The 431,901-nt window shown below is 39.0% G+C and overlaps 10 protein-coding genes and 1 long non-coding RNA gene across 14 annotated transcripts; 6 read left to right on the forward strand and 5 right to left on the reverse strand.

The window, feature by feature from the left end:
* The first annotated feature begins 46,447 nt into the window (after positions 1 to 46,447).
* On the forward strand, positions 46,448 to 178,495 carry bahcc1b (BAH domain and coiled-coil containing 1b). The gene is made up of 28 exons (XM_057825424.1): positions 46,448 to 46,686; positions 49,138 to 49,469; positions 100,249 to 100,407; positions 116,387 to 116,497; positions 118,331 to 120,256; positions 120,849 to 120,960; positions 121,427 to 121,608; positions 123,298 to 123,426; positions 124,276 to 124,448; positions 128,096 to 128,465; positions 132,352 to 133,191; positions 141,968 to 142,134; positions 145,556 to 145,692; positions 145,900 to 146,004; positions 153,536 to 153,608; positions 156,384 to 156,570; positions 156,654 to 156,815; positions 161,276 to 161,431; positions 163,064 to 163,293; positions 170,312 to 170,477; positions 170,597 to 170,714; positions 170,814 to 170,889; positions 173,600 to 173,708; positions 173,809 to 173,922; positions 174,001 to 174,138; positions 174,581 to 175,971; positions 176,212 to 176,448; positions 176,542 to 178,495. Exons 2-28 carry the CDS (start codon positions 49,298 to 49,300, stop codon positions 176,749 to 176,751), a joined length of 7,950 nt encoding a protein of 2,649 aa, XP_057681407.1. The 5' UTR covers positions 46,448 to 46,686; positions 49,138 to 49,297; the 3' UTR covers positions 176,752 to 178,495.
* A 2,915-nt stretch (positions 178,496 to 181,410) lies between these two features.
* On the forward strand, positions 181,411 to 311,532 carry fscn2b (fascin actin-bundling protein 2b, retinal). Its single transcript, XM_057826009.1, has 7 exons — positions 181,411 to 181,751; positions 287,309 to 287,407; positions 287,970 to 288,696; positions 306,174 to 306,330; positions 306,503 to 306,624; positions 306,692 to 306,859; positions 310,369 to 311,532. The coding sequence occupies exons 1-7, from the start codon at positions 181,740 to 181,742 to the stop codon at positions 310,572 to 310,574; spliced, it is 1,491 nt and encodes a 496-aa protein (XP_057681992.1). The 5' UTR covers positions 181,411 to 181,739; the 3' UTR covers positions 310,575 to 311,532.
* Positions 298,012 to 323,820, reverse strand: faap100 (FA core complex associated protein 100). Of its 3 annotated transcripts, none has more exons than XR_009061757.1 (8): positions 323,383 to 323,820; positions 320,295 to 320,413; positions 319,312 to 320,156; positions 315,400 to 315,544; positions 313,605 to 314,589; positions 311,901 to 311,984; positions 310,339 to 311,833; positions 298,012 to 299,545 (listed from the first exon to the last, which is right to left on the reverse strand). XR_009061757.1 is itself a non-coding variant. In XM_057826008.1 (7 exons), exons 1-7 carry the CDS (start codon positions 323,536 to 323,538, stop codon positions 311,702 to 311,704), a joined length of 2,466 nt encoding a protein of 821 aa, XP_057681991.1. In that variant the 5' UTR covers positions 323,539 to 323,820; the 3' UTR covers positions 304,842 to 311,701. The 3 variants fall into 3 exon arrangements, 1 of the variants encoding a protein (XP_057681991.1); XR_009061756.1 differs by lacking the exon at positions 298,012 to 299,545 and adding an exon at positions 304,872 to 306,362; XM_057826008.1 differs by lacking the exon at positions 298,012 to 299,545 and having other exon boundaries at positions 304,842 to 311,833.
* On the forward strand, positions 323,805 to 327,300 carry birc5a (baculoviral IAP repeat containing 5a). The gene is made up of 4 exons (XM_057826010.1): positions 323,805 to 324,021; positions 324,235 to 324,344; positions 326,915 to 327,032; positions 327,141 to 327,300. The coding sequence occupies exons 1-4, from the start codon at positions 323,914 to 323,916 to the stop codon at positions 327,231 to 327,233; spliced, it is 429 nt and encodes a 142-aa protein (XP_057681993.1). The 5' UTR covers positions 323,805 to 323,913; the 3' UTR covers positions 327,234 to 327,300.
* Positions 327,301 to 329,003: 1,703 nt separating this feature from the next.
* Positions 329,004 to 343,405, reverse strand: LOC130910017 (uncharacterized protein C16orf52 homolog B-like). The gene is made up of 3 exons (XM_057827030.1): positions 342,804 to 343,405; positions 335,039 to 335,251; positions 329,004 to 334,928 (listed from the first exon to the last, which is right to left on the reverse strand). The coding sequence occupies exons 1-3, from the start codon at positions 342,907 to 342,909 to the stop codon at positions 334,744 to 334,746; spliced, it is 504 nt and encodes a 167-aa protein (XP_057683013.1). The 5' UTR covers positions 342,910 to 343,405; the 3' UTR covers positions 329,004 to 334,743.
* A 5,962-nt stretch (positions 343,406 to 349,367) lies between these two features.
* Positions 349,368 to 363,021, reverse strand: LOC130909994 (cytochrome b-c1 complex subunit 2, mitochondrial). Of its 2 annotated transcripts, none has more exons than XM_057826989.1 (14): positions 362,891 to 363,021; positions 362,074 to 362,175; positions 361,755 to 361,904; positions 361,556 to 361,620; positions 361,416 to 361,472; positions 361,215 to 361,339; positions 358,193 to 358,290; positions 356,421 to 356,478; positions 356,233 to 356,328; positions 350,367 to 350,566; positions 350,200 to 350,280; positions 350,050 to 350,126; positions 349,817 to 349,970; positions 349,368 to 349,665 (listed from the first exon to the last, which is right to left on the reverse strand). In XM_057826989.1, the coding sequence occupies exons 1-14, from the start codon at positions 362,921 to 362,923 to the stop codon at positions 349,582 to 349,584; spliced, it is 1,380 nt and encodes a 459-aa protein (XP_057682972.1). In that variant the 5' UTR covers positions 362,924 to 363,021; the 3' UTR covers positions 349,368 to 349,581. The 2 variants fall into 2 exon arrangements, with proteins under 2 accessions (XP_057682972.1, XP_057682973.1); XM_057826990.1 differs by lacking the exon at positions 362,074 to 362,175 and adding an exon at positions 362,212 to 362,295 and having other exon boundaries at positions 362,891 to 362,993.
* A 961-nt stretch (positions 363,022 to 363,982) lies between these two features.
* Positions 363,983 to 365,030, forward strand: LOC130909724 (NHP2-like protein 1). The gene is made up of 3 exons (XM_057826494.1): positions 363,983 to 364,194; positions 364,353 to 364,473; positions 364,630 to 365,030. The coding sequence occupies exons 1-3, from the start codon at positions 364,192 to 364,194 to the stop codon at positions 364,890 to 364,892; spliced, it is 387 nt and encodes a 128-aa protein (XP_057682477.1). The 5' UTR covers positions 363,983 to 364,191; the 3' UTR covers positions 364,893 to 365,030.
* A 3,810-nt stretch (positions 365,031 to 368,840) lies between these two features.
* Positions 368,841 to 385,562, forward strand: crym (crystallin, mu). The gene is made up of 8 exons (XM_057825928.1): positions 368,841 to 369,007; positions 373,329 to 373,479; positions 373,538 to 373,600; positions 373,667 to 373,768; positions 379,182 to 379,365; positions 379,436 to 379,557; positions 381,572 to 381,656; positions 384,829 to 385,562. Exons 1-8 carry the CDS (start codon positions 368,841 to 368,843, stop codon positions 384,897 to 384,899), a joined length of 945 nt encoding a protein of 314 aa, XP_057681911.1. The 3' UTR covers positions 384,900 to 385,562.
* LOC130909446 (uncharacterized) lies at positions 377,466 to 391,307 on the reverse strand. The gene is made up of 3 exons (XR_009061754.1): positions 390,678 to 391,307; positions 379,429 to 379,588; positions 377,466 to 379,362 (listed from the first exon to the last, which is right to left on the reverse strand). It is a non-coding gene; the product is annotated as an uncharacterized LOC130909446 (long non-coding RNA).
* A 3,473-nt stretch (positions 391,308 to 394,780) lies between these two features.
* On the forward strand, positions 394,781 to 409,896 carry LOC130909444 (ketimine reductase mu-crystallin-like). Its single transcript, XM_057825927.1, has 8 exons — positions 394,781 to 394,947; positions 398,539 to 398,689; positions 398,748 to 398,810; positions 399,121 to 399,222; positions 404,001 to 404,184; positions 404,257 to 404,378; positions 409,320 to 409,404; positions 409,476 to 409,896. The coding sequence occupies exons 1-8, from the start codon at positions 394,781 to 394,783 to the stop codon at positions 409,583 to 409,585; spliced, it is 984 nt and encodes a 327-aa protein (XP_057681910.1). The 3' UTR covers positions 409,586 to 409,896.
* A 1,462-nt stretch (positions 409,897 to 411,358) lies between these two features.
* Positions 411,359 to 422,226, reverse strand: LOC130909443 (ras-related C3 botulinum toxin substrate 1). The gene is made up of 6 exons (XM_057825925.1): positions 422,183 to 422,226; positions 421,016 to 421,087; positions 420,816 to 420,933; positions 416,084 to 416,146; positions 415,850 to 416,009; positions 411,359 to 412,826 (listed from the first exon to the last, which is right to left on the reverse strand). Exons 1-6 carry the CDS (start codon positions 422,215 to 422,217, stop codon positions 412,696 to 412,698), a joined length of 579 nt encoding a protein of 192 aa, XP_057681908.1. The 5' UTR covers positions 422,218 to 422,226; the 3' UTR covers positions 411,359 to 412,695.
* Between the last annotated feature and the right edge of the window lie 9,675 nt (positions 422,227 to 431,901).

The raw sequence follows: 431,901 nt of genomic DNA on the forward strand, positions 1-431,901 counted from the left end.
ATAAAATCCAGACACAGCGAAAGTGTTCATGCAGGTTATGCTGTTATATCGTCCCCATCAATATTGAGAACAAACCTACGCCCTTGTATTCATGTAACATAATAGTTCATTGATATGGTATTAATTTGCAGTATCGCCCTGTATTTTATGATTTTTACAAAGTCCGTGTTGTGGTTGTTAGCAAAACTTCTATTAAAAAAGCATTGAATCCTATCTCGGTCAATGGCAGCCATAGTTACGATGGAGCGTCTGTACCTAATATTGTGACCGACGAGGCCAGCTCCTCTCATTAAATCAAATTAATGTTGCACATAATAACAAATTTAATCCGTTATTTTCTTTTGCGTCGTTGACAGAGTCTGACATCAGCCAGGGGAGATGTTCAAACTCCAGGTGGTCCATAACTAATTAAATAAAGCACCACTGTGAGAGAAAATCCCTTTAGATGCATTGAGAAAGAAGCGGGGAGAGAAAAAAAAAATCCCCACAAACCTAAACTAGGGAGTGAAAAAAACAGAAAAAGAGTTTCATTTGCTGTCAAAACATTTGTAGTGGAATTAAACATATGGATGCCACAGGCAAAGTGAGGCCTGGAATACATTAGAGCTGCACAATGTTACACTAACCCTCCAGTATCTTACACAGCTCACAGAGATTAATGGAATAAAGGGGATGGAGGGAAATGTGTGTGAGAGAGTGCGTGTATGTGAGTGTCAGTCAATCCACTGCAAAAAAAAAAAAAAATCAATATTCCACTATGATAAACGTCTTTGCTATAAGACTTACCCGCTACATCCCCATCAGAACTTAAATTTGACACATTCGGAACTGCACTCAAACTTCCCAGTTAATTAGACAAATCCATTTTGAATTGTAGTATTTGACTTGTGTGCAACTTGGCTCCTTTTGATCATTTTTGCGTTTTTTTTTTTTTTTTTTTAAGCTTAAAAAGAGTCTACATTGCTTTTACATTGCCTTTGTGCTGGGGCAAAGTGTGAAATTGCTCATCTGCCACACATTTGATAATAGTGTGCTTCCGTCATAAACAAACTGGTACAATGTTTCATTGATTTCCGTCTATAGTATTGAGTAGATAAAAGCTTGCCGCAGATTATTTTGGTGTTCAGACTAAAAGGCTAAAATAAAAAGAAGAATGTGCTCTTACTTCCATAAATGAATAGCAGGCTTGTTGTTTTACGTCCATTGGTAAATGGAGAATGGAATTTATGATTTACCTGCTAGATTTCCTGAGTTTAAAATGTGTATTTGTGATTTTGGAGTCACAATAATGTGAAAAGTCGGCTTTGTTTTCTTTCCAAACTCTTGACTGACCCTCGATGTAATGACGCACTCAGCAGGTGGCTGGTTAAATATTGGTAATAGGAATTTGCTTTTTCAATTTAATTTTATAATCTGAACTATTACCTAGATTAGTCACATCTCCATTCATTTTGTAAGATTTTTTTTTTTTTTACATCATGCTTTCAAACAGGCTGACTCGTTTAAATTTTGTGGATTGCTCAATATTTAATAGCCCCAATCACATGGCATTTATTAAAACTAAATAGAGTAGAAAATAACATTTTTAAATTTTGTTTATAGTATAATTCTATCATTTTCAAGGGCTAAAGTCGTTTAAATTTCAGAAAAGTGCATTTTTTTAAATTACTTTTCACTCTAAGAATCATACTTGAAAGTCTTAAAAGTAAACTTAAAAGTTAGAAATCAATAACCTAATAGCATAATTGGCTGAGTCATTTATAACTTTGTCACAATTTCAATTTTAAAAAATTACAAGTATCCTTGCTAAATGTTGTCTTAATTTACTCACAATGGTAAAAATGTGCTCAAAATAAAGTATAACTGAAATATTTAAGAATGGAATCATTCAAACAGGTAGGACTTTTTAATAATAACTTCCCTTTGTTGATTTCTTATTATTATTTACATTTTTTATTGGCTAAAAAGCTTTTGCCTCATCCCGAGGGCTTTCTGGACATATTTCTACTCGCGGGCCGTCCTCTGCCGTGTCACAAAGGGGGCAATTTAACCCACTTTGACCTGAAATGCAACATGCAAGACCAACCTGGTTATTTGGGCAGGCATTTTCTAACAAAGGCGCACAGAGACAGTTGCCCCTCCTGTACTAAATTTGGTAAACCGTGCGAGCTCCTGCATATTTTACCCGACGTTTCTGCCTATTATTGCAAATTCGAAGATCCCACCGTGTGAGAGCGACGGCCAATTTATCATTCATTGCGGTAAATCGCAGTGGAGACTGCATTTAATTGAGTTTATATTGTATTTCTTAGCTGGGTGCCTTCTCGCTATAGGGTGGGGGTGTTCTCCCAGGCTCTCCCAGTAGCAGCAGCAGGGGCTGAGGGGAGGTGTTGGGGAAAGAGGAGGGGGGTGATGGGGACCCCACTACCACCTCTTGACAGCTCCGCCTCTGACTAACTACTAGTGAAAACCTCTCATGTATAATGTGTTTGCATATTCTCTGCAGCAACACTCACAGGCCACATGCACAAAGACAAAATTTTGTCTTAAATTTAGCTTATTTGGAAATATAATGTTCTCTCTTTTTGTTTTAACACTTGAGAGATATTTTAAAACTTTATCATATTTAGTCATTTGAATGCAGTGTAGTGCAACACCTACTCATCACATTAGATTGCGTATATATTTAAGCAACCAAATGCATATTCTCCTGCCTCCTCTCTCAAAAGTTAACTTTTTAGATAAAAGACCTCCTCTGAAGAAGATATTAAATGCTACTATGCCATTTTACCATGTTTTCATTTAATTAGCTTAATCTGACTCATGTGTTTAAATGGGCAAAACAGCATGAAGAAAACAGAGGATGTCTTATTCATCAAAAGCAAAGTGAGGGAACTGTTGTGTTGCTATTAGGAGCAAGTAATGAAAAAGGCAGACTCCCCAGACTTAATGATGGTCTCTTATATTCCACTTCAAAGCTTCATCATTTAGTTCATTTGCTAGTCTTAATGGGCTGTGATGTCATTATAGGACACTGGGTATGGACCACGTGATTGCTGTCTGGTCAGTCAGTTCCAAATGGGCCGACAGAACCTGCAAACTGGGTTCTGTGCTGCATATTGCTAACCCTGCTTGCCCTCCATAGTCCTCCTATTCTCTACATACGTGTAATCGGAGTGTGGACACATTCAGTAGAACACATACATTAACTACAAGTTTTTTGTTGAAAACATTTTATTATTGTATATCACATTTATTTAGGATTACAAAAAGTAAAAATATATCTATGATCACTTTATTGTATATTAAAACCATTAAATTTTCATATAGTACAGTAGATATATATAAAACACTGTGTGACATGACAAGTATGTGCTCAATATATTTTAAAATTATAATAATGTAACAATAAATATAGCAATAATGCATATATCTATACAATTTTTTCCCTATACACACAGTTGTGTTTATAAGCTTACAAGAACAAAAACACTAGCATGTCAAATGTGTGAGTGATCATATAAAACACATTCATTTTCAATAGGATTCATGTTGAACTCAAAAACGTTTAAAAATGTGATGTTATTTTTTTTTCTTTAATGAAAATATTTTACTTATTCAATCAGGATATGTTTACTTATGAGAATATAAGTATTTTGAATTAGGTAAAATTATGAAGTACTGTTTATCTTAAAATAGGTCAAGTATATTTATTAGTAGATTTTATTGTTTGTTTTTATAGCCAAAAAAAAAAAAAAAAAAAAAAAAAAAAAAAAATCCCCTTGAAGTTAATTAATGTCATCACCAATCAATTTAATATTTGATGCATCTTGCAAGTAAAAAAAATCCACTCTGGGATCTTAGCATATAAATCATCCACACCTACTTGTTGTTATTCAAAATTAAAAACTGCACGTTGTGCTTTCATATTTTTTCCCCTAATGGCGATTAACGTTTAACGTCTAGTCGCACACACGCACAAAAACATGCTTCAGGCTTGATAGGGATTTTCAAAATAAACCATCACGCAGAAACACGAGCACTCATGTCCTTGCTACACTATTCCACAAAGCTGCAAGAGATCACTTGAGAAGAGTGTGAAGTCAAACTCACACACGTAGAGAAAGAGAAAGTGTTTTTTTTTGTACAAAATCTTATTGTGAAAAGCAAAATTGCGAATAAAATAATAAGGATAATACATGTGCATTTTAATAAACCGGTCGTGCAGGTTGCGTGGAGATAAGTACAACTAAAAGCGTGTTCTTCAAAGTGAGTCCACTCTGTGTAATTATGTAAAGTGGTCCTATGTTCCTGCAGCCAGTCTATAATTTCACATTTGCGGAAGTCTGTCAAATTTAGGAGGGAGATATAACATCAAATCAGACGGAACAAGAGGAGGCTCCCTTTGTAAAATTAAAATGGTTTCCCTTAATTGGAAAGAGATCAAATTTTACGTTTTTTTTGTGGAGCTTCGAGGATTTTCCGTGAACATACACAACACACGTACACACAAAACGAGATTAACGTTTCGAGATTAAAATGGGATATTTCTTATTAATTTAAAAATCAGGCCAGAATTATAAATAATATTAACTCAATTGAAATGAGAAAAAAAAAAGAATGGTAATACAGTATTTTCAAGACTAATATCAACACACAAACATGCACACACACACATACGCCACACACACACGATTATATTGTCATTAAATTTATGTTCCAAATTTTAATTAAAATGTAGTTTTATTTTCCTCATTTAAAATCCAGTTACGTTTATTTAAAAAAAAAAAGTTAATTATAATTTAAATGGGGAAAAGTAATGTGTACAGACTGTGGACTATTATTAGAGTAAACACACACACACACAATAACGCACGCAGATTCATTCTTTTTTGTACGACTTTTGAATTTAGGCGTTAAACACACAACGGTAAATTTCGAAATATCCGATTGTTACGAATTATTATTAGATAATAGTACGAATATAGCTCAAATTTCTAATGACAATATAATATATTTAATGGCATTATTTTTAAATTACAGTGTATTATTAGTACCTTTTTATTTTTAATCATTAACTTTCATCTTTTTTAGTCATTTTACTGTGAAAGTACTATCGTAAAAAATGCAAATTTAATATTAACCACCTTAATGATGAGACTATTTTTAATTTACTTGTTAAAATCTCGTAAGCGAATTGAGGTGTTTGTAAAAATCGACAATTAAATGATTAGCTTCCTCACCTGTGCAAATACTACCCAACAAAAAAGTAAACGAAGATGATGGATTGATCAGTTAGCCTCCTGATGTCCTCCTCGTCCGTCCACATTCTCTTTCCCAAACGTGTAACATGAAACCGCAGCAAAACAAATCTCCTCATGCAGAAAACAGCGTTCGAAAATGGCGCCCTGCCGTAGAGGGGGCGTCTATGGGAGGAGAAGCGAGGGTGCTGGTGAGGGGGAGGGTTACGTCTCCACAATGGAGCTGCAGTCTCTTCTCCGTCACCCCAACCCCCACACACTCGCACAATTTTCAAAACCGTCCCCGGAATTCGTCACCCGAGCTCGGACACCCCCTGCTTGAATTGTCGCCCACGGAAGATAAGGGGACCGCCGCGTTGTAACGCCCCGGAGAAAGGCTCGCTTGTCGGCTTGGTCTCCCGGGCGTTCCCATCCCCCATTCCAGTTGTTTTTCTTCCACGACAACTCGCCAGACTTCTCGAAACGCTTCATTTCGTCGTCCGCCCTCCTCTTCTTTGTCAATTCGGTCCGCTTCGGAGCTATCTCTTCTCCCCACGTTGTTCTTTCCTTAAGCGGGGCACGGAGCCCCGGTGTGACCGCGTCGCGTGGTAGGCAGGCGGGCTGTAGTGCGGGGGGCTTCCGCGGGAGAGCTGTGAAGAGGGGATCGCTCTCTCTTTCTCTCCCGCTACCAAGGAGAGAAGAAGGGGAGGAGGAGGAGGAGGGAAAGGAGGGGGAAGCCCACACTGATAGCTTGGAGGGAGCCCCAGCATGTTGTGTGTGCGTGCGTGTGTGTGTGTGCATTATAATGGTTGCTAGGAAATCCTTTCTATGTGTGTAAAGGAGGGGAGGATCTACATGCAGGATGAGAAGAAGCCAGCTGCATTATAAAAAAATAAAAAGACAAAATCACCTCATTTCAAATATAGATTTTGGTTTCTTGGTTCTTTTTGAAGGTATAATGTAAGGATTTAGTGCAGGCTATATATAGGGTGTGTGGAGAGCTTTGTGTGTGCATGCATATGTGCACATGGGCTTTGACTAAGTCTACACCTACTTTAGGACATTGCATTTTCGAAGGGAGAGGGTGAACGCTATCTCATTCTGCAACCTTTATTCGGGGAAGGCACATGTTTGATATCAAAAGTCTACACGGGTGTCAAACTCATTTTAGTTCATGGGCCACATTCATTGCTATTAGATCTGGAGTGGATTGCTGTTCTGCCAAAATGTCCTACATTGGTGAAACGTCTACATATGGTGAATTTGATACCCACATTACTACCGTGCGCTCTCAACTTGCTTTGTTTAGATGCATACAGGCAGAACGCACTAAAAAATGCCTTAAGAAAATACTTAAATGTAGTTATATCAAATAAGAACAGTTTATATACGCTACGTGACAAAAAAAAAAAAGACAATGGTTCAAAGTATGAGAGGGAAATACATGCAAAAAGTATTCTTAAGACAATGAAAAGGTAATTAAAAACTAAAAAAAAAAAAAAAAATAGTGAGTACTCGCTGCTTTTAACCGACGTACGGATGCTTGCGCAAGCGCGCTGAGCATTGTGTAGCACGTTTTGCCGCATAGAAGGAATTGCTGAACACCGGACCAGTATAGTTTGGGCCAAATAACTTATAAATAACAACAATTAATTTCCCCCACATGTACAATATTTATGCAAATTGATATTCACATTGCAATTTTAACAATACTATGAATAAGTGTTTTTATTTACATTGCTAATACCGTATGTGCAACTTACAGATCTCAATAGACCACAGTTATAAAACAACTTCTATCTATTATCACTTCATTTTATACTCATAAAACAATGTATTTTGTAGAAACCTTTTTAACGTATATTGACATACATCCATATCCAGAGCCATCTTCCTTGTAATGAACTAAAAATAGTGCTGCAATGATTAATCAATTAGCTTGAGTAATTCGATTAGAAAAAAGATTCGAATTAAATTTTGCTGCTTCGAGTATTCGCTTAATTAAAGTGGCGTCATTGGTTTGTTTTGAAAGTGTTTGCATTTAATTTTATTGATTTGGGTGGATATACATCCCTCTAGTGGCAAAAGTGAATATGATATACCATATTAGCCCGAATATAAGACGGCCCTGATTATAAGACGACCCCTCTTTTTCAAGACTCAAGTTTGAAAAAAGACTTTGAACACCAAATTAATTTTTATACAGAAAATAATTACAGTACATCTGGAACAAATGATTATAACAATATATTTGAGAGAAAAAGCATGTTATTTTGCCTCATTCAAATCTTAATATCTGAAAATTTAAATATGTAAACTAAAGTACAATCACATTCGTAAATGAATGGCTTCTGGTTTTTGAAATGTAAATGAACCCAATCTATTGTAATAAAACAACAAAATTGCAATAAATGCATTAACCATCAAAGTGAAGTCTAACTGTAACTGTAGTCTTGAAACAAATCTGAATGAGGAAAAACATTGCAATAAAATAATGAAAACTGGTTAAACTTGAGAGTAGCTGAGATCTGTCATGACAGAACAATACTCCTCAAGTTCAGCATTCGCTTCAATGATATCGGGCGCCATCTAGCATCGTGAATGGGTATAATGTCTAGACCCCGAATAAAAGACGACTCCCACTTTTTCAGTCTCATTTCAATGCAAAAAAAACCCTGTCTTATATTCTGGCCAATACGGTAACTTATTTCACATGGCTGAATCCAGGTGCTCCCTGTTAAGACCAACGTAAGCTAAGTTTTTGTTTGAGCTAATGTTTTTCTTAATGCATTTGTATTTTAGTATAGGTATATTTAGCCGTTTTTTTGGTGGGAATATGTGTTTGAACCATTTGTTAAGAGCATTGTTTTAAAAAAAAAAAGTTAGCATTTTATAGCATTTAAGCTAACTGACTTTTGCTTAATAATTTAGCCAATTGTTCTTTTGTTGTACTTAGATCCTCGTTTATATATATTTTTTATACTATTTGATGCTCAACTCAGGTTTGTTTTTTGTTTTTTTAAAAATTGTTGTTCCTTATCCGATTACTCGATTAATTGAACTAACCAGTTCATCGATTAATCGGTTACTGTACTAAAATAATTGATAGCTGCAGCCCTGAAATTAAACAAGATTGTCAGGCCGAACATTCATCCAAACCGGACTGAACACCAAAGCGGGCCGCTATGAGCCCGCGGGCTGTACTTTTCACACAACTGGTCTACATAGTCCTGTTCAATTGCATGCTTTTTGTTGTATAAAAAGATCTCAAGATGATTAATCTCAAAACCTTTTCTACCACTAATGTAGAATGTGCAGATGGTCTTGTGGGCTTTTCTGACATTTCTTTTTCCCTTTTAACTATGTTTTAAACCCATGTTTTAATGAAATTTTCAAGTGTTGTTCATTCTTTCCACCTTCTTGGATACTGCCTCTATAATGCTTTACAGTTTTAGGTTATGAGCAGGATTGTTTTGCGCTTCTTGTATGTTTTGTAATTAAGTGCTAACAGGTCAACCTCAGTTATATTAGGCCATAATTTTTTTCCCCACATTTTGAGGGAATTAAATTGTTGTAATGCATCGTTTTGCAACCCTAATACGAGAATAAATGAGAGATAAGAAAACAGGAGAATATTTTTACATGTACTAAATAGCCACTATTTGCCAGAAATTCCTGCAGCTTCTTTAATGCATATTTTGGCCAGTTTTATTTTTGAAATCAATGTAGGATTTCGGTTATGTCACTGTTGTGCTCTGATTTTTTTTTCAGTCTGATGATGCCAGGTTTTTTTCAAGTTTTATTTACAGCCTTTAAAAAAAATGTTATGTACCCTTTTTCTGAGTGTTACAAATTGAACATTGACATCCCTCTGATGCTGTGGAAGCTCCCTACAGACTGTGGTTTAAGATGTGACTACAAAAGTGTGAGGGGAAAACATTTGAACTTTATTTAGGGTTAATTAGAGACCCTTTAATGATGGCATGTGCTGATTGCTATTTAACTTGAGTTTGAATATGACTTTTTAATTCCGAACACAGACAAATCCCCCGTTAAACAGGGCATGCTATCATAAATTGCTGATTTTACTTTACCAGATTAATAGTGGAAAATATTTTGAATTGATTTATCTTGGTGCATTTTTTTACATGCCACGTACACATGGCATTCAAGCCAGGGTGTGTAGACTTTTTACCTCCACTGTGTATAAACCTCCATTTCATTTCCGAACTGCTATGTAGATGGGGATTCATGTGTGTGTGTGAGTAGTGGTATTTTCAGATAAATCACTCTCTGCTTGCAGAACAGTCAGTCCTCCTCACCTATGTAAATGCACCCCTGAGGGCAACAGATTTATCTGCTTCACCCCCACACTCGGGTAAACACACACTTGCCCTGAAGCCCAACCCACCTCACCCTTTTCCCTTCTCTTTCTCTGTGCCCCACTGTAACCCCCTGCCCCTCAGCATGGAGATGGATGGCCCATATCCCTTTTGTTTGGATGCAAATGGACTTTAACCCCAAATTAATGGATAACTCCCCAGAATGGCCTTTGATAATACCCCACTCAAATGATGCGCACGCACTTTCACCTTCAGCCGTATTATAATATTAAATTATCAAGTCCTTAAAGGGAGAAAATGCATTTTTGTTAAAAAATTTGTGATTGAAAACAGGTCAAATGCAATTTGTTCTTGGCTGTTTTACACTTGTTTTGAAATGCCCATGAGAAATAAAATACATTTTCTATGCCTACTGTTACATGGTTCAAATTTAAGAATCTTTTATGCTTTATTTAGTAAAAACATTTAGAATCAAACTAAAACACCAAGGAATCACCAACTTCATGAAGGTACGATACCATATGGATTCTTTGGAGACTGATAAAATATTTGCTGGTATGACAATGTCTGCCACGATATTATTCAAACATTTAACACCAGTGTTGTTTTTGGCAGCCCCTTTAATTTTTGTCTTAGTCTTTTTGGAGGATAATACTTATATGTCATATTTTAGTCATCTCAAAATGAATTTGTCTTCGTCCAGCTTTTGTTGACGAAAACTCAAGACTAAGTCCGTCTAGTTTTAGTCGACGTTTACTAAAAATATTTTCGTCTGTAACATTTTTTAAAAATTACTCCAAAAATAAATACATAAATAAAGGTTTCCAACTATTTCGAATGAAAATTGACAGACGATCACATATTGTAGCATCTACAAGGACAACGAAACTTGGTGATAATACCCACTCAGCAGGAAAACAGAACATTATTATCAATTAATTATACCCACCTGTACACCATGAACTGTATGCAAAAAAAAAAAAAAAAAAAAAAAGCTGTCCGAGAGTTTATGAGGCTCCTCGACGATAGCATTTGCCTAATGCTAACACGAACGTGAATGCTAATCTAATGCTACGAGTTAAATTCAGTGTGTGATGATGACTCAGCACAGACCATTAAAGCCAAAAGCAACATTGCATATTCTCTGTTGAGGTAATTATCGAGGTTTGATTGATTAAATATTTGCTTAATTGATTGATTGAATATTTGCTTGTGCTCATATATACCATAAATAATACATATTGCCATATTTTTCTTACTAATATAACCAGTAAATGATGATTGCTTGCTATACCAGGTTGTAGTATAATGCTTAAGTGTTACAAAGAGTAAAAGAGGGTCGGGATGACAACTGCCTTGCTTCATGGCCGCATCATTGCGTAACTAGACCTTCCGAGGCATCTTCAGCACCTGGCGTCTGGGCTTTCGTCTAGACCTTCGAGGACAATTTTCCATCTGAGGACATCTTCCATGGCCGCAGCGTTGCATAACTGAAGTGTCTGGGTCATTTTGACTGTTTACATGACTGTTTACATGAGCCCTTGCTTACACACGTGTACTTACTTAGTTCCACCTACATGCACACACATATCCAAACGAAAATCACATGGGTGTCTCCAGCTTGCTCTCGCCCTCCCTCAGGGCGACACCCATTTTTTAGGACAAACCCCTAAATAAAATACCAAGGAGGATTTTTTTTCTTTAGATCAATTTTGGTGACTGTCACTAGTCACTCTTTTGCTCTCCTTGGCCAAGAAAACTGAGTGTCTTCTCTCCTTATTTCTGGGTAATTTTACAAATGTCTACCTAAGGATCTATTTTTGATATTTTTGAACTTGACATTCTCTCTTGCCAAGATAGAAAACAAATCTTACCGTGTGTTTCAAAACAAGCAAGCCTGGGGACTGGAGGGAACACTGGTGAGTTGGGGGTGTAGCACGAAGGGTTGCCAACTGTCACTTGTAAAACTGAATCATCACTGTAGTAGATGCTATTTTGCAACATTTTACATACTCTCTGGACATGATAAGAAAACAAATCATCCCATGTGTGCAAGCTGGAGTGACTGGAGACGACACTGGTGGGGGGTGGGGGGGGAGCCTCAATCCTTTCACGACTGACACAACAGACACTGCTACGATGCAAGCTAACTACACATACAGTGGGTCAAATAAGTATTTAGTCAACCACCAATTGTGCAAGTTTTCCTACTTAAAAAGATTAGAGATGCCTGTAATTGTCAACATGGGTAAACCTCAACCATGAGAGACAGAATGTGGAAAAAAACCCCAGAAAATCACATCGTTTGATTTTTAAAGAATTTATTTCCAAATTAGAGTGGAAAATAAGTATTTGGTCACCTACAAACAAACAAGATTTCTGGCTGTCAAAGAGGTCTAACTTCTTCTAACGAGGTCTAACGAGGCTCCACTCGTTACCTGTATTAACGGCAACTGTTTTAACTCATTATCGGTATAAAAGATACCTGTCCACAAATTCAGTCAGTCACACTCCAAACTCCACTATGGCCAAGACCAAAGAGCTGTCAAAGGACACCAGAGACAAAATTGTAGACCTGCACCAGGCTGGGAAGACTGAATCTGCAATAGGTAAAACGCTTAGTGTAAAGAAATCAACTGTGGGAGCAATTATTAGAAAATGAAAGACAAACAAGACCACTGAAAATCTCCCTCAATCTGGGGCTCCATGAAAGATCTCACCCCGTGGCGTCCAAATGATAACAAGAACGGTGAGCAAAAATCCCAGAACCACACGGGGGGACCTAGTGAATGGCCTACAGAGAGCTGGGACCACAATAACAAAGGCTACTATCAGTAACACAATGCGCCGCCAGGGACTCAAATCCTGCACTGCCAGACGTGTCCTCCTGCTGAAGAAAGTACACGTCCAGGCCAGAGGTTGCGCAAGACATTTTCGTTTTCTGTCATTTTGACTGACAGGGTCATAAAAATCCGGTCATAGTCTATTTTTACCCGTCACTTAAATTTTTAAAATGATAATGATGACATATTCAATAGTATTTAGTATTCATTCATTTTTAATTAATATTGTAACGCTTGCTTGGCGGCGAAAAATTAGACACGGAAGTCGTGGTATTTTTCTCCCTTTTTACTCTGCTTACCGCCAACAACTCCGCCCCCAAAGAAAAAGAGGCAACGATATAGACCCCAATCACCAACGTCACACAATGATATTAATTGTGGTTGTCAGCCCAAAATCTTCTAAATATATATTAAATGTATCTTACCAGATATAAAAAGACTACTACATAGTCTGTGGTGATCGTTTGGTGCCCAGATTTCTTGTCGAATTACAGCAGTCCATCTCGCTCTCATCTTCGGGTCTCTCAGAATACGGGAGAACTTCAAGTCTCTCCGTCTATCTTCTCTGTTACAGCAACCAACCGCCACACACGCCTTCACCATTTTGATTATTAATATTAACGAGCAGAAAAACACGCCGTAATAGGAAGCATGTACGTAGCGGTAATGTGTAAACATGACGAGCTGACACACAATATGGCGGCTCCGGTCAGGGGGGCGGAGTTGTGATGTCATGTGATTGGGGTCTATACACAGGCGGCAATCTTGTCCATCAATTGGATGACGCGCTGGCACACCGGGTGCACCAATAAGAACCTCGTTGATGTGTCAATCACGGTGCCGCCGCCAGACCCCGGTGACGCTACATTATTCTGACAGAAGAGCCAACGACGTCATGCATTAAGAGAGACAATAGCTAATTAATATGCTAACTCGCCACCCTGTGGTCTGGGGTGTGAATTGTAACCTGTCAAAATAACGGACGGACTTCAGTTTTTTCCGTCACCGTTTTAAAAAACCGGTCAACGACGGAAAATATCCGGTTAACGCGACCCTTGGTCCAGGCCCATCTACGGTTTGCTAGAGAACATTTGGATTATCCAGAAGAGGACTGGGAAAATGTGTTATGATCGGATGAAACCAAAATAGAACTTTTTGGTAGAAATACAGGTTCTCGTGTTTGGAGGAGAAAGAATGCCAAATTGCATCCGAAGAACTCCATACCCATTGTGAAGCATGGGGGTGGATACATCATGCTTTGGGACTATTTTTTCTGCAAAGGGACCAGGACGACTGATCTGTGTAAAAGAAAAAGAATTCATGGGGCCATGTATCGAGAGATTTCGAGTGAAAATCTCCTTCCGTCAGCAAGTGCATTGAAGTTAAGAGGTGGCTAGGTCTTTCAGCATGACAAAGATCCCAAACACACAGCCGGGGCAACAAAGGAGTGGCTTCGTAAGAAGCATTTCAAGGTCCTGGAGTGGCCTAGCCAGTCTCCAGATCGCAACCCCATTGGAAATCTGTGGAGGGAGTTGAAAGTCTGTGTTGTCCAACGACAGCCCCAAAACATCACTGCTCTAGAGGAGATCTGCATGGAGGAACGGGCCAAAATACCAGCAACAGTGTGTGAAAAGCTTGTGAAGAGTTACAGAAAACGTTTGGCCTCCGTTATTGCCAACAAAGGGTACATATAAAGTATTGAGATGAACTTTTGGAATTGACCAAATACTTATTTTCCAACATGATTTGCAAATAAATTCTTTAAAAATCAAACAACGTGATTTTCTGGTTTTTATTTTCCACATTCTGTCTCTCGTGGTTGAGGTTTATCCATATTGACAATTACAGGCCTCTCTAATATTTTCAAGTTGGAGAACTTGCACAATTAGTGGTTGACTAAATACTTATTTGCCCCAATGAAAATGTAACACATTCTGAACATGATGAAACTATTGCTCATTTCCATTTTATTCTCGTCCTGTCAGATGAAAACTGACCTCCGTTTCGTTAAGATTTAGTCTCCTAAAACACGTTTTTAGCTGGTTACCGTCTCGTCATTGTCATGAAAAAGGTTTTCGTTGACAAAATATTTTCGTTATCGTTTTCGTTGACAAAAACAAGTTTAACACAGTAAGGTGTATTTCACCTAGGACAATGAAAAATACAAAGCAATTTTGATGTTTTAAAAAAAATGTTGCTCCTGAAACATTTCAGACATTTGAATGAAAACCATTGTTTTTCAGAAACTGACATGTTTAGAATATGAATATATTGATCGATGTTTTACGTTTTGATCGATTTGATTGGATCATTGCCAGATCAATGTATTGTTACGTACCATGTCACTTTTAAATAGCCTTTTGCATTACAGTACTTCTGTAGCCTAGCGGATTGGCTCCGCCCTAAAATGCCGTGTCTCTGATGCGTTAGCCTCATTGCTTTTGCACAGCCTTTAGGACAGTAGTTCTTAACTGGGGTGAACCCCAGGTGTTCGGTGAAGGTTAAGAAGATCAGAGCCCTATTTTGTATGCTGACTAAATCCAGGCAAAGCAGTGTTTTAGACCAGGTTTTGGACTAGTTTGGCCTGATTTTACAGGCTTTATTCCATTTTTTTCTAATGCTAGCCCTTTATCACATGCAGTGTTGTTAATAACGGCGTTACAATATAACGGCGTTACTAACGGCGTTATTTTTTTCAGTAGTGGGTAATCTAATTAATTACTTTTCTCATCTTGGCAACGCCGTTACCGTTACTGAGGACGGACAGGCATGCGTTACTATGCGTTACTATATTGGTCGAAAAGTCTGAGGGAGACTGACTCACCGAGACGACAGAGCAGAGCAGGAGTGTGGAGGAGGCAAGAAAGTTGTGACGCCGAACAAACGCGATGCTAGGTAGCTCCAATAACACAATACATGTGGTTGCCGATAGCCTTCAAACTACGCCCGCATGTTATGGTAGATATGGTAGACATGGTAGATATCACATTTACTGTATATAGATATAACTAGATGCCAAATGACAGACACTAAATGCGTTAGTAGACAGCCGCCATCTTGAAGCAGTACACTTTTTAGGATGGCTCTGTTGTAGAGAACCTTCCTAGCAAACCTAAGTAACTTTTTATATAAAATACTTCTAAATCGGCAAAATCTTGACTTGAATCTGTCTTTAAATGATGAAACAGTTTTAAAACGTTCATATGTCGAAAGTAGAGAGAAGGGAACTAATGCAATAATGGGAGCAATTCTAACAACTTTTAACACTTGATTCAGGGTAAAGAGTAAATTAGGGTAAAGAATTGGGCTCGGGCCAATTGTACCAAAAACCTTCACAAAAAACTTCACATAGTGTGGCCAATGTTTTTTTTTTTTTTTTTAATTGAGGAAAAAAAAAAAAAGTAATTTTCACCAATTATTTTGCCAAGTAACTAATTACTCTTACATTCAGGTAACTGAGTTACTAACGCAATTACTTTTTGGGAGAAGTAATTTGTAACTATAATTAATTACTTTTTTTCAGTAAGATTAACAACACTGATCACATGAGAAGGGAAATCAGTTTGCTAGGTGGAAGTAACACGCATTCGGTATGAGGAAGTATAACAGACCTACAGGCAGCGTTAACTGCGTTAAGGTCATGAAAATAATATGTGATGCAAGGGTGCGACAATAAAATGAGAAGATAGACATAAAAACAGTGTGAAATGAAATGAGTTCCATTTGATTTAGCCACATGAAAATCAACAGGAAAAGGCTAAATTATTTGTAGAAAATTAGAATCTGGAAGAAATTTGAACAGGAATTCACTTTGATGTTAGCTTGTTAGGTTTTGAATTGACCAAAAAATGGCTTTATTATGAATTTCCGAAGGGTTCAGTGAATGCACCTGTGAAACTTGTGGGGTTCTTTACCTTCGGCGAGGTTAAGCGCACCACTGCTTTAGGACATCTTGCTGCAAATTGTTCTTGATTTCCTAATTTTACCTTCATTTTAATCTATGCCTTCACTTATTTTATTTCTCTCTGTCTGCTTTTTCTCATAAAACAAATTTAAAATCTTCACCGAGAAGAACCAAAAAGCCGAAAGAAAAACACTGACTTTCTTTGCCAGCATTTATAGTAGAGGACTATCACATTGTTGTAATTCTATTTTCATTTTATGTGCGCTTGTTTGAACCTTTGCTCCTTGTTGGATCCTGTGCCAAGTGCTGGGGGATGATGACAGGCGTTCAGGGTTGAACATGAAGCGGGGTGTAGGAACAGCGATATAGATATGATCCCCCCATTAGCCGCGACGCCATGCTGCTCCACAACATTACCGCAGCACTAAAATTTTATTTTAGTCGGCCCGCTCACTCAGGTTGATCAAGAGCAGAAAAAGAACGGTACGGGGGTGGTTTGGAGACGTGCATCTGTATTCATACACAATATTTTTCTGCCATGTATACCTGTCAGCTTCTGAGCGTAATCAATGAACCCCCCTGCTTTTTCTCAATCTGCCTCATGTCAGCAGCGTAGAAGCAGACGACATAATGTCAAAATTCATCTAGGGAAGAGGCCACTTGTTGCTGGAGATGACGAAAGCTGGTCGAGGGGAGCAGACGGAGTGAGGGGTGTGGGGATTATTTCATATAAATATGATACATCTGGCTCATGTAAAATTCCTCCTACAACATGTGCCATAAAGATTTGTTGTGAAAGAAGCTACTGTTTGGATGATAATTGAAAGGAAAGACTAGTTTTGCAGATTTTTTGTTTTTTGTTTTTTTTTGAGAATACAATCAATGGCCACAAAATGAGGTAGTCCTTACAAGAATTTTTTTCCAGAATAAAAATAAAGTTTAGATGTATGATTATACTGATTATATTACAACATGGACTAAAATACATTCCATTGTAAGTCAGATTTGTCTGGTCCACATGACTGGCAAAGAACTATTTGATTTCATTCTTCCTCCGCAGTGTGTTTTATGATTATCTCATGTAGGTCAATGGAAGACTCGTACATGAACATTTGATCCTCTGAACTCTTGCTCAACTCTCGGTCATTCGTCATTGTGTGTATCGTCACATTTATGGGATCCCATGATCAGCAGAAGTTGTGCGTCTTAGTGAGTTGTTGTTTTTTTTAAGTACCCAGCACAACAATTATCACATTTTAGCTGACTTTGATCCTTATTGTTTCCACTCACATGGTCAATGCTGCTTGAAGTAGCATATAACTGACCTTACGTTAACCTGGAGGTGGGCAAAGTATAGCCCGTGGGCTTTTGTTGAACTCGGACCACCTTATTTGTCGGTCCTAAAATTGGTCAATGCTCCTGGTATTTTTACTAAATTTTTATGACACATTTCCAAACAAAAAGGTCACAGAAAGTGAACTCACAGGTTAATTACAGCATGTACTTTCTGCCATTTAAGTATTCTGTCACCATGCGTAGCTGGCAAAGATAGAGGAACAAACGTACTTTATTTGTAGTACCGGTAAATCTTGTTTTTGGACCAATTAAGTGAAATTGGACAATTTTCACACGATAATCCCTCCTGACACACTAAGTGGTTGGAAATTACTGCTTTAATTGTGCTAGAAAATTGAAAGTTGTTGTTGTATAAGAACAAAGATTGCAGTTTAATTACTAGCTTTAAGTTGCGTTCCGTGACCAAACTGATAACTCAATTTGCTCGCATATTAGATGAATTTTCCCCTATGATATTTATTGAAATTTCCTGTGACTGTGTAGTTTCCCCTGAAATAATGCTAATAGTTGCTGATTTGCTTGCTTTTTGGGATTTTCATTATTAAAAAATTAACGTATGGATGTTTTACTACACCTTTCCAGTAGTGCACTAGACATCCAATTCATTTTGACTAGGAGCGGCGTCAGTGGCATGGAAAGAGGTGCATTCAAAGTCAGTCCTCCCAGTTTCAATGAATTGGACGTCATCAGGGGTTAATTTGTGCCGGATTCTGCCGGAACAAGATCCCGCACCTCTTGATTTTAGCCTCCCTGTGTTCCGGGACTTATTTGGGCAGATCCAGCACCTCTTGAGTCTAGAAAAACATAAAAATGTTTTTAAAAGATGTATTGTAATAGCCCCGGATGGGGGGGGAGAAAGAGAGGAGTCGTTGATGGCTTTCTCCACTTAAGTGTGGCAACAATAAGAAATTAATAAAGAAAATAACAGCCGACTGCCGCCACATTCTACCTCACTGCTCTCCTTACATTATAAAATAAGATATTAATATGCATCAATTCATTTACAGAACAAATGCCAAGAATTGCATGTTGTCTATAAAAATTTAACATCATTAGACATCAAAGAGTCGGAGATTTAATGATGTACTGAAAAGCTGGACCAACAAATCGTGCCCCTGACAAAACAAAAAACAAACAAAAAAACTGGAAATTTGCTGCATCTGGTGAGCAAGCAGCCAGGCTCAAACTGTATTTTCAAGAAGAATGAAGATGGTTCAAAACGAATCAGAAAAACAACAACCGGTGATGAGGGCAGGTGCAGCGATCATGATAACGGAGGAGGAATGCTAACAGCAGCTAGCCAGGTTCACGGACAGCCAGCCATGCCGGGGCAGGAGGCTGCTACCGTGGCAGCAGCTGGTCAGGTTCAGCGCCACCCGGATTGGGGGCCAGCTACAGCGCTAGCAGTCAGCCAGATGGACCACCAACAGCCGGAGCAACAGGCCAGTACCCTTATGGGAAATTTGGGTTTGGACTGCACAATTTGTAAGGCGGTGGGAACTTTGGGGCCAGAGAAGACTGAGGGATGAAACTCGCAAAAGAATGGGTTTTTGTTATTTATTGTAATCTGATTTTTTTCAAATGTATGTTTTACAAGTTAGACAGTACCTTACTGTAAGTCCCACCTGTGGTTACGAGGGCAATTGCCCGTGCTGTGCAGAGTATAGCCTAAATAATTGTAAATAGTTGTTATAACATTTATACTATGGATACTATCTGAAATTGAGGCTTGTAAGTCCCACAGCATGGCAAGTAGGCCTTTGCGTGTTGTTTTCAGCACCATTTTCTTCATATGTTCCGGGACCTGTGCCCGTCTAGTCATCCCTGCGCTGTCATATGTACTTTGCGTTCCAGCACCTTATGATTTACAAATTAAGCACTGGACGTCAGGCTACAAGTTAATGTAACATTAAATTTCTATATACTGTGTCTGTATATCATATGAGGGATGGGCGCTGACCATTACAGCACCCACATTTATGTGCATTTATGCAGTTTCAACATCATAACTGCCCTCCATGAGGTTTACCATAAATATGAAGTTGCCCACAAAGGACAAATGGTTGACCCCCTCTGCCTTTATGTTATGCTGTCGTGGAAAGATTGATAAGGTAAGTACAGTTAGTCTGCTTATATTTTTAGTTATCTAGGTCGTGGTTAGCCGCAAAAGTCCAATGGATGAAACCAAGGAGAATCCAGCTGCCTCAATTCAACGGTTATTCACAGTGAGCCAACATTGAACGCCGCGGTAAAGTAAAAGTGAGTTGACCCGCTTTTCGAGTCCAACTGATGCTATCAGTCTCGAGTTGACCGCTGACCTCCCACAAGGCCCCTGCAACACACACTTCCCTTTTTCCACTACGGGGCCATGACCGAGATCGCATGACCGGTTCGGCCTTCCACGCCGCTCCGCATGACGCTGCTGCAGATGTGGAGGGAGAAAAGACGTTTTTTTTTTTTTCAGTTGAAATCATTGGAGGCGAGGTGGGGGTTGACAAGGAGAACAAGTGGACTCGTCAGCAGACAGCGAGGAGGGGAGAGCGTTGACAAAGCTAGCTTTGTCTCTGTTCCGGCTGCTCCATTAGCAGCTGCAATGCTAAAAAAAAAAAAAAAAAATTGGAATGGATGGACGATGGAAGGGTCTTACTGCCCTGGCTTGACGTTTAAGTGATGTCTCTGTTTGTCTCTCGCACAATGCGTTTTGATGCTGCTGCGTCCAATATGCATATACATGCCACATAACTCACAGAGACGTACAGTGTGGTCAATCCGTTCTACAAGGAGCCACTGTGTTTCCAGTGATGTCATAGTCTTTTATGACGGTTTAGAAAATGTGTGGGAAGATGAACCGTTTTAGTACACTGGCAAAAAGTCACGTCCCAGGATGCTTTGCTGCCTTAGCTCACTCCCTTTTGTGACTCAACTCACCTATGGGAACCTCTATAAACCTTGTGTGTATGTGTACTTGCCTCTTCGGGAAACAACCGCCACACTCCAAAAATCACATGACCGTGTAAAAATTGTGGAAAGCGGTACCGTCTTCAAGTCCGGTGCCACCTTGAAGTGTTTTCCCTTTACCAAAAAGAAGCTGGAAGCTAAAATTGGAACCAGAGGCGAGTTTAATGTCTGATTCTTAACCTATCACAGCTGTGTTACACGCATATACCCACAGAAATATCACATGCACACACACGGACATTTTCCCAGCATTAGCAATGGTATTACAGTTTATAGTAAATGACAAGCATGGGATGTAAATCCCATTAAACTGAACTATGTTCATGTTTCGGTGCCATTGACGGCAATAGATGTCCAATCCGTATGTGAAATTATAACCGTTTGGTTGAAAATATGTTAGTTGAACATATGAACAGTGTATAATGTTGTAAAAATATGTTGAAAAATAATGACTTGCCTTGACTTGCAAGCACAAACTTGAAATACAAGTCATCATATATTCTTTATCTTATGTGAGGAGCTGAGACGTCTGCTGTACAGGCGTCTATATACAATATAATATAGTATATCAGTTTGTATTCCAACTAAACTGTAATAACATGGTTCATTGAATAATGGAAACAGAAATGTGTGAAGGTTTTTGGTTTGGGTGAAAATTCTCACAGCAGGGGGTGCTGAGGATCTTTTTTTTTAGTGCTTCCCCATCCAAAAACAGCCGTTTCGGTCCAAATTTTGTCATACTCGTGCGTTTTCTCCATACAAGGCGTGCACAATGGCAGTATACACGCACGCTAGATAGGTTACGTACTACTACTATGCTGCGACAAAGACAGCGTTCTAGTTTACCTACAGCAGTGGTCTCCAAACTATTCCACATAGAGGCCGTAGTGAGTGCAGGATTTCACTCCAACAAAACAAGACCACACCTTTTCACCAATCTGGTGTTTTATAAGTCTAATCAGTTGAGTGCAGGCAGGAGCTGCTTGTTTTAGTACAAACCACATTGGTTAAAAAGTCTGTGCTCGATCGGTATGAACAAAAACTAGGACCCACAGTGGCCCTCGAGGACAGGTTTGGAGACCCCTGACCTACAGTGTGTGTTGGAGTTTTTGTATTGGAAATAAAAGCGCCCGTGTATTGTAACGCAAATCCCCGCAGCTAGACGGCGCAATGAACCTAGACGTGCCGATTTCAAGGTATACCATGGTGTGAAAAGTCTAGGTAGGGTCCCTAAGATATTAGCTATTTTTTATGTCCCAAAAATGCATGGAGAAATCACTTGCTTGCAGCTGCAGGGCTCACCCCTTCTCCACTGGTTGTTGCTCAGTGTCAGTTAGTCAGCTGTGCTACTCGATGGCTGGAGGAGGTGAAACTTTTTTCCCCCATCGAAGAAAATGAAATCGCTGGTATGGGAATACTCCGGCTACAGAAAGGTTACAGACGGCCGCGGCTTAGAGGAGGAGGGTCAACCAATATGTAAAGCATATTTGCGGAGGGTAGCTGCCGAGGAGGCAATAGCTCCAATATGATTTCGCATTTATACATAATTAAAGGTTAGTAAACCCTGTCATGAAAGTTTCTCCAACAGCTACATGAGTTAACTCCAGCGTGTTTAGTGTAGTAGCGGTGGTAAAATGCGTTTTTTTTCACTGGCAACTGTCTGTTTTGAGAAAGACAGCGTGTGTGTAATGTGAACATGATACGAGTCATACACACGAGCTTTTTATGAAAAATGATTCAATTATTTTTGTTTTGATGGTAATAATGTTGAGCTGTGGCTTTGGGTTTAGGATCACTTAAAAAACTAATTTCATTTAGAATATTTCAGTTATTTTTATTTTTTTGTTTTTATTTAGCTCAATATAATACTTATGTTCCAATTTGCTAACATGTTTTGAAAATGGGAATCCTGTTCAATGGAAATAAGTTTTTATTTTTTATTCTTAATAAACCCAGATCTCAAAGTAACTCAAATCTCAAAGTAACACATTTTAGACCTGTAATTGCAATACCGTTAAACTGTGAAATCGTGATATTTTGGCTTAAGGTTATCATACCGTCAGAATCTCATACCGGCACATGCCTAAAATTACACACAAACACATTTGAAAACTTAAAGGTCCAATAAGCCTCAGTTTAACACCCCCTTTTCACAACACTAAAATAAATTGCACACAAATATCCAACAGCTCTCTGCATGGCGTCAGCAGCAACAACAACAATATGGCTACAATGCAAGTATGTCTCACCTATCTGAAGACACTAAAGGTAGATAGAACTCTCGTCATAATCATATTCATTTTTTACCTCGAATTGAATTTTAAACAATTTCGCTGTCTTTGTAAAGAAAAAATTTGCACCATGTTAACGCCTCCTCTGTCAGCAGTTTACTTTTCCGTTTGAATAGCGCCTTATTCAACGTGACCCGGAAGTAAGCAAGTTGTCAGGTGGTGACCATGTTATTGGCAAAAAAAAAAAAAAAAATTCATAAAATATTTTTAATCCTCAAAGTTATATGGCGGAAAAGTTCTGCTCTGAGACCCCCAAATTGGCCAAATTTCAAAATTGTCCTATATGCATGTGTGATACATCATTGGAAAGCTTAAAATCTTAATTTTCTGGGGGAAGAAAAATTTTGAACAGGAGGGCATTTAAAAGAGAAAAAAAAAAAACGCAAAACCCTAACTTGAGGTGAGAGCATGAGAGAGCATGATTAAAGACGCCATGATTTTGACGAGATATTATCGTGTATTTACCTCTTTTTGATCCAAAAACTCTGTGTAGCGTGTATCACCGAGTGTCAAGACACAGCCGGATTTTGGGGGGATTTTATGGGTGAAACATGTTAATATAACAAGTGTCACGATGCAGAAATCACAGACATCAAGGAGTGGTCGAGATTTTCTTTTTCATATACAAACCCTTTTTGTTTTCAATTTTTCAATGTATGGATCGATTATGTATCATCAAAAATATCGGGGAAAATGTGACAGTAACAACAACAACAAAAAAAAAAAAAAAAAAAAATACAATTAAGCGATAGTTATAAGGTAGATATCCGTGACTTATTTACAGACACTATTTTTTTCATTGTGACAGAATTTGTTTAAAAGTGTAAAATATGCGATTGAATAATATTTTAAAGTCTTTTTTTTTAAACTAAATATTAGACATAAATAAATGATTGTAAGCTAAAAATGACAGACATTTGGAATAATAAATATACAGTAATTACTTACCTTCTTTTTATGGCTGGGTTGAAACAAAAGTAGTTGCGCGGTGTCTGTAAACGTGAGTCTCCAGGGTAAAACGAACAAATCGAAACTAGTTCGGGGGCTTAATGCGCCATGAAGTTGCTATGGCAGCATATAGACATATTGTTCTATCAAACACAACAGTTCTTTTGGCTTAAGATACAGCAGTTTATTTTAAAGAGGGGTGCAAGAGCAGAACCTGCTTTTTCAGCCTTGTCTGTGTTTTTCACCATATACTTTATTGTTTCAAAGTTTTATTTATTTGATTATTTAAAAAAAAAAATCTACCAATTTCCCCCCCCCCCAACACCAGGGTGTGCTGCAGCACCCTCAGCACCCCATTTCCCGCGCCACTGATAAAAAGTGCCAATTTTTGTAAAAATATGTTGAAATATGAACATGCGGATAGCCTTAAATGTTAACCTTGTATTTCAATGTGTGAATGAGACCTAATGGAGAGTTTTGATATTAATATGATAATAACTATATGGTCAAAAAATACTGGTAAAAAATGTGAAAGTGTCAAACACGGCAATTTTCGTAGTGATATGTTGAAAATAATATTAAGCAGGAATGACGATTTGCATACGAATGACTGGGTTACAAGCGTGATCCCAGACTGACCCAGCCATTGTAATTTTCTTAGTTCGTCTCCAGTCTATGCGTGTTTTCTGCCATTATTTCGAAAATACATCCCTAAATTTACATTACAGTATCTTAAAAGCTTATCCCAGAATGTTTTCCCCCAAAGACAAACCAGTATTGTCTGGCTTGTCTAGTGATGAATATTACAGATGTTTCCTGTGTACATGTGGTTGCCGCATAATGATAAGGCCCTCTGCGAATATACTGGACATTTTACTATTTCAAGCCTCTCACAACATTCAAAGCAAAATCATTCCTACCCTGAGAAAAAAGAAGGGGATGCTACAAATATGTATTTATGTATGAGAACAACCTGACATGTGTAGGACTAAACCACTGAAGTATGTTTACCCAACACAGCGGGAGAAAAAGAGAGGACTTTCGCGGTAAACCGGCCTTGGTTCGGGATTGTTCTAATGAGGAGCGCAGGGTCGAGTTTCAGGGCTGCAGGCGTTCCGAGTTTGACTGAACGCACCACAATTGTTCCTCGTCAGAGTTGAAATAGATGGATGGGGTGAGTATGTGGATGGCATCTATTTAACCATTCAGTCAGGGGTCAGTTTGAGCGTGCTCTCCTGTTACAGCTTGGTTGAAAACAAGGATCGGGAGGTGGGGACGGGGGGCATTCAGATTATGACAGGAAGAAAACATGAGGAGCTTCCGTGAGCTCCGGCAAAGGAATTTTTAAATCAAACAGATGTCTTAAAGGGTCTGTCTGGAACGCTTGTCGAGATTTCTGTTCTTGTGCGTTGTTGATTTCTTGCCAAAAGGTTCAGCGGGATACCAAAGACGACGGGTGCATAGAGGTTTCTGTATTGATTTTTTTTTTTTTTGCTAAATTACAAAATGTTTCTGGGTTTGAAAGGTCATTGTTCAGACAATAGGTTTGTAATGAGTGTTTATGTTTGAAGTATTTACAAAGAAAAAAAAAAAAAAAAGCCAAACCGTAACAAAATGCAGAGGAACCTTTAGGTTGTAATACAATTGGTGGTTCTGGGAAGCTGATTGAACTCCATTTCATCTGTAGAAACTTTCTCCATATTTTTCCCTTGTTTAAAGTAACATTTTAACATTCCCAGCTGCCGCAGTAGTGTAAAGACAATTGAGTTATACGTACAGTATATTACAACTAGAACTCCAACCAGGGGCGTCACTAGGTTTTAAGAACAGGGGGGCTTAGCCACCAGGAGTTACACAGGATGTAACTGAACGTAGCGTTTAAGCAGAAAACTTCACAAACAGCTAACAAAGACTGATATACTGTATATATGGCGGAAAACACTCAGGTGACTTGATGTTCCACTTTGAGAACCCCCCAAAAAATGTTTCTAAACCCCTAAACCCTAACTCGAGCATGAGAGAGCATAATTAAAGACACCATGATTTTAACGAGATATTATCGCTTACTTACTTTATTTCGATCCAAAAACTCTGTGTAGCATGTCTCACAGAATGTCAACACAGGTGTGAATGACCACAGCTGTAGTTTTGGGGGATTTTATGGGTGAAACACGGTAATATAACAAGGTTTGCAATGCAGAAATCGCAGACATCAAGGAGTGGTCGAGATTTTCTTTTTCCAATATTTACCCTTTTATACGTTCCCCCCCCCCCCAATTTTTCTTCGATTATTTATCATCTAAAATATCGGGGGAAAAGCAAAAGTAACAAAAAAAAAATACAACTGAGCGATAGTTACAAGGTAGACATCTGTGACCTATTTACAGACACTATTTTTTTCACTGTGACATAATTTGTTTAAACGTTTAAAATATGCAAGTGAATAAAATATATACAGTATATATATATATATATATATATATATTTTAAAGACTAAATATCAGACATCAATTAATGATTCTAAGCTAAAAATGATATACATTTTGAATAATAAATATAATTACTTTGTTTTTATGGCTGGTTTGAAGCAAAAGCGGTTGCACGACGTCTGTAAGCGGGGGTTTCCAGGGTAAAACGGACAAATTAAAAATAGTTCGGGGGCTTAATGCACCATGAATCTGATATGGCAGCATATAGACATATTGTTCTATCAAACACAACAGTTCTTTTGGCTAAAAATACAGCAGTTTATTTTAAAGAGGGGTGCAAGAGCAGAAACTGCTTTTTCAGACCTGTCTGTGTTTTCTGCCATATATATTTATATATTTATATAGTGGGGAGAACAAGTATTTGATACACTGCCAAAGAGTTTTCCCATTGGCAGTGTATCAAGTACTTATATTTATATATATATATATTTATATATATTAGGGTTGTTCCGATCATGTTTTTTTGCTCCCGATCGTTTTAGTTTGAGTATCTGCCGATCCCGATATTTCCCGATCCGATTGCTTTTTTTTGCTCCCGATTCAATTCCAATAATTCCCAATAATTTTTCCCGATCATATACATTTTGGCAATGCATTAAGAAAAAAATGAATAAAACTCGGACGAATATATACATTCAACATACAGTACATAAGTACTGTATTTGTTTATTATGACAATAAATCAAGATGGCATTTACATTATTAACATTCTTTCTGTGAGAGGGATCCACGGATAGAAAGACTTATAATTCTTAGAGGATAAATGTGACTGTATATTGTGACTAAATATTGTCATCTAGTGTATTTGTTGAGCTTTCAGTAAATGATACGGTAGCTATCTGTTCTGCCCAAATGCATGATGGGAAGTGCACCCATGACTGTGCGTAGTGGTACCAATTTATATATCTTTTCTGCGTTGGGAAATAACATAGGGTGTTAAGAAAAAGATCAACTACTACCTATCTTCCCCACATTTCTTCCCAAAATGTTTCTAATCGTAGGGAGAGGGATTGTAAGGCTTTAGACAATTAAATTGAGGCTCCAAAGGCTGCCAAAATTCACTCTACTCATTTTATGCTGCCTTTTAGCTCTATATATAGGTAAAACGGCGCCATTATAGATTGAACGCGACAATGCGTGAGTAGGCTGTGCAGCGCATGCATTAATTGCGTTAAATATTTTAACGTGATAAATAAAAAATAAAAAAATTACCGCCGTTAACGGGATAAATTTGATAACCCTAGCTTAAGCCTAAATTAAAGACTCTGGATGAGTGTAACATATTATGTCTGTAACATTAAATACAATTAGAAAACGATTTATTTAAAAAATATATATAAATAAAAAAAAAAAGGCATGTTCGATATTTTTTTGCCGATTCCGATACTTTGAAAATTACGTGATCGGACCCGATCGATCGGGACATCTCTAATATATATAGTAATTGTTTGTTCCCATATATTTGTAAATCGCACAGATTACGTTTTGGTCACATATGTCACAAAAATGGCTGTAATTTCAAACCCTGAAAAATACTAATAATTACTTGAATTTAAGTAATATCTGGGTCATGCTAATTTGCCTAACACGCACACACACACACATGCATACAAACATACATACAAACATTATACAAACATACATACAGTACAGGCCAAAAGTTTCGAAATATCTCATTCAGTGCATTACAAATGAAGGTCTCAAACCCATTGATAAAGCAATAAATTCCACTCATTAACCCTGAAAAGGCATACCTGTGAAGGATTGTACCTTATTGAAGCTCATCAAGAGAATGACAAAAGTGTGCAAAAATGTAATCAGAGCAAAGGGTGGCCACTTTGAAGATTCAAGAATATGATAAGTTTTTAGTTATTTTACCGTTTTTTGCTAGGTACATAATTCCACACGTTCATTCATAGTTTTATTGCATTCAGTGAGAATTTACAATGTAAATAGTGATGAAAATAAAAAATGAGAAGGTGTGTCCAAACTTTCTGACAACTTCATAGTGAATATTTCAGCTTTTTTTTTTTTTTTGATAGACCTAACAACGCCACTGACTCCAACCTAAACAAAATGACAGTTGCGTATTTTATGGAAGACATACAGTACTGTATAGTACAGCACTACAACAAATGACTGCCATTTCATCATTTCAATTGGTAACATTGATATAAGACATTTTGTAAGTTATGACCAATTCAACTCCTCGTCAAGTTCCTACTGAATTCTTAATTGTCTCACGTGAGTAAAAGGAAGTGAACTGGTGTATATTTAAACAAATGTTAAATTGTGTACTCAGGTACCACGCTGACATTTGACAGACACGGAATCGGCGGCAAAAATGCGAGTGCAGCGGAAGGACCGTGGGCGGTCTAGAGTAGAGTTTGCTTTTTTTCTTATTGACTTATTGCTACTCCAAGCATATTGTACCGAACACCCAGAACAGGTGTCACGAGATGCTCTGACAAATAGCTGGACAGCAATTGGACTTCGCAAGTGTTGTGCAACTTTAATTCCAACTGAAACTGACATTGACTGTTCTGTCACGTAAACTCAATCAGAAGAGCTGAAAAACTTTCTGATCAATTTATTAGGGAGGAGTGATACTACATGTGTCCTTTTTTATGTCGTGGTAGGCTTTTGTATTGAAATATAAATGGGCTTCTGAGTGGGTGAGGTCGATCTGGACACTTTCCGCTCCTTCTCATCAATCATCACGACGCAAAACCATTCAGTATGTAGTGTGCGCAGAATAGTTGCATAGTTTCAATAGAGAGGAAGGGCTGCCTTGGAACAGAAGGACTTTGCTTGAGTTTGGCAAGTTTATTTAAACGGAGTGGCCTGTTGGGGCCTGTAAAGGACTGATCTTTTTGTTGGATGTTATGCGGTTGGATTTTTTTTCGAGGCGTTTTCCTTTTCACTTTGTTTTTTCGTATATTACGCTTGATGGACCTCGAAGCTGTCAATCGGGCAATACTTTGTTTGTATAGGACGGGAGTTCAGTTTTTTCCGTTTCCATGCTCGTAACGCAAAACACTTGTATATAGAATAGTTTTTCTCCAGTTGATAGGATAGAAAATACTTTAAGGCATTCTATCTTTCCTCAAAGCAATGTTTTTTAATATATTCTTTTAAGTTGGTGTGAGTATCACTGTGGGTGTGCGGGCTCCTTCTAGCTGCAGCACTAAATTAAACTAACGGGTTGTATTTATTTTAGGGCTGTCAATATTATCACATTAACAGGCAGTAATTAATTTTTTAACCTAATCACGTTAAAATATTTGACGCATTTAACGCACATGCCCCACTCAAACAGATTAAAATGACAGCAAAGTGTCATGTCCAATTGTTACTTGTGTTTTTTGGTGTTTTGTCGCCCTCTGCTGGCGCTTGGGTGCGACTGATTTTATGAGCACCATGAGCATTGTGTAATTATTGACATCAACAATGGCGAGCTACTAGTTTATTTTTTGATTGAAAATTTTACAAATTTTATTAAAACGAAAACATTGAGGGGTTTTGATATAAAAATTTCTATAACTTGTGCTAACATTTATCTTTTAAGAACTACAAGTCTTTCTATCCACGGATTGCTTTAACAGAATGTTAATAATGTTAATGCCATCTTGTTGATTTATTGTTATAATAAACAAATACAGTACTTATGTACAGTATGTTCAATGTATATATATCTGTCTTGTGTCTTATCTTTCCATTCCAACAATATTATACAGAAAAATATGGCATATTTTATAGATGGTTTGAATTGCAATTAATTACGATTAATTAATTTTTAAGCTGTGATTAACTCAATTAAAAATTTTAATCGTTTGACAGCCCTAATTTATTTAGATACATTTTGTTTTTATTTCTATTATTCCATGGGATTTATTTTGAATCATCAAGTACAGTTTTTATTTGATGATTTTAGGTAGGGATGTCCGGATCGCATATTTTCACCTCATTTTAAGAATCTGCCGATACCGAGTCCTGATCCGATACAGAAAAAAAAAGTTTTTGTGTTGTTTTTATTTGAACAAGAGTTCCAAACATGTTATAGTACTGTACTTTTTACCAAGTTTAAGTACCAAGTTTAATGATAATAACACATTTGTTCCCTTTATCGTAGAGCTACCGAGGATTCAATGGCCTGATCAAAGTTACAAACCTGTCAATCATTGTTAACCAAGAAAAACAGTTTGGTCGCACTGCTTAGCAGGAGGGAGAGTGAGAGGCTGTACATGCATGAAGCAGAAAAACAAATATAATTTAAATTAAAAATCTGATCTTTTTCACCTGATTCCGATCCTCTGAAAAATGGTGCGATCGGCCCAATTTCAGATAACGTGATTGTATCGGGACATCCCTATTTTTAAGAATATCCAGGTACCTTAGACGTATTTGAGTACATCTCTGAGTATTGAGATAACTTTTAGTCAGTATTTATAGTGGATTAAGGAGTATTTAGTGAATGGTGTGAGAGTTAAAAAAATTTACATGACTTTGAAAGAGCAAGTAGGTTTGATAGTATTTGGGTAACTTTTAGGGAATGCTTCATTAGTTGTAATGACGCATATGACTGAACTGTAGCAAAATATGTGGGGGTTGCAGACGTAATTTTTTGCGAGTCTCATCGAAATGCAGAGTATTTAGGACACGTAAACGAAGCATTTAAATCACATTGTACATGAACACTTGGTCAAACAGTAATGACGTCATTAAGTATTGTAGAATTTTAACCACTGATATGCTGTTTACTATTTTTTTTTTTAATTATTTATTGTGTTGCTCTGTCCAGCAGTAAAACACACAAAAACACTCACACACAAAAGGCTTTTGACTCAGCAAAATTCTGTAAATTTGCCGTTTTTCTCAAAATATAAAAATTGTGTGCCTGTGAATACTGTATTATTGTCCTTACAAAGTGTTTATCTTGAATTTTTGAGTACTAGTCAAAGCAAAAAATAACTTATTAAAAGGCCAAATCACAACTAATATCTCACAACTCGTTACTCCGACTACTTCACAATTCAAAAAATACCTTTTACAAATGCATGTTTTGACACTGATATATGAATATATTTAGTAACGTATTAATTCCTGTGGTTGTCAGTGGAGTAGAACTGCAGAGCACCTGTGTTTTATGATTTAACTATTTTATGCACCGGTACAAAAAAAAAAAAAATGAAGAGAACTGTTAGCGTGATGAAGTACAAACCAGTAGAACTAAAACCTACGATTACATCACCCTAATATGAATTTGCAGGGATGAATTCCAATCCATTTAAATTACACCGACAGAAACCTGTTTCTCTTTTTTTTTTTGCATGGGAACTGAAAACCCAATATTGAAATAACCTCCTGTGAATGATCAAGTTTTAGTGCCACTGATGTCTAATGTAGGGTGACCAAATGTCCTCTTTTGCCCGGACATGTCCACTATTCAAATCCTGTCCGGCGGGTTTTTATAAACTCATGAAAATGTCCGGTTTTCATTATTTTTCACGAGACTAATTAGCGTGTGTTGAAATTGACTGACGCTTTGCACAGAATACTACGGAAATGTGCTGCCTGTGACGTGTTCCCAGAGAGCCTGCCCAGTTGTTAAGACTTTTATTACGATCAATACCGATATAATCAAATGCTGATGCACCCAAAAGAGTAATTAAGTCGAAAATACCTTTATTCTACTTTGGATACAAATTTGCGCATGCGTGCGCAGTCACAGACTTGCTTTATCATGGCGTTAACTGTCAATTCTCATTCACAAACAAACCTTCGTCCCGACAGGAGCTCAAAGGCTATCGGGATGTACACTTGATAAACTTACTTTTTGGCAACTGTTGACTTCTTTCAGAGCTTTGTACTGGTGTGATCTGTGAAATCTCGTTCGGTGCCCAACCGTTGCACTGCTGATGATTGTAAACTTTTATAGCAATGTTTGATTTTGCCTCGGCTACCGATGCTCGCTAATAAGGTAGCTGTCAGTGAGCTAAGCCGCACTAGGCATTATGGGAAATATAGTTTTGAAATGCCGCATTTGGAAACATGCTGGTTGAAGTGTTGGTCAGTTTATTTCGGTTATTGTTTACGTGCAATCTATAATATTGAATGAGAATAACAATTGAGTGGGAATAACAATTTGTCAGCGGCAATTGTCGTGATAATAGTAATTTATAAAAATGTTTAGTTGGCACATAGCCTAGTGTGTGTGTTTATTGACTGGACTATAATTTCCATGGGTCTGCATTATATTATTAGCTTATTATTATTATTGATCATGATCTAATTCCAGTTTTGTTTTGTTTTTGAGAATTTGAATTTTGTCTTTGGTTATACACTATATGGCTATTTATTTATTTATTTTTAAATAAAACTGAATTTTTCTATCCAGATGGAGGATGCACACTTTAAATACAGTGATCTCTCGCTACTTCGCGCTTCAAACTTCGTGCCCTCAGTTCATCGTGGATTTTTTTTTTCAGTTAAAAAATAAATATATAGGGATGACTTTTCTTAGTCAGGCAGTGCACTGGAGTTGCTTTTTTAAGTTAACAATGATTAACAGATTTTAAGTGTTGATCTTGCCTGAGATGCTTTGAAGCCGAAACTTCAAAGCGCCGCATGCGTCAATCACCGTTTAACTTGTTAAACAGTTGCTGTGGTAACTCATTGTGTGTAAGCTAGCAACTTGAGCGATTTTGAATGGACTCACTCAATGAAGCATTTCATAAAGACAAGAATTTTTCTACTTTATTCTTGTTTAAAAATTACTCAGTGGGATAGTAACATGTTTAGACTGATCATAATTACTGATCATAATTATTACATTTGAAGTATTTGAAGTTCCGCTTTGAGACCTCCAATTTGGCCAAGTTTCAAAATTGTCTTTAATGCATGTGTGATACATCATTGGAAAGCTTAAAATGTCAATTTTCTAGGGGAAGAAAAATTTTGAACACGAGGGCATTTTAAAAAATACATATATTTTTTTTAAACAGCAAAAACAAACTAGAGGTGAGAGGATAAGAGAGCATAATTAAAGACACCATGATTTTAACCAGATATTTTCAAAAAACTCCATGTAGCATGTCACACCGAGTGTCAAGACACAGCTGTGAATGGCCACAGCCGGACTTTTGGGGGATTGTACGGGAGAAACACGGTAATATAACGAGGGTCGCAATGCAGAAATTGCAGACATCAAGGAATGGTAGAGATTTTCTCTTTCAAATATTTACCCTTTTTAACTTTTTTTTTTTCTTCAATTTTTCTTTGGTTGGATCAATTATTTATCATCTAAAATATTGGGAAAAAATGTGACAGTAACAATAAAAATACAATTAAGCAGTAGTTATGAGGTAGCTATCTGTGACCTTTTTACAGACACTATTTTTTTCATTGCATCGTAATTTGTTTAAAAGTTTAAAATATGCAAATGAATAATTTTTTTAAAGTCATTTTTAAAAAACTAAATATTAGACATCAATTAATGATTCTAAGCCAAAAATTATCAACGTTTCGAATAATAAATATAGTTACATACCTTCGTTTATTGGTTGGGTTGAAACAAAAGCGGTTGCGCGGTGTCTGTAAACGGGGGTTTCCAGGGTAAAACGGACAAATTAAAAATAGTTTGGGGGCTTAATGCGCCATGAAACTACTATGGCAGCATATAGACATATTGTTCTATCAAACACAACAGTTGTTTTGGCTTAAAATACAGCAGTTTATTTTTAAGAGTGGTGAAAGAGAAGAAACTGCTTTTTTTAGCCTTGCCTGTGTTTTCAGCCATATACATAAGTTCTTGTTTTTTTTTTTTAAATTATACTTTAGGGGACAAAATGGGGGACAAATGTGGGGGGAAAAAACATGTTATACATGTAATGTTTAAAAGTTTAAAATATGCGAGTGAATAATTTTTTAAAGTCGCTTTTTTAAACTAAATATTAGACATCAATTAATGATTCTAAGCTAAAAATGATCGACATTTTGAATAATAAATATAGTTATATACCTTCGTTTAATGGCTGGTTTGAAACAAAAACGGTTGCGCGGTGTCTGTAAATAGGGGGCCCCAGGGTAAAACGGACAAATTAAAAATAGTTTGGGGGCTTAATGCGCCATGAAACTACTATGGGAGCATATAGACATATTGTTCTATCAAACACAACAGTTCTTTTGGCTTAAAATACAGCAGTTTATTTTTAAGAGTGGTACAAGAGAAGAAACAGCTTTTTCAGCCTTGTCTGTGTTTTCCGCCATATACATAAGTTCTTGTTTTTAAAAAAAATTTTTTTTTTTTTTTTTTATTATACTTTGGGGGGGGGGGGTGGTGGAAAAAAACGTGTTATATATGTATCTCTTTCCAATGCTAAATCTGAATAAATACATCGAACACACAAAAATAAAAAATAAAAAAATGGAGGGGGGGTACTTCGCGGTTTTTCATTAATCGCGGCGGGATCTGGTCTCCATTAACCGCGAAAAACGAGGGATCACTGTATATTAAAGTGATAAAGGCATCTTTGAGTGAACTTCGAGAAAATTCAAGTATCTCGAGGCCGGGTGTCCTCTGTTTTTAAAATCTAAATATGGTCACCCTAGTCTAATGCATTTTGACTGGGATTCGCCCCCTCTCATTCAAAATGGATCGGACGCCTATCGCTGTCAAAGGCAGAAATGATGAAATCGTGCATAATCCTGTGTTCCGGACGTGGCCACGCAGGGGTTAACGCGACGATGACCCGCGGGGGCAGCCAGTGGGGGCTGCGGGGGAGAAAAAAGGGTGGGGGTGCGGGTCTAAAGGGGGGGGGGGGGGGGTGACTGTTTTGAAAATGGCAGGAGGAAGACTGCAACAACCGCCTCGTTTCTTGCAATTATTTCCTCACTCATCGTTCGTTTTACGCTTCCACTTATCCGGTGCATAAAACTGACCACGAGAGGAAATTGTTTGCGTGTTTTTATTTATTTATTTACTTATTTATTTTACTGGTGCGTCTGTTTGCAATCATTACGGCTCGCTTTCTCCCTCTCGAACCCGTGAGGTAAAGTCACATTGACGCACAAACTTGTCGGGACCGCTTGGAAGTGATCAAAGGCTGCAAGTGGGTTGAAAATGCCGTGGACTTTAACGCCCGTGCTAAATGTTTATAGTTCTCCTCCAATTGGACCAGCGTGTGCGTGTCTGTGTCCAAAATGCTTGTAAAAGCTCTGCGATGCATCTGTTTTATTCTGTTCAGCGGTGGTTGCACTATGACCTCCGAGGGGAAGTTAGATGTAATATTGGGTAAACTTATAATAAAAAATAGAAATGGCATATAAGGTGAATTTTGTGCGACGGAAATCCATCATTGTGCACGTTGTTTTTTTTTTTTTAATTGAAGAGTAGTTTTAGGCCACGTCCAGATCCGGAAAACTTTAATCACATTTGCAAACAAAACAATACTTGGATGAGGTGTGTGCGTAATTTTCGCAGGCAGGAGTGGAAGTGGGTGTAACTTGAACGATGGTTTTGCCCCCTCCCATGATTTAAAAAAAAAAAAATCAAGAAAGCTGTGAGAAAGAAGGTAGAGAAGCAGGATTCTGTCTTGCCATTGAGCTTCTTTGACATAAATTTGCGTCCACGAGATCCAGCGCTTGTCTTGAGGGAAAATCCCACTGCGTAAATTCAAATGGAACTATTCCAAGTTTGAGATATGACGCGCGTGGGGCAACTTTAAACTTCTGGAAATAGGTATGCTTTATTCATAAATATATTTTTTCCAAAATAATGACATTCAAGTCGATTTACTTTTACATTATATGCATTTTTAACCACTCGTATGCTTCCAATAACTAAACAGTTTGTGTGTGTGTGTGTGTGTGCATTTGAGCGTTTCTTTTCAATGGTTGCCAATTAAGTCAATGCAAATGGACGGATGGATGTTTTATGGCTCTTACGTGACAAATTTGTCTTGGAAATCGAGTAAATGTTGGAAGGTTTGTCAATTTGGGGCCTCTCGAGGGCAATGTGGTGTCACGGAGTAGTGCGTACACGCCGACTCAAGCATGTCAAATGTGCTCTCCCTTTTGAGTTTGCATCATATAGGCTCGGCTCAATATTGTGTTACATCAAGCTGTTTGTCTCACGTACACAAACACGCGCGCACACACACACGTTGTTATCGTATAACCATCAAGATGCATGCATGCATGCGTTGAACTCCTTCCCTCAGCCTAATTTTGACCTTTAAAACCAGCAAGTCAGCATCACTGCGTGTTTGTTTTTAAACTCGAATGATTGTTCCCTGCAAAAGTGCAAACGTACAAACATTTGGAGAGCTGCTTTAATTACTACCACACACATTTTTGTAGATTAATTTATTAAATTGAATAAAGAATTAGAAGAAAACATGATGGTGCAAATTCATCATTTTGAACTATTTTAAAGGGGTAAGATCAGTGTGTTTTTAGGTGTGTGTGTACTGTAATTATTATTATTATTATTTTTTTAAACTAAGGCAGTCTAACTGATGCCAAGTTATCAACATAATTGCAGTAATACTTGGAATAATCATGCATTATTCTGAGCTGAATTACTTAATATGGAGCAAAGTAAATTCCAAATCCTATACAAATTTTAATCCCACTTGTGCTCCATACTACATTCTTGAAGCTATATCAAAAGTTTCCAAAGTTCACCAAAAGCTTATTCAGGATTATTACGATTTTATGTACAGTCAACATAAGGATTGAGCAATTTCCTTTATAGCACTAATACTTTTGGTAAGTATAGTTGTATTTAAACTGTACAGTATGTAGATTACGTTCGCGTTTGAGCTTTCCGGTCATTTTGTTTTCAGATATATATATATATTTGAGTAAAATACAGTATTTATTGGAGTGTTGATATTCAAACTGTGCATAATGATAAAAGTAGCTTTAACTTGGTGCATTTGTCAAGTATGGTTCAGTTGTATTTAACTTTTAAATAATTGTTGCATGTAATAGTGTCAAACTGCTTTCAAACTTGTGTATACGTACAAAATTTACTTTGTATTTTTAAGTACTTTTTAAAAACTGCAGTGCAGTGTGAATGTTAAAATTGTAGTGTTAAAGTACAACACTTTTAATGCCAGCAATATGAAGCAATTATCAGAGAATCCCAAAATTGGAAAAGTATGGTCCTAATGAAACCTTTTTTTCAAATTTGTAAAAAGAAAGGTAGAAATGAATATGTGTAATAAATGCTCAGATATCTATAACCCTTGCTAAATCCTGTTTGTTTTTCTCATGGAACCTGCAGATGCATGTGTTGACTTGCATCCATCATTTTTTTTTCAAAAAGAAATGTCAAAATTCCGAATTAGTCTCAAAATCATGAAATTTTAGGTGTATCAAATGTGATACATTTGGCAATATAGGGTTAAGTATGCAGTTCAGTTGTGTTTAGCTTTTCTACTGAAAGTTATGTTTTAAATACTGCAATGCTTATTTAAGGGACTACATTTTGTATGTATTGTATACAAAGAACAGTGTCCTGCCTTACCTACATTAAGACAGTGTTAATATTTAAACTTTGCATTGTTATATTGGTTTACATACAATTATACTTTTTGGGAATAAAACATATGCCTTCTTCTTCATGATCATGTATCCCTAATACACTACAGTATTTTATGTTAGTCATGATGGTACTTGAAGAGTATTTTACTGTAGGAGGGGGTCTACTGGAACTAAAACATTTTGAGAACCACGTCTCTACAGCGAAAGTTTCCTCAAATGAATTTCTAATGTGCCCGCTAAAGCAGAGAGCTGGGCTTATGCAAAGAGCTTTTGTTGAAATAATTTAAAGAATCTTCCAACGATGAGTGCTGTGTTGCACAGGGTCATGTGACCTTCTGACCCATCACGGCCTATAGCGCCACTGTGCTAAATCCAACCTAAACATTCCTGGACATTTTAGAGTTTAGCAAAACATGTTTGTAATCTTCCGTTAAGACGCTTGAGTGATTTTTATTTTCCTTGCATTTCACCCGGTGAGAAAATATTAGTGAAATTTCAAGAGCAGTCCAAGTTAGTTTGTCACTTTATGCAAACTAGAAATACTCCTAGTTCCAAATGTAGTGAGAAACACTTTTTAGAGCGAATATTAAACATAAGTTTACCGTGTAAACACACGCATGACGACACGCTATGGTCATAAATCGTAACGATAATTACAGCCTCTACCTGCATGTTTTGATGGCCCATAAATAGATGCTGGTGTCGTCTCCTCGCAGGCCTGGAGCTGATTACAGTCGGATATATATCTGTGTGACAGGTACTAATTTGGCGCCCAGCTATTCCCCACGTTCTACCACCATCTATCTCTTCTTCGTCATCTGCACCCAAAAGACAGACGTATGCATTTAGTTGCTGTAAGATTCCTTCCATTTCATTTGTCTGTCATATATTCCAGGAAAGGTCATGTGTTTGGGTCTCATTTACAGATAGTACAAAAATGATGCCGTCCAGTTGTGTTTTTCCACATCATGTCTTTTGTCTCACGGGATGGTCGCCTTCAAGGGAGCCCACTCCCGAATGAATGTGTTTGGTAATTCTATCAGAAATAGAGGTCGGCTGTTTTTGCTTGAGTGGCACCCGTGGAGACCCCCTCCACCTCGTTTGGACCTCGGCGTGTTTCCCATTGGCTGTGAATTAGTACTTTTTAAAGGGGTCTTATTTAGACATTTCAAAAAGTTGGGTCATTTAGTATTAAGGTGGCTGGCCTCACACCTAATTTAAGTTAATTTAGCCATTTGCTGGTTATGTGCAGGAAATATTTTATTCGACTACTTCCAGGAACTCGGTATGAGTTGAATGGTTCAACAGAGCCTGTGTGTGCTTTAATGCATGAGTGCTGAATGCCATTTTGGAATTAAAGACATTCAATGCCATTGACGGTGATTGACGTCCAAGCCATTTGAATGATCGCTGCTAGTCCTCCCAGTTCAAAAGGATTGTACGTCTAACACAGTCAATGGGACAGAATGACTTTAAATTGCGGTAAGTTGCAGTTGGCTTTAGTCAATTTCATGATGATACGATTTCGATTCTTGAGACAACAATGCAGTATCCGCCACGATTTGATTAATTTCAAGCGCCTTCATTGGATTTAATACGATATGATGCACATATTTTCACAAATTTTGTTCCTAAACAGTTCAGACATTTGAATGAAATCAATTCTAATAAAACTGTTTAAAGGATGACGATATTATTGTTTTACATTTCATTCGAATTGATTGGATCGTTGCTTCACCAATTGATGTATCGTTACACTCCAACTTACTAGTAGTCCAAATCTACTTCGAATATTTTGGTTGCAGCTCTACGTAAGATGTGCTGTTTGAGTTCAAGTCATTTTGGGGAAGTGAGAGCGCACCATCTCCGAATTCAAATGTGCTTTATGGAGTAGCCGTTCTCGGCATGCTCGACTGAGCTGCAGCCCGGGACTTGCAGGGGAAGGAGCCTTGCAGCGGGCCAGTGCAAGGAGGAGAAGAGCAAGGCCCCTATAGAATAGAAAGCCGCGAGGGGAAGGTGGAAAGTGTCAGTCAGGGACGCTTCACTGCTTGAGGACAATCCTAGCGCAGGACCGCTCTGTTTCAAGAGCAATCAGTCAATCCGCATTAATTATCCCTGCGACCCCCCCACGATCTCCCACCCCCACCCTCGGCACGCGGGCTCAGAGAGGCACTGACACACACACACACACTTGCACAACCCCCATGTTTTAAGTGGAGAAAGAACCTACAATAGCAATATAAAAGACACGTTCACACCATAAATTGAAAGTGTATGCTTTTATTAAATGCTTGAAATGATGGTGAGGACGGATGAAAAAATACAAATTAGAATTTACAAATAAATTTGCTTTTTTTTCCCCCCTGCGACCTGTAAGTGCTGAGGTTAAGTGTTAACGTTGTGGATAACATTGTGACCAATTCTTCGGTTAAGTCATAAAATGTTGACATGTAAACTTTGTATGACTGCAACAATTTAAGCAAAATAATTTGCAATCAGTTTATCTTTTTCTTTGAATAAAGATTTTTTTAAGGGATGAAGTCAAATGTTTTGCATGTGATGTGTACTGTGTACTCTGCAGTACTCATTTGTACAGCTCATTTGTAAAACTTTTCGTAGATTATTTTTTGGTCAAATAGTCATTATACAAGTCATGACATGTTATGTGAACAAATATGTCAGAATATCACTATTCTTTCGATATCTGTATACAATATGCATTACACTAACTTTCAAACTACATTGTAATTCACCAGTATTTTAACCAGCATTATTGCAATTAACTTTTCTGTGACGTTAATGTCTGAAAAATATGTATAATACTGATTAAAATACGTTTAGGGAAAATTCAATTTACACTATGTTTATTTACTTTAAGTGTTGCACAGCACATGTAGGGCACTTTATTATTTGGCATGCAGTTAAATGCTGTATATAAACATTATGTTGGATGAAGTCAACTTTATCTTCATGTAGTGTTCTGCTCATTTCTTGATTGCACACATGAAAGTGTATAGCCATGGAGCTTGCAGTTTGGTGTGCACGTTATATTTAACATATGTCATATGGTTTTGAAATTCAGTGTTAATTTTTTTTAAACAAGTCATAAGTGTAAATAAATATGTAATATCATTATTGTTTAAAATACCCTGTTTATTTAGTAAGCAGTAATAATATATATACATTTTGTACACAAACAAAACTTTATTTTCTGTATGCTGCTGTAATCCTGGCAATTTTGACTCTTATACATATTATACATAAGAGGAATTTTTTTAACCTTCTGTAATATATCAAATTAGTTTAGAAAATCATGTTAAATACTCCTTTTGGGGGGAATTAAATTTTGACCAAACATGCTTTATACATTAAAATGTAAACAAATATGAACATTCTGATTATTTGTGTAGGAAAATATACAATTAATATTTTTGTTTAGCAATTTTTAGGCAGGCAGTTTATTATTTGTGCAATATATAAACAATTTGCGGGCTGACGTAAACTTTTCCATTTGTTGCTGGGATCAACTCGAGCTGCACAAAATAGTGGTTTAAATTGTATACATACACTGATTTATAAATATACAGTAAAAATGCAAACATGTCGAAGTGCAACGCTTTAGAATCCTCACTTAAATCGGCAAACAGGGCAACGATTATCTAAAAACAAACTTAATAAATCAACGTTTTCCCCCTCTATTTAGACTTTAAATAACTTACGCCTATATGTATTTAATTCTCTTATAAAGTCTCCTCCTCTACGAGTAAGGCGGTGCATATACTCACTCATCTTGCGGTTGTACGGACATGTCGTGTTTTGTTTGGGCCCGGACCAAAGCAAATGATACGTCTAACATGACTATTTCAGGCATTTGTATTTCCGTTTGTCAGGACATCGAATGATATAAAAATGAATCAAAATATCACCGTGGCTTAAATGCCGGCTTGAATTGTGCAGAATTATTTTGGTGATTAAAAAAAAAAGCGCGAAAATATGCATTTTCGTGATCGTAGCAAATGGAAAGTTTACAATGTACGATTAGGTTGAATAACTAAGATCTACTTCGTAAATTAGTGTTTGTAACAACAGGGCTACATGACTCACTTTTAAAACCGGCCGTCCTTCGTTCACTAGTACAAACTTTTGGTGGGACCCCCTCGCGCTAGTCGTCAGCAGCTGCTTCCCCGTCCTGCGTCGCCGTGCTCTCCTCCTTTCCTAAACACAAACTTGTTGTTGATCGTCGCTGCATTGAGCGTCTCTACATTTCATACGCTGTCTAATTTCCCCCCTTTTTTACCGTATTCCCTTTGATTTAGTCACTCTTGACTCTCCTTTTGCTCTGGGGGCCAACGGGGGTTTCGCGCAAAGGGTGAGGGGGCGCCTTGAAACCGCCACTCCTTATCTCCTTTCATCGTTCGGCGCGGGTCGCCTTGAAACCGCGGGGGCAGTAATTGCTTTTTTCAGGCAGCCCAGTGCGGACTGGCCAGCAGCCAATCAGAGCCTTGTTTACACTCGGTGATGGACAGCGCTGTGGCAGCGTGCCAGCCAATCAGAAAGCGCGTTAGGGGCCGGAGCCGCGTTAACCCTTCAAGTGCCAGTGTAAACAAAGCCGGACAGGAATATTGTATTAGCCTGTAGCAGCTCATATATTTTGACGTGGAAACATACAAGGCCGTATCCTTCCGCTTTTAATGGGCTAAATTACTCAAGCATAAGGAAAGCTAACCCCAAGGACAGTCATGTTATAGGCAGTTGGTGTGTATTGGTGTGTGTGTAAGACCAGACAAACTGCCAAAAACAAACAAACAGCTAAATTAAACTGCCTTTACGTCAAACTATGAATACTGGAAACCACCCATGTAGCTCAAATGATCAGAAAGAAGCTTGTACAGACACTTTGGGGGGCAAGTAGTATAAAAGTAGTACTGATTCTTAGTATAAGTGTCTCTCAGATTAGACAGAATTTTTCAACACCAGAAGCTGGTGGTTTTTAGGCTTCCCACAAGACACAACAAATCATTCATGGAGCCGAAAACCTCAGACAATTATCTTAAAGGGGAACCAAACGCTAGATGTCAACATTTTTTGTTATATTTTAGAATTTTCATACCATTTCGTCTGGTACTTAAATCTACAACGTATTCATTCTAAAAATATACTTTGAACATTGCATCGACTGGCTTACTGAGGCGGCCATGTTTACGCCTTTAGACACTCGCGATAGTGTGGAGTCGTGGGAATATGACGCACAGAAAACTATATTGTTAATTAAAATTCTGCAACAACATTCAACAGATAAACACATATTGGTTGACTATTCACTATGGCTCTCGCATCGTTCAAGTTTGTATTTTACCTTATATCTTACATACATGGCCTGCCAGCATGAGCATTGAATGCCCAGTGGCTTACAACAGCGGTCTACTTTAAAAAATTATTTTAAAAGTTTAATAGGCCTAAATAAATGCGCACAATTAACTTTGATGCCGACAGTTATAGTGTTTTATCGTCATTGCAGGTCAGCAATGACACCAAACATGGCGACCTCCTGATGTTTATGCAAGAACACAAGATTATTCAGAGTACCGTGTTTATAGTATTTCTGGCATGTACAACATATTCATACAAAAACAAAAAAAAAGAAGGTTGTTAAACAGGTGTCAAACATAAGGCCTGTGGATTATAACTGATCCTGATATCCTTTTAATTGCATCGTGAAAGTGATTCTGATTCTGTTTAAAACTTGTGGTATAATGATCATCAAATGCAGGCGGCAATTATGTAATTATATAACAGGGATGTTTCAGTATGAAACATTTGGTTTGGTACAGATGTGTACTAAGTTTCCATATGGAACATATACGAATGGGTAGGTTTTCTATACAAACTGATTTTTGACCTACAATTACTCCAAAAGTGATCATATATTTATAGTTTTTAAGTTGGAGGGGCCCTCTGGGGCATATGTGGCCTATGATGAAACAAGTTTGACAAACCTGCTTTAGTTGTTTTTGCGACTTTCCTCTTATCCCATAAGTACTTTTGCAAGAAAGACATAATAAAATATACATTTGCTGTTTTTGTGATAATATTTTAAAATTGCATGTGTTAACAATAATAGCTTAGATTTATATGGCGCCTACCGAACCTAAGGACGCTTAGCGTTAACTCATGGGGCTAATTAAAATGTTGAGCGTGTTAGTTCCATTTTAGCAGGGGAGTCGCCAGAGTTGGCCATCGACAGTCGCCCGGCTTAACAACAAACAAGGGCTTGATGGAAGATTCCAGTAGAGGTCTGGCAGGCAGGCTTGGCTCCTCGTGGTGCTGATGCCGAAAGAAAGCAGGGTGGTAAACTTCTCAAGACGATGCAGAAAAATGTCTGAGTGTCTACTGGTAGTGGTGGAAGTTAACAGCTGTGCACTACCACGCTGAGAGATATTTCTAATACACAAGATTAATTTTTTTGTCAGGTTAAAGGTATACCTCTGTTTACCTCTAATTGTGGTGCACTGTGGCTACTACTGGAAATAGGAACCTACAAGATGATGAACACACACTATTATTAAACTAATCAAAAACGAAATGAAATTACTTCGTAGTGGATCATTTCCTCGCAACTGAACCTTTGGTGGACGTTGTATTTATATTCACGGCATTTTGTGAATATTGCAGAATTTGGTGGTGACATATATAGTGGTTATCCACAACTGGACATTAATATATTTAAGAGTGCATTATACAGTGTTTTATTATGCGGATCTAATACATGTTTATCCTAGTATATCACATTTTAAAATAATATAATATAAAATAATATTATAATATCAAGGGACACCACCAAATGTTGCAAAAATTATTCACACTGAAATACTGTATTGATGTATGGTGGTATAGTTGAAGATCTTTTCGCTGTCATAGATCGATAGGAGCGATATTGTAAATAAATTGAAAATATACTGACGATAGCGATTTAATTTAGAGAACAATGAAAATCAGATCTCCTCACACTAAGCAGCAGTGTTCGTAAAAAATACAAGGCAAAAAACAATTATTTACAGGTTACATTTAAGAATTAAATATTGAATAACTGAAATATAGATAATTTTCCTTGACAGAGCTGATGGTGGGGAATCACCGCCATATATTATCTTACATAAGTGTGAAACAGATTTTTATTATAGGCCACATCGTAGTTCTTCATTTAAAATAATAATTTTTAAAAATGAAGTCAAATAATTTCATCAAATGGTTTAGATGGTGCAGTCATATTCCAATTTATCTATTTAAGATGATTTCATTTAAATAAATGCTTGTTAAACATGTTTAAAGTGAATGGGAGTTGTGGGGTTCTGTACAGAATGAGAGAAATATAATTTAGCAAGAAACATAAACCTTGCACAGTATTCGCATCAATGGGCCATATAATAGATGTGGTGGGCTGTATCCAGCCCTCGAACCTAGTGTTTATTACCCAATCCTCAAAATGGACAACCTTGTGTTTAACGCCCAATCCTCAAACTAGACAAAAAAAAAATCTCTGCTTATCAAGCATGCATGAAGTATGTTTTTTGTTTTTTTGTTTTTTTTAATTTTTTAAACCCTCGTTTAACTCATTGGCTGCCATTGACATTTGCACCATCAATGGCACTGAAACATGACCATACACAGCCATTCTTCCCAGTTTGAATTGGACGTCTATCAGCATCAATAGAATGCGGTGAATGAAATACTATGAAAAAATCGTGTGTTAATAGTGGCACCAGTGTGTGTGTCTCTGTTTTTATTCATTTTAATTCCATTCGTTTGGTTTTTATTAACAATCTAATAATTCATAATATTATAAATGATTAAAAAATATTGTAACAATTCAATATTTTAATTCAAATTAAAAAAAAAATATATAGAGAATATTAGTGGTTATTAATATATATATATATATATATATATATATTTTTTTTTTTTTTTAAAGCAAAAATAGTATTTTGTCTTCTAAAGGAAAAATAAGTGATAGATAAGTCCTTATAAGTGTCAAATAAAATAAATAAATTACCAAAAATAGTTAGTTGCTCCATGAAGGGTTAAAGGTCTTCAGCGCCAACTTTTTAATAGCGGTCCACTGTAGTGATCACTGTCCTAAATGTAGCAGTCTTCATAGTATTTTGAACCATGCATAGCGCTCACATGACTTCCAAATCAAACCCTGAGCCATTTCCCTCCTCGACTTCATCATCATCCCCATTGGCTCGGTTGGACAACCAATAGTGACGCGTGTGTACCGACGACTGGGAGGGGTGTGGGGGTGCTTGTATGTGTGTGCGGAGAGAAACCTAGGGTGGGGTACGGGCGGATGGAGGAGGAAGGGGAGCTTGCTGCGGAGGGGGGCGCCTCACGGGCACGCTTTCACATTGTCGTCCTCAAACCAGTAGGCGCGCGCGTTCACCCTCCCCGCACACAGCCCCCCCCCTCAACCCTCCCACCACCATCCACCCTCCTCCTCCTCCTCCTCCTCCCGGCTTGTCTGAGTCCCCGGCTGCATGAACGAGTCTCGATTCACTACAAGCCCGAACTTCTACGGCGCGTCTGTGCCATACCTCCAGTGAGTGCACAGCACAGTGTGCAACAGCAGCAGCATAGGATGTAATCAATCCCACATGTTTCATCTCTGCGACTCGGGGATTTTCACTTTGCTTGATTTTTTTGTGCTTCTTCTGTATTCTTCTTTTTCATACAACACCATTCGCCAAACAAGGGATATAACTTAACAGTAAGTAGAAAATATTATGTGTTTTCCGATTTTTTTTATCCCATTATGACGAGAATTTGAGGCTTTACAATGACTTGGATGAAAGGAGCATTTAAATGCTACGTTTTAATCAGCCCGGGCTGCTATATTGTGTTTATAAATTATTATTTTTAAAAGAACAAATCTAGAATAAAACCATGTTTTGTAGGAGCTAAAACTTAGTGACTTTTATCTTCATTAAATGTTGTTCAATGTGCTGAATAGAAAATCTATAGGTATTACAGAGGTAAATTTCTCCATGTATGCCACATATGGACTTTTCACATTTCCAGTTTTTTTTTTTTTTTTTTTTATAAATCTAATTGATTCATTTATTATTTATTATTATTATTTGTAATTGTTATAGTCTGCTCGTGTTATTTTGTTGTCAGTATCGTGAGGTGAAAAAAAAAATCACAAGTAAGATAAACGACGAGCAATCCAGATCTCCGTCCTCCCCCGGTGCTGTTACTGTGCTGACGCCGGGCTTCCTTCACCTTATTCGGGCTGTACTCTCCCGTTCAGCCGCCCCCTTGAACGGCTTGGATTTAGTGTCGCGCTTATGCGTTGTGACTTGACTTTATTGCTGAATTGTTGGAACTAATGAGTTTAAATTTTAACCACGACTACTTGGCAATTTAATGCTTTTTCTACCGTTTTGTCCAAAGGTTCACGAGATAGGTTTGATGCATTCGCTTTTCAAGCATGCGTTTGAATTTGTATGGTAACAGAAGCGATTTTTGGGTCACTTTTGCATGTTTTGTCGCATGTTAACTTTTTGTGTGTGTGTATTTTTCTTGAAATTACAGTTTAGAGACGAAGGTGAGTGTGTGAGTGTGTTTGGAGTCCGTGGCAGTCTTTCAGACACACATCCACCTACACTTACACACACACTCTCTACATTGCTTCCAAATGGTCATTTTCTTTAACTCTTATATACGAGATCCACTCGCTCCGTAGTGTTTGCGTGGCGTGCAATAACACGAGACATAGAATCAGCTTGTTAAAATCTAGCCCGAGTGGTTCTCTGTTTACGTGGAACGTAAACACGAAGACGTGTGTTTACGGCTCGAGAGGAAGAGAAAAGACTGCAAAAATGTATAGACTAGAGCGATGTCAGAGCAGAGTTGTTTATGATCACTGTCCCGTGGAGAAAGACCATTGTTTGTAACCCACGCAGGAGTCCATTTTGCTCTCCTGTTGTGTGCTTCACTGTCCTGCAATTCTCTTGATCGGCATTTTCAACATTGCAAAATCGGTAAACAAATATTCACAAATTGCCTTTAATTGAAGATTTCAAACGTGCACTCACTTTAGGAGGTTTGTGTATTTTCTACATGCATGCACTTAACAGATACTTAACTTTAAAAGTGCCTCCTCGAACTAAAAAGTTGTAACAAGAATGCATGTTTTATTTTTAAGCATAAAAATAAAAATCAGCGAACCAGGAAAGAAGCTTTTTTTGTTAGTGGCTTCTTATCTGCACCTTTAGATGGACACCGAAAGGCCCAATAGATGACTCCCCATCTGAGCGTCACAGGGAGCCCTATTTAAGTAAATGACCCGGGCTATAAGGCATACATATAAAGTCGATGATTTCCTACTATTTCACTGTTTATTGCCACGCTGCCCTCGCACCGAGGCATAAAGGTGATTTGATTTGTGATTACACTGCTTGCTGCGTGTGAGCTGCACACACACACACGCACCCATGACATTTGCCACCCTATAGACTTTGATGGAAATGTGTTTTCATTGATGTTACAATACAAAAAACACGCACAGTGGCATACTCGAAACACATTTTGAAAATATACGTCGTAAATGAATTAATAAATTAAAGTAATATAGAATGCACCAGTTGGCTCTTAGTTTTCTCGCCTGCATCTTCTATGCGTCCGCATATGAGGTTTTATGACAAGTGGGAGAACAAATGCAATTTCATCAGGGTAAACAAAGTGACGTCTGAGCACGGTGGGGGAGAGTGGGGACAGTTTGCAGAACAATGGTCGTAATTTTGGACGAAAACGGCTTCTGTATGGTTCTCGTCATATTTGCATGCTGGCTAAGATTGTTTTTCCATTTCTAAACAATCTGAGAGAACGGGAGGGAAAACATTATTTACATGATGGATGCGTGCATGCACATGCAGCTTATATGTGAATCGAGGACTAAAGTAGGGGGGGTGGACCATGCCCATGCATGCCGAGGCCAAATATTGTTCAGGACTTCAGATTCTGAAAACACAAAACGATAAATGCATAAAGGGTTTGCATACTTAAAAAACAAAAAAGGGCGATTTGAATTGTTTTTGTTTATCGTGCGAACATGAGCAGCGACTGTATGTCAGTTGAGTCTTTTCTGCATGGCTCCATCCCAGTTTGACTCATTATTGTCAGAGCTTTGACGTGTCTCCTGCCTTCTCCTTTGTAGGAGATGACGGGGACTCACTTTCCACCCTGCCAAGCCAAAACTCCGCTCAATTCGAGCGGATCCCGAAGTTCATAAAGGGGATTATTTGCATCTGGGCGCCTGAGACCTTCGGTGCCTTCGGATTTTACTTCGGATTTGGGATTTATCGCTTCTCGCCCGGATGGAAAGCCGTGATTTCGCTCCACCGCACCACCTCCTGACGGAGCGGAGCGCGCTGGTTCACAGCGCCGCGTCTCGGATGGCGACAGGCGGCCACGGCTCCGTGCAGCACCCGGCGCACTTCCAGCCGGGCAAGTATTACTCATCCCATCTCTCCATGGCTCCGCACTCAGGTCAGTTTTGCATGGAATTTAGTTTTTTTCCCCATAATTAAAAAAAAAAAAGTTTTGAAACGCTGGAGATTTTTGGTAGGAAAAAAAAACACGAATGTTTCTTTGGCATACGCAGTTGTCAGTCTGCTCGAAGCTTACTTCCTAATGCGCACATTCTAATGATTACCTCGCACATTTTTGTCCATTTTAGAAACATTCATTCATCACACGTGGATTAAAAATTTGGTTTCCACTGGCATAATCTTGTCACATTTATATGATTCATCAATTAGTAAAGTACTCATCATTGTCATTCGATGTAATTAATTAAGATTGGGTAATTCCACTGCTTGCAGCTCCCATTAAACAATAAATTAAGGCTATTAACCATGCCCGTCCCGGTGCACGAGAAACTCAGATGAGGCTTTTGGTTCGGTTCTGGTAGGAGGATGCTTGGTCTCGATGTGTTGGTTGTTGCGTTTGTGTTTGGGGTGATGCCGCTTCGAGGGGTGCGCTGGCTAATAGAGGTGCGGGTAATACCAGAAAATCCGGTTTCTATATTGAGCGGCGACGTGACGGGGTGCGAATGGGTTGACAGTGCATGCATTAGATTTAACAAGTAGCTTTGGTATCCTGTCTCAATGGGGGGTGGCTGAGAGGAAGGGGGATGGGAAGGTACCTCCTGTGTGTTCATATCCGCGTGTAGAGGTACAGGGGTGTGGGGGGAACTCGACTTAAAACCATATAAGCGTTTAAATACTGCGATTAACGGGATGCACGTGAACGTGTCCGATGAGAGAGCTCATTAATTAACGTTTGCAAATGCAGCGAATTCTTAAATGGACCAAGACACTCAGTCCTATAGATCTGCTGTATAGGACCCACTTATCGCATCTTATTTGCATATTCATTAGTTATAAAGACACTCAAAATCTCTCTTATTTTATCTATCTATCTATCTATCTATCTATCTATCTATCTATCTATCTATCTATCTATCTATCTATCTATCTATCTATCTATCTATCTATCTATCTATCTATCTATCTATCTATCTATCTATCTATCTATCTATCGTGAACATATGTATATGAACATGTATATGTGTAAAAATATATATGTGTGTATATATGTGTGTGTGTGTGTACAGTATATACGTATACTGTATGTCTCTGAAATACAAATTTATTATTTCAAATTTTCATATCTACTTCTTTTTTTATCACCCTGTACTTGTTTTATCCATTTAACATAAATATTGGCCAGGATTATGTCATTTTAAAACCAAACAAACATGCCATGTTTGACTTGGAAAAAGAATGTACCTCCATTTTGGTGTGTGTATATATATACTGTATGTCTCTGAAATACAAATTTATTATTTCAAATGTTCATTTCTACTTCCCTTTTTTATCACCCTGTACTTGTATTTATCAATTTAACATAAATATTGGCCACAATTTTTTCATTTTAAAACCAAACAAACATGCCATGTTTGACTTGAAAAAGAATGTACCTCCAGTTTATGAACAAGTCTATTTAATTTTAATGTACAATAAATTAAACATCCTTCCTAAATTATGTATTTATCTTCTGTAAGATGCATACATGCACTAAGTGGTGCTTAAAATACCAAATATCGATTTTGTATAGTAATCGTTATCCATTGTATTCTATATGTACTACAGTATATGGATTGATATGATAAGTTTATTTAAAAAAAAAAAAAATTAAAAAAAAGTATTTCTGCAACACTCTTCTTCTCCAGAACTGAAAAATCCCAGCAAAGAGTTTATATATGTAAAATGGGCTTGTTTAAAGTAACACACTTCTAACCTGGATAACGCCTTAACCAGATTATTCTGCACAAAGACTGATAGCGCCACTCGCTCACATGCATTATGGTCCAATTTAAACCTGATTCTGTAATGTCGGAGGGGGAGAAAGCATAGTAATGCGGGGTGATAATGCTATTGAAATATATTCAAGGGGGCCTCTCGCTGGGTCTCAAGGTGCATGACACTGTATTGAGCTCAGAGATATCCAGACTCTCCATGCATATCTCTGATGGGCTTTTGACTGACATGACGGGCATAGAGGATTGCTGTTTTGACAATGGGGGTTGCTATATGTGTGTATTTGCTTGGAGGTGAGTTTTGAGGGGTTGGAGGGGGGCGGTTATACCTTTTGTGCCTCCCCCTTGGAGATTTAGCAAGCTGTATGCCTCGCTCCAGGCCTCGGCTAAGGGGGTAGATATGATTTCGAGTTGGCCATACTGGGACAGAAGAATGAAGGGCTGTGTGTGTGCGTATGTGTGAGGGAGAAGGGGTCAGTTCCCTGAAAGCATACACACAATTCCTACCACCTTCTCCTTTTTCTAAAAACATCTAATTGAGTGTATCGAAAAAAATGGATCCCACCCCTGGAAAAGCTTGCAATCCATCAATTTGTCTGAAGCCTCTTATTTAGATCAGCGTGGTGTCTGCTTGAATATCGACACGCCTGACAAGGTGATGGAATGATGGTCGCATACCAACGACACAAGACCCCCACTCCCCATTTGATAAAACCCCGTAATGATATTACACAGGCATTCTGATTACTGATAGGAATGGTGGCAAGAAAGCCTTTGTTTCTGTCTGCCTTGCTGCCCCCTCATTTTTTCCCCCCTGTGCCATTCTTCCAGTTTCTTTCTTCCCTTTTCTGTGTGGTTAGCCCTGGGCAGTGGCTGTGTGTGCCAGTGAGAGAGTGCGTGCGTGCGTGTGTGTGTGTTTGTGAAGTTTTAGCCTGCAGTTGCACAGGTGTGCAGTATTATGGAGGGCGTGGCACAGCTTGTCAATGAACAGGTGTGTTACTTCCCAGACAGTCGTTTTGTTTACATGACCGTGTATGTGTGAGACTGTGCGTGTGTGACCTACTAAGACACACACATACAAAGAAAAGCTTTTTGTTGCGCGTCCCCGCGTACAGCTGCACACACAGACTCACATCCGAAGCCGCGTGTGTTCTTTGAAAAAGTAATAAACCATAATCGCAATGTTTCTGTAGGAGTAGATAACCTCTCCATCACCTCACTCGTTTTTTCCCTCTCTTATTCTTTCTTCTATGCCCTCCCCCCCTTCCCTTCAACGCACACCTCAGCCTGGCTCCCATCTCCTCTCGCTCGGTCATGTTTGCCATGCACTTTAATTCGCTGTTCCTCCACGGCGGATGGAAGTGTGTCTCCAATGGTCTTGACCCTAATGTCTCTTATCGCTAGAAGTTTTGAGGTGACGCACCCCTTTAAACTACAGGAGAAGACAATGCATGTGTTGGGTTGGTAACTATGAGTCAGCTAAAGTGCATAATTGTGTGTGCGATTGCATGATGTAGTTAAAATCTATTTGAACTGGGATGGGTAGCATTGATAATTTGTACAGGCCTGTAACAATGGACGGACGTCTGTCATCGTCACTGTCAGCCAATTAACATTAAAGCATTTATAACAGTAGAAAGGTTGCTGGTCTATTTGCTTTGTTTTAGTGTTGCTAATTTAAAATAACTGTATGGTCAATGTAAAAATAGTTCATCTTTAGAGCAGATCTACCGTAATTTCCCGAATATAACGCACACTTTTTTCCCACAAAATCAACTTGTAAAATCATGGTGCGCATTATACACGGGTACAGGGATGGAGACAGAAATATATATATATATATATTAGTGATGCACGATAATAAATTTTTCAACCGATATCGATAACCCATAATTTCCTGCCCCTTCCACCCGATAACCGATAATGTCACTCCGATAATTCTATTCAAATATGTGTGTAAAATTTTAAAGTATACAAAGATCAAATGTTACTGTGCAAAAATGTAATTTAGTCCTATTTTTTTCCACATCAAATGTGAACAAGTAGTAAATTCCAACAACTAAACAATGGCAATGACGTATAATGGTAAGCTTTTGGCAACAATGACTTAGAGAGTAAACACCCAAGTTGCACAAAAATGCCTTTAAAAGTAAGCCATTCCTCACATATATCATATTACTACACTGCAAGAACACCTCCTTAAAACTAGCAGAATTGGACAAAACTGTTGATTGCGCACATTTGGAGGCTAAATCAAGTATATAATTATCGGATTGCATTATCGGTTGAATTTCGTTTTATCTGGATTATCTGTGTGACGTCATAATTGCCATTATCGGCCGATAATTATCGGTGACCGATATTATTGTGCATCTCTAATATATATGTGTATGTATATAAAAGACCATTTTTTTTTTTTTTTTTATTGACACGGCCATGTTGTGTTGAAGAAAACGTATGCAGCGATCCGTTGCCGACCATTACGGTACATGACGTCACCATTTTTGTTTCGGTAATACTTCACTCTGATCGGTCGAATGATTTCGTCCGTGTTAAATTCTGCTTTTTTCACTCTTCATAAAGCACAAAATTTAGTTTCTTGAACTCATTTGAGTCAACGTTTATTGCAAATCGGCAACTCGGACCATAACAAACGTAACACAACACAGACTTCCTGTGTCCGCCAACTATATCTGTCCCTCGGGAAACTCAAACCCAAATAACAATAGTTCCTCTTGTTACAGTAGCGATGCGCTTGTTCCATTTTCCGACTTCGGTCCTCATTTTTATTTTACCGAATCAATCCATGGAAGAAATATTTATTCATCATGATGAAAAAGCGGCATGGAAAATGAATGAATGAATGAGGAAACGATCAAGTTATACAGCAGCCTTTAAAAGAAAAGTCACATCTGTTTTTTTTTTCTCCTGGATTTTGTTAAATTGGAGAAGTTGTCAGATTATGTTATTACCGTACATATTGTCAGTTTACGGTAATGTTATGAACTACCAATGTGCTATGCTTGTGCTGTGTTTCACCAGTCAGTAAAATGGCATTTCTGTATCTGTACACGAGCTCTGTTTTCTTGTATTCTTCTATTTATTGGTGCTAAGATTAGGGTGCGTGTTATACACGGGTACAATAATTTTCCCTAGATTTTACAAGTAAATTTGGGGTGCGCTTTATACACAGGTGCACCTTATATTCGGGAAATTACGGTATTTCATTTATCTTTGACAGTGGCAGTCATTGAGGTAAAAGACTGAAGGAGACAGAAAGCCTGGGAAAAAAATGAATGAGAATACTAATGAAGGAGGGATAACAGAGGGGAAAAAGGAGGGAGAGAAGAGTCTGAATGTTTCCACCTGGTTGGTAATCCAGTCGGATTACAATCGCCTGGCGGCAACCACTGGCCGCCGTCCCTGTCTACTAGTCTCCGCTGCCTCTCAAGAGGGTGACAGGAAGTGAAAGCGAGAGAGAAAGAGAGAGCAGGAGGTGTGTAGATGTGAGATGAGTCAGCAAGAGATGAGCGTCCCAGACAGACTGGGCTCGTCTCGACTGCGCCCAGGGCACGGGGGGCACTTCCCGGGCGCGGCGTGCAAGACGACCCCCCGTGGGGAGGAGACAGCTGGTGGAGGCTGCAGCCAGCTGAGCTGCCATTGGATGCGGCAAACTGTCAACTCACTTCTGTTCAAACATACTGTACATATTTGTTTGTTAGTTAGGGGGATTATGCGGGAAATGCTCAACCAATTTTCAACAAAACTTTGTGGAGTGGCACGGCGGGAACTGAGTATTGGGAAGCGTATGAGCTGGTGCTTATTTAAATTCGGATTGTTTGGCTTATCTACTGTGCAGTCCTTTTTGACATAGAATTTCGCCCTGCCCTATTGTGAATTTGTGAGCTACAGTATTTTGTATTTGTGTTACAATATACAGTACAAGCAAATTTTGTGTGAACCAATACGAGTGCCTTATGATTATGTACGTATGCAATAAATTGAATGATATCCTTTAAAAACAATTATTCATTATATTTTAAAAAGGGTCTGGTAACCAAAGATTCTTGCAATATATATATATATATATATATATATATATATATATGTATGGTGGAAAACACTCGGGTGACTTAAAGCTCTGGGCATTTTGGAAAAAAATAAAATAAAATAAACAGCAAAACCCTAACTGGACGTGAGAGGATGAGAGAGCATAATTAAAGACGCCATGATTTTCATGAGATATTACTGCGTACTTTCCTCTTTTCGATCCAAAAACTCCATGTAGCATGTATCACCAAGTGTCAAGACACAGCTGTGAATGACCACAGCCCAACTTTTGGGGGATTGTATGGGTGAAACACGGTAATATAACAAGGGTCGCAACAGAAATCGCAGACATCAAGGAGTGGTCAAGATTTTCTTTTTCAAATATTTACACTTAAAAAAAATTTTTTTTTCAATTTTTCGTTGTTTGGATCGATTATTTATCATCTAAAATATTGGGGACAATGCGACAGTAAGAAAAAAAATACAATTAAACGATAGTTATGAGGTAGATATCCCTCACCTGTTTACAGACACTATTTTTTTCATTGTGATGTAATATGTTTAAAAGTTTAAAATATGCAAGTGAATAGTTTTATAAAGGTTTTTTTTTAAACTAAATATTAAACATGAACGAATGTTCTAAGCTAAAAATGATAGAAATTTAAATAATAATAATTACCTTCTTTTTATGGCTTGGTTGAAACAAAAGCTGTTGCGCGGTATCTGTAAACGGGGGGCTCCAGGGTAAAACGGAAAAATTAAAAACAGTTTGTGGGCTTAATGCGCCATGAAACTGTTATGGCAGCATATAGACATATTTTTCTATCAAACTCAACAGTACTTTTGGCTTAAGATACAGCAGTTTATTTTAAAGAGGGGTGCAAGAGCAGAAATGGCTTTTTCAGCCTTGACTGTGTTTTCCGCCATCTACATATATACATATACATATATATTTAAAAAGACAATATTGAACAATTTGTTATAATAGTAACCAACATGAAATTGATTTGCTTTTGCGGGCCATATGAACAAATTAATCTGCCGGCCATAAAATGCCCCTCGGGCCTTAAGTTTGACACCTGTGAGCTATAACATGTTTAGGAAATTACATGATTAGCCGTCTATCATCGTCAATGGCTATGAAAGAGTTTTGGATGGATAAAACTGTATCTAACAAGTCCCCCCCCCCCCCCCCCCCCCCCCCGTTTGATGTCATGTTTTTTTTTTTTAGCAAAAGTGGCTACGTCTCATGTGATGAACAGGGGGATCACTCCAATTCAAAACTCATTTACACAAAGACAAAAATAATTATCTGTGAGTTAAACATAAATCACAGCACGTAATGTGCCCTTTATCCGCATCAAATCATAATCACCATGGTAATAACGCCACCAACAGAACTGTCAGCACGCAAAGAGTCACATGAATGTGAAATCTAATTCTATATTGAGCGAAACTCTTTTTGATGTTAAAGTCTTGAGTGAAGAGCATGTTTGTTCCCAGGCACGTTTGCTTGGAGGACAGAAAGACTTTTGTCTGGCCTCCAACTCTCATCCAACATGTGAACAGCTGCTTATTGTCTGTGGTGGTGATATGAAGGGAGTCGGTCGGGCCCGCTCGGTTTCAACATCTCGGGGCTGTGAACCACGTCGCCATCTGATGATTTGGCATGTGAACGGAAAGTGGCAGACTCTCTCTGTCCATGTGCTCCTTTTTCTCGATCCGCTTCCCCCCTCTTGTCTTGCTCCCTCGCAGGCCCCGTTCCTCTTCTACCACATGCTCTCCCTCCCTCCTTCCTTCTACTCTTCCTCTTCTTCTGCTTCCCTCTTTCACTTCCCCATCGCTCTGTTTACTCCTCTGTTTCAAGTGGTCCTCAGGCCTTCCTTCTCTTCCTCCTTCACCTCCTTCTCGCAGCCCGCGCCTCCCCACGCTGCACTCTCGTCACACTCTTTTCTTCTCAATTGATCCCCCCACCTCGCACATCTCGCTCATCTCCATCTAACTCTACAAACACACACGTCCGTCGTCTCCTTCAGTGTCTCTCAGCACTCCTCCCATTTCTGTCTCCATTTCAAATCAGTTCCTCTTTTTGTCCACATTGCCTCATTTTTTTCCTTCCATTTCTCGCTTCGGTAGACTTGCACTGCTGAACTGCACATGGACACTGGTGGAATGGGTGGAATGTAATGTAACACACAGCATTTAGCTAAATTTTCTGCTCAAATATCTATTTAAAATTGTTTATTTGACAATTATGCGGGGAGAGTCTGGGAAGAACATTTTTAGTTTAATCTATAGTACAGAAAGAAAAATCCATTAGGAACATTTTTTATATGAATTATGTGTACAGTAGAAGAGCTCCATTACAATTTATTAGGGTGTATTGGAACTGTATTTTTTTTTTTCACAAAAAAAATATTCTGAATGAATAGAAAATAAACTGTAATTTTAAATACTGTGAGCATGCACAGTTGTTGTATATAGAAAATAAAACATTATTTTCATGATTACAGAATAGTCATTTTTAGAGATCACATATCTTTGCATGTGAGTCGGAGTCACCTGATTTTGAGGATCTGCCAGTACAGGGTCCCGAGCCAGTACTTTGCACAAATGTATTAAGGAGGAAAAAATATTAAAAGGGTTTTTAACATGGTTTTAATATGGAAGCAATGATTTTTTTCGCAAATCACTTGTGCAGTACAAAATAATCTTGCAAAGAAATTACGTTTAAATATATTCTTTTATATTATACATATAAAAAAGTTGGTCATTCAAATTGATAATAGAGTTCATCTAATTCATTCAATGCCATTGACAGTTATAGACATCAAATCCATTTCAAATGGGGAGTCTGTCATTGAGTGATCATGTTTCACTGCCATTGACAGTGATAGAAGTCCTGTCCAATTTGACTGTGGGGCTGCCAGTGATTGAATTATAAAATAGAAATTTTAATATATGGCGGAAAACACTCAGGTGACTTGAAGTTCTGCTCTGAGACCCCCGATTTGGCCAAGTTTTAAAATTGTCCTGTTTGCATGTGTGACATATCATTGGAAAGCTTAAAATCTCAATTTTCTAGGGGGAAGGAAATTTTTGAACTAGAGGGCATTTAAAAAAAAACATTTTTTTTCAAACCCCTAAACTCTAACTCGAGGTGAGAGCCTGAGAGAACATAATTAAAGACACTATGATTTTAAGGAGATATTATCGCGTACTTACCTTGTTTCGATCCAAAAACTCCGTGTAGCATGTCACACCGAGTGTTAAGACACAGCTGTGAATGGCCACAGCATGACGTTTTGGGGATTTTATGGGTGAAACACGGTAATATAACAAGGGTCGCAATGCAGAAATCGCAGACATCAAGGAGTGGTCGAGATTTTCTTTTTCAAATATTTACGATTTTGAACGTTTTCTTTTCTTTTTTTTTTTTTTTTGTTTGGATCGATTATTTGTCATATAAAATATGAGAGAAAATGAGACAGTAACAAAAAAAAAAATACAAATAAGCGATAGTTGTGAGGTAGATATCCGTGACCTATTAAAAACACAATTTTTTTCATTGTGAAGTAATTTATTTAAAAGTTTAAAATATGCGAGTGAATAATTTTCTAAAGAGTTTTTTTTTAAGCTAAATATTAGACATCAATTAATTATTCTAAGCAAAAAATGATTGACATTTTGAATAATAAGTATAATTACTTACCTTCTTTTTATGGCTAGGGTTAAAACAAAAGCAGTTGCGCGGTGTCTGTAAATGGGGGTCTCCAGGGTAAAATGGACAAGTTAGAAATATTTCCGGTGCTTAATGCGCCATGAAACTGCTATGGCAGCATATAGACATATTGATCTACCAAGCACAACAGTTCTTTTGGCTTAAAATACAGCAGTTTATTTTAAAGAGGGATGCAAGACCAGAAAAGGCTTTTTCAACTTTGTCTGTGTTTTCCGCCCAATATGTTTTAAAAACACGATCGGAGGTCATTGTACATCTTACGGTGTAAAATAAAAATTTAGGACAAAACGCTTGGATAGGTTTCGGATTATACAATTTAACCTATATTTCTTTGCAAGCTAGTGAAAAGAAATTAAAGCCCAGAAAAAATGGTATGCTTTAAAAACCATAATAGTTGTCTATTTTAAAAAACGCAATACACCGTGTTTTATGTTACTTCACGAGGCTGCTCTTTCTGATATGAAAGTGTCACAATCAGTGAAAAGATTTGTGCTGGGGTGTGTGTACTTGCTGTGTATGCGTGTGTGTTTGCACACACTGCTATTTTATGGCCTCTTGTCTTTGTCACAGGGGTCAAGGCAATCCCCCTGCTTATTCTTTGTGACCGAGAGACGACATTACTTTGCGCGGGGGAGTGCGGAGTGCTATGATGTCACAGTCTCCATCTCCGTCTTTGAAAGCACACACACACGCCACAAAGCGATCACCTTATCTCGGTCCGACGACACCTGAGACGAGCCGGCTTTTTATCCGTCTCGGGGTCACATTTGGGGCCTGACTCACGGCCACTCGAGTGGACTTGTTTGATGCTTTTCTTGTGTTCCGCTGCTCTACTTCATTCATTTCAGCTGTTTGTCCCATTCATATTATAATGGATTCCATTCAGGCCGGTCTATGTCCAGTTTGTTTTGCTGTCAGGGACTCAGATGGATAGAGTGGGGGGGTTGGAGGTTCATCTGGAGGTGAGGATTAAAACGCTTCCCCCGTGCTGGACGTTTCTTCATACTTGTACTGTCATGCGGATGGAACAGATTGGTATGACAGACAGGTAGATATTAAAACGGTAATACGTAGAAGTGTGTAGGTGTGGATGTGCGTGTCTGTGTATGTGTGTACATCAGTGTTAGGGAGTTTGAAATAGAGAGAAGCAGCTGTGTGGAACAGCATGGATCGTTACACAGTGACACACATGAAAGCATTAAGTATATTCAGGAGCCTTTGTTGAATATACATGGAGCCGTGTGTGTGTGTGTGTATCTCCTCCCATGCTCTCACGCAGGCAATGACTAGTGAGGAAAAAAACAACTAGAGAGAGCTAGGGGAGAAAAAAAAAAGATCAACAACAACAAAGATCCGTCATCAGTCATTCATGGCTAATCAGTCTCGCGGGACACTCACACTCACAGCCGAGGTCCTAATCCCACCGGGGCTCCTTGTGCCTCTACGTGTGCCTGTCTAAATTTTGGATTCAGGCTGATTAAAACCCAAACTCTCCTTTTCTACATGCGTCTTGCTGCTTTTTCTCTCGGTTCAGTCTTTTCTTGTATGCGTCTTTGATTGCAGCTAAAATGTCTAGACTTTATCTTCTTGTCTTTTTAATAGCCGCCTACTGTCTTTCTCAGCTGTTTTGATCTGAGTTTTTGTAATGTTCGGAAGCATATGTGTGTGCTTGATATATGGAGTGATTTTGCATATATACAGTGGGGCAAATATGTATTTAGTCAACCAATAATTGTGCAATTTCTCCCACTTGAAAATATTAGAGAGGCCTGTAATTGTCAACATGGGTAAACCTCAACCATGAGAGACAGAAAATGTGGGGGGAAAAAACCAGAAAATCACATTGTTTGATTTTTAGAGAATTTATTTGCAAATCATGGTGGAAAATAAGTATTTGGTCAATACCAAAAGTTCATCTCAATACTTGTTATGTACCCTTTGCTGGCAATAACGAAGGCCAAACATTTTCTGAAACTCTTCACAAGCTTTTCACACTCTCTTGCTGGTATTTTGGCCCATTCCTCCATGCAGATCTCCTCGAGAGCAGTAATGTTTTGGGGCTGTCGTTGGGCAACACGGACTTTCAACTCCCTCCTCGCCCCGTGGCGTCAAAATGATAACAAGAACGGTGAGCAAAAATCCCAGAACCACACGGGGGGACCTAGTGAATAACCTACAGAGAGCTGGGACCACAGTAACAAAGGCTACTCTCAGTAACACAATGCACCGCCAGGGACTCAAATCCTGCACTGCCAGACATGTCTCCCTGCTGAAGAAAGTACACGTCCAGGCCCGTCTGCGGTTCGCTAGAGAGCATTTGGATGATCCAGAAGAGGACTGGGAGAATGTGTTATGGTCAGATGAAACCAAAATAGAACTTTTTGGTAGAAACGCATGTTCTTGTGTTTGGAGGAAAAAGAATACTGAATTGCACCATACCCACTGTGAAGCATGGGGGTGGAAACATCATGCTTTGGGGCTGTTTCTCTGCAAAGGGACCAGGACGACTGATCTGTGTAAAGCACTGTTGTCAAACTGACTACATGAAGGGCCAAGTGGGTGCAGGTTTTCTTTCCAACCAATGAAGAGGACACCTTTCGACCAATCTGATATCTTACATGGTAATCAGTTAAACTTTGTCAGGTGCTGCTTGCTTCAACAGAAAATTCATTGGTTAACTGTTTGCGCGGTATCGGTTGGAACAAAATCAAGCACCCACTTGGCCCTTTGTGGAATTGGTTTGACACCTATGGTGTAAAGGAAAGAATAAATGGGGCCATGTATCGAGAGATTCTGAGTGAAAATCTCCTTCCATCAGCAAGAGCATTGAAGATGAGACGTGGCTGGGTCTTTCAGCATGACAATGATCCCAAACACACAGTCAGGCCAATGAAGGAGTGGCTTCGTAAGAAGCATTTTAAGGTCCTGGAGTGGCCTAGCCAGTCTCCAGATCTCAACCCCATAGAAAATCTGTAGAGTGAGTTGAAAGTCTGTGTTGCCCAACGACAGCCCCAAAACATCACTGCTCTAGAGGAGATCTGCATGGAGGAATGGGCTAAAATACCAGCAACAGTGTGTGAAAAGCTTGTGAAGAGTTACAGAAAACGTTTGGCCTCCGTTATTGCCAACAAAGGGTACATAACAAAGTATTGAGATGAACTTTTGGTATTGACCAAATACTTATTTTCCACCATGATTTGCAAATAAATTCTTTAAAAATCAAACAATGTGATTTTTCTGTTTTTTTTTTCTTCACATTCTGTCTCTCGTGGTTGAGGTTTACCCATGTTGACAATTACAGGCCTCTCTAATATTTTCAAGTGGGAGAAATTGCACAATTAGTGGTTTACTAAATACTTATTTGGCCCACTGTACGTTTTGTGTGTGTGTGTGTGTGTGTGTTTATATTTTTTAAAATATGTTGCCAACATAAGTCCTACTTGATTAAACAACTATTAAAGTTTTGCCTTTGCATTCAAATAAGCTTGAAAGTTTTTTCGTTATTTGCTTGGCCAAATAAAAGATAAATATTATTAAAACATGAATTAAAAAAAAAAAAGAGGTCATACAAATAGATAAAATTGAAGAAGTGCGGCAAGCAGGAATGCATTTCACAAGCAAGATCTGTTTTGCTGATCTCTGCTAAAATGTAGGGAAGTGTAACTCTAGTCCTTCAACTGAGAAATTTTGCGATGCCAACATTGTGTATAAGAAATGTTGCCTTAAATCTGTTTAATAGGCACTCTTAGTGAGGAAATGACGCGCCCGCTTAATGGCTCACAGTGTATAGAAGAGCCCATTAACACAGTATGGGTAATGATAAATATATGAAGGACATTACTGAAAATTAGCATATATGACAAAAAGTGCATTTTGTACTGTTTTTCAAATAGTGCTACAAAAAAAGTACAAAAGTGCGTGTTTTCCCAAATCCTGTCTTGGTGTTTTCGGATTGCTTCCTTATCTGTGTGATAAACAACAACTTGATGAATCGGTTAACTGTTCAAGTAAGCATAAAGGAACTTGGAAGGAAGTTTGCTCCTTGGCTCCGTTGCATGTCTAAACAGCTTGTTGGAGTGTTACACTACGTTAAGCAAAAAAAAAAAAAAAAAAAAAAAAACAATATCGCATGCTTCAATTAATTGCCTCCTGTCAGCATAGAGCATTTTTTTCCACCTAAAGGCCGTGGTGTTGTTTGAGTTTTCAAGTGCGCCCAATTTTATGGCGAAGGTTGATTGCGTGAGGCTTTGATAGGGCGTTATTCTTTTTGTAAGCAAGGGCACCATTACAGTTAAATATGTGCATATTTTTGCTCTAAATCGCAATCACCAAAATCTTTGAATTTCATTTACTGCTGCAAAGATTTTAAATGTTCGTTAATGTGACTAAAAACATCAAGGTTTTCACTTTAAACCTTAATTAGTATTTTAGCACAATTCCAGATGGATGCATGAATATAATTTGTGCATTTGACTACAAATACTGAAAAAAATCTACCCATGATTTAAACTAGTGATGCTCTGTTAAATTGTTAATGTGTTATTTTTCCTCCATCATTCACATCTAGTTCCTCCTGATTTTCTTTCTCCTCGTCATAATTTTCATCTCGGTGACTCTCTCCAATAATCATTTTTTCTTCCTGTGTAAATATGAGTGAAATGAAGGAATATGAGGAGTTGAGGGAAAGCCGCGCAGAAATAAGGTCACACTAGGTTATTCTCATCTCTCTCTCTTCATCACAGCCTGCAATCCTCTCCCTCCGCTTGCTCCCTTGTTGCGCTCGCTGTCTGCCGATCCTCCGTCTTGTTTAGTCTCCTCGCGCACGCCGGCAACACACATCCACATTCAGTGCGCACACACACACACACGCTGAGGCTGACACCTGCACGTCGAGCCGTTGAGAGTCTAATTTAAGTAAAGTGCTTCTCTAGGAACCACAACCCCTCAACTCACGATGGTGGAGGTTGATACGGAGCGGCGTGGTTAAGCACACACAGTCATGTGTCGACACACGCATGCAAACACACACATCCTGATTCAGTGATACCGCGCGATGACTGTAGGATAGGTAGAAGTGCTGTGGATGGCTTCTGAGTAGCATTCTGTCGTAATCCTAATGCATATTTGATTCCGCCTCTGTGTAATTGACCTTTGCAGACATGGCAGGACGTCTTGCCCGAGGGCACTTAAGCAGAGTGGATTCTGCTTGGCATTGGTACACTTGTCCCCTGGTTGAAGGGGAGCTCCTTCCTCACTGTTCTGGTGCGTTGGTGTGTTTTGTTTCTAACGGATAAGCACAATTTGCTTACATAAACGACTGGGAAAGAAATTTTGAGACAGATCTCTCTATTAATCAGTCAGTAGGTAGGAGATTAGAGCTGTCCCGACTAGAGATGTCCCGATCCGATATTTGGATCGGATCGGACGCCGATATGGGCAAAAAAATGTGCATCGTTATCGGATCGGAAAACGGGAAAAAATCCGATCCAGACTTCCCATCCAGTTTTTTTTTTTTTTAAGCCTGGTCCGGGTTTTCCAGCACACCGATTTACATAATCCATTCCAGTTTTTGCTTCGTTTTCCGTAAAATCCGGTCGGCATTTTACAGCACACCTTCAACACACTATATTTACATTACCGTCTCCCAATTTACCGAGAGACTTAATCGGTAAAAATGTCAGCTGTGTGGAATCATTTCACCTTAAAGGACGACAAAGACGAAGAGGCAGAGTGCAACATATGCCACAATAAAGTCAAGCGTAGTGGTAAAGCTGTAAGAAGTTTTAATACAACCAACCTAATCAAGCATTTAGCGAAATACCACCACAAACAATATGAGGTGTATGTTAAGAAAACCGAAGACAAAAAGAAAGGTCCTACGCAACTAACACTGGCAGAAACTTTTGCTATGCGTGACAAACTGGCACTCGACAGTCCCAAAGCCCAGGGAATAACAAGAGTCATTGCCGAAGAATTCATTCTGGATGATGAGCCATTATCTCATGTGAATAAAGACGCACCATGCAACACTTAGAACCACGGTACAACATGCCCAGCCGTCATTACATCCTTGAGCGATTCGGCCGTGGAAGATTCAAGAACGATTCACAAACATCCAAATTCTGATTATGGAAATATGTCAAGTAAAGCGGAACTAATAAACAGCGCAGTCTTCGGGACGCAATGAGAAATTGACCGCATTGCGTCCCGAAAGTAAACATAATGCTTGTCATAGAGCCGGGTAATGCCAGTGCTCAACTCACGGCTTTAGCTCAAATCATGCCGCTGGATAAAAAACACAAGAATACCTGACTGTTGCTGACAGCCGCTACAAACTACGTCAACATCGTTTTACTGGAGATAATATCATATGTATATAGAACTAGATGCTACACGACAGACTCGACTGCGTTAGCAACATTGAAGTATTGAAAACCAGATGCGTTAGTAAACAGCCGCCATCTTAAAGCAGAAGTCTTCCCTAGTAGGCTGTTGTGAACCTTCAAAGCGAACCTAATTAACTTTTTATCTAAAATACTCCCAAATCGGCAAAATCTTGACTTGAATCTATCTTCAAAACAGTTTTAAAACTTTCACATGTCGAAAGTAGACAGAAGGGAAATTATGGAATAACGGGAGCAATTTTAACAACAGTTGATTCGCAAAATCAAATGAATTGAGTGTAGTTTAAAGCTGCTGATACAGAATGGGGACTTGAGTATCTTATTTACTGTTTTAAAATGTTAACTTGATACTGAAATAGTCGTTTATTTAAACCTGAGAGGCTTTTTATACAATTTTTGTAACTAATGCACGAAACATTAAAAGTATCTAATAGCTTGGGGGATTTGGGGGATTTTCCACTGAGGTTGTTGGTGTGTTTTGCTTTTTTAAAAGTTTACAATATTATTTGCACGTTTTACTGACTGACTATGCCATTTCTGTATGTTATTTATAATGTTTTGTGTTTGTCACTGAATAAACAGGTCAGTTTCTTGTTACCAACCGGTGTGTGTTATTCAAACTCACCTAATTCAGCTGGCTAGTTGTTATCAAGAGTACTAAAACCTTTTTCAACATGAGTCTGACAACTAAGTAAGGAGGCTAAATAACTTTAAACACATGCTCTGATAGGTCGGTATCGGTATCGGCCAGTATCGGTATAGAGCCTACCCACCAACGTCATAAAACCACGTGCTCGCTGTATGGTTCCGCCCACTTGTCCGTCATTTTGACTCTGTATTAGCATTGTTTTCAATTGATGGCGGAATTTAAAATGCATTTCATGGAAGACCCGGTGCTTTCTGATGCCGCAAACTCACTGGATCTGTTGCATAAAAGGCGTTATGAGGAAAAGCTTCGTTCTATACAGTCGCCAGATCCATAATTGATGCCCAAATCGATGTTTTTCGACCCACTGTCTTCGCCCTGTCTGCCTGACATCTGCTACGCTGATATTTACAATTATCTTGTCCACACAAAATCAGCCTATTCCCACGAAAATTTGAAAAACTTCAAGAGCTTGGAGGCTTATAAATACTTCGTTGCTGGTTGGGTGAAACAGGTCCTCGTTCGGCAGGAATCTATCTTGTGCTTGGAAAGGTGAGTTACGAAATTTTCAATTCAAAATCTTTTGTTATTGCTAACATCCACTGTCAAGTCTAATGTATTTCATGTCGTTTGTCAATGGAGTTAAGGCTTTTAATGTTTATATGGTTTAGCGATAGCACTCTCACGACATACATACGTGTATGTTGTCGGCGATTAGCCTAGCAATGATCTTAATTGTGGTTATTTGTCAGCCCCGTAGACGAGGCCAGTTTCTTTCACTTGGTACCAGCTAAATATTATTCAAAAAATAACGATGGTGGAAGAAAGGGAAGTCACAAACATCTTGAATTTGAAACTATGTCGTACTACGTCGTATGTTGTCGGCGATTAGCCTCGCAATGATCTTAATTGTGGTTATTTGTCAGCTCCGTAGACGAGGCCAGTTTCTTTCACTTGGTACCAGCTAAATATTATTCAAAAAATAACGATGGTGGAAGAAAGGGAAGTCACAAACATCTTGAATTTGAAACTATGTCGTACTACGTCGCATGTTGTCGGCGATTAGCCTCGCAATGATCTTAATTGTGGTTATTTGTCAGCCCCGTAGACGAGGCCAGTTTCTTTCACTTGGTACCAGCTAAATATTATTCAAAAAAATAACGATGGTGGAAGAAAGGGAAGTCACAAACATCTTGAATTTGAAACTATGTCGTACTACGTCGTATGTTGTCGGCGATTAGCCTCGCAATGATCTTAATTGTGGTTATTTGTCAGCTCCGTAGACGAGGCCAGTTTCTTTCACTTGGTACCAGCTAAATATTATTCAAAAAATAACGATGGTGGAAGAAAGGGAAGTCACAAACATCTTGAATTTGAAACTATGTCGTACTACGTCGTATGTTGTCGGCGATTAGCCTCGCAATGATCTTAATTGTGGTTATTTGTCAGCCCAAAACCCCCTAAGTATATCTTAAATGCATCTTACCGGATATAAAATGACTACTACATAGTCTGTGGTGATTTTTTGGTGCCCAGTTTTCACGTCGAATTGCAGCCGTCCATTTTGCTCTCTTCTTTGGATCCCTCGGAATACGGTAAAACTTCAAGTCTCTCCTTCCATCTTCTCTGTTAGTGCAACCAACAGCCACACACGCCTTCACCATTTTGATTATTAATGTTAAGGAGCAGAAAAACGCCGTAAATAGGAGAAATGTACGTAGCCGTAACAGGTTAACACTATGTTTTGACGGACAAGTGGGCGGTACCATTCAGGAGAGCGGAGCTGTGACGTCACGTGGGTAGGGTCTATAGAATCGGAAGTGCAAAACAATATCAGTATCGGATCGGAAGTGCAAAAACCTGGATCGGGACATCCCTAGTCCCGACCAGTGTTGTTAATAACGGCGTTAAAATATAACGGCGTTACTAACGGTTGTACTTACTATGTTGGTTGACTGATGCGAGAAAAGTCTGAGAAAGGCGGACTCATGGAGACAAGAGAGCAGAGCAGCAGTGGGGAGTAGGCAAGGGAGGGTGACGCCATTGCAAACGCGATGCTACTATGCTAGGTGGCTCAAATAATACCTGACTGTAGCCAATAGCCTACAAATTACGCCATCATGATGCTTCGGTAGATATCACATATATACAGAACTAGATGCAAATGACAGACACGGCTGCATTAGCAACATGTATAATAAAGAACTAGATGCATTAGTAAACAGCCGCCATCTTAAAGCAGTAGACCTCTCAGGAAGGCTATGTTGTAGAGAACCTTCCTAGCGAACCTAAGTAACTTTTTATCCAAAATGCTGAATCGGCAAAATCTTGAATCTATCTTTAAATGATCAAAAGTAGACAGAAGGGAACTAATGCAATAACGGGAGCAATTTTAACAACTTTAACGGTTGATTCACAACATTAAATGACTTCCACGCATAGCAAAGGTTACTATCTAGTAATCGCAATATCCGCAATACCCCTGTGTCTAGTTCAATTTAGGGTAAAGAATTGGGCTAGAGCCAATTGTCCCCAAAAAAACCCTTTCAACTTCACATTGTGTGACCTTTTTTTTTTTTTTTTTTTTTTTTTTTGAGGGAAAAAAAAAAAACATGAAAATTATCACCAGTTACTTTGCTAAGTAACTAATTACTCTTACATCCAGGTAACTCAGTTACTAACGCAATTACTTTTTGGGAGAAGTAATTTGTAACTGTAATTAATTACTTTTTTAAAGTAAGATTAACAACACTGGTCCCGACTAGTCGACGTCATCGATGACGTGAATACGTCGACGATCACAACTTCCGGTCGACAGTTAATGAAGGATTAAACAAATATATGCGTGGAAAGTGGAGAATGTCGGATGCTCGCTATACAAGCGGGGAGAGCGTCTCACAGCCAAAACAGTGCACCAGAATGGCCAAAACATTGACTTATTTCAACGAAACAAAGAAGGGTACACTGTTTTGTCCTGTCTCTTCAATGCCAAGCTTCCATACCAGCGTGGGCTGTGAATGAACACCTAAAGCGCCATCACCTAGTGGTAATTTTGGAAGACGACAGGAGACAACAAGCTGGCAGATCGTAAGTCCATCTAACTAACTAACGACATGCTTTATTGAAGTTGCTAAGCCTGTCGCGATATGCAATTTTGTCCATTTATCGCACGGTAAGTAAAAAGGAGGGCGGTAATTTTCACGGCTGCGTTTTATCGCCGCATGCGTGCATGCGTGTTGATGGCATATGAGACTCTTTCACAGATGTTTATTGGTCATCAACACACCATAGATTTAAAGTTCAGGGATCCAAAATAGGGACACACATCTATTTTAAACACTGTAAACTAGGGGTGTGACAAAACATCGAAATGGTGATATATCGTGATACTTTGTATCCCAAAAGGTTAGCGATATGCTCCTGCAAGAATTGAACTATCGTTTATAAGAGTTGTCAATGTCTTTAAAAAAAAGAGAGAAAAAAAAAAAAGGAACCAACAAGTTGCTACCAAAATATTCCACCATAATAGTGTCTCAGTTAACTCTAAGGCTGCATTGACTGTGCTCGACGCCCAATCCATTTGGACTGGGAACGTATGTTCATTCAAAACCAGAGCATTCACAGTCATTCTGTCCGATTTTCAGGGCATTTACAGGTAACTTGCTGTTCATTGTAGGGCATTTACAGGTCATTTCCTGTTGCGTTTAAGTCACTGCCTATTCATTTGGGTGATTCCCAGGTCACGTCCTGTTTTGTAACACAAAATAAACAGGAAGTGACCCATAAAATACCCCCAAATCAACATGAAGTAACTGTAAATCAACAGGTAAATGACCTTAAATGGCCCAAAATTGCCTCATTGTCTGGCATTGGCTGCCACTGACGGCCATAGACGTTCAATCCGTTTGAAGTGGGAGGGATGGCAGCGCTGCCACCCTCCCAGTTCAAACGGATTGGGCGTCTACTAGTGATTAACTCATTCCAATTCACAACAGAAGCTTGTTTTTCTGTTTATTAGTTTTTTGTAGAATATCCTAGAATGATTTCCTGACCAATGTATCGATAATCGTTGTATCGCCATATCGTCAGATCATCGTTATCGTGAGCTTTGTATCGCAAACCGTATCGTATCGTGAGGTACCAAGAGGTTCCCACTTCTACTGTAAACGTTGGCATTGCTACATTGAAGCTAATGGGGGTAAAAAGTAGGGCTGTCAAACGATTAAAAATTTTAATCGAGTTTATTACAGCTTAAAAATTAATTAATCGTAATTAATCGCAATTCAAACCATCTTTATAATATGCCATATTTTTCTGTAAATTATTGTTGGAATGGAAAGATAAGACACAAGATGGATATATACATTCAACACACGGTACATAAGGACTGTATTTGTTTATTATAACAATAAATCAACAAGATGGCATTAACATTATTAACATTCTGTTAAAGTGATCCATGGATAGAAAGACTTGTAGTTCTTAAAAGAAAAATGTTAGTACAAGTTATAGAAATTTTATATTAAAACCCCTCTTAATGTTTTCGTTTTAATAAAATTTGTAAAATTTTCAACCAAAAAATAAACTAGTAGCCCACCATTGTTGATGTCAATAATTAATTACACAATGCTCATGGGTGCTGAAGCCTTTAAAATCAGTCGCACCCAAGCACCAGCAGAGGGCGGCAAAACTCCATAAAACACAACAAGTGAGCGTTTCACTGTACTGTCATTTAAATCTGTCTGAGCGGGGCATCTGCTTTAATTGCGTCAAATATTTTAACGTGATTAATTTAAAACATTAATTAACGCCCATTAACGCGATAATTTTGACAGCCCTAGAAAAAAGACAACCTACTTTAGCCTGTTATAAAACATTGGCAGTCTTCTCCAAAACGCAAACTTGCAGTTAAAAGGTGATACTTCAAACATGAAAAATTGCTGGTTAACAGCATTTGCGAACGAAAAAATGAACAAAAAAAATCTATTACTGAAACCACATGCAATGACGAAAAGTATTTTTTTGCGGAGTGTAAAGCTTACGGTTAGCGGTTTAGCGAACGTTTCATTTCAAAATAAAAGCACGTCATGTTGGCCATATAAATAACGATTTCTGGAGTTAATCCCACATAATTCAGAATTCAGATTCTACACGAAGAATAGGTTTAAAATGACACCATTTAACCCTAACCCAAAATCTGATTGATAAAGAATAATTATTATGATACTATTATGTTTAGTTGTATACTATAATATTAATGTTAGATATTTTTTTAAGAATTTTTTTTAATCATGTTGGAAAGGCAAAGTCAGTGTTCTGAATCTGATTACATTTCATTCCTTTGCACGAGATAATGCTATCAGCATTTGACACCATTGTTTAAAGAATTTAAGTGTTCCAAAATGTTTTTGTGGATTAATAAGCGTAAAAGAAAACCAGTAGAGACAGTTTAAGCGTGAATGTTGATTCTTCAACCAACCAAGACAGTTTGAACCCATCTGAACCCATCTAGAGTATTTTTGGATGAACTAGTATCAGTAACAAGCATGGGAATTGATTAGTTTCTCTGAATTATGTTGTTTTTCTTGGAAACTTATCGATGTCTTCAAGCAATCGAGGCAAAATAGAGTGGAAAAACTTGTTGTCTTCAATTATATTTCATAAGTCCCCTTGCCTTTTCCCATTCAGTGTTCAGTGGGTATTGTTGTTGTATGAAAAAGATCCCAAAATTTAACATTTCTAAACTTTTTCCACAATTTGGACCTCAACAAATATCCCCAACACATGGTCCAATGAAACTAAGTTTGAACCTTTTGGCCCCAATTCTAAAAGGTACATTTGGCACAAACACAGAACTGTCCATACCTACAAAAAACGTGGTTGAGGCAGCATCAGTACTTTGTGGATGTTTTTCTTCTGATGGAACTGGAGCCTTAGACGAGGTCAGCAGAGAATATTTGTCCCACCTGCCGCTGCAATAGCTTGTTTTTCACTGTTTGCGTGTGTGTGAAAATGTCACAGAAAAATGTGAATCTGTTATTTAGCGAAAACATTCCTGGGTAATGTTTGTACAAAAAAGAGAAGAGCAATTAGAGCGATATTTTCACACCAACTTCCAAGGTTTCTCAAGCTGTAATTGTAATGAGGAACACATGTTAAGGAATAGGAGAGACGTAATCCAGCACCGGAGGACAAGGCTTTAAATAGGGGATTGGGCACTAATTAACTTGAAATGTGTCAACAAGTGCGGCGACCGGTGCTGATCGACTCCGTCTCTGGCTCCGCTCTCGGTGACTGCTTCGCTGCTGAATCTCCAGGTGTATCTCGTCCAACACTTCTGCCATCACCGTGTGCATGTGTGTGTGCGAGATTGGACGGCTCGGGTGTGGCACAGGCATGTTGACTGGAAAAGGACCAGAATTCCCAGAGCATGTTTACACACGTGCACGCACACTGGATTTAATTGCATTATTGACGATTGCCACCCACCTTCTTTTTAAGCAATAGTGAATAGGCATGTGTCGGTTACCGGTTTGAAAGTTTACCCTGGGTTTTAAAGGTCTCCGTCAGTAAAACCACAGAATCTGAAAAAATTTCGCCTTGCCCATTTTATACAGCTTTTCAAAATGTAACATTTTCTACCTAACAACACCCCAAAAACCTAAGCACAAGCTTTGTGTTAGTTGAATAACTACTGTACCAAACGTTTTATCAAAGAGAAAAAATAGCTTACAATTTACTTAGATATGGCGGAAAACACAGACAAGGCTGAAAAAGCAGTTTCTGCTCTTGCACCCCTCTTTAACTGCTGTATTTTCAGCCAAAGGAACTGTTGTGTTTGATTGGACAATATGTCAATATGCTGTCATAGCAGTTTCATAGCACATTAAGCCCCCAAACTATTTTTGATTTGTCTGTTTTACCCTGGAGACCCCCATTTACAGACACCACGCAACCACTGTCGTTTCAACCCAGCCATTAAAGAAGGTTCGTAATGATACTTATTATTCAAAATGTCTATCATTTTTAGCTTAGAATCATTAATTGAGGTCTAATATTTACCGTATTGGCCGAATATAAGACTGCCCTGATTATAAGACGACCACCTCTTTTTCAAGACTCAAGTTTGAAAAAAGACTTTTTGAACACCAAATTAATTTTTATACAGGAAATAATTACAGTACATCTGAAACAAATGATTATAACAATATATTTGATTTGAAAGCATGTTATTTTGCCTCATTCCAATCTTAATATCTGAACATTTAAATATGTAAACTAAAGTGCAATCACATTCGTAAATGAATGGCTTCTGGTTTTTCAAATGTAGATAAACCAATCTATTGTGATAAAACAACAAAATTGCAATACTGCATTAACCATCAAAGTGAAGTCTAACTGTAACTGTAGTCTTGAAACTGAATAAAGAAAAACATTGCAATAAAATAATGCAAACTGGTTAAACTTGAGAGTAGCTGAGATCTGTCATGACAGAACATCGCTTCAATGATATCTGCCGCCATCCAGCGTCGTGAATGGGTATAACGTCTGGACCGCTAATATAAGACGACCACCACTTTTTCAGTCTTATTTCAATGCAAAAAACACAGTCTGATATTCGGGCCAATACGGTAGTTAAAAAAACGACTTGATAAAATTATTCACTCATATATTTTAAACTTTTAAACAACTTACGTCACAATGAAAAAAAACTGTCTGTAAATAGGTCACGGATATCTACCTCATAACTATCGCTTAATTATATATTTTTTTGTTCCTATCGCATTTTCCCTAATATTTTAGATGATAAATAATTGATCCAAATAAAGAAAAATTGAAAAAAACATTAAAAAGGGTAAATATTTGAAAAAGAAAATCTCAACCGTTCCTTGATGTTTGTGATTTCTGCACTGTGACCCTGGTTATATTACCGTGTTTCACCCGTAAAATTCCCCAAAAGTCCGGCTGTGGTCATTCACAGCTGTGTCTTGACACTCGGCGAAGCATGCTACATGGAGTTTTTGGATCGAAACAAGTATGCGATAACATCTCGTTAAAATCATGGTGTCCTTAATTATGCTCTCTCATGCTCTCATCTTGAGTTTGGGTTTAGGGGTTTAAAAAACAGCAACATTTTTTAAATGCCCTCCTGTTCAAAATTTTTATTCCCCAAGAAAATAGAGATTTTAAGCTTTCCAATGATGTATCACACATGCATAGAGGACAATTTTGAAATTTGGCCAAATTGGGGGTCTCAGAGCAGAACTTCAAGTCACGTGTTTTCCGCCATATATAAAAAATGATACCTCTTAGAGCTGTAATTGCAATACCGAGATATTTATGCTCAAGCGTTTGTTTCTCCACTGTCAGATTTCTGCCACATTTTTTATTTAGAATTAAAGTTTTCAGTATCTACAAAATATTGGTATTAACTCATTAAATGTCAGCCCAATTATATATATAGTATTTACAGTGTATGTGTTGTCGTAGTAAGTAAAATGTATTTTACAACACCCGTTCAGGACGGTAGACATCTAATCCATTTTGACTGATTGCCACTAGCCCTCCCAGTCAAAATACTAGATTGGACTTCTGTTGCTGTCAATGGCAGCCAGAGAGTTGAAAAGGAGAATTACTCTACGTATTAAAAACGTCCTATCAAAATGTGCGAGAAAGAAAAATTGCTCACCAAAGACTTTAAATATCACAGAAGACCACCTTTTTTACCAGGAGCTATACAATATACAGTGATTAGGCAAGTGCCAATAACCGGTTTCAAGGTATACTGTGGTATGAAAATGGTCACGGTTTCAAAGATTTTCCGTCATACCGTCCCTAAGGTATTAGCTATTTTTTTATGTCCCAAAAATGTAGGGAAAGATCCCTCTCTTATAGCTGCCAGGCTCAACTCTCCCCCACTGGTTGTTGCTCAGTGTCAGTGAGTCAGCTGTGCTACACAATGGCTGGAGGAGGTAAAACTCCTGAATGTTTTCCCCCCATGGAAGAAAACTAAATCGCTTGAATGGGAATACTTCGGCTACAGAAAAGCATAGACTTCATTGACGGGAAGTGCGACCGATAAATAGGGTGCCTGCATTGTTGGCGAGGCTGTCAAAGCTGACCGAGTGGAATCACAGACAAAGAGCTTTTTTTTCCGTTGAAAAATCTTGTGAATAAATTCTTAAATCCTTGAATTTTTTATAGAAATGGACGTAAAACAGTCTCGATTCTTGGTTAAAGGATAAAAGCAAAAAAAAAAAAAAAAAAAAAAAAAAAAAAAAAAAACGTGCTGGTAGCATTTATTTTACGTAAATATCTTGAATGTGCGGCTCGTCCTTAAGTTCACTGTCGCACCGCCTTACCACAACAAAGAGCTGCTTACGTTGAAATTCTTGTGAATACTTACTGTATTTTTTGAACTATAAGTTGCAGTTTTTTTCATAGTTTGGCTGGGGGTGTGACTTATACTCTGGAGCGACTTATGTGTGCGTTAACATACCGGCTACATTCGCATTTCATTGTTCATGCATCATGTAACATTATCATACTGTACACTTATTCAGCATGCTGTTCTCTATTGTATTTTTATATTAAATTGCCTTTTAAGATGACATATCTGTTCGATGTTTGGATTTTATCAAGTAAATTTCCTCCAAAAATGCGACTTATACTCCGCTGCGACTTATATATGTTTTTTTCCTCTTCGTTGGGCATTTTATGGCTGGTGCGACTTATACTCAGGTGCGACTTATAGTCCGAAAAATACGGTAAATCCCTGAATTCTTTATAGATATTGATGTAAAACAGTCTCGATTCTTGGTTAAAAGCAAAAAAATGTGCAGGTAGCATTTTTTGTTTTTTTACGTAAATATTGCGAACAATGATGGCAATGCCTTAGTGGTTAATTTTTCAATTTTTATCACAACGTATCAAATTGCATGCATGGTACGAAAAATATAATAATTACCTCGAACAAATGACTCCTGAGACAATCCTTCCTTTTTGTATGTGATACGGCTTTCATACTTTTTGAACCGAAATCCACCGTTAGTTCGCTGCGTGTGTGTTTGTGAATAGCTCATCTTGATGTGGGTGGCCCCCTGCTTGAAGGAGTTGCGCAGTGCATGGTCGACCTGACCCGTCAATAATGATGATGTCTATGAGAAAAGTTACAAACGGCCGCGGCTTAGAGGAGGAGGGCCAACCGACATGGAAAACATGTTTGCGGAGAGTGGCTGTTGAGGAGGCAGTACCTTCAATATGATTTCGCATTAATACAAAATTAGTTAACTCCAGCGTGTTTAGTGTGTCTAGCGATGGTAAAACGTGTTTATTTCTCTCTGGCAACTGTCTGTGTTGAGAAAAAGAGTGTGTGTATCATGTAAATATGATACGGGTCATACACAAGTGCTTTTTATGGAAAATAATTGAATTATTTTTGTTCTGATGATAATGTTAAACTGTGGGTTTATGCTCACCCAAAGGACTGCATTTATTTTAATTTTATTTAGAATATGTCAGGTTTGTTTTTTTAAAAATTTATTTTAACTTAAAATTATACTTATGCTTTAATTTGCTAGTATGTTTTGAAAAAAAAAAAATCCTGTTCAATGGAAAAAAAGTTTAATTTTTTTATTTTTTTTTATTTTTAACCTAGACATCTCAAAGTAACACATTTTACAACTGATTTGTAATACCGTGAAACTGATATTTTTGGATAAAGTTATCATACCGCCAGAATCTCATACTGGCACATACCTACAGTGGATAAAGAAGGTTTACACACCCCTGTTCCAATTCTTGGATTCATAAAAAAGAGAGACTTATAGAAATAATTTCCAAACTCTTTTCCACATTTAATTTGACCAATAATAACCTTTGCCGATGTCAAATTTGAACAGTTGCAAATAGCAGTTATTTTTGGCACACAGAAGGCAAAACAGCAAATAAGTCCGGAAAAGACTACTCAAACAGTATATGTAGGAGAGTGTGTTGACATTAAATTAAAGTGAGTTTGAATTTGATTGATTGGTTAATTCTTAATAAAGCCACATCCCAATTATATATGAGACCTTGTGCAACGTCATTATTTCAGTCCTTTGGATTTACTTTCTCTCTTGAACATAAAAAAATGAATTGGATTTTGTAGGTTATAAATCACATTATTGATGGGAAATGTTATTAATTGAAAAACTTGGCATCTGAATTAGGGGTGTGTAAACTTTTTAAAATCGTCTTTGGTTTAGGTTGTTGAATGTGGCATCTAAAAAGTCTTTAGTAAAGAATGGGAACTTTTCCTTTCTTACTCATATTATGATGGAGCATTTTGTACGCCACCTTTGTCACGAGAGGACATTTTTTTAAAACCAGCCTTTCCTGTTCGTTTAATCCAGCCTGCGCGTCTGTTTTATGATGGATTCTTGGCTTTGTGTCCTGGCCAGGCGCTCCCAGCCAACCGGTGCTGTTTCTTGTAGGTGAGCTTGATGCCGATGCAGTGAGATCGGAGATCGTAGTTGGGCGTGTGCGCGAGGAGAGACATTACTTTGTGTGTGTGTGGTGAGACCGAGGTCCGCAATCTGGGAGTCGGGCTTTGAGCTGCTGTTCATAGTCTGCTGATTTATGCGCCTCGCAGGGAAATCTCTCATTTGTTGCTCTTTCATCTCATTTTTCCCCTCCGTGCTCTCTCCCTCGCTCCGGCATTCTCCATCCCCTCTCTCTCTCTTTTCCCCGTAATGTGATTCAGTGCAGTCGCTCGTCCCAGATGACACGCCATGCTTTGCCTGCGCGCCTCTCTCCCCGCTTTTCTCTCGCTTACTCCAACATGAATGAGTCAAGAGGAATAGTTGATGAATAATAAGATAGAGCAGAAGGGAAAATGCTATCTGGATGTCGTCGGGCAAAAGAACTCCTTTTGCTCCCCCGAACATATTCTTTGTAAGCACTGTTCAGTCCTTTATTGACACACTGAATGTGTTTGCATCCCCTACACGCACGCGTGCATGTGTGCGTGTCTTCGAGCCTTCCGCGACCGCCTTGTTTGAGTAGCCCTGTCACTTGTGCAATTCTGTGGTGTCAAAACAGATCAGAAAGGTCTGGCTTGACTCCTGCCACTAAATACACACACGCCCGTGCGCACACGCAGTCATACACACGCAGTCAGACGCGCACACACACGCTGGCTGAAGGCTCGATGCCAGGGCCCTTGGTGGTTGGAGGCTTATGAAAGGGTCGGACTGACGAGAGGTTGCCAAGTGTACGGCAACAGGCGTAGCAGCCAAACTAACGAGAGTCAGAACCTCTGACACGCACGAATATACACAGACACACGCAGTACGGGCTGACTAAGTCTTTCAGGAGTGTGTGTACGTATGAAAGAGAGCGCTACCTATATCAGCGTTTACTCTGAGAAGTTTGTAAATTTAGCAACACCAGACCATATTGATGTTCAATTGGAGGGAAATTGATTATTCAATAAGTCATAATCCTAAGTGTGTGTGCGCATGTGGACAATCAGACCGTAGTCATTTGTATAAGTGAGAATGTGTCTTAGAAAAGATTTGGTTTTTTTTCATTGTTGTTTTTTTTTTTTTTCACTTTTGTTTTTAAATTCAGTTATTTGTAATTCCCATATTGGCCCGAATATAAGACGGCCCTGATTATAAGACGACCCCTTCTTTTTCAAGACTCAAGTTTAAAAAAAGACTTTTTCAACACCAAGTTATTTTTTATACAGAAAATAATTACAGTCCATCTGAAACAAATGATTATACCAATAAATTTGAGAGAAAAAGCATGTTATTTTGCCTCATTCACATCTTAATATCTGAACATCTAAATATGTAAATTAAATTTATATTAGTAGATGAATGGCTTCTGGTTTTTGAAATATAAATAAACCAATCTATTGTGATAAAACAACAAAATTGCAATAACTGCATTAACCATCAAAGTGAAATCTAACTGTAACTAGTCTTCAAACAAATTTGAATCAGGAAAAACATTGCAATAAATAAAATTTACATTGCAATAAAATAATGCAAACTGGTTAAACTTGAGAGTAGCTGAAATCTGTCATGACAGAACATCGCTTCAGTGATATCTGGCGCCATCTAGCGTCGTGAATGGGTATAACGTCTAGACCGCAAATATAAGACGACCCCCTCTTTTTCAAGACTCGTTTAAAAAAAGACTTTTGAACACCACATTAAATTTTGTACAGAAAATAATTACAGTCTATCTGAAACAAATGATTATAGCAATAAATTTGAGAGAAAAAGCATGTTATTTTGCCCCATTCAAATCTTAATATCTGAACATCTAAATATGTAAACTAAAGTGCAATCTCATTCGTAAATGAATGGCTTCTGGTTTTTGAAATGTAAATAAACCAATCTATTGTGATAAAACAACAAAATTGCAATTACTGCATTAACCATCAAAGTGAAGTCTTACTGTAACTGTAGTCTTGAAACAAATCTGAATCAGGAAAAACATTGCAATAAAATAATGCAAACTGGTTAAACTTGAGAGTAGCTGAGATCTGTCATGATATCTGGCGCCATCTAGCGTCGTGAATGGATATAACGTCTAGACCGCAAATATAAGACGACCCCCACTTTTTCAGTCTTATTTCAATGCAAAAAACATTGTCTTATATTCAGGCCAATACGAGAGTCTGTAAAGCGTGTTTGATTTGTGTGTTTTTGTTTTGTATTAGTTTAGTTTTGATTAATTGTTCATTTATTTTTTATATTTTTTTAGGATTTAAAAAAAAAATTTTTTTAACCATTTTTCAGGGACATTGGTCGCTACAGTGGACAGCTATTTAAGTTGACACTTAAGACCTTCAAATATTTATAGTAGGGCTGCAGCTATCCATTATTTTAGTAGTTCAAATAATAGAGTAATCGAATTAGAAACATTTAATGCGTTGCAGAACCAATTTTAGGAGATGTAAAACAAAGGCTTGCTAAGATTGCATTTATAGAAGAGCATTAAATGCGAATACAGAAAAAAATTCCCGAGTGTTCTTTAAACTATATGCTGAATTGCACAATTGAACACTTTCATTTAAAAATGAAATATTTTTTGTACCGTTTAAAAAAAAAAAAAAAGGATCTAAGGACAACAAAAGAACAATTGGATTGGCAAATTTGCATCGCAAAAGTGCTAGCCTGAATGGTATGAAATGCTAAAGTTTTTTTTTTTTTTTTTTCAAACAATGCTTTTAACAAATCAGTCAAACACATATTCCCACAAAAAAACGGCTAAATATACCTATAAACTAAATTGTGAATGCATTACAAAACATATTAGCTCAAACAAAAAAACTTACCTTATGTTGGTCTTAACATATTCACTGTTGCCACTAGAGGGCAGTGTGTCCTCCCAAATTAATAAAACTAAATGCGAACACTTTCAAAACAAACCATTACAACACCAGTCTAATTAAACAATTACTCGAAGAAGCAATAACTGATTTGAAGCTTTTTTTTTTTTTTTTTTAAATCAAATTACATGAGTTAATCAATTGATTGTTTCAGCACTAATTTATAGAGCAAGTGACTGTTTGCCACTACTTTTTAAGAAATATTAAACATTTTTGCATTTTAAAAATATTTTTTTGTAATTATAAATAAATGAATTAATACAATTTTAATAAAAAAGTAAATTGAAATGGGTAAAAGCAGCAATACACACTTATTATGGCCCTAAGTAAGTCTTGAGTTTGTTTTTTTATAGTATTTAACTCATCGCATGCCATTGATGGCGGTAGACGTATAATTAATTTAAACTAGGAAGATTAGCTTTGAATGCTCATATTTCAGTGCCATTGACAACACTAGATGTCCAATTTTGACTGGGAGGGCACTTCCAATCAAAATAGATTGGATGTCCAGTGCAGTCTATGGCAGCAAGTTCTAGGAGAGTCCTGTGGGGGGTAGAATAATAAATAAATAAATAAATAATTTGTCCATGAGATGGTTAATTCCCAGCATTACTTACACACAGAAAGCTGTCCTGCCATCTGAATACATTTAAAATGAAGACTGTATGCTCATGAATTGACAAAAACAAAGGAAATTGTCACTTTTATTGTAGTTTTGTTTCATTTTTTAAATATAAACTATCGCTATAAGTGAAAAAGTGAGTCACCAACAATTTTGACTTCAGTTGTTAACAGAATTATTTTTATCTTTTAATTTTTTTTTTGGATAACTTTTATTACCTTGATTGTGTGCGTGCGTCTATTGGAGTTGCAGCAGTGCAATGCGAAAGCAACATTGCATATTCTCTCATACAAGATAAAAAAGTTAAATATTTACAAAACAGGCAAACCTGAAGCTTCCTGTAACAGCCTGCCCTCAAGCTGCTGCAAGGTCCTTCCGGGGTACTACCGTCAGTCAGCGGCGACCACAGTTGCCCACACAGATGCCTGATCAAAATCCTTTTTTTTATCAGCTTATTTTGTTAATCAGCAGATGGCTGCTGTTGGAAAAAAGTTCATATATCGGCCAGCCGATATATCGGTTGACCTCAAATTTGCACTATCTGCGGTAGATGCAACAAATTTGGACCAACACGCACTAATTCTTCTTGCTTTGCCTACGTGGGAACAAACAGTGAAACACTAAAGCCTGAGTTATACTCCCGCGTTGCGGTGACGGCGTAGCGACTACGGCGTCATTCGACATTCGATAGTTCTGCGGTGAGGGAACACGTTGCTCTGTAATTCACCGCCAAGCCACTAGAGGGATGTGGCGTTATGTTTGTACGGTTTTGGGGCATGATTGTTGACTACTTCCGCTAGTCGGAGAAAAAATAAACAATGCAAGATGGAACTCTTGAAAGTAAATATTCTGCTCATCAACACTGAATAAATATTGAACATACAAATGTTGACGGGCAGGCGACGCAGAAGACGGTTTCGAGACGGTCTGGCCGACTTTTGATGCCGCACAGAGAGTTTTAGACTCGGGTGGAGAGAGCTAGCTGTGGCGGCTAGCTTCAAACTGGCGTCGAGCACTGCGTTCAAGGTCTGCAAAGCCCTCCAGCCTGATTTGTTTGCCGTGTCCTACAACCAGCCAGTGGGAAGCCATAGCAGATTTCTGGCGTCTAGGGAACTTCCCAAACTGCGTTGGGAGGCTTGATTTTAAGGTTATCATAAAAAGCACCGAGGCACTCTCAATCAGTGATGATGTATTGTGTGTGTGAACTGTCTGTTATTGAAAATTAAAGATCAAAACAACTCTTTTGACACCAAATCTGTGCTTTATTCTTCATATACTTGAAACATATGTACACAGTAAATGATGAAGTGCACCAACCAAAAATACGACATAAAGTGATAAAAAGTTGGCAGTTTTTGGCCGACTGGGTCACCGCTTCGTGTGGCCACTCGATTCCGACGTCCCACGACCCACGTCTCGGTGGTTCTTCCATTTATTTATTTTTTCGATCGCCGACCTTGCCATTTGGCAGTCACAATAATAATTTCTTGATGAGACTTGCTCTTCGATGATACTCCCGTCAGCTTGGTGCATTTTTGCGTGTAGAAAATAATGTTTGATTCTATTCTACAATGGCGGTGTTTTCGCCCGGAAACAACAGTCTGAGCGGACCAATCACAGTCCGTTTTCGCTACGTCAACGCGTCTACGCGACGCGAAGGTTAGAAAAATCGAGAGGTGCGCGTCAGGCTACGGCGTAGGGTCGTAACTCGATTCTTCCTTGACGGCGTAGGTCTGCCGCGGAAGTATAACTCGGCCTTAAATGCTAAGCTAACTACAAGCTGCGGTCATCTCGCTATCGTCGCTACAAAATGCCTTATTTTTAAAATTAATATAAAATGAATATAAACCTTTAAACGCATGCCATACATGCCATTTATATATTCCGTTACTGTGAAGCAAGGGCGTAGGTTTGCATAGGGACAGTAGGGACATAACCCTACCAACTTTTTAGGGTGCTCAAATTATCCCCACCAACTTTTAAGCAACTTTATTTGCATTATATAAAGAGTTCAGTTATATTGGTAATTTAGATTGTCTACCCATATGCTGTAATGATAGAATAGACTCTACCATTATTAAGTCAATTATTTTTATGCTTAATGAGCCCCCCACCCCCCCACCCCCAAATGAATGTTTTGTTGGCTGATGACTTGAAGCCCTCTGTCCCACCACAAAGACACATACACATTCTCACACATCCCGACAAATTCATATCGACATCATGCCGCCTCCCTGCCCCCTTCGAGGAGAAGGGATATTAGAAGGTTTTGTTCGGCCAGCAGCAGCCACTGTAAGTCATGTAAAAAGACTTCAATGTTGTGGCAGTGGGAGAAACACCACTAATTTTTCTATTCAAAGTCTGACCTGTATCAGAGTTAACATAACATTAAACTTGCTAACCTGCAAAACTACTGTGGTCAGGCCAGCTTTCACAAGGAACAATGAAGTCAAGCTAGCTGTCCCCTATTTGGATCATTGTTTACATTATGTGCATTAAGGTAACCTACCAATGTGGAGACCAAACCTACGCCCTAGCTGTGAAGAAATTAATTTCCTGTTTCTAGTTTTCTTCACTATTACCTTGTCCAATTCAAACCTAATATATACTGTAGCTTAGTTATGTACATGTTTTAAAACAAATTCCCTTGCTGATATGCGATATCAGTCATTTACACATTCTGTCCTCCTTCTCGCCTCCTCTTCCGTTCCCTCCCCTACCATCGTTCTCCTCCCTTTCCCCTCCATAGAATAGTGAGAAACCTTGGGACGACTGGGCCTGCTATCTCTCATCTCGCTGTTAGGTTTCACCTTCGATCTTTGCTCAGACGCGCAACACGCGCACACAAACAGACTGAGGTTATTATTTTTTTCCTCACACAGCTCCATTTTTTTGTTTCATGATGCTGCAAGCAACATTCTGCACATATTTTATATGAGTAGTTTAAAATAAATGCGAGAAAGGAATTGTTATCATCCCAAAATAATACGCTAACCTTGGCTGCTTTTCATCATTTGACATCTTCCCTGGATTTTGCATTTAAAGCATTTATCCTTTTACTGTTAAAATGACAGCCTGCCCTCATTGAACCATGTTTAATTAAAATTGGCAGACATAAAAAAGACTGCCTTGTACCTGCGAAGCTGTGAGGGCACTTAAGTACAATGCTCCTGTTATTCCGAAAAGTTTCTGAGCAACCTTTTGGGCTACAGTCAAAAAAATCAAGTTTGGCATTGACATGTTCCTATAATGATGTGGTTTGGAATGTACTAGTAGAATTAATGGAAAATAATTAAAACTCAAACGGTGATCCTACTATTTTACAATGTGAACGCACTGTAAAAAGAAAAAAAAATCTATGTTGCAGTCCGTGTCAGATGCCTTGAATATTACACTTCACCAAATGTACGCATTTTTGTCACCAAAATTGAAAGTTATTTTGCAAACTTATTAAAGTGCTTTTGTCGGCGTATTATCTGTGACGGCGCTAAAAATATGCTAAGCAGTCAAACCTGCAGGTCCACAGGCTTCAGTCATTTACTGTCAAGCATAAATCAACAAATCAAACTGTCAGTGCAGCTGAAGGAATTAATGTGAGCTGAAAAGTCCTCATTTTTGTCTTGGATTGTCAGCATCTGATCGGAGGATTCTGTGTGACTACTGACACGCTTTTCCATCACATGATGCCATCTGGGAGAGTGGGCTGCATACAAGTGCTTTTTCTACTCTTTTACTGCCATTGACGATGATAGACTCCTACATGCTGCGGCTTCAGAGCTGCACGTGGCCGTTTTTTCAATCTTATTGCTGTGAATTTGAATTAGTTTGTCAATAGATAGCTGTTTAATCCATTTGAACTTGGACGTCTATTAAAGGGAAAAGAGGACTTGAAGGCTTGTAGGCCCTAATAAGCCACAATTGTTCTCTTTTACTAAAATATATTAGAACTAGGGCTGTCAAATTTATCGCATTAACGGGCGGGAATTAATTTTTTTAATCAATCATGTTAAAATATTTGAGGCAATTAACGCACGCGCAAAGTGACCCGTTCATGCGTTGCCTCAAACAGTTTACAATGACGCCGTTTTAGCACATTGAGAGCAAGTGGACACAGGCGTTTATTCGACCACGCCTTTTATTGCCTTAACCTTTGGCAGCCACTATTAACAGTCATGGTTGCGCAACTTCCCATCATGCATTTGTGCAGCGCAAGAGACAATCTTTTTCTTAACACGCATAATTGTACTAGAGTTGGGAATCTCTGGCATGAAGCCAATTCGATATGTATCTAGATACACAGGTTACGATTCGATTAAGAAACGATACATTTTTAAGGCCCAGCAATTCGATACGATTTGATACAGTTTAAGAACGATACTGTTCGATACAGAGTAAAAACGATACGATAGTAAACATTTGTTGTGTGTGTTCATACAATATTTTAAACATATAAAAACATCGCATTTCTAATAGCAAAATTAAACAACAAAATTTCATACCAATGTCATGTTTTATTTTTTTATGAAAAAAAAAAAAAAAGGCTTACTATATGACCGTCATTTTGTTGGATGGGATTGATAATAAAATAAAACTCCAGTGACAGACAACAACAAAGTGCAGTAATTCAGTTACTGTATTTCCTGGTGTTTTGAACACAAGAGGTAAGTACTATAAGTGCAAATATTCAACGTAAACATCTTACAAAAAATATTAATTATATGCAGCAGCTCTAGAAAAAAAAATTAAACCTGCTAGTGTTATCATAAAAAATAATAAATTATGCTTTACCACTGGTATAATAGGGGAATAAAAACATGGCATTTTAGATAGACAGGTCAATCATCATTAGTTTAACCTTATACACAGCAAAGTCATTCACTTATGCCTGTGCTTCCATATTTTTTATTCCTCCTCACTGTCCATATCTTTTTTAAAGGTCAGATTTTTCTTGAGGAACATCAACTAATCTACATGTTCATGTTTAAGTAGACTGCGTTTCGTGGAAACAATATGCCGCCCTTTCCACCATTGTAGTGGGTTATTTTTCAGGGTTAAAAACTCAGGATCTCAGTACCGCTCCACATATTTATTTATTTTATTTTTTATTTTAATATTTAAAATATTTCATGTTTTTAAAAGAATTTAGCCTTGATTAACTTTCATACTGTACCCCATGCAACTGTGTTATGCATGTTTAAAGAATAAAACAATTGCTTTTTAATTTTTTTTTGTCCTCTTGATTGAGTGTAACAGCTAGCTAAGCAGCTAACTTTTGCTCCTTCGAAAAAACTAACATTATCATGGATTTGCAACCCTGTAACCTGTAACCCTATCAAGTATTGTAAACACCAAATATATCCTTTAATAAAAAAAAAAAAAGAAGAAAAAAATCTAAGATAAGCTAAGTGAGCCTTTCATATTTTGTTAAATATTTTGTTAATTAAACTGTAAACTAGGGCTGAATGACATTGGGAAAAACTAATATTGCGACTTTCTGGGGGTTTGTGATATATGTTGCAATATTAAAACTAGAGGAATATTCACCAGATAGCTCTGTTTGGGAAGAATTTGGTGGATCATTATGACCTCATTGTATTCATTAGAAGTGTCCCGATCCGATCACATGATCAGAAATCAGGCCAATTGCGCCATTTTTCAGAGGATTAGAGTCAGTTGAAAAGGATCAGGTTTTTAATTTAAAAAATGTTTTTCAGCTTCATGCTCGTACAGCCTCTCACCCTCCGTCCTGCTAAGCTGTGCGACCAAACTGTTTTCTTGGTCACCAGTGCAGCTGGGTTTTGGTACTTAAAGCTAACAATGATTGATCAAAGGTACGATTTTGTTTATCATCATTAGGCTTGGTGCAGAGTCTGAAGAGTGCTGTAGGAACTCATTCATTGTGTAAGTGAGAGCTTTTTTTCCAGTAGCATGGCATCAAAGGGAAAAAAAAAGAAAACAACAACAACAACAAAAACTTCAGTATCAGATCAGGACTGTATCGACAGATTCTCAAAATCAGGATACTCGGACTCGGGTGCAAAAATATGCGATGAGGACGTCTCTCATATTCATATGATACTGTTTAATACAGGCTATGGTGGTTTATCTGTGTATGATGAAGATTGGTGTTTATAAAAGGTTTCAAGGAAGCCATGTCAGTACACGATTGCTACTTTTAAGAAGAAAAACTCAAGTTTACATTAAATAAAAAAAAAAACAAAAAAACAATTGCATGTCCCGCGAAAGGACTATTGTGCATTCGCACATTGCGATGGCGATGTTGAAACGATATATTGTGTAGGCCTACTGTAAACTGTTTATTTTTCAAGAATTTTGAAGTCCAAATATCCTCCAATTCTGAGATGACCCATTTAGGTTGACTAGGGTTAAAATGCCTGTGACACGAAAAGGCATGTTTATTTCATAATACACGCGGTATTTTATGCTCCTGAATGAAATGGACCACTTGGATGTGTGAAGAAGCGACCGATATATTTATTCCATTTTTTTAATCCCGCGCTACGAAAATGACAGACTTCCGGCTTCGGTCTTGTATTGAGGAAGAGGGCACTGTGACGTGTACGGGATAAGGAGTCCTCTTCACTATACAGCCGTACTGTTGTATGAGAAGGACTAAGGATTCAGCTGATTTTGTGGATTAATACATTTATTTTTTGCATCATGCCAGCCAAACGGCTGCAGAAAAATCTTGCTGTACGAGGGAGAGATGTTGTGATTAGGGTTGTTCCGATCATGTTTTTTTGCTCCCGATCCGATCCGATCGTTTTAGTTTGAGTATCTGCCGATCCCGATATTTCCCGATCCGATTGCTTATTTTGCTCCCGATTCAATTCCAATCATTCCCGATAATTTTTCCCGATCATATACATTTTGGCAATGCATTAAGAAAAAAATGAATAAAACTCGGACAAATATATACATTCAACATGCAGTACATACGTACTGTATTTGTTTATTATGAAAATAAATCCTCACGATGGCATTTACATGATTAACATTCTTTCTGTGAGAGGGATCCACTAATAAAAAGACTTGTAATTCTTAAAGGATAAATGTGACTTTGTATATTGTGACTAAATATTGCCATCTAATGTATTTGTTGAGCTTTCAGTAAATGATACTGTAGCCATGCCCAAATGCGTGATGGGAAGTGCAACCATGACTGTGCGTATTGGCACCAATTGATATATCTTCTCTGTGTTGGGAAATAACATAGGGTGTTAAGAAAAAGCTCAACTACTACCTTTCTTTCCCATCATTGCTTTCCCACGTATTTCTAAATGGTGAGAGAGGGATTTTAAGGCTTAAGCCAATTAATAAAAGGCTCCAAAGACTGTCAAAATTCACTCTACTCATTTTACGCTGCCTTCTAGCTCTATATATATATAGGTAAATCGGCGTTAATTGCGTTAAATATTTTAATGTGATTAATTACAAAAAAAAATTAATTACCGCCGTTAATGCGATAAATTTGATAGCCCTACTTTAAGCCAAAACTAAAGACTTTGGATGAGTGCAAGACATTTTGTCAGTAACGTTAAATACAATTAGAAAACGATTTAATTAAAAGAAATATATATATATTAAAAAAAGGCACGTCCGATATTTTTTTGCCGAATCCGATACTTTGAAAATGACGTGATCGGTTGTGAGCATTTTGGGGGTTTCAAAATGTTCCCATTCACCGGTGGATATTGGCCAAAACAAGCCCTACTACTGTGGGACCATGGGATTTACGAGGAAGTGAGTAGAGATTGTGTTTTGTATAATTTCATATACTGGGATCATTTTAATATGTAGGTGGCTTGCATTTTGTGGCTGACATGCTCCTTGTCCCCTAAGCCCACGACCGGCGGCTTGCCGCACATCCCCCGCCGGGAGAGCACTATACTCGGCTTATTGCCCTCTTCATGTGCCCGGTGTTCTGTCAAAATTTCCAATCAATCAGAAATAGCAACTTTGTGTTAAAAATAGCCGCAACTACAGTGATTACAAAGTTAACACTACAAACTTTGTCCAAATAAAGGACTACTTATGTTTGCTCATGGATAGGCATGTAAAAAGCTATCCTCATACACATATTGTCATGTTAGCTGCATACAACTGCAGCTGCCCTCCTCCACTGAGTCTCTCGCTGTTTACGACTTCGCCGTGTAGTAAAGCATTATTTTGCCATATTCATGTTAACCATTTGGCAGCTACACGCTCCTCTGACATCGTCCGGTTCGTCCGGCGGTCATTGTCCAGCTGCTTCCCCGCAAACGAGCCCTCTGCCCTCAGCAGGGGAACGACGAGCTCTAACTTGTTCGCCACCGGCCGGGTTGTCGATCGGCAAAGACAATCGACAACCCAGTCATCATGTAAAATGATCCGGGCTGGTTTTGTGTGATTTTCCGCTTCGAATACTTTGAAACATCATTCGGTTCGGGTTAGCATGTTGGCTAGCTGTCACGCCTCATGGGGGCAGTTTACATGGCGACTCTGCGACACAAAGACGCAATTACTGAGTAGCGGAGTCGCCTCGCGTGCATATGGTGTCGGCGAAGACGTAAGGCGAAGATGAACAACTCTGAATCCTGCCTCCAAAGTGGAAGAATCCGATTGCGGGGGGTTGACGGGGGTTTCCTCGGCATGCATATCAAAGGCATGCACTCATACACGTTACATTGGGCGTGCGCAGCGGTGCTACTAAACATTAAAAACAGCAGCAAATATGTCGGCTTTAATTTACTTTTTTAATCATATTTTTCAATTAAAAATGTTGAACGTTTCAATTTTTGTGCCTTTTTGAACAAAAGAAAAATGACATTGCTTCAAGTGGGCGTGCATATTTTTTTCCGGGCTGAGGGAGCTTGGTGGGGTCATCCTCGCATCATTCTCGGTCGCCCTATAAATCTGCGCTGCCCCCTAGGGCCTGTCATGAATACTACATCATTTTCATGCGAAATTGCGACATTGTTCAAATGGAGACGCAAATGCAAATACAAATTTGAAATTTTTCGTACTCTCGGAGAGTCACCATGTAAACGGCCCCTTGGTTTGTTTACATTCTCCGAAGCCGGCGAAGGGAAATGACATAAGCCTGATTTAGGTGCCATAAAATATCGTTCGGGAGTTCGGAAGTCGACAGTTTTGACCATTATGGATTAATTTTGCCATGTCGTCCTGAATAAATGTTTTTTTATTGTTTCATATTCCATTTAGCACAAGACTGTTATTTGTCATGACCATGACATTTATTTAGCTATTGGGGAAGAATACTTGGATAAAAAGGATATCCTGTAAAAATATTGGATTAGAGAAACTGAAACTAGGACATTTTGCGGCTCTCATCATGTTTTCCTCGTTCTGAATAGTTCCCCCTCAATGGGCTGAATAGTAAAACAGATGAGCCCATTCTCCCGCTGACGTCATCCACCTGTTGGGTACGCTAGAGCCCTATAATGGTAGGCATGGCTAACCGGCAGATTAAAATACTAATTTCTCGTCATTGGCGCTTTGCCAATTTGTTGTATGTACTCGAATCGAATTTACATAATCATGATATTTAAGACTTTTTTTCTCCTGTTCACTTAAATTTTTCTCTATTTTAAGGTACAACCATGTCTGAGCTTTGACATGAAGAACAAAGTTGGGATGAGTGGGGTTAGTGTGTGTTTGTTTAGCTCGTCTTTGTGTCTCACACAGCCCTCCACTGACTTATCCCGTCAGTTCTTGCACGGCGTTTTCGCATTCATCATTCGGCGTTTGGGCTCAGAGCTTTGGGGGGGGGACAACGGGAGGATGTAACGGTGACAGATGGAAAGGGAATGTTGGGATCGGGATAAAACAAAAGCGGAAACGGAGGGCAGGAAGAGAAGAAGGCGAGGAGGGGTGGGGGAAAAAAGAAAACGGACAGAAATAAGGTTTACGTTAGCGGCTGGCCTCCTCAGATGATTTTCCATATCAGTGGGCCAGAGGAAGCGGGCAAATATGATTTTCTCCCCAACTCGCCAACATAAAACAGACTGAGCGGGCAAGAAGGGAGGTGACAGGAAAAAGGGAATGGGGGCAAAACAGGGAAAATGGATGGCGATAAGTAAATGAGAAAAGATGGAGACATGGGGGAAGGGTGGAGCTCTGACTCCAGAACAGCTGTGGAATGCTAAACATTTCAACTCTAAAAGCATTGATCAATATTACTAAGTGTTTGAAATAAAGCATTTTATTGACTTATTTTATCAACATCAACGTTGACATGTTCAGGCATTTTAAAGATGGCCATAAAAAAACAGTTCGTAGCTTACAACAGACTTTTTCCCTCCCCTGGGTGTATGTCATACATGATGAGGTACAGACAGACCAGTGAGTCTATCATTTTCTCCTTGACATGCATGTGTGCGTGTGCCCGCAATGCCAGGGGGCCTTGTGAAAGCAGCCCGAGACGTTCTGTATATGAGCTGTGTTTTATTATGACTGGCTGAAAGGCCACTGATCTACTGTTGTACAAGTGCGGTTTGCTGCGTAAAGGGGAAAAAAAGCAACACAAACAGAAAAAGCTCCCAAAATATTCCAACATCGGCAGAAGAAATAGAACAGAAACCGGAGAAAAATAGATCAAGAGGGAAAAGTTGTGGCGAATTCCTCGTTGTTGTCTCCTTGCAAGAATTACGCTCTGTACAAAAGCCTTTTCGTCAATGAATAATTCATTTCATTAATTTTGTTCATTATCACCATCATGTCACCTCTTAAAACAGAAGAAGTGTAATGAAACAATGTAAGACTTGATAAAAGTGGCTTGAAATCAGGAGGGTTGATTTGGTTTAAAAAAAAAAATGGGAGGGGATGACATCACATTGAATTCAATGTGTATGAGAAACTATTATGACACTCAACATACAAGTATAATATATAGTAATAAATACCCAAATCGCAGGTGTCAAAGTGAAGGCTTTAAAAAAAAAAAAAAAATTTTTTTTTTTTTTTTTTTTTTAAAAAGGGCTCACAGCGGTCTCAGGACCAGGGCCTCCTCTAGAGGGGACTGTTAGGTCCCAATCAGAAAAACAGACTTCGGTCACAATTCTCTCTCTGTCAAGGGCAGTAAAATCTGCAACAGTTTACCACTCGCCATCAGGGAGTGTCCCACAATACGAACCTTCAAAACTCAGCTCAGGCAGTGGTTGAAAGTAAACCAGTCCTGCAATCACTGACTTAGTAACCTATTGTACTGTGCTGTTTATTGTAATCTTTTGTTCTTTTTTGTCTTTTCTGTCTTTGTGTTACATGCCTTGGGACTGCGGATGTAAATGAGCATTTTTGCTACAATCTGGCATATTTACATCTTTTGAATGTGTCTAATAGATGTTCATCAATGTGCACTATCCCTGTTAAATAAATAAATGTTCGGGGGCCAGATCTGGCTCTGCACATCATTTTGTTTCACGTTTCGTGCTAAAATAAGATTGTAATATCATATCTGTAGTCCTCAACGACTGATAGAAAACCACAGAAATCCGATATTGACTTTTTGAAAAAATTTTTTGTTTTAAATTAAGCAAGCCTTTTTTAATAAAAATTGTAATATATATATATATATATATATATACAGTATATACAGTGGGGCAAATAAGTATTTAGTCAACCACTAATTGTGCAAGTTCTCCCACTTGAAAATATTAGAGATGCCTGTAATTGTCAACATGGGTAAACCTCAACCATGAGAGACAGAATGTGTGTGTGTGTGTGTGGGGGGGGGGGGGGGGGCAGAAAATCCAATTGTTTGATTTTTAAAGAATTTATTTGCAAATCATGGTGGAAAATAAGTATTTGGTCAATACCAAAAGTTCATCTCAATACTTTGTTATGTACCCTTTGTTGGCAATAATGGAAGCCAAACTTTTTCTGTAACTGTTCACAAGCTTTTCTCACACTGTTACTGGTATTTTGGCCCATTCCTCCATGCAGATCTCCTCTAGAGCAGTGTTGTTCGGGTTTGTCGTTGGGCAACACGGACTCTCAACTCCCTCCATAGATGGGGTTGAGATCTGGAGACTGGCTAGGCCACTCCAGGACCTTGAAATGCTTCTTACGAAGCCACTCCTTTGTTGCCCTGGCTGTGTGTCTGGGATCATTGTCATGCTGAAAGACCCAGCCACGTCTCATCTTCAATGCCCTTGCTGAAGGAAGGAGATTTTCACTCAAAATCTCTCGACACATGGCCCCATTCATTCTTTCCTTTACACAGATCAATCGTCCTGGTCCCTTTGCAGAAAAACAGCCCCAAAGCATGATTTTCCCCACCCCCATGCTTCAAAGTGGGTATGGTGTTCTTCGGATGCAATTCAGTATTCTTTCTCCTCCAAACACGAGAACCTGTGTTTCTACCAAACGTTCTGTTTTGATTTCATCTGACCATAACACACTCTCCCAGTCCTCTTTTGGATCATCCAAATGCTCTCTAGCGAACCGCAGACAGGCCTGGACATGTACTTTCTTCAGCAGGGGGACACGTCTGGCAGTGCAGGATTTGAGTCCCTGGCGGCGCATTGTGTTACTGATGGTAGCCTTTGTTACTGTGGTCCCAGCTCTCTTTAGGTCATTCACTAGGTCCCCCCGTATGGTTCTGGGATTTTTTGCTCACCGTTCTTGTTATCATTTTTACGCCACGGGGTGAGATCTTGCATGGAGCCCCAGATCGAGGGAGATTATCAGTGATCTTGTATGTCTTCCATTTTCTAATAATTGCTCCCACAGTTGATTTCTTTACACAAGCGTTTAACCTATTGCAGATTCAGTCTTCCCAGCCTGGTGCAGGTCTACAATTTTGTCTCTAGTGTCCTTCGACAGCTCTTTGGTCTTGGCCATAGTGGAGTTTGGAGTGTGACTGACTGAGATTGTGGACAGGTGTCTTTTATACCGATAATGAGTTAAAACAGGTGCCATTAATACAGGTAACGAGTGGAGCCTCGTTAGAAGACGTTAGACCTCTTTAACAGCCAGAAATCTTGCTTGTTTGAAGGTGACCAAATACTTATTTTCCACTCTAATTTGGAAATAAATTCTTTAAAAATCAAGCAATGTGATTTTCTGTTTTTTTTTATCCCCACATTCTGTCTCTCATGGTTGAGGTTTACCCATGTTGACAATTACAGGCCTCTCTAATCTTTTCTAGTAGGAGAACTTGCACAATTGGTGGTTGACTAAATACCTATCTTCCCCACTGTATAACTAAGGCTCCACACTTACTTTTTGTATTGGTATAACTGGCTTTTTCCTTAAGGTGCATCAGCACAAGATATAGGCGCACACACATTTTTAATTGCATCACCTTTAACGCCATACTTTTAATCACTCCCCATATCATTCACCTAATTCATTCATTCATCTTCTGAACTGCTTATCCCGATTTCCAATCACGTGATCGGTTCGGGGACATCCCTAATTTATAAAATGCCGTTTAATCCAAGCTTGATGTATATACGGTAATAGGAATCCAGGATCTGTACACTTGCTGCTTTTATGAAATAAAGCAAAATTTAACATGTTAAAAAACATATAAAACCAATTGCACATCCGGCGATGTGACTATTGCGCATGCGCACATTATGATGGCGATGTTCAAACGACATAATGTGCAGCCTAGTCCAAGTCATTTTATCAGATTTTTCAGGAAACAAAAATCTGAACCATTTGTTGAATTCTTACTATTCACAAACAATTTTAATCATTTTCTTGATTCGATTTTTTTCCGAGTGTGATATAAATTAGGGCTGTCAAACGATTACAATTTTTAATCGAGTTAATTACAGCTTAAAAATTAATTAATCGTAATTAATTGCAATTAATCGCAATTCAAACCATCTATAAAATATGCCATATTTTTCTATAAATTATTGTTGGAATGGAAAGATAAGACACAAGATGGATATATACATTCAACATACGGTACATAGGGACTATTTGTTTATTATAAAAATAAATCAACAAGATGGGATTAACATTATTAACATTCTGTTAAAGTGATCCATGGATAGAAAGACTTGTAGTTCTTAACAGAAAAATGTTGTACAAGTTAGAGAGATTTTATATTAAAACCCCTCTTAATGTTTTCGTTTTAATAAAATTTGTAAAATTTTCAATCAAAAAATAAACTAGTAGCCCGCCATTGTTGATGTCAATAATTACTTACTCAATGTTCATGGATGCCTATAAAATCAGTCGCACCCAAGCGCCAGCAGAGGGCGGCAAAACTCCATAAAACACAACAAGTGAGCGTTTCAATGTGCACTGTCATTTCAAACTCTCTGAGCGGGGCATCTGCGTTAATTGCGTCAAATATTTTAACGTGATTAATTTAAAAAATTAATTAACGCCCGTTAACGCGATAATTTTGACAGCCCTAATATAAATATAATAAAATAAGAAAACATTTACTGTTAAGGGTCTCACAAAATGATTTAGGCAAATTTTAGCTCATCTTTTGTCTCCAAATGATGAATCGACAATTGAAATATTTGTTCATTAATCGTTTAGTTGTTGATTAATATTGGCACACAATGGCCCTCAAAAGGGGGTGACCCTTGCCTTAACTATTTTACGGTCATTGAGATAAATGTGCTATAAAGTAGACCTGCAAGGATTAATCGATTAACTCTAGTAATTCGATTACAAAAAGGCTAGAATTTTGCTGCTTCCAGCATTCATTTAGAGTGGCGTTGTAATGGTTTGTTTTGAAAGTGTTTGCATTTAGTTTATTGATTTGGGGGGGGATACACTGCCCTCCAGTGGCAACAGTTCATATGACATAACTAAATTAACATGGTTGAGTCCAGTTACTCACTGTTAAGACCAACATATGGCAGGTTTTTGTTTGAGCTAATACGTTTTTTATGCATTTGTAATTTAGTTTATAGGTGCATTGAGCAGTTTTTTTGTGGGAGTGTGTGTCTGAACGATTTGTTAAGAGCATTGTAAAAAAAAAAAAAAAAAAAAAAAGTTAGCATGTTATAGCATTTAAGCTAGCGGACTTTTGCCATGCAGGTTGCCCATTGTTCTTTTGTTGTACTTAAATCCTCATTTATTTATTTTTTTAATATCGTTTCTGGCTAAGATCAGGTATTTTAATTTATTTTCAAATGAAGGTGCAGTTTTGCATAGTTTGAAGAAACACTCAGGAATTTAATTTTGTTTTTGCATTTAATGCTCTTTTGAAAGTCTTAGCAAGCCTATGATTTACATCTCCTAAAATTTATTCAGCAACGCATTAAATGTTCCTAATCCGATTACTCGATTATTTTTGGACTAACTTGTTGATGGATTAATCGACTACTAAAATAATCGATAGATGTAGCCCTTGTCTGGCACGGCCAGACTGTAGGCCTACAGAAAATTATGTTCTATTGCTATATAAACATGGAACCCACCAAAAGAAAGATTAGTCCCTCTTCTTTCAGCAGGAAAAAAAGTAAGTTCATATCTTTTTCCATTCTTTAGAAATCAGCATGAGAAAATAGCTTAGTTTGAGCAATTTTCCAAATTCTGATGAAAAAACAGAAATTGGGGTTGTTGTGAAAGCATACATTTCAAACATAACTTTGACTTTAACACAGCTATTTTTGCTTTAGTTGAATCCCAAACATCTGAATAATGTTTGCCTTTTACAAAATAATATAAACAACAAGACAAATAGAGCTTTTGATAGCAAAGTAACAATTTATTTACACATAACTAACTGAGAGATGACGCTGTTGTGGCCGCGACAGCCGGGTAAACTTTTCCCTCATAGCCCCATGTCTCATAAAGATGGATTTTTTTTGAGTCTCTGCGGGCTCTGCTCGGCGAGCAGCACGGACTCAACGGCATCGTTTGCTGCACTGGTGGTCCCGGTCGTTCTGCTCGGCCATCCAGCGCCTGGCATCCCGGGCGTCCTCTAGGTTGTTCTCCATTCGGTCGTCTTCCGCCGGCGGCCCGGCCGTGCGGCTCGGCCGTTCGTTGCCGTTGAATCGGGTTGCGGCTCTTACCAAATGCACTACTGCCATACGAGCAACGTCACTCTTGCAAGTCGGAAGTCGTCTCCACAACACAGATGGCGAACGACAGAGCAGAAAATGTGTTCCAATCCGCGGTATATTCAGTTTGAAATGACCAAAAACACATCGAGTCGCTAAAACCAACAGTCTGTCTCGCGCTAGCCATGTTGAATAAACTTCTCCGCTCTCCTCGTATGTTTATTTCAGCGCGCTAGTGTTTCTTGTCGCTTCACCAACGTCACGTCTGCCCGTCACTGATTGGTCCACTCCGCTGTCTGTTTGCTGTTGCTTGCTCCGCCCTGGAAATTTGATCCACGGAACGGTCGCCAGACTCTATCGCTGCAACAGCGGTGAGTCTGGAGTTCCAGGCAACTGTAGCCCAACTATAAAGACCGTGAGTGTCCGGATGTGAGCTGTGGTCAACAACAGCTCATATCTGGGTGTCCTCATTGTGTTTTACTGCTCAATAAATGGCTGCCTAGACAAATGCTGCACAGGAAGTAGACAGCAAAATCCCATTAAAAATGTCACTTGAACTTTTTGGCTGCCATTGGTGGCGATAGACGTCCAATCCATCTGAACTGGGAGGGCTGCACGTTCATTCGCTGCCACCCCTTCCAGTTAAAAAATGAATTGGGATGTCTACAAGTGATACACTAGTGACAAACTCATTTCTATTGTCATTAGCAGTCAATGAGTAAAAAAAAACGACAGAGCTGTATTGGTGCAGTGTGTTGAAGGCGAAGCTATCGCGCATACTGGCACGCGTGCGTGTGTGTGCACCGCTCCGATGCAAACTGTTGTCGTAATTGTCTCGGCGAGGCGGTGTTTATGGGTAACGACCCAGCCCAGCGCACTTGCTCCGTCTCCCCATCCAGTGACTAATTACCTGACTCCCTGTGGATTTGTTTCTTCCTTCCCCCGACAACTGTTCAGGTTGTTCTACCAAATGAGAGCGGGCTGATAAGTGCGGATACATTCAAACGAGCCAAACTAAACAGAGCCTGTTCGCTCGGCTCTTAGCTGTAGCACTCACAGAGTGAATTCTGTTGAAGACACTCGGCAGAGAAAGTTGTTGAAAATATCATTACGTCGAGATTCAAATGATTCCGCTCCATCTGAATTGTCTGTACAGTATTGTGTGCATTGCGCTGTTTAATTGGGTTGGGAAGCAGTGGAAAGTCTTGTTGTAAATTTAGATGGGAAGTTTGGATGAGGATATATTCTCAAATTGGAAACGTTCCATGGGAAATAAGCAGTATGTGAACTAGATTTTAATGTAGTTTTTTGTCAGTGTTTTACTAATACATTAACTGTATTCAAGTTCTGTATTTGGAGCCAACCGTCAATTTAATGAATTACAGTTTGTTCCTGTTAATCCCATATTTTTTTTATTTGACATTTAGGTTTCCAGCACAAAGTCATGGAAATTCACAACTAACAACTTAACCCTTACATGTATGACTTATAATTTCCCCGCTCCTAACATTTACAAGGCGCTCATTTAACTAATTGCTTGCAATTGACGGAGCTAGACGTCCAATGAACGTTTTGTGTGTATTCCTTTTTCAATTCATTTTAATTTAATTAATTTTAGGGCTGCAGCTATCGATTATTTTAGTCGCCGATTAATCTATCAACTTTAATTCGAATAATCGAGTAATCGGATTAGGAACATTTGATGGGTTGCAGAATTAATTTTAGGAGATGTAAAAAAAATTTAGGAGGAGAGGCTTGCTAAGATTGCATTTTCAAAGGAGCATTAAATGCGAATCCAAAATAAAATTTCTGAGTGTTTCCTCAAACTATGCAGAAATGCGCTTTCCTTTAAAAATAAATTAAAATACCTGAGCTAAGCCTCAAACGGTACTTTAAAAAATGAATAAATGAGGATCTAAGTGCAACAAGTGAAATGCTAAATTAAATGCTATAAATTGCTAACTTTTTTTTACAATGCGCTCAAGCATATATTCCCACTAAAAACGGCTAAATATACCTATAAATTAATTTACAAATGCATAAAAAAACATTAGCTCAAATAGAAACTTACCTTATGTTTGTCTTAACAGGGAGCAGCTGGATTCACCCATGTTAAATGAGTTATGTCATACTTACGGTTGCTGCTAGAGGGCAATGCATCCACTCATATTTATAAAACTAAATGCAAACACTTAAACAAATACTCGAAGCAGCAAAATTTGATTCAAAGCTTTTTTTCTAATCGAATTACTCGAGTTAATCGATTCATCGTTGCAGCACTAATTTTGCTTTTGATAACATTGTATTATTTTTTTTAATTTGAATATAATCACACAAAAATATATAAATTATTGATTAATGAAAAAATAAATTTAAAAAATGTTGATATTGAAGCATTTTTAAATGGCCAAAAATAGGCACTTGCCTTATAAAGGGTTAAAGGTCGTAAGTGTTTTTATTATTTTTGAATAACTGTCCGCTGTACTGACCACCGTCCCTTATCTTTGCAAACCTACTTATTAAATAAACTAATAATAGAGTTTTCTTCACCCCAAAAAAATTTTCAGCAACCAATGTTGCTCCGAACTCAAAATGACTTGAGTGGTTTGTCCAACGACATTAAAATCCTAAAGATATTTTAATTTTAAACCTCTGTACTCTTAGAATAAAATTTTAAACGTTATTTAAATAATTACACATTGGCACTTTAATTATCACAATGATTAATAAGGGAGACATTTTTGTTTGAAGAAAAAAAAGGAACATAAACAGGTAGTTTTTCAAGATTAGGTCATCTAATTTTAACAATCTAATATTACTGCATTACATACTGCAGTTGCCCTATATGCTGCACTTCATTTTCATACATATAATCCACGACATTGTGTTTTACTGCTACCTTAGTTTCAGGCTGAACAATAAAGTTTACAATGAAGCAGTCTGTCATCTTCTTCTTGGCTTCAGAGGAAGTTTGTCCGCACATGTGTTCTCATAATTAAACACGCTTTCATTCTTCTCCAGAGCCAAATTTAATCAGCAGTGTTCAGAAATGTAACCTCTAACCTTTTTTTTCTCTGTCTCTCAGGTGCTTCCTTTATGGGTTCCTTCCTGTCCAGCAGTTTGGGGTCACCGGCCGCCCACCCGCCTCACCCCTCGGGACCCGTTTCCTCCCCATCCTCTCCATCGTACAGGAGCGGACCCCATTCCAACGCCTCCCCTATCTGGTTCCCTCATTCGCACGAAGGTAACACTTGCACGCGCGCAACCGCACGCTTTCGGTCGCTGGTTAATCCAAGGTTTTGGTTTTGGGATTAGATGGCGATGAAGCCATTAAGTGGTTTAACCAACAGTGAGGCCAAACACATGAAGCTGTGATGCCTCAGATGACGCTACTTATAAAACGCACACACACATGCGGAACTCATCTGGCACTAGAAGCATGTGGCTTGTGTTTCGCGCTGGTTTTGGCAGCGGCTCAGTACCCCGACCCCCAAAATGGCTTTTAATATCTCCTTGAACACGCAACATCATAAGTAATTGTCACTCTTTGCAGCGTGCTTTCTATTTTTTTTTTTTTTTTTTTTTTTTAACATAGACTTTCTTTCACTCATCATCCTTTGCCCCCTGACCCACTTTGAGGCTTTTATGAGGTCGTACCACCCTCGTTACGCACACACGTATACAATTTCCATCGCTACAGAGGAAATTACATTGACTTACATTCATTTCCTGAGGACGGCATTTAACCGCAAACCGAGACTTGACCCTAAAATATAATGATATACTTTATGGTAGGCCTAATTTTTATTCTCAAAGACAGGTGTGTCCCGGCCGGCTTGCAACACCTATACAAACTATCCCGTTGGAGATATCCATCGTGAAAGACAATTGTGCTGAATATTTATTAACATTTTCAGAGATGTATTGATTTAACAACGTCTTACATGTGGTTGTATCGTAGCAGTGGTAAATGGACTGGTATAGCGTAGGCATGCGCCGGTATGATATTCTGATGGTTTGATAACCTTAAGCCAAAATATCACAATTTCACCGTATTACGGTATTGCAATTACAGCTCTAAAATGTGTTACTTTGACATATCTGGGTTTAAAAAAACAAACTTTTTTCCCATTTAACATGATTTTTATTTTTCAAAATATATTAGCAAATTTGAAAATAAGTATAATGTTAATTTAAAATAAATAAAAAGTAGGGCTGTCAAACGATTGAAATTTTTAATCGAGTTAATTACAGTTTTAAAATTAATTAATCGTAATTAATCGCAATTAATCGCAATTCAAACCATCTATAAAATTTACAATATTTTTCTGTAAATTATTGTTAGAATGGAAAGATAAGACACAAGATGGATATATACATTCAACATACGGTACATAAGGACTATTTGTTTATTATAACAATAAATCAACAAGATGGCATTAACATTATTAACATTCTGTTAAAGCGATCCATGATCCATGGATAGAAAGACTTGTAGTTCTTAAAAGAAAAATGTTAGTACAAGTTAGAGAAATTTTATATTAAAACCCCTCTTAATGTTTTCGCTTTAATAAAATTTTACAAATTTTCAATCAAAAAATAAACTAGTAGCCCGCCATTGTTGATGTCAATAATTACTTACACCATGCTCATGGATGCTGAAGCCTATAAAATCAGTCGCACCAAAGCGCCAGCAGAGGGCGGCAAAACTCCATAAAACACAACAAGTGAGCGTTTCACTGTGTACTGTCATTTAAATCTCTCTGAGCGGGGCATCTGCATTAATTGCGTCAAATATTTTAACGTGATTAATTTTAAAAATTAACGCCCGTTAACGCGATAATTTTGACAGCCCTAATAAAAAGATAACAAAATATTCTAAATAAAACGATAATATATGCAGTCCTTCAGGTGAGCCTAAACACACACCCCAGCTCAACATTATTACCACCAGAACAAAAATAAATGAATTATTTTCCATAAAAAGCACATGTGTATGACTCGTATCATGTTTATATCATACACACACTCTCTTTCTCAATAGCGAGGAAAACAAAAAAACACTTTAAACCACCGCTAGACACACTAAACACGCTGGAGTTAACTCGTAGCTGTTGGGAAACGTTCATGACAGTGTTTACTAACCTTTAATTTTGTATAAATCCGAAATCGTATTGGAGGTAGGCATGTGCCGGTATGAGATTTTGAGGGTATGGTAACCTTAAGCAAAAATACCGAGGTTTCACGGTATCACGGTTTTGTAATTATAGCTCTAAATTGTGTTTATAGCTCTAAATTTTTTGATGCATGGGTTAAAAAAAAAACGTTTTTCCATTGAACAGGATGTTTTAATTTTTCACAACATATTTGCATATTTAAATAAAATTGACAGAGTGCGTGTATATGATTCATATCATTATTTACACATTATGCATACACACACCCTCTTTCAACACAGGAAGTCGCCAGAGAGAAAAAACAGCACAGGCTGTATTATGAAAATGTTATTTTGAACATGTTTACAATGGCGAATGACTTTACAAAAGTAGGTTTATAGTAGAGAGGAAACTAGTTAACCGTCTTGGCATGCTAACTAGCCACGTTATCTCCCTCCTTAACAAACTTACGTCATAGTATTTGTTTTACCATCACTAGACACACTAAACACGCTGAAGTGAACTCTCGTAGCTGGTGGGGAATGTTCATGACAGCGTTTACTGACCTTAAATTTTGTGTAACGTGACGGATGATGGTTACATTAATGTGTAATTGTGTTGGAAGTGTTGCTTCATGGCAACCACCCTCCGCAAGCGCATCGGCTGTCCTTCCTCCTCTAAGCTGCTGCCGTTTGTTTCTTTTCTGGAGGCGAAGTACTCCCATTCTAGCGATTTTGTCTTTTTTGAGGTGAGGAAAAGCTAGGGTGTAGTGTCACCGACAGACACAGGACAGAGCAACAATCGAAGGGGTGAGCGCTACGGCTCCAAGCGATGGATTTATCGCTGCATTTTTAGGACATAAAAAATAGCTAATACTCTACTACTGCATGACGGAAAATGTTAGTGGTTTTTAAACTTTGACGTTTTCATACCACGGTAAACCTTGAAACTGGCACATGCCTAATTGGAAGTATTGCCTCCTCGGCAGCCACCCTCCGCAAACGTGTGTTTCATGTAGGTTGGCCCTCCTCTTCTAATTTGTGGCCGTCTGTAACTTTTCTGTAGCCGAAGTATTCCCATACCAGCGATTTAGTTTTCTTCGATGGGGGAAAAAGTTCAGTTTCACCTCCTCCGGCCATCGTGTAGCACCGCTGACTCACTGACACTGAGCGAGAAATTTCTACATGCATTTTTGGCACATAAAAATTAGCTAATACCTTGGGGACGGTATGAGGGCAAATTTTTGCGGTTTTGAAACCTTCACGTTTTCATACCACGGAATACCCTGAAACCGGTAATCAGCACATGTCTAGTATAGTGTACCAAAATGTTAGCTAATTGGCTGCCATTGATGGCGCTAGACATCCAATTCATTTTGACTGGGAGAGGGCAGTGTCAGGGAAACGCGGGAAGGCAGGTGGTGTGGACCCAATTGCAGGGAAACAAAAAGCAGCAAGGCAGGTGGCGGTGAACTCAAAACACGTTTTAATAACAACTAACCAAAAGCACAAAGTACAACCAAAAGGACTGGGGATCAAAAAGGCAATGTTCAAACCAAAACTAACTTAAATGAAGGGACTGGTACACGAAGGCCTGGACAGATCTTGACTTTGACACAGACGTAGACAAGGGGTAACGACACAACGAGGAACAGGTGAGCACAAGAGGATGCATGTTGGAGGATACAATGGGAGGCACAACAGGTGAAATCAATAGGCAATCACAGGGACAAGTCACACTAGGAGAAAACCAACACAAAACCTAACAGGCAGTCAAAATGAATTGGACGTCCAGCGTTTTTCAATAGCTTTCAAACAATCAAGGCCAGCCCCTCCCAGTTTAAATGACTTGGATGTCTATTGTGGTCAATGGCAAGCAAAGAGTTAAGAAAGACACTCATTTCTTTACAAGAATGTTGCAATAATATAGTGTTGCTGGACTTATTAAAGGAAATGTTCCACTGAAATATTCTCATAGTGTGTGAGGAAGACATTTTTAGACTGATTATTTGTTACTGTTTTATTTTTTCCCTATTTAGAAATAGTTTGTTTTTCTCTTTAATAGTTTTATAATTGTTGTATCACTATTTTCTCAGATAATCATAATAGCTACCTAGAGGTTCCACCCCTACTAGTCAGACACTAGACATTAGAAATTGGATACATTCAGTGTCAGCTAATTGCTTAATTTATCAAGCAACGTTAAAGCAGTTACAACAGTAGGAAGGTTGTTGATATTTTTCCTTAGTTTCAATGTTAAAATTGGTAATATTTCAAAGTTACTGTGTGGATAATGTAAAAACAGTTCATTTTTTGAACTGTTAAAGCGGTAACAGTAATGTCTCTTGACCTGTTAGTAAGCAATTAGACGTGTCGACAACGGTGCAGCACAAGTAACACCATATAGCTCAAAGTAACATTTTTCAAAGACCTCATATTGAGGTAAAAATCCAACATTTTTCTATGCAATACATGGATGTGGATGACTTGTGTACTAGACGTCCTACTTGTACGCTGAATTATCTCAGTATTTTGGATTAAAAAACGTAATAACGGAGCTTAAGCTGTATATCAAGGAGATTGAATTAAGTTTTCTACAGTTGCGTACTGATTGATGTGTGATTTACTGCGTCATACTGGCGAGTGTCACATATTATGCTTCTCTCAGGCTAAATATATTTTTAGGTATAAAACATAACATAGTCATGCAAGTAATATGTGTGGTGTACCTAATGAAGAGTCAAGTGAGTCCACATCTAGAACCATAGCGCCACAACACAGTAAAACCTCACCCGGTGAAACCTTACCCCTATTTCCACCATCCTCTCCCCGCACACGGTCCACAGGCCCCACCTTCAGGGCCCCCCTGTGGGCTAACCGACCTCCAACGGCTCCCTTCCTGATCAGAAAGATCTACACACACAGTGTCCTCCTTTGACAGTTAACCGTTTACGGTCAAACAATGAGTTTGACGTAGTTATCTGTACTTTTCAGGGGTATCTCTGTACGTGTTTTAGGTTTGTGTGTTGAGCAGGAGACAGTGTAACGTCTCACAGAAATTTTCTGAATGACGAGTCAGTTTTGATTTTACGCTTCCTTCACAGAATGTCAGAGAATAACAGAATGGAATCAGAACTCTTGACATTTCTGCTCATTTGATTCAAACGGAAGACTTTCAGCAGTCTATCAAATTATGTTCTTAATAATCAATGTCGTATTGATGCATGCCATTATTTTGATGACTGATGGTAAGCTCAATGAGCTCCATGTCGATATTGACTTTCACTGCTCATTTAGTAATGTAAACAATGTTGCTGTTAACAATGTGCTGATTCTATGAGCTTCACACGTTGTTAATCTCAAATCTCAAATCAGATCCGATCACGTAATTTTCAAAGTATCGGAATCTGCAAAAAAATATCGGACATGCCTTTTTAAAATATATATTTGTTTTTTAATTAAATCGTTTTCTAATTGTATTTAACGTTACAGACAAAATGTCTTACACTCATCCAGAGTCTTTAGTTTTGGCTTAAAGTAGGGCTATCAAATTTATCGCGTTAACGGCAGTAATTAATTTTTTAAAAATTAATGACGTTAAAATATTTAACGCAATTAACGCATGCGCTGCACGACCTACTCACGCATTGTTGTGTTCAATCTGTAATGGCGCCGTTTTACCTATTTATAGAGCTTAAAGGCAGCGTAAAATAAGTAGAGTGAATTTTGGCAGTCTTTGGAGCCTGTTTTTAATTGGGTAAAGCCTAACAATCCCTCTCTCAACAATCAGAAATATCGTGGAAAGCAATGTGGGGTAGCAAGATAGTAGTTGATCTTTTTCTTAACACCCTATGTTATTTCCCAACGCACATCAATTGGAGCCACTACGCACAGTCATGGTTGCACTTCCCATCATGCATTTGGGCAGAACAGTTAAATGGCTACAGTATCATTTACTGAAAGCTCAACAAATACACTAGATGGCAATATTTAGTCACAAAATACAAAGTCACATTTATCCTTGAAGAATTACAAGTCTTTCTAGCCGTGGATCCCTCTCACAGAAAGAATGTTAATAATGTAAATGGCATTTTGAGGATTTATTGTCATAATAAACAAATACAGTACTTATGTACTGTATGTTGAATGTATATATTCGTCCGGGTTTTATTCATTTTTTTCTTAATGCATTCCCAAAATGTATATGCTCGGGAAAAATTATCGGGAATGATTGGAATTGAATCGGGAGCAAAAAAAAAGCAATTGGATCGGGAAATATCGGGATCGGCAGATACTCAAACTAAAACGATTGGGATCGGATCGGGAGCAAAAAACATGATCGGAACCCTAGTTCTAATATGCCACAATTGTTCTCTTTTACTAAAATGTTATTAGAAACACATAAAATATTGCCATTGATTAAAAAATCTATAATATTTACTACAAATTTTGACCTACGGAGGGCGCCATGTTTTATGCGCGCAATGGACGCTCGGGGTGATGACATAGTTTGTTACTGTCACTAGACGCACACTACCGGTGCAATTCCTTCCTACGTGGCGAGACGTCCAACACATACGCACACCGGTTAAAAGCGGCGAATACCGTATTGGCCCGAATATAAGACGGTGTTTTTTTGCATTGAAATAAGACTGAAAAAGTAGAGGTCGTCTTATATTTGCGGTCTCGACATTATACCCATTCACGACGCTAGATGGCGCCAGATATCATTGAAGCGATGTTCTGTCATGACAGATCTCAGCTACTCTCAAGTTTAACCAGTTTGCAATGTTTTTCCTTATTCAGATTTGTTTCAAGACTACAGTTACAGTTAGTCTTCACTTTGATGGTTAATGCAGTTATTGCAATTTTGTTGTTTTATCACAATAGTTTATTAAATTTTACATTTTTTATTTTACATTTCAAAAACCAGAAGCCATTCATTTACGAATGTGTTTGCACTTTACATATTTAAATGTTCATATATTTAGATCTGAATGAGGCTAAATAACATGCCTTTTCTCTCAAATATATTGTTATAATCATTTGTTTCAGATGTACTGTAATTATTTTCTATATAAAAATTAATTTGGTGTTCGAAAAGTCTTTTTTCAAACTTGAGTCTTGGAAAAGAGGGGGTCGTCTTATAATCAATGCCGTCTTATATTCGGGTCAATACGTTACTTACTGTTTGTGTTTTTTTTTAAGTCTTTTATTAGCTTTTCATTGCCTCAAAATACTTTTTGCATGTGTTTTCCCTCTCATTTCTTGTGGTAGCTTTAAAGCAGATTGTTGATCTGTTGACCACAGTATTCACGCAGCATATTTAAACCACCCTTATTTGATATTACTATGTGTAAGTATTTTTTTAAGGCATCTGTAGTTTGTTCTGTCTGTATGCATCTAAACAAAACAAGGTGAAAGCGCACGGTAGTACTTTGGGTGTCAAATTCGCCTCTTGTAGGACGTTTAGCCGATGTAGCACATTTTGGCAGATCACCGGTTTTGTCCTACTCTTGTCTCGTCTCATCTCGTCTTTCCTGTTCACAAAGCTTTTGCTGCTCGATTTGTGAAATCCCGACAGTGCTGTCATGCTCATTAATGTTCATCTCGGGTTCAAATTGAAAGGGCTGAACAGATGACGTTTATGTCGCAAGGGTCATACTCTGGAAGACCGGCAGCGTAACCCAGTGACGTCACAGCCCTGCGACGTCAACAACAATGGCGACCTACTAGTTAAACTAATTTTCCAAATGGTATAAAACCGAAAAGATCAAGAGCGGTTTTAATATCAAATCATTTTAACTCAAAATAATGTCTATCTTTTAAGAACTACAAATTTTTCTATCCATGGTTCCGTTTAAGCAGATTTTAACGGTTTGAGCTGTCAGTGCATCATGGTTGAATGTATCAATTCAGTTCGTAGTTCGTATTCCTACTGGTTTGCCGAACTTGGCCACTAGGGACCAGTATAAAGACAAATACACGAGTCACCACATCATTTAAGTATTCAGGATTCAGGAAGCCGAAATAATATTAGTTATGTTTTTTGGGAGAGGTTAAAACACATATGCCAGTGAATATTGTTATATTGTCTGTCTACATGTGTTGCGCCACCGTTTGGATTCAAATTTCATTTGCTTAAAAAGTTACCATTTATGTTTGCATTAAGCTTGATGGTGCATTCCTGAGGTTGTTTTAACTCATTGGCTGCTATTGGCAGCATAAGATGTCTACTCATGATAAACTAGTGACAAACTCATTTGAATTCACAGCACTGGCGCTGAATGAGTTAAAGACTGCATATATTTACATTATCTCTGTTTGACAGCAACGATCAATAGAAATTGGCGTTAAACAGCTTGAGGCGTCTTTGGAAAAAAAAAAAAGAAAAAAAAAAGTTAACTATCCGCCAATGTGCTGCTTATTTTTAAGTTTACTTTACTGGCATCAACCAGTGCTCATATTTCAAGTTTGCAATCGTAATTCAAAACAAAAAGTCAGGCTAATGACGGGTCGTATTTTAAAAGCTTAACTCAACACAGCTGTACTGCACCGCTGTACACAAACGTAAAATAATAATTACTCTGTCGTAAATAACTGTTCAAAAAATTGATTCTGCATGTTTGCCTCTGCATCCAGAAAACATATGTTGTGTGCTCCTACAGTATATCATTTTTAGTGTTGCACTGATACTAAAATCGGTATTGATACCAATACAGTACTAAAATGTCGTCATCTGTATCGGGAAGTACTCTGTACTCTTGGAGAATTAGTTTCTGATCACCGGTCGCCCATAGACTTCATAACTGTATTGACGGGTCAAATCCGCCTCCAAGTAGGGGGCTGTCCTGCAGTCTGCTTCAGTTATTCACAGTCGGTCGCAGTTATTCAACAGATGCAGGGATCCAACGTTGGATTTAGGTTGAAAAAGTACGAAAGCTGTACTGTATACAAACAAATGTAAATATTATAGTTCTTGTGCCATGCATGCATTTTGAAACGTTGTGAAAAAAATCAAAAGGAGGAATTAGCCGCTGCAGCATTATCATTATACTTCTTATACTAATATTTACGTAAAATAACTGCTAACTGCACGTTTTTTTTTGTTTTTTTGTTTTTTGTTTTTGCTTTTAACCAAGAATCGAGACTGTTTTACGTCCATATCTATAAAGAATTCAGGGATTTAAGCATTGATTCACAAGAATTTTCAACGGAAAAACGTCTTTAATTACATGTGGCGGCCACTAATTTCCTTACTAACTAGCCTCATAGTTTTCAATATTTACATAAAATAAATGCTACCTGCACTTTTTTTGCTTTTAACCAAGGATCGAGACTGTTTTACGTCCATATCTATAAAGAATTCAGGGATTTAAGTATTTATTCACAAGAATTTTCATCGGAAAAAGCACTTTATTTACATGTGGCGGCCACTAATTTCCTTACTGACTAGCCTCATAGTTCGCAATATTTACGTAAAATAAATGCTAACTGCACGTTTTTTGCTTTTAACCAGGCATCGATACTGTTTTACGTCCATATCTATAAAGAATTCAGGGATTTAAGTATTTATTCACAAGAATTTTCATCGGAAAAAGCACTTTATTTACATGTGGCGGCCACTAATTTCCTTACTGACTAGCCTCATAGGTTGCAATATTAACGTAAAATAAATGCTACCTGCACGTTTTTTTGCTTTTAACCAAGGATCGAGACTGCTTTACGTCCATATCTATAAATAATTCAGGGATTTAACCATTTATTCACATGAATTTTCAATGGAAAAGCTCTGTTTACATATGGCGGCCGCCACATTGACTGACAGACTAGCATTGTACTTTGACATATCTACGTAAAATAAATGCTAACTGCACGTTTTTTTTGCTTTTAACCAAGCATCAAGACTGTTTTACGTCCATATCTTTAAAGAATTCAGATATTTAAGCATTTATTCACAAGAGATCATGAGATCAATGCAGGCCATCTATTAATCAGCCCCGCGCCCCGTATCCCGTCAATATCATTATAAAGTGTATAGGTCGCCCTAACCAAAATGGCCGCCGGCTACCATCGTGTCGCATCCAATCATCTCTCTGCTTATCATTAGTGGACTTCAAATCCATTTGAACTGGGAGGGTGGCAGCCAATTAAGGTTCGTTCATTGGCTGCCAACCCTCCCATTCCAAAGGGATTGGATGTCTAATGCTGTCAATAAAAGCCACTGAGTTAAGTGTCTGACCAAGTCAAGATAGATTTTTTTTTTACATTCAAGTGAGTATGCAGAAATTTTGTATTAAAATGAAAATATGTATTAGGGCTGTCAAACGATAATTTTTTTTTTAATCGAGTTAATTACATCTTAAAAATTAATTAATCCTAATTAATCGCAATTCAAACCATCTATAAAATGTGCCATATTTTTCTGTAAATTATTGTTGGAATGGAAAGATAAGACACAAGATGGATATATACATTCAACATACGGTACATAAGTGCTATACAGTGATACCTCAGCTCACGAACGCTTAAGCTCACGAAATTTTTGCCTCAAGAACATTAAATTCGCGAGCATATAGTCTCTGCTGACGAACTGGTTTTCGGCGGACGAACCAAACCACGCGGTCGAACAGCGCCACGAGAAGCTGACGCACGCTCACGGCGTCCCAGTTCGTCCCCTCCCTTTCGTTGAGTGCGGACGTGGTTTGTGTTTGATAGACATTTTGGACCATATTGAGTGTACTTTTACTATTATGGGACCGAAAAAGACCCCACCACATTCTAGTGTTAAGCCTAAGAAGACATTAAAGAAGATAAGGTATATTTTTGTGTAGTTTTAAGGCTTATTTAGTAGAAAATTATGTTTTATGGGGACCTGGGAACGGAATATTCTCATTTTAATGGTTTCTTATGGGAAATAAATGTTCGGAAGACGAACTTTTCGCCTTACACACCCTTTCTGGGAACCAATTATGTTCGTGAGCTGAGGTATCACTGTATTTGTTTATTATAACAATAAATCAACAAGATGGCATTAACATTATTAACATTCTGTTAAAGTGATCCATGGATAGAAAGACTTGTAGTTCTTAAAAGATAAGTGTTAGTACAAGTTATAGAAATTTTGTATTAAAACCCCTCTTAATGTTTTCGTTTTAATAAAATTTGTAAGAATTTTCAATCAAAAAATAAACTAGTAGCCTGCCATTGTTGATGTCAATAATTACACAATGCTCATGAGTGCTGAAACCCATAAAATCAGTCGCACACAAGCGCCAGCAGAGGGCGACAAAAAACACAAGTAACAAGCGGACAATACACTGTACTGTCATTTTAATCTGTTTGAGCGGGGCATGTGCGTTAATAGCGTCAAATATTTTAACGTGATTATTAATTTAAAAAATTAATTACCGCCCGTTTACGCGATAATTTTGACAGCCCTAATATATATGCATATATTTTTTAAATTGTGTTATTGGTACAGTATTCATTGCGGGAGCCTAAATATGATATCGGTGGAACACTCATAATTTTTGTAACATTTGATATATTTCATCAAAACAACATGTTTTATCAGGTCTTTGTGTGTAACGAAATATACCAAATCATTTTTTGTCACCATGGAAATAAGATGTACTGTGAATATCTGGATATGAGGGTGAAGCCCATAAAAGTGAAGACATTATATAGTCCAGCAGTGACAAAGGCAATTTAATTCTGACAGTAAACCCTGACTAATTAATACATTTCCAACTGAATGGATAATGACAAGAAACAGCATGTCTGACTCTATGAGAGGGAGGAGAGAACGTCACATCTCAACACGCGCACGCTTATATTCCTTGGCACTTTTCGGAAGGTAGAGTTCGCATTTTTTGACAAATTTCTTTCATAATGTTGGACCACAGATTTGTGATTCAGCGTTCCAGTTTTGAAACGAGACAACCGGCTCATTTGTAGCTCATCTGGCAATAAATAGCAACATTTAAGCCCTGGAAATGAGCACTAATGTCTCCTGGAGTGGCTGTCTTATAAATCAGCTTCATAGAAAGAAGAGGCGGCGGGATGGCAACAGAGCAGAGAGCAGCAGCAGCAGTCAATGGAGAGCACGGATGTGTGTGTGTGTGTGTATATGTATGTGTGTTGCCTATCAGACAGATTTTGTGTCTGCAGTGGCTCAGCTTTTGATGTTCCGAACACGTGTGTGCACGCGCACGCTCGCATTCACGAGCACGCCGACACACTACAAATGATTGTTTTTAAGAATTCAAGCCAGGGAGCTCCGCCGGGCGCGCTGCCAGCTGGCCGCTGTCCAGAGAGTTGAGTGTGGAGCCAGCACAAAGAGGAGAGACCTGGCCGACACACACACAGTTGTATGACATATTTACACTCACACACACGCGCACACACACCTGTCCTTGTTTCATGCCTCCTCTTCTTACTTTCTTTACTGATGTCCTCTCATCTCTTCCATCTCAAAGCTCTCCACTTCCCTTTCACTCCTCCCTTCATCTTCCAAACAACGCACACATATTTGCCTCCCTGTTCGCCTCGTGGCAGCAACATCGCATTACGGGCTTTTCATATTGACAGGCCCTCTTCTTTTGGTGTCTCTTTTACTCGCGCTCCGGCTTTGTCATTTATTAAATCTCTAACCCGCAGGCATCAAACCCGAGGCCTGGGGGTCAGATCTGACCTGAAACATCCTTTTTGAGCGGCCAACGAAAGTAAATTATGTGCATCGTCTTCTTGCCTAATGCTGAAATAAAATTTAAATACATGTTTTTTTGGGGGGGATAATTTCAGAGAATATTAACGTAATCTTCGGACTATAGTCGTAAAGTCCAATGCGGCTTAGTTGTTGATTTATTTGGGTTAATAGGTCACACTTTATATAACAGCGCCATCATAAGACTGTCATAAGACCATCATAATTATGACATGACACAAACATGGGCATTAATCAATGCATATGACAGATGTCATTAAGTGTCATCCGGCAAATTATGTCACTAACTCCATTGTCAAGCTCGGGTCTTTTACATCCATTCAAAAGTGAGATAATTTGCCGGATAACACTGAATGACATGTGTTATAAGCAGTCATTAATGCTCATGACAGTGTCATGTCATAATTATGATTGCCTAACAACAGTCTTATGATGCCACTGTCAAAGTCTTACCAAATACCATAACTAGCAATTAATGAAACAACTGGAACACTAACTGAATGAATAATTAGTACAAAACATGAATTTTGATTGATATTTAGATCTGTAGCGCTGCAATGCATGCTGGGAGGCATGTTGGACAACAACAGTGTTGACAGCAGGTGGCAGCAGAGGTTGACTGCCTCCCCCAAGGGAGCAGTGATGGCCAAACGAAACTTGAAGCAATGAAGCTTTGCAGCCAAATGGTTCAAAGCTTCATGGTGGTTCATTTGATCTTAGAAGACAGTAGTCTGATGGAGCTGTCAAATAAAGTGCTACCAGTTAATATCTTTTGGTGTAAATATCAATAATACAGTCAGGACAGCTGTGGCTTATAGTCCAGTGCGGCTTATCTATGATCAAATGCCGTTTTCGTGTCTCATTTGGTGGGTAGCGGCTTATACTCAAGTGCGCCTTTCAGTGTGAAAATGATGATACTTCATACCGTATTGGCCCCAATATAAGACGACCCTGATTATAAAACGACCCCCTCTTTTTCAAGACTCAAGTTTGAAAAAAGACTTTTTGAACACCAAATTAATTTTTATACAGAAAATAATTATAGTACATCCGAAACAAATGATTATAACAATATATTTGAGAGAAAAAGCATGTTATTTTGCCTCATTCAAATCTTAATATCTGAACATTTAAATATGTAAACTAAAGTGCAACCACATTCGTAATGAATGGCTTCGGGTTTTTGAAATGCAAATAAACCAATCTATTGTGATAAAACAACAAAATTGCAATAACTGCATTAACCGTCAAAGTGAAGTCTAACTGTAACTGTAGTTTTGAAACAAATCTGAATAAAGAAAAACATTGCAATAAAATAATGCAAACTGGTTAAACTTGAGAGAAGCTGAGATCTGTCATGACAGATGATCGCTTTAATGATATCTGGCGCCATCTAGCGTGGTGAATGGGGAGAGTAGCTGAGATCTTTAATGATATCTGGCGCCATCTAACGTCGTGAATGGGTATAATGTCTAGACCGCGAATATAAGACGACCCCCTCTTTTTCAGTCTTATTTCAATGCAAAAAACACCGCCTTATATTCGGGCCAGTACGTTAATTTTTAATGTATTTTCTCTGTTTTTTTTTTATTTTATTTTTTAATTTACATAGTTTTCATTAAAAAAAAAAAAAACGAATACTGTTTTTCCTTTTTTGTTTTTTTAATGAATAGAGGATAGTTGCTGTTTCTTTTTCTTTCACTTTTCATTTATTAAAATTAAAAATAGAGTTGTTGATAAAAGCATTTTAAAATTGTATCGGATAATATCGACATTGGTTTTTCATTATTGGTTTTGGGCCAATATGCATGTTGCCTTCAAAGATTTAGTGGTGCAGAATATTGACTTTCTCCATAACTTCTATTGTCCTCTCATTTTTCACAGAATGTTTATTTTGAAAATCTTGAAGTTGTTACATTTATCATTATAATACAATTAGCCATAATATGTTAAGTCCATGACCGCATATATCGGTATTGGATTTTTGGAGTTGGACAATATCGCGATATCGGTTAAAAAGTCAAAAAGGCAACTATAATTAAAAATGTGCAAATAAAAAGAGAATATTTGCTATTAAGACACTTGAAAACAACAATTTTTAAGTCCGCAATATTGCTAAAGGATTAATCAAGTATCGAAATAGCTGCCAATTAATTTGATAATCAATTAATTGTCACTAAATTGATTAGTCGTGGCAGCATTAATTGGCAGCCGTAATGACCTTTCGAAGTAAACCATCACTAAGATGTGGCCTGCGGCAAAGATGAGTTTGACAACCCTGTCTAACCCTTCGTCCTTTTGGTCCTCCACCTCGCCTTTTCTTTTCCTTAGCAGTCTTTGTTCCTCCCTTCTTCCCACCCTCCTGAATTTTATCACTCATCATTACTCGGGGGATTGGCTTTAGATGGCTGATAGAGCCTTTTGGCTAATTGTCGCCATTTAGATTCACTGGTTGTTAACCATTCAGAGTAATCATGCACACATATACACACACACACACAAAGTGTAGCGTACACATTGCTGCATTTACATGGCCGCATGAACAAGCACAGAGTCCCCCGGCCCCCGCCAAACGCGGACACACATGCTGGAGCAGAAAAAGGGGGTGTTGGTGGTTTAGCAGTGCGACTGTGGAATGCGTAGGATGAGTTTTTATGGAGTGCTGTTTACTTTGGCCACCACCATTAAACTTTTAACGGCTGCCAATTAACGGGCCAGCAAGGACACTCTGTGGGGCATGAAACCAGCTGCTGAAGAACAGAGCACGCACACAAACACAATTCCGGCCTTTTGGTCCCCTCCTGAGTAGATGGGTGCCTCTTGTATGGTGTGTTGTGCTATGATTTGTGCAATTTTATCTTCACACGCACGTAGCCACAGTGATCAGAACCCAATTCTACGCACTTCCACCCCCCGTCAGCACCGCCAGTAAGACCTCCGCAATTTCACAATGCAGTTCAACGTCCTTGAAGACGGGGAACAGAGTGGAACGACCATTTACCTCCCAGCGACCTCCTTAGAGGCTTGTGTGTGTGCGTGCACTCTCTGTGATGGTTCATACTATTTGTCTTGGGTTTGGGGGAAGAAATGTGTTTTGGAGGAAAGCAAATTCCATCCGGTTAAATGCTACAAACATTTGGCAGTAGCTGTCTGCTGTGGTTTTTGTCACCACTTTGTCCACTGTAAATAACGCCAAGTTTCATGGCATGTTAGTGCAAAAGTGAATTTAGCCATGTATTTTTTCTGTTTTACAAAGTGGCAATTTAATGATAGATTGTAGAAATAAATTGTATGTTTAGAGAGCTGCTGAATGTCACTGCTCTCCTCTCCGTCTGACAGGGTACCCCAGCTATTCAGGAAGTCTTGCCTCCCCTTTTCTTCCCATGAGTCCCTTGGATCCCCATAACAACAGTCTTTATGGACAGCATCGCTTCTTTGAAACTCAAAAAGGTAAGTAACTATTCCTATAGTGAGTCCATGACCAGGCTCAAAATAAATGTAATTTCCCCTTTGAAATAACATTATTACTTTCCATTCTTCTAAAAATAAATGAATAAATAAATAAATATCAATATTTCATTTAATGTAGGAAAAAAAAAAATTATGGGCCTTTAAATGGACTGGTAACACAGAGTTTATATCTTTTCATTTGATAGACAGTTGCTAAAAGTGTTAAAGTATGCAAATTATATGGAGGTAGATATGTCTATTATTCAATCAAAAAAAAGTTGCTTCAATTGAAAAAAAAAAAAGTTGCTTCAATCAAAATATTTATCTTCAATCAAAGAAAAAGTCGCTTTAATCAAAAAATGTGTTTGAATGCAAAAATAAATTTGAAACTCAAAAAAATGAATTTGGAACCTATTTTTCTTTGATTGATTTTTTTTTTTTTTTTTTTTAATGAAACAACTTTTTTGATTGACGTAATGTAGTTTTGCGTTTGGACCACATTTTGGCTAGGACATTTGTGTCTTTATTATTCCATCAAAAAATAAGTTGCTTCAAACAAAAAAAAAATATTTTCAAAAGAAAAATCACTTCAATCATAAATTTAAGAGAAAAAAAAATCAATCGTAGAAAAAAGTTTTTGAATGTGAAAAATTATTTGAGACTCAGAAATTCGCATTTGAACACTTAATTTTTCATTGAAACTGTTTTCTTTGATTGAAGCGATCCTTTTTGTGTTTGAGCTATATTATGGGTAGGACATTAGCGTCTGAATCATATAATCCCAAATAAAAGTTGCTTCAATAAAAAAGACTATTTTTAATCAAAGAAAAAAAATCACTTGCAAAAAAAAATTTTTTTTTTGAAAACATTTTTTATTTCATATATATATATATATATTTTTTTTTATTATTGAAGTGTCACTTTTTTTGAAAAGCAAAAAGTTTTAAACTTTTTTTTTTTTAAAGTGGAAAAAGTTTTGAAGGCCCTTTTTTTCCGATTGAATCATTTTGACACAAAGATCCTACTTCCGACATGTTTGAGTGGCAGGTGACTACGCCAATGGCATAAAAGCATGAAGCAAGAATAATGGCCACCAGGGCTCCATCCAGCCACCGGACTCTGTTCGAGTCCAAGCAGAAAATAGGGCACAGGTACAGCGGTGTGACATCGGGTTCTCACTGGAGTCCCCACGACGGTACGGTGCCCTGTCACGGCACACGATATCAACCCGACATCAACCCCCAGGCGCGGAGGCCGGCTATCAAGTGGACGGCCCGCGAGTGACACGAAACTCATTCAAAGCTGAAGCGACGGGGCTTAAGTGTTCAAATGTGAATTTCTGAGTCTCAAATAAATTTTTACACTCAAAAACTTTTTTTCTACGATTGATTTTTTTCAAAATTTTTGATTGAAGTGATTTTTCTTTTGAAAATATATATTTTTTTGTTTGAAGTAACTTATATTTTGATTGAATAATAAAGACACAAATGTCCCAGCCAAAGCGTGGTCCAAACGCAAAACTACATTACGTCAATCAAAAAAGTTGTTTCAATAAAAAAAAAAAAAACGACTTAAATTAAAAAAAAAAAAAAAAATTCAATCAAAGAAAAAGAGGTTCCAAATACATTTTTTGTTGTTTGAATAATAAAGACACAAATCTACCTCCATAAAATTGTGGATTTCGAAGATGTCTGTTACAAAAAAAAAAAAATCATCTCTTACAACATCAGCCATTACATTATAATCAATTGGCACCTGAAAGTCAGTTTCCCACAGTTCTTAAATTTTAGCTCACTTTTATTCAGACTCAAGTTGAATCTTCTCTTCTCCTAGACCACTTCTACCTGAGAGGCCTTCCTACCCAGCCCCCTCTGCTGTCCACCAATCACAGCCTTCCCCCACTGACCAGAACCGGTTCCGGGCACTCGCTCAGCTCCTGCAGCCGAGAAACGACTAGTGCGGGAGGAAGTGGCAAGAGCACCAGGGACTCGGGCGAGAAAGTTGTTGCATCGTTGTCGAAAGAGAAAGAAAGGTCGAGCAGTAAGGAGCGCCACCAGGAACACAAAGACAAACACCAGCAGACAAGCCCTGCTGCCACTCCATCAAGCTTTCATCACAAAGCCTACCCGCATGCACCGCATGCTCCCCAGCTTCACCTTACGCCCCAAAGCAGGGAGGAGGATTCCAGACACCCTCTGGAGCGACACAAGGAGCACAGAGACAGTGACAGCCAGGGAGGAGGGAAACATTTGAGTGCCTGTAAACTTTCTAGTGTTTCCGGTGCAGAGACTGGCTCATCTGAGAAAGGGAGCACATTAAGCAGCTGTAGTGGGGGCGGAGCTGGTAGAACTCCTTCTGGAGGCAGTAGGCGTTGCCATAGAGAACCCATAAACGGGGATATGAGGATCAGTGACTCTTCAACTGCCTCCTCGGAATGTATAAGAAGAGGTGCGGCCGCAGCCACAGCTATCTTGGCACCCACTCATTCTGTGGCTTCCTACTCAATGCCTCCTCCACCTCCGCCACCCCCGCCTCATACCTTGCACATGGGCTCAGCAGTAGTAGGAAGCTGGCTTCACCCACATCACCATCCGCATCCTGAGTTTTACTGCCCTCCAGCACCTCTTACCATCGTACCTTCCAAAGATCCGCTTTCCGCCGGGTCTAGCAGGGAGGCAAAAATCATAGGCCCGACATTTGTCCCCTCTGCTGGTCCGCTGGGAGATCTGGCAACCCCCGAGTGTCGTGTCGCGGGATCTGGTAGTAAAAAAGGGGAGGACAGGAATGGAGATGGATCTTATGAAAGCCCCTCTCAGCACCTCAGTCGCCTTAGCAGTTGCCAGAAGAAAGACAAATCCCAAACACATATGCAGCAGCTGGGATATGGCAAGGCTGACAAACCTCCCGACTGGAGCCAACAAACACAGCACTTCCAAAAACACAATCCCAATGCGAGCTCTCAGCCGGAGCTGCGATCCTGCAGCCTGGAAACAACCTCATCTCTCAGAGATGTGGAGCTTGTGGAGGATGTTTACCGACCCTCACTTCCACCAGATACCCAGGGGACGTACCTTGGGGCCGGACGGTGGTCCACATCCAAGAATGGCTCTCCACCTTTTAAGGACTGTTCTCAATCCGGATCTGACGGAAGAGTAGGGGCTGCGGTTCAGAGGGAGGGACAGAAGGTGGCAAGGATACGACACCAGCAGCACAACAGCCACAGCACTGATGAAAAGGGCAGAGACAGTTGTCAAGGGACAACACCTTGTGGTGCTCGAAGAGGGCAACAGGAAGACCAGAGAAATGAGTCCCGTTATACATCTGCTAGCAATAGTGACGTAAGGGCCACCCCAGGCCCTAACAAAGACAACAACCAGTCAACTTCAGGAGAGGGCAATGCCATGAAGAACTTGATGAACTACAGCTCCCAGCAGCCTCTACTACTGCCCCAGCGGAGCCCCTTTGGAGGCTTGGGCTGCCTCAAGCAGGGCGGAGAGAGATCAGAGAAGGGGGAAAGAGGCGGAGGCAGAAACAGCTCCTTACAAGACCCACCCAAACAGTCGCTCCCTCCTCGCAGAGGCTCCTCTAACGAGGGAGAGAAGGGCGACAAAGGTGGGAGGGAGGCCGGGGAAGCGGGAGAAGGGGAGGTAAGGCAGCCTCCGGTGGGTATTGCAGTAGCCGTGGCCAGGCCCCCCCATCGTTCTCCAGACGACACCCCTGGACACAGCAGACAGAGTAGAGTGCTGCCCAGCATGAAAGGTCAGACATGGTCTATGTTCGTTCAATCCAAAGTCAATTAATGCTATTTTGTGGCTTTGGGCTATATCGAAGGAAATGTGAGCTGTTGGTGTATCCTCCATTTCTTGATCTGTTTGATGTTAATTGGGGACTCAACAGGCCAGCCAATTATAACATTGCAGACAAATTTTCAAGCACACCAGAATCTTACAATCAAAACTGAGAACGGCTTCTATCTCAACTTGTCATTTTGCACTATAGATAGATGAGATGAATGCCATATTTTATTGAATCTGCGGTCTTCTAAAAACTGACGTGTCTCTTAAGTCACACTTTCACAAAGCTTTGTCGTTCTGTTAAGTTCCCAAGGGTATGAAAGATGAGCTTTGTTTCAGAGAAAGCTCACTTCATGTACTTTCAATTCCCATTGGAGCAAGGAATCAATCCTACCAATCAAACAAATTCATACTACACAAACTCCTGGTAGGCTTTTAGCATCAAAATAGGACAAGTACTAAAATTTCCATTTAAATGAACAAAACAAACAACGAATGTGATCTTGTTTGTTTCTCTATGGGTTTGTTGTGAGCATTTAGCTTCATTTTTGTTCTAGGAGTGTCCCGACCCGTGTATCCACTTGGCCGTGAGGCAGAGGAAAGGAAGAGGATGACAGAGGATCAGATCAGTGTTCATCACCTGGACAGGGACAGAGAATTGATCATTAGGTACTTTGTAATTCACCAACTCATGAATGAATACTTCTAGACATATTCAGTCTTTTTGCAGTTCTTTTAGTCTCTGTCCATGTCTTTTGGTCTGAAGCTCTCTTCTTTTTACGCCCCCTCAGTCACTCCATTTACTCCACTCAGCCTTTGATGTAGTATTTCAGTACCACCCCAGCACACATGCAAACACTATCTCTTAGTCTCAGAGATGAGCAGCGGTGCCTTAATGTTATGGGGACTAATGCAAATTTCTCTGAAGTCTCCGCTCTTATTATGTAGCTCTATTATAATTTTAAAAAGAAAAAAAAAAGGATGACAACAGTCACTCACTCATACTTGATAAATATAATGGTTGTGGTGGTAATAAAGATCACAAGGATGATAATGATCATAATGGTGATTGTGACAACACCAAGAGTGGTAATGAGGATAATGACAAAAGTTGTGTCTGCCATTGTTTGAAAAGGGACAATAAGGATCGAATGGAGTTTGCTAGGATCCACCCATCAAGTAGTTGCCATGGTGACTTGACCTCTCACCTTTTGGTGCCTGGAGGCGCAAGCCAGTTGGGGACAGACGCTGCCACACACGCTCACCATTGGATGCAGAGAACAGGAAGTCCTTCCCTCTGGATGGGACATTCATATAGTGAGTGTGCCGTCTTTAACTTGTTCTGTTCTTGATCAACTCATCAGCTGCCATTGACGGTGATAGACGTCCAATCCATTTAGTAGTTAAGGGGCACTACATCATACATCATTTGCCCCTCCCAGTCAAAATGAAGTCGATTTCTATGAAGTGAAAAAAGAACATTTTAAAAGAAAATCCTTTTTTAGCGTAATACCACCTTAACTCATTTGCCGCCCTTTTCCGCATAAGACGTTTAGCGCAGTGATTCATAACCTGGGTTCGATCGAACCCCAGAGGTTCGGTCAGTGAGTTTAAGGGGTTTGGCGAAGGGCCCTATTTTCGTACACTGGCTAAATCCACTAATTTACAGGCTATATTGAATTTCTTTCAACTGCTAGCCCTCTATCTAATAAGATGAGAAACTGGTTTGCTCAGTGGAAGGTTGACTCGCACTAGGTATGAGGAAGTACAACAGCAGTCAGCCTGGAGTCAAATTTTGACCTATTTTGAAATATACAGTGGTACCTCGACATACGATTGCTTCGACACACGATCTTTTCGACATCCGACGTAAAATTTGACTTGCCATTTGTTTTTACATCCGACGACATGCTCGAAATACGCCGATTTACGACAGAGCCGCAGTTTCTTTGGTTTCCCGTAAGACGGACGCACCGGGAATTTCCTTAAACATGGGCTCCAAGAAGGTTAGTGCGATTGTGAAAAAAGGTGACCCTTACCATTGAAATGAAGATGGAAATATGCGCGTCCGTGAACTGGCTCGACAATACTGCCGTAAAATGTCCTCCTCCGACCTCCGTTCGCCAGTCTTTATAAGTTAAGGTGATAATTATTATTGAGGTAACATCAGCAAGGAAGTCGCTAGCTTCGTCGGGTTTTTAATCATTTATTTCCAAACTTGTGCAGCACAACACGCCTTCTGTCCCCCGCAGTATACGCTAAAAACAACAGGACATTAAAAGTGAAACTGAAATCTCTACTGCACGCAGCTATCTCACTATGACATCAGCCACGCGGTGCATTCAGGTACAGTACGCAAGACAAAAACCGCCACAAAACCGCCACATTGGAACCCGATTATTATCCCGATTTTTATTTATATTCTATTTGTTTTGCTGTGTGTAATTGCCATCTGTAATAGTACCGGCAGTATTTATTAAGGACTTAGTGTAGGTTTTCGGGCTATGGATCGAATTAATGGTATTCTATTGTATTTTTATGGGAAAATCCTGCTCGACATACGACCATTTCGACTTACGATCAAGGTCCTGGAACGAATTAACTTCGTATATAGAGGTACCACTGTACTTGAAATATGTGACAAAATCTGAAGAAGAATTTGCTCTGGTATTAGCTTTCTAGCTAAAGTTTAAGATAAGGTTTACAATTCTTTTTAAAATGTACTTTATATCCAATTCTGAAGTGTTCGGTGAATGCACATGTGACCCTCGTAGGGTTCGGTTCCTTTAGCAAGGTTAAGAACCAGTGGTCTAGCGCCACCAATGGAACTGAAAGATGAGCATTCCCATCCAGTCCTCACAGTTTAAAAATAATTGGACGCCTATTATTGTCAATGGCAGGCAATTAGCTAATATTTGCATTCTTGATAGCATCTGAAGACTATCTCACCCCTTATTTGATTTGGATGACTGCATGCTGAGTCCACTATTGCACCCTTTGTTCCAGTGGGAATGAGTGCCAGCTTCCCCCCAGGTTTACCCAGCCCTCTTCAGCCTGTGCTTGGCTCACTCACCCAAGACCCCAGCTCGCCGCTGATGGTTCTTCCCACAGAGCCTGGGCCTCATCATCACCTTGGTACATCCGCGCACAAATTCACACACAAGCGCTGACTGCCCTCCGACCAGCTCTCCCTCCTTTTCTCCATTTGCGCGAACGGAACCGCTGCCATTTCTCTCCCAGAGTTTTAGTATCATTGGCTAATCATAATATAATGCTCAACTAAGTCCCTCTGTCAGTGGGAGCGTGTTTTATAGCTTCGTTAATAGGAGCAGCTATTTCCATTGCCCTCAGCAGCATGGGCCCGGCATTATGCAAACCATTTTAACTGACGTTCAATCTCTCTCGTGACAGGATTTGGCTGGCATGCGTGTGTGTGCAAGCATCTAAACTTAGTTGTGTCGTCATGTCTGGACCGACATGAGACGTCGCTCAGCGTTAAGGTTCTGTTTTACATCTTAGCCATGCTAGAGAAAGAAGAACGTGTGTGTATGTGTGTGTGTCTGAATGCTTCTTTGCAAACAGGCTGTGAAATTTAATTATCTCCCGCCTCCCTTGCTCTGCTCCGTGGGAGTTCCTGCGGAGAAGGGAAGTGCATCCACTGAACCCTTCCCCTGGGAAACATTAGCCCACTCAGGCTAATCTCACAGAACAAAGGTTCCCAGTGACAAAGCAGCCAAGGAGGCATATGTGTGTGAGCGTGTGTGTGTTTCATATGAGTACAGGGTGGGGCTCTGTAGAAAAACAACTCATTTGAAAGACTGTTGAAAAATATGAATGAAGGTGTGAGGGAGGCTATTAACAAAACCCTTTGTGACACTTTTGTTTTTATTAAAGAGTTGATACTGCTCCCTCCATGTATGGCTCACTTCTTCATCAAGGAACAAAGCCCGGCTTTAAAGTCACTCATTTTTTTCTGTCCTCTAGACGTTTTAGAACAGTCAGGTCTGTGGCCTCCGGTCTACGGTGGTCGTGGCCCGCCCCCTCACCTACAGCACCACCCCGTCTACTCTCGATCCTCATTTCTACGGCAACAGGAGCTCTACGCGCTACAACAGCAAAGGGCATTGGAACATTTGCAACGTCATTCCTTAGGACAGGTACCAGAAAAACTGAAATAAAAAAAGGAGACGGGAATGTGAAACTTGCTGTTTAGAATAGGCATGTGCTGGTATGAGATTTTGACGGTATGATAACCTTTAACAAAAATACAGCGGTTTCACAGTATCACGGTATTGCAACTAGGGGTCTAAAATGTGTTACTAAGTTTGAGATGTATGGGTTTAAAAAAAATTGAACAGGATTTTTTGTTTAATTTTTCACAACATATTTGCAAATTAGAACATCAACATGAATATCATGTTAAAAATAAATAAATAAAATAATTAGGGATGTCAAACGAATACAATTTTTAATCGAGTTAATTACAGTTTAAAAATTAATTAATCGTAATTAATCACAATTCAAACCATCTATAAAATATGCCATATTTTTCTGTAAATTATTGTTGGAATGGAAAGATAAAACACAAGACGGATATATACATTCAACATATGGTACATAAGTACTGTATTTGTTTATTATAACAATAAATCAACAAGATGGCATTAACATTATTAACGTTCTCTTAAAGCGATCCATGGATGGAAAGACTTGTAGTTCTTAAAAGATAAATGTTAGTACAAGTTATAGAAACTTTATATCAAAACCCCTCTTCATGTTTTTGTTTTATTAAAATTTGTAAAAATTTTAATCAAAAAATTAACGAGTAGCTCACCATTGTTCATGTCAATAATTACACCATGCTCACTCATGGTACTAACCCATAAAATCAGTTGGACCCAAGCGCCAGCAGAGAGCGCCAAACACCAAAAAACAAGTAACAAGCGGACATTACACTGTACTGTTATTTTAATCTGTTTGAGCGGGACATGTGTGTTAATTGCGTCAAATATTTTAACGTGATTAATTCAAAAAATTAATTACCGCCCGTTAACGCGATAATTTTGACAGCCCTAAAAATAACAAAAAACAAATAGCTGACATATTTTTAATCAAATTAGAAAAAAAATAGAACTTATAGACACAGCCACAACCCAAGTTGCTCAACATTAGAACAAGAACCCTTGGTAATATAGAACTGGACTTAATATACAGTGGTACCTCGACATATGATCGCTTCGGCACACGATCTTTTCGACACGCGACGTAAAATTTAACTCGCCATTTGTTTTGACATCCGACGACATGCTCGAAATACGACGACATGACAGCACCGCGGACGTACGCACGGCAAATTTTCTTGTGAGAGACATCAACACAGGTTTCAAAAAGGTTTATACAGATGGTCAAGGTGACACTTACCATTGAATTGAAGATGCATATTATAGAAAAATATGAGTGTGGGGTGCGCATCCGTGAACTGGCTCAACAATACATCTCCATAGTCTTCCAAAGACCACCGTTCGCCAGTCTTTTTGAGTTAAGATGACAATTATTATTGTGGTATCATCGCCAAAGATATCGCCAGCTTTGTCAGGTTTTTATCATTTATTTCAGAACTTATCCAATATTAAGTTCCCAATATTATATTAGTTGAATAATAATTGAGAGTGACAGTAAGAGACGGAGCTCGTGTGTATGACTCCTATCATTATTTACACATTATACACACACGCACGCCCTCTCTCAACACAGAAAGTCGTCAGAGAGAAAAAACACCACAGGCTGTATTATGAAAATGTTATTTTGAACAGATGTTTACAATGGTGGAAGACTTTACAACAGTAGGGTAATGGTAGAGAGGAACCTGGGTAGCCTTCTTGGCATGCTAACTACCCATGTTATCTGCCTCGTTAACAAGCTTACGTGATAGTATTTGTTTTACCATCACTAGACACACTAAACATGCTAGAGTGAACTCTCGTAGCCGGTGGGAAACGTTCATGACAGCGTTTACTTACCTTATATTTTGTGTAAAGTGACTGATGATGGTTCATCATGATCATGTTGGAGGTCCTGCTGTCCTTCCTCCTCTAACCTGCGACCATCTGTTTCATTTCGGTAGCCGACGTACTCCCATACTAGCGACTTTTTTGAGGCGGGGTGGGGGGGCTCAGGTGTAGTTTCAACACCTTTAGCCATTGTGTCTATTCTACAGCACCGCAACAGACAAAGGACAGAGCAACAACCGGAGGGGGAGCGCTGTCGTTCCAAGCAACGGATTTCTCGCTGCATTTTTGGCACATAAAAATAGCGAATACCATACTAAAGTATGACGGAAATTTTTAGTGGTTTTAAAATCGTGACTTTTCAACCCCGGTAAACCTTGAAACCGGAAACCGGCACATACCTAGTTTAGAACACCAGTGATACTCACAAATCACATTCAACAGCCACTGCTTATGCCATTGGAATCATTGCATTTTTCTATTATCATAAGTATTTTTTGTAACTATAATGTACATATAAATAGAGTTCATACATGAATGCACTTATCAGATTATTAGAAAGCACTACCTGCCCTTTCTAATCCAAATTGGTTGGATGTGTATCTAGTGACAAATGAATTTAAATTCACATAAATAGGATGAAAAGAGGCTGATGCAGCTCTGAAGCCAAAGTTTGCACACCCCTGATTGGATACCTTATCAATGTCAGTGGGAAAAAAAGAGTTATTAATATATATATATAATATATAATACATACATATATATATATATATATACATATATATATATATATATATATATATATATATATATATATATATATATATATATATATATATATATATATATATATATATATATATATAAATATATTAGGGCTGTCTAAATTATCGCGTTAACGCGCGGTAATTAATTTTTTAAATTAATCACGTTAAAATATTTGACGCAATTAACGCACATGTCCTGCTCAGACAGTATTCTGCCTTTTGGTAAGTTTTACAGCAAGTCTTTTTATGCTGTCTAACAGCGAACTCTTGTGGTCGCTTTGCGACATGGTTTATTGCTTTCTTGCCAGTTCAATATGGCTGCACGACGTCTCGGGCTGACGCCTACGTTGTAATGTTGTGCTTATATGATCCTTGGACAAGATTTGTCCGTAAGTATGGTTGTTGTAAAGAATGTACATATTATGTTAGTAAGCGAAATGTTATATTTTTAGTGAACCTGTATAGCGTGCTAAGCTAACGTTGTTGCTAATGCAATGCTTGTGTACTTTTTTTTGTAGTTTCACTTCGGTCTAAAGTGGACAGTGATTTGAGGCCATTTTATTAATAAATCAGATGAAAAAGGAAGAAGTCTGATTATTAAGGCGTCGTTCACTAGCTGTCTAGCTTTGGAAATAGTAGACGCTTCGGAGTGAGGACAGCATAGAAAGATTTAAATGACAGTAGAGTGAAATGCCCACTACAGTCCTTATGTACCGTATGTTGAATGTATATATCCATCTTGTGTCTTATCTTTCCATTCCAACAAATTATTTTACAGAATATATTTATAATTTACAGAAAAATATGGCATATTTTATAGATGGTTTGAATTGCGATTAATTGCGATTAATTACAATTAATTAATATTTAAACTGTAATTAACTCGATTAAAAAGTTTAATCGTTTGACAGCCGTAATATACATATATATATATTACCAATATTTGTTAAAATGCGTTGTGTCCTGTTGGTGAATATTGGAAAGACTCGTATTCCCATTTTTTGAGTGTGTGTGCTTATGTGTTTGCAGCGAAAACATGACGAGCACGCCGCTCTAATCGAAGACTCTCCAACAGCGTCGAGAACGCCTTCATCATCCTCCTCTTCCACCTCGTCCTCTCATGTGACCAAGCCCTTCTCGCACACGCCTCCCCCACCAAAGACATCCACTGCGTCACCGGGGCTGTGTCCCACCAGTCGTCAGTCTCCCTGCTATCATTCCCCCTCCAGGCGAAACCACCCGCCCAATCCTTTGACCCCTGCCCCAAGCCCGGCTGCGGCTGCCCCTCGCTCTCCGGCACTCAGCCCTGCTCCGTCGCTTCTACCCAAAGGTCTGGAGAGGACCAGTGACCGGGGAGAGGGGCAGCCACCTCACGACTTCCCAGAATCCCTAGAGCCCGGTGAGTTGAAATAATAATAATTAATTAATGGTTAAATGCTACATCATGAGGGAAAGAATTAAATAAAACAAGTGGAAGGGTCCTGGGGTAGATTTAAGTGAAAATAAGCAGCCTTAGAGCAACTCTAACGGTGTTTAATGTAAGCCCTTTCTTGTGTTTATACAGTGAGGAAAATTTGTATTTGAACCCCCTGCGATTTTGCAAGTTCTCCCACTTAGAAATGATGGGCGGCATGGTAGGTGCTTGTCCACTATAACAGACCATCTAAAAAAAATCCAGAAATCACTGTGTATGATTTTTTTTTAACAATTTATTTGTATTATACTGCTGCAAATAAGTATTTTAACACCTGTCTAGTAGCTAGAATTGTGAGCCTTAATTTTTTAGTCACCTTTAAAATGTCCACCTCCGCTCCGCTTGTTCTCCTAAATAAGTGGAGTGGAGGTGGACCTTTTGAGTCTGATTTTTTGACCTGCTTGAGACGGTGAGCTGCATATAAACACCTGTCCACCCCATACACCCAAAGAGCTGTCCAAAGATCCCACAGACAGAATTGTAGACCTCTACAAGGCTGGAAAGAGTTACTGGGCAATTGCCAAGCAGCTTGGTGATATAAGATACCCCGTTGGAGCAGTTATTAGAAAATGGAAGAAGCTGTCAATCTGCTTCGGACTCGGGCTGCATGCAAGATCTACCTCGTAGGGTCTCATTGAGCCTAAGAATGGTGAGGAATCAGCCCAGAACTACACAGGAGGAGCTGGTCAATGACCTGAAAGTAGCTGGGACCACCATTTCCCAGGTTACTGTTGGTAATACACTAGGACGTCATGGTTTAAAATCATGCATGGCACAGAAGATTCCCCTGCTTAAACCAGCACATGTCCAGGCCTGTTTTAAGTTTGCTAATGATCATTTGGATGATTCAGAGGACGCATGGGAGAAAGTCATGTGGTCACATGAGATCAAAATGGAACTTTTTGGTCTTAATTCCACTCATAGTGTTTGGAGGAAGAAAAATGATGATTACCATCCCAAGAACACCATCCCTGCTGTGAAGCATGGGAGTGGTAGCATCTTGCTTTGAGGGTTTTTTTCTATACATGGGACTGGACGACTGCACTGTATTAAGGAGAGATGACCAGGGCCATTTATTGTGAGAAATGGGGAATAACCTCCTTCCCTCAATTCGAGCATTGAAAATGGGTCGTGACTGGGTCTTCCACCATGACAATGGCCCAAAGCAGACAGCCAAGGAGTGGTTTCGTAAAAAGCATATCAATGTTCTGGAAGGGCCAGGCCAGTCTCCAGACCTAAACCCAATAGAAAGTCTTTGGAGGAAGCTCACCATGACAGTCCAAAAATCTGATTGATCTAGAGAAGATCTGTGTGGAGCAGAGGTGCAAAATCCCTGCTGCAGTCTGTGCAAACCTGGTGAAAAGTTAGAAATGTTTGACGTTTATAATTGCAAACAAAGACGACTACCAAATATAGACATTGATTTTCTCAGGTGTTGAAATGCTAATTTGCAGCAGTATAATAAACAAATAAATTGTTAAAAAATCATACGCGATAATTTCTGGATTTTTAAAAAAAATTGTGTCTCACAGCAGACAACCACCTACCATGAAAAATTCGAACCCGCCCATCATTACTTATTAAGTGGGAGAACTTGCAAAACTGCTGGGTGTTCAAATTCTTATTTTCCTCACTGTATACGACGACACTTCAAGGTGTAAAAATATTTTTTTTGCCGAGTTAGTAACTCCCATTTTGGAGGTAATTTTAACACAAAATTTTGCAGGGTAAAATTTTACCCTTTCGGAATGTTAAATTTAACACTTTTGAAGCGATTTTATTATTATTATTATTTTAAACGTAATGAAGACAATTAGAGCTGAAACGAATACTCGAGCAACTCGAGTAACTCGAGTTTAAAAACTGATCCGAGTAATTTTATTCACCTCGAGTAATCGTTTATTTTGACAGCTCTAAGAATCACGTTTTGCTCGGACTACTTTTAATGCGGGACAACGCGCTGATGTCACGTGCGTGAGGAAGAAGCAAAAAAAAAAAACTTACTGCAACCGACAGCCGCTACAAACGACATCGACGTTGCTAAATACTAGCCCGCACGATGCTACGTTGGTAGCAGGTAGCGTCTGATGAGTCTCATAGAGATCACATGTATATTGAACTAAATGCGAAATGACAGACTCGGCCGCATCTGGGCAGCGTTAATAAACAGCCGCCATCTTAAAGCAGTAGAGCGCTAAGCGCTAATAAAGAGCGCTAAGCGCTAATAAATAAAGATTAACGTTACTGTCACTAGCTCACGTAACGTTAGCCCTGCGGAGGGCTAGGTTTCTATTAATTATGACCACTGTCGATGCGTGGCTAACGTGTCTTACATAAAGGCTTTAACATAACATAGCGTTGTGGAGTGATGAGGGTGTAAAATAAAAACTCAGTAACGCTAAATATCAATTTTAGCTCAGTAGTCATTGCTGGATAAAACACCAAGTAGCACTAGTCCCTAATGTGCTCCAATACAGCCTGTATCATACATTTATTTTGAACACTGCAAAAACTCAAAATCCTATCAGGACTTACAGTTTAGACTAACTTAAAACACTTGAACTTAAAAATGGCTTGACACAAATAGAAATTCAATTGAAACACGTGGAAAAAAATCCTAACTTTTAAGTGATGTGTGTTATCTAGCGTAACGGCATTTTTAGATATATATATATATATATATTTTTTTTTTTTTAAATAAGATCTAAAGGTTTTTTGGAGTGAAAGCAGTGAATGTCTTTTTTTTTCATTCTAGTTACATCTGATATGCAATTGTTGGCTGTTTTCAACAATATACATTGAAAATAAAGACATTGATTGACTGAAAATGGTTCAAGATTAGATGAAATGTCTTGTTTTCTCATGTCCATTTATAATTGCTCTTCACCTAAAAATATATTTGTTTTATCCGATTACTCGATTAATCGATAGAATTTTCAGTCGATTACTCGATTACTAACATATTCGATAGCTGCAGCCCTAAGGACAATACATCTACTGTTACTGTAGCATCCGAACTTGTGCTCAAACATTGTGTGAGTACTTTGCCACCCCTGCTGCAAAAACAGAAAAAAATATTGTTCAGTCTATCAATGAGATTTAGTATATATGCATTAATAACATCCATCCCCACTATTGGAAATGCACCTTCTCAAAATGGTGACCTCAAATTTTCTGAGTCCAACATGTGGGGGTATAGAAATAACAGTCATGGGTAACCACATTGTCTTGCCAAGCCCTGATGTGTGCGTGCATGTGGGCAATATTCTTCTCTGCAAGCTAAAGAAGGCCAGCGGTCAGGCCAGCTATTAAGGTCAAGCCTAGCATATGGGCCCTCAGTGTGTATGACAGAGAGAGAGACCTGCCCTCTTTACCCTTCAGGGGTCCTTGAGAAGTACAGGCGGAAGGATATGCATTCATCTGGCTGCATTGTCAAGGGGTGGAGGGATACCATCAATAATAGGAGTGCATGGGTGACAGGGCTGGTGCTGCAATCACAGGGAAATGGCAGAGTGTCATCAATATCCTGCTCACACTCCACTCACACATACACAGACTATAGAATACTGTAACATTCACACACTCTTCCATCTGCACCCTGCTGTCAGTGTATTATGCCAACTTTAATCACATTCGTCATCCTGTCTGCGAGAACTGAATGGCCATACATTAAAAACCAAAAATGAAAAATGAACAAACGATACAAATCCGCCTCCCTCCCTGAAGATTTTCAGATTCTTTGTACATATTCATTATGCTATTTTGTCCTTTTCTGTGAAGTTTTGAACTCACATTGTCTTCTTTCCACCAGACTTGCCACCTGTTTACGCCTTCCCACCACTCTCCATGGGATTCAAGGCTGGACCCTCGCCGCCAGAGGCCCGCTTGGCTGAGCAAGCCTCACAGGAAGCAGAGCCGGCGGAGCCTGACTCAAAGTCTCTCCAGCCTCTGCCCCACGTCCCTCCTCTCACTAAAGATGAGACCAGGAGGAAAGAAGAAGAAGAGGAGGAGGGAGACTGTGAAGTGGTGGAATCCCACAGTGGACCCCCAGAAGAAAAGAAGAGTCAAGAGGATGGATGCTCTGTTCCGGATCATGAAAAGACTACTTCTGGCCTGCTGCCTTGCCCTTCCCAATCTTCTGTCCCGGATCCAACCAGCCCTGCCGCGGCCGCGAGCAAAGCCCCAAAGCAAGCTGAGATATCCAAAGACGATGAGGTTGAGAAGGAATGCGGAAAAGAGGAGCTCCCAGGCAAAAAAATGGAGTGTGAACCATTCAACTCCACTGCACAAGAGAGAGAAGAGGAGGAAGAGGAAACAAATCAACATGAAGAATTGGTCGTCGACGGTGAAGAAGAAGCGATTGAAAGAACTGGAGATGACCAGGAAGGATCTCGAGCCAACTCGCCATGCTCAGATGGGCTTCCCTCTATTTCTGGAAGTATGGCAGCCCAGCAGGAAGGTGCCTATATGTGGAGTTTGGAACTTCTCATTGCCGCCGCCCTGTGCGCCACCCGAGATGCCTTGCAAGCATCGGTACCCGTGCCCCGGCCTCCTAGTCCCATGGTCCATCATGGTATGGAGATTCTTGGAGAACTGGCTGAGCTAGAGATACAGCAGAGGAGTCTGGAGGGCAAAGAGAACCAAGACGAAGGTGACAAGCCCATCCTAATTTATGATATCGTTTGTATGGCGATCGATGTCCAATCCATTTGAGCTTTACCCGTTCAAATGGATTGGATGCTTATGTGACGGTTGACCCGTCAACACATAAGCCAGTGGTGTCCAAACTATTCCACATAGGGCCGCAGTGGGTGCGGGTTTTTGTTCCAACCCATCATGAGGACAACCTTTCACCAATTTGGTGTCCCACAAGTGTAATCAGTTGATTGCAGTCAGGTGCTGCTGGTTTTAGCACAAACTTCATTGGTTAAACTGTCTGTGCTCGATTGGTAGGAACAAAAACCAGGACTCGCAGCGGCCCTTGAGGACAGGTTTGGACACCCATGACACAAGCCTATTTTTGCCGAATTTGCATGCCTTTGATGTTGCTTTTTTCAAAGAAAAAATTCATAATTGCCAGGTTGGGTCCCTTTTTTCAGGAAACCATAACCTTAATTCGCAAACTGCTGTTTTCTTCACTGACCAATCAACATTTTGGACCCAAAAAGGCAACAACAACAAAAATCCCAAAATCTCTTGTCAAAATATGTAATAATGATGTCCTTTTGACAACCAAACATGCTCGACCAACCTGTTAGGATAAACATTCAACAGAAAAAAATATGACTGAATAGTTTTGTATTGGACAATCCAACACAAACTGCAGGTATAGGCGTTTTTGGCTTTTACACATGGTCAAAACAGGTTATATTCAATAGACCAATAGTGCAAAATAGTGAATATATATGGCGGAAAAGACTCAGGTGACCTGAAGTTCCACTCTGAGACCCCTAATTTGGCCAAATTTCAAAATTGTCCTGTATGCATGTGTGATACATCATTGGAAAGCTTAATTTTCTGGGAGAAGAAAAATTTTGAACAAGAGGGCGTTTAAAAAAAAAAATTTTTTTTTTTAATTAAACCCCTAAACGCTAATTCGAGGTGAGAGCATGACAGAGCATAATTAAAGACACCATGATTTTAACGAGATATTACCGCGTACTTACCTTGTTTCGATCCAAAAACTCTGTGTAGCATGTCTCACCGAATGTCAAGACACAGCTGTGAATGGCCACAGCTGGACCTTTTGGGGATTTTATGGGTGAAACAGGGTAATATAACAAGGGTCGCAATGCAGAAATCGCAGACATCAAGTAGTGGTCGAGATTTTCTTTTTCAAATATTTACCCTTTTAAAAGGTTTTTGTTGTTGTTGTTTGGATCGATTATTTATCATCTAAAATATCGGGGAAAATGCGACAGCAACAAAATAATATAATTAAGCGATATTTATGAGATACATATCCGTGATCTATTTACAGACACTATTTTTGTCATTGTGAATAATTTTATATAGTCGTTTTTTTGTGATAGACATTTCGAATAATAAATATAATTACATAACGTCTATTTATGGCTGGGTTGAAACAAAAGCGGTTGCGCGTTGTCTGTAAACGGGGGTCTCTTGGGTAAAACGGACAAATTAAAAATAGTTCGGTCGCTTAATGCGCCATGAAACTGCTATGGCAGCATATTGGTCTATCAAACACAACAGTCCTTTTGGCTTAAATTACAGCAGTTAATTTTCAAGAGGGGTGCAGCAGCAGAAACTCCTTTTTCAGCTTTGTCTGATTTTTCCGCCATATATGTATATATTTTGATAAATGGTTTTTAACACGTTAAATGTAATAATTATGTTTTAAACATGTTACTGTCCCACAGAATTGTTTTTAAGCAAGAAAAAAAGTAGACGCCCAATCCATTTAAAAAAAAAGGTTTTTTTAAAAGAATGCTTGTCTTTATAAAATACTTCATTGAGTGTCTCAAATTTGCTCCAGCTGCTCACTTACACACAATGAGTTGCCACAGCAACGGTTTAACAAGTTCAATGATGACTGACACATGCGGCCCTTTGAAGGTCGAGTCTCTGGCAAGATCAAAGCTTAACCGTCTTTCAATCGTCATTTACTTTAATAAGCAACTCCAGTTCACTCTCACGAACAAAGCGCAGGTAGAGAGAGGGAGGGAGTGAGCGTGAGACTTAGTGATCGGCTCGGGACAGCTAATCTGTATTTATTTATCTGCTTTTTAATTGAAAAAAAAAAAAAATCCACGATGGACTGAGGGCACGAAGTTTGAAGCGCGAATTAGCGAGGGATCACAGTATTATTTTTATTTTACACCCTAATCGCTCTACAGCGCTGTTTTTACAGATTAAATAAAGCCTGTATGAAAGACACATTAGCCATGCATCGACAGTAGTCATAATTAATAGAAACCTAGCCCTACGCAGGGCTAACGTTACGTTAGCAAGGTACAGTAACGTTAATCTTATTTAATAGCACTATGTTATCTTAATTTGACCCCTTCCCGAGTATCGCTCCTCTGTGGTTCCTTCGGTAGAGCGGGGGCTAGGCGTGCAGTCGGCGGTGGCGCCTGGACCAGTTTTCAGGGGCGGTCATCGGTCGTGGGGTCCAGCCGGGGGTGCGGAAGCATTAGTGGGACCGCGGGTAGCCAGTGCTGGGCGGGGGTATTGTTATGCAAGCGCTGTCTTACAGTAATACATGAAACAGTGTTCGCCTTGGTCTCCAGCTTGAAATGCTCGCACCCTTTTGACATTTTCTGCCTTTTCTCGGTACATTTCTCCTGGCTTTCGTCGGCTTCTTTGTCGTTATCTTTAAATCCATGCATGGTCGAAATCAAATATATCCGCCGCCTCTGTTTTCTTTTAGTACGTAAGTACGTCAGCGTGTTGGACCGCATTAAAAGTAGTCTGGGCAAAGTAGTCGGTGATGCTTAAAGCTGGAAAAAATTAAACGATTCCTCGAGGCGAATGAAATTCCTCGATCAATTTTTAAACTTGAGTTACTCGAGTTATTCGAGTTTCAGCTCTAGATAGATGTCTAATACATTTGAGCTTAACCCATTCAAATGAATTGGGTGCTTATGTGATGGTTAGAAAAAATAAATTTAAAAAAAAGTCTTTTCCGGGAGGGGGATAATTTAATTTTGTTCGTGTCAAAAGGAAACACTATGTGATCAAAATATGATAAATCGTAAAATCTTTTCCAGGTGATTGTATGGAAGTAAATCTTGCTTGAATAAAGCCTGAATATGGATTTTTAACACTGAATTTTGTCAGCATTGAAATTCAGTAAGCCACAGTGTATTTAAAAATAAAAATAAAAATCTTGTGGCAGAACTTGCCTTGAGAGGATTTCTATTCTGGTTTACATCAAATTGATGGTCATGTTTATATTAAAAATGTCAATCAAAAGTTTATCAGCAGGTTTTTTTCAGTGAATACATACTAATATATTTTTTTTACTTTGACTTGAGTCAATTTATTCAAAATTTAAAGTACTTCTACTTGGTACAATTTGTGGCTACTCTACCCACCTCTGGAAATGAGCCACATCCACACACTAACACACATATGCACAGACGCACCAGCGTGTCCCCCAGGCTCTGGCGTCTTGCTTTGCTAATTAGACCCTTTTCCTTTTAAACACTTCTCCTGTAAGCGCTCCTATTTTCCTCTTGTCCCTCTGAGAGAAAGTGTTTTTATTTATGCCAGCGTGCGCGCGCGTGCGTCTGTGAATTTGCCCGCGCACGAGTGTGTGCGTCTGTATAAGCTGTTAAGTAATCCCGGATGAATCCCTGCTCTCTTCCATCAGACTCTGTGTCTCCCCACCAGGCTTCATTCTGCCTCTTCGTTTCATTCTCCTTTTTTTTTTTTTCTTCTTTTCCCCATTCTCGCCACCTCTTCTTTTATGATTAAACCATTGTAATCTTGTCCGTAAATCCCGTGTCTTGTTGACAGAATTAATACGTGTAAAAATCGTCTGCACGAGTGTGTGCGACAGATAGCGAGCGCATTGTTTTGCATGTCGGCGCAATGCACGTTTCACATGCATGTGTGATAATAGGTGTGAAATCAATAAGTCCTGTCACGGCTTGCAAAACGCTGGCCAAATCGCAACACATTTATTTAAAAAAAAAAAAAAAAAAAAATCTGCTTGGTTTCCCCGCGTGGAACGTTATTAATACTGCTGATGGCAATTTTTGTCATCGTGACTGTCCGGGAGATGAAAGCGATTCCGAGCAGATGCATTCACACTGCTCCTTGGTGCGGAAGAATATCTCAGGCATTCGCTGCAGATCGCAATTACAGATAGCAGCGGAATCAAGATACCTTCTTCTCTGTATAAATTAGCACCGTTTCTTATTTGGGCACAGGCAGGAGCTTTTGTGTCAAGGTTTTTATGTTTCTGTTCTGAATACCGTGGTACCTCTACATACGAAGTTAAGTCGTTCCAGGACCTTGTTTGTAAGTCGAAATGGTCCTAAATCGAGCAGGATTTTCCCATAAGTATGCATTATAATTCCATTAATTCGTTCCACAGCCCAAAAACCTACACTAAATCCTTAATAAATACTGCTGGTACTATTGCAAATACAGTGTATCACAAAAGTGAGTACACCCCTCGCATTTCTGCAGATATTTTAGTATATCTTTTCATGGGACAACACTGACAAAATGACACTTTGACACAATGAAAAGTAGTCTGTGTGCAGCTTATATAAGTTCATTTATTTTCCCCTCAAAATAACTCAAAATATATCCATTAATATCTAAATGAATACACCCCATAGAAACTACGTACATCCCTAAATGTCCAAATTGAGTACTGCTTGTTATTTTCACTCCAAAATGTCATGTGACTCATTACAGGAGTGCTGTCAGCATTGCTGCACAGATTGAAGAGGTGGGGGGTCAGCCTGTTAGTGCTCACACCATACGCCGCACTTTACATCAAATTGGTGTGCATGGCTGTCACCCCAGGAGGAATCCTCTTCTGAAGATGATACACAAGAAAGCCCGCCAACAGCGTACTGAAGACGAAGACATGCCAACAAAGTACATGGAACCATGTCCTATGGTCTGATGAGACGGGCGGGCTTTCTTGTGTACCGTCTTCAGAAGAGGCGTCCTCCTGAGGTGACAGCCATTCACACCAATTTGATGTAGAGTGCGGTCTATGGTCGGAGCACTAACAGGCTGACCCCCCCCCCCCCCCACACACACACACACACACTTCTTCAATCTCTGCAGCAATGCTGACAGTACTCCTGTAGCGAGTCACATGACATTTTGGAGGGAAATTGTCAAGCAGTACTCAATTTGGAGATTTAGGGATGTACGTTTTTTCAAAGGGGTGTACTCACTTTTGTTGCTAAAAGTTTAGATATTAATGGCTATATTGTGAGTTATTTTAAGGAGAAAATAAATGAACTCTATTATATATGCTGCACACAGACGACTTTTCATTGTGTCAAAGTGTCAGTATTGTCCCATGAAAAAATATACTTAAATATCTGCAGAAATGCGATGGGTGTACTCACTTTTGTGATATACTAGCAATTACTCAGAGCAAAAAAAATAAATTATGACTAAAAATCGGAATAATAACATAATACTGTAGAAATAATAATACCTGTAATAATGTAACGAATCAGATTTTAATGAAGCGGATGTGTTTTGCGTGGTTAACCTGAACGCACCGAGTGGTTGACGTGACAGAGTGAGAGGACTTTTTACTTTCACTTTTCATGTTCAGCTGCGGCGGACAGTAGGCATGTTGTGTTGCAGAAGTTCTGAAATAAATGATAGAAAACCTGATGAAGCTGGTGAATTTTTTTGGCGATGTTACAATCATAATAATTGTCACCATAACTTATAAAGTCTGGCGAACGGAGATCGGAGAAGGACCGTCAACATTGTAGACATTCTACAGCTGTATTGTCGAGCCAGTTCATTGATACGCACACACTACACTCATATTTTCTATCATTTCCATCTTTATTTCAATGGTAAGCCTCAGCTTTTTCCTTGTTTTTAACCACCTGCACCATTATTCTTGGAACCCATGTTGATTTCTCTCACAAGAAAAACCACCGTGCGTAAGTCTTGCAAGAAAACAAAAAAAACTGCGGCGCTGTCATGAATGGTCGTATTTCAAGCATGTCGTCGGATGTAGAAACAAATAGCGAGTCAAATTTTACGTCGGATGTCGAAAAGATCGTGTGTCGAAGTGATTGTATGTCGAGCTACCACTATATTTTCTTTCGGTTCAACTTGGGGAGTGTAGTTTTCATTGTTTTCCCAAGTTACAGAGTATGTCGTTAGTAAAAGAAGGAAATTGAGATTGAAAACACCCATTAACAGCAATAGACGTTCAATCCATTTCAACCGTGAAGGGCTGGAAGCCATCATTCGATCGCTTGATAATACAGTATCCAGTGGTACCTCGACATACGAACACCTCGACATCTGATCCTTTCGACATCCGATGTAAAATTTGACTCGTCATTTGTCTTGACATATGACGACATGCACCAAATACGATGATTGACAACAGCGTCACTATTTCATTGTTTTCCGCAAAGCAGCAGCACAGTTGATTTTCTTGTGAGAGAAATCAACATGGGTGACAAGAAAGTTAGTGCAGGCGGTGAAAAAAGGAAATAAGGATGCTTACCATTGAAATTAAGATTGAAATGATGGAATATGTCTACGATCTTGACAGTCCTCCTCCGACCTCCGTTCACCAATCTTTATAAGTTAAGGTGACAGTTATTATGATTGTAACATTGGCAAGGAAGTCACCAGCTTGGTCAGATTTTTAATCATTTCTTTTATAACTTGTGCAACACAACTCGGTTACTGTCCGCTGTAGCCGACGCCAACACTGGAAAAGAAAATTGAAAGTAAAAACTCTTCTGCAACTCTCTCACGTCCGTCACACGCTGCTTTCAGGAACAACATCCAAAACAGAACTGACACATTAGAATCAGATTCGTTAGATTATTATTAATACAGTATATTATTATTATTATTATTATTATTATTATTATAATCTGTATTTATTATGTATGCAGCTATCAGTTATTTTGGTAATCGATTAATATATCAACTAGTTAGTTCAAATAATCGAGTAATCTGATTAGGGACATTTAATGCGTTGCAGAATAATTTTTGGGAGATGCAAAACAAAGGCTTGGCAAGATGGCACTTCAAAAGAGCATTAAATATGAATACAAAATTCCGGAGTGTTTCTTCAAACTATGAAGGATTGCACTTTTAAAAACAAATTAAAATACCAAATGAACAATTGGCTAACTTGCATAGCAAAAGTCAGCTTTTTTTTTTTTTAACAATGCTTTTAACAAATTGTTCAAACACATTTTTTAACAATGCTTTTAACAAATCGTTCAAACACATATTTAAAAAAACAACAACAACTGCTAAACATACCTGTAAACTAAATTACAAATGCATAAAAAACATTAGTTCAAACAAAAACTTGCCTTATGTTGGTCTTAACAGGGAGCAGCTGGATTTTGCCTTGTTAAAATCAATAAAACTAAATGCAAACACTTTCAAAACAAACCATTACAAAGCCACTCTCAATTAACGAATCCTCGAAGCAGCAAAATTTGATTTTCCTAATCGAATTACTCAAGGTAATCGATTAATCGTTGCAGCACTAGTATTTATAGTTTATTTGTTTTGCTATGTGTAACTGCTATTTATAAATGTATCAGCAGTATTTGTTAAGTATTTAGTGTAGATTTTTGGGCTTTGTTAATCGATTTATAATGTATTCTTATGGGAAAATCCCGCTCGACATACGATGATTTGGACTTACAACCCAGGTCCTGGAACGGATTAAATTCGTATGTAGCGGTACCGCTGTGTTATGAAAATAAACTCAACTCTACAGCGCTGATATTTTTTCAATAAATTGTCCCTATACTAGTAAATGAGGAGTGTGATAAATAACAACACAAATATATGGTGCATAAGTAAAAAACAAAACAAAAAAAACAATTTATTGGCTGCCATTGACAGCGATAGACAACTTTTTAAATTTATTTTGACTAGGTAGGGGCAAATTCGCCTCCCCTAGTCAAAACAAACGACGTCTATCGCCGTCAACGCCAATGATTTTAAAACTTATAAACAGAATAAAATGTGGTAAATCTACAAGAAAAATGGACAAAAAAAGGACATTATAACAGATCCCGGCCAGATACGATGATGCTTATGCTTATTTGAAAGCAATTTTGAAAAAAATTTCACTAATAAATAAAAAGCATCGGCTCCTTTGTCCCTTTTTTCTCCATCTTGCAGGACGCCGTGATGCTCCACTCTCCTCTCCTCCAAAGTCTAAATTGGCTTCTGTCCATGTCCATAATGAGGAGATGTGGGAGAATAAATAGATAGCTCAATAAACACTTTACCTCTTATTGCTCCCCCTCCCTCCCGTCTGCCGCCCTCCTCTCCAGTCCTCTTGTGCAGTTTGCACGTCTGCGCAGCTCAGCAAAACGGCTGCACGTGCACATGTGCGTATTTCATTTATATAGGTGTGTGTGTGTTAGTGCGTGTGGACGGCTTCATGAATATTCTGTTTCATCTGCTGGCACTGTGACAATGACAAAGCTAATGACATTGACAGATGTAGTGATTGCTCTCTACATCTCCCCCCCAACGCGAGCGTGCGCGCACGTGTTGTTTGTGTGCGCCATTAGGCAGGAACAGCAGTATACATCAAATAAACTACACAGCTAATATCATAAACATCGCCACTCTTCAAGGCGCGGCTTTGTCGCTAGCAAAATAAATCAGCTCTCCGCGCACGACGCCGCATGTAACGTCGTCAATGCGAGCTAATCTGAGCCCCGTCGCCATCCGTTTTTCCGCAGGTGAGCGCATGCTGACCTTTGACCTGCACAGTCTGGCGACGCTGGCGGCCGCCCGGGCCTTGGAGATGAGGGGCGAGGTGCCTCGCGATGGCGCTGAGCAAGAGTGTCCAATTAGGAGAAGGCTGAATTTGCGCAGGAAGTGCAGCTGGACGCCTCGTCATGAGCCGGTGAGGTGTTAAGTGTGTCTGCATTACACTTTTGTGGTTTAGGGTTCAAAACTTCCTCCTCACTGTTACTAGTTCCTTGAGTTTAAATTCCTGTGGACCTCTGAGATACAAGTGATCTAAGTTGTAAGTGTTTTGAAGTATGAGGTTTCATTCAGCCAATTTTTTCTTTGATTTTACTTGAGATACGGACACTGGAACCTGGAGGTTAGGAAAATTTAACTCCACAAAAAGTCAATAATTCATGAGAAAAGACTTCAAACTTACACTCACAGTACTTTCAACATTTCCTTAAGAATGTCCTGCTAACCTAAAGCCTGATTTACCGTAATTTTTGGACTATAAGTTGCTACTTTTTTCCTTCATTTAGAATACTGCGGCCTATAGTCCAGTGCGACTTATTTGTTGATTTGGGTTAATATGTAACATTTTATTTGACAGAAGCATTGTAAGACTTTCACAATTATGACATGGCACTATCATGGGCATTACTGAAACAATATGATATCGATTCTTTGGGCGATGTGATATTTGCCGACATTTTAATGTCTGCCTCAGTTCTGATTCAATTCAATGGCAGTTGATCGATTTCATACAATTATTATGTACGTTTCAAAACAATCAGTTACATTTCAACTTAATCAATAAAAAAAAAAATCAATTTGTTGCTGAACCATTTGAGTAGTGCTGCAAGGATTAATCAATTAATTCGAGTAATTCGATAAGAAAACAGCTTCGAAGCAAATTGTGCTGCTTCGAGTATTCGTTTAATTAGAGTTGATTTATAATGGTTTGTTTTGAAAGTGTTTGCATTTAGTTCTATTGGTTTGGATGGATACACTGCCCTGTACTGGCAACAATGAATATGACATAACTCATTTAACATGGCTGAATCCAGCTGCTCCCTGTTAAGACCAACATAACGTTTTTGCTTGAGCTAATGTTTTTTTATGCATTCGTAATTACGTTTACAGTTAGCTTTAGCCGTTTTTTGGGGGGAATATGTGTTTGAACGATTTGTTAAGAGCATTGTAAAAAAAAACAAAAAAAAAAACATTAGCATTTTATAGCATTTAAGCTAGCGGACTTTTACTATGTAAGTTAGCCAATTGTTCTCTTGTTGTACTTAGAGCCTCATTTGAATAAACATTCTTAATGAATTTGCATTTTTAAAACATGACGATGTTGATCAATGCTTTGTGTTTCACTCGATTTGATTGGCTTGTTTCTTAACCAATCAACATATCGATCAAGCCTGATACATTGTTAAACCCCTAATAGATACCGTATTTTCCGCACTATAAGGCGCACCGGATTATAAGGCGCACCTTCAATGAATGACATATTTTAAAACTTTTTCCACATATAAGGCGGACCACATTATAAGGCGCACAGAATAAACGCTACAGTCGAGGCTGGGGTTATTTTATGCATGCATTAGACGGTGCTGCGCTAAAGGGAATGTCAACAGAACAGCAACACAACAGCAAGGTAAAACATGTAGTGCAACATTTATATCACATAGTGGATGGGAACGTTTTTGTTTTTCCACAGTAACCCTTTTTGTGTTAGGTGGCCAATAATTTTTCCACTGTTTTGCAATGTATGCACTGTATTTGACCAGAACATGTATAAAGGCCAAAAACGCCTATGACTATACCTGCTGCCTATGTTGAAAAATCAAATATAAAACTTTATTTTATTCATTCAAATTTTGGGGGGAATTTTTTGTCTTTTTGGTCCCAAAATGTTGATTTATAATTGGTCAGTGAAGAAAACAACAGTTTGGACATGAAGTTCAAAGTGTCCTGAAAAAAAGGAACTAAACCAGGCCATTGTGAACAATTCTTTCTTTGAAATATAAATGCAATATCAAAAAAATATATAAAAATAAATTTTAAAAAGCTGTTGCGGCTCAATATTGATTCATACTGTATATCAGGGGTCCCCGACCTTTTTGCACCACGGACCGGTGTGATTTGTGTCTTTTTTTCACGGACCGGTGTTTTGACAAATTTTGCAACCCATAAAAAACTGCAACTATGCGGTTGTCTGCGCATGCGCGTAACATTAAAAATGGCCACGAATGCAGCGATTCCAAAGTAAACACTACAAACTTTCTTTAAAGAAAGGAATATTAACTTACGTTTGATCGTGGTTGTACAAAAGTTCTCCTCAGACCCATCCTGCCATGTTAGGTGCACATGGCTATCTCAACGTTAACGTCTTCGCCGTGTCATTTAGCATTAATTAAGAAGCCCGCTTCACAAAGATGCGACGTTGGAAATTGTAGCAAGGTTTTCAGTGTCCCGTAGCGCTGTCAGGATATTCCGGAATGACTTTATTTGTCTCAAATGTACGTTTAAGGTCGCCGTCATTTGCGATCTCTACAAGCTCATCCTCCTGTTGCACAGACATGCTCGAATCACTCTGTTTATTCACAAACGGGTCACGAATCCACTCCTTCGCAGTTCGTGGGTCTTTGAGGTTATGGGCTCATCTTCTGGCTCGTCAGGTGCCCTTTTTCGCCATAAAAAATCTCTCCAAAGATGTCTGTTTTCCAGTCATTTTCGCTAGTGTGGGGGAACAAATGTGCTGCACCCGGGGCTTAGTCATACGCTATAATGGAGGACAAGCGCACATAGATATATTATATATATACAAAACAAGATGTACTGCTTGCAGTCTAATCAATGGATTTCTATGACGACGTTCTAATATATATTGTAGTATTATATCTAGAGCAGACAGTGATATTGATGTGTTAAGCAGAGGCACAGGCCAAAGTTAATTCGGCCAGAATGTGGTCGTTAATAAAATATTATTTCTGTGCGGCCCGGTAGCAAATGCGCCACGGAACGATACCGGTCTGCAGCCGGCAGATGGTTGACCCCTGCTGTAAATAAGGCGCACCGGGTTATGAGGGGCACTGTCGGCTTTTGAGAAAATGTAAGGCTTTTAGATGCGCCTTATAGTGTGGAAAATACGGTAGCTACTATGTTTTTTATCCTCTGCAAAATATGACAAATATTAAAGCATCTTACTTTGGGATACGACCTGAAATGTTCTTGGCTCTGGGTTCAAGTAAACTATAACCATGCTTACATTCATATATTCTGTATTTGTCTTTCTTCTATATTCCTAGAACATGCATGTTAGACTTTAAATGGTCCATAGATGTGATAACAAGGGTTGTTTGCCTTTATGCGCTGGGTGATTGAAGTAAATTATAGAGGTCGTGATGACAAGAATTGAACATGAGCTTTTGGATCCATGACAGTTCATCATCAACATCATCACTAGTGTGTGCCCAACAAAAGCTGGCTACTTGCCCTTCCTGTCCAACTTTTGAGCTCTTTTTGTGTTCGGCATCAAAATTCCCTCGCTTTGTGTCATTGTGTGTATATGCGTGTGTGTTTGTCAGGTGTGTCCAGTGAAGGGCTCCATGGAGACGATGGGAGGGGAGGAGCTGGCCATGCGTGTCCAGCTGGCTGAGCTACAGCGCCGCTACAAAGAGAAACAGAGAGAATTGGCCAAGCTTCAGAGGAAACACGACCACCAGTAAGCACACATTCACACACGCACCTTTTGCACCGCTGTGCATTTCAACATCCGCAATGCTGCCGTCAAACTCCTGATCCACGACGCCCTCTTTCTGCTCGCACCTGAGCACAGTTTGACCCGCAGCCAGTAAATGTTTCCTCTGTAGTTGCCCCGCACCCTGAGTTTAATCTCTCTCTTTTTCTTTTTTTATCTTCTTCTCCGCAGGAAGGAGGAAACGTCTCGTAGCCCTGCCCGCAGGGGGCCAGGACGGCCCCGCAAGCGCAAGTCCACCCCCGGCGCGCAAGCTCCAGACTCCGCCAAAAGACTCAGGTGAGGCTCTCGCACAATCAGCCTGATTGGCGAGCTCAGGCTCATTTGGCCTGATTTGTGTTTGTGTTTTTAGTGAAAGGCACGGTTGATTTTTCAACAAGTTCTACTTCTTCAAAGGAATTGCTTTAAACGCAACTGTAGAGGATGATTTGCTTGATTGGGCACTGGAAGAAGCGAGTTGTACACAACCAGACACAAACTGGGAGTGAATGATCATTTTTCAGTGCCGTTAACGGACATAGACGTCTAATGGCGTACCGCAAGCAACACGTCACTTTTGCTCATTAATATTCATGACGTTAGCAATTCTTGCAAGACGGGTCAACCTCCCGTTTGTCCCTAATAGTAAATGCATGAAAATAGTGTACGAACGTGATGTTTACAGAGCTAAACCTACCAATGGCGTACTGCAAGCAACACGTCACTTCCGTTTGTCCCCAACTGGAAATGAATGGAAATCGTGTACGAAGGAGATGTTTACAGAGCTAAACCTACCAATTCTCTCCGAAAATGATGTCCCTGGTGCCAAATTCACTTGCAAAGATAAGGAAGAACATAAAAATGTTCAGTTAAAGGGATGGCTTGAGTGTCGAGGGCTGAAAAAGATGAAAAAAAAACGAGCCGACCTTAGCATAGCCTTAGCTTTTTTTATCGACACCTTTTTCTTACGCGACTGACAATGACATTCTCCTGTTTCAACAAGTTATTCTTTACCACCAGCCCTGTCTTTCTCATATATAATATTCTCTGGTCGTCCTACGTCTCTGACCGTTCTTGTGGGTAATTTATATTGTTTTGTGTAGCGATCGCAAATGCTACTCAATGACAGCCAACGAACACTTTTAATTTTTTCATTGATAACAAATTTTAATTCTATCTTTTATTTACACTTCCCCCTTACTAATTTTTTTTTTTTTTTTTTTTTTTTTTTTTTTACATCAGAATAGGTAAGTGGCAGTCAGATACCATTTTAATTCTTTTCAGGTCATTCATTGTCAGATAGAAGCAGCACGGCACAACGTCACGCTAAAAAATAAGTTAAAAATATCAATATGGCTTACCTCTTTGTCCGAAAAGACCACGCCAACCCAACAAAATGTTTACTGAATACGAAATGTGAATGGATTCACCGAGCTGTCGTTAAAAGTCCGCGCAAGTAAATTCATTTTTTCCTTGGCGTTTTTGGTTTTGGGAAACTTATGAAGAAAACATCTTTCATATGTCGTAATCTAGAGTCGTTTCTACAAGTTCCAAAAAACCAATGTGTGATCGGTATGTTCGTTTTCGAAAGTTTACCGGAGAAAAGTAGCAGAATTAACATGGTTTCTATGCGAGGGCTGGTCTGTAATGTCCCACTTCTGCTTTACTTCCGCTTTACGATGCGACGTCACCGTCTAAAAATAGCATGCGTACGGTGCGCCATTCTGTCCGAAAATGATGTCCCTGGTGCCAAATTCACTGGTAAAGATGTAGAAGAACATACAAATGTTCAGTTAGAGATGGCTTGAGTGTCGAGGGCTGAAAAAGAGCTGACCTGATCCAGAGGTAGCTTTTTTATCTACACCTTTTTCTTGTGTGCATTGCCTTACACCACTGACAATGACATTCTCCTGTTTTAACAATCCATCCTTTACCACCATATGCCCTGTCTTTCTTATATATTATATCCTCTGGTTGTCTTACGTCTCTGACCGTTCTTAGGGGTAATTTACATTGCTATTTTTGTGTAGCGATCGCAAATGCTACTCAGTGACAGCCAACGAACACAAGTAAAAATATCAAAATGGTTTACCTCTTCATCCTCTGTTGGGCCATGGCACCCAAGAAAATGTTTACTGCATGTGAAGGTGAATGGCTTCACCCTGCTGGTGCTAAACTGGTCTTTTTGACGTCCGCACAAGTTGATTCATTCTTCAACTTTTGTCCTCATAGTTTTTGGCTTCGGGAAACGTATGAAGAAAACATCCTTCATATGTCGTAATGTCTAAAGTGGTTTCTACAAGTTCCATAGCAGTTTACTCGGCATGTTCATTTTTGAAAGATTACCGGCAGAAAACAAGCATTCATAACATTAATTATATGCAAGGGCGTGTCTATGTTGACCCACTTCCGGGTTAAGATGGTGATGTACTGTCTAAAAATAACATTTGTGCGGTATGCCATTCAATCCCATAAGAATCTATAAATTTACCACACTTTTTTCTGTTGATTGAATTGTTTTTTCAATCACTGCCATTGACGGCAATAGGCGTCCAATCCAGTTTGACTGGGAGAGACCCAGATGCAGTTCTAGGATTTTTCTAAATCAGGGGCCACGAAGGGGCTACATGTAATCCTCAGGGGCCAAGTGTCGCTGCCATCTTTGTTCAGTGTTTGCTTTAGTCAACAAGCCAGTACTCACATTATCCTGCATGAGGTGGTAAAAACATCTTGTAAGAACTACTACTTGTAAAAACCAGTAAAGTTTGAAATAATTCGTATTTAATCATACTGTGTGCAAGTAAGGATGCAATACGCGGAACAAAAAATGGTAATCATTTTTTTGAAAAGCTGTTTTAAACACAAAAAACAGCATTAATATAACGTAACGTACTCTAGAAACAACATTATCATATTCTCACTTCAGAAAAGAACGATTCGCCGATTGCCATGCTTTGTGATAAAATGGGGACCACTTCAGGAACCATTCAAATTAGAAAGGGGGCTAGTGCCAGTGTGGCTCCACCCCTAAAACTGCCACTGGCGAGGCGAATGAACGAATATTAAGCAGTGTCTGACCAAGCTATAATAGCAATTACGTTACAGTCAAGAGAGTTTGCAGTAAAGGTGTGTGAAATTTCCGATTCTTAGATTATTCCCGATTCGGCCACTGAAGGTTCGAGAACGATTCACAAACATCCATATATTTAAGTAGGCTAAGTAAAGCGGAAATAAAACACAGTCAGCACGGTCTTCCGGACGCAGTGATGAACGGACCGAGAGTAAACATACAACAACTCATACCGCTAGATTAAAAAAAAAATGCCGACAACTGCTACAAACAATGCACTGTTGCTACAAACTTCGCCCACTTTGCTACAAACTACGCCCACATAATGCTACGGTAGATATCACATGTATATAGAGCTAGATGAAATGACAGACTCGCCGGCATTAGTATACAGATATACACCATTTCAAAGCAGTAGACTTCTCAGGAAGGCTCTGTTGTAACCAACCTTCCGAGCAAACCTAATTAACTTTTTATCTAAAATACTCCTAAATCGGCAAAATCTTGACTTGAATCTATCTTTAAATGATGAAACAGTTCTAAAATGTTCACATGTCGAAAGTAGACAGAAGGGAAATTATGGAGTAACGGGAGCAATTTTGACAACTTTAACAATTGATTCACAACATTAAATTAATTGAATGTATTTTAAAGCTGTTGATAATGATTTGGGGAGTTGAGTATTTTATTTACTGGTTTTAACTGTTAACTTGATACTGAAATGGTAGTTTATTAAAGCCTGAGAGGATTTTTGTACTATTTCCGTAACTAACGTAGGAAACATTAAAAGCAGCTAATAGCTGGGGGGGGGGGGGGGGGGGGGGTTGTGCATCATTAACTGATTTATAATCGAATCGTAGCCTCTGAATCGCAATTGTAATCGAATCGTGAGGTGCCCCAAGATTCCCTCCTCTAGTATGCAATGTGACCCCGTGAGTAAAAATATTTTTTTCAAAAAATAGTTGTATCGGTACAGCATCAGCAGATACCGCACAGTCGGGTGTCGAAATTGGTATCAGGAGCCAAAATATTGTATCGGTGCACAACTATTCATGAGTAGCTATGTAAACGCATTGACAAAGTGAACAGAGATCTAAACGTCAAACTGAATCAAATGTGTTTTTCCTCACGTGCTTTAAATATCGCTACTTATTCCTTCTACAACATTCCTGCGCTTCCAACTCTCTCAACAAAGAGCAAAGCATAAACAATTTGCTTATTAATAACAAAAAAATGTTGTTCAGGCTTGTAGCAGCCAGCTTTAGTAATTAAACAAACTCTTCTTGTGTGCGTGTGTGTGTTGCATAGGCATATGCGGGTAAAGTCTTTCATTGGCATTCCCATTAGCGTTTCTAATAATGGTAACTGTGACAAATCTCGAGTTTCTCTAATCATTTTATCTAGGCGCTGCTGCACATGCCAACAGAGGTGGAGCGGCATGAGAAAACAGTCATCATTAAGCGTGGTGGAATAGTGAGGGTGTGTTTGGAGCGTGTGTGCGCATGACTGCGTGTCAATGTGAATACATGAGTGCCAAGTACAGTGTTGTGGTACGCTGCAGTGGGCGCGGCTGGTGGGGTCTTTTATCACTGTAATAACTGGACATCAGGACTGTGCTCGGCTATATTAATGCATGCTAATGGTTCTCAGGGAATAATCACAGGGACGTAATCGATGCGAGTGATAAATGTGATTAAAAGTGATTCATGATGAATAATGAGGGGTTTCGCCACCTTTATCAAATAGGTAAAGAGCTAGACTTTGTAGTTCCATTTATTAATTTTGAAGGAATCGTTCTAGTTGGTCCTGTTGTAGTTGTCCTGGCATCCTGTACAGCCTCAAGCAGGACGCTTCTTTGTCCTCCCTTTTGTAGTTACACCTGAACGCAGCATACTGCAGTGTGTTCCAGGTGCACGTTATATTGAAAGTAGCTTGAGTGAGCAGTGGTTCTTAACCTGAGTTCGATCGAACCCTAGGGGTTTGGTGAGTAAGTCTAAGGGCTCACACACAGAACTCAATTTTCATACACTGATCAAATTGTCATTTTAGACAAGGCTTTGGACTGGTTTTCCTCCAATTTACATGCAATTTCCATTTCTTTCAACTGCTAGTCCTGTAGTTAATGGGAGGTGAAAATGTTTTGCTCAGTGGAAGGTTGACTAGCACTTGGTATGTGGAAGTATAAGAGACCTGCAGGCAACATGGACTGCGTGGATAATGGGAAAAACACTTAATCTTCCATCCATCCATTCATTTTTTTCCCGATTATCCAAGATCGGGTCGCGGCGGAAGCAGCTTCAGCAGAGAAGCCCAGACTTCCCTCTTACCAGCCACTTCATCCACCTCTTCTTGGAGGATCCCAAGGTGTTACCAGGCTAGCCAGGGGACATCGTCTCTCCATCGTGTCGTGGGTCGGCCCCGCGACCTCAAGTGGGACATGCCTGGAACACCTCACCAGGGAGGCGACCAGGAGGCATCCTAATCAGATGCCCGAGCCACCTCATCTGGCACCTCTTAATGCTGAGGAAAAGCAGCTCTACTCAGAGGCCCTCTCGGATGACCGAGCTTCTCACTTTATCTCTAAGGGAGAGCCTGGACGCCATATGGAGGAAACTCAGTTCGGCTGCGTATATCCAGGATCTTGTTCTTTCAGTAAAGACCCTCAGCTCGTGACCATATGTGAGGGTAGGAATGTAAATTGACCGGTAAATTTTATGCCTTTAAAATAGTATGTGAGGTGAGGATGCAGTAATAATATGACACTATAGACATGAAAACGAAAAACAAGAACAGTTTAAATGAGTTTCGTTTCATTTTCCAACATGAAAGTTTGAAATTTGAAGGAATTTAAATGGGAATTCACTTACGTAAATATTAGCTTGCTTGCTTGCATAGTGTCGATATATCGCTTTTTAATTGAACTTTCGAATGGTTTGGTGAATGCACATGTGAAACTAGTGGGGTTTGATACCTTCAGCAAGGTTAGAAACTACTGAGCTGGAGGTAGGCGTTTTTTAAACACTTCCTCAACATCCGGTACGCTGTTAACTCAATTAACATATGTGTCGTTTTATGTTGCCAAAGAGTTGTTAAAAAGAGGGAATTGCTGAGTTTATTTCAATTGTTGTTGTGCAAGTTAGCATGCTAGCAGTTAGTCGCTTAGCAAGTTAAATTCAGCAGTCGCTGTTGGTGCCAAAGTCTTTTGTATTTTGTAAGAATAGAATAGAATAGAATAGAATAGAATAGAATAGAATAGAATAGAATAGAATAGAATAGAATAGCCCTTTATTGTTATTGTACAGTTGTACAATAAAATTGTGGAGCCTTTACAGTGGAGGATGAGATAAAGTTAAAAACTCAAAAGTGACTTGCAAGTATATTAAGTATAAAATCTAAATAAATATAAATATTAAATGTGCATGAGATAGTCCTATCTTTAGGCAGTGCAAATAATCGAAGTGAAGTAGCAGCAGTTTGACAGTGAAGGCGTTGAATATTGCATGTTAATATTGCACATAAGTAATGCACATCGAATATTGCATGTAAACGAATATTGGACATTGGGTGATGTGGTGTTACATAAAGCAGTTCAGAGTGGAGACGGCTTTAGCAAAGAAACGGTTCCTTTACCTTTTTTTTTTTTTTTTTTTTTTTTTTTTTTTAGATACACCTGTGTCAGTTTATGTAAACTTTCCAAGAATTGGGGTATTTGTGCTTTTGTTTATCCTCGTACATATTGCAAATTTGCATAAATGTTCTGCTTTGTTGCACTGCACTTTGCAAGAGGGAAGCAATGAAAAATAAAAAATATTGAGAATAAATATTGTCCACCTTCTGCAACATTTGTAGCTCTTTTTCTTTTACACATAGGCCTACATCAGGATACGGTAAATCATAGAAAAATGGGTTTTGTAATGAACAGTGTGTCTTAGAAACTTTGTACTGTATTATGATACCATTGTTGTCTAGTAGAAAATTGCATTGTTGTGGGGGGTACGCTTCAGTTGAATGTTGCATTTTTTCTTTCCACGCTAAATCTCCTTCTCATTTTTTGCTGTTGTGGAAATGGCCACTCTACTCTCTAGCCCTCCAAAAGTTCAACTTCTGCTCTAGACATCAGCAAGGCGTCAAGCTAACGCCGGCGTGTTAGTGTTGCGCTTCACGCCCAAAGTTGTTGCTTAGGGCCGAGGTCAAGCTTGACGCGCAAACTGCTTTCCGAACACTTGTGTGCCGCAGCATTAAAATTTCTCATAACCGGGCTCACTTGATGCTGAGGGCCAATGCTTCCCTCTGTGGGAATATAAGATTCCCATGCCTCAGACACCAGCTGCTGACACCGTGCGAGCGTTTGTGTGTGCGTACGGTGCAAGCGTACAATGAAGGAAGGACACAGTGCGAGGGGCGGGTGGGGGCGGAGGGACCGCGGTGTAGTGTTCAATAGATGTTAGTGTTTATTGATCGAGCCCCGAAGCTCCGGTCAACGGACAGACTCCCAGGAGACTGCTTCTTCTCGCCTGTTCCCTCCTCTACCAACCACGCTCCCCCCCACCTCCACATACACACATCATCACCTTTTTAATGCGGTGATTCAGTAGAAGATTTTGCCTCATCCAAGTTATGAGACAGGGTCGATTGAGGGGAAACGGAGAGTGGATAACGTAACAGTGACGGGAATGACGGGTATACGGAGATAACCGATTTTCTCTTTCTTTTCTGAAATGACACCTTTTCTCTATAACTTCTCTCTGATGTGTTTTGCAGGGCTGGTGTTAATTTACAGGATGAAGAAAGAGTCAGTAAGAAGCATGACTTCAGCAGACTCAGCGCCACACGGGTCAGTCCCGCAGTCACGGACGTCCATTTTCTGCTGCTAAATTTCGATTAGTGGAAAGATATTCGTCAACTAAACATGGCGATTACCTCACAAATGGTCAGCTAATGCAGCAAAAAATGACTCGTTGAGTCATATCGTTTTCTTAACCTTTATTGAGCCTCGATATAGGGGTCATTTCATAATTGGCAGACATTGGGAAGTTGAAAATTCCAGAAAAATTAACCTAGACTTTTCTGATTTTCTGCTACATATATAAAATAAAATAATTACAAGCTTGATTAGTTCATTAGATCAATAGTACATTTTTTATTACATGTTTTAATTGGTATTTACAATATTTGGTATGAGTTAGCTTTCTCTCAGGCGGTGTTGTTTTTGGCTGCCCTTTTAAATTTCGTCTTAGTCTTTTGGACAAGAATACTTACTAGTTTTAGTCATATTTTATTCATCACAAAATGTGTTTTTCATCATCTAGATTTTGTTGACGAAAACCCAAGACTAATTTTGTCTAGTTTTAGTCGACGTTTACTAAAAATGTTTTCGTCAGTAAATTTTTTTTTCCCTCCAAAAATAAATGAATAAAGAGCAAATATTGTAACATCTACAAAGACAACGCCAACTTGGTGATAATACAAACTCGGCAAGAAAACAATACATTATGTTCAATTAGTACTACCCACCTGGACGCTATGAACTGTATGTAAAAAAAGTTTTATGAGAATTTAAGAGGACGGTCGCTGTTAACATTAGGCTAGTGCGAACGCAAATGCTATGAGTTACATTTAGTGTGTGATGATCACTCAGCTAAGACCTTTAAAGGCTACAGCAGCATTGCATATTCTCTCTGGCTAGGATAAGAAAACAAATCTTACCGTGTGTGCAAGCTTGGAGACTGTAGACGACAGGTGGAGGTGGAGGCGGGGGCAGCACGTTATATAAGTGACACAACCAGATACTGCTACGATGCAGGCTAAATATCGTAATTTTCGGACTATAAGCCACCACCCACCAAATTTGACACAAAAACGGCATTTGTTCATAGATAAGCCGCACTAGACTATAAGCCGCAGCTGTTCTCATTGTATAATGGGATATTTACACCAAAAATTATGAACCGGTAACACTTTATCTGACAGCGGCATCATTAGACCAAATGAACCACCGTGATGCTTTGAACCAATTGGTGGCAAAGCTTCCGTAGGTTCCAAAACGTAAAAAGCCCCCAGACTCGATGCTATCTTCCTTGTTTTCCTCACGTACACTGGACAGTGGCCAAAAAGACTCTCACGCTACTCGTATTGAGTTCGTTCGTTTAATCCAACAAAACGTAATCCAAACGCAAACAAAAGTGCAAATGAGAGAATGTGGGTGGGGGGGGGGGGGGTCATCCACTTGAAATCCAAAAACATAAAGAGATCAATAGCGAGAGAGGTCTAAAAACTGTGTGTCTCTCTCTGGATTATGCCTAACGCAACTGCCCACTCACATAGCTCCTTCCGCATACATCGCCAAAACATGACATCACAAGCCTGAAATCAAATAAATAAATCACTATGAACATGAACAATTAACTAAACTATTATTTAGGCTCCTACAGCTTCATTGCTTCAAGAATCATCATTTGGCCATTACTGCTGCCTTTCAGGGTACAGTCAACCTATGCCGCCACCTGCTGCTAACACTGTTGTCGTCCAGCGTGCCTCCTAGCATGCATTGCAGCGCTACAGATGTAAATGACAATCAAAATTCATGTTCTGTGCTAATTATTTCTTCAGTTACTGTCCTAGTTGTTTCACTAATTGCTAATTAGGTTACTTGGAAACACTTTATTTGACAGTGGCGCCATAAGACTGTCATAAGACCATCATAATTATGACATGGCATTGCCATGAGCGTAAATCAATGCTTATGACAGATATGATTTTGTGTCACCGGGCAAATTATCTAAATTTTGGATGGATGTAAAAGATCCGAGCTGGACATGGAGTTAGAGACAATGGCTTCTGTCACATGCATTCACTTATGCCCATGATAGTGTCTTGTTATAATTATGATGGTCTTATGGCAGTCTTATGACGCCACTGTCAAATAAAGTGTTAATTATTAACCCAGTAAATCGACAAATAAGCCGCACTGGACTATAAACCGCAGGATTCAAAATTAGGGGGAAAAGTAGCGGTTTATAGTCCGAAAATTATGATACACATAAAATGTCACACATTGTGAAAATTTGACTGAAACTATTCTGGATTTCTCATTCTCCTCTCGTAGGACGAAAACTAGCACTCATTATGTTATGTATGTGGTTAAGCTAGCTGTTACCGCTGACCGAGAGCGCAAACATACTTGAGAATGTAAATAAGTCAAGGTTTTTTACATAACAAGGATACATGGGGTACAGCAATACATCTCATCAAGGTTAAATATGTCATAAAAGTATGAAAAATAGTAAAGAGGATATTTCTCTGCCCATTCTTTTGGAAAACTGTTTTAACTGTCAGGTCCAATATATCATTTGATTCACTGCTTTCTTCCTCTATCATGATAAAACATTATGGTTACAGGGTTGCACGAATTAAAAAAAAAACATATCTGAAAGATAATGTTTATTACAACAAACGTTCCCACAGATACTAGAGACAGGAATAAAATGGATCACAAAATGTCCCTGCGTTATGAAATGACCCATATAGTTAAAAAATATATTTTTGGATGAATACCGTTAGTTGTCTCTCAGTATTTACTCAAAAATAAGCTAATGTTTTGCATCCGCAGTTAAAAGCTGGCTGTAAGCACAGAGGTCGGCCCAGTGCTTTGAGTTCCAGGCTGGCCAAGCGGGTGAGCCAGCTGAAGGAGAAGGCCGCGGCCCAGCGTGCCGCGCCATCAGTGGGCATGCTGCGCTGCAGAGTAGCCACCGAAGCAGAAGAGGGGCCAAAGAGTCACTTTGGACACGCAGGAGCAGGTGAGGACTTGCCCTACACGCACCTAAATCATGTTTTTCAAACAGAGAACATATTAACTTTCTGATATTGATGTGTTATCAAGACTCACAACAGGAATGGGAGGCCAGTCAGACCGTTAAAAGAAAGAGGGGTCGCAAACCAAAGGCGTTGATCAGCTTCGACCCAAGCAGAGCTGCTAGCTCGAATCGTGCCACCGAGAAACAGGAAAGCAGGGAAGGGAGTGACAGCGAGAGTTCGGGACATGGTGAGTTTGCTGTCTTCTCGAGTTGTCTTGAACTGTTATACCTTAACTTTTTGAGTTTACAGTATTTCTTCCCAAGAGAGTGCTCATCACAAACAAATCACCTTCATTGCAATTTATAGGCATGTGCCGGGATGAGATTCTGACGGTATGATAACCTGAAGCCAAAATATCACGGTATTGCAATTGCCGTAAAGCACTTTTTTCCATTGAACAGGATTTTTATTTTTCAAAACATATTAGCAAATTGGAACATAAGTATAATGTTAGGTTAAAGTAAATTAAAAAATATATTCTAAATAAAATTAAAATAAATGCAGTCCTTTAAGTGAGCCTGAACCCACAGCCATAGCTAAACATTATTACCATCAGAACAAAAATAAGTGAATTATTTCCCATAAAAAGCACGTGTGTATGTCCCGTATCATGTTTATATTATACATGCACTCTCATTCTTAACATAGACAGTTGCCAGAGAGAATAAACAACCACGTTTTACCACTGCTAGACACACTAAACACGCTGGACTTAACTCTCGCAGCTGGTGGGAAACGTCCATGACAGTGTTTACTAACCTTTAATTATGTATAAATGCGAAATCATATAGGAAGTATTGCCTCCTCGGTGTCCACCCTCCGCAAACATGTTTTGCATGTCGGTTGGCCCTCCTCCTCTAAGCCACGGCCGTCTGTAACTTTTCTGTAGCCGAAATATTTTCATACTAATGATTTCGGAAAAAGTTCAGGAGTTTCACCTCCTCCAGCCATCGTGTAGCACAGCTGACACTGAGCAACAACCGGTGGTGGCTGGGTGAGCCTTACAGCTGCAAGCGAGGGATTTCTCCATGCATTTTTGGGACATAAAGAATAGCTAATACCTTAAGGACGGTATGACAGAAGATTTTTGCAGTTTTTAAACCTTGACATTTTTATTCCACGGTATACCTTGAAACCGGCAATTGGCACATGTCTAATTGCAAATCAACCTTTTCCAACAAAATTAAATGAACCTCTGTCTGGCTCCCTTTATAAATTTTAGACAAAGCTGGTTTTTAAAATATAAAATCAAAAGAGAATATACGTGATATGACAATATGTATCAGCAAAAAATTACTTTCATCACTATTGTCAATTTGAATACCATATTGTTAGAATACACAGTACTTAACTCTCAAGTGCTGATATTTCTTGAATAACTGATTCTAAACAGCTGCCAGATGTCCCTTTACATGGGTGTGATAAACCACCCCATGACGCAAACATATGGTGCATAAATAAAGGTATTAACTCTTTAGCTACCATTGATAGTGATAGACATCCAATCCATTTGAACTAGCAGGGCTGGCATTGAATGATTGTTTTACTGCCATTGACCGCAATCGATGTCCAATCTACTTTATTCGCCCCTCCCAGTCAAAAAGGATTGGACGTCTATAGCCGTCAACGGCAGCCAATCATTTAAGCTTGCTCTTAGTTTAACATTGTGGAATTTCAGTCCAAGCGCATGCACGTGTGCGAGTACGGCTATTCGTTCGCACATTCGTGAGTGAAACATCTCCCATCATTAGTGGCCTCTTCTCACTTCCCGGCTCTTCTGTCACAAAGTTAAAACCGTTAACGACTTGCCGCAGGCATGCGATGCCACTCCCTCTTGTAACCCCCCCGCCCGGTGTCCCCCACACCCGAACACTGTACAGTAACACAATCTCACTCCAGACTTGTTCAGAATGTCACACCCGTGTCCTCGTCGCTCTTCTTCACCTCCCCGGCTTAGAGCGGATTGCCTTCTCAGCGGCTGTGAGGAGACACGAGGAAGCCTCTTGTGCTTTTTTTTTTTTTTTTTTTTTTTTACTATGCGAGATACAAAACTTGAGGGAATAAAGTGGCTGACCTTCTGGCCTTTTAATGACATTGACATATAGAAGCTGAGCGAGTGTGTGTGTGGCAGAGTGTCGACGACGGCTGCGTAAGTGACAAGTGTGTCGGTGATGTGTCGACACTCGACGCGACCCTTGCAGTCGGTGACACGCAGCTGCCAATGACTATCAGATGTGCGCGTGTGTAAATCAAGGTCGGCGTATGTGAACGTGCGTGCGTGTCCAAATTGGCTTCCCATCGCTGCGCCGCAGTACATGAACACGACAACTATTACGGTTCCACCATTCCGAGAGCTGTTCCGCTCAATAGGACTGTGGATCACATTGGGCTTCCCAACTAGTACAGTGGAACATTTGGTACACCTACACAATGTAATGAGATCCAATATCCCAAATTCTGCATTTACAAAGAGAGAATAGCTGGTTTAGAAGGTAGAAGTTACTTATTCACTGTGTTCGGTTCCTTCAGACGTACAGGGTGACCCAAAAAAAACGAGGCCTTTTTAACAATCCAATAAAATCAAAAGTGACGATAGAAAAAATATTTTATTTATAGTAAATGAAACCTTAAAACATCATATTTAAGAAACAATGATGGATTTTTTATCATTTAAAAATGACATTCTCATACCTGTCAACCCGAGGCCGTTGGCAATCTTACAAATAGTGACGTATGCCCTTACGAAATGGTGACTAAATATAGGGTGCAATATGAAACAAAAATACTTTTTTTTTTAATAATATTAATTTATTGGTAATACTGTAACATATAACCTGGCGCAATCAAAGAACAATATCTTTAGCTCACATCATGATTACTAAAATTTAACAGTGACTTTTGTTATAATTGTATGTCACACTTTTGACAATTTCATCATGGCACTTCAGCTCGCAATTTAGTTTGACTTAAAGGTAGTTCGTTAGTGTGTCCCATTATAAATTAAAAAGGTCAATTGATAAAATTAACTTACCGATGCAATCTTTGAGTCAGGGAACATTTCTTTTGCTAATTCTGAGAAGTGATCAGCAATAGTTGCAGGCAAATTGTGTTTGGCAACAAATTGGCAGTATAAAATCTCCGCCTTCATCACTTTTCATTCTGCAGACTTCATCTTTATGACCTGTGTTGTTAATCTTACTTTTAAAAATGTAGTTAATTACAAATGACTTCTCCCAAAAAGTATTTGAGTTAGTAACTCAGTTACCGGAATGTAAGTGTAATTAGTTACTTGGCAAAGTAACTGGTGTTACCTTTCATGTTTTTTTTCCTTCATCCCCCCCCCCCCCCCCCCAAAAAAAACCTAAAAAACATTAACCTTGGCTATGTTTGGAAGTCATTTAATGCTGTGAATTAACTGTTAAAGTTGTTAAAATTGCTCCCGTTTTTGCATTTGTTCCCTTCTGTCGACTTTCGACATGTGAAAGTTTTTAAAATGTTTCATAATTTAAAGATAGATTCAAGACAAGATTTTGCGGATTTAGGAATATTGTAGATTAAAAAAAAAAAAAAAAGCTTCGCTAGGAAGGTTCACTACAACAGAGCCTTTCTGAGAAGTCTGCTGCTTTAAGATGATGGCTGTTTACTAACGCCGCCAGGTCTGTCATTTCGCATGTAGTTCTATATGCATGTGATATCTAGGCGTAGATTTTAGGCTGTCGGCTACAGTCAGGAAATATTGGAGCCATCTAGCCTAGCATCGCGTTTGCTACAGCGACACAACAAACACTCTTCTCTGTCCCTGTCTCTGGCTTTTCTCGCGTCAATCAACCAACGTAGTAACGCATTGTCTCGTTGCCAAAACGGTGACAAAATCGGAACGGAGAAACAAACGTAATGCACAAAAAACATACAGATTTTGAACGTACGGCGTACATATTTAAAAATCAGTGCTCACTTGTACAAATTACGCCGAAACCGTACAACTTGACAGGTATGCGTTCTCTAAATGGCGCCCTCCTGTTCGAACGCATTTTTGAAATCTGTTGTTGAGATTCCTCATTGATTCCTCATTTGAGCTGGGATACTGGGAATTTCATCCTGAATTCACCATGGTTACCAAAATGGCAGATTGTTTACCTGCTCAAGGTCACAGTCTCGCAGTGCTGCCAATACGCAAAAATTGCCGTTTTTTTTTTTTTTTATAACCCTGGTCAACAGCAGATTACCATGATTTGTGCGAAAATGGGAACAGGGGCACTTCAGGAGTCATTCAAATTAAAGGTAGGGCCATTGCCCCTGTGGCCCCACCCCTAAAACCGCCACTGCAGTGCCGTCCAACGCTTTACGACCATCTGAAAAACTGAACAATCTCGCATTGGCAGCACATCTATTTTGATCTAAATAAATGCTTTTCTACAGCTCTTCCCTCACCTCCCATAAGACGATCTGTCCTTAATGTTTTGTCCGCTGAGCACACTCACTAATGCGCAAGTTTGTCAACGCGCACGTCGTCGACGCCAAAGGAATATTGAAAGTCAGTTGTCGATACGTTCTGTCGAAGCAAGTCCCCTGACGTAGTTAACGGTGTTTGCATTCAGATCATTCAAACCTTATGTGACTGATCCTATTGATGTTGTGCCTCCGCAGAGGATGAGGAGGACTGTAGCTGCAACAGTGATGAGGGAGCCTGCGACATCAGAATTAGCTCATCCGGCAAAGAAGCTCCTTCAAACTCTTTTTCGGCCCAGTCGTCTAAACTGCACTCAGCCCAGAAAATCTCTAATAATAAACCAGGACTTCCAGGTGAGATCTTAACGCTTATTGAGTAATTTAACACTTTCAGGCACTCATTTAACTCACTGGCTGCCATTGACGGAGCTAGGCATCCAATCCCATACTGTCAATCCAAGGCCATTGGCAATCTTACAAATAGTGACGTATGCCCTTACAAATTGGTGACTAATCTTACAATGTTGTATATAGCGTGCAATATGAAACAAAAATAATACTCAATTTTTAAAATAATATGAATTTATTGGTAATATTGTAACATATAACCTGGAGCCATCAAAGAACAATATCTACAGCTACATGATGATTACTAAAATTAAAAGTGACTTTTGTTATAATTGTATGTAGCACTTTTGGTAATTTCTATCATGTCTTAATGGCTGCACTTCAGCTCGCAATTCAGTTTGACTTCAGTTTGAAGGTAGTTCATTAGTGTGTCCAATTATAAATTAAAAAGGTCAATTAATAAAATTAACTCACCGATGCAATCTTTGAGTCAGGGAACATTTCTTTTGCTAGTTCTGAGAAGTGATCAGCAATAGTTGCAGGCCAATTGTGTTCGGCAACAAATTGGCAGAATAAAATCTCCGCTTTCGTGACTTTTCATTCTGTAGACTTCATCTTTATGACCATTGTTGTTAATCTTACTTTTCAAAAGTAATTAGTTAATTAGTTACAAATTACTTCTCCCAAAAAGTAATTGAGTTAGTAACTCAGTTACCTGAATGTAAGAGTAATTAGTTACTTGGCAAAGTAACTGGTGTTACCTTTAATGTTTTTTTTTTCTCTTTTTTTTCATTTAAAAAAAAACAAAAACAAACATAGTATTTATTATTTCATTTCAGTGTGAAAGTTTTTAAACTGTTTCATCATTTGAAGATAGATTCAAGTCAAAATTTTGCTGATTAAGGAGTATTTTGGATAAAAAGTTACTTAGGTTCGCTAGGAAGGTTCACTACAACATAGCCTTTCTGAGAAGTGTACTGCTCTAAAATGGCAGCTGTTTACTAACGCCACCGAGTCTGTCATTTCGCATGTAGTTCTATATGCATGAGATATCTAGGTGTAGATTGTAGGCTGTCGGCGATAGTCAGGAAATATTGGAGCCACCTAGCCTAGCATCGCGTTTGCAACAGCGTCATGAAAAACACTTCGATCTGAATGTCTCTGACTTTTCTCGCGTCATTCAATGTAGTAACGCATAATAACGCACATTGTCTAGTTGCCGAAACGGTGACAAAATCCGAACGGAGAAAAAAAAACGTAATGCACGAAAAACGTACAGATTTTGAACGTACGGCGTACACATTTAAAAATCAGTGCTTACTTGTACAAATTACGTCGAAACAGTACAACTTGACAGGTATGCAATCCAAAAGTGGAGTGGACGTCCACTTCTCTCAATGGCAGCCAATGAGTTAAATGTAAATGCCCTGTAAGTATAAAAGTCAAAATTCATGCATGAAAGGGTTAAAAATAAAAATAATTGCTAATATTTCTTTTTTTTTTTTTTTAATGACAACAAAAATTTAGTTTTTCAGTGTCATTTTTTGGCTGCCTACTGTGCTGACCACTGTCCCCAGAAGAGTTAAGATTCTAGTTTATGAATCCAACTCTGCTAAAATGATCCCCTGTTACGTTCAGGAAGCATAGCCGTCGCGGACCAGAGAAAGGCCCACAGGAAGCAGTGCCTAGCCAAGTGCAAAAGTGAACATCGCGGATTGAGAAGAGCTTCTCTTCCCGGCTGGGTGGCCTCTGCAGCGGGCTGCGCTTTTGGGGACGGCCGGGGAAGCCACGCACCTCTGCTAGAAGATAACAGGAATTGCAAGGAAGCCATGAGGAGAGACTCAGCATTGCACAGTAATGCTGGAAAGGTGAGACTCACTACCTGCATATTATTAATATATGGCGGAAAATACTCAGGTGACTTGGAGTTCCTTTCTGAGATCCCCAATTTGGCCATATTTCAAAATTGTTCTATATGCATGTGTGATGCATTATTTTAAAGCTTAAAATCGCAATTTTCTGGGGGAAGAAAATTTTTGAACAGGAGGGCATTTAAAAATAAAAGTTTTTTTGTTTTTTTTCAAACAGCTAAACCCTAACTAAAGGTGAGAGCACGCGAGAGCATAATTAAAAACGCCATGATTTTAATGCAATATTATCACGTACTTACCTCTTACCTTGTACTTACCTACCAAAAACTCCATGTAGCATGTATCATCGAGTGTCAAGGCACAGCTGTGAATGGCCATAGCCGGATTTTGGGGGGGATTTTATGGGTAATATAGCAAGGGTTGCGCTGCAGAAATTGCAGACATCAAGGAGTGGTCGAGATTTTCATTTTCATATATTTACCCTTTTAAACGTTTTTTTTTCCATTTTTCTCTGTTTGGATCAATTATTTATCTAAAATATTGGGGAAAATGCGACAGTAACGGAAAAAAATACAATTAAACGATCATTATGAGGTAGATATCCTAGGCATTTGTTCAGACGCTAATTTTTTCATTGTGACATAATTTGTTTAAAAGTATAAAATATGCGAATGAATAATTTTTTTAAGTGTTTTTTTTTTTTTTTTTTTTTTAACTTCAGTGGGGAGAACAAGTATTTGATACAATGCCAATGGCCCCCCATTGGCAGTGTATCAAATACTTGTTCTCCCCACTGTAAATATTAGACATCAATTAATGATTCAAATCTAAAAATGACAGACATTTTGAATAATAAATACGATTACTTCTTTTTATGGCTAGGTTGAAACAAAGCTGTTGCGCGACGTCTGTAAATGTGAGTTTCCAGGGTAAAACGGACAAATTAAAAATAGTTCGGGGACTTAAAGCGCCATGAATCTGCTATGGCAGCATATAGACATATTGTTGTTTCAAACACAAAAGTTCCTTTGGCTTAAAGTACAGCAGTTTATTTTAAAGAGGGGTGCAAGAGCAGAAACTGCTTTTTCAGTCTTGTCTGAGTTTTCCGCCATATATAATTTGCTGAATTGATAAGCCGTTTTTTCTCAATGAAATGCTGAGTTAAATATTTCTGGAATGTGTATTTATCCAATTAAAAGTGATTGATTTATGGACGTGAGATTTTCCACTTACCGTAATTTTCGGAATGTAAGCCGTTACTTTTTTTCCGTCAATTTGAATCCTGCGGGTTGTAGTCCAGTGCAGCTTATCTTTTTATTTATTTGGGTATTTAGGTAACACTTTATTTGACAGCGGCATCGTAAGTACTATCATAAGACCGTCATAATTAAGATATGACACTATCATGGGCAGTGATGAATGCTTATTACAGATGTCATTAGGCATGTGCTGGAATGATATTTTGACGGTTTGATAACCTTAAGCAAAAATATCACAGTACCGCAATTACAGCTCTAAAATGTATTACTTTTTTATTAGGATTTTTATTTTTCAAAACATATTAGCAAATTGGAACATAAGTGTAATGTTAAGTTAAAATTAAAAAAAATATATATATATATTCTAAATAAAATAAATGCAGTCCATTATGTGAGCCTAAACCCACAGCCACAGCTCAACATTATTACCATCAGAACAAAAATAATTATATTTTCCATAAAAAGCACGTGTGTATGACTCGTATCATGTTTACATTAAACACACAATCGCTTTCTCAACACAGACAGTTGCCAGAGAGAAAAAAACACCACGTTTTACCACCGCTAGACGCACTAAACACGCTGGAGTTAACTCTCGTAGCTGGTGGGAAACGTTCATGACACTGTTTACTTACCTTTAATTTTGTATAAATGCGAAATCATATTGGAGGTATGGCCCCCTTGGCAGCCACCCTCCTCAAACATGTTTTACATGTAGGTTGGCCCTGCTCCTCCAACCCGTGGCCGTCTGTAACTTTTCTGTTGTCGAAGTATTCCCATTCCAGTGATTTCTTTGTCTTCGATGGTGGAAAAAGTTGAGAAAGTTTCACATCCTCCAGCCATCGTGTAGCACAGCTCAGACTCACTGACACTGGGCAACAACCGATGAGGCAGGGTTGGGCCTTACACCTGCAAGCAGGGGATTTCTCCATGCATTTTTGGGACATAAAAAATAGCTAATACCTTAGTGACGGTATGACCGAAAATTTCTGCGGTTTTGAAACTGACGTTTTCATACCACGGTATACCTTGAAACCGGTAATCGGCACATTTCAAGATGTCACTTAGTGTCATCCGGCAAATTTTGTCACTATTATGTCCAGCTTGGATCTTTTACATCCATTCATCCATCCATTGACACTAAATGATATCTGTGACCGTGTCATATCATAATTATGACGGTCTTATGACTGTCTTGTGACACAGCTGTCAAATAAAGTGTTACCGATTAATATTTTTGGGGGTAAATCTCCCATAATACAGTGAGGACAGCTGCGGCTTATAGTCTGGTGTGAGTTATCTATGAACAAATGCCGTTTTCAAATTTGGTGGGTGGCGCCTTATAGTGCGTAAATTACGGTAGTTAATGATTGGTTATTCATTGTAATTAAATTGTGAAAAATACAAAATATTTTATTACAAAATGTATTTGTAATTTTGTATCTATTTTGTATTCTTTAATCTCATTAGAAATTGGTTAAGTTTTTTTTGTAAATGATTAAAAAAACATAAAATATTACATATATATATTTTTAACATTGTTACATGGTAATGATGATAATAATTAAAATATATAAAAGTATTAACTGTGCCTTGGATCATACATTCAGTTATCTAAAAAAAAGTTTATAAAGTGTAGATTATTAAAAAAATAGTCATTTGAATTTACATTTTAACATTTTTAGATGATTTTAACTTCATTATTTATAATAAACTTATTAACATTTTTTTTATTGTTAAAACAAACCATTTCGTACACTTTTTCAAAAATGTACCCGTCAATCTGCTGATTTTTGTCATCAAATTATGAAAAGTCTAGCAAGGTTATCAGAAACCTTTGAGTATGATGCAATTCAGTTTTACAGCGCTGAATATTTTAACCACAGTAAAAATAACTGGTACTGTCTTTCAGCATCTGCATATGTACCATGACGTTCAGATTGTCTACTATTTCTCTAGTAAACGTGTCGTAATAATTTGATGTTCTTTCGCAATTGCGTACAAGGTGCCGTTTTAAACTGAATGCAAAAGCATCAATCTGAAACTTTCACCCCGTTTACAGTTTGTGACACAGCAACCGTTAAAAATCCAGTGAGTGGGAGAAAGAGTAGTTTCACTTTCTGAAAACAAAGACAGCAAAATAAATAAAGCTGGTGGAGGAAAAGACCAACTGATAGCTTGTGAGAAGCTCAACACCTAGACAGAAAATGCATCCAATTTACCGATACCTCTTCTTTCTTGAGTCATTGTCACAGCATGTGCAAAATGCATAATAAGGGAGTATAAAAGCATGACCTGAAACACACCCATGTAATACACACACACACTATCACCCATTGCCTCTGGTGACGAAACGTCTGTCAGCCGAGAAATTTACGATTCCAAGTAGAAAGTTCAACACAAACGCCCCACTCTTGTACATTTACCATCCCGTGGAAAGCATAAATGCAAGCAGAAACCTGTCGGACAAGCTGACTTTTCATCATCACTCATCAGTAGTCTTTGGACGGAGACTAGACTAAACCTGTCTGGGCATGGGTAGTCACTGAGGTGTGAGTTACTCAAGTTGAGAACAATAAATTACACTTCAGGTTTCTGTGTAAACAGGAGTTGTATGGTGCCAAACATTCTCTGTCATTGACGGCAATAGACGTCCAATCCATTTTAACTGGCAAGTTTTGAGCGATCCTAAGCCTAACACTATATGGCTGCCGCATATTTTGATTTGGTAAATTTTGACATCAAATTCATTTAAACTAAGATGGCTAGCACGGAGAGATCATGTTTCACTGCCATTGAGGGCGACAGACATTTTGACTGGGAGGGATCGCTGCCAGCCCCGCCGGTGAAATTGGATTGGACGTCTGTCACAATCAATGGCAGCCAATGAGTTAAGTCACTTTTTTTTAAAATGGAATTCTATCATTTTTTTAGGTGTGTTTTCAGAAGTTTTTTTTTTTTTTTTTTTTTTTTTTTTTTAACCCTTTGTGGCCTGCAACATGAAGCAATTGTCAGAGAATCCCAAAAATTTAAAAATAAGATCTTAATGGGACCTCTTTTCAAATTTGTAATAAAAAAAAAAAAAAAAAAGAATCAATAGGAATTTGTGTAAAGAGCACTCTTATAAATAAATAAATAAATATATCATTTGTAAATCATGATTTTTTTTTTCTCATGGAACCTTCAGACCACTTGCATCCATCACTTTTATGAGAAAGAAATTTCAAAATTCTGAATTACTCTCAAAATCACAAAATTTTAAGCGTAGCAAATGTGATGCACATGGTTATAAAGGGTTAAAAGATAAAAATTTAAAAAAATATATATTTTAATTGGAAAAAAAAAGGAAACGTAACATTTTAAAAGTATAAATAAGTGAAAATTGTACTATTAAAAGGCTAAAAAAAAAGTTGATCTAATACAAAAATAACCTGTTTTCATCAAAGACAACAGAAATGAGATAATAATTATTGTTTTTCCTTTGTTTTTTTTTAATCAAAAAATAAAATTAAAAAAATAATTTTTACTCTTTACCATATAAACCATACCCTTAGTTTATTTTTAGATAACACAAAAATGTTATTTCCTGTTTTGCAATCAAAAGAAGATGAAATAAAAACATAACTTTTTAAAAATACCGTAATTTTCGGACTATAACCTGCTACTTTTCCCCCCTCATTTTGAATCCTGTGGCTTATAGTCCAGTGTGGCTTATTTGTTGATTTATTTGGGTTAAGAGGTAGCACTTTATTTGACAGCTGCATCATAAGACTGCCACAAGACCGCCATAATTATGAAATGACATTATCATGGGCATTAACGAATGCTTATGATGGTTTTGATTTCGTGTCATTCGGCAAATTATGTTACAAACTCCAGTTTATGTCGAGCTCAGATCTTTTACATACATTCAATAGTGAGATATTTTGCCGGATGACACAAAAAATATTTGTCATAAGCATTTATCAATGCTCATGGCAGTGTCATGTCATAGTTATGATGTTCTTATGGCGCCACTGTCCAATAAAGTTACCAAATACCATAAGTAGCAATTGATGAAAGCACTAGATCAGTAACTTAAGAAATAATTGGCACAGAACATGAATTATGATTTTTGTTTACATCTGTAGCGCTGCAATGCATGCTAGGAGGCATGTTGGACGACAACAGTGTTGACAGCAGGAGGCAGCAAAGGTTGATTGTCTCCCCCAAGGGAGCAGTGATGGCCAAATGAGGATTCTTGAAGCAATTGAGTTAATTTGGCCTTATGACAGTCTTATGATGCCATTGTCAAATAAAGTGTTACCCTGTTAAAAATTTATGTCCCGTAATTTTCACACTATAAGGCGCACCTGCCTATAAGCCGCCACCCACCAAATGTGACATGGAAATGGCATGTGTTCATAGATAAGCCGCACTGGACTAAAAGCCGCTGCTGTCCTCACTGTATTATGGGATATTTCCACCAAAAGATGTCAACCGGTAATGCTTTTATTTGACAGCGGCATCATACGAATGTCATAAGACCAAATGAACCACCACGAAGCTTTGAACCAATTGGCTGCAAAGCTTCATGGCTTCAAGAAGCTTCATTTGGCCATCACTGCTCCCTCGGGGGAGACAGTCAACCTCTTCTGCCACTTGCTGTGAACATTGTTGATGTCCAACATGCCTCCTAGCATGCATTGCAGCACTACAAATGTAAACAACAATCAAAATGCATGATCTGTGCTAATTATTTCTTCAGCTACTGTTCCAGTTGTTTCATTAATTGTTAGTTATGGTATTTGGTAACACTTTATTTGACAATGGTGCCATAAGACTGTCATTAAACAATCATAACTATAACGTGACACTGTCATGAGCATTAATGAATGCTTATAACAGATGTCATTTAGTGTTATCGGGCAAATTATCTCACTTTTGAATGGATGCAAAAGGTCCAACCTGGACATAAATGGAGTTAGTAACATAATTTGCCGGATGACACTTAATGACATCTGTCCTAAGCCTTCAGTAATGCCCATGATAGTGTCATTCATAAATATGACTGTCTTATGACAGTCTTATGACGCCATTGTCAAATAAAGTGTTACCAAATACCATAACAAGCAATTAATGAAACAACTGGAACAGTAACTGAATAAATAATTAGCACAGAACATGAATTTTTATTGTTATATACATCTGTAGCACTGCAATGCATGTTAGGAGGCATGTGTTGCCTATTAACCCAAATAAATCAACAAATAAGCCGCACTGGACTATAAGCAGCAGGATTCAAAATGAAGGAAAAAAGTAGCGGTTTGTAGTCCAAACATCCATGATACAGTGAGGACAGCTGCGGCCTATATTCCAGTGTGGCTTATCTATGAATAAATGCCGTTTTCGTGTCTATGGTGAGGGGCGGCTTATAGTCAGGTGCGCGTTATAGTCTGAAAATTACAGTGTATATACATAGGTGAAAATTTACTATTAGAGGCTCGAAGGAGGACAAATTTTAGGTCAATTTTAATTGTGGCAGTCCTAGACGTCTGTCACCAGCAATAGCACCCAATGAGTTAAAAAAAAAAGGAATAAAACTGATATGAACATCATTCCCAGCATTCAGTCAAGCAAACCAAGCTTTATCCCAGCAAAGCAATTTTTGTACTATTGTATTCTTGTTCCCATTAAGTCCTTGTGTGTGATGAGTCATCACGCCAGCATACATGTACTTTCTACCTCTTAATGTCAACTCTCATTTCCAACTCCAGGCTCAGGGTCACGCAGTCAGCCGACTCCTGCAGAGCTTCACCGCAGACGACGGCTTTCGCTTGGATGAAGACAGCAGCTTCTCTGAGGGTGAGGAAGAGGATGAGGAAGAGGAAAGCAAACAGACCACAGTGCACCTTCCTCCCAAAATGCCTTGCAAAATACCCGGTAGGCATCACGCCGACATACAGATAATTACATTTTTTAAAGAGCATGCCGTAACAATGAGCTCATATTGTATTGATACGCCTTAGACACAAATATTTCCATTATTTTCGACTCATCAGCCTTGCCCAATTGCGTGCTGAGTAAAGAGATGCTAGTTGACGGATTGAAGATTTTGATATCTAAGGAAGACGAATTGCTCTACGCCGCCCTTGTCCAGACTCTGGATCTTCCTGATATGTAAGTTCCTGACACAAAGCACTCATTCAACTGTGTTATGATTTAAACATATATCGAAGGAGTTGGACCTTCACACTTCATTTTGTTTTTGTCCCCTAGATTTAGTGTCGTCATTGAAGGGGAGCGCGGGAATCGCCCCCGGATCTATTCACTGGAGCAAATCCTGCAGGAAGCTGTGAGTTTCAGTTGTGTGGTCCTGGTAAAAACATGTATTAAAACACAGACCTTTTTAGTATAAATGAACGTCATCAAACACAATTCAATTTGTTATATTCATATAAATATTTATGCAATGCCATGACACGGACTGCTCCCGCTAACAACATGCTGATGAACAGAGAGGAGTTAGTTTACAACAGAACAGTCGGTGAGCCGATTCAATCCAACTTTATTTATAGAGGACTTTAAAAACAACACATTTAGCTAAATTGCTTAATACAGTATAACATAAACAGCCAATGTGAAAATACAGCAAGGAACATTACATGTAAATAATGACATTTCCACTGGTACAGGAACAATTAACTCATTCACTCCCAGGCAAGGCCCACAGAAAATTCTGTTCTATTGCTTTATAAACATGGAACCCACCAAAAGAAAGATTAGACTCTCTTCTTTCAGCAGGAAAAAAAGTTAGTTCATGTCTTTTTCCATTCGTTAGAAATCAGCATTAGAAAATAGAAAAATTTTCCAATTTCTGATGAAAAAAACAGAGAAATTGAGCTTTTTGTAAAAGCATACATTTCAAACATAACGTTGACTTTAACACAGCTATTTTTTTGCTTTGTGACATCCCAAACATCTGAATGTTTTCCTTTTACAAAATAACCTAAACAACAAGACAAATAGGACTTTTGATAGGAAAGTAACAATTTATTTACACATAACTATACTATTGAACTGAGAAATTACGCTGTTGTGGACGCGACAGCCGGGGTAAACTTCTCCCTCATCGGCGCCTCTCATCAAGATGGATTTTTTTTTTGTCTTTCTTTTGTGGTGACCACTGCTTCGTGGCGGAGTTCACCTGGGGGAACTTTTAAAAAAGATATAGGATAATATCGACATCAGTATTTCATTATCAGTTGTGGGCCAATATGCATGTTGCCTTAAAAGTGAATGTAAAAGCCTTTTGCCTTTGTATAAGGGCTGGTCACAGCTTAGCACAGCAGTGATGCTTATTGACCATTAGATGTCTCCAAACTAAGATGCTCGGGGGTTTTTATGTGAGCAGACCATTTGCATTCGCGGAGCAAAAATCAAATGAACGATAAATGATGGAAAAATAATGAATTCTAAACTCATTACATTTATTATTCACTCTGCTGAAACTGTGTGCCTTTGTTGTTATTTTGAGCCAGAAGTGCTGTGTGAGCCATTTGTGATATGGCAGTGCCTTATTGGCACTTTGCTCTTGCACTTGATCCAAAAATTGATGTTTGCACTATTTTGATTTTAACAATAAATGTAGTGTTGCAATATAGGCACTTCTTCCTATAACTTCAATTGAAATGGTTCTTTTTTTTTCATAGAATGCTTATTGCAAAACTTTAAAGTTATTACAGATATCATTATTAGTGAATCACAGTAGAATTAGACATTATTAAGTCCACAACCGCATAAATCGGTATCGGTTTGATGCTGGTATGACACAAATCAGTCGTCCTGGTCCCTTTGCAGAAAAACTGCCCCAAAGCATGATGTTTCCACCCCCATGCTTCACAGTGGGTATGGTGTTCTTCGGATGCAATTCAGTATTCTTTCTCCTCCAAACACGAGAACCTGTGTTTCTACCAAAAAGTTCTATTTTGATTTCATCTGACCATAACACATTCTCCCAGTCCTCTTCTGCATCATCCAAATGCTCTCTAGCGAACCGCAGACGGGCCTGGACGTGTACTTTCTTCAGCAGGGGGACACGTCTGGCAGTGCAGGAATTGAGTCCCTGGCGGCGCATTGTGTTACTGATAGTAGCCTTTGTTACTGTGGTCCCAGCTCTCTGTAGGTCCTTCACTAGGTCCCCCCGTGTGGTTCTGGGAGTTTTTGCTCACCGTTCTTGTTATCATTTTGATGCCACGGGGTGAGATTTTGCATGGAGCCCCAGATCGAGGGAGATGATCAGTGGTCTTGTATGTCTTCCATTTTCTAATAATTGCTCCCACAGTTGATTTCTTTACACCAAGCGTTTTACCTATTGCAGATTCAGTCTTCCCAGCCTGGTGCAGGTCTAAAATTTTGTCTCTGGTGTCCTTCGACAGCTCTTTGGTGTTGGCTATAGTGGAGTTTGGAGTGTGACTGACTGAGATTGTGGACAGGTGTCTTTTATACCGATAATGAGTTGAAACAGGTGCCATTAATAACGATAACAAGTGGAGCCTCTTTAGACCTCGTTAGCAGAAGTTAGACCTCTTTGACAGCCAGAAATCTTGCTTGTTTGTAGGTGACCAAATACTTATTTTCCACTCTAATTTGGAAATAAATTATTTAAAAATCAAACAATGTGATTTTCTGTTTTTTTTCCACATTCTGTCTCACATGGTTGAGGTTTACCAATGTTGACAATTACAGGCCTCTCTAATCTTTTTAAGTAGGAGAACTTGCACAGTTGGTGGTTGACTAAATACTTATTTGCCCCACTGTATATCTAGTAATTTTCTGACCACTCTAACAGCAATTTTTGAAAAGTGTATTTAACTAAAAACAAAGAAAAAAAAAATCATTTTTATAACATGAAATTCAATTGAAAAGCTATTGCTGAAGAGGTGTCTTGCCTTCCTCAACCAAAATAAATAGATAACACAAGAGCAAGAAATGCTGATGCATGCAGGAAATACAGATTTATATGATATGGATGGGTTATTTAAAATGTTTGCATTTTGGTCAAGGTTCTGGACGTCCGGCCCCAGACTGAGTCCATCCTGATGGCAGGGACGCGAGTTTGTGCCTACTGGAGCGAGCGCTCACGGTGTCTTTACCCCGGTTATGTCCACCGAGGTGAGTGTGACAAATCCGCAAAAACAACCTCAGACAGTAAAAAAAAAAAGATATTCACACCAAACACTCATGTGCTCTTGCCCTCGGTATTCTGCTCCAGGGGGTGCAAGTGAAGAAAAGGAAGGAAGCGTAATGGTGGAGTTTGATGATGGGGATAGAGGACGGATCACACTCGCTAATATTAGACTTCTGCCACCTGGATACCAAATCTGCTGTGAGTAAAAATTTTTGAAAGGGAAAAAGTACAGGGAAAAAAAGTGAAATCCACCATTTAACAATCCATCATTGTCAGGTGCGGAACCGTCCCCTGCGCTTCTAATGACACCGGGCCGGCGATGTCGACGTAGCTCTACACAGGAGAAGAAAGACACGCCCTCAGAGAAATCAACAAATGAGGAACAAGCAGGGAAACCTCAGGAGAAGAGACCAGGTGTGAAAAAAGTCTTATTGTAAATAGTCAGGTTATATTTCCTAAAAAAGTAGCACATTATTTGGATATAATCTATGAATTACAAGTATATTCCGCAGAGACACAGATAGCCTTTCAGGTCTAACTGCAACAATTACGTGACACCTATGAGTCAGAGAAATAGGAACAAAATTCCTTTTATGCTCTGTAAAGCCACATTAATCATGATTTTTATCAATTGTCATCGGTGTTTTTGTTTCGGTAAGAAACATGCATGTCACTCATCGCAATAATGCTTCAGGTAGAGACAAGTATTGGATATGTCGAAACCTACCTGGCTGGGTAGAGATAATGGTATTAAATTTCTCCGGAGCTTTTACTTGCACTATTAATCTCGTCTGTTCCCAAGAACTGTCACGTCATATTGATTCCAACTCTTCTTTGCTGTCATCTCCTTGCTCAGTTGGCAGGCCCAAGAAAATCCACTCAGTGCCTACAACTGCCAGCACAGCAACATTAGAGTCAGATTCGCGAAGCAAAGGCAACACTTCCTTGGTGAGCTGGTCCGCACCCAGGAAGAGACCCCCGGTCGACTTCTTCCTCTTCAACGGGACTTCCCGTAAGACCCAGAAGAGATTTCGAGAGCGAGACATGGGGTTGTTTCATCGCCCTGCCTCCCACTTGCTAATGCCCACAACCCCCCTAAAGGGTATCTTTGGCTCCCCTTTTGCAGTTGACTCTTTTAGTAGCATTGCCAATGGCTACTCCGCCTTTGGAAGTTGCGGGAACACTGGATCGTCACGAAATGCGAGCGCAGGATCCTCAACCGGGACCCGAGACCCTTCTAATTCCTCCTCAGTTGTCAGTACGACAATGGCGGTAGGGAGCAAGAAGCCAGTTAGCGAACGGGACAGAAAACAGTTCCTGATCAAGCTTGATCACGAGGGGGTGACCTCACCTAAAACGAAGAACAGCAAGGCCCTACTCCGACTTGGAAATGGAAGCAAAGGAGGTAGAACCTTGTCCTCTACGGGTACGCCACACAGATACATACACCCTTCCGTACTCGCGAAGGATGGAAAGAAGACAGGAAGGGAAAACCCTGGAGCTAGACCGGATTCTCTTATAAAAGACAGCACCCCTTTGCAAAAAGATCTTGTGTCAGCCAGCCATGGTAGCCAAACAGGAGATTACAGTTTGGACTACCACAGCGACTGCCCGAGTTCCTACTCTGAATTGGATGAGGACGATGAAGATGGTGGTCACGAAGCTAGGGCGCGAAGAAGAGGCTCAGCATCTACGTCTCATCGTAGCGGCCGCTTTCTCTCCAGACTCTCAGTTTGTTTCTCCTCTTCCTCATCGTCATCGTCTTCCTCTGGCTCCATATCATCCTCATCCCTCTGTTCCTCGGACAACGATTCCTCCTACTCATCAGATGAAGAGTCCTCATCTGTTCTTTTGCGGCGTGCTCTGCTCCAGCAGGACAAACACAAGAACAGACAGAACCTGAGCTCAGATTCCACCAATCCCAACCCGTCTACCACAGTCCCAGTTAATCCTTATGTGGCCAAGGCAGGTATGGTCCACTCTGGATCAAAGGTGAGACCAGAAGACAGGACAGAATATATGACCAAAGGAAATATGTCAGCTAACAGTAGTTCAGCTAAAACCCAACTGAAGAGAAAGGAAGACGTTACGAATAGCCACCTACAAGGTCAGAGAGGCCCTAAACCGTCCACCAAGGACCCGACAACAACTAAGAGGCAAAGGATGTCCTCACCTGAGCCTCAAAGCAACATAACTCCACTACTGCCTGGACGCCAGCTATGGAAATGGTCAGGCAACCCAACACAGGTAAGGGAATATTACACTAAAACCCCTTTTCACAATAGCAGATTGTTAATATGAAAATACCTGACTCATATTCAATGTCAGATCTCTTCCACGATGTGAATTTACTGATCAGTGAATTACATATTGGACATTAAAAAAAGACTCCTTAATCTTAGCACACCTTAACATACCCTGAGATAGCAGATCAGCACTTTTAATATCCTGGCTGAGAGTCCTATTCTTAATTCTTTCCATCTCTAGAGAAGAGGTCTGAAGGGTAAAGCTCGCAAGCTATTCTACAAGGCCATCGTGCGCGGCAAGGAGACGGTGCGGGTCGGCGATTGCGCGGTTTTTCTGTCGCCCGGCCGTCCCCAGCTACCTTACGTCGGCAGAGTGGAAAGCCTGTGGGAGTCATGGAGCTCTAGCATGGTTGTCAGGGTCAAGTGGTTCTACCACCCCGAGGAGACTCGCTTGGGGAAGCGACACTGCGACGGCAAGGTACAATTTGCTTCATTTTGTTCTTTATTACTGTCGTGGCAATGACTTCAAAAAACTGGTTGTTAGACCTGACTTTATCTAACTCTTGACCAGAACGCCTTGTACCAGTCGAGCCACGAGGACGAAAACGACGTCCAGACCATCTCGCATCGTTGCCAGGTGGTCAGCCGAGCCGAGTACGATCACTTGATCCGCGAGCACAAGTCTGGCGCCACGGCCAATGATCTTTTCTACCTGGCCGGCACGTACGAGCCCACCACAGGCCAACTGATCGGCGCTGACGGCATGGCTATCGTTTCATAGCATCCGCAGCTAGACTGACCAAAGCTATCGAGCTGACTGCTTCCATGACGGACCGTCATGAGGCAACTGGATATATCCCAGTGGGATAATCCACTCCAGTACCGGGCACTTAAAGGAGTCTGGTTAGTTCTTGGGAATCCACGTCAGAGACTACTTCCTGTAAACTGGAGCATCAGGAGGCTTCAGTCACTGAATATCCTGCAACAAAAGAACAGGAACCAAGGACATGAGCACTTTGGAGTTCGGAAACTCAGCCGACTACTTTCTGAGACAAAGACAGAGTCGGAGAGCAAGAGAGGAAGGACTGACTGGTCTGAAAAGTCTGATTATGCTTTTCCGAGATCCCAAACGGGACCACAAAATGAAAATGTCATCATTTTGGGCTGGGCCAAATGATGCCATGTCTTGAACACATAAAAATGTTTCCCTCCTGTCAAGCCATACACATCAATACCTCTCTCGCATCCTTATATTCAGGTGCAAAGACACGTGTACAGGTAGTCGGATTGCTTTTTTGGAATGTGTGCGTGTTTGGTAGAGTGACTGGCTTCACATGTAAGTATGAAAATGTAAATACTACACATAGATATTTGTCCGTGTTTTTATATTTCTTTGCAGAAATTATTTTGATTTTGATTTTAAAGGCTGTATGCATGGGGGAGGAGGTTGAATTAAGTTTCTTTGAATGCACTGAACATGATCACAGATGAGGTCAAAATGCACGCCTGGTGTGGTTGTAAGCCCTGCTTCAGGGGTTAATATGTACAAATAACATGTCTGAATTGTCATTTTTGAATTTCCTGTTGGAAAAGTCCTGGAAAAGAAACCAAGTTTCGACTTTTCACCGATCCAGAAAAGAATCCAGTCGTTCAGTTATAACTTGTATTTCTAGCAAATGTAAATATATATCTGGCGTCTTAAAGAAATATACCAAAGCACCTGTGAGTTTACACTTCCATCACATTACAAGATAATTTTATGATTTGAAAAAAAAAAAAAGATGATCAATCAAATCTAAATCCGGGACCCCTGCAATTACAGAGGTATTTGAAGTAGAGTTCCCCTCGTCACGCGTCCTCTCATGTTCATCCAGCGTTGCTATGACAGCCTCGGAGAGATGTCGCAGCGACATTGTCTGCACACTGCCCAGCTGATGCACTTGAGGTCTCTATGACAACCAGAATGGCATCACGTGACTGTGAAGGACAATCAGCGCCAATCAATTGGACAATGTTGAGAGACATAAAAAAAAAAGGATCAAATCGCAAATGATGCTTCTTGTCACTTTTATTAATGCTTTGCCAAAAAAAAAAAAAAAAAATGTGTGCGTGCGCTTGTTTTTTTAGTTCACCATGGTCTTACTGTTTATGCAAGTCTGTGATGACTGTTGTATAGGATGTACAGGGGGAGAACACAAATGCCTTTTTCTTTGTAGGGCTTTGACTGACTTTTGACAACTATGTTGACAAACACTGTTTTCAGATGTGAAACTCTTTTGTAAAAAAATACAAAAAAAAAAGTTGATAAACACTGGATTCACTTCTGATCATCCCATTTCAACGGAAGCGACGTGTTTTTTTTTCTTCTTCTCCCACTGGAACCTGCTTTGTATGGTTGAGATGGAAAATGTATTATTTCACTCATTGTTATGGAGGTATTTCTTACATATTTCCATATGTACTAAAAGAAAGAATATTTATCTTAATTTTATTGCCTTTTTGTGTTTGATTAAAAAAATTCTTATGAAATGAAAACATCTGAAAGCTTTAATTTTGCCCCCCCCCCCCCCCCCCCCGCCTTTTTTTTCCTCTTCTGTGCACTGTGTGAATAGCGCCTTGTGTTCATCAATGGCGATCATTTGTCAGCTGAGAGAAAATGGACCATGGGATAAAAGCGTAGAAGAATGAGAAGGAAGAATGGAGGGGGGGTCGTTTAGGAACAAGCCATTTGAAACTGTAGCTGTAGTTGATAGATGTAAAGGTTGGTGTGTGAGTGTGTGTGTGTTTGGTAGGTGGATGGGTACGAAACTGTATCTAGTTGTGCCCCATGAGAGACGACCGGCAGGATGTACAGGTGGGTCCGGTCTTCACAAGAATCAAAACGGAACATGACTATTAAGTGAACAAAGCGAGGGTATCCATTTTCACTGCGTGGATTTCAAACTCACTTCAATCATGAGTAACATTTGAGGTCTTTGCTCTGATGCTCCACCAATAGTAGTGATGCTATGAGCATAGGCGTTGTGGGTGGGGGGCAAAATATTTTGATGACCCCGAAATGCAGTGTCAGCAATAAAAAATTAGGATATACAGGATATATATGTATATATATATATATATATATATATATATATATATATATATATACACACACACACACGCACACAGTGGGGCAAATAAGTATTTAGTCAACCACCAATAGTGCAAGTTCTCCTACTTGAAAACATTAGAGAGGCTTGTAATTGTCAACATGGGTAAACCTCAACCATGAGAGAGCTAACGAGGCTCCACTCATTACCTGTATTAATAGCACCTGTTTTAACTCATTATCGGTATAAAGGACACCTGTCCACAATCTTAGTCACACTCCGAACTCCACTATGGCCAAGACCAAAGAGCTGTCGAAGGACACCAGAGACAAAATTGTAGACCTGCACCAGGCTGGGAAGACTGAATCTGCAATAGGTAAAACGCTTGGTGTAAAGAAATGAACTGTGTGAGCAATTATTAGAAAATGGAAGACATACAAGACCACTGATAATCTCCCTCGATCTGGGGCTCCATGCAAGATCTCACCCTGTGGCGTCAAAATGATAACAAGAACGGTGAGCAAAAATCCCAGAACCACACGGGGGGACCAAGTGAATGACCTACAGAGAGCTGGGACCACAGTAACAAAGGCTACTATCAGTAACACAATGCGCCGCCAGGGACTCAAATCCTGCAATGCCAGACGTGTCCCCCTGTTAAAGCCAGTACACGTCCAGGCCCGTCTGCGTTTTGCTAGAGAGCATTTGGATGATTCAGACGAGGACTGGAAGAATGTGTTATGGTCAGATGAAACCAAAATAGAACATTTGGATAGAAACACAGGTTCTCGTGTTTGGAGGAGAAAGAATACTGAATTGCATCTGAAGAACACCATACCCACTGTGAAGCATGGAGGTGGGAACATCATGCTTTGGGGCTGTTTTTCTGCAAAGGGACCAGGACGACTAATTTGTGTAAAGGAAATAATGAATGGGGCCATGTATTGAGAGGTTTTGAGCGAAAATCTCCTTCCATCAGCAAGGGCATTGAAGATGAGACGTGGCTGGGTCTTTCAGCATGACAACGATCCCAAACACACAGCCAGGGCAACAAAGGAGTGGCTTCGTAAGAAGCATTTCAAGGTCCTGGAGTGGCCTAGCCAGTCTCCAGGTCTCAACCCCATAGAAAATCTGTGGAGGGAGTTGAAAGTCCGTGTTGCCCAACGACAGCCCCAAAACATCACTGCTCTAGAGGAGATCTGCATGGGGGAATGGGCCAAAATACTAGGAACAGTGTGTGAAAAGCTTGTGAAGAGTTACAGAAAACGTTTGGCCTCTGTTATCGCCAACAAAGGGTACATAACAAAGTACTGAGATAAACTTTTATACTAACTAAATACTTATTTTCCACCATGATTTGCAAATGAATTATTTAAAAATCAAACAATGTGATTTTCTGTTTTTTTTTTCTTCCACATTCTGTCTCTCGTGGTTGAGGTTTAACCATGTTGACAATTACAGGCCTCTCTAATATTTTCCAGTGGGAGAACTTTCACAATTAGTGGTTGACTAAATACTTATTTGCCCCACTGTATGTGTTTGAATGATTTCTTAAGGGCTTTGCAAAAAATCCTTAACATTTTATAGTATTTAAGTTGATTTAAGATCAGGTATTTCAATTCATTTTTAAATGAAAGTGCAACTTTGCATACTTTAAAGAAACTCTGGTATTTTATTTTGTATTCGCATTTAATGCTCTTTTGAAAGTTCAATCTTTGCAAGCCTTTGTTTTACATCTCTTAAAATATATTCTGCAACGCATTAAACGTTCCTAATCCAATCACTAGATTATTCCAACTAAGTAGTTGATAGATTAATCGACTACTAAAATAATCAATAGCTGCAGCCCTAATTATAAGTGCATCCTGTTCATGTGCTTTTGTTGTCGTAGCCAAAAACAAAAACATGGCAGTCACGGCCAACCAAGTGTTTACCTGTGTCTCTTTCACTATGTCAAACTAAAAATGATTGCAAAATCTTGGTTAAAAAATAAAAGTAAAAAGTTTTATAAATGTGTACACTTCGTTATTATGCTGGCGTCAATAAGACGTGCAAATTGATGATAATTTTTTTTTAAACGTAGTTTCTTGCCAACTTCTTGTTTGCACTCCGCCATTTTGAAAAGTGAAAGGTTGTCCCATCTCAGAAACACGGGAATTACGATAAAATACCAGTCCTCCAGTAGAAAATATGGCATTCACATGGAATTTTTGACTCGACAAGTGGTATTTACCATAATTATGACACCACGTGAAGGCAGTATTATATCCCTATACTGCTAGCAGGTGACGCCAATCACTCTTAATGGATTGCCACCCCCGCAGGCCAAGAAACTGAGGCCGTGTGGCCACCACAAACAGCAGGCAAACTAACAGGGAGCACGGGAGCACCAACTGTCGTGTAGCGTTTTTTTACCGTCAAGTTACATTTGAAGACCTTGTAAAGTGGAATTGAGATTTATTGCTACATATGTGATATTGTACAAGTTTGAAAATGTCTCCTCATGCTCGTCAGGAGGAGAAAAGCAAAAGAGCACTTGGCTGTCATGAACTTGCATGTCGCAATTAAAGAAGGGTGAAACACCAATGGGAAGCTACAGAAAAGAAGGAAGAAACCGAATTGATCGTGAGCGTGTAGACTTGAACTTGAGTGCTTTGTCAGCCGTGAGTGCACACATAAGATGGAGGAGGAGGTAGGTAAAAAAAATTTTTTTTTTTAAATGTCTGATTTAGCTGCCGGTATTCCAACACTTTAGAGTGCCTTATTGTGGTGTGAAATTCTAATTGACCGTATTTGGACATGAGGTTTTACATCAAAATGTTTTTTTGCATATTTTAATCTTTGTTCCAGCGGTGAATGCTCTAAGACTGCAAAAATGTCAAAAAATAAGTGATAAAATGTATACTGTTTTGTATACATGTCATTGGCTAAATATGCGCTCAGGTTTTGTTGAGAATTGGCTTTTTATCAATGGTTATGATGAGGCTTGCTTTTCATTCATTTGCGAAGCTACGCAGTCCTTTAAACGGTGTGGAGGCTGAGCGTCTCCAGAGTTCAGTTTGGGACAGCATTGTGCATTGTTCTACTACAGTAGGGGTCAGCAACCCGCAGCTCTAGAGCTGCATGCGGCTCTTTAGCGCTCCCCTAATGGATCCCTGGAACTTTTTGAAAAATGTTTGAAAATGGAAAAAGATGGAGGAGGGAAATGTATTTTTTGTTTTTGTATGGTTTTCTGTAGGAGGACAAACATGACACATTCTTCTAAATCATTAATATTGTAATGAAGTTAAACAGAGTAGTCATGTGGTGCGTCATTTTCTATAGCAGGGGTCAGGAATCTAAGGCTCACGAGCCAGATCTGGCTCTTTTGATGGCTGCATCTGGTTTTGTTATACTCGTTTGCGCACTGCGCGAAACGGCGACGGTCACCAGCGACTAGAAACCCAGTTTGCAGTAATTTTAGTGGGAAAGAGGCAAACATGCATGTTGTTGTGTTTATCTATTTTTGTATTAATCGAATTGACAACGCAGAATAGGCACAGACACTGTTCAAGTGGGGTCGCCGTATTTTGCTGTCGAAAATAGCCGCCGATGTGCGCATGTGCATGAACTAAACGTCCCTCGTTTTTAGGGGCCGTTTACATGGTGACTCTCTGAGAATACGAACAATTTCAAATTTGCATTTGCATTTGCGTCTCCATATGAACAATGTCGCAATTCCGCATGAAAACGATGTAGTATTCATGCCAAGTCCTTGGGGGCAGTGCAGATTTACCGGGCGACAGAGAATGATGCACTTTGACCCCACCAAGCTCCCTCAGCCCAGAAAAAAATATGCCCGCCCATTCGAAGCGATGTCATTTTTCTTTTGTTCAAAAAGGCACAAAAATTGAAACGTTCAACATATTTAATTTAAAAATATTATTAAAACAGTAAATTAAAGCTGACATTCCACCATTTTTGCTGTTTTTAATGTTTAGTAGCAGCGCTGCACACGCCCAATGTGACGTGTACGAGCGCTGACATTACGCCTTCCGTCTTCGCCGGCACCATATGCACGCGAGGCGAGTCCGCAACTCAGTCATTGCGTCTTTGTGTCGCAGAGTCGCCATGTAAACTGCCCCTTAGTTTCGTTTTCCGCGTTTGTCAGCTAATTTTAGAAACCCTTTTGAGAAGATGGCAAAAAGACGAGGAGTATCGTACTTTTCAGCAGGAATGGACAGAGGAATTTGCCTTTGTGGAGAGAGCAGGTTCTGCGGTGTGTCCAATAAGCAACGATAAAATTGCATCGATGAAAAGGTCAAATATAAAGCACCACTTCGACACCCGCCATACTACATATGCATCAAAATATCCTGCGGGGAACAACAAGAAGAAAGCATGTCTAGAGCTACTATCAAGAGTGCAAGCTAGTCAGCAGCAACTCCGTGTTTGGACCCAACAAGGTAACTGTAGCAATTGTGAGAAACAGAAAGCCATTCACAGATAGGGAGTATGCTAAAGCATTCATACTTCATGTTGCCAATAACCCTTTTTGATACCTTTTCGGATAAAGACAAGTTAATTAAACAGATTCAATGCATGCCTTTGTTGGCAAGAACTGTTCATGATCGTACCATCATTACGTCAGATCAAATTGAACCGACCCCAGGGAAAGACATAAATGCGGCTACGTTTTTTTTCTCTCGCTTTGGATGAGTTAACAGACGTAAGCAATTTATCTCAGTTCAGCGTGATTGCAAGGTATGTTGTTGGTGACAAACCAAGTCTTGCAGTTTTGACAATTCAAGGGGCAAAAAGAGGGGAGGATTTATTCAAGTCCTTCATTGACTGAATTCGCGCGAGAAAAAAATCTACCGATGGATAAACTTGTTTCCGTGCATTGTGGGGGAAAAACAGGATTCGTGGCGGTTCTTCGTGAACATGAAAAGAGACTCATCCTAAATTTCTCCACGCCTGCATGACTCTTAATCCCACCGTGTATCAACCAGACTACAAAACCATGCCGCACCAGAAGTTACATTAATGTTAAGAAATATTCATCATTGATTAGCAACAGCATAAAAATGTTATTAAAAAGAATTCAGAGACTTGTTGCACTTTAAAGTGTTGAAATTACATGAAATGCACACAATTCTTGTTAGATTTAAACATATTGTATGGCTCTCACAGAATTATATTTAAAAATATGTGCTGTTCTTGGCTCTCTCTCAGCCAAAAAAAGGTTCCCCACCACTGCAGGGAAAATAAACAATTATGAAGGCTCATATTATTATAAGGTTTTAAATTTTTTGCAGCTCCAAACATAGCTGTTTTTTTTTTTTTTTTTTTTTTTTTTTTTTGTTTTTTTTTTATCCAATATGGCTCTTTCAACATTTTTGGTTGCCGACCCCTGTACTACAGCGAAACAAGATGAGTCATTGGCTAAAGGCTGGGTTTATCCCGCCCATCGGACACTCGGCGTCTCTGGGTCGATGGGCAGTGGGATGGCGTCGGGTGGCCCGGATGCTCTGTTTTTTTATCTGCATGATGGTTGGATAATCTGTCTGATGCTGAAGCCCTTTTTGATTAACAGCGAAATACAGGAATCGGTGATCTTGTCGTATTTGATCAACGGAAGTTATTTTCATTCTATTTTAATTTAAACCGGAGACTTTCATAATCGTCCTAGCGACCCTTGTTTTGTTACAAATGAGTAATGAAAATTCGAGCTTCTGTTTTTAGCGTTTTTCTATTGTAGTTACCGTAATTTCCTGAAAATAAGGCGCACCCGTGTATAATGCGCACCCCAAATTTACTGGTAAAATCTAGGGGAAATTATTGTACCCGTTTATAACGCGCACCCTAATTTTAGCACCAATAAATAGAAGAATACAAGAAAACAGAGCTTGTGTACAGATACAGAAATGTCATTTCACTGACTGGTGAAACACAGCACAAGCATAGCACATTGGTAGTTCAAAACATTACCATAAACTGACAATATTTACGGTAATAATATGATTTGACAGCTTCTCCAACTTACCAGAATCTAGGAGAAAACAAAACAGATGTGACTTTTCTTTTAAAGGCTGCTGTATAACTTGCTCATTTCATCATGATGAATAAATGTTTCTTCCATGGATTTATTCTGTAAAATGAAAGTGAGAACGTTTAAGTCTGAAATCCGTGAGAGCTCATCGCTGTCAACACCACAGTGACAATAGGAACTAGAGATGTCCCGATGGGTCCGATCACATCATTTTCAAAGTATTGGAATCGGCAAAAAAATATCGGCCATGCCTTTTTTTAATATATATATATATTTTTTAATTAAATCGTTTTCTAATTGTATTTAACTTTACAAACATAATATGTTACACACATCAAGAGTCTTTAGTCTAGGCTTAAGGTAAGGTTATCAAATTTATCCCGATAATGGCGTTAATTAGTTATTTAAAAAATGTATCATGTTAAAATACTTAACGCAATTAATGCATGTGCTGCACGACCCACCCACATATTGTCGCGCTCTATCCGTAACGGCGCACTCTTACCTATATAGAGAGATAAAAGGCAGCGTAAAATGAGTAGAGTGAATTTTGGAAGCCTTTGGAGCCTTTTTTTAATTGGCTAAAGCCTTACAATCCCTCTCCCGGTGATTAGAAATATCATTGGAAGCAATGTGGGGAAGCAAGGTAGCAATTGATCTTTTTCTTAACACCTTATGTTATTTCCCAACGCATAGAAGATATATCAATTGGTAGCACTACGCACAGTCATGGTTCCACTTCCTATCATGCATTTGGGCATGGTTACAGTATCATTTACTGAAATCTCAACAAATACACTAGATGGCAATGTTTAGTCAAAATATACAAAGTCACAAGTCTTTCTATCCGTGGATCCCTCTCACAGAAAGAATGTTAATCATGTAAATGCCATCTTGAGGATTTATTGTCATAATAAACAAATACAGTACTTATGTACTGTATGTTGAATGTATATATTCGTCCGAGTTTCATTCATTTTTTTCTTAATGCATTGCCAAAATGTATATGATCGGGAAAAATTATCGGGAATGATTGGAATTGAATCGGGAGCAAAAAAAAAAAGCAATCGGATCAGGAAATATCGGGATTGGCAGATACTCAAACTAAAACAATCGGGATCGGATCGGGAGCAAAAAAACATGATTGGAACAACCCTAATAGGAACTATTGTTATTTGGGTTTGAGCTTCCCGACAGATATAGTTGAAGAGTGAAAAAAGCAGAATTTAACAGACGAAATCATTCGGCCGATTAGAGTGAAGTATTACCGAAACAAAATGGTGACGTCATGTACCGTAATGGTCGGCAACGGCTCACCGCATACGTTTCTTCAGCACAACGTGGCCGTGTCAATTTTTAAAAATTGGTTTATATATATATATATATATATATATATGTAAAATATATATATTTCTGTCTCCATGCATGTACCTGTTTATAATGCGCACCATGATTTTACAAGTTGATTTTGGGGGGAAAAAAGTGCGCGTTATATTCGGGGAAATTACAGTACTTGTGTTTGAAGACTTTACTTCTGGCACTCTAGTTTCTTTCCCTACCAAGCAGCGGATTCCACATAGACCTTCCATAGTCACAAAGCACTCGTAGATGCACCCACTCTGAGCTTCCCCACATTGAAAGACCAGCATCCACCACTGCTCTGTTCATACACAGCAGCAAAACCCTTGTTAAAGATATTTACAAATCCAGGAAGCATTCTTGTACTTCAGTATGTTTTATGTTCATCTTCGTGTGTATGTCTGCATGTGTGTGCTTTAGCGAGGAGCGGTGAGATTATCCCCAGCAGGGTGTTGCCTTCCTGGGACAAGGTGAGCCAATTTGCTCTCATTTTTGAGACTTCCTGTGACATATTCACACTTTTTTTTTTTTTTTATGGATTTGTAACCAAAGCCTTTGCGACACGTCTTATTGCGACATTAATGTCTGGATGGAAGATTTACCTTTGACCTCAAATTGCAGTCTACTTGCCGTGTGCCAGCCACATTAAGACAGCTGTACAGTGTTGTTTTAACACTGGCTGTAAACTTCCATTTGATGGCCTCTCATTCGGCAGGCGTATTTTTACTGCTTTTCGCTAAAGGAAATAACTAGTGACTCAATATTTTTTCTTCAGAAAAAAAAAAACATCGCTAATGAGCCTTAGCGACAGTTTAAAATCACACATATTCACACGCCTCTATGTTTACTTCCCTTTTGTCTAGTGTGTTTTAGCCGCTTAGCTTGTTATTACAGAGATATGGAACGCCAACGTGGCCACACACTCAGTGCAGGTCCTTCTCATTGGCTCCCAAATCAACCGACACCTTGAAAACACACAGACGTTAAGTGCAGTCTTTGACTTCTTATCAGCAGGTTTGCATTGAGCTTATCTCGCGTGACATTGTTAGACTACTTTACCCAGAATGCTGCGGGAGATAGGGGCACAATGGGAGGCTGGAAAAGGTAAAGGACAGGCGGGGGTATGAGGGTGCCCTCCGGGTTAATGAGAGAGGGTTTTTCATGCTGTAAGAGCAAACATGCCTCAGGCAGATTTGTGTGTGAGTCTTCAGGTATTCATATCTTTATGAGCGGGGGGTTTACACAGTTAAGCCACCTCTCACAGTGTGCCTCCAACTACAGGTTTTTCGAGTAAGCTGTCGCTTGGTTGATCTTTGTGTTGGGAGCCGGAATTTCATTTTCATGCACAAATTATGATTTATATTTACTCGGCTGCTGTTTACTGTGCTAGACATCCAAATGCGTGCTCAAATTGCAATGTGAAAAGGGACCGCATCATAAAAATCCGGACCAAATAAAACTAACTAGGGCTGCAGCTATCGAATATTTTGGTAATCGACTGAAAATTCTATCGATTAATTGAGTAATCGAATAAAACTTTTTTTTCCAGGTAAAGACCAATTATAAATATACATGAGAAAAAAAGACATTTAATCCAATATTGAACCATTTTCAGTCAATCAAGGTCTTTATTTTCAATGTACATTGTTGAAAACAGCCAACAATTGCATCTCAGTTGTGACTAGAAAAAAAAATTCACTGCTTTCACTCAAAAAACTTCTAGATCTTTAAAAAATATATATATTTCTTCCCTAAAAATGTAATTATGCTTGGTAACACACATCACTTGAAAGCTACGTGTTTTTCCCACGTGTTTCAATTGAATTTCCATTTGTGTCAAGCTATTTTTAAGTGCTAGTTAAGTTTTAAGTTAGTCTAAACCAGGGGTGGGCAAACTATTCCACAAAGGGCTGCAGTGGGTGCGGGTTTTTGTTGCAACCCATTAAGAGGACACCTTTTCACCAATCTGCTGTTTTACAAGTGCAATCAGTGGATTGCAGTCAGGTGCTTCTCATTTCTGCTGAAATCTCATTGGTTAAACTATCTGTGTTGGCTCAGTTGGAACAAAGACCAGGACCCACTGCGGCCCTCGAGGACTGGTTTGCCCACCCCTGGTCTAAACTGTAAGTACTGATAGGATTTTGAGTTTTTGCAGTGTTCAAAATAAATGTATGATACCTGCTGTATTGGAGCACATTAGGGACCAGTGCTACTTGGTGTTTTATTCAGCAATGACTACGGAGCTAAAACTGACAGTTACGGTAGCTTTATTATGTTTTAATTTTACACCCTCATCACTCTACAGCGGTGTGTTTTTACAGATTAAATAAAGCCTGTATGTTAGGGTGACCATATTTTGATTTCCAAAAAAGTGGACACTCGGCCCGGCCTCGAGATACTTGAATTTTACTTGAAGTTCACTCAAAGATGCCCATATCACTTTAATATTTTTAAAGTGTGCCTCCTCAGTCTGGACAGAAAAATTCAGTTGTATTAAAAAAAAAAAAAAAAAAAAAAAAGCCATATACTATCTATTATATACCATAAGGAAATAAGTTTTTTACTTAATAGGCTTTATTTTTACAAAAAAAAAAACAACAAAAAATGAAATAAAAATAATGACAAAAATACATATATATATATATATATATATATATATATATATATATATACAGCATATATCATGCAGACCCGTGGAAATATAGTACAGTCAATATAGACACACAGTAGGCTTGTGCCACATAAAAATTCTTTATAAATTATTATCACGACAATAGTGTTGAGAAATTGTTATTCCCACTCAATTTTTATTCTCATTCAATGTTCTAGATTACACGCAAACAATAACCAAAATAAACCGACAAACTTTTCAACCAACATGTTTCCAAATGCAGCAGTTCAAAACTATGTTTCCCATAATGCCTAGCACGGCTTAGCTCACTGTTAGCTACCCATTAGCGAGTACCGGGAGACGAGGCAAAATCAAACTTTGCTATCTAAGTTTACAATCATCGGTGGCGCAATGATTTGACATCAAACGGGATTTTACAGATCACGCCAGTACAAAGCTCCGACAGAAGTCAACAGTTGCCATTATATACGTATTTATCGTTAAAAAAAAAAAAAAACTCTTAACTGGGCATGCGCTCCTACTTAAAATACATTAAACCAAATACATGAACGCAGAACAATTATTACAAGACTAATACAACATACTGCATCTCTTTGTACCCATATATTGTATAATATATAACAGAAGACACATGAGCGACATTAACAGAATATAAACTTACAGAAAGGTGTTCGGAGCACTCTTAAAACTACTCCTTATTGTAGTCTGTAACTGCCTCTTGTCTTGCCAAACCGTCAACCCAGTAGATGGCGGTAATGCCCCATAATACAAGGGGTAAATTGTACTCCTTCTCCCGCCTCTACAAGTAGGAGCCACGAAAACGCAGGCGAGCACTGCCCCCTAGCGGTCGGAGATATTCTCTTCAAATTGGTCCCGTGAAAAATCATAAAAACAGGACATTTTCATGAATTTATAAAACCCGGCCGGATGACGAGGACAAGACGTGAAAGGTGGACATGTCCGGGCAAAAGAGGACGTTTGGTCACCCTACTGTATGTAAGACACGTTAGCCACGCATCAACAGTGGTCATACAAAAAATAGAAACCTAGCCCTCCGAAGGGCTAAGTTACGTGAGCGAGTGACCGTAACGTTGTATTTATTAGCACTGAGAAGTCTACTGCCCAGTGACGTGCGGTCAGGGGAGGCAGGTGAGGCAGAGCCTCACCTGTCATCATGACAAAAAAATAATTATAGCATCAAATTTATATTAATATTTGTCCATTGCTCTTAATGTATGACTCATTTCAAACATTTTTTATAGTCAAAATCGCTGAATTTGCCCATTTCCTGTTCAAATAACGAAATGAAACGAGAGGTGCGGCAGCAACGAGTAAAGCCTCACCTCTGATTGCGCAATCCATAACAAACTGGGTTGATACATGGAATTGGAGCGTGCTGGTTGCCATACATCTGCATGTCGCCATTATAATGTTTCCAGATACGTTTATTTGACCTGATTTTCCACAATCTGGCTAATGTCTTTAACCCTTAAAGTTTAATGTTTGTTAGCGACATATTTAGTTTTGCTGATGGGAAATAAAACCGCAGTGAAAAGGCACAGGTTGCGGCAGATAGTACGCTGCCGCACAGAAAGGGGGCGAACGTGAGCCAACAGGTAATGGCGCCAGGCGAATCAAGTGCACTGCGGCGAGCCGTTTTGTATTGTTTACTACGTCGACATCGGACTCCCAAAATGGAAGAGGATTATATATCCAAACTTAAAAAATTCTCAAAACTGGACTTTCAGTCAAAAGTGGACCTGATTAACAGAGGAAGACCAACGCCGGAGCTAAAAGGTTTGCTTCAAACTACGGGACAGTCTAAGATAACTCGCTCTTTTCAAACGGAGTGGTACACCCGAAGAAAAACTACTGGCTGTGTGGCTGTCCTTCGAAAAACTGCCTTTACTGCTTCCCATGCCTTTTGTTCTCAACTTGTGCCAATGTCTGGACTAACACGGGATATTGTGACACGAAAAATTTACCACGAAGTCTCAGCAAACATGAGAGATCGTACACTCACATTCAAAGCCAGACTGCTTTAAAATTTTTGGGAACTCAAGGATCGATTTGGCTTTGAACGAACAGCGGCGGCTCAACGTTAGCACCCACAATGCTAAGGTAAAGGAGAACCGCGAGATTTTGAAAGACCTCATTAATGCAACCTGCTTCTTAGCTAAGCAGGAGTTAGCATTTCGTGGTAACGATGAGAGGGCAAGCTCTACTAATCGTGGCAATTATGTCGAACTTTTATACGCTTTTGCTGAGAAAGATGAGAGGTTAGCTAGACATTTGGACACATCCACTGTGTTTTCTGGCTTGTCAAATAGAATACAGAACGATCTAATTGTAGCAATCGGTGATGTGATACAGTCAGAATAGGACCGATTCAGGACAACTTTCCTCCCTGGCGATCATCTCCATTGAGGCGGAGAGACTTTTAAAACTAAAGGAAAATAAGGAGGACTTTTACAACAAAGTAACTGAGGTTTTTGTGGCGAAGGGCAGGCGCATGGACTTCATCTACAAATAAAGGTAAGACCACAGTTTCCATTTTAATCTTAATATTTTAAAACTAAATTTTTGCCTTAAATAAAATATACTTTTTCTTTTCATGCTTTTTGTTGAGCAATCTGTATTAAATTGATTTAAGTATCAGATTCAAGTTTTAAAAACAACTGAATATTTCACAAAAGGTCAAAATTGAAATCTGTGGTTTTGTACACCACTCTGTACTCATTTATGTTGTATGAACTAAAGACTTGCGATGGAAATTCCAACACATGGAGAGTGTAGCGCAAATGCACGTTATTTTCTACCTTTACGTATCTGTAATATGTACCGTGTGTGTGTGTTTTGTGAAGAATGCTGATGAGATATGAAATAACCAGTAGTTAACTGAATAAGCTACCCTTTTTGGTTATATATTTGTAAATCTGACACTTAAGGAGTCAGTGCCTCACCAACCACGAACCTCACCGCACGTCACTGCTACTGCCTAAAGATGGCGGTTGTTTACTAACACTGCCCAGACGCGGCCGAGTCTGTTATTTCGCATCTAGTCCTTAATGTATGCGATATCTATGAGACACATCGGTCACTACCTGCTACCACACTAGCATCATGCGGGCGTAGTTTTTAGCAACGTCGGCGTAGTTTGTAGTGGCTGTCTGCTGCAGTAGTTTTTTTTTTTTTTAATTGCTTCTTCCTCTACGCACGTGACGTCAGCGCGTTGTCCCGCATTAAAAGTAGTCCAGGCAAAACGTGATGCTTAGAGCTGGCAAAATTAAACGATTCCTCGAGGTGAATAAAATTACTCGGATCAGTTTTTTTACTCGAGTGGCTCGAGTATTCGTTTCAGCTTTAAAACAAACTATGACCTTTCCTGGTGTGAATACACCCAAAGCCTGACTTGAGCCAAGTCATGTGCTATTCTGAAAAATGCTAGTGCATCCAGCTTGTTTGCAAAGCGCCAGCATGGCCACAAAGTCAGAGGAAGGTGCAGCCGTTTACTTTGTAGTGTTTTCTTTCAGGAGCCTTGCAGAACGATGTCCCTCGCCTGAATGAGTCCACAGGTTATCAATCACGTGCTGCTCGCTCTGTCATTTTTGTCTGTGTATAGTGTGATTATATGTGGAGGGGGAGGGGAGAGAACTGAGTGAGAGGTGTAATACTAACATGTGAGTGCGTGTCTTGGCCTGCATTTTATGAGTGTGTGTGTGTCGTGTCCGGAGAAAGCTCTCCATTTAGATGCGAGCTGAACCTGTCACAGAGGTAAATAAATGGTTGCCAGCTGCTCTGGGATGATGCACGTGTTTACAGATACTTTCAATGTGTGTGTTTTATTTGTGTGTGTCAGGGTACACTCAGGTCACCGAGAGAAGCTGTAAGAAGATCAGCTTTTTCCCCCGCGTCGAATCATCTATCGTTCATATGAGCCTGCGTGAGCTCGTCACTAGTATCCGTCTTATCTGTAGATGTGTGTGTTTGTGCGAGTGGGACAAAGTCGGTCTGACTCATTGGTAATTGTGCAACGTATTCTTTTCTAACAGATGGTACACGAATATAAATCATGACTTCTTGGCGGAGTGGAAGTCATGTCCATGTTCTTCTACAAGAAGAGAAGGCCAACATTTCCTTCTTTTTTGCCATGACATACTGTAAACAAGAGCAAGATGGGCTACACTTTATTTGACAGTACATACCTACAGTACAAGGGTGTAGGTTTGCGTATGGACAGTAGGGACATAAGTACCAACTTTTGAGGATGCTCAAATTGTCCCTGCCAACTTTTAAGCAACCTTATTCGCATTATGTATTACCGTATTGGCCCGAATATAAGACGGCCCTGATTATAAGACGAGCCCCTCTATTTCAAGACTCAAGTTTGAAGAAAAGACTTTTTGAACAAATTAATTTTTATCCAGAAAATAATTACAGTACACCTGAAACAAATGATTATAACAACAGAGAATAAGCATGTTATTTTGCCTCATTCAAATCTTAATATCTGAACATTTAAATATGTAAACTATAGTGCAATCACATTCGTAAATGAATGGTTTCTGGTTTTTGAAATGTAAATAAACCAATCTATTGTGATAAAACAACAAAATTGCAATAACTGCATTAACCATCGAAGTGAAGTCTAACTGTAACTGTAGTCTTGAAACCTGAATAAGGAAAAACATTGCAATAAAACAATGCAAACTGGTTAAACTTGAGAGTAGCTGAGATCTGTCATGACAGAACATAACTTCAATGATATCTGGCGCTATCTAGCGTCCTGAATGGGTATAATGTCTAGAACGTGAATATAAGACCACACCCGCTTTTTCAGTCTTATTTCAATGCAAAAAACATCGTCTAATATTCGGGCCAACACGGTAAGTTGTTATATAGACCCTACCCACGTGACGTCACAACTCCTTCCTCCTGACTGGTGCCGCCCAATTGTCCGTCAACACATCATGTTTCCCTGTTACGGCTACGTACATTCCTCCTATTTACGACGTGTTTTTCTGCTCGTTAACATTAATAATCAAAATGGTGAAGGCGTGTGTGGCGGTCGGTTGCAATAACAGAGAAGATAGACGGAGAAGACGGAGAGACTTGAAGTTCTACCGGATTCCGAGAGACCCGGAGAGAAGAGAGCGAGATGGGCTGCTGCAATTTGACGAGAAAACTGGGCTCCAAACGATTACCACAGATTATGTAGTAGTCATTTTATATCTGGTAAGATGCATTTAATATATATTTAGAGGGTTTTGGGCTGACAACCACAATTAAGATCATTGCTAGGCTAATCGCCGACAACATACACGTATGTATGTAGTGAGAGTGCTATCGCTAAACCATATAAACATTAAAAGCCCTAACTCCATTGACAAACGACATGAAATACATTAGACTTGACAGTGGATGTTAGCAATAACAAAAGATTTTGAAATGAAAATTTCGTAACTCACCTTTCCAAGCACAAGATAGATTCCTGCCGAATTTTCGTGGACGAGGACCTGTTTCACCCAACCAGCAACGAAGTATTTATAAGCCTCCAAGCTCTTAAAGTTTTTCAAACTTTCGTGAGAATAGGCTGATTTTGTGTGGACAAGATAGTTGTACAGTTCAGGGTAGCTAGCAGATGTCAGGCAAATACGGCGGAAACAGCGGGTCGAAAAACATCGATTTAGGCATCAAATATGGATCTGTTGAATGGATAAACTGAAGCTTTTCCACATAACGCCTTTTATGCAACTCATCAAGTGAGTTTACGGCATCCGAAAGCACCGGGTCTTCCATGAAATGCATTATAAATTGCTCGATCAATTGAGACCATTGATAATACAGACACAAAATGACGGACAAGTGGGCGGAACCATACAGCGAGCAAGTGATTTTGTGACGTCGGTGGGTAGGGTCTATAGGTAATTTAGATTGTCTTCTCGTATATCACTTTTCACTTGCTGAAAGTGCCGGTCCATTTTTTTCCCCTCAAATGCACATTTTATTGGTTGATGACTAGGCCCCCCCGTCCCCACGCACATGCACAATCACATGTCAACAACGTGCCGCCTCCTCCGCCCCCCTTCGAAGGAGGAGGGATATTAGTATATTTTCAGCCAGCAGCAGCCACTGCAAGTAGTGTAAAAAGACGTCAATATTGTGGAGGTGAGGGAAACGCCACTAATTTTGCTACTGAAAGTCTGCCTGCCTCAGAGTTAGCATAAAATTAAACCGTGTGAACTTGCTTACCTGCAAAACTACTGCGGTCGGACCAGCCTCCACAAGGAGCAATGAAGTCAAGCTAGCCGTCCCTCATTTGGATCATTGTTTGCATTACGTTCATTATGGTAATGCAAGTCCATTTATTTAAACAAAACAAACAAAAAACAACGGTGAGCTATCAAAGAAAGGTGCCACTTCAGGGGGACACTGACATGAATATGAACTGACATGAAAGAAAATCATCTGTGAAATGAAATCACACATCAGAATTTCATGAGAGTGCTTTGGTTAGAGTTTTGGGGTAGTCTACTATGCCATGGAGTTTTTGGATCGAAAAGAGGTAAGTACACGATATCGCGTTAAAATCATGGCGTCTTTAATTATGCTCTTGCGTGCTCTCACCTCCAGTTAGAGTTTTGCTGTTTAAATTTATTTATTTTTATTTTTTTTTAAATGCCCTCCTGTTCAAAATTTTTCTTCCGATATTGTCCGATATGCATGTGTGATACATCATTGGAAAGCTTAAAATCTCAATTTTCAGGGGAAAGAAAATTTTTGAACAGAAGTGTATGTAAAAAAAAAAAATTTAAACAGCAAAGGTAAGACCACGCGAAGGCAGAATTACAGACGCCATGACTATAACGACATATTATCGCATACTTACCTTGTTTCGATCCAAAAACTCCATGTAGCATGTATCACCGAGTGTCAAGACACAGCTGTGAATAGCCACAGCTGGATTTTTTCAGGGGATTTTATGGGTGAAACATGATCATATAACAAAGGTTGCGATGCAGAAATCGCAGACATCAAGGAGTGGTTAAGATTTTCTTTTTTATATATTTACCCTTTTAAACTTTTTTTTTTTTTTTTTCAATTTTTCTTTGTTTGGATCGAATTTTTTATCTAACATATCGGAGAAAATGTGACATTAACAACAACAACAACAAAATACAATTAAGCGATAGTTATGAGGTAGATATCCTTGACTTTTTCACAGACGCCATTTTTTTCATGGTGACATCATTTGTTTAAAAGTTTAAAATATGTGAGTGAATAATTTTTTAAAGTTTTTTTTTTTTTTAAACGAAATATGAAATCAATTAATGACTCTAAGCTAAAAAATAATATGATTAATTACCTTTGTTTTATGGCTGTGTTGAAACAAGCGGTTGCGTGACGTCTGTAAACGGGGGTTTTTAGGGTAAAACAGACAAAAATAGTTCAGGGGCTTCATGGGCCACAAATCTGCTATGGCAGCATATAGACATATTGTTCTATCAAACACAACAGTTGTTTCGGCTTAAAATACAGCAGTTTCTTTTAAAGAGGAGTGCATGAGCAGAAACTGCTTTTTCAGTTTTGTCTGTGTTTTCCGCCATATATATATACTTTATATATATATTTTACCCAGATATCTTAAAACAACACATTTTAGAGCTGTAATTGCAATACCGTGATACTGTGAAACTGATATTTTGGCTTAAAGTTATCATACTGTCAGAATCTCAAACTAGCACATGCCTAGTGTCATGTCAAAATTATGACTGTCTTATGACAGTTATGATGCCAGTGTCAAATAAAGTGTTACTGCAAAATGTGTACAATGTAAAATTGTTATTCAGTTTATCCAAATCCACAATATTAATCATTAAAAATAACCAACAAATGTAAATAAATGCTCATTCGCACTTCCCCGTATAAATATATTGAACGTCTAGTGCAATCAGTGGCAGCAAATACGTTAATAAGGAAGCAAAAACCTACAGGAAGTGACACATGGAAGAGAGAGAGCAAAACATCCCCATGCAGTTTCTCCAGAAATTGCTTCTTCTAATTTACATGAGGTTTTTTTTGTATCCATGACAATTATCATTTGATCTGCATGTGTACTTCCTACCTGGTCACATGCACCCTGGGCACTGTGTAGTGTTGTTATATAAACTAATGATACATATATATGAATGCAGCTTTCACTTCTCTACATGTTCCTTCCTTTCCTTATAGCGCTTCACAGCAGGGGTGATTTAAATGGCGACAAGCCTGTCGGTGCCACATACAGCAAATTAGCATTCAGCCTTCCATGTTTTGCAAATGCTTTTATCATCAACTTCCTGTGCATCGGTTGCCATGCGTCACCTTTTTGGTGCATTTTCTCAATCTTTTTAAAACATCTGTCATCAAAGACACACAGCAACAGCCACCAATATTGATCTACTGTAAGCAGAAGCAAACATGCTGGAAAGATTCCACATTTTGCCTAGTGAAATGTTGCTTTGTCACATACATTTCAGCTCCCGATCACAATGGACATCAGAGAAAAGCTCGGAGACCTTGTCTGATGAAAGGAACCATAATTAATGAGATTCTTCACAGTGCTCGTTGACCTCCGTGCTTTTCAAAATGAGAGTTTATTGTATGTTTAAGGCAATTAAAAACATATTGATTGTGTTAGCGGCTTTCAAACAAGGTTGATGTCAAGTTGCGTTACCTTGGTGATAAATTGCATTAATGCAATTAGGAATGTGTTGATGGAGGCGCTTCTGTCACTTTCTCGTCGTGCGAAGACGCAGGGTCTTATGGGTAAACGGCAACGTTTCCCGTCAAGGTCGTGGTTGTTGTGTCAAGACACCTGATGGTGGGGGGTCGTGACACTAAGATGAATGTGTACCAACAAATAGTCCTGTATAGGACTAGCTGTAGGCAAACTGAATGTGTTGCTGTATCAACCAGACGCAGAAACGTGCGCAGTACTAAAAGAGAAAATTATAAGGAAAAACGTTGTTACAGCAGGTGCATTTATGACGGTCCGGCTTCCTCTGTTCAGAACATTTGATCTCGAATGCCTTTAATGTTCAAGGGTGTGTGTGTTTATTATTTTATGATGTGCGTCTACGGTAACTGGCCACATCATTAGGCACACCCGTACAACATTTGTGGGGACAATAAATCAGCTTTGACAGTGGAACAATTTCATAATCGAGTTCCTGTTGTAAAGGGCTGATTGATTGGTTATCATAGCTAAGTCACGGCACTTTTTTTTTTTAGCCAACAATATATATTTAAATTTGAATCAAATTATTATTATTATGGATTCAATTCTATTTTTTACATGCTTCCCTTGTAAACAGCAATTTTATTTCATTGCCAATCATGTCAATATATAATCACTGACTGACAGTTTTTGTTAATGATTAATTACATTTTCATATAAATTTCCTATCTACATTGTAATTTAGAATGAATGATAACCAACCAACAACTTGGTCTAATATTTTGCTCAAAATTTTCAATGATTTTCAGTAATTTGATTCAAATTATTTTATTCTGGGGAAAAAAATCGGCTGTCTATACAATGATTTTGACTTAATGTGAAGATTTTTCTTGCTCACATTTTTAAATTCCTACATCAATTTAGAGTAAATCCGTTAACCGATTACCGATAAAACCAATAATTTACTCTTTATAAATATTTCAGAACATTTTTTTTTTTTTACATTTAATTTTTTGTGCTTTTTTCCATACATAGAATATCAAGATAAATTTAGATAATTCAACTAAATAGAATTACAAATTTTATTCTAATCCTTTTTTTTTTTATTTTTATATTATTACAGTTTATTACAATATATTAAATTGGTATATAGTTATATACTATGTATGTATATATAGTGTGTATGTATATATATTACAGTTAAAATATATTTTTCAATGTACAATAGTATAGTTATTTATGTATGTATGTGTATGTATATAATATGTGTGTGTGTATACCGTAATTTTCGCTACTTTTTCCCTTGATTTTGAATCCTACGGCTTATAGTCCAGCGCGGCTTATTTGTTGATTTATTTGGGTTAATAGGTAACACATGCCTCCTAGCATGCAATGCAGCACTACCGATGTTGGAATGGAATGGAATTTTATTGTCATCATCATCGGTATCATTGAAAATCATTGACAATTACAAAATGTGATATGATTTCACCGAAGGAACCGAAGAATGAGGACAAAGGCGGACGAGATGAAGCAAATGCTTATCAGTATCCCATCCCCCATACAACTAAAGGCGCACATTCAGACTTAGCGTCCAGTCAATTAGTTTCAGGGCGTACATCATGTCCTTGACATTTTTGCATCTGTTTGCTGTGGAACATTTTGTTGTGGCTATGTGTGTGGATTATGTGTTATCACAGCTGGTGTGAGTAGCAACAATTGGAAGATCAAACAACATGCTGTACATATTTTATCCCAAGATTAATGTCTCCACAACGAAAACATGCTTATTATTCGTTTTATACAGTATTCGGGTCATGTTATGTCCGTGCAAATTAAAGTCAGAGCATTTGTTATTTTTAGTAGATAATCCTTAGTGTGCGAGTTGTTATACTGGTCCGCTGTGTAGTATTTACACTTATCCAGCTATTATATTCAGTTGGTCAAGACTCGTGATAGCTCTTATCTTCATATCTTGCGTCTTGACAAGGATCCTGCAATCCAAGACTCAGGTGTTGGCTATTTTGCCAGCTTTCTTGAGTTGACGTACTTTTCTTGCAATTTCGGCATTTCGCCGAGTCAAGTTGTCATTCAAAAAAATCTTCGACCCTTTCAGGTGGCGGCGTTGGTTAAGCAGGGCAGTCTTGGTCTTGTGGTCTGCCAGCTTCATGGCACCGTCGCCTGTCCTCTCCTCCCAGATGGGAGCAGAAGGCAGCGACGGATGTCCAGCGGTTCCATGTTTATTCCATACTCTTTCAGCTTAGCAGTTGCCAGTTGCGCCACTGTGTCCCCTGGGCTAGGCGTAAATTGTAATCCAGAAAGGATGAGCTCATTTGCGCGTCGGCACTGGTTGAGATCGTCAGCCAAAATTTCCAGCCTCTTGATGCGAACATCTCTCTCCTCGACCGCCTGGCTTGAGTTTCTCATTTTCAGCGCGAAGTAAATGGAGCTCTCTGACGATTTCTTGATTCTGGTTTTGAATCAAGCCAGTCAAGGAGACCTCCAACTTCTGTATGGAGGATTTTATTTCATCATTTCTCCAGGTTTCAAATTCTTTGGAGCCATACTGGGAGTCGAGCTTGCTGGCCCTGAGCGCTTATCGGTTAAGATAAGAGAGTGCTTCAGGAGTGCGTCTGTACGCGTTAAAGGTTGAGCAGCGAATGTAAATAACAATCAAAATTCATGTTCTTTGCTAATTATTTCTTCAGTTACTGTTGTTTCATTAATTGCTAGTTATGGTATTTGGTACCACTTTATTTGACAGCAGCGTCATAAGACTGTCATAATTATGGCATGACACTACCATGGGCATTACTAAATGCTTATCACAGTTGTCATTATGTGTCATCTGGCAAATTATGTTACTAACTCCATTTATGTTCAGCTCAGATCTTTTACATCCATTCAAAATTGAGATCATTTACCGGATAACACTAAATGACTTCTGTTATAAGCATGCAGTAATGCTCGTGACAGTGTCATGTCATAATTATGATTGTCTAATGACAGTCTTATGGCGCCACTGTCAAATAGTGTCACCAAATACCATGACAGGCATTAAATGAAACTGGAACAGTAACTGAAGAAATAATTAGCACAGAACATGAATTTTGGTTGTCATTTACATCTGTAGCACTGCAATGCATGCTAGGAGGCATGTTGGACGACAACAGTGTTGACAGCAGGTGGCAGCAGAGGTTGACTGTACCCTGAAAGGGAGCAGTAATGGCCAAATGAGGCTTCTTGAAGCAATTAAGTCATCATTTGGTCTTATGATGCCGCTGTCAAATAAAGTGTTGCCGGTTAATATCTTTTGGTGTAAATATCCCATAATTCAGTGAGGATAGCTGCGGCTTACAGTCCAGTGCGGCATATCTATGAACAAATGCCATTTTCGTGTCACTTTTGGTGGGTGGTCAGGTGCACCTTATAGTGCAAAGATTACGGTATATATTAGTTATCGTACTTTTGCTAGTAGGTGAAACCGATGGAAGGTAGAGGTTATGCATTTGGTTCCGCATGTCTGTTTGCGTTCAAGATATGCCTTTTTTTTCGTTTTTGAGTTGTCGTATTTGCAGGATATGTTTACAATACAGAAGAGGTGATTACATTTGGGGGTAATGAGGTCAATGGTCACAGATATCAGAAAAGGAATTTCATGATTGTAGTGGTCCCTCGACATACGATAGCTTCGACACATGATCTTTTTGACATCCGACGTAAAATTTGACTCGCCATTTGTTTCTACATCGGACGACATGCTCAAAATATGACGATTTATGACAGTGCCGCAGTTTCTTTGTTTTCCCAAAGATGGACGCACGGTGGATTTAAAAAAAAAAAAAAAAAATTCTAACCTGTCCTGTTCAGCTGTTTGACACGGAGAATGGAAGTCTAAGTGCCCGGATAGTCTGAACAGTTTTAGTGTTTCACATTAAGAGCCTGACATACTCCCTTTGTGATCATTCAACATACCTCATTTATTATGACAAAACAGAGAACAGGAAGGGGTTATGGGGGAACAGAAGAAAAGAAACACAAGAGAAGAAAAAGAGGAAACACAAACAACAAAAAGAAATACATTGAACGCCTAACTACACTAACTACTAATATGTTGGTGCTATCGTCAGCTAAATGTATTTCCGGTTGACACCATGTGGGGGGGCCTGTTGACCATGGAAAGAGGGGGAAGAAGGTGGGGGAGTCTATAAGCTAAGTGATAGAAAGGGGTAGAGTGTACACAAATCATCTCTGTGATTTAGAACCCAGTAATCGTGTGAACCCCTTGTGAGTGTAAGCCCATTGGTGACCGACCCTACGCCGCCCCATCGCCAATCCCGGCACCGGGACCCCCCGCCTGAGCGCGCCCAATAACATCCAGCCGCACGCAAGCCCCGCCACGCAGCTACGCAGACGAGTGGAGACGCCACATGGGCGCCAACACAGGGCCACGGCCACCACCCAGCCAGCCCGGGGAGTGAGGGCGGGCCCGGGGGGGGAATAGCGCAGCCCATTCCTCCTCCCGCAGCCCAGCAAAGGAGCCCACGTCCCCTCCCCCAGAATCCAGGGTGGTCCCGTGCCCATCAACCGACCATCAGGGATGGACCCCACGCCCGTCCCCAATCCCGTCCGCCCACCCGGGCCACAAGCCGCTGCTGGCATGGCGGATTTTCTAGTGAGCGAAATCAACTCTGGTTCCAAGAAGGTTAGTGCAGGTGACGAAAAAAGGAAAAAGGTGACACTTACCATTGACATAAGGATGGAAATGATAGAAAATGTAGAGCATGGTGTGCTCGTCCGTAAACTGGCTCGACAATATGGCCGTAGCTTGTCTACGATCCCGACGGTCCTCATCCGACCTCCGTTCGCCATAAGTTACGGTGACAATCATTACTGTCTGCCGCAGTTGATGCCAACAACTACATTAAAAGAGGTGCTGTAGAGATTTTACTTTCTATCTCACTGTCACGTCAGCCACGCGGTGCGTTTAGGTACAGCACGCAAAACACACAGCACATTTGAACCCGATTCTTTACATTATTACAGGAAATATTGTTATTATACTATATTATTATTCCAATTTGTATTTATAATTTATTTGTTTGGCTATGTGTCATAGTACCAGCAGTATTTATTAGGGATTTAGTGAAAGTTTTTGGGATATGGAAAGAATTAATGGAATTATAATGTATTCTTGTGGGAAAGTCCTGCTTGACATATGACCATTTCGATTTACGAACAAGGTCCTGGAACGAATTACCTTTGTATGTAGAGGTATGACTGTACTTGATTAAACTAGATACTGTATTTAGCAAAAATTAGGTGATATGATGAAAAGAGAGGGTCAAAGGTCACAGAGGTCAGAAATACAGCGATTACTTTAAATTTGGCTGCTTAGGTAGAAGTCCTCTACCTCCAAGTGCTCCTCTAATTTACATCTACATTTTAATCAAACCCCACTCCACAAAAAGTAGGTAATATGATGAAAAGAGAAAGGGTCAAAGTTCACAGAGGTCAGAAATACGACGATTGCATTGAATTTGGCCGCTTAGGTGTAAGTCCGTTCACTCCAAGTGCTCCTCTAGTTTTCATCTACCTTTTAACTCCACCCACCTTTCTTGTGCCCTCTTCATGAACCGAATTAGCTTTCAGTCCGTTTTCATAGACAAAAGTATTCCCAGGCCTGTTCTCCTGCCCTCCAGGTGCGCTTCCTCCACATGAACATCCGAGGCCTTAATCACAGCTTTGTGCCCTGAGCGTGGACACAATGTGTGTGTGAATGTGTATGTGTTTGCTCCTCACTCTTTCATCTCATCAAGTGCTCATCAGACCATCCTTCATCAATCACACCACGCAGCAGATCACTCATCAACTGTGCGTCCTGCTTTCTCATGATAACATCTCTCCATCTACAGACATGTTCTGTCTCTAAAACACACACTCACACATGCACGATGACGTGGAATGCGATCATAGCCAGTTTCAAAGTATTCTTGCTATCACAGCAGGAGGCACCTACACATTTTATCCCACCCCCCATAACACCCTCACGCCGCTCACTGTTGGTCACCAGCTCGCGTAGAAATGTACACACACGTACAGTTGCCATGGTGACGGATCGGCAGCCATGCAGAATGAGCGCACCGTCCCTTGGGACGTCTCCTTTGTCCATCTTTCCATGGCCCTCCTTTAGTGATGACAAGACGTCTCCTCGCTGTCTGACCCCTCCTTCTTCCCCCTCTTCATTATGTATAATGCATGTGTTTCCCTTCTAATTTTCTTTTCAGGTCCGGTGTTTCAGTTTCAACATTTGTCCTGGTACACTTTCCCCCAATTTAGCAGACGGTGTCAAAATTGCACGCGGGACTCGAATCCCAGTCGAGCCGGCTCATCCAGCGGAATGGAGCGTGTTGCAATAAGCCGCAGGTTGGAGCCCTTTTTGAGTGGCGGCTCCTTATTATGACAGAGAGGCTGCTGAGTGGTTGCTCTCCAAAATTGCAACAACAAAAAAAAAAGCCCTCTGGTTGTGGTTGCTAGAAAGATGATGCCTTCATTTCCCACGAGTCAACACCACTCTGCATGTTAGGGCTGGACAACACCATGAGGCCTGTTTTATGGAGGTGTTTTGCTCAAGTAATTTGTATAAGTGCTTGCATTGTCTGATTCTGCATTATATATCTGTGTTATATCTGTTTTGGTATCTGGTGCTTCAGTAGGAATTTAATCCAGCTCTCATTAAATCACTACACTCACTTTGCAATTTTAGAAATGATCTATATTAGGGCAGCAACTATCGAATATTTTAGTAATGAAGTATTCTATTGAAAATTCTATCGAGTAATCCAATATTTTTTTTTTGGGGGGGGGGTAATGAGCAATTAAAAATATGACGGAAAACACTCAGGTGACCTAAAGTTCCGCTCTGAGACCCCCAATTTGGCCAACTTTCAAACTGTCCGATATGCATACAGTGTGGAGAACAAGTATTTGATACACTGCCAATGGGTTTTCCTATAGGCAGTGTATCAAATACTTGTTCTCCCCACTGTATGTGATACAAGGAAAGCTTAAAATCTCAATTATTTGGGGGAAGACAATTTTTGAACAGGAGGGCATTTAAGAAAAAAAATGTTTTTTTTTAAACAGCAAAACCCTATCTGGAGGTGAGAGCACGCGAGAGCAGAATTACAGATGCCATGACTTTAATGGGATAATATCGCGTACTTACCTTGTTTCGATCCGAAAACTCCATGTAGGATGTATCACCAAGTGTCAAAACACGGCTGTGAATGGTCACAGCTGAATTGTTTTGGGATTTTATGGGTGAAACATGGTAATATAACAAGGGTTGTGATGCAGAAATCGCAGACATTAAGGAGTGGTCGAGATTTTCTTTTTAAACGTTTTTTTTTCAATTATTTTTTTTTCTTTTTTTGGGGGGGGTTGATTATTTATCATCTAACATATCGGAGGAAATGCGACGGTAACAAAAAAATACAATTAAGCGATAGTTATGAGGTATATATTCGTAACTTTTTCACAGACGCCATTTTTTTCATTTTGACATAATTTGTTTAAAAGTTTAAAATATGCGAGTGAATAATTTTTTAAAGTCCTTTTTTTTTTTTTTTTTTTTAAACGAAATCTGGGGTATCAATAATTCTAAGCTAAAAACGACAGACATTTTGAATAAGAAATATAATTAATTACCTTCGTTTTATGGCTGAGTTGAAACAAAAGCTGTTGCGCGACGTCTGTAAACTGAGGTTTTCAGGGTAAAACAGACAAATTAAAAATAGTTTGGGGACTGAATGCGCCATGAATCTGCTATGGCAGCATATAGTCATATTGTTCTATTAAACCCAACAGTTGTTTTGGCTTAAAATACAGCAATTTATTTTAAAGAGGGGTGCAAGAGCAGAAACTGATTTTTTAGTCTTGTCTGTGTTTTCTGCCATATGCGTGAGAAAACAAGTCATTTCACCTATGCATGAGAAAAGCCATTTCACCTAATATTGAACCATTTTTAGACGATCAATGTCTTTATTTTAGATGTACATTAACAGCCAACAATTGCATGTCAGATGTCACTAGAGAAAAAAACAGTGGTACCTCGACACACGATTTTTTCGACATCCGACGTAAAATTTGACTCACCATTTGTTTCTACATCCGACGGCATGCTCGAAATACGATGATTTATGACAGTGTCGCAGTTTCTTTGTTTTTCCGCAAAACCGACGCATGGCTTTTTACTTTACTTTACTTCTACTTTACATACTTTTCTTGTGAGAGTAAACAACATGGATTCCAAGAATGTTAGTGCAGATGGTGAAAAAAGGAAAAAGGTGAGGGTTACCATTGAAATGAAGATGGAAAATGATAGAAAAACATGAGCATGGTCTCCGCGTTTGTGATCTGGCTCGACAATACGGCCGTAGAATGTCTACAATCGTAATGGTCTTCCTCCGACCTCCGTTCGCCAGTCTTTTTAAGTTAAGGCAACAATTAATTTTGTTGTAACATCACCAAAAGATTGCCAGCTTTGTCAGGTTTTCAATCATTTATTTCAGAACCTGTGCAACACAACATGCCTACTGTCAGCAAGAGTTAACGCCAAGTCCCCAACAAAACATAAAAGAAAGTAAAACCTCTACCGCACTCTCCATCTCACGCTCAACGTCAGCCACGTGGTGCGTTCAGGTACAGCACACAAAACACATCTGCCACATTAGTACAGTGGTACCTCTACATACGATCACTTCGACACACGATCTTTTCTACATCCGACGTAAAATTTGAGCCGCCATTTGTTTCTACATCCGACGAGTTGCTCGAAATACGACGACATGACAGCACTGCAAACGAACGCACGGTGGATTTTCTTGTGTGAGAAATCAACACAGTTTTCAAAAAAAGTTGATACAGTTGGAGAAACAAGGAAAAAAGTGATGCTTACCTTTGAAATGAAGATGCAAGTTATAGAAAAATATGAGCTTGGTGTGCGCGTCCCTGAACTGGCTCAACAATACAGTTCCATGGTCCTCTTCCGACCACCGTTCGCCACTATTTATAAGTTAAGGTGACAATTATTATTGTGGTAACATTGCCAAGGAAATCGCCAGCTTCGTCACGTTTTTATCATTTATTTAAGAACTTATCCAACACAAAACGCCCATTGTCTTAAGCAGTTGACTGCTCTCAAGAAAACGAAAGTATTATCTCTACCGCACCGACCTATCTCACCGTGACGTCAGCTTCGCGGTGCGTTCAGGGACAGTAAAAAGTGTCCGCCATATTAGAATCCAATTCGTTACATTATTTACAGGAATAATTATTAATTATTCTTATTATTATTATATTATTCTGACTTATTTATTTATAACTTATTTGTTTTTCTATGTTTAATTGCCATTTGTAACAGTGCCAGCAGTATTTATTAAGAATTTAGTGTATGTTTTTAGGCTTTGGAACGAATTAATGGAATTATAATGTATTCCTATGGGAAAATCCTGCTCGACATACGACCATTTCGACTTACAAACAAGGTCCTGGAACGAATTAAATTCGTATGTAGAGGTACCACTGTACTTTGATTCATTACAATAGTATAGGAATTAATTATTATTATTCCGATTTCTATTTATAATTTATTTGTTTTGCTATGTCTAACTGCCACTTGTAATAGTACCAGCTGTATTAAGGATTTAACGAACGAATTAATGGAATTATAATGTATTCTAATGGGAAAATTTCGACTTGCAAACAAGGTCCTGGAACGAATTAACTTCGTATGTAGAGGTACTACTGTATAAAATGATATAACTTTAAAATTTGTATATTATTGTACGTGCCAAAAACATTTGGCCTTAATAAAAATAGAACAGACATAAGTCTTCTTTACAATTCTTTGTGCGCGTGGCATATATGAGGCAAAAACATTTGAACCTAGAACAATTTAGAATCTTATCATTTTTCCCTATTTCTTACCTAAAAATGTCATTACGCTTGATAACACACATCACTTAAAAGGTAGGTGTTTTTCACACGTGTTTCAATTGAATTTTCATTTGTGTCAAGCAAAATTTAACTTCTTGTTAAGTTTTAAAATAGTCTAAATTGTAAGTCCTGATAAGATTTTGAGTTTTTGCAGTGTTCAAAATTTATGATACCTGTTGTATACCTGCTCATTAGGCACTAGTGCTACTTGTTTTATTCATCAAAGACTACTGAGCTAAAATTGACAATATCTCAGTTATCTTTATATTCATTTTATACTTCATCACTCGACAGCGCTGTTTTTCACAGATGAAATAAAGCCTGTATGAAAGGCATGTTAGCCACGCATCGACAGTAGTCATAATTAATTGAAACCTAGGCTAGCCCTCTGCAGGGCTAACGTTATATTAGCAACCTTAATCTTGTGTATTAGCGCTACGTTAACTTAATTTACAATTTCTACCTTGTCTCGGGTATCGGTCCTACGCTCTATCAGTAAACAGGATGTATCTGGTGGAAATGCTGTAGCATTGAAGACGCGCTGTAATGGTATGTAAACACTGTCTTACAGTGAATACATGCAACAGTGTTCGCCTTGGTGTCCAACTTGAAATGCTCCCACACTTTTGACATTTTCTGCCTTTTCTTGGTGCATTTCTCTTGGCTTTCGTCGGCTTCTTCGTTGTTATCTCTATATTAATGCATGGTTGAAATCAAATATATCCGCCCCAGCTGTTTTCTTCCGGTACGCACGTGACGTCAGTGCGAATAAAATTCCTCGATCAATTTTTAGACTCAAGTTACTCGAGTTATTCGAGTAATCGTTTCAGCTCTAAACTATATTTATTAGGGCAGTCAAAATTATCGCGTTAACGAGCGGTAATTAATTTTTTAAATTAATCACATTAAAATATTTGAAGCAATTAACACACTTGCCCAGCTCAGACAGATTTAAATGACAGAAGAGTGAAAGGCCCACTTGTTAATTGTGTTTTGCGGAGTTTTGCTGCCCTCTGCTGGCGCTTGGGTGCGACTGATTTTATAGGCTTCAGCACCCAGGAGCATTGTGTAAGTAATTATTGACATCAACAATGGCGGGCTACTAGTTTATTTTTTGATTGAAAATTTTACAAATGTTATTAAAACGAAAACATTAAGAGGGGTTTTAATATAAAATTTCTTTAACTTGTACTAACATTTTTCTTTTAAGAACTACAAGTCTTTCTATCCATGGATCGCTTTAACAGAATGTTAATAATGTTAATGCCATCTTGTTGATTTGTTATAATAAAAAGATACAGTCCTTATGTACCGCATGTTGAATATATATAGCCATCTTGTGTCTTATCTTTCCATTCCAACAATAATTTACAGAAAAATATGGCGTATTATATAGATGGTTTAAATTGTGATTAATTGCGATTAATTACGATTAATTAACTTTTAAGCTGTAATGAACGCGATTAAAAATTTTAATCGTTTGACAGCCCTAATACTGTATTTATGCTTGTACAATGGTACATCTACATACGAATTTAATTCGTTCCAGGACCTGGTTTGTAAATCGAAATGGTCGTATGTCGAGCAGGATTTTCCCATAAGAATACATTATAAGTCATGCAACTCTTTTAATGCACCACACACATCATATTCCACGGTGGAGCTCCAGCGACGGGCGATGGGACTGGCGGCTGGGTAGAAATTCCATGCAGCGGTCCCACTGCCCCAAGCCGAGCTCTCCTATTTTAGGGAGTTGGTGGTGTGTCCCGTCTTCCCATCCCTGAAGGCCGTTTGATGGAGACGCGTGTGACCACCCTGGATCCTTGGGGGTTGATGATGGCCCCTTTGCTGGGCTGTGGGAGGAGGGATGGGCTGCGCTGGCTCGCCCCCCTCCCCCACCCTCTGGGTTGGCGGGTGGGACCCGCGCAGCGTTTCCACTCATCTGCGTGGCTATCGTGTGTTTAATGGGATTGGCGCATGGCTGGATGTGATTGGGCGCGCTAGGGTGGGGGACCTCGGTTTATGGATTGGCGATGGGGCGGCGTAGCGTGGGTTGCCAACGGGCTCACACTCAAAAGGGATTCACACGATTACTGGGTTCTAGATCGCAGGGCTGATGTGTGTACACTCTACCTCTCCAAATAACTTATCTTCTAGACCCCCCCACTTTCCCTGGTTAACAGGCCCCCCCATGGTGTCAACCGGAAATACATCTAGCTGAAAATAGCACCAACATATTCATAGATAGTGTAGGCGTTCAATGTATTTGTTGTTGTTGTTTTTACTTCTTATGTCTCTCTCTCTCTCCTTCGTTTCTTCTGTCCCCCCATACTTCCTTCCTGTTCGCTGCTTTCTACTAATAAACAAGGCATGCTGAATGATCACAATGGGAGTAGGTCATACCCCAATGTGAAACATTAAAACTATTCAGGCCAACCGGACAATCAGACTTCCATTCTCCATGTCAAACAGCTGAACAGGGCATGGTTATATAAAAAAAAATAAATAAAAAAAAAAGCATTATAAATCAATTAACACACTAAATCCTTAATAAATACCGCTGGTTCAATTGCTGGTTTACACATAGATATACAAATAAATTATGAATACAAATCGGAATTATAATAATAATGTAATGAATTGGATTCTAATGTGGCAGTTGTGTTTTGCGTGCTGTTCCTGAATGCACCGTGTGACTGACGACAGAGTGAGAGGTGCAGAAGAGTTTTTACTTTCCCTTATCATGTTGTTGTTGTTGGCGTCAGCTATGGCGGACAGTATCCGTGTTGTGTTGCACAAGTGCACCCCCCCAACCCCACCCCTCCAAAAGAAAATAATAATAATAAAAAAAAATTCTGGCTCAGGGGCGACCTTTAAGTCAGAGATTTCCTGCAAGAAATTCTAACCACTTTCACTCCTGGTTGTAACTGTTTAAACTGATCAAAGAACGTTATTTTTTTTTTTTATTTATTTATTTTTTTTGTGGGTCCGAGTTGAATATGAATATTCCCCAATGGAGTTTTTTGGGGGGACAGTGGGGTTTCAAATTACGACTTTTTTTTTTTTTTTTCTTTTTGGTGGGGTGGGACATCGTGTAAGGTCAATGGGAGTTGAAAGTCAGTAGGTGTAAAAGGAGTTTTTTTACGGTGTTATTCAGTAACTATGTGAATTGAATGAGTGATAATAAATTGTAAATATAAAGTGAATATAAGAAGTCCACATACCTGTAGAAATACTTGATTTTTGTTTCTCCAAGGCAAAACTTTTTCCATCATAAATGTAACCTGTAGAAATACAATTTTTCCACAAGTGTCCACACCCTCTTACAACTGGAGATGTTTGTGAATTAGCCAATTATGTTCAAATTCACGTTAAATGGAAGTCAGCACAAACGTGCTACCATTTAGTGCTCTGTATTATATCATTGGCTACCATTGACTGATCCAATGACTGAACCCACAGTTTTAAAAAACTCCAAAGTTGAAAGTGCATCATATGACCCCTTATGGAGTATTAATTTAATTCATGTTGCACAAGACCTCCACTCGTTTCTGTTGCTCAAACATCTCAACATTGCAACAGCAGCAAAATAGCTCAATTGCCCTATGGTAAAATCTTGCATATTTACAGACAGTAGACGCTAATGGGGGGGGGATGTTACAACATCCCCTGCTTTTAGCCTGCGACTCTGCCCTTCCACCCAGTGACTGCTCACCCGTACACATGACCCCTAATAAATAATAGTGCAACTCCACACCTCCCATTTATTGTGTGTAAGTTTACGTGTATGCGTGTGTCAGCAACCGCCTCCTCCCCTCCACATGTCCTTTGGCATGTGGAACATTTTGCACGGCTGTTTTTACAAGCGTGGCTTTAAGCTGTCCATCAAACGGAAGAAAAATACAAAAAAAAATAAAAATAAACACCCCGTATCATCGGCACACATGCAAAGAAGCGCTCATCCGCAGACGCTGGGGACGCTCGCTTTACAGCCGTCCCTAAGACACCAGCCTTCTCATTTTACACATCTCCCTCTCATCAGTCTTTCTCACCATCATTCATCTTCTCTCTCTCCCTAAATATCCCCCTCTGCTCAGATACCCTCCTTGTTTGTTATACTGTAAAGTCTGCAACTGCTGACTGGCTGGGCTGTGATATGACCTACCTCAACTTGTCTTACTTGCTGAGATTTGCGCTCGTACATGTAAAATACAGCTTGGAATGTCATGTGATCAGCAGAGGAGGGGAATCCCATCAGACTTTAGTCGCCGAGTTTAGGACTTGAACTTGATTAGCTAAAAACAAATGGAGTGCAGAGGCCATCTCTCAATAAGCAAGTATCATAGCAGAGGCCGAAAGTACGATTTATGAATGATTGCAATAAAATCTAAAATACTATAAAACATACACAAAAAATGACAACTGCAACATTTTACTATAATTCACAGAAATCTGTCCATCCGGCTTTTGCAGTGGTATGAAAAAGTATCTAGACCTTTTGGAATTTCTCACATTTCTGCATATATTCGCCATCAAATGTGATCTGTTCTTTGTCAAAATCACACAGATGGAAAAAACAGTGTCTGGTTTAACTAAAACCACCCGAACATTTACAGGTTTTTGTATTCTCATGGGGATAGTATGCAAACAATGACAGAAGGGAGAAAAATACGTAAGTGAACCATCACATTTGGTGTGGGAATAGGTGTGTGTTTTATGGTGGGCAGGGCAGCTTTAAATCACTCCTCGGTGATTGGGCACACACCTGACTTAAAATTGTTTGGTAAAAATGGGTTTCAATTGCTCTTTAAGTCTCCTTAGGCAGAGGGTTCACTTATTTTTCCCCCTTCTGTCATTGTTTGCATGTTATCCTCATTAACATTGAAAACCTATAAATATTTGGGAGGTTTTAGTTAAAGCAGTTTTTTTTTTCAACTGTATGATTTTGACAAACATCAGATCACATTTGATGGTGATTTAATGCAGATATGTGAGGATTTCCAAAAGGTTCAGATACTTTTCATACCACTACTTTATATTCATAGACTGAATCACACAGTCGTCAAACTTGGTGGCCAGAAGAAGAACAATTTTATAGATTTTTCAAGCAAGTGATCTCACAATTGTTTAAATAATATCAATATCTTCAAATAGATTGTTTTTGTATTCACACCACCAGGCATCGCAACAGGAACCAACCGGTCCCCACTGATCGAATGAGCCATCCTAGATTTTATATTAGCGAATCAAACTTGCAGTGAAAAATCACAGTTACTATGTGGTATGCATTTTACTGAGACCTTCTGGCGCAAATTGTGTCACTGCTTTTCAGGGGTGTGCGGCAGTCATGCTATGTTAAGATTATTTGTGTGTGGCCATAATTCTGCGGCCGAGGTGGCGGGACTGAGGCCAGGTGTAACCTGATTCGTCACAATGTCATTACATGAAGTGATAACTAACACAAGTGGATAGACTGAGTGTGAAATGGTAATGTGCAAATATATAGCAACTTTTAAACATGCCCTGAAGTCCGATAATGTGACCGTTTGTGCGGTTCACACATGTGTGTGAACAGATTTTGTCGTTTCACATAACTCTGACATTGGGTCAGCTAGGCCAATGGTCTCCAACCTTTTTTGCACCACGGACCGGTGTGATAGGGTGACCACTTCCATAAGGTCAAAATAGAGGACATACAGTGAGGAGCAGAAGTATTTGCACCCCTTGTGATTTTGCAAGTTCACCCACTTAGAAAATACAGTGAAAAAAATTTGTATTTGAACACCCTGCTATTTTGTTTTCCCACTTAGAAATCATGGAGGGGTCTGAAATTTGAAGATTGACCGTCATGTTTAGCTTCTTCCATTTTCTAATGATTGCTCCAACAGTAGACTTTTTTTCACCAAGTTGCTTGACAATTGCTCCGTAGCCTTTTCCAGCCATGTGGAGGTGAACAATTTTGTCTCTGGTGTCTATGGACAGTTCTTTGGTCTTGACCATGTCACAAGTTTGAGTCTCACTTATTGTATGAGTTGGACAGGTGTCTTAATGCTGCCATCGACCTCAAATAAGTGCATCTGATTCAGGATAATACATGAAGTGGTGATGGACTTTTAATAAGCGGATTAACAGGTGTTTCAGGGTCAGAATTTTACCCCATAGACAGGTGTTCAAATAATTATATGCTGCTGTATCACACAAATAAATTGTTTAAAAATTTAAGCATTGTGATTTCTGGATTTTCCTTTATAGATTACCGTATTTTTCGGACTATAAGCCGCACCTGAGTATAAGTCGCACCAGCCCAAAAATGCGCAATGAAGAAGGAAAAAAAAAACATAAGTCGCACCGGAGTATAGGTCGCATTTTTGGAGGAAATTTACTTGGTAAAATCTAGTAAAATCCAACACATAGAAGAGATACAGTATGTCATCTTGAAAGGCAATTTAAAATAAAAATACAATAGAGAAAACATGCTGAATAAGTGTACAGTATGATAATGTTGCATGATGCATGAACAACGAAATGCGAACGTAGCCGGTATGTTAATGTAACATAGCTATTAAGAGTTATTTAGATAACTATAGCATGGAGAACATGCTAACAAGTTTACCAAACCATCAGTGTCACTCCAAAACACCAAAATAACATGTGAAATGATATGTGTGAAATTATTAACAAATTAATATGTCGCTCCAGAGTATAAGTCGCGCCCCCAGCCAAACTATGGAAAAAAAAAAAAAAAGAAAAAAAAAACCTGCGATATATAGTCCGAAAAATATCTCTCTCGCAGTGGACATGGCCCTAAACTACGATGAAAATTTCAGACTCCTCCATTTTCTTCACTGTAGGTAGAGGTCTGAAATTTCAATCATAGATGCATTTCCACTCATAAAGACATAATCTAAAAAAAAAAAAAAAAAAAAATTCGGAAATTAAGCACCCCCTCCGCCATTGCTGAGGTGTAATGCCCGCAGCCCACAGGCAGCTAAGGTTACCGTTTTCATTGACTGATACGGGGCTGCTACTGAGGTGTGTAAACACCCCAGTAATGGCGGCCACCACTACAGGGTGACATTAACATACCTGTACTAGGATTACTGTAACTTTCGGACTATAAGCCGCTACTTTTTTCCTTCATTTTGAATCCTGGGGCTTATAGTCTAGTGAGGCTTTTTTGTTGATTTTTTGGGGGGTTAATCGGTCACACTTTATTTGACAGCAGCATCATGACACTGTCATATAAAACCGTCATAATTAGGACATGACACCATCATGGGCATTACTGAATACTTGTATCATTGTCATCCGGCAAATTATGTCACTAACTCCATTTATGTCCAGCTGGCATCTTTTACATCCATTCAAAAGTGAGATAATTTGCCAGATAACACTACCTGACATCTGTTATAAGCATTCATAAATGCTCATGGCAATGTCATGTCATGATTATGATTGTCTAATGAGTCATATGGCGCCACCGTCAAATAAAGTGTTACCAAATAACCATAACTAGCAATTAATGAAACAACTGGAACAGTAACTGAAGAAATAATTAGCACAGAACATGAATTTTGATAGCTATTTATGTCTGTAGCGCTGCAATGCATGCTAGGAGGCATCTTGGACAACAACAGTGTTGACAGCAGGTGGCAGCAGAGGTTGAATGATGGCCAAATGAAGCTCCTTGAAGCAAAGAAGCTTTGCAGCCAATTGGTTCAAAGCTTTATGGTGGTTCATTTAGTATTATGACAGTCGTATGATGCCGCTGTTAAATAAAGTGTTGATATCTTTTGGTGTAAATATTCCATAATTCAGTGAGGACGGCAGCCGTTTATAGTCCAGGGTGGCTTATCTATAAACAAATGCCGTTTTCGTCCCAAATTTGATGGGTAGCGGCTTATAGTCAGGTGTGCTTTATAGTGCGAAAATTACGGTAGTCAATAGAGTAGGCAGGCAGATTGTTGTGTCTAGATGCACAGGCCAGAATGTGGTTGTTAATAAATTATTTAGTATTTCTGAGAGCCTTGGTAGCATATGCACAATGAACCGGTCCCTGGCCCGATGGTTGGGGACCACTGAAATAGGCGGTAAATTACTGCGTAGTCAGAATTCCGGATCATTTGCGCTTGGCATTTTTTTCTGAATGCAAGCAGTAATGTTCTGCTCCAGACACAGACACACAAAAAGGAGTCAAACCAGTTTGAATGCTAAGACAGTCTGCCATAGTAAGAACAAATACAATTCAGTTGTTTTACACATAATTAGCCTTGGGTATTTTACCTTTCCTCTGCTTCTATTTCACTTGTGGGAATTTCTGAAACTGGAAGGTTAAGACTTGTGAGTTACTGTACTTGCGATTTGTACACATTTGAGTTTGGTGATTAGTGTTTGAGGTTAGATGTGTTTATTACAGTACATGGGACTGAAATGATCTTTTGATATTGAATATTGCGGGCAGAGCGAAGGTCTTGAAGTAAAGCATTGTTGCAACCTTAGATATCTACCACAAGGTTGTTTCGGCGATGAGTGACTGTGATGACCTCTGAGGTTTTTCCACCCTGAAAAGTGTTGAGAGGGAACCTTAATGTCTCTCAAGAGAGACGTGCAAATAAAGAAGTGGCGCCATCAGGAAAGGAAAAGCTCGGACCATTCCAAGATCTCAAACAGACCAGAGCTTCAAAATACATGAGATATAAACGGCTTTATTGATGGGCTCCAATAACCTTGTGAAGGCATGCAGATTGGCGGCAACGCAGCTATGTGAACCCTAATCTTGCCAAGCTTCAAAGAGATACTATTATTTCTGCTCTAAAAAAAACAACAAACCAATCAGTGTCCTTAAAGGACACACATGCAGCACTTTTATGTAAAGTTTAGAGATTATGCAACCAAAAGTCAATCAAGTCATCTTCAAGTTAAGCTATTGCGTGATCAAACTTATTCCAATATAATTATGTAAATTGTTCGCATCCAGAGCTGTCGTGTGCTTTACTTACAGTACAGGCCAAAAGTTTGAACACACCTTGTCATTCGTGCATTTTTATTTTCATGACTATTGACATTATAAACACTCACTGAAGGTAATAAGACTATGAATGATCTCGTATGATAGACAGGATGGGAATTGTGTCATGGCTGACTGTCCTCATTTTTTGCTCCCAAAAACATTTTAATTGTTCCAGTGTCCCAAAGACATATTTATACGTCTTTTACGTGTTTTTTTTTGTTTTGTTTTGTTGTGTTTTTAAAAAAAGACATCTCTGGGTCGTAATTCAATTTAGCTCCAAAGCACAAAGCTGAAAATCCATTTTAAAGCAATAAAACTGACCACTGGTGGGCAGTAGCGCATTTGGTAAGACCCACAACCCGATTCAACGGCAACGAACGGCCAAGCCGCACAGCCGGGCGCCGGCGGGAAACGACCGAATGAATGCCAGGCGGCGGACAACCAACCAGAACAATCGGTAGGACGCCAGGCGCTGGGCGACCGAGCAGAACGACCAGGACCACTAGTGCAGTGGACAATCCCTTTGAGCAGATCCCGCAAAGACTCAAAAAATGAATCTTTATGAGACAGACGGCGATGAGTATAAAGTTTAATCGGCTGTCGCAGCCAGAACAGCGTCATCTTTCAGTTAGTTACTGTATGTGTAAATAAATTGTTACTTTGCTATCAAAAGCTCTATTTGTCTTGTTGTTTATCTTATTTTGTAAAAGGAAAACATTATTCAGATGTTTGGGATGTAACTAAAGCAAAAATAAGATGTGTATAAGTCAGTTATGTTTGAAATGTATGCTTTCACAAAAAGCTCAATTTCTCAGTTTTTTCATCAGAAATTGGAAAATGTTCTAAAGCTGATTTCTAAAGAATGGAAAAAGATATGAACTAACTTTTTTTTCTGCTGAAAGAAGACATTCTAATCTTTCTTTTGGTGGGTTCCATGTTTATATAGCAATAGAACAGAATTTTCTGTGGGCCTTGCAAAATCAGTTAAAATCCAGTAAAACGGCCAGGAGCGAAGGGCCTTGCTCCGGTGAAAATGGCTGGGAGTGAATAAGTTCGTCATCTGACGAGAACAAATCCTGGAATCGAGTGTCCCCCATGTCTTGTACATCCAACTCACGTTTAGCTACGTAAGGGTGGTCCATATTAAGTGCTCGGCACGCATCAGCTGGCCACTGTACCGCTGCATCAGACGTGTCTGCATCAGTTTGAGTGGCAGCATCACTCATATTGGGTGAATACTGAACAAACACACTTACTTCCTGATGAACTGACAGTAGAGGTGAATTATTAGCTTCCTCTGTGACTAGCGGTACACCCGAAGGTTCGCCTACCGCTGTAGCGACAGGAGCGGCTTGCCAGCTTAAGAGAGCAGCCAGAGTTTCTTGTCTTTGGCGTTTTATTGTGCGCATTGCACTCGCTATACGCCCGCGTTGAGGCTTCTTGTGAGAGAAAATATTTGGAACAGCATTTGATTTTAGTCCGGTGAGCTGTTTCATAAGTTGTCGTCGAATAAAAGCCTCAAATGCGCTAGGAGAAAATTGGCGAAAACAAAGCCTTGGGTCTTTGGGAAGTTTTGTCAGTCCACAGGCATTTTCCCAAACCTTTCTCCTCTTCTTGTCAAGAGTAAATATAAGGAGATTCACATCACTCCCCTTGTTTCAATTTGACTGGAAATTGCATCTGAAAGCAGCACATTGTGGCAGTTTACTTAGCGAGTTTAGGCAGCAATACACAATTGTTGTACGCGATTGGAAACGTCCCAATTACGTCATTACTCCGAGCCCGCAAAACATGGCGCCAACTATCGGTCAAAATATGTGCTAAATACAGTGGGGCAAATAAGTATTTAGTCAACCACCAATCGGCAAGTTCTCCTACTTGAAAAGATTAGAGAGGCATGTAATTGTCAACATGGGTAAACCTCAACCATGAGAGACAGAATGTGTGTGTGGCAGAAAATCACAATGTTTGATTTTTAAAGAATTTATTTCTAAATTAGAGTGGAAAATAAGTGTTTGGTCACCTACAAACAAGCAAGATTTCTGGCCGTCAAAGAGGTCTAACTAACGAGGTCGAACGAGGCTCCACTCGTTACCTGTATTAATGGCACCTGTTTTAACTCATTATCAGTATAAAAGACACCTGTCTACAAGACCAAAGAGCTGTCAAAGGACACCAGAGACAAAATAGTAGACCTGCACCAGGCTGGGAAGACTGAATCTGCAATAGGTAAAATGCTTGGTGTAAAGAAATGAACTGTGGGAGCAATTATTAGAAAATGGAAGACATACAAGACCACTGATAATCTTCCTCGAGCTGGGGCTCCATGCAAGATCTCATCCCGTGGCGTCAAAATGACAAATAACAAAAACGGTGAGCAAAAATCCCAGAACCACACGGGGAGACCCAGTGAATGACCTACAGAGAGCTGGGACCACAGTAACAAAGGGTACTATCAGTAACATAATGCGCCGCCAGGGTCTCAAATCCTGCACTGCCAGACGTGTCCCCCTGCTGAAGAAAACACACGTCCAGGCCCGTCTGCGGTTCGCTAGAGAGCATTTGGATGATCCAGAGGAGCACTGGGAGAATATGTTATGGTCAGATGAAACCAAAATAGAACTTTTTGGTAGAAACACAGAGGAGAAAGAATTCTGAATTACATCCGAAGAACACACTACCCACTGTGAAGCATGGGGGTGGAAACATCATGCTTTGGGGTTGTTTTTCTGCAAAGGGACCAGGAGAACTGATCTGTGTAAAGGAAAGAATGAATGGGGCCATGCATCGAGAGATTTTGAGTGAAAATCTCCTTCCATCAACAAGGGCATTGAAGATGAGACATGGCTGGGTCTTTCAGCATGACAATGATCCCAAACACACAGCCAGGGTAACAAAGCAGTGGCTTCGTAAGAAGCATCCCAAGGTCCTGGAGTGGCCTAGCCAGTCTCCAGATCTCAACCCCATAGAAAATCTGTGGAGGGAGTTGACAGCCCCAATACATCACTGCTCTAGAGGAGAGCTGCAATTTTGTCTCTGGTGTCCTTTGACAGCTCTTTAGTCTCGGCCATAGTGGAGTCTGGAGTGTGGACAGGTGTCTTTTATACCGATAATGAGTTAAAACAGGTGACATTAATACAGGTAATGAGTGGAGCCTTGTTAGACCTCGTTAGAAGAAGTTAGACCTCTTTGACAGCCAGAAATTTTGCTTGTTTGTTGGTGACCAAATACTTATTTTCCACTCTAATTTGGAAATAAATTCTTTAAAAATCAACTAATGTGATTTTTTTTTTTTTTTCCACTTTCTGTCTCTCATGGTTGAGGTTTACCCATGTTGACAATTACAGGCCTCTCTAAAATTTTCAAGTGGGAGAACTTGCACAATTAGTGGTTGACTAAATACTTATTTGCCCCACTGTATTACAAAATATTGCCATTGATTTAACATTTTATGTGTTTCTAACAACATATTTTAGTACAAGAGAGCACTTGTAGTTTATTAGAGCCAACATGTCTTTAAGGTCGAGGATCCCTTTAATAATGGTAGGGTCAATTCTATCCTTACATAATATGGGAACACAATCTAAATGACCTATATAACTGAACTCATTGTACAATGCAAATAAGGTTGCTTAAAAGTTGGTGGGGACAATTTGAGCATCCTGAAAAGTTGGTCGTGTGATGTCCCTACCGCCCCTATGCAAACCTACACCCTTGGGTTGTACACAACTTGACCACTGAAAGTCAGTATAATACAGTCAAGAACCCAAACGCAAAGAAGGCTTTCACCACTACTAAAAGTTACTTCGTGAATTTCACTAATATTTATCATTTTTCATATTCTGACTTCAACTCATTCACTGCTATTGACAGCGATAGACATCAAATCATTAGATGATGTTTCACTGCTATTGCCGGAGATAGACGTCCAATCCAATTTGACTGGAGAGGCTGACAGCGATCGAATTATCCCTAAGCTGCCCTTTAACCCTGTCAGTTGCGCATGTAGTACATCATTTTGACCAATGCAAAGCAGGCTGTGAAGATGAAAGGTTAAAAAAAAAAAAATCCAATTCAATGGGTCCTCCTTGGCTTGTTACCTAAATAAACAACCCAACAAACGCTTATCAAATTCTCAGCTGCCGCATTTTATGCTTCACAGAGGAAATAACGAATCCCCTTGCAGCATGTTCTACTTTGCATATTTCCCAGTGGTTTTGCAAAATTTTCCAAGGTAATCTAATCAGATTTGTACACACCGTCCATCAGCAGCCTTCATAAACACTGTTCAGTCCCGACTAAGTACACGCGTGTTACCGGGAACTTGAGTGCGTCACCTGTGGTGGAAACACAAAAGGTGGGAGACAAAGGAAAAAGCTAAAAGGAAGAAAAGCATCGCAGGGCCTTCGATGGAGGGAAAACATCGACGATGGGGGGTGAGAGGTAGAGAGCGCTCCACCGGGGGAGAGAAGGAGGCTTGAGCGTGAAGAGGGAAAAAAGACTAAGTGAGATTATTTTGCAGAGGTCGAAGACAATGGGAGAAGGATTCGGTGGGAGCCACAAAGGGAAGAGGAGAAGGCCGCAAAGGAATCGTTCTCTTAGATGTGCTGCACTCAGAAAGCCTCTTCAGCTTTCCTTTGAGGATGGACATAAAGGATGGACTTCCATTTGTCATTAATTAGTCAGTCTAATTGACACCTTCTTTGTACATGCTTAAGTATAGAGCTTGTGCAAGATGGCAGGGGAGGCAAAATGATGCACGGAAAGTATTGGGAAGCCTGGAGTTTGTATTATAAAAAAAAAAAAATTAAAAGCTTTAAGTCGTTGGCTGCCATTGACAGCTATAAGTGTCCAGTGTATTTCAACAGGGACGGCTGGCAATGAATGATAACAAACTTCACAGTAAAGCAGTCCTAAATGTTCCAAAACTTCTCTACGTGAAAAAATGTAAAATACGTAAACTTGATGATTTTTCCTTGTCTTTTGTGCTTAGTCACTAAAAAATGAAAATGTCTCATTTCAAGGCAATACTTTTAACTTTTGTGCTTAAAGGGACCCACGGATAGAAAGACTTGTATTACTTAAGATAAACGTTATTATGAGTTAAAATAATTTGATATCAAAACCCCTCTTGAGGTTTTCGTTTTTATACAAAATTGGTAAAAAAAATTTTAACTGGTAGGTCACTATTGTTATTGAGTTATTGAATATTTCATCAAACGAGCAGCAAAAGCAAAATGAACAGGAAAGACAGGATGAGACGAGACGAGAGTAGGAAAAAAAAACTTGTTCTGCCGTAACGTGCAACGAGAGGCAAATTTGACGCCCAAAGTAATACCGTGCGCTTTCAGCTTGTTTTGTTTAGATTAAATGCATACACACAGAACACAGTAAAGATGCCTTCAGAAACTACTTAAACATAGTGAATGGTGTTACACTTGTATAGCGCCTTTCCACCTTTTTAAAGCCCTCAAAGCACTTTACACTAGCCACGTTTACATGCTGACTTTTATTCATACCGATTCAAATCATTCCGAATGGAAATTTCACATCAGCTGTTTACATGTCACATTATCTATTCCGATCCAGCGTTTACATGTGACTGCCTTTATTCCGAAAGGACGTTTGACAACTGCCGTCTGACATGCACAGATTAATCAAAACAAAGTGTCACATTGCAAAACATGGAGATCGATCGTCAGATCAGCTGCTGTTTTAACTTTTCGAGTGGAAACAAAACTTCAGAATGATACGCCGTTCATTTAAAAAGTTGTGTGGGTGCGCTGTGCGTGTGCTTGGTCGCCATGTTGAAAGTGACGTTACTTACGTCACCGAGTGACGTCACCACGTCAGTACGGAGCATGCGCAGAAAGAACGCAACCAGACACCATTCCGCTTCCCTGTTTACATGATATAATTTTACTTCTAATCGGTTTGGGAAAAGGAATATTCCACCCCTGTGAATCGGAATGAAATTCCATTCGGTTTGGGCCTGTTCATTCCGAATGAGGTGTTTATATGGAACACATTTATTCGGTTTGAACAAATATTCCGATTGTAATTGGAATATTTGGCTCCATGTAAACGTGGCAAATGTCTCATCTACCTACTGGTGACGCAGCACCAGGAGCAACGTGGGGTTCAGTATCTTGCTCAAGGATACTTAGACGAGTTCATCAGGGGGGAGAATCGAACCCGAACCTCTGGGTTGGGCAACGACTACACTATCACTGAGCCACATCCTCCCCAAATAATGATATCAAACAAGGATGGTTTAAATACGCTACGTGACTAATCAACAGATCAACAATCTGCTTTAAAGCAGACACACAAGAAAACACAATGCTTAAAAGTATGAGGGGGGGGGGGAAACACACAAAAAGTATTTTGAGGCAATGAAAAGGTAATAAGACTCGATAAAAACACAAATAGTAAATACTCGCCGCTTTTAACCGATGTGTGCGTCTGTTGGACGTCTCGCCGCGTAGAAGGAATTGCAGAACACCGGTAGTGTTCGTCTAGTGACAGTAATAAACTACGTCATCACCCCGAGCGTCCATTGCATGCATAAAACATGGCGCCCTCCGTAGGTCAAAACATGTACTAAAAATTATTGATTTTTAAATCAATGGCAATATTTTATGTGTTTCTTATAACATCTTTTAGTAAAACAGAACAATTGTGGCTTATTAGCGCCTGCGAGTCAAAGGTCGCACGCAATTTCTTGTTAGGTCATTAATATCCATTATCACATTCACCAGTGCCCAAGTTCATCAGTGTGTATGTGCGTACGTATAACCAATGTCACAAAATGGCTGCGCTTGTAAGCGTTTTCATTTTATGTGTTTAAACTAGGGCTGTCAAAATTATCGCGTTAACGGGCGGTAATTAATTTTTTAAATTAATCACGTTAAAATATTTGACGCAATTAACGCACATGTCCCGCTCAGACAGTATTCTGCCTTTTGGTAAGTTTTACAGCAAGGCTTTTTGTGCTGTCTAACAGCGAACTCTTGTGGTCGCTTTGCGACATGGTTTATTGTTTTCTTGCCAGTTCAATATGGCTGCACGACGTCTCGGGCTGATGCCTACGTTGTAATGTTGTGCTTATATGATCCTTGGACAAGATTTGTCCGTAAGTATGGTTGTTGTAAAGAATGTACATATTATGTTAGTAAGCGAAATGTTATATTTTCTATGAGACGCTTTTTGTTTATGTTTAGTGAACCTGTATAGCGTGCTAAGCTAACGTTGTTGCTAATGCAATGCTTATGTACTTTTTTTTGTAGTTTTACGACGGTCTAAAGAGCCATTTTATTAATAAATCAGATGAAAAAGGAAGAAGTCTGATGATTAAGGCGTCGTTCACTAGCTGTCTAGCTTTGGAAAAAGTAGACGCTTCGGAGTGAGGACAGCATAGACAGATTTAAATGACAGTAGAGTGAAATGCCCACTACAGTCCTTATGTACCGTATGTTGAATGTATATATCCATCTTGTCTTATCTTTCCATTCCAACAATTTATTTTACAGAATATATATATAATTTACAGAAAAATATGGCATATTTTATAGATGGTTTGAATTGCGATTAATTGCGATTAATTAATTTTTAACTCGATTAAAAATTTTAATCGTTTGACAGCCCTAGTTTAAACATTATTTTCTCCCTTATCAGAGGTCTGAGAAATGTATTTGCAAAAATATTAGGTGTTGTCTGTTCCTTTAAGACCTTGCATGGTAAAACTACAATTCGTGATTTATTTTGATACTTTTAGGCCTTTGCAAATCCCACAATTTCCAACATTTTCAAATGAACATTGACAGATGAGTACATATTGTTGTAGCATCTACAAGGACAACACCAACTTCCTGGTGATAAAACTCTGCAGCAAAACTACATTATTTTCAAATAATTATACCCACCCACACCATGTTCTATGTTTATTAAAAATTTTTTTTTCGAAGTTTAAGAGAATGCTCGCCGTTAGCGCTAGCCTAATGCTAACGCAAATGCATTGCTAACTCAAAGACTAAAATTTAGTGTGTGCCGATTACTCAGCACAGACCTAAACTAAACAGACTAAAGCACATTGCATATTCTCTCTCGCCAAGATACGAAAACACATTTTTCCGTGTGTTTCAAAACAAGCAAGCCTGGAGAGGACACCGGTGAGTTGGGGGAGCACAGCACGTCACATAAGGGACACAACCAGACACTACTACGATGCAGGCGAACAACACGTAAAAATGTCACACATTGTGAACATGTGACGGAAACTATAGCGCATTTTCGTCTCATTCTCGTCTCATCGTACAAAAACTGTCATTCGTCTTGTTATGTATTAAGGCCAAGTTATACTTCTGCAGCAGACCTACGCCATCAAATCTGCTATGGCTTCCCACTGCCTGGTTGTAGGACACAGCAAAGAAATCGGACAAAATGCTGGACAACACAGCTTGCTGGCTTCCACCCGATGCCAGAATTTGTAAACTGCCAGTCTCTGTGCAGCATCAACAGTCGGACAGACCACCTCCGCAACAGTCTTCTTCATCCCCTGTGCCTCAACATTTGTATGATCAACATTTGTTGTTCAATGTTGATGAGCTGCAGATCCACATTTAAGCGTTCCATCTCCGTTGGCATTGTTGTGTAACCGGAAGGAAACTAGAGGAAGTCGACAAGACTCCACCAAAACCGTACAAACACAACGCCACACCCCTCTAGTGGCTTGGCGGTGAATTACAGAACAACACGTTTCCTTGCCACAGAACTATCGAATGCTCATTGACGCCATAGACATCGTCGCTAAGCCGGCACCGCAACATGGAAGCATAACGCTTACGTCCCTAAAGACACGTTTTTAGCTCGTTGTCATCATGAAAAAATTGTTCGTCGACGCAATATTTTCGTTATAGTCATCGTTGATGAAAACAATCGACTTTTGTTTACTGAAAAAAGGGGTTAAATCAGTACCTCTACTTTTAACGGTCTCTTTTTTCCGCAAGTATCTGTATTTCTACTACATTCTTTGCAGTAGACTTGGAAGTCTGGCTGTTTAAAAAAATAGTACTATTTTGAATCTGCATCAGCAGTAGTGTTTTACGCAGTGGAAATGAAGGATTAGGGCTGCACAGCAGTTGCCTTGATTGAATAATTATTCAAATTTTTGTAATAATCCTGTTTTTGTTTTTTTTTCTATTTCATCTTCCTTTAATATGCTGGTAATATGTGGGTGCATGAATGACTTGGCGAAGGGGTGGTCACGAAAACAGTGGGCGATCTACACTTTGTAATTGCGCCTCATTAGCCTCTTGCGTTCTGCTCACGCCAGACGACCCCATAGGACGAGTGCCACTCACCAGAAAGTCATCAACCAATCGGAGGGCGGCGTTTGTCGCTCAAGGGGGGGAAGCATAATGATAACTGTAATCCCGGAGATCTCCCAGATAGCTCGTTTATTTCATTTAAAAGCCAAATTACAAAAGCCGAATGCGGCGGAGGCCGCGTGATTGAGTTGACGTGTCGCGGCGTTATTAAGCAAGGACTCCGCGTGCAATTAATGCAGCATCACAGCATTGACACACGCACACACAATGAATGGTGGAGACACAACACAGCACTCCTCATTACTCCTGTGCAGGTCTGGTCTCCATGGTCGAGGGGGTGCCATGGGGGTTCGCATCCAGCTTCAGCTAGAAGGAAGCCTGATGAGGGACACCTCTGATTCACTGCCTTTTATCTCCTGCACAGACACACACACACTTTCTTACTGTCAGACACACATAAACACACAAGATTGGGAATATCTTGATTAGGAGGCTTAGGTGGTCCTGAGGAAACACACTCTAGTTCACCACCTCCCCCCGTCCTACTCTCTCTGGCATGCGTTATCTCCAGGGTCCAAATGTTTGGAGATATCTTCACACACACCTGATGGCAAACAACCTCCCCCACGACATCCTCGCATGTCCTTTCTTCTCACAGACTTCTGCAGCCTTGACCGAACCCACAGCCTGTTTTTAAAAGTAACCCACAGCTGTTTACTCCACTGTTAGTCAAAAAGAAAAAAAGTAGATGCCTTGTTCCTAAAATCCCTTTTCTGGAAAATTGGATTCTGAACCATTTGAGTAAGCACATTTGCATTTTGGAAAGATAATGAATATTTCCTCCATTTTATATGTATTTAGCACACCTATGTGGGATAATAAAATAAATGTCTTTAAGCTCAAAAAAAGAAATCGATAAGAAGCGGTGCAAGATGCCACGACCTGCTGGGAAAAGTGACAAACAAGCTCATGGTTGGCAAAGTGAATGATCCTGTTTCAGTACCATTGATGGTAGGGGTGTAACGGTACACAAAAATCTCGGTTCGGTACGTACCTCGGTTTTGAAGTCACGGTTCGGTTCAATTTTAAGTACAGTAAAAAAACAAAATGTAAGATATAAATGTGCTAGTTATTTATTACACACCTTTGCGCTTTCAACAATAGGAACAATAGCCTATACAAAGCTAGAATTCTGCTCAAAAAATAGCGGGTATTTAAAGATAATAATCCAACAACAATTTGCCTTTCAGAACCTGACAATTTTGAAAGTTGGCCAAATTGGTTGTCTCAGAGCGGAACTTCAAGTCACCTGAGCGTTTTCCGCCATATACAGTGGGGAGAACAAGTATTTGATACACTGCCGATTTTGCTGGTTTTCCCACTTGCAAAGCATGTAGAGGTCTGTAATTTGTATCATAAGTTCTCTTCAGCTGTGAGGGATGGAATCTAATACAAAAAAAACAGAAAATCACGTTGTATGATTTTTAAATAATAAATTTGCATTTAATTGCATGAAATGAGTATTTGATACATCACAAAAATCGAACTTAATATTTGGTACAGAAACCTTTGTTTGCTATTACAGATACCAAACGTTTCCTGTAGTCCTTGACAAGGTTTGCACACACTGCAGCAGGGATTTTGGCCCACTCGTCCATGCAGATCTTCTCCAGAGCCTTCAGGTTTCGGGGCTGCTGCCGGGCAACACGGACTTTCAGCTCCCTCCATAGATTTTCTATCGGGTTCAGATCTGGTAACTGGATAGGCCACTCCAGGACCTTAAGATGCTTCTTACGGAGCCACTCTTTAGTTGCCTTGGCTGTGTGCTTTGGGTCGTTGTCATGCTGGAAGACCCAGCCACGACCCATCTTCAGGGCTATCACTGAAGGAACGAGGTTGTCAGCGATACATAGCCCCATCAATCCTCCCCTCAATACGGTGCAGTCGTCCTGTACCCTTGGCAAAGAACCAGCCCCAAAAAATATTTCCTCCTCCATGTTTCACAGTTGGGATGGTGTTCTTGGGGTTGTACTCATCCTTCTTTTTCCTCCAAACACGACGCGCCGAGTTTAGACCAAAAAGTTCAATTTTGGTCTCATCCGACTACATGACCTTCTCCAATTGATCCTCTGGATCATCCAGATGGTCAGTGGCAAACTTCAGATGTGTCTGGACATGCACTGGCTTCAGCAGCGGGACCTTGTGTGCGCTGTAGGATTTTAATCCATGACGGCATAATGTGTTTCCGATGGTTTTCTTCGAGACTGTGGTTCCAGCTCTCTTCAGATCATTGACCAGGTCGTAACGTGTAGTTTTGGGCTGATCCCTCACCTTCCTCATGATCAGTGATGCCCCTTGCATGGAGCCCCAGAACGAGGCAGATTGACCGTCAACTTGAACTTCTTCCATTTTCTAATAATCGCTCCAACAGTTGTTACCTTCTCACCAAGCTGCTTGCTTATTTTCCTGTAGCTCATCCCAGCCTTGTGCAGGTCTATTATTTTATCCCTGATGTCCTTACACAGCTCTTTGGTCTTGGCCATTGTGGAGAGGTTGGAGTTTGTTTGTTTGAGCATGTGAACAGGTGTCTTTTATACAGGTAACAAGTTCAAACAGGTGCAGTTACTTCCAGTGATGAGTGGAGAACAGGAGGGGTTCTTAAAAAAGAACTAAGAGCCGAAATATTTACTAGTCGGTAATGTATCAAATACTTATTTCATGCAGTTAAATACAAATTTATTATTTAAAAATTATACAATGTGATTTTCTGGATTTTTGTATTAGATTCCGTCCCTCACAGTTGAAGAGAATTTATGATACAAATTACAGACCTCTACATGGCTTGCAAGTGGGAAAACCAGCAAAATCGGCAGTGTATCAAATACTTGTTCTCCCCACTGTATATATATATATATATATATATATTTTTTTTGTAAGTTAATTTTTATTTTACTGCGTTTCGGGGTCATCAACATGTTTTGACCCCCCCTCCCCCCATCCTCCCACCCACAAAAGAAAATTTCGCCTATGTATAAATATCCTATCCAATCTGTATGTATCGTGTTTCAGTGCCATTGACGGCGTTGGAATTGAAACCTAGATTAATCGCAAATTTAGATTAATCACAAAAATATTTGAGAGATTAATGATTCCCGCATCTAATCGCAGTGATACTACAGATTAATTTATGAATAACTCATTCCCTGCCAGTCATCATGTTTCAGTGCAATTGACAGCGATAGACGTCAATTTATTTGAACTGGGAGAGGCTTGCAACGACTGATCACCACCATCCCTCTTAGTTCAAACAGATTGGCTGCCATTGACGGCAACAGACACCCAATGAGTTAAAGCTGTAATGTGAAGTAATTTCATAACATGCCAAATAGGGTCACAATTAAAGTAATTAAACATTGTCCAACAAATGAAGCTTGAAAAAATAACTTATATGTTGTATATTTGACAAAATAATCGCGGTCCCGAAGTTCGAGCCTGAAAGGGGACGAACCCGGAAGTGATAACTCACACCAAGAACAGCGATGGCAGCGCTCCATACGGCCGCCATACAAAGCCCGTCAAACAATGATTCAAACAGCGATATAAGCGATAGATCGAGCGCAAGGGAGGAGATCCAAGTTTTTGAAGAGTTGGAGGAAGAGGAGGAGGAGGTTGGAATTTTATGTTGGACCGTACATGGGATATTAGCCAGAAGCTAATCAGGATGCAAACAATGTGCTCAGCAGAGGTTGCGCTAGACTTTTTCGTTGTCTGTCATTTTGACTGACAGGGTCATAAAAATCCGGTCATAATCTATTTTTACCAGTCACTTAAATTTTTAAAATGACTATATCTTGATGCATAATATAAAGTAACTAACATTAGTGCAGTCATGGATTACAGTAAGCAGGCCAGTGCTGTGTTTCTATATATATTTTTATTATATTATGTATACACAGGATATCTATATTTTTTCCCCCCAAGTGGGACCTTCCATGATCCTAATACATTTAATAATAATAAAATATTATATAATTCCATTATATATATATTTTTTTAATGTATTATGATTACTAAATAAAAATGCACGTTAATACGACGCACATAAAGGCAACTTCAATTTTTTTTTAAAAATCGTTAGAAAGTTGTATTGACTTACAAACCGCTAGCTTGTTGTTTCCTGTTGTCTTCCGAAACACACCTGGGTGACGGCGCGTCAAGTGTTCGTTCATAGCCGACGTGCTACCGTGGTATGCGAGCTCAGCTTAGCAAAAAGAGTACACACTGTGGTGGCACCCTCCATATTTTCCTTGAAATAATTTCAGACTCTGGCTAGTCTGGTCCGCTTTTTTGGCTTTATGCCGCTTTCAACGGGTTACCAATTCTGCCCTTCTTAGTAATTGGCGGTGTTTTCAACTGCTCGCCGCAGTGAGGAGTGAACCGGCGATTCACTTGATTCGTTGTCATCCTTCATCCTCCACTGCACCAGTCCCTCTTTTTTCACCTCTTTTATCAACACCATCATCGTTTTGGGGATTTTTGAAGAAACTTCGGACACTCAGTTGCCTTGACATTTTTCCAAGTAAGGCCAACGACGTCATGCGTCAAGAGACGATAGCTAATTAATATGCTCACTCGCCACCCTGTGGTCTGGGGTGTGAATTGCAACCTGTCAAAATGACAGATGGACTTCAGCTTTTTCCGTCACCGTTTTAAAAAACCGGTCAACGACGGAAAATATTCGGTTAACGCGACCCCTGGTGCTCAGACTACTTAACATAAAACATAAACGTGCTGCTCCCGCGACCCGACCTCGGATAAGTGGGAGAAATTAATTAATTAATCCCCTAAACATACTATAATCAATCATTACCTCATTCACTGCCAAAAATTGTTTCAGTCCCAATGAATAGAGCAGCCAATGGGTTAAATAGCAAAAGTTCCAACCTTTAGAATAAAAATAACAATACGCAGCTCTTTGTTCAAAGCTGTCGGTGCTCATTCGGTGAGGGAGGAGACCATGACAATAGATTCCCATCAGTGAATGCGGTGAACAAAGGGCTTCCAAAAGCTCATATTTTTAATCATTTTCACTTGTGACTAAATAGGAGGTTCACTCTATGTGTATAGCTTTGAACCATGTGACTTTTGGGTACTAGTAATACTACTGAAGCACTACGGCTTAATGAGAAGAGTTACATAACATTACTCAAGCGCAATTTACCTTCAAAAGTCACGTCGTTGTCCTGTTAGCCATTTTTTATTCAATTTCAAGGGTAACTTTCCATAAAATGGTTATTTAGTAGGCTAAAAATGGTACCAAAAAGAAAAAAAAGAAAAACTTTATAGCTTAAACATTTTTTTTTTACAAGTATGCAGGATTATTTTAGAAGTGAGGTCAAAGAATGTAGTACATCGATCGTAAAGGGACAGACACCACCTGCAAAATAGCGAATTTCTTACGAGTGCAACTATTTTGTGACACCAGTTATACCTATGCAGATAAAATACTTATACTCAAGAACAAGTGCGTGTTCTAATCCCGGATAGTCGCATTTTATTAACTAAATTCATTCCAACGTTGATAAAATGCATCCCCCCACTAAAACCCACTTCCTACAAATAATGGCTTTTATTTGCAGTTTTCTCCACTACTACAAATCAGAAAAAAATACTGTTTTTTCAATGTAATAAACAAGATTCTTTCAGGTGCGATGCACATGGTAAAGCTGACATCTTCTCCTATAAGATAGATATCAAGTTCATGAAATAAATGTTCAAACAGCTTTTCATAAGATAGGAGTAATGACTCAAGGCAGCAAACTGTTGAATTTAGAGTACGCATGATGACGCCAAATGTGTCAAAGTACATGGAGGCACACGAAACGGTAGCTTGTCGCCTCTTGAAATGACTTCTAATTGTGGTTTTCTATTACAGGAGTTTGCGGGCTTTTTTGACCACAGTAGCGCTTGTGGGAGAATTATGCTCAGAGCTTTTTCCAGATGAGAGGGGAAAAGGGGAGCTGGATACTTTTGGTCTTTATTGAACCCACAATGTTTTAATTTCGTATCAGCTTCAATTAAATGCATGGAAATAAACCGACGTTCTGAGAAAATACACATAGGGTATCTTAAAAGTTCCTATGATAAAAAGCATATTTATTTCATATTCCATGCGGTATTTTATGCTACGGAATGAAATGGACTGCTTGAATCTGTGTGGAAGCGATCGATATATTTATTCAATTCTTTAAATCCTATGCCATGAAAATGAGTGACTTCCTGGGGTGATGAAGAATGCGAATGTGACATCATCTTCAAGATACAGCCAATACTACAGTATGCAGAATGACTGCGGATTTTGCGGATTATTTCGTAAATTTTTCACATCACGCCAGCCCAATGTGCTGTAGGCTTTTGATGCTGCACGAGAGGCATGTGAGCCTTTATGGGTTTCAAAAAGTTCCCATTCACCGCGGATAATAGCCAATACAAATCCAACAACTGTGGGACTATTGTGAGGTGAGTAAGCCACGTGTTTTATATTATGTCAAATACTGGGATCATGGCACACATTTTAACAAGGAGGTGCCATGCATTTTGTTTGTGAAAATACTCCCTGTCCACCGAGAAGGCCACACGGCTGATGAACGGCTGCGTGTCACACACCATGGTCGCCGGCTGATAAAGGCGTGCCCGCCGAGAACGCGCTTTCCTCGGCTTGGCCACGAGTAGACCCACGCGCTGGCCGACGTCGGAGCGCGGGTCTCCTGGAGACGGGACATTAATATGACCAAACAGATTGGGTGAACGGCGGTCAGGGCAACATTTCTCACCAATATGAACCTAATTAATTGATAAACTGAATGATTAATCCAAAATAAATCTGTATTGATTTATACTAACATTCACACCGCAAATTTACAGTACAACGTCTTAATCTGATCATTTTTCTTAAATCTAGTCGAATAAATTTCTTCATCTTGTTTTGAGTTTTAAAGGCATGTTAACAGATTAATGAGTCAGATTCTTCCACTTAAAGTCACTAGTACAAAAATGTTATTAAGCCTATACATCTAAAAGTTGGTCATTTTTCAACTAAATTAAGAAAAATGCTTTTTATTCATGTTTTCAACAATATTTGTTCAGTTAAGAACATTTCTTAAAAATCAAGTTCTTTTGATATTAAGTATACAAACTTTTTGCTTAGAATAAGTCCGTCAAGCTATTTTCAGCTAGCTATTTTATTTAAACTAATCAAAGTGAGTAAAATTTCTTGAAACACTGGCAGATAATTTCACTTATTATATGGGCCTTTGCAAAGCAAAGCCCCAGATAATAAAATTGTGCAACTTTATTTCTAGTAATTTACACTGAAAACAAAGGAAGTTTTTTATGTATTTTTGAGGGGGGGTTGCAGTGCATATAATGCCTATTGGTTTAGGTGGTACACCGTTCGATTCAAACCTTTGTTTTCAAAAACTACTAAAGAAACATTTTGAAAACTTCCAGAATAAGTGTCTTGATTTTATAAGTACAATTTAAATTGCAATATCCGACCACAAATAACATTAACAATCATACACAAGAAATACAAACTTGTTAATCATCTTTCAACTATCCAGTAATGCAAAAAATAAGCGGTTCTGCGCATGCGCGTAGTGTTAATGATGGGCGGCTCCAAAGTCAACACTACAAACTTTCGATAAAGGAATATTTACTTACGTTTGATCATGGACGGACATGAAGAAAACTTCTCCTTAGATATATCCTGCCAGGTGGCTGCAAACAACTCAACTGCACGTCGCTCTCTTACTGTTAACGTCTTCGCCGTGTCTTTAAGCATTTGTTTATGCCATATTCGTGTTGCACGTCTATGTTTATGATGTAACTTATTTATTTAGCATCTTTGGATAACATTGAGAGCCCAACTGAAACATAAGCGGATTTTTGGGAGGGGGGCAAGGGGGCCATGTCCCCCCTGGAGGCCGAAAAGTGTCATTGCATGTAGTTGACTTTCCTATACAGTATATGATTTTGAAATTAAGAATTTTCCGGTAAAATATTGTCTATAAAAGTTGTAAAGCAATAAAACAAAAATGAAATGAACCAAAAAATATATTTTTATAATGGGTCAAAATTATTTTTCAAGCAAATTATGTGACTAGCACCTTAGACGGTCATTTGCTTTGCTTAGCCAAAACCACCCGAGGACCGACAAAGCAAGATGGATATACTGTACGTATTTTTTTTTTCAAACCTAAGCTTTCAAAAGTGACAACAACTTCTGAGCAAGAACCAAGAATTGAAAATATAGACCATGAAATGCCAGAGACTACCGTCACAAGGGTGAGTGGAGTTTAAATTTGTCCTAATAAAGACGCTAATTGTACAACAGAGCCACTACCGGTGTCTTGGCAATGTAGTTACCCCCAAATTGTGTCCCCCTGGCCGCGGGAGCGCACACACACACACTTTAGTTAAGAGGGTTGCCGACTTGAATAATTAATTCAAACCAGAAAAGAACCACAGTTATATATTTTGGACATCGACGTTTACTAAACCGGAGAAACTCCATACAGGACTTGAATTACAGTAAGAACAGTTATAGGTCATCCTACGAGTAAAACAGTGAAACGTTGCCTTTTTAATTAGCGTTCAGTACGTATGTTACAGTATACGACAGAAAAAAAGTTTTTTTTTTGATGGATGTGCCTTGTTATAAAACCTCGTAGATAACTACATAACCAAAACACGGAATTCAAGCAAATCAGAGCAGTGCAGTGGCTAAACCCAGACTGGGGTAACTACATTGGCATGACACCGGAGGGTGTACCATATTCAATGGATGACTATCTTGGTGAAAAGTATAGCCTAAGCAGCCTGATTTTAGAATTCCCATCAAGAATGATGGGAAACAAAAAAAAGCTCATTTTCAACTTATTATTTTAAAATATTCTTGTTATTTTTATCGCCGACACTGCGTTTTGGGGTCATCAACATATTGTGCGCCCCCTGCCCCAAAAGTCAAACTCCACCTATGAACTGAAAGTAAAAGATTGCTTATTCATCACCACAAAAGCTTGATGAGCAAAATATTATAATGGGTGAAAATTTGGACAGAATACCGGCTGTGGATGCGTGTGTGTGTGTGTGTGGGTGGTGAGTCGTCAGCAATCAAACTTGCGTTTGAGGGGAAAAAATGGACTGGCCCATTTAGCAAGTGAAAAAGGGGTCAATGTAAGTCTGAACACATTGAAAGTACTGTAATTCACTTAATAATGGTAGTATTACTTCTATCCTTACAAAATGGAAAGACAATCTAAATTACCTATATAACTGAGTCATTATATATAATGCAAATAAGGTTGCTTAAAAGTTGGTGGGGACAATTTGAGCATCCTGAAAAGTTACTAGTGTTATGTCCCTACCGTCCCTATGCAAACCTACACCCTTGGGTCAAAACAAGTTCTAAATATTGTAGACTTTTAAATCAATGGCAGTATTTTATGTCTTTCTAATAACATATATTTGTAAAAGAGAACAGTTGTAGCTTTTTAGACCTTACAAGTCTTTAGGTCCGAGGTTCCGTTTAAGAAAAAAGCAGCCAACTCTTGATGGACAAAACATAACACAGCACCTGAAGAAAAACAACCAATCAGAGGCAGTCCCACTTTAGGTAAAGAAAAATACTAGAGTTGTCCGATAATGATTTTTTAAAACCGATATCCCGATATTTTCCAACTAAAAAATCTGATCTCAAACCGATACATGCAGTCGTGGACTTCACATATTTATTATTTTTCAATCATTTATTGTTCATTTTATTTTAGCACCATGAATGCAAATGCCTACTTGCCTAACAAATCCCAAGCATTTTAGTTTGGAGACATATAATGGTCAATAAGCATAACTGCTGTGCTGAGCTGTGACCAGCCCTTGTGCAAAGGCAGAAAGCTTCAGCATTCACTTTGAATGGCTCAAAACCAGGGGTGAAAGTGGCTAGAATTTCTTGCCGGAACTCCCCGACGTGAAGGTCGCCACGGAGCCAGCGATTTTTTTTTATTATTTATTTTTTCTTTCATTTTTGAGGGGGAGGGGGTGAGGGGGTCAAACCTCTTAAACTACTGAAATGCAAAAAAAAAAAACGTTTTAGCGCAGTTATTTCTATAACACATTCAAAAATGGATTTTCATTCAAAATTGTATTTTTTCAATGATTTGGAAAATAAAAGTTAACAAAAACAGCAATAACCCCAACCTCCATCTAATTTTTATTGTCCCTCATTTCCTCACATACTAAATGCCAAATCTCAACTTTAACTACTTAAGAACATTGGATATATATTAAAATTGAAGTTAATGTAAACATTTACTTTTTTTTATATAATAATAAAGATATAAGTAACATACATTCAGAAAAATAAGTGCAAATGACTTATATTATGTAGAGTGAAATGGAATATATTTTGAAGATCGCACAAACATTGACTTTTTTTAAATCATAAGGAAATGAATAAGTAACCCAACATAAATGAACAAATATAAGTCCAAAGTTCACATTGACAGCTAAGATGTTCTGAACCTCCCCATCAGAGCAAATAAAACTAAATGTGATGAATAAGCCTCCTCAACTCTTTCATTGCTTTTAAAGATTTGATCCATTTTATGTTGCATTGCCCTTTTTTTTTTTGCTGTTCCAGAAAACATGCAAATTTGAACCAATCAGAGCTAACCATCTCTGCTGATCACATATCAGTATGTCAGCCTATTGAACGGATAAATGAGTCCAGGCGTTTTGCTTTGCTGCGTGCATTTGCACATTGACGTGACTCATCATCGTCAGACTCGGATAAAAATTGCAGCAGCTGGGGAAACCTCCATGCCGTCCGTGGAATAAAATCAACAATAAATATTGGTGGAAACCGATTACGCAACACAAGGACTTTATTATGCTTGTTGTTAACACTTGTGTATGTAAATCTGATGGTGTTAGATTTCTTTCTTCTTGGAGCTGAAATGCATGTGTGGGAGCTTAGCTTTTTTTTTTTTTTTTTTTTTACATAGCATTTTGACAGTTGCTGTCATCTTTTCGGAATCAAAGCACCGAGTACCGGAACAGCATTCCGGTCCTGAATCTTATACCGGAACAGCATTCCGGTCCTGAATCTTATACCGGAACAGCATTCCGGTCCTGAATCTTATACCGGAACTGCGTTCCTGACCGTTCTGGCCCACTTTCACCCTTGCTCAAAACCGATAATGAAAAATCGATGTTGATATCATTTTAAAATGCTTTTATCGGACAACTCTAAAAATTACTTCAAGCAAATATTTTGTGTTATAGTAAAACACAAGTTACTTGGCAGTATGAACTCACTCTACTGTCAAGGTATTATAGCTGTTTTAACAACTGTAGTGAGCTTTGACTTGACATGTTTACAAGAAACTAGCTATGAACTTCCATCTCACCATTTTGATCATACCACTCAAATTCCTGTAGTGGACCAGCGGAAACAAGATGACTGACATGACTAAACACACACACACACACACACACACACACACACACACACACACACACACACACACACACACAACACCCTCTTTATCACTCTATTCACATGCACGCATCAGATCTGGTTGAGTGGGCTCTGTTCAACACGTAATGAGTGTACTATGTGCTTTTTATTTTTCTAAGTCCCCTAATGTTGACTCATGCTCAGCTGTCTACTGCATGAATGTGCATGTGTGCGGACACGCTAAGAAAATTCTTCTTCTAATATTCACAATAAGAGTTGATGAGGTGTGATCAGTGACTGTAACCAAAAACTATTGCGGACATGTTTAAAAATGAGCTCGAGGAGAAGTTCAATTTTTCAACTGACTGGTTGTTGACAGCAAGTGCTGCTTGTGCAAATAGACAAATACGCGCCTTTATATGCTGCCTCACATATACACACGGTCATACTGTAGTAAGTTAGTGATTTTTAAAATGTAAACTTGGTACGTAGTACCTCCTCCTCCATCATTGTTTAGATTAAAAAAATAAAGCATTTTAATCAGTTTCATTCACAAACACACATCGCCAACAATGAATACATGCACGTGCACAAACAATGGGCCAGGTATAGCATATGTAGTTGAGACCCGTATTGTGCAAAAGGGCTTTATAATGGAGAAAAATGACAGTTCTGAAAGATTCTGTGAAATCGAACATTACCACAATTAAGTGTGTGAGCATTGGAGTATGTCGCTGTCATGATAGTTGTCTGTACAAAGACTGCACTCCGCGAGCGTGCGTGACTGGCCGTACTATCATGGATCATACGTTGACTCATTTGAAAACTTGTTCTTAACAATTGTATGAATTTATGTTCCACCATCAATTGTGCTCATTTTGTAGTATTTTTCTTGGCTACTCTACTTCTTATGCTCCTTTCCCACTGTAGTGGGTTAATGCGCGTTTTTTCCAAGCCGATGCAACCCACTAGCAATTGGCATTTGGCACCTTTCCCATTGACAAAAAAGACGTGTCTTTTTTTTTTTTTTTTTTTTCACCCGTCTAATCCCCACCCCACCTCAGCCGTGCGTAAGGTTACGTGACGTCACCACGCTAAAATGCGCGTCGCCAAGTGCGACCGAATTCATTCAGTTCAAGGAAGTAAACAATGCAGAGCAACATGGAAGCCTCCTTTCCGTTTGTGTTCTCTGTTTTCATGCTTTTTACTGCCCTCAAAATGATCGAAATGCAGCAAAGGATCAACACTCTGCTTGTGCTGAGGCAACGTAGGCGATGTGAATTCTTCTTCTTCTACTAGCTTTGTTATGAGCATCGACGTAACTACGGTTGTGGGGCGTGTTTAATGGGAGGCGACTGGCACGTTGTTATGACGCATCACTTAAGAGCCAACGTCACCACGTAGATTAGGGTGTTGACTGTTGACCCGGGGTTTTGCTTTCACACTGCATGACGATCAGAGCCGAGGTGATTTTAACGCGGGTCGCTTGGCGGGTTGATTGACACGGGTCGAGGCGGGTCGCTGCACCTTTCCCACTGCCACCAAAAGCCGATTGGTAGTGGGTTGACATGGGTTTTTTGGCCAGTGGGAAAGGGGTATTATGCATGTATGTAGATGCTGTTTCTTTAATCTTTGTCCAATCAAAATTTGGTTACTATTTGCTAATCGTCCCGGGTTATTTTGCTAACCCGCATGCCAGTTTTTATTGGGCCACAACAGATTATGAATATTTGCAGAAATTTACTTGAATATGACACCAATGATAGTAGAATAGTGTCATTTCCCTGTGGTTTACACTGTATGCATTAAATAGGTTATTATGAATAAAAAATGAAAGAAAAATGCACTAATTTCTGCCCACCATTCAGTATAACTCATTGACTGCTTTTGACAGCGCTACATGTCCAAACCATTTGAAGTGGGAGAGCTGGAATGAACGAATGTTCAATAGCTAGTGACACCCACCCAGTTCAAATGGATTAAACATCTACTAGTGATAAACGTATTTAAAGAATTTTAATTTAGCTTTTAAGAACCACATGATTGGACGTCTATCATTGTCAGTGGCACTGAAAAAGTTAAAACAAAGTAGAGCCGGGCGGTATACCGAAAATTTACCATTACCGAAATTCTTCACGATGACCGACGTAATGTTGACCATCTTGGTAAATTTGGTAATTTAATAAAACAAGCATTGAGTAGACTCTTGGCGGCCTCCAAACGGGTTTTCACCCGCTTTCCTCCCTGGTTCTCACGATTTCAGGAGAGGGTGCTTTCTACTGGTAGCCAGGCCACAGGCTAACGCTAGCAGCTAACGCTATAAAATGAACATGATGGAGTTGGATAGTGGCTCTGACCTTGTCAAAATGGCTGAACTTAATGAGTAGATTTGGCACAAACTGCATATAGCAATTAGTATGTCGCGTTATTTTGTATCTTTATGGGTGTGTTTGTTTGATATCTTTTATGAGGGTAAAGCATCATCATCACGGCTCTTGCATTGGGGCTTGTTTCCCGAAGCCTATAATATGACCGTTTAATGGCCACAGCTATTTTTCTGTATTTACTTGTTTTCTGCCATGATAAAATCTTAAAAGTTTCATTGGCAAAAGCACAATATAGCTTTAATGTGTGTGTGTCTGTGTGGGGGCTGCATGTGTGCGTGCATGTATTATAAAATGCTCTGGGGAAAAAAACCTGAAACCTTGAAGTAAACACTTGTGTTGAGTAACTATGTCACAGCAGTCATTGACAATAGATTGTCTGATTGAAGTGTTTTGTTCAAACTGTAAGTCATTTGTGTTACAATGACATGTTTGCACAGTCGTCATATTGATTTTTACAATGTACATTGTTCAAGTCATACAAGCTGTTATAAATGTTCATACTTGAATTCTCATGGTTTACAAGAAATGTTTATATATTTAATGTTTAGACTGTATGTACAATTGTTTAAATATGTTAAATTGAAATCTGGTAAATAAATCAACGAGAAACAGTTCATTTGTATTTCAAGCATTGATTCAGATTTTCAAATTACATAATAGTCCTCTTGAGCAAATTTATCGTCATTTATCATTATCGAGGTAAATCTGCTCAATTTACCGTGATACGTACTTTAGGCCGTATCGCCCAGCCCTAATACAAACTCGATACGGTATTGATATTTGAGGTGACTGTTTTTAGTTGAAAAGGTTTCACTTTTTCTTCATCTTTACTTAATTTTTAAAGCGTACACAATTCATAGTTAACTTGCCACCTTCTTAAGTGCCGGCTATAAACCTAAAAAGAAATCAGCTGCTCTAATAGGCGTTACCTGACATTTTGTTATTGTTGTTAAAGATCCAAGGACTACCGACCTCTGTTTTAAACAACGGTTAAGTGGTGACTCCCAAACAAATCATTGCAGGAATATAGGCAAGTTTCCGAGGAGCTTCCGCATTTCTGCTCACGACTTCTGTTTTACACTTTCTTTAACCAAAACAGTAGAGCTGGAGTGGCATCACTCATCAAAATCCCTCAAATATACAAAAATACCGCATTCATCTGCCATCATCATGACATGAGAGGAAAACATGTTCAAGAAGGCAGATGTGGAATCAAGTCCCTGCCACCACAAAGACCGGGTGTTTATGTAGCCATATTGCTGCTATTATGGAAGGTGTGTTCTTCCCCTCCCTGCATTTTCCTGTGTCCGGTGCTCAAAAATACTAAAGCTAAAATCTTGGGCATGAAACGACTTGTTGTCTTTAATATTTGCTCTTAAGATGATGATTGTAATTATGACGGTATAATATTATTTACTAAAACTACTCTACTGCTGTGGCTGTAACACATGCTATCTGCCGCGAGCCTGTTGCTAATCACTATGTGTAGGACGGCACAATTATGTAAACGCATAAATGCAAGTATTTCAAGTTTTTTTGTTCGTTTGTTTAGGAGAAAAACGTGCATCCTTATTATATACAGCTAGTTTCGATTCAAGGCATATGGCAAGGTAGAGCCACACTGGCGCTTTGAAGCTGCACGCTGTTCAAAACGCTCCACTTCCAACCATATATATAGGCGCTTCCAGGAGTTCACGCACAGCACAGAAAGTCTCGGAGTGTCATCTACGTCGTGCTGAATTATTTTTTGGGGAGATTCCGTGTGTTCCTCTGGTTTGATTTTGCAGATTTAACTTTGTCAACACACTTCTTATTTCAACCGCAGTTCATGTTGTTTTTACTAAACCGGAATTTCGGACCATACATTTTCCAAGATGGCGCCGCCCAGATTTCGCTCAGAAAACTTGTCTATACAAATGTTTTTTGAAATTCTTGCTGAAATTACCCATTCGAGCAGATTCTCGCAGTCGGACATCCGGCCATTAATGACGTCACCAGCCACAACAAAGTGTCGCCATATTGAAACGGGGGAAAAACACGAGTCAAAAGCAGTTGCTCTGTCGTGCATTGTAGTACAAACGTGTTGAACTTTTGTCTTATTTGCGGTCTTTTTTTCCGTTGGAATGACTAAAAGTTGCCGTGTTGCGGGTTGTAACACAAGGAAGATTTCGGAGCCGCATTTGAAGTTCTTCATTCTTCCTCGTGAGAAGAAAAGGGCAAGCAAATGGCTGAAAGCAATCAATCGAGGAACAGCAAAAGAAGACGGTTCCGTGGACCATTCTCGCCAGTGGAAACCTAAATACAGGCACATTTACGTTTGCAGTCGATATTTTAATCACTGGTGAGTAAACTTTAATCGATTTTTTTTTTTTTTTTCGTGCCCCAATTAGTTGCTAGGATTCAATAGACTAGGCAGTGGTTATTATTACCAAAACCGACAACTCGCAAAGCGTTATTTTTCTTTTGCCGTGAACTGCTCGGATCGGTCAATCGGTATATTATTAGCCTGGTGGAAATTGGTTATTTTGTCGTGACGTGTTCACGGCTAAATAATGCTTGGAGGCGAATTATCGGTTACGGCAGAAATAATCACTCCGTAAATACTACCAGTTTTCTTAGTTCCACACAGTACATATTCCACGTAATTGATAAAGGTCAACTTACTGGGTGACTTTATGAGGTAGTTGTAGATGTTTCCGAACTCCAATGCAGGCAATTCCTTTGGATTGTTTATCCAGCTATCAGCTGCGACTTTGTATGGGCAGATTTGCAGGCCAATACACGCTAATTTTAAGTTGTATCGCCTCCTCGTGTCTGTCGGCAGTGACTCATGATAATAATAAGTCATGTTTAAGACGTTTTTATGAAAAAAAGACACAAAACACAACTGAAATATATGAATTTCAGACGTTTGTCTACGGATGTTTACCTGTGCGTGCCCCCATCTCAAAATGGCAACACGTTGCTATGCGAGATGGCGTCATCGTGACATCACGCCGACTGCGAGAATATGTGATGAACGATCAAATTTACATACCCATGATTTGACTGTTTAGGTCGACCATTCGCAAGTCCACCTCCACTTGACGTGGTGACGACATACCTTTGATTTATCCGCCAGCCTGCACTCAGGTTCTGTTTTGTTAACAGGATTGAAGCCATTTCTAACTATGTTTTATTACTCTACTAAGACACCATAAGATGATCACGCACTCACTTTTGGAGGTGCTAATTCAATCCGTTGACAGGAAAACACAGCAACTAACCATCCATTATGGTTTTCCAGTTAATTGGTAATGTTAAGGTGGGGTGCGACAAGAACAGATGGGGACTCCCTTCTTTCAGTCATACCCAAATTATTCTGTCTTCTTCAAACGATTCCTTTTGCTTTAGTGGGAAATCATGACAAGAAATGGAAGATATTTTGTGACTATATAGCACCCTTGTGACCAGCGCTAAACTGTTAGCCCACCAAACAAGGATGACATCTTCGCTGTTGGTGGCATCAAACTGGAGGTGACATTTAATAATTCCTCATCTCACACTCCCTCCCTCCTCCATGGCCCGACTCTCCATTAGAATTAAAGATAAATCTTCACCCATCCACAAAAGAAATACAGAGGGAGAGTCAGGGCGGTGATGAATGAGCATCATTCATGCAAAGACAAGATCTTTTCGGATTCCTGGCCCCCGCTTTGTTTATTCACTCCCTCCATGCAACCTCCATTGCACCGCCTCAGCAACACGGTAATGCTGGATGAATGGCCGGAAATGCGGACCATCAGATGGATGAAGTTTCAAGGGAAGAATAAATAATATTGTTGAATCCAGACAAGAAGAGGAGTGGATTCACTGTAAGCAACGAGAAAAGGCATAAAGAATGTAAAACGGACACGGGGAGGCAGATTTAAGGACTAGGACAGAAAGGCGAGAGTAATACAATAGAATAATATATAGTTATTATCCATTCATCCATTTTCTAGAGCGCTTGTTGCACAATTCAGAACTATGGCTTGACCCAATGTGGATTTACATGATCAAGAATCCTAATAAAGTATGGCCTAAAGTTGGTTAACTAATTGGCTTCCTTTGACAGCGACGGACATTAGACCTGAAAGATTTTGGAAAAAACTATTGTTGCGATTTTTGGGTGGTTTGCGATATATTGCGATATTATATTGCGATATTAATTAATTTTTTTTTTTTTTTTTAAAGGGTATGACAACACCTGGGGAAATGCTAATATTCCATCATTTATCCGTAAACGCATGCCTTTTTGATTCGTATCATGCCACTTCGTGTAATTACACACATCGCAACACCAAGAAAATGATAGAAATTTGGATCGATTGTCAAGCTAAAAGGACCCGCTCACGAGATCCCGGAAATCTAGCATATTGTGTGCGTGACGTCACTACAAGGACACAACCGTCTCAGTGCTTAGTACTGAATGGCGGCGATGATAGTGGACAATTTTGTTTCTAGTTGCAGCGACGAATCAGACATAACGAACATTCTTCTAATGGCGACGAGGAGAGTTATGAACCTTTCTTTGGTGTTTTGGGTTATCAATTTGAGCCCAAACGAAAGCCGATGCAGCCTAATGAAAGGATCATTGAGAGGAGCAATCACACTGATGAAACACCGGCAACATCGTGTGAGAAACACCGAATGGTTTGTTTTGCATTTGTTTTTGTGACGCTGATACACCGTGACCGCAAAATAATGTAATGTATAGAATAATTATCATTTATTGTGCTAGCATAGGTTTTCGCTCTGCCAACAGACACAAATATGAATGGGATTCGAGGATTTGTTCTATATATTTTACGAGCGATAATTTATACATGTGTCCAGTCCTATATCCAATGCGTGATGTTTTTATTATAAAAGAGTACTCACTCTGGCCATTTCGAGCTTTGCTGCTCCGCTCCTTTGGTTAGCCTGGGGTGGTCTCATCAGAGCCAGTCGTCCTCTTTTGTTGATATCTCGGGACATTTAGGTGGCTGCACGTGTTTGGTGGCTGCTTTTATCAGCAATTTCTTAGCAAAACCTCATTTCATTTGTCCATAGTTCGAATAGCTTTCAGGTGTAAAATGCGCACACAAAACCGTGCCGGAGGCTGGGTCTGCAAAATTAGCCCTCTTAGCACAGACGAACTTTACTCATTGTCTGCATAGTCCAGCTCTTTTTCTCGCGTTCAGGAACTCATGGGTACTACATTGCGACAAATGGCTATTTGTAGACCACATAGCATGACAGGTTTGAATCATTTTAGCCATTTTTTGATAAAACACGAATGCAACTCTCTCGTTGATAAACAACGATTGCACCTGCCTCGACCTTTCGTTTCCTTGTTATGACGTCTCCGCCCCATTCGGCTGTTTCCGGAATACTTTCGGAAATCTTCGTAATTTTCGATCTATTTTCGATAATTGCTCATGAATGCGATTTATTTTTTTGTTAACTTTTTATTCTATTTATATCTCACAGCACCTTAGTGTTTTAATACCCTTTAAAGAAATTTTCACTAGATGACTTGAATAGCTGTTTGGAAAGACTTTGGATGACTCACCATCACCACAGTGTACAGTGATCCCTCGTTTTTCGCGGTTAATGGGGACCAGAACCTGCCACGATTAGTGAAAACCCGTGAAGTAGCGCACCCCCACCCCATTTTTTTTTAATGTGTGTGTGTGTATGTGTGTGTGTGTTTTTTGTGCTCAATGTATTTATTCAGATTTAGCATTGGAAAGAGATACATGTTTTTTTTCTCACTTTTCGCCCCAAAGTGATTTTAAAAATGTATAGAAATAAATGGTTTTTAAACACTTCAAATGTCATAATTATGATCAGTTTTAAACATAACTGTCAAACCAAATCATTTTTGAACAAGAATAAAGTACTGTAGTAGAAAAATGCTTCTGTTTATCTACCTTAGCTGTGATTCTTGGAGTGACATGTAGAAATTTCAAACTCCTCATGATCACTTCTGGCATTTATTTTATGTGTCTCCAACATCTCCACACACACACACACATTCATTCCAGCGCGGCTTCCTTGCAGAAACTGTTTAACAAGTTAAACGATGATTGACACATTGCTCCACTTTGAAATCCGCTTCTTTGGCAAGATCAAAGACAACAAGAATCGTTAATTTTAATAAGCAAGTGCTGCAGTGACTGTGAGGAACAAAGACCTGGGAGAGGGAGAGTGTGAGGCTGTGCGCAGAGCAGAAAGCAAGGCGTATGTGGATTAAAAAAATAAAAACTATAAGTGCTTGCGATGGGACTATCGCACACGCGCATATCGCAATGGCAATGTTTAAACGACATATCGTTCAGGCTTAACGGACATCATATTGATTTGAACTGAATCGCTCCCAGCTCTGCAAGTTTAAAAGGATTAAACATCTGTAAGGGTGCTACAAATGAATATTTGGATAATTGATTAATCACAGATTTTGTGGTAAATTGACTGATAAGCTCCTACATTGGTCAAGTTATTTGCTGTTAAATTATCTTGGGATTTAAATTTTAGCTAGATATGTGAATTGAAACCAGAAACTACTAGTATTTGCTGAGAAAAGCAATTTTATGATCGAGATCAAGGTCGAGCTCATGATAAGCTGTGACATATTTAATCGACAATATGTACATGATATGCAGATGCTATCTGACTAGTTTGACAGATTTTGAACAGTCTTTCAAAAAGAGTCAAAAATAGGGATGTCCCGATGCCATCACATGATCAGAAATCGGGCTGATCGCGCCATTTTTCAGAGGATGAAGGGGAAAGGATCAGGTTTTTAATTTAAGAAATATATTTGTTTTTCTGCTTCATGCTCATACAGCGCTACAGCCTCTCACCCTCCCTCCTCGAATGCTCATTGACGCCGTAGTCACTTCACCGTCACCGCAACGCAGGAGCATAACTCAGGCTTTAATAATAACGATGACTGAACAGGTTTGTAACTTTGATCTTGCCCAGGATGCCCAGAACATGGACTCATCTCATTCATCATCTACTGTATCTGAATGTGTACTCTGTAAAGCCCTCTGAGACAAACCTGTTGTGATATAGGGCTATACAAATAAAATTGAATTGAATTTTGCCAGAGAAGCTTGGTACCTCTACGATCAAAGGCACAAATCTGTCAATCATCGTTAAACTCGCATAAGTGTGCTGTTGTAATTCATTAGCCCATTTTCACACATGCCGAAATACCGGGAAAATCGCGGGATTTAAACGTGTAGCAGTTGTTTGTGAACACAATTTACGCGGATATTTCATGGTTAGGGTCTGAGTATAATGTCTGGGACTTTCCCGGGAAGTGGTGTGCATGAAAGCAGGTGTTAAATTCCCGGGTCACGACACAATGGCTGATGACGTAATCATGGCGGGCCGATCGTCACTTCCTCTTTTGCAGACAAAAAGCGGCGAACAAACATCGCATTATCAACATAGCAAACTGGAAATTGCTAAATTAATTGGAAATGCGTGGTTTCTTTTGTTGCTGATATTCGGGTCGGCTACTGCAGTAACAAGGTTGTACTTCAAATCAGAAAACCATGGAGGGATGCGTTCAAGGGTTTATTAAAACAAACAAAAATACACGCGATCGCGGAAAGGGGGGAATAACACAATGGGTCCGTGACAGGTCGACGGGGATCAATAATACTAACCTAAGCGGTAGGGAGAGAGCCAATATTAAATACCAGTACAATGTAAGGGATTTCAAAACAAGGGCGCCCAGCATGTTGATTTCTGGACAACCTTCTCTTGGATCACCTCTTGGATAGTCTTGATGAGCTTGAATTGGCTTACGATGTCGGGAATGCTCTCTGGAACAAAATAAGATTTGACCACTATTGTGACAGCCGATGCCGACCAAAAAATGACGTAATGTCCGGGTTATAAAATTGCGCCAGCAGCCCTCCCTGCACAGAGAGCGCTAGGGGGTAACACGGGACAAGTCTGTCAAAGTGTCCAACTGGCGTCATTCTCAGGACATCTCAACATGTGTGAAAGCAATGACACGAGTCAATCCCACATCACTTGACACGGGAATTTCCCTGGATATGTGTGTGAAAAGGGCTATTGTATAAGTAAGAGGCTGTTCTCTCCAGGGTGAGTGTCAAAGCGTGAGTGGACTCACTCAATGAAGCATTCAATAAAGACGAGCATTTTTCTACGTTATTCTTGTTTAAAAATAATTCACATTATGAAGGCGGTACTTTGGGACATTCATTTGAAATTTTTCAAAAATGAAAAACTTTTTTGGGAGGTATTGGATTAGGACTTTATATTGGTAGATTCTCAAAATCTGACTTGGTTGCAAAAATATGTGAATGGAACATCCCTAGACAAAAATGTTGGTTTTCAAGTCGTTTACTACGGTCCAGGTGATGTAAAATGTAAAGCTAAAAAAAAAACATCATAAAGAATATTACATATGTTGTGAACTAAAATACATCACGTTTTTCAAACGCTAATATTCGGTGGAAGTTTGCAAATAAACAATAAAATGGCCAAAATTTGACATATTTCAACATATAAAATACATTTTTAAGTTTTGTTCCTTAATTGTTTATTTGAAAACAAATATTAAAAAAAAAAAAAAAAAAAAAACTACAGAACTAAATATATACAGTAAATGCAATGAATCATAATCGTTTACTGCTCATCATCAGACCAAATATGAGTAGTGCTGTCAAATTTATCGCGTTGACGGGCGGTAACTAATTTTTTTAATTAATCACGTTAAAATATTTGACGCATTTAACGCATGCGCGGAATGACCCGCTCATGCATTGCCTCAAACAGATTACAATGACGCCGTTTTTTTGCACATTGAAAGCTAAGAGGCGGAGAAAAGCGAGTGGACACAGGCGTTCATTGGACCGCGCCGTTTATTGGCATAAGCTTCGGCAATTCCTTCACAACAAACATAAGTATCATTTGGTGAAAGCACAACAAAAAATAATATTCCCATCTCTCAAAAAAAATAATGTTCATTCCCAATCAAAATAGCTATGCAAAATACACATAAAACTTACTCAGACTTTGGTCAAACTCTATTCAAACATTTCGTTTAGCTCAACAAATACACTGGATGGCAATATTTAGTCACAATATACAAACTATCAGAGGTCTCGTACATTGTGAAGCCAATAATCAAATCACCGTGAAGTACAATGGATGAGAACTACTGCGTCAGTCGAGGGACAAAACACACTCATTGGCTTGATTTCTAAGTAATTTAAAAATTGCCATTGACACCTTGTGGTGTATTTCAATCACTACCTTACGTAGTTAAAGACACTGTGGAAGAACGGCAGGGAGCCCGTCTGACGTCACTGCTCGGCGACGTCAACAATGGTGAGCTACTAGTTTATTTTTTGATTGAAAATTTTACAAATTTTATTAAAACGAAAACATTAAGAGGGGTTTTAATATTAAATTACTATAACTTGTACTGACATTTATCTTTTAAGAATTACAAGTCTTTCTATCCGTGGATCCCTTCAACAGAAAGAATGTTAATAATGTTAATGCCATCTTGTGGATTTATTGTTATAATAAACAAATACAGTACTTAAGTACAGTATGTTGAATGTATATATCCGTCTTGTGTCTTATCTTTTCATTCCAACAATAATTTACAAAAAATACGGCATATTTTAGAGATGGTTTGAATTGCAATTAATTACGATTGATTAATTTTTAAGCTGTAAATTAACTTGATTAAAAATTTTAATCGTTTGACAGCCCTAAATATGAGTGAAAACCATCAGAATTTTTTAGTTTTCTCTTTACACTAAAAGCAAGAAAATCAACTTTAGAATCAACAGCTAAAAACATGCCTCTTGAATTGCTGGATGTCATGGTCGCGACCTCATGACATCACGCTGTGTGGACTCTATTTTCACCTTTGAGCGAAACATGAAGACATCTCGTTAGATCAGATTTCTTCTTCTTCCCACTCTGGCACCAGCATGTTTGTTGGACTATGTGTTGGTAAAAATGCGAATGTCTATATTGAATAGCCGCTGTGTTAGTGGTGGCTGCCCCGGGGTCACGAAAGTGCCTGCAAGCTTGATTAAATTCTTGGTTCATGTTTAACTTATGGCTTGTCTTGCAGTTCTTCGCGCTTCTGTTGTGAGCTTTGCTTTAAAAAGACTCCTGCTCCCATTTTGAGGTGACTGTATCAAAAAAATGTCGTTCATAAGGAAATATTCATTTTTTACTTGAAGTGCTTTAGAATATTTTTTGTGTTACCTTCTTCAGGAAAATTATTTACCGGTAATTCTTTTTCTAGTCTTTTAGAATGAAGCAGAAGTGAGTGCATAGGGGGAAAAAATGAATGTATAAAGTAGAGGTGTAAATCACCACTTTGATGACGATACGATGTTATATCGATTCTTTGAACAATAAAACAATATTCTTGTAATAACAATACGATTTATTATTTAATGACAGTTTTACCAAAAGTAATAAAAAATTATAATGTTAAATAAGTAAATACTAAAAGTGTGTTGAATTTTGTTGCTGAAATATGTCATTTTAATAAAAATGATTCTTTTTGCCATAAAGTGTTGACCAATTTTGATTAGATCATTGTTTAACCAATAAATGCATCGTTCCAGATGAATATACGGTTATAGCTAAATGACCTATTTCATGACGATATGATAGATTTTTTTTTAATTTTGATAACAAGATGTTTGCCGATTATTCAATGCAATATAAGGGTGTCTGATCACTGCATTGCTACACTCCGAGAACTAACACGATGCTTTTGATGTCATTGGTCATTATACAGACGATAAACAATGTTAGGAGCAGTGTTGTTTTCGTCAACAATGACTTCAATGAAATAATTTCGTCGACAAACATGACTGTGATGAGAATAAGCTAAACATGTGTTTTTGGAGACTAAAACATCATGACACGAAACCCAGTTTTCGTCTGACAAGAGGAGAACGAGACTTAAACGCACCATAGTTTGTCACATGGTCACAATGTGAGACATTTAATGTATAGATAGCCTGCATCGTAGCAGTGTCTGGTTGTGTCACTCGTGACGTGCTGTGCTCCACCAAATCACCCATTAATGTCCTCTCCAGTCTCCCCACTCTTGTTTTGAGACTATGTAAAAATGCTTTAGCCTTTAAAGGTCTGTGCTGAGTGATCATCACACACAAAATGTAACTTGTAGCATTAGAATAGCAGTCACATTCACGTTAGCATTAGGCTATTGCTAATGGCGAGCATCCTCTTTAAACTCTTGGACAACTTTTTTTTAAATACAGTAGGGCAAATAAGTATTTAGTCCACCGCTAATTGTGCAAGTTCTCCCACTTGAAAATATTGGAGAGGCCTGTAATTGTCAACATGGGTAAACCTCAACCATGAGAGACAGAATGTGAAAAAAAAAAACTGAAAATCACATTGTTTGAATTTTAAAGAATTTATTTGCAAATCATGGTGGAAAATAAGTTCATCTCAATACTTTGTTATGCACCCTTTGTTGGCAATAACGGAGGCCTAACATTTCTGTAACTCTTTTCATACACTGTTGATGATATTTTGGCCCGTTCCTCCATGCAGATCTCCTTTAGAGCAGTGATGTTTTGGGGCTGTCTTTTGGCAACACGGACTTTCAACTCCCTCCACAGATTTTCTATGGGGTTGAGATCTGGAGACTGGCTAGGCCACTCCAGGACCTTGAAATGCTTCCTACGAAGCCACTCCTTTGTTGCCCTGGCTGTGTGTTTGGGATCATTGTCATGCTGAAAGACCCAGCCACGTCTCATATTCATGGCCCTTGCTGATGGAAGATTTTCACTCAAAATCTCTCGGTACATGGCCCCATTCATTCTTTCTTTTACACAGATCAGTCGTCCTGGTCCCTTTGCAGAAAAACAGCCCCAAAGGATGATGTTTCCACCCCCATGCTTCACAGTGGGTATGGTGTTCTTCGGATGCAATTCAGTATTCTTTTTCCTCCAAACATGAGAACCTGTGTTTCTACCAAAAAGTTCTATTTTGGTTTTATCTAACCATAACACATTCTCACAGTCCTCTTCTGGATCCTCCAAATGCTCTCTAGCGAACCGCAGACGGGCCTGGACGTGTACTGGCTTCAGCAGCGGGACACGTCTGGCAGTACAGGATTTTGAGTCCCTGGCGGCGCATTGTGATACTGATAGTAGCCTTTGTTACTGTGGTCCCAGCTCTCTGTAGCTCACTAGGTCCCCCTGTGTGGTTCTGGGATTTTTGCTCACCGTTCTTGTTATCATTTTGACGCCACAGGGTGAGATCTTGTATGGAGCCCCAGATCAAGGGACATTATCAGTGGTCTTGTATGTCTTCCATTTTCTAATAATTGCTCCCACAGTTGATTTCTTTACACCAAGCATTTTACCTATTGCAAATTCTGTCTTTCCAGCCTGGTTCAGGTCTACAATTTTGTCTCTGGTGTCCTTCGACAGCTCTTTGGTCTTGGCCATAGAGGAGTTTGGAGTGTGACTGACTGAAGTTGTGGACAGGTGTCTTTTATAACGATAATGAGTTAAAACAGGTGCCATTAATACAGGTAACGAGTGGAGCTTCTTTAGACCTCGTTAAACCTCGTTAGTAGTTTTACCTCTTTGACAGCCAGAAATCTTGCTTGTTTGTAGGTGACCAAATACTTATTTTCCACTCTGAAGAAAAGGATAAGACTGGTAATGCTCGGTTTCTCTGTGCGCCAAATGAGCAATCTTTCAGTATTGCTTACATGTCCGAGTCGGGGCAAACAGACTCGTCATGCACGCACAGTACGTATTTATTTGTTTTGATGCTTCTGTGCATGCGGTTCAGTTTGCTCAGCGAGTGTCAGACTGCGAATTAGTGCGTATCCTTAATACTTGAATTGGCTAAATGGACAAAGGCAGTTTGAACAGGCACACCTAAAAAACAGATATGACAAAAAATCCAAATTGTGCATTAAGACCTGCAGTATGAACCTAGCCTAGTAAGTATTATCGTCCATAAGACTAAGACGAAAATTAAAACGACTGCCAAAAACAACCCTGGTTAGGATGATGGAAAAATGACATGTTGCTGCTATTTGACTTACTTGTGATTTTCTCTCATGCCATTGTTGCATACTCAGTAGATTTGATCTGCTTGAATGAACAAAGCAACTTCCAAGGGCAGAAATAAACTTGGAGCTGCTTAGGCTTTTGTTCAGTGTGCGAAATAGGAAAAAAAAACTAAAAGCAATAATCTCACAAATTGGTTGGACTATAGGTGTGATTATGAGGATATGTACCATAGGATACAAAGAGTGCTGTGCTGGGGCCTTGGGGGAATAATGGTTAGCAACCTGAAAAATGCCCTCATCACAAAAGGCCTCTGACACTAATAAATGAAATAGTTGAGGCGAAGACATTAATCCATGCTGGTGCTTCTTTGTGTGTCCTATATATGTGTACGGAAGGGTGGAATTCAAATTCTGGCTCATCCATCTATACAGACCATTAGACAGGGTTCTTACACAGTTTTCAAGGTCGGACTCAAGCACATTCCGAAAACCCTTTTGTACTTTAACTTTCCAAGCACCTTAACATGTAAAAAATGTTGGAGCCATTGATAGCAATAGACATCCAATCCATTACAACTACTACCAGCCCTCCCAATTCAAATGAATTGGACATGTATTGCCATCAACTAGGGCGTTAATACAAAACATAAATATCTAATACATACTGTTTCTGTGCCATTGACAGTGTCAGAATAAATACTTTGTAGATTAATCTCAAATTTAGATTAAATTTTAAAAATGACATTATTGTGATGAATTCCTTAATTAATCGCTAAATAATTTGTCACTTTAATCAATCACAGATTAATTCAGTGCCAATTATGTTTCAGTGCCACTGAAGGCATTAGTAAAAAAAAAAAAAAAAAGATTAATCTGTTGCCTGATTGTCAAATTCATCAATTAATCAAGGGGGAAAAAATCAGCAGATTATCATTGATTTATTCAGTGCCAATGATCATGTTTCAGTGCCATCGAAGGCATTAATATTCTTAGATTAATCACACACAAAAAATAGATTAATTGCTAAATTAGGTGACAAGTTTATTGATCTAATTCATTAATGAATCACTAAATTATTCTGCAGAGCTGAGGTTTATTACAGTGGTACCTCTATTTACGAAAGTTTCTACATACAGAATTTTCAGGTTACGACACACCTCAACGGGAAAATATAGCTTCTTGTTACGAAAGAAATTTCAGGATATGAAATGCAAAAATACAGTATGAGCTTCTACTCACAGCTCCCAGAGTTTACTGAATGTAACACACTTATAGCTGCTCTGCCATTGGCAATTGACTAGAATTTTCCTGGCATCCAATTGGCTAAGGGGGTCCTCCCCTGTCTGTGTATGTGTGTATCCTAGCATTCGCTTCATCCGGCCCTCGTGTACAGACAGTTTTACGTGCGTATATTAACTGTTATTATTTACTCAAGTCTTTGTTTTATACTTTACGCACAACTGTCATTTTATGTTTCTTGTGCAATAATCAAATCGTAACATGAATTTGTTAAATGTTTTGGTGCAATTTTATGCTTTATAAAAGATTTATGGGTGAATTTTGAGGGGCTTGGAACGGATTAGGGCATTTACCGTATTTTCGGACTATAAGTCGCACCAGCCATAAAATACCCAACGAAGAGGAAAAAAACATATCGCACTGGAGTGTAAGTCGCATTTTGGGGGGAAATTTACGAGATAAAATCCATCACATAGAACAGATATGTCATCTATAAAGGCAATTCAATATAAAAATATAATAGAGAACAACATGCTGAATAAGTGTACAGTATGATGTTACATGATATATGAACAACGAAATGCGAATATACTGTCCTCACCAGGACGTTACGGCTCGGTCCTGGCTACACAGCGAGCTAAACTCCCAAATGACGATGCTGGATGTCCGTATAATTTGCTGAATCAATTTTGTCCTTGATACCAAACAGGTTCGCATCAACGTAAATAAATGATAATTAGGTGCTATTACAGCAATGACACAAACGGTTAGCATACGTTCGCTAGCATTAGCACATCGTTCAAACAACCACAGAACTGGCTGTAAGTGTCCGATCGCGGGTGGGAAAACACACAACAACAGAAAAGATGATACACACTGGCGTTGCCTCTGTAGAGATATTTTACAAGCATAAACAATGAACGTAGGTTCGCAGCCGAGTTTCTCTCTCTTTCTCTCTCGCCCACACGCTCAGAGACGCTGCGTAGCTGTCCACCGTCTGCTGGCGTGTTAGTGCTTTTCTTCGCGTAAACAAGTGCGAGTGCTCCCACACTTGGGCGTGTCAGCGCCACAAACTAAAAGCATGCATTTCAATATAAAAAAAGTCAATAATACAATTGAACACACATTGCCAAAGGCAGAACGCGAACGTGGCCATAGCTATTAAGTTATTCAGATAACTATAGCATAAAGAATATGCTAACAAGTTTAACAAACCATCAGTGTCACTCCAAAACACCAAAATAACATGTGAAATGATATCACAATTAGGGGTATGACAAAATATCAAAATGGTGATATATCGTGATACTTTGTATCCCAAAAGGCTATCGATATGCTCCTGCCAAGAATCGAGATATCGTATTAAAAAGGTGTCTATCTCTGACAAAAAAATAATAATAAAAAGGAACCAACAAGTTGCTAAAAAATCTTCCTCCATAATAGTGTCTCAGTTAACTCTAAGGCTGCATTGACGGTGCACGACGCCAAATCCATTTAGACTGTGGGTTTTCAGGGCATTTACAGGTCACTTGCGGCTCATTTTATTATTTATTTCATTTGCTGTTACGTTTGAGTCACTGCCTATTCATTTGGGTGATTCCCAGGTCACTTCCTGTTCTGTAACGCAAAACCAACCGGAAGTGACCCATAAAATACCCCAAAGTCAACAGGAAGTAACTGAACATCAACAGGTAAATGACCTTAAATGGCCCAAAATCACCTCATTGCCTGGCACTGGCTGCCACTGACGGCCATACCAATGGCAGGGTGGCAGCGCTGCCATCCCTCCCACTTCAAACGGATTGAACATCTACTAGTGATAAACTCATTCCAATTCACAGCAGAAGCTTGTTTTTTCTGTTAATTAGTTTTTGGTCAGAAAATCATTCTAGGATATTCTACAAATGTATCGATAATCGTTGTATCGCCATATCATCAGATCATCATTATCTTGAGATTTGTATCGCGTATCGTATCGTGAGGTACCAAGAGGTTCCCGCTCCCAATCATAATGTGTTAATAATTTCACACATAAGTCGCTCCTGAGTATAAGACGCACCCCCAGACAAACTATGAAAAAAAACTACGACTTATAGTCCGAATAATACGGTACATGGAAAACGCGTCTCTATTTTTGGAATTTTCATTTTACGAAACTACTTCCAGAACCAATTAATTTCATAAATTGAGGTACCACTGTATTCAAGACGAACTCAGACCTGAATCTGCACTTTTGACCTAATGAACACAGGCCTGTTAGGTTTTGTGTTGGTTCCCTCCTAGTGTGTTCCTCTGGTTACCCATTGATTTCACCTATTGTGCCGGCTCCTAGTGTATCCGGCTTCCTATCCTTCTGTGTCACCCATGAGTTCCTCGTTGTCTCGTTACCCTTAGTCTCTGTGCGTATATAAGCTCCCAGTTTCTTTTCATTCCTTGTTGCGTCATTGTCAATGTCAATGTCTTCGTTCATGCCAGCGTCAATTTTGCCTCTTTCTACGTCACAGCCCTCATGTTCCTCTGCCTAGTGCGTTTTTGAGACCAGTCTTTTGTCAATACCCTGGGTTTTGTTTGCAACTGTGTTTTGGGATCGCCTCAGTTTTGGTTTGTACTTTCTTTTTCTGTCGGCTTTAATTAACCCTTTAACACCGAACGTGTCGGATGCGACACGTTTACGCATATCATCTTTGAAGCCTCGTAACGCTGTAATTACGTCACCCACGTGCCCCTGGTTGCTCTCATTTGAAAGTACGGAAGTTTATGTCCACACCAGTTTTTATTTGAAGTCAATCGACCAAGTAAAACGGGAGCTAATGTCATTTGAGTTTTATAGTTTTATTGCACTCATAAATATGCATTAAAACGCTGCATGGACCATGTGTCTATCTCCATATTTCCATCATTTCTTGTCTTTTTTTCAAAACCGAAAGCAGCACTTGGACTACATATTCCAAGAGCCATTGTGATGTCAAGAATGACGAACCTAATGTGAACATTTTTAATAAATTGACGAGCAAGGCGCCAAATAAGGAAAAGGAGACATGCGAAGCAAGTAACAGCTGGTTGGATTGAGCGAGTGACTTTGAAACGTGCAGAATGAATCGATAACTAAATTTAGCGCAAGCTAATGCATTATTTCATTAACTCAAGGAATAGGATGAGCTGTATTTGTCATTGTTTTCCTCGGATTAGTCGGCGTCTCAGCGAGTAGAAGTGACAGCAGCGCTCAAACGGCTGAAGAGTAGGCTGTGTGACGTTGTATGTGATGCAGCTCAGTGACCTGTTCAAAAACAAACTTAATTGAGTGCGCAAAAAAAAAAACACTTTATTGGGTTGCATGCCTGAAAAAATTGAACTACTTGTCAATATTTTTTAAAATACTTTTTTTTCAATGTTATATATATATTTTTTTTCTTCACTATGAATCTTTTCAATTTTCATATAGATGTGTGTTCAAGAAACTTAATTGCATGTACATATATACCTTTGATAAGGTGATGGGTACCATACCTAATTTCACAAAGAAATATCATCCAAACCCTTTTTGTGTTGGATGACACAGTATATATATATATTTTTTCTCTCACTATTTTGCACTGTATATAATCTTTTTTGACTATAGTATGTGTAAAAGCCAAAAACGCCTATGACCATACCTGCTGTTTGTGTTGAATTGTCAAACATAAAACTATTCAATCTTATTTTTTCTATTGAATGTTTATCCTAACAAGTGAAATAAATATTATCAAGCTTAAAAACGGTTGGTCGAGCATGTTTGGTTGTCAGTGGGACATCAACATTACAAATTTTGAAAAAACGATTTTGGGATTTTTTTGTCTTTTTGGGCCCAAAATTTGGATTAAAATTGGTCAGTGAAGAAAACAACAGTTTGGACATGAAGTTCAAGGTGTCCTGAAAAAAGAGACCCAACTTGGCCGTTGTGAAAAGTTTTTTTCTTTGAAATATAAAGGCAACATCAAAGGCATGCAAATTCGGCCAAAATAGGCTTAGATGTTAAAGGGTTAAATTACTTTTGCACCACCTTTTGGCCTCGCTTCCCTTTCCCTGCACTTGGGTCCACACACCACCTGCCTGCTCGCAAACCTGACAAGGCCACAACAAGACTTATTATAATTGTCTTACTGTTTCTGCTGGACCTCGATGTTTCCTGTACAGTCACTCTATATCCTTCACCTACTCCCTTTCACTCAGTGTATATTTGCATCTAGCTACTGGGAGATGGGTCATTATTAATCTTACCCATAGCTTCAGGCAGCATCTCTCTCTCCCATGTGTATGTGTTTACGGTTCCAAAAGTGCAGAAGACTGTTTTGCGCTCTGCATAAAAGCAGCGTACAGGGTTTAGGTGTGGGAGCATATTTGCCTGAGCCAAAGTGCATTTTAGCATGATGGATAACAAGACACCCCCATTCTTAATGCACACTCACATAAGGCAGACCCCCATGAGAAATGAAGGAGTGGGGGGGGGGCAATGTGGAGGGAGAGTCCCTCTTCCTCCTGAACTCATTAACCGTTGTCCTCTTCGCCCTCCCTCCTGCACTCCCACAATACCAAGCAGCGGCGTGCATCAATAACGCCGCTGACAGCACGAGGGGGACGGGTCAAGACAAGCGGCCGCCCATTTCCCTGGCAACCGGCACTCTGACCGCCATCGCCACAACAACAATGGGGGTACCCCGGGTGTTCCCGCCCGGTGGGATGTCACACAGCGAGGGTCGAAGCATCATGCTGATGTGGGATTAGAAGCCAGGTATAAACTAGAGTTGGGAATCTCTGGCATGAAGCCGATTCGATATGTATCTAGATACACAGGTTACGATTCGATTAAGAAACAATACATTTTTAAGGCCGAGCGATTCGATACGATCGGTAGTTTAAGAACGATACCGTTCGATACATAGTGAAAACGATACCATGGTAAACATTTGTTGTGTGTGTTCGGACAGTATTTTAAACATATAAAAAAGACCACATCTCTAATAGCAAAATTAAACAAAATTTCATACCAATGTTATGTTATACCATATGATCGGCATTTTGTTGGATGGGATTGATAATAAAACTCCAGTGACAGACAACAATAAAGTGCAGTAATTTAATTACTGTATAATTACTGGTGTTTTGTACACAATAAGTAATGTAAGTGCAAACTTTCAATGTAAACATCTTAAAAGCAAAAAATATTAATTATATGCAGCAGCTCTTGAAAAAAAGAATTAAACCTGCTAGTGTTATCATAAATAAATAATAAAATATGCTTTACCACTGGTATAACTGGGGGAATAAAACCATAGCGTTTTAGACGGACAGGTCTATAATCATTACTTTAACCTGATACAGAGCAAAGTCATTCACTTATGTCTGTGCTTCCACATTTTTTACTCCTCATAACTGTCTATATCTTTTTGAAGGGCAGATTTTTCTTGAGGAAGATCAACTGATCCACATGTTCATGTTTAAGTAGACCGTTTCGTGGAAACAATATGCCGCCCTTTCCACCATTGTAGTGGGTTATTTTTCAGGGTTAAAAACTCACGATCTCTGTACCGATTCACACTTCACACTAACTCTGTCCCATGCGAACAGATCTGGCTGCCTTCGTCACTTCAACGTTCGACTTTTGTTTTCCTGGGTGCGTTGAAAATCAATCGCTGCACGTCACTGGCGTGGTGCGCAAACTGTCCATTGTGTTAGCATGTTGCTTCATTGCCACTACTAGTTTCATTTTGGCCTGTGAAGAAAACGCTACGGAGCGTGCGTTACAGTGGTTTTGTTAGCTCTCGCGCCCGTGACGATCGGGTAATGACGGCGACTACTAGCGGTTCCGCCGAAATGCATGGGAATTTGAGACAACCACGACTGTGAGTGGTGCTTGTCCATATTATATCTTGTCTGGGGTCACAATCTAAGTGCGCTGTGAGGTGAATGACACAAGTGCAGCATGTGAAGTAAAAGCTAAATTATTATCATTTTAAGCAGTGCATTGAACTAGGCATTAGAAGCCGATTCTTGTGCTAGCGATAGCCGATTTCTATCTCTACTATCGGTTCATTGAATATTTAATGACTAATTATTGTCGAATGGTAACTTTAGTATCAATACAGCTGTATCTCTCACCTGTAAAACCGGATATCCGGTCGTATCGGTTTATTGTTCTCAGGCTTAGTATAAACGGTGGCGCAGGCCTGCTGGTGAGGGGAAGCCGACTTGGAAGGCAAACTAATGGACTAATGGACCAGTGGCATTCCTGGTGCATTTAAAAAGAAGGGGGAGGGGCGCAGTAGCTGATAAGTGACAATGTTATCACACGCATTAGAATTCAGTGGGAAATGAGGCAAATAATTTACAACAAACTACAATTCCTCTAAAAATAAAACTTTTTTTTTTTTTTTTTTAGTCAATGAGAAAGGATCATTCATTTATTCATATTAGGAGCTACTTAGGCTCCACCACCCTCCTCCCTCCCCGCGAGTGAGTATATCTCAACTAACTATGGTATACAATAGGGGTGTGGCAAAACATCAAAATGATGATATATCGTGATACTTTGTTTCCCAAAAGGTTATCGATATGCTCCTGCCAAAAATCGAGATATCGTTTTAAAAAGGTGTCAATGTTGAACCAGCAAGTTGCTACCAAATTCTTTCACCAAAATAGTGTATCAGTTAACTCTAAGGCTGCCATTGACGGTGCTCGACGCCCAATCCATTTAGACTGGGAATGTTCGTTTATTCGAAACCAGAGCATTCACAGTCATTCTGTCTGATTGTCAGGGCATTTACAGGTCACTTGCTGTTCATTTACAGGTCATTTCCTGTTGAGTTTGAGTCACGACCTATTCATTTGGGTGATTCCCAGGTCACTTCCTCGACTGTAACTTAAAATCAACAGGAAGTAACCCATAAAATACCCCAAAATCAACAGGAAGTAACTGAAAATCAACAAGTAAATGACCTTAAATGGCCCAAAATTACCTCATTGCCTGGCATTGACTGCCACTGACAGCCATACTAGTCTACTAGTGATAAACTTATTCCAATTCACAATAGAAGCTTGTGTTTTCTGTTTATTAGGTTTTTTTTAGAACATCCTAGAATTTCCTGACCAATGTATCGATAATCGTTGTATCGACATATCGTCAGATCGTTATCATGAGCTTTGTATCGCAAATCGTATCGTATCGTGAGGTACCAAGAGGTTCCCACTCCTAGTTTACAGCGGTACCTCGACATATGACCCTTTCGACATCCGATGCACAATTTGACTCGTCGTTTGTCTCGACATATGACGAAATGCTCGAAATACGACGATTTATGACAGCGTCGCAATTTCACTGCTTTCCTGCAAGACGGATGCACAGCAGATTTTCTTGTGAGAGAAATCAACATGAGTCTCAAGGTTGGTGCAGGTGGTTAAAAAAGGAAAAAGGTGATGCTTACCATTGAAATGAAGAAGGAAATGATAGAAAAATATGAGCGTTGTGTGCACGTCAGTGAACTGGCTTGACAATCCTGCCGGAATACGGAATATTTTAACATCGGCAAGGAAGTCGCCGACTTTGTCAGATTTTTAATTTATTTCAGAACTTGTGCAACACAACACACACTGCTACTGTGCGACGTAGCCGGCGCCAACGACAGAACATGGAAAGAAAAAGTAAAAACTCTGCTGCATCTCTCTGCCTCTCATCAGTCGTTCAGTGCGTTCAGCAGCAGCATGCAAAACACAAATGCCACATTAGAACCCAATTTGTGACATTCTTATTAGGGCTGCCAAACGATTAAAAATTTTTATCGAGTTAATTACAGCTTAAAAATTAATTAATCGGAATTAATCGCAATTCAAACCATCTATAAAATATGCCATATTTTTCTGTAAATTGTTGTTGGAATGGAAAGATAAGACACAAGATGGATATATACATTCAACATACGGTACATAAGTACTAGTAGTAGTAGTATTTGTTTATCATAACAATAATTCAACAAGATGGCATTAACATTATTAACATTCTGTTAAAGCGATCCATGGATAGAAAGACTTGTAGTTCTTAAAAGATAAATGTTAGTACAAGTTATAGAAATTTTATATTAAAACCCCTCTTAATGTTTTCGTTTTAATAAAAATTGTAAAATTTTCAATCAAAAAAATAAACTTCTTGATGACAATAATTACACAATGCTCATGGGTGCTGACGCCCATAAAATCAGTTGCACCAAAGCGCCAGCAGAGGGCGACAAAACTCCAAAAAAACACAAGTAACAAGTGGACATTGCACTGTGCTGTCATTTTAATCTGTTTGAGCGGGGCATGTGCGTTAATCGCGTCAAATATTTTAATGTGATTACTTTAAAAAAATAATTACCGCCCGTTATCGCGATAATTTTGACAGCCCTAATTCTTATTATTATTATAATTCCAGTTTGTATTTATAATTTGTTTTACGATTTCATTGACTTCACTATCAGTTGATGGGAAACGGGGTGTGGGGCTGCTCCGTAGGGGGTCTACTTTCAAAACCAAAGTTCCTAGTGATCTAAAACCAAAACAGACACCTCCCTTAGGCATATATGAGTCTCCATGAGCAGCAGCATCAAAAAATTCAAAGTCGTTCCAGAATAAAATCCCGATTAATTATTTTTCATTTAAGTAAAACATAACTTAAAATGGCTGCAAAATACTCAGATTTTACGCTAGATGCTCAAAAATCACCAAATGCATGGATGATCATCTATATTTAACATATTTTTGCTCGATATAGCGACTTCCATTTTTTTTGTTTGTGCAATTTTTATATAGGTTTTCAACAGCTAATAAATGACTCAATACTTGAGGAAAGCATGCAGAATCACCTTAATTTTACTCAACAAAAGCAAATTTTGCATTTTACTAGTATGTACAATCACAATTTATTTAGGTTGAATTCTGATGTCACTATTGCCTCTGCATGTCTTGCCGGCTATCTGGCCCTCTTCATTTTAAGATTAAAATGTTGGAAAAGATTGAAAAACACTTTTATTTTATGTGTCACGGCACGTTTCTACATTTGAAAACAATCTCGCGGCACACCAAAAACCAAAAATGTTCCAAAGTTACTTTCTGTACAGTATATTTAATTTTAAAATAATTTCTCAATATTTATACTTACTCAGTTGAGTAACTTGAACCTGTTTAGATTAACACAAAGCCGAAATCGTAGCAAGAATCATCATCAACAGCTCTTTGTCTGTTTTCATTTTTCATTTTTTTTTAATCACTCATACTTATCAGACAGGGGGACTTTGGCAATGTCTTTAACCGCATCAGGGCCGAGCATCTCGCTGACAATAGCTTTGCAGGCAGGTAGTATTAAGGTCTCTGCCACACTTGCCACGTTTACATGGAGCCAAATATTCCAATTACAATCGGAATATTTGTTCAAACCGAATAAATGTGTTCCATATAAATACCTCATTCGGAATGAACAGGCCCAAACCGAAGGGAATTTCATTCCGATTCACAGGGGTGGAATATTCCTTTTCCCAAACGGATTAGAAGTAAAATTATGTCATGTAATCAGGGAAGCGGAATGGTGTCTGGTTGCGTTCTTTCTGCACATGCTCCGTACTGACGTGGTGACGTCACTTGGTGACGTAAGTAACGTCACATGCAACAAGCACACGCACAGCGCACCCACACAACTTTTTAAATGAACGGCGTGTCATTCTGAAGTTTTGTTTCCACTCGAAAAATTAGAACAGCAGCTGATCTGACGATCGATCACCATGTTTTGCAACGTGACGCTTTGTTTTGATTAATCTGCGCATGTCAGACGGCAGTTGTCAAACGTCCTTTCGGAATAAAGGCAGACAAATGTAAACGCTGGATCGGAATAGATGAAGTGACATGTAAACAGCTGATGTGAAATTTCCATTCGGAATGATTTGAATCGGTATGAATAAAAGTCAGCATGTAAACGTGGCTAGTGTTAGACTTTTTTGATTTAGCAACACAGGGCTTTTTCATTTACCTGTGCAGTTTTTCTCAAAAAAGCCTGTTTCTGTTTTTTCATGAAGGCGAAGAAAATAGTCCATCGATTAGTTTTGAGGTGACGGGTGTTTCGTGTGGAGATGACGTTTAGGATAGATGCTCATGTTGCGTTCAAGAACTGCTTGGATTTCTAGCCGTCAGCCATTCTGCTGTCCTAAAAATGTGTTGGAATAAAACACTGGGAGGATTGACTGTCATCACATATGGATAAAAGGGAAAGGACACTTTCGTGTATATTGACTCTTAACAAGTCTAATCAGATGATGTACAGTAGACTTGCTGTGGACCACATTGCCGCGGACAGCAAGGTGGCTGATGGCTAGAAATCCAAGCAGTTATTGAACGTGACACAAGAAATACTTCACTCATATGGGCAAGACTGTAAGTTTTTATCTAATCCTTCCTTCTTACAGCAACTTGGCCCGTCAAATTTAAAAAAAAAAAAAAAACACGTGACATTTTTTGTTGTTGTATTGACACAGTAATGTCTAAATTACTTTTTTTTTTTGCCAAATAAACGGTAAAGGTACGCTATTGTGTATGGATACAAAATCCAACATGGCGGCCATCACAAAACAAAGAGCTCTTTAAGTTGGAAAATTCTTGTAAATAAATGCGTAAATCCCAGAATTTCTATAGATATGAACGTAAAACAGTCTCGGTTCTTGGTTAAAAGTAAAAAAAAAAATTTTTTTTTAAAGGGCAATTATCGTTCATTTTATGTAAATATTTCAAGCTAAAGTCACGCAAATTTTTTCCATTCCTTTTTTCCCCACAACATTTCAAAGTGCACGCATGGTGCTATTTTATTTAATAATTACCTTGAATCCTTGACCAAATCACTCTCGAGACACTCCTGCATGCTTGTATGCACCAAAACGTTTGCCCTGTTTCCACCTAAATCCGGCGTTAAAACGCAGTGTGTGTCTGAATTTATCGCAGTTAGAGCGCTCACGACGTTCTGCCTGGCCCGGCCCCCTACGGGAAGCCATGGCGCAATGTCTCGTCAACCGATAGTGAAGTATATGGCTATGTGTAATTGCTATTTGTAATGATACCTGCAGTATGTATTAGGGATTTGGCATAGGTTTTTGGGCTGTGGAAGGAATTAATCAAATTATATTGTATTCTTATGGGAAAATCCCGCTTGACATACAACCATTTCGATATACAAATTGGTAGGGTTGTTCCGATCATGTTTTTTTGCCCCCGATCGTTTTAGTTTGAGTATTTGCCGATCCCGATATTTCCCGATCCGATTGCTTTTTTTTTTTTTGCTCCCGATTCAATTCCAATCATTCCCGATAATTTTTCCCGATCATATACATTTTGGCAATGCATTGAGGAAAAAAATGAATAAAACTCGGACGAATATATACATTCAACATACAGTACATATGTACTGTATTTGTTTATTATGACAATAAATCCTCAAGATGGCATTTACATTATTAACATCTTTCTGTGAGAGGGATCCACGGATAGAAAGACTTGTAATTCTTAAAGGATAAATGTGACTTCGTATATTGTGACTAAATATTGCCATCTAGTGTATTTGTTGAGCTTTCAGTAAATGATACTGTAGCCATTTAACTGTTCTGCCCAAATGCATGATGGGAAGTGCAACCATGACTGTGCAAAGTGGCACCAATTGATATATCTTCTCTGCGTTAGGAATTAACATAGGGTGTTAAGAAAAAGATCAACAACTACCTTTCTTCCCCACTTTGTTTCCCACGATATTTCTTATTGTTGAGAGAGGGATCGTAAGGCTTTAGCCAATTAAAAATAGGGTCTAAAGCCTGCCAAAATTCACTAGACTCATTTTACACTGCCTTTTAGCTCTATATATAGGTAAAACAGCGCCATTATAGATTGAATGCGACATTGCGTGAGTGGGTCGTGCAGCGCATGCATTGATTGCGTTAAATACTTTAACATGATTAATTTTAAAAAATTAATTACTGCCGTAAACGAGATAAATTTGATAACCCTACTTTAAGCCAAAACTAAAGACTCTGGATGAGTGTAAGACATTTTGTCTGTAACGTTAATACAATTAGAAAACGATTTAATTAAAAAAGGCGTGTCCGATATTTTTTTGCCGATTCCGATACTTTGAAAATGACGTGATCGGGACATCTTTACAAATTAGGTCCTGGAACGAATTACATTCATACGTAACGGTACTATTCTATTTACTTATTATGTAAATATCACTATACTGTGCGTCACCACTGCTGTGATTTTGTTGTAGTAATAAGAGAGTGATTTATGATCAGAGATGTTTAAAGTGGAGGTGTTTAGCACTGGTATGTATACATATGCAAAAGACAAACATGTTAAACAAAAACGTGTAAAAGTGCTTTCTTAACATACAAAAGTGCAAACAAATAATGTACCTGATGTATTTAACAAAAATTGTAGCCAAATATCAAAATACATACATATGATTACATGCTTAAAATTCTTTTTTAATCAGATCTTTTCAGTGTATACTTCTATATAAAGTTGTGTTTTGACAAAAAAAATTGTTTAGAAAAAGATTTGTTCCAAACATAATTATTTGCCTACTGCCAAACATTATAGTGGGACAAGAGCTAAAAGTGATAATGTGTAAATTGTGGCTATTTTAATTATCTATTTTGTTAGTTTTGTTTTGACTGTGTCAAAATAAAGATGTTTGAAATAACATAAAAGGTAAAACCTGACTTTAGCTCATTGGCTGCCACTGGGGGCGAAAAATGTCCAATTCATTTTGACTAGAGAATGATGCAAGCCCCATTGATGTCTACACCTGTCAATAGCAGCGGATGAGTGAATTTGTGTCAGTATTCACCATTTTAAAAGGCAAAAAAAAAAACAATACCGTTACTGGTTCCATCTTTTGAGGGTAAAAAGTTTCTATGTCAGAATCATGTTCCCAATCATGTATTGGCTGCACGTAAATATGATGCTGCGTGCAGTTAGCCTTTTGTGGAGCCCCTGGAGTCCTATAAGGTGTCCTTGTTTTTATCGTGTGTACACAAGATAATAACTAACCTGCATTCGATTAAAATAGCAATAATGTTTAAGGCCTTTAGGGGCAGTGTAGTATCGAGAGCGAGCAAACAATAAATATAGGACATAATTGAAACTGGTAAATCTTATAAGGTCAACTATTACAAGGATTTGGCGCTTAATAGACTTAAATCAAGTCGATTCATTTTCATATACTGTAAATGTTGGTGCGGGGCTTTTTTTTCTGTATGTGAAAAGTCATTCATGCATTACTGAGGCTCTCGTGTGAGGACCAATGTCTCCAATTGGTTATTGTTTTTTGTAAATATTTGATCTACTGCATTTTATTGTTTTAATTCCCTGCTACAAATGTACACTATTTGTGGCTGAATACAAACAGCAGGGAGAAGCTACAGTAAGTGGTGGAATGGACGTGTTGTTTCACAGGGGACAGATTAGACCCATTTGTAGAGTAAAATTGTAGAATAACAAGACGAGAGCATACTAGTCCTTCTAAAAAAATTAGCATACTGTGATGAAGTTCATTATTTTCTTTAATGTACTGATAAACATTAGACTTTCATATATTTTAGATTCATTACACACAACTGAAGTAGTTCAAGCCTTTTATTTCTTTAAAAAAGACAAAAAACAAAAATCCTTATCTCAAACAATTAGCATATTTCATCCGACCAATACAAAAACAATTTTTTTAATACAAAAAAAAAGTCAACCTTCAATGAATTATATCAGCTATGCACTCAATACTTGGTCGGGAATCCTTTTGCAGAAATGACTGCTTCAATTTGGTGTGGCATGGAGGCAATCAGCCTGTGGCACTGCTGAGGTGTTAAGGAGGCCCAGGATGCTTCAATAGCGGCCTTAAGCTTATCCACAGTGTTGGGTCTGGTGTCTCTCAACTTCCTCTTCACAATATCCCACAGATTCTCTATGGGGTTCAGGTCAGGAGAGTTGGCAGGCCAATTGAGCACAGTAATGCCATGGTCAGTGAACCATTTACCAGTGGTTTTGGCACTGTGAGCAGGTGCCAGGTCGTGCTAAAAAAGGAAATCTTCATCTCCATAAAGCTTTCCAGCAGGTGGAAACATGAAGTGCTCCAAAATCTCCTGATAGCTAGCTGCATTGACCCTGCCCTTGATAAAACACAGTAGACCAACACCAGCAGCTGACATGGCACCCCAGACCATCACTGACTGTGGGTACTTGACACTGGACTTCAGGCATTTCCTTCTCCCCAGTCTTCCTTCAAACTGTGGCACCTTGACTTCCGAATGACATGCAAAATTTGCTTTCATCTGAAAAAAGTACTTTGGACCACTGAGCAACAGTCCAGTGCAGCTTCTATGTAGCCCATGTCAGGGGCTTCTGCCGCTGTTTCACACAGCCTGTGCATGGTGGCTCTGGATGTTTCTACTCCAGACTCAGTCCACTGTTTCTGTAGGTCCCCCAAGGTCAGGAATCGGCCCTTCTCCACAATCTTTCTTAGGGTGCGGTCACCTCTTCTGGTTGTGCAGCATTTCCTGCCACACTTTTTCCTTCCCGCAGACTTCCCACTGAGGTGCCTTGATACAGCACTCTGACAAACAGCCTATTCACTCAGAAATTCCTTTCTGTGTCTTAGCCTCTTGCTTGAGGGTTTCAATGATGGCCTTCTGGACAGCAGTCAGGTCGACAGTCTTGCCCATGATTGCAGTTTTGAGTAATGAACCAGGCTGAGAGTTTTTAAAAGCCCCAGGAATCTTTCGCAGGGTTTTGAGTTAATTCGTTGATTCAGATGATTAGGTTAGTAGCTTCTTTAGAGTACCTTTTCATGACATGCTAATTTTTTGAGATAGGGATTTTTGTTTTTTCTTGACTTTTTTGCCAAAATCATCCATTTTAAAACAATAAAAGGCTTGAACTACTTCAGTTGTGTGTAATGAATCTAAAATATATGAAAGTCTAATGTTTATCAGTACATTACAGAAAATAATGATCTTTATCACAATATGCAATTTTTTTTAGAAGGACTAGTACCTGTTTTGAGTGAATACAATGCTACCTCTACTTAAGAAATTTCAGTTTTGTAAACTGAAAATTCCATAAGTAGACACACATTTTTCATGTAAATGTCCTAATCCGATTCAAGCGCCCCAAAATTCAGACATTAATCTTTTATAAAGCATTAAAAAAGAATCAAAACATGTACAAATACATGTTACAATTAGATCATTGCACAATAAACACAAAATCAGAGTTGTGCATCATGTTAAAAAAAAAAAAAAAAAAAAAAAAAAACAAGAGTAAAGAATAAAAGTTAACCCTTTAACACCTAAGCCTATTTTGGCCGAATTTGCATGCATTTGATGTTGCCTTTATATTTCAAAGAAAAAATTGTTTACAATGGCCAAGTTGGGTCCCTTTTTTCAGGAGACCTTGAACTTCATGTCCAAACTGTTGTTTTCTTCACTGACCAATTATAATCCACATTTTGGACCCAAAAAGACAAAAAAATCCCAAAATCTTTTTTTCAAAATTTGTAATGTTGATGTCCCATTGACAACCAAACATGCTCGACCAACCGTTTTGAAGCTTGATAATATTTATTCAACTTCTTAGGATGAACATTCACTAGAAAAAAATAAGATTGAATAGTTTTATGTTTGACAATTCAACACAAACAGCAGGTAATGTCATAGGCGTTTTTGGCCTTTACACATACTATGGTCAAAACAGGTTATATACAGTGCAAAATAGTGAGAAAAAAATTATAAATATCATCTAACACAAAAAGGGTTTGGAAGATATCTCTTTGTGAAGTTAGGTGTTGTACCCATCACCTTATCAAAAGTATATACGTACATGCAATCAAGCTTCTCGAACACACATATACATAAAAATTGAAAAGATTATAGTGAAGAAAAAATATAACATTAAAAAAAAGTATTTTAAAAAAATATTGACAAGTAGTTCAGTTCAATACAAATTTTTCAGGCATGCGACCCAATAGTTTTTTTTGTTTTTTTTTTGCGCACTCAATAAAGCTTCGTCTTGAACAGGTCACGGAGCTGCGTCACACACAACGTCACACAGACTACTCTTTCACCGTTTGCGCGCTGCTGTCACTTCTACTCGCCAAGACGCCGACTCATCCAAAGAAAACGACAAATACGGCTCATCTTCTTCCTTGAGTTGATGAAATAATGCATTAGCTTGCGCTAAATGTAGTTTTAGATTCATTCTCAACGTTTCAAAGTCGCTCGCTCAAACCAACCGGCCGTTGTTTGCTTCGCATGCCTCCCTTTCATTTGTTGGCGCCTCGCTCGGAAAATTATTAAAAATGATCACATTCGGTTCGTCCTTCTTGACATCACAACGGCTCTTGGGATATGTAGTCTTTTGTGCTGCTTTCGGTTTTGAAAAAGGACAAGAAATGATGGAAATATGGAGATAGATACATGGTCCATGCAGTGTTGTAATGCGTATTTATGAGTGCAATAAAACTATGAAACTCAAATGACATTATCTCCCATTTTTCATGGTCTATTGACTTCAAATAAAAACTGCTGTGGACATCAACTTCCGCACTTTCAAATGAGACCAACCAGCGGCACGTGGGTGACGTAATTACAGCGTGACGAAGCTTCAAAGACTATATGCGTAAACGCGTCGCTGCCATTAAAGGGTTAATACTCGTGTAAAGCTGTAGGAACACGAGGGGCAAATGAAGAGGATGCTGGGATACACACATACACATACAGTAGATGTCCCTCTTAGCCAATTGGATTCCAGGAATGCTAGGCAATTGCCATTGGCAGAGCAGCTGTAAGAATATTACGTTCAGTAAACTTTGAGAGCTGCGTGTACCAGTCATTCTGTATTTTTGCCTTTCGTATTGTAGATATACACAGTATTTCCTTTTATTCATATCAATATATATCAGTTCATTTCACATTGTCACACATATCATTTATTATCCCATAGTACTGCGTTTTGTCTATTTTGTGAAGTCCTGGATGAATGCAAAGAGTAGCCTTCTTTTATACATAAGGGGAGTGAGTTACTGCTCCCAGCCTTCCTCTTCATTTGCCTGTTTTTTCCCCACTGTTTGTGCAGATGGCAAATTTAAACTGTATCAACTTAAAAGTAGGGGCAGATTCGCGACTCTGGAGCGGCTCGTGATGCTTCTAGGGGCGATCTCGTCCCAGCCGGCCGGCTTTGCGCTTCTCTTTCTTTACTAAATGTACATTCTGTATTTTCTGTATGTTCCTGAATTGTGTGTCGTCATCAACTATTCGTTAAGAGAATAAAAGAACTTGTAAAAAGAACAAAAAATTGACTTTTCTTCTTCTTCAGTATCCTGAAATTTATTTCGTAACAAGGCATTATTTCCTGCTGAGGCGTGTCCTAACCTAAAAATTCTGAAAAAAGAGGTAGCACTGTACGTATATCTTTGTAATATTACTGTGCAATGTTTCACAAAATATCTTTAATAGACATTCATCATTACTGTCACTGTTTGGTTCTATGAATGAATGAAATGCATTGATAAATATGTAATGATTAGATGTAGTCACTACAGTACATGAAAGAATAAAATACATACGTAAATGGAGAGATACATACAGTAAGTAGTATAATACAGGTGGGAATCTTGGGGCACCTAACGATTCGATTAAGATTCAGAGGCTACGATTAGATTATAAATTGATTATTGATGCGGCCCCCTCCCCCAGCTATTAGCTGCTTTTAATGTTTCGTACATTAGTTACAAAAATTGTACAAAAATCCTCTCAGGCTTAAATAAACGACTATTTCAATATCAAGTCAACAGTTCAAAACATAAAATATTCAAGTCCTCATTCTGTATCAGCAGCTTAAACTACATTCAATTAATTCAATTTTGTGAATCAACCTTTCGACATGTGAAAGTTTAAAAACTGTTTCATCATTTAAAGATAGATTGAAGTCAAGATTTTGGCAATTTAGGAGTATTTTAGATAAAAAGTTAATTAGGTTCGCTTGGAAGATTCGCTACAACAGCCTTCCAGAGAAGTCTACTGCTTTAAGATGGCGGCTATTTACTAACGTCTGCATGACTGTCATTTCGCATCTAGTTTTTTAAATATGTGCTGATGCCGACGAGTGTCATTTCGCATCTAGTTCTGTATACATGTGATATCTACAATAGTGTTATGTGGGCGTAGTTTGTAGCGGCTGTCGGCCGCAGTCAGGTATTATATTTTTTTATCTAGCAGCATGAGTTGAGCATGATGTTTACTCTCGGTCCGTTCCTCATTGCGTCCCGAAGACCGCGCTGACTGTGTTTTAGTTCCGCTTTACGTGGAATATTTCAATAATCGGAATTTAGATGTTTGTGAACTGTTCTTGAATCTTCCACGGCCGAATCGTGAATAATCTAAGAATTGGAAATTTCGCACACCTCTATGTTATAATATATCTGAAAGCCTACAAAATATGCTTGCATGAATGAAAGAATATGTTGTTTAAAAAAGCCACTCATGGATGAACGAATGACTGATACTTGGATGAATGTAGGCTGAATAAAATATGAATTGGGAATAGATGGTGATATAAAAGATTGCATGTTAGAGCAAATGTACTGAATGGATGTTTGAATGAAAGGGTGAAGTTCATTTCACCAACAGGTGAATTAATGGAATGGATGAATGCACAAATGAATACAGTATGGTGTTTGGCATACGGGGAGAGGGCAGGGGGTCACAGCCCCCCTAGTGGCCGAAAATGTCATTGCCTGTAAACGATTTTCATATATATATATATATATATATATATATATACATACACTCACCGGCCACTTTATTAGGTACACTATGCTAGTAACGGGTTAGACCCCCTTTTGCCTTCAGAACTGCCTCAATTCTTTGTGGCATAGATTCAACAAGGTGCTGGAAGCATTCCTCAGAGAGTTTGGTCCATATTGACATGATGGCATCACACAGTTGGTGCAGATTTGTCGGCTGCACATCCATGATGCGAATCTCCCGTTCCACCACATCCCAAAGATGCTCTATTGGATTGAGATCTGGTGACTGTGGAGGCCATTTGAGTACAGTGAACTCATTGTCATGTTCAAAAAACCAGTCTGAGATGATTCCAGCTTTATGACATGGCGCATTATCCTGCTGAAAGTAGCCTTTAGAAGTTGGGTACATTGTGGTCATAAAGGGATGGACGTGGTCAGCAACAATACTCAGGTAGGCTGTGGCATTCCAACGATACTCAATTGGTACCATGGGGCCCAAAGAGTGTCAAGAAAATATTCCCCACACCATTACACCACCACCACCAGCAGCCTGAACCGTTGATACAAGGCAGGATGGATCCATGCTTTCATGTTGTTGACGCCAAATTCTGACCCTACCATCCGAATGTCGCAGCAGAAATCGAGACTCATCAGACCAGTCAACGTCCAATCTTCTATTGTCCAATTTCGATGAGCTTGTGCAAATTGTAGCCTCAGTTTCCTGTTCTTAGCTGAAAGGAGTGGCACCCAGCGTGGTCTTCTGCTGCTGTAGCCCTTCTGCGTCAAAGTTCGACGTACTGTGCGTTCAGAGATGCTCTTCTGCTTACCTTGGTTGTAACGGGTGGTTATTTGAGTCACTGTTGCCTTTCTATCAGCTCGAACCGGTCTGGCCATTCTCCTTTGACCTCTGGCATCAACAAGGCATTTCCGCCCACAGAACTGCCGCTCACTGGATATTTTTTCTTTTTCGGACCATTCTCTGTAAACCCTAGAGATGGTTGTGCGTGAAAATCCCAGTAGATCAGTAGTTTCTGAAATACTCAGACCAGCCCTTCTGGTACCAACAACCATGCCACGTTCAAAGTCACTCAAATCACCTTTTTCCCCCCATAATGATGCTCGGTTTGAACTGCAGGAGATTGTCTTAAACCATGTCTATATGCCTAAATGCACTGAGTTGCCGACATGTGATTGGCTGATTAGAAAATAAGTTTTAACGAGCAGTTGGACAGGTGTACCTAATAAAGTGGCCGGTGAGTGTACATATATATATATATATATATATATATATATATATATATATATATATAATGTATGTATGTATACAACTTAACATTTTACTGGGAAAGTCTTAATTTTGTCTATAAAAGTTGTAAAGCAATAAAACAACAAAAATGAATGAAATGAACAATAACAAAAAAATATATAATGGTTCAAAATTATTTTTCGAACAGATCATGTGACTACCACCTTAGAAACGGTCATTTGCTTTGCTTAGCCAAAATCACCTAGGGACAGATGATGCAAGATGGATATTCGTAATTTTTTCAAACCACAGCTTTCAAAAGCGAAAACTATTGGGCGAAAACCAATGATTGAAGATGAGAAACATGAAATGCCGGAGAGCACTGCCAAAATGGTGAGCGGAGTTTAGTTTGCACTAAAAACGTTCATTGTACATGTACAACAGAGCCACCACCTGGCGTATCAATATTCAATGGACGACGATTTTGGCCAAGCCTAGCTGTCCTAAGCAGCCTGATTTAGAATTCCCTTCGTAAATGATGGGGGGGGGGGGACAATCATTTTCAATGTATTATAAATATTCCTGGATGGAATATTTAGTCAAAAAGGATGCGACGTCTACTTCTCCACAAGGTAAGAGAGAAAAACGCGCATGCTTACACACGCATGCACACACACACACGGTTGGGATGCCTGTATGTATGAGCATTGGCTAAGATACTATCCGGGCATATATATTGTAAGTTAATTTTATTGCTGACACTGCGTTTCAGGATCATCAACATGTTTTGCACCCTCTGCCACAAAAGTCAAACCCCGCCTATGGTCTTTGGTAATTGCTAGAAGGCATGAGTGGATGGACGTGTGTACCAGTGTTGATTGAATGAATGAAATGGAGATGGATTATGACTGATGGTTGAAAGAATTTGTAGCTGGAAGAAGGCCTACATGGATGGATGACTGAATGATACATACTTGTAAAAACATGAATGGATCCAATATATGGATGCTGCAATTCATTGATTGATGTTTAAATGACAGGATGTTAATATAATATATGAGCTAATGAACTGATGACTTCAAAGATGGATGATGCAGATTGGATGGAAGGTGTACGGATGGAAATTAGAGTGCATGGATGACGTTTATAAATGGGATGCAAGATTTAAAATATCGATGAGGTTAAAACAATGCACGTAAGAACAAATAAATGGATGAGCGAATGAACCGATTCGCAGGTACTATAAGGCAAGCATTGAATACAGTGCATAAATGTCTGGATGGATGCGCGCTTGAATGAATGGAAGATGCAGTGGCTATAAAGTCTCATTGGATTAAGTTGTGCTACCTGCTCATTTTTGCTCTTCTAATGACCTCATTAAAGGTGAGCTGTGTCACACCGTGTGTGCCACATGCACATGATGCCACGCACAAATAAATCACCCACTAAAAGTGTGTGCGCTTCCTCAGGTAAGGTTTACACCTGGGCGTAACCGGAATACCGGGAAACGTTGACTCTGTGTTAAATATCAGGCGGTAGTCGTGTTTTTGGTACTTTGTCGCCGTTAAAGAGCCTCGCTGTGACATGTTGATGAATGTGAAGCGAGAGTACGGCGGCGGGACGAGGAAGCGCGAGAGAGAGAGAGCCAGCGGAGCCCGAGGAGCTCGCGAGAGGGATTTTTCCCTTCCTGGCGGACGGCAAACAAGCAGAAGAGGGGGTGCGGTGAGGAAAGATAGCCAATCACCTGGTGAGGCGGGGTTTAATTTTGACATGTTAGCCAATCAACGCTGAGGAAACGGGTCCTAACCCCACGTGGGTTCTGATTGCCAAAGGACAATATCAGGCTTTGGACCAATAGCGTTCAGTCAAGGTGTTAATCTTGGCGCCGATTGGCTGCGTGTTTGTCACAGACTCCCTCACTCATCACGTTTAGTCCGTTGGTATTAACTCTTTCCTGTCACCCAGGAAGGAAACTCTCTGCCCATAAAACACAACCCCGCACTGTAATAGCCGAATGTGAATTAATGAATGATCCAGAGGCGGTTTGTTTTTAGAAACGTATCACTTCATCCGGACTATTTCAAAGGCTCGTTTGGGACATGGAGAGACCGCTTGTGAGGCCGTTGGACGCCGCTTTTGAAAGCTTCAGCCAATCATAATCAAATTAGCATGCAAGAGAAGCAGTGAGATTAAAAGCACATGAGGAATGCAAGCGTAGCAGCAGTGAGGAACAAGCCGTAACATTCAATTCACACATTTGTGGGTCGAAACGTGCTCCTGTTGTGCAACCACGACAGCCTTGTATTTAATTGCGTTGATGTTTTCAGGTTTGATTTGCTTCTGTCAGATCCCCCCGCCCCTATTAAAAAGCAGAGCATTAAATGCAGCCATTTAAAAGGAGTGATTTCTCCTTCTCTGGGCTGTGCAGCCACACAGGCACCAAGAGTAACGAAACAAGCATCAATCTTCTGTCCTGTTTTTCCCCCCCACCTCCAATAGATGTACAGTAGAGTGAACCCCAAGCAAACAACTGGTGGAATATAAGGCTGATAGCGCCTCTCAGCGGTCAATCTGGGTACTAATGTTTGCAAGAATCATCCAATTTCAATTATTTTGTCCAAAACTGATTTCTTCCATGTACAATTCCTACTTTTCCAAAATATTTTGCATTATATGCCCCAAATGCAAACTAGAATGAACTCCTTTGCAGCCGTTGACGGCCATAGACGTCCAATTGGTAGGCTATCGCTGTCAATGGCAATGAAAGAGTTCATTCTGGGTTGTATTTGACATGCAATGCAAATCTGATTAGACATCTATCGCCGTCAACGGCACTGAAAATATGAAACAATGTAACATTGAATGGTTGACTGACCAAAAAAAAGTGTTAGGCCAACACTGATTGTGCTCCTTTCAGCCTTTATTTTAAACAAAATACTAAATATTAGGGTGCAACAATACATTGATTTGAATCGATACATCAATTGGTTGAGAAATTATCCAATCAAAACGATCAAAACATTGATTGACAGAGTCAAATTTTATATACAGTATGTCGGTTTGTTAAGAAGAATACACTTCATTCAAACGTCTGACGTTTCAGCAACAAACCTGTCCAAAACGTCAAAAGTGCTTTGTATTTATTGCTTTCGGTCAATGTTTCACAATTATTTTCCCGTTACACTTCCCTATGAGAAGAAAACATTTCATAACCCCCCCATGCGACAATATAGATGATCAAGTTGTCTATAAAATTGACATTAGTACATCTCTGCATAACCCATATAATCAATATATTAAGAAAAATGACACATAGTTCAACTTATAAGAAATAACTTCATTAACACAATGTTAATCAGTAACAGAAAATATTTTAAGTGCATCAGTTTGTCTGGGGAAAAAAATCCATATTTAAATGGTAAACTGTTATGTGCACTTTGCCATAATGCCTCTTCTTAGCATTTGGGTAACTTTGTTATCATCTTTTGCCGTATTTCTTCTCATACCTGTCCCAAAACTTGACATTTGAGAGTGTGTTTACTCTCTTCATATCATTTGCTTGGTGCAAAAAGCCCTACATCGTAGCGACAAAGAAAGATCCACTACCACCTAATGTTACCCCTAATGTAGTGGATGCGCAATTAGGCTAGTACGGCCAACAAAAAAAGCACATGCGACCCACTATTTGAGAAGCACTGCTTTTGGTGAAATGTAGCTAAACTTGTAAAATATGTATCTATAATTGTATGAAATCAAAAAAAGGCGCTTGGTGGTGGTGTCACCAGGCATGTGCCGGTATGAGATTCTGACAGTATAATAGCCTAAAGCAAAACTATCACGGTATCACGGTATAGCAATTACAGCTCTAAAATGTGTTTGAGATATCTGGGTTTAAAAAAAAAAAAAAAAAAAATCAACTGAACAGGATTTTTTTTTCAAAACATAATAGCAAATTGGAATATAAGCACGATGTTAAGTTAAAATAAATAACAAAAAAACTGAAATATTCTAAAAATTAAATGCAGTCCTCAAAGTTATTACGATCAGAACAAAAATTTTTGACTTTACATAAAAACCATGTGCGTATGACTCGTATCATGTTTACATTATACACACATTTTTTCAACAGACAGCTCCCACAAAAAAAAAAAACACCACGTTTTACCACCGCTAGACACACTAAACACACTGGAGTTTTCTCTCGTGGCAAATGTTCATGACAGTGTTTACCAACCTATAATTCTGTATAAATGCGAAACCATATAGGAGGTACAGTATCGCCTCCTCGGCAGCCACCCTCCGCAAACATGCTTACATGTCGGTTGGCCGTCCTTAACTTTTCTGTAGCCGAAGTGTTCCCATACCAGCGATTTTGTTTTGTTCGATGGGGGGAAAAAGTTCAGGAGTTTCACCTCCTTCAGCCATTGTGTAGCACAGCTGACTCACTGACACTGAGAATCAATCGGTGGGGGAGGGTTGAGTCTTACAGCTTCAAGCTGATTTCTCCCTGCATTTTTGGGACATAAAAAATAGCTAACACCTTAGGGACAGTATGACGGAAATTTTTTGCGGTTTTGGAACAGTGACTTTTTTCATACCACGGTATACCTCGAAACCGGTAATCAGCACATATCTAGGTGTCAGACATCATATCAGCAAATAGTGTATAATTGTCAGAAGGATCTATTATATCGTCATGAAATTGCGAATTTACATCACGACTGTTTTCGTGATAGTCATCCAAAGTAAGATGCAAAAAAATCTTCTCTCAATTCTGGGTAAAAGTATGAGTGTTTGAAGTCAATGAAAATGAACAAACACAAATAAGCAGCTGATCTCTTTCACTCTGTTCACAATTTGAGAAAACACAAGTAGTGGGGGAGCCAAAATGTGTGGGACGAGGGGACAAATGTCTGAAGGAGTATAACGGGACACTGCGGGGTGCGAGACGGTCTCCCGCAGTCCCAAGTAATGGCAGAATAGAAGTTAATAGGGGAGAAAAAGGCCTGTAGGCTGTTAACTCCAAAACGGTCATTTTGAATTCTCCCTCCCGGTCACTCCCACTTTTCTCTCGTCCCTTTCCCCCGTGCAATTTCATGCCATCATTCCACCATTCACCTTTCAGATTTTCACCCCACACCATATCGTTCCCATTCCCCTGTCTTCTTTCCGCTTCTTCCTGTCTACACTCTCCACCTCTTTCTCCCCTTTCTTCCCAGCCTGCCCATCTCCCACCCTCCCTTTTCTGTCTCCTTGGAGGAGGTGTAATGATAGCTATTTGAGTGTCATCAGAGGGCCGACGTAATGGCCTCTAAAGCACCATCACACGGTTGCCACGGTGAACCTGGCACGGCCGCCACGTACAATAAGGGGGGAACAAAAAAAATATCTGGCTGGCTATCGACAGGCGTCCGCGTGCCGACAGCGCGGGTTCGCCGGCACATCAGCAGACGATGACGCGGCCCCCGGGGGCCACGCGGCCTGAGCTAATGGTGCGTGAGATAGAACACACATGAGGAGGAATAACAGTGGAAGTGATAATAGTAACGGTAATGAAAATAATGGTGCTGATGACAATAACGCTGTATGATTTTTTTTTTTTTTTTTTTTGTGAGCTGTGTTTTTGCACCTCAACTACGCGTACTTGCATCTAGGTGCGACTGTATTTCTACCTTTCATGAAAAGAGTGAATTAAATACATTCAAACTCTGTGTTCCCTATTTAAATCTTTAGCTAATATTGATGGGGATAGACCTCTGACAGCGTATAATCGCTGTACCTTAGCCTTCCGTGAACCTTTTTTTTTTTTTAATTTAAGATAGGAGCAGTGTCGTTTTCGTCAACGATGACTTAAATGAAATTATTTCTTTTTTCATGATGATGACGGGAAGATAACGACCTAAAAATGGGTTTTGGGACACTAAAATAGTCTTTTTCAACCGGTGTGAGAGGTCATCGGGTGTGCCGCAAGCAATTATCCATTATCGCATATTTTGGTGTGTTTTTTCATCGTCGTTGTGTGCAGATGAGTGAGGTATTGCTCGTGTCGCGTTCAAAAAATGCTCAGATTTCTAGCCGTCAGCCACCTTGCTGTCCACGACAATGTGGACCCCAGCAAGTCTACTGTACATCATTTGATTAGACTTGTCAAGTATCACTATACACGAAACTGTCTTTTCCATTTTACCCATACGTGATGAGCGTCAATCCTTCCCCTATGAATTATTCCAACACATTCCTGAGGACAGCAAGGTGGCTGATGGCTAGAAATCTGAGCAGTTCTTGAACGCGACACGAGCCAATTGCGCCATGGTGCCAAGCAAGCTCAAACGTCATCTCCAAACGAAACACCCGTAGCTTCAAACTATGGACTATTTTGTTCGCCTTTGTGAAAACTAGGGCTGTCAAACAATTAAAATTTTTAATCGAGTTAATTACAGCTTAAAAATTAATTAATCGTAATTAATCACAATTCAAACCATTTATAAAATAGGCCATATTTTTCTGTAAATTATTGTTGGAATGGAAAGATAAGACACAAGACGGATATATGCATTCAACATACGGTACATAAGTACTGTATTTGTTTATTTTAACAATAAATCAACAAGATGGCATTCAAATTATTAACATTCTGTTAAAGCGATCCATGGATAGAAAGACTTGTAGTTAAAAACTTGTACTTAAAAGATAAATGTTAGTACAAGTTATAGAAATGTTATATTAAAACCTTTCTTAATTTTTTTCGTTTTAATAAAATTTGTAAAATTTTCAATCAAAAAATAAACTAGTAGCTCGCCATTGTTGATGTCAATAATTACACAATGCTCATGGTGCTGAAACCCATAAAATCAGTAACACCCAAGCACCAGCAGAGGGTGACAAAAAACACAAGTAACAAGTGGACATTACACTGTGCTGTCATTTTAATCTGTTTGAGCGGGGCATGTGCGTTAAATGCGTCAAATATTTTAACATGATTAATTTAAAAAAGTAATTACTGCCCGTTAACGCGAAAGTTAAAACTTTTTTTTAGAGAAAAACTACAAAAGGAAATGAGAAAGCTCTCAAAGCCAGTTAGCTTACTGCTTCACGTGTTGCTAAATCCAAAAAGTCCCACACTATGGCATGGACATTAATACTACCTGTCTGCAAAGCCATTGTCAGCGAGATGCTCGGCCCTAATGCAGTTAAAGACATTGCTAAAGTCCCCCTGTCCGATAGTTTTGAGCTTTTTAAGCCTAACTGCTATAACAAATAAAAACAGAGCGTCTGAGAGCTGTTGAAGAAGATTCCTGCCAGGATATCAGCTTTGTATTCATCTAAACAGAAGAACTTAAGTTGCACACTGAGTAAGTATAAATGCTGAGAAATTATTTTATAATTAAATATATTGTACAAAAGTAATTTTGGAAAATTTTTGGTTTGTTGTGTGCTGCATGATTTTTTCCAATGTAAAAACGTGCTGTGACTCAGAAAAGGTTGAAAAACACTCCACTAAAACATAAGGAGCCTAATGACAGTTTTCGTCTAAAGAGACGAGGACAAGACGGAATTTCGTAATAGTTTCCGTGACATTTTCACAATGTCTGGCAATTTTATGTGTAGTTAGCCTCCATTGTAGCAGTGTCTGGTTGTGTCACTCATGTGACGTGCTGCGCCCCCCTCACTCACCAGTGTAGTGTCCTCTCGCACACACGATAAGATTTGTATTCTTGTCTTGGCCAGAGAGAATATACAATGTTGCTTTAGCCATTAAAGGTCTGTGCTGAGTGATCATCACACACTAGATGTAACCTGTAGGTTTAGCATAGCGTTCACGTTAGCATTACATTACGTACAGTTAGTGGCGTCCAGGTGGGTATAATTAATTGGAAATAATGTACCGTTTTCCTGCTGACTGTGTAATATTATGTAATAGATTTGTAGATGCTACAATATGTGCTCGTCTCTCAATGCTCACTGGAAATAGTTGAAAACCCTTATTTATTTTGGGAGAAAACATTTTTAATTTTACCGACGAAAACATTTGGACTAAATATCGACTAAAACTTGACAAAGTTTGTCTTGAGTTTTCGTCAACAAAATCCATACAAAGACACACATTTTGAGATGACAAAAATATGACTAAAATTACTAAGTGTTATCGTCCGAAAGATTAAGACGAAAATTAAAAGGACTGCCAAAAGTCATAAGTTCATACAAAAAAATGAAAATGTGGTAAAAAAAAAATTTCACTCTATGCGGATTTTTTATTTTTTTACTCCTTATTGACCAATTCAAAAATGCAAGAAAACACCTATTATAAATGACATTCATATAAAATAGTTGCTTAAAACATTTAAGCATGCAAATTATGAATTTCTTTGACCTATGATTAAATAATGATTAAACACACAAAAAAAGACTATTTATGGGCGCAGCCATTTTGTGATTGTGTCAGATATACCCACGCACATATTCACAAAGGCAAGGTTCATATCGCAGGTCTTAATGCACAATTCCGATTTTTTTGTCATGTTTTTTTTTTTTTTTGGCGTGCCTGTTCTGACAGCCTTTCTCCATTGAGCCTGTTCAGTATCACGCATGCGCACTAATTCGCTGTTCAAAATGCGCTGAGCAAACTGCCCCGCATGTGAAGGAGCATCAAAACAAATGACCACACATGCTGGCTCTACGTCATTCAAGGGTGATCATATTTTGATTTCCAAATAGAGGAAACAAATAACAGACATACATAATCCCTGTTTAGTGTTGTATTCAAAGTTTATATGGACTGATAGCTTGCACGCAGTCCGTGCATGACACACACACACATACAGACAGTTTGCTCCGACTCTCGGCTGTATGAAATATTGCTCATTTTGGAGCAGAAAGAAAACCGAGCATTCTCAGGCTTATCCTCAACCTATTTTTTTTTTTTTTAATGACTGTTGTCAAGCTCGTCCCTTCCCCAAAAGCCGCGTTCAAGCTAGGCGCTAACGCTAATGCACAGCTGCACCGCTACCGTAGCGCCCTGTCTCACTGACGTAATTGCTGCATGAAATCCGATTTGGGGGACTTGACAGTTTGGACCGCAGCCACATTCTGGAAAAATGTGCCCCAGATCAGATTTTAACCACATACATAAGTGACCTACAGTAGATCGGATTTGAAATGGTCCACTTTTATGCGACCTATCCCATTCAGACCGACAAGTTTATGCTTGATTCAAGTCGAAAAACACGAAAAAATCGGATTCGTACATTATGAACCTAGCCTAATTGACTCAAGTACCGGTGCATGTGATAATAGGTAGTAACCAAAGACGAGGTTTATGGATGTAGTTAACGAGGACATGAAGGTAGTTGGTGTGAGAGCAGAGGATGCAGAGGACAGGGTTAGTGGTAGTTTACATGGCGACTCTGCGACACAAAGACGCAATGACTGTGTTGCGGAGTGGCCTTGCGTTCGTATGGTGTCGGCGAAGACGGAAGGCAAAGACTCAAACCTTGGAATCCTGCCTCCAAAGTGGAAGAATTCGATTGCGGGGGCTTAAGGGGGACTTGCTCCGCATGCATATCAAAAGCTCCCGCGGCGCGGGACCAGGCCAATAACGTCAGCACTCGTACACGTCCCATTGGGCGTGCGAAGCGGTACTACTAAACATTAAAAACAGCAAATATGGCGGAATAATAATAATTTGCTGTTTTTATAATATTTTTATTTTAAATATTTTGAATGTTTACATTTTTGTGCCTTTTTGAACAAAAGAAAATGCCATTGGAGAGGGCGGGCATGTTGTCTTCCGGGCTGAGGAGGTCAAAGTGCATCATTCGCTGTCGCCTTGTAAATCTGCACTGCCCCCTAGGGCCTGGCATGAATACTACATCGTTTTCATGCGAAATTCCAACATTGTTCGAATAGAGACGGAACTATATAAATGCAAACATAACATTTTTCATCTTCTCGGAGAGTCACCATGTAAACGGCCCCTTAGATGGAGTCAACTGATTCACTGCGGCGACCCGTGATGGGAAAAGCCGAAAGGAAAAGAAGACGAATGACATACTAAGGAAGGTTGGTTAATTTGGAATACTCTACACTGATTGGCTAAGATGGTAACAATATTTATAAAATGTCGGGCACCACTACACGTAAAAAAAAACAATTCAATACATTGAACAAGATTCTTTAATGTGGGTTGAATATGAGATGTTGTCTTTCCCTTTAAATGTTGAAAATGACTTAATATGTGAAGTGATGGTTTTAAGGATATGTGAATTCTGCCCGACAACAGTGATCAGCAGGATATGAATGTAAGTAGAGGAGAGTATCAGTTATAGTCCATCCTTATGTCAGCCTCACTAAGAGATGATTCAGGGCAAGTCTTTAATAACTATGAAATTTCATTCATTTTCCCTTGGCAAGTAACTGCATATAACAGATTATTTATTCCATTTTACTCCTTACGAGCGGAGGTTCACATCCAGGTCAAGAAGAGTAAATCTTAACGATAGTGTTTACTGACCTCACCTCACATGCATGTTTCTATGGTGCGTGCGGATGTGTGTTGCCGTTTAGTTGAGTGGGGCAATGCCAGTAGATTAGCCAGGTTGAGATGATTGAGTCGAGGATTAGAGGGATTCGGGAACAGACACGTCTGTTTACCGGCAAAGATGTCTTACAATCAGCTGATTGGTGAGACTGATTACACACAAACATGTGCACGCATACAGACATGCACAGGGGAAGACGGAAAGGCGGGGGGGTTCATACATTGAAGTCTGCCTTTTGGTCCTATTAGAGCTGACCTAGAGCGTGTGCAATCAGAGAAGGTGTGTAACTAAACCCGCTGTTTCGGAACGTAAGGGGAGCTCTAGTGGTGCTCTGGTTACTATCAGTTTATGTGTTTGCACTGTTTCTATGTATGTGGCAGATAGTGACACAAAGTTGTGTAAAAGAATACAGGAGGCAGAGAAAAGCTAGATAATGTATACTCGATAGGCATGCTTTTTTGATGGGCACCTTATACTCAAGGAAAGGAGCGAAGGAGTCCTGTGGTGGTTGAGGACGTTCTTCAGCACTGGTCAAACTTCAGGAATCTGGATTTTGAGGTGATAGAACAACCAATTAAACCACAACAAAGAGGCAAGGACTGGAAAAATGGGACACCTAGCAAATGAACCCTCAAAGTGAAGAAGTCAAGCGAGAAGGTGATCGTGGCTGGATGAGAAAACGGAGTTCAACAGGTGAGAGAGGGAGGGCACGATGAGCAGTTGAGAGCAAAATTAGTCGACAAGGCACGAGAGTCTGACGACAGGCTCTCGACTGAGGAGCTCGACTCAAGTCTTTGCGGCGTCTAACCTGATTAGGCAAGTCGAGTCCGGGAGGGAAGGACGGAACGAGGAGACGAAGAAAAAGGAGGCAGGAATTACAACAGGTCACTTGGCGAAAGAAGCCTCTTAAATCTGGGAGCTGGAATTAGAGCTGCAGAAACAGCAGAGAGGAAGCCACAAAACCACAGTAAGTAAATTAGGAGGCTGAGGCTGGAAAACTGTATCGTGAAAGCCATGGGTGGGGGAAGGAATTTGGCGGTCTCTGGAGTGCTTTCTACGCTGTACCTTAATGAATTGATTTCCTGTCTCTGCGATGTTTGCATTTCATCACTCCCCATGACATCACCTTCATTCTTTTTGTGCCCCTGTTGATTTAGCAGAGTGCTACAAAGAAGGGAATAAATCTAAATTAACTGCTAATTCTCCCACAACAGCATGAGTCATTGGTAATTTTGTCAAATCTCGGAAATCTACCTTGTCAGCGCTGCAATTAACTGTAACAACTTCCATTAATTTATAAAATGGAACTTTGTTTTTCTTTCCCACTATGTCTGAAACAATTATTTTACTTTAGACAACTGCAACAAACAAAGGGCGGACACAGATAAACAGGAATAGGGGCGCTAATGGCCGATTGGGGTATTGCTTGAGACATGAAAGTTGAACTTAAATACTGTACATCAAAAACACTAGTGTGTCTGGAAAAGAACCCACCAGAATAAACGCACCAAAATGACATCAGACCCTCTGTTAAAACATGCAAACTTACAGATTTTTGTTTTATTAAGGGTGTCCAACAATGTGTAGTGCAGAAGAGGTGTGTAACGTCTGTACACCTCAAGGAATCTGTTCCAACTAATGTTCTTTTTGCCTGCTGCTTCCAGTAAGTCACCACTGGGGAAGCCAAGCGCACGTAGTGAAACCAAAGAAAAACTATAGAGTGTAGAGTTACAATAGTTTTGTGGACGGATGAACAATATATCATTTTAGAAAGATTTCAAACTTAAAAAGTTGTCAACTTAAGATCAAGGAACAGCAACACTCCCCATGTCAGCCCTTAACTAACTTGTAGAAATACCACCTAAAACAAACGATGCAATACAATAAATGCCTGTGGCATAAGACACTCTAAAACATAGGCAAAAGAATATGTGTAAACGTTTTCTCCGTGAACTTTTCAAAAATAAACATCCTGGTGAAAATGCACTCCTGTGGAAAGAAAATTCATCAAATTCAAGTTCAAAGACTGATGTTTATATACAAGTTAAAAATAGCCCTGTGAGAAATTCATGGCAAAGTTAATTGAAAGTTCATATAAAAAAATAATCGAGAAATTAACATAAGCTATGCAATTTTTTGGACCGTGCCTATTAAAAGAATCAGAATCGAGAATAGTTTGGAACCGGAATCGAAAGGTGGAATCGGTACCGTTCAAATTCAAACGATGCCCAACCGTATTCAATACGGATACTGGCATCTGTGCATCCCTACAATGATATGTACAGTAATTTATCATTCCTGTGGTTTCTTATAGGTCAAGATGCCTTCCAACGGGAATCACCCATTGACGCTTCAATTTGGTCTGATCAACCACGAGGGTCGTTACCTAACTGCTGAGGCCTTTGGCTACAAAGTAATAACTCAAATACATTCAGTTCTTTTGCAATACCGTAATTTCTATAGTATAATGTGTCGTTTTTTAGTTAAGAATCTCATCATGAACTGGGAAGGCTCAATTTTATACATTAAAAACCACAGGCCGATGGTGGGTCACTAATGAAAACTACCATATTTTTTGGACTATTAACTCTCACCTGAGTATGAGTCGCACTGGCCAAAGAATGCACAATAAAGGGGGTGGAGCATATAAATTGCAAACCTTGTATAGGAATAATAAACTAGAGAAAAACAAGATACGTAAATAAGCGTCTTGTTTTTTCGAAAAGTATGATGTTTATTTCACTTGTTGATGATGTGTAGGTCGTAGTCATACGAATCTGCCTTCATATTGCAAAGGTGTTGGATAGATATTTGAATTTAATCTGCATGAAAGAAATCTAACACGTGTCGTACGTAGGCAAAGAAATCAGATTTAACCTGCAGGATGAACCTGCCTTTTAGTCTGGAAAAGTTAACAGTGGAAATGGTTCACTCAATTTTGGTGTTGCTAACACTATGCTATCTTTGTGTTCCAGGTCAACGCTTCAGCTCCAAGCATGAAGAAGAAGCAGATCTGGACTCTGGAGCAGGACTCCCAGGACACCCGAGTGGTGTACCTGCGTAGCCACCTCAGACGTTACCTAGCCTCTGACAAGGACGGCAAGTTGACCTGCGAGGCCGAAAGCCGCCACGCAGAGTGTCGCTTTCACATCGTGGCCCAGTCAGACGGTCGCTGGGCTCTTCAATCCGAGCAGCACCTCCGCTTCTTTGGCGGATCCAGGGACCACCTGTCCTGCTTCGCCCAGGGCATTACAGACACCGAGCTATGGGCAGTGCATCTGGCTCTGCACCCGCAGGCCAATCTGTTGTCGGTGGCCCGCAAGCGCTACGCGCATCTCTCGGTAGAGGATGGCGAGATCTCGGTGGATATGAACATTCCCTGGGGGGTGGCTGCAATCCTTACCTTGGTCTACCAGAACGGGAAATACTGCCTAAAGACCAGCGACAGCCGCTTCCTCAGCAACGATGGGAAGCTTGTGACGCAAAGCGGCAGGACCACAACGTACACGCTGGAGCTCAAGTGTGGAAAGTTGGCTTTCAAAGACTGTGAAGGGAAGTACTTGTCTCCCATGGGCCCTAGCGGCACCTTGAGGTCCGGCCGCTGCTCGAAGCCAGGCAAAGACGAACTGTTTGACCTACAGGAAAGCCACCCGCAGGTGGTTCTCATTGCAGCCAACGGGAAATACGTCTCCATGAGGCAAGGTAAGTAAAATGCCACAACAACAGATGTCAGTTTGTCTATTCTCCAAAATTTTTCAACTGAATTTCACAAGTCTGGTATTGATATTTTTTATATTGATATTCAGATTTAATGTGAATCACAGCTCCTTCATCGACAGACTTTTACACCCAATGTGTGAAGGAGAAATTCTGCTGTTCCTTCCTGCCTGAAGCGGTTAGAGTAGACAACTGGAACATTAGTTAGTTGCATAGATTGGGTTGGATGGTTACTGCACAGATTAGGTTTTTATATAGTGTTAACATACTACTTGTGGAAATATCTTTTTCATATATTTCCATAAATTTCCTAAAAAAAAAAAAAAAAAGAAATAAATCTGTATTGACTTAAACTTTCATGTTTATTGGTTCAGGTGATAAACCGTTCGATTCAAAACTTTTTAAAAACTACCAAAATATCTGGATTTATCAGCAAATTTAAATTGAAATATTTGACCATAACTTAAATTATATTTTTCTGGTTCTATAGTTTCCAGCACAGTTTACGATATTTCTCACAGTTTAGTTAACATTAACAGTATAAAACACATGCAGGAGTACACTTCTCTCTAAGCAGCTCCCTACTCGAGTTGCAGATTAGCAAGTTCATACAGTTTATGAAATGCTAACTCTGATGCAGATCCGACTTTCTGTAGCAAAATTAGTGGCGTGTTCCCCACCTCCACAACATTGACGTTTTTTTTTAATCTTTTTACATTACTTACAGTGGCTGCTGATGGCCGAAAAAAAAACTTTTAATACCCCTCCTCTGCTGAGGAGGCGGCATGTCGTCGACATGTAATTTTGTCGGGGCTGTGTGAGTGTGCGTGTGTGCGTGTGGTGGCGGTGGTGCGGGGGATTCAAGTCATCCAGGGTTTCCCCTACAAATAAAAGATAGTGGCGCACCGCCACACCAAAATAAAAGCCGCCACACCTCGCAAATGAGATGTTTTTTTTTTTGTTTTTTTTTAAGGCCGTTTCAAAATAGCGGCAACCTATTCATTGTGTATTGTAATGTCCATAACTATGCGCGGCTCTCTTAAGAGACAACCGGACTGGGGAGCTGTGACGTAGATGGAAGCGAGTAGGAAGAATGGGAGAATGGATGAGATAGTGAGAAATAGCAGTTGCATGTCGCGGCAGACCGCTGTTATTTTGTTATTATTTTTCTTTAGTATTGTTGCCATAATAAAGTGGGTAAGCCAATACTGACTCCTCTCCTCCACACCCCCCCCCCAAAATCCGGACCATTACAGTATTTTGGATCGGACTTTTAGGCGAAAGTGGGCAATGGACAGCCGTCTTGGACGGAAGGCCAAGTTTGAATGAATTTGCGCTGAAAGGCGGGGCCTAAAATAGTGCCTTGCTCTATTTTTAGAGCGCTCCCACGCTAACGTCAACAACGCATCCAATAGCAAGGGGCAGGCGTACTTAAATCTGTGCTACCAGGCTTTTTCGGCGGACGGATATAAACAATCACAGTTGACAAAACATTGATAAATGCGCTTTTTTCCCCCAAGTTTCACGAGCAATTTTCTTGTTTTATCACAATAGATTGGTTAATTTACATTTAAAAAACCAGAAGCCATTCATTTACGAATGTGATTGCACTTTAGTTTACATATTTAAATGTTCAGGTATTAAGATTTGAATGAGGCAAAATAACATGCTTTTTCTCTCAAATATATTGTTATTATCATTTGTTTCGGAAGTTGTGTAATTATTTTCGGTATAAAAATTAATTTGGTGTTCAAAAAGTCTTTTTTTCAAACTTAAGTCTTGAAAAAGAGGGGGTCGTCTTATAATCAGGGCCGTCTTATATTCGGGCCAATACGGTATTGCAAATTATATGACGTCAATGCCGTAGCAGTTAACTTCTCCCATTGAATTTTTTTTCACGTTTTAAAATGCATGCATGGTACAAAAAATATAATTACGTTGAATCCTTGAACAAATCACCCCTGAGACAATCCTTCCTGTTCGCATGCGGTACAGCTTTTGTACTTTTTCAACCTAAATCCGGCATTGAATCGCTGCATGTGTTTGATAATAACTGCGACCAACTTCTCCCGACTAAAGCGGAGTGTGGGACGGCCCCCTACCTGAAGACGTAGCGCAATGTCTGGGGAATGTGTCACATCAATCTCATTATGAAGTCTATAGTTATTCAGTGAATACAAAAATATAATGTAGGTTGCCCCCTAAAAAAAACTCAAAAAATGAATTTTTAAACTCTGAGCTGTAAACGTGCGTGGGATTACTGTTTGACATTATTAAGATGTCTTGTTTCGAGGTGTGAAAGTGTTGGAAAGCATTGTTTTCCCAGTCTTTTACCACATAATCAATCATAAATGTACTTCTTTGGGGGGGGGGATAGCTATTGTTTCCCCTGTCGTGGTTTTGCTGGCTAATGCTGTTAACGCTCTCTGCTTTTTCCCACTGGGCTCACTGAAACAGCTGCTCGTAACCTATATTGCGCACAGCAAAATTGTGTTGATATTGCATTATGTATGTATGCTTTGGTCTTTCACATGGCAGTTGAAGTGGGTTATTTGATCAGCACGCGGACATTGCAGCGCACCGAATTGTTGATGGATTACAGCTGCTCCACATCAGCTTCAGAGTTCACTTTTGTCCGAAACCAGACTGCATTTCTTTGATGCGTGCTCAAAAACTCAAAAGATTGCAATTGCGGGGGTCATTTTACATCCAAGTAGAAGTGCGCTACAAGTGGTTGCTAAGTGTTCAGTTGCTGATGGTTGAAAGGCGTGTGCTGGTCTGATTGGGGATGGATTAGCATACTGTCAGCATGCTGAGCCACTGGCTGCAGATTCTTGTCTGCGGGCTCCTGTTACTCCATCCCAGCTTGCTGAAACCCAATCTGGCCCCTGCTCATTGTTCCTGGTTAGCAGCGGGAGCTGCCGACAGAAACCAAATGACCGGGAGCGCGTTAAATTGATTGCTCAAGGAGAAAGACTGCTAACGCCAAGCGAGCACTCTGTGCACATTAGGTGTAAATTTCCATACTTGCATCATGGCTACAGTTGCGTTTCCTCTTTTCCTTCTATCGCTTGTTTCACACACAGGCTTTATATTTCACGATCACACACGCCCACACACACGAACGTAATATCCCAGTGTGGTGAGTGAGGAGGTGAAGTGTGTTGAATTATTGATGAAGTTAGTCCCCTGTTCCTGGAAGGTAAAGAGAGTCTGCTTTCAGAAACACAAGATCCCCCTGGCCAAAAGCTTCTTCCCCTCTTGAGTCACCTAATCTAACCTAACCCACTGACCGCCGGCTCTGTAAAAATGTTGCAGAAAATGAAGGGAGCACTCAAGAGGGGCTCAACAACAAAACGAGAGGGACAGGAAGTAAAAGAAAGTAAAAAATGTAAATTATGTATATTATTAGATTAGGAGTAGGGAAGGTATGGGGGAGTCGCCCCAGGGAGGCCACATACAGCCTTTTTTAATTCAGCCCACTGAGCACTTAGATGGATGTAATATTTACTGCAATAATCTAACAATTTCAGGGTCTAAAATTGAAATGAAATGTTTTCAAATGTTTTGTATGATTTTTTTTTTTTTTTTTTTTTTTAAATTATTGGTTAAATTTAAAAATCACCTAGTGTCAGGGTTTGCGGGCATGCAGGTGGTATGGACCCAAACGCAGGAAAAGGGAGGCGAGGCAGATGAACAGTGCAAAAAAGGGTTTAATTAAAGCCAACGAAAAACAAAGTACAAAACAAAGGCTGTGGTAATCCAAAGAAGGCACTGAGGCAAACAAAACTGTCACTAACAAAACACTGCGTTTCAAAAAACTCACTTGGAACACGAGGGCTTGGGTAGACACGAATACTGCTGACCAGAACTTGACATGGACATTGACAATGACGCAACAAGGAGTGAAAAGAAACTGGGAGCTTATATACACACACGCAGACAAGGAGTAACGAGACAACGAGGAACAGATGGGTGACACAGGAGGACGCAGATTGGAGGATATACGAGGAGCAGGCACAACAGGTGAAATCAATGGGCAATCACAGGGACACACTGGGAGGGAACCAACACAAGACCTAACAACTAGAAAATGCAATTTCTGGAGAAATTGCGATGGTAGCTTTGCTGTGATGGTTGATAGTTCGTGCCACTTCCTGATGATCATGAGGCATCTTGGACTTCCTGTAGATATCGGGTCACTTCCTGGTTGATTTGGAGGCATTTCAGGTTCACTTCCTGTTGATTTTGGGACATTTAGGGGTAACGTCCTTGTTGATATTCAGTCACTTGGGTTGGAAATCAATAGGAATGTATGGGCGTTTGTTATTTTAATGAAATTGTACGTGTTTGGTAAACAATGTATAGGACTTTTGTGCCCCTAATTGTCCTGAATTTTTTTATGTCTAAATGATGTGACTTGGACAAAAATTGCAGACCAAGTAGCGTTTTGAAATTTCACTTTTGTTTCAAAAAAAAAAAAAAAAAGCCCACGTTTTAAGGCGACTGATCATTTTTGGCGTGTCAAACAAAAGAGCCGCGTCGCATGAGAATTTGGTTGATTTTGGTGTATGAACGATGTCGGTGGGACAAACAGTTTTGGCTGGGCGGCGCACCGAAGAAACAGCATTGGCGGGAGGAAAAAAAAAAAAGGAATATTACCGTAATTTTCGGACTATAAGTCGCACCTGACTATAAGCCACCACCCATCAAATTTGACACGAAAACGGCATGTGTTTATAGATAAGCCGCACCCGAGTATAAGCCACGGCTGTCCTCACTGTATTATGGGCTATTTACACCATATGATATTAACCGGTAACACTTTATTTGACAGCAACATAGTAAGACTGTCACAAGACCAAATGAACCACCATTAAGCTTTGAACCAATTGGCTGCAAAGCTTCAAAAAGCTTCATTTGGCCATCACTGCTCCCTTGGGGGAGACAGTCAACCTCTGCTACCACCTGCTGTCAACACTGCTGTCATGCAACATGCCTCCTAGCATGCATTGCAGCGCTACAGTTGAATAACAATCAAAATTTATGTTCTGTTCTAATTATTTCCTCAGTTACTGTTCCTGTTGTTTCATTAATGGCTAGTTATGATATTTGGTAACACTTTAAAAGTGGTGCCAGAAGACTGTCATTAGACTGTCATAATTATGACATGACACTGCCATGAGCATTAATGAATGCTTTTGACAGATGTCATTTTGCACCATCCAGGAAATTATCTCCCTTTTGAGATCCGAGCTGGACATAAATGGAGTTAGTGAAACAATTTGCCGGATGACACTTAATGACATCTGTCATAAGCATGCATTAATGCCCATGATAGTATCATGTCACAATTATGGCCGCTGTCAAAGTGTTTTCTATTAACCCAAAAAATCGACAAATAAGCCGCACTGAACTATAAACCACAGGATTCAAAATGAGGGGAAAAAGTAGCGGTTTATAATCCGAAAATTACAGTATAGATAGTAGCTTTTGCATTACACGCCAAAGCTACCATCAATTCATTCACTACAAAATATTGTAACAAAGCATTTCCTTCTTTCAAGCAGGACAGAATATTTTGTTCTATGGCTACATGACCACAAAACAAGAAAGATTAGATTCCCATTTTTCCATCAGAAAAAAGTTTTGGATTCCTTTTTTAGGGATGACCTTTTTTAGGGAAATTTGGCGTTTATTGGTATCAGCCTTATTTTAAATACAACCGGCCGATATGAAAAAAATCAACTTAAAACTGGGTGATTTCGTCTCAGATGCAGCAGCTCTCTCCTGCACTAGTATTCACCCCGTCCTCTGATTGGTTAAATGGTAAATGGAGTTACACTTGTATTCCACCTTTTTAAGGCCCTCCAAGTCCTTCACACTATATATCCTCATCTACCTACAGGTGATGCAGCACCAGAGGCAACGTGGGGTTCAGTATCTTGCTCGAGGATACTTGTATGAGGTCATCAGGGCAGAGAATCGAACCCACAACCTCTGAGTTTGTAACGACTACTCTACCACTGAACCACGCCACCTCCTTTTATTAGCTATTACTTTCTATTTGTGCGTTTCAATAAACATGCTTCAGGCATTTCAATGAAGTTCAGTGTTTACATAATTCAATTTTCTATGGCAATTTTTACACTTTTACAGCAAATGAATATCAGCTCCAAAAATCGGTTATCAGCCCCTCTAATAATCGGTATCGGTTAAGGGTGTAACGGTACATGTATTTGTATTGAACCGTTTGGGTACGTGGTGCTCGGTTTGGAACGTAGGCGTACCGAACGGGTTTCTGACGTAATGTAACCCTAACTTTTCGAGGCTTTGAGTTGATCGGGTTACAGTTTCTTTGTGTAGATTATATTTACTCCGTCTTCTCTACTATATTGAGGACCAACACGGTAGGACGGTATAACCCAAAAACGTCAACGGTGCGACAACGTGGCCGCCGCGAGAACGCAGTGAAACGCGGGCGTTGGAGTCAATCAGAAAAGAACGGTAGAGTTTATTATATGACGCGAGACGCGACCCTCCTGCGTCAATACTACTACCGGTAGCTAGGATCGGCCAGACTGGAAGTCACTCGTGTAAAAATACGGTGGATCCAGTCGATTTTCAAACTAATATGCAATCGTTACCCCCTTTTTGAGTCCATCAGATCTCTTGAGTGGTAGATTGGGGCACAGTTGACTTGTCTTTGTTGATTTATTGCTGTCTTCTCTGCTATAATAATAACCAACACGGCCGCGTGTTCAATACAAAACCCTCCTACCACAACAAAACAAGTAGGAACTAATATTCACATAGGAAATAAAGTTATACAACATAAAATATACAATATAAATGAATACTACATCACATTTGTAAAATATAAACACATAATAAAATAAATAATAGCCCATTTAAATAAAATAAATTGAAATGAGCTAAAACACCTGTAATTAAATAATAATAATGCACAGATCCTGCTTACACAATTAAATTTATTAATTTCTATGTGGCGCTTTAACTTGAGAAAATCCACCAATAAAGCTTTTGAAAACCGTTCATAAGAAAAAAAAAAGATTCATTGAGGCATTTCATTTGTAAAATACATGTTAAAATCTTTGTCATTGGGATTGCTTTTCTCTTTAGCACAGGACTTCTTTTTTCTTATTTCTTTCAGAAAGAAAGCTGATCAATACGCGGGGTCTGAAAGGCAAATTGTTGTTGGATTATCTTTAAATACCCGCTACTTTATGAGCAGAATTCTAGCTTTGTATAGGCTAATGTTCCTATTGTTGAAAGCACAAAGGTGTGTAATAAACAACTTGCACATTTATATTTTGCATTTTGTTTTCTTACTGTACCGAAAATGAACCGAACCGTGACCTCAAAACCGAGGTACGTACCGAGCCGAGATTTTTGTGTACCGTTACACCCCTAGTATCGGTCAATCACTACTCTTTTTCATTCTTTACAGTTTCATCATGAACATCATTGTTTATACGTCTTTGATAGTGAATGAGTTAACTATAATAAAAATAGAAAATAAAAATTAGATTATTGTATAATAATCAAAATAATGTATAAAAATAAAATGGTAATAATAAAAAGAGTATGTAAACATAAAAGGGTTATCATTTAAAAGAAATCATTTCACATTTCTAGCGTGTTTTTTTTCTTCATCCCATCTATACGCCTCTCCATTACAAAAAAATACTTCCACATAGCCCAGAGTGGTATTCCTTTAAAAATACATTGAAACCTCTGAAGTGGAAAACGATGCATTCTGTAACGCCAGCCATGTAGGAAATAAAGGAAATAGACTTTCGGTTAAAATAGTTTATACATCCCCTGTTCAAATGCCAGGCTTGAACCAAATTCTTCCAAATGGAGGTGTGTGTGTAGGGTGGGGGTTCCGTTATGGTCCTATGAAACCAAAGTAAACACATTGGCTTCCCCTGACTGTTAGCGCTCCCAGTCAAAATTGAACGGACGTCTATCGCTGGCAATAGCAAGCAAGCAATGTTTTGATAATGTATATAACGTTAACAATGGAGTTCAACTGCTTTGAATTGAACTTTATCTCATTACATTCGCAGCCTCATTCGCGTAGGCCCATCGTCAATGTCATAAACAGCTATAGAAAAACACGTGCTTTAAGTTCATCTTTTGCCTATTGAACACGGAAGTTTCGATGCAATCTTGTCTCGCTTGTATTATATTAGTTTGTACAGATTTTCTTCATGTTGTGGAAAGTATAATTATTGCTTATATACTTCCTTCACTTGAGTCCCTGCAAGTCTTATTTGGATGGCAATGTTAGTAATTACAAAACTAGCACTGTGAAAAGGTATTTGTTTGCAACAAGCTCCTTTACATTCAGTTGAGCGCGGAATTGTTCAGTTAGTGAAGCAGGGACGTGTACCTTTGCGGCGATGATGAAAGGCTCTGAGGTGAAATGGAAAGCAGACAAGAGAGTAGACGTGTTGTCAGAGATTCTCAAAGGACTAAAGAACCGCAAGTCACCTGAGCTCACTTTCTCATTGCTAATGGACTAAGTGAGTCCAATCATAAAAGAAGCTTGGAAGTTATTAGGGTAGAAGCTATATTCAAAAACTGTATTTGGTTGTTTATTCAATTTTGCTTTTACACTAATGGTGTTGTGGACGAAGAAGATTATCATTGTAGCCAAACATCCAAATGTGAGCTGACACTAATCCCAGCTGACTTTGTGAGAGAGGCGCGGTACATCCTGGACTGGTCACCAGCCAATGGCATGGCAGACACGCTGGTGCATTGACTAATCAGTTGAATTACATTGAATCCAGCTAAATAAATGGAAATAACATTAATTTATTACGAACCCCATACACTCAAGGTAAGTACAAACACCTAAACTAATCGCCACAATGATAATGAGATATGTATCATTATAAATTCACTATTTCAATTTTAATACAACCCCTAGCAAAAAGTATGGAATCACCAGTCTTGGAGGAGTACTCATTCAGACATTTTATCATGTAAAACAAACTCAGATAAAAAGCTTGAAAAAATAATGGATTAGTTTAAAAGTGCAACTCTTTAGCATTCAGAAACACTAAAAGAAATGAATAAAAAACATTGTGGTGGTCGGTAAATGTTAATTTTATAGAGCAAGTGCAGGGAAATACCATATTGGCCCGAATATAAGACGGCCCTGATTGTAAGACGACCCCCTCTTTTTCAAGACTCAAGTTTGAAAAAAGACTTTTTGAACACAAAATTAATTTTTATACAGAAAATAATTACAGTACATCTGAAACAAATGATTATAACAATATATTTGAGAGAAAAAGCATGTTATTTTGCTTCATTCTAATCTTAATATCTGAACATTTAAATATGTAAACTAAAGTGCAATCACATTCGTAAATGAATGGCTTATGGTTTTTGAAATGTAAATAAACCAATCTATTGTGATAAAACAAGAAAATTGCAATAACTGCATTAACCGTCAAAGTGAAGTCTAACTGTAACTGTAGTTTTGAAACAAATCTGACAAAGGACAAACATTGCAATAAAATGATGCAAACTGGTTAAAATTGAGAGTAGCTGAGATCTGTCATGACATCTAGCGTCGTGTATGAGGAGAGTAACTTAATCTGTCATGACAGAACATCGCTTCAATGACATCTGGCGCCATCTAGCGTTGCCCAAGAATGATCAACGAAATGATAAGAACAATCATACAATCTTTTAGGTATATCCTCAGTTTTAAATCACATCCTTAACTTCTTTTCTGCAGCTGGTTTCAATATAAGGCGTATGGCAAGGTAGATCTACTCTAGCACGTTGAGGCTGAATGCTATTCAAAACATTCCGTTTGAAACCATGTATATAGGCGTGTCCAGGAGTTGACGCACAGCACAGAAAGTTTCAGAGTCTCATCTACGTCGTGCTGAATCCATTTTTGAAGATTCCGTGGGTTCCTCTGGTTTGATTTTGCAGTTTTAACTTTGCAATTCATGTTGTTGTTGGGAGCAGAAATTTTCCAAGATGGTGCCGCCCATGTTTCGCTCAGGAAACTTGTTTATTAGTCCAAAACCTTGATTGGGTCTACTCTGTGTGTTTGATAGATGCTGTCAGGAGTTTGCTGTGATGTATCAACCACTGTTACAGACTTCGATTTTGCTTTGGCAAAAGAATATACCATCATTTATGCACTTTTTGATAATTCTGCTCTCCCGTCAACATGTGCACTGGGCTTTTAACTCACCTCTCAAAGTAAAAAAAAAAAAAAAGATTACAGCCCACAGTTTCTACTATGCAAGCACACCCAAATGCACCCATGGGCCTAACACACACACACAAAACAAAGTGAAAAAGAAAGATGCAACATAAAAAGCAGTAGAAAGGGATAACAGATTGGGAGAAAGAAGAAAAAGGAGACGGGGGATAGTGGCATCAGCTTGCCATTAATAATAGATGCCAGAGCCATCCATGGCTGATGGATTAGTTGGGCCTGTTCCACTTTTAGACTGCAGGTAGGACAAGGCCAGAAAGTGGAGCCGGTTCTGGGGTCACATCCAAAACTGAGGCGCGTACAAAGATCCCATCCGAGTGAGAGTGTAAAGAATGAAACAATGCCTACTTACTTGAACCCTGATCACGGCTGTGATGACAAGGCCTTATTCTGTATGCTTGACCAGTTCTTGTGATGGCCATCAGCAGACATATTGATATCTTCAGATTGGCTGCTTAGATTTCAGTGTATCCAATCTCTTTCTCCACTGTTCTCCGTTTCCTTCTCCGTCCGTCTCCCATCTAAGGCATTGCGCCCGAGAGGTCCAGCTGAGCCCTGACGGGAGGATCATTTCTGGGTTGAATTAGTGTGAAATGGACACATGGAATAGGTAGACAAAGCATGACATTGACTGGGGATGGAGGAGACGATAAGAGAGAACCCGCAGGCGCGGCTGCGCTGGAGAGGGGCGGCCATGTTTGCATCAAACGCACTTACGGTAATATCAATGATGAGTCACGGCTACAGGCAGACTCTGCTGATGCTTGATTTATCAACGAGTTAATAAAATGTACATTAACGTGTCCAGCTAGCTTCAACCGTGACATCTTTGTCACGTGTTGTCACGCTCTCACTTTTCTTTTTTTATATGCAATTGAAAGAAGCAAATGGAAAAAAATCAGAAGGCAAATACAATCTGTGATAATAAAAGGTTTTAAAAATGGGAGGTATATTTGGTTTTTCTATATTCACATTTATGGATGACAACAAAAGAGGCAGCACAATGTCCATGGGATTGAAGTAAAAATGTGTCAGATTGTTCAGTTTTTACAAGTGTAAAATTAAATCGGATAATATAGACATCGGTTTTGGGCCAATATGCATGTTGTCTTTAAAGTGAATGTAGAAGGCTTCTGCCGTTGTACAAGACTGGTCACACTTAGTACAGCAGTTATGCTGATTGACCATTAGATGTCTCTAAACTAAGATGCTTGGGATTTGGTATGTGAGCATTATCGTTATTAAAGCATCCAGTGGGGCATCACAATACAATTAGCCATAATATGTTAAGCCCATGACCGCATATATTGGTACTGGTTTGATATCTGTATCAGATTTTTGGAGTTGGGCAATATCAGGATATCGGTTGTTGCTTAAAAAGTCATTATCGGACAACTCTGGTTTTCACATTATATTAAATTTCAGCACAACTGTGTGTTTTTCCAAAGGACGATATTGTAAAGGGATATTTTTCTGATACCAAAATGTTTGATATCTGTTTTGTAGTAATTTTGGGGAGAAACACGATCTCTTCAGGGTTCAACAGGGCAAATTTAAGACTAAGATTTTTAAAACAATATTGATTGAATACTGTTTAGGACCCATTTAACATCGATACTGGCAAAAAAAAATAAAAAATAAAAAAACTTTTAAAAAGACTTGAAGGAAAATGAGCGGGCAGCACAGGTAATTCCGCTATTGAGGTTTTGGCGTCCTAAAAAAGTTTATGCATGTTCTAAATAAACGTCACTCGATTTTTAAGACCTTTCAAAATTGTATCAAACACTTTGTGAGATTTTAGGGGAATTTGAGACATTTTAAGGCTTTCAATTCAAATAATTGGATTTGAGACTTTTTTTTTTCTAAACTTTTTAAGACGCCGCAGATATCCTGGAGAGAATAGAACATATTACTGTAAACCGTACTCACCAAATTCTACAAGGCAACTGTAAAAATCCATATACAAGCCGCACTGGACAATAGACAATAGGGTTAAAAACTGGGGGAAAAGTAGCATCTTATAGTCCGAAAATTGCAGTAACTGCATTTTAATTAGGAAAGAAGCGTTTAAATTCAGTATTCAGTAAATTAAGTATAGTTTAATTAAATGCACTGAAGACACCCCTCTATGCTATATAAATATTACATCCTGTTTCTTTTAAAGGGAACCACAGACAGAAAGACTAGTAGTTCTTAAAAGATAAATGTTAGTATGACCTATAATAATTTTGATATTCAAACCCCTCCTAATGTTTTCGTTTCGATATAATTTGAAAAATTAGTTTAAATAGTAGGTCACTATTGTTGATGATGACACAATGCACTCTGTGTGGTGACGTCACTGGGCAGTGCTGCTGTACTTCCACAGTGTCACTCTTTCGATAGCTACGAAAACATGTCATCGGTTCTGCTCTTCCAATTTAAACCCAAGCGGAAAAGTGATGAGCAGGATAGCACTGTTGATTTTTCACAAAACAAGCAGCAAAAGCAATTAATGAAGGTCTCAAGCAGGATTCGAACCCGCGTTTCCTGTGCGACACACAAGCGTATAGAACACAGGACTATAGACCCTACCCACGTGACGTCACAACTCCTTCCTCCTGACTGGTGCCGCCCAATTGTCCGTCAACACATCATGTTTACCTGTTACGGCTACGTACATTCCTCCTATTTACGACGTGTTTTTCTGCTCGTTAACATTAACAATCAAAATGGTGAAGGCGTGTGTGGCGGTCGGTTGCAATAACAGAGAAGATAGACGGAGAAGACGGAGAGACTTGAAGTTCTACCGGATTCCGAGAGAGGAGAGAGCGAGATGGGCTGCTGCAATTCGACGAGAAAACTGGGCTCCAAACGATTACCACAGATTATGTAGTTGTCATTTTATTTCTGGTAAGATGCATTTAATATATATTTAGAGGGTTTTGGGCTGACAACCACAATTAAGATCATTGCTAGGCTAATCGCCGACAACATACACGTATGTATGTAGTGAGAGTGCTATCGCTAAACCATATAAACATTAAAAGCCCTAACTCCATTGACAAACGACATGAAATACATTAGACTTGACAGTGGATGTTAGCAATAACAAAAGATTTTGAATTGAAAATTTCGTAACTCACCTTTCCAAGCACAAGATAGATTCCTGCCGAATTTTCGTGGACGAGGACCTGTTTTACCCAACCAGCAATGAAGTATTTATAAGCCTCCAAGCTCTTAAAGTTTTTCATACTTTCGTGAGAATAGGCTGATTTTGTGTGGACAAGATAGTTGTACAGTTCAGGGTAGCTAGCAGATGTCAGGCAAATACGGCGGAGACAGCGGGTCGAAAAACATCGATTTAGGCATCAAATATGGATCTGGCGAATGGATAAACTGAAGCTTTTCCACATAACGCCTTTTATGCAACGCATCAAGTGAGTTTACGGCATCCGAAAGCACCGGGTCTTCCATGAAATGCATTATAAATTGCTCGATCAATTGAGACCATTGATAATACAGACACAAAATGACGGACAAGGGGGCGGAACCATACAGCGAGCACGTGATTTTGTGACGTCGGTGGGTAGGGTCTATACTTCCGCATGACATTACTCATGATCTTCTTTATAAAGCAATCGCAACCCAACTGCGTTGTCTGCCTGTGTGGTAAAAACTGAAAGGGAAGTGCAGCTGGCTTGACCACGGAATTAGAAAATGTGTCTCACTTCAGATTGCAAACAGATAACAATAACATAGGGATTGCGTAAAAGGGTTTATTGAACACACAAAAAAAAACGCGATCGAGAAAAGGGAGACACAAAAACAGTCCGTGACAGTAGGTTGAGATCAATTTATAATTTTTTTTTTTTTTTAAACAGAGGGAAAACCGTGGTGAGTGGCAGAAAAAACATTTTTAAACAATTTTTAAAAATGAAATGATGCAAATAAGGCATATACAAACTGTGAATTGGTAGGAAGTCAATATCTTGGCAAGCCGCCTAGGATCGGTTTAAAGACAATACTGATGAGCTAAAATTGGATGCAGGTACAGTACGACGTTGGGAACTCATCCCACAGCTCTGTAACAAAACAATCTGACCAGCAGCAGAAAGTGACAAAATCATGCCAGTCGTCATACTAGCTTCGCTTGCTTGCTTGCGAGCACAGCTATTCTCCTAGTCCAACCCAACCGCGCCATCACCCCCAACGTGCACTGCACTCGTAAAACATGGCGCCCTCCGTAGGTCAAAACCTATTAAATACACTGCTGGCCAAAAGTAGTGCCACCCCTGCAATTCCGTCAGATAATGCTCAATTTCTCCCAGAAAATGATTGCAATAACAAATGCTTTAGTATTAATATTTCATATATTTTGCTTGCAATGAAAAAACACAAAAGAGAATGTAAAAAAAAATTTAAATCATTATCATTTTACACAAAACTCCAAAAATGGGCTGGACAAAAGTATTGGCACCCTTTGGAAAAAATCATGTGTTGGCTCTCTAATTTGTGTAATTAACAGCACCTGTTACTTACCATTGGCACATAACAGGTGGTGGCAACAACTAAATCACACTTGCAGCCAGTTAAAATGGATTAAAGTTGACTCAACCTCTGTCCTGTGTCCTTTTGTGTACCTCATTGAGCATGGAGAAAAGAAAGAAGACCAAAGAACTGTCTGAGGACTAGAGAAGCAAAATTGTGAGGAAGAATGGGCAATCTCAAAGCTACAAGTCCATCTCCAAAGACCTGAATGTTCCTGTGCCTACCGTGCGCAGTGTCATCAATAAGTGTAAAGCCCATGGAACTGTGGCTAACCTCCTAAGATGTGGATGGAAAAGAAAAATTGACGAGATTTCAACGAAAGATTGTGCGGATGGTGGATAAAGAACCTCGACTAACATCCAAACAAGTTCAAGCTGTCCTGCAGTCCGAGGGTACAACAGTGTCAACCCGTACTATTCATCGACATCTGAATGAAAAGGGACTCTATGGTAGGATACCTAGGAACTCCCCACTTTTGACCCAGAGGCATAAAAACGCCACGCTGGAGTTTGTCAAAACTTACCTGAGAAAGCCAAAAACGTTTTGGAAGAAAGTTCTCTGGTCAGATGAGACAAAAGTAGAGCTTTTTAGGAAAAGGCATCAACATAGTTTACAGGAGAAAAAAACGAGGCCTTCAAAGAAAAGATCACGGTTCCAACAGTCAAACATGGCGGAGGTTCCCTGATGTTTTGAGGTTTCTTTGCTGCCTCTGGCACTTGACTGCTTGACTGTGTGCCTGGAATTATGAAGTCTGAAGACTACCAACAAATTTTGCAGCATAATGTAGGGCCCAGTGTGAGAAAGCTGGGTGTCCCTCAGAGGTCATGTGTCTTCCAGCAGGACAATGATCCAAAATACACTTCAAAAAGGTACCACAAAATAGTTTGAGAAAAAGCGCTGGAGACTTCTGAAGTGGCCAGTAATGAGTCCAGACCTGAATCCCATGGAGCAGCTGTGGAGAGATCTGAAAATGGCAGTTTGGAGAAGGCATCCTTCAATACTGAGACCTGGAGAACTTGGCTAAAGAAGAAATGTCTAAAATTCCAGCAGAGCATTGTGAGAAACTCATTGATGGATACCGGAAGCGGTTGTTCGCAGCTATTTTGTTTAAAGGTTGTGCTACCAAGTATTAGGCTGAGGGTGCCGATCCTTTTGTCCGGCCAATTTGTTTAGTTTTGTGTAAAATAATAATGATTTAATTTTTTTTTCATTCTTTTTTGTGTTTTTTCAAAGCGAGCAAAATAAATAGAGCTATTACTCCCAAAGTTTTGTAATTGCAATTTTCTGGGAGATATTGACCATTGTCTAACAGAATTGCAGGGGTGCCAGTACTTTTGGCCAGTAGTGTATAATAGATTTTTAAATTCATGGCAATAACATATGTGTTCCTAATTACATTATTTTAGTAAAATGGAAAAATTGTGGCTTACTAGAGCCTACAAGTCTTTAAGTCCGATGTTCCTTTAAAAAAAAAAAAAAAAAAAAATCCTTTAAAAAAAATATACAGTTTTACGCTAACCTACCAAACAGCACCAATCTGTGGACAATTGCTTGTCAAATAGCAGCAAATCTATTCTGAATACATTTATACCTAATATAGCATTTTAAGCAGCAGAAAAGCCCTCTTCCCTTCGGAGATATTTTATTATTGTAAATGCGCATTCGTCGCCTACATTTGATCATTGGCTTCCTAAGACTTGAGTGGCGTTGCCAATTATCTGCACATCCTGCTAAGTGTAGACCTATAAATCCTCCACTCTTCCTGTTTTTTTTTTTGCTTTTTTTTTTATTGAGGGGATTGAGGGGCTGGACGGGCATGCAGCACTCAAAAGCTGATTATATCCGAACCCAGCTGTGAAAGAGGGCAGATAGGCAGGCCCCAAAGGTGGGGTTACGGGGTCCAAGGTGGGGGTTTGGGGGGGGTCAGGGGTGAGGAGGAGGAGAAGGCGGAGGAGGAAAAGAAGATTATTAGAGAAGGATGACCAGAAAGAAGGGAGAGATAAGCGGACTGTTGTTAAAGGATTAAGAATATTCATTGGGGATATTGTGTTATGCATCTAATTAAGGGTTTAGGCCTACGCAATGTCTGTGTCTACTTGTCATGTGACAAATAACCTTTTTTTTTCTTCTCCATTCTACAATGACGACATTACCAGCAACTGCACATTGAAATATGAAACACCTGTGCAGAATATATTAGTGGAAAATAAATTGTGTAATGATACATTACGATGATGTTATCAAACATTTTCATTTAAATGCCTGAAACGGTTCAGCAACAACATTGTCAAAATGATATAACTAATAAACTAACTAATGAATGGAGAGCATTTATATAGCGCATTTATCTACAGTACATAATGGAACTGAATGTGTACATAATATTATATTAAATCGATTGAAGGCTCTTGAATCAAATCTAATCGTGACAGATTTTGTAATATCAGCAGATGTTGTATCCCTGTCAAAAAAAAATAGATATCGTTTCGTACCCTCCTTAAATTTGTGATCCAAACCTTTTGCCTACTGTACTGTACAGTAACTAAGTAGTACACTTTACTTCCCACCACTAAGTAAATCTAAGACCATCAAAACGGGCTAGGTTTCTGTGATCTGAAGCCTAAATAGTACAGTATCCATCTTCCTGTCCCAGGAGTAAGCCTCGCCGCCAACCAGGAAGATGAGACGGATTTGGAGACGTTTCAGATGGAGATGGACAAGGAGAACATGAAGTGTACTTTTCGCACCAGCCAAGGGAACTACTGGACCCTGGTTGCCCACGGAGGCATCCAGAGTACAGCCTCAGAAGTGTGAGTGATGCTCTTATTCCAACAGAGATAGCCTAAATGTCAAGGATAAATATCTTGGTTAAGTAATTGGCTAAAAGCAGTGGACACTTTCAGCTCATTATTCTGTTGGTCTTAAGATATGAGTGTAATTAAACTTTCAGTCAATATAAAAGACTTTGATTTTGCAATTTAGGTCAGCAAACAGCATGTTTGCAATGGAGTGGCTCGGTCACAAGATGGCGTTAAAAGCAAACAATGGAAAATACATCTGCACTAAGAAGAATGGTCAATTACTAGCTGTCAGTGATTCTATAGGTGAGCGATTCCTTCGCAAATCCTACTTCGAATTTCTTTTTGTAAAGTCGTTGTTTTGTTTTGTCAGGGGAGGACGAACAGCTGAGTCTGAAACTGATCAATCGGCCAATGTTGATCCTCCGAGGGGAGAATGGTTTCATCTGCCATCATAAGAACTCCAACACTCTAGATGCCAGCAGATCTATTTATGACACTTTCAGCCTGCAATTTAGCAATGGCTTCTATCACATTAAAGGTCAGCATGCAAGGCGCCTTCTCAAACAAAACTGATTCTGTATAATATTATGTAAGTTAATAATAACGGTAGCGGAGGGCGTGCATTCGGTTCTGTACATTTGTCTGTCGGTATTCAAGATAACTCAAGAAATTCTTTAAGGGATTATTATCAATCAGTGGAGGTGATTACATTTTTGGAGTAAAAATGTCACACAGGTCAGAAAAGGAATTTTTTAATAACTTGTTTCCAGAGGTGAGTAGAGTAGCCAAAATTATACTCAAGTTAGAGTAGGGTTACTTCAAAATAATATTACTCAAGTAAAAGTAGTCATCCAAAAAAAGTACTCAAATACAAGTAAAAAAAAAAAAAAAAAAAGTTTTGGGTGAAAACAATACTCAAGTAATGAGTAACACTGTTAGTAACTGCTTACAATGTTTGTTTTTTTTTAACAATATTTTTTTCTCATCAAAGCTATCAATATGAACTGTTATTATTATTCTGTACTATAAACCATTACGTAACCACGTTAAGCAAAAGGAATGCAGAAAACAAATTGAATTCCAGCAAGAGAAAAAATGTCTTTTTCTGAAATGAAGCATCGTTTGTCCAAAGAGCATGAGTGCCCTCTAGTGGAGAAAATAGTTCCTAATTTGAATAGTTATGAAATTAAAAGGGTAATATCATGGTTTCCATGGTCAATCGGTGCCAAATAACCCTGGGAGTAGGCATGTGCCGGTATGATATTTTGACGGTACGATAACCGTGAGCAAAAATACTGTGGTTTCACGGTGTTGTAATTATAGCTCCAAAAAATTTTGAGATGTATGGGTTAAAAAAAAAAAACTTTTTTCCATTGAACAGGAGGTTTTTTTTTCAGACCATAGTTGCAAATTGGAACATGAATATATTGTTAAAATAAATAATCAAAAAAAAAAATATTTTAAATAAAATTAAACTAAATATAACTTATAGACTATACTCACAGCCACAGCTCAAGTTGCTCAAGATTAGATCAAGAACAAAATAATTTCTATAAAAAAGTAAAAACACTTCTGAATAAATTTTTTTAGAAATTTATACTGCATGACTTTTTTTTTGAGGGTGGAAAAGCTTAAGTTTCGCCATTTTCAGCGACTGTGTCAACTCTAGTCTACATGATGTCATGCCTTTGTGTTAAAAAGAACATAAAGAATTCATAAGTTACTTAAAAATGTATAAGTTAGTTAAAATGTCAATAGACCCTACCCACTGACGTCACAAAATCACGTGCTCGCTGTATGGTTCCGCCCACTTGTCCGTCATTTTGTGTCTGTATTATCAATGGTCTCAATTGATCGAGCAATTTATAATGCATTTCATGGAAGACCCGGTGCTTTCGGATGCCGTAAACTCACTTGATGCGTTGCATAAAAGGCGTTATGTGGAAAAGCTTCAGTTTATCCATTCGCCAGATCCATATTTGATGCCTAAATCGATGTTTTTCGACCCGCTGTCTCCGCCGTATTTGCCTGACATCTGCTAGCTACCCTGAACTGTACAACTATCTTGTCCACACAAAATCAGCCTATTCACACGAAAGTATGAAAAACTTTAAGAGCTTGGAGGCTTATAAATACTTCGTTGCTGGTTGGGTGAAACAGGTCCTCGTCCACGAAAATTCGGCAGGAATCTATCTTGTGCTTGGAAAGGTGAGTTACGAAATTTTCAATTCAAAATCTTTTGTTATTGCTAACATCCACTGTCAAGTCTAATGTATTTCATGTCGTTTGTCAATGGAGTTAGGGCTTTTAATGTTTATATGGTTTAGCGATAGCACTCTCAACGCATCCATACGTGTATGTTGTCGGCGATTAGCCTAGCAATGATCTTAATTGTGGTTGTCAGCCCAAAACCCTCTAAATATATATTAAATGCATCTTACCAGATATAAAATGACTACTACGTAATCTGTGGTAATCGTTTGGAGCCCAGTTTTCTCGTCGAATTGCAGCAGCCCATCTCGCTCTCTTCTCTCCGGGTCTCTCGGAATCCGGTAGAACTTCAAGTCTCTCCGTCTTCTCCGTCTATCTTCTCTGTTATTGCAACCGACCGCCACACACGCCTTCACCATTTTGATTATTAATGTTAACGAGCAGAAAAACACGTCGTAAATAGGAGGAATGTACGTAGCCGTAACAGGGAAACATGATGTGTTGACGGACAATTGGGCGGCACCAGTCAGGAGGAAGGAGTTGTGACGTCACGTGGGTAGGGTCTATATTGTTGTGGAAAGGTTTCATCTAAAAAATAAAATTAAAAAAACATTGGGAGTGAGACCTCTCCTTGATCCAGCGAACGTGGATTTGTGCTTAGGGCAAGATCATCTTTCGCAATTAGCGATCTTTGACGCTATCACTTTTTCCCCTTCATTCAAGCGACTCAAGCTTGTTTTCTCACTCTGCGGCTGTCACACTCAACGAAGTTGCTCTCCCAGGTAAGCCTAGGCTAACAATCGTCTTTGTAAGCTTTTAGTTAGTTTTTATATTGAATTTGAAAGGAAAATGTGTGTTTTGTTTTTGGCGAACTTTTTCCATGGTGCTAATCTGTTGAAGCTACTCACATGGAAAAATCTAATTGTACCACATTTTAAATGTATTCATTTTGTATATTAGACTTACCACGATTTGAGAGCTCAATAAATTAAAGAACAGTACGCCTTATGTTTGGAGTATCTGTTTTTGGGTTAGCTGGCTGGCTAGCCGACAGCGTCACTTTCACACACAGCAACAAACGGGAGGGGGTGAGCGCTGCTGCGCCAAGCCGCTTCTGGCTGCATTTTTGACACAAGAAAAATAGCGAATACCGTACTACGGTCTGACGGGAAATTTTAGTGGTTTTGAAACCGCGACGTTTTCACACCACGGTAAACCGTGAAACCGGTAACCGGCACATGCCTACCTGGGAGAAAGATTAAAATCCGCGATTTCGAGTCATATTGAGGGCAGTGCTCTGTCAAATACTTTTTTTTTCATGGTGCTTTAAAGACGCCACGTGATTGAACAGGCTGGCGTGATCATAGAACGGCAAGCTTGAGTCTGATTTGTGTAATGGAGGCATGTGATTATTGTTGCAGTATCTAATTGGTGAAATTGGTAGAGCTACTGTTGGCATCGCTGGCAAAAAAATAAAAGTAAAATCTAATAAGGAGAATAAAGAAGAAAAATGTAGTGACAAGTGTATCCCAAAGTAGTGTAGTAAGAGTAATGTTTCTACTTCACAAATCTACTCAAGAAAAAAGTATTGCTTAGTAAAACTACTTAGAAGTACATTTTTCTCAAAAAGTTACTCAAGTAAATGTAACGGAGTAAATCTAACACGTGACTACCCATCTCTGCTTTTTTAATACTTAAAGGGAGTGCCAACTCTACAAAATATTGTGATGTTTTAAAGTTGGCTGCTTAAGCGGACGCCTGTGTCTCTGAGTGCTCGTCTTATTTTCGTTAAAACCTTGTTTTTACCATCAGTGATGTCATCCATTTACCGCGCAGGTGTGAATGGCCGCTTCTGGTACGTCAACAGCACCGGGTTGGTATGCTCGGATGGTGAAGTCCCAGAAGATTTCAGCGTGGAGCTCATGGAGCGCGGCCGCCTCGCCATCCGAAGCAAGAATGGACGGTATCTGCGGGGAGACCAAGGAGGAACACTTAAAGCAGATGGACTCAGCCTGAGCAGCTCAGCTTTGTGGGAGTATTAATAACTAGGGAAAAAACATACCTGTGACCTTGCTTTTGGTTCCGTCGTCATGGAGACTTAAGTGTCTAGAAATTGGAACTTGGATGGACGAGATAGATGGATTTTCCAAAGATGTCTAATGCTTTTATTCTATTTAACATTTGTTGAATAGTTTTTCACATTATTAACCCCTCGATAGAGTCACGAACTCCACACTACTCAATTTCTCCCCATCCTTTCTTCCTCCAAGGAAACTAAATGCTGCTTTCGATGTGTAATGACACTTGCCACTCATGGGGGTCATTTGAGAAAGACACAGGCACTGTTAAGGGAAAATGGAGGGTCACCTTTTAGAAAGAGTCCCTTATTAGTGTGGTACATCTGTCCCAGGGAGTTTATTAGCAGATGAGATCAGGTTTCAAGAAACTGTAGAAGATGGTACTGTTTTGTACTGTAAGTAACACTCATGTCCACTAAATGTAGTTTGCTTACGCTAGTTTTTTGGTCACATTTTATTAGATATTTGCGGTGAAACTCAAACCAGTGTTAATATTACCAATGTCAAAGTGTTAGCCTGTGTATTTTAAAATGACCATTTTCTATGGAAATTGTTATATTTTGCTATAATGATTGATTTTCCCCTATCCATCTATGAAATAAGGTTAAATATAATCCTGCTTGGTATGAAACGACTACCGTGCAGTATGCAAATGAGGCAAAATAAGCAGCACAAAATGGTCCAAATTTAGTTATGTCAGTTTTGTGTATATTTTGTCTGTTTTTAGGGAAATCAAATACAGAAACTGTCAAGTGAAAATGGTGTGTGCCTTGAACTAAACAAAGTCCACAATGAGCCATCGTAATGTTTTTGCTAATTGTATAAGCGCTTAGCTACATAAAAACAGCAATGAAACCTGTTTTCCCATGTGATTTTTACAATTTTTTTTTATACAAAGTGAGGTACTTTCTCAAAAAATAAGAATTTACATTCTTGTGAAGGAGTTACACACGTCCTATTTTTGCTGACTCGTATGACTAAATAGTTTACAGTAATATGCTGCCCCCTATTGGAATACTAAATGGTTGGTTTCTAGGTTTATATGAGTGAGCTACATTTATTCTACACTTTTGTGAATGCACACACAGATGTTAAATAATAAGCAAAGAATTTTCTCGAAGTTCTTCATACACACTGAGAAGACATGATGTCATTTTGCCTGTGGACGTGCCCTCACCAAAGCTGCAGGAGACTCTACTTTGCTGGAGCTTTTGCAACATTTTCTGACAACGAAAACGGAAAGTCATGAATCTGCATTACAATTAAATGGAGATCTATTTTAAATCTTACCTGGGCATGCTGTAGGGCATCTCTAACACGTAAACTTTGCATACTGAGTGTGGAAGACTTTTCAGGCGCCTTCTGCAAATAATTCTGTATAAAAACATACAACAAGTTTTTAGACAGCCTGGATATGCTGTAGGGCTCTAGAAATCACTCACTTTGTTGTTTTCGTTCTTGGTGGGGACACAAACCAAAATTGCTACTCCTCCATTATTCGTGGACAGATCAAAATGTAATATGGTATGTATTGTATACAGTGGTAACTGAACCTTTTGGAATTTCTCACATTTCGGCATAAAATCATCAAATCTGATCTGATCTTTGTTTAAATCACAAAGATGAAAAAATGTATCTGCTGTTACTAAAACCACCCAGACATTTATAGGTTTTCATATTTCAATGAGGATAGCATGCAAACAGTGACACAAGGGGGGAAAATAAGTAAGTGGACCCTCTGCCTAAGGAGAACTAAAGAGCAATTGAAACAGATTTTTACCAATCTAAGGTGTGTACCCAATCACTAATGAGTGGTTTAAAGCTGCCCTGCCCACTATAAAACACGCACCTGGTAAGAAATGTCTTGAGAATCCATACACTTCATAACCTTATGAAGTCTATGGAGAAGCATTGTCTGATGTGCATCATGGCTCGTTCAAAAGAGCTGTCTGAAGACCTGCGATCAAGGATTTGTATAAAGCTAGGAAAGGATACAAAGTCATCTCTAAAAGTCTGGATGTTCATCAATGGACAGTCAGACAAGTTATCTACAAATGGAGAGAGTTTGGCAATGTTGCTTCTCTCCCAAGGAGTGGCTGTCCACCTAAGATGACTTGCAATCATTAATGGAAGAATGAATTCAAAAGTTTATCAGGATGTCAGACAGTTGAAGCTAGAAAAAAAAAGGATGGATGATGCAACAAGACAATGATCCAAAACACAGAAGTAAATCAACTTCAGAATGGTTTCAGAAAAACAAAATACACGTTCTGGAGTGGCCAAGTCAAAGTCCAGACTTGAACCCCATTGAGATTCTGTGGCATGACCTAAAGACAGCAATTCATGCCAGACATCCCAGGAACCGATTTGTAGAGAACAATGGACCAAGATTAGTCCTGATCGATGTGCCAGACTGATCTGTAGCTACAGAAAGTGTCTGAAATTGTTGCTGCCGGGGGGGGGGGGGGCACAAAGTATTAAATGTGATGGTTCACTTACTTATTTTTCCCCTTCCCTCATTGTTTGAATACTATCCTCATTAATATATGAAAACCTATAAATGTTTGGGTGGTTTCAATTAAAGCAGACACTGTTTCTCCATCTGTGTGATTTTGACAAAGATCACATTTGACGGTGATTTTATGCAGAAATGTGAGAAATTCCAAAAAGTTCAGATACTTTTTCATACCACTGTATTCTAGTATGCATGGATCTTTATAGCCTGATTTTTTCCCCTCAGGGCTGATTTATTAGATTTACTGCAGACTTATTTTTGCCTGTAGAGGGCATGCACGCTCTTCATGTGTTCATATGTGTCTTGTCAGAGGAGTTGTTTAGGAAGCAAGTCGGGTGGTCATAGTCCAATTTGAACTTGTTTTAAGAAGTCGAAAAATAGATCTATATGGCGAAATTGGTTCCAACCCTTTGAGAAAAATAGTGCATAAACATCCATTATTTCTCAATATGGTTTTTAAATTGAAAAGAGTTTAAAACCTGTAGTCTCTGCAAGACTGCATGATGCATTCCACATACAGCTGCCAATGAGGAACTCTCAACATGAACCTCAACGATAGCCAGGGGGGCCTCTTGCGTCACAGCACTGTCCTCTGTTTGGTTAACCTGAACAACCTCTTTTGCCGTCATCTTTATGAGGTGCCCGTTCGGAGCTCGCGCATGGATCACTGAGCTGTTCAGGGTCTTCACATCTCCTTGCTCCTTGCTTTTCACCCCTCCGTGGTCTTCACAGATTAGCCAGTCCAGCAATGAGATGCCCACGTTTGACGTCCCCTCAGAAGCTTTCAACATCTCTCTCAGCAACTGTGATGACACCTTAATGCACGTAGAATGCTGCTTGTTCACCGCATCACCTCTCAAACTGCCGCGTGATTTCAAAAAAGCTCGGACAGTGTCCATTGTAGTGACGTCGTAAGGTCGAGGTGTGGCGTTTCTCTTGACATCTGCCGGACTGACTACCCGCAGGGTGTGTAACCAGTCCACAGTCAGTGTGTTTAATGGCAAACTAACAAGACCACCCTCTGAAAGCTCTGTTAACGCCTCTTCTCCGAGGATACTTGAGAGGGTGAAAGTGAGGGAACATGAAACAGTGCAAGGGAATGACCAGTGTCCTTCAGTAGTCAGTGGTAGAGAAACCTCCAGTTTGTCGCCTGGGTGAAGATTCTGAAATGGGAATGAATAATGTGTGGAGCAGCTTTCCACCTCGGTGGAGTCGCACATGGAAGACAGTGTAATGTCGAGTGTCCATCCTCGCTCCAAAATATAAGAACTTCCATTATCCAGGATGTATTTTAAGTTCAAAGAGTCTTCTTGAAGCAATGTGCTCCAGCTGGTCGTGGCATGACATCTGATTTGTTTCTCCATCTTGTCGTCGGCCTTCAATAAGAAGCTAATGTTGAGCACCTGATTCAGGTGTGTCAGAGTTTGGTTACTGGCTTTGATAGACGTTTTCAAAACTGATGCTCTAAAAAGAAACAATGACATTACTATATGTCAATGACACAGGTTTGCTCCAACGGATTTGAAATCAACTCATTTGCTGCCATTGATAGCAATACACGTCCAATCGTTTGACTGGGAGGGCGGTGTGACCGTGCAGCTGCACAAAGAACCTCACAGGGTTCCAGCTCATTTGATAAAGATGAAGACAAAATAATTTTTCTCCCTTGACGTACTTATAATTACGCCTTGAATGTGATATTGACAAATAATGGATAACATTTTGACAATGGGGTCATAAGGCTGTCAAAAGACCGTCATAATTATGAAATGACACTGTCATGCGCATTAATAAATGCTTATGACAGATGTCATTAAATGCCACCTGGCAAATTTTGTCACTTTTGAATGGATGTAAAAGATATGGACTGGAAGTAAATTTAGTAAGTGACCAAGTTTGCTGGATGACACTTAGTAACATCTGTCATAAGCATTTATTAGTGCTCATGACAGTGTCATGTCACAATTATGACAGTCCAATGACAGTCTTATGACATCACTGCCACATAAAGTGTTACCCCTTTTGACTCACTGGCTACCAAAGCGATAAGAGCCCTCCTATTAAAAACAGATTGGACGTCTATCGCCGTTAATAGCTTCAGACACAATCTTAACTTAGCCTGAAACACAAACGACCTAAACTCTTCAAAAATCAAAATCGATTAGATGTCTATCGCACTGGATTAGTTCATGTTTATTGGATGATTGTCAAAAAATACTAATCTGTACATCTGGCTTGGTGTGTTACTACAATAGTACTTGAAAGAAGGCGTACCTCTCACAAACATCTCCAATGGCTGAAAGGACATCTTTGATGCTGCGGCCAGCATGAGAAGACGACTCTCCATCTTGCACGCCAGCAGGCAAACGGATTATTTGGAGCTGACCTCTGCTAGACAGTCCGACTAGCTGAATTTTACCTGGCACAGAAAGCGCTTCTCTTAATCGGGCAAGAAAATTGATGCTTACAAAAAAAAAAAATAATAATAATAATAATAATAATCTTAAAGTTTTGTGATAATGCGATCAAAATAAGGAAGTCTAACAAATAAAAGAATAGACTCCATTGTCAAACCAGGGGAAAAATTGATTCTAGCTTTTAGGTTGCTTTGTCAAAATGAAGCAATTTGCTATCTGTTGACAGTTGTGTGGAAGAAAAAAAAAATCCACCCTTGAAATAAGGGGTGTGACAAAATATGGAAATGGTGATATATCGTGATACTTTGTATCCCAAAAGGTTATCAATATGCTCTTGTCAAGAATCGATATACCGTTGGGGCGCTTACAGGTCACTTTTGTTCATTTTAGGACATTTACATGCAGTGTTGTTAATAACAGCGTTAGTAACGCCGTTATTTTTATTCAGTAGTGAGTAATCTAATTAATTACTTTTCTCATCTTGGCAAGACCGCTACTGTTACTGAGGATGGAAAGGCGTGTGTTACTATGCGTTACTATGTTGGTTGAATGACGCGAGAAAAGTCTGAGGGAGACGACAGAGCAGAGCAGGAGTGGGATGGAGGCAAAGGAGTTGTGAAACCGTTGCAAACGTGATGCTAAGTGGCTCCAATAATACCTGACTGTAGCCGATAGCCTACAAACTACGCCCACATGATGCTACGGTAGATATCACATATATATAGAGCTAGATGCGAAATGACAGACACGGCGGCGTTAGCAACATGTAAAGAGAACTAGATGAGTAAGTAAACAGCCGCCATCTTAAAGCAGTAGACTTCTTAGGAAGGCTCTGTTGTAGAGAACCTTTCTAGCGAACCTAAGTAACTTTTTGTCTAAAATACTCCAAAATCGGCAAAATCTTGACTTGAATCTATCTTTAAATGATGAAACAGTTTTAAAACTTTCACATATCGAAAGTAGACAGAAGGGAACTAATTTAATAACGGGAACAATTCTAACAACTTTAACAGTTGATTCACAACATTAAATGACTTCCAAAGATAGCAAACGTTTACTGTCTAGTTATCGCAATATCCGCAATACCCCTGTGTCTAGTTAAGTTTAGGGTCAAGAATTGGGCTAGGCCAATTGTCCCAAAAACCCTTTAAACTTCACATAGTGTGACCTGTTTTTTTGTTTGTTTGTTTGTTTTTTGAGAAAAAAAAAAACAAAACACATGAAAATGATCACCAATTGCATGTCACACGCTGTTGAGTTTGAGTCCTGCCTATTCATTTGGGGAGATTCTTGGGTGACTTCCTGTTTTGTAGCCCAAAATACACTACAAGTGACCCATAAATTCTGCAAAATCAACAAGAAGTGATTAAATATTAACAGAAAATGGCCTGAAATGTGCCCAAATGGAACTCATTGGTCGCCATTGATGTCTGATCAGTTTAAGTGGGAGGGATGTTCATTCGCTGCCACCCTCCCAGCTCAAAGGATTGGACGTCTAACTAGTGATAAACTCATTCAATTCACAGGTGGATGAAAATTGTGGTTTTCTGTTTATTAGTTGTTTATCCTATATATATATATATATATATATATATATATATATATATATATATATATATAGCTATATTATATCCTAAAATGATTTCCTAACCAATTGTATCTATAATCATCGCATCGCCGTATAGTAAGATCGTTATCGTGAGCATTGTATCCCAAATCGTACTGTATCGTGAGATACCAAGAGGTTCCCACCTCTACTTGAAATTCTGTTATTTAGCACCAGATCCCTTCCCTGAAAACTGTTGTGATGCCAGTGTAGTTGAGCTTATATAACGTCTTTTTTTTCCCCCAAGTATGAACCCCACTTTTTCCTCTGCAGATATGATTTAATCAACAATTCTTCAAAATTCTAGATGATTAGTTGAGTGTTTGCTCTCTCCATACTAATTCTCAAACACTTTAAAGCTAACTTCACTGTTTATTGCTGTGATAATATAAATACCCATTCATATAAAATGTATGGCATAGAAATTATAAAATGCACTTAAATCGTTAAAATAAACCGTTCTTAATGATTAAATACAAATTGTTAGGTACCTAAAAGTTAAATACTACTGAACAGTTTAAAAATTGTATTTTTAAAAAATGTGCATCATGTATTCAAAATGTAATTAAATGTGTAAAAATACAGTAATTTTCACACTATAAGGCGCACCTGACTATAAGCCATCACCCACCAAATGTGACACGAAAACTGAATTTGTCAATAGATTAGTGCTGCAACGATTAATCGATTAACTCGAGTATTCGATTGGAAAAAAATATTCGAATTTTGTTGCCTCAGGTATTCATTTAATTAAAGTGGCGTTGTAATGTTTTGTTTTGAAAGTGTTTACATTTAGTTTATTGATTAGGGTGGATACATTGCCCTCTGGTCTGCCTCATTTCACATGGCTAAATCCAACTGCTCCCTGGTAAGACCAACGTAAGCTAGGTTTTTCCTTGGGCTAATGTTTTTTAATGCATTCGTAATTTAGTTTATATGTATATTTAGCCTTTTTTGTGGGAAAACGAGTCTGAACCATTTGTTAAGAGCATTGGAAAAAAGTTAGCATTTTATAGCATTTAAGCTAGCGGACTTTTGCCATGTAAGTTGGCCAATTGTTCTTTTGTTGTACATAGATCCTCATTTATTTATTTTTAATACCGTTTGAGGCTCAGCTCAGGTATTTTAATTTTTCATGTTCTTTTTCCGATTACTCGATTATTCGAACTAACTAGTTCATCGATTAATCGACTACTAAAATAATCGATAGCTGCAGCCCTACAATAGGTAAGCCGCACTGGACTATAAGCCGCAGCGGTCCTCACTGTATTATGGGATATTTACACCAAAGATATTAACCGGTAGCACTTTACGTGACAGCGGCATCATACAACTGTCATAAGACCAAATGTAGCACTATGAAGCTTTGAACCATTTGGCTGCAAAGTTTAATTGCTTAAAGAAGCTTCATCTGGCCATCACTGCTCCCTTGGGGGAGACAGTCAACCTCTGCTGCCACCTGCTGTCAACACTGTTGTCGTCCAATATGCCTCCGAGCATGCATTGCAGCGCTACAGATGTAAATAACAATCAAAATTCAGGTTCTGTATTAATTAGTATTATTATTGCAATCTATGGTATTTGGTAACGCTTTATTTGACAGTGGCACCATAAGACTGTCATTAGACAATCATAATTATGACATGACACTGTCATGAACATTAATGAATCCTTATAGCAGATGTCATTTAGTGTTATCTGGCAAATGATCTCACTTTTGAATGTATGTAAAAGATCTGAGTTGGGCACAAATGGAGTTAGTGACATAATTTGCCGCTGTCAAATAAAGTGTTACCAAATACCATAACTCGCAATTAATGAAACTAGGACAGTAACTGAATGAATAATTAGCACAGAACATGAATTTTGATTGTTTACATCTGTAGCACTGCAATGCATGCTAGGAGGCATGTGTTACCTAGTAACCCAAATAAATCAACAAATAAGCCACACTGGACTAGATGCCGCAGGTTAAAAATGAAGGAAAAAAGTAGTGGCTTATAGTCCGAAAATTATAGTAAACGGTTCTTAAAAATAAAATACAAATTATTCAGTACTTAAAAGTTGAACAAAACTGAACTATTTAAAAAAAAGTTGTTGTTTTTTTTCTTTCAGGGATGCATCGTACAATGCACTCATAATGTTAATACCAGGTTTTCTTACCTTCAATATTCTTCACATGTTCTGCCAAGGCAATGACTCTACACACATTTAAACTGATGTTCTGAGGGGCAGCAGCTCTCTTCTGAGATCCTCCCTTTTCTGCCTCTGATCCACCAGTGGAGGCCAGTACCAGATCTAGTGCCAGCAGGTCTGAACCAATGCTGTAGTAAAGGGAGCATTTATCTAGACAGGCACAAACCACAGGTCCCGGGACACACAGTTCGGTAAATGCAGCTGTGACGCCACCTCCTTGCAGTCCTTTTTGCTTAAGTGTGACAAGCACAACTTTTCCTTGTTGGCTCAGTGCTACCAAAAAGCTGGACGAGTTTGTTTGGGTTCCAATAAACACCACAGGCTGCTCAAGGCTGTAGAGGACTCGGAGTTGTGATCCTGGTACACGATGAGCAACAAAACACAGACGGCCGTCTGGCAAACCACATAAAACAACTGGCGATTTGGCGAGAGCTACGTCCACCCCGAACAGAACTTTAAAGAGAATGGGGTCGAGGCAGATGTGACCACTGGGCAAGTTCGATGAAGACGGCGCGTCTGCAGAGTGGACACAGAACAGCACTGGCTTCTTTTCACTCCACTCATCTGAGCTGTGATGATCAGAGTCTGATATCACGGGCACTTTAAATGAACCGAGCATTTCATAGCGGCTGAATGTGGAGTCTTCTGCTATTCTGTAGCGTGTCAGCAGCCAGGATGTGTTTGTTAGTCGAAGAGTCAGGAGCAGAGAGTTAACTAAGAGTAGGGCTAATATTCCATCTTCTCTGATTACAAGATGCTCATTAGATACTTTCACTTGAGGTGCAATACAGGAGGCGTCTGACCTTTGAACCCTGAGATGAAGAGAAGTCATTTCTATTAGAGGTGTCTTTTCAAAACTCTCTGCATTTCAGTTCCATAGCATTACAAGCATTAGGTTTTTGAAAAGTTTAATGTACAGCGTCTACCTGCTATGTAAAACAAAATCTAACCTGGACGGCAAAGATGACAAACAGATGCAGTAAACGCCACTGCAGCAAGCCACGTAGAGGGTGTGCTTGTCTTCATTTAGAACCAGATCCCTCACATAATCAGGAAAGAGAAAGATTGCCTGAAGAAGTAAAATACTAGTCAGATTGGGTGTAAATTCTATTAAAAGATTAATTCAACTTTATGCTATTGTTTTGACCTAAGTTCAAAGAAATTCATTATAATTATGTGCAGTCTCCAATCATCATTACTTGTAGGCCTGCACAATATATCATTTGAACATCGCCATCACAATTTGAGCATGCGTAATAGCCCCATCGCAGGATGTGGGATTCTGTTTTGTTTTGTTTTTTCTTTTTTTTAATGAAAACTTTGGTTTTTCTTCATAAAAGCAGCAATTGTGCAGAGACATAGCTTCTTGGATCTCTTTTATATACACCAATTTTCATCATTCACAGATAAACGTTCTTAGCCTGAATTAAATGGTGTTATATGAATACTAGGGATGTCCCGATCGCATATTTTCACACCCGAGTCACCTGATTTGAGAATCTGCCGATATCGAGTCCCGATCTGTTTTTTTTTTTTTTTTTTTTTTTTTGCTTAGACGCTCACACTACGGAGAACAGCCTCTCCCTTGCACAATGAATGAGTTGCCACTGCACACTTCAGACTGTGTACCAAGCGTTAAGACGATTAACACATTTGTGCCTTTGATCGTAGAGCTACCGAGGCATCTCTGGCCAGATCAAAGCTACAAACCTGTAAATCATCGTTAAACTTAAGTACCAAACGCCGGCTCCACTTGTAAACAAGAAAAACAGTTTGGTTGCACTGCTTTTCAGGAGGGAGCGTGAGAGTCTGTACAAGTATGAAGCAGAAAAACTTTTTTTTTTTTTTTTTTTTTTTTTAATTAAAAACATGATCCTTTTCACCCGATTCCCATCCTCTGAAAAATCGGCCCAATTTTCGATCATGTGATTGGATCAGGACGTCTCTAATGAATAAAATGTGGTCATAATGAGTCAACCAAAGTCTTACCAAACAAAGCTATTCAACTCAGGTGAAAATTCTTCTAGTTTTAATATTGCAATATAACGCAACCCCCCCCCCCCCCCCCCCAAAAAAAAAAAAAAAAAAATCGCAATGCCAGTTTTTTCCAATATCGTTCAGCCCTAATTGCTTGCATTACTGACATGACTGTAAATAGAGAGTGTCTCATGAAAACAAAGTCTTTGTTGCCATTTTAGTTGTTTTAAATCATATTAACTTTAGGGCAATTAAAAATAACGTGTTTGTAAATCTGACATCCCTGTTTCTTTGAGTATTATTCTTCACTATTATTACAGCAATAAAGTCCTATTATTTTTAATGTTGAGAACTAAAGAGTCCTGTTTTGCATAATTTAGTGTTACAGGGAATAAAATTACATCCGTGAAACCTAGATTTGAATCAAATGAAAGGAAATGTGACTTTCTTTCCTGATTGTGAAAGCATAATATCAAGACATTTCTTAGGGAGAATAAATATATTATTTGTTCATTTAGCAATGATAACTTGCTGATTGGAAAACATTGTTTATTCTCATTTCATTTTTTTTTTTTAGCAAAACCAGTACCAAAACAAACAAATTCAAAACAGCAAATTCAGCAGAACCTTGCTGGATTTAGATCAGGGGTGTCCAAACTTTTTGCAAAGGGGGCCAGATTTGGTGTGGTAAAAATGTGAGGGGCCGACCTTAGCTGACGTCATTTACGTAGAACAATATATTTAAGCAAATTTTAGCAAGCCATTCTGTGTGTCACATTTGCTTTATTACCGTATTGGCCCGAATATAAGACGGCCCTGATTATAAGACGACCCCCTCTTTTTCAAGACTCAAGTTTGAAAAAATACTTTTTGAACACCAAATTAATTTTTATACAGAAAATAATTACAGTACATCCCAAACAAATGATTATAACAATATATTTGAGAGAAAAAGCATGTTATTTTGCTTCATTCAAATCTTAATATCTGAACATTTAAATATGTAAATTTAAGTGCAATCACATTCGTAAAGGAATGGCTTCTGGTTTTTGAAATGTAAATAAACCAATCTATTGTGATAAAACAACAAAATAGCAATAACTGCATTAACCATCAAAGTGAAGTCTAACTGTAACTGTAGTTTTGAAACAAATCTGAATAAAAAAACATTGCAATAAAATAATGCAAACTGGTTAAACTTGAGAGGAGCTGAGATCTATCATGACAGAACATCGCTTCAATGATATCTGGCGCCATCTAGCATGGTGAATGGGTATAATGTCTAGACCGCGAATATAAGATGACCCCCTCTTTTTCAGTCTTATTTCAATGCAAAAAAAAACACTGTCTTATATTCGGGCCAATATGGTATTTTTTTTAAATTAATAATTTCAACAATTTTGCAACTAGCCTTTGTGGCATTCTGTTTCGACTGTCGGGCTCTTGTGAAATACTGGTGCTGTAAAATTAAACTAGCTTCAATTTCTCGCTACGTACCTTCCCTGTAATCTTGTCTTACATGTCAACGTGTCTTGTTTGGTAATATCGCCTTACATCGAACTCTTTAAAAACAGCGACTGTCTCTTTGCAAATGAGGCAGACACAGTTGTTGCGTATTTTAGTGAAGAAATCTTCCAATTTCTACCTATCCTTTAAGCGTCGGCCGTCGCAGTCAACTTTTTTATTGTTGATTGTCGACATTTTAGAAAATTGGGAGTAACGGGTCACACGTGGTACTGTTGCTTAGAGTGCTGCTGCCTTTTAGTGGGTAAATGAGGGGCAGCATTTAAGTGTGTAAGCTACTTCACGTGGTGGTAGCAGTACTGCTGACCAATTTATTAAGTCTATGTGCGGGCCAGACGTTATTGATTTTATGACAGAGGCTGGGGGCCGGATGAAATTTGACCACGGGCCGCATTTGGCCCCCGGGCCGGACTTTAGACATGTCTGATTTAGATTTTATGTTGGCAGGGCTGAAAGACACACAAATTGAGAATCAGTATACAACAATGAAAATGCTTATTTAAGAAAAGAAAAAAAAGGACAGTATTACACACTTGCCTTCAATTTTCTGTCTTGGTAGTTGAAGACAAAAACCTCATCGCTTCCAATACACAGGAACACATCGGTCCCAGAAGAGGAGCTCACTTTCAGTATGCTTGATGCCGAACAAAAGCCAAAATCTGTCACCGTCTCAACCACGCACCTCCCTTCCATAACCCCAACGAAGAGGAAATAAATTGTGCTGAGTTACCTACAATGACACGTTGTGAGATGTAAAATAGCAGTGTTGTTGTTCTTATTAAGTTTTCACCGGAAAGTTACTTCCGCGCGTCGAATTTTGACCAATAAAAGTTGAATATTTTCTTCTTCGCTCTTTATTTCTCGCACATTTGACCGCTGAGCAACGTGAACACTAGATGGCGATATACGTGGCGCGCTTCTATGTATACGCAGTCGCGAAGAAGATAATGGTCTTCCTCAACCAATCAAAACTCACTATCCAGAGCTGCTGGGAATTTAAAACAGCGTTTCGTACTAGTAGCAAAACATTCAACCACAAAAGGACCCCAAATTGAACATCGACATAAAATGGAGCTGTTTGACAACGAGGTATTTAAAATGTTCTTTTACGAGAATAGGCTGAAGACGTTCGAGGGGTGGCCGTTCGACGAAGACTGTGCTTGCACACCGGAAAACGTGAGTCATTTTTCCCAGCGAACTACAACGATAATAGTCAAAATGGCAACGCTTTTAAAATGTAAAGCGTTCACAACCAGCCTGGGAGGGGGGATTGCATCATTTTCTTTTTCTGTGAACCAATTCCAACCCGATTCCGAGATTTTTTTTGTAAATATGCCCCATCCATCGTTGTAATCATCTTAAAATGCTGTGCGTATTATTTCCCCACAGATGGCAAAGGCGGGCTTCATTCATACTCCTTCAGACAACAGCCCAGACATTGCTATGTGTTTTTCTTGCCATAAAGAATTGGAAGGGTGGGAGCCCGACGATGACCCAGAGTAAGAATACCACACCTATGATCAGATCGAATAAAAGAAACTTTCATAACTGCTTAATTAAAAGTATAATTCATGTTCAATGCTTCACACTAACATGTCGTTTAAGGATCCCCTCTCCAGATATCTATGACACAAGTTAGTTACTAGTTAGGAGTGTAATTTTAGAAACTTAAGTCTTTCTACTTGTGTGGACACAATCCAGGCGTTTAGAGAATGGATATGACATTGTAAAAGGTCATAATGGTTTATATTTGAAGAAAGTGACATATAATAACGGCAATTTCAATTCTGTATAGCCGGCCGCCCTGATAACAGTAACCCTTTATTATTTTTTTAATTTCAATTATAATACTTCAACTCAAAACTGCATTAATTACTAATTAGGTCAATATTTGAGTGTTACATGCTGAGAGACAGCTTCTTTCCCAGGGCCATTACTACACTAAATAAGCACAAAAACTGAATTCTCCATAAACGCTCTTCAACTGGTGTTTGTAACCTGCACTAAACTGTGAACTTGTACATTACTCGGTCAATTTTTCTATTTATAGAAAATTTTATTCACGTTTTATTCTTGTTTTGCACAAATGACTGCTGAATTCAGGACCGTATTGCACTATTCCTGTGTCGCACGTACAGTATTCAGTTCAAGCAAGCTATAATTACTCACTTATAGGCCTAAAGTGTCCATTTTCCTATTATTTATTCTATTTTTTTAATTTTAATACATATTTTTATACTAGAGTGCGACGTCAAATTTCGTTGTTGACAACTTTATTGCTGACAATGACAATAAAGTTTTATTCTCATCAGTATATGTAAAACGATAATAATCAGCAATGTATTTTTAATACAAAAAAAAGAGAATTAAATTTACATCAGCCATGCTGAATTTAAAGCTGGATAATTTAACTCTTAAGGTCCTGAACCTTTTTGTTTATGTGTGTAAGTTGTTTGGCCTTTTTTTTTTTTTTTAACATGCAAACATAAACGCTGAAGTTTTTATATGTGTGTGTATATATATATATTTATATATTTTTTTTTTTTACAATTTAGGTGAGTCCCCTCAGCAATAAGTTTCACAAATGATCACTTCAAATATAATGTGGAAATACAAACGAAATTGACAGAACACAAAAATATTATACAAATAGTTTACGAACGAGTTCAGTTCCTGCGCTGGCGATGTAACCTGGATTTCCGTGTAAATTGGAATTAACCCGTTAAATACCTCACAACACCCTCCAAATTAAAAAAAAAAAACTATCCAAAAACATGTAATACTGTGTACGTTATTGCACTGTCCTAGCTAGACTGTGAGCTCGGCTCCGAAATGACAATGTCAGACTTCCGTGTGGTTTGCGGACTTTAATCAGCTGCTCATGACATCAACACTTGCATAATGAAACTAATATAAAATGGAATTAAATCAGTCTCATCTTCACTAACAGCAATTCAAATTTGCATTTACAAGTAGCTGCTGATGCAGCAGTAACAAACAAATAGCATGTATCAGTTAGCGTCCACACATCATCAAAAACAATCACATAAACTCGCCCAAAGTATTCAACCACAATTGAAAACGCACAATAAACAGTACAAAAGGGGTTATATACAGCTGTCACCTCTGGGTGCTTCACAACTAACATGTGCACGCAGGGTCCCACCTCTGTCACTCGGCTGCTCTGTGGGCAGGTGCGTCTGAAAATGCACTCGCTTGCCGTTTTATGCTTCCTGCGCCAAAATAAAAGCATGCATTACTGAACAAAGTCAACATTTAAAAAAAAAAAAAAAAAACGACGAGACACAGCCTTCGAAAAGTCGAAATCACACAATTCGAGTCTGTCGTAACCCGGGGACTACCTGTAGTGAAAATAAAGTATACCAAAAAAAAGAGCAAGAAAACAAATGATCATCATTTTGAACATGCCATTTACTTGCGCTTCACCCCAACCTCTTATCTCCGACACTCCTATGTTGTCCTCCGTTTTCCTCATGGCACTTTACCGTACCTCCTTGATCATAGAGATGAGCAGGATTGTCATTGAGTTCTGTGGCAGAGGGATGAGTTCCCCTACATCATATTCGTTCGTTCTACAAATAAAACACAAATTTCGATTTTCAAGATAATACGGGACAAAGCACGTCTCTTGTAAATCTAGTACGGGATGCGTACTTTTGTTTCTGAATACCGGACGATTCTGGTTTTCAAGGGATGATCAGCAACCCTAGTTACAGGTGTAACAATACATAAATTGGTAAAGCAACTTAATTTTTTTGAACTGCCGTTTTGTTAAAAAGAATGTTTTGTTCAAATGTCTGAAATGTCTCAACGGTAAAATTGTCAAAAACTTTTAAAATGCTTTTTTTTTTTTTTTTTTTTTAAATTTTTTAAAAAATGAAAAAATGATTTAGATGACGTCTAACTAAAACTGTGTACATATTGTAGTGATCAAAGTCTCTTAAAAGGAAGACTGTGATATCGTAATGTCCCCCCCCCAAAAAACGGATATTTTTCTGGATGACATTCGTGATTTACATTCCTAAGTTTTGTTCCCATTTATGAACAGAAAGGAGCACAAGTCCCATTCACCTTCCTGCTACTTCATTAACCTGAAAAAGAACGTGGAGGATATGACGATGGAAGAGTTTTTGAAGTTGCTGAAAGAGAAAGAGGATTTCATACTTGTATGTTACCGAGATAAAACTCAACAGTGGATTTTTACTTAATGCAGACAATATATTTCTTTCACTGTAATTTCCTGTGTATCTAATGCTGTTTTCTTCCACTCGCAGAACAAAAACATGGAGGACACCATCAACAAGTTTAAGGAGGCAGCCAAGGTCAAAAGAGACGAAATAGTCAAGTCGGCAATGGGCGAAGAGTAGCGTTGTATTTCTTTTGTGTTTTTGTAAATATCCGCATTATTGTTCATTAAACGTTTTTATTTCTTGACGTCTTTGTTTGTGCTGGTGACTCAAGGCTTGAGCCCATTTACAAATTGCTGCCTCAGCGAGGGTAAAAAATGAGTGGGTGACGAATTCAGTAAAGTCTGGCAAAATTACCCATTTTAGAATGACTTTTCTTTTTAATTGGAGCATTTGAACACTATCAGACTTTTCATACCACTAACTACTAAGGGGGTCCCAATCGCATATTTTTGTGTCCAAGTCACCTGATTTACCGGAGTCCCAATCAGATACTCAATAAAGACTTTTTTTTTTTTTTTTTTAAGTTCTAATCTTTTTACTGTCCCACCATGCCGCCTTCTTAATGTGAATTAGTTTAAAACAATAACATTGAAAAATGCTTGTCTTTATTAAATGATTCATTGAGTGAGTCTACTCAAATCCACTCACGCTGCTGAGAACAGCCTCTTTCTCACACAATGAGTTGCCACAGCACACTTGTGCAAGTTTAATGATAATTGACACATTTGTGCCTTTGATCGTAAAGCTACCGAAACTTCTCTGGCAAGATTAAAGCTACAAAACTGTCAATCATCGTCAGCTAAGTATCAAACGCATACTGGACAGTTTGGCTGCACTGCTTAGCAGGAGCGAGGGTGAGAGGCTGTGTCGTGTGAATTCCTTGTGAGTGTGAGCCCGCTGGCAACCCACCTTCCGCCGACCCATCGCCAATCCTAGCACCGAGGACCTCCACCCGAGCGCGCCCATTCACATCCAGCCATGCGCGAATCCCACCAAACATGCGATAGTCACACAGACGAGCGGAGACGTCGCGCGCCACCTCAGGGCCACGGCAGCATCCCCCCAGCTGACCCGGGGGGGGGGCAGCCCATCCCTCGTCCCGCAGCCCAACAAAGGGGCCATCGTCACCCCCCCCAGGGATCCAGGGTGGGTACCCGGGCCACCCGCGCCCCCATCAACCGGCCTTCAGGGAATGGGGAGAGGGGACACACCACCAGCCCCAACACCCACCCGGCCCACGAGCCACAGCCCCCTAGCCGGCACAGCACATCGCGGGACCCCCAACGGCCCACCAAGCCCAGGGCAGAGCCCCCCACTGAGCAGGCGACACACCGGCGTCCAGCTAGCGACCTGCGCCGGAGCGCGAGGCAGATACCCAGGCAGAGAAGAGAGGGGGAGGCAGGAGCAGGAGAACGTCAAGGAGACGTCGCAAGGCGACGTGAGATCGGAGCCCCGCCCCACTCCTGCGGCCGGCAGCCCAGGCAGAGGGGAGGCCACGCCATAGAGAAAAAGTGTGGGACCCACCTACCACCCTACTACTGTGTCCCCAACTGGCAGCCATTACGCAGCACCGTGATGGGATTGTCTGGGGAGGGTAGTGCAATGTATGCATTAAAATAGGAGAGCTCGGCTTGGGGCAGTGAGACTTCTGCATGGGATTTTTACCCAGCCACCCGTCCCACCACCCTTTGCTGGAGCTCCCCCGTGGAGTATGATTTGTGCGTGGCTTTAAAAGAGGTGCGGGAATGGTAGGGCCTGCCGTGAGGAGGTAACCGTGATGTCAACCCCCCCCCCTTTTTTTTTTCATTCATTTTTGTTGTTTTATTGCTTTACAACTTTTATAGACAACATTTTACCGGCAAAGTCTTAATTTTAAATTTATAGAAAAGTCAGTTATATACAATGACATTTTAGCGCTCCCCCCCCCCCCCCCCCTTTAATCTCTGTGTATGGAAGTAATCTGAAAATTAACAAAGTGACATGTAAATGCACACAAAATAATGAAAAGCTGTGAATGCTCTGGTTTTTGAGTGCCATTGACGGCGCTTAACATCCAATCCAGTCAAAATGAGTGGGATGTTTAGCGCCATCAATCGCAGCGAGCTAACGTAGACACTATTCTAATGGAAGATTTTTTTAACAACCTGTTGGTTCCTTTTTAATTTTTAAACAGTGACGATATATTGATTCTTAGTGGGAGCATATAGATAACCTTTTGGGCTACAAAGTATGGCCATTTAACACTTAGCACTGAAACACGATCATTCACTGCATTAAGGAGTACGATACTTGCAAACAAAGTCATAACGAAAAGCAGCTGTGTATGTGACGCTGGTGATTAACATTCTCAACAATAAGTTCCAAACATTTGTTGCGCACATTTCGCAGTGATGTAAAGTCTGTCACTCACATTCTTTTATCCGTCTGCACAAATACACAAAGGATTTAGTGTATTTGTTAGTGCTCAAGAAGAGAAGCCAATAAAGGAGCAGATAAAGCCTCCATGTGCTCTCAGTTCATTTCTCAGCTCGCTTGCATGAAACTATTTTCGGGCCTTAAAATAGCAACGTTTTTTTCTGTCGCATTCACATGAAACGTAAAAGAGAACTTTGAACAGTGAAGATACAAGTGAACTTTGACACACACACACAACTAGATTGATGCTGCTGGAGCTTTTCATAAAGATATACTATTGCCACATAATGTGATGTTCCCATGGCAACCTAAAGATCTGTGCAGACAAAGGAGGGGGAGTAGGTGTGAGGATATGTTGAAGCGTTGCCTCATTACCGATACAGAAAACAGAATAATCATTTGAACTGGGTGGTCTGGTAGTGAATGATCATGTTTCAGGATGGCATTAGATGGCAGTCAATGAGTTAAAAATAAGTTATTTCACAAATTTTTCTGCATTTTAGACCTTGTTTTAATTGCTGAAACATAACAATCAAATAAATACAGCTGAGTTAGATAGCTGAGCAGTGAAGGGACATTGAGATTTCCTTGGAATGTTGAAGAAGTGGTAATTTGAGAGTGTAAACACTTTGACACAGATTTGTAAATGTTAAATATTTGTTTCCTCGTTTGTTCCATTTTATTGGCAGAAACAATTAGAGGTCGACAGATATATGGACTTTTTTTCCATGACATCAGCCGATTGACAAAAAAACAACCTGATAAAGAAAGGATTTTGATCAGGCATCCGTGTGGGCAACTGTGGCCTCCGCTGACTGACAGTCGGACCCCGGAAGGACCCTGCACCAGCTTTAAGGCAGGCTGCTTCAGGCTTGCCTGTTTTGTAAATGTTGTAATATTTTTTATCTCGCATGAGAGAATATGCAATATTGCTCAAGCCTTTTAAGGTGTTCACTGAATGATTCTTACACTCTAAATGTAACTTGTACCATTAGCGTATCATTAGCTTTAGCATGGCGAGCGTCCTATTAAAACTCACTTGCTTACATCTCGTCATGACGTCCTGGTGGGTTTAAGTATTTGAAAATAATGTTGCTGAGTGTGTATAATCATAAAGAGAAGTACTGCATTTGTTGGTTTGGTAGCACTAGACCTAATTAATCCTTTAAGTCACAGGTCGTCATTGTAAGTTTCAAGCTGTTGAAAATTTTTTTTTTTTACTGCCTTTTATAATCTACGTTCTTTACAACAAAAAGGTATATAAACCTCAAATATCGGCTTACATAATCGGTTTTGGATACCGGCAATCAGATGAAAATTTTTTTTTAATAATAGTATTTGCGTTCAAAAATCCTATATCGGTCGACCTCAAGAAACAATTCACATAACCAGGGTCATTGCATAGATAATTTCGGATTTTTAGACCTCCCCCAAGAGGTCTAAAAATGCAGATCTGCAGATCTCACGCCCTTTGTTTCTTCCTGGTAAGGACGTTAACCAAAATGGCTACTCCTCAGTTATTTGTGAACAGATCAAGAATTTGTTAGGTAAAGTATGTTCTAGAGATGTGTTCACAACAATCGACAGAGCCTGATTTTTAATTGTTTTGTCTCAGGGCTGATTAATTAATTGCGGACTTATTGTTGCCTGTAAGTTCCAAGTTAGCCAGTAGATAGCATGCACATTCTCATGTCTCGGCTGATAAGACATGTATGGAGCGAGGCAGTTTTAATTCCATTTGAATTTGTTTTAATATTGACAAATAGTTAAAAACGTGAGATAGCCCTTCACATTAAAAGGAAAGATAACACCTATTATAGATGACCAAGTGAAATATAGTTGCTCAAAGTATGAAAATTGCAAATTTCTCATACCTCTGATCATGGAAATATGTTTAAACAAAAAATGACACCGCTTACAGGCGCAGACATTTTGGGACGTAAGTTATACCCACACACCTAGTCACTGATAGACTTCCTAGTATGGCATCATGCGTATTAATGAATGATGTCATGAGAAAGGGCTGGCCATCTAGAATACTCGCATTTGATTGGCTAAAATAGTGCCAGCACTCCTAATAAAAATTTGGGGTTTCGAAAATATTAAACAAGAATCTTTCCGCTACAGGGCTCCAGATGCGAATAATTGTTGAATTTTGTGACTAAAATTAGAGCCAGTACGAGTATTTTTTTTTCCTACTCGCACATCCGCAACCAGTAACATTGCTGGGTTTTCTTGTTGTTGTTGCTGACAATCCCCTTCACGGTTAAATCCACTAGTTGGCAGTAATGTAATGAGCGAGTTTGCCAAGGGAAAATACAACAGCAGAAAAAAGTGGAGGTGGGCGATTTGTGGAGCGGGTCAGGGGCTCAACACACGGGAGGCAAGGAGCGATCGCAAAATGCGAGTCATCGTTGAGTTGAAAGCCAATGCTTTCAACTCAACGATGATGACTAGCAACTTTCCATACTGCTGCTTTTTTATTTATGTCCTGAAAATTATGCCGAAAGGTATCATAAATAGGGTTGGGCATCGTTTGAATTTGAACGATTCTGATTCCACTTTTCGATTCCGGTTCCAAACAAGTCTCGATTCTGATTCATTTAATAGCCAGGGTGAAAAAATTTGCAGTTTATATTATTTTGTAACTTCTCGATTATTTTTATTTTTTAATTATATAAACTTTCAATTAACTTTGCAAGAAATTTCTCACAGGGCTATTTTTAACATGGGATAATATCAGTCTTTGAACTTGAATATGATGAAGTGTCTTTCCACGGGAGTGCACTTTCACAAAGATGTTTATTTTTCAAAAGCTCTCACAGAAAACATTTACACATATTCTTTTGCCTATGTTTTAGCGTGTCTTATGCTGCAGGCATTTATTGTATTGCATCGTTTGCTTTAGGTGGTATTTCTACGAGTTAGTTAACGGCTGAGGGGAGTGTTGTGTCCCCTGATCTTAAGTTGACTACTTTTTGAGTCTGATTTCCTTCTAAACCGATATATTGTTCATCCGTCCTAAAGATGTCACAATTGTAACTCCGGACTCTATAGTTTTTCTTTGGTTTTGCTATGTGCGCTTGGCTTCCCCTAGTGGTGACTTACTGGAAGCAGCAGGCAAAAACAACATTAGTTGAAAAATAATCCTTGAGGTGTACATACGCCACACACCTCCTCTGAACTACACATCATTGGGAACCCTTGATCAAACAAAATCTGTAAATTTGCACATTTTAACAGAGTGGCTGATATAATTTCGGTGTGCTTATTCAGTTACTCTGTTGTCATTCATGTGAAGCGAAGCAACATCTTTTTGTGCTAAGCTAAAATACCCACTTCATTTGATTTGCTCATAACGGAGCTCGTCTTCATGTGGCTTCTTTTTCATGGTGTTCGGTAGCTATATTTTCCGGTCGGCGGTCAGGGCATTGAAACTTGGAATCGAAATTTAAAAATTCGAACGGTTCCGGGAGAACCGGAGTGTTAGTCCTGGATCCCATCGATGCGTGATGCCCAGCCCTAATTATAAAGTATGCGCTGGTTGCATTCTGCTAAAATGATACGCTCCTCCATGTTGACATGGTATGGCAGGTGAATGTCAATTTCCAGGTTGGCCAGGGTCCTCGCAGGTGATTTGTCGATGAATAAATCCGTTGTTGATTGGTTAATGTGACGGTGGCAGAAATAGAACAAAACTCCCATGTTCACCTAATTTATAAGTAGAGGTAGTCCCCGGGTTACGAACGAGTTCCGTTCCTATGCTGGCGATTTCCGCTAAAGTCTGAATTAACCCTTTAAAATTTCAAAATAATTATCCAAAATGTGCAAAAGTATTGTATTGTGTTGTGTTTAATGGTTGAGGATACACTGCCTTCTGATGGCAGCGTTGGGTCTGGCTGGACTGTCATTCAATAATGCTTCCATACAGGAGCACTCAGACGTCTCACGTGGATAAAAGATTGCTGCGCTCTGGTTTGGTCCACATAAGGCTGTAAGGGTGCTTCCGCTAATACATGTTTGTGTATACCTTTTTAATTAAGTTTAGAGCTACAGTTTGAGGAGAAACGTGTGAGCGATTTGCTATGAGAATTGTAAATACATTAGCATTCGTAGCATTTAAGCTAGCGGACATTTGTGATGCAAATTAGGCTAATCATACTAGATGGACGTTTGAACACCAATCGTTTTGTGTCGAGTGTTTTATTGTTAAAATGTGTGTCACTTTGAACAGATGTGTACATCTGTGTTACAGCTTTACAAATTCTCAAAAGTAAAAAGATTCAAAAAGCACAATTGCTGAACAACTTCTTGTTTAGTGATGACAGAGCAAGTCATATTAAGAAAGTAAAGTACAAATTAAGAAACGGTGCAGTACAATTACATAGTTTGTGCAACGAAAAAAAAGTGGAGACAAAATGGTGGACGAGACTCATGCGTCGTAAAGTCGAAATCGCGCAGGTCGAGTACGTCGCAACCCGGGGACTACCTGTACTATAGGCTACTGGTTGATGTCAATACTGATAGAGAATAAAACAGATTCATAAGTTTGTAGTTTTGGTCATTTACTATGAAAGTATTTATCAGTTAAACAGTGATGATTACAGGAAAACTTTGCATGTTGATTTACAGTTTGTGCCCCAGAAACGTCTACTTGCGCCCCTAAAATCTTAATTTAGAGCCCACCATGATCCCTGTTACTCTGGAGCTCTGCGCTAGGACAGATATGACAAAGGTGTTGTCTTTCCTTTTAATCTATACTCACAGGAAGTGACTCGGTTTCAAATACAGTAACCATTGTGTGCCATGTAAATGCTTTTACAGTACAGTTCAAACCTTTTTAGGGGTTGTCAATTACTTGCAGTGCAGATGTTCACTGCGTACAAACCTAAATTCCACAACTAGAACAAAAAAATGAATGCACATATTTTAAGGTTGAGAGCTTTTTAAGGCAATTTCATTTCTACACGTTAATGGTGACTGTACACTGGAATATATTAGAGCTTTTTATTTAAAAAAAAAAAAGGAAAAAAATAATTTTAAATCAAGAAAATAAATATTGTATAATACAGTTGGACTCCGCTTAATGCCATTATTTAAATCCCACAAAATCCTCCTTCAGGATGGCCCTCATTCCCTCTGAACAAACAGATGGGCGGATGTAACTCCCGCGCCAATTGGGAATGCGGTGCCAAGCCTTCCAAAAGGGAAGATAAAAAGAGTTTGCCTGTTCGGCCTCCGAGTGGCAAAGAGTTCCCGTGTGTAAAATATGTCAGCCGGGTAAGCAAACCTTTCCGGCGAACAGCAGGCCGACAATGGTGAAAAATATGGACAGAACAAAAAGAACATAGGAGGAACCCACTCCTGTGTTGTTAGGCAGCTTGTATGGCTGTCCTCCAACTTCACTGACGTAGAAGCCAATGGGGAAAATGAGGGCGGCCATACAGAACAGGACCACTGGGATGAGAAGGCAAAGAGCAGAGTGTTAGAATTTGCATATGTGGAGGATTCACACATTTTTTACCGCCATTGATTTAAATTCCTGTAGGAAATAGACAAGAACCTACACCCCGTGAAAGCGATCCAGCGCGCGTATCGAATGACCTCCCGGCGCCAGTGGGACAGGACCAGCAGAAAGCAAGTGACAGTCAGCGAAAGGACGCCAAGTACGATGAAGAAGAGGGTGGTGACCCACTCTGGGGGCATATGCGGAGGGATGCAAGTCCGATCTCGGCCATGGATGGTCTGGCATTGTCGGACCAGACCGACAGTCAAAGACCCTGGAAGGAAGGGAAAATTTTGACAAAAAAATGTACTGTTAAAGTACAGTGCCTTGCAAAAGTATTCGGCCCCCTTGAACCTTGCAACCTTTCGCCCCATTTCAGGCTTCAAACATAAAGATATAAAATTTTAATTTTTTGTCAAGAATCAACAACAAGTGGGACAATCGTGAAGTGGAAGAAAATTTATTGGATAATTTAAACTTTTTTAACAAATAAAAAACTGAAAAGTGGGGCGTGCAATATTATTCGGCCCCCTTGCGTTAATACCTTGTAGCTCCACCTTTTGCTCCAATTACAGCTGCAAGTCGCTTGGGGTATGTTTCTATCAGTTTTGCACATCGAGAGATTGACATTCTTGCCCATTCTTCCTTGCAAAACAGCTCGAGCTCAGTGAGGTTGGATGGAGAGTGTTTGTGAACAGCAGTCTTCAGCTCTTTCCACAGATTCTCGATTGGATTCAGGTCTGGACTTTGACTTGGCCATTCTAACACCTGGATACGTTTATTTTTGAACCATTCCATTGTAGATTTGGCTTTATGTTTTGGATCATTGTACTGTTGGAAGATAAATCTCCGTCCCAGTCTCAGGTCTTGTGCAGATACCAACAGGTTTTCTTCCAGAATGTTCCTGTATTTGGCTGCATCCATCTTCCCGTCAATTTTAACCATCTTCCCTGTCCCTGCTGAAGAAAAGCAGGCCCAAACCATGATGCTGCCACCACCATGTTTGACAGTGGGGATGGTGTGTTCAGGGTGATGAGCTGTGTTGCTTGTACGCCAAACATATCGTTTTGCATTGTGGCCAAAAAGTTCAATTTTGGTTTCATCTGACCAGAGCACCTTCTTCCACATGTTTGGTGTGTCTCCCAGGTGGCTTGTGGCAAACTTTAAACGAGACTTTTTATGCATATCTTTGAGAAATGGCTTTCTTCTTGCCACTCTTCCATCAAGGCCAGATTTGTGCAGTGTACGACTGATTGTTGTCCTATGGACAGACTCTCCCACCTCAGCTGTAGATCTCTGCAGTTCATCCAGAGTGATCATGGGCCTCTTGGCTGCATCTCTGATCAGTTTTCTCCTTGTTTGAGAAGAAAGTTTGGAAGGACGGCCGGGTCTTGGTAGATTTGCAGTGGTCTGATGCTCCTTCCATTTCAATATGATGGCTTGCACAGTGCTCCTTGAGATGTTTAAAGCTTGGGAAATCTTTTTGTATCCAAATCCGGCTTTAAACTTCTCCACAACAGTATCTCGGACCTGCCTGGTGTGTTCCTTGGTTTTCATAATGCTCTCTGCACTTTAAACAGAACCCTGAGACTATCACAGAGCAGGTGCATTTATACGGAGACTTGGTTACACACAGGTGGATTCTATTTATCATCATCGGTCATTTAGGACAACATTGGATCATTCAGAGATCCTCACTGAACTTCTGGAGTGAGTTTGCTGCACTGAAAGTAAAGGGGCCGAATAATATTGCACGCCCCACTTTTCAGTTTTTTATTTGTTAAAAAAGTTAAATTATCCAATAAATGTTGTTCCACTTCACGATTGTGTCCCACTTGTTGTTGATTCTTGACAAAAAAATTAAATTTCATATCTTTATGTTTGAAGCCTGAAATGTGGCGAAAGGTTGCAAGATTCAAGGGGGCCGAATACTTTTGCAAGGCACTGTATACACAGTGTTTCATTTTCTTCACATTTTGTCATTTGAAATTGTTATTTTGTTTCATTCCTTTATTAGTTTCTTGAGACCACAAACTAGGCATGTGCCGGTATGAGATTCTGACTGTTGAACCCAAAGCCATAATATAACGGTATCACAGTATTGCAATTACAGCTCTAAAATGTGTTACTTTGAGATATCTGGGTCTAAAAAAAACTTTTTCCATTGTACAGGATTTTTATTTTTCAAAACATTAGCAAATTGGAACATAATTATTAATGTCAAATTAAACAAATATGACAAAATATTCTATATAAAATTAAAATAAATGCAGTCCTTTAGGTGAGCCTAAACCCACAGCCACAGCTCAACATTATGACCATCAGAACAAAAATAATTTAATTATTTTCCATAAAAAGCACGTGTGTATGACTCCTATCATGTTTACATTGTACACACGCGCTCTTTCTCAACACAGTTTCCAGAGAGAAAAAAACACCACATTATACTTAAACACGCTTGAGATAACTCCCGTAGCTGGTGGGAAATGTTCATGACAGTGTTTACTAATCTTAAATTTTGTTTAAATGTCAAATCATATTGTAGGTAGGCATGTGCCGGTGTAAGATTTTGACGGTATGTTAATCTTAAGCAAAAACACAGCGGTTTCACGGTATCGCCGAATTGCAATTTAAGCTCTAAAATGTGTTATTTTGAGATGTATGGGTTAAAAAAAAATCCATTGAACAGGATTTTTTAATTTTTCATAACATATTTTGGAAACAACATGGAAATGATTGCAGTTACAAATGCTTTGGTTGTAATATCTTCATTTATTTTGCTTGCAATGAAAAAACACAAAAAGAGAATGGGGGGGGGGGGGGATACATCGTTATCATTGGACACAAAACTCCAAAAATGGACCGGACAAAAGTATTGGCACCCTTTGAAAACTTCTGTGATGCTTCTCTAATTTGTGTAATTAACAGCACCTGTACTTACCTGTGTCACATAACAGGTGGTGGCAAAAACTACATCACACTTGCAGCCAGTTAAAATGGATTAAAGTTGAATCAACCTCTGTCCCATGTCCTTGTGTGTACCACATTGAGCATGGAGGAAAGAAAAAAGACCAAAGATCTGTCTGAGGACTTGAGAAGCGAAATTGTGCGGAAGCATGGGCAATCTCAAGGGTACAAGTCCATCTCCAAAGACCTGAATGTTCCTGTGTCTACCGTGCGCAGTGTCATCAATAAGTGTAAAACCCATGGCACTGTGGATAACCTCCCTGGATGTGGACGGAAAAGAAAAATTAAAGAGAGATTTCAATAAAAGATTGTGCTGATGGTGGATAAAGAACCTCGACTAACATCCAGAAAAGTTCAAGCTGTCCTGCAGTCCGAGGGTACAACAGTGTCAACCCACACCATCCGTCGGCGTCTGAATGAAAAGGGACTCTATTGTAGGATACCCAGGAAAACCCCATGTCTGACCCAGAGACAAAAAAGCCAGGCTGGAGTTTGCCAAAACTTACCTGAGAAAGCCAAAAACGTTTTGGTTGATTGTTCTCTGGTCAGATGTGACAAAAGTAGAGCTTTTTGGGAAAAGGCATCAACATAAAGTTTACAGGAAAAAAAACGAGGCCTTCAAAGAAAAGAACACGGTCCCCACAGTCAAACATGGCAGAGGTTCCCTGATGTTTTGGGGTCGCTTTGCTGCCTCTGGCACTGGACTGCTTTACCGTGTGTATGGCAGTACGAAGTCTGAAGACTACCAACAAATTTTGCTGCATAATGTAGGGCCCAGTGTGAGAAAGCTGGGTCTCCCTCCGAAGTCATGGGTCCTCCAGCAAGACAATGACCCAAAACACACTTCAAAAGCACTAGAAAATGGTTTGAGAGAAAGCACTGGAGATTTCTAAAGTGGCCAGCAATGAGCCCACACCTGAATCCCATAGAACACCTGTGGAGGGATCTGAAAATGTCAGTTTGGAAAAGGCACCCTTCAAATCTCAGACCTGGAGCAGTTGGCCAAAGTAGAATGCTCTGCTGGAATTTTAGACCATTGTAAGAAACTCATTGATGGATACCAGAAGCGGTTGTTCGCAGTTATGTTGTCTAAAGGTTGTGCTACCAAGTATTAGGCTGAGGGTGCCATTATTTTTGTCCGGACCATTTTTGGAGTTTTGTGTAAAATGATAATGATTTTTTTTTTTTTTAAATCATTCTCTTTTGTGTTTTTTCATTGCAAGCAAAATAAAGATATTACTACCAAAGCATTTGTAATTGCAATCATGTTCTGGGAGAAACTGAGCATTATCTGACAGAATTGCAGGGGTGCCAATACTTTTGGCCAGCAGTGTAGTTACCATCAAAGTTATCATATTCATAGTCTGTTTTTGGTTCCAGTGCACATTTCCTGCAAAAATGTAAAGCCAAGAAGTAATTTAACAGAAAATAAAACGTGATTTATACATGAGCCGACTAGTTGACAAATCGCAAAAACAATTGGCGATTTTGCGACCATAAAAATAATCATCTGCGACAGCCCTAGTATACATTAAGCACCCTCTGGCCAAAGTAAATGACATCATGAGTCCCACCACATCGCAACGTGGATTAATACTCAGGGTGGAAGGATTCAAACTCCCAAGAGACCTCATTAAAACTCACACATCCTCAGTCATTATACTTCCTGGCTTAATTAGATGCGGTTAATTACACTAAGACAAAGGGTAGTGATTTCGAACCATTGTTTACTGTATGGGGCATACATAAAATGTCAACTTCATTTAAAGGGCTTGTGCAGTTTTTTTACATTGTATATATTTTTTAGTGGATGATAAAGATGAACTCCTGCCATTGACAGTGAAAGATGTCCAATTCATTTTGACTGAGAGAGTCAAAGTGGATTACAGTTATCCCTCGCTACTTCGCGCTTCCAACTTCGCGCCCTCGGTCCATCACAGATTTTTTTTCCAATTAAAAAAATAAATAAATACTGATTATATGCATGTATACATGTACAAATATTTTTGTATATATATATATCATTTATATCATAATTATTACATTTGCAGTGCTGAAAAAAACATTGATTAAAAGATACATACAGTATACACATAGGGTTTTTTTTCTTTGTTTTTTTTTTTTTTAATCGTACCTTGCGGGAAAAAAAAAAAACTAGGGCTGTCAAAATTATCGCGTTAACGGGCGGTAATTAATTTTTTTAATTAATCACGTTAAATATTTGATGCATTTAACGCACATGCCCAGCTCAAACAGATTAAAATGACAGCACAGTGTCATGTCCACTTGTTGTGTTTTTTGGTGTTCCGTCACACACTGCTGACGCTTGGGTGCGAGTGATTTTATGGGCTTCAGCACCATGAGCATTGTGTAATTATTGACATCAACAATGGCGAGCTACTAGTTTATTTTTTGATTGAAAATTCTACAAATTGTATTAAAACGGAAACACTAAGAGGGGTTTTAATATAATTGTACTAACATTTATCTTTTAAGAACTACAAGTCTTTCTATCCATGGATCGCTTTGACAGAATGTTAATAATGGTAATGCCATCTTGTTGATTTATTGGTATAGTAAACAAATACAGTACTTATGTACAGCATGTTGTATGTATATATCCGTCTTATCTTTCCATTCCAACAATAATTTACAGAAAAATATGGCATATTTTGTAGATGGTTTGAATTGTGATTAATTACGATTAATTTCTAAGCTGTGATTAACTCGATTAAAAATTTTAATTTTTTGACAGCCCTAAAAAAACATGTCTTATACAGTATGTATCTCTTTCCAATGCTGTAACATTGAACTAGGGATGTCCACGATCTGATCACGTGATCGTAAATTAGACCGATCGGGCCATTTTTCAGAGGATCGGAATCGGGTGAAAAGGACTGGGTTTTAATTTAATTTAATTTAATTATATTTTTTAATTATATATGGCGGAAAACACCCAGGTGACTTATAGTTTCGCTCTGAGACACCCAATACCGCCAAATTTCTTAATTGTCCAATATGCATGTGTGATACAGCATTTTAAAGCTTAAAATCTCAATTTTATGGGTGAAGAAAATTTTTGAACATGAGGGCATTTAAAGAAAAAAAAAATGGAACCCATAAGCCCTAACTCGAGGTGAGAGCATAAGAGAGCATAATTAAAGACATCATTATTTTAACGAGATATTATCGCATACTTACCTTGTTTCGATCCAAAAATTCCGTGTAGCATGTCTCACCGAGTGTCAAGAAACAGCTGTGAATGGCCACAGCCGGACTTTTTGGGGATTTTATGGGTGAAACACGGTAATATAACAAGGGTCGCAATGCATAAATCGCAGACATCAAGGAGTGGTCGAGATTTTCTTTTTCAAATATTTACCATTTTAAATGTTTTTTTCTTCCAATTTTTCTTCTTTTGGATTAATTATTTATCATCTAAAACGTCGGCGATAGTTATGAGGTAGATATCCGTAACTTATTTACAGACAATATTTTTTCATTGTGATGTAATTTGTTTAAAAGGTTAAAATATGCGAGTGAATAATTTTTTAAAGTCTTTTTTTTTTTTTCTTTTAAACTAAATATTAGACATCAATTAATGATTCTAAGCTAAAAATGACATACATTTCAAAAAATAAATATCTATATACCTTTTTATGGCTTGGTTGACACAAAAGCGGTTGCGCGACGTCTGTAAACGGGGGTCTCAAGGGTAAAATGGACAAATTAAAAATAGATTGGTCGCTTAAAGCGCCACGAATCTGCTATGGCAGCATATAGACATATTGTTCTATCAAACACAACAGTTATTTTGGCTTATAATACATCAGTTTATTTTAAAGAGGGGTGCAAGAGCAGAAATTGCTTTTTCAGCCTTGTCTGTTTTGCCTGGCTATTCAGGGCTAAAAAGTAACAAAATAATCCAGAAATTCAATGGCATTGCCAAAAGAAACAAAAACATAAATGTTTTATACCCCGCAACACTTCCAGAAGAAAAGGAAGTACTGTAAACAGTACACTACAGTAACATGTTTGGAACTTCTGTTCAAATTTAAAAAACAAACAAATAATTAACATTTTAAAAAAAACAAAAAAAACTTTTTTTAGGTTTTGAATCGGGATTCAGTATCGGGAGATTCTCAAAATCAGGTTACTCAGACTCAAAAATATGCAAACGGGAGATTCCTACTTTGAACACATCCCGAAAAAAAAAATATATATATATATATATATATACACATATCTATACAGGTTTTTTTATGTAAATAAGCTCTGCCTTGACTTCGCGGGTTTTCAATTTACGCGGGTGGGCGGACCCCATTAATCGCGAAAAACGAGGGATCACTGAGAAAATGATAAACATGAACTCATTGGTTCCCATTGACGGTGAAAGACATCCAATCCATTTTGACTGGGAGAGTCAAAATATATTTTCACTATTTTGAGTATATAATAAACATAAACTCATTGCCTGCCATTAACGGTGATAGACGTCAAATCCATTTTGACAAAAAAATGGATTTCCCAGTCAAAATGAATGGAAGTCTGTCGCCGTCAATGGCAGTCAATGAGTTTAAACGCTGGCTCTTTTAATGTTTTCATGAAAAAGGGGAAAACCAATTGACCATCTAATTGGTTGTAAGAGGCCGTACTTTTGATATTTGACCTGACACTAAAAATAAATAAATTTTTAAAAAGCAAACAGCCCTTTAAAATCGCGAATAAGTGGGGGAATATCCCATTTCGGTGGGCAGACTCCAGAATTTTGCTTAAAAACTATAAAAAGTCAATTTTCTACTGTATTAAACTATCTTAAGGAGCGAGTAAGTAAGTTGTGCAGCATGGTGGTGACTTACCGGCTGACTCTCCGGTGCTGATCCAGTCAGGATTCGCGATGCTGGCGATGGCGAAGACTTCTGCGGCGAGGAACAGACATCCTGATATCACGGTCAATTTATCCATGTCCCTTGCTTTTGGGCTTATCGGGGGTCTTTGTGGATGTAGCCCACCTCCGAGTGCCCGCGGCTAGGTGTGGAGCGAGCTCATGGCGTTCAATAAATCCGCGAGAAAGTGCTCCATTCGTCTTTATTCCCTCGGAGGAGGGAATTCGCACCCGGTTTCACGGACCTGCAGCCATTCCGGGGCAACTTTATTCCTCAGCAAAACGCGTGGATTAGTCAAACAAAGTGAACGTGTTAGCCGCTACCATTATCCAGCAGTGGTACCCCAACCCTTGCGGTCGACTTTCCTGCAGTCCACCCTGAAACTCTCCCATTTATGTTGGAGAATTGTCGAGAAAAAAACACAGTTTAACGCGAACTTGTTTCATCGCAAAATATAAATAAAAAAAGAAAAATAGATTAAAACGAGAAGACGTTGTGGTTTTCGGTGAAAAGAAGACGGGTTCAATGTGCTGAAAACAAACTCAAATCCAGCAAGCTTGCTTTCTTTGCGTCTGTCATCGTCAAATCTCGCGAGGAGATACGAGAGGAGGTGCTCTCTGGCTACTTCAGGTGCCTTTAGATTTGGAGAGACACCCTGAACGAAAAGTGGTATTTTTGTACGTGGCAAAATTGATTTTGCCATGTGGCGTTTTTTTGTCATGTAGCATGCCACATACCCAAAAAATGCCATATGCTAAAATCCGCTTTGCCACATGGCAAAAATTGTTTTTGGGTATGTGGCATGCCACATGGCAAAAAAATGCCACATGCCAAAATCCATTTTGCCACATACCAAAAAAATCCAACATTGAAAAAAACTCCACATGCTAAAAATCAATGTTGCCACATGGCAAAATATGCCACATGGCAAAAAAAAGTCACATACCAAAATCCATTTTGCCACATGGCAAAAAAATGCCACATGCTAAAATCCATTTTGCTACATGTCAATTTTTTTTTTTTTTTTGTATGTGGCATTCCACATGGCAAAAAAAAGTGCCACATGCCAAAATCCATTTTGTGACATACCCAAAAAAATGCCATATACCAAAAAAATGCTACTTGCTAAAATCCATTTTGCTACATGCCAAAATCCATTTTGTCACATACAAAAAAATGCAATATGCCCCCAAAAAATTCACATGCCAAAATCCATTTTGCCACATGGCAAAAAATACCACATGCCAAAATCCATTTTGCCACATACCATTAAAAAATATCACATGGCAAAAAAAATGTCACATGCCATAATCCATTTTGCTACATGGCAAAAAAATTTTGGGTATGTGGCATGCCACATGGTAAAAAAATCCCACATGGAAAAAAATACCACATGCTAAAATCAATGTTGCCACATGGCAAAATATGCCACATGACAAAAAAAATGTCACATGCCAAAATCCATTTTGCGACATACCAAAACAAAATGCCACATGGAAAAAAAAGTCACATACCAAAATCAATTTTGCCACATGGAAAAAAAATGCCACCATGCTAAAATCCATTTTGTCCATTTTTTTTTTTTTTTTTTTTTTTTTTTTTGGTATGTGGCATTCCACATGGCAAAAAAATGCCACATGCCAAAATCCATTTTTGTGACGTACCAAAAAATGCCACATACCAAAAAATGCTACATGCCAAATTGATTTTGCCACATACAAAAAAAATGCAATATGCCCAAAAAAAAAATTCACATGGCAAAATCCATTTTGCCACATGGCAAAAAAATACATGCCAAAATACATTTTGCCATATACCATTAAAAAATGCCACGTGCCAAAATCCCTTTTGGAACATACCAAAAAAATGCCACATGGCAAAATAGATGCCACACGCCAAAATAAATTATGCCACATGGCAAAAAATATATGCCGCATAGCAAAATCAATTTGGTCACATACCAAATACCACTTTTCGTTTTCGGCCCTGCTGGCAGGGGCGGACTGGTAATCTGTGGGTTCTGGAGGATCACAGAACGGCCGGTGCACTGGACGGCCGGCGGCCGCCATTCATTATTCATCACTGTTTTTATCCCCCCTAGCCTCTGATTATCTACAGTTCGCATCCAATCCGACAGGTGGCAGCAATGCGCCTGGCTGTTAGAAGAACGAAGGAAGCACTGAGTAGCCTTCATTGGTTCCTTCTGCAAGCAAAATAGCGACGAGCGTTAATGCACAATATGGATGGTGGTGGCAAAAAAGAAAAAGAGAAGGGTGGCGCGGAGAAGTTTAGGGAGAAAAAAAATTAAAGAAACTGGAGAGCGAAGCATTAAAATGTCATAAGTTGACAAATATTTTCGCAAGCAGCAGTCTGGCTGCAACGGCCAGGTCGGGTAAAAGCAGCCCAGCCCCCGGCGATGGTGAGAGGGGGAGCGGGAGCCGCTCTGTGACGTGCAACCGGTACAGGGAGAGAGAAAAGAAGAGGAAGGGGGCAATGACAAGCTGGTGGAAGTTCCTCAGACAAGCGCAGGGCAAGTAAAAAGGGATGAAGAGGGTCACTTGCTCGGTGTACTGGCAATTGTTATCCACCAGGTAGCTACATTTTAAATGAAATAAATGACAATTAAAGGGTTAGTGCCAGTGAGTCCATGTACCCGTTTGCAATCGTGTCAAGTTAGCTAGTCCTACTATCATTCTCCTCAGAAAAAATATTTTAGATGTAAAACAACGTATGCACACGCAGCAGCAATATTAATTCAGAAGAAATATAACAAAATATTAATAAAATGAATGGTTTCACTTTAAAGTTTAGGTAGTTAAATTGATATGATATATATTTTTAATCATTTATATATCGTTTTGTTTTCTGGTTAATACTTTCCAATAAAGGTTATGTATACAGGATTTGTCTTGAAATGTTTATTGTATTTTCATTGAAATTTATTATTTGTATGGCAAGATCAATTATAGCAGGGGTCTCCAAACCGGTCCTCGAGGGCCGCTGTGGCCCTGGTTTTTGTTTCAACCATCGAGTACCAACAGTTTAACCAATGAAGTTTCTGCTAAAACAAGCAGCACCTGACTGCAATCAACTGATTACACTTTTAAGACACCAGATTGGTGCATAGGTGTTGTCTTGTTATGTAGGAATTAAATCCTGCGCGCGCTGCGGCCCTATGTGGAATAGTTTGGAGACCACTGAATTATGGCATAAACAATGAAATCATTTTATAGACAGAGATATATAGAGATATATTATAATCCATTGGATACATAAAACTTAAATTATAAGAAATAAATTATTTCATTTGTTTATTCAGGTTGACCATAGAGCTAGACCAGAAAATTAACCCAACTCCAGTTCAGCCTTGCAGTACTTTAAGTGCCCCAAGTCAGAGAGTCACAGGCTAGACACATTTTCTTCATTTTCTCTCAAAGTGCACGAAATTGATGCATTTTACAATAAAATGTTAAAAAAAAAAATTTTTTAATCGCCCCTTGGGGTTGGGGGGCATGCCCCCGGACCCCCCTAGGGGGTCTGTGTTTCCCTTCGTATAGTGATTCTTGTGGGCTGGGCTGAGTCAAAGTCCAGGGCTGCTTTTTAGTCCCAGTCCGCCCCTGCCTGCTGGGATAACGATTGAGGATGATAGTGAACAGTGGTACCTCTACTGACCAAATTAATTGGTTCTGGAAGTAGTTCCTTAACTTGAAACTCTGTAAGTAGAGACATGTTTTCCATGTAAATGCCCTAAACAGTTTTTTTTTTTGTTTTGTTTTGTTTTTTAATTCAGACATAAGTGTTTTATAATACAAAAAAATTCATCAAACATGTAACAAATAAATGTTACAACTATATAATTGTACAATAAAGATAAAATCTGAGTAGTGCATAATGTAAAAAAAAACAAGAATGAAGAATAAAAGTTAATACACTCATGTTAAGCTATCGGAACAAGAGGGGCGAATGAAGAGGACGCTGGGATACACACGTACACATACAGTAGAGGTCCCTCTTAGCCAATTGGATGTTTGGCAATAGCCAATGGCAGAACAGCTATAAGTAAGTTACGTTCTGTAAACTCTGGGAGCTGCGAGTACCAGCCATACTGTATTTGGCCTTTCTTATTAAATTTCTTTCTGAACCTGAAAGCTTTGTATGTAGAGACGTTTTTAAGTAGTGGTACCACTGTTTTCTTCAAAAATTGTGTAACAATAAAAAAATTGAATAGAAAAAAAAAAAAACTTTTTTTAAACACCTGCCCTGTTAAGATGCTCAGACATACAGAATGGTAAATCAGAGTATCGTTTATAGTTGAAACAGCTTTAATGTGCCACATGGGAGTTTGGTGTACTCTCCTTGTGGTAGTTTATACTGCTTTGTACATGGCGGAAAACACAGACGAGGCTGAAAAAGCATTTTCTGCTCTTTCACCCCTTTTTAAAATAAACTGCTGTATTTTAAGCCAAAAGAACTGTTGTGTTTGATAGAGCAATATGTTTATATGCTGCCATAGCAGTTTCATGGTGCATTAAACCCCCGAACTATTTTCAATTTGTTTTGTTTTACCCTGGACAAACTCAGGTGGCCATTTCCCCATAAAAAAGCTGTCCAAAGATGTCACCTCCTACAGCACACAGCCAACAGCAGCTAACATTATTGTTTACATTGACTGACGCTAGGCTGCTATAGGTGTGCAAACACCCCACTAATGGTGGCCAACCACTAGAGGGTGACATACACAAATCTCTACTCTGATTAGTCAATAGAGTAGACAAGCATATAGATGTGTCAAGAGGCACAAGTCAGATTGTGGTCGTTAACAAATTACAGCGGTATGATAAAGTATCTCAACCTTTTGAAATTTCTCACATTTCTGCATAAAATCCCCATCAAATGTGATCTGATCTTTATCAAAATCACACAGATAAAAATAGTGTCTGCTTTAACTAAAACCACCCAAAAATGATAGGTTGTAATGACGATACCATGCAAACAATGACAGAAGGGGGGGGGGGGGGCAAATACTTAAGTGCACCCTCTTCCTAAGGAGTCTTAACGAGCAATTAAAACCAATTTTTAACAAACATTTTAAGTCAGGTGTGTGTCCAATCACTGATAGTGGTTTAAAGCTGCCCTGCCCACTATAAAGAACACACCTGGTAAGAAATGTCTTGATGAGAAGCGTTGTCTGATGTCCATCATGGCTTGGCCAAATGAGCTGTCTGAAGACCTGTGATCAGGGATTGTTGATTTGTGTAAAGCTGGGAAAGGATACAAAATCATCTCTAAAAGTCTGGATGTTCATCAATCGACAGTCAGAGAAGTTGTCTACAAATGGAGAGAGTTTGGCACTGTTGCTTCTTTCTCAAGGAGTGGCCGCCCACCAAAGATGACACCAAGAGTTCAGCCCAGAATACACAGAGAGGTAAAAAAAGAACCCTTCAATGTCTGCTGAACACTTACAAAAATCACTGGCACAGTCCAGTATCTCTGTGCACACATCAACTATATCTAAAACTATGGCCAAGAACAGTGTTCATGGGAGGACTCCACGGAGGAATCCACTGCTGTCTAAAAAAACATTGTTGCTTGTTTATTGTTCGCAAAAAGGCACTTGGACACTCCACAGAAGTTTTGGCGTAATATTTTGTGGATTGATGAAACCAAAGTTGAATTGTTTGGGAGTAACACACAACGTCATGTGTGGAGGAAAAATGGAACAGCTCACCAACATTAACACCTGATCCCCACCGTGAAGCATGGTGGAGGGAGCATCATGATTTGGGGCTGTTTTGCTACCTCGGGGCCTGGACAACTTGCAATCATTAATGAAAGAACGAATTCAAAAGTTTATCTTGATGTTTTGCAGGAAAACCTGAGGCCGTCTGTCAGACAGTTGAAGCTAAAAAGTGGATGGATGGTGTAACAAGACAATGATCCAAAACACAGAAGTAAATCAACTACAGAACGGTTTCAGAAGAACAAAATACACATTCTGGAGTGGCCAAGTCAAAGTCCAGACTTGAACCCCATTGAGATGCTCTGGCCTGACCTAAAGACAGCGATTCATGCCAGACATCCCAGGGATCTGACTGAACTACAGCAGTTTTGAAGAGAAAAATGGGCCAACATTAGTCCTGATCGATGTGCCAGACTGATCTGCAGCTACAGGAAGCATCTGGTTGAAGTTATTGCTGCCAAATGGGGGGGCTACAAAATATTAAATGTGATGGTTCACTTACCTATTTTTCCCCCCTTTCAGTCATTGTTTGCATATTATCCTCATTAAAATAGGAAAACCTATAAACGTTTGCATGGTTTTAGTTAAAGCAGTTTTTTCATCTGTGTGATTTTGACAAAGATCAGAAAACATTTGATGGTAATTTTATGTAGAAATGTGAGAAATTCCAAAAGGTTCAGATATTTTTTCATACTAGTGTATTTATCATTTCTCTACAGCTCGGTGGTTGAGGATCACTGCTTTAGACAATGTGTGGTCCTCAAGAAAAAAAAAACAAAAACAAAACAAAAAAACAGTTATGTCAGGCAGATAGAATTTATTAATTATTTTACATGAGCTATACATTATAGTGAACGTGGGCAAATGATGTTGCGATAACCAGAAAACAAACCTTACATCTAAAAAGACATAACATGTCTTCGACCAATGGTGTCTCTTTGTTACAATGGCGGAGGAAATACAGGTTTGCCTTAAAGAGTTGACAAGTTAAGGAGAAAGCGTATGTGGAATTTAAAGCTCATCAACGAAGGGCGTTTTGATGAGGTTTCCGCTGGACGCCATAGTCTTCTTGCCTGACACAAATTTCTTGGCAGCCTGGAAAAAATGCAAAAATGAGGAACATTAAAAAGTATCTTAAGCATGGAGGAAAAAATCAGTCCCATCCCTCCCGGCCAAACTGGATTAGATGTCTATTGCTGTCAATGCCAAAACTGACCAAAAAGTGAATAAAACAAAAAAGTCTTACATTGGCCACATCTGTTAAGGAGACATTATCAATTTTTTTGGCAAATTCTTCAGGAGGTTGATAGGCGCCGCTAGCTAGCGCCTGAGTGCCCATGGCTTCCAGCAGACTTTCCGAAGTCTCCAAAGACATCAGCAAGTGAGATTTCAATGATGCCCTTCGCAAAGAAAACAAGAACAACTCAATAAGAGTTTAAAACATCAGCTGAGTGTGTTTTCCATCTAAAGGTTTCTTACTTGGCCCATGTGAGGTCGGCCGCTGTAACTCCGCCATTAGCGACGGCATTCAGCTCGGCGAGAGCGGCCTTGATGACCTGTGAGATATGCAAAAGTCTTTCATGAGTTCTCACATTGGATAGCGCAGATTGCAACAAGGATAATTCTCACAGTGTCGGTCGATCCTGCTTGAGAAATGCTGTAGATTCCAAAAAGCCCGGAGTCAGAGTAGCTAGCGTTGAAAGCACTTATCTGAAAATGTTAATGGATTTTTGTGAAGAAAAAAACATAGCTGAGGTTATAACTGACCAGTATGTGTGAATAAGGTAAATCCTTACATCAAAAGGATCAGCAGTTGCCTTGGCAACACCTTGCACCAGTTTGCTAGTAGCACTGGAGCCCCTCTTGATGCGTGGACCAGCTCCAAGCAGGTGCTGCAGAACGCTGAAGGCCACAGCCTCACCAGTACCTGATGCTGCCGTCTCGCTCACAACTGCAGAGTGGACCAAACTGCTGGTGCTTGGCAGGCGGACCTCACCTGGAGAGCGAACAGAAATTTTAGGGAAATCAACAAGATAAAAGCATTTTAAAATGATATCGGATACCGTATTTTTCGGACTACAAGTCGCACCTGAGTAAAAGTCGCAACAGCCATAAAATGCCCAACGAAGAGAAAAAAAAACCTATATAATTCGCGCTGGAGTATAAGTCGCATTTTTGGGGGAAATTTACTTGATAAAATCCAACACATAGAACAGATATGTCATCTTGAAAGGCAATTTAATATAAAAATACAATAGAGAACAACATGCTGAATAAGTGTACAGTGTAGGGTTGTTCCGATCATGTTTTTTTGCTCCCGATCCGATCGTTTTAGTTTGAGTATCTGCCGATCCCGATATGTCTCGATCCGATTGCTTTTTTTTTGCTCCCGATTCAATTCCAATCATTCCCAATAATTTTTCCCGATCATATACATTTTGGCAATGCACTGAAAAAATTAATAAAACTCGGACGAATATATACATTCAACATACAGTACATTAGTACTGTATTTGTTTATTGTGACAATAAATCCTCAAGATGGCATTTACATTATTAACATTCTTTCTGTGAGAGGGATCCACGGATAGAAAGAGTTGTAATTCTTAAAGGATAAATGTGACTTTGTATATTGTGACTAAATATTGCCGTCTAGTGTAGCCATTTAACTGTTCTGCCCAAATGCATGATGGGAAGTGCAACCATGACTGTGCGTAGTGGCACCAATTGATATATCTTCACTGCGTTGGGAAATAACATAGGGTGTTGACGAAAAGATCAACTATTACCTTTCTTCCCAACATTGCTTCCCACGATATTTCTAATTGGTGAGAGAAGGATTTTAAGGCTTTAGCCAACTGAAAAAAGGCTCCAAAGACTGCCAAAATTCACTCTACTCATATTACGCTGCCTTTTAGCTCTATATATAGATAAAACGGCACCATTATAGATTGAACGCGACAATGCGTGAGTGGGTCGTGCAGCGCTTGCGTTAAATATTTTAACGTGATTAATTAAAAAAAAAATTTATTACTGCTATTAACGCGATAAATTTGATAGCCCTACTTTAAGCCAAAACTAAAGACTCTGGATGAGTGTAAGACATTTTGTCTGTAACGTTAAATACAATTAGAAAACAATTAATTAAAAAAAGATATATATATTAAAAAAAGGCATGTCCGATATTTTTTTGCCGATTCCGATACTTTGAAAATGACGTGATCGGACCCGATCGATCAGGATGCCGATCGATCAGGACATCTTCAGTACAGTGCATGAACAACGAAATGTGAATATACTGTGCTCACAAGGATGCTACAGCTCGCTCCTGGCAATACAGAGAGCTAAACTCCCAAATGACGATGCTGGACATCCGTATAATTTGCTGAATCAATTTCGTGCTCGATACCAAACAGGTTCGCGTCAATGTACATAAATGATAATTAGGTGCTATTACAGTAATGACACAAACGGTTAGCATGCGTTCGCTAGCATTAGCACATCGTTAAAACCATACAACTGGCTTTAAGTGTCCGATCGCGGGTGGAGAACACACAACAACAACAGAAAAGATGATACACACAGGCGTTGCCTCTGTAGAGATATTTTACAAGCATAAACAATGAACGTAAGTTCACAGCCGTGTCTCTCTCTCACAGAGACGCTGCGTAGCTGTCCGCCTTCTTCTGGCGTCTGAGCGCTCTTCTTCGCGTAAACAAGTGCGAGTGCGCCCCCACGTGGGCGTGAAAGCGCCACAAACTAAAAGCATGCATTTCAATATAAAAAAGTCAATAATACATTTGAACACACATTGCCAAAGGCAGAACGCGAACGTGTCCATAGCTATTAAGAGATACAGATTCAGATAACTATAGCATAAAAAACATGCTAACAAGTTTACCAAACCATCAGTGTTACTCCAAAACACCAAAATAACATGTGAAATGACATCATAATGTGTTAATAATTTCACACATAAGTCGCTCCTGAGTATAAGTCGCACCCCCAGCCAAACTTTGGAAAAAAAAAACAAAAAAAAAACTGCAACTTATAGTCCGAAAAATACGGTAATATCCAGGGAGATCATGGGACCATATACTACATATACTACAACCGGCGACTAGAAAGCCGGTTCACAGTAATTTTAGTGGGAAAGTGGCAAACATACATGTTAGGGTTGTTCTGATCATGTTTTTTTGCTCCCGATCCGATCCCGATCGTTTTAGTTTGAGTATCTACCGATCATTCCAATCATTCCCGATAATTTTTCCCGATCATATACATTTTGGTAATGCATTAAGAAAAAAATGAATAAAACTCAGACGAATATATACATTCAACATACAGTACATAAGTACTGTATTTGTTTATTATGACAATAAATCCTCAAGATGGCATTTACATTATTAATATTCTCTATGTGAGATGGATCCACGGATAGAAAGACTTGTGACTTTGTATATTGTGACTAAGGCTACGTTCATACTACAGGTCTTAATGCACGAATCCGATTTTTTCGTGTTTTTCCGACTCGAGTGAGGCATTAACTTGACGGTCTGAACGTGACAAGTCGCACAGAACGGGACCATTTCAAATCCGATCTGGGTCACTTTCGTATGTGGTCTAAATCCGATCTGGGCCACATTTTTCCAGACTGTCGCGGCGGTCTGTACTGTCCAGTCCCGCAAATCGGATTTAATGCAGCAATTACGTCATCAAATAGCGAGAGAGTCGTTACCGTAGCGATGCACCTGTGCGTTATTAGCGCCTAGCTTGCAGTGAACACGGCTTTTGAGGAAGGGCTGAGCTTGACAACAGTCATAAAAAATAAAAATGGGTTGAGGATAAGCCTGAGAATGCTCAGTTTTCTCTCTGTTCCAAGTGAGCAATATTTCAACATTGCCTCCACGGCCGAGAGTCGGGACAAACTGCCCGTATGTGTGTGTGACGTGCACGGACAGTGCGCGCATGCTATCGATCCATATAAACTTTGAATATAAGCCTAAACGGGGATTATTTATGTCTGTTATTTGTATCCACCTTTTGAAAAGCAAAATATGATATCCCTGGAATGACGGATGACGTCTGTCATTTGTTTTGATGCTTCTGCGCATGCGGGTCTTCTTGCTTAGCGCGTGTCGGGCTGCGAATTAGTGCGCATGCGTAATACTTGAACTGTCTCAATGCATAAAGGCAGTCTGAACGGGCACGCCAAAAAAACGGATATGACAAAAAATCGGATTCGTGCATTAAGACCTGTAGTATGAACGTAGCCTAAATATTGCCATCTGGTGTATTTGTTGAGCTTTCAGTAAATGATACTGAAGGCCATGCCCAAATGCATGATGGGAAGTGGAACCATGACTGTGCGTAGTGCTACCAATTGATATATCTTCTCTGCGTTGGTAAATAACATAAGGTGTTAAGAAAAAGATCAGTTGCTACCTTGCTTCCCCACATTGCTTCCCATGATATTTATAATTGAAGGGAGAGGGATTGTAAGGCTTTAGCCAATTAAAATAAGGCTCCAAAGGCTGCCAAAATTCACTCTACTCATTTTACGCTACCTTTTAGCTCTCTATATAGGCAAAACGGCGCCATTACAGATGGAGCGCGACAATGCGTGAGTGGGTTGTGCAGTGCATGCATTAATTGCCTTAACTACTTTAACGTGATACATTTTTTAAAAAATTAATTACCGCCGTTATTGGGATAAATTTGATAACCCTACCTTAAGCCTAAACTAAAGACTCTGGATAAGTGTAACATATTATGTCTGTAACGTTAAATACAATTAGAAAACGATTTAATTAAAAAATATATATATATATATTAAAAAAAGGCATGGCCGATATTTTTTTGCCGATTCCGATACTTTGAAAATGATGTGATACATGTCATTGTGTTTATCTATTTATCTATCTATCAATCGCATAGGCAACGCAAATGAGGCAGAGACACTGTTCAAGTGGGGTTTGCTTTCGAAAATAGCGGCCGATGTACGCGTGTGCGTGTAGTAAACTTACCTCGGTTTTAGTTTCGTTTTCCACGTTGTAAGCTAATTTTAGAAACCCTTTTGAGAAGATGGCTAAAAGAAAATAATAAGACGAGGAGTATTGTACTTTTCAGCAGGAATGGACAGAGGAATTTGCCTTTGTGGAGAGTTTGACGACTTTTCGGATAAAGACAAGATAAATAAATAGATAAAAGACATGCCTCTGTCGGCAAGAACTGTTCACGTTCGTACCATCATGATGTCAAAACAAATTGAGGCAACGCACTTGAAGGACATGAATGCGGCACTTTTTTTCCCCGCTTTGGATGAGTCAACAGTGACAGACGTAAGCAATTTATCCCAGTTCAGCGTGATTGCAAGGTTTTGACTATGAAAGGGACAACAAGAGGGGAGAAGTCCTTCACTGAGTTCGCTAAAGAAAAAATCTACCGATGGATAAACTTGTTTCGGTGTACACTGATGGTGCTCCGTGCGTGGTAGGGAAAAACAGGATTCATGGCGCTTCGTGAACATGAAGCGCATCCTCAGTTCCCCAACAGCTGCATGATGCTTAACCCCATCAAATATCAACCCGACTACAAAGCCATCAGCAAAACCATGCACCACCAGAAGTCGTATTAATGGTAAGAAATACTTAACATTGATTAGCCACAGCATAACAATGTTATTAAAAATAATTCAGAGACTTAAAAGTGTTGAAATACATAAAATGCACACATTACTTGTTGTTTTAGTTTTAAACATAATGTATGGCTCTCACAGAATTACATTTAAAAATATGTGGTGTTCATGGCTCTCTCAGCCAAAAAGGTTCGACCCCTGGTAAATAGTATAATATTTAGTCCTTTAAGTGAGCTTACACCCACAGGCACAGCTCAATGGTATTACCATCAGAACAAAACAAAAAAACAAAAAAAAAGATTTTTTTCCCCCGTAAAAAGCACGTGTGTATGACTCGTATCATGTTTACATTATACACACACTCTCTTTCTCAACACAGACAGTTGCCAGAGAGGAAAAAAAACACCACTTTTTACCACCGCTAGACACACTAAACACGCTGGAGTTAACTCTTGTAGCTGGTGGGAAACGCTCATGACAGTGTTTACATAATCTTTACTTTTGTATAAATGCGCAATCATATTGGAGGCATTGCCTCCTCGGCAGCAACCCTCCGCAAACCAGTCTTACATGTCGGTTGGCCCACCTCATCTAAGCCACGGCCGTCTAACTTTTCTGTAGCCTAAGTATCCCCATACCAAAGATTTCGTTTTCTTTGATGGGGGAAAAAGTTCAGGAGTTTCACCTCCTCCAGCCAGCGTGTAGCACAGCTGACTCACTGACACTGAGCAACAACCGGTGGGGGAGGGTTGAGCATTACAGCTGCAAGCGAGGGATTATTCCATGCATTTTTGGGACATAAAAAATAGCTAATTCCTTAGGGACTGCATGACGGAAGTTTTTTTAACGTTTTCCTACCACGGTGTACCTTGAAACCGGTAATTGGCACATGTCCATTCTCCTCACATACATCCTACCATGTGGCTGTGCATCGGATTTTTGGAGTTGGTCAATATCGGGATATCGGTTAGAAAGTCATAATCGGACAACTTTAAACAAGATTAAAAAGTTCTGCATTCACTTACCGCCACGGTACCGGGCTTGGACATTTGATGTTCCGGCGCCACCGCAGATGTTAAAGAACTGCTCTCCTACTTGCTTCAGAACAGCATGATCCACACCTGCAAATACAAAAGCATTGAGGTTTTTTTCCCCCCGCATTCATTTCTATCTAGAAAAGAATGATATGTGACTAAAACAACAACATTCTTACCTAGTCCAACAAGAGCCATTCTTGCACTGGTAAAATGATTCTGAACAAATTGGTGCAGCTGAAAACAAAAGAAAACAGCAACAATGACCAATTTGGCAACGTTCACACAGCATGGCAAGATGCCCAATTTGGATTTTTTTTTTTTTTTGTACAGCCATTCATATTGCAAAAACATTGGCAACTCGCTGTGTGAAGGGAATGCGTCCATGATGTCACACGTATGCGGACTGCCACACGTGTGAAACTTTTGCACGTGTCGCAGTGTTTACGGAGCTAACGGGCGTTTAAAAACGAAATGTATTTTGTATTTTAGTGCACAGTATGTGTAATTTTCTTCCTTAAGTGTGTTTCGCTTTACAGTTAACTCCACTCAATAAACAGCTTGAAAACTACCGCATTTTTCGGACTATAAGTCACTATAAGTCGCATTTTTTGGGGGGAAATTTGATAGAATCCAGCACCAAGAACAGACATGTCATCTTGAAAGAATTTAAAATACAATAGAGAACAACCGGCAGAATAGGTGTACGGTATGCTAACATTACATGACGCTAGAAGTTAGATCGGGCCTAAAAAATCCAGCCCGACATGACCGGACCGCGGGTATTAAAGCCCGACGCGGCCCGAGCCCGATCAATTAACTTGATTTGCTTGCCCAAGCCCAAAAGCCCTCGAAATTTTATGTTTTATTTGTAGGCACGACCCCAAAAAAACCTGAAATTTTATGTGTTATTTGTGAGGACTCAGGAGGCGGAGGAAATGCGGGGATCCAATGCGTGGTTGCGTTTTGTGTGATCGCGTTTGTGACGATGAGGTGCATATATGCATAATGATAACAAATTAAAGACTGTCTTTTGTAACGAATTCTCCCAGTTAAACAAGACTGTAAGATGGATATTCAATAAACATTTATATCTTTTATATTTGTGTGTCTGTTCTAACAGGCGTATAGTGGATTTGACATTTATTTTAATCTCGAGTTGGCAGAAAAAAATGCAAGTTTTCTCAATGTTTAAATGGTCTACATATTTTTATGATCATTATAAATGCATTTACACAACAAAATAATGCTGGAAAAGGTTGTTAAATATATTTCTCGTCTGAGACCAAAGCGCCACATTTGTTTACATTCAGCAAAGCCGACATAGGTTTCCGTATAGCACCTTCAACAATCAATTTGAATCCTTTCCAACAACTACCGCAGTTGTTTGCTTTTCAATTCCCCTGTCTGTAGTTGGTTTTTGACTCCTATAGCTGCTCCATATCGAAAAGGAAATACCAGAATGCTCGCGGAGGGTGTCAGGAGGGTAAGACTGAAAAGAGAGCCACTGCGTTCACGTGCGCAGGCATGCACAGCGCCTTCTCTGTTTTACCCAAATTATTTATTTTATTTAACATCCATACATTGTTTTAGTATAAATATATGAATATATATTTATTTTAAAAAGTTAGCGAGCGAGAAGTCGGCCCGACTTGAACGTAAATAATCACACATAAATCGCTCCAGAGTATAAGACGCACCCTCTGCCAAACAATGAAAAAAAACTGCGACTTATAGTCCGAAAAATACTGTGTTTACATGAATTTTTGAGCACTTAAAAATCTGCCAAATTAGTCAATTTGCAATTTGTCTGCGGTCGATTAATTATGTCATGGCTGATTACTGATATTGACCCTTTTTTTTTTTTTTTTTTTTTTTTTTTTTTTTAATGTATGATCTGAATTTTAAAATCACCCAATTTAGAGGGGAATAATAGACCTTTAATACTCACATGTTCCGACTGGACGTTGCCCACCATGTAGTCAGGACAGTACAAGGAGTTGCTGAGCGCGTTCTTGTAAGCAGCTTCATGGAGACTTTCGACCACAGCTGCAACAAAAAGATGGACAGGAAGTTTAATTTTTCATTATTGGGTGTGTTTGTGTGTGCGTCTGAGACCCACTCACTGGACGTGAGAATCTTGGGGGACCCTAACGATTCGATTACAATTCAAAGGCTACTATTCGATTATAAATCGATTATTGATGTACCCGCCCCCTCGACTATTAGCTGTTTTTAATGTTTCAGTTACAAACAATTGTACAAAAATTCTCTCAGGCTTTAAATAAACTACTATTTCAGTATCAACAGTTCAAAACCGTAAATAAAATACAGTAGTACCTCGACATACGATCGCTTTGTCACACGATCTTTTCGACATCTGACGTAAAATTTGACTCGCCATTTGTTTCTACATCCAACGACATGCTCGAAATACGACATGACAGCACTGCAGACGGATGCACGGCTGACTTTCTTGTAAGAGAAATCAACACAGGTTTCAAAAAGGTTGGTACAGGTGGTGAAATAAGGAAAAAAGTTTACGCTTACCTTCTAAATGAAGATGCAAATTATAGAGAAACATGAGCGTGGAGTGCGCATCTGTGAACTGGCTCAACAATACATCTCCACGGTCCTCCTCTGACCACCGTTCGCCTGTCTTTATAAGTTAAGTTGACAATTATTATTGTGGTTACATCACCATAGAAATCGCCAGCTTCGTCAGGTTTTTATCATTTATTTCAGAATTATCCAACAAAAAACACCTTCTGTCCGCCGCATTTGACTGTGCACACAAGAAAACATTAAAAGTGAAAGTAAACTCAACCGCACCGCTCCTCTCTGTGTCACGTCAGTCACACGGTGCGTTCAGGTACAGAAAAAAACGTCGGCCACATTAGAACCTGATTCGTTACATTATTACAGGAATTATAATTTTTATTATTATTATATTATCATTCTGATTTTTATTTATAATTAATGTGTTTTGCTATGTGTAATTGCCATCTGTAATTGTACCAGCAGTATTTATTAAGGATTTAGTGTAGGTTTTTGGGCTGGGGAACGAATTAATGGTATTATAATGTATTCTTATGGGAAAATCCTGCTTGACATACGAACATTTCGACTTACAAACAAGGTCCTAGAACGAATTAACTTCGTATGTAGAGGTACCACTGTACTCAAGTCCCCATCCTGTATCAGCAGCTTTAAACTACATTCAATTGATTTAATGTTGTCAATCAACAGTTAAAGTTGTTAAAATAGCTCCCGTTATTCCATAATTTCCCTTCTGTCTATTTTCAATATGTGAAAGTTTTAAAACTTTCATCATTTAATGCCGAAGTTCAAGATTTTTGACATTAGTCTTAATCTTCGAGTTAGCGGGGGTTAAGTTACTTGGTGAAGTTGATTTCAACAAATTAGTTCGTTATTCGTTAGATTCAGGGCTCCGAAGTGGCTAAGCTAGCGCGAGTCAATGGCACCATTATAGCATGCCAATAAAAAAACGATACAGATCTACGAACAGATCCAACATAGTCAAATAAATTCAAAATACATATCATCGTTTCATAACACCCATGCGGCCAAAACATTGTCACACAAAACCGCCGTAATTCATTTCATTTTGCAGGACTATTTATTTAGATGCGTAATACGACCCCAATAAAGAGCAGTGCTTCGATCACTCGTTCTCATGCTGCATTCCAGGAAGGTGGGAAGTCAGACATATCCCGCTCAGGGGGTACCAGTGCCACCTTAAAGCATTCCAAGCGAATGTAAACAGCAAAGATGGCTGATCCCCACAAGATGTTTTTTTATTTTAGCCTTCAAACACATTTTGACCTCCAGCAAACCTGACTTCTCATTAGCGATCAAATAGTGGAGGCGTACTAATGATATTTTTCCAGATCAGAAGTTGGAAACTCTTACTTCCCACCTTCTTCGAATGCAGCATCAGTCTGCTGAGGTAACTGACGGCCAGCAACGTGGCGAAATGTGCATTTAGAGGCTGTGGAAACATACAGAAGAAACAGGCAAAGGAAAGTTTCCACAAATTCCCAATGAAGAACGAGGAAAAATATAAACTGGTCACTTGCTCCTGGCTACGACATAAAAAATCAGTGGTGAAAAAAACACGATGTGATATCACTCCGACCTGCTCCTCTGCAGAGCTTCTGGGTTACAAATGTTGCCGTTCATACTGCAACGCGCAACCGTAAGTTTTAATGACTTTATCCTGAAAACATAGCCAACACGATTGATTGTATGGGACATTAATGATTTTCACGTGTGCATATGTTGTTTTTTATTGGCATGCTATAATGGTGCCATTGGCTCGCGCTAGCTTAGCCACTCCGGAGCCCTAAAACTAACATATAACTTGCAAATTTGTTGAAATCAACTCCATCAACTAACTAAACCCCTGCTAACTCGAAGATTAAGCCTTAATGTCAAAAACTTTAACTTTTCGCTTCATTTAAAGATAGATTCAACCGATTTAGGAGTAGTTTAGATAAAAAGTTAATTAGGTTCGCTCCGAAGGTTCGCTACAACAGCCTTCCAGAGAAGTCTACTGCTTTAATATGGCGGCTGTTTACTAACGCCTGTGAGTCCGTCATTTCGCATCTAGTTCTATGTATGTTATATCTACAGTACAATTATGTGGGTGTAGTTTTTAGCGACTGTCGGCCGCAGTCAGGTATTGTTGTTTATTTTAGCTAGCAGCATGAGTTGAGCATGATGTTCCAAGAGTCTGGCTGCAGCCGCCTCTCTCAGTACCCTGCGCCGCTCGTGTTTACTCTCGGTAAATTCCTCATTGCGTCCTGAAGATCGCGCTGTGTTTTAGTTCCGCTTCACTTGGCATATTTCAATAATTGGAATTTGGATGTTTGTGAATCGTTCTCAATCTTCCACGGCCGAAATCGCGAATAATCTAAGAAACTTAAATTTCGCACACCTCTACCACTCACCTATATGAACGTTCTCTCCTGCTTGGGCCTTGTCAACCTTCACCCTGGGTGTCAGATCAGACACCTCCCATGGTCGAAACTCCGGCGCAGTCGTCACATTGATCAGAAACTCCATCACTGTGTCGCTATTGAACAAGGATCACGGAATGAAGTTCTGGCATATAATGATGTAACCATGTACACAAAGTTTACGTTACTCACACATCATCTCGCAAGCAGTCAACAGTGTAGATCATGTTCTCTCTGGATGAAGATGCACTACAGAGGCATAAATGAAGCATGAAGTAAAGAAAATGTAAAATATTTTTGCTCATTTATATTGCTATTTAGTGGTAACCGACCTCAATTTTCCTCCAACTGCTTCGATACCACGGCAAATCTTGAAAGCTGAAGCACCTTTGGTAGTCTGAAAAATTGATTCAGCAAAACTCACCTACCACTTTTTGAAATTTGACAACATTGGGTTAACTCAATGGCTCTCTTTTGGCATCTATACAGAACTTTAAACTCTAGCCTGGTAGCAGCAGTGATGCATCTTACCAGGTTGGCCGCCAATCGTAGAACATGGGTAACACCCTGGTTGTCAAGCGTCTCATAACGACAGCCGGCCTTAACAAACACACCAATCTTGGAAACTGGTGAGTAGTTTTCCAGGGAGGCGACCACTAGTCCACTTGGAAGTCTGGTAACCTGAAAGAGGGCAACAATGGAGATCTTAGATTATTCTTGTAATGTGAAATGAAAGTGTGTGAAAAGAAACAATCCAGAATATTATTATTGCTAAACAAGGTGACATTTTAAGTATTCAGAGATAATTATGCTGTCTTGGTACAGATTTCCTCTTCATTCCACAACATACATGGACATCCTGGATAGAATGTGGAGCCCCAGGAGATAGCTTGAGACCAGCCAGAGGCTCAACAAGAGAGGGGCCTGCTCTGGCAGTAGCATAGAAGCGCCTCTGTGGAGGAGAAAAAGAACATCAACAACCACTGACCTGCACATCTTGCGGCTGAAACTTAAAATCGGCAGCCCTGGTGGTCTCCACCTTACGGGCAGCCTGCGCCGCATAAAGCCTTGTCTGGAAAAAAACAGGAGATGGGAGGGTGGGAGAATACGACTAACTACAACAGTTTGAATATTTTCCAAATAAATCACATTATTATTTTTACACACTGGACACTCCTCTCCATCTTTTTTTCTACTTTGCTCATCTGTGATTGGAGCATCCTGTATCTCTGCAGATTCTGGATGCATGTTTTAGGAATTAGGGAGTTATATGCCTCACAAGACGTTTTTGAAACACATATAGCAGAATGATTTCGGTCCAATGAAATTGGAAGTGTATTACTCCAACATTTAAGAGGGACAAAGTAGGAGCTATTTTTACTATCTCTTGCGGTTGTGTGATAATTTCCTTACTCCTTTAGCCTGGCTTGAGAGTGTTTTTGTTTGGTTTTGGTTTTTTTAAATGTGGATCAACATCCGTCGATTGAGAATCATCCTTCCCAGATTCAGGTAACAGGCTGACAGCCCCTTGCCCGCAGCTTGCCCAAACCGCATCGTGAAGTGAACTCCATGGTTTATTTGCCATAATAACAGCGTGAAACATAGCGCGAGAAAGTGAGAAAACGTCTCAATTTAACTCCGCAAGTTTATTACACAAGTGGACTTACTGATAAGTGAGAGAGTCCCCGAATCCCCTTCATTTCCCCTCTCTCCTTCAAGCCAAGACCACGGAACAATATGGCGACGTCAAAGTGCCCTATTGGTGGATATCACATATATAAGGCTAGATGTATAAAGGCCGAGCAGGAGGCGTAAGTAACTGGCGACCATCTTAAGTTTGGGGGAGTTCTTCGTGGACTCTGCATCAGTGAAGCTAAAGTGAGTGATTTTCTGCACTCTACACTCTCAACTCGCTGAAATTAAGTCGGTTTTACATCGTTCTTTTCTTTAATAACAAACTGTTTAAATGATGCCTCGATTACGGCTGTATTTTGAAAAACAATGTTTTGATTGGTGCTGAGTATGCAGTTAATTTAATACATCTCTGAAGTTTATATATATAAAAAAAAAAAAAAAAAAAAAACTTGTTTAAAAATCTATTTAAAACTGAGCGATTTAAAGCTATTTCAATTTACACTATCCATTGACGATTGTTATATTTTTGGAACTGTCACGACGTAAAAATGGCCGACAAGTGGCAACACTTGTTCCCCTTTTCTTTCAGCGCATAATCAGACATCTAGTTGAATTTACATGAGCTCTATGGCTCTCTGCTTGCTTCTTCTGCTTGGCGTAACCTTTAGGTAAATTACCGCCATCTACTGGATGGCATGTTTATCAACTATGCCTACTTGCCCATTGTTTATTTATTTATTTATTTTTTAACTCTGTGTCTGCTTTAGGGTTCAATTCATACTAAAACTAAAAACTCTATAGCCCGAAGAAAAATTAGCATTTCAATTTTCAGAGCTGTAGATGGCATACGCGTGCTTTGGAACAGTAGATCAAGAATGAAGAAGATTACCGGTCTTACAGGGCTGATGAAAATGATATAGATAGAGGGAATTTTTATGTTTTATTTATTTATTTATTTTCTCCACTCTGGGTGTCTTTTACTGTTTGTCAGAATAGCGTAAATTTAGTCTGTAACTGCCTGATCTCGTGCCAAACCGTTAACCCAGTAGATGGCGGTAATGCCCTGCGATACAACGGGTAAATTGCCAAGAAAAAAAACAAGAAGAAGATTATTTCCGGTCTTCTTAATATCGCAAGTACGCATGCGTGGCAGCCCGGGCCGACACGTGAAGCAAACGTTACTTATCGATAAGCAGCAGTATTTGTATAGTCCGTGCAGCGGTGTTAAGCAAAGGTTTTAATTTCGCGTATTGCTGTTCCCCTTCTCCCCAAAACGAAAAACACTCCTCAGTGAAGCTTTTCGCCGAGAGGGCCGAAAGACTAATATTTCACAATGGTGAGTGGTTTCCCGACTACGGGCTAAACATGCTAATAGTGAACATGTGTGTGTGTTAACCGCTTGCTCCAACCCAGCCGTGAGGAGTTCCACTTTAAAATCACTGTTATTGTGCTTGAACATGTTTTATCATAATAATGCGTAAATATTGTGTGCAGACTGAAGCCCCAGTGAACCCGAAGGCCTACCCGTTGGCCGACGCCACGCTCACCAAAACCATCCTTGACTTGGTGCAGCAAGCATCCAACTATAAGCAACTGAGGAAGGGGGCTAATGAAGGTAAGGGTGCATAAGTTTTGTATTTTTTTTAAAATTCAGATTGGTCTTGACTTTAATATGTTATGTTTAAAGGAGACAAACCGCTTTTCACAATTTAATCTGCTTTGGCAAAAAAATTGGGAACGTTAGTGATGCTGAAATGTTCTCCCATTGCAGCCACAAAAACCCTGAACAGAGGAATCGCTGAATTCATCGTCATGGCCGCTGATGCCGAACCATTGGAGATCATTCTCCACCTCCCGTTGCTGTGCGAGGACAAGAACGTCCCATACGTGTTCGTCCGATCCAAACAAGCCTTGGGCCGCGCTTGTGGTGTGTCGCGTCCCGTCATCGCTACCTCGGTCACCATTAAAGAGGGGTCTCAGCTCAAACCCCAGATCCAGACCGTCCAAATGTCTATTGAGAGACTACTAGTTTGATAGTTTTTGTCATAGTTCCATATGTTGGATATATACTCATGTTATGAAACATGAGATATTTTTGTTTTTATGGAGGACCACTTACATGTAAGTGTACTTGTGTTATTGACTGATTCGTAATAAAACCTGTTAAACCTGTTTTTTTCCTCAGGTGATATTTTCCCAGGAAACTGGCAATAAACAACATTATTTTTCTGTTTGCATATTACAACATACCGTATTTTTCAGACTAAACGATTGACCACCAATGAACAACTACTGTATTTTCATATGAAAAGCTTACCTGACTTTCAGGCACATTAGTGCATCACTTTTCTGCAGAAGTGAAACAATTATGCTTCCAAAAAATAGGTTTGTCATTCAGCCAGAGGGGTAAAGTAGCCAAAAATTTTATTCGAGTGGTGTTACTTCAAAATATTACTAAGTAGTCATCCAAAAAATGTACTCGAGTAAAAAAGTATCCATTGAAAAGAATACTCAAGTAATGAGTAACATTGTAGCTGCTTTCATTTTTTTTTTTAAACAATATTTTTCTCAGCACAAATTTATATGAACAGTTATAATGATACTGTACAATAATCCATTACATAACCACAGTAAGCCAAACAAAAAGAATTCCGGCAAAAGAGGGAAAAAAAATAACGCACTATTCAAAGAACATGGGTGCCCTGCCCTCTAGTGGAGAAAATAGTTCCTAGTATGAATAGTAAATACTGTAGTTCCGTTATAGTTTCTATTATTAAATAAAAATGATCATATCTTCGTTTTTCCGTGGTCAATCGGTGTCAAATAAAACTGGGAGACAGGTTTAAATCCGCGCGTTCAAATCATGTTGAGGGCAGCGCTCTGTCAAATACTTCATTTTTTACAGTGATTTAAAGACGCCACGTGATTGAACAGTCTGGCGTGATTATAGGACGGCAAACTTGCGTCTGATTAGTGTAATGGAATCGTGATTATTGTAGCGACGTGTCATTGGTGAAATTAGTAACGCTACTCTTGGCAATAGCATCTCTAGCAAATATATTTACATCTATGTATGTATGGCGGAAAACACAGACAAGGCTGAAAAAGCAGTTTCTGCTCTTGCACCCCTCTTTAAAATAAACTGTATTTTAAACCAAAAGAATTGTTTTGATAGAACAATATGTCTATACGCTGCCATAGCAGTTTCATGGTGCATTAAGCCCCCAAACTATTTTTAATTTGTCGGTTTTACCCTGGAGACCCCCGTTTACAGGAACCGCACAACCGCGTTTGTTTCAACCCAGCCATAAAAAGAAGGTAGGTATTATTCAAAATGTCTGTCATTTTAGCTTAGAAACATTAATTGATGTCCAATATTTAGTTTAAAAAAAAAAAAAAAAACACTTCCAAAAATTATTCACTTGCATATTTCAATCTTTTAAACAAATCATGTTACAATGAAAGAAATAGTGTCTGTAAATAGGTGACGGATATCTACTTCATCACTATCGCTTAATTGTATTTTTGTTGTTGTTGTTGTTGTTACTGTCGCATTTTCCCTGTTATTTTAGATGATAAATAATCGATCCAAACAAAGAAAAATTGGAAAAAAACATTGAAAAGGGTAAATATTTGAAAAAGAAAATTTCAACCACTCCTTAATGACTGCGATTTCTGCATTGCAACCCTTGTTATATTACCGTGTTTCACCCATAAAATCCCCAAAAAGTCCGTCTATGGCCATTCACAGCTGTGTCTTGACACTCGGTGAGACATGCTACACGGAATTTTGGGATCGAAACAAGGTATGTACGCGATAATATCTCATTAAAATCCTGGTATCTTGAATTATGCTCTCACCCCGAGTTAAGGTTTAAGGGTTTAATTTTTTTTTTTTTTTTTTTTAAATGCCCTCATGTTCAAAATTTTTCTTCCCCCAAATTTTAAGGTTTTTGACATGTACCGTATCACACATGCATACAGTAAAATTTTGAAATTTGGCCAAATTGGGGGTCTCAGAGCAGAATTTCAAGTCACCTGAGTGTTTTCCGCCAGATATCTAATACTGTATGTAGAATAAAGAGGAAAACTGTAACGACTCTTGTGTAACCCAAAATAGCGGAGAAAGAGTAGCGTTTATTCTTCACAAATCTACTCAAGTAAAAGTGTAAAGTTTGGCTTTGTAAAACTACTCTAAGAAGTACATTTTTCTAGTAAATGTAATGGAGTACAGTACATGTAACGCATTATTACCCACCTCTGCATTCAGCTCAACTGGATTTCGTATTTAAGGCACACAATTTTGGTGAAAACAGGGATTTTAAGTGCATTTTGTAGTCCGTAAAATATGGCAAATTATTATTATAGAGGACAAAGAGCAGTTACACAAAGTACGGTAATTGTGCCAAAATGTTATTTTAACATTTATTGTCATGTTTTAACTCATTGCCTACCATTCACAACAATCCCAGTCAAAATAAATAGGACGTCTAACTCTGTCAATGGCAGCTGATGAGTTTTTTTTGTTTTGTTTTAACATTTAAATTATATTCTTTTCATCGGCTCCAGGTATAGAAAATTGATATTAAAACTATAGTACTGTATTTCGAATCAACGCATTTCCTTTTGATTAGTCGATTAATCTAATCGTCATAAGCGGAGTTTAAGGGGGGCCAGGCCCCCCGGTGGCCAAAAAGTGTCATTGCATGTAACTGACTTTCCTATATGTAAATAAAAGTTGTAAAGCAATAAAGCAAACAACAAAAATGAATGAAATGAACAAAAAATATATTTTTACAATGGGTAAAAAATATTTTTTCAAACAGATCATGTGACTAGCACGTTAGACGGTCATTTGCTTTGCATATTATTAAAAAAAATTAGGGGAGGGCAATTTTATTTTTCAAATGATTTTTTTTTTTTCTTTGTCTGAAAATATTTTTTTGATTGAAGCATCTTTTTTGGGGGATTGAATGATTTAGACACAAATGTCCTACCCATAATATGGCCCAAACACAAAAAGGATTGCTAAAATCAAAGAAAACTTTTTACATTAAAAATTAAGTGTTCAAATGCAAATATTTGAGTCTCAAATATTTTTTCGCATTCAAAAACTTTTTTTCTATGATTTAAATTTTTTTTTTTTTTTTTTTTTTGATTGAGGTGATTTTTCGTTTGAAAATATATATTTTTTGTCTGCAGCAACTTATTTTTTGATTGAATAATAAAGACCCAAATGTCCAAGCCAAAATGTGGCCCAAATGCAAAACAACATTAATCAATCAAAAAAGTTGCTTCAATTAAAAAAAATTGACTTCAATTTAAAAAAAAAAAAAAAAAAAAAATCTAAGAAAAATAGCTTTCAAATGCATTTTTGGGAGTTTCAAATTTATTTTTATATTCAAACACATTTTTTTTCATCAAATAATGAAGACACAAATCTACCTCCATATGGCTCCACTCAGGGGATACAATTTTTGACTGAGGTAACTACATTGGGACGACACTGGCGGGCGTACCATATTCAATGGACGATGATCTTGGCGAAAAGTATAGCTGTCCTAAGCAGTCTGATTTAGAATTCCCCTCAAAAATGATGGGAAACAAAAAAACTCGCACTTTCAGCTTATTATTGTAAATATTCTTCTAAGTTAATTTTATTGCTGACACTACTTTTTGGGGTCATCAACATGTTGTGCCCCCCTGGCCCAAAAGTCAAACCCCGCCTATGCTAATCGTAGAGCTTACGCAAACCATAATTCATACGTTGACGACCTATGGACTGACAATCTTCTTTTCAAAATTTTCTCCAACGAAACCAAAAAGTGTGAATGAGGGCGTAAAAAATGTTGACAGAAGACTGGTAAATGTGTCAGGTTACAGTTGCCGCTCTTGAACGCAGCTTGTTTGCCCAGGACTATAAATGCAGCAGGCAGCTCTCGAGAAGCGAGAAGTCTGCAAGACAGTTTGCAGTCTGCAACCATGGCCGAACCCCCGACTGTCATTTTGGAACATCAAGTTTCTCGTTTGTTACGATACTCAGATCTTATCCCTCGTCTGGAGGAAGCTTTGGCCAAATTTTCCTTAAGAGACACTTCAGAGGTGATACAGCCAGTGAGGTCTTCAATACCCTTGAAAAAACACAAGGGGTAAGCTTATTTTGATATTATAGTATGGCATGTGGTTAATATTCTTTAATTGAATGAAATACTGTAGTTTTTTACTTTTTCTTCTTGTTTGTAGTACATTTTGCGGTCTATTACTCGCGATTCAATTTACCGTGAACCCCCAGATATCGCCTTTTAAGCTCAAAAACCAATACAGGGTGCTGGAAGTCAATCACAGCAGGGGGTGCTAAGTTTTTTTGTTTTTTTTAAAAATGTTTGCCATCCAAAAACAGCCTTCGGTCCAAATTTGCTGCAGGGCCAAGAGGAAAAAGTAGTTTTTGGGATGTGGCAAAAATGGATTTTGCCATGTGGCATTATTTCTGCCATGTGGCAAAAGGGGTTTTGCCATGTGGCATTTTTTTGGTATGTGGCATTTATTTATTTATTTATTTTTGGTACGTAGCATTTTTCGCAAGCCATGCACGTCCATGCCATTGACGGCTATGCACGTCCAAATTTTCCATTCATTTTAAATGGCAGAAAAACATGTGGCTGTGATTTTCGACCATACACTCACCATTACAGCACATTGACATTCAACTGGCCCCCAAGTAAGGCTATGCCATTGACGGCTATGAACGTCCAAATTTTCCATTCATTTTAAATGGAAGAAAAATGTGCGATTATGATTTTTGACCATAAACTTTATATTACAGCGCATTGACATTCTACTGGCACCCAACTAAGGCTGTGCTATTGACAGCTATGAACGTCCAAATTTTCCATTCATTTTAAATGGCAGAAAAACATGTGTGGCTGTGATTTTACAATTACATTACAGCGCATTGACATTCAACTGGCACCCAAGTCATGCTTGTGCATTTTCACCATACAAGGCGTGCACAATGTCAGTACAATTTCATGCTGGATGGTTTACATACTACTACTAGGCTACTACAAAGACAGCGTTCTATTTCACCTACAGTGTGTGTTGGAGTTTTTGTATTGGAAACAAAAGCGCCCGTGTATTATAACGCAAATCAGTGCAGCTAGATGGCACAATGACACATTTGAAAACCAAAAGCTCCAATAAGCCTTAGTTTAACACCCCCTTTTCACAAAACTTAGACAAATTGCACACGAATATCCAACAGTGCTCTGCATGGCGGCAACTCAATAACAACAACAAACAATAATATGGCTACAATGCAAGCATAGCTTACCTATTTGAAGACACCAAAAGCAGATAGAACTATCATCATAATCATCTTCACTTTTGACCTGGAATTGAATTTTAGAAAATTTCGCTGTTTTTGTAAAAGAAAAAAAAATCGCTAATTTGTTTTTTGCGCCATTTTAACACCTCCTGTCAACAGTTAACTTTTCCAAGAGTGCCTTCAACGTGACCAGGTAGCAAGCAAGGTGTCAGGTGGTGACCATGTTATTAACAAAAACAAAAAATCGTTAAACATATATATTTAATCCCCAAAGTTAAATACTCAATGGGTTTTATTTCTTTTCAACAAATACATTTTTTTTTTTACAAAAACACTTTTTTTTTCTCCCTAATACCACGGGGTGCTGCAGCACCCTCACCACCTCACCTCACCGCCACACTGCACCAATCTGACATGAGAAAAATCCCACAAGTCGATGCCCATCTTTTTATTGTACTTTCTTCTATATAGTGAACGAATATGTGCTGGTACTGACGGTGATAGACGTCCAATACATTTGAACTAAAAGGGTTGGCAACGAATGAACGGCTCTTAAGCCTTCAGCCCACTAATGGATTTGACATCTACTACTGACAAACTAATTTAAATTCTCAGCAGGATTAAAAGAGCCACGTTTGAATGTCTTATTATCGTCATTGGCACTGAAGGAGTTAACCCTTTCAAAGACAATGGTCTCAATGGACATACAGTATATTCAAAATTTATCATTATCTTAACTCGTTCACTGCCAGTCCAGGCCACAGAGTATGTGTTGTGGCAGTAAGTGAAAGAGGGAAATGGATATTGAAAACACCTATTAACGGCATAAGACACCCATCCCAATTAAAAATGATTGGACGTAAATTTCCGTCGATGGCAGCCAAAGAGTTAAGCCATGTGAGAGCAAAAGAGTTACAAAACAAAACAAAACAGGCAAACAAAAAAAATCGATAAATTTCCCAAAGCAAATTCAAACGGCAAACGGTCGACACTTATTATATGTAATAGTAATTATATAATTTTTAGGGTTGTTCCGATAATGTTTTTTGCTCCCAATCCGATCCCGATCGTTTTAGTTTGAGTATCTGCCGTTCCCGATATTTCCCGATCCGATTGCTTTTTTTTGCTCCCGATTCAATTCCAATCATTCCCAATAATTTTTCCCAATCATATACATTTTGGCAATGCATTAAGAAAAAAATGAATAAAACTCGGACGAATATATACATTCAACATACAGTACATAAGTACTGTATTTGTTTATTATGACAATAAATCCTCAAGATGGCATTTACATTATTAACATTCTTTCTGTGAGAGGGATCCACGGATAGAAAGACTTGTGACTTTGTATATTGTGACTAAATATTGCCATCTAGTGTATTTGTTGAGCTTTCAGTAAATGATACTGCAGCCATTCAACCCAAATGCATGATGGGAAGTGGAACCATGACTTTGCGTAGTGCTACCAATTGATATATCTTGTCTGCGTTGGAAAATATCATAAGGTGTTAAGAAAAATATACCTTGCTTCCCCACATTGCTTCCCATGATATTTCTAATTGTGTAGGGAGAGGGATTGTAAGACTTTAGCCTATTAAAAAAAGGCTCCAAAGGCTGCCAAAATTCACTCTACTCATTTTGCGCTGCCTTTTATCTCTCTATATAGGTAAAGTGGCGTCATTACAGATTGAGCGCGACAATGAGTGAGAGGGTTGTGCAGGGCATACATTAATTGCATTGAATATTTTAACATGACACATTTTTTAATAATTTAATTGCCGCGATTTTCGGGAAATTTTTGATAACCCTACCTTAAGCCTAAACTAAAGACTCTGGATGAGTGTAATATATCATATCTGTAACGTTAAATACAATTAGAAAACGATTTAATTAATATATATATTACGGCTGTCAAAATTATCGCGTTAACGCGCGGTAATTAATTTTTTAAATTAATCACGTTAAAATATTTGACGCAATTAATGCACATGTCCCGCTCAGACAGTTTTCTGCCTTTTGGTAAGTTTTACAGCACAGCAAGGCTTTTTGTGCTGTCCAACAGCGAACTCTTGTGGTTGCTTTGCGACATGGTTTATTGTTTTCTTGACACTGACAGTTCAATATGGCTGCACGACGTCTCGGGCTGACGCCCACGTTGTAATGTTGTGCTTATATGATCCTTGGACAAGATTTGTCCGTAAGTATGGTTGTTGTAAAGAATGTGCATATTATGTTGGTAAGCGAAATGTTATATTTTTTGTATGAGACGCTTTTTGTTTATGTTTAGTGAACCTGTATAGCGTGCTAAGCTAACGTTGTTGCTAATGCAATGCTTGTGTACTTTTTTTTTGTAGTTTAACGACGGTTTAAAGAGGACAATGGTTTGAGGCCATTTTATTAATAAATCAGATGAAAAAGGAAGAAGTCTGATTATTAAGGCGTCGTTCACTAGCTGTCTAGCTTTGGAAAAAGTAGACACTTCGGAGTGAGGACAGCATAGACAGATTTGAATGACAGTCGAGTGAAATGCCCACTACAGTCCTTGTGTACCGTATGTTGAATGTTTATATCCATCTTGTGTCTTATCTTTCCATTCCAACAATTTATTTTACAGAATACATGTATAATTTACAGAAAAATATGGCATATTTTATAGATGGTGTGAATTGCGATTAATTGCGATTAATTACGATTATTTAATTTTTAAGCTGTAATTAACTCGATTAAAAAAATTAATCGTTTGACAGCCCTAATATATTTAAAAATGGCATGGCCGATATTTTTTTGCCGATTCCCATACTTTGAAAATGACGTGATCAAATCCGATCGATCGGCATCATCTCTAATTATTTTTTAAACATTTTTTGGGGGGATGTTTTGATTTTCTAAAATTTTATTTAGAATTTTTTATATTTTTATTACTCATGGATTTGGCCACGATTGGTCCCTGGACCACATGTTTGAGACCCCTGTCCTATATGAATGTAGTAAAAATATTTAAGGAACTAGAAATCATAATTTGTATGTGAAAGGGTTAATGTAGCTATATTAACCACCACAACAGATACTCTCAATACCATACATGTACCTGGGCTTCCAATTAATGAATTAAAATTGCGATTTAAAATGTTTCCTTTAAACAGAAATATCTTCTTGATGCCAACATACATGGAAAACAACGGAATCTTATGTACAAAATTTGTGAGCACCTACAATCGTGAGAAAGATTCTGAGCTGCCATCAATTCAAGCCACAGTAGTTCTGCTCGACCCTGAGAGTGGAACAACAATGGCCGTAAGTAGCGTGCTAGCTCATGATCCTCAACAGGTTAAAAGTTAATACTGATTTTCAGGTGATGGAAGGAAATGTCATTACCTGCATGAGGACGGCCGCGGCGTCAGCCATTTCTGCAAAGGTTTGTCCTCTGTAGCTCACGTTTTAAAACATCCACTAACAAAGAGTAAAAATGCTTTTTGTACAGCTTTTGATGCCTCACAAAGCGGAAGTGTTGGCCATCTTGGGAACAGGACAACAAGCCCTGAGCCATTATAATGTCTTCACAGAGATGTTTTCATTTAAAGAGGTACTAAATATAGTTAGTTAAAGAAAAGGTTTAGTCTCACGTTACATGTTTTTAAGCTAAGATTGCCATCAATCACAGATGTCCAAACTTTGAAACTGGAAATACTTCCACTGTTTTTTGAAGTCTACAACTGTCAATTGCAGTGATTGAGTCAAGGTCTACAACAAAATGATCCAGAGGTATTAGGATTTTGCAAACAAAATCACAATAAGAAAATGCACAGCAACAGCAAAAAAGTCAAGCAAATCACAACTAGAGATCGACCGATTGAGTTTTTCTGGATCGATACCGATTATTAGAAGTTAGAGGGGCCGATAACCGATTGTTGGAGCTGATATTCATTTGCAGTAAAAGTGCAAAAATTGGCGTGAAAAAAAATGAATCGTGCAAACACTGAAGTTCATTGAAATGCCTAAAGCATGTTTATTGAATCACACAAATAAAACATAATGGCTCCAGATGTGCCTGAATTTGCTAGACTCAGAAACATCACTTATAAAGATGAATAAAAGGTGTAATAGCTCTCTGAAAAAAGTGTCTCAAAAAAAAAAAAGTTTCAAACACGTCATTTCCCACCGTGCCGCCTAACGTAGAACAACGCTTGTCTTTATCAAATGCTTCATTGTGTGAGTCCAGTAAAATCCACTCACTGCTGAGAACAGCCGCGCACACACAGACAATGAGTTGCCACAGCACACTTGTGTTTACCAAGCTAAATGATGATTGACACATTCGGCGTCTTTGAAGGTAGCGGTGCCAAGCTTCTCTGGCAAGATCAAAGCTTCAACGCCTGTCAATCATCGTTAACTTTAACAAGATAACTTGCAGTGCACTGCTGACCAAGAAAAGCAGCAGGCGACAGAGTGAGGCTGTACGAGCATGAAGCAGAAAAGTATAAATATATATTTTTTAGATTAAAAACCCGATCCTTTTCACCCGATTTCAATCCTCTGAAAAATGGCGCGATCCCTCATCCCTCATCCCTCTCCCTAGTTTTAAATTTACTTTTTCATATCGGCCAGTCAGATTTTTTTTTAAAAAAGGCTGATACCGATATACTTTGGATTTCCAAATATTGGCCCGATATATCGGCCGGCCGATATATCTGGCTATCTCTAATCACAACCAAGTTGCTGAATTTATCACCTTGGTTTATTTTTAATTATATATTTATTCATATTAAGCAAAATACTATACCTACATTGATTTCAACATGTCAGATTTTGACCCCTGAGCTAATGGAGAGGGCACTGTTTAAGTCTACCGTTAAAACTGAGAAGTGCAACAGAATGTAGGCTGATTTTAAGCTTCTTGTGCAGTCCATATTCAATATTTTGCATAAGTTAAAACAAATTAAAACTGACCCAATGATGGCCCTTTCTAAAAACAACCAAACAAAAAACAACAACTCATGATTCAGGCATTATTCAGGACTGTTGTAAAACCGGCTGGTTAAAATGTATTTGTTCAATAGTTATCCCTTTAAATGTATTGTAGCCTATACAAAACAAAAATATTAGACAATTGTATATTTTCACATTAAAATAATCGTTTCTAGAAATGAACCTGAACTTTTTTTAAACCAATTGTGACCTTTGAGCGTAACTGTTGTAAAGTCACTTCAACATTTGTTTAATAATTTACATCTGTAAAGAGATTCAATAAAAAAAAAAACTGTAGAAAATTATTATTGTTATACCTTTCAGTAGGACGTAAACCTCTACTAAAAAAAAGTGAAAAAGAAATTCATTGAGGACTATATTTAGTTGAGCAAAAGCTTCTGAGTAACAATGCTCAGGGCTTAGTTGTTGTCCTGGAAAAGGAAATCAGCCATTTTTGCCTAAGTTTTGTCTATTTAACCAGCAAGTTAAATATTATCTTGTGCTCTAAACTCAGGCCATAACAATTCATCTGAGTTACTATTTGAGCAAATCCTAAAGCTATAACTAATAAACCCTGAATTTAAAACGATAACATAGTTAATGTTGAACACTAAAGTACCTAAGAAACATTTTGATCGTGAATAACAATAAGGAAAGACTGATTGTTTTATTCTTTTTCATGTGTTCGTGTTTGTAGTTGTTTGTTGGATGCAATTTAAATCATTTAATATAAACGACATTCTTTTCAAAGATGGTTGCTCAAAGAATCTACATATTCAAGTCAGTATTTTTTTTTTTTTAACTATGATAACTACGACAGACAGACAGAGTGGGGCAAATAAGTATTTAGTCAACCACCAATTGTGCAAGTTCTCCTACTTGAAAAGATTAGAGAGGCCTGTAACTGTCAACATGGGTAAACCTCAACCATGAGAGACAGAATGTGGAAAAAAAAACAGAATATCACATTGTTTGATTTTTAAATAATTTATTTCCAAATTAGAGTCGAAAATAAATATTTGGTCACCTACAAACAAGCAAGATTTCTGGCTGTCAAAGAGGTCTAACTTCTTCTAACGAGGTCTAACGAGGCTCCACTCGTTACCTGTATTAATGGCAACTGTTTTAACTTATCATCAGTCCACAACCTCAGTAAGTCACACTCCAAACTCCACTATGGCCAAGATCAAAGACCTGCACCAGGCTGGGAAGACTGAATCTGCAATAGGTAAAACGCTTGGTGTAAAGAAATCAAATTTGGGAGCAATTATTAGAAAATGGAAGACATACAGTGGGGAGAACAAGTACACTGATACACTGCCAATGGGAAAACCCATTAAATCAAATACTTGTTTTCCCCACTGTACAAGACCACTGATAATCTCCCTTGATCTGAGGCTCCATGCAAGCTCTCACCCCGTGGCGGCAAAATGATAACAAGAACGGTGCGCAAAAATCCCAAAACCACATGGGGGACCTAGTGAATGACCTACAGAGAGCTGGGACCACAGTAGCAAAGGCTACTATCAGTACAATAACACAATGCGCCGCCAGGGACTAAAATCCTGCACTGCCAGACGTGTCCCCCTTGCTGAAGAAAGTACACGTCCAGGCCCATCTGCGGTTCGCTAGAGAGCATTTGGATGATCCAGAAGAGGACTGGGAGAATGTGTTATGGTCAGATGAAACCAAAATAGAACTTTTTGGTAGAAACACAGGTTCTCATGTTTGAAGGAGAAAGAATACTGAATTGTATCTGAAGAACACCATACCCACTGTGAAGGATGGGGGTGGAAACATCATGCTTTGGGGCTGTTTATCTGCAAAGGGACCAGGACAACAGGAAAGAATGAATGGGGCCATGTATCCAGAGATTTTGAGTGAAAATCTCCTCCCATCAGCAAGGGCATTGAAGATGAGACGTGGCTGGGTCTTTCAGCATGACAATGATCCCAAACACACAGCCAGGGCAACAAAGGAGTGGCTTCGTAAGACGCATTTCAAGGTCCTGGAATGGCCTAGCCAGTCTCCAGATCTCCACAGAACTGTGTGAAAAGCTTGTGAAGAGTTACAGAAAACGTTTGGCCTCTGTTCTTGCCAACAAAGGGTACATAACAAAGTATTGAGATGAACTTTTGGTATTGACTAAATACTTATTTTCCACTATGATTTGCAAATAAATTCTTTTAAAAATCAAACAATGTGATTTTTTTTTTCCACATTCTGTCTCTCATAGATAGATAGATAGATAGATAGATAGATAGATAGATAGATAGATAGATAGATAGATAGATAGATAGATAGATAGATAGATAGATAGATAGATAGATAGATAGATAGATAGATAGATAGATAGATAGATAGATAGATAGATAGATAGATAGATAGATAGAGCTCTTTTTATTCACATACAGTGGTATGAAAAAGTATTATTATTATAAAACAATTAGAGAAGGGGGAAAAATAAGTAAGTGAACCCTCTGCCTAAGGAGACTTAAAGAGCAATTGAAACCAATTTTTACCAAACAATTTAAGTCAGATGTGTGCACAGTCACTGATGAGTGGTTTAAATTAAAAATGTTTTTAAACGGTTAAACATAAAAATTCTTGATGAGAAGCATTGTCTGATGTGCATCATGGATTGGTCACAAGAGCTTGCTGAAGACCAGCGATCAAGGATTGTTGATTTGTATAAAGCTGGGAAAGGATACAAAACCATCTCTTAACAGTCTAGATGTTCATCAATCGACAGTTAGAGAAGTTGTCTACAAATGGAGAGAGTTTGGCACTGTTGCTTCTCTCCCAGGGAGTGGCCCTCCACCAAAGATGACGCCAAGAGTTCAGCGCAGAATACTCAGAGAGATTAAAAAAGAACCATAGAGTGTCTGCTCATGACTTACCGAAATCACTAGCACAGTCCAATATCTCTGTACACACATCAACTATATGTAAAACTATGGCTAAAAATGGTGTTCATGGGAGGATTCCACGGAGGAAGCCACAGCTGTCTAAAAAACATTGTTGCTCGTTGCTTGTTGCACTTGTACACGTCACAGAAGTTTGGGCAAAATATTTTGTGGACTGATGAAACCAAAGTTGAATTGTTTGGGAGTAACAAACAACGTCGTGTGGAGTAAAAATGGAACAGCTCACCAACATCAACACCTCATCCCCACTGAAAAGCATGGTGGAGAGTGCATCATGATTTGGGGCTGTTTGGCTGCCTCAGGGCCTGGACAACTTGCAATCATTAATGGAAAAAGGAATTCAAAAGTTTATCTGGATTTTTTACAGGAAAACCTGAGGCCGTCTGTCAGACAGTTGAAACTAAAAAGAGGAAGGACGCTGCAACAAGACAATAATCCAAAACACAGAAGTAAATCTACTTTAGAATGGTTTCAGAAGAATAAAATACACATTCTGGAGTGGCCAAGTCAAAATCAAGACTTGAACCCCATTGAGATGCTGTGGCATTACCTAAAGACAGCGATTCATGACAGACATTCCAGGAATCTGACTGAACGACAGCAGTTTTGTAGAGAAGAACGGGCCAAGATTAGTCCTGATCGATGTGCCAGACTGATCTGCAGCTACAGGAAGCGTCTGGTTGAAGTTATTGCTGCCAAGGGGGTGGGTGGCACAAAATATTAAATGTGATGGTTCAGTTACAAATTTTTCCCCCTTCTGTAATTGTTTGCATACCATCCTCATTAAAATATGAAAACCTATAAATGTTTAGGTGGTTTTAGTTAAAGCAGACACTGTTTTATCATCAGTGTGATTTTAACAAATATTACATTTGATGGTGATTTTATGTAGAAATCTAAGAAATTCCAAAAGGTTCAGATACTTTTTCATACCACTGTACTGACATTTGATTGGCTAAAACACTTCTGGCATTTAAAAATTGCTGCTTACAGAAATTTTTACCTACTTTTTGGAAATATTGGCCTTTACTGATGTTTTCCTCTATTAATGCACAGCAGGAAAGTGAAAATTCTGTCATTTTTAACTTGGAATTTACATGAAAGGTGCGCGTGTGGGGCCATAGGAAAGACGGAATGGACAGGTTTCAGAGCTCCGTCAGTGGTCCGGTTACCCTGTGTGACTCCGCTAAGACAGCGGTGACGGAAGCTGATGTCATTGTGACGGTGACTTCAAGTTCAGAGCCGGTGCTCTTTGGAAAGTGGGTCAAACCGGGAGCCCACGTGGCTGGTGAGCATACAAAACAAGTCATGGTATATTTCCCAGTTGCTAGTTAAGAAAAAAAAATGTTACCGGACAGCGGTTGGAGCTTGCAGTCCCGACAGGAGAGAACTGGACAACGTGCTGATGAAGGAGGCGGTGGTGTACGTTGACAGCAGGGAGGGAGCAGCAGTAGAATCTGGTGACATCCTTCTCTCCGGGGTCAGTTTCAATTGAGAAAGTGCAATTGTACCTTGAAATACAAGTTTGTGACTCAAAACACTCACACGTAAAATATACAAATAGCATCTTTTAGGATTTTTCTTTTTAACTCATTGAGGGTTAAATGCTAAATCATGTAGCTTTTTCCTTTAAATGAGTGTATGAGTAGTAGACGTCCAATCGATTTGAACTGGGAGGGTGGCAGCGAATGAATATTCAGTTATTCGACGTCTGTCGCAGCGACACATGCAGTGATTCAACGCCGGATTTAGGATAAAAGTTCGAAAGCTGTACCGCATACGAACAGGAAGGATTGTCTGAGGAGTGATTTGTTCGAGGATTCAAGGTAATTATTATATTTTTTCGTACCATGCATTTTGAAACGTTGTGGAAAAAAATCGATGGAAGAAATTAGCCATATTGGACAAAAATTGGCATCATAGTTCGCAATATTTACGTAAAATAAATGCTAATTGCCTGGTTCTTTGCTCTTTTAACAAAGAGGCGAGACCGTTTTACGTCCATATTTATAAAGAATTCAGGGATTTAGGAATTTGTTCACAAGAATTTCAACGTAAAAAGCTCTTTTTGTTTTGTGGTAAGGCGGCGCCACAGTGACTTAAGAGCAGCGGATTCAACATATTTACGTAAAATAAATGCTCATTTCCCCGTTTTTTTTTTTTTTACTTTTAACCAAGAATCGAGACTGTTTGACGTTTATATCTATAAAGAATTCAGTGATTTAAGCATTTATTCACAAGAATTTTAACGTAAAAAGCCATTGTTGTGATAAGGCGGGGCCACAGTGACTTAAAGACAAGCAGCACATTCGACATATTTACGTAAAATAAATAATACTGCCCGTTTTTTTTTTGTTTTGTTTTTTTAACCAAGAATCGAGACTGTTTTACGTTCATAACTATAAAGAATTCAGAGATTTAAAGATTTATTCACAAAAAATGCTACATAAAAAGATCTTTGTTGTGGTAAGGCGGCGCTACTGTGGCTTAAAGACTTAACAGCACATTCGACATATTTACGAGACTGTTTTACGTCCATATCTATAGAGAATTCAGGGATTTAAGCATTCATTCACAAGAATTTTCAGCGTAAAATGTTCTTTGTCTGTGTTTCCACTTGGTCAGCTTTGACGGAGATAGGCCCTCTATTAATCGGCCCCGCGCCCCGTCAATACTATTGTAAAGTCTATGTGTGGTTTTCGAAATGAGCGATAGTGCACTACACAGCATTTACAGAGCTTCACTTTACATGATTACATGAATCAAGATGCGTGTAAATACTACTAAAAAGTGATAAAAAACACAATGGGTAGGTGCAACAACAAAGGATTGTGTTAAAGTCTATGCATTAGAGTTGTTCGATAATGATTGATAATGATCGATATCCTGATATTGTCCAACTACAAAAATCTGATACTGATATATGTGTTTGTGGACTATTCCCTATTTTTCAATAATTTATTGTTCCTTTAATTTTGGCACCATGAATGCAAATGTTCTGCTCACATAACAAATCCCAAGCGTCTTAGTTTAGAGACATCTAAACCATAGTGCTGTGCTAAGCTATGACCAGCCCTTGTACAAAAGCAGAAGCAGGGTTCTTGCACCCTTTTACAAGACAAATTTAATGCTTTTAAAGACATTTTTAAGACCTTAAAATGATCATTTAAGACCAAATTATGTTGAAACAATTTCCTGTTGATTTTCGGTCAATGTGCGATACAAGGCTCACGCATAGACATCATAATGTATTGACGGGGGGCGGGGCCAATAAATAGGGGGCCCGCATTTTTGGCAGTCAAAGCTGACTGCATAAATACAGTATTTACATGAAATTTTAAAGACATTTTGAAAATGATTGTTTCATGTTGTCATTATGCTGTTGTACTGTATATATTTTTTTCTTTCTAAATAAGGCTGTAACATAAAATCATGAAAAAGTGTTCTGAATAATTTCCAGTTCACTGCCTTCAACCAAGTGACTTGTGTTTCAGGTAGAAGTGTTTGCAGAGCTCGGAGAAGTTATCAGCGGGGGAAAACCTGCACTCAGAGAGAAGACAACTGTGTTTAAGTCCCTTGGTGAGAAAGAAATCCTAATTACCGTAATTTCTGGACTATAAGCCGCTACTTTTTTCCCTCATTTTAAATCCTTAAATCTTATAGTACAGTGCGGCTTATTTGTTGGTTTATTGGGTTAATAGTAGGGGTGTAACGGTACACAAAAATCTCGGTTCGGTACGTACCTCGGTTTTGAGGTTACGGTTCAGTTCATTTTTGGTACAGTAAGAAAACAAAATGCAAAATATAAATGTGCTAGTTGTTTATTACACACCTTTGTGCTTTCAACAATAGGAACATTAGCTTATAATATACATTAGCGGGTATTTAAAGATAATCCAACAACAATTTGCCTTTCAGACCCCGCGTATTGGTCAGCTTTCTTTCTGAAAGAAAGAAGAAAAAAGTCCTGTGCTAAAGAGAAAATACATCCCAATGACAAAGATTTTAACATGTATTTTACAAGTGAAATGCCTCAATGAATCATTTTTTTTCTTATGAACGGTTTTCAAAAGCTTTATTGGTGGATTTTCTCAAGTGAAAGCGCCACACAGAAATTAATAAGTTTAATTGTGTAAGCAGGATCTATGTCTTGTTATTTAATTACAGGTGATTTAGCTCATTTCAATTTATTTTATTTAAATGAGCTATTATTTATTTTATTATGTGATTATATTTGACAAATGTGATGTAGTATTCATTTATATTGTATATTTTATGTTATATAACTTTAGTTCCTATGTGAATATTAGTTCCTACTTGTTTTGTTGTGGTAGGAGGGTTATGTATTGAACATGTGTTGGTTATTATTATAGCAGAAAGGACAGCAGTAAATCAACAAAGACAAGTCAACTGTGCCCCGTTCTACCACTCAGGAGATCTGATGGACTCATAAACTGGGTTATGATTAGGGTTGTTCCGATCATGTTTTTTCCTCCCGATCCGATCCCGATCGTTTTAGTTTGAGTGTCTGCCGATCCCGATATTTCCCGATCCGATTGCTTTTTTTTTGCTCCCGATTCAATTCCAATCATTCCCGATAATTTTTCCCCATCATATACATTTTGGCAATGCATTAAGAAAAAAATGAATAAAACTCGGACGAATATATACATTCAACATACAGTACATAAGTACTGTATTTGTTTATTATGACAAATCTTCAAGATGGCATTTACATGATTAACATTCTTTATGTGAGAGGGATACACAGATAGAAAGACTTGTAATTCTTAAAGGATAAATTTGACTTTGTATATTGTGACTAAATATTGCCATCTAGTGTATTTGTTGAGCTTTCAGTAAATGATACTGAAGCCATTTAACTTCTGCCCAAATGCATGATGGGAAGTGGAACCATGACTGTGCGTAGTGGTACCAATTGATATATGTCTTCTCTGCGTTGGGAAATAACATAGGGTGTTAAGAAAAAGATCAGCTACTACCTTTCTTCCCCACATTGCTTCCCACGATATTTCTAATTGTTTAGAGGGGGATTGTAAGGCTCTAGCCAATTAAAAAAAGGCTTCAAAGGCTGCCAAAATTCTCTCTACTCATTTTATGTTGCCTTTTAGCTCTATATATAGGGAAATCGGCTCCATTATAGATTGAATGCGACAATGCGTGAGTGGGTAGTGCAGTGCATGCGTTAATTGTGTTAAATATTTTAATGTTATTACCGCCGTTAACGCGATAAATTTGATATCCCTACTTTAAGCCAACTCTGGACGAGTGCTAGACATTTTGTCTGTAATGTGAGATACAATTAGAAAATGATTTAATCAAAAACAAAAAAAAAAAATATATATTAAAAAAGGCATGTCTGATATTTTTTTGCCGATTCCGATACTTTGAAAATGACGTGATCGGACCCGATCAATCGGGATACATCTTTCGTTACGATTGCATATTAGTTTGAAAATCGACCAGATCCACTGTATTTTTACACGAGTGACTTCCGGTCGGCCCGAACCTAGCTACCGGTAGTAGTATTGACGCAGGAGGGTCGCGTCTCGCGTCAAATAATAAACTTTGCCGCTCTTTTCGCGTGCGTCGTGTTGAGCCGCTTCTGGGACGCGTCTAACACTCGGCCGCACTGCGACTGGTGTGCATTGGCTGATTGACTTTAATGCCCGCGTTTCACTGCGTTCTCGCGGCGGCCACGTTGTCGCACCGTTGACATTTCTGGGTTATACTACCCGACCGTGTTGGTCCTCATTATAGTTGAGAAGACGGAGTAAATATAATCTACACAAAGAAACTGTAACCCGCTTGACTCTCAGCCTCGAAAAGTAAGGGTTACATTACGTCAGAAACTCGTTCGGTATGCCTCCGTTCCGAACCGAGCACCACGTACCGAAACGGTTCAATACAAATACATGTACCGTTACACCCTTAGTTAATAGGTAACACTATATTTAACAGCGGCGTCATAAGACTGCCATAAGGTTAGGGCATAATTATGACATGACATGATAATGGGTAATAATGAATGCTTTTGACCGATGTCATTTAGTGTCATCTGCCAAATTATGTCACTAACTCCATTTATGTACATCCATTCAAAAGTGAGATAATTTGCCGGATGACACAAAATTACATTACGGCTCATAGCAGTGTCACTTAATAATTATAATGGTCTTTTGACAGTCATATGACGCCGCTGTCAAATGAAGTGTTACCAAATACCATGACTAGCAATTAATGAAACAACTGGAACAGTAACTGAAGAAAAAATTAGCGCAGAACATGAATTCTGATTGTTATTTATATCTGTAGCACTGCAATGCACGCCAGGAGGCATGTTCGACGACAACAGCAACAGTAGGTGGCAGCAGAGGTTGACCGTTCCCCTCTAAGGGAGCAGTGATGTCCAAATGAAGCTTCTTGAAGCAATTAAGCTTTGCAGCCAAAGCTTCATGGTGGTTCATTTGGTCTTAAGATGCTGCTGTCAAATAAAGTGTTACCGGTTATCTTTTGGTGTAAATATTCCATAATACAGTGAGGACAGCTGCGGCTTATAGTCCAGTGTGACTTATCTATGAACACATGGCATTTTCTTGTCAAATTTGGTGGGTGGCTGCTTATACTCAGGTGCACCTTATAGTCCGAAAATTACGGTACTTGACTTCCTTACCTTACTTGCTAAAACAACGGGATGATTTATTTGTTTGTTTGTTTGTTTTTTGTGCAGGAATGGGTGTTGAAGATGCAGTGAGTGCTAAGCTAGTGTTTGACCAGTGGAAAGCAACCAACCAACTATGAAGTCACGTCACCTAACTCGCACTTTTCATGACTATATTTAGTTTCAGTTTAGTTTAATTCATACATCATTGAAGGAATACCGGTGTTCGGCCATTCCTTACTACACAGCGAAACGTCCTACACAATGCTCAGCGCTTGCGCGAGCATCCACACGCATGCGCACATCGGTTAGAAGCGGCGAGTACTATTTTTGTTTTTATTTAGTTATTTAGAACCTTTTCACTGCCTCAAATATACTTTTTGCATGTATTACCCTCTCATACTTTTAACCATTGTGTTTTTTTGTGTTAAGCTTTGAATCAGTTGACCACATTAGTCACGTAGCGTATTTGAACCATCCTTATTTGATATAACTACATTTAAGTATTTTCTGCAGGCATTTTTGTAGTACGTTATTCCTGTATCCATCCAAACAAAACACGTTTAGAGCGCACGGTAGTACTTTGGGTGTCAAATTCGACCAATGTAGCACGTTTCGCCGGTGTAGCAGATTTTGGCAGAACACCGGTCATAATCATATTATACAAGCAGTTCATATGATAAAATGCGCGAAAAAGACACTCCAAAGAAGCTATTTAAAGCTTTTAGTAGGGGCCCAGTTGGACAGCATACACACACCTATACCCATACAAACAATTAACTGTGGACAATTTCAACACTGAATACACTGGATTTGGTATGAGATACCTTAGTGATGTTATTCAAAGAATCAGCATATTAAACATAACATAGACTTCATAATGACACGGGACACGGGGCCGATCCGGAGGGGGCCTATTTTAAAAAACTTAAAATTGAAATATTTTCAAAACCAAAGCTGCTGCCGACCTATAACCAAAACAGGCACCTACCTTAGCCATATATGAGTCTCCATGAGCAGTGGCATCAAAAATTCAAAGTCGTTCCCTAATAAAATCCCGATTATTTTTTTTATATAAGTATAACAAAACTTAAAATGGCTATAAAATTAGATTTTACACTAGAGGCACAAAAATCACAAAATGCAAAGATAATCACCTATATTTTGAGGATCAATAGCAATATTTCACATATCACATAAGTTTTTTCCCAAAATACCAACTTTTTCTGTTATTTGCTGCACGTTTTCAACAGCTAATAAATCACTCAATTTTCACATCAGAAACTTAATTCTAAAGATGCACCGATACCGTTACTAGTATCGGCAGGGGGCGCCGATCCGGCCCGAAATGGTGGTATCGGTATCGGCGAGTACCAACAAAGACGGCGCCGATACCATTTACCGGTCCATTATTATAACATTTGACCACTACACTCTGTCTCTGTGTTGTGTGATGACACGTGAAACGTGAACACCAAGCAGCTATCGCTATTGGCCTGCTCCAGACCAATGAGAGCAGGCCAATAGCCACTCCTGACCAATCAAAAGGGGGCTTTTTCATATGGACGAAAAACAAACCAGGAAATATGGCGGCGGTCGGGAAATATTTCCAAATAGAAATCCCGTCGATTAAAATCAATGGCTGCATGCAAGATTTGCGGCCTGAAAGTTTGGAGATGTGGAGTTAAATCGGCCAGTTTCAATACCTCGAACTTGATAAAAAATTTGAAGACGAAACGTGAACGAACGCAACGAGTTTAAGCCTGCAAGAGCAGGACTGCTATCCAGAGGAAGAAGGCCGCTGGACCGGAGCAACAATCTCTGGTCAGTTCACTTCGTCTACTTTACTTTTATTGTCTTTTACTGAAAGAAATGCTGCAGTAATTTGGGAAGTGTTTCCAAAGTATTGTTGCCACCTTTCAGAAATAGAAATAAGGGACTCCCACCTCCCGAAAAAAAGGAGAGACGGGATGCTGTGGTCAATTATTATTACTTATAATTGTTAGCGTCCGCAAATGCGGAAACAAGGTTGAACCTCGAAGTAGACAACAAGCGGGGGATACATAAAAGGGTTTAATGATTGCAAACAAAAAATAACACGCGATCGCGGGATAGTAGAAATAACAAAAGGAGTCCGTGACAGCAAGTCGACGGACAAACTAAGCAGCGGTTACAAACGAGAGCAGCACACTAACAGAAAAACCCAATGCAGGGGCATAAAAAGCAAATGTAACGAGATTATTGTGCCAGATGTCAAATCGCGATCAGCAAGGCAAATATCTCGGCAGCCTTCTCTGAGATCACCCGTGCTTAAATACTGCGTTGATGAGCCTGCATTGGATTCAAGTGCCACGCCCCCACGCCCAACAACAAAACACAATCTAACCAGCAGCAGAATGTGACAATAATTTCATGAAAGTTGCACTGTCTGGACTTTGAGAGGTTTAAAAAAGTTTATTCAATTCATTCAGAGTTTATTATTATGAATTTATTTTTACTTTCTTACTGTTGGGCTAGTATTATACATGTTTAATTAATTTCACAAATTTAGCACTATTTTAGCCTTTGAGAGCCAAAGGTTTATTCAACTATTGTCTACTAGGGTTTGGTGTACTTTTTCCTATTTTGCAAAGGTAAGCAACAGCCTGACAAAGCCTTGATAGCAATGATTTCACATTCAATTATGTAGCTCTTTGGGGAAAAAAAAAAAAAAAAATTAAGAAGAAAAAAAAAATATACATATATATATATATATATATATATATATATATATATATATATATAAACAGGGTGGTATCGGTATCGGCCGATACTGCACAGCCAGGTATCGGTATCGGGGCCAAAAAATGGTATCGGTGCAACACTACTTAATACTTGAGCAAAGCATGCAGAATCAATGATGATATATATATAGATTACTAATAAATCTATATACATTGAATTTTTTTATAGAATACAATAGCCCTTTATTGTCATTATTCAGTTGTACACTGAAATTGTGGAGCACTTCCCTTTGCCGTGCATGATAAGTTAAAATCTCAAAAGTGACTTGCAAGTATAAAATCTAAATAAACAAATATAAAATGCGTATGAGATAGCCCTATGTTCAGGCAGTGCAAATAATCAAAGTGAAGTAGCAGCAGTTTGACAGTTAAGGCTTTGAATATTGCAGGTAAGTAAGTATTGCACATTAAATATTGCATATAAATAAATATTGGACTATGCCTTGGAGCATTTCCCTTTGATATTGCTAGGTGATGAGTTTTGAGTGTTCTCTTAAGAATGGAGATGGAGTATAAGTGTTTTGCCAAGTTCATTCCAAATCTGTGGTCCTCTGCACACAATGCTACAGCTTGTACACTTTAGCCTTTTTTCCCAGTGATTTGATTTTTTTTCTTCTGGTAGTATATATGTGCTGAGGAGTACAGATTGGGTTGAGGTCACCTAATTGACGCTTTAGTTTATGGATGTTTTGATACATTACGCAAGAGTTTAAAAAAATAGTTAAGTTCTGTAGGCCTCAGAAGGTAATGGTGGTAAAAATTATTTTTAGTTCAAACATTGAACTCAGACCATGCATAACCTTCAAAACTCTATTGACCAGACACATCGTCATTCTTTGCGCCACGCCTTACCATAGGAGGCTGAGCTTCATTTAGTCATTCGAAGACCGCACACGCTCATGTCCAAGCCGGATTTAAGCTTGGATTTTCAAAAAGTACGAAAGCTGTACAGCATACAAACAGAAAGGATTGCCTCAGGAGTGATTTGTTCCAGGATTCAAGGTAATTATTATATTTTTTATACCATGCATGCATTTTTAAACGACGTGAAAAAAATCAATGGGAGAAATCAGCCGCTACTGCATTGGCATCTTAGTTCGCCATATTTACGTAAAATAAACGCTAAATGCACGTTTTTTAATTGCTTTTAACCAAGAATTGAGACTGTTTTCAGCCAAATCTATGAAGATTTAGGGGATTTAAGCATTTATTCACAAGAATTTTCGCCAGAAAAGCTGTTTATGTCAGGCGGCCGCTAGCCTCGTTCACTACAACTATATATAACTAACTATACAACTGTGTAATGACAATAAAGGGCTATTCTATTCTCTAATAAGTTGTGATTGCATATATAATTTATTGATAATCTATTTATAAATTATTTATAATTGATTTTGCATGTTTTCCTCAAGTATTACCGTAAGTTTCTGATGTGAAAATTGAGTGATTTATTCGCTGTTGAAAAAAATGGTAAGTTGCTATTTTGGGCAAAAACTTATATATATTATTAAATATTGCTATTGATCCTGAAAATATAGGTGATTATCTCTGCATTTGGTGATTTTTGTGTATCTAGTGTAAAATCTGATAATTGTATTCTTGAACTTATATAAAATTAAAAGGGAACAACTTTGAATTTTTTGATGTCGCTGCTCATGGAGACTCATATATATATGGCTAAGGTAGGTGCCTATTTTGGTTTTAGGTCGGTAGCAGCTTTGTATTTTAAGATATTTAAGTTTTTGAAAATAGGCCCCCTACGGATCGGCGCTGTGCCCCGTGTCAATATATTATGAAGTCTATGAACCATGTTAGGGAACGTATAACTTTTTTTTTTTTTTTTTTTTTTTTAATAAATTGGAAATCTGTTGCACCACATGATATTGCAGCAGGGCCGGCCCAGCCTATACGCAGACTATGCAGCTGCTTAGGGCCCCTGACCACTAGGGGGCCCCCAATCTGGCAAATGTTTTATTTTTATTCTATTTTGTTTACTACAGTTTGCTTTATTTGACTTTTGTGAGTTTTGATACTTGATCACAAGCTTAAAAAAAATAAAAATTCTTCCTTAACTTCTTTCTTTCCACTTTTAGAAAAAGGTTTGGCGCTATCTACTGTAACTACTGACAATCATTTGGGGTGAGAAGTTTGAAGTATGCAGTGCAACAAAATCTGATTAATATACAAAATATGGACGTATGGGTTGGATAGCATGTATGGGTTTCACAGTACACTGTGACGAAATGGTGGGCCAAAAATATGTGCCCCTTTGCATTATTTTGCTTTGGGCCCCAAATGGCCTGGGTGGGCCCTGTATTGCAGTACTGTAAATTTGGTTCAAATAAAGATTTATACAGAATGAGATGAGAATAATGTCTCAGTTTAAAGAACAGAGAGGCATATTTTGTCAGTTTTTTTGTGAGATCATCAATATTTGTTGTTTTTTTTAATTAAGGTACATTAAAATGAACCCCCGGTAACTTTGTAGAGCCGACCCTTTCAATGTTTTCTCCATTTATTTCTAGGCAGATTTATTTAATGGCTTGTGTTTTATGGGAGCGAAACAAAATGCAATTTGTTTAATTGATATTTAGAGAGAGTTCATTACATATGAAGCATGAGTTAATTTTTTCTAATTCACTATTTATGATTTGATCAAGTGCCAAATTTCTATCGTCACCAAATAATACTAACCGGATGCAGAGCTGAGTGATATTTTTCCACCAGTGTTTGTCATAGCAGGCAGCAAGTATCCACAGTTTGTATTGTTCCTCGTTCTTCATTGGGAATTTTTTGGAAACTGTCATTTGCCCATTTCTTGTGTCTGTCAAACTGTTTCCACAGCCTCTAAATGCAAGTTTCACTTGATACTATGTTGCCGTTTTTCAGTCAATACTCAGTAGGCTGATGCTGCATTCAAGGAAGTTGGGAAGTCGGAGTTTTCCAACCTCCGACCAGGAAAACTATCATTGGAACGCCACTCGAACTGAGAGGCCCTAATCGCAAAGTGAGGAAAAAAAAGTACCCCGACTTCATGAGTCAATCAGACGTCACTCGACAAATTGCGCTGCCCGTCGAAAAGCAGACCGTCAATAGAAAAACTAAAGAAGGGAGTTTACAGTGTGGTGTATTTACCTTAGCTGTTGTTTTTCCTCCACTATTTGCTCACTTACGAGAAGGCAGGTTTGCTGGAAATCAACATGTCTTTTGATGGCCAAAATAACAAAACGCTTGAAATGCTTTGAGGTCGCAACTGGTACCACCTGAGTGGGATAAGTCCAACTTCCCACCTTCCTCCAATGCAGCATGAGCACGAGTGGCCGAAGCACTCCTCTCTATTGTGGTCGCATTACGCATCTAAAAAAAATAGTCCCACAGAAATAAATGAATTACGGCAATTTGGTGTGACATTGTTGGTTTGACATTGTTTTGACCGAATGGGTATTTTCAACAAAGATCTGCATTCTGAATTTATTTGACCATGTTAGATATGTTAATATCGTTTTTATTGGCATGCTAGGATGGCACCATTGATTTGCGCTAGCTCAGCCACTACGGAGCCCTGAAATTTATAACTAACAAACTGCACGGAAATGGTTGAAATCAACTCCACCGACTAATTAAAGTCCCGCTAACTTGAAGATTAAGTCTGATGTCAAAAATTTTGAACCTCCGCTTTAACAAGCTCAAAAACTCCAAAATGTATCTTAATGGTGGATTGCAAGCAACTATCAGGTGCATACTGCCACCTACTGTACAAGAGTGAGGTGGTTTTTGTTGGTCAATATTTCACCTGCCTAAACTTGTAATTAAATTGCTGCCATCTAGTGCTCAATTACGGTTTATCAAGTCATAATGAGGAAAAAAAAAACAAAAGTAACGTGTAACGCAGATGACAATTTGAAAAGTAGCGGAGTACAAGTACAGATATGTGCTATAAAATGTAGTGAAAAGTAAAAAGTACCACTTCATATTTGTGGTCAAGTAAAGTACAGACACAAAAATGTACTTAAAGTGTGTATGACAGCAAAAAGCATGTTTATTTCTTATTTATGTGGTTTTATGCTTCTGAATGAAATGGACCGCTTTGATGTGTGTGGAAGCGATCGTTTTATATATTCAATTTTTGAATCCCGCACCATGAAAATGAGTTATTTCTGGCTCAAGTCTCGGGTTTAGGACGAATGGAGTGTGACGTCACCCGGGTCAGCAGCTCACAATAAAACATTGCTTTATAGCATGCAGATGGACTGCGGATTCAGCTGATTAATTCGTTTATTTTTCGCATCAAGCCAGCCAAACGGCTGCAGGCTTTTGTAGCTGCACTGGGCAGAGGCGTGTGAGCCTTTTTGGGTTTCAGAAAGTTCCTGTTTGAGATCAGCCAAAACAAATGTGCGACAGGAAGGAAGTGAGTAAACGTCGTGTTTTATATTATGTCAGATACTGGGATCATGGCACGTTTTAATACGGAGGTGGCTTGCATTTCGTGGCTGACATGCTCCTTGTCCACCGAGAATACCACTCAGCCGACGACCGGCTGCTTCTCGCACATTCCCCCGCCGGGAGAGCGCTATACTCGGCTTATTGCCCTCTTTGTGTGCCCAGTGTTCAGTCAAATTTTTCATCCGATCAGAAATTACAACTTTGTGTTAAAAATGGCCGCGAATGCAGTGATTACAAAGTAAACACTACAAACTTTCTTTAAATAAAGGACTATTTACTTACGTTTTATCATGAATGGGCATGTAGAAAAGCTCTTCTCAGACACTTTCTGCCATGTTAGCTGCACAACAACCTCAGCCGCTCTCCTATGACTCTCTGGCTGTTTACGTCTTTGCCATGTAGTAAAGCATTATTTTGCCATATTCGTGTTGACTAGGGTGACCAAACGTCCTCTTTTGCCCGGACATGTCCACCTTTCACGTCGTGTCCTCGTCATCCGGCCAGGTTTTATAAATTCATGAAAATGTCCAGTTTTTATGATTTTTCACGGGACCAATTTGAAAAGAATATCTCCGGCCGCTGGGGGGCAGCGCTTGCCTGCGTTGTCGTGGCTCCTACTAGTAGGGGCGGGAGAAGGAGTACAGTTTACACCTTGTATTATGGGCCATTACCGCCATCTACTGGGTTGACGGTTTGGCAAGAGAAGAGGCAGCTACAGACTACAATAAGGAGTAGTTTTAAGAGACGTTTATCGTGCTCCGTACACCTTTCTGTAAGTTTATCTTCTGTTAATGTGGCTCATGTGTCTGCTGTTATATATTATAAAATATATGGGTACAAAGAGATGCAGTATGTTGTATTAGTCTTGTATTAATTGTTCTGCGTTCGTGTATTTGGTTTAATGTGAGTATTATATTTTAAGTTGCCCAGTAGCCCAGTAGCCTGCCCAGTTTTTAAGAGTTTTTTTACGATAAATACGTATGTAATGGCAACTGTTGACTTCTGTCGGAGTTTGTACTGGCGTGATCTGTAAAATCCTGTTTGATGTCAAATCGTTGCGCTACCGATGATTGTAAACTTAGATAGCAAAGTTTGATTTTGCCTTGCTAATAGGGTAACTATCAGAGAGCTAAGCTGCGCTGGGCATTATGGGAAACATAGTTTTGAACTGCTGCGTTTGGATACATGCTGGTTGAATAGTTTGTCGGTTTATTTTGGTTATTGTTTGCGTGTAATCTAGAACATTGAATGGGAATAAAAAATTGAGTGGGAATAACAATTTCTCAACGACAATTGTTGTGATAGTAATTTATAAAAAAATTTATGTGGCACAAGCCTACTGTGTGTCTGTATTGACTGTCCTATATTTCTACGGGTCTGCATGCAATTTTATTTATGTATTTTTTTGCGTTTTTAAATTTTTTTTTTATAAGAATAAAGCCTGTTAAGTAAAAAACTTATTTCCATATAGTATATAATATATACCATATGACTTTTTTTTTTTTAATAAAACTGAATTTTTCTGTCCAGACTGAGGAGGCACACATTAAATATAATAAAGTGATATAGGCATCTTTGAGTGAACTGCGAGTAAAATTCAAGTATCTCGAGGCCGGGCCGAGTGTCCTCTTTTTTGGAAATCAAAATATGGTCACCCTAGTGTTGACCATATGGCAGCTATGCGCTCCTCCGACGTCGGCCAGTTTGTCCGGCGGTCTGAACAGTTTTAATGTTTCACATTGAGAATATGACTTACTCCCATTGTGATCATTCAACATATCTCATTTATTATGACAGTTTGTCCGGCGGTAATTCTCCAGCTGCTTCCCCTGCAAACATGCTCTCCTCCCGCAGCAGGAGACGAGTGCAAACTTGCTCGCTGCCGGGCGTGTTGCCAATCGGCGAAGACAATCGACAACCCCGCCGCCGTGTGACATTATCCTGAGTAGTTTTGAGTGATTTTTCGCTTCGAAAGCCGAGAACAGACTTTGAAACATAACTCGGTTCGGGTTAGCATGTCGGCTAGCTGTCATGCCTCCTGGTTTGTTTACGTTCTCCGAAGCCGAGGCAGGGAAATGACAAAAGCTGGACTAATTCCGGTGGCATAAAATATCGTTCAGGAGGTGCGACAGTAAAGGTGAAGTCGGCAGTTTTGACCATTATGGAGTAATTTTGCCATCTCGTAATGAATAAATGCATTTTTAATATTTCATATTCCATTTAGCGCAAGACATTTTTGTCATGACCATACAATTTATTTTGCAATTGGGGTAAAACACTTCGATTAAAAAAAAAAATTCTGTAAAAATATTGGAGTAGAGAGACTGAAACAATGACATTTTGCGGCTCCCTTCGTCGCATTTTCCTCGTTCTGAAGAATTCCTCCTCAATGGGCTGAATTATAAATCAGATTAAACCATGACCATGTCGACATCATCTTCCTGTTGGGGAGCACTATAATGGTAAGCGTGGCTAAACGGCAGATTAAAAGACTGATTTCTTGTCATCTGCGCTTTGCCAAATGTTGTATACAGTCAAATCGTCTCAAAATATGATTCTAATTCACATAATAATGCTATTAAAGACTTTTTTATCCTGTCGTAGGCACTTTAAGTACAGTACGGACGTACTTTTACTTCGTTACATTCCACCACTGCTGAAAGTATGAATGAGGGCGGATAGAATGTTGGCAGAAGACTGGTGAAGGTGTCAGGTTACAGTTGCCGCTGTTCAACGCAACTTGTCTACCCAAATTATAAAAGCAGCAGCACTCAAGAAGCGAGAAATCCGCAACCATGGCCGAGCCCCCTGCCGTCATTTCGGAAAATCAAGTTTCTCGTTTTTTACGATACTCAGATCTCATCCCTCGTCTGGAGGACGCTTTGGCCAAATTTTCCCTAAGAGACACTTCAGAGGTGATCCAACCTTTGAGGTTTTCAATACCACTGAAAAAACACAGCAGGTAAGCGTTTTTTTTCATATTTCTAGCATGATATACGTTGCATATTACTAGTTGTGGTTAACATTCTTCAACGAAATGAAGTATTTATTTTTAACTAATTTCTTCTCGTTTGTAGAACATTTCGCGGTCCATTATTCGCGATCCCATTCACAGTGGACCCCCAGACATCGAGAATTGTACTCAAAAAACAATCTTACATTAGAAAAATTGTACAAAAAGTGGATGTCCATCTTCTTATTATACCTTCTTCTATATAGTGAATGAATATTTACAGTGCCCTCCATGATCATTGGCACCCCTGGTTAAGATGTGTTTTTTAGCTTCTAATATATATTTTTTAAATTCAAATAATATGGAACCTTCATGGAAAATAAGAGAAAAATCCAACCTTCAATACAAGTGCATTTATTCAGTGGGGGAAAAAAATCCCACATAAAGAAATAATTATTTGATATCAAATAATGTGTCACAATTATTAGCACCCCTGGTGTTAATACTTTGTACAACCCCCTTTTGCCAACAAAACAAGGTCTGGGGACTGAGATGGCCAATGGGAGGAGCTTGATTTTGTGTCTGGTGAACCATTTCTGTGTAGATTTGGCCATATGTTTAGGGTCATTGTCTTGCTGAAAGACCCAGTGATGACCCATCTTCAGCTTTCGGGCAGAGGGCAACAGATTTTGATTTAAAATGTCCTGGTATTTCAAAGCATTCATGATGCCATGCACCCTAACAAGGTTCCCAGGGCCTTTGGAAGCGAAACAGCCCCACAGCATCACTGACCCAACCCCATACTTCACAGTGAGTATGAAGTGCTTTTCAGCATGCGCATCTTTCGTGGCACGCCAGACCCACTTAGAGTGTTTGTTGCCGAAAAGCTCAATCTTGGTCTCATCTGACCAAAGCACACGGTCCCAGGCTTCAACTGTACCACTGTATTTACTGAGTGAAATAGATTTTGAAAATACTCCTGTTTCTGTTTTTTTTTGGGAGGGTTTGTGCAGTTTTTTTTTCAAATACACATGGGCCACACTTACTATGTATATGGCGGAAAAAACTCAGGTGACTTGAAGTTCCGCTCTGAGACCCCCAATTTGGCCAAATTTCAAAACTGTCCGATATGCATGCGTGATACATCATTGGAAAGCTTAAAATCTGTATTTTCTGGTGGGAAAAAAAAATCTAAACAGCAAAACCCTTACTGGAGGTGAGAGGATGAGAGAGCAGAATTAAAGACGCCATGATTTTAACGAGATAGTATCGCGTACTTACCTTCTTTCGATCCAAAAACTCCATGTAGCATGTATCACTGAGTGTCAAAACACAGCTGTGAATGGCCACAGCTAGATTTTGGGGGGATTTTATGGGTGAAACATGGTAATTATATAACAAGGGTCGCGATGCAGAAATCGCAGACATCAAGGAGTGGTCGACTCGAGATGTTCTTTTTCATATATTTACCCTTTTAAAGGTTTTTTTTTTTTCTCCAATTTTTCTTTGTTTGGATCGATTATTTATCATTTAACATATCAGAGAAAATGCGACAGTAACAAAAAAAAAAAAACTACAATAAAACGATAGTTATGAGGTAGATATCCTAGTGACTTTTTTTTTACAGACACCAGTTTTTTTCATTGTGACGTTATTTGTTCAAAAGTATCAAATATGCGGATGAATAATTTTTAAAGTCGTTTTTTTTTTATTTTTTTTAACGAAATATTAGACATCAATTATTGATTCTAAGATAAAAATGACGGACATTTTGAATAACAAATATAATTAATTGTCTTCGTTTTATGGCTGGGTTGAAACAAAAGCAGTTGCGCGACGTCTGTAAACGAGGGTTTCCAGGGTAAAACGGGCAGATTAAAAATAGGTTGGGGGCTTAATGTGCCATGAATCTGCTATGGCAGCATATAGACATATTGTTCTATCAAACACAACAGTTGTTTTGGCTTAAAATACATCAGTTTCTTTTAACACTAGCAGTACCAGGGGGTTTTGGTGCTCCCTAATATTACCTGGGATCCGCCCCCAAGCCGAGCCTAGCCTTTGTTTTGTAAATTGGGCCATTACTCATCCACCGCTGGCCGCATTCCATTTCTATTTTTCTTCCCCCACCCCTGTGTACTGTCAAATTTGTTGATGGCAGCATATTGTTTCAGCCGTTTCGACAAGGTTAGAGCCGCTATCGGACTCTTTCACGTTCATTTGTAGCCGCTGTTAGCCGCCAGCATTAGCCTGTGGCTTGGCTACCAGACGAAAGCACTGAAAGCAGCATCCTCTCCTGAAATCGTGAGAACCAGGGAGGACAGCGGGTGAAAGCCCGTCTGGAACCCGCCAAGAGTTTACTTAATGTCGGGTGAAAGTTTGGCGAAGCTAACTTAAGCCCGACTCCATCCCGTTTACTTGTAACGTTAGCCGATGGCGTTAGCCTACTGGGCTTCTGTTTGTTTGGCTTCCTGAAAACCACGTGACTCCATACGTAAGCACACTGTCTGCTTTCTGAAAGGGGAATGAACATAGCCGAACAAAACAGAGTCAAAGCGGGATCAAAAGACTATATTTTCTTGTTTTATTAAATTACCGAATTTGCCAACATGGTCAAAATTATGTCGGTCATCGTGAAGAATTTCGGTGAAGGTAAATTTTCTGTTTACCGCCTGCTCTATAATAAATAAATAATCAACACCACTAATTGTAATGTTAGTTTATTGTTCATTGTGTTTCTTCATTTGTAATGTTTGTTTTGTTTTTCAGTTTTGCTAAACGCACAAGTGCACTTAGTGCACTTTTTATCGTCGCTTTTGGTAACGTAACAACTGGCCAATTGGGCTGACGTTTCAAGCCCTACCCCTTATTGCTCCGTTTGAAGGGCCAAAGGGTAGGAGTAGAAAAACAGAAATGGGATGCGGTCGGCGTTGCATAAATAATGGCCCCATTTACAAAACAAAGGCTAGGCTCGGCTTGGGGGCGGATCCCAAGGTGTCCCAAAATGGGACACCTATGGTACTTAATGTGTTAAAGAGGAGTGCAAGAGCAGAAACTGCTTTTTCAGTCTTGTCTGTGTTTTCCGCCATATGTTTATAAAATTTATTATTTTTGGGGAATTTTTGACTGGTTGAAATTTTATTTTATTTTGAATTTTTATTACTCGTGGATGAAAATATAGAGATTGATATTCTTCTTGGAATACCGTTAATGTTTATTTCCCCCAAAACGGGATTTTAATAAATTAATTCATTTCCTTTTATTCAAAATTATCCATATATTTCTTTACTGCCCAACACAAAATTTGCGCGGGGCAACGGTAACACTACAACTGAATGTTAAATAGGGGCTGAAAAATATTGTCCAGCTGGCCGCAATTGGCCCCTGGACCATAAGTTTGAGACCTCTGACCTATATGAATGTAGTCAAAATATTTCAGGTGGAAAAAAAACAAAAACATAATTTGTACGTGTAACGATTCATGTAAATATATTAACCACCACAACACATACTCTGAATACTATACCTGTGCCTGGGCCCTCCAATTAATGAATTAAAATACTGATTTAAATTATTTCTAAAAATGTATCCTTTAAACAGAGATATCTTCCTGATGCCGACATACATGGAAAACAACGGAATCTTATGTACGAAATTTTTGAGCATCTACAATCGTGAGAAAGGTTCTGAGCCAGCATCAGATCAAGCCACAGTAGTCCTGCTAGACCCTGACAGTGGAAGAACAATGGCTGTAAGTAGCGCGCTAGGTCATGATCATCAACAGGTTATGAGTTAATACTGATTTGCAGGTGATACAAGGAAATGTCTTGACCTACATGAGGACGGCCGCGGCGTCAGCCATTTCTGCAAAGGTTTGTTCTCTGTAGCTCACGTTTCAAAACATCCACTAACACAGGGGTTTTCAACCCAGTCCTCAAGGCACACTGTGGGTCCTGGTTTTTGTTCCAGCCGATCCAGCAGAGACAGTTGAACCAATGAGGCTTCTGCTAAAACAAGCCACACCTGACTGCAATCAACTGATTGCACTTGTAAAACACCAGATTGGGGAAAAAGTGTTGTCATCTTGTTTGGTAAGAATGAAATCCTGCACCCACAGTGTGCCTTAGTGGAATAGGTTGGGGACCCCTGCACTAACAAATAGTAAAAATGCTTTTTGTACAGCTTTTGATGCCTCATAAAGCGGAAGTATTGGCCATCTTGGGAACAGGACAACAAGCTCTGAGCCATTATGATGTCTTCACCGAGATGTTTTCATTTAAAGAGGTACTAAATATAGTTAAAGAAAAGGTTTGGTCTTGCATTACATATTTTTAAGCTAAGATTGCCATAAATCACGGGTGTTCAAACTTTGAAACTTGAAATCCTTCCACTTTCATTCGGTAAACAGAGGATGGGAATCTCTGTGGTTGCCATTGACGGTGACATACACCTAATCCAATTTGACTGGGAGGTCTAGAAATTGGATTGGATGCCTATCGCCGTCGATGGTAGTGCAACATGATCACTCAATGCTAGCCTTCCCAGTTGAAATGGATTTGATATTTATAACTGTCAATGGCAGTGAATGGGTTAAGGCAGGGGTCAGCAACCCAACATGTTACAAGAGCCAAATTGGAAGAAAAAAAAAACGAAATACAAATATTTCTGAGCCGCAAAAAATTAAAAGGCTTATACAAACCCTAGCAAAAAGATTGGCATCACCAGTCTCAGAGGAGCACTCTGTCAGACATTTTATTATGTAGAACAAACTCTGATAAAAAGCTTGAAAAAATAATGAATTAATTCAAAACTGCAACTCTTTAGCACTAAGAAACACAAAAAAAAAAAGAATAAAAAAACATTGTGGGTGTCAGTAAATGTTACTTTTATAGAGCAAGTGCAGGGATATAAATATAGAATCACTCCATTCTGAGGAAAAATATATGGAATCATGAGAAACAAACAAGAAAATATCAAAACACATCTCTATTATTTAGTTGCACCACTACTGGCTTTTATGACAGCTTGTAGTCTCTGAGACATTGATTTGATGAGTGACAAACAGTGTTCTTTATCAATTTGGTGCCAACTCTCTTCGATTGCAGTTGCCAGATCATCTTTGCAGGTCGGAGCCTTGCTGTGGACCATTTTTTTCCCAATAGGGTTGAGATCTGGGGTATTTGCAGGCCATGACCCAATGAGTCTTTCTCCAATGAATGCTTTAACAGTTTTAGCTCTGTGGCGTGATGCATTGTCGTCTTGGAAAATGATTTCATAATCGCCAAACATATTTTCAATTGAATGGATAAGAAAGCTGTCTAAAATTTCAATGTAAACTTGTGCATTTATTGAAGATTTAACCACAGCCATCTCTCCAGTGCCGATGCCTAACATGCAGCCCCATATCATCAAGGACTGAGGTAACTTTGATGTTTTCTTCAGGCACTCATCTTTGTAAATCTCACTGGAACGGCACCAAACAAAAGTTCCAGCATCATCATCTTGTCCAATGCAGATTCTTGACTCATCACTGAAAATAACCTTAATCCAGTCATTCACAGTCCATGATTGCCGCTCCTTAGTCCATTGCAGTCTTGTTCTTTTCTATTTAAGTGTCAATGAGTTTCCTTTTAGCTTTCCTGTATGAAAATCCAATTTCCTTTGGGGGATTCTTCAGGCAGTCATCTTTGTAAATCTCACTGGAACGGCACCAAACAAAAGTTCCAGCATCATCACCTTGTCCAATGCAGATTCTTGACTCATCACTGAAAATAACCTTCATCCAGTCATTCACAGTCCATGATTGCCGCTCCTTAGCCCATTGCAGTCTTGTTCTTTTTTAAGTGTCAATGAGTTTCCTTTTAGCTTTCCTGTAGGAAAATCCCATTTACACAGCTCTGTCCCATACCTTGACTCCAGCTTCCTCCCATTTCTTCTTCATTTGTCTAGTTGTACATCTTCTGTTTTCAAGACATACATATGGCCTGTAGTTGTTTGTCATGACGTTTGGATGTCTACCAGGCTTAAGTTTAACAACATTGCCATGCTCTATGTACTTGGTCCAGATTTTTGATAGAGCTGACTGTGAACAGCCCACATGTATGGCAACCATACGTGTAGCGTTACCTTCTTCAAGAGGTTTGATAATCTCCCCTTGGTCTCAAGAGACATCTCTCTTGTTGGAGCCATGATTCTTGGAAGTCCACTTGGTCCACCAGCCCTCCAAGGTGTGATAACTCCACTGTTTTTAACTGCTGACTAACGAGCAGATCTAATCTGAGGCAGGGGCCCAATTTAGGAAAGGAAATTGACTGAGTTTGTCTGTATTTTCTCCTCAAAATGGAGTGATTCCATATTTTTTCTTCAAATGGAGTGATTCTATATTTCTTTCCCTGGACTTGCTCTATAAAAGTAACATTTACTGACCACCACATAGTTTTTATTCATTTCTTTTAGTGTTTCTGAATGCCCAGGAGTTGCACTTTTGAACTAATTCATTATTTTTTACAAGCTTTTTATCTGAGTTTGTTTTACATAATAAAATGTCTGAGAGAGTGCTCGTCCGAGACTGGTGATTCCATACTTTTTGCTAGGGGTTGTATAAGCCTTAGAATAAAGGCAACACATACTGTATATATATCTATTTAGCCTACTATCAAAATGACTAAGTTGGCTACAAATATATAATGAGCTTTCATGATTAAATGTTTATTTTCCCTGTAGTACATCCTATAGAGGATGACGCATCACGTAACAACTCTGTTGTACGACGACGCCTCAAGTTTAACTTCATTATTAATAAATTAGAATGTTTGTGTCATGTTTGTCCTCTGACAGAAACCATATTAAAACAAAGTTAGATTTCCCTCTCCCTTACGCTAAAGAGCCGCATGTGGTTCTAGAGCTGCTGTCAAATGAGTTAAGGGCTACAAGCAACAAAATCATCGAGAGTTACAGCGTATTGCAAAAAAAATAAAAATAAAAATCCAGAAACAGCAAAAATGGCAAGAAAATCACAACCACGATAGCTTGTTATCCAATTGAATTATTATTTTTTTTAATATAAATTTATTTACGCAAAACAAAATACCGAAATTCTACAGTTTCCTACATTGATTTCAACTTGTTGTCAGGTTTTGACCCCTGAGTTAAAGGAGGGGCACTGTTTAAGTGACTAGTGCCGTCTACCATTAAAGCTGAAAAGGGCAACAGAACGCAGGTTGAATTTAAGCTTCGTGTGCGGTCCATAGTCAATGTAATTTTGAACACGTCAAAACAAGTAAAACTGATCCGGTTGAGGTGAAGTGAGGTGAATGTCAAGGTGAGGTGAGGTTGCGGTTGAAGGTGTGGTGAGTTGAGGTGAGGTTAAAAGTGCGGTGAGTTGAGGTTGAAGGTGAGGTGAGTTGAGGTTGAAGGTGAGGTGAGTTGAGGTTGAAGGTTAGGTGAGATACCCTTTATTGTCCCATAGAGAAATTCATTTTCACATTCTGTCCTAACCAATATTAATACAGTCAATTCATTATGGACAACATTTAAGATATATCTTAATTTTTGATAATATTTATGAAAAAAATAAGAGTAGACTATACATAATAAAAAAGTGTGTGCAGTTTAGAATTACACTGAGCTGAATTCGCCCATTAGGTTTAGGTAAAAATCACTCAAGTGTTGCTGTTCATACTACAATTATTGACATGCAGTGGTAAATTCTAATAACTTTATCCTGAAAACAGAGCCAACAGTATTGATTGTATGGGTCATCGGTGATTCTCATTCGTGCACATTGTCCCAGGACTCAAGACCATAGGGGCCCCTAAATGACCCTTAATTTATTTCACTTTACATTCACATATTTCTTTTTTATTTAAATCATTGTCTGATTAAATATGTTCTCCTCAATATATACTAAAAACGTAACATATTAAATATTTCAATTACCATAATTTTCGCACTATAAGGCGCACCTGACTATTAGCCGCCACCCACCAAATTTGGCACGAAACTGCATTTTTTCATTGATAAGCCGCACTGGACCCGCACCTGTCCTCAATGTATTGTGGGATTTTTACACCAAAAGATCTTAACCGGCAACACTATTTGACAGTGGCATCATATGACTGTCATAAGACCAAATGAACCACTGTGAAGCTTTGAACCAATTGGCTTCATTTGGCCATCACTGCTCCCTTGTGGGAGACAGTCAACCTCTGTTGCCACCTGCTGTCAATACTTTCGTTGTCCAACATGCCTCCTAGATTGCATTGCAGCGCTACTGATGTAAATAACAATCAAAATTCATGTTCTGTGGTAATTATTTCTTCAGTTACTGTTCCGTTTGTTTCATTAACTGCTAGTTTTTGGATTTGGTAACACTATTTGACAGTGGTGCCATTAGACTGTCATTAGACAATCATAATTACGACATGAAACCGTCATGAGCATTAATGAATGCTTACAACAGACGTCATTTAGTGTTATCCGGCAAATAATTTGACTTTTGAATGGATGTAAAAGATCCAAGCTGGACATAAATGGGGTTAGTGACATAATTTGCTGAATGACACCTAATTACATAAGCATTCATTATTGCCCATGATAGTGTCATGTCATCATTATGACAGTCTTATGACAGTCGAATGACGCCGCTGTCAAATGAAATGTTACCTATTAACCCAAATAAATCAACAAATAAGCCGCACTAGACCATAAGCCGCATGATTCAAAATGAAGGGAAAAAGTAGCGGCTTATAGTCCGAAAATTACGGTATACTGTATATATATTTTTTGCCCCGTCTTAGCAGAGAATAGTTTGACCCCGCTCTGGCGCACTCAAGGCTACTCAAGGTCTGAAGCGGGAAATTAAAATCTGTCATTGTTATAAACTCTAAACATGGCGAGTCGTCATAAATCGGGTGTTCAGAAAAGAAAAGAAAAAGATGAAGATCATAGAGGTAAACGAGAAAAAAATGACGTTTTTAAAACTGATCACTAATATTTTCCTCTACTATTACACAGCAAAAAAATGAATTTTTGTTATATCTAACCTGGAATTTACATGAAAGGTGCGCGTGTGGGGCCGCAGCAAACAAGGAATGGAGAGGTTTCAGAGCTCCGTCAGCGGTTCGGTTACCCTGTGCGACTCCACTGCGACAGCGGTGACGGAAGCCGACGTCATTGTGACAGTGACTTCGAGTTCAGAACCCGTGCTCTTTGGACAGTGGGTCAAACCGGGAGCACACGTGGCAGGTGAGCAGACAAAACAAGTCATGTTTTTTTTCCACAGTTGCTTGAGTTAAGAAAAAAAATGTTACCGGACAGCCGTAGGAGCTTGCAGGCCCGACTGGCGAGAACTGGACGAAGTGCTGATGAAGGAGGCGGTGGTGTACGTTGACAGCAGGGAGGGAGCCGCAGTAGAGTCTGGAGATATCCTTCTCTCCGGGGTCAGTTTCAAGTGCAGTTGTACCTTGAAATACGAGGTTGTGACTCAAAACACATCTAAAATATAGAAATAGCAGTAAGTATTTTTTTAGAATTTTCTTTTTAACTCATTGACGGTGATAAACACCAAAGCATGAAGCTTTTTCATTTAAAATAGGTTGTCAGTAGTAGACATCCAATCGATTTGAAGTTCAAATCGATTGGATGTTTTGTGCCGTCAAAAGCAGCCAATTAGTTAATCTTAAGGCAAAAGAATCTTTTAGATCAGGGGTGGGCAAACTATTCCACAAAGGGCCGCAGTGGGTGCAGGTTTTTGTTGCAACCCATCAGGAGGACAGCTTTTCACCAATCTGGTGTCTCACAAGTGCAATCAGTTGATTGCAGTCAGGTGTTTCACGTTTTCCTGGACCTTCCATTGGTTAAACTGCTTATTCTGGATCAGTTGTAAAAAAGAGCAGGACCCACTGGGGCCCTTGAGGACCGGTTTGCCCACCTCTGTTTTAGATCATCTCAAAGTAGTTGTAGTTAAGTGTTTTCCCCTTTTATACTAATGATCATGAATCTGTTTAATATTAATTATTGTGTTTTTAGAAATCAGTGGCAGGGCTGTACACAGCACATACAGCGCTTCACTTTACATGGTTACATCGATCGAGATCGGTGTATATTACAACAACAACAACAAAACAGGTCTAGTAGGTGAAAACACAAAGTATTGTCTTAAAGGTTGTGCATTAGACAGTGGTGGATGAAGCCCCCCCCCCCCCTTTTTTTTTTAAACCAAAGTAAGAGTACAGATACAGGTGCAAAAAAATACTTGAGTAAAAGTACAGGTATCTATGAAAGAATTACTCAAGTAAAAGTACTTGCTTTAAAATTTACAAGTAAAAAGTAAAATTATTTTCTCTCGATGCAAAAATGCAATACATATATATATGGCGGAAAACACAGACAAGACTAAAAAAAGCAGTTTCTTCTCTTGCACTCCTCTTTATAGGAAACTGCTGTATTTTAAGTCAAAACAACTATTGTGTTTGATAGAATAATATGTCTACGTACAGTGGGGAGAACAAGTATTTGATACACAGTCAATGGGAAAACCCATTGGCAGTGTATCAAATACCTGTTCTCCCCACTGTATATGCTGCCATAGCAGATTCATGGCACATTAAGCCCCCGAACTATTTTTAATTTGTCCGTTTTACCCTGGAAACCTCCGTTTACAGACATCGCGCAACCGCTTTTGTTTCAACCCAGCCATAAAAAAAAGGTAATCATATTTATTATTCAAAATGTCTGTCATTTTAGCTAAGAATAATTAATTGATGTCTAATATTTAATTAAAAAAAAAAAAACTTTGAAAAATTACTCGCATATTTTAAACTTTTAGACAAATTACGTCACAATGAAAAAAATAGTGTCTGTAAATAAGTCACGGCTATCTACCACATAACTATCGCTTAATTGTATTGTTTTTGTTACCGTAGCTTTTTCCCCAATATTTTAGATAAATAAACAAAGAAAAATTGAAACAAAACCCCAAAAAAACCAAAAACGTTTCAAAGGTTAAAAATATGAAATAGAAAAGAAAATCTCGACAACTCCTTGATGTCTGCGATTTCTGCATCGCGACCCTTGTTATAATACCATGATTCACCTATAAAATCCCCCAAAATCCTGCTGTGGCCATTCACAGCTGTGTCTTGACACTCAGTGATACATGCTACATGGAGTTTTTGGATCAAAAAGAGGTAAATATATGGTATTATCTCGTTAAAATCATGCCGTCTTTGATTATGCTCTCACCTCCAGTTAGGGTTTTGCTGTTTTAAAAAAAATTAAAACAATTTTCAAAATGCCCACCTGTTCAAAAATTTTCCTCCCCCAGAAAATTGAGATTTTAAGCTTTGCATATCACACATGCATATAGGACAATTTTGAAATTTGGCCAAATTGGGGGAACTTCAAGTCACCTGAGTGTTTTCCGCCATATACAGTGGGGCAAATAAGTAGTCAACCACTAATTGTGCAAGTTCTCCCACTTGAAAATATTAGAGAGGCCTGTAATTGTCAACATGGGTAAACCATAAGAGACAGAATATGGGAAAAAAATCCAGAAAATCACATTGTTTGATTTTTAGAGAATTTATTTGCAAATCATGGTGGAAAATAAGTATTTGGTCAATACCAAAAGTTCATCTCAGTACCTTCTAATGTACCCTTTGTTGGCAATAACAGAGGCCAAACGTTTTCTGTAACTCTTCACAAGCTTTTCACACACTGTTGCTGGTATTTTGGCCCATTCCTCCGTGCAGGTCTGCTCTAGAGCAGTGATGTTTTGGAGCTGTCGTTGGACAACACGGAATTTCAACTGACTCCACAGATTTTCTATGGGGTTGAGATCTGGAGACTGGCTAGGCCACTCCAGGACCTTGAAATGCTTCTTACGAAGCCACTCCTTTGTTGCCCTGGCTGTGTGTTTGGGATCATTGTCATGCTGAAAGACCCAGCCACGTCTCATCTTCAATGCCCTTGCTGATGGAAGGAAATTATCACTCAAAATCTCTCGATACATGGCCCCAATAATTCTTTCCTTTACACAGATCTGTCGTCCTGATCCCTTTGCAGAAAAACAGCCCCAAAGCATGACGTTTCCACCCCCATGCTCACAGTGGGTATGGTGCAATTCAGTATTCTTTTTCCTCCAAACATGAGAACCTGTGTTTGTACCAAAAAGTTCTATTTTGGTTTCATCTGACCATAACACTCCCAGTCCTCTTCTAGATCATCCAAATGCTCTCCAGCAAACCACAGATGGGCCTGGACATGTACTTTCTTCAGCAGGGGGACACGTCTGGCAGTGCAGGATTGGAGTCCCTGGCGGTGTATTGTGTTACTGATAGTAGCCTTTGTTACTGTGGTCCCAGCTCTCTGTAGGTCATTCACTAGGTGCCCCCGTGTGGTTTTTGCTCACCGTTCTTGTTATCATTTTGACGCCACGGGGTGAAGAGGGAGTTGAAAGCCTGTGTTGCCCAATGACAGCCCCAAAACATCACTGCTCTAGAGGAGATCTGCATGGATGAATGGGCCAAAATACCAGCAACAGTGTGTGAAAAGCTTGTGAAGAGTATACATACAGTATACATACAGAGTTGGGTAGTAACACATTAAATTTACTCTGCTACATATACTTTAGAAACTTTTTGAAAAAAATGTACTTCTAAGTGTAGTTTTTCTAAGCCATACTTCTTTTACTTGAGTCAATTTGTGAAGCAGAAACGCTCTTACTCTGCTACTTTGGGCTACACAAGTCGTTACATTTTTCCTCTTTGTTCTATATTTTAGATTTTACCTTTTTTAGATATGCCAACAATGAATGGCTCTACCAGTTTCACCAATGAGATGTCGAAACAATAATCACATCTCCATTATACAAATCAGACTCAAGCTTACCGTTCTATGATCACACCAGCCTTTTCAATCATGTGGCGTCTTTACAGCACCGGAAAAAAGTATTTGGCATAGAGCGCTGCCGTCAACATGACTCGAAAGCGCAGATTTTAACCTCTCTCCCAGTTTTTATTTGGCACCGACCAAGGGAAACCGGAGATGTGATCCTTTTAATGTCATAGTAGGAAATTTCTCCACTAGAGGGCACTCATGCTTTTTGGCCGAACGATGCTTCATTTCTGGAGACTTTTTTTTCTCTTGCCAGAATTCAATGATTTTTGGGGAGGGGTTGTATTTCTTTGGCTTAATGTGGTTATGTAATATGTTATCAATTGCGCCGGAGGCATGAAAACAAAAGTATCAATTCAAAATGAGAAAAAAAGAAAACAAAAGTAACGTGTAACGCAGGCAAAATTTTGGAAAGTAGTGGATAAAAAGTACAGATATGTGCTGTAAAATGTACTGAAGTAAAAGTCATAAGTACCACTTCATATTTGTACTCAAAGTACAGATACAGAAAAATGTATTTAAGTACAGTAACAAAGTTCTTCATTACATTTCACCACTGGCATTAGAGTTGTTCGATAATGACTTTTTAACCGATATTGTCCAACCCAAAAAATCCAATACAGATATATGTGTTCGTGGACTTGACATATTAATTATTTTTCAATCATTTGTTGTTCATTTAATTTTTGCAATGCAAATGGTCTGCTCACATATGGATGTAGATTTGTGTCTTTATTATTCAATCCCAAAAAAAAAAAAAAAAAAAAAAGTCGCTTCGATCAAAAAATATATTTTCAATTTAAAAAAACACGTGCTTGAATGTAAAAATAATTTTAAACTAAAAAAAAATGCATTTCTAAACTATTAAAATTTTTTTGTTTTGTTTTGATTGAAATCAAGTTTTTTTTTATTGAAACAACTTTTTTGATTGAAGTAATGTAGTTTTGCGTTTGGGCCACATTTTGGGTAAGACATTTGTGTCTCTATTATTCAATCAAAAAATAAGGTGCTTCAAACAAAAAAAATATAAAAGAAAAATCACTTCAAAATTTTTTAAAACATTAATCGTAGAAAAAAAGTTTTGAATGCGAATGAATATTTGAGACTCAGAAATTTGCAGTTGAACACTTTTTGAACACAATTTTTCAGTCGCTACTTTTTTTTTTGATTGGATAAAAAAAACACAAATCTACTTCCATACTCACATAAAAAAAAAATCCATGCATCTTAGTTTGGAGACATCTAATAGTCAATAAACGTAACTGCAGTATTAAGGTGTGACCAGCCCTTGTACAAAGTCAGAGGGCATATACATACTTTGAAGGCAATATGCATGTTGGCCCAAAAACAATGCTATTATTAACCAATATTTTAATATGCTTTGATCGGCTGATATTATTGGCTACATCGGACAACTCTACTGTGCATATTTACAGTATTTACACAGAAACTTTAAGACATTTTGAAAATGACTCGTATTTCAGGTAGAAGTGTTTGCAGAGCTCGGAGAAGTTATCAGCGGAGGAAAACCTGCACTTAGAGAGAAGACAACTGTGTTTGAATCCCTTGGTGAGCAAGAAATCTTATTTACTTACTTGCTAGAACAACGCTATGAAGTATTTGTTCCTTTTTTGGTGCAGGAATGGGTCTTGAAGATGCAGTGAGTGCCAAGTTAGTGTTTGACCAGTGGAAAGCAAGCAACCAACCCAAGGGCGTAGGTTTTGTCTCAACAGAGGCAGGGACGCTATAAATGCATAACCTGCATGTACCCTTTTTGCTGGGGACGGGACAAAGACCAAATGCTGATGCATTTCTTACGTAAAAATGAATCAAATTGAAATTATTTTGATGGGAGAAAGTCATTTTTTAAAATGGGGAATCCCCCCTTGCTTCATATGAAGGAAATTAACAGTGGTTGCTTTGCTTTTTGAGAGGGTGGGGGTAGCAGGGAGAGATACTATTTAACCGATACATGGAACTACGTTAGCCTGTATATTCATCGTTATTTCCCCTATTTTCATCTTTAGTGCATCAGTGGGTTGTGCAATTATGGCATAAAATATGGGGATTAAACTTTATCGCAATTATGATTCATGGACAATTTTTGGAAAGAGAATGTCTGCATAAACTGCAAATAAACATTTTTAAATAATGAATAAAAAGTAAATGTAATCAATGAATGCACTAATAGGTATTTTGTTTCAGAAGTTACAACATGCTCAAGTCTCCTTTCCTTCTAAACCAAGCCGTTTACAAGAAGAAAAGCAGCATCACTTGTTTTTTTGTCAATACTTTCTTGTGAAACACAGACTGGGTCCTAGGACCTCTTACACTGAGCAGCTTGTTCTATAGTTTCCTGCAGAGTTCCTACATTTCTCAGTTTAATTAACATTAAGAACAGAAAACACATACACTGCGGCTCAAATAAAATAAAATTAAACCATTTGGTGTGCACCAGAAACTACCTATGCATTTTGTGTACATCCACCTGTATCCATGTACACAGCCAGAAGTTTGTAATCGTACCTTCGTAAAAGCTACGACCTGGTGCAGACTGCTGTACCCCTTGCACTGAAAGAGACTGCAAGACTTCAAAATGCGTTAAAAATGTTGTTCTGAGAAAATGTAATTGTGACAATGTGAAAGTAATGCAGCGCTATCTTTATTTATCTCTGAATTCTGTAATATCGTTTTTAGCACACCGAAACTGCTGATGTCCGATGCGCACCTCCAGTTGGCGGCATATTACGGGGAACTTTCTGGTGCGCACCAAATAGTTTAAAATATTAAATTCTGTCTATGTCCCATGAGGGGCTCCGTAACTTTTCATAACTCTAGAAATGTACTATTTGTTCTAATTAAGCCCAAACATCTAGAGCAGGGGTCCCCAAACGTTTTCCTGTGAGGGCCACGTAACTTTTCCCTTCTCTGATGAAGGGCCAGGGTCAGTTTGTAACAGAAAAAGTGTGACGATTGCAGGAGTGCCTAAATGTAAAAATTTATTGTTTTTCAGAAAGCCACAATCAAATAACCCTTTCTGGATTCTTCACGGAACAAAAGTAAATAAAATAAAAATAATAATATAATAATAATAATTATAAAAAATAATAACACTATTAAATAGATAATAACCCTCTCTGGGTTCTGCACAGAAAAAAGCCAGGAAATAAATAACACTATTGGGGGGAAAAAAAAAAAAATAAAAAAATATCAAAATGCTCTATGGTATTGTTCAGGGGGCTAGACCAAAGGTGGAGGTGGGCCGTATCTGGCCCGTGGGCCGTAGTTTGGGGACCCCTGATCTAGAGTTTGGTAATTTTCCAACTAAATCAAGAAAAAAAATGCTTCCACATAATGTTTTGGACAATATCCATTCTAGAATTAAGAACGTTTGACATTTCAGTTTATAAGATTATTCAAATTTTTTAGAATTTTTTTTTTTTTTTTTTTTTTTTAGAATTTATAAAAAAATTCTTATTTCAAAAAAACTTCAAAAAATTAAAATTTTGCTTCAAGTAAGCAAAACTTACTTGAAGCACTGGCAGATAATTTCACTTATTTCTATTAGAATTACAACAAAGACAATGGAATTTAATTAGTTTTAAAGAGGTGTGTTTTCGCAGTGTACTCGAGTTTTGCTGGTAAGCAAGTTCAAAGTTTAATCTTATGCAGGTCGAACTTTCAGCAGCAAAATTAATGGTGTGTTCCCCACCTCCACAACATTGATGTCTTTTTACATTACTTACAGTGGGTGGCTGCTGCTGCTGGCCGAAAAAGACTTCCAATATCAGCCTTTGAAGGGGGCGTAGGAGGGGGCATGCATGACATGCATTTCTGTCAAGGTTTTGTGAGTGTGCATGTCTGTTGGGGGGGGGCAGTCTAGTCATCAGCCAATCAAACGTGCGTTTGAAGGGGAGGGGAAAAAAATGGACTAGCACATTAAGCAAGTAAAAAGGGGAAAATTTAAGTCTGAACATGAGAATTCACTTAATAATGATAGGGCCAATTCTATCCATACAACATATGGAAAGACAATCTAAATTACCTATATCACTGAGCTCATTATATAATGCAAATAAGGTTGGCATTGTCATGTCCCTACAGTCCCTATGCAAACCTACGCCCTTGAACCAAACATGAAGTCACTTCTCCAAACTAGCACTTTTCATGACTTTATTTACTTACAAAAGGTGAAATTATACCATATTAGGCAAAACTTTAAATCCACTTTTGCTGCTCTGCTGAAACAAAATGAGTCCAGAAGTTGACTTGATCATTGCTCGTAAAGAAAAAAATAAAACTTCAAGTTTACAGTTGACGATGACGTTGTAAGACAGGCAGAAACTGCTGTCGACCACAGCTCACTCCCAGACACTCATGCAGTTGGCCGTCCATCGAGTTAAAAAGCTTTGACTGTGTTAATACGGGAAAATCAAATAAGAAATTCAACTAATAGCCTTCGACAATTAGCGTTTAAATACTGAACGACCTTCATCTAGACTGTTGAGTCAAGCGTCAAAACCAGTAGCAGCTGTTATTACACAAGTCACTTCAACTTAACTTATTTCCATGAATTAATTTAACTGGATATATGTCTGTGACTAAAACAATGTTATGAAGGCCTCAGGAATTTCTATATTATGTAAAAATGTCTACATAAAAATGTGTTGTTTTGTGAAAAAATCTTCGGTCTTTATTTCAGAATCCTGACATTAAATATTAAAAAGTGGACTTACTAAAGCAGCCATGCTCTTGATCAAACTAAAAATTAAAGTTTTTTTGTTTAACAAGGGCCTCTAACAAGAGCGTTGATAGAAGAAATAAAAAGAATCATCAGGAAAGCAGCAAAGCTTCCTTCTTTTACAAAATTCGGCACTTCCTCCTCCTCTTCTTAACGGGCGGTGGGCACAGGACCGCTCGGATGGCTTCGTCGAACACCGTTTTAAGGCCGCGCTGTGTCAAAGCGGAACACTCCAGATACTTTACGGCACCTGACGGACCAATAAAGAAAAAAAATCAACAAAAGAAAGATTCATGAAAATTAATCACAGGAAGACCTTAATCATTAACCCTTCCAGGCAAGAATTATATTCAGGGCTAGTCTTCCCAGTTTAATCGAATTGGACATCTATTGCCCTTAATGGTATGCAATGAGTTCAGTACTATGGGGAAAAAAATATGTGGCCCATGCTCAATGTGGTACACCCAAGGGCACGGGTTGAGTCAACTTTAATCCATTTTAACTGGCTGCAAGTGTGATTTAGGTATTGCGACCACCTGTTATATGCCAGAGGTAAGAAACAAGTACTGTTAATTACACAAATTAGAGAAGCATCACATGATTTTTTTAAAGGGTGCCAATACTTTTGTCTGGCCCATTTTTGGAGTTGTGTAAAATGATAATGATTTAATTTTTTTTCCATTCTCTTTTGTGTTTTTTCATTGCAAGCAAAATCAATGAAGATATTATTACCAAAGCATTTGTAATTGCAATCATTTTCTGGGAGAAATTGAGCATTATCTGACAGAATTGCAGGGGTGCCATTTTTTCCCCAGAACTACAACCTAATAAAAAAAAAAAAATCTCCTGGCTGTCAAAGTGAAAAAAAAAATCAGGCCCATCCAAACTATGCAACTTATACTATAGTCTGGAAAAATCAAAATAATTAAAATAAATTGAAATGAAGTTTTTAAAATGGTCACTTGCCCAATAAAGTGTAAAGTGTCAACTTTTTAATAGCTGTCCACTCTCCCTAAAAGGGTTTAAAAAAGATTATATATATATATGGCGGAAAACACTCAGGTGACTTGAAGTTGGGCTCTGAGACCCCCAATTTGGCCAACTTTTAAAATTGTCTTATATGAATGTGTGATACATCATTGGAAAGCTTAAAATTTCAATTTCTGGGGGAAGAACATTTTTGAACAGGAGGGTTCAGAAATGTTTAAAAAAAATTTAAACCGCAATACCCTAACTGGGGGTGAGAGCACGCAAGAGCATAATTAAAGACGCCATGATTCTAACGAGATATTATCGCGTACGTACCTCTTTTCCATCCAAAAACTCCATGTAGCACGTATCAAAGCGTGTCAAGGCACAACTGTGAATGGCCACCGACGTATTTTGGGGGGATTTTATGGGTGAAACATGGTAATATAACAAGGGTCTCTATGCAGAAATCGCAGAGATCAAGGAGTGGTCGAGATTTTCATTTTCATATATATACCCTTTTAAACTTTTTTTCCCCCAATTTTTCTTTGTTTGGGTCGATTATTTATCATCGAACATATCGGAGAAAATGCGACAGTAACAACAAAAATACAATTAAGCGATAGTTATGAGGTAGATATCCGTGACTTTTTTCCAGATGCCATTTTTTTCATTGTGACATACCGTAATTTCCCGAATATAAGGCGCACCCGTGTATAACGCGCACCCCCAATTTACCTGCAAAATCTAGGGAAAATTCTTGTACCCGTGTATAACGCGCACCCTAATTTTAGCACCAATAAATATGGTAGAATACAAGAAAACAGCTCGTGTAGAAATACAGAAATGTCATTTTAATTTAACAAATTATAAACAGACATAACACAGCACAAGCATAGCACAGTGACAATTACCGTTCCGGTAGTGCAAAACATTACTGTAACAACCTTTAACAACTTCTCCAACTTAAGAGAACCCGTGAGAAAACAAAACAGCCATATCTGTATTATACATGAACATCTAAAGCATTCTTATAAGTGCTTTTCTGCCCCTACCAATTGCTTTTGCTGATGACTTTGCTTGTTCCAGCTGCTTCTTCATTCATTTCCAATACCGCACACTCGATTCTCCGACGTCATACCGTCTTGCCGCTTCACGAATTCCAGCTTCCTCAGATACGGAAATTACTTTCCTTTTGAAGGCTGCCGTGTAGCTTGCTCGTTTCATCATCATGAAATACCGCAAATGTATCTTCCTTGGAATTATACTGTTAAGTAAAAGTGACGACTGAAGTGGGAAAACGAAAGGAGCTCATAACAGTGCAGACGAAACGAACTCACGGAAGTCATTCGACCAATCAGAGTGAAGTATTACCAAAACAAACGGTGACGTAATATACCGTAATGGCGGCAACAGATCACCGTATGAGTTTTCTTCAACACAACATGGCCGTGTCAATAAAGAAAAAGTCTTAAAATATACATATTTATATGTATTTATGTCTGTCTCCATCCATATACCCGTGTATAATGCGCACCCTCGATTTTACAAGTGGATTTGGGGAAAAAAAGTGCGCCTTATTTTCGGGAAATTACGGGTAATTTGTTTAAAAGTTGAAAATATGCGAGTGAAAATTTTTTTTTAGTTCTTTTTTTTTTTTTTTTTTAAACGAAATATTAGACATCAATTAATGATTCCAAGCTAAAAATTAAGACATTTTTAATATAGTTAATTACCTTCGTTTTATGGCTGAAACAAAAGCGGTTGCGCGACTTCTGTAAACGCGGGTCTCCAGGGTAAAACGGACAAATTTAAAATACTGTAGTTCGGAGGCTTAATGCGCCATGGCAGCATATAGACATATAATGACATGTAATTTAGTAAAAAAAAAAAAAAAAAAAAAAAAAAGACAAAAATTTTTTTTCACTATATATATATATATATATATATAGTGCCCTCCATAATAATTGGCACCCCTGGTTAAGATGTGTTTTTTAGCTTCTAATATAGCTTCTAATATTTATATATACAGTATATATATATATATATATATATATATATATATATATATATATATATATATATATTCCCCCCCCCCCCCCCCCCCCAAATAATATGGGACCTTAATGACCTTAATATTATTTGGAAAAAAAAAAAAAAATTGAAGCTAAAAAACACATCTTAACCAGGGGTGCCAATAATTATGGAGGGCACTGTAAATATATGTATGTATATATATATATATATATATATATATATATATATATATATATATATATATGTGTTTGTATGTCTGACACTGACTTATTTCTTTGGCCATGGCCAAGCCTTGTGGGTAGATAATGGGCGCGAGTTTCTTCTCCTTGAGCTTGTCAATGGTGTCCTTGTCGTCCCTCAAGTCGAGCTTGGTGCCCACCAGGATGATAGGGGTGTTGGGGCAATGATGTCGCACCTCTGGGTACCACTGAAGGACAAGCAAGTAACAATAGTCAGCAGCATTCAAGACATAAGACAATGCCTAATTAAAAGCTTACTTACTTTAGCGCGGACATTTTCAAAAGAGGCAGGACTAACTAGTGAGAAGCAAATCAGGAAGACATCCTGAAAAGGGAGTAAAAAAATAGACAAAAATATTACAAATTCAATCATTTTTTAAATAAATATATAAAATAAACAATGATCTCTCAGTTAATGGAACCAAAACTGAAGTGTTTTTGAATGTTGCTTTTATATTGTTGTGTCCATGCAAAAAAAAAGTTTGCCCTCCTTCTGAATTTTGTTTTGTATTCATCACATTTAAATATTTTCCAGTCATTAAGCAGATTTTGATATTAGAGGAAAAACAACTCAAGTGGGTAAATAAACGCAATCCCTAAAGAAAGTATTTTACCTTAGAAGGCCACATTTGAAAAAGTCTCTTCTGTTAAAAACTGACTTATTTTTATAGTATTGCATTAACAAATGCCCCCAATCAAACTCATACGGGTAATTCAAAACGCTATTACCCCTTAAAAAGAATAGGGACACCATTAAATTGTTCTAGACGCTCAAAAAAAGAAATGGCACTCGACAGCAAATGCATTCAAAAAAATCATTAGCTCAAACAAAATCTTAGCTTATGTTGGTCTTAACTGGGAGCAGATGGATTCAGCCATGTGAAATGAGGTAGACTAGAGGGCCATGTATCCACCCAAATCAATGAAAACACAAACACTTTCAAAACAAACCATTACAACGCCACCTTAATTAAACGAATACTCGAAGCGGCAAAATTTAATTTGAACCTTTTTTCTAATCGAATACTCGAGTTAATCGAATAATCGCTGCAGCACTAATTCGACACCAGCGCATTCGCAGTCATTCTGTCCGATTTTTTTGGGGCATTTACAGGTCACTTGCTGTTCATTTACAGGTCATTTCCTGTTGAGTTTGAGTCACTACCTGATCATTTGGGTGATTCCCAGGTCACTTCCTGTTCTCTAAGTCAAAATAACAAGAAGTGACCCATAAAATACCCCAAAATGAAATCAACAGGTAAATGACCTTAAATGGCCCAAAATTACCTCATTGCCTGGCATTGGCTGCCAATGACGGCCATAGACGTTTAATCCATTTGAAGTGGGAGGGATGGCAGCGAATGAACATTCGTTCATTCGCTGCCACCCTCCCAGTTCAAATGGATTGGACGTCTACTAGTGATAAACTCATTCCCATTCACAGCAGAAGCTTGTTTTTCTGTTTATTAGTTTGTAGAATATCCTAGAATGATTTCCTAACCAATGTATCGATAATCATTGTATCGCCATATCGTCAGATCATTGTTATCGTGAGCTTTGTATCGCAAATCGTATCGTATCGTGAGGTAACAAGAGGTTCCAACTCCTACCTGCCATACACTGCAAACATTTTCCGTTTTTTTCTCCCAAGATTCATCATGCCATCTCAACGTGTAGCGATGAATTGCTCACACGAAGGCTCGAGACTATGAGGATTTGGACATCTTTTGTGAGGGTCAAGGGGAAGAACTTCTCCCCGGCTCCTCGATCGTCTCTTTGCTTTCAACATTTCAGCGACGACAGTTTTGGAAGCCAAGGAGGATACAACCTTGTGTTTTTCAAAGACGTAAGTAGACCCTTACTGGCAATTTGATACGTTGAATACTTGATCGCGCCATGCTTTTTTGACTGCGGAAACAAAGGTTCAGAGAGAAATCACAAACCTAGATATAGGTCTACCACTCTTCATTTTGTGAAGTGTCGAGCTGCCAATCATCACCAACATCTGCTGTGCCGAGTAAATCGTCGTCATCTGACGCATCAGGTTCAAACATGTAGGAATTAATTGTTCCTGTGAGCCTTTGCCATCGTTAGAGTCACAAAAGTGCGATCTTGAATGTTTACTTTCGGTGGAAATATCACAAACATCATTGCTGCTGCTATGCTCGCTGTGGATAGTCTTCTGTTGCGTTCGGGAATTGACGTCACACTTCCTGGTTTGGTAAGGGACTATTAACAGAGTGCAAAAAAACGAAAAATAAATAAAACGCAAATTATCCTTGTAGTTATGCATTAAAAATGACATGGTTGTTTTGGCGAACCCGTCCAAAGTTAATATTCGGAAAATTACCGTCTTGGCCCAAATATAAGACGGTGAAAGTGGGTTATTTCGGGGTCTAGACATTATACCCATTCACGACGCTAGATGGCGCCAGATATCAATTAAGCGAATGCTGAACTTGAGGAGTAATGTTTTGTCAAGACAGGGCTCAGCTACTCTCAAGTTTAACCAGTTTGCATTATTTTATTGCAATGTTTTTCCTTATTCAAATTTGATTCAAGACTACAGTTACAGTTAGACCTCACTTTGATGGTTAATGCGGTTATTGCAATTTTGTTTTTTATCACAACAGATTGGTTTATTTACATTTCAAAAACCAGAAGCCATTCATTTACAAATCTGATTGTACTTTAGTTTACATATTTAAATGTTCAGATATTAAGATTTGAATGACGCAAAATAACATGCCTTTTCTCTCAAATATATTGTTATAATCATTTGTTTCGGATGTACTGTAATTATTTTCTGTATAAAAATTAATTTGGTGTTCAAAAAGTCTTTTCAAACTTGAGTCTTGAAAAAGAGGGGGTCGTCTTTTAATCAGGGCCGTCTTATATTCGGGCCAATACGCTACATCAAAATCCGAAAAGCTCTTAAACTGCCCTTTAACTCACTGCCACACCTAAATCTGCTGAATTAAAATTGATTTGATACAAGGGCGTAGGTTTGGTCTCAATATTGGTAGGGACAATATTCCATAACCTCCATGGACACTTTTCGCTGGGGACGGGACATTCATAATGATCAATTCAAAATAAATCTGTATTGACTTATACTAACTTTTATGTGTATTGATTGGTTCAGCCTACACCGTTGAATTCAAACCTTTGTTTTCAAAAACTACTCAAGAAATATTATGAAAACTTCCAGAAAAAAATCTGGATTTTATGAGCAAATTGAAATTGAATTATTTGAACATCACTTAAATTATATTGACATACACAATAAATATAAGCTTGTTAATCATATCCCCTAACTATCCAGGAACTTTAAAAAAAAAAAAAAAAAAATGTCTTAAGACTCCTCAACATTGTCTAAATAAAGAAATTACATATATATCTGAAAAAACTTCTTTGACAAGGAATAACAAAAATAAAAATGGAGCCGACTTTCAGGTAAAACACTACAGCTTTTGTCAACAAGCACAGCCAAACTCAACAATAAAAATGAAAGCTCCTGTAAGCTGCATTAAGACCACAAATAACATCAAAAGTCAAATTGGGGAGAAGGGGGTAAACCTCGGTTCACTACATTTCTCACAGTTAATTTAACGTTAACAGTAGAAAACACATAAAGGAGGACACTTCTCTCTAAGCCGCTTCCGCCTCAAATTTTACAGGTTAACAAGTTCACACAGTTTAATGTTATACTAACTCTGATGGAGGTCGGACTTTCATTAGCAAAATTAGTGGTGTGTTCCCCATTTCAACAACATTGACGTATTTTTACATTTCATACAGTGGCTGCTGCTGGATGAAAAAAAAAAAACATCTTATATCCCTAATATTTCTAATATCTAATGTGTGTGTGTGTTGGGGGTAGGGTTGGGCATCGTTTGAAATTGAACGATTCCGGCTCCGATTACGATTCCACGTATCGATTCCGGTTCCGAACGATTCTCGCTTCCGATTATTTTTAAGAGGCAGGGTCCCAAAAAAAAAAAAAGGCAGGATTAAAAAAAATGCATGATTTAAATAAAACTTCTCGATGATTTTTTAAATTATATGAACTTCTGACAGGGCTAATTTTAACTTGTATGTAAATATCAGTCTTTTAACTTGAGCAATTTTTTCCCATTTGGCAGTCAGGGAATCGAAACATGGAATCGAAATTTAAAAATTCCAACGATTCCGGGAGCATCTGAGTGATATAACCGGTTCCTATCGATGCTCGATGCCCAACCCTATTTTGGGAGGGGGGGGTCAAGTCATCAGCCAATCAAATATGTGTTGAGGAGTAAAAAAAAAAATGGACTGGCACATTCAGCAAGTGGAAAGTGGTACATGTAAGTCTAAACAAAATTAAAATAATTAACTTAATAATGGTGGGGTCAATTACAACAATTACAACATATGGGAAGACAATCTAAATGACCTATACAACTGAAGTCATTATATAACGCAAATAATGTTGCTTAAAATTTGGTGGGGACAATTTGAGATTCCTGAAAAGTTGGTAGTGTTTTGTCCCTACCGTCCCTATGCAAACCCACGCCCTTGATTTGATCATCTGGAACACTTAAAACACTAGAAGTCCAAGAGAATTCTGGAGCATGGGCATTTGTATCGGGAAAGGCAAAATGGACCTCTGCTGGACATTATAGTTTAATTAAGGGCGATACGCACAAAAAAATACAATCAGAAATCAGTGAGGAGGCAAATAGTTTTTCCAAGACATTGTAATCCTGGAGAATGTGTTCACTTAAGAGTAACTCCTACTTTGTGAAGCACAGAGGCAGATTTGTACTAAGGACAAAAGGCAGTAAACAAGAGCGCCTTTCACTCCTCCAGCTGCCTTACAGAATGTGTATAGGTACTATGGATACATGGCTCCGAAATGCTGAGTGTGCACACTCAGTCTGGGCCTGAGAATGACTCAAGATGGTGGCATGACAGCCTGGCGTGCAACGATCGAGCACTGCTGGTCTACGTACCGTCTGCGGGTAGGACAGCGGCCTGAGTCGGTCATAGTCCTCCTGTCCTGCCGTATCCCAGAGGCCTAGATTCACCGGTTTGCCATCTACCATCACATTGGCTGAATAGTTGTCGAAGCTGAAGGCAGAAGTGCATAAAATCATTAGGAACGGACTGGAAAAATGACGATTAAGTCTCTCCTACGTGTTTTGTGTCTTACACAGTGGGGATGTACTCTCCGGGGAAAGCATTGGTAGTGTAGCTGATCAGTAGGCATGTTTTACCCACAGCCCTATGAAGAAAAACCAAAATTATTACCATTATTATTGGCATGTACTATGGTAAAACTGCTTGTACGCTGGGAAATTTTGACGGTATCGTTTGTGTTTGTTAGCATGTCTGTCTTGCAGTTTTGAGGTTTGCAAATATTTTAACTATTACCTTATTGGCGGCCATTGACGGCAATAGACGTTCAATCCAATTTTACTGGGGAGCTGGCAGCGATCAAATGTTTGTAGTGAAACATGATCACTCAATGCCAGCCTTCCCGGTTGAAATGGATTTGACGTCTAGAACTGTCAATGGCGGTGAATAGGTTAAGGGCTACAAGCAACAAAATAATCCAGAGGTATAAGAATAGCAGGGGGAAAACCATTTTTAGTACATTTTATACTATTGGTATTCATATATACAGTATATATATTTTTTTTTTATTCACACTACTTTGCAGAACAAAGGAAATGTCAATCGACAGCAAAAAAAAGGAAAGAAAATCATAAGCAACATTTTTAATTCAAGTAAAACAAAATATATGTTTAAACCCTGTTTGAATAACGTCCTAACATCCAACAATTCAAGTAAATATTATACAAATGTTTATATTTCGATTATTTTTGTGGAACTTGATAGTTAATATTATAAATTCTTTGGGAAGGAAACCTTCTAGAAAACTATGTTTGCTTGGAAAAACATAAAAACTTGTTTTGTAAACTTTGTTTACGCTTTGTAGAAAAAAAAATCGATTAATATCTGATTTTTATGACGCTGGCATTGCGTTGTAGTCCAAAGGTTGCGCGACAAGTTTATTGTGGAAAAATCCTAAACAAAATAGTGAGCATTACGTTTTTTTTTTTTTTTTTTTAAATCTGAAAGACGTATTTGTAGCTTAAATGTACGAAATGCTGTGTTTAAATTGGACCTGGAGGATAAATGCGCCTGTTGAGCTATCTGGAACAACAGCTGTTGCTCATATCGGCAGCCCGTTAGCCGCTAACTGGGTCAACTTAAATAATAATTTACAAAGAAAACGTTCGTTTTAAAGCGTTATCTGCGACCATAACAGTTAAACAAGGCGCCCCTAAATGTATAAAATAAAAGTTGAACTCACCCGTCACCCACAACCACACACTTAATGGCCTGCATCGGAGGAGCGCTCCTCGCTTAGCTCGGTTAGCTTGTCAGGCTAACGCCAGTCGAAAATCAACAAGTCCTTAAAAAAGTGCAGACTTGAACGTGACTGCGCTTGAATACAAAAATGACAGTTAGATGTAAAATATTGGCACACTCCTGCCTAATATACAGCAAGACGAAAAGGACAGACACGCCAAAGTTGCGGGGAAAGGAAAGGCAACACCCAAAGGATGAAGAAAAACTCTGGAGTCGAGATTAAAGGGAAAACTGCCACACTTTAGTGGACAGATGAAGCCGGAGAGATTCCCTGCAAGGCATATCCGGTCAAACCAGTGGGCGGAATGCTGCTCTCTGGCGGTTACAATCGGGACTGCAGCAAGAAAGAGAGCAACAAAACTAGTGATCCCTCGTTTTTCGCGGTTAATGGGGACCAGAACCCACCGCGATAAGTGAAAAACCGCGAAGTAGCAGCCCCCCCCATTTTTTTTAAAAACCTGTTCTGTTCAGCTGCTTGGATACAGGACAATTTTACTTTATGTATATTACATTCTTCATATATTTTTTGTGTATACAGTACACTAGTTTGAAAAGTAAATGCAATATTAATATACAATAACATGCATAAGACGAATAAAATGTACTCACCACACTATGATCTTGATAAATGAAGAAAAAAATTCCAGAACAATGGAGATGAAGATTAAGATGATTTATTGAGAAGAGTAGACAGGCAGTAAGGATTTGTTTTTGTTCTTCAAAGCGCGAGCATTCTGGAACTTGTACATTAAGGCGGGCTTGAGCATGAATGCCGCAGCATTCCCACACATGATGAGAGTCACGCGATCTTTTTGGGCCTTAAAGCCTCGCCTCTTCACTTCTTCCTTGAAAAGGCCAGTCTCGTCCATGTTAAACACCTGCTCCGGGAGATAGGCACCCTCTTCAATTAATTTAGGAAATTGGTCCTCAACGTAACGAACAGCTGCGTCATGGTCCACCGAGGAGGCCTCCCCATGCAACGTAACGCTGCGAAGTCCAAACCTCTTTTTGAATTTTTCTAACCAGCCCTTGCTGGCAACAAAACCACAATTTTCTTCACTGGAAGCACTGGTACTAGGCTGTGGTTCATCTTCGTAGTCGGCATCACCGCCACCTTCATTCAACTCTCCTTCAGGAAAGAGGCTATCATACAGCGCTTTGGCTTTTGCCCGAATCATGTTTGTATCGAGACTCACCTTCTTTTCCCGACAGTCCGATATCCACACTGTTAGTGCATTTTCCATTTTTACAATCGTTGTTGCGAGGAGTCACGACTCGCTTAGTGTCCCTGGAAAACGACACTGAGGCAGTCTTTCGGATTTTCGCCTCATCTTTTTTCATGTAACGAACGGTTGATTTGTTTAGTCCGTAATGGCGTGCAACAGACCAACTGTCTGTGGCCAATTTTAAGCATGTCCAGTAATTGAACTTTCTCGTGCACCGTCATCATTTTTCTTTTCTTATTGGGTTCGCTAGAGGATTGAGCAGGCGGAGGACGCTTTGGAGTCATTTTCCTTCGATAGTAGCAAGGTTAAACATCTCGGCCAATCAGCTTGCGATATTCCCGAGTGATCCTGGCCAGCGAATCAGAGCGATGGAATATGAGTTGGGCGGGCTCTCCTTGCCTTCTGTTAGGGAACGGGCAGATTTTACACCATATTTTCTCCATTATTTAAATTTTTTATGCATGTATATATATATTTTTTCGACTGAAAACAAATCCGCGCTAGACTGAAACCGCGAAATTCAAAGGGCAAAGTAGCGAGGGATCACTGTAAAGTACAATTGTATGTTGTTTCCATGAAAATAGAGACAGCGAAAACCAAAAGTAGTATTTGCCATGTGGAAATTTTTTTTTGCCAAGTCGCAAAATGGATTTTGCCATGTGGCATTTTTTTGCAATGTGGCAATTTTTGTTTGCCATGTGGCAAAATGGATTTTGCCATGTGGGATTTTTTTGCCATGTGGCAATTTTTTTGCCATGTGGCATTTTTTTTTTGCCATGTGGCAAAATGGATTTTGCCCTGTGGCATTTTTTGCCAACATGGCAAAAAACACTTTTGGTTCTCGGCCCAAAGCTTCTTCGTCAATGACAAGCTCTTTTTTTCCACTTTGGCATTGACTCTTTCGACATTTCTTCTTTTCTTCAGATATATATACTCACCTGGATTTATCAATAATTTCTAATAAAAAATCTATTTTCTCTTTTTTGGGGTGCTAAAGATTGCAAATGGCTCTTTACTCCCACATCATTTTGATTGTTTTGAAAACAAACAAACAAACAAAAAACTAGCAAAATGTGATTAATTAATTCACTTCCAGCCCAGGTCACACAGTATTTGTCTACATTAGTTGGTAAAAGAAGGAATTCGATATTAAAAACATTCATTAATGGCAATAAATATCCAATCCATTATCTTGGGAAGGGGCTGTCTGAGATCATTCCCAGTCAATATGGATTGGACGCATTGGCAGAGTTTGACTTTTGGGCGGGGTGGGGCAAAAATGTAGATGACCTCGAAACGCAGTGTCAGCAATAAAATTAACATACAAGATATATGTTTGGATAGTAGCTTAGCCCATGCTCGTACATACAGGCATCCTAGCTGTGGGTGTGTGTGTGTGCGTGTGGATGTCAGTTTTTCTGTTTTTACCTAGTGGAGAAGTAGATGCCACATTCGTTTTAATTGAATATTCCAGCCAGGAACATGTATAATAAGTAGGCATGTGCCGGTATAATATTCTAACGGTATGATAACCTTAAACCAAAATATCACGGTATCACGGTATTGCAATTACAGCTCTAAAATGTGTTACTTTGAGATATGTGGGTTTAATAAATAAATAAATAAAATCCATTGAAAATGATTTTTGCCCACCGGTCCCCCAATCTCCATGTATGATTGGACGTCTATAATCAACAATGGCAGCCAAAGATTTAAAGGTGTAGGAATTGCTTTCTGAAGGCAACAGCAAGGAAAGACTGGTTTAAGCTGTCAGTGTTTATCTGAGAACATCTGATTTTGCTCACGAGAACATTGTCAGTCTTTTTAACCATTTTTACTGAAAACATGCTTCTAATCTAAATGTGCAGTCTTTAAAAAAATGCTGAAAAGTTTCATCTGAGGCTATTAGCTTTAGCTCCAGTGTCAACAATTATTCATTGGTTTTCCTACTAGGGTCGATTAGCTTAGGTGTCACATATCGGTATTTGTGACACCTATTTTGATTTTTGTTGTTTTGTTATTTTGTTGTTGTTGCTGCAACAGCACCAGTATCTTTACAGACAGAAAGACATTTGAAAAGGAACCAACTAATGTGAATTCACTCCAGATACTCATTTTGGGAAGTCACAGAGAGCCACATATCGCTTTGGAGCCGCAGGTTGCAGATCCCTGGTCTAGATTATATACTACGGCAACATAGATAACTGATTTAAGCAATGGAATATAATTATAATACAGTTAATTTGTATCATTTAACATTTAATTATGAAATACGTAATGGATATATTTTTATGAAGGAGTTTCACTCGGTGTCATTGAGAGCCTCAGTGTTGTTTTTGGCAGGTCTTTTAATTTTTATGATAATACTAATTAGTCTTCGTCATACCTAGTCTAGTTTTTGTTCACGAGAACTCAAGACTAATTTCGTCTAGTTTTAGTCAACGTTTACTGAAATTGTTTTTGTCTGTAAAATTTAAAAAATTACTCCAAAAATAAAAAATAAAGGTTACAAACATTCACAGACGAGCACATATTGTAGCGTCTACAAGGACAACACCGACTCTGTGATGATACTGTACACACCCAGCAGGAAAACACAATATTATTTTCAATTGTATATCGCCACCTGGACGCCACGAACTGTATGGAAAAATAAGTTGTCCGAGAGTTTAGAGGACGCTCAACGTTAGCATTAGCCTAATGCTAATGCTAACTATGCTAATGCTACAAGTTACATTTAGTGTATAACGATCATTCAGCAAAGAGTTTTAAAGGCTACAGCAACTTTGCATATTCTTTCTGGCCAAGAAAACAAATCTTACCGTGTGTGCAAGCCTGCATGGAGACTGGAGATGACACACTGGTTGAGTCGGGAGGGATGGGGTGCAGCACGTCACTCTATCACTGCTACATGCAGGCCAACACTACATGAAATGTCACACACTGTGAACATATGACAGAAGCTATTGCACATTTTCGTCTCGTTCTCGTCTCATCAGATTTTAAAAAATGGCATTCGTCTCGCATAGATGTCATAATGATATTGACGGGATACGGGGCGCGGGGTCAATTAATAGGGGGCCTGCATTGTTGGCGTGGCCGTCAAAGCTGACCAAGTGGAATCACAGGAGCTTTTTTTTGTTGAATTTTCTTATGAATAAATGCTTAAATCCCTAAATTCTTTATAGATATGGACGCAAAACAGTCTCATTCATGGTTAAAAGCAAAAAAAAAAAACATGCAGTTAGCATTTATTTTACGTAAATATGTCGAAGTACGATGCTAGTCAGTTAGTCAATGTGGCGGCCGCAAAATGTAAACAGTTTTTCCGGTGAAAATTCTTGTGAATAAATGCTTAAATCCCTGAATTCTTTATAGATGTGGACGTAAAACAGTCTTGATTCTTGGTTAAAAGCAAAAAAAAAAAAAAAAAAAAAAAAAAAAAAAAAAGTTCAGTCAGCAGTTATTTTACGTAAATATGTCGAAGTACGATGCTAGTCAATGTGGCTGCAGCCTTACAACAAAGAGCTTTTTACGTTGAAAATTCTTGTGAATAAATGCTTAAATCCCTGAATTCTTTATAAATATGAACGTAAAACAGTCTCGATTCTTTGTTAAAAGAGCATAAAAACGGGCAGTAAGCATTTATTTTACATAAAATGTCGAAGAATGATGCTAGTCTGCAAGACAATGTGGCGGCAGCCTTTCAACAAAGAGCATTTTACGTTGAAAATTCTTGTGAAAAAACGAAAAATATAATAATTATCTTGAATCCTCGAACAAATCACTCCTGAGACAATCCTTCCTGTTTGTATGCGGTACAGCTTTCGTACTTTTTCAACCGAAATCCGGCATTGGATCGCTGCATGTGTCGCTGCGACCGACTGCGAATAACTGAAGCAGATTGTGGGATGGCCCCCTACTTGAAGGCGTGGCGCAGTGAAGGTCGAATTTGACCCATCAATATCATTATGAAGTCTATGCGTCTCTATATGGTTTAATTCTACAAAACACGTTTTAGCTCGTGATCGTCTCGTCATTGCCATGAAAAAAATGTTCTTTGACGAAATATTTTTGTTATCATAATAATTGACAAAAACAACACTGGCTATAGATCAGGGCCGGCCCAGCCTATACGCAGACTATGCAGCTGCTTAGGGCCCCTGACCACGAGGGGGCCCCCAATCTGGCAATTGTTTAATTTATATTCTATTTTGTTTACTACAGTTTGCTTTATTTGACTTTTGTGAGGTTTGATACTTGATTACAAGCTTAAAAAAATAAAAGTTCCTTAACTTCTTTCTTTCCTCTTTTAGAAAAAGGTTTGGCGCTATCTGTACTGACAATCATTTGGGGTGAGAAGTTTGAAGTATGCAGTGCAACAAAATCTGATTAATATACAAAATATGGACGTATGGGTTGGATTTCATGTATGGGTTTCACAGTACACTGTGACGAAATGGTGGGCCAAAAATATGGGCCCCTTTGCATTATTTTGCTTAGGGCCCCCAAATGGCCTGGGCCAGCCCTGCTATAGATAAATGTAGTTTCCAATCTAAATATAGCGGTCGTTAAACTTGACAAGAAAATCTACATTTAGACAACTCTTTGTACATTTGAATCCATAGGAAGTCTGCTGTAACATGATGAAGGAAGAAGTCAACATTTCAAAAGCACAATCAGAGATTCATTACATGCCTGCACTCCGTTTCCCTCGATTCAATGAGTTCATGAAACAGATGGTTGGACCCAGCTGAAGCCGTTGCATTGGCGCGGACTGGTTTCGACAGATTGACGTTGAAACATACGTAGGGAAAAAAAATGATTAAAAACACAGATTCCACTATGGGCAGATATCATCAATTGCGCCGTGAGAAAATTATTTGATTTCGCATTTTATCATTTCATTTTCATAAAAATGATTACAGGCACATGCAGCATATGCGGATCATTAGTCATCACTTGGAGGGAAACAAAGCTATCTCTTGGCAACAATAGCGCGTGAGTCATCTCGGTGATCCCATTTGATCGGATGTTAGAGAGCTGTGAGGTGAGTCACATGCGGATGTGAAGATTCTGCCTTGTAATATCAATTAACTCATTAGCTGCCATTGACGGCGATAGACGTCCAATCCATTTTGACTGGGAGGGCTCGCAACGAATGAGTTAACATATTCTGGCGCCCGATGTAAAAATCTAATCCAGAACAATAAAGCCTGTAAGAGAAGTTGGGAAATGTGCCTTCGTTTGAGATAAATAGTAACATTTGTGGTCATTTTGATCTCATGCTGTTGTTATAAAAATGGTTTTAGTTTATGTGGCCTATGTGTGTGTTCCAGCTCTCCCCCGAGGCTTAGTACTCGCCTACATTTCCCAGAAGGCTTGTCAACAACTCTTTGTACAGTATGATAAAGATCTATTTTCAATTACTTTGGGAATGAGTTGACAAGCTCGCCAATACTGTTTGATTTGGAGTGTTGTTGAAATCAAACGGCAACATTGGCTTAACTCCCTTTGCATTAAATCAACAGTAGTGGCTTTTATAATCAGAATCATTGCATGCGAAATCAGTCGGCATGAACGTGGTCATCTGCAAGCACTCGGCGAAGCTCTGGGTCACTTCATCCTCACCTCCCTGGATGTGTGCATGACATATCTTAATGTGGCTGACATGCACTGCCTTGTAGGGGCTTGCTTCTAGCACACCCGTCCAAATTTGTCATTTTCTGCTGAAAATATGGCTACTTTTTAGTGCTTTCTGGAGTGGACTTTATAGGTCAAACATTAATCAGCAAGGAATGAATAATTCTGACTCAAATGTTATATTTGTACATGTTAAAGATTGTAAACTCAGTGCTGATCGTGTACAAAATATGCATAAAGTTAGTGACGTTTTGAATAGGACTCTCACTATATTTATTCTGGAAGTGTTAACATGGATGTCAGACATGGAATAACTTACGGTGAGTGATTCATTCGAAGCAAACTCTCAACTTGGTAGCTGCTTCTGAGGTTGGAGGAATTATCATGTCACATGCTTCAAATAACTTGTGACTATGCTGCAGAATTTGTTGATGCCTAAAGGGGTTGGGGAGGGGAAACATATATTTTCTACTTTAGAAAAAGGAAATTGCAGGCTGAAGACGAACAAGTGGAACGGTTTCACTTTATTTTTTACATCTTTGTATATATGGCACATTTCTAAATTATTTATTATAGATGTATAGTTGTTCTAACCAAAAGTCACTATTTTTTCCTTTTTTGTGCTTCATTTCATGGGTACATCTGACATGTGAGACCAATTTAGTATTTGAAAGCCTAAGGTTTTACAGTTTTTGTAATTGATTCATTCCCTTGCCTGTGGCTTGGCAATTGACATGGAAGCAGGGTTGCAAAATTGCCACCTGACAAGACATTTTTCTGTCCCCGACTGCAGCTCATTGCTTCAGTTTTCTCATGATTTGCTTGTAATCCATCTTTTAGGAACTGGTTCATCACAAAAACTGAGGGTCCAACATACAGTGATGTGAAAAAGTATCTGAACCTTTTGGAATTTCTCACATTTCTGCATAAAATCACCATCAAATGTGATCTGATCTTTGTCAAAATCAAACAGATGAAAAAACAGCGTCTGATTTAACTAAAACCACCCAAACATTTATAGTATGAAACAGTATCTGAACCTTTTGGAAATTCTCACATTTCTGCACAAAATCCCCATCAAATGTGATCTGATCTTTGTCAAACTCAAATAGATGAAAAAACCGTGTCTGCTTGAACTTAAACTACCCAAACATTTATAGGTTTTCATATTCTAATTAGGATAGTATGCAAACAATGACAAAAGGGTGAAAAATAAGTGAACCATCACATTTAATATTTACAACCCCCCCCCCCCCCCCCTTTGGCAGCAATAACTTGTACCAGACACTTCCTGTAGCTGCAGATCAGTCTGGCACATTGATCAGGACTAATCTTGGCCCATTATTCTCTACAAAACCGCTGTAGTTCAGTCAGATTCCTGGTATGTCTGGCATGAATTGCTGTCTTTAGGTCATGCCACAGCATCTCAATGGGGTTCAATTCTGGACTTTTACTTGGCCACTCCAGAACATGTATTTTGTTTTTCTGAAACCATTCTGAAGGTGATTTACTTCAGTGTCTTGTTGCAGCATCCATCCTCTTTTTAGCTTCAACAGTCTGACAGATGGCCTCAGGTTTTCCCGCAAAACATCCTGATAAATTTTGAATTCATTTTTCCATTAATGATTGCAAATTGTCCAGGCCCTGAAGTAGCAAAACAGCCCCAAATCATGATGCTCCCTCCACCATGCTTCACGGTGGGGATGAGGTGTTGAAGTCGGTAAGCGGTTCCATTTTCCCTCCACACCTGAGGTTGTGTGTTACTCCCAAACAATTCAACTTTGGTTTTATCAGTCCACAAAATATTTTGCCAAAACTTCTGTGGAGTGTCCAAGTGCCTTTTTGCAAACATTAAACGAGCAACAATGGTTTTTTTTTGTTTTTTTAGACAGCAGTGGCATCCTCCATGGACTCCTCCCATGAACACTATTCTTGGCCATAGTTTTACATATAGTTGATGTGTGCACAGAGATATTGGACTGTGCCAGTGATTTCTGTAAGTCTTTAGCAGACACTCTAGGGTTCCTTTTGACCTCTCTGAGTATTCTGTGCTGAACTCTTGGCGTCATCTTTGGTGGACAGCCACTCCTTGGGAGAGAAGCAACAGTGCCAAACTCTCCATTTGCAGACAACTTCTCTGACTGTCAATTAATGAACATCTAGACTTTTAGAGATGGTTTTGTATCCTTTCCCGGCTTTTTACAAATCAAAAATCCTTGATCGCAGGTCTTAAGACAGCTCTTTTGACCAAGCCATGATGCACATGAGACATTGCTTCTCATCAAGACATTTCTTACCAGGTGTCTGTTTCATAGTGGGCAGGGCAGCTTTAAATCACTCATCAGTGATTGGGCACACACCTGACTTAAATTGTTTGGTAAAAATTGGTTTCAATTGCTCTTTAAGTCTCCTTAGGCAGAGGGTTCACGGACTGATTTTCCCCCCTTTTGTCATTATTTGCATGCTATCCTCATTAAAATATGAAAACCTATAAATGTTTGGGTGGTTTAGGTTAAAGCAGACAGTTTTTACATCTGTGTGATTTTGACAAAGATCAAATCACATTTGATGGTGATTTTATGCAAAAATGTGAGAAATTCCAAAACCTTTTCATACCACTTTACCTGGATACATACTTGGACCAAAGTGCAAAAACATTGACTGAGTTAATGTTTCAGTGATTAATTCCAGTTTTAATTTAACTTCGTTTCAATTTATTTTAATACGTATATGGAAAAGACAACCTTAAAATGCATTGCTCACTCTTGTCTTGACAAGAACATTTATTTGT

The sequence above is a fragment of the Corythoichthys intestinalis genome, chromosome 21 (genome assembly GCF_030265065.1).
Source record: "Corythoichthys intestinalis isolate RoL2023-P3 chromosome 21, ASM3026506v1, whole genome shotgun sequence".
NCBI lineage: Eukaryota > Metazoa > Chordata > Actinopteri > Syngnathiformes > Syngnathidae > Corythoichthys > Corythoichthys intestinalis.

Coding starts and splice junctions, on each gene's coding strand:
- faap100 (XM_057826008.1), bottom strand. CDS start 323,538: ATGGAAGGGAGGTGCGTGGTTGAGACGGTGACAGATTTTGGCTTTTGT. Junction 315,545..319,311: donor ACATGTGAAGAATATTGAAG/GTAAGAAAACCT, acceptor TTTCTGTGCCAG/GTAAAATTCAGCTAGTCGGA. Junction 311,834..311,900: donor ATGCCCTACAGCATGCCCAG/GTAAGATTTAAA, acceptor TTTCGTTGTCAG/AAAATGTTGCAAAAGCTCCA.
- LOC130909994 (XM_057826989.1), bottom strand. CDS start 362,923: ATGAAGGGGATTCGGGGACTCTCTCACTTATCA. Junction 356,329..356,420: donor AATGGCTCTTGTTGGACTAG/GTAAGAATGTTG, acceptor TTGTATTTGCAG/GTGTGGATCATGCTGTTCTG. Junction 350,567..356,232: donor CCAAGCCCGGTACCGTGGCG/GTAAGTGAATGC, acceptor TTCGCTCTCCAG/GTGAGGTCCGCCTGCCAAGC.
- birc5a (XM_057826010.1), top strand. CDS start 323,914: ATGGAGCTGTTTGACAACGAGGTATTTAAAATGTTCTTTTACGAGAAT. Junction 324,022..324,234: donor GTGCTTGCACACCGGAAAAC/GTGAGTCATTTT, acceptor ATTTCCCCACAG/ATGGCAAAGGCGGGCTTCAT. Junction 324,345..326,914: donor GAGCCCGACGATGACCCAGA/GTAAGAATACCA, acceptor ATTTATGAACAG/AAAGGAGCACAAGTCCCATT.
- LOC130909444 (XM_057825927.1), top strand. CDS start 394,781: ATGGCCGAGCCCCCTGCCGTCATTTCGGAAAATCAAGTTTCTCGTTTT. Junction 394,948..398,538: donor CCACTGAAAAAACACAGCAG/GTAAGCGTTTTT, acceptor TCCTTTAAACAG/AGATATCTTCCTGATGCCGA. Junction 409,405..409,475: donor AACTGTGTTTGAATCCCTTG/GTGAGCAAGAAA, acceptor TTTTTGGTGCAG/GAATGGGTCTTGAAGATGCA.
- LOC130910017 (XM_057827030.1), bottom strand. CDS start 342,909: ATGGATAAATTGACCGTGATATCAGGATGTCTGTTCCTCGCCGCAGAA. Junction 335,252..342,803: donor CAGCACCGGAGAGTCAGCCG/GTAAGTCACCAC, acceptor CCTTCCTTCCAG/GGTCTTTGACTGTCGGTCTG. Junction 334,929..335,038: donor CTGGATCGCTTTCACGGGGT/GTAGGTTCTTGT, acceptor TTCTCATCCCAG/TGGTCCTGTTCTGTATGGCC.
- bahcc1b (XM_057825424.1), top strand. CDS start 49,298: ATGGAAAGCCGTGATTTCGCTCCACCGCACCACCTCCTGACGGAGCGG. Junction 49,470..100,248: donor CTCCATGGCTCCGCACTCAG/GTCAGTTTTGCA, acceptor TCTGTCTCTCAG/GTGCTTCCTTTATGGGTTCC. Junction 170,715..170,813: donor ACTCTGGATCTTCCTGATAT/GTAAGTTCCTGA, acceptor TTTGTCCCCTAG/ATTTAGTGTCGTCATTGAAG.
- LOC130909724 (XM_057826494.1), top strand. Junction 364,474..364,629: donor GAGGAAGGGGGCTAATGAAG/GTAAGGGTGCAT, acceptor CTCCCATTGCAG/CCACAAAAACCCTGAACAGA.
- crym (XM_057825928.1), top strand. CDS start 368,841: ATGGCCGAACCCCCGACTGTCATTTTGGAACATCAAGTTTCTCGTTTG. Junction 373,480..373,537: donor AGAGTGGAACAACAATGGCC/GTAAGTAGCGTG, acceptor ACTGATTTTCAG/GTGATGGAAGGAAATGTCAT. Junction 379,366..379,435: donor ACCGGGAGCCCACGTGGCTG/GTGAGCATACAA, acceptor GTTACCGGACAG/CGGTTGGAGCTTGCAGTCCC.
- LOC130909443 (XM_057825925.1), bottom strand. CDS start 422,217: ATGCAGGCCATTAAGTGTGTGGTTGTGGGTGACGG. Junction 416,010..416,083: donor TTGAAAATGTCCGCGCTAAA/GTAAGTAAGCTT, acceptor CTTGTCCTTCAG/TGGTACCCAGAGGTGCGACA. Junction 412,827..415,849: donor GGCCATGGCCAAAGAAATAA/GTCAGTGTCAGA, acceptor TTGGTCCGTCAG/GTGCCGTAAAGTATCTGGAG.
- fscn2b (XM_057826009.1), top strand. Junction 288,697..306,173: donor ATACGTCTCCATGAGGCAAG/GTAAGTAAAATG, acceptor TTCCTGTCCCAG/GAGTAAGCCTCGCCGCCAAC. Junction 306,331..306,502: donor CAGAGTACAGCCTCAGAAGT/GTGAGTGATGCT, acceptor TTTGCAATTTAG/GTCAGCAAACAGCATGTTTG.